This window comes from Conger conger, chromosome 1 (assembly GCF_963514075.1).
Source record: "Conger conger chromosome 1, fConCon1.1, whole genome shotgun sequence".
NCBI classification, from domain to species: Eukaryota; Metazoa; Chordata; class Actinopteri; order Anguilliformes; family Congridae; genus Conger; species Conger conger.
Window position 1 is genome coordinate 43,634,872 of NC_083760.1, and position 576,716 is coordinate 44,211,587.

The following is a 576,716-nucleotide window of genomic DNA, read 5'->3' on the forward strand; positions in this document are numbered from 1 at the left end:
TGTTGACTTTCAAAAAATGCGCACTCTGAAAAACTTTGTTTCTGAATGCGGGAAAAGGTAAAGGTTTCATAAAGCCTATATCTAAAGCTCCTAAAGGAGCACATGGCTACCTTTGGGATATATGATATGGAACCACTCACCATCATACATATTTCATTTTGGAGCAGCTAGTGTATTCTCTCTTGAAGATATGCTCATATTCAACTCCTAAGAAACTTAGAGTTCCAAAGCTTGAAATCGTCATATATCTATTTCACAAGCTCTGAATGCGGTTTCTGGCATATGGGCATACACCTGATAGAGTATCGGCCCACCATCAAACCTTTTCCTTTTGGATGAAATTTGAGTGTTGACTTTCAAAAAATGCGCACTCTGAAAAACTTTGTTTCTGAATGCGGGAAAAGGTAAAGGTTTCATAAAGCCTATATCTAAAGCTCCTAAAGGAGCACATGGCTACCTTTGGGATATATGATATGGAACCACTCACCATCATACATATTTCATTTTGGAGCAGCTAGTGTATTCTCTCTTGAAGATATGCTCATATTCAACTCCTAAGAAACTTAGAGTTCCAAAGCTTGAAATCGTCATATATCTATTTCACAAGCTCTGAATGCGGTTTCTGGCATATGGGCATACACCTGATAGAGTATCGGCCCACCATCAAACCTTTTCCTTTTGGATGAAATTTGAGTGTTGACTTTCAAGAAACGCACAGTTTGAAAAACGTTGTTTCTGAATGCGGGAAAAGGTAAAGGTTTCATAAAGCCTATATCTAAAGCTCCTAAAGGAGCAGATGGCTACCTTTGGGATATATGATATGAAACCACTCACCATCATACATATTTCATTTGGAAGCAGATAGTGTATTCTCTCTTGAAGATATGCTCATATTCAACTCCTAAGAAACTTAGAGTTCCAAAGCTTGAAATCGTCATATATCTATTTCACAAGCTCTGAATGCGGTTTCTGGCAAATGGGCATACCCCTGATAGATTATAAGCACACCATCAAACCTTTTCTTTTTGGATGAAATTTGAGTGTTGACTTTCAAGAAATGCTCAGTTTGAAAAACTTTGTTTCTGAATGCGGGAAAAGTTAAAGGTTTTATAAAACCTATATCTAAAGCTCCTAAAGGAGCAGATGGCTACCTTTTGAATATATGATATGGAACCACTCACCATCATACATATTTCATTTGGAAGCAGCTAGTGTATTCTCTCTTCAAGTTATGCTCATTTTCAACTACTAAGAAACTTAGAGTGCCAAAGCTTGAAATCGTCATGTATGTATTTCACAAGCTCTGAATGCGGTTTCTGGCAAATGGGCATACCCCTGATAGATTATCGGCACACCATCAAACCTCTTCCGTTTGGATGAAATTTCAGTGTTGACTTTCAAGAAATGCGCAGTTTGAAAAACTTTGTTTCTGAATGCAGGAAAAGTTAAAGGTTTTATAAAGCCTATATCTAAAGCTCCTAAAGGAGCACATGGCTACCTTTTGAATATATGATATGGAACCACTCACCATCATACATATTTCATTTGGAAGCAGCTAGTGTATTCTCTCTTCAAGTTATGCTCATTTTCAACTACTAAGAAACTTAGAGTGCCAAAGCTTGAAATCGTCATGTATGTATTTCACAAGCTCTTAATGCGGTTTCTGGCAAATGGGCATACCCCTGATAGATTATCGGCACACCATCAAACCTCTTCCGTTTGGATGAAATTTGAGTGTTGACTTTCAAGAAATGCACAGTTTGAAAAACTTTGTTTCTTAATGCGGGAAAAGTTAAAGGTTTATAAAGCCTATATCTAAAGCTCCTAAAGGAGCACATGGCTACCTTTTGAATATATGATATGGAACCACTCACCATCATACATATTTCATTTGGAAGCAGCTAGTGTATTCTCTCTTCAAGTTATGCTCATTTTCAACTACTAAGAAACTTAGAGTGCCAAAGCTTGAAATCGTCATGTATGTATTTCACAAGCTCTGAATGCGGTTTCTGGCAAATGGGCATACCCCTGATAGATTATCGGCACACCATCAAACCTCTTCCGTTTGGATGAAATTTGAGTGTTGACTTTCAAGAAATGCACAGTTTGAAAAACTTTGTTTCTGAATGCGGGAAAAGTTAAAGGTTTTATAAAGCCTATATCTAAAGCTCCTAAAGGAGCACATGGCTACCTTTTGAATATATGATATGGAACCACTCACCATCATACATATTTCATTTGGAAGCAGCTAGTGTATTCTCTCTTCAAGTTATGCTCATTTTCAACTACTAAGAAACTTAGAGTGCCAAAGTTTGAAATCGTCATGTATGTATTTCACAAACTCTGAATGCGGTTTCTGGCAAATGGGCATACCCCTGATAGATTATCGGCACACCATCAAACCTCTTCCGTTTGGATGAAATTTGAGTGTTGACTTTCAAGAAATGCGCAGTTTGAAAAACTTTGTTTCTGAATGCAGGAAAAGTTAAAGGTTTTATAAAGCCTATATCTAAAGCTCCTAAAGGAGCACATGGCTACCTTTTGAATATATGATATGGAACCACTCACCATCATACATATTTCATTTGGAAGCAGCTAGTGTATTCTCTCTTCAAGTTATGCTCATTTTCAACTACTAAGAAACTTAGAGTGCCAAAGCTTGAAATCGTCATGTATGTATTTCACAAGCTCTGAATGCGGTTTCTGGCAAATGGGCAAACCCCTGATAGATTATCGGCACACCATCAAACCTCTTCCGTTTGGATGAAATATGAGTGTTGACTTTCAAGAAATGCGCAGTTTGAAAAACTTTGTTTCTTAATGCGGGAAAAGTTAAAGGTTTATAAAGCCTATATCTAAAGCTCCTAAAGGAGCACATGGCTACCTTTTGAATATATGATATGGAACCACTCACCATCATACATATTTCATTTGGAAGCAGCTAGTGTATTCTCTCTTCAAGTTATGCTCATTTTCAACTACTAAGAAACTTAGAGTGCCAAAGCTTGAAATCGTCATGTATGTATTTCACAAGCTCTGAATGCGGTTTCTGGCAAATGGGCATACCCCTGATAGATTATCAGCACACCATCAAACCTTTTCTTTTTGGATGAAATTTGAGTGTTGACTTTCAAGAAATGCGCAGTTTGAAAAACTTTGTTTCTGAATGCGGGAAAAGTTAAAGGTTTTATAAAGCCTATATCTAAAGCTCCTAAAGGAGCACATGGCTACCTTTTGAATATATGATATGGAACCACTCACCATCATACATATTTCATTTGGAAGCAGCTAGTGTATTCTCTCTTCAAGTTATGCTCATTTTCAACTACTAAGAAACTTAGAGTGCCAAAGCTTGAAATCGTCATGTATGTATTTCACAAGCTCTGAATGCGGTTTCTGGCAAATGGGCATACCCCTGATAGATTATCGGCACACCATCAAACCTTTTCCGTTTGGATGAAATTTGAGTGTTGACTTTCAAGAAATGCACAGTTTCAAAAACTTTGTTTCTGAATGCGGGAAAAGTTAAAGGTTTTATAAAGCCTATATCTAAAGCTCCTAAAGGAGCACATGGCTACCTTTTGAATATATGATATGGAACCACTCACCATCATACATATTTCATTTGGAAGAAGCTAGTGTATTCTCTCTTCAAGTTATGCTCATTTTCAACTACTAAGAAACTTAGAGTGCCAAAGCTTGAAATCGTCATGTATGTATTTCACAAGCTCTGAATGCGGTTTCTGGCAAATGGGCATAGCCCTGATAGATTATCGGCACACCATCAAACCTTTTCTTTTTGGATGAAATTTGAGTGTTGACTTTCAAGAAATGCGCAGTTTGAAAAACTTTGTTTCTGAATGCGGGAAAAGTTAAAGGTTTTATAAAGCCTATATCTAAAGCTCCTAAAGGAGCACATGGCTACCTTTGGGATATATGATATGAAACCACTCACCATCATACATATTTCATTTGGAAGCAGATAGTGTATTCTCTCTTGAAGATATGCTCATATTCAACTCCTAAGAAACTTAGAGTTCCAAAGCTTGAAATCGTCATATATCTATTTCACAAGCTCTGAATGCGGTTTCTGGCATATGGGCATACCCCTGATAGAGTATCGGCCCACCATCAAACCTTTTCCTTTTGGATGAAATTTGAGTGTTGACTTTCAAAAAATGCGCACTCTGAAAAACTTTGTTTCTGAATGCGGGAAAAGTTAAAGTTTTTATAAGGCCAATATCTAAAGCTCCTAAAGGAGCACATGGCTACCTTTGGGATATATGATATGGAACCACTCACCATCATACATATTTCATTTTGGAGCAGCTAGTGTATTCTCTCTTGAAGATATGCTCATATTCAACTCCTAAGAAACTTAGAGTTCCAAAGCTTGAAATCGTCATATATCTATTTCACAAGCTCTGAATGCGGTTTCTGGCATATGGGCATACCCCTGATAGAGTATCGGCCCACCATGAAACCTTTTCCTTTTGGATGAAATTTGAGTGTTGACTTTCAAAAAATGCGCACTATGAAAAACTTTGTTTCTGAATGCGGGAAAAGGTAAAGGTTTCATAAAGCCTATATCTAAAGCTCCTAAAGGAGCAGATGGCTACCTTTGGGATATATGATATGAAACCACTCACCATCATACATATTTCATTTGGAAGCAGCTAGTGTATTCTCTCTTGAAGATATGCTCATATTCAACTCCTAAGAAACTTAGAGTTCCAAAGCTTGAAATCGTCATATATCTATTTCACAAGCTCTGAATGCGGTTTCTGGCATATGGGCATACCCCTGATAGAGTATCGGCCCACCATGAAACCTTTTCCTTTTGGATGAAATTTGAGTGTTGACTTTCAAAAAATGCGCACTCTGAAAAACTTTGTTTCTGAATGCGGGAAAAGGTAAAGGTTTCATAAAGCCTATATCTAAAGCTCCTAAAGGAGCAGATGGCTACCTTTGGGATATATGATATGGAACCACTCACCATCATACATATTTCATTTGGAAGCAGCTAGTGTATTCTCTCTTGAAGATATGCTCATATTCAACTCCTAAGAAACTTAGAGTTCCAAAGCGTGAAATCGTCATATATCTATTTCACAAGCTCTGAATGCGGTTTCTGGCATATGGGCATACACCTGATAGAGTATCGGCCCACCATCAAACCTTTTCCTTTTGGATGAAATTTGAGTGTTGACTTTCAAGAAACGCACAGTTTGAAAAACGTTGTTTCTGAATGCGGGAAAAGGTAAAGGTTTCATAAAGCCTATATCTAAAGCTCCTAAAGGAGCAGATGGCTACCTTTGGGATATATGATATGAAACCACTCACCATCATACATATTTCATTTGGAAGCAGATAGTGTATTCTCTCTTGAAGATATGCTCATATTCAACTCCTAAGAAACTTAGAGTTCCAAAGCTTGAAATCGTCATATATCTATTTCACAAGCTCTGAATGCGGTTTCTGGCATATGGGCATACCCCTGATAGAGTATCGGCCCACCATCAAACCTTTTCCTTTTGGATGAAATTTGAGTGTTGACTTTCAAGAAACGCACAGTTTGAAAAACGTTGTTTCTGAATGCGGGAAAAGGTAAAGATTTCATAAAGCCTATATCTAAAGCTCCTAAAGGAGCAGATGGCTACCTTTGGGATATATGATATGGAACCACTCACCATCATACATATTTCATTTGGAAGTAGCTAGTGTATTCTCTCTTGAAGATATGCTCATATTCAACTCCTAAGAAACTTAGAGTTCCAAAGCGTGAAATCGTCATATATCTATTTCACAAGCTCTGAATGCGGTTTCTGGCATATGGGCATACACCTGATAGAGTATCGGCCCACCATCAAACCTTTTCCTTTTGGATGAAATTTGAGTGTTGACTTTCAAGAAACGCACAGTTTGAAAAACGTTGTTTCTGAATGCGGGAAAAGGTAAAGGTTTCATAAAGCCTATATCTAAAGCTCCTAAAGGAGCAGATGGCTACCTTTGGGATATATGATATGAAACCACTCACCATCATACCTATTTCATTTGGAAGCAGATAGTGTATTCTCTCTTGAAGATATGCTCATATTCAACTCCTAAGAAACTTAGAGTTCCAAAGCTTGAAATCGTCATATATCTATTTCACAAGCTCTGAATGCGGTTTCTGGCATATGGGCATACCCCTGATAGAGTATCGGCCCACCATCAAACCTTTTCCTTTTGGATGAAATTTGAGTGTTGACTTTCAAAAAATGCGCACTCTGAAAAAATTTGTTTCTGAATGCGGGAAAAAGAAAAGGTTTCAAAAAGCCTATATCTAAAGCTCCTAAAGGAGCAGATGGCTACCTTTTGAATATGTGATATGGAACCACTCACCATCATACATATTTCATTTGGAAGCAGCTAGTGTATTCTCTCTTGAAGATATGCTCATATTCAACTCCTAAGAAACTTAGAGTTCCAAAGCGTGAAATCGTCATATATCTATTTCACAAGCTCTGAATGCGGTTTCTGGCATATGGGCATACACCTGATAGAGTATCGGCCCACCATCAAACCTTTTCCTTTTGGATGAAATTTGAGTGTTGACTTTCAAGAAATGCACAGTTTGAAAAACTTTGTTTCTGAATGCGGGAAAAGTTAAAGGTTTTATAAAGCCTATATCCAAAGCTCCTAAAGGAGCACATGGCTACCTTTTGAATATATGATATGGAACCACTCACAACTTAGAGTGCCAAAGCTTGAAATCGTCATGTATGTATTTCACAAGCTCTGAATGCGGTTTCTGGCAAATGGGCATACCCCTGATAGATTATGGGCACACCATCAAACCTTTTCTTTTTGGATGAAATTTGAGTGTTGACTTTCAAGAAATGCACAGTTTGAAAAACTTTGTTTCTGAATGCGGGAAAAGTTAAAGGTTTTATAAAGCCTATATCTAAAGCTCCTAAAGGAGCACATGGCTACCTTTTGAATATATGATATGGAACCACTCACCATCATACAAATTTCATTTGGAAGCAGCTAGTGTATTCTCTCTTCAAGTTATGCTCATTTTCAACTACTAAGAAACTTAGAGTGCCAAAGCTTGAAATCGTCATGTATGTATTTCACAAGCTCTGAATGCGGTTTCTGGCAAATGGGCATACCCCTGATAGATTATCGGCACACCATCAAACCTTTTCCGTTTGGATGAAATTTGAGTGTTGACTTTCAAGAAATGCACAGTTTGAAAAACTTTGTTTCTGAATGCGGGAAAAGTTAAAGGTTTTATAAAGCCTATATCTAAAGCTCCTAAAGGAGCACATAGCTACCTTTTGAATATATGATATCGAACCACTCACCATCATACATATTTCATTTGGAAGCAGCTAGTGTATTCTCTCTTCAAGTTATGCTCATTTTCAACTACGAAGAAACTTAGATTGCCAAAGCTTGAAATCGTCATGTATGTATTTCAATAGCTCTGAATGCGGTTTCTGGCAAATGGGCATACCCCTGATAGATTATCAGCACACCATCAAACCTTTTCTTTTTGGATGAAATTTGAGTGTTGACTTTCAAGAAATGCACAGTTTGAAAAACTTTGTTTCTGAATGCGGGAAAAGTTAAAGGTTTTATAAAGCCTATATCCAAAGCTCCTAAAGGAGCACATGGCTACCTTTTGAATATATGATATGGAACCACTCACAATCATACATATTTCATTTGGAAGCAGCTAGTGTATTCTCTCTTCAAGTTATGCTCATTTTCAACTACTAAGAAACTTAGAGTGCCAAAGCTTGAAATCGTCATGTATGTATTTCACAAGCTCTGAATGCGGTTTCTAGCAAATGGGCATACCCCTGATAGATGATCGGCACACCATCAAACCTTTTCCGTTTGGATGAAATTTGAGTGTTGACTTTCAAGAAATGCACAGTTTGAAAAACTTTGTTTCTGAATGCGGGAAAAGTTAAAGGTTTTATAAAGCCTATATCTAAAGCTCCTAAAGGAGCAGATGGCTACCTTTTGAATATATGATATGGAACCACTCACCATCATACATATTTAATTTGGAAGCAGCTACAGTATTCTCTCTTCAAGTTATGCTCATTTTCAACTACTAAGAAACTTAGAGTGCCAAAGCTTGAAATCGTCATGTATGTATTTCACAAGCTCTGAATGCGGTTTCTGGCAAATGGGCATACCCCTGATAGATTATCGGCACACCATCAAACCTTTTCCGTTTGGATGAAATTTGAGTGTTGACTTTCAAGAAATGCACAGTTTGAAAAACTTTGTTTCTGAATGCGGGAAAAGTTAAAGGTTTTATAATGCCTATATCTAAAGCTCCTAAAGGAGCACATGGCTACCTTTTGAATATATGATATGGAACCACTCACAATCATACATATTTCATTTGGAAGCAGCTAGTGTATTCTCTCTTCAAGTTATGCTCATTTTCAACTACTAAGAAACTTAGAGTGCCAAAGCTTGAAATCGTCATGTATGTATTTCACAAGCTCTGAATGCGGTTTCTAGCAAATGGGCATACCCCTGATAGATGATCGGCACACCATCAAACCTTTTCCGTTTGGATGAAATTTGAGTGTTGACTTTCAAGAAATGCACAGTTTGAAAAACTTTGTTTCTGAATGCGGGAAAAGTTAAAGGTTTTATAAAGCCTATATCTAAAGCTCCTAAAGGAGCAGATGGCTACCTTTTGAATATATGATATGGAACCACTCACCATCATACATATTTAATTTGGAAGCAGCTACAGTATTCTCTCTTCAAGTTATGCTCATTTTCAAATACTAAGAAACTTAGAGTGCCAAAGCTTGAAATCGTCATGTATGTATTTCACAAGCTCTGAATGCGGTTTCTGGCAAATGGGCAAACCCCTGATAGATTATCGGCACACCATCAAACCTTTTCCGTTTGGATGAAATTTGAGTGTTGACTTTCAAGAAATGCACAGTTTGAAAAACTTTGTTTCTGAATGCGGGAAAAGTTAAAGGTTTTATAAAGCCTATATCTAAAGCTCCTAAAGGAGCACATGGCTACCTTTTGAATATATGATATGGAACCACTCACCATCATACATATTTAATTTGGAAGCAGCTACAGTATTCTCTCTTCAAGTTATGCTCATTTTCAACTACTAAGAAACTTAGAGTGCCAAAGCTTGAAATCGTCATGTATGTATTTCACAAGCTCTGAATGCGGTTTCTGGCAAATGGGCATACCCCTGATAGATTATCGGCACACCATCAAACCTTTTCCGTTTGGATGAAATTTGAATGTTGACTTTCAAGAAATGCACAGTTTGAAAAACTTTGTTTCTGAATGCGGGAAAAGTTAAAGGTTTTATAAAGCCTATATCCAAAGCTCCTAAAGGAGCACATGGCTACCTTTTGAATATATGATATGGAACCACTCACAATCATACATATTTCATTTGGAAGCAGCTAGTGTATTCTCTCTTCAAGTTATGCTCATTTTCAACTACTAAGAAACTTAGAGTGCCAAAGCTTGAAATCGTCATGTATGTATTTCACAAGCTCTGAATGCGGTTTCTAGCAAATGGGCATACCCCTGATAGATTATCGGCACACCATCAAACCTTTTCCGTTTGGATGAAATTTGAGTGTTGACTTTCAAGAAATGCACAGTTTGAAAAACTTTGTTTCTGAATGCGGGAAAAGTTAAAGGTTTTATAAAGCCTATATCTAAAGCTCCTAAAGGAGCACATAGCTACCTTTTGAATATATGATATCGAACCACTCACCATCATACATATTTCATTTGGAAGCAGCTAGTGTATTCTCTCTTCAAGTTATGCTCATTTTCAACTACTAAGAAACTTAGATTGCCAAAGCTTGAAATCGTCATGTATGTATTTCAATAGCTCTGAATGCGGTTTCTGGCAAATGGGCATACCCCTGATAGATTATCAGCACACCATCAAACCTTTTCTTTTTGGATGAAATTTGAGTGTTGACTTTCAAGAAATGCACAGTTTGAAAAACTTTGTTTCTGAATGCGGGAAAAGTTAAAGGTTTTATAAAGCCTATATCCAAAGCTCCTAAAGGAGCACATGGCTACCTTTTGAATATATGATATGGAACCACTCACAATCATACATATTTCATTTGGAAGCAGCTAGTGTATTCTCTCTTCAAGTTATGCTCATTTTCAACTACTAAGAAACTTAGAGTGCCAAAGCTTGAAATCGTCATGTATGTATTTCACAAGCTCTGAATGCGGTTTCTGGCAAATGGGCATACCCCTGATAGATTATGGGCACACCATCAAACCTTTTCTTTTTGGATGAAATTTGAGTGTTGACTTTCAAGAAATGCACAGTTTGAAAAACTTTGTTTCTGAATGCGGGAAAAGTTAAAGGTTTTATAAAGCCTATATCTAAAGCTCCTAAAGGAGCACATGGCTACCTTTTGAATATATGATATGGAACCACTCACCATCATACAAATTTCATTTGGAAGCAGCTACAGTATTCTCTCTTCAAGTTATGCTCATTTTCAACTACTAAGAAACTTAGAGTGCCAAAGCTTGAAATCGTCATGTATGTATTTCACAAGCTCTGAATGCGGTTTCTGGCAAATGGGCATACCCCTGATAGATTATCGGCACACCATCAAACCTTTTCCGTTTGGATGAAATTTGAGTGTTGACTTTCAAGAAATGCACAGTTTGAAAAACTTTGTTTCTGAATGTGGGAAAAGTTAAAGGTTTTATAAAGCCTATATCTAAAGCTCCTAAAGGAGCACATAGCTACCTTTTGAATATATGATATCGAACCACTCACCATCATACATATTTCATTTGGAAGCAGCTAGTGTATTCTCTCTTCAAGTTATGCTCATTTTCAACTACTAAGAAACTTAGAGTGCCAAAGCTTGAAATCGTCATGTATGTATTTCACAAGCTCTGAATGCGGTTTCTAGCAAATGGGCATACCCCTGATAGATGATCGGCACACCATCAAACCTTTTCCGTTTGGATGAAATTTGAGTGTTGACTTTCAAGAAATGCACAGTTTGAAAAACTTTGTTTCTGAATGCGGGAAAAGTTAAAGGTTTTATAAAGCCTATATCTAAAGCTCCTAAAGGAGCAGATGGCTACCTTTTGAATATATGATATGGAACCACTCACCATCATACATATTTAATTTGGAAGCAGCTACAGTATTCTCTCTTCAAGTTATGCTCATTTTCAACTACTAAGAAACTTAGAGTGCCAAAGCTTGAAATCGTCATGTATGTATTTCACAAGCTCTGAATGCGGTTTCTGGCAAATGGGCATACCCCTGATAGATTATCGGCACACCATCAAACCTTTTCCGTTTGGATGAAATTTGAGTGTTGACTTTCAAGAAATGCACAGTTTGAAAAACTTTGTTTCTGAATGCGGGAAAAGTTAAAGGTTTTATAAAGCCTATATCTAAAGCTCCTAAAGGAGCACATGGCTACCTTTTGAATATATGATATGGAACCACTCACCATCATACATATTTAATTTGGAAGCAGCTACAGTATTCTCTCTTCAAGTTATGCTCATTTTCAACTACTAAGAAACTTAGAGTGCCAAAGCTTGAAATCGTCATGTATGTATTTCACAAGCTCTGAATGCGGTTTCTGGCAAATGGGCATACCCCTGATAGATTATCAGCACACCATCAAACCTTTTCCGTTTGGATGAAATTTGAGTGTTGACTTTCAAGAAATGCACAGTTTGAAAAACTTTGTTTCTGAATGCGGGAAAAGTTAAAGGTTTTATAAAGCCTATATCTAAAGCTCCTAAAGGAGCACATGGCTACCTTTTGAATATATGATATGGAACCACTCACCATCATACATATTTAATTTGGAAGCAGCTACAGTATTCTCTCTTCAAGTTATGCTCATTTTCAACTACTAAGAAACTTAGAGTGCCAAAGCTTGAAATCGTCATGTATGTATTTCACAAGCTCTGAATGCGGTTTCTGGCAAATGGGCATACCCCTGATAGATTATCGGCACACCATCAAACTTTTTCCGTTTGGATGAAATTTGAGTGTTGACTTTCAAGAAATGCACAGTTTGAAAAACTTTGTTTCTGAATGCGGGAAAAGTTAAAGGTTTTATAAAGCCTATATCTAAAGCTCCTAAAGGAGCACATGGCTACCTTTTGAATATATGATATGGAACCACTCACCATCATACATATTTCATTTGGAAGCAGCTAGTGTATTCTCTCTTCAAGTTATGCTCATTTTCAACTACTAAGAAACTTAGAGTGCCAAAGCTTGAAATCGTCATGTATGTATTTCACAAGCTCTGAATGCGGTTTCTGGCAAATGGGCATACCCCTGATAGATTATCGGCACACCATCAAACCTTTTCCGTTTGGATGAAATTTGAGTGTTGACTTTCAAGAAATGCACAGTTTGAAAAACTTTGTTTCTGAATGCGGGAAAAGTTAAAGGTTTTATAAAGCCTATATCTAAAGCTCCTAAAGGAGCACATGGCTACCTTTTGAATATATGATATGGAACCACTCACCATCATACATATTTAATTTGGAAGCAGCTACAGTATTCTCTCTTCAAGTTATGCTCATTTTCAACTACTAAGAAACTTAGAGTGCCAAAGCTTGAAATCGTCATGTATGTATTTCACAAGCTCTGAATGCGGTTTCTGGCAAATGGGCATACCCCTGATAGATTATCAGCACACCATCAAACCTTTTCCGTTTGGATGAAATTTGAGTGTTGACTTTCAAGAAATGCACAGTTTGAAAAACTTTGTTTCTGAATGCGGGAAAAGTTAAAGGTTTTATAAAGCCTATATCTAAAGCTCCTAATGGAGCAGATGGCTACCTTTTGAATATATGATATGGAACCACTCACCATCATACATATTTCATTTGGAAGCAGCTAGTGTATTCTCTCTTCAAGTTATGCTCATTTTCAACTACTAAGAAACTTAGAGTGCCAAAGCTTGAAATCGTCATGTATGTATTTCACAAGCTCTGAATGCGGTTTCTGGCAAATGGGCATACCCCTGATAGATTATGGGCACACCATCAAACCTTTTCCGTTTGGATGAAATTTGAGTGTTGACTTTCAAGAAATGCACAGTTTGAAAAACTTTGTTTCTGAATGCGGGAAAAGTTAAAGGTTTTATAAAGCCTATATCTAAAGCTCCTAAAGGAGCACATAGCTACCTTTTGAATATATGATATCGAACCACTCACCATCATACATATTTCATTTGGAAGCAGCTAGTGTATTCTCTCTTCAAGTTATGCTCATTTTCAACTACTAAGAAACTTAGATTGCCAAAGCTTGAAATCGTCATGTATGTATTTCACAAGCTCTGAATGCGGTTTCTGGCAAATGGGCATACCCCTGATAGATTATCAGCACACCATCAAACCTTTTCTTTTTGGATGAAATTTGAGTGTTGACTTTCAAGAAATGCACAGTTTGAAAAACTTTGTTTCTGAATGCGGGAAAAGTTAAAGGTTTTATAAAGCCTATATCTAAAGCTCCTAAAGGAGCACATGGCTACCTTTTGAATATATGATATGGAACCACTCACCATCATACATATTTCATTTGGAAGCAGCTAGTGTATTCTCTCTTCAAGTTATGCTCATTTTCAACTACTAAGAAACTTAGAGTGCCAAAGCTTGAAATCGTCATGTATGTATTTCACAAGCTCTGAATGCGGTTTCTGGCAAATGGGCATACCCCTGATAGATTATCGGCACACCATCAAACCTTTTCCGTTTGGATGAAATTTGAGTGTTGACTTTCAAGAAATGCACAGTTTGAAAAACTTTGTTTCTGAATGCGGGAAAAGTTAAAGGTTTTATAAAGCCTATATCTAAAGCTCCTAAAGGAGCACATGGCTACCTTTTGAATATATGATATGGAACCACTCACCATCATACATATTTAATTTGGAAGCAGCTACAGTATTCTCTCTTCAAGTTATGCTCATTTTCAACTACTAAGAAACTTAGAGTGCCAAAGCTTGAAATCGTCATGTATGTATTTCACAAGCTCTGAATGCGGTTTCTGGCAAATGGGCATACCCCTGATAGATTATCAGCACACCATCAAACCTTTTCCGTTTGGATGAAATTTGAGTGTTGACTTTCAAGAAATGCACAGTTTGAAAAACTTTGTTTCTGAATGCGGGAAAAGTTAAAGGTTTTATAAAGCCTATATCTAAAGCTCCTAAAGGAGCACATGGCTACCTTTTGAATATATGATATGGAACCACTCACCATCATACATATTTCATTTGGAAGCAGCTAGTGTATTCTCTCTTCAAGTTATGCTCATTTTCAACTACTAAGAAACTTAGAGTGCCAAAGCTTGAAATCGTCATGTATGTATTTCACAAGCTCTGAATGCGGTTTCTGGCAAATGGGCAAACCCCTGATAGATTATCGGCACACCATCAAACCTTTTCCGTTTGGATGAAATTTGAATGTTGACTTTCAAGAAATGCACAGTTTGAAAAACTTTGTTTCTGAATGCGGGAAAAGTTAAAGGTTTTATAAAGCCTATATCTAAAGCTCCTAAAGGAGCACATGGCTACCTTTTGAATATATGATATGGAACCACTCACCATCATACATATTTAATTTGGAAGCAGCTACAGTATTCTCTCTTCAAGTTATGCTCATTTTCAACTACTAAGAAACTTAGAGTGCCAAAGCTTGAAATCGTCATGTATGTATTTCACAAGCTCTGAATGCGGTTTCTGGCAAATGGGCATACCCCTGATAGATTATCGGCACACCATCAAACTTTTTCCGTTTGGATGAAATTTGAGTGTTGACTTTCAAGAAATGCACAGTTTGAAAAACTTTGTTTCTGAATGCGGGAAAAGTTAAAGGTTTTATAAAGCCTATATCTAAAGCTCCTAAAGGAGCACATGGCTACCTTTTGAATATATGATATGGAACCACTCACCATCATACATATTTCATTTGGAAGCAGCTAGTGTATTCTCTCTTCAAGTTATGCTCATTTTCAACTACTAAGAAACTTAGAGTGCCAAAGCTTGAAATCGTCATGTATGTATTTCACAAGCTCTGAATGCGGTTTCTGGCAAATGGGCATACCCCTGATAGATTATCGGCACACCATCAAACCTTTTCCGTTTGGATGAAATTTGAGTGTTGACTTTCAAGAAATGCACAGTTTGAAAAACTTTGTTTCTGAATGCGGGAAAAGTTAAAGGTTTTATAAAGCCTATATCTAAAGCTCCTAAAGGAGCACATGGCTACCTTTTGAATATATGATATGGAACCACTCACCATCATACATATTTCATTTGGAAGCAGCTACAGTATTCTCTCTTCAAGTTATGCTCATTTTCAACTACTAAGAAACTTAGAGTGCCAAAGCTTGAAATCGTCATGTATGTATTTCACAAGCTCTGAATGCGGTTTCTGGCAAATGGGCATACCCCTGATAGATTATCGGCACACCATCAAACTTTTTCCGTTTGGATGAAATTTGAGTGTTGACTTTCAAGAAATGCACAGTTTGAAAAACTTTGTTTCTGAATGCGGGAAAAGTTAAAGGTTTTATAAAGCCTATATCTAAAGCTCCTAAAGGAGCACATGGCTACCTTTTGAATATATGATATGGAACCACTCACCATCATACATATTTCATTTGGAAGCAGCTAGTGTATTCTCTCTTCAAGTTATGCTCATTTTCAACTACTAAGAAACTTGGAGTGCCAAAGCTTGAAATCGTCATGAATGTATTTCACAAGCTCTGAATGCGGTTTCTGGCAAATGGGCATACCCCTGATAGATTATGGGCACACCATCAAACCTCTTCCGTTTGGATGAAATTTGAGTGTTGACTTTCAAGAAATGCACAGTTTGAAAAACTTTGTTTCTGAATGCGGGAAAAGTTAAAGGTTTTATAAAGCCTATATCTAAAGCTCCTAAAGGAGCACATGGCTACCTTTTGAATATATGATATGGAACCACTCACCATCATACATATTTCATTTGGAAGCAGCTAGTTTATTCTCTCTTCAAGTTATGCTCATTTTCAACTACTAAGAAACTTAGAGTGCCAAAGCTTGAAATCGTCATGTATGTATTTCACAAGCTCTGAATGCGGTTTCTGGCAAATGGGCATACCCCTGATAGATTATCAGCACACCATCAAACCTTTTTTTTTTGGATGAAATTTGAGTGTTTACTTTCAAGAAATGCACAGTTTGAAAAACTTTGTTTCTGAATGCGGGAAAAGTTAAAGGTTTTATAAAGCCTATATCTAAAGCTCCTAAAGGAGCAGATGGCTACCTTTTGAATATATGATATGGAACCACTCACCATCATACATATTTCATTTGGAAGCAGCTAGTGTATTCTCTCTTCAAGTTATGCTCATTTTCAACTACTAAGAAACTTAGAGTGCCAAAGCTTGAAATCGTCATGTATGTATTTCACAAGCTCTGAATGCGGTTTCTAGCAAATGGGCATACCCCTGATAGATTATCAGCACACCATCAAACCTTTTTTTTTTGGATGAAATTTGAGTGTTTACTTTCAAGAAATGCACAGTTTGAAAAACTTTGTTTCTGAATGCGGGAAAAGTTAAAGGTTTTATAAAGCCTATATCTAAAGCTCCTAAAGGAGCAGATGGCTACCTTTTGAATATATGATATGGAACCACTCACCATCATACATATTTCATTTGGAAGCAGCTAGTGTATTCTCTCTTCAAGTTATGCTCATTTTCAACTACTAAGAAACTTAGAGTGCCAAAGCTTGAAATCGTCATGTATGTATTTCACAAGCTCTGAATGCGGTTTCTGGCAAATGGGCATACCCCTGATAGATTATCGGCACACCATCAAACCTTTTCCGTTTGGATGAAATTTGAGTGTTGACTTTCAAGAAATGCACAGTTTGAAAAACTTTGTTTCTGAATGCGGGAAAAGTTAAAGGTTTTATAAAGCCTATATCTAAAGCTCCTAAAGGAGCACATGGCTACCTTTTGAATATATGATATGGAACCACTCACCATCATACATATTTAATTTGGAAGCAGCTACAGTATTCTCTCTTCAAGTTATGCTCATTTTCAACTACTAAGAAACTTAGAGTGCCAAAGCTTGAAATCGTCATGTATGTATTTCACAAGCTCTGAATGCGGTTTCTAGCAAATGGGCATACCCCTGATAGATTATCGGCACACCATCAAACCTTTTCCGTTTGGATGAAATTTGAGTGTTGACTTTCAAGAAATGCACAGTTTGAAAAACTTTGTTTCTGAATGCGGGAAAAGTTAAAGGTTTTATAAAGCCTATATCTAAAGCTCCTAAAGGAGCACATGGCTACCTTTTGAATATATGATATGGAACCACTCACCATCATACATATTTCATTTGGAAGCAGCTAGTGTATTCTCTCTTCAAGTTATGCTCATTTTCAACTACTAAGAAACTTAGAGTGCCAAAGCTTGAAATCGTCATGAATGTATTTCACAAGCTCTGAATGCGGTTTCTGGCAAATGGGCATACCCCTGATAGATTATGGGCACACCATCAAACCTCTTCCGTTTGGATGAAATTTGAGTGTTGACTTTCAAGAAATGCACAGTTTGAAAAACTTTGTTTCTGAATGCGGGAAAAGTTAAAGGTTTTATAAAGCCTATATCTAAAGCTCCTAAAGGAGCACATGGCTACCTTTTGAATATATGATATGGAACCACTCACCATCATACATATTTCATTTGGAAGCAGCTAGTTTATTCTCTCTTCAAGTTATGCTCATTTTCAACTACTAAGAAACTTAGAGTGCCAAAGCTTGAAATCGTCATGTATGTATTTCACAAGCTCTGAATGCGGTTTCTGGCAAATGGGCATACCCCTGATAGATTATCAGCACACCATCAAACCTTTTCTTTTTGGATGAAATTTGAGTGTTGACTTTCAAGAAATGCACAGTTTGAAAAACTTTGTTTCTGAATGCGGGAAAAGTTAAAGGTTTTATAAAGCCTATATCTAAAGCTCCTAAAGGAGCACATGGCTACCTTTTGAATATATGATATGGAACCACTCACCATCATACATATTTCATTTGGAAGCAGCTAGTGTATTCTCTCTTCAAGTTATGCTCATTTTCAACTACTAAGAAACTTAGAGTGCCAAAGCTTGAAATCGTCATGAATGTATTTCACAAGCTCTGAATGCGGTTTCTGGCAAATGGGCATACCCCTGATAGATTATGGGCACACCATCAAACCTCTTCCGTTTGGATGAAATTTGAGTGTTGACTTTCAAGAAATGCACAGTTTGAAAAACTTTGTTTCTGAATGCGGGAAAAGTTAAAGGTTTTATAAAGCCTATATCTAAAGCTCCTAAAGGAGCACATGGCTACCTTTTGAATATATGATATGGAACCACTCACCATCATACATATTTCATTTGGAAGCAGCTAGTTTATTCTCTCTTCAAGTTATGCTCATTTTCAACTACTAAGAAACTTAGAGTGCCAAAGCTTGAAATCGTCATGTATGTATTTCACAAGCTCTGAATGCGGTTTCTGGCAAATGGGCATACCCCTGATAGATTATCAGCACACCATCAAACCTTTTCTTTTTGGATGAAATTTGAGTGTTGACTTTCAAGAAATGCACAGTTTGAAAAACTTTGTTTCTGAATGCGGGAAAAGTTAAAGGTTTTATAAAGCCTATATCTAAAGCTCCTAAAGGTGCACATGGCTACCTTTTGAATATATGATATGGAACCACTCACCATCATACATATTTCATTTGGAAGCAGCTAGTTTATTCTCTCTTCAAGTTATGCTCATTTTCAACTACTAAGAAACTTGGAGTGCCAAAGCTTGAAATCGTCATGAATGTATTTCACAAGCTCTGAATGCGGTTTCTGGCAAATGGGCATACCCCTGATAGATTATGGGCGCACCATCAAACCTCTTCCGTTTGGATGAAATTTTAGTGTTGACTTTCAAGAAATGCACAGTTTGAAAAACTTTGTTTCTGAATGCGGGAAAAGTTAAAGGTTTTATAAAGCCTATATCTAAAGCTCCTAAAGGAGCACATGGCTACCTTTTGAATATATGATATGGAACCACTCACCATCATACATATTTCATTTGGAAGCAGCTAGTGTATTCTCTCTTCAAGTTATGCTCATTTTCAACTACTAAGAAACTTAGAGTGCCAAAGCTTGAAATCGTCATGTATGTATTTCACAAGCTCTGAATGCGGTTTCTAGCAAATGGGCATACCCCTGATAGATTATCGGCACACCATCAAACCTTTTCCGTTTGGATGAAATTTGAGTGTTGACTTTCAAGAAATGCACAGTTTGAAAAACTTTGTTTCTGAATGCGGGAAAAGTTAAAGGTTTTATAAAGCCTATATCTAAAGCTCCTAAAGGAGCACATGGCTACCTTTTGAATATATGATATGGAACCACTCACCATCATACATATTTCATTTGGAAGCAGCTAGTGTATTCTCTCTTCAAGTTATGCTCATTTTCAACTACTAAGAAACTTAGAGTGCCAAAGCTTGAAATCGTCATGAATGTATTTCACAAGCTCTGAATGCGGTTTCTGGCAAATGGGCATACCCCTGATAGATTATGGGCACACCATCAAACCTCTTCCGTTTGGATGAAATTTGAGTGTTGACTTTCAAGAAATGCACAGTTTGAAAAACTTTGTTTCTGAATGCGGGAAAAGTTAAAGGTTTTATAAAGCCTATATCTAAAGCTCCTAAAGGAGCACATGGCTACCTTTTGAATATATGATATGGAACCACTCACCATCATACATATTTAATTTGGAAGCAGCTAGTTTATTCTCTCTTCAAGTTATGCTCATTTTCAACTACTAAGAAACTTAGAGTGCCAAAGCTTGAAATCGTCATGTATGTATTTCACAAGCTCTGAATGCGGTTTCTGGCAAATGGGCATACCCCTGATAGATTATCAGCACACCATCAAACCTTTTCTTTTTGGATGAAATTTGAGTGTTGACTTTCAAGAAATGCACAGTTTGAAAAACTTTGTTTCTGAATGCGGGAAAAGTTAAAGGTTTTATAAAGCCTATATCTAAAGCTCCTAAAGGTGCACATGGCTACCTTTTGAATATATGATATGGAACCACTCACCATCATACATATTTCATTTGGAAGCAGCTAGTGTATTCTCTCTTCAAGTTATGCTCATTTTCAACTACTAAGAAACTTAGAGTGCCAAAGCTTGAAATCGTCATGTATGTATTTCACAAGCTCTGAATGCGGTTTCTAGCAAATGGGCATACCCCTGATAGATTATCGGCACACCATCAAACCTTTTCCGTTTGGATGAAATTTGAGTGTTGACTTTCAAGAAATGCACAGTTTGAAAAACTTTGTTTCTGAATGCGGGAAAAGTTAAAGGTTTTATAAAGCCTATATCTAAAGCTCCTAAAGGAGCACATGGCTACCTTTTGAATATATGATATGGAACCACTCACCATCATACATATTTCATTTGGAAGCAGCTAGTGTATTCTCTCTTCAAGTTATGCTCATTTTCAACTACTAAGAAACTTAGAGTGCCAAAGCTTGAAATCGTCATGTATGTATTTCACAAGCTCTGAATGCGCTTTCTGGCAAATGGGCATACCCTTGATAGATTATCAGCACACCATCAAACCGTTTCTTTTTGGATGAAATTTGAGTGTTGACTTTCAAGAAATGCACAGTTTGAAAAACTTTGTTTCTGAATGCGGGAAAAGTTAAAGGTTTTATAAAGCCTATATCTAAAGCTCCTAAAGGAGCACATGGCTACCGTTTGAATATATGATATGGAACCACTCACCATCATACATATTTCATTTGGAAGCAGCTAGTGTATTCTCTCTTCAAGTTATGCTCATTTTCAACTACTTAAGAAACTTAGATTGCCAAAGCTTGAAATCGTCATGTATGTATTTCACAAGCTCTGAATGCGGTTTCTGGCAAATGGGCATACCCCTGATAGATTATCAGCACACCATCAAACCTTTTCTTTTTGGATGAAATTTGAGTGTTGACTTTCAAGAAATGCACAGTTTGAAAAACTTTGTTTCTGAATGCGGGAAAAGTTAAAGGTTTTATAAAGCCTATATCTAAAGCTCCTAAAGGAGCAGATGGCTACCTTTTGAATACATGATATGGAACCACTCACTATCATACATATTTCATTTGGAAGCAGCTAGTGTATTCTCTCTTCAAGTTATGCTCATTTTCAACTACTAAGAAACTTAGAGTGCCAAAGCTTGAAATCGTCATGTATGTATTTCACAAGCTCTGAATGCGGTTTCTGGCAAATGGGCATACCCCTGATAGATTATCGGCACACCATCAAACCTTTTCCGTTTGGATGAAATTTGAGTGTTGACTTTCAAGAAATGCACAGTTTCAAAAACTTTGTTTCTGAATGCGGGAAAAGTTAAAGGTTTTATAAAGCCTATATCTAAAGCTCCTAAAAGAGCACATGGCTACCTTTTGAATATATGATATGGAACCACTCACCATCATACATATTTCATTTGGAAGCAGCTAGTGTATTCTCTCTTCAAGTTATGCTCATTTTCAACTACTAAGAAACTTAGAGTGCCAAAGCTTGAAATCGTCATGTATGTATTTCACAAGCTCTGAATGCGGTTTCTGGCAAATGGGCATAACCCTGATAGATTATCGGCACACCATCAAACCTTTTCTTTTTGGATGAAATTTGAATGTTGACTTTCAAGAAATGCACAGTTTGAAAAACTTTGTTTCTGAATGCGGGAAAAGTTAAAGGTTTTATAAAGCCTATATCTAAAGCTCCTAAAGGAGCACATGGCTACCTTTTGAATATATGATATCGAACCACTCACCATCATACATATTTCATTTGGAAGCAGCTAGTGAATTCTCTCTTCAAGTTATGCTCATTTTCAACTACTAAGAAACTTAGAGTGCCAAAGCTTGAAATCGTCATGTATGTATTTCACAAGCTCTGAATGCGGTTTCTGGCAAATGGGCATACCCCTGATAGATTATGGGCACACCATCAAACCTCTTCCGTTTGGATGAAATTTGAGTGTTGACTTTCAAGAAATGCACAGTTTGAAAAACTTTGTTTCTGAATGCGGGAAAAGTTAAAGGTTTTATAAAGCCTATATCTAAAGCTCCTAAAGGAGAACATGGCTACCTTTTGAATATATGATATGGAACCACTCACCATCATACATATTTCATTTTGAAGCAGCTAGTCTATTCTCTCTTCAAGTTATGCTCATTTTCAACTACTAAGAAACTTAGAGTGCCAAAGCTTGAAATCGTCATGTATGTATTTCACAAGCTCTGAATGCGGTTTCTGGCAAATGGGCATACCCCTGATAGATTATCAGCACACCATCAAACCTTTTCTTTTTGGATGAAATTTGAGTGTTGACTTTCAAGAAATGCACTGTTTGAAAAACTTTGTTTCTGAATGCAGGAAAAGTTAAAGGTTTTATAAAGCCTATATCTAAAGCTCCTAAAGGAGCACATGGCTACCTTTTGAATATATGATATAGAACCACTCACCATCATACATATTTCATTTGAAAGCAGCTAGTGTATTCTCTCTTCAAGTTATGCTCATTTTCAACTACTAAGAAACTTAGAGTGCCAAAGCTTGAAATCGTCATGAATGTATTTCACAAGCTCTGAATGCGGTTTCTGGCAAATGGGCATACCCCTGATAGATTATGGGCACACCATCAAACCTCTTCCGTTTGGATGAAATTTGAGTGTTGACTTTCAAGAAATGCACAGTTTGAAAAACTTTGTTTCTGAATGCGGGAAAAGTTAAAGGTTTTATAAAGCCTATATCTAAAGCTCCTAAAGGAGCACATGGCTACCTTTTGAATATATGATATGGAACCACTCACCATCATACATATTTCATTTGGAAGCAGCTAGTGTATTCTCTCTTCAAGTTATGCTCATTTTCATCTCCTAAGAAACAGAGTGCCAAAGCTTGAAATCGTCATGTATGTATTTCACAAGCTCTGAATGCGGTTTCTGGCAAATGGGCACACCCCTGATAGATTATCGGCCCACCATCAAACCTTTTCCTTTTGGATGAAATTTGAATGTTGACTTTCAAGAAATGCACAGTTTGAAAAACTTTGTTTCTGAATGTGGGAAAAGTTAAAGGTTTTTTAAAGCCTATATCTAAAGCTCCTGAAGGAACACATGGCTACCTTTTGAGTATATGATATGGAACCACTCACCATCAAACATATTTCATTTGGAAGCAGCTAGTGTATTCTGTCTTCAAGATATGCTCATTTTCAACAACTAAGAAATTTAGAGTGCCAAAGCTTGAAATCGTCATGTATGTATTTCATTAGCTCTGAATGCGGTTTCTGACAAATGGGCATACCCCTGATAGATTATCGGCACACCATCAAACCTTTTCCTTTTGGATAAAATTTGAGTGTTGACTTTCAAGAAATGCACACTTTGAATTACTTTGTTTCTGAATGCGGGAAATGTTAAATGTTTTATAAAGCCTATATCTAAAGCTCCTAATGGAGCACATGGCTACCTTTTGAATATATGATATGGAACCACTCACCATCATACATATTTCATTTGGAAGCAGCTAGTGTATTCTCTCTTCAAGTTATGCTCATTTTCATCTCCTAAGAAACAGAATGCCAAAGCTTGAAATCGTCATGTATGTATTTCACAAGCTCTGAATGCGGTTTCTGGCAAATGGGCACACCCCTGATAGATTATCGGCACACCATCAAACCTTTTCCTTTTGGATAAAATTTGAGTGTTGACTTTCAAGAAATGCACAGTTTGAAAAACTTTGTTTCTGAATGCGGGAAAAGTTAAAGGTTTTATAAAGCCTATATCTAAAGCTCCTAAAGGAGCACATGGCTACCTTTTGAATATATGATATGGAACCACTCACCATCATACATATTTAATTTAGAAGCAGCTAGTGTATTCTCTCTTCAAGTTATTCTCATTTTCATCTACTAAGAAATTTAGATTGCCAAAGCTTGAAATCGTCATGTATGTATTTCACAAGCTCTGAATGCGGTTTCTGGCAAATGGGCACACCCCTGATAGATTATCGGCACACCATCAAACCTTTTCCTTTTGGATGAAATTTGAATGTTGACTTTCAAGAAATGCACAGTTTGAATTACTTTGTTTCTGAATGCGGGAAAAGTTAAAAGTTTTTTAAAGCCTATATCTAAAGCTCCTAATGGAGCACATGGCTACCTTTTGAATACATGATATGGAACCACTCACCATCATACATATTTCATTTGGAAGCAGCTAGTGTCTTCTCTCTTCAAGTTATGCTCATTTTCATCTCCTAAGAAACAGAGTGCCAAAGCTTGAAATCGTCATGTATGTATTTCACAAGCTCTGAATGCGGTTTCTGGCAAATGGGCACACCCCTGATAGATTATCGGCCCACCATCAAACCTTTTCCTTTTGGATGAAATTTGAATGTTGACTTTCAAGAAATGCACAGTTTGAAAAACTTTGTTTCTGAATGTGGGAAAAGTTAAAGGTTTTATAAAGCCTATATCTAAAGCTCCTGAAGGAACACATGGCTACCTTTTAAGTATATGATATGGAACCACTCACCATCAAACATATTTCATTTGGAAGCAGCTAGTGTATTCTGTCTTCAAGATATGCTCATTTTCAACAACTAAGAAATTTAGAGTGCCAAAGCTTGAAATCGTCATGTATGTATTTCATTAGCTCTGAATGCGGTTTCTGACAAATGGGCATACCCCTGATAGATTATCGGCACACCATCAAACCTTTTCCTTTTGGATAAAATTTGAGTGTTGACTTTCAAGAAATGCACAGTTTGAAAAACTTTGTTTCTGAATGCGGGAAAAGTTAAAGGTTTTATAAAGCCTATATCTAAAGCTCCTAAAGGAGCACATGGCTACCTTTTGAATATATGATATGGAACCACTCACCATCATACATATTTAATTTAGAAGCAGCTAGTGTATTCTCTCTTCAAGTTATTCTCATTTTCATCTACTAAGAAATTTAGATTGCCAAAGCTTGAAATCGTCATGTATGTATTTCACAAGCTCTGAATGCGGTTTCTGGCAAATGGGCACACCCCTGATAGATTATCGGCCCACCATCAAACCTTTTCCTTTTGGATGAAATTTGAATGTTGACTTTCAAGAAATGCACAGTTTGAATTACTTTGTTTCTGAATGCGGGAAAAGTTAAAAGTTTTTTAAAGCCTATATCTAAAGCTCCTAAAGGAGCACATGGCTACCTTTTGAATACATGATATGGAACCACTCACCATCATACATATTTCATTTGGAAGCAGCTAGTGTATTCTCTCTTCAAGTTATGCTCATTTTCATCTACTAAGAAACTTAGAGTGCCAAAGCTTGAAATCGTCATGTATGTATTTCATAAGCTCTGAATGCGGTTTCTGACAAATGGGCATACCCCTGATAGATTATCGGCACACCATCAACCTTTTCCTTTTGGATGAAATTTGAATGTTGACTTTCAAGAAATGCACAGTTTGAAAAACTTTGTTTCTGAATGTGGGAAAAGTTAAAGGTTTTATAAAGCCTATATCTAAAGCTCCTGAAGGAACACACGGCTACCTTTTGAGTATATGATATGGAACCACTCACCATCAAACATATTTCATTTGGAAGCAGCTAGTGTATTCTGTCTTCAAGATATGCTGATTTTCAACAACTAAGAAATTTAGAGTGCCAAAGCTTGAAATCGTCATGTATGTATTTCATTAGCTCTGAATGCGGTTTCTGACAAATGGGCATACCCCTGATAGATTATCGGCACACCATCAAACCTTTTCCTTTTGGATAAAATTTGAGTGTTGACTTTCAAGAAATGCACAGTTTGAAAAACTTTGTTTCTGAATGCGGGAAAAGTTAAAGGTTTTATAAAGCCTATATCTAAAGCTCCTAAAGGAGCACATGACTACTTTTTGAATATATGATATGGAACCACTCACCATCATACATATTTAATTTAGAAGCAGCTAGTCTATTCTCTCTTCAAGTTATTCTCATTTTCATCTACTAAGAAATTTAGAGTGCCAAAGCTTGAAATCGTCATGTATGTATTTCACAAGCTCTGAATGCGGTTTCTGGCAAATGGGCACACCCCTGATAGATTATCGGCCCACCATCAAACCTTTTCCTTTGGATGAAATTTGAATGTTGACTTTCAAGAAATGCACAGTTTGAATTACTTTGTTTCTGAATGCAGGAAAAGTTAAAAGTTTTTTAAAGCCTATATCTAAAGTTCCTAAAGGAGCACATGGCTACCTTTTGAATACATGATATGGAACCACTCACCATCATACATATTTCATTTGGAAGCAGCTAGTGTATTCTCTCTTCAAGTTATGCTCATTTTCATCTACTAAGAAATTTAGAGTGCCAAAGCTTGAAATCATCATGTATGTATTTCATTAGCTCTGAATGCGGTTTCTGACAAATGGGCATACCCCTGATAGATTATCGGCACACCATCAAACCTTTTCCTTTTGGATAAAATTTGAGTGTTGACTTTCAAGAAATGCACAGTTTGAAAAACTTTGTTTCTGAATGCGGGAAAAGTTAAAGGTTTTATAAAGCCTATATCTAAAGCTCCTAAAGGAGCACATGGCTACCTTTTGAATATATGATATGGAACCACTCACCATCATACATATTTAATTTAGAAGCAGCTAGTGTATTCTCTCTTCAAGTTATTCTCATTTTCATCTACTAAGAAATTTAGAGTGCCAAAGCTTGAAATCGTCATGTATGTATTTCACAAGCTCTGAATGCGGTTTCTGGCAAATAGGCACACCCCTGATAGATTATCGGCCCACCATCAAACCTTTTCCTTTTGGATGAAATTTGAATGTTGACTTTCAAGAAATGCACAGTTTAAATTACTTTGTTTCTGAATGCGGGAAAAGTTAAAGGTTTTATAAAGCCTATATCTAAAGCTCCTAAAGGAGCACATGGCTACCTTTTGAATATATGATATGGAACCACTCACCATCATACATATTTCATTTGGAAGCAGCTAGTGTATTCTCTCTTCAAGTTATTCTAATTTTCATCTACTAAGAAACTTAGAGTGCCAAAGCTTGAAATCGTCATGTATGTATTTCACAAGCTCTGAATGCGGTTTCTGGCAAATGGGCACACCCCTGATAGATTATCGGCCCAACATCAAACCTTTTCCGTTTGGATGAAATTTGAATGTTGACTTTCAAGAAATGCACAGTTTGAAAAACTTTGTTTCAGAATGCGGGAAAAGTTAAAGGTTTTATAAAGCCTATATCTAAAGCTCCTGAAGGAACACATGGCTACCTTTTGAGTATATGATATGGAACCACTCACCATCAAACATATTTCATTTGGAAGCAGCTAGTGTATTCTCTCTTCAAGTTATGCTCATTTTCAACAACTAAGAAATTTAGAGTGCCAAAGCTTGAAATCGTCATGTATGTATTTCATTAGCTCTGAATGCGGTTTCTGACAAATGGGCATACCCCTGATAGATTATTGGCCCACCATCAAACCATTTCCTTTTGGATGAAATTTGAGTGTTGACTTTCAAGAAATGCACAGTTTGAAAAACTTTGTTTCTGAATGCGGGAAAAGTTAAAGGTTTTATAAAGCCTATATCTAAAGCTCCTGAAGGAACACATGGCTACCTTTTGAGTATATGATATGGAACCACTCACCATCATACATATTTCATTTGGAAGCAGCTAGTGTATTCTGTCTTCAAGATATGCTCATTTTCAACAACTAAGAAATTTAGAGTGCCAAAGCTTGAAATCGTCATGTATGTATTTCATTAGCTCTGAATGCGGTTTCTGACAAATGGGCATACCCCTGATAGATTATCGGCACACCATCAAACCTTTTCCTTTTGGATAAAATTTGAGTGTTGACTTTCAAGAAATGCACAGTTTGAAAAACTTTGTTTCTGAATGTGGGAAAAGTTAAAGGTTTTATAAAGCCTATATCTAAAGCTCCTAAAGGAGCACATGGCTACCTTTTGAATATATGATATGGAACCACTCACCATCATACATATTTCATTTAGAAGCAGCTAGTGTATTCTCTCTTCAAGTTATTCTCATTTTCATCTACTAAGAAATTTAGAATGCCAAAACTTGAAATCGTCATGTATGTATTTCACAAGCTCTGAATGCGGTTTCTGGCAAATGGGCACACCCCTGATAGATTATCGGCCCACCATCAAACCTTTTCCTTTTGGATGAAATTTGAATGTTGACTTTCAAGAAATGCACAGTTTGAATTACTTTGTTTCTGAATGCGGGAAAAGTTAAAAGTTTTTTAAAGCCTATATCTAAAGCTCCTAAAGGAGCACATGGCTACCTTATGAATATATGATATGGAACCACTCACCATCATACATATTTCATTTGAAAGCAGCTAGTGTATTCTCTCTTCAAGTTATGCTCATTTTCATCTACTAAGAAACTTAGAGTGCCAAAGCTTGAAATCGTCATGTATGTATTTCACAAGCCCTGAATGCGGTTTCTGGCAAATGGGCACACCCCTGATAGATTATCGGCCCACCATCAAACCTTTTCCTTTTGGATGAAATTTGAATGTTGACTTTCAAGAAATGCACAGTTTAAATTACTTTGTTTCTGAATGCGGGAAAAGTTAAAGGTTTTATAAAGCCTATATCTAAAGCTCCTAAAGGAGCACATGGCTACCTTTTGAATATATGATATGGAACCACTCACCATCATACATATTTCATTTGGAAGCAGCTAGTGTATTCTCTCTTCAAGTTATTCTAATTTTCATCTACTAAGAAACTTAGAGTGCCAAAGCTTGAAATCGTCATGTATGTATTTCACAAGCTCTGAATGCGGTTTCTGGCAAATGGGCACACCCCTGATAGATTATCGGCCCAACATCAAACCTTTTCCGTTTGGATGAAATTTGAATGTTGACTTTCAAGAAATGCACAGTTTGAAAAACTTTGTTTCTGAATGCGGGAAAAGTTAAAGCTTTTATAAAGCCTATATCTAAAGCTCCTGAAGGAACATATGGCTACCTTTTGAGTATATGATATGGAACCACTCACCATCAAACATATTTCATTTGGAAGCAGCTAGTGTATTCTCTCTTCAAGTTATGCTCATTTTCAACAACTAAGAAATTTAGAGTGCCAAAGCTTGAAATCGTCATGTATGTATTTCATTAGCTCTGAATGCGGTTTCTGACAAATGGGCATACCCCTGATAGATTATTGGCCCACCATCAAACCATTTCCTTTTGGATGAAATTTGAGTGTTGACTTTCAAGAAATGCACAGTCTGAAAAACTTTGTTTCTGAATGCGGGAAAAGTTAAAGGTTTTATAAAGCCTATATCTAAAGCTCCTGAAGGAACACATGGCTACCTTTTGAGTATATGATATGGAACCACTCACCATCATACATATTTCATTTGGAAGCAGCTAGTGTATTCTGTCTTCAAGATATGCTCATTTTCAACAACTAAGAAATTTAGAGTGCCAAAGCTTGAAATCGTCATGTATGTATTTCATTAGCTCTGAATGCGGTTTCTGACAAATGGGCATACCCCTGATAGATTATCGGCACACCATCAAACCTTTTCCTTTTGGATAAAATTTGAGTGTTGACTTTCAAGAAATGCACAGTTTGAAAAACTTTGTTTCTGAATGTGGGAAAAGTTAAAGGTTTTATAAAGCCTATATCTAAAGCTCCTAAAGGAGCACATGGCTACCTTTTGAATATATGATATGGAACCACTCACCATCATACATATTTCATTTAGAAGCAGCTAGTGTATTCTCTCTTCAAGTTATTCTCATTTTCATCTACTAAGAAATTTAGAATGCCAAAACTTGAAATCGTCATGTTTGTATTTCACAAGCTCTGAATGCGGTTTCTGGCAAATGGGCACACCCCTGATAGATTATCGGCCCACCATCAAACCTTTTCCTTTTGGATGAAATTTGAATGTTGACTTTCAAGAAATGCACAGTTTGAATTACTTTGTTTCTGAATGCGGGAAAAGTTAAAAGTTTTTTAAAGCCTATATCTAAAGCTCCTAAAGGAGCACATGGCTACCTTATGAATATATGATATGGAACCACTCACCATCATACATATTTCATTTGAAAGCAGCTAGTGTATTCTCTCTTCAAGTTATGCTCATTTTCATCTACTAAGAAACTTAGAGTGCCAAAGCTTGAAATCGTCATGTATGTATTTCACAAGCCCTGAATGCGGTTTCTGGCAAATGGGCACACCCCTGATAGATTATCGGCCCACCATCAAACCTTTTCCTTTTGGATGAAATTTGAATGTTGACTTTCAAGAAATGCACAGTTTAAATTACTTTGTTTCTGAATGCGGGAAAAGTTAAAGGTTTTATAAAGCCTATATCTAAAGCTCCTAAAGGAGCACATGGCTACCTTTTGAATATATGATATGGAACCACTCACCATCATACATATTTCATTTGGAAGCAGCTAGTGTATTCTCTCTTCAAGTTATTCTAATTTTCATCTACTAAGAAACTTAGAGTGCCAAAGCTTGAAATCGTCATGTATGTATTTCACAAGCTCTGAATGCGGTTTCTGGCAAATGGGCACACCCCTGATAGATTATCGGCCCAACATCAAACCTTTTCCGTTTGGATGAAATTTGAATGTTGACTTTCAAGAAATGCACAGTTTGAAAAACTTTGTTTCTGAATGCGGGAAAAGTTAAAGCTTTTATAAAGCCTATATCTAAAGCTCCTGAAGGAACATATGGCTACCTTTTGAGTATATGATATGGAACCACTCACCATCAAACATATTTCATTTGGAAGCAGCTAGTGTATTCTCTCTTCAAGTTATGCTCATTTTCAACAACTAAGAAATTTAGAGTGCCAAAGCTTGAAATCGTCATGTATGTATTTCATTAGCTCTGAATGCGGTTTCTGACAAATGGGCATACCCCTGATAGATTATTGGCCCACCATCAAACCATTTCCTTTTGGATGAAATTTGAGTGTTGACTTTCAAGAAATGCACAGTCTGAAAAACTTTGTTTCTGAATGCGGGAAAAGTTAAAGGTTTTATAAAGCCTATATCTAAAGCTCCTGAAGGAACACATGGCTACCTTTTGAGTATATGATATGGAACCACTCACCATCATACATATTTCATTTGGAAGCAGCTAGTGTATTCTGTCTTCAAGATATGCTCATTTTCAACAACTAAGAAATTTAGAGTGCCAAAGCTTGAAATCGTCATGTATGTATTTCATTAGCTCTGAATGCGGTTTCTGACAAATGGGCATACCCCTGATAGATTATCGGCACACCATCAAACCTTTTCCTTTTGGATAAAATTTGAGTGTTGACTTTCAAGAAATGCACAGTTTGAAAAACTTTGTTTCTGAATGCGGGAAAAGTTAAAGGTTCTATAAAGCCTATATCTAAAGCTCCTAAAGGAGCACATGGCTACCTTTTGAATATATGATATGGAACCACTCACCATCATACATATTTCATTTGGAAGCAGCTAGTGTATTCTCTCTTCCAGTTATGCTCATTTTCATCTACTAAGAAATTTAGAGTGCCAAAGCTTGAAATCGTCATGTATGTATTTCACAAGCTCTGAATGCGGTTTCTGGCAAATGGGCACACCCCTGATAGATTATCGGCCCACCATCAAACCTTTTCCTTTTGGATGAAATTTGAGTGTTGACTTTCAAGAAATGCACAGTTTGAAAAACTTTGTTTCTGAATGCGGGAAAAGTTAAAGGTTTTATAAAGCCTATATCTAAAGCTCCTAAAGGAGCACATGGCTACCTTTTGAATATATGATATGGAACCACTCACCATCATACATATTTAATTTAGAAGCAGCTAGTGTATTCTCTCTTCAAGTTATTCTCATTTTCATCTACTAAGAAATTTAGAGTGCCAAAGCTTGAAATCGTCATGTATGTATTTCACAAGCTCTGAATGCGGTTTCTGGCAAATGGGCACACCCCTGATAGATTATCGGCCCACCATCAAACTTTTTCCTTTTGGATGAAATTTGAATGTTGACTTTCAAGAAATGCACAGTTTGAAAAACTTTGTTTCTGAATGCGGGAAAAGTTAAAGGTTTTATAAAGCTTATATCTAAAGCTCCTGAAGGAACATATGGCTACCTTTTGAGTATATGATATGGAACCACTCACCATCAAACATATTTCATTTGGAAGCAGCTAGTGTATTCTCTCTTCAAGTTATGCTCATTTTCAACAACTAAGAAATTTAGAGTGCCAAAGCTTGAAATCGTCATGTATGTATTTCATTAGCTCTGAATGCGGTTTCTGACAAATGGGCATACCCCTGATAGATTATTGGCCCACCATCAAACCATTTCCTTTTGGATGAAATTTGAGTGTTGACTTTCAAGAAATGCACAGTCTGAAAAACTTTGTTTCTGAATGCGGGAAAAGTTAAAGGTTTTATAAAGCCTATATCTAAAGCTCCTGAAGGAACACATGTCTACCTTTTGAGTATATGATATGGAACCACTCACCATCATACATATTTCATTTGGAAGCAGCTAGTGTATTCTGTCTTCAAGATATGCTCATTTTCAACAACTAAGAAATTTAGAGTGCCAAAGCTTGAAATCGTCATGTATGTATTTCACAAGCTCTGAATGCGGTTTCTGACAAATGGGGATACCCCTGATAGATTATCGGCACACCATCAAACCTTTTCCTTTTGGATAAAATTTGAGTGTTGACTTTCAAGAAATGCACAGTTTGAAAAACTTTGTTTCTGAATGCGGGAAAAGTTAAAGGTTCTATAAAGCCTATATCTAAAGCTCCTAAAGGAGCACATGGCTACCTTTTGAATATATGATATGGAACCACTCACCATCATACATATTTCATTTGGAAGCAGCTAGTGTATTCTCTCTTCCAGTTATGCTCATTTTCATCTACTAAGAAATTTAGAGTGCCAAAGCTTGAAATCGTCATGTATGTATTTCACAAGCTCTGAATGCGGTTTCTGGCAAATGGGCACACCCCTGATAGATTATCGGCCCACCATCAAACCTTTTCCTTTTGGATGAAATTTGAATGTTGACTTTCAAGAAATGCACAGTTTGAAAAACTTTGTTTCTGAATGCGGGAAAAGTTAAAGGTTTTATAAAGCCTATATCTAAAGCTCCTAAAGGAGCACATGGATACCTTTTGAATATATGATATGGAACCACTCACCATCATACATATTTAATTTAGAAGCAGCTAGTGTATTCTCTCTTCAAGTTATTCTCATTTTCATCTACTAAGAAATTTAGAGTGCCAAAGCTTGAAATCGTCATGTATGTATTTCACAAGCTCTGAATGCGGTTTCTGGCAAATGGGCACACCCCTGATAGATTATCGGCCCACCATCAAACCTTTTCCTTTTGGATGAAATTTGAATGTTGACTTTCAAGAAATGCACAGTTTGAAAAACTTTGTTTCTCTATGCGGGAAAAGTTAAAGGTTTTATAAAGCCTATATCTAAAGCTCCTGAAGGAACATATGGCTACCTTTTGAGTATATGATATGGAACCACTCACCATCAAACATATTTCATTTGGAAGCAGCTAGTGTATTCTCTCTTCAAGTTATGCTCATTTTCAACAACTAAGAAATTTAGAGTGCCAAAGCTTGAAATCGTCATGTATGTATTTCATTAGCTCTGAATGCGGTTTCTGACAAATGGGCATACCCCTGATAGATTATCGGCACACCATCAAACCTTTTTCTTTTGGATAAAATTTGAGTGTTGACTTTCAAGAAATGCACAGTTTGAAAAACTTTGTTTCTGAATGCGGGAAAAGTTAAAGGTTCTATAAAGCCTATATCTAAAGCTCCTAAAGGAGCACATGGCTACCTTTTGAATATATGATATGGAACCACTCACCATCATACATATTTAATATAGAAACAGCTAGTGTATTCTCTCTTCAAGTTATTCTCATTTTCATCTACTAAGAAATTTAGAGTGCCAAAGCTTGAAATCGTCATGTATGTATTTCACAAGCTCTGAATGCGGTTTCTGGCAAATGGGCACACCCCTGATAGATTATCGGCCCACCATCAAACCTTTTCCTTTTGGATGAAATTTGAATGTTGACTTTCAAGAAATGCACAGTTTGAAAAACTTTGTTTCTGAATGCGGGAAAAGTTAAAGGTTTTATAAAGCCTATATCTAAAGCTCCTGAAGGAACATATGGCTACCTTTTGAGTATATGATATGGAACCACTCACCATCAAACATTTTTCATTTGGAAGCAGCTAGTGTATTCTCTCTTCAAGTTAAGCTCATTTTCAACAACTAAGAAATTTAGAGTGCCAAAGCTTGAAATCGTCATGTATGTATTTCATTAGCTCTGAATGCGGTTTCTGACAAATGGGCATACCCCTGATAGATTATTGGCCCACCATCAAACCATTTCCTTTTGGATGAAATTTGAGTGTTGACTTTCAAGAAATGCACAGTTTGAAAAACTTTGTTTCTGAATGCGGGAAAAGTTAAAGGTTCTATAAAGCCTATATCTAAAGCTCCTAAAGGAGCACATGGCTACCTTTTGAATATATGATATGGAACCACTCACCATCATACATATTTCATTTGGAAGCAGTTAGTGTATTCTCTCTTCAAGTTATGCTCATTTTCAACTACTAAGAAACTTAGAGTGCCAAAGCTTGAAATCGTCATGTATGTATTTCACAAGCTCTGAATGCGGTTTCTGGCAAATGGGCATACCCCTGATAGATTATCGGCACACCATCAAACCTTTTCCGTTTGGATGAAATTTGAGTGTTGACTTTCAAGAAATGCACAGTTTGAAAAACTTTGTTTCTGAATGCGGGAAAAGTTAAAGGTTTTATAAAGCCTACATCTAAAGCTCCTAAAGGAGCACATGGCTACCTTTTGAATATATGATATGGAACCACTCACCATCATACATATTTCATTTGGAAGCAGCTAGTGTATTCTCTCTTCAAGTTATGCTCATTTTCAACTACTAAGAAACTTAGATTGCCAAAGCTTGAAATCGTCATGTATGTATTTCACAAGCTCTGAATGCGGTTTCTGTCAAATGGGCATAACCCTGATAGATTATCAGCTAACCATCAAACCTTTTCTTTTTGGATGAAATTTGAGTGTTGACTTTCAAGAAATGCACAGTTTGAAAAACTTTGTTTCTGAATGCGGGAAAAATTAAAGGTTTTATAAAGCCTATATCTAAAGCTCCTAAAGGAGCAGATGGCTACCTTTTGAATATATGATATGGAACCACTCACCATCATACATATTTCATTTGGAAGCAGCTAGTGTATTCTCTCTTCAAGTTATGCTCATTTTCTACTACTAAGAAACTTAGAGTGCCAAAGCTTGAAATCGTCATGTATGTATTTCACAAGCTCTGAATGCGGTTTCTGGCAAATGGGCATACCCCTGATAGATTATCGGCACACCATCAAACCTTTTCCGTTTGGATGAAATTTGAGTGTTGACTTAAGAAATGCACAGTTTGAAAAACTTTGTTTCTGAATGCGGGAAAAGTTAAAGGTTTTATAAAGCCTATATCTAAAGCTCCTAAAGGAGCACATGGCTACCTTTTGAATATATGGTATGGAAGCACTCACCATCATACATATTTCATTTGGAAGCAGCTAGTGTATTCTCTCTTCAAGTAATACTGAATTTCAACTACTAAGAAACTTAGAGTGCCAAAGCTTGAAATCGTCATGTATGTATTTCACAAGCTCTGAATGCGGTTTCTGGCAAAAGGGCATACCCCTGATAGATTATCGGCACACCATCAAACCTTTTCCGTTTGGATGAAATTTGAGTGTTGACTTAAGAAATGCACAGTTTGAAAAACTTTGTTTCTGAATGCGGGAAAAGTTAAAGGTTTTATAAAGCCTATATCTAAAGCTCCTAAAGGAGCACATGGCTACCTTTTGAATATATGATATGGAACCACTCACCATCATACATATTTCATTTGGAAGAAGCTAGTGTATTCTCTCTTCAAGATATGCTCATTTTCAACGACTAAAAAACTTAGAGTGCCAAAGCTTGAAATCGACTTGTATTTATTTCATTAGCTCTGAATGCGGTTTCTGGCAAATGGGCATACCCCTGATAGATTATCGGCACACCATCAAACCTTTTCCATTTGGATGAAATTTGAGTGTTGAATTTCAAGAAATGAACAGTTTGAAAAACTTTGTTTCTGAATGCGGGAAAAGTTAAAGGTTTTATAAAGCCAATATCTAAAGCTCCTAAAGGAGCAGATGGCTCCCTTTTGAATATATGATATGGAACCACTCACCATCATACATATTTCATTTGGAAGCAGCTAGTGTATTCTCTCTTCAAGTTATGCTCATTTTCAACTACTAAGAAACTTAGAGTGCCAAAGCTTGAAATCGTCATGTATGTATTTCACAAGCTCTGAATGCGGTTTCTGGCAAATGGGCATACCCCTGATAGATCATCGGCACACCATCAAACCTTTTCCGTTTGGATGAAATTTGAGTGTTGACTTTCAAGAAATGCACAGTTTGAAAAACTTTGTTTCTGAATGCGGGAAAAGTTAAAGGTTTTATAAAGCCTATATCTAAAGCTCCTAAAGGAGCACATGGCTACCTTTTGAATATATGATATGGAAGCACTCACCATCATACATATTTCATTCGGAAGCAGCTAGTGTATTCTCTCTTCAAGTTATGCTCATTTTCAACTACTAAGAAACTTAGAGTGCCAAAGCTTGAAATCGTCATGTATGTATTTCACAAGCTCTGAATGCGGTTTCTGGCAAATGGGCATACCCCTGATAGATTATCGGCACACCATCAAACCTTTTCCGTTTGGATGAAATTTGAGTGTTGACTTTCAAGAAAAGCACAGTTTGAAAAACTTTGTTTCTGAATGCGGGAAAAGTTAAAGGTTTTATAAAGCCTATATCTAAAGCTCCTAAAGGAAAAGATGGCTACCTTTTGAATATATGATATGGAACCACTCACCATCATACATATTTCATATGGAAGAAGCTAGTGTATTCTCTCTTCAAGTTATGCTCATTTTCAACTACTAAGAAACTTAGAGTGCCAAAGCTTGAAATCGTCATGTATGTATTTCACAAGCTCTGAATGCGGTTTCTGGCAAATGGGCATACCCCTGATAGATCATCGGCACACCATCAAACCTTTTCCGTTTGGATGAAATTTGAGTGTTGACTTTCAAGAAATGCACAGTTTGAAAAACTTTGTTTCTGAATGCGGGAAAAGTTAAAGGTTTTATAAAGCCTACATCTAAAGCTCCTAAAGGAGCACATGGCTACCTTTTGAATATATGATATGGAACCACTCACCATCATACATATTTCATTTGGAAGCAGCTAGTGTATTCTCTCTTCAAGTTATGCTCATTTTCATCTCCTAAGAAACAGAGTGCCAAAGCTTGAAATCGTCATGTATGTATTTCACAAGCTCTGAATGCGGTTTCTGGCAAATGGGCACACCCCTGATAGATTATCGGCCCACCATCAAACCTTTTCCTTTTGGATGAAATTTGAATGTTGACTTTCAAGAAATGCACAGTTTGAAAAACTTTGTTTCTGAATGTGGGAAAAGTTAAAGGTTTTATAAAGCCTATATCTAAAGCTCCTGAAGGAACACATGGCTACCTTTTGAGTATATGATATGGAACCACTCACCATCAAACATATTTCATTTGGAAGCAGCTAGTGTATTCTGTCTTCAAGATATGCTCATTTTCAACAACTAAGAAATTTAGAGTGCCAAAGCTTGAAATCGTCATGTATGTATTTCATTAGCTCTGAATGCGGTTTCTGACAAATGGGCATACCCCTGATAGATTATCGGCACACCATCAAACCTTTTCCTTTTGGATAAAATTTGAGTGTTGACTTTCAAGAAATGCACACTTTGAATTACTTTGTTTCTGAATGCGGGAAATGTTAAATGTTTTATAAAGCCTATATCTAAAGCTCCTAATGGAGCACATGGCTACCTTTTGAATATATGATATGGAACCACTCACCATCGTACATATTTCATTTGGAAGCAGCTAGTGTATTCTCTCTTCAAGTTATGCTCATTTTCATCTCCTAAGAAACAGAGTGCCAAAGCTTGAAATCGTCATGTATGTATTTCACAAGCTCTGAATGCGGTTTCTGGCAAATGGGCACACCCCTGATAGATTATCGGCACACCATCAAACCTTTTCCTTTTGGATAAAATTTGAGTGTTGACTTTCAAGAAATGCACAGTTTGAAAAACTTTGTTTCTGAATGCGGGAAAAGTTAAAGGTTTTATAAAGCCTATATCTAAAGCTCCTAAAGGAGCACATGGCTACCTTTTGAATATATGATATGGAACCACTCACCATCATACATATTTAATTTAGAAGCAGCTAGTGTATTCTCTCTTCAAGTTATTCTCATTTTCATCTACTAAGAAATTTAGATTGCCAAAGCTTGAAATCGTCATGTATGTATTTCACAAGCTCTGAATGCGGTTTCTGGCAAATGGGCACACCCCTGATAGATTATCGGCCCACCATCAAACCTTTTCCTTTTGGATGAAATTTGAATGTTGACTTTCAAGAAATGCACAGTTTGAATTACTTTGTTTCTGAATGCGGGAAAAGTTAAAAGTTTTTTAAAGCCTATATCTAAAGCTCCTAATGGAGCACATGGCTACCTTTTGAATACATGATATGGAACCACTCACCATCATACATATTTCATTTGGAAGCAGCTAGTGTATTCTCTCTTCAAGTTATGCTCATTTTCATCTCCTAAGAAACAGAGTGCCAAAGCTTGAAATCGTCATGTATGTATTTCACAAGCTCTGAATGCGGTTTCTGGCAAATGGGCACACCCCTGATAGATTATCGGCCCACCATCAAACCTTTTCCTTTTGGATGAAATTTGAATGTTGACTTTCAAGAAATGCACAGTTTGAAAAACTTTGTTTCTGAATGTGGGAAAAGTTAAAGGTTTTATAAAGCCTATATCTAAAGCTCCTGAAGGAACACATGGCTACCTTTTGAGTATATGATATGGAACCACTCACCATCAAACATATTTCATTTGGAAGCAGCTAGTGTATTCTGTCTTCAAGATATGCTCATTTTCAACAACTAAGAAATTTAGAGTGCCAAAGCTTGAAATCGTCATGTATGTATTTCATTAGCTCTGAATGCGGTTTCTGACAAATGGGCATACCCCTGATAGATTATCGGCACACCATCAAACCTTTTCCTTTTGGATAAAATTTGAGTGTTGACTTTCAAGAAATGCACAGTTTGAAAAACTTTGTTTCTGAATGCGGGAAAAGTTAAAGGTTTTATAAAGCCTATATCTAAAGCTCCTAAAGGAGCACATGGCTACCTTTTGAATATATGATATGGAACCACTCACCATCATACATATTTAATTTAGAAGCAGCTAGTGTATTCTCTCTTCAAGTTATTCTCATTTTCATCTACTAAGAAATTTAGATTGCCAAAGCTTGAAATCGTCATGTATGTATTTCACAAGCTCTGAATGCGGTTTCTGGCAAATGGGCACACCCCTGATAGATTATCGGCCCACCATCAAACCTTTTCCTTTTGGATGAAATTTGAATGTTGACTTTCAAGAAATGCACAGTTTGAATTACTTTGTTTCTGAATGCGGGAAAAGTTAAAAGTTTTTTAAAGCCTATATCTAAAGCTCCTAAAGGAGCACATGGCTACCTTTTGAATACATGATATGGAACCACTCACCATCATACATATTTCATTTGGAAGCAGCTAGTGTATTCTCTCTTCAAGTTATGCTCATTTTCATCTACTAAGAAACTTAGAGTGCCAAAGCTTGAAATCGTCATGTATGTATTTCATAAGCTCTGAATGCGGTTTCTGACAAATGGGCATACCCCTGATAGATTATCGGCACACCATCAACCTTTTCCTTTTGGATGAAATTTGAATGTTGACTTTCAAGAAATGCACAGTTTGAAAAACTTTGTTTCTGAATGTGGGAAAAGTTAAAGGTTTTATAAAGCCTATATCTAAAGCTCCTGAAGGAAAACACGGCTACCTTTTGAGTATATGATATGGAACCACTCACCATCAAACATATTTCATTTGGAAGCAGCTAGTGTATTCTGTCTTCAAGATATGCTGATTTTCAACAACTAAGAAATTTAGAGTGCCAAAGCTTGAAATCGTCAGGTATGTATTTCATTAGCTCTGAATGCGGTTTCTGACAAATGGGCATACCCCTGATAGATTATCGGCACACCATCAAACCTTTTCCTTTTGGATAAAATTTGAGTGTTGACTTTCAAGAAATGCACAGTTTGAAAAACTTTGTTTCTGAATGCGGGAAAAGTTAAAGGTTTTATAAAGCCTATATCTAAAGCTCCTAAAGGAGCACATGACTACTTTTTGAATAGATGATATGGAACCACTCACCATCATACATATTTAATTTAGAAGCAGCTAGTCTATTCTCTCTTCAAGTTATTCTCATTTTCATCTACTAAGAAATTTAGAGTGCCAAAGCTTGAAATCGTCATGTATGTATTTCACAAGCTCTGAATGCGGTTTCTGGCAAATGGGCACACCCCTGATAGATTATCGGCCCACCATCAAACCTTTTCCTTTGGATGAAATTTGAATGTTGACTTTCAAGAAATGCACAGTTTGAATTACTTTGTTTCTGAATGCGGGAAAAGTTAAAAGTTTTTTAAAGCCTATATCTAAAGTTCCTAAAGGAGCACATGGCTACCTTTTGAATACATGATATGGAACCACTCACCATCATACATATTTCATTTGGAAGCAGCTAGTGTATTCTCTCTTCAAGTTATGCTCATTTTCATCTACTAAGAAATTTAGAGTGCCAAAGCTTGAAATCGTCATGTATGTATTTCATTAGCTCTGAATGCGGTTTCTGACAAATGGGCATACCCCTGATAGATTATCGGCACACCATCAAACCTTTTCCTTTTGGATAAAATTTGAGTGTTGACTTTCAAGAAATGCACAGTTTGAAAAACTTTGTTTCTGAATGCGGGAAAAGTTAAAGGTTTTATAAAGCCTATATCTAAAGCTCCTAAAGGAGCACATGGCTACCTTTTGAATATATGATATGGAACCACTCACCATCATACATATTTAATTTAGAAGCAGCTAGTGTATTCTCTCTTCAAGTTATTCTCATTTTCATCTACTAAGAAATTTAGAGTGCCAAAGCTTGAAATCGTCATGTATGTATTTCACAAGCTCTGAATGCGGTTTCTGGCAAATAGGCACACCCCTGATAGATTATCGGCCCACCATCAAACCTTTTCCTTTTGGATGAAATTTGAATGTTGACTTTCAAGAAATGCACAGTTTGAATTACTTTGTTTCTGAATGCGGGAAAAGTTAAAAGTTTTTTAAAGCCTATATCTAAAGCTCCTAAAGGAGCACATGGCTACCTTTTGAATACATGATATGGAACCACTCACCATCATACATATTTCATTTGGAAGCAGCTAGTGTATTCTCTCTTCAAGTTATGCTCATTTTCATCTACTAAGAAACTTAGAGTGCCAAAGCTTGAAATCGTCATGTATGTATTTCACAAGCCCTGAATGCGGTTTCTGGCAAATGGGCACACCCCTGATAGATTATCGGCCCACCATCAAACCTTTTCCTTTTGGATGAAATTTGAATGTTGACTTTCAAGAAATGCACAGTTTAAATTACTTTGTTTCTGAATGCGGGAAAAGTTAAAGGTTTTATAAAGCCTATATCTAAAGCTCCTAAAGGAGCACATGGCTACCTTTTGAATATATGATATGGAACCACTCACCATCATACATATTTCATTTGGAAGCAGCTAGTGTATTCTCTCTTCAAGTTATTCTAATTTTCATCTACTAAGAAACTTAGAGTGCCAAAGCTTGAAATCGTCATGTATGTATTTCACAAGCTCTGAATGCGGTTTCTGGCAAATGGGCACACCCCTGATAGATTATCGGCCCAACATCAAACCTTTTCCGTTTGGATGAAATTTGAATGTTGACTTTCAAGAAATGCACAGTTTGAAAAACTTTGTTTCTGAATGCGGGAAAAGTTAAAGGTTTTATAAAGCCTATATCTAAAGCTCCTGAAGGAACACATGGCTACCTTTTGAGTATATGATATGGAACCACTCACCATCAAACATATTTCATTTGGAAGCAGCTAGTGTATTCTGTCTTCAAGATATGCTCATTTTCAACAACTAAGAAATTTAGAGTGCCAAAGCTTGAAATCGTCATGTATGTATTTCATTAGCTCTGAATGCGGTTTCTGACAAATGGGCATACCCCTGATAGATTATCGGCACACCATCAAACCTTTTCCTTTTGGATAAAATTTGAGTGTTGACTTTCAAGAAATGCACAGTTTGAAAAACTTTGTTTCTGAATGTGGGAAAAGTTAAAGGTTTTATAAAGCCTATATCTAAAGCTCCTAAAGGAGCACATGGCTACCTTTTGAATATATGATATGGAACCACTCACCATCATACATATTTCATTTAGAAGCAGCTAGTGTATTCTCTCTTCAAGTTATTCTCATTTTCATCTACTAAGAAATTTAGAATGCCAAAGCTTGAAATCGTCATGTATGTATTTCACAAGCTCTGAATGCGGTTTCTGGCAAATGGGCACACCCCTGATAGATTATCGGCCCACCATCAAACCTTTTCCTTTTGGATGAAATTTGAATGTTGACTTTCAAGAAATGCACAGTTTGAATTACTTTGTTTCTGAATGCGGGAAAAGTTAAAAGTTTTTTAAAGCCTATATCTAAAGCTCCTAAAGGAGCACATGGCTACCTTATGAATATATGATATGGAACCACTCACCATCATACATATTTCATTTGAAAGCAGCTAGTGTATTCTCTCTTCAAGTTATGCTCATTTTCATCTACTAAGAAACTTAGAGTGCCAAAGCTTGAAATCGTCATGTATGTATTTCACAAGCTCTGAATGCGGTTTCTGGCAAATGGGCACACCCCTGATAGATTATCGGCCCAACATCAAACCTTTTCCGTTTGGATGAAATTTGAATGTTGACTTTCAAGAAATGCACAGTTTGAAAAACTTTGTTTCTGAATGCGGGAAAAGTTAAAGGTTTTATAAAGCCTATATCTAAAGCTCCTGAAGGAACACATGGCTACCTTTTGAGTATATGATATGGAACCACTCACCATCAAACATATTTCATTTGGAAGCAGCTAGTGTATTCTCTCTTCAAGTTATGCTCATTTTCAACAACTAAGAAATTTAGAGTGCCAAAGCTTGAAATCGTCATGTATGTATTTCACAAGCTCTGAATGCGGTTTCTGGCAAATGGGCACACCCCTGATAGATTATCGGCCCACCATCAAACCTTTTCCTTTTGGATGAAATTTGAATGTTGACTTTCAAGAAATGCACAGTTTGAATTACTTTGTTTCTGAATGCGGGAAAAGTTAAAAGTTTTTTAAAGCCTATATTTAAAGCTCCTAAAGGAGCACATGGCTACCTTTTGAATACATGATATGGAACCACTCACCATCAAACATATTTCATTTGGAAGCAGCTAGTGTATTCTGTCTTCAAGATATGCTCATTTTCAACAACTAAGAAATTTAGAGTGCCAAAGCTCTAAATCGTCATGTATGTATTTCATTAGCTCTGAATGCGGTTTCTGACAAATGGGCATACCCCTGATAGATTATCGGCACACCATCAAACCTTTTCCTTTTGGATAAAATTTGAGTGTTGACTTTCAAGAAATGCACAGTTTGAAAAACTTTGTTTCTGAATGCGGGAAAAGTTAAAGGTTTTATAAAGCCTATATCTAAAGCTCCTAAAGGAGCACATGGCTACCTTTTGAATATATGATATGGAACCACTCACCATCATACATATTTAATTTAGAAGCAGCTAGTGTATTCTCTCTTCAAGTTATTCTCATTTTCATCTACTAAGAAATTTAGAGTGCCAAAGCTTGAAATCGTCATGTATGTATTTCACAAGCCCTGAATGCGGTTTCTGGCAAATGGGCACACCCCTGATAGATTATCGGCCCACCATCAAACCTTTTCCTTTTGGATGAAATTTGAATGTTGACTTTCAAGAAATGCACAGTTTGAATTACTTTGTTTCTGAATGCGGGAAAAGTTAAAAGTTTTTTAAAGCCTATATCTAAAGCTCCTAAAGGAGCACATGGCTACCTTTTGAATACATGATATGGAACCACTCACCATCATACATATTTCATTTGGAAGCAGCTAGTGTATTCTCTCTTCAAGTTATGCTCATTTTCATCTACTAAGAAACTTAGAGTGCCAAAGCTTGAAATCGTCATGTATGTATTTCACAAGCCCTGAATGCGGTTTCTGGCAAATGGGCACACCCCCGATAGATTATCGGCCCACCATCAAACCTTTTCCTTTTGGATGAAATTTGAATGTTGACTTTCAAGAAATGCACAGTTTGAAAAACTTTGTTTCTGAATGCGGGAAAAGTTAAAGCTTTTATAAAGCCTATATCTAAAGCTCCTGAAGGAACATATGGCTACCTTTTGAGTATATGATATGGAACCACTCACCATCAAACATATTTCATTTGGAAGCAGCTAGTGTATTCTCTCTTCAAGTTATGCTCATTTTCAACAACTAAGAAATTTAGAGTGCCAAAGCTTGAAATCGTCATGTATGTATTTCATTAGCTCTGAATGCGGTTTCTGACAAATGGGCATACCCCTGATAGATTATCGGCACACCATCAAACCTTTTCCTTTTGGATAAAATTTGAGTGTTGACTTTCAAGAAATGCACAGTTTGAAAAACTTTGTTTCTGAATGCGGGAAAAGTTAAAGGTTCTATAAAGCCTATATCTAAAGCTCCTAAAGGAGCACATGGCTACCTTTTGAATATATGATATGGAACCACTCACCATCATACATATTTCATTTGGAAGCAGCTAGTGTATTCTCTCTTCCAGTTATGCTCATTTTCATCTACTAAGAAATTTAGAGTGCCAAAGCTTGAAATCGTCATGTATGTATTTCACAAGCTCTGAATGCGGTTTCTGGCAAATGGGCACACCCCTGATAGATTATCGGCCCACCATCAAACCTTTTCCTTTTGGATGAAATTTGAGTGTTGACTTTCAAGAAATGCACAGTTTGAAAAACTTTGTTTCTGAATGCGGGAAAAGTTAAAGGTTTTATAAAGCCTATATCTAAAGCTCCTAAAGGAGCACATGGCTACCTTTTGAATATATGATATGGAACCACTCACCATCATACATATTTAATTTAGAAGCAGCTAGTGTATTCTCTCTTCAAGTTATTCTCATTTTCATCTACTAAGAAACTTAGAGTGCCAAAGCTTGAAATCGTCATGTATGTATTTCACAAGCTCTGAATGCGGTTTCTGGCAAATGGGCACACCCCTGATAGATTATCGGCCCAACATCAAACCTTTTCCGTTTGGATGAAATTTGAATGTTGACTTTCAAGAAATGCACAGTTTGAAAAACTTTGTTTCTGAATGCGGGAAAAGTTAAAGGTTTTATAAAGCCTATATCTAAAGCTCCTGAAGGAACACATGGCTACCTTTTGAGTATATGATATGGAACCACTCACCATCAAACATATTTCATTTGGAAGCAGCTAGTGTATTCTGTCTTCAAGATATGCTCATTTTCAACAACTAAGAAATTTAGAGTGCCAAAGCTTGAAATCGTCATGTATGTATTTCATTAGCTCTGAATGCGGTTTCTGACAAATGGGCATACCCCTGATAGATTATCGGCACACCATCAAACCTTTTCCTTTTGGATAAAATTTGAGTGTTGACTTTCAAGAAATGCACAGTTTGAAAAACTTTGTTTCTGAATGTGGGAAAAGTTAAAGGTTTTATAAAGCCTATATCTAAAGCTCCTAAAGGAGCACATGGCTACCTTTTGAATATATGATATGGAACCACTCACCATCATACATATTTCATTTAGAAGCAGCTAGTGTATTCTCTCTTCAAGTTATTCTCATTTTCATCTACTAAGAAATTTAGAATGCCAAAGCTTGAAATCGTCATGTATGTATTTCACAAGCTCTGAATGCGGTTTCTGGCAAATGGGCACACCCCTGATAGATTATCGGCCCACCATCAAACCTTTTCCTTTTGGATGAAATTTGAATGTTGACTTTCAAGAAATGCACAGTTTGAATTACTTTGTTTCTGAATGCGGGAAAAGTTAAAAGTTTTTTAAAGCCTATATCTAAAGCTCCTAAAGGAGCACATGGCTACCTTATGAATATATGATATGGAACCACTCACCATCATACATATTTCATTTGAAAGCAGCTAGTGTATTCTCTCTTCAAGTTATGCTCATTTTCATCTACTAAGAAACTTAGAGTGCCAAAGCTTGAAATCGTCATGTATGTATTTCACAAGCTCTGAATGCGGTTTCTGGCAAATGGGCACACCCCTGATAGATTATCGGCCCAACATCAAACCTTTTCCGTTTGGATGAAATTTGAATGTTGACTTTCAAGAAATGCACAGTTTGAAAAACTTTGTTTCTGAATGCGGGAAAAGTTAAAGGTTTTATAAAGCCTATATCTAAAGCTCCTGAAGGAACACATGGCTACCTTTTGAGTATATGATATGGAACCACTCACCATCAAACATATTTCATTTGGAAGCAGCTAGTGTATTCTCTCTTCAAGTTATGCTCATTTTCAACAACTAAGAAATTTAGAGTGCCAAAGCTTGAAATCGTCATGTATGTATTTCACAAGCTCTGAATGCGGTTTCTGGCAAATGGGCACACCCCTGATAGATTATCGGCCCACCATCAAACCTTTTCCTTTTGGATGAAATTTGAATGTTGACTTTCAAGAAATGCACAGTTTGAATTACTTTGTTTCTGAATGCGGGAAAAGTTAAAAGTTTTTTAAAGCCTATATTTAAAGCTCCTAAAGGAGCACATGGCTACCTTTTGAATACATGATATGGAACCACTCACCATCTTACATATTTCATTTTGAAGCAGCTAGTGTATTCTCTCTTCAAGTTATGCTCATTTTCATCTACTAAGAAACTTAGAGTGCCAAAGCTTGAAATCGTCATGTATGTATTTCATAAGCTCTGAATGCGGTTTCTGACAAATGGGCATACCCCTGATAGATTATCGGCACACCATCAAACCTTTTCCTTTTGGATGAAATTTGAATGTTGACTTTCAAGAAATACACAGTTTGAAAAACTTTGTTTCTGAATGTGGGAAAAGTTAAAGGTTTTATAAAGCCTATATCTAAAGCTCCTGAAGGAACACACGGCTACCTTTTGAGTATATGATTTGGAACCACTCACCATCAAACATATTTCATTTGGAAGCAGCTAGTGTATTCTGTCTTCAAGATATGCTCATTTTCAACAACTAAGAAATTTAGAGTGCCAAAGCTCTAAATCGTCATGTATGTATTTCATTAGCTCTGAATGCGGTTTCTGACAAATGGGCATACCCCTGATAGATTATCGGCACACCATCAAACCTTTTCCTTTTGGATAAAATTTGAGTGTTGACTTTCAAGAAATGCACAGTTTGAAAAACTTTGTTTCTGAATGCGGGAAAAGTTAAAGGTTTTATAAAGCCTATATCTAAAGCTCCTAAAGGAGCACATGGCTACCTTTTGAATATATGATATGGAACCACTCACCATCATACATATTTAATTTAGAAGCAGCTAGTGTATTCTCTCTTCAAGTTATTCTCATTTTCATCTACTAAGAAATTTAGAGTGCCAAAGCTTGAAATCGTCATGTATGTATTTCACAAGCCCTGAATGCGGTTTCTGGCAAATGGGCACACCCCTGATAGATTATCGGCCCACCATCAAACCTTTTCCTTTTGGATGAAATTTGAATGTTGACTTTCAAGAAATGCACAGTTTGAATTACTTTGTTTCTGAATGCGGGAAAAGTTAAAAGTTTTTTAAAGCCTATATCTAAAGCTCCTAAAGGAGCACATGGCTACCTTTTGAATACATGATATGGAACCACTCACCATCATACATATTTCATTTGGAAGCAGCTAGTGTATTCTCTCTTCAAGTTATGCTCATTTTCATCTACTAAGAAACTTAGAGTGCCAAAGCTTGAAATCGTCATGTATGTATTTCACAAGCCCTGAATGCGGTTTCTGGCAAATGGGCACACCCCCGATAGATTATCGGCCCACCATCAAACCTTTTCCTTTTGGATGAAATTTGAATGTTGACTTTCAAGAAATGCACAGTTTGAAAAACTTTGTTTCTGAATGCGGGAAAAGTTAAAGCTTTTATAAAGCCTATATCTAAAGCTCCTGAAGGAACATATGGCTACCTTTTGAGTATATGATATGGAACCACTCACCATCAAACATATTTCATTTGGAAGCAGCTAGTGTATTCTCTCTTCAAGTTATGCTCATTTTCAACAACTAAGAAATTTAGAGTGCCAAAGCTTGAAATCGTCATGTATGTATTTCATTAGCTCTGAATGCGGTTTCTGACAAATGGGCATACCCCTGATAGATTATTGGCCCACCATCAAACCATTTCCTTTTGGATGAAATTTGAGTGTTGACTTTCAAGAAATGCACAGTCTGAAAAACTTTGTTTCTGAATGCGGGAAAAGTTAAAGGTTTTATAAAGCCTATATCTAAAGCTCCTGAAGGAACACATGGCTACCTTTTGAGTATATGATATGGAACCACTCACCATCATACATATTTCATTTGGAAGCAGCTAGTGTATTCTGTCTTCAAGATATGCTCATTTTCAACAACTAAGAAATTTAGAGTGCCAAAGCTTGAAATCGTCATGTATGTATTTCATTAGCTCTGAATGCGGTTTCTGACAAATGGGCATACCCCTGATAGATTATCGGCACACCATCAAACCTTTTCCTTTTGGATAAAATTTGAGTGTTGACTTTCAAGAAATGCACAGTTTGAAAAACTTTGTTTCTGAATGCGGGAAAAGTTAAAGGTTCTATAAAGCCTATATCTAAAGCTCCTAAAGGAGCACATGGCTACCTTTTGAATATATGATATGGAACCACTCACCATCATACATATTTCATTTGGAAGCAGCTAGTGTATTCTCTCTTCCAGTTATGCTCATTTTCATCTACTAAGAAATTTAGAGTGCCAAAGCTTGAAATCGTCATGTATGTATTTCACAAGCTCTGAATGCGGTTTCTGGCAAATGGGCACACCCCTGATAGATTATCGGCCCACCATCAAACCTTTTCCTTTTGGATGAAATTTGAGTGTTGACTTTCAAGAAATGCACAGTTTGAAAAACTTTGTTTCTGAATGCGGGAAAAGTTAAAGGTTTTATAAAGCCTATATCTAAAGCTCCTAAAGGAGCACATGGCTACCTTTTGAATATATGATATGGAACCACTCACCATCATACATATTTAATTTAGAAGCAGCTAGTGTATTCTCTCTTCAAGTTATTCTCATTTTCATCTACTAAGAAATTTAGAGTGCCAAAGCTTGAAATCGTCATTTATGTATTTCACAAGCTCTGAATGCGGTTTCTGGCAAATGGGCACACCCCTGATAGATTATCGGCCCACCATCAAACCTTTTCCTTTTGGATGAAATTTGAATGTTGACTTTCAAGAAATGCACAGTTTGAAAAACTTTGTTTCTGAATGCGGGAAAAGTTAAAGGTTTTATAAAGCCTATATCTAAAGCTCCTGAAGGAACATATGGCTACCTTTTGAGTATATGATATGGAACCACTCACCATCAAACATATTTCATTTGGAAGCAGCTAGTGTATTCTCTCTTCAAGTTATGCTCATTTTCAACAACTAAGAAATTTAGAGTGCCAAAGCTTGAAATCGTCATGTATGTATTTCATTAGCTCTGAATGCGGTTTCTGACAAATGGGCATACCCCTGATAGATTATTGGCCCACCATCAAACCATTTCCTTTTGGATGAAATTTGAGTGTTGACTTTCAAGAAATGCACAGTCTGAAAAACTTTGTTTCTGAATGCGGGAAAAGTTAAAGGTTTTATAAAGCCTATATCTAAAGCTCCTGAAGGAACACATGGCTACCTTTTGAGTATATGATATGGAACCACTCACCATCATACATATTTCATTTGGAAGCAGCTAGTGTATTCTGTCTTCAAGATATGCTCATTTTCAACAACTAAGAAATTTAGAGTGCCAAAGCTTGAAATCGTCATGTATGTATTTCATTAGCTCTGAATGCGGTTTCTGACAAATGGGCATACCCCTGATAGATTATCGGCACACCATCAAACCTTTTCCTTTTGGATAAAATTTGAGTGTTGACTTTCAAGAAATGCACAGTTTGAAAAACTTTGTTTCTGAATGCGGGAAAAGTTAAAGGTTCTATAAAGCCTATATCTAAAGCTCCTAAAGGAGCACATGGCTACCTTTTGAATATATGATATGGAACCACTCACCATCATACATATTTCATTTGGAAGCAGCTAGTGTATTCTCTCTTCCAGTTATGCTCATTTTCATCTACTAAGAAATTTAGAGTGCCAAAGCTTGAAATCGTCATGTATGTATTTCACAAGCTCTGAATGCGGTTTCTGGCAAATGGGCACACCCCTGATAGATTATCGGCCCACCATCAAACCTTTTCCTTTTGGATGAAATTTGAATGTTGACTTTCAAGAAATGCACAGTTTGAAAAACTTTGTTTCTGAATGCGGGAAAAGTTAAAGGTTTTATAAAGCCTATATCTAAAGCTCCTAAAGGAGCACATGGCTACCTTTTGAATATATGATATGGAACCACTCACCATCATACATATTTAATTTAGAAGCAGCTAGTGTATTCTCTCTTCAAGTTATTCTCATTTTCATCTACTAAGAAATTTAGAGTGCCAAAGCTTGAAATCGTCATGTATGTATTTCACAAGCTCTGAATGCGGTTTCTGGCAAATGGGCACACCCCTGATAGATTATCGGCCCACCATCAAACCTTTTCCTTTTGGATGAAATTTGAATGTTGACTTTCAAGAAATGCACAGTTTGAAAAACTTTGTTTCTGAATGCGGGAAAAGTTAAAGGTTTTATAAAGCCTATATCTAAAGCTCCTGAAGGAACATATGGCTACCTTTTGAGTATATGATATGGAACCACTCACCATCAAACATATTTCATTTGGAAGCAGCTAGTGTATTCTCTCTTCAAGTTATGCTCATTTTCAACAACTAAGAAATTTAGAGTGCCAAAGCTTGAAATCGTCATGTATGTATTTCATTAGCTCTGAATGCGGTTTCTGACAAATGGGCATACCCCTGATAGATTATTGGCCCACCATCAAACCATTTCCTTTTGGATGAAATTTGAGTGTTGACTTTCAAGAAATGCACAATCTGAAAAACTTTGTTTCTGAATGCGGGAAAAGTTAAAGGTTTTATAAAGCCTATATCTAAAGCTCCTGAAGGAACACATGGCTACCTTTTGAGTATATGATATGGAACCACTCACCATCATACATATTTCATTTGGAAGCAGCTAGTGTATTCTGTCTTCAAGATATGCTCATTTTCAACAACTAAGAAATTTAGAGTGCCAAAGCTTGAAATCGTCATGTATGTATTTCATTAGCTCTGAATGCGGTTTCTGACAAATGGGCATACCCCTGATAGATTATCGGCACACCATCAAACCTTTTTCTTTTGGATAAAATTTGAGTGTTGACTTTCAAGAAATGCACAGTTTGAAAAACTTTGTTTCTGAATGCGGGAAAAGTTAAAGGTTCTATAAAGCCTATATCTAAAGCTCCTAAAGGAGCACATGGCTACCTTTTGAATATATGATATGGAACCACTCACCATCATACATATTTCACTTGGAAGCAGCTAGTGTATTCTCTCTTCAAGTTATGCTCATTTTCATCTACTAAGAAATTTAGAGTGCCAAAGCTTGAAATCGTCATGTATGTATTTCACAAGCTCTGAATGCGGTTTCTGGCAAATGGGCACACCCCTGATAGATTATCGGCCCACCATCAAACCTTTTCCTTTTGGATGAAATTTGAGTGTTGACTTTCAAGAAATGCACAGTTTGAAAAACTTTGTTTCTGAATGCGGGAAAAGTTAAAGGTTTTATAAAGCCTATATCTAAAGCTCCTAAAGGAGCACATGGCTACCTTTTGAATATATGATATGGAACCACTCACCATCATACATATTTAATATAGAAACAGCTAGTGTATTCTCTCTTCAAGTTATTCTCATTTTCATCTACTAAGAAATTTAGAGTGCCAAAGCTTGAAATCGTCATGTATGTATTTCACAAGCTCTGAATGCGGTTTCTGGCAAATGGGCACACCCCTGATAGATTATCGGCCCACCATCAAACCTTTTCCTTTTGGATGAAATTTGAATGTTGACTTTCAAGAAATGCACAGTTTGAAAAACTTTGTTTCTGAATGCGGGAAAAGTTAAAGGTTTTATAAAGCCTATATCTAAAGCTCCTGAAGGAACATATGGCTACCTTTTGAGTATATGATATGGAACCACTCACCATCAAACATATTTCATTTGGAAGCAGCTAGTGTATTCTCTCTTCAAGTTAAGCTCATTTTCAACAACTAAGAAATTTAGAGTGCCAAAGCTTAAAATCGTCATGTATGTATTTCATTAGCTCTGAATGCGGTTTCTGACAAATGGGCATACCCCTGATAGATTATTGGCCCACCATCAAACCATTTCCTTTTGGATGAAATTTGAGTGTTGACTTTCAAGAAATGCACAGTCTGAAAAACTTTGTTTCTGAATGCGGGAAAAGTTAAAGGTTTTATAAAGCCTATATCTAAAGCTCCTGAAGGAACACATGGCTACCTTTTGAGTATATGATATGGAACCACTCACCATCATACATATTTCATTTGGAAGCAGCTAGTGTATTCTGTCTTCAAGATATGCTCATTTTCAACAACTAAGAAATTTAGAGTGCCAAAGCTTGAAATCGTCATGTATGTATTTCATTAGCTCTGAATGCGGTTTCTGACAAATGGGCATACCCCTGATAGATTATCGGCACACCATCAAACCTTTTCCTTTTGGATAAAATTTGAGTGTTGACTTTCAAGAAATGCACAGTTTGAAAAACTTTGTTTCTGAATGCGGGAAAAGTTAAAGGTTCTATAAAGCCTATATCTAAAGCTCCTAAAGGAGCACATGGCTACCTTTTGAATATATGATATGGAACCACTCACCATCATACATATTTCATTTGGAAGCAGCTAGTGTATTCTCTCCTCAAGTTATGCTCATTTTCATCTACTAAGACATTTAGAGTGCCAAAGCTTGAAATCGTCATGTATGTATTTCACAAGCTCTGAATGCGGTTTCTGGCAAATGGGCACACCCCTGATAGATTATCGGCCCACCATCAAACCTTTTCCTTTTGGATGAAATTTGAGTGTTGACTTTCAAGAAATGCACAGTTTGAAAAACTTTGTTTCTGAATGCGGGAAAAGTTAAAGGTTTTATAAAGCCTATATCTAAAGCTCCTAAAGGAGCACATGGCTACCTTTTGAATATATGATATGGAACCACTCACCATCATACATATTTAATTTAGAAGCAGCTAGTGTATTCTCTCTTCAAGTTATTCTCATTTTCATCTACTAAGAAATTTAGAGTGCCAAAGCTTGAAATCGTCATGTATGTATTTCACAAGCTCTGAATGCGGTTTCTGGCAAATGGGCACACCCCTGATAGATTATCGGCCCACCATCAAACCTTTTCCTTTTGGATGAAATTTGAATGTTGACTTTCAAGAAATGCACAGTTTGAATTACTTTGTTTCTGAATGCGGGAAAAGTTAAAAGTTTTTTAAAGCCTATATCTAAAGCTCCTAAAGGAGCACATGGCTACCTTTTGAATATATGATATGGAACCACTCACCATCATACATATTTCATTTGGAAGCAGCTAGTGTATTCTCTCTTCAAGTTATGCTCATTTTCATCTACTAAGAAACTTAGAGTGCCAAAGCTTGAAATCGTCATGTATGTATTTCATAAGCTCTGAATGCGGTTTCTGACAAATGGGCATACCCCTGATAGATTATCGGCACACCATCAAACCTTTTCCTTTTGGATAAAATTTGAGTGTTGACTTTCAAGAAATGCACAGTTTGAAAAACTTTGTTTCTGAATGCGGGAAAAGTTAAAGGTTTTATAAAGCCTATATCTAAAGCTCCTAAAGGAGCACATGGCTACCTTTTGAATATATGATATGGAACCACTCACCATCATACATATTTCATTTGAAAGCAGCTAGTGTATTCTCTCTTCAAGTTATGCTCATTTTCATCTACTAAGAAACTTAGAGTGCCAAAGCTTGAAATCGTCATGTATGTATTTCACAAGCCCTGAATGCGGTTTCTGGCAAATGGGCACACCCCTGATAGATTATCGGCCCACCATCAAACCTTTTCCTTTTGGATGAAATTTGAATGTTGACTTTCAAGAAATGCACAGTTTAAATTACTTTGTTTCTGAATGCGGGAAAAGTTAAAGGTTTTATAAAGCCTATATCTAAAGCTCCTAAAGGAGCACATGGCTACCTTTTGAATATATGATATGGAACCACTCACCATCATACATATTTCATTTGGAAGCAGCTAGTGTATTCTCTCTTCAAGTTATTCTAATTTTCAACAACTAAGAAATTTAGAGTGCCAAAGCTTGAAATCGTCATGTATGTATTTCATTAGCTCTGAATGCGGTTTCTGACAAATGGGCATACCCCTGATAGATTATTGGCCCACCATCAAACCATTTCCTTTTGGATGAAATTTGAGTGTTGACTTTCAAGAAATGCACAGTTTGAAAAACTTTGTTTCTGAATGCGGGAAAAGTTAAAGGTTTTATAAAGCCTATATCTAAAGCTCCTGAAGGAACACATGGCTACCTTTTGAGTATATGATATGGAACCACTCACCATCATACATATTTCATTTGGAAGCAGCTAGTGTATTCTGTCTTCAAGATATGCTCATTTTCAACAACTAAGAAATTTAGAGTGCCAAAGCTTGAAATCGTCATGTATGTATTTCACAAGCTCTGAATGCGGTTTCTGGCAAATGGGCACACCCCTGATAGATTATCGGCCCACCATCAAACCTTTTCCTTTTGGATGAAATTTGAGTGTTGACTTTCAAGAAATGCACAGTTTGAAAAACTTTGTTTCTGAATGCGGGAAAAGTTAAAGGTTTTATAAAGCCTATATCTAAAGCTCCTAAAGGAGCACATGGCTACCTTTTGAATATATGATATGGAACCACTCACCATCATACATATTTAATTTAGAAGCAGCTAGTGTATTCTCTCTTCAAGTTATTCTCATTTTCATCTACTAAGAAATTTAGAGTGCCAAAGCTTGAAATCGTCATGTATGTATTTCACAAGCTCTGAATGCGGTTTCTGGCAAATGGGCACACCCCTGATAGATTATCGGCCCACCATCAAACCTTTTCCTTTTGGATGAAATTTGAATGTTGACTTTCAAGAAATGCACAGTTTGAATTACTTTGTTTCTGAATGCGGGAAAAGTTAAAAGTTTTTTAAAGCCTATATCTAAAGCTCCTAAAGGAGCACATGGCTACCTTTTGAATATATGATATGGAACCACTCACCATCATACATATTTCATTTGGAAGCAGCTAGTGTATTCTCTCTTCAAGTTATGCTCATTTTCATCTACTAAGAAACTTAGAGTGCCAAAGCTTGAAATCGTCATGTATGTATTTCATAAGCTCTGAATGCGGTTTCTGACAAATGGGCATACCCCTGATAGATTATCGGCACACCATCAAACCTTTTCCTTTTGGATAAAATTTGAGTGTTGACTTTCAAGAAATGCACAGTTTGAAAAACTTTGTTTCTGAATGCGGGAAAAGTTAAAGGTTTTATAAAGCCTATATCTAAAGCTCCTAAAGGAGCACATGGCTACCTTTTGAATATATGATATGGAACCACTCACCATCATACATATTTCATTTGGAAGCAGCTAGTGTATTCTCTCTTCAAGTTATTCTAATTTTCAACAACTAAGAAATTTAGAGTGCCAAAGCTTGAAATCGTCATGTATGTATTTCATTAGCTCTGAATGCGGTTTCTGACAAATGGGCATACCCCTGATAGATTATTGGCCCACCATCAAACCATTTCCTTTTGGATGAAATTTGAGTGTTGACTTTCAAGAAATGCACAGTTTGAAAAACTTTGTTTCTGAATGCGGGAAAAGTTAAAGGTTTTATAAAGCCTATATCTAAAGCTCCTGAAGGAACACATGGCTACCTTTTGAGTATATGATATGGAACCACTCACCATCATACATATTTCATTTGGAAGCAGCTAGTGTATTCTGTCTTCAAGATATGCTCATTTTCAACAACTAAGAAATTTAGAGTGCCAAAGCTTGAAATCGTCATGTATGTATTTCATCAGCTCTGAATGCGGTTTCTGACAAATGGGCACACCCCTGATAGATTATCGGCACACCATCAAACCTTTTCCTTTTGGATAAAATTTGAGTGTTGACTTTCAAGAAATGCACAGTTTGAAAAACTTTGTTTCTGAATGCGGGAAAAGTTAAAGGTTCTATAAAGCCTATATCTAAAGCTCCTAAAGGAGCACATGGCTACCTTTTGAATATATGATATGGAACCACTCACCATCATACATATTTCATTTGGAAGCAGCTAGTGTATTCTCTCTTCAAGTTATGCTCATTTTCATCTACTAAGAAATTTAGAGTGCCAAAGCTTGAAATCGTCATGTATGTATTTCACAAGCTCTGAATGCGGTTTCTGGCAAATGGGCACACCCCTGATAGATAATCGGCCCACCATCAAACCTTTTCCTTTTGGATGAAATTTGAATGTTGACTTTCAAGAAATGCACAGTTTGAAAAACTTTGTTTCTGAATGCGGGAAAAGTTAAAGGTTTTATAAAGCCTATATCTAAAGCTCCTGAAGGAACATATGGCTACCTTTTGAGTATATGATATGGAACCACTCACCATCAAACATATTTCATTTGGAAGCAGCTAGTGTATTCTCTCTTCAAGTTATGCTCATTTTCAACAACTAAGAAATTTAGAGTGCCAAAGCTTGAAATCGTCATGTATGTATTTCATTAGCTCTGAATGCGGTTTCTGACAAATGGGCATACCCCTGATAGATTATTGGCCCACCATCAAACCATTTCCTTTTGGATGAAATTTGAGTGTTGACTTTCAAGAAATGCACAATCTGAAAAACTTTGTTTCTGAATGCGGGAAAAGTTAAAGGTTTTATAAAGCCTATATCTAAAGCTCCTGAAGGAACACATGGCTACCTTTTGAGTATATGATATGGAACCACTCACCATCATACATATTTCATTTGGAAGCAGCTAGTGTATTCTGTCTTCAAGATATGCTCATTTTCAACAACTAAGAAATTTAGAGTGCCAAAGCTTGAAATCGTCATGTATGTATTTCATTAGCTCTGAATGCGGTTTCTGACAAATGGGCATACCCCTGATAGATTATCGGCACACCATCAAACCTTTTTCTTTTGGATAAAATTTGAGTGTTGACTTTCAAGAAATGCACAGTTTGAAAAACTTTGTTTCTGAATGCGGGAAAAGTTAAAGGTTCTATAAAGCCTATATCTAAAGCTCCTAAAGGAGCACATGGCTACCTTTTGAATATATGATATGGAACCACTCACCATCATACATATTTCACTTGGAAGCAGCTAGTGTATTCTCTCTTCAAGTTATGCTCATTTTCATCTACTAAGAAATTTAGAGTGCCAAAGCTTGAAATCGTCATGTATGTATTTCACAAGCTCTGAATGCGGTTTCTGGCAAATGGGCACACCCCTGATAGATTATCGGCCCACCATCAAACCTTTTCCTTTTGGATGAAATTTGAGTGTTGACTTTCAAGAAATGCACAGTTTGAAAAACTTTGTTTCTGAATGCGGGAAAAGTTAAAGGTTTTATAAAGCCTATATCTAAAGCTCCTAAAGGAGCACATGGCTACCTTTTGAATATATGATATGGAACCACTCACCATCATACATATTTAATATAGAAACAGCTAGTGTATTCTCTCTTCAAGTTATTCTCATTTTCATCTACTAAGAAATTTAGAGTGCCAAAGCTTGAAATCGTCATGTATGTATTTCACAAGCTCTGAATGCGGTTTCTGGCAAATGGGCACACCCCTGATAGATTATCGGCCCACCATCAAACCTTTTCCTTTTGGATGAAATTTGAATGTTGACTTTCAAGAAATGCACAGTTTGAAAAACTTTGTTTCTGAATGCGGGAAAAGTTAAAGGTTTTATAAAGCCTATATCTAAAGCTCCTGAAGGAACATATGGCTACCTTTTGAGTATATGATATGGAACCACTCACCATCAAACATATTTCATTTGGAAGCAGCTAGTGTATTCTCTCTTCAAGTTAAGCTCATTTTCAACAACTAAGAAATTTAGAGTGCCAAAGCTTAAAATCGTCATGTATGTATTTCATTAGCTCTGAATGCGGTTTCTGACAAATGGGCATACCCCTGATAGATTATTGGCCCACCATCAAACCATTTCCTTTTGGATGAAATTTGAGTGTTGACTTTCAAGAAATGCACAGTCTGAAAAACTTTGTTTCTGAATGCGGGAAAAGTTAAAGGTTTTATAAAGCCTATATCTAAAGCTCCTGAAGGAACACATGGCTACCTTTTGAGTATATGATATGGAACCACTCACCATCATACATATTTCATTTGGAAGCAGCTAGTGTATTCTGTCTTCAAGATATGCTCATTTTCAACAACTAAGAAATTTAGAGTGCCAAAGCTTGAAATCGTCATGTATGTATTTCATTAGCTCTGAATGCGGTTTCTGACAAATGGGCATACCCCTGATAGATTATCGGCACACCATCAAACCTTTTCCTTTTGGATAAAATTTGAGTGTTGACTTTCAAGAAATGCACAGTTTGAAAAACTTTGTTTCTGAATGCGGGAAAAGTTAAAGGTTCTATAAAGCCTATATCTAAAGCTCCTAAAGGAGCACATGGCTACCTTTTGAATATATGATATGGAACCACTCACCATCATACATATTTCATTTGGAAGCAGCTAGTGTATTCTCTCCTCAAGTTATGCTCATTTTCATCTACTAAGACATTTAGAGTGCCAAAGCTTGAAATCGTCATGTATGTATTTCACAAGCTCTGAATGCGGTTTCTGGCAAATGGGCACACCCCTGATAGATTATCGGCCCACCATCAAACCTTTTCCTTTTGGATGAAATTTGAGTGTTGACTTTCAAGAAATGCACAGTTTGAAAAACTTTGTTTCTGAATGCGGGAAAAGTTAAAGGTTTTATAAAGCCTATATCTAAAGCTCCTAAAGGAGCACATGGCTACCTTTTGAATATATGATATGGAACCACTCACCATCATACATATTTAATTTAGAAGCAGCTAGTGTATTCTCTCTTCAAGTTATTCTCATTTTCATCTACTAAGAAATTTAGAGTGCCAAAGCTTGAAATCGTCATGTATGTATTTCACAAGCTCTGAATGCGGTTTCTGGCAAATGGGCACACCCCTGATAGATTATCGGCCCACCATCAAACCTTTTCCTTTTGGATGAAATTTGAATGTTGACTTTCAAGAAATGCACAGTTTGAATTACTTTGTTTCTGAATGCGGGAAAAGTTAAAAGTTTTTTAAAGCCTATATCTAAAGCTCCTAAAGGAGCACATGGCTACCTTTTGAATATATGATATGGAACCACTCACCATCATACATATTTCATTTGGAAGCAGCTAGTGTATTCTCTCTTCAAGTTATGCTCATTTTCATCTACTAAGAAACTTAGAGTGCCAAAGCTTGAAATCGTCATGTATGTATTTCATAAGCTCTGAATGCGGTTTCTGACAAATGGGCATACCCCTGATAGATTATCGGCACACCATCAAACCTTTTCCTTTTGGATAAAATTTGAGTGTTGACTTTCAAGAAATGCACAGTTTGAAAAACTTTGTTTCTGAATGCGGGAAAAGTTAAAGGTTTTATAAAGCCTATATCTAAAGCTCCTAAAGGAGCACATGGCTACCTTTTGAATATATGATATGGAACCACTCACCATCATACATATTTCATTTGAAAGCAGCTAGTGTATTCTCTCTTCAAGTTATGCTCATTTTCATCTACTAAGAAACTTAGAGTGCCAAAGCTTGAAATCGTCATGTATGTATTTCACAAGCCCTGAATGCGGTTTCTGGCAAATGGGCACACCCCTGATAGATTATCGGCCCACCATCAAACCTTTTCCTTTTGGATGAAATTTGAATGTTGACTTTCAAGAAATGCACAGTTTAAATTACTTTGTTTCTGAATGCGGGAAAAGTTAAAGGTTTTATAAAGCCTATATCTAAAGCTCCTAAAGGAGCACATGGCTACCTTTTGAATATATGATATGGAACCACTCACCATCATACATATTTCATTTGGAAGCAGCTAGTGTATTCTCTCTTCAAGTTATTCTAATTTTCAACAACTAAGAAATTTAGAGTGCCAAAGCTTGAAATCGTCATGTATGTATTTCATTAGCTCTGAATGCGGTTTCTGACAAATGGGCATACCCCTGATAGATTATTGGCCCACCATCAAACCATTTCCTTTTGGATGAAATTTGAGTGTTGACTTTCAAGAAATGCACAGTTTGAAAAACTTTGTTTCTGAATGCGGGAAAAGTTAAAGGTTTTATAAAGCCTATATCTAAAGCTCCTGAAGGAACACATGGCTACCTTTTGAGTATATGATATGGAACCACTCACCATCATACATATTTCATTTGGAAGCAGCTAGTGTATTCTGTCTTCAAGATATGCTCATTTTCAACAACTAAGAAATTTAGAGTGCCAAAGCTTGAAATCGTCATGTATGTATTTCACAAGCTCTGAATGCGGTTTCTGGCAAATGGGCACACCCCTGATAGATTATCGGCCCACCATCAAACCTTTTCCTTTTGGATGAAATTTGAGTGTTGACTTTCAAGAAATGCACAGTTTGAAAAACTTTGTTTCTGAATGCGGGAAAAGTTAAAGGTTTTATAAAGCCTATATCTAAAGCTCCTAAAGGAGCACATGGCTACCTTTTGAATATATGATATGGAACCACTCACCATCATACATATTTAATTTAGAAGCAGCTAGTGTATTCTCTCTTCAAGTTATTCTCATTTTCATCTACTAAGAAATTTAGAGTGCCAAAGCTTGAAATCGTCATGTATGTATTTCACAAGCTCTGAATGCGGTTTCTGGCAAATGGGCACACCCCTGATAGATTATCGGCCCACCATCAAACCTTTTCCTTTTGGATGAAATTTGAATGTTGACTTTCAAGAAATGCACAGTTTGAATTACTTTGTTTCTGAATGCGGGAAAAGTTAAAAGTTTTTTAAAGCCTATATCTAAAGCTCCTAAAGGAGCACATGGCTACCTTTTGAATATATGATATGGAACCACTCACCATCATACATATTTCATTTGGAAGCAGCTAGTGTATTCTCTCTTCAAGTTATGCTCATTTTCATCTACTAAGAAACTTAGAGTGCCAAAGCTTGAAATCGTCATGTATGTATTTCATTAGCTCTGAATGCGGTTTCTGACAAATGGGCATACCCCTGATAGATTATTGGCCCACCATCAAACCATTTCCTTTTGGATGAAATTTGAGTGTTGACTTTCAAGAAATGCACAGTTTGAAAAACTTTGTTTCTGAATGCGGGAAAAGTTAAAGGTTTTATAAAGCCTATATCTAAAGCTCCTGAAGGAACACATGGCTACCTTTTGAGTATATGATATGGAACCACTCACCATCATACATATTTCATTTGGAAGCAGCTAGTGTATTCTGTCTTCAAGATATGCTCATTTTCAACAACTAAGAAATTTAGAGTGCCAAAGCTTGAAATCGTCATGTATGTATTTCATCAGCTCTGAATGCGGTTTCTGACAAATGGGCACACCCCTGATAGATTATCGGCACACCATCAAACCTTTTCCTTTTGGATAAAATTTGAGTGTTGACTTTCAAGAAATGCACAGTTTGAAAAACTTTGTTTCTGAATGCGGGAAAAGTTAAAGGTTCTATAAAGCCTATATCTAAAGCTCCTAAAGGAGCACATGGCTACCTTTTGAATATATGATATGGAACCACTCACCATCATACATATTTCATTTGGAAGCAGCTAGTGTATTCTCTCTTCAAGTTATGCTCATTTTCATCTACTAAGAAATTTAGAGTGCCAAAGCTTGAAATCGTCATGTATGTATTTCACAAGCTCTGAATGCGGTTTCTGGCAAATGGGCACACCCCTGATAGATTATCGGCCCACCATCAAACCTTTTCCTTTTGGATGAAATTTGAATGTTGACTTTCAAGAAATGCACAGTTTGAAAAACTTTGTTTCTGAATGCGGGAAAAGTTAAAGGTTTTATAAAGCCTATATCTAAAGCTCCTAAAGGAGCACATGGCTACCTTTTGAATATATGATATGGAACCACTCACCATCATACATATTTCATTTGGAAGCAGCTAGTGTATTCTCTCTTCAAGTTATGCTCATTTTCATCTACTAAGAAACTTAGAGTGCCAAAGCTTGAAATCGTCATGTATGTATTTCACAAGCTCTGAATGCGGTTTCTGGCAAATGGGCACACCCCTGATAGATTATTGGCCCACCATCAAACCATTTCCTGATGGATGAAAGTTGAATGTTGACTTTCAAGAAATGCACAGATTGAATTACTTTGTTTCTGAATGCGGGAAAAGTTAAAGGTTTTATAAAGCCTATATCTAAAGCCTCTAAAGGAGCACATGGCTACCTTTTGAATATATGATATGAAACCACTCACCATCATACATATTTAATTTGGAAGCAGCTAGTGTATTCTCTCTTCAAGTTATTCTCATTTTCATCTCCTAAGAAACAGAGTGCCAAAGCTTGAAATCGTCATGTATGTATTTCACAAGCTCTGAATGCGGTTTCTGGCAAATGGGCACACCCCTGATAGATTATCGGCCCACCATCAAACCTTTTCCTTTTGGATGAAATTTGAATGTTGACTTTCAAGAAATGCACAGTTTGAAAAACTTTGTTTCTGAATGCGGGAAAAGTTAAAGGTTTTATAAAGCCTATATCTAAAGCTCCTGAAGGAACACATGGCTACCTTTTGAATATATGATATGGAACCACTCACCATCATACATATTTCATTTGGAAGCAGCTAGTGTATTCTCTCTTCAAGTTATGCTCATTTTCATCTACTAAGAAACTTAGAGTGCCAAAGCTTGAAATCGTCATGTATGTATTTCACAAGCTCTGAATGCGGTTTCTGGCAAATGGGCACACCCCTGATAGATTATTGGCCCACCATCAAACCATTTCCTTTTGGATGAAAGTTGAATGTTGACTTTCAAGAAATGCACAGATTGAATTACTTTGTTTCTGAATGCGGGAAAAGTTAAAGGTTTTATAAAGCCTATATCTAAAGCCTCTAAAGGAGCACATGGCTACCTTTTGAATATATGATATGAAACCACTCACCATCATACATATTTAATTTGGAAGCAGCTAGTGTATTCTCTCTTCAAGTTATTCTCATTTTCATCTCCTAAGAAACAGAGTGCCAAAGCTTGAAATCGTCATGTATGTATTTCACAAGCTCTGAATGCGGTTTCTGGCAAATGGGCACACCCCTGATAGATTATCGGCCCACCATCAAACCTTTTCCTTTTGGATGAAATTTGAATGTTGACTTTCAAGAAATGCACAGTTTGAAAAACTTTGTTTCTGAATGCGGGAAAAGTTAAAGGTTTTATAAAGCCTATATCTAAAGCTCCTGAAGGAACACATGGCTACCTTTTGAGTATATGATATGGAACCACTCACCATCATACATATTTCATTTGGAAGCAGCTAGTGTATTCTGTCTTCAAGATATGCTCATTTTCAACAACTAAGAAATTTAGAGTGCCAAAGCTTGAAATCGTCATGTATGTATTTCATTAGCTCTGAATGCGGTTTCTGACAAATGGGCATACCCCTGATAGATTATCGGCACACCATCAAACCTTTTCCTTTTGGATAAAATTTGAGTCTTGACTTTCAAGAAATGCACAGTTTGAAAAACTTTGTTTCTGAATGCGGGAAAAGTTAAAGGTTCTATAAAGCCTATATCTAAAGCTCCTAAAGGAGCACATGGCTACCTTTTGAATATATGATATGGAACCACTCACCATCATACATATTTCATTTGGAAGCAGCTAGTGTATTCTCTCTTCAAGTTATGCTCATTTTCATCCACTAAGAAACTTAGAGTGCCAAAGCTTGAAATCGTCATGTATGTATTTCACAAGCTCTGAATGCGGTTTCTGGCAAATGGGCACACCCCTGATAGATTATCGGCCCAACATCAAACCTTTTCCGTTTGGATGAAATTTGAATGTTGACTTTCAAGAAATGCACAGTTTGAAAAACTTTGTTTCTGAATGCGGGAAAAGTTAAAGGTTTTATAAAGCCTATATCTAAAGCCTCTAAAGGAGCACATGGCTACCTTTTGAATATATGATATGGAACCACTCACCATCATACATATTTCATTTGGAAGCAGCTAGTGTATTCTCTCTTCAAGTTATGCTCATTTTCATCCACTAAGAAACTTAGAGTGCCAAAGCTTGAAATCGTCATGTATGTATTTCACAAGCTCTGAATGCGGTTTCTGGCAAATGGGCACACCCCTGATAGATTATCGGCCCACCATCAAACCTTTTCCTTTTGGATGAAATTTGAATGTTGACTTTCAAGAAATGCACAGTTTGAAAAATTTTGTTTCTGAATGCGGGAAAAGTTAAAGGTTTTATAAAGCCTATATCTTAAGCTCCTAAAGGAGCACATGGCTACCTTTTGAATATATGATATGGAACCACTCACCATCATACATATTTCATTTGGAAGCAGCTAGTGTATTCTCTCTTCAAGTTATGCTCATTTTCAACAACTAAGAAATTTAGAGTGCCAAAGCTTGAAATCGTCATGTATGTATTTCATTAGCTCTGAATGCGGTTTCTGACAAATGGGCATACCCCTGATAGATTATCGGCACACCATCAAACCTTTTCCTTTTGGATAAAATTTGAGTGTTGACTTTCAAGAAATGCACAGTTTGAAAAACTTTGTTTCTGAATGCGGGAAAAGTTAAAGGTTTTATAAAGCCTATATCTTAAGCTCCTAAAGGAGCACATGGCTACCTTTTGAATATATGATATGGAACCACTCACCATCATACATATTTCATTTGGAAGCAGCTAGTGTATTCTCTCTTCAAGTTATGCTCATTTTCATCTACTAAGAAACTTAGAGTGCCAAAGCTTGAAATCGTCATGTATGTATTTCATAAGCTCTGAATGCGGTTTCTGACAAATGGGCATACCCCTGATAGATTATCGGCACACCATCAAACCTTTTCCTTTTGGATAAAATTTGAGTGTTGACTTTCAAGAAATGCACAGTTTGAAAAACTTTGTTTCTGAATGCGGGAAAAGTTAAAGGTTTTATAAAGCCTATATCTAAAGCTCCTAAAGGAGCACATGGCTACCTTTTGAATATATGATATGGAACCACTCACCATCATACATATTTCATTTGGAAGCAGCTAGTGTATTCTCTCTTCAAGTTATTCTAATTTTCAACAACTAAGAAATTTAGAGTGCCAAAGCTTGAAATCGTCATGTATGTATTTCATTAGCTCTGAATGCGGTTTCTGACAAATGGGCACACCCCTGATAGATTATCGGCCCACCATCAAACCTTTTCCTTTTGGATGAAATTTGAGTGTTGACTTTCAAGAAATGCACAGTTTGAAAAATTTTGTTTCTGAATGCGGGAAAAGTTAAAGGTTTTATAAAGCCTATATCTTAAGCTCCTAAAGGAGCACATGGCTACCTTTTGAATATATGATATGGAACCACTCACCATCATACATATTTCATTTGGAAGCAGCTAGTGTATTCTCTCTTCAAGTTATGCTCATTTTCAACAACTAAGAAATTTAGAGTGCCAAAGCTTGAAATCGTCATGTATGTATTTCATTAGCTCTGAATGCGGTTTCTGACAAATGGGCATACCCCTGATAGATTATCGGCACACCATCAAACCTTTTCCTTTTGGATAAAATTTGAGTGTTGACTTTCAAGAAATGCACAGTTTGAAAAACTTTGTTTCTGAATGCGGGAAAAGTTAAAGGTTTTATAAAGCCTATATCTTAAGCTCCTAAAGGAGCACATGGCTACCTTTTGAATATATGATATGGAACCACTCACCATCATACATATTTCATTTGGAAGCAGCTAGTGTATTCTCTCTTCAAGTTATGCTCATTTTCATCTACTAAGAAACTTAGAGTGCCAAAGCTTGAAATCGTCATGTATGTATTTCATAAGCTCTGAATGCGGTTTCTGACAAATGGGCATACCCCTGATAGATTATCGGCACACCATCAAACCTTTTCCTTTTGGATAAAATTTGAGTGTTGACTTTCAAGAAATGCACAGTTTGAAAAACTTTGTTTCTGAATGCGGGAAAAGTTAAAGGTTTTATAAAGCCTATATCTAAAGCTCCTAAAGGAGCACATGGCTACCTTTTGAATATATGATATGGAACCACTCACCATCATACATATTTCATTTGGAAGCAGCTAGTGTATTCTCTCTTCAAGTTATTCTAATTTTCAACAACTAAGAAATTTAGAGTGCCAAAGCTTGAAATCGTCATGTATGTATTTCATTAGCTCTGAATGCGGTTTCTGACAAATGGGCATACCCCTGATAGATTATTGGCCCACCATCAAACCTTTTCCTTTTGGATGAAATTTGAGTGTTGACTTTCAAGAAATGCACAGTTTGAAAAACTTTGTTTCTGAATGCGGGAAAAGTTAAAGGTTTTATAAAGCCTATATCTAAAGCTCCTGAAGGAACACATGGCTACCTTTTGAGTATATGATATGGAACCACTCACCATCATACATATTTCATTTGGAAGCAGCTAGTGTATTCTGTCTTCAAGATATGCTCATTTTCAACAACTAAGAAATTTAGAGTGCCAAAGCTTGAAATCGTCATGTATGTATTTCATCAGCTCTGAATGCGGTTTCTGACAAATGGGCACACCCCTGATAGATTATCGGCACACCATCAAACCTTTTCCTTTTGGATAAAATTTGAGTGTTGACTTTCAAGAAATGCACAGTTTGAAAAACTTTGTTTCTGAATGCGGGAAAAGTTAAAGGTTCTATAAAGCCTATATCTAAAGCTCCTAAAGGAGCACATGGCTACCTTTTGAATATATGATATGGAACCACTCACCATCATACATATTTCATTTGGAAGCAGCTAGTGTATTCTCTCTTCAAGTTATGCTCATTTTCATCTACTAAGAAATTTAGAGTGCCAAAGCTTGAAATCGTCATGTATGTATTTCACAAGCTCTGAATGCGGTTTCTGGCAAATGGGCACACCCCTGATAGATAATCGGCCCACCATCAAACCTTTTCCTTTTGGATGAAATTTGAATGTTGACTTTCAAGAAATGCACAGTTTGAAAAACTTTGTTTCTGAATGCGGGAAAAGTTAAAGGTTTTATAAAGCCTATATCTAAAGCCGCTAAAGGAGCACATGGCTACCTTTTGAATATATGATATGGAACCACTCACCATCATACATATTTCATTTGGAAGCAGCTAGTGTATTCTCTCTTCAAGTTATGCTCATTTTCATCTACTAAGAAATTTAGAGTGCCAAAGCTTGAAATCGTCATGTATGTATTTCACAAGCTCTGAATGCGGTTTCTGGCAAATGGGCACACCCCTGATAGATTATCGGCCCACCATCAAACCTTTTCCTTTTGGATGAAATTTGAATGTTGACTTTCAAGAAATGCACAGTTTGAAAAACTTTGTTTCTGAATGCGGGAAAAGTTTAAGTTTTTATAAAGCCTATATCTAAAGCTCCTAAAGGAGCACATGGCTACCTTTTGAATATATGATATGGAACCACTCACCATCATAAATATTTCATTTGGAAGCAGCTAGTGTATTCTCTCTTCAAGTTATGCTCATTTTCATCTACTAAGAAACTTAGAGTGCCAAAGCTTGAAATCGTCATGTATGTATTTCACAAGCTCTGAATGCGGTTTCTGGCAAATGGGCACACCCCTGATAGATTATCGGCCCGCCATCAAACCTTTTCCTTTTGGATGAAATTTGAATGTTGACTTTCAAGAAATGCACAGTTTGAAAAATGTGTTTCTGAATGGGGGAAAAGTTAAAGGTTTTATAAAGCCTATATCTAAAGCTCCTAAAGGAGCACATGGCTACCTTTTGAATATATGATATGGAACCACTCACCATCATACATATTTCATTTGGAAGCAGCTAGTGTATTCTCTCTTCAAGTTATGCTCATTTTCATCTACTAAGAAACTTAGAGTGCCAAAGCTTGAAATCGTCATGTATGTATTTCACAAGCTCTGAATGCGGTTTCTGGCAAATGGGCACACCCCTGATAGATTATTGGCCCACCATCAAACCATTTCCTTTTGGATGAAAGTTGAATGTTGACTTTCAAGAAATGCACAGATTGAATTACTTTGTTTCTGAATGCGGGAAAAGTTAAAGGTTTTATAAAGCCTATATCTAAAGCCTCTAAAGGAGCACATGGCTACCTTTTGAATATATGATATGAAACCACTCACCATCATACATATTTAATTTGGAAGCAGCTAGTGTATTCTCTCTTCAAGTTATTCTCATTTTCATCTCCTAAGAAACAGAGTGCCAAAGCTTGAAATCGTCATGTATGTATTTCACAAGCTCTGAATGCGGTTTCTGGCAAATGGGCACACCCCTGATAGATTATCGGCCCACCATCAAACCTTTTCCTTTTGGATGAAATTTGAATGTTGACTTTCAAGAAATGCACAGTTTGAAAAACTTTGTTTCTGAATGCGGGAAAAGTTAAAGGTTTTATAAAGCCTATATCTAAAGCTCCTGAAGGAACACATGGCTACCTTTTGAGTATATGATATGGAACCACTCACCATCATACATATTTCATTTGGAAGCAGCTAGTGTATTCTGTCTTCAAGATATGCTCATTTTCAACAACTAAGAAATTTAGAGTGCCAAAGCTTGAAATCGTCATGTATGTATTTCATTAGCTCTGAATGCGGTTTCTGACAAATGGGCATACCCCTGATAGATTATCGGCACACCATCAAACCTTTTCCTTTTGGATAAAATTTGAGTGTTGACTTTCAAGAAATGCACAGTTTGAAAAACTTTGTTTCTGAATGCGGGAAAAGTTAAAGGTTCTATAAAGCCTATATCTAAAGCTCCTAAAGGAGCACATGGCTACCTTTTGAATATATGATATGGAACCACTCACCATCATACATATTTCATTTGGAAGCAGCTAGTGTATTCTCTCTTCAAGTTATGCTCATTTTCATCCACTAAGAAACTTAGAGTGCCAAAGCTTGAAATCGTCATGTATGTATTTCACAAGCTCTGAATGCGGTTTCTGGCAAATGGGCACACCCCTGATAGATTATCGGCCCAACATCAAACCTTTTCCGTTTGGATGAAATTTGAATGTTGACTTTCAAGAAATGCACAGTTTGAAAAACTTTGTTTCTGAATGCGGGAAAAGTTAAAGGTTTTATAAAGCCTATATCTAAAGCCTCTAAAGGAGCACATGGCTACCTTTTGAATATATGATATGGAACCACTCACCATCATACATATTTCATTTGGAAGCAGCTAGTGTATTCTCTCTTCAAGTTATGCTCATTTTCATCCACTAAGAAACTTGGAGTGCCAAAGCTTGAAATCGTCATGTATGTATTTCACAAGCTCTGAATGCGGTTTCTGGCAAATGGGCACACCCCTGATAGATTATCGGCCCACCATCAAACCTTTTCCTTTTGGATGAAATTTGAATGTTGACTTTCAAGAAATGCACAGTTTGAAAAATTTTGTTTCTGAATGCGGGAAAAGTTAAAGGTTTTATAAAGCCTATATCTAAAGCTCCTGAAGGAACACATGGCTACCTTTTGAGTATATGATATGGAACCACTCACCATCATACATATTTCATTTGGAAGCAGCTAGTGTATTCTGTCTTCAAGATATGCTCATTTTCAACAACTAAGAAATTTAGAGTGCCAAAGCTTGAAATCGTCATGTATGTATTTCATTAGCTCTGAATGCGGTTTCTGACAAATGGGCATACCCCTGATAGATTATCGGCACACCATCAAACCTTTTCCTTTTGGATAAAATTTGAGTCTTGACTTTCAAGAAATGCACAGTTTGAAAAACTTTGTTTCTGAATGCGGGAAAAGTTAAAGGTTCTATAAAGCCTATATCTAAAGCTCCTAAAGGAGCACATGGCTACCTTTTGAATATATGATATGGAACCACTCACCATCATACATATTTCATTTGGAAGCAGCTAGTGTATTCTCTCTTCAAGTTATGCTCATTTTCATCCACTAAGAAACTTAGAGTGCCAAAGCTTGAAATCGTCATGTATGTATTTCACAAGCTCTGAATGCGGTTTCTGGCAAATGGGCACACCCCTGATAGATTATCGGCCCAACATCAAACCTTTTCCGTTTGGATGAAATTTGAATGTTGACTTTCAAGAAATGCACAGTTTGAAAAACTTTGTTTCTGAATGCGGGAAAAGTTAAAGGTTTTATAAAGCCTATATCTAAAGCCTCTAAAGGAGCACATGGCTACCTTTTGAATATATGATATGGAACCACTCACCATCATACATATTTCATTTGGAAGCAGCTAGTGTATTCTCTCTTCAAGTTATGCTCATTTTCATCCACTAAGAAACTTAGAGTGCCAAAGCTTGAAATCGTCATGTATGTATTTCACAAGCTCTGAATGCGGTTTCTGGCAAATGGGCACACCCCTGATAGATTATCGGCCCACCATCAAACCTTTTCCTTTTGGATGAAATTTGAATGTTGACTTTCAAGAAATGCACAGTTTGAAAAATTTTGTTTCTGAATGCGGGAAAAGTTAAAGGTTTTATAAAGCCTATATCTTAAGCTCCTAAAGGAGCACATGGCTACCTTTTGAATATATGATATGGAACCACTCACCATCATACATATTTCATTTGGAAGCAGCTAGTGTATTCTCTCTTCAAGTTATGCTCATTTTCAACAACTAAGAAATTTAGAGTGCCAAAGCTTGAAATCGTCATGTATGTATTTCATTAGCTCTGAATGCGGTTTCTGACAAATGGGCATACCCCTGATAGATTATCGGCACACCATCAAACCTTTTCCTTTTGGATAAAATTTGAGTGTTGACTTTCAAGAAATGCACAGTTTGAAAAACTTTGTTTCTGAATGCGGGAAAAGTTAAAGGTTTTATAAAGCCTATATCTTAAGCTCCTAAAGGAGCACATGGCTACCTTTTGAATATATGATATGGAACCACTCACCATCATACATATTTCATTTGGAAGCAGCTAGTGTATTCTCTCTTCAAGTTATGCTCATTTTCATCTACTAAGAAACTTAGAGTGCCAAAGCTTGAAATCGTCATGTATGTATTTCATAAGCTCTGAATGCGGTTTCTGACAAATGGGCATACCCCTGATAGATTATCGGCACACCATCAAACCTTTTCCTTTTGGATAAAATTTGAGTGTTGACTTTCAAGAAATGCACAGTTTGAAAAACTTTGTTTCTGAATGCGGGAAAAGTTAAAGGTTTTATAAAGCCTATATCTAAAGCTCCTAAAGGAGCACATGGCTACCTTTTGAATATATGATATGGAACCACTCACCATCATACATATTTCATTTGGAAGCAGCTAGTGTATTCTCTCTTCAAGTTATTCTAATTTTCAACAACTAAGAAATTTAGAGTGCCAAAGCTTGAAATCGTCATGTATGTATTTCATTAGCTCTGAATGCGGTTTCTGACAAATGGGCACACCCCTGATAGATTATCGGCCCACCATCAAACCTTTTCCTTTTGGATGAAATTTGAGTGTTGACTTTCAAGAAATGCACAGTTTGAAAAATTTTGTTTCTGAATGCGGGAAAAGTTAAAGGTTTTATAAAGCCTATATCTTAAGCTCCTAAAGGAGCACATGGCTACCTTTTGAATATATGATATGGAACCACTCACCATCATACATATTTCATTTGGAAGCAGCTAGTGTATTCTCTCTTCAAGTTATGCTCATTTTCAACAACTAAGAAATTTAGAGTGCCAAAGCTTGAAATCGTCATGTATGTATTTCATTAGCTCTGAATGCGGTTTCTGACAAATGGGCATACCCCTGATAGATTATCGGCACACCATCAAACCTTTTCCTTTTGGATAAAATTTGAGTGTTGACTTTCAAGAAATGCACAGTTTGAAAAACTTTGTTTCTGAATGCGGGAAAAGTTAAAGGTTTTATAAAGCCTATATCTTAAGCTCCTAAAGGAGCACATGGCTACCTTTTGAATATATGATATGGAACCACTCACCATCATACATATTTCATTTGGAAGCAGCTAGTGTATTCTCTCTTCAAGTTATGCTCATTTTCATCTACTAAGAAACTTAGAGTGCCAAAGCTTGAAATCGTCATGTATGTATTTCATAAGCTCTGAATGCGGTTTCTGACAAATGGGCATACCCCTGATAGATTATCGGCACACCATCAAACCTTTTCCTTTTGGATAAAATTTGAGTGTTGACTTTCAAGAAATGCACAGTTTGAAAAACTTTGTTTCTGAATGCGGGAAAAGTTAAAGGTTTTATAAAGCCTATATCTAAAGCTCCTAAAGGAGCACATGGCTACCTTTTGAATATATGATATGGAACCACTCACCATCATACATATTTCATTTGGAAGCAGCTAGTGTATTCTCTCTTCAAGTTATTCTAATTTTCAACAACTAAGAAATTTAGAGTGCCAAAGCTTGAAATCGTCATGTATGTATTTCATTAGCTCTGAATGCGGTTTCTGACAAATGGGCATACCCCTGATAGATTATTGGCCCACCATCAAACCTTTTCCTTTTGGATGAAATTTGAGTGTTGACTTTCAAGAAATGCACAGTTTGAAAAACTTTGTTTCTGAATGCGGGAAAAGTTAAAGGTTTTATAAAGCCTATATCTAAAGCTCCTGAAGGAACACATGGCTACCTTTTGAGTATATGATATGGAACCACTCACCATCATACATATTTCATTTGGAAGCAGCTAGTGTATTCTGTCTTCAAGATATGCTCATTTTCAACAACTAAGAAATTTAGAGTGCCAAAGCTTGAAATCGTCATGTATGTATTTCATCAGCTCTGAATGCGGTTTCTGACAAATGGGCACACCCCTGATAGATTATCGGCACACCATCAAACCTTTTCCTTTTGGATAAAATTTGAGTGTTGACTTTCAAGAAATGCACAGTTTGAAAAACTTTGTTTCTGAATGCGGGAAAAGTTAAAGGTTCTATAAAGCCTATATCTAAAGCTCCTAAAGGAGCACATGGCTACCTTTTGAATATATGATATGGAACCACTCACCATCATACATATTTCATTTGGAAGCAGCTAGTGTATTCTCTCTTCAAGTTATGCTCATTTTCATCTACTAAGAAATTTAGAGTGCCAAAGCTTGAAATCGTCATGTATGTATTTCACAAGCTCTGAATGCGGTTTCTGGCAAATGGGCACACCCCTGATAGATAATCGGCCCACCATCAAACCTTTTCCTTTTGGATGAAATTTGAATGTTGACTTTCAAGAAATGCACAGTTTGAAAAACTTTGTTTCTGAATGCGGGAAAAGTTAAAGGTTTTATAAAGCCTATATCTAAAGCCGCTAAAGGAGCACATGGCTACCTTTTGAATATATGATATGGAACCACTCACCATCATACATATTTCATTTGGAAGCAGCTAGTGTATTCTCTCTTCAAGTTATGCTCATTTTCATCTACTAAGAAATTTAGAGTGCCAAAGCTTGAAATCGTCATGTATGTATTTCACAAGCTCTGAATGCGGTTTCTGGCAAATGGGCACACCCCTGATAGATTATCGGCCCACCATCAAACCTTTTCCTTTTGGATGAAATTTGAATGTTGACTTTCAAGAAATGCACAGTTTGAAAAACTTTGTTTCTGAATGCGGGAAAAGTTTAAGTTTTTATAAAGCCTATATCTAAAGCTCCTAAAGGAGCACATGGCTACCTTTTGAATATATGATATGGAACCACTCACCATCATAAATATTTCATTTGGAAGCAGCTAGTGTATTCTCTCTTCAAGTTATGCTCATTTTCATCTACTAAGAAACTTAGAGTGCCAAAGCTTGAAATCGTCATGTATGTATTTCACAAGCTCTGAATGCGGTTTCTGGCAAATGGGCACACCCCTGATAGATTATCGGCCCGCCATCAAACCTTTTCCTTTTGGATGAAATTTGAATGTTGACTTTCAAGAAATGCACAGTTTGAAAAATGTGTTTCTGAATGGGGGAAAAGTTAAAGGTTTTATAAAGCCTATATCTAAAGCTCCTAAAGGAGCACATGGCTACCTTTTGAATATATGATATGGAACCACTCACCATCATACATATTTCATTTGGAAGCAGCTAGTGTATTCTCTCTTCAAGTTATGCTCATTTTCATCTACTAAGAAACTTAGAGTGCCAAAGCTTGAAATCGTCATGTATGTATTTCACAAGCTCTGAATGCGGTTTCTGGCAAATGGGCACACCCCTGATAGATTATTGGCCCACCATCAAACCATTTCCTTTTGGATGAAAGTTGAATGTTGACTTTCAAGAAATGCACAGATTGAATTACTTTGTTTCTGAATGCGGGAAAAGTTAAAGGTTTTATAAAGCCTATATCTAAAGCCTCTAAAGGAGCACATGGCTACCTTTTGAATATATGATATGAAACCACTCACCATCATACATATTTAATTTGGAAGCAGCTAGTGTATTCTCTCTTCAAGTTATTCTCATTTTCATCTCCTAAGAAACAGAGTGCCAAAGCTTGAAATCGTCATGTATGTATTTCACAAGCTCTGAATGCGGTTTCTGGCAAATGGGCACACCCCTGATAGATTATCGGCCCACCATCAAACCTTTTCCTTTTGGATGAAATTTGAATGTTGACTTTCAAGAAATGCACAGTTTGAAAAACTTTGTTTCTGAATGCGGGAAAAGTTAAAGGTTTTATAAAGCCTATATCTAAAGCTCCTGAAGGAACACATGGCTACCTTTTGAGTATATGATATGGAACCACTCACCATCATACATATTTCATTTGGAAGCAGCTAGTGTATTCTGTCTTCAAGATATGCTCATTTTCAACAACTAAGAAATTTAGAGTGCCAAAGCTTGAAATCGTCATGTATGTATTTCATTAGCTCTGAATGCGGTTTCTGACAAATGGGCATACCCCTGATAGATTATCGGCACACCATCAAACCTTTTCCTTTTGGATAAAATTTGAGTGTTGACTTTCAAGAAATGCACAGTTTGAAAAACTTTGTTTCTGAATGCGGGAAAAGTTAAAGGTTCTATAAAGCCTATATCTAAAGCTCCTAAAGGAGCACATGGCTACCTTTTGAATATATGATATGGAACCACTCACCATCATACATATTTCATTTGGAAGCAGCTAGTGTATTCTCTCTTCAAGTTATGCTCATTTTCATCCACTAAGAAACTTAGAGTGCCAAAGCTTGAAATCGTCATGTATGTATTTCACAAGCTCTGAATGCGGTTTCTGGCAAATGGGCACACCCCTGATAGATTATCGGCCCAACATCAAACCTTTTCCGTTTGGATGAAATTTGAATGTTGACTTTCAAGAAATGCACAGTTTGAAAAACTTTGTTTCTGAATGCGGGAAAAGTTAAAGGTTTTATAAAGCCTATATCTAAAGCCTCTAAAGGAGCACATGGCTACCTTTTGAATATATGATATGGAACCACTCACCATCATACATATTTCATTTGGAAGCAGCTAGTGTATTCTCTCTTCAAGTTATGCTCATTTTCATCCACTAAGAAACTTGGAGTGCCAAAGCTTGAAATCGTCATGTATGTATTTCACAAGCTCTGAATGCGGTTTCTGGCAAATGGGCACACCCCTGATAGATTATCGGCCCACCATCAAACCTTTTCCTTTTGGATGAAATTTGAATGTTGACTTTCAAGAAATGCACAGTTTGAAAAATTTTGTTTCTGAATGCGGGAAAAGTTAAAGGTTTTATAAAGCCTATATCTAAAGCTCCTGAAGGAACACATGGCTACCTTTTGAGTATATGATATGGAACCACTCACCATCATACATATTTCATTTGGAAGCAGCTAGTGTATTCTGTCTTCAAGATATGCTCATTTTCATCTACTAAGAAACTTAGAGTGCCAAAGCTTGAAATCGTCATGTATGTATTTCACAAGCCCTGAATGCGGTTTCTGGCAAATGGGCACACCCCTGATAGATTATCGGCCCACCATCAAACCTTTTCCTTTTGGATGAAATTTGAATGTTGACTTTCAAGAAATGCACAGTTTAAATTACTTTGTTTCTGAATGCGGGAAAAGTTAAAGGTTTTATAAAGCCTATATCTAAAGCTCCTAAAGGAGCACATGGCTACCTTTTGAATATATGATATGGAACCACTCACCATCATACATATTTCATTTGGAAGCAGCTAGTGTATTCTCTCTTCAAGTTATTCTAATTTTCAACAACTAAGAAATTTAGAGTGCCAAAGCTTGAAATCGTCATGTATGTATTTCATTAGCTCTGAATGCGGTTTCTGACAAATGGGCATACCCCTGATAGATTATTGGCCCACCATCAAACCATTTCCTTTTGGATGAAATTTGAGTGTTGACTTTCAAGAAATGCACAGTTTGAAAAACTTTGTTTCTGAATGCGGGAAAAGTTAAAGGTTTTATAAAGCCTATATCTAAAGCTCCTGAAGGAACACATGGCTACCTTTTGAGTATATGATATGGAACCACTCACCATCATACATATTTCATTTGGAAGCAGCTAGTGTATTCTGTCTTCAAGATATGCTCATTTTCAACAACTAAGAAATTTAGAGTGCCAAAGCTTGAAATCGTCATGTATGTATTTCACAAGCTCTGAATGCGGTTTCTGGCAAATGGGCACACCCCTGATAGATTATCGGCCCACCATCAAACCTTTTCCTTTTGGATGAAATTTGAGTGTTGACTTTCAAGAAATGCACAGTTTGAAAAACTTTGTTTCTGAATGCGGGAAAAGTTAAAGGTTTTATAAAGCCTATATCTAAAGCTCCTAAAGGAGCACATGGCTACCTTTTGAATATATGATATGGAACCACTCACCATCATACATATTTAATTTAGAAGCAGCTAGTGTATTCTCTCTTCAAGTTATTCTCATTTTCATCTACTAAGAAATTTAGAGTGCCAAAGCTTGAAATCGTCATGTATGTATTTCACAAGCTCTGAATGCGGTTTCTGGCAAATGGGCACACCCCTGATAGATTATCGGCCCACCATCAAACCTTTTCCTTTTGGATGAAATTTGAATGTTGACTTTCAAGAAATGCACAGTTTGAATTACTTTGTTTCTGAATGCGGGAAAAGTTAAAAGTTTTTTAAAGCCTATATCTAAAGCTCCTAAAGGAGCACATGGCTACCTTTTGAATATATGATATGGAACCACTCACCATCATACATATTTCATTTGGAAGCAGCTAGTGTATTCTCTCTTCAAGTTATGCTCATTTTCATCTACTAAGAAACTTAGAGTGCCAAAGCTTGAAATCGTCATGTATGTATTTCATAAGCTCTGAATGCGGTTTCTGACAAATGGGCATACCCCTGATAGATTATCGGCACACCATCAAACCTTTTCCTTTTGGATAAAATTTGAGTGTTGACTTTCAAGAAATGCACAGTTTGAAAAACTTTGTTTCTGAATGCGGGAAAAGTTAAAGGTTTTATAAAGCCTATATCTAAAGCTCCTAAAGGAGCACATGGCTACCTTTTGAATATATGATATGGAACCACTCACCATCATACATATTTCATTTGGAAGCAGCTAGTGTATTCTCTCTTCAAGTTATTCTAATTTTCAACAACTAAGAAATTTAGAGTGCCAAAGCTTGAAATCGTCATGTATGTATTTCATTAGCTCTGAATGCGGTTTCTGACAAATGGGCATACCCCTGATAGATTATTGGCCCACCATCAAACCATTTCCTTTTGGATGAAATTTGAGTGTTGACTTTCAAGAAATGCACAGTTTGAAAAACTTTGTTTCTGAATGCGGGAAAAGTTAAAGGTTTTATAAAGCCTATATCTAAAGCTCCTGAAGGAACACATGGCTACCTTTTGAGTATATGATATGGAACCACTCACCATCATACATATTTCATTTGGAAGCAGCTAGTGTATTCTGTCTTCAAGATATGCTCATTTTCAACAACTAAGAAATTTAGAGTGCCAAAGCTTGAAATCGTCATGTATGTATTTCATTAGCTCTGAATGCGGTTTCTGACAAATGGGCATACCCCTGATAGATTATCGGCACACCATCAAACCTTTTCCTTTTGGATAAAATTTGAGTGTTGACTTTCAAGAAATGCACAGTTTGAAAAACTTTGTTTCTGAATGCGGGAAAAGTTAAAGGTTTTATAAAGCCTATATCTTAAGCTCCTAAAGGAGCACATGGCTACCTTTTGAATATATGATATGGAACCACTCACCATCATACATATTTCATTTGGAAGCAGCTAGTGTATTCTCTCTTCAAGTTATGCTCATTTTCATCTACTCAGAAACTTAGAGTGCCAAAGCTTGAAATCGTCATGTATGTATTTCATAAGCTCTGAATGCGGTTTCTGACAAATGGGCATACCCCTGATAGATTATCGGCACACCATCAAACCTTTTCCTTTTGGATAAGATTTGAGTGTTGACTTTCAAGAAATGCACAGTTTGAAAAACTTTGTTTCTGAATGCGGGAAAAGTTAAAGGTTTTATAAAGCCTATATCTAAAGCTCCTAAAGGAGCACATGGCTACCTTTTGAATATATGATATGGAACCACTCACCATCATACATATTTCATTTGGAAGCAGCTAGTGTATTCTCTCTTCAAGTTATTCTAATTTTCAACAACTAAGAAATTTAGAGTGCCAAAGCTTGAAATCGTCATGTATGTATTTCATTAGCTCTGAATGCGGTTTCTGACAAATGGGCATACCCCTGATAGATTATTGGCCCACCATCAAACCTTTTCCTTTTGGATGAAATTTGAGTGTTGACTTTCAAGAAATGCACAGTTTGAAAAACTTTGTTTCTGAATGCGGGAAAAGTTAAAGGTTTTATAAAGCCTATATCTAAAGCTCCTGAAGGAACACATGGCTACCTTTTGAGTATATGATATGGAACCACTCACCATCATACATATTTCATTTGGAAGCAGCTAGTGTATTCTGTCTTCAAGATATGCTCATTTTCAACAACTAAGAAATTTAGAGTGCCAAAGCTTGAAATCGTCATGTATGTATTTCATCAGCTCTGAATGCGGTTTCTGACAAATGGGCACACCCCTGATAGATTATCGGCACACCATCAAACCTTTTCCTTTTGGATAAAATTTGAGTGTTGACTTTCAAGAAATGCACAGTTTGAAAAACTTTGTTTCTGAATGCGGGAAAAGTTAAAGGTTTTATAAAGCCTATATCTTAAGCTCCTAAAGGAGCACATGGCTACCTTTTGAATATATGATATGGAACCACTCACCATCATACATATTTCATTTGGAAGCAGCTAGTGTATTCTCTCTTCAAGTTATGCTCATTTTCATCTACTAAGAAACTTAGAGTGCCAAAGCTTGAAATCGTCATGTATGTATTTCATAAGCTCTGAATGCGGTTTCTGACAAATGGGCATACCCCTGATAGATTATCGGCACACCATCAAACCTTTTCCTTTTGGATAAGATTTGAGTGTTGACTTTCAAGAAATGCACAGTTTGAAAAACTTTGTTTCTGAATGCGGGAAAAGTTAAAGGTTTTATAAAGCCTATATCTAAAGCTCCTAAAGGAGCACATGGCTACCTTTTGAATATATGATATGGAACCACTCACCATCATACATATTTCATTTGGAAGCAGCTAGTGTATTCTCTCTTCAAGTTATTCTAATTTTCAACAACTAAGAAATTTAGAGTGCCAAAGCTTGAAATCGTCATGTATGTATTTCATTAGCTCTGAATGCGGTTTCTGACAAATGGGCATACCCCTGATAGATTATTGGCCCACCATCAAACCTTTTCCTTTTGGATGAAATTTGAGTGTTGACTTTCAAGAAATGCACAGTTTGAAAAACTTTGTTTCTGAATGCGGGAAAAGTTAAAGGTTTTATAAAGCCTATATCTAAAGCTCCTGAAGGAACACATGGCTACCTTTTGAGTATATGATATGGAACCACTCACCATCATACATATTTCATTTGGAAGCAGCTAGTGTATTCTGTCTTCAAGATATGCTCATTTTCAACAACTAAGAAATTTAGAGTGCCAAAGCTTGAAATCGTCATGTATGTATTTCATCAGCTCTGAATGCGGTTTCTGACAAATGGGCACACCCCTGATAGATTATCGGCACACCATCAAACCTTTTCCTTTTGGATAAAATTTGAGTGTTGACTTTCAAGAAATGCACAGTTTGAAAAACTTTGTTTCTGAATGCGGGAAAAGTTAAAGGTTCTATAAAGCCTATATCTAAAGCTCCTAAAGGAGCACATGGCTACCTTTTGAATATATGATATGGAACCACTCACCATCATACATATTTCATTTGGAAGCAGCTAGTGTATTCTCTCTTCAAGTTATGCTCATTTTCATCTACTAAGAAATTTAGAGTGCCAAAGCTTGAAATCGTCATGTATGTATTTCACAAGCTCTGAATGCGGTTTCTGGCAAATGGGCACACCCCTGATAGATAATCGGCCCACCATCAAACCTTTTCCTTTTGGATGAAATTTGAATGTTGACTTTCAAGAAATGCACAGTTTGAAAAACTTTGTTTCTGAATGCGGGAAAAGTTAAAGGTTTTATAAAGCCTATATCTAAAGCCGCTAAAGGAGCACATGGCTACCTTTTGAATATATGATATGGAACCACTCACCATCATACATATTTCATTTGGAAGCAGCTAGTGTATTCTCTCTTCAAGTTATGCTCATTTTCATCTACTAAGAAATTTAGAGTGCCAAAGCTTGAAATCGTCATGTATGTATTTCACAAGCTCTGAATGCGGTTTCTGGCAAATGGGCACACCCCTGATAGATTATCGGCCCACCATCAAACCTTTTCCTTTTGGATGAAATTTGAATGTTGACTTTCAAGAAATGCACAGTTTGAAAAACTTTGTTTCTGAATGCGGGAAAAGTTAAAGGTTTTATAAAGCCTATATCTAAAGCTCCTAAAGGAGCACATGGCTACCTTTTGAATATATGATATGGAACCACTCACCATCATACATATTTCATTTGGAAGCAGCTAGTGTATTCTCTCTTCAAGTTATGCTCATTTTCATCTACTAAGAAACTTAGAGTGCCAAAGCTTGAAATCGTCATGTATGTATTTCACAAGCTCTGAATGCGGTTTCTGGCAAATGGGCACACCCCTGATAGATTATCGGCCCGCCATCAAACCTTTTCCTTTTGGATGAAATTTGAATGTTGACTTTCAAGAAATGCACAGTTTGAAAAATTTGTTTCTGAATGGGGGAAAAGTTAAAGGTTTTATAAAGCCTATATCTAAAGCTCCTAAAGGAGCACATGGCTACCTTTTGAATATATGATATGGAACCACTCACCATCATACATATTTCATTTGGAAGCAGCTAGTGTATTCTCTCTTCAAGTTATGCTCATTTTCATCTACTAAGAAACTTAGAGTGCCAAAGCTTGAAATCGTCATGTATGTATTTCACAAGCTCTGAATGCGGTTTCTGGCAAATGGGCACACCCCTGATAGATTATTGGCCCACCATCAAACCATTTCCTGATGGATGAAAGTTGAATGTTGACTTTCAAGAAATGCACAGATTGAATTACTTTGTTTCTGAATGCGGGAAAAGTTAAAGGTTTTATAAAGCCTATATCTAAAGCCTCTAAAGGAGCACATGGCTACCTTTTGAATATATGATATGAAACCACTCACCATCATACATATTTAATTTGGAAGCAGCTAGTGTATTCTCTCTTCAAGTTATTCTCATTTTCATCTCCTAAGAAACAGAGTGCCAAAGCTTGAAATCGTCATGTATGTATTTCACAAGCTCTGAATGCGGTTTCTGGCAAATGGGCACACCCCTGATAGATTATCGGCCCACCATCAAACCTTTTCCTTTTGGATGAAATTTGAATGTTGACTTTCCAGAAATGCACAGTTTGAAAAACTTTGTTTCTGAATGCGGGAAAAGTTAAAGGTTTTATAAAGCCTATATCTAAAGCTCCTGAAGGAACACATGGCTACCTTTTGAATATATGATATGGAACCACTCACCATCATACATATTTCATTTGGAAGCAGCTAGTGTATTCTCTCTTCAAGTTATGCTCATTTTCATCTACTAAGAAACTTAGAGTGCCAAAGCTTGAAATCGTCATGTATGTATTTCACAAGCTCTGAATGCGGTTTCTGGCAAATGGGCACACCCCTGATAGATTATTGGCCCACCATCAAACCATTTCCTTTTGGATGAAAGTTGAATGTTGACTTTCAAGAAATGCACAGATTGAATTACTTTGTTTCTGAATGCGGGAAAAGTTAAAGGTTTTATAAAGCCTATATCTAAAGCCTCTAAAGGAGCACATGGCTACCTTTTGAATATATGATATGAAACCACTCACCATCATACATATTTAATTTGGAAGCAGCTAGTGTATTCTCTCTTCAAGTTATTCTCATTTTCATCTCCTAAGAAACAGAGTGCCAAAGCTTGAAATCGTCATGTATGTATTTCACAAGCTCTGAATGCGGTTTCTGGCAAATGGGCACACCCCTGATAGATTATCGGCCCACCATCAAACCTTTTCCTTTTGGATGAAATTTGAATGTTGACTTTCAAGAAATGCACAGTTTGAAAAACTTTGTTTCTGAATGCGGGAAAAGTTAAAGGTTTTATAAAGCCTATATCTAAAGCTCCTGAAGGAACACATGGCTACCTTTTGAGTATATGATATGGAACCACTCACCATCATACATATTTCATTTGGAAGCAGCTAGTGTATTCTGTCTTCAAGATATGCTCATTTTCAACAACTAAGAAATTTAGAGTGCCAAAGCTTGAAATCGTCATGTATGTATTTCATTAGCTCTGAATGCGGTTTCTGACAAATGGGCATACCCCTGATAGATTATTGGCACACCATCAAACCTTTTCCTTTTGGATAAAATTTGAGTGTTGACTTTCAAGAAATGCACAGTTTGAAAAACTTTGTTTCTGAATGCGGGAAAAGTTAAAGGTTCTATAAAGCCTATATCTAAAGCTCCTAAAGGAGCACATGGCTACCTTTTGAATATATGATATGGAACCACTCACCATCATACATATTTCATTTGGAAGCAGCTAGTGTATTCTCTCTTCAAGTTATGCTCATTTTCATCCACTAAGAAACTTAGAGTGCCAAAGCTTGAAATCGTCATGTATGTATTTCACAAGCTCTGAATGCGGTTTCTGGCAAATGGGCACACCCCTGATAGATTATCGGCCCAACATCAAACCTTTTCCGTTTGGATGAAATTTGAATGTTGACTTTCAAGAAATGCACAGTTTGAAAAACTTTGTTTCTGAATGCGGGAAAAGTTAAAGGTTTTATAAAGCCTATATCTAAAGCCTCTAAAGGAGCACATGGCTACCTTTTGAATATATGATATGGAACCACTCACCATCATACATATTTCATTTGGAAGCAGCTAGTGTATTCTCTCTTCAAGTTATGCTCATTTTCATCCACTAAGAAACTTAGAGTGCCAAAGCTTGAAATCGTCATGTATGTATTTCACAAGCTCTGAATGCGGTTTCTGGCAAATGGGCACACCCCTGATAGATTATCGGCCCACCATCAAACCTTTTCCTTTTGGATGAAATTTGAATGTTGACTTTCAAGAAATGCACAGTTTGAAAAATTTTGTTTCTGAATGCGGGAAAAGTTAAAGGTTTTATAAAGCCTATATCTTAAGCTCCTAAAGGAGCACATGGCTACCTTTTGAATATATGATATGGAACCACTCACCATCATACATATTTCATTTGGAAGCAGCTAGTGTATTCTCTCTTCAAGTTATGCTCATTTTCAACAACTAAGAAATTTAGAGTGCCAAAGCTTGAAATCGTCATGTATGTATTTCATTAGCTCTGAATGCGGTTTCTGACAAATGGGCATACCCCTGATAGATTATCGGCACACCATCAAACCTTTTCCTTTTGGATAAAATTTGAGTGTTGACTTTCAAGAAATGCACAGTTTGAAAAACTTTGTTTCTGAATGCGGGAAAAGTTAAAGGTTTTATAAAGCCTATATCTTAAGCTCCTAAAGGAGCACATGGCTACCTTTTGAATATATGATATGGAACCACTCACCATCATACATATTTCATTTGGAAGCAGCTAGTGTATTCTCTCTTCAAGTTATGCTCATTTTCATCTACTAAGAAACTTAGAGTGCCAAAGCTTGAAATCGTCATGTATGTATTTCATAAGCTCTGAATGCGGTTTCTGACAAATGGGCATACCCCTGATAGATTATCGGCACACCATCAAACCTTTTCCTTTTGGATAAAATTTGAGTGTTGACTTTCAAGAAATGCACAGTTTGAAAAACTTTGTTTCTGAATGCGGGAAAAGTTAAAGGTTTTATAAAGCCTATATCTAAAGCTCCTAAAGGAGCACATGGCTACCTTTTGAATATATGATATGGAACCACTCACCATCATACATATTTCATTTGGAAGCAGCTAGTGTATTCTCTCTTCAAGTTATTCTAATTTTCAACAACTAAGAAATTTAGAGTGCCAAAGCTTGAAATCGTCATGTATGTATTTCATTAGCTCTGAATGCGGTTTCTGACAAATGGGCACACCCCTGATAGATTATCGGCCCACCATCAACCTTTTCCTTTTGGATGAAATTTGAGTGTTGACTTTCAAGAAATGCACAGTTGAAAAATTTTGTTTCTGAATGCGGGAAAAGTTAAAGGTTTTATAAAGCCTATATCTTAAGCTCCTAAAGGAGCACATGGCTACCTTTTGAATATATGATATGGAACCACTCACCATCATACATATTTCATTTGGAAGCAGCTAGTGTATTCTCTCTTCAAGTTATGCTCATTTTCAACAACTAAGAAATTTAGAGTGCCAAAGCTTGAAATCGTCATGTATGTATTTCATTAGCTCTGAATGCGGTTTCTGACAAATGGGCATACCCCTGATAGATTATCGGCACACCATCAAACCTTTTCCTTTTGGATAAAATTTGAGTGTTGACTTTCAAGAAATGCACAGTTTGAAAAACTTTGTTTCTGAATGCGGGAAAAGTTAAAGGTTTTATAAAGCCTATATCTAAAGCTCCTAAAGGAGCACATGGCTACCTTTTGAATATATGATATGGAACCACTCACCATCATACATATTTCATTTGGAAGCAGCTAATGTATTCTCTCTTCAAGTTATTCTAATTTTCAACAACTAAGAAATTTAGAGTGCCAAAGCTTGAAATCGTCATGTATGTATTTCATTAGCTCTGAATGCGGTTTCTGACAAATGGGCACACCCCTGATAGATTATCGGCCCACCATCAAACCTTTTCCTTTTGGATGAAATTTGAGTGTTGACTTTCAAGAAATGCACAGTTTGAAAAATTTTGTTTCTGAATGCGGGAAAAGTTAAAGGTTTTATAAAGCCTATATCTTAAGCTCCTAAAGGAGCACATGGCTACCTTTTGAATATATGATATGGAACCACTCACCATCATACATATTTCATTTGGAAGCAGCTAGTGTATTCTCTCTTCAAGTTATGCTCATTTTCAACAACTAAGAAATTTAGAGTGCCAAAGCTTGAAATCGTCATGTATGTATTTCATTAGCTCTGAATGCGGTTTCTGACAAATGGGCATACCCCTGATAGATTATCGGCACACCATCAAACCTTTTCCTTTTGGATAAAATTTGAGTGTTGACTTTCAAGAAATGCACAGTTTGAAAAACTTTGTTTCTGAATGCGGGAAAAGTTAAAGGTTTTATAAAGCCTATATCTTAAGCTCCTAAAGGAGCACATGGCTACCTTTTGAATATATGATATGGAACCACTCACCATCATACATATTTCATTTGGAAGCAGCTAGTGTATTCTCTCTTCAAGTTATGCTCATTTTCATCTACTAAGAAACTTAGAGTGCCAAAGCTTGAAATCGTCATGTATGTATTTCATAAGCTCTGAATGCGGTTTCTGACAAATGGGCATACCCCTGATAGATTATCGGCACACCATCAAACCTTTTCCTTTTGGATAAAATTTGAGTGTTGACTTTCAAGAAATGCACAGTTTGAAAAACTTTGTTTCTGAATGCGGGAAAAGTTAAAGGTTCTATAAAGCCTATATCTAAAGCTCCTAAAGGAGCACATGGCTACCTTTTGAATATATGATATGGAACCACTCACCATCATACATATTTCATTTGGAAGCAGCTAGTGTATTCTGTCTTCAAGATATGCTCATTTTCAACAACTAAGAAATTTAGAGTGCCAAAGCTTGAAATCGTCATGTATGTATTTCATCAGCTCTGAATGCGGTTTCTGACAAATGGGCACACCCCTGATAGATTATCGGCACACCATCAAACCTTTTCCTTTTGGATAAAATTTGAGTGTTGACTTTCAAGAAATGCACAGTTTGAAAAACTTTGTTTCTGAATGCGGGAAAAGTTAAAGGTTCTATAAAGCCTATATCTAAAGCTCCTAAAGGAGCACATGGCTACCTTTTGAATATATGATATGGAACCACTCACCATCATACATATTTCATTTGGAAGCAGCTAGTGTATTCTCTCTTCAAGTTATGCTCATTTTCATCTACTAAGAAATTTAGAGTGCCAAAGCTTGAAATCGTCATGTATGTATTTCACAAGCTCTGAATGCGGTTTCTGGCAAATGGGCACACCCCTGATAGATAATCGGCCCACCATCAAACCTTTTCCTTTTGGATGAAATTTGAATGTTGACTTTCAAGAAATGCACAGTTTGAAAAACTTTGTTTCTGAATGCGGGAAAAGTTAAAGGTTTTATAAAGCCTATATCTAAAGCTCCTAAAGGAGCACATGGCTACCTTTTGAATATATGATATGGAACCACTCACCATCATAAATATTTCATTTGGAAGCAGCTAGTGTATTCTCTCTTCAAGTTATGCTCATTTTCATCTACTAAGAAACTTAGAGTGCCAAAGCTTGAAATCGTCATGTATGTATTTCACAAGCTCTGAATGCGGTTTCTGGCAAATGGGCACACCCCTGATAGATTATCGGCCCGCCATCAAACCTTTTCCTTTTGGATGAAATTTGAATGTTGACTTTCAAGAAATGCACAGTTTGAAAAATGTGTTTCTGAATGGGGGAAAAGTTAAAGGTTTTATAAAGCCTATATCTAAAGCTCCTAAAGGAGCACATGGCTACCTTTTGAATATATGATATGGAACCACTCACCATCATACATATTTCATTTGGAAGCAGCTAGTGTATTCTCTCTTCAAGTTATGCTCATTTTCATCTACTAAGAAACTTAGAGTGCCAAAGCTTGAAATCGTCATGTATGTATTTCACAAGCTCTGAATGCGGTTTCTGGCAAATGGGCACACCCCTGATAGATTATTGGCCCACCATCAAACCATTTCCTTTTGGATGAAAGTTGAATGTTGACTTTCAAGAAATGCACAGATTGAATTACTTTGTTTCTGAATGCGGGAAAAGTTAAAGGTTTTATAAAGCCTATATCTAAAGCCTCTAAAGGAGCACATGGCTACCTTTTGAATATATGATATGAAACCACTCACCATCATACATATTTAATTTGGAAGCAGCTAGTGTATTCTCTCTTCAAGTTATTCTCATTTTCATCTCCTAAGAAACAGAGTGCCAAAGCTTGAAATCGTCATGTATGTATTTCACAAGCTCTGAATGCGGTTTCTGGCAAATGGGCACACCCCTGATAGATTATCGGCCCACCATCAAACCTTTTCCTTTTGGATGAAATTTGAATGTTGACTTTCAAGAAATGCACAGTTTGAAAAACTTTGTTTCTGAATGCGGGAAAAGTTAAAGGTTTTATAAAGCCTATATCTAAAGCTCCTGAAGGAACACATGGCTACCTTTTGAGTATATGATATGGAACCACTCACCATCATACATATTTCATTTGGAAGCAGCTAGTGTATTCTGTCTTCAAGATATGCTCATTTTCAACAACTAAGAAATTTAGAGTGCCAAAGCTTGAAATCGTCATGTATGTATTTCATTAGCTCTGAATGCGGTTTCTGACAAATGGGCATACCCCTGATAGATTATCGGCACACCATCAAACCTTTTCCTTTTGGATAAAATTTGAGTGTTGACTTTCAAGAAATGCACAGTTTGAAAAACTTTGTTTCTGAATGCGGGAAAAGTTAAAGGTTCTATAAAGCCTATATCTAAAGCTCCTAAAGGAGCACATGGCTACCTTTTGAATATATGATATGGAACCACTCACCATCATACATATTTCATTTGGAAGCAGCTAGTGTATTCTCTCTTCAAGTTATGCTCATTTTCATCCACTAAGAAACTTAGAGTGCCAAAGCTTGAAATCGTCATGTATGTATTTCACAAGCTCTGAATGCGGTTTCTGGCAAATGGGCACACCCCTGATAGATTATCGGCCCAACATCAAACCTTTTCCGTTTGGATGAAATTTGAATGTTGACTTTCAAGAAATGCACAGTTTGAAAAACTTTGTTTCTGAATGCGGGAAAAGTTAAAGGTTTTATAAAGCCTATATCTAAAGCCTCTAAAGGAGCACATGGCTACCTTTTGAATATATGATATGGAACCACTCACCATCATACATATTTCATTTGGAAGCAGCTAGTGTATTCTCTCTTCAAGTTATGCTCATTTTCATCCACTAAGAAACTTAGAGTGCCAAAGCTTGAAATCGTCATGTATGTATTTCACAAGCTCTGAATGCGGTTTCTGGCAAATGGGCACACCCCTGATAGATTATCGGCCCACCATCAAACCTTTTCCTTTTGGATGAAATTTGAATGTTGACTTTCAAGAAATGCACAGTTTGAAAAATTTTGTTTCTGAATGCGGGAAAAGTTAAAGGTTTTATAAAGCCTATATCTAAAGCTCCTGAAGGAACACATGGCTACCTTTTGAGTATATGATATGGAACCACTCACCATCATACATATTTCATTTGGAAGCAGCTAGTGTATTCTGTCTTCAAGATATGCTCATTTTCAACAACTAGGAAATTTAGAGTGCCAAAGCTTGAAATCGTCATGTATGTATTTCATTAGCTCTGAATGCGGTTTCTGACAAATGGGCATACCCCTGATAGATTATCGGCACACCATCAAACCTTTTCCTTTTGGATAAAATTTGAGTGTTGACTTTCAAGAAATGCACAGTTTGAAAAACTTTGTTTCTGAATGCGGGAAAAGTTAAAGGTTTCATAAAGCCTATATCTAAAGCCGCTAAAGGAGCACATGGCTACCTTTTGAATATATGATATGGAACCACTCACCATCATACATATTTCATTTGGAAGCAGCTAGTGTATTCTCTCTTCAAGTTATGCTCATTTTCATCTACTAAGAAATTTAGAGTGCCAAAGCTTGAAATCGTCATGTATGTATTTCACAAGCTCTGAATGCGGTTTCTGGCAAATGGGCACACCCCTGATAGATTATCGGCCCACCATCAAACCTTTTCCTTTTGGATGAAATTTGAATGTTGACTTTCAAGAAATGCACAGTTTGAAAAACTTTGTTTCTGAATGCGGGAAAAGTTAAAGGTTTTATAAAGCCTATATCTAAAGCTCCTAAAGGAGCACATGGCTACCTTTTGAATATATGATATGGAACCACTCACCATCATAAATATTTCATTTGGAAGCAGCTAGTGTATTCTCTCTTCAAGTTATGCTCATTTTCATCTACTAAGAAACTTAGAGTGCCAAAGCTTGAAATCGTCATGTATGTATTTCACAAGCTCTGAATGCGGTTTCTGGCAAATGGGCACACCCCTGATAGATTATCGGCCCGCCATCAAACCTTTTCCTTTTGGATGAAATTTGAATGTTGACTTTCAAGAAATGCACAGTTTGAAAAATTTGTTTCTGAATGGGGGAAAAGTTAAAGGTTTTATAAAGCCTATATCTAAAGCTCCTAAAGGAGCACATGGCTACCTTTTGAATATATGATATGGAACCACTCACCATCATACATATTTCATTTGGAAGCAGCTAGTGTATTCTCTCTTCAAGTTATGCTCATTTTCATCTACTAAGAAACTTAGAGTGCCAAAGCTTGAAATCGTCATGTATGTATTTCACAAGCTCTGAATGCGGTTTCTGGCAAATGGGCACACCCCTGATAGATTATTGGCCCACCATCAAACCATTTCCTTTTGGATGAAAGTTGAATGTTGACTTTCAAGAAATGCACAGATTGAATTACTTTGTTTCTGAATGCGGGAAAAGTTAAAGGTTTTATAAAGCCTATATCTAAAGCTCCTAAAGGAGCACATGGCTACCTTTTGAATATATGATATGGAACCACTCACCATCATACATATTTCATTTGGAAGCAGCTAGTGTATTCTCTCTTCAAGTTATGCTCATTTTCATCTACTAAGAAACAGAGTGCCAAAGCTTGAAATCGTCATGTATGTATTTCACAAGCTCTGAATGCGGTTTCTGGCAAATGGGCACACCCCTGATAGATTATCGGCCCACCATCAAACCTTTTCCTTTTGGATGAAATTTGAATGTTGACTTTCAAGAAATGCACAGTTTGAAAAACTTTGTTTCTGAATGCGGGAAAAGTTAAAGGTTTTATAAAGCCTATATCTAAAGCTCCTGAAGGAACACATGGCTACCTTTTGAATATATGATATGGAACCACTCACCATCATACATATTTCATTTGGAAGCAGCTAGTGTATTCTCTCTTCAAGTTATGCTCATTTTCATCTACTAAGAAACTTAGAGTGCCAAAGCTTGAAATCGTCATGTATGTATTTCACAAGCTCTGAATGCGGTTTCTGGCAAATGGGCACACCCCTGATAGATTATTGGCCCACCATCAAACCATTTCCTTTTGGATGAAAGTTGAATGTTGACTTTCAAGAAATGCACAGATTGAATTACTTTGTTTCTGAATGCGGGAAAAGTTAAAGGTTTTATAAAGCCTATATCTAAAGCCTCTAAAGGAGCACATGGCTACCTTTTGAATATATGATATGAAACCACTCACCATCATACATATTTAATTTGGAAGCAGCTAGTGTATTCTCTCTTCAAGTTATTCTCATTTTCATCTCCTAAGAAACAGAGTGCCAAAGCTTGAAATCGTCATGTATGTATTTCACAAGCTCTGAATGCGGTTTCTGGCAAATGGGCACACCCCTGATAGATTATCGGCCCACCATCAAACCTTTTCCTTTTGGATGAAATTTGAATGTTGACTTTCAAGAAATGCACAGTTTGAAAAACTTTGTTTCTGAATGCGGGAAAAGTTAAAGGTTTTATAAAGCCTATATCTAAAGCTCCTGAAGGAACACATGGCTACCTTTTGAGTATATGATATGGAACCACTCACCATCATACATATTTCATTTGGAAGCAGCTAGTGTATTCTGTCTTCAAGATATGCTCATTTTCAACAACTAAGAAATTTAGAGTGCCAAAGCTTGAAATCGTCATGTATGTATTTCATTAGCTCTGAATGCGGTTTCTGACAAATGGGCATACCCCTGATAGATTATCGGCACACCATCAAACCTTTTCCTTTTGGATAAAATTTGAGTGTTGACTTTCAAGAAATGCACAGTTTGAAAAACTTTGTTTCTGAATGCGGGAAAAGTTAAAGGTTCTATAAAGCCTATATCTAAAGCTCCTAAAGGAGCACATGGCTACCTTTTGAATATATGATATGGAACCACTCACCATCATACATATTTCATTTGGAAGCAGCTAGTGTATTCTCTCTTCAAGTTATGCTCATTTTCATCCACTAAGAAACTTAGAGTGCCAAAGCTTGAAATCGTCATGTATGTATTTCACAAGCTCTGAATGCGGTTTCTGGCAAATGGGCACACCCCTGATAGATTATCGGCCCAACATCAAACCTTTTCCGTTTGGATGAAATTTGAATGTTGACTTTCAAGAAATGCACAGTTTGAAAAACTTTGTTTCTGAATGCGGGAAAAGTTAAAGGTTTTATAAAGCCTATATCTAAAGCCTCTAAAGGAGCACATGGCTACCTTTTGAATATATGATATGGAACCACTCACCATCATACATATTTCATTTGGAAGCAGCTAGTGTATTCTCTCTTCAAGTTATTCTCATTTTCATCTCCTAAGAAACAGAGTGCCAAAGCTTGAAATCGTCATGTATGTATTTCACAAGCTCTGAATGCGGTTTCTGGCAAATGGGCACACCCCTGATAGATTATCGGCCCACCATCAAACCTTTTCCTTTTGGATGAAATTTGAATGTTGACTTTCAAGAAATGCACAGTTTGAAAAACTTTGTTTCTGAATGCGGGAAGAGTTAAAGGTTTTATAAAGCCTATATCTAAAGCTCCTGAAGGAACACATGGCTACCTTTTGAGTATATGATATGGAACCACTCACCATCATACATATTTCATTTGGAAGCAGCTAGTGTATTCTGTCTTCAAGATATGCTCATTTTCAACAACTAAGAAATTTAGAGTGCCAAAGCTTGAAATCGTCATGTATGTATTTCATTAGCTCTGAATGCGGTTTCTGACAAATGGGCATACCCCTGATAGATTATCGGCACACCATCAAACCTTTTCCTTTTGGATGAAATTTGAATGTTGACTTTCAAGAAATGCACAGTTTGAAAAACTTTGTTTCTGAATGCGGGAAAAGTTAAAGGTTTTATAAAGCCTATATCTAAAGCTCCTGAAGGAACACATGGCTACCTTTTGAGTATATGATATGGAACCACTCACCATCATACATATTTCATTTGGAAGCAGCTAGTGTATTCTGTCTTCAAGATATGCTCATTTTCAACAACTAAGAAATTTAGAGTGCCAAAGCTTGAAATCGTCATTGTATGTATTTCATTAGCTCTGAATGCGGTTTCTGACAAATGGGCATACCCCTGATAGATTATCGGCACACCATCAAACCTTTTCCTTTTGGATAAAATTTGAGTGTTGACTTTCAAGAAATGCACAGTTTGAAAAACTTTGTTTCTGAATGCGGGAAAAGATAAAGGTTCTATAAAGCCTATATCTAAAGCTCCTAAAGGAGCACATGGCTACCTTTTGAATATATGATATGGAACCACTCACCATCATACATATTTCATTTGGAAGCAGCTAGTGTATTCTCTCTTCAAGTTATGCTCATTTTCATCCACTAAGAAACTTAGAGTGCCAAAGCTTGAAATCGTCATGTATGTATTTCACAAGCTCTGAATGCGGTTTCTGGCAAATGGGCACACCCCTGATAGATTATTGGCCCACCATCAAACCATTTCCTTTTGGATGAAAGTTGAATGTTGACTTTCAAGAAATGCACAGATTGAATTACTTTGTTTCTGAATGCGGGAAAAGTTAAAGGTTTTATAAAGCCTATATCTAAAGCCTCTAAAGGAGCACATGGCTACCTTTTGAATATATGATATGAAACCACTCACCATCATACATATTTAATTTGGAAGCAGCTAGTGTATTCTCTCTTCAAGTTATTCTCATTTTCATCTCCTAAGAAACAGAGTGCCAAAGCTTGAAATCGTCATGTATGTATTTCACAAGCTCTGAATGCGGTTTCTGGCAAATGGGCACACCCCTGATAGATTATCGGCCCACCATCAAACCTTTTCCTTTTGGATGAAATTTGAATGTTGACTTTCAAGAAATGCACAGTTTGAAAAACTTTGTTTCTGAATGCGGGAAAAGTTAAAGGTTTTATAAAGCCTATATCTAAAGCTCCTGAAGGAACACATGGCTACCTTTTGAGTATATGATATGGAACCACTCACCATCATACATATTTCATTTGGAAGCAGCTAGTGTATTCTGTCTTCAAGATATGCTCATTTTCAACAACTAAGAAATTTAGAGTGCCAAAGCTTGAAATCGTCATGTATGTATTTCATTAGCTCTGAATGCGGTTTCTGACAAATGGGCATACCCCTGATAGATTATCGGCACACCATCAAACCTTTTCCTTTTGGATAAAATTTGAGTGTTGACTTTCAAGAAATGCACAGTTTGAAAAACTTTGTTTCTGAATGCGGGAAAAGTTAAAGGTTCTATAAAGCCTATATCTAAAGCTCCTAAAGGAGCACATGGCTACCTTTTGAATATATGATATGGAACCACTCACCATCATACATATTTCATTTGGAAGCAGCTAGTGTATTCTCTCTTCAAGTTATGCTCATTTTCATCCACTAAGAAACTTAGAGTGCCAAAGCTTGAAATCGTCATGTATGTATTTCACAAGCTCTGAATGCGGTTTCTGGCAAATGGGCACACCCCTGATAGATTATCGGCCCAACATCAAACCTTTTCCGTTTGGATGAAATTTGAATGTTGACTTTCAAGAAATGCACAGTTTGAAAAACTTTGTTTCTGAATGCGGGAAAAGTTAAAGGTTTTATAAAGCCTATATCTAAAGCCTCTAAAGGAGCACATGGCTACCTTTTGAATATATGATATGGAACCACTCACCATCATACATATTTCATTTGGAAGCAGCTAGTGTATTCTCTCTTCAAGTTATTCTCATTTTCATCTCCTAAGAAACAGAGTGCCAAAGCTTGAAATCGTCATGTATGTATTTCACAAGCTCTGAATGCGGTTTCTGACAAATGGGCATACCCCTGATAGATTATCGGCCCACCATCAAACCTTTTCCTTTTGGATGAAATTTGAATGTTGACTTTCAAGAAATGCACAGTTTGAAAAACTTTGTTTCTGAATGCGGGAAAAGTTAAAGGTTTTATAAAGCCTATATCTAAAGCTCCTGAAGGAACACATGGCTACCTTTTGAGTATATGATATGGAACCACTCACCATCATACATATTTCATTTGGAAGCAGCTAGTGTATTCTGTCTTCAAGATATGCTCATTTTCAACAACTAAGAAATTTAGAGTGCCAAAGCTTGAAATCGTCATGTATGTATTTCATTAGCTCTGAATGCGGTTTCTGACAAATGGGCATACCCCTGATAGATTATCGGCACACCATCAAACCTTTTCCTTTTGGATGAAATTTGAATGTTGACTTTCAAGAAATGCACAGTTTGAAAAACTTTGTTTCTGAATGCGGGAAAAGTTAAAGGTTTTATAAAGCCTATATCTAAAGCTCCTGAAGGAACACATGGCTACCTTTTGAGTATATGATATGGAACCACTCACCATCATACATATTTCATTTGGAAGCAGCTAGTGTATTCTGTCTTCAAGATATGCTCATTTTCAACAACTAAGAAATTTAGAGTGCCAAAGCTTGAAATCGTCATTGTATGTATTTCATTAGCTCTGAATGCGGTTTCTGACAAATGGGCATACCCCTGATAGATTATCGGCACACCATCAAACCTTTTCCTTTTGGATAAAATTTGAGTGTTGACTTTCAAGAAATGCACAGTTTGAAAAACTTTGTTTCTGAATGCGGGAAAAGATAAAGGTTCTATAAAGCCTATATCTAAAGCTCCTAAAGGAGCACATGGCTACCTTTTGAATATATGATATGGAACCACTCACCATCATACATATTTCATTTGGAAGCAGTTAGTGTATTCTCTCTTCAAGTTATGCTCATTTTCATCTACTAAGAAATTTAGAGTGCCAAAGCTTGAAATCGTCATGTATGTATTTCACAAGCTCTGAATGCGGTTTCTGGCAAATGGGCACACCCCTGATAGATTATCGGCCCACCATCAAACCTTTTCCTTTTGGATGAAATTTGAATGTTGACTTTCAAGAAATGCACAGTTTGAAAAACTTTGTTTCTGAATGCGGGAAAAGTTAAAGGTTTTATAAAGCCTATATCTAAAGCCTCTAAAGGAGCACATGGCTACCTTTTGAATATATGATATGAAACCACTCACCATCATACATATTTCATTTGGAAGCAGCTAGTGTATTCTCTCTTCAAGTTATGCTCATTTTCATCTCCTAAGAAACAGAGTGCCAAAGCTTGAAATCGTCATGTATGTATTTCACAAGCTCTGAATGCGGTTTCTGGCAAATGGGCACACCCCTGATAGATTATCGGCCCGCCATCAAACCTTTTCCTTTTGGATGAAATTTGAATGTTGACTTTCAAGAAATGCACAGTTTGAAAAATTTGTTTCTGAATGCGGGAAAAGTTAAAGGTTTTATAAAGCCTATATCTAAAGCTCCTAAAGGAGCACATGGCTACCTTTTGAATATATGATATGGAACCACTCACCATCATACATATTTCATTTGGAAGCAGCTAGTGTATTCTCTCTTCAAGTTATGCTCATTTTCATCTACTAAGAAATTTAGAGTGCCAAAGCTTGAAATCGTCATGTATGTATTTCACAAGCTCTGAATGCGGTTTCTGGCAAATGGGCAACCCCCTGATAGATTATCGGCCCGCCATCAAACCTTTTCCTTTTGGATGAAATTTGAATGTTGACTTTCAAGAAATGCACAGTTTGAATTACGTTGTTTCTGAATGCGGGAAAAGTTAAAGGTTTTATAAAGCCTATATCTAAAGCTCCTAAAGGAGCACATGGCTACCTTTTGAATAAGGTTCCTCCCTGTGAACCTTAATTGTTGTCTCTGTGACTTGCTTTGTGTATCGGTATTTTTTAGTTGGCTAGGTAAGCAGTGTTTTGATAGTTAACTTTGGTCACTTTTGCTCTGTTTGTTTGTATCTTGTTTAAAAAAATAATAAATAAATAAAATTAAAAAAAAAATTTTTTTTAATTGGCCCTCGTCCTTATCTTTGTTGTACAGGTAGCAGTTCAAATTGTACTTCCCTCTAGGGTCTTTCAGCGAACTTATCCCTGGTTATGAATATGCACTTTGTTGTACGTCGCTCTGGATAAGAGCGTCTGCTAAATGCCAATAATGTAATGTAATGTAATGGATGAAATTTGAGTCTTGACTTTCAAGAAATGCACAGCTTGAAAAACTTTGTTCCTGAATGCGGAAAAAGTTAAAGTTTTTATAAAGCCTATATCTAAAGCTCCTAAAGGAGCACATGGCTACCTTTTGAATATATGATATGGAACCATTCACCATCATACATATTTCATTTGGAGGCAGCTAGTGTATTCTCTCTTCAAGATATGCTCATTTTCACCAACTATGAAACTTAGAGTGCCAAAGCTTGAAATTGTCATATTGGGGATTTCACAAGCTCTGAATCCGGTTTCTGGCAAATGGGCATACACCTGATAGATTATCGCCTCACCATCAAACCTTTTTGTTTTCGATGAAATTTGAGTCTTGACTTTCAAGAAATGCAGTTTGAAGAACGTTGTTCTTGAATGAGGGAAAAGTTAAAGTTTTTATAAAGCCTATATCTAAAGCTCCTAAAGGAGCACATGGCTACCTTTTGAATATATGATATGGAACCATTCACCATCATACATATTTAATTTGGAGGCAGCTAGTGTATTCTCTCTTCAAGATATGCTCATTTTCACCAACTATGAAACTTCGAGTGCCAAAGCTTGAAATGGTCATTTTGGGGATCTCACAAGCTCTGAATGCGGTTTCTATCAAATGGCTATACACCTGATAGATTATCGCCCCACCATCAAACCTTTATCCAGAATGCAGCTGCTCGTCTGGTCTTCAACCTTCCCAAATACTCGCACGTCACCCCCCTGCTTACTACCCTCCACTGGCTGCCTGTCATGGCTCGCATCAAATTCAAAACATTGGTGCTGGCCTTCCAAGCAGTTAAGGGGTCTTCCCCAGCTTATCTACAAAAAATCATCAGACCCTACACCCCTGCCAGACCTCTTCGTTCAGCCTCCACAAGCCGCTTGGCACCTCCCCCTCTCCGAACCTCCACCTCACGCTCACGACTGTTGTCTGTTCTGGCTCCACGGTGGTGGAACAAACTCTCCGTTGAGGTCAGAACTGTAGAATCTCTCCCCACCTTCAAACGCAAGCTGAAGACACACCTCTTCAAGCAGCACCTCTCCCCATCCCTCCCTACCTCCCTGTGAACCTTAATTGTTGTCTCTGTGACTTGCTTTGTGTATCGGTATTTTTTAGTTGGCTAGGTAAGCAGTGTTTTGATAGTTAACTTTGGTCACTTTTGCTCTGTTTGTTTGTATCTTGTTTAAAAAATAAATAAATCAAAAAAATTTAAAAAAACATTTAAAAAATTGGCCCTCGTCCTTATCTTTGTTGTACAGGTAGCAGTTCAAATTGTACTTCCCTCTAGGGTCTTTCAGCGAACTTATCCCTGGTTATGAATTTGCACTTTGTTGTACGTCGCTCTGCATAAGAGCGTCTGCCAAATGCCAATAATGTAATGTAATGTAATGGATGAAATTTGAGTCTTGACTTTCAAGAAATGCACAGCTTGAAAAACTTTGTTCCTGAATGCGGGAAAAGTTAAAGTTTTTATAAAGCCTTTATCTAAAGCTCCTAAAGGAGCACATGGCTACCTTTTGAATATATGATATGGAACCATTCACCATCATACATATTTCATTTGGAAGCAGCTAGAAGGCGCTTGGGAAGGCCGAAAGTGGAAAAGAACTTCACGAGTGCTTTGACAATGGCACAGGCTTTTTAACGTGCCAATAAACTGCAAAAGAGCTACAAAAAGGAGTAGCAGACACAGGTCTAGCTGTTCACAGGACAACAATACAACATACTTTAAAGAAGAAATACCTATATGGCAGAGTTGCCAGAAAGAAGCCTTTCCTACAACCTCAACACAAAATTAAGTGTCTAAAGTATGCAAAAGAAAACATTGAGAAGCCTTTTGGAACAATGTGCTTTGGACTGACAAAACCAAAATTGAATTTTTTTTGGCCACCACCAAAGAGAAACAAGGGTGAAGCCTTTGTAGAGAAGAACACCTTGAACTGTTAAGTATGGAGGTGGATGCATTATGCTTTGGGGTTGTGTGGCAGCTGGGGGCATGTTTACACAAATAATGTAATGTGGGATTTATCAAAGTTTTTGGATGTCTGTTTTTTGTGGGAGCCAAACAAACTTCATGAGTGGTCTCAGCTGTACGTATTGTGCGTGGAAATGAAAGCGCATGGTTGGAAATCGTGTTTTGTGCTTTTATTAGCCTATTCAATTCATTTATATTACATTTTCAAATGAAAGTGGAAATCCTGTAACCTCATTGGGGGTGGGGGTGCATTGTTTTGCTATTGAAATATCGTTGTATGTACTGGGGTTAATGATCACGTCTATCTTAACAGGTGCTCCACGACCAAACGAAAAACGAAAGAGCACCCAACACATTTCAAAATGCATGGGGCCTGTCATATATACAGTACTGTGCAGAAGTCTATATAATAATATATATAAGTTTATTATTTTGTGTGTGTTACTATAAAAGAACACATTTGAGATTTCCAAATATCCATCCTTCCATCTATTATCTTAACCCGCCAATCCTGAACAGAGTCACAGGGGGGCTGGAGCCTATCCCAGCATACATTGGGCGAAAGGCAGGAATACACTCTGGACAGGTCGCCAGTCCATCGCAGGGTACACACACCATTCGCTCACACACTCTTACCCATGGGCAATTTAGACTCTCCAATCATCCTCAGTCTTTGGACTGTGGGAGGAAACCCACACAACACGGGGAGAACATGCAAACTCCACACAGAGAGGCCCTGGCCGACTGGAATTCAAACCTAGGACCTCCTTGCTGTGAGGTGGCAGTGCTACCCACTGCACCATCCATGCCGCCTGTGATTTCCAAATAGATTTAATTTGTTTTCCAAAAGATTTAATTTTACAGAGACAATTTTGTATTTCATTTTAACCCTCTAAAGAGGTTCGGGTCTGTGGGACCCGTTTTCAATGTTTACTAAAATAAAAATGATACAACAAATATTTTTTTCAACCTTTGACTCATAACCTTTGGCTCATTTTCTGTGAAGAACATGTAAATGAACTCATTTTCATTGAGTACACACTGTGCACCCCCTGTACACATTTACATTACATACAGGCTATTCGGGTCCACTGGACCCGAAGGTTATAAGTATGAGGTTTATATGTTTTATAAGTAAAAGGTTTGCTGTGTTCCTTTACCTGGTCTTCCTCCTATCTTGGACTATTGTGTGTGTGTGTGTGTGTGTGTGTGTGTGTTTGTGTGTGTGCGTGCGTGCATGCATGCATGCATGCTTGCCTGCGTGCGTGTGTACTTTCTCCTTTAGATTATTAGATTTAGATTTAGATCCACACTGTCAGACTGTGCCCCTCGTGTGGTGTGTAGATATTGTGTTCAATCAGGGCCGTTTGAGTAATGACTGGGTCTCTGAACTAAAGTCCAGTGAAAGGGCCCTCCAGTTTTTTATGACTGGACTGCATTTGCCCCCTCCTTGTGGCTGGGCCCCAGAAAGCTTTGCTGTTTTCCGCCTTATTGTGGGCATGTGTTCATTGTTAAATTTGTGTTCTGTATCCTAATTTCAATTTTATTTAAATCAATAAACACCAATATTGAAGACAGCCTTCTCTCCTTTATATTTGTTGAAGAAAAACATGATTTATTCCTCCCAGTTTTGATTATTATTGATTTGTTTGACCAAAATCACATTTCATCACAAAAAACGAATACTAATGAATGTGATTTAGCAGGGGTAAATGGCACATATTAACCATATATGCTATATGTTATGATCTATATTGCTTGTAATTAAGATAAGGTCAACATCTGTGAAGTATTTTTACATAAATTGTTATGACTGTATTGTTTTAAGACCCCAATAATGGTATGGGTCCACCAGACCCGTGAAAAGGTCCTGAGTAACAGAATTATGTCCGCCGCACAAGGGTTAAAAACAAGGGTTAAAACATATTACAGTAAGCAATTGACTACTTTTTACATAAATACTTGATCAAGGCTGTCTGAAATCAGAAGCAAGGAGCCAACCTGCAGAAGTCTGCAGAAGAGCTGTGGCAAGTTGTCCAACATGCTTGGAAAAACCTCCCTGCTTAAAGAACTTCAGGACAGCATTGGCTATCTCAGAAAATTATGCAATTTTCACACCAAAGGGTGGTCACAAAAAATATTGATTTGATTCAGTTTTTGACTATTCTGTCAAATTACTAAAATGTAAAGTTAAATGTATAGTACGTTTATTTAGGACCTTTCATTGAATTATTTTTGAAAGAATCTTATCTGTACAGAATGTTGTACTGGTGCCTAAGACTTTTGCACAGTACGGTACATAATTCAGGCATGAACAGCTTTTGGCACAAGACATATTAACAGAATGAACACTTCAACTTTTCCATCCACACTTTTTGGAGTTTGACATATAACCATAATAGTATGAAATAATTTGCATATCTGGAAGAGGGAACCAAAGTGGACTTTTAGCACTTTTAGCATTGGTTGGGTTGTTCGCCCTGTTTTTTAAGGGTCGCTTTATTTTCTGATAGCCGTTTTTTGGGCTGGATCTTTTGTTTTGTCAGAGTTTGTCTCCGGGTTATTTGATGACGGTGTTGAAGTCGCCTCCAATTATTATTGTTGAATTTGAAATATGTATGAAAGAAAGTAGGATCATCAACATTGGGGCCATATATGTTTGCAATGGTGATAATGGCCTCCCAGCATCCGCCATCAGACCCCTCCAACTTATCCAGAATGCAGCAGCTCGTCTGGTCTTCAACCTTCCCAAAATACTCACATGTCACCCCCCTGCTTACTTTCCTCCACTGGCTGCCTGTCATGGCTCGCATCAAATTCAAAATATTGGTGCTAGCCTTCCAAGCAGTTAAGGCGTCTTCCCCAGCTTACCTCCAAAAAATCATCAGACCCTACACCCCTGCCAGACCTCTTCATTCACCTCACGCTCACGATTACTGTCTGTTCTGACTCCACGGTGGTGGAACGAACTCCCCATTGAGGTCAGAACTATAGAATCTCTTCCCATCCCAAGACGCACCTCTTCAAGCAGCACCTCTCCCTGTCCCTCCCTACCTCTCTGTGATCCTTACTTTGTTGTATGTCGCTCTGGATAAGAGCGTCTGCCAAATGCCATTAATGATTATACAAAGTCAGTCTCACCAAAAAACTTAAAGTGACTGTAAAGGTAAATCTGTGAATGGCTTCACAGTTATGTATTATGCAGCAAAATTTCTGTGTGGACAATTTTTCTCTTAATCACTCTACCAATCTTCAGGAGGGAGGTGGGGTGGTGAGACAGTCCAGAAAACACCCATGGATCTTATTCACGCGGCGAATCAAAATTGAAGCTCAGGTGGGAAATCCCTGACGTGATTCTCAACAACATTTATTTATTTATTGCTTAGACTAATGCTATGCTTGCCGAAATTCACGGTCAGTATTGAAACATGGGCCAACGAAGGGTCTCTGGGTGGCAAGAGCTGTGTTGTTTAATGGCTAACGTTATAGCATTTGGATCATGGGATAGGACGTAGAAGCAAACTGAGCAGTGCACTACAGTCAACCAAAGAATTGGTTACAGATTTGCAACACAAAGCAGGATTCTATGTTCACAGTGGGGTATACTGTGCAGCGAGTTTTTAGCTATTCTTCATTGATTTTGCCCCACTCGTTTTGCTTCTGTGTCAGGATCTACCCTGAAGGAAGTAAATCACAGAACAATTCTGAGGTAAGAACAAACATTTATTACTGTGAACAATCCATTTTGCCTGCTGTAGTGATGAGCTAGTTAACACTTTAGCACATGTCATGAGCTGCATGTTGACTAGCATTAAAATAAAGTAATGTTGTCACATTTAATAGTATGCTTGTAAATGACTGATATAGAATATAATCACAAATTAAGTTACCAGGCTAGATTGTGTTCGTTTTGTGCCTGCTTATTGCGTACTTGTATGTAACCTTTTAGCTTTAAGTGAAGCACAAGACGGGGCAAACCATCTAGCTGGCTTGAGTTGTATTTGTATTGCTTGCTATTATTTGTGCTAAGGTTAGACCAGTGGCACCAGGTAGTTAGGATGGGCCCCAGTACAAGATTTTTTTGTGGGCCCTTCCTCATTTTAAGACGTAGGCACGCGCACGCAAACACACGCACACAGCACCATTAGACAGATATTTTAAAGACAATACTTTGGATTTAATTTGGCTCATGAGTTACTTTTCTTATTTTGGCAGGCTACATTGTTTGTGATACTTTAGAATATTTGTATAGATTAAGTCAGAACCATGGACCAACGTAGATGGTCATAGAATCCAATCAACAAGTCAACAAATCAACTAACCATAGTTGTGATGTTTACATAACTAAAGCTTAGGGCTATAGGCTACTCATGTGTCAGTATCAGTGGAAAAGCACAACACACTGAATGTATTGTTCACTGTGTTTTTATGCCTAATTAATTAAATACGTTTTTTACTATAAAAGATTCATTAATGTATGAAAGTCAGTTAAATTCTTAGCCTTTTTTTAATCTTTCGACTTGTCTTTTTCATTTTAATAAAAACATTTTTTACAGTATATTTCTATTCATTGCAGGTACTTATTAGTCATATTCTTATTATGGAAGTAAATGCAGTTGATAAAACTAAATGGATCAAACTTGCCAATCAACCGTCCACACACCTATTTGATCGCTTCCGCTTTTTAAGCGATACACTTTATACTTTCTAAAAACAGCCCCCTGACTTAACATTGTTGGAAAGTTTACAGCAGAAAACCAGTCCAGCAATTGAACAAACTCACAGTAATTCACGGTAACTTCTGGGAGAATTAGCAGGTTCCGTGACTCATTTGAATGCAATGAAGTACATTTACGGACTTGACTAATGTTAATCATTGCAAGATTAAGCAATGTAACAATACTTAGCTAACATGAATGTTGCTGCAGTTTTCTGAGTTTTCTGAAACAACCCAATGAGTCTCTGACCACTTTCAAGCGCAGACTGAAGACTGCACCTCTATGGCTGCACCTTTCCCTCCCTAACTCACCACCATGATTAGCCTTGTACATGCCATAGATTATCCTGGCACTTATTGTCATGATAACAGAGACTCTTCTTTGTTATTGATGATATTTATTCAAATCAAACATAGGTTGACAGATCAACTGAGTTATCTTACTACCTTAGTATAATGACCTAGCCCGCAGTCTCGAAGTCGTGACGTCACCTCTACGGATGACGTTCAAGACCAATCAGTCCCCGATAGACTATACTACAACTAGACATCACTACATCTCCCCTCTTCCAAAGAGAACGTAAAGAAATACTTTTCAGCCTAGCTAACATTTTCTCAGAACTGTTAAACACAACAACTTCGTATTTTCAAACACAATCTATTGCAAACTAGGACATCGGGGTAGACTGCCCTCCATCCGCAGCAACAAGGGGATTATTCTGCCCTCAAACAGTTGCTGTTCCTAGAACTCAACAGTTTCTTATATTTTTTTTCATAACAAGTCTTTTTTTTTTTTAGTTATTCTTCCTCTTCTAAGTGTCCCTGAACCTGAGAGGAGCTTTAATCTCTCTACCTCTCAAGGTCAGTCTCACAGGCCTAGAGGTTGTAGGCTGCTCAGTAGACGTTGGTAGAGTGCTGGTAGTCGGCTGGATCACAGGCTGGGCCTGTGGGCTGGTCTCTCCTGTTGATCCAGTAAGTCCTCTGTCATGCTGGTCCACTGTCTCTGGAGAAGGTGACCCTGGGACAGCCTGATGATGTCTCCTGTTCCGACGAGTGATCGTTCCAGTGTCTGTTCTGATCACATATGATCTTGGCTCAGGCGATTTACTTATGACTTTGGCTGGTGTTTTCCAACCCTTCTCTCCATCCAGCTTGACCTTCACTCTCTGGCCAGGGTGTAGATCAGGAAGAGCATGTGCCGAATGTCGCCGGTTATAGAAGAACTGGTAGGCTTCTTTAGCTTTGCTGTCCCTCTGAAGCACTTGTCCATGGCTGATGTGCTTAGGCTGCAGCTTTGCGTCCAACATAGGGAGTGTCGTTCGGATCTGGCGTCCAGTCATGAGCTGCGCTGGACTTGCTCCGGTTGCACTGATGGGAGTTGCACGGTAACACATTAGGGCGAGATGAGGATCTGGTTGCTTGAGGATGCGCTTGGCTGTTTGCACAGCTCTCTCTGCGGCCCCATTCGCTTGAGGATAATGAGGACTTGAGGTGATATAGGTGAAACCATACTGCTGTCTGAAGTCCTGGAACTCAGCTGATGTGAACTGCATAGCATTGTCACTCACCAGCTCCAGGGGGATGCCCCATCTCACAAACATAGACTTAAGTCGAGTGATGACTTGTTGGCTAGTGGTAGTAAATAGGTGGGCTATTTCGATATCTCTCGAATAATAGTCCACTACAATGAGGTATTTCCTGCCCTCAAGCTCACACAGGTCGGCTGCAACCTTTTGCCATGGACCCTCAGGTAAGGGGGTTGTTTTGAGTGGCTCTCTTTTCTGTGTTGGTCTGTGCCCCACACAAAATGTGCACGTCATTACTATCTTTGCAATGTCTGTACTTATGGCTGGCCACCATACTGACATCCTGGCTCTTTCTCTGCACTTTGTCAGCCCTTGGTGACCCTCATGTATCCGTTGCAGTATTTCTGCTCTTTGTGTGGCTGGGATGACAATCCTGTCTTGGTACATTATGAGGCCCTCTGACTCTGATAGATGTGCTCTCGCTGCGTAGAACCCCTGCAGTGACGGTATCTGTGCCATTCTATGTGGCCAGCCTGACCTGATGAAACTAATGACCATCTGGAGATCTGCGTCATCGCGTGTAGCCTCTCTGATGTCATCCAGTCTTTGTGCTGACATTGGTCTGCTTTTCACCACTGCCTCCACAAATGTCTTAACGTCCTCCTCTGTGTCAGACATTGTCTCTTCTCTCAGTGGGTTTCTACTGAGTGTGTCGGCCACTATCAGTTGCTTACCCGGCACATACACAGCCTTCACGTTGAAATGCATGAGGCGCATAAGCAAGCGTTGGCACCTGAGTGGTGCTTTGTCCAGGTCATACGTGTTGATCAATGGAACCAACGGCTTGTGATCTGTTTGTAAACGGAAACTGTCCATGCCTTGTAAGTAGCGAGAAAAACGCTCACACGCCCATACTCCTGCTAGGCACTCCTTTTCAATCTGGGCGTATCTTTTCTCAGTGTCTGTTAATGTGCGTGAACAAAAGGCAACAGGCCTAAGCTCACCATCATGTGCCTGTAACAGTGTGGCTCCCAGACCATAACTGCTCGCATCATAGAATGCTAGCACTGGCGCCGATACTAACATAGCTTTGAACCTGACGAACGTCTGCTCTTGAGGCTCACCCCAGATCCAAACAGTCTCCTTCTTTAACAGCTCTGTGATTGGGTGCAGCGTGGTTGACAGGCCAGGCAAGAATTTGCCCAGGTAGTTGACAAGTCCAAGCACTTGGCGCAGCTCGTTGGTGTTTGTAGGACTTGGCATCTCGGAGATGGCTTTCACTTTGCTGGTATCGGGCTTTATCCCATCCGGTCCGATGATATGTCCAAAGTACTGTATCTCTGATTTTCCAAAGTGACACTTGTCCTTGTTTAGCTTTAAGCCTGAGTCTTTGATAGTCTGTAGCACTGCGCTCAGATGGCGGTTGTGTTCCTCTTCACTTTGTCCATAGACTAGCACGTCATCCATCACAACAACAATGCCCTCGTGGTTCTTCAAGAGTGTGCTCATCTCCCACTGGAAGATCTCGGGAGCTGACGTAATCCCGAACGGGAGATGGCGGAAACAGAACCTTCCCACTGGTGTGATGAATGTGGTTAACTTCCTACAGCTAGCTTCCAGTGGAATTTGCCAGAATCCACTGGAGGCGTCCAATGTGGAGAAGACCTTTGCTCCAACCAGCTTGGGGGCTATGTCCTCCAAGGTCGGCAAGATGAATCTCTCCCGCTTCACTGACTCATTGAGTCTTTTTAAATCCGCACATATTCTCACTTTACCAGTCTTTTTGATCACTGGCACCATAGGCGCACACCAGTCAGTGGGCTCAGTGACCTCTTCGATGATCCCCAGTGACTGCATGCCTTTCAACTCCTCCTCCACTTTAGGTAGGATGGGAAAGGGCACTCTGCGTGGAGTGGCTATGGTGTAGGGTTCTGCATCTGGTCTCAGCGCTATTTTAACAGGTTCAGAGTTCAGTAGCCCCATGTCACCAAACACATCTGTGTCACATCTCGTCGACTCTCAGGACTAAACCCATCTTGCATGCTACCGTTCTGCTAAGAAGGTTATTCACATAAGGTCCTTTAATAACAAATATCCAGAATGTGTACTGTTGTCCCTTGCACTCACAATACAATCAATTCTGCCACCAGGACTACTAACAACAGTTCCTGCAGTCACCAGCTGGGGACGCTGTGGCAAGCTCTGGTAAGTATTCTGAGACATCACCGTAACATCCGCACCAGTGTCAATTTGAAGCTTTATATTACAGCCATTCACTGGGAGCTCAACATGCCATATATCATCTGAGTCTGTCTGAGTCTTAGTTAATGACCCCAGGAAATATGCTCCTTGATCTTCCATTTCCATGTCAGGCTCTGTCGTAACTTCTTTCACCATCTTTGTCTTGCACACAATCTCAAAATGTCCCATTTTGTTACACTTCCTGCACCGCTTGTTGCGTGCAGGGCATATTTCCGTATCGTGATGCATTCGATTACAACGTGAGCAATTTCCTTGCTGAAACTCACGGTTTCTCTGTTTGTTGAACTCCCGCAGTCCTCCGGTGCTCCTCTTTGAGTATCCATGGTGCTGCTTTTGTCTCACCTCGTCCACTTCACTGTTGTTGTCAGCCCTCATCTCCGCACTCTGCATCTTTATTTGTTCACACTGACGCGCGATTTGGATCGCTTTGGGCAGCGTCAAATCAGTTTCCAGTTGTAGCTTTTGTGAAACATCACTATCCATGATTCCTATCACAATTCGGTCTCTGATCTGCTCGTCCTTGGTAATCCCAAACTCACAATATTCGGCTAACTCATAGAGATTCCTCACAAAAGATTCCACGGATTCACCCGCCTTCTGAGCCCGCTTGTGGAAACATGCTCGTTCATGAATCACATTGCGCCTGGGCACAAAATGGTCGTTAAACCTTCTGATTACTTCATCATATTTAAACTCATCATCCAGCCGAAAGGCATTATATATGGGTTCACTGTCTCTTCCCATTGCATAAAGCAATGAATTCACCTGCACTTCGCCGGTCTCCTTATCCAGTTTCGAAGCTACTCGAAAACGGGAAAAACGCTGTCTCCACACCGGCCATGCAGCTGGCTGGGAGAAATCGAACGGCTCCGGTGGGTTGAAATTCGGCATCTCCCTTACTTGGTTGGCGTAACGTCCGTTACTTCTGACACCATGTCATGATAACAGAGACTCTTCTTTGTTATTGATGATATTTATTCAAATCAAACATAGGTTGACAGATCAACTGAGTTATCTTACTACCTTAGTATAATGACCTAGCCCGCAGTCTCGAAGTCGTGACGTCACCTCTACGGATGCCGTTCAAGACCAATCAGTCCCCGATAGACTATACTACAACTAGACATCACTACACTTATAGTTATATATATAGTTTCATATACCATATAGATACAATTTGAACCCTTGAAGGATACATCAACTTACGAACTGTTGGTAAGTTGATGTATTCTTCAAGGGTTCAAATTGTATCTATATGGTCACGCTAGGACTCGGAACCGTACTTTCCCTAGGGTCATCATCGCTCTTGTCCCTGCGTTCCATTTGCACTTTGTTGTACGTCGCTCTGGATAAGAGTGTCTGCTAAATGCCTGTCATGTAATGTAATGCTAAGTTTCAATGCAACATCTAAGCTTGCTAAACTTTGAGTCCTTTGTGAAAATTTTAAAGCAGATTTTGATTTAATTCTCATAGGTCATTTTAATCAAATTCACAAAGAACATAGCTGTGTAAGTTGAACTCCTAGTTTGTTGACCAATTAGAGCTAGCTAACTTAGTTAATGTTAGCTAACCTGGCTGTATACCCGGAGCTTTGTTTGAGCTTTTGTCCTTTTAATTTTCCCTGTGGAAAGTTTGCATGACCTGGGGACTCCACGGCGCCCCCTATTGCGATTGTCTTATATTTTGGGCATACATTTGACCTACATGACCATGGCAAAGTGTAACTTCTTATGAAAGGACACCCCTGGCTCACTTTCTCTCATCTAGGAGTGACATTCTGTGCTACCACTGCCTGTATTATGGGTTAACACTTTCCATATTTTACCACCTCAGCCTCGTTTTCGTTTCGGATTGTTACAAAATGTCATCTTGCATGAATTAATTCCACACAATCCTAACATGCAGAATTTATGTCTGACTTGAAATGTGTGTTATATATTTGGTGGATGTGTAGTGGATACATCCCTCTGTGATGATGTACGGCTATTGTTGCAGCCACTTTACATTCACTTAAATCAATTGTGGTGAATGGCATAATGGGGCAAATTTGTCATTAGAATTTGGCGCCCCCACCACAGACAGGCGCAGTGCAGTCTGCTCGTGATATGAATATAGTTGCTACAAGTTGTGTGGTGCTGCTGAGCCTCGTGATGCGTACGTCGGGGAGCTAGATACTGAATTCCCCTCGACGGCTCAGCGGTTCGTCCTGAACAATTAATTGTCCTTAAATTCACGTTGACCGTTCCGTCTTGAAGGGGGATTAAATATTATTTGTTTTACCTTATTGTTTTTTCGTGTTTTATTGGTTGTGTAGCCATTTTCTTCATTTCATCAGCTGAAAGACGGTGAGTGTTTATTCGCTCTGTTGGGGAGAGGATCCGCCACACAGCGTAAGTTTCCTGCGTCGTGCAGCTGACCGAACTGTCGAGGCCTTAGGCTCTCGTGTAACTTTAGCCTCGCGGTTTGGATGAAAATATCAGGCCATTTTCCGGTGGATTGTGGTCAGGGTGAATTAACGGGTTTAATCAAACAAGAACAAATAATGTTCTCATACAATTAACTTGGGAATTATCATTTTCAAATTGTGTTACGTTGTAACGTTAGATGATCACCGGCTAGCCAGTTACGTTTACGTTAACTGGCTAGCAATCTTTTTTGGTCACCAGATGCAGCTTGCTACAAATCCAAATGGCTGGTTAGCTAGCTAGTTACCTAACGTGAGAAACGTTTGGATGTCTACCAGCTTTGCTAAATAGATTTTTCTAGCTAATACTGAGTATAATTGCCGAGATTGCTGACTGGCTAGTCGATATAAAAATGTAACTATCCATCTTGGGCCCATAATGCGCTAATGTTAGCTAAGCAGGTACGTGTAAGGGGAAAGGACATTAGCTAGCCTAGTTAACGTTATAGTCTAGCGAATGTTAGCTTTAAATTTAGCTAGCTAGGTAAATTGCCGAGAAATAAGTAACGTTGCCTAGTCTTACTCTCGCTTACTAGATAAGGACATTTACATGTTTACAGAGCTACGTCATACTAGTATTCTCATGAAGTATTAATTTCATAAAATGGTGAAACGGTAACATGTTTTCGAGCTAGGCTAACTTCACGATAGGATAACGTTAGGCTACGTATCCAGCTAGGCTACTTGGCTTAAGTTTCCTAGGCTAGCAACCTTGCGTGTTAGCCACGTAGCTGGCTTGAAGTATGTTAATGTTAAGGTCCCCTCTATGCAATAGTTTGCTTGCCAACATACGCAAACTTTCTGCTCACTCTGAACCAAATGCGTAACGTTAGCTCGAGCTCGCTAATTGCAATGTTGACCACAACCTAAATAACGTTGACCAATGAAAGTGAGATTCTTATAATGACTGGTTAAAACTTTTTCTCTTGCACCCACATGCATCTCGTCTAAGTTCAATATATCGTCACACTGGCTGGCTACATTTTCGTGGGTATCGCAACTGCTTACTGTTCACCTCGCTTGCTATAGCCAACCTTGTATTCCTATATTCCTCTGCTCCTTTAGCCACATTTACCCTGTCAGTACGCGTAAAACACTAATCTGCGCTGATTCTTGAAATATTGTTTGTGAGCAAGGACACCCCTAGCCCCTGAACTTGACAAGGTCAGTTTGCTCAAGGCCTGAGGTTTAATTATATTGTGTTGGTTTTGGTTGTATTCCACCAGAAGGGTGCGAACAAGGGTCTTTCATCTCTCCATAGAAGGCTTTTGAGAACTTGTTTGCTGTCCTATACTTGAGCAATACCTTTGAAGAATATGGTTGCATAACCCGCTGGATGGTACAGTTGTGCCCTGCTTATTTAACTGCAGTGTTAATCTGCCTTACTCTTCCCCACCAGTTTAACCAGTCTTTGGAAGTATTCACAGAAGTGTACTGTAGACCTGCCTGGAGGATAAGTTGCATTATTATCTGGGACTTGTTGTATTAGGCCAGCGTTACCCAACCACTGTGGCGTCAGGTTATTTGTTACTTTCAGGTTACATCTACAGTGTAACATTATTTTCACCATCAGGTTAGTAAAACAGTCTGTATCTTGAATGTGTATCTGTATCTGTTATGTTGATTGCATGAGGGAGTGATACTGTGGATGTTGGCAGCTGGCCAGGTTTGATACAATAGCCCATTTCCTGACGTACAGTGGTTTTGTCTTTCAGTTGGCACTTGGGAGATCTGCCGGTGTTATTATTTTTTATTTTTTTTACTTGTTCACACAGTCACCACCAGGTGGCGTGTGAGCACTAATTCCACCGCGGTCTCAAATACTTGCAGGTTCTGACAATGGGGGGGCAGCAGTGCCCTTCTTCATTATGAGGAACTAAGCATTATCATTATAGAACTGAAAAGTCTGTTTAGGGAAGTGGGCAATTCCACAGTAATATCAAGCTGAGCATGGAAAAATAAACTTCATTCCCAATTAAACTTCTTTCACATTTACCCTTTTTTTTCGAGTGTATTTTGGATTACAGACTTAATTTGGCCATTGTATTAATAAAACGGCATGTTATTACCATTACAGTGGAGAATGCTTTGTCACAAAAATAGGTCTTTTCAGTCAACTTCATTTAATAGCTTTTTGAAAGCTCACTGAACTTGTTTTTCACTCGCAAATGTTAGGATTAAGTTTTAATGGTTAATTGTAGAATTCTAGAAGAGGCTAACTGCAACCGCTAATGTAACGTCTGTCATTTTTCAGAAAATGTTTTTGTAAAACCGGAGTATTAAAAATGTATATGCAAAGCTAACTTTCATGGAGGTGATCTGTAATTGGTTCCTTTTTTTGAATCATCTATCTTTTTGAATGCTACGGACGAGACCATTAAGGACGCTTCATAAAATGCCTCAGGCGCGTCCCATTGTTTGAGTCCTTCTGGGTAAAATAACGCAATACTTTAGACTTTAATTTAGGCATTTTGACAGATTTAATGTATTTTGCTAAAGTACCTGCTATCACACCTAGCGTACTGTAATAGTGAAGGTGACATTTGGAATGTAATAATGCGTTGTTCTTTAGGCTATTTCTATTTGGGAAACTGTGCGGAGTTTCCCTTTTACACCGAAGTGAACGACAAATCACTTAATTCTAACATCCAACACTCTGCAAAGTTTATGTACCCTTTTTAATATTCAGGGTTTTATGAGAGTGGAATTCAGTTAAAGAAAAGTGCATTGTCATTTCAAATATGAGAATACAGTAGGCTACACCAGAAGTTGATCTCATGGAATTGTTTGATTGCAAATGTAAAATTAGTAGTACAGAAATAAAATGCATTTCTCACAAATGATGAAATTCACTGTATGTGTAAAAAGTAGGGAGGTGACATCATCAGTTTTTGTAAATGGTTGCCATCCCATTTTGTGAACTGTTAACGGTGTAACCAATACTGCTTATGACCGCTCGGGGTCGTATCTTCTTTTTTAAAATGTTATTTTAAAACTGGAGTACTGACATATTTAACAGCATTTTCACACTTTATTTTGGGCCATCTTAATAGTTAAATGTGAACATTGTAAGTAAAAAAATAGTCTAATTACCAAATTAAAGATTTATATTTACATTGACATTGTGCAGGGTAACCTCACAGTTGCAGAAGTCTGTAGTTAAATCCCTGTAGTTAACGTCCAGCCATGCTGGTCAATTGTTAAAAATGCATCGGTTTTCATCCCACTTCCCTATGGCTTCTGCCAGATAGACTTGATTGGCATGAAATCTGTAAATATGCTGCTGTTAAGAACTTGTTACTGATGGGATTGTGCACTCAAAATTCTGCGGCCACACGATATTTGCCTGATATAATATGCTAACACTGGGTCTATTTTACCATAGGCGACTGGTCTAATGATTTCACTTTGCAAGACACCTAACCCCCAAATGCTCCTGACGAGCTGGTCAGCGCCTTGCATGGCAGCCAATCGCCGTTGGTGTGTGAGTGTGTGTATGAATGGGTGAATGAGAAGCATTAATTGTACATTGCTTTGGATAAAGGCGCTATATAAATGCCAAGCATTTATAAATGCCAACCAATGGATAAATAGCCTAATGATAATGTATTGCTTTATTTATATCGAGATACCGTATAGTGGAAAGCTACGTTCAGTTTTCTGGAAGTTTGAATTTACATGTCAACGAATTAACACAGATCTTCTGTGAACCTTAAACGACAAAGTTACAATAAGCCATATGTCAACCAACGGCTAGAGAAATTATTTGATAACTATAATACTGTAGCATTCAGTTCCCTGTGGTGTTTGCAGTTTAAACCCCCTGAAATTACCAGATTGCTTGCTATAACTACTGTAGCTTGACGATTGCCACAATAATACACCTAGTGGTGAACACGCATTTTTTTTAAGCTGAGTTTACCATTTCATCTTCAGAAGAAATTATTGGTAATTGGTTAGCAATTTTTTGTAAACCTTTGCAACTCTGTTTCGGTTAACCATTTAAACATTTAACCATTCACACCCCTAATAGAAAACTGCTGTCATTTCTCTAAGGTGAAACCAAAGTGGTACATGTACCCTTTCTGAGAATCTGCACGTCCAGCACATGTGCACTGTTTGATTACACTATAATTGTGGAGTACAGAGCCAATAAAAAATGACTTTGTCCCTATCTTCCTGTTTGTCACTTTGTATTTATATGTTTCTCAGGTCCTTCATTGTCACAGTGAACCATTAAAAAAATAAAAATAAAAGATAACCTTGATGGATTTGATATAAATAGTGGACTTTTTTTTCCATGCGCACATTAATTCCATAGTTGTGTCAAGCAGAGCATACAAAATAAATTTACTTATTTCTTAATTTAACTACATTAACACTTGCCCATGATGATGTTCCAAACAATTTATTGTGGTTAGCATGTTGTATGGCATACAGTTGTGTTCAAATAAATAGCAGTGTGTTTAAAAAAAAAGTGAATAAAGTGCAAATATTTTTTAACTGCTTTTAGTTCAATATTTCAAATGTAGTGGAAACATTAAACATTCAATTCCAAATCAAAGCATCAGCAAATTGTATCAAGTCTGCATTATTCTTTTTTTCATTATTCAAAGAAAAGGAATATTAATTTGTTCAAAAAAATGTCAGTCGACATTTTTCTCTTCAAACTTCCTTCAAAGAAACTTTTCAAGATTTAACTTCTAATATTTAGTTGCATAACCGTTGTTTTGGCACCTAGAAACAGGTATTTCAGCCGAAGATGAACAAACTACATTCCACAATTTCTGTGAATTTTTTGGTTTTGCTTCAGAAACTGCTTTTTTAATGTCACCCCACAAGTTTTCAATGGGGTTGAGGTTGGGTGATTGAGCTGGCCACTCCATTACCTCAATCCTTTTTGTCTGGAACCAAAATGTTACTTGTGTATTTGGGGTCGTTGTCTTGTTGGAACACCAATTTCAGGGGCATTTCCTCTTCAGCATACAGCAAAATAATCTCAAGTATTTTGATGTATTCAAACTGATCTATGATCCCTGGTATACGAACCCAACACCGTAGTATGGAAAACATCTCCATCCCATGATTTTTGCGCCACCATACTTCACTGTACTGTGGCTTGAATTCAGTACCTGGGGGTCGTCTGACGTACTGTCGACGACCACTAGACCCGAAAAGAACAATTATACTCTCATCAGTCCACAGAATGTAACGCCATTTCTCTTTGGGCCAATCGATGTGTTGCTTGGAAAATTCTGCACATGCCCTTTTTTCAACAATGGTGCTTTATGGGGGCTTCTTGCTGATGGCTTAGCTGCGATCAAACATCTTCTGACTGTAACAGCACTTTAATTGTAGATCATCTTTGATCTTTCTGAAGCTGATTAATGGCTGAATCTTTGCCATTCTGGCTATTCTTTGATCCATTTTAACAGTAGTTGCTCGTTTTCCTCAGCTTGTTAAGGGCTTTTTTTTTTCTTCCATTTTAAAACGTTTGAGATTATTTTAGCTGAGAATCCTGTAATTTGCGGTATGTTTTCCCCTCCCCAATCAACTTTAATGAAGTGACGTTCTTCCGAACAATGTTTGGAACGGCCCATTTTACTTAGCAATTCAGAAGGAGATATATTTTATAACAGCGGCACGGATGGTGCAGTGGGTAGCACTGCCGCCTCACAGCAAGGAGGTCCTGGGTTCGAATCCCCGTAGGCCGGGGCCTCTCTGTGCGGAGTTTGCATGTTCTCCCCGTGTCTGCGTGGGTTTCCTCCGGGTACTCCGGTTTCCTCCCACAGTCCAAAGACATGCAGGTTAGGCTGATTGGAGAGTCTAAATTGCCCGTAGGTATGAGTGTGTGAGTGAATGGTGTGTGTGCCCTGCGACGGACTGGCGACCTCTCTAGGGTGTATTCCTGCCTTTCGCCCAATGTATGCTGGGATAGGCTCCAGCCCCTGCGACCCTGATTAGGATAAGTGGGTTCAGATAATGGATGGATGGATGGATATATTTTATAACAGTGTGTGAAACATTTTCTTCAATAAAGATGACAGTCTGCACTTTATATTCATTCAAATTTCAAATCCAATGTGCTGGAGTACAGAGCCAAAAGAACAGAAAGTGTACCACGGACGTCCAAATACGTCCAGACTGCACCGTAGCCCCCCATTTCAGGACACCATAATTTTTGGGACATATTAAGATGATTTAAAATAAAGTAGTCATGTTAACTATCATTTCTGGTGATGCTTTTCCAGGTACAGCATCTTCAGCTTCTACCTTTTTCGGTGGTTAATTCCTGTTCACCATATTAAATGCATGTACAGTACCAGTCAAAAGTTTGGACACACCTTGCCATTTTCTGTCTTTTTGATGAATGATTTATTTGCACATTTTTGAGGCGCTTGCATGTATAAAAAGTCTTGAAATTTGGCACACACATCAGAAGTGATGGTCATCAGAATCTATCAGATGCTCAGACCTGGGCGTGGCCGAGGGACTCCACAGTGCCCTCTATCGCATTGTCAGCACCCCCCTATCGCATTGTAGTCTATTGTGGGCAGGCACTTTGAGCTACATGCACCTAATTCGGTAGCCATGTGGGGCTCCTCAAGACAAACACATTCCTCGTTCGCATCGATGCAAATATGCGAACAGGAAGTCAGCCATTTTGGATTTTGTGCATTTTCACATGTACTAAACTTTTCAGTACTCCTCCTAGGGGGTTTGTCGCATTCACACCAAATGTGGTCTGAATGGTCTCAGGATAGTCATGATTGTGGCCTTAATTTCACTCGACATCTTCCAATGTGGCAGAAAATGTAGAAATATGTTTATTTTTGGAGTGTATTCAAATCCATATACCAAAAACGGCTCAACATAATAGTGCCACCATCTGGCAACAGAAAGTGAAAATTCAAATAGCGGCACCAACATCTTGTCATGTCATTGGCACAACTATGCCACCAAGGCGGCTACGCCCATGGTGCTTGGGCCCGCTCATTGCTGCTTGCAGCTATATTTCTCAGGTTGTCCTACAAGTGATACTCTTTGCATTTGAATGGATCTGTATGGAAATTGGGTTGTGGGACTAGCTTCAGCTGTAAATTCTGCTGATACAGTATGGAACACATTTGTTGGCTAAATGGCTTTAAGTCATCAAGGGTCTGAGGTATCAAACCAGCAAACAACTGTGCTGCTACTAGATATACAGTAGTTACTTCAAGGGTTGTTTCTCCCACTGAGTTCAACAGGAAAATGAGTCAGGAGAAATGTCCCTTGTGGTATCCACAGCATATCTGGCTGCAGCATAGGCTCATATGATACCTTGGACCCTTGATGACATAAAGCCAGTTAGCCAACAAATGTATTCTGCACTCTTTTGGTGTAATTTACAGCTGAATCTAGTCCATAGTGATTTATTGAAATGCCAAGAGATTTTTTTATCACTTGTACGAAAACTTGAAAATATGATATCCAGACCCTGATGTTGATAGGTCACAGTCTTCAGGTCATGGTCAAGTAATGGCATGCAAACAATATAAACCAAATACAAAACACGACTATTTTATTTGACATTATGTTAATTTGTCTCAAACATTGAAATGTGGGGCTATGTATAAGAAGTGCTATAATTACTACATGGTGAAACCAATATGTACAAAAATACCCTTTAATAAAAGCTGAGAATCTGCACTTTGACAGCAGAAATGGGCAATGTGTATCCAAACTTTTGACTGGTACTGAACAATTGGAAAAATCAGGTGAACGACTTCACCAGTAAGAATTTTCCAGTTTTGGTTTTGAAAAATTAATTTGTTGCTTTAGCAGTCTAGGACCATTGCCTTGCTATAGGATGATACATTGTCCAGTGAGCTTGCTGCTGCTATCAGCAAATGCACCATCAATGAAGAAAAGTGAGCCAGGACTTGTGCCAGCAGTACGTGCCTAAGCCACGAGAGCCCCACCACCTTGTTTCTGAGATGGGTGCTTTGGTTCTTGGGCAGTTCCTTTTAGTCTCCACAGTTGCACCGTCACTCTGATACAAGTCAATCTTGATCTTTTTCTAGAACCCTGCAAGCTCCTTTATATACTTGGCAAACTAACCTGGCCATCGTGTTTTTTGCAGCTAACTGGTGGTTCTGGTTAGTGGTAACTTGCAGTGTAGCCTCTGTAGTTTGTCTTCTGTGCACCATAGTCACTGACCCAATCATACCTCCCTCCTGAAGAGTGTTTCAGATCTGTCAGACAGGTGTTTGAGGACTTTATTATGATGAGAATCTAAAAGCATGTGAAGTCTGCAGGGGGAAGCTATGGTTCAAAATGCTCTCCTGGGTTTTAGGACTATGAACTCTAGCACTCTATTATGGTGTGTACTAATATATAAACCAATTAACATTAAAACCAAGATTAGGAAATAATGGTCTTATTACATTCTTGCATATTACATGCCTAAAAGAGGAATTGTTGCAAAACATTAATAGCCAGAATCTGTTTATAAATGCAATTATGTATTTCCATAATGTGTGCCTGTACGGTATATGAAATATAATTCAGACATTGGGGATCTGACTATCTTTACTAAAATGTCCATGTCCTGATTCCCCCTCCAGGTGAAGACTTCATGAGACTTAAGGAGGGCCTGTGATTTCCCTGTTGGTTTTTTGATTTAAAAAAACAAACGAACAAAAAAACATTTTTTACACCTTCCTGGCGGATGCATCGCCTGCTCAAGCTGTGATTCGGCGCAGGCCAGATCAGGAGCACAGCGGGGTCAGCATGGCAGACGTGGACCCAGACACCCTGCTGGAGTGGCTCCAGATGGGCCAGGGGGATGAGAGAGATATGCAGCTCATCGCTCTGGAGCAGCTCTGCATGCTGCTGCTCATGTCAGACAACGTTGACCGCTGCTTCGAAACGTGAGTGCCTCCCCTTGTCAGTCACCTCCATCAGCCTTTGCCCTGAGCCAGAGCTCATCTGTACCCAAAATCTCTATGCCAAAAAACGTTCATGTCTTACAACAAAAAATGTATTTTGCGATGCCTATATCTAATTGGAGGACTCTGCCTTTGTGGGACTTCAAAGGAATCACTTATCTGGGTGAATATTTCTGAGGACGATGAAAAGGCCGTTAGCTCAACAAGACGGCATTTTCAGTAACGTTGACCCCATTTTATATAGGTGAGCGTGCAAATTTAATTGGCTAAATATTTTATTATTCAGTATGTTTCTAAATAAGGAGCAAGCCTGCTTTAGAATAATAAGTGGGATGTGAAATTGTGGAATGTTTGACTTGTTGATGGGGGGTTGGGTATTTCACAAAAACTTCAGTCAATGGACCTCAATCAATCCTTTTTTGGAAACCTGCTAAAAACTATGCAGAATGCAAATTTTTGGTAATATTGTCATCAATTAATCAAATTTGAAAGGGATTTGTCCTGTGGCTCTGTGGTGTGCACCAGGCACAATCATCTATATCCATATTCTGCAACTTACTTTTAATAATATTTAAAGTAATTCTGACTCTTGCAAAACAAAACCAAGTGGGTTACCTTCAGGAAGAGACAAAAGATGGTAGCAACTGATTTTGTGGCGATTTGCAGTTCAATGGGGACTGCCATCTTGTTTTTCCTCCTTCAACTAAAGATAATACATTATCAAGATGCTTCATCTGCTCCCCACACAACCTCACTCATTTCCCCATAAAGTCTTCCGGGAAGTTGGGGTGTGAACGGTTAACCGGTTAACCAAAACTGATTTGTAAGCGGTTACAAAAAATTTCTAACCGTTTTTTTTTTTCTGAAGGTGAAATGGTAAGCTCAGTTTAAAATAAATGCATGTTCATCACCAAGCATATTATTGCAGTTCTAAACTATTCTAAACTGCCAGTCGACAACCTTCAGTAGTTTGAGCAAGCAATCTGGCCATTTCGGGGGGTTTAAAATGCAAACATCACAGGGAATTGAATGCTACAGTATTGGAGTATTCGTTGACACACAAATTCAAACTACCCGCAAACTGAACGTAGCTTTCCACTATGCTGTATCTACAAATAAACAAAACAATACGTTATTGGACAAATGTTGCACTAAATATTACAATACGCTGTCCACAAGGATTTAGAGGGTTCAGAATGCAAACACCGCATGGAATTGAATGCTACAGTACTACTATAGTTATCAAATATTTTTTGTGTGTTTTAAATCTGTAGATGTTGGTACACTTAATGTTTATTCTATGGTGTTTCTTCATCCATGTTTATTCGTTGACACGCAAATTCAAACTAACGACAAACTGAACTTCGCTTTCCACTATGCGGTATCTGTATAAAAGTAAAGCAATACATTATCATTAGGCTATTTATCTATTGGATATTGGAAGCGAAAATTCCCTGTTCAACGAAAAATGGACACGTTAATTGTCCCACGCCATATAAAATGCATTGGAAATGCAAGTTTACCGTAAGAATGTATCAAATTTTAGAGACCTGTATTGGCAGGAATGTTAAATCATTAGACCAGTCACCTATGCTAAAATGGACCCGGCTGATAATCTATCAACCAAATAATGCGTGACCACGGAATTTTGAGTGCACAACCCGGTCTGTCACAAAGTTGTTCTCAGCTGCATATTTACAGATAACATGCCAATCAAGTCTATCAGGCAGAAGCCATAGCGACGGGGGATAGAGAATTTGAACCCATGCATTTTTTAAAATGACACACGATCGACCAGTGGATGTAAACTACAGGGATTTCTGCAACTGTGAGGTTAGAATGTCAATGTAAATGTAAATATTTAATTTGGCAATTAGGCTGATTTACCATTATCGGACTTACAATGTTGACATTTAACTATTGAGATGGCCCAAAATAAAGTTAGAAAATTTTGAAAAAGTTTGAAATATTTAGCTATATTGAACTGAATGCAAGTCAGATATCTAATGCTGGGAAAATTTAATTTAAATCTAGGCTTTTAAAAAAGCCCCGCTAGTGCAGCTCCTGTGGTTACATGGTGTGGAATGTAGGTGGCTGGCTATGCACCACTGAACTCTATGATATGGAACGAACGTCACCGATTGCTTCTACTGTCAAAGTTTGAGAAACCAATATGGCTGTAACTGCTTACACAGATACTTTGTATTTTGAGTGTGCCATTGTATTTTTGTTTTGCTGGAGGGAATATTAGTTAGGCCAGAGAAACTGCGCAAGCGTTTTCCTGTTCCCTATCTCCCTATCTCCTCCTTCCTTTCCTGCATGCTCTAACCATCAGTACATAATTTATACATAATCTGTATCTGCGATGGCTCGCAGATCCAAGGTTAGCCACCGAAGTGTATCTTAGCTGCTCAAAACCAACTTCGATACTCCCTTAGGTCGCACCATTTTTCAGCATACCATTCCTGTGTCCTATATGTTTGAACCTCCCGGCATCCGTGGCCGCGCACAGACTCCATCATACACGCACATTATACACCATATATTATAGACTCCATTATACACCAGGCACGACCCCTGACTCGCGATCCAAACACACCCTACTCTTATCCAAACACTCTCCTACAACCCCATAGTTAGCCGCACCCTATTATAGCATTATACTCGTTTTAGTTATTAATTGTTAGTTGTTTTGATTTGTATGTTGCCACAGGCACATGCCAAATAAATGGTTTGGATTGTTGCCTGTGTCAATTTATTCAAAATATTCTATGTAGCTTACTTTGATCCGTCCAAAGAACTCTACGTGATTCAGGAGTTTGATCGTCGGTAGTAATTTGATAGTTAAAACTAATTAATAGCTGCCGTCAATTTCAAACTGTTTTAGACCTACACTTAATTTTGAAATTTTAACAAATAATTAAAATGATGTAAATGTAAGCTATATGTACATAATGAGACTGATTTTCAAGCAATGGCAGGTAAATCCCCTACACCTGTTATACCCTAAGTACATATAAGAATAAGAAGCAGCGCCATTGCACAAGCATTAGGGATAGCTTGTACAACAACTTGGAATGTCCTGAAAAAGAAACCGCTAGCATACTGAGCAACAGCAAACCAAAGCAAACAACAACAGTTGATGATCTAAACATTGTCAGAGCTGTGAAGATAAACTCCAAAACATCAGTCCGTGACATCGTAAACACCTGTGGAGATTATCTCAATCAAGTGTTCAAAGAAGGCTTAGAGAGCAGCAATATAGAGGCTATGCCGCAAGATGCAAACCACTCATCAGTAGTAAGAATTGGAAGGCAAGGTTACAATTTGCAAAGAGGTACAGGAATGAGCCACAAAAGTTCTGGAACAAAGTTTTATGGACTGATGAGACCAAGATTAACCTCTACCAAAGTGATCGAAAGGCCAAAGTGTGGGGAAAGAAGGGATCTGCTTATGATCCAAAGCTCATCTGTGAAGCATGGTGGAGGAAGTGTCATGGCTTGGGCTTGCATAGCTGCTTCTGGAGTGGGCTCACTAATCTTTATTGACGTAACTCATGATGGTTGCAGCAGGATGAATTCAGAAGTCTACAGAAGCATTCTGTCTGCCAACTTACAGAGAAATGCATCCAGACTAATTGGGTGGAACTTCATCGTGCAGCAAGACAATGGCCCAAAACACAACAAAGGACTTCATTAGGGAGCATAAAACCTTTGACTGGAAATAAATACAGAATTTCCGAACTCTTGTCTCGTGTTCATCTTTATCTCAATCCCAGGAATTGGCCTTGCTGTTCCGAATCTTTTGAAGGGGATGGTATATATACATAGGCAGCCAGGTCCATACATATTTGGTCATTGACAAAGTTAAGTCATCAAGGGACCAAGGTATCAAACCGCCATGCTGCCGCATCTGCTGCATGACTCATTTGATACCTTCTATTCTAGGTATTCTAGTCCTGGAGCACCTATTAAGATGTCATCATGAACACCAGTACATACCAAGATATAGTGATCCCTAAATACATTGCTAATGGCTGTTCGCAAAATCCCTTTTAGTTAATAAGGGTCTAGCTATATTCTGTGGATGTGTGATACTCTTTTCTCAAAATAGTAAAATAGGAATTTAAATCACAAAACAATGACCCCCCTTCCAATGAGTTTACAAGATTTCCCTTTTTCGTTTAAAAATGTGACTTTTGAATGCAATTCACTTATGATTACCTGCTTGTTAGTACACATGCTAAGTGAAAAGTTTTTTTCCTGCCAAATGAATCTTGAGATATGTTTGTCCCAATCAGGAAATTTACTGGCAGGCTCTGGAATAAATAAAGCAGGCTTGGGGATATACAGTGCATCCGGAAAGTATTCACAGCGCTTCACTTTTCCCACATTTTGTTATGTTACAGCCTTATTCCAAAATGGAATAAATTCAAAATTCTACACACAACACCCCATAATGACAACTTGAAATATATATATATATATTTTTTTTTTTGCTAAGTTTTGCTAATTTATTAAAAATAAAAAACTAAGAAATCACATGTACATAAGTATTCACAGCTAACACATTCTTTGCTTAATACTTTGTTGATGCACCTTTGGCAGCAATTACAGCCTCAAGTCTTTTTGAATATGATGCCACAAGCTTGGCACACCTATCTTTGGGCAGTTTCGCCCATTCCTCTTTGCAGCACCTCTCAAGCTCCATCAGGTTGGATGGGGAGCGTCGGTGCACAGCCATTTTCAGATCTCTCCAGAGATGTTCAATCAGATTCAAGTCTGGGCTCTGACTGAGCCACTCAAGGATATTCAGAGAGTTGTCTTGAAGCCACTCCTTTGATATCTTGGCTGTGTGCTTAGGGTCGTTGTCCTGCTGAAAGATGAACCGTCGCCCCAGTCTGAGGTCAAGAGCGCTCTGGAGCAGGTTTTCATCCAGGATGTCTGTACATTGCTGCATTCATCTTTCCCTCAATCCTGACTAGTCTCCCAGTTCCTGCCGCTGAAAAACATCCCCACAGCATGATACTGCCACCACCAGGCTTCACTGTAGGGATGGTATTGGCCAGGTGATGAGCGGTGCCTGGTTTCCTCCAAACATGACGCCCTGGCATTCACGCCAAAGAGTTCAATCTTTGTCTCATCAGACCAGAGAATTTTGTTTCTCATGGTCTGAGAGTCCTTCAGGTGCCTTTTGGCTTCCGTCTGGCCACTCTACCATACAGGCCTGATTGGTGGATTGCTGCAGAGATGGTTGTCCTCCTGGAAGGTTCTCCTCTCTCCACAGAGGAACGCTGGAGCTCTGACAGAGTGACCATCGGGTTCTTGGTCACCTCCCTGACTAAGGCCCTTCTCCCCCGATTGCTCAGTTTAGACGGACGTCCAGCTCTAGGAAGAGTCCTGGTGGTTCCAAACTTCTTCCATTTACGGATGATGGAGGCCACTGTGCTCATTGGGACCTTCAAAGCAGCAGAAATTTTTGCCTCAAGACAATCCTGCCTTGGAGGTCTACAGACAATTCCTTTGACTTCATGCTTGGTTTGTGCTCCGACATGCGCCGTCAACTGTGGGACCTTATATAGACAGGTGTGTGCCTTTCCAAATCATGTCCAATCAACTGAATTTACCACAGGTGGACTCCAATTAAGCTGTAGAAACATCTCAAGGTTGATCAGTGGAAACAGGATGCACCTGAGCTCAATTTTGAGCTTCATGGTAAAGGCTGTGAATACTTATGTACATGTGATTTCTTAGTTTTTTAGTTTAAATAAATTTGCAAAAATCTCAAAAAAAAAAACCTCTTTCCCATTGTCATTATGGGGTATTGTGTGTAGAATTTGGAGGAAAAAAATGAATTTAATCCATTTTGGAATAAGGCATGTGGAAATGTGGAAATGTGGAAAAAGTGAAGCGCTGTGAATACTTTCCGGATGCGCTGTATACATTTTGACTGATTGTATGTCTTTTAATTTATGGAGAATGTGGTTTGATATTAGGTCTCATCTTGTGGATCTTGTGGATCAAGCTTTCTGGCTGTTGCTTTTTAATCTATAGGCCAGTAGTTTGGTTGTTTTGCCCCCCACCTCACTTCTGTTTGAGACGTAACGGATATATTTTTCTGTATATCTTTTGTGTAGATCTCATTGATTTAATTCCTTTTCTTGGCTTATTGTTCTTTAATTTAGTGATCCATTGTGTCCTTGTGTTTTTCCTCCAATTCTTTTAGTTCTAATTGCAAAAAAAAATATTTTTTGTCTACTTTTCTGAAGTATGAATTATTTCCCCTCGTAGTACCACCTTACATGCATCCCATAGTATGGGCAAGGAAACATTGCCATTATCATTCTGCTCTAGATAGTTTTCAAAATGTTCTTTAATTTGGTTTTCGGTATGGTTCAAGATGTGAGTATTTAATGTCCATTAAGTATTCCTCTGCTCCTAAGATTCAGTTTTATGTAGAATGAATCCAACATGCAATATTGTTGTTCGCTCCCAATATTTTGTTTCATCCACATACAGGAGTTTATTTCCAGAGTTTTTTAATGTTCAGGGCTTTATGGGAATAGAAATCCATTAAAGAACAACGTATTTCAGTCCAAATGTGGAAATACAGTAGGTTACACCAGAAATAGATCTCACAGAATTGTTTGATAACAAATATGAAATTAATGTCTTTCCCAAATATTATGGAGCTCACTACATGTGTATTACATTACATTAATGGCATTTGGCAGACGCTCTTATCCAGAGCAAAGTGCATACCCATAACCAGGGATAAGTGCGCTGAAAGGCCCTAGAGGGAAGTACAATTTCAACTGCTACCTGCACAACGAAGATAAGGAAAATGTTTTAAAAACATTTTATCGTAGTACCGCAACACGCAAATGCATGAACAATGTATGAACCCCTTACCTAGCCAAGCAATGCTTACCTAGCAAAATAGAATGCTCATTTGGTGAAACCAAAATGGTGAAAATACCCTTGCTGAGAATCTGCCCGTTAAGCACATGGACACTATTTGATAACAATTCTGATAGCCTGAACATAACCTTCCCCGAAGCAGGTTGGCAGTGCACCATGTGTTACCAGGGCGATATGCTCTAATTCATCAGCTTTGTGATATGGAAAACCCAGGGTCTTTTGCTAATGTCAATGTGCATTTTCTCAGGTGTCCCCCCAGAACGTTCCTTCCTGCACTCTGCAAGATCTTTCTGGACGAGAGCGCTCCGGATAACGTGCTGGAAGTGACGGCCCGCGCCATCACATACTACCTGGACGTGTCGGCCGAGTGCACGCGCAGGATCGTGGGTGTCGACGGGGCCATCAAAGCCCTGTGCAACCGCCTGGTGGTGGTGGAGCTCAATAACCGCACCAGCAGGGACCTGGCAGAGCAGTGCGTCAAGGTACCGGGCTCGACCTCTTTTGAATCACCGGAATTTACAGAGGAAGAATTGCGTGAGCGAGAGAGACCATGGAGGAACATGGACAAACGAACACAGTTTGCATCACTGGACACGTTTGCCCATAGAAGTTTTGCCCAATATTTAGGAAACTGCTACACTGACGGTGATTTAGAAAAATGCCTACACATAATTAAAGAGTGAAAGCATATAATCAGACAGTGCTCTTTTAAGGAATCTGTTTTTAGCGGGGGGCCAATGCACACACTCTGAACCACTGTAATCTACACATTTATGTACACACTGTCATGTTAATTTGACATCTGAGTTATAAAAAAAAAAAAAAAAGAGCGGCCTGTAGCGTAGTGGTTAAAGTACATGACTGGTACACGCAAGGTCGGCAGTTTGATCCCCTCTGTAACTACAATAACATCCACACAGCCGTTGGGCCCTTGAGCAAGGCCCTTAACCCTGCATTGCTCCAGGGGAGGATTGTCTCCTGCTTAGTCTAATCAACTGTTCGTTGCTCTGGATAAGAGCGTCTGCCAAATGCCATTAATATGTGATTTAATGTCAGTCATATTGATGCATCAGCGCATTTCTAGTGAGCAGGCACATTTTAAGGCTGACTTATGGGGTATGTGGCTCATTGCTCTAACGTGCCTCTTAGGTGCTGGAGCTGATCTGCACACGGGAGTCTGGTGCTGTGTTTGAGGCAGGGGGACTGAACTGTGTGCTGAGTTTCATCCGGGACAGCGGCCACCTGGTGCACAAAGACACGCTGCACTCTGCCATGGCCGTGGTCTCGCGCCTCTGTGGCAAGATGGAGCCCCAGGACCCTTCTCTGGAGACCTGTGTGGAATCTCTGTCCAGCCTGCTTAAACACGAGGACCACCAGGTATTAAACCATGTCCATGCCAGCCAATTTAAGCAAAGGTATTTTCTTACTCTGTTGTTATTGCTAAATATTGCTTTGCTAGAGAGCATTCCCTGAACCCTCCGCTCCCTGTGTTTGGATAGAGATTTCCTGAACCCGCCATCCCCTGTGTTTGGATGGAGAGCTTTTCCTGAACCTGCCCCCATCCCCCGTGTTTGGATGGAGAGCGTTTCCTGAACCCCCCCACCCACTGTGCTATTTTGGCTGTGGTGGTCTCATCTCCCCCTCCTCACCCCTCTCCCCAGGTGTCTGACGGTGCTCTGCGCTGCTTCGCGTCCCTGGCGGACCGCTTCACCCGGCGTGGGGTGGACCCTGCACCCCTGGCCAAGCATGGCCTGACGGAGGAGCTGCTCTCCCGCATGGCGGCCGCCGGGGGTGCTGTCTCCGGCCCCTCTTCCACCTGCAAACCTGGGCGCACCTCCACCGGAGCCACACCATCGGCTGCTGACTCCAAGCTCAGCAACCAGGTCTCCACCATCGTCAGCCTGCTGTCCACCCTCTGCCGGGGATCCCCACTTGTCACTCATGTAAGACTGCTGCCTTCCTTTGGCCTTTAGCTGCGCTTTGAATGCTGGTTTTCCTCTGTCCTCAAGCCCCCCTGTGTATGTCTGTTTGTGTCACAGTTGCACTCCCTGAATTATAACAATCATTTAAAAACCCTGTGCTGTCAAAATCATGATTTTATGATTTGCTTATAATATGTCCAATGATGATAAGGTTACTTACACACTGATGTTAAAATTATTTCATACATGCGTTTGATGAATTAGATTTATTTTCCTAATAAGTATATACAGTGCTCGACATTGCTACCTGGTGCAGTATTTGGTATTGGTGGTTTTGAGATTGCAATCGTGATGTCCCAAATATTTCTAATTTGCATTGACAATGTGCCAAAACACTCATACCAGTATGAATATTAATGTAGTGTGCACTCCCAAGTTCAAAGCCATGACTGAATTCTCAAATGCATATTGCGCGGGTCTGCTGCATTACATTAGCCAAGTATCCACTTAAACAATGCCATAGTATTGTGTGATTAAAGATTGCAGAGATGGTAATGCATCCTGTCCCACCTTGCCCAAGGATCCAAGTCTCTGAAAGGTCTGGATCAATTGTCTAGAAAAGAAATTGATGCGAAGTTACTAATATTGAAGATTACAAAGTTGTGCAGTACAGTTTTTACCTCCCAATTGTACTATCCCGAACAGAAGAGGATGGGTTTTGCAAAGACAACGGTTCTAAAGCCAGATGCTGTGCCAACTGTCAATCAAGATCAATATATGATTTGTTTCTCTTTTTATTTAAAGGAGCACTGTCACATTTTTGTCACTTGGGCTGAAGTGCCGACTGGAGATCTTCGCCCACCCCACCCCGGCCGGCCTAGCCAGGATTTTGAATGCATGTTGTCTTTTACTCGCAAATCAAACATAGCCTGAGCCTGGAAGAAACTGGCATGACAGTATTAATACAATTTGTAGTAGTAATAATAATAATAATAATAACAATAAAATATATGCACATATTAGAGCAAATATCTTTAATCCAGATAGAATATGCATGACTATAGACCATCGGTACAGTTCTAGGACATTCCTTGCAATCACAGTTCAGTCAAAAGCAGCGGGAGTGAAACTGGTACAAAGTTGAAACGGTGTCCAAAATGTTGGAAAACGGACGGGAAAAATGCCTTGTCAAAAGCTGAATCCAACATTTCTTACCGTTTTATATAATGGCTAATATTTTTTCTTGATTTAATTTCTCTTGTATCCTATGTGTTGGTTATATTCACGGTTGCTCTTTATTGAGGTTAAAGAGCTCTACCTGCTGACTGTTTAGTGTAATTTCACAAATTCCATGGGTTGAAAGGTTGGGAGAGAGAATGCAGTTATCGGAATTTGCTAGCAAGGTAGTAATAATAATTCTCTACTCCTAGCTTCTTTCTCGCAAACAGTTCTAATTTTGAAGAATTGTATGATGACATGGGGACAACAGGTTTGAAATGATTGCACTTTTTTTTTAAAATAATTATTTATTTGTTCATTTGAAGAGCTTATTGTGAGTTCTTCTCTGGCAGTAGGATACAAAGCAGTCCCAAAACGTGAACGTAAATGACCTCACTCCGGATATGGGGGCGTGGTCACACATCCATGCAGTGAGCACCTGTTTTTCCTCAGTGATTGTGACAGCTGTTTCCATCCCGTCTCATGCTGATATGGATATAGCACTATCAGACCTTCATAATGTGCTTAACCTTGCTAAACATCGAGATGCAGCCCTCAACAAAGCAAATTTAAACCGCGTAATGCTGAATCTCCATCAACACATCCTATGTCCCACCAGAGGAGAAAATACTCTGGGTCATTGTTGCACTCTGTTTACAAAGCTACGTTCTCTCCTGCATTGGAAAGTCTGACCAGGCCGCTATTTTCTTGATACTGGAATACAAACAAAGAAGGGTACAGAAGGCTCCGGTGACCAGAGATGCACTTGACTGCCAGATCAGAGGACACACTACAAGACGCGCTGGCGGATGTGGACTGGGACATGTTCCACTCCACCTCTGACAACGTCAACGTGTATGCGGCAGTAGTGATGTGGTTCATCACCAAGCTTGTGGATGATGTATCGTATGTTTCCCTACGTCGTCAAATTTTAGGACCTTTCCTAAGCAGTAACTATAGGTGGACAAATCCATACGCAAAGCACTGAATGCACCCACTGCGGCCTGCCTGCTAACAACTTCTGAATGGGAATATGGACGTCATACAACGTGAGGCAAATATGATTGAGTGGCTGGATGACTCCTCTCAAGTCAAAAGGTTCAGGGTCCTATCTCAAAATACCCACACAAACAATAAGTTCTACAGCAGAAACGAGCATAAACCCAGCACGCACGAATGGCCACTCTGGGCCAATTTGGAGCGTGTTGGGGTGGAAGATGATGTTTTGGCTAGTAATGAAAGGCTTCATATCTAAATAAACACTTAACAAAACAAATTCAGCACGCACACAGCGCCAAGGAACAAGACTGCCTATGAGCGATTTCGGTGGAAAATTAGGTAACTCTTGAAAATAGTAAAATTCAATATATAAAGAATATAAATGGCACATTTGGTTCTTTCAACGGCACCAATGAACTACTTTGGACAGATTTGGAGTTACTTGGGGTGGAAAGTGTCACAGCTCCTAAAATATAATGTGAAATGTTTCAAAAACCGTACTTGGAACAAATTATGATTTTTACGGCACAAATGCAGCACAAATGCAGCACAAACATGCATGACAATATTTTTTATTCATGTTCTGATGGCAACTCCCCGGAGGTTAACGGATGCTCCAGGACCTGTAGAATTTGAATTTAACTAAAATAAGGGGGTGGCGTGGGGGCCCGAGGACTGAACTTGAGAACCACTGTGCTAATGCATTTATTATCAGGACCATAATAGCCTTTTCAGTCTCCTGTTCATTTTAACTGCACAGGTGTTCACTTGCTTTGTATAGCTGCATCTGCTGAGGAGAGAATGTGACTCAAAGCTAGCTAATAATTCAATCATTGTTGCAATGTCCAATGCAGGTCAGGAAGTTGAGTAGTTGGGTGTGGCTCATATGATGACTGTTTAGGTTTACTGGGGGTGTAGCTTGGTAGACTGTGGTAAGGGCCCAGTTGGCTGTGGGCCTGTTTTGGTGACTAGCTGTTGCCTGGGCCACTGGATCTTGTTGCCTTCCCCCTCAGGATCTGCTGCGCTCAGAGCTGCCGGACTCCATGGAGAGCGCCCTACAGGGGGACGAGCGCTGCGTGCTGGACACCATGAGGCTGGTGGACCTGTTGCTGGTGCTGCTGTTTGAGGGCCGCAAGGCCTTGCCCAAATCCACAGCGGGCTCCACGGGCCGCATCCCCGGCCTGCGCAGGCTGGACAGCTCCGGCGAGCGCTCCCACAGGCAGCTCATCGACTGCATCCGCAGCAAGGACACTGACGCGCTCATTGATGCCATCGACACTGGAGGTAAGATCGATGATGTACATGCATGCCCAGGTGATGTTTGTGCTCACAAATGAATGTGGGCATCAATGCAGCATGATGGTTTTGAACTTGCAACTCCAAAGTCAGTGTCTCCGCTGTACTCAAAAAGCGGTGGCAGCCCAAGATTATCACCACCGCTGCAAACAAGTGTACAGAATTATCAAATTTCTTATCAATAATCTGGATGTCATTGTTACTGTGTGCATCACTGCTCTGGCAAGCATGTGGTGGCAAAATCCCTAATGCACAGTCCATCCGAAGTTACATAACATAATGTGATGGCGAGAACAGGCCAGCAGTGCTCACCTTTCCCTACCCCTAAGTGTACCTACTGCTTAGTTTGCCTAAAAGTTCAATAGTATCAAACACCGTATCAAGCCTGGTCTTAAACTCCTCCACTACATGTCCTGGCAAGCTATTCCACACACTGACAACTTGCTGTTATGACACTTCCAGGACTTCCCAGAGATCACCTTGCCAACCATCATAGCACCATCGATGGAGAACAAACACAAGGCCGTGTCCTGCTCACAACTATGCCTTTATGAAACCGGCGCACCTTGAAGCGCCATAAGACGATGTCTTCTGTTCAAGAGTGAGAACAGGAGTTGAGGGGATTATTATTTGATATAATATGAAGCTAAAAATTATGTTTTTTTTATTTAAAGCTAGTTTATTTACTTAATGATTCATGTGTGGTGGTATGTGGAGTGTACAACAAGCAACAACATACATAAAAAACAGTGACCTGCTCTCTGGTGCACTTTGGTGAAGTGATGATAAATCTCGGTCATTGCTGAACTGTGTACATGCCCCACTAAAGCACCTCCAAGGCTAAGGCCGCCTCCATGGACTGGATTTTTGCCTCTTTCAAAGCTTTGATTTTATTATTTAATACTGCTGCAACAGCAATCATATCACTATTACTTGCTCTATTAAATGAGTATTCGAAGGCGTATCCGAGAATGACATGGGGAAACTCATCAACTAACTGAATAAAAAAAACAAAAAAAAAAACATCATATTCAGCATGCAGATGTCCCAACAAAATGTTTAAGTTACTGAGCATCTCTGTATTTTTTAGACGTGGTTGCAGAATACAATCAGGTGTGATTTGATCCTCCTCCACGGAGGAGGGGGTACTCAGGATGTATGGCCAGGGTAACAGCTGATGGGATCTCTTGACTCCTCTGGACATGCAAAATATGATTTTAACAAATTGATATGACATAATTGTTGTTTGTTTATGTTCAAATAATTGTGTTTAGAGACCTGCTGCAGCACAAAATATATAACCGTGTGGACGGTGTATCTAACACTAACTCAAATTGAATTAGAGGGGTTTATAATTGGCTACTAAATTGGGAGAAAAATGGAAAAATCAGAAAATTCTTTTTTTTTTTTTTTTAAGAAGAAAATTTGTAATTTTCGCCATCTTGAATGAAGTATGCAAATGAGCTCATTTAGATATTTTGTCAGAAATTGTGTTCAAGTCCATACCTCATGATAATTGAAGTATGATCTGGAAGACCAAAGATGTGTTTTCGGTAGAACATAACCTTAACCCTCTGGGGTATTGCGGTGTTTCATATCTTTGTTTTCAGCACAAACTTAGCTACAATAATATGGCAACAGTAAGTTGGTCAGAATTGGTTGTAAATTGTTCTAGAATTACACAGATTGTAAACCGTAGTTTTGAGCACGTACAGGAATGCTGTAAAAACACGCACTAACCAATTGTAACAATTTTTGGATCACTGAAATTTGTTAATCTACGTACCACTTGACAATTGGAGGGCTAATGGCCTTTCTGCCATGAATATTTATGTGGGATGCAGTCCTTCCAGGTAAGTAGGCTTTTCACATCTGGCCTGACCCCTCTACTTCCACAAATAAATACTTAATGAGCCATTGAGAAGACGCAAACAAATACATTTTGATTCAGGAATTTATTGAAATCACCACACAAACTACATACAATGAAAATGCCTTTCACAAAGATTCCCTGGGTACCTTCTGTGAGCTGATCCTCAGCTGATGGTGTACTTGGTGTTTCTTCTGCATCTTCATCTCTGAAAGTAAAATAAAAACAAAAATTGTTTGGACATGTTACATAGTTATCATATAGCCTGCAAACAAAGATTCCTCTACGGACTAGCTTACATCTAAGATGTATTATTTTGAGATGTAATGGTTATAATCGTTCATAAATTCAGAACAGTGGGAACTCATATTTACTAAAATGATCGTAAGAAATACACTTGCTCTTGGAGTGGATCTGTTTAGCAAAGTAATTTTTTCGGCTATTTCCCCGAACGTAGATGCAGTATGCTAATATTGATTGTGCGAGGCCACCCAGTTTGAAAATCTTGGCTATTCCACTACACATCACGTATGTATTATTTTGAGATGCAATGTTAGTGTGTGGGGATTTACAAATGTGCATATTAATGAATAGTCAAACGAAGCTGGTGAAGTTGCAGTACACACGCAAGAAATGGCATCACTCTGTCCTTGTCGGCTTCAGTTCATGTCTTCCTCTCCACTCTCCCACAAGGCATGCAAAACTTGAACATTTGTGCCATTTTCCATAATGAAACGTGGTCCATGATGAAAAATGTTTACCTCAAAAGAATTGAATAGCTGATGCTTCTGTATGTCATTTTATCATGCTATACAGTAGGTGTTCTCGCACATGGCATCGCCCCTCCCCTGTCAGAATAATTATCACCTTGTTTCAATGTGAATGAGATGGGCTGGAATTTGCTCTGAGCGAAACTTGCATATTAATGAGTAAAGATGAAGAAATTGCAGTGGTTTTATTAATATAATTTAAAACATTGAAATATAAAAATATAATCTGTCAATAGGTCCATTGGGAAGACAAGATTCTAAGGTTTCTGTCAATATGCAGCGGCCTGTAGAGTAGTGGTTAATGACTGGGACACGTAAGGTCGGTGGTTCTAATCCCGGTGTAGCCATAATAAGATCCCCACAGCCGTTGGTCCCTTGAGCAAGGCCCTTAACCCTGCATTGCTCCAGGGGAGGATTGTCTCCTGCTTAGTCTAATCAACTGTACGTCGCTCTGGATAAGAGCGTCTGCCAAATGCCAATAATGTAATTATGTAATGTAATACATGTTCGTTGTATCTGTATGCTAAAATCTCACGAAGTTACGCATCCAAATAGAAAGGAAAGATCTTGTAGCTGTTGTTGGCGAAGCTCCCGACCCCAGAGGGTTGAACATTATGGAGGGCACTGTATTCTCCCCATTTTGGAGGGACCAAAAGTAATTGGACAGTTGGATTTGGATTTCTAGGGTGTATTCAATTGCTTCCATAGTGCAGGTATAAGAATGCTTTCAGTATCTAGTCTCGATTCTAGGCTTTCGATTGCATTTGCAGTCTGTTATTGGTCTGTTATTGGAGTCTGTTTGTCAACCTGAGGACTAATTGTGCCAATGACTGTCAAGCCATTATGAGGCTGAGAAATAAGAAAAAAAGGCCAAACAAGGCTTACTGGTTAGTGCAGTAATTGCAAAGGCATCAGTAGGCCAAGAATTAATGCCATAATGAAGATAAATCCTGAAACGCCTGTCTGACAGGTCAGTGACTTTCTTCAGAACTCACTCACTCTCTCCTACTCACTGCTGTGGACTTCACAAGCAGATCTACAGAGGCAATACTGCATGCTGCAAAACATTAGTTGGCTGCAAAAGCAGGATGGGGAGGTTACAGTTTGCTTAGTAGTCCCTAAATGAGCCTGCAGAGTTTTGGAAACTGGTCTTGTGGACAGAAGTGACCAATATTAACTTGTATCAGAGTGATGTGAGCGAAGTGTAAAGGCTAAAATGAATTTTCTTATTTCTCAATGATGATTCCTTGACTGCCTTTGGCAGAACTTGTTCCTCATGTTGACAAACCGTAATGACAGACTCCAAAGGGGACAGAGGTAAGGGTGGTTGTCTGGCAGTCGGAGGGTTACTGGTTTGATTCCCCGCCCTGGCTGTGTCAAAGTGTCCCTGGCAAGACACTTAACCCCCGAAAAGTTGGTTTGTGCTTTGCATGGCAGCCAATCGCCAATTTTGTGTACGTGCGTGTGTGAATAAGTTGATTTAAAGCGCTTTGGATAAAATAGCAATATAAATGCAGTCCATTTACCAAAAGCCTAGAATCAAGATTAGACACTGAAGATTTCCTTTAACAGTGCTGAATCCGTGCTGTGATTAGGCGACCTTAGGCTCGGGTTTTAAAGTCAGCTATTTGTGCTGATCTTTTGTAGATTTTGAATTGAGTGAAGTTGCCAAAGGGACATGGGAAATATGTTCCTCTGAAAGTAAGTAATAGGGGTGAGCGACTACTGCATTATCTGTATCTGTTCAACCAACTATATTATCTGTATCCATATCCGTACTCGTAAGTGGGCTTGACTTACCCGAGAAGTGGGCGCGGCTTCACCTGGCAGCTGCATGATCAGCTGCTTGTAGGGTTTCTTCTTTAGAAAGAATTCTGTCATTTCTGTCGTCCTTTAAATTGTAGAAAAATAAAAGGAAGTGGAAGCCACAATGTGAAAGGCATATAGGCTAGAACTGGCACAGCTGAGTAACAAGAGCGCAAACCAACTATTTACAGAACAGCCTCAGAATTGACTGTATTTGAGCACAAGAGTAGAATTTATAAAAAAAAAACTAAAAAAAAAAATTCTTGCCCATTTTGTCAATTGGGTTTGTCTTCGGTTGAACTTCAGAGGCCTTAATTCTCTCATTGATTATTATTACAGCTAGTGAAATGCCAAGATGAGCCAGAGTTGCTTGAAATCTATTATGACCTAACATACAGTAGGCTGCTATGACTTTCGCTATTGCAGAATGCCGCGACATTGCCTACCTGGCTAATGCCCACCAAAGAAAGAAAAAGCAACAGGTAGACTTCCAGGATTAAACAAATACTTGCCCGTTGTCTGTTATCCATGTGTTCCATGTCCTCAGGCTCGTTTTACCTCCTCTTTTTCAAACAGAATTATTTAAAATAACCTTGTGATTAATTTCAAGAAATGTCTGGGCAGCTGTGTTGACAGTGATTTCTATTGGGTGCATTTGCAACCATTTGTTTCTGTTATTTAAATTTACAGCGTTCGGCTTCTGCTGGATATACAGTGGTGTGAAAAAGTGTTTTCTGATTTCTTCTTTTTTTGCATGTTTGTCACACTTAAATTTTTCAGATCAAAAATTTAAATATTAGTCAAAGACAACACAAGTAAACACAAAATGCATTTTTTAAATTAAGATTTTTATTATAAAGGGAGAAAAAAAATCCAAACCTACAAGGCCCTGTGTGAAAAAGTGATTGCCCCCTAAACCTAATAACTGGTTGGGCCACCCTTAGCAGCAACAACTGCAATCAAGCGTTTGCGATAACTTGCAATGAGTCTCTTACAGCGCTGTGGAGGAATTTTGGCCCACTAATCTTTGCAGAATTGTTGTAATTTAGCCACGTTGGAGGGTTTTTGAGCATGAACCGCCTTTTTAAGGTCATGTCACAGCATCTCAATAGGATTCAGGTCAGGACTTTGACTAGCCCACTCCAAAGTCTTCATTTTGTTTTTCTTCAGCCATTCAGAGGTGGACTTGCTGGTGTGTTTTGGATCATTGTCCTGCTGCAGAACCCAAGTTCGTTTCAGCTTGAGGTCACGAACAGATGGCCGGACATTCTCCTTCAGGATTTTTTGGTAGACAGCAGAATTCATGGTTCCATTTAGTCTCACTTTGAGCGGTTTTCAGAAAATGAAGCCAAATGTTAACTTTGCCACACCCCGCTAACGTGCTCCAACATCACTGAAATAATGCAAAATCATTAAAAAAAATAAAATAAAAAAAAACACTTGACAATGATCTGTAACTGCTGTGCTATGATATCCCCTCAAGGAATTTGGAATTGTCCGCTCTTACTTCCCATCATATGGTGCTTTTCTGCGATTGTCTTATAATCACAGTATTTGCTGGAAAAACTGTCCTTTCATGATGGTAAAAGATTTGTATTGTGAACCTTTGGTAATTCAATTCAAATCATTTCACCCTGACATGTAATCTATTATTAAAGAGCAGTTTACAGCCCCGTCCAAAAGCATTGGAAGAGCTAGGCCGATTCCTTTGTTTTTGCAATACACTGATACATTGGGGTTGAGAAACAGAGGAACACGAGATAAGAGTTCAGAATTTAAGCTTTTATTTCCTGGTATTTTCCCTTAAATGTGTTAAACTACTTAGAACATATTTTGGTATCAGTCTTCTTTATATTTGGTAGCTAATCCCTTGCTTGCAATAACTGCATCAAGCCTGCGACCCATTGACATTACCAAACTGTTTCATTCTTGTTTTGTAATGCTTTTCCAGGCTTTTACTGCAGCCACATTCTGTTTGTTTCAAGGATGTCCCTTTAATCCTCTCTTCAGGAGGTGAAATGCATGCTCAGTTGGGTTATAGTCTAGTGATTGACTCTGCCTGTATATGTTGACAGCATCTAATGTTGTGTCGGTTATACTAAAGAAATACTGTGAATACAATGGAAATTAAATAATACTCAAATAGCCCTAATCTCGAGTATGCTTCAGTTTGGGAGCTGTGTGGCTCATGGGGGTGGGACTCCATGTTTTCATCCATTAATCTGCTGTCATCATTCTTTCAGCTGGCCAAAAAAAATGGTTTGAGATGTGCTATGTTTCTGCTTTCTGATATTTTTGTCATTCCTATTTCAGCCTTTGAAGTGAATTTCATGGATGATGTGGGGCAGACTCTTTTGAACTGGGCCTCTGCCTTTGGTACACAGGAAATGGTGAGTGCAGTTTCCTTTGCTAAATGTGGAACTGTATAGATGTGGGTGAAAACATGGATACAGCATAGTCTTGCGATACTTTAAAAAATGTGGTACAGTAACGATACAGTGGTGCCAAGGATCTATATTTTATCTGAATATATATTGTATAGCGTACATTTATTTTTGTCATGATTTTAAGGCAAAATGCGGAGGCAAAGAACCTGAATCGTTAAACATCTGAAGCTAGATGTTTGCATTCAAAATGAAAGGTGCCATCTCCTTGACAACATGTGAGGGTCAGACTAAATGTGGAAAGCAACCACTGCCATCCCATAATAAACATTATTTTACAGTTTTCTGCACAACTTCAGCACATACCCAAAACTGTAGATTCCTAGCTACCAGGCACTCATTCTAGTCCCTCTTGCTTCAGTCAAGTAGCCAGGTTAGCTGTCACTCTCGTATAGAAAATTGTTCTAGGGTCAAAAAGGTCTCATTTTGTTTTCTATCTTGGGTTACTATCTACACAATTTGCTTAAAAACTGCTGCGAATGTCTTCAATCAATGTGATGACTAAATTGAATAAATATGGCACACACAGTGTTTGCACCAACCATCCTGGCTAGCTCAGTATCAATGTTAATGACATATTTGATGTAAAACAAGTGCTATTATGTGATATGCATATTAAACTTCAGATGGCCTGTGGTTAGCAATATTTTTGCCCTCAATAGCTCCCTGGGGGCGGATGGTCATGTAAAAAGGTCGAACAAAGGTCTCCCATTGTGATCTCATGCCTGCATGTTCCTAATCAAACGGGGGAAATTTTTGTATAGTATACCACAAAGGCAGCTCTGGCTCCCAATAATTTTTTGTGGTTAGTGCAATAGTCTCATGCAGAAGACCAGGCTTCAAGGCTCACGTGTCCTTTTTTTCCCCTCTTTGTTTCACTCACTTTTCAAAAAATAATGCAATAAGCAATTATGTCTTCCGGTGGCGCCATGTGGTAGGAGGCAGCGTGAAAATGAACTCTTACTAGAACAATTGAAACTAGCTCTTTAAGACAATATGAACGGAAAGTGAGTCAGACTTACAAAAATTTGATAAAGAAAGTTATCAAAATGAGATGGAGAAAAACGGTAGACGCAACAAAAAGGAAAATGAAAATGCTGAATGCACCGACACGGCAAAGCGAATGACACGGGGATCACGCCTGATGGTGAGGAACAGAACTCATTGATATTGATGGAGATTTGTAAACTGAGACAGGAGCACACAGACGCAATCGATTGCAATAAAACCGCTATGGCAAGACTAGATGCTAATGTGAAGGAACAAAGAACAGCCTCGTTAGAGCAACGGACTGTAAACATGGAGGATAGGATGGGGGACACGGAAGACAGAACAACACGATTGGAAAGATCGGTCACATTTCTACTCGGTGGCAAGGTTGGTGGGAAAGTGTGACGATTTAGAATCTCGGTCGAGACAATAATATACGGATTCATGGTATCCCGGAGGGCTCTGAAAAAGACGACACCATAGGTTTTGTGACTATTTTTATTCTAGCAACATTGCAAATTCCAGACGACATGGACGTTTGCATTGAAAGAGCCCACTGTTGGCTGGTAGCTAAACCAAAAGAAAAGAACGCGCCCCTGAGAGCGATCATTGTCCATTTCTTAGACTACCGTGTCAAAGACCATGTAATACAGCTAGCTTGGAAATGCAAGGCTGCATACGAGGGGCGAACAATTTATTGCAATCAGGACTACACCGCTGACGCACAAAAAAAGCTAAAATTGGTGTGTGATGTGATAAGAACTAAAGGAGACTTTAGTTAGTCAGGGACTTTCACGACACTAATGGAAGCGGCGCCAATGCTGAAGGAGATGGGGATTCACGTGGACGAAGAGGAGACAGAGAAATTGCAGAGGGAAATAATGCAACTTGGCAGCTGGACTTAAGTGACTGCACGGAAGGAAAATAAGAATCCCAGAAGCAGACACACAAGCCTTCATTAAGTGAGCTTGTGTCGTGAGCTGGTAATATGATGACTATGGTAAGGACCTGAGAAAGGACTAATAAATACATGTAAATAACAGGTCTGATTTAATAAATATTTGATCAAATATAATATCTGCCAAACAAAATGTATATATTTAACATGAATGGAACTAGTTACAAACTCTACCACATATGTAACTTAATAGAAATATTGATTTTGGAGAGCAAAATCGCGGCTTAGTACGAGCAAGTAGCAACTTTACGTAGCAGTCAGGAAGTGCTATTTCCCCAGAGAGAATTTGCCACATCTCTAGTTACTTATGGAAGTCTTTTCTTCAAAGTTCTTTTGTTCAAATCTTTGTTTTGTTATTGTATTATAGTTCTGAAGGAGATGTTTATTTTCTTTTCTTACTCTGTGACGTGCTGCAATGTTTTGGTTTCTACAAGGTGTAAAATTGTTTTGGTTTATATGAGGTGCAGAGGAGGGGGGGGGGGGGTTCAACCTAAACTAATAGGAATAGTTTAAATCTTATTCCTTATGATGTCCATGGTCTAAATCACCCCATCAAAATAAAAAAAAATACTGCGTCAACTGAAGAAATTACAATGTTCAATTGCTTTATTACAAGAAACTCATTTGGTTGAGGATGAATATAAAAAACTGAAAAGGGAATGGGTAAACCCAGTATTCCATGCCTCATATGGCAAGAAAAGGGGGTAGCCATATTAATGAATAAATCTCTACCATTCTCTGCAGAGAAAGTGATAAAAGGTAACAAGGGAAGATATGTAATGGTTGTCGGCTCCATAGGAGAGGTGACTATCTCTATACTAAATATATATGCACCAAATGAAGAGAATGAGACATTTTTTAAAAACATAGTTGATGTGATAACCAGTCATGGGAAGGGGATGATATTAATGGCTGAGGATTTCAATACAGTACAGAATGGTAAATTAGACAGATTTCTACCGGAACAGGGACCAATTACAAAAAAAATCTGAGTATTAAATAATATTATTAAGGAATATTGCTGATCCATGGAGAAATAATAATCCTAGAGGGAAAGGTTTTACTTTTTATTCCAATCCACAGTTACGCAAAATAAATCTATCCTTGAATATCACAACAACATATACATAAAATCCTGAACTGTAACATTGACAGTATAAGTGATCATGCCCCTATTACACTAACTATAGATATAGGTAATCAACCTTCCTTTAAGTACTGGAGACTCAATGTGTCAATCCTATCAGATGAGAGGGTAGTAAAAGAAATAAAACAAATTTTAAAGGAATACTTTCAAATAAATGACAATGCAAGGTATCACCATCGATTTAATGGGAGGGGGGAAAAGCAGTTATAAGAGGGAAAATAATAGAAATAACATCCAGGTTAAGAAAAGCATGCCTAGAACACCAAAGAGTGTTAGAGAATAACATCAAAGAACTAGAGCTGGAACATAAAAGAACGGCAGACAGCTTCACACTCCGTGAACTGGAAAAAATCAGGCATAGATTAAATGAACTTTTAACATACAGAAGGAGCACTGCGTTTCAAAGGTCAAAGATACTATGAGATTGGTAATAGGGCAAGCCGTTTATTAGCCTTCCAACTTTGTAAGGCCCAAACAAATAGGATAGTTTCAAAAATCAGACACCCTATCTCCAAACAAATTTTGGTAAAGCAAATGGAGATAGCAGAGGTATTCGCAGATTATTATAAAAAATGTATACAATTATTCAGAGTCTGAATTAATAGAAAACAAAACACAAACATTCCTAAAAAGACTAAACCTACCATCGCTATTGGCAGAAGATGCATGATACAGCCAATTTCATTAAAATAAATCTGATACTATAAAAACTCTCAAAAATAATAAATCCCCTCTGATGGACGGGTTCACGGGGGAGTATTACAAATGTTTTGCAGAAGAGATCACGCCAGTACTATGTAAAATCTTTAACTATGCTCTAACATCAGGAAGCCCACCAAAAACTTGGTCAGAAGCTATTATTTCACTCTTGCATAAGGAAGGAAAAGATCCAACTTCATGTGAAGGATTTAGACCCATCAGCTTACTCTGCTGAGATCTAAAAATATTAACAAATATAATGGCAAAAGAGTGCAAAGATGTATAACTAAATTAATTAAACCGGACCAAGCAGGTTTTATTCCTTGTAGACAAGGTGCTAACAATATTAGGAGAACACTAAATGTTATATCATGCACTAAAGACTATTCTCAACCAACCGTGCTACTTAGCCTGGATGTACAAAAGCTTCTTATACCATACATTGGTTTTTGGATTTCATTCGACTTTCATAGACTGGCTGAAAATGGTGCATAAAGAACCAAAATCACGTATCAGCTGTTGCTCAGATTATTTCCATCTCAAAAGAGGAGTCAGACAAGGAGACTGTCTGAGTCCACTATTATTCGCTGCAAATATTGAACATATTGAATACATAAAGGGAATAAAGGATGACGGAGGGGTAGAACACAAGATACCATTATTCACTGACGATATCCTGACGTATATAAGTCAACCATCCACATCTATACCAACCCTGTAATTTGAAAGAATATGGAGGGTTGAATTTGCCCAATCTAAAAAATTACTATTGGGTGGCACAACTTAATTAGAGCTATAATTATGTGGCTAACTAAAGAGACAGGTACAATATGGGTGGGAAAGGAAGAAAACTCATGTAAAAAATCTTCCTTTAGAATCACTTCTATTCCTGACTGAAATGGCACAGAAGGAAATCTAAGATAGAAAATATGGTCAGTAGTGCAAAATAAATTAAAAATATCAACTTCCATTAGTAGGGCAACTAAAATAGCAATAAATCCTGATTTTTATACCATCCATTATGGACAGGGTATATAGCAAATGGGCCAATAAGGGGCTGATATATATATATATATATATATATATATATATATATATATATATATATATATATATATATATATATATATATATATATATATATATATTTAAGGGACAAACTATGAAGACATTCAAACAACTTTCACAGGAGTTCAATCTACCAACTTATGAATTTTATAAATACCTACAACTCACACATTACCTCCAGAAACATAAGGAATGGGAGCATATTTGTAAAACACCAACAAAACTAGAGGAACTGTTAATATAATTTGCAGGGGAAAAGACAAAAAAGGGGATTTTATCAAAAATGTATAAAGCACTACAACAGGAATCTAATGATAACAATATGGGTCTCAAAGGAAAATGGGTGTTTTAAACAAATATTATAATAACAGACAAAAAATGTGAGGAAACATTTAAAGCAGGACATAAATTAACCAGTAGCCCAACATGGAGGGAATTAGTTTGAAAGGTGCAAATCCGATACTTTAACACTCCTTTGGTTATCTCAAAATTAGCAATACATCTGAACTGTGTTGGAGGGGTTGTGGTTTGGTGGGGAACTGCACACATATTTCTGGATTGCCTAGATTCTAGATTCTGGATTCTAGATTACAGGGTAAGAAGTGTTTTTATAATGGAGAAAATCACAGCTAAAAACAAATTTGAAAACAAATTTGTTTGCTAAAAGAAGGTTACCGATAATGCAGATGATATCAGGTCTCTCATTGAAAATAAGTTAACATCATTTAAATTACACCTGTTGTTGTTTTTTTATTTTATTATTATGGCTCTTTATATATAAGTCATAAATGTTTAGCCATCTCCATATTGTATGATGTGTATTTCTATATGCCAAATATATATATATTTTGTAAGTTAAAAAAAACAAAAAAAAAACAAAAAAAAGGCTATTGCCTTTCCCCAAAGTCCAGGGAAATAGGTCCATTGCTCCATTGTTTACTGGGCTGAAAGTAGTTTGGTTTGTTAGTAAAATCAAGCAGAATATAAAAAGAAAAGAAAAGCTGCCTGCCTCCAGGGCAAAAAGCCGCATTGAGCACATTCTATATGGATTTTGTATATTCTGTTTGTGCTTGTGTCCCAGGTGGAGTTCCTGTGCGAAAGAGGTGCTGATGTCAACCGGGGTCAGAGGTCATCTTCTCTACATTATGCTGCCTGCTTTGGCCGCCCTCAGGTAGCAAAGGTAATGTTTTTTGTGGTTTTGGTTTTTCCCACCATCCTTTAATAATCTTTTCAACTGTGGTCAACCACCCTCAGCTGGCCTCTTAAAACCCAGCTCTGTTACTCTGCCCCACCCAATTATAGACTTTGTTACGACATGGAGCCAATCCTGACCTGAGAGACGAGGATGGGAAGACTCCTTTGGATAAAGCAAGAGAGAGGGGTCACAGTGAGGTCGTGGCCATCCTTCAGTCACCTGGTGAGAATCTGACCCAACATTTTACTGCCGATTACATCTTTGTACCAATTAGGGCTATCTGCTGGGTCAAAAATGTAATGTTGTACAGTACTGTGCAAAAGTTGTAGTCAGGTGTGGAAAAATGCTGTAAAGTAAGAATGCTTTCAAATATAGAAATGTTAATAGTTTATTTTTGATCAATTAACAATCAAATCAATATTTGGTGGCCACCATTTGCTTTCAAACCAGCATCAATTCTTCTTTGCACAGCGATTGAAAAATTAATAGTGTCATTCCATTCTTTCCAGAAGTAGAACAAATAAATAGAATGAATAGAATTTGAATGAATGTAGCCATAAGATGCAGTTCACCAAAAGGAACAAAAGTTCCCATCGCTAATTTAAAGCTTTCAGCAATTATGGTATCTAGTGTGAGCATGAGCACGCTCTTCTGTCATTGGCTAGTTCAAGTGGCTATGCACCAGTGGAAAAAATGTAGTTCAGAAGCATTAGGTAATGTTTTGAAACACGGAACAAGTTGGATTTCTATTGAGCATGTGATTACGTATTCAACCCTTAATTTTAACAATTTAAATGTTTATTTCATTTTCTATTTGACACATTCCAATATCGAGTTTAAATTTGACAGCCCTAAAACTGATAAATTGTGGATTTATTTGTGGACGCATGATGCAGCTTAATTGTGCCATTTTCCATTCTGTGCTTTACTGAATACTAATTCCATTAGCATTCCATGCCATTGAATATGAACATTTGGCATTTACTTTTTCCATTCTTTGACTCATGTGGGTGAGATTCATGAGTGACATTGTCTGCTGCCTAGGAGACTGGATGTGCCCTGTCAACAAAGGGGATGACAAGAAAAAGAAAGATGTCAACAAGGAGGAGGAGGAAAGCAATGAACCGAAAGGGGATCCTGAAATGGCCCCCACCTATTTGAAGAGGCTGCTCCCTGTGTTTGCTCAGACTTTTCAGCAAACCATGCTACCCTCAATCAGGTGAACGTTTTTCACGTTGTGTGTGCTTTACTGATCAGTGTTATAACACACTTGATGAGCAGTTTGTTACCATAAAATGTAAAGCATATGGGTGAGTCAATGGTATTGTACTTTCCATGAACGTTTTTGGAATCTATGTAAAAGTGCCACCGCAGTAATGTATTTCTTTGCCTCCACAGGAAAGCTAGCCTGGCCTTGATCCGAAAGATGATCCACTACAGCTCAGAAGCGTTGCTGAAGGAGGTGTGTGACTCAGACTTGGGTCACAACCTGCCCACTGTGTTGGTAGAGATTTCTGCCACCGTCCTGGACCAGGAGGTCAGTTCAGAGCCATGCGACCTGTTTGGCAGGGAGACATCGGGGTCAGTGTGGCTGTTAAATGGGAGTCTTCAACAGGCTGATGTGGGCTGACTGTGATGCACTCTGTTCCTAGGATGATGACGACGGCCATCTACTGGCCCTACAGATCATTAGGGATCTGGTGGACAAAGGCGGGGATGTGTTCCTGGACCAGCTGGCTAGGCTGGGAGTCATTAATAAAGTGTCAACACTGGCCGGGCCCACGTCTGATGACGAGAACGAGGAGGAGTCCAAAACCGAGAAGGTTAATATACTTGAGAGAACTTTCCTTTTCTGCACAGCTTGTCTTCCTCTAGATTATTTAGTCTTTAAATGGTATCTTAAAGGGTAAGCACCACATGATGACACACCCTATAGTTTTTCATAGAAGTTTTTCATTAAATTATGCAGAAATAACAAAATATCTGACAAAAACATCTCTGCTGATAGAAACACCTGAAGTCACGCTGGAAAATTACTTCTCTGGAGTATGACATCAGGATATCGGGAACACAAGCAGCTCTGGTATTATAGTTTAGGTCGAAAATATGACAGGAATGGAGAGCATCAACATATTTGATTCTGGATCAATGAACTGTATCAATTTGGAGGATTCAGTGCAAGGCAAACACTCTGAGCCCGCAGTCAGTATTGGCAATACAGACTGAAAAGTTCATTGCAAATTACATTGCATTAATTGGAACATACATTTGGGTTTGAGATAAAAAGATGAACACGAGACACGAGTTCAGCTTTTATTTAGTGGTATTTTCACCTAAATGTGTTAAACTACTTAGAATATAGCACCATTGGACACTTCTGAATTCATACTGCTGCTACCATCATGAGTTGCATCATCAATAACGATCAGTGAGCCCACTCCAGAACAGCCATGCAAGTCCGAGCCATGGCACTTCCTCCACCATGCCTCACAGATGAGCTTGTATGTTTTGGATAATGAGCAGGGCTGCGTTTGCTGATAACAATGTCTCTTAGCAGTTTACAAAGACTCGAAAGGTATGCCTTACTAAAGTTGTTTACTTTTCCAGGCATGTTTCCCAAACTATCCCTTAGGAGACTGCGTAAAGGATAGCTTCTTGGTGCGACGTTCCTAGGCCCATCGACGGTCCTGAATTGATTATTCACACTTCATGCTGCGACTGCTTGACTGCGTTATGAGAGAAAGTAGTGTTTCTTATGAATAAAACACTGCAGGAATACTTTAAAATATTGCATTCATCACGATTGGTTGGAACTTATTAATGGAATGAAAAACTTGAATTCACAAACTGAATTATCCAACCGTATATATAATTTTCGCCAAATGGGTGCAAGAACCCAGCACCTCAGATTGTGGTATCACACCTCGTCCCGCTACGCCACCTGGCAATTCGCCTTCTTTCGCATGTCATATTTTATTTACATTATTTTTATATCTTTGTCATTGTGCCATAAATGACTTTGCAATCAGGGTTGATTTGCCATGAGCATCATCATATTACTGGTGTAATTAACTATTTTCTCAGATTTCTTGGTTTTCAATAAAAGTGCATCAACAAGCAAAACGCTTGACATAAGCTATGGCGAAAAAAACAAAACAAAGAAAGAAGCGGTCCCACAGCTTCACAGCAAACAACATAGAGATATTATTTGAATAAATGTTGGTGCTGAATAAAGAAACATTATTTTCCAGTTTTAGAACTACGGTGTCCAACACGGCAAACTATGGTTAAACAATGTTGCTTCAGCCCACAGAGATTAAGCTACATGTTCAATAAAGTGCAACATACATCCATCTGAAAGTACTATTTTATTCTTTGCATGAAAACATTCCCATTAATGTGGTATTTTAGTAACATTATTAGCCAACAACAACTAGAATTATTAGCGTTAATATTTCTTAACAGATCGAGATGTAACTAGGAGTGACTGCCGATTTCCGAGGCTTGTCGTAACAGTGGTGGCCACTAGCGGAGTGAGCTGACAACATTTAGCATCACTTACAGAAGGTATACTTAGCTAAGAACGTTTTGGGAAACACTGAAACGTTAAGGTACAGCTTGAGGTATAACTTACGAATTACGTAGTGTTAAGAAGGCTTCAGGAACCGCAGCCCAGATCCCTTTCGCCATACTTTGGCCTTTCCATCACTGGTAGAGGTTAATCTTGATATTGTCAGTCCATAAAGCTTTGTTCCAGAACTTGTGGCTCATCTTTGTACTGCTTCTCAAATTAATCTTGCCTTACTACTGATGAGTGGTTTGCATCTTGTGTTATAGCCTCTATGTTGCTGCTCTCCAAGTCTTCTTTGAACAGTTGATTCACCTGGACCTTGGCCCTGTGGAGATTGTTTGTAATATCATTGACTGATGTTTTAGGGTTTTTCCTTCACAGCTTCTGCTGTTGTTTTCCTTGGGCGACCTGTTCTGATGTCTTTTGCTCAGTACGCCTGCAGTTTATTTATTTTTCTGGACATTCCAAGTTATCGTACAAGCTATCCCCAATGCTTGCGCAATAGATCAATTTCCCCTCTTTTCTAAGCTTCAAAATGGCTTCCTTTTCTCCCAAGACAGCTCTCTGGTCTTCATGTTGGTTTATTGTTTCTAACTCAAATAGTCTTCACAGGCAAAACCCAAGGCTAAAACCAAGAGTAAAACCAACATTAATAAATTCGATCAATAATTATACAAAAAATAATTATGCAGATGACAAATATAGATTATCCGGGTAGGTCCGGTTCTTGGCACAAGGAGGGCAGAAGTAGCAGGTTAGCTGTAGCCATGATTAATTTATTGATCAAAACATATTTTAAACTGAAAATTAGTTGGGAGAAACAACCCTTGATGCATCTACTGCATATCTGTAGTGGCAGCGTGGCGTTTTAGTTTGGTTTGATACCTTGGACCCTTAATGACTTAAAGACATTTAACTGACGCATATGTTCCGTACCCATTCCCATTGATATCCTTTGCAAAGAGGTATCGCTTGTAAAGCAATCTCAATCGTCTGGTTGATGGTTCAGAGACATCATGACATGCAAAGATATGCAACCATGCACAAAACATCACTATGTAATGTAGCCTACAAAAATACCGTTTAATAAAAAAAATTTTTTATTGATGAATCTGTACTTTTACCACATGCAAATTCTTTGGTTACAAAGGAGGTAATTTTATTAATTATATGGCGACTTTGTGCTCATGTCATGGCACAGCAAGGTTGTAACCATGGACCGAATCATTACAGAGTCGGAGCAGACAGTATGTTTTTGTCGAGTTCATTTAAAAGTACAAACAATCTTGCAATTAACTAAAAATAAACAACATTCCTAAATGGTTGCTGGTTTAAAACACCAGAATATGTTCATTTGAACAAAGTGTCTTTGTCCTGGAAAATAATGCAGATATTAAGGATTTATGCAGTTTTTTTGTTACAATTGTACCACTCCTCTTACAAATGTCCCGCACATACTGTATGCCTGCTCTACAATTGTAACATCGGACAACATTTACATTTGCTTCAATTGTACACAAACCGTTTATGATCACCACAAACATAATCGGACTTATTGCAGCAGACTGACTTGTGTACACTCTCTGAAGTCACACTTCACAGCTTTTAATTGCATTACCTTTGAGTAATTGAGTAAGAAGTTAAAAATATTACAGTTCGGTTCCTATCTTATATAATTGAGGGAGTGAAGTGTCTGCATTATTCCAAGTGGCATCTACGGGGCTACAGTAATAAGGTGTATCAAAAATGTAAATGTTTTAAAGGTATAATAGGTAACAAACACCTTCAAACCACAACACTGTTTATCCCTCCTTCCTCGCTGTCAATGTGCTGACGTTGAAACGGCATTCAGTAGGTACAGTGTCGGGCTGTCAACTGTACATTTTGAAGCCCGAATTGGCAGAGGGTGAGTCAACATATCAGTGAGCCTTTTTCAATGATAGGAAGCGATGGTCAATGGTAACAATGTTTTAACACAAAAATCTAACCTATTGTACCTTTAAGTTTGTTCAGTGTAGTGCAACAACCTGTTTGTGAAACAATTATTATAATTTCTTAACCAATTATCTTGCAGGTTAAGAAAAATATTGCTTTGCTTTTATGACAAATTAGCTTGCTAATATGCAACTGACAGCACTTAAACATGTTACCTGACACAAAAAAAAGAAGTATGTTAAATTTGATAATTGCTAAATCTGCTAAAAAATATTCCTTGCTGCCAGGATACAAAAACTACTTGTCTGACACACAACGTTGCATGTTTAAGCCAATTGTGCACTGGTGTGCCACTGTAACACACCTTTTTGCATCCGAATCTTCTGCTCATTTTAACCTGCTGTGGCGATCACAGCAGCGCAGCGAACAAAACTAATTACGCAATGCAACAAAGCTACCAGTATCCTACTTCCTCACAAGATTTTGTCACAAAATTTGACGTGCTCTGAGAATGGGATGCTGGGCAAAAACAGTAAGCAATATTTGTCAATACCATTATACTTTGAAACCTTGTTCATCATAACACTTCTGTTTGGTGGGTGTAGTTCATTTTTGAAAATGGCTGATTCCCTTTACATTTGTCATCCTTGTGATGCATTGTTCAATGGGGTGACAGCTGAGAAGGTTAATCAACTAATTAATTTATATAGTTCTTCAGTATTCCAGGGTCAAAGAATCTGTGAGAACACCCCTTTGTTTCCGTTGTTTCAGGAGGATGATCCTCAGGAGGATGCCAAAGAAATCCAGCAGGGAAAGCCATACCACTGGAGAGACTGGTCCATCATCCGCGGCCGCGACTGCCTGTACATCTGGAGCGATGCTGCTGCACTGGAGCTTTCCAACGGCAGCAACGGCTGGTTCCGCTTCATCCTAGATGGCAAACTGGCCACCATGTATTCCAGTGGCAGCCCTGAGGGGGGATCAGACAGCTCAGGTAAACCCCAAGCACAGTGCAAAATTGCCCTTCCCGCAGCCTAATAACCGTGGGAAGCCATTCAGTCAAGTTCCTCAGCAGTTGGCTTTAGTCATTTGCACATTGCAACGAAAAGCTATGGTAAGTAGATTTCATCATTAAACAATTGGTGAAACAAGAAATAGTTCTGAATGTCTACTCTTGGTTTTAGCCTTGGGTTTGCCTATGAAGACTGCATTTGTGTTAGAAACGATAAACCAACATGATGGCCAGAGAGCTGTCTTTGTGAGAAAAGCAAGCAATTTTGATGCTTAGAAAAGAGGGTGAAATAGCAAGCATTGGGGATAGCTTGTACAACAACCTGGAATGTCCTGAAAAAGAAATAAACTGCTGCTGTACTGAGCAACAGGCCTAGAACAGGTCGACCAAGGAAAACAAGGGCAGAAGCTGTGAAGAAAAACCTCCAAACATCAGTCATTGACATCACAATCAATCTCCACAGGGCATGGGTGAAGGCATCTTAATCAACCGTTCAAAGAAGACTTGGAGAGCAGCAATATAGAGGCTTTCCACACGATGCAAAACACTCATTAGTAGTAAGAATCGGAAGGCAAGTGTAGGGACTACAACTTCCACATTCCCACAGGAAAATTCTGCGACGTCCACCACGAATGACGTCTAACTTGGTTCAGCCAATCCCGTAATGGCGGGAGCAATAAACGGTCCCGTATAAGAGCAAGACACGTTCTTGGGATCTCTCTTCTGCTTCCTCTTCTGCTTTTTCTGCTTCTTCTGCTTCTTCTCTTCGACGCACCCTTTTTGGCCATTCGCTTCAGCTCATCTGCTTCCAGACTCGGACAGAGGCTGAATGCTGCACAGCGCACTACCAGGCCTACGGACACACCCAGTTACCTCGCGGTAACTTTGTGGCGAGTGGAAACTGGTGTACGCGGAACGCTACATCAGTTTACCCCTGTAAAGCTCACCAAAGAACAACAGCAACAGCAACAGCAACTTTTCCACCCAGAAAAGGGACCAACGAACATCCTTCCAGCAACCGAGCGAACCAGACGACAACGCGCGACTAAGACGCCCCAGCCTGCGCATCTCTCCAGGACACACATTCACAGCACCATCGCGGCTCCTACAAGGACAGCACGTCTTTTGGATCCAATGCATATGGACTCAGTAAGAGAACAAACATTCAGGCATAGCCAGTGTTTAGTTTAGTCTTAACTGTTTTTGTGAATCTGTGTTCCCATATTTGCCGTCTTATCATTGGAATGTATTTTGTTAGCTATATATGTGCATGAATTGATTCGCCGTCTTTTGCGCATATATAGGGTAAACTACGCAAGTAGTCCTCTCACAGCTAACAATAACTAACACACCCAGAACTCTAGCTTACCCAAGCTAGCTACTCCCACTTTTACCTTTCCTTTGTGCTTGCGCGCGCCACACACACACACGCACACACACATACCCAACTAAATTTCCTTACTAACTTCCCGTTAGTTATCTGTTCTGTGTTTTACGTTTGTTTAATAAATATATTTTATTAAACCCCGGTGTCCGTTTTGGAATCACATAGACATGAGAGCCGAGTTAAAGCAGTCTTTCGAAGAACTTCCAACCTTCAGGTTATCGGTATGTTTAATCATTAATATTGGTTATTTTAATTATTAATGAAAATACTAAATTTGTGGTTAGATATTTCTGATAATAGTAATTCTATGAGACTGATTACTTTTTGCAGTTATACTGCTACACAACGTTTAACTGGCGCCCCGGTTTCGTAGAGAGTAAAATCCCTGCGTTATTTGGCGGCCCGTGCGAGGACCCTACATAATTTGGAGTCCCGTGCGAGGACCCCTACATATTTTGGTGCCTCGTGTGAGGAAGACTAGCTTTGGCTCATATTTCATGTCATGTGACTCCAGAAGGAATTCTCGGCATTCTTTGGCTTTCTCAGCTAAATAGCCACAAGTGCAATTTTCTGTAAAGACCACTAGATGTCACCCTTGTACCATTTTTGAAAGCCTGCATGAGCCGCTTTCTCAATACAATGCCCCCTCGTGTAACATTGTGGCATTACATTCGTAATTTTACACGGTAGTCTGTTGATTTGCATTTATTTTCCGGTATAATACGTATTATCAATAATAGTATTATTAGCCGTACTTTATTCATTATAATTACTCTATCAAAGTAATTTTAATAATTAATTGAATGTTACTTTTAAATTCTAATTTCATTGTAATTTCCGCCTTATGTTCGGTCATATTGCTGTTGTTGCATTACAGTACCGCTAGTGCAACTCGAGTCCCTGTGTGATGCTATAGCTACCTTGTACTATAGTTAGAGAATATTCAAAGAGCGTTTTCAATTCTTTATCCTTCATCACAACTTGTATGTTGGATTGTGATATTGGGAAACAATTAATTGCCAACTGTTAGGAGCTCAAGGCCCTTGTCAAATTGTTAACTTCACGAGTACCCTCTTAAGTTACTGATTTAGCTTTTAGCTTTATTTGGCTTGAGATATGGAACCTATATCTATTGATGAGTACCTTTCCTTTTTAGCCCATGGTTTAGCACCTGGCTACATAACTTTCCTGAATCAGATGAACCTCGCTGATTGTAGGAAAGAAATGTTCTCATTAATCAACGAGAAAGGCCACTCCCCCAACCATTCAAAAGACCCAATTCTTAGTTGACTGGTCTTGAATTTTGCCAGACAGATTAGTCTTGCTCTTCAGAGCAACAAAAACTTAGAATCAGAGATGGCGTACCTCAAAGGACAACACACCAGTGTTTTACTTGAGCTTCAAACTGTTGGCAAGAAAGCAGTACAATACTTGTGTGATCTGCATTCAGCCAAATCTGATCTTTGTTCCTACAGAGAGGAATTTCAGTTGAAGAGTGGATGCCACAAGCTACCACATCCACTGCTTTCTCAGGCTTGCCCAACTCCAGCTTCTCCTGCTTCCTTCTTACACCACAAGGCAGGGGAAGGGGGGTCACAAATTGATTCGGGTTTGTCAGATCCCGGTTCCACAGCTTGCTCTGATGGAGACTCGTCAGTCTCCTCAGATTGCAGTGCTGTTGACCACCCATGCAATGGTTTGCCCACCTCTTCCCTGGAGAGGGAAAGGGGGGACTCCATCCCATCTCCAGTCCATCTCTGCAAGGGAGAAACAGTCAGCCAAGTACCGGACTGCACCATCCATGCCCACCCCTCTCGTGAGGAGGTCAGGGAACCCTCCCGTGGACACGGTAGAGGAGATCTAGCGTTATTAATTGGGCACACAAAAGGCAACGCTAATCCTGCTAGCTTTCCCTTTATTACTGAGAGGATGGGTGACAGCTCTGTACAGTACACTGACAGCGACAATTCATCTTCTGCCAACCATTGTGAGAATTACTGTTTTGTAGCTCCGCCCCCTAAACCAAACCGAGGACGTCGAGCTCTGCATGAAACGCATTCACATTCAAATGTGATTTCAGTCTCTCCTTCTCCAAACAGGTAGACTAGTGCAACTTCACATGGTCTTCGCTTTGAGGAGCTAGAGGCCATGGCGAAGTATGTCCACACATTTGACCCCAAGGACTCCGAATTTAACATTCTGAGTTACTTGAGAGAAGTTGACTACTGTCTCTCGGATCTGCCCAGGGCAACCGATCGAGAAAAGGTACGACTTGTATGGAAAACCTCAACCAGAGAGATCCATACATTTATGGAACAACTTCCACCACAGGTTCGTTCCAGCTATCCCAAGGTTTGTGAAGCGTTGGTAGCTGAGTACCTGCCACGGTTTGATCAGGCCACAGCCATGATCAAATCTGTGGAGGTTAAACATAGCCGTACAGAACGACCAAAAGACTTTTACCAACGACTTAAACATGCTTTTTTCCAGGGCAGAAACGGACCAGGCTTAGATGAAGATCAAGCCTTCAAATCCCTTTTTGTGCACAACCTGCACCCCTGTGTCCAAACTCATGTTTCACTGTTTTCAAGGGGCCAACACTCAGCCCTTGAATTAAGAAATTAAGCCCAAATGGTCTGGGACACTTTAAGGATTGTGCCCAGGAACGAGGTATTGGAAACAGCTAAGCACGTTGTTCCAACCAACACTTCCCAAGTTGCCCCATTAAAGTCTAATGGCTCAAAACAACGGCATGTGAGTAAGTTCCCGGTTAAGAGCCACCGTGGTCGCTTCTCACACTCTTGGCGCATTTCCGCCGGTGGAACTTTACCCCGGAACTAAGGTATTTCGCCGGAAGTCGACGTGTTTTCATACCACGTGTCTGGCAAATCTCATCGTTCCGGGGCCGTTATTCAGCCCTAAAAAAGCCCCTGCTCAGGAGGTAGAGCTTTCTGATGGCCAGGAACTAGCGTGGGTGTGGCTGGCAGCGCAGGTCATTTCTGATTGGGCGAGTTTACGTGCATTGTATTCCAGGCGGCATTTTTAAATGCCTGCTACAGAGCTTGTTTTGTTTGTTGTATCACAACACCTTAGTTCCTCTATTTACTGTACAAGCACATAATGCTTACGCCGGTCTGCCTGCTAGCAAGCGATTATGTAGCGATAGCTATTTAACGATAGCTAAAAGACCGGCGTTTTGCAACGATGTAGACGCACGTACAGGTCTAATGGTGTTTCTCAACACATTGTAGTGTGACTGTTGTTTTCGATTTGGACTGTGGCTTTACTTATGTGCAATGTGAAACCATAACAAGTGAATAAATGCAACATTTTTTCAATTCTGAGTCTGTCTCCTTTCGAAATCAGTATTTGCAACTCCTGCTTAACTGCGGTGGATTTTCATTAGTTTCACACCCACACCCAGTGTAGCATAAGAACAACAGCTTGCTATTAGTTTAGCTCGCTAGCAGACAGACCGGCGTAAGCGTTGCAAAACGTGGAACGTTTTCACTTTTTTTCTTCAGACTAATTTGCGTAAACTCCCCGGGGTCTTTAGCCCCCGGTGGAAATGCAGGCTGAAGGAACCTTTTGTTCATTGTACTTGTTCCTGGGAGTTAAATTCCCAGGAACTCCCGGTCGAAAAGAGGCATCTGATTCCAGCCAGAATTGGAGAGAAGACCGACCCGGTAGGCCCAAGCCTCAGAGTCACCAGCATGACTCTGATAGGGAAGATACCTTGTCTGAAGAGAGCTTCTTCAGTTCCTCTGAGGACAACTAAAGCCTCTAACCTTTGTTCAGTAGTGTGTATGCCTTGAGTAACCACTCCGAAGAGCTATCTGGTCTTGTTCAACCTCCATCAAAAGACGTTGAATAAGACTGATCTATAGCCGTGGTCTCCTCACAGGCAGACTCCCAGCTGAAGCTTTGACCACTTTCTTTTACACACCTTTCCTACCAAAGGGGGGTGGCAAAATAAACTGGTAGTTTATAGCAGCCACTTAGATTTGCATGTAGCAGCAGCAAACGCAGATCGTAAGTAGGTACTGTAGAGTTAAGTCCGACACCTGTTATAACTCGTAAACGTTCATTGCTTCTTTCTACACCTACTGAACCATCGTAAAGTATTGCATGTAGAAACTACAGTGTAATCTTTACAAGTATATTGCCACACCCCAGTGTGCCTTACTCCACCTCTTCCCCAAGCAAGACAAGACCACTTGTGAGCTTACCACATCATTTAGAAATGAGACCACCTCTCCATTTCCTTCCTGATGACACAGCCATAAGGTTAAGCTTGGATACAGAAAGCTGCCCTAATTTGAAAATGCCCCCACATATATGACAACCCTCGTCAGCAACCTGACTGTAGGGACTAGAACAATTGGTCAGTCTGAACAAGACTTCCAAAAAGGCTACAGCCTCTCCATCCTAGACCCCTACATCATCTGAACATTTTCATGGCTGGGTCATTCCTGTTGGTGCTCCACCTTCTGGACACCATCCAATAACTAACAAAACACCTGAACTAACAAAACGACTAACCCTTTCACCAAGGTTTCTTATGTTTTGTGACAATGTATTCACTGTTCGACCTTAGTGTTTCACATTGTTTGTATCATGTGTTTTAGACCAGTTTAGTTAATTGTTGATAAATGCCTGGATGTTTGTCAGTCAATTGTGAACTGTGTTACCAACCCAATGTACTTGATCTGTGGACTGTGAACTGACTTTTGTGCTCTCAAGGAACACTGGCTTCAGCCGCATCCTGAGACCACAGGGGGGATGTAGGGACTACAACTTCCACATTCCCACAGGAAAATTCCGCGACGTCCACCACGAATGACGTCTAACTTGGTTCAGCCACTCCCGTAATGGCGGGAGCAATAAACGGTCCCGTATAAGAGCAAGACACGTTCTTGGGATCTCTCTTCTGCTTCCTCTTCTGCTTTTTCTGCTTCTTCTGCTTCTTCTCTTCGACGCACCCTTTTTGGCCATTCATTAATATTGGTTATTTTAATTATTAATTAAAATACTAAATTTGTTGTTAGATATTTCTGATAATAGTAATTTTATGAGACTGATTACTTTTTGCAGTTATACTGCTACACAACGTTTAACTGGCGCCCTGGTTTCGTAGAGAGTAAAATCCCTGCGTTATTTGGCGGCCCGTGCGAGGACCCTACATAATTTGGAGTCCCGTGCGAGGACCCCTACACAAGATTACAATTTGAGATGAGATGAGCCACAAGTTCTGGAACAAAGGTTTATGGATTGATGAGAACAAGATGCCAATGGGTCGCAGGGTTGAATCAGTTATTGCAAGCAAGGGATATGTTACCAAATATTAAGTGTCATTTACTTAAATACTCTCTGTTCCAATACTTCAAAAGAATTGGGTGGTCTCATACCAAACATACAAGTTGTTTAACAATCTCTGTGTAAATACCAGGAAATAAAAGCTGAAATTATGAACTCTTGTCTCAAGTAATTGGCCTTGCTGTTCCATACTTTGAGGGGTCAAATGAATATTTGTCCAAAAGTAATTGACCAAATAAACAGTAAAACAAGTCATGGCTAACTACTGTGCATTCAGTCACTCCTGCTTATCACACCCGCATTATCAGTCAATATGGGAGTGGCATCTAGTCTCAAACTTACAGGGAGGCCCCTCAGAATTGTGCTACATATGCATAATAATGCATTGATGCACGAGGCTTTGTTTTCCATTTCATCAAGAATTCTGTTCTCATGTCATGTGTAATGAGAAATATCCCTTATCAGCCAGTCAGCTAGCTAGCGAGGTAAATTGCAAATTTCCTTTTAAAGCCATTTTTCTGTGTAGCTAAGCTAGCTGGCTACCTTGAGAACTTTCTTTGTTGGTGTTCATGTCTAGCTTAATAAACTAACAGTTTTCTGTTCATGTATGCCGACTGAGCTGGTCTCTTTTTGGCTGCTATTGCTTAATTGCTCCAACACTTTTTCACAAAATGAGTGCTTGCTTGCCACTTTGGATAGTGAGTGAGATTGGCAGCTGCTACTGTCAGCTATGGAATGTCATCTGCCTACGAACGTTACCTGCATGCGATAAAGTTGCTCAAAATAACGGTCCGTTTAGAATGTTTAATTACTCTCATTCAAGTTACCATTGTGTCTCGCCATGTTAAGTCTATAGGCAATTAATTGTTGAAATTTAGAATTTTTCGGTTCTAATTCAAATGTAATTAAATGTACAGTCATAAAATGTGAGACGGTGCATATATTTCGGAATTACAGAAAGAGTGGTCTTGTCGGGATAAGTTGGATTTAAATGTAATTTTTTGTGGAAAAAAGGCAATTTTTTAAGAGTATCCATAATACAGAAATGTAGCAATACCAAAATCAGTAGTTGGTTAGCCTGTTTGTTAGCATTGTAGAAGACCTGCAAAATGGCATTGAGATGGGTTTTGAAATGGGTGAGATATTGAGGTTCAAAATTAAATGGCTGTGCCAACCAACACATTCCAACCAACTTTCCATGCTCATTATAATGCTGGCGGTTGGCGCAACGATTTTGCGTTTTTTTTTCTGTGAATAGAAAAAATACACTGCATCCTATAAACTCAGATATTCCAAGGTGTTTTTTGTTTTTAAGATTGCAACAGGCAGTGACCCGGACTTGAACCATTCATTGTAGTGAATTCATCATGGTCATTTGGATATGTTTTATTGGGTTTGGCTTGCAATTTTAGCATGTTCGTAATTGCAAAATCTCCACACAGCCAGAAAATAAGTGCATTACTGCAGTGTTGCCAGAGTTTAAAACGTTAAACCCACCCAATTAAAGTCAGAACGCAAGTGAATTGGGGTAAAAAATGCAGATTTTGAAATGTCCTGCATTCCAAAGAAACATCATTCGATGAGCTAGTGAGCACTGAGACTGTATGCTGTCCCCCGACTACAGGGAACAGCCAGGTTGCATTACAGGATCAGAGCATGTTCCCCTGTTCCATCCTGTTCCATGTCCCTCCTCCCATTATCCCTGAGTCTCTGTGTCTGTCCTATGCTGAAACAGAGAGCAGGAGCGAGTTCCTGGAGAAGCTGCAGAGAGCACGCAGTCAGGTGAAGCCAGCGACAGCCAGCCAGCCCATCCTGTCTATGCTTGGGCCTACCAAGCTTTCTGTGGGAAATTGGTCCCTCACCTGCCTAAAGGACGGAGAGATCGCCATCCACAACTCGGACGGCCAGCAAGCCACCATCCTCAAGGAGGATCTGCCAGGCTTTGTCTTTGAGTCCAACCGGGGGACCAAGCACTCCTTCACCGCAGAAACCTCCCTGGGTAAGTTTGTCGGTAAGTGTGCAGGCAGAAGTTGCAAAAAGTGTGAGTGGCACACTGCCTGCTGCGGGCCTCACAACCCCTCTGAGACTGGAATTACACCGGCTGCGTTATGTTTACAGTGAGGAGCTCCCATAGGCATCCATCCTTGTGTTTTATAGCTGTTCCACTGGCTGCATTGTTTTAAAGCATTTAAACATAAGGTAACCGGGTAGCCCCGGAGTTCCGTTTGGCTACCCAGATCGATGCATCCCAGTTTCGGCAGTCTCCCAGTCTCCCTGTGACTAAACCTTGAAGCCGTTTTTCTAAAAAGCATGGCACTCAAAATGCAAGAGACACAACTCTCATATCTAGAGGAGAGACTGATTTTGATAGAGCACATCACATAGGCTAGTAAGCTAGTCGACCAGTTGACCATCAGCTTAGAGACCAGTTTTGACCAGCCACTGGTCGACCAGCCATTAGTGTTGAAAACACAGGTGAAGCCATCTTAGTTCCAAGTTGTAATTGAGCCTCAATCCATCTAACTCCTATCACTGTAAGCTAACGATAGTCATTAGACTATATTTTTCATAGCTCCTATTACCCCAGATTTTCTTTCTCCGAAGATAAAACGTCAGCATTGCCAGAAGTTAGCGGCGATCTGGATAAGTTGCCATCCAAGGTTTTTCTTGGTAATCGAACATTAGTCGGGTTAAACATTGTTATTGAATCGGGTTAAACAAAATAGTGCATGCATTCTTATCTGTGGGTATAAGTGTGTACCCCTTACTTAGGTAGAAAAAAAGGCTCCGGAACTACACAGTATGTCCTTTAAAGAGCTGGTGTGCACGCCAAAGCTGGGAAGCGGGGGAGACTTCAGACCAGGAAGCCTGAGAGTGTTGGGTTACAGTCGGGCGCAAGTGCAGAAAATGGCATGCACACTACATGGGGGTGGAATCTTCAGAACTTTGTGGTTTCCAACCAAGTCGAGCTCTTGCAGGAATTGGACCTGTCCCTGAGAGGGAGGACTGATGAGCCTCAGGGCACCCCGATGGCCACATCCTCCAGGAAAAGAGAGTTAGTGATAGTGGGGGACTCATTTATTAGAGGTGTAGATATATAGTCTGTTCGTGGGACAAGGAATCTCAGTGTGTTGCCAGCCTGGTGCCTAGGCAGGTGATCTCCTGGAGTGTGCGGACAAGCTACTGACCAGAGCCGGGAGGTATCCAGTTCTCATGGTCCAGTAACATAGGTTAGGTTTGAGGTTCTGCTGGACAAATCTGTGGAACTAGCAGAAAGCATTAGGAGCAGAACCTCCACAGCAGTCTTCTCTGGGATTCTACCTGTACCACGAGTAGAGTAAGGCAGAAGTTTATCTGGAGGTTTAACATGTGGCAGTAGGAAGGAGGATTTAAAATTTTAGCCATGCCAACTTTAAAATGATACGATAAAATTTAAGTAATGTAGACTGGGTGCAAGTTCTGGATTGCAGGACAGTGAATGAAGAGTGGTGCAAGTTCAGAAAGGTTACAGTATACTTGATGTACAGTAAAGTAATAACCTGTATAAGAAAATGACAGTATTGAGAGTAATAACGCTGGATAGTTGTAATATGCGCACTAAGGTAATATGATATATATAATTATAATATAATGTCATATAATATAATATTATGTAATTGTAATATAGGAACTAAAATTAGGCAAAAGACTCTGTGGAAGGCCAGTTGCGGAAGATGCTAAATGTAATCTCAAATGTATTTCAACACTGTAGTAGGAAAAGGAAAATTAAGAGTTGGAGTGCATTGAGAATAATAAAGGAGCACTGCTTTATAAGAATAAGGATATTGCTGATTTCTTAAATGGCTACTGTAAGGCTAATTTTCTTAATTGATTCTTAATTGACAATGTGTGTTAACATAAACACAATCACATGATTACAAGTAACCTTTTAGTTTTAGGGGCAGGGCAATTGATGCAATTTGCAGTTGAACATTTCAAAATGTATTCACATGTTTTTGAAGTATGATGTCTTCCTGCTTTTAATGTATTGACTCATTATAGCTACTTTATTCCCTTGAAATTATGACACCCACCAGTAAACGTATTTATGTAGCGATTTATATTTCGAATGTGACTCATTAATTGCGCACTAGCTAGATTACACATGTTGCACATGTTATGACCTCGAACGTCTGCCATTTCCACTGCAAAGACGGCACACAGCCTAAGTAAAATCAGAAACGTTATTAAACTAACAACTGGTTAATTTAGACTAGATTTTTTTAAAGACTACTTTTGTAAATTCCATATTTACATTGAGAATTATTACAGCTGCTGATGTTGCCTTTTGTTTGTCTTCCAAACGCTTGATCGCTGGTGCCATTAATGGAACGTAAAACCATGGTCAAAGTTACACATTAGGCTAATATTGCTAACGGTATTCATGACGTTAAGTGGCTGGAGCCGTCAGAACTCGGCAGTGGAAATAGGGCTAACGTTAGTTAGTGTAACTGTGGCGTTATGATAATTCCAACAGTCCAGTCCAATTCCAACAATTATCATGGCTGTATTTACATTAATACAAGAGCTCTAGCTGGATTTCAGACATGCGTGGGTTTTTGGTTAAATAATGCAATCAACACTATGATTGAATACAGCTCATTCAATGACATGTCTGAGTATAGCAATGTTGACAACGTTACAGAGCTACATATACATAACAATAGCAAGCTAGATAACCGAGCATCACAGCTCCTGGATCCATTGCAGCATTGATTAAAACATTCACAATTAAATGTAATCAGGGTTTTATCATGTTTCTAAAATGACCAGTAGGTAACGAAGGATTGAGTTAGAGGGACTGTTACTGTGCTCCATACCCTGGAAATGCATCTAAAGGCAGTTTCAACTGTATGAGCTACAGGCATGTGGAGAAACAAGTCCTGTGAACGAGTTTAATAAAGCTCAACTGTCCAATTAATAAGGCTGTGAAGATATGATGGGAGTCTGTGGCTAATGGCCTTATAGATGAACATGAGTCAGTGCTGACAAGGACAAGGGCAGCTCATTTTTTTAATCAGCTGTTACATCTCTGTGCCAAATGACAGTACTTAAAACTGTCTTAAGGTAGACATAGATACATGTCTGTAAATGACATCTCCATAATCTAATACAGAAAGAAGGTTCCCTCTATAACTCTGCCTACACAACATGGGGGGGAAAGGCTTCTTTTCAATAAAAGAAGCTTAACGTCATCTTTTTGACAAGTGCCTCAATATGAGCCTTAAACGATGAAACGATGTCAGTAATGGTAAACAAAACTGGCTTGTGGTTCTCCTTTATTTTTATAAAGAAACTCTTGATTGTGAACCATCCAAGACAACACATTGAAATCTATCTGTAAGGTCATTTTGAAACAACTGATGGGAAATCAAAACCAATACATGAGTTTAATAACAGGGAATGATCAACTCTGTCATAAGTCTATAAAAAGAGTGGCACAATCTTGGGAGAAAATCTGGTTGTTTCTGCTAGGAAGTTTGTCATCAGTAGATTGTCTAACAGGACAATGACTCCTATGGTGTGAAAACGTGTTTGCCCCCTTCCTGATTTCTTATTTTCTTTGCATGTTTGTCACACTTAAATGTTTCAGATCATCAAACAAATTTAAATATTAGTCAAAGACAACACAAGTAAACACAAAATGCAGTTTTTAAATGAAGGTTTTTATTATTAAGGGAGAAAAAATAATAAAAAAATCCAAACCTACATGACCCTGTGTGAAAAAGTGATTACCCCCTAAACCTAATAACTGGTTGGGCCACCCGTAGCAGCAACAACTGCAATCAAGCGTTTGCGATAACTTGCAATGAGTCTCTTACAGCGCTGTGGAGGAATTTTGGTCCACTCGTCTTTGCAGAATTGTTGTAATTCAGCCACATTCAAACACTTTTTCACACCACTGTACATCAAAATCTAAAACAAAAAAAAGGAAAACGCCAACATGTTCGGACCTCTTTTCCTCTTTTACCCAGAGTTAGACAAGATGTTTGATTTCACTGGCTCAATTGAAATGGGTTATCTTTGTATAAAGACTTGAAAATGTCTCATTTAAATTTATTTCTTGCATTCTTTGTGTATTTCAAATACACATGATACTTTGTCTAGATAAGACGTAGTTGCAAATCTTGTTTAAATCTGGGTAAGTCAGAATAAAGGTATTTCCCTAAATATGGTGGTCTTTTCCTTTAAGTAAAGGCAACAACCATGTTCTGCAATGGCCATCTCAGTCCCATAAAAAACCCATAAAGTTCTGCATGGCAAAATAGTCAGAAATCTCTCCAAATGTGTTCTCTAACCTTATCACAAATTATAGGAAAAGACTCATGGCTGCCATCCTTGCCAGCGATGTTTACACCGTACTTTGTATCAGACCCAAACATCCAGTATTGGACAGGCTCCATTTTAAAATGTGCCTAATTGTGATATTAACGAACGTTTCATTAACGGTGATGTGCAAGGGATTGCTTACCGTGTTTGAAGACCGTTTCAGAGAGTAAGATAGTGGACTGCGCATAGAACACTTCTGGTGTAAATGAGAAGTTTGCGTCACGTCCAACAGAATTCTAGCCTATTCTAGCAATCTGTCCTCTTTCACAGGGTCCGAGTTTGTAACCGGCTGGACTGGAAAAAGGGGAAGGAAGCTCAAATCCAAATTGGAAAAGACAAAACAGAAGGTAAAGGCTTGTTTGCCAAACTCTTGTTTTGGTTTTTGTGTAGTGACTGTAGGAATCATCGTGCCTATTTGATGCATTGGATGGCAATAATCACACATTAAATGCTCAGAACCTTTTGGAGTTTTTGCTTTACAGTATTACACTTGAGGTGACAATGTTCTCCCCCACTATCAGGTGAAGACCATGGCCAGAGATCTTTATGACGATCACTTCAAGGCTGTGGAGAGCATGCCCAGAGGAGTCGTGGTCACTTTGAGGAACATCGCCACCCAGCTGGAGTCTGCCTGGGAGCTGCATACCAACAGACAGGTATGATAACAGCCCCTTCTGGCAGACCATAAAACTCTGTTCCCATAACCTCTCCCAAGTGTGGTACCAATTAATTGCTCATTCATTCACTCTTCATGTTCTCTTGCTTTTACTGTCAAGATCACTTTGCCTTGAGATCCTGCCACTGCCTTCATGATCATCATTCTGGGTTTGTGTTAACCCTTTCAGTCCCAAGCCTTGGTTGAGAAAATCTAGTAGGGTTTTAATAGGGACTCAAAACAATAGGATAGCAGTCATTTTAATTGGTTGTGAAATGGTATAAGACTGAGAGTGCCATAGGGCACCATTGGGACGGAAAGGGTTAATGTGAACTCATTTTTCATGTCACTGATGCTCTTTTCTCTGAAGTTACTCATCTGACTGGTGGTCTCCCTATACTCTCTCTGCAGTTCAAATATAAGTTATTGATATCAGCCCTGAATTTCTGGATCATGCATTCCTGAATTTTTTTTTTTTTTAATCTGAGATTTTTTGAACAACTGACAAATTCTCTTAGCTTGATTTCCAATGAGCTTATACCTTGTTACACTGCCACCAGTTTTGGTAATCTTGTACTGGGTAGGCAGGTGATTAATTGCAATGCTGCTTTTTGCAGTGTATCGAGGGGGAGAACACATGGCGAGACTTGATGAAAACCGCTCTGGAGAATTTGATTGTGGTCCTGAAGGATGAAAACACGATATCTCCCTATGAAATGTGTAGCAGTGGTCTTGTGCAAGCACTTTTTACAGTCCTCAACAATGTAAGTATCCCATATTGCTTGCTTACTGTTCTAAGGCATTCGGCTGTGCTGTGACTAACTGCTTCCATTTTCCATCTCTTTCTGACAGAGTGTGGACCTCGATGTCAAACATGATTGTAAGCCATTAATGGAAAGAATAAATGTATTTAAAACCGCTTTCAGTGAAAATGAAGATGACGAAAGGTAATTGATTTGTTTTTTCTCAGTTGTCTCATAAAGACTTGATGGCTTGTTTGAGATCATTCTTTACGTCTTATTCTTCCCCTCCAGCCGACCCGCAGTTGCCTTAATCCGAAAGCTAATAGCAGTTCTGGAGTCCATCGAAAGGCTACCTCTTCATCTGTATGATACGCCAGGCTCAACGTACAACCTGCAGGTCATTTGATTTGTCAGTTTGTTGTCATGGAAATGGAAAAATGTTGGAAAAATGAATTGAGACCGAGCAACTAACCTTTTCTGATTACCTGGCCTTTCCATTTTTCAGTTGCATATGCTGCTTATTTAAACAGTTTTCAGAATGAGATTTTGCATCTTCTTTCCTGTGTTCATAATCAAAAGATCCGATACCACGTAATTTATCATGTGATGATAGCTCATTTACGCTTCTCAGGCAAACAGCAACACGTGCGGTGCTAATGGAGAGTGTAATGTTAGTCAAGAGTTAGCAAAATGTTGGCAATTTCATAATTTATTACACTGGAAAATCCCACCAGTAAACCGCCGATGTGCATAGTGTGAAAGGCTTTAGTTTCGAGGGATGGCAGTGTTCCCAGAAATCTTATAAAGCATTTGAAGGCACATCACACAAAAGAGCATGATGGGTTCATCACAAAGGGGAACTGAGTTGTAAGTGTTTACAAAAAATTGCTAACCAATAAACAATACTTTTTTTATGAAGCTGAAACGGTAAGCTCGGTTGAAAATAAATGCGCGGCACTACCAGGCTAGCTACCGTCGATCGCTATCTAAAATAGCGATCGACAAGCTACAGTAGTTCTCGCAAGCAATTTGAGGGGGTTTAAAATGCAAGCAGCAGAGGGAATTGAATGCTACAGTATTGTCGTTATGACGTTTCTCAAGGTTCACAGAAGATCCGTTTATTTCGTTGACACGCAAATTCAAACTACCAGCAAACTGAACGTAGCTTTCCACTATGCTGTATCTACATTAACCTAAGCAAAGTAATATATCATCGGACAAATGCTGCACTGAATATTTCAATACGCTGTTTCCCATTCTAAACTGGCAATCTGCGGCCATTTCAGAGGGTTAAGAATGCAAACACCGCAGGGAATTGAATCGCTGAGTACCATAATTATCAAATAATTTTTGTGTGGTTTAAATCTGTAACTGTTGGTTCACTTATGGATTAATGTATGGCGTTTCTTCATCAGTGTTTATTCGTTGAAACACAAATTCCAACTACCAGCAAACTGAACATGGCTTTTCACTATGCGGTATCTACACTAAAATAAATAAAGCATTATTATTATTATCATTAGGCTATTTAAGTTAATCTCACAGCCACGATTGTCCCACACCATATAGAATGCATTGGTGAAGTTTACCGTTACATAAAAATATATCAATTTGTACAGAGACCTGTATTGGCATAAAAGTAAAATCATTAGACCAGTCGCCTATGGTAAAATAGACCCGCTGTTATCATATTATATCAGGCAAATATTGTCTGACCACAAAATTGAGTGCACAACACCGTCTGTAGCAAAGATCTTAACATCAGCATGTTTCATGCCAATCAAGTCTGTCAGGCAGAAGCCATAGGGAAGAAGGATGAAAACATTAATTGTCAACATTTGACAATTAGGCTATTTTCTGACAATGTTGACATTTAACTATTAATATGACCCAAAATAAAGTTGAATTCAATTAAATTTGTCAGTAAAAAAAAAAAAAAAAAAAGTAGCATAAGCAGTATCGGTTACATGGTTAAACATAAAAAAATAATTGGATGGTAACCGTTTACAAAAACTGATGATTTGTCATATCCCTAATATATGGCTTGCTGTGACTGTAGCTTTGAACATGTATTACAGACTGCTGGAATTGCGCCCGCTCTAGCCTGCCTGGAAGCACAGCAACATTCTGTAACCCAAGTATAAACTCAGAAACGCATCAGTTCATGACTTCAATGGCTTTTCCCTAAATACTTATGCTTAATAGAAAAATTGAATTTAAAAAAACTTGATTTACTAAAAGAAATGTGAATGGATAGGCTACGCTATTCAGCAACTGAACAGCCAACGCAGCACACACCAGTCTAACCCCCCCCCAATTGCAATGCCCTGCATTCCACATGCTGAAAAAAACAGACCTTTTGATTTGAAGTGAGGACATTGAATAAATTATATTCTATTGCATAATAAATTAAATTGAATAAATGTACTTTACATGTTGCTTTTGGGTTTTAACAGTTGATGCACTCGTGTTTGGTGTTCAAACTTACAAACTTACTCCGCTGTGTGTCGGGCCGAAATTACAATATACCGCTGCCTGTTGTGAGTTTTTGCTAAAGTAGCCTACGATTATTGGGGTCGATGCAACTGATTTTTGGCAGAACAAAATACATACATTCGCCATACTCAAACCTTGTGTTATGACATTGATAATTATAGAATGGCAATATCTATTTATCAGCTGATTTTGCCTAGCTATGTTTATGTTTTCAATCTATGGGCAATTACTAGCAAGCCATTTAAACTTTTCAACCGTCTTCCAAGTATAATTTTTAAGGCGCTTGTGCCTATACTCTGTTTGATTGTACCATCATCACACGCTGTTCCTCCATTTTTCTGCTGTTGACAGGCGATATCAAAGAAAAAGTTAATCCATGGGCAATTTCTTTAGTTCAGTAGCCCTGCTGCTCATGTTGCTGGCCGTTGCTGATTTTCATAGAAAATGGATAGAATTCCGGCAACTGGTCGACCAAAATTGCTCAGTGAGAACACAGGGTTAGCCAGCTCAAATCACGAACATCAGCGGGATAGGTAACTTTTTATTTGGGGGGAAAAAAAACGAATAGGCGACTGCTCAGTCTCATAATAATAAAATGTATCAGTTGCATTAGGCTACCTTTTTATCGTACAGTAACATCTGTTTATCAGTTGATGAATGTTCTTCAAGAAACTGTGGCTCCATCATGGAAAGAAAGGGCACGTTGTTTGCCGTTAATTCAACAGAATGATGCTCAAGTTCCATTAATAAAAAGCCCTGTTACCATGTGTCCCTTTTTTGTTTAGTTTGTTTTCGTATACTAGCCTACATTTAAATATATTTTTTTAAATTATTATTATTATTATTATTTTTTTCCGGGATGAATCTTACTTTAATTTTAAACATTGTCCTTCCTTTTAACTGTAGGCTTCATTAATTGAAATGCACATTTAATGATTTAACGATGTTCGCACAGTGACCTGTACAAGAAATAGGCCTATCATTGCCGTAAAATGACATAATGAAAAGTGTGTTTATTTCCATTCAACCACTTTTAACAATAACAACAACAATAACAATTTTTAAAAAAAGGCACCCACAACAACCAAAAATGCCCCTCACTCTCCCAGCGGCCTCACATCCCACACCCACAGACCAATCGGAACACTCAGAGCAGAAACAATCCCCATGATTCCCACTCTTAAAGCTGCATACCCTCATTTACCAATGGCAATGTTCCAGAGAACCAAATCCATAATAATTTTAATTCCAAAAACATTTAAAAGGCAGATAATCGTCAATAAGAAAATCAACAAAAGATTTTTTGGGGGAAATTGTTTAAAACCAACAATGATGAGCCATGTACATTGCTAGATTTGGTCTTTGGTGGAGGCCTACTAATGAATTTTACCAACATTGTTGACAGGGGCCGTCATATATGCGATTGCAACTAAGGAAGGAAATCTGGTCTTAAAGCATGTTTGTTAACAATATTTTCAAGATGACATGGTGTACATACTATGCCTTAAGAATTGATTGTGGTCTTCTCTTATGATGCCAAGGTCTTAGGTTTGATGAGGCAGTGCTCCAGTTGTCCTCCAGTTACCTTAAATGAGTGTTGCATTTTAATCAGATTTTGACCCGGAGACTGCGGTTCCGTCTCGAGAGGGCCCCTGGTGAGACCGCTCTGATCGACCGCACTGGTAGGATGCTAAAGATGGAACCTCTGGCTACCGTGGAGTCATTGGAGCAGTACTTGCTGAAAATGGTGACCGTCTTTTTTCTCTCCCCATAATTCTCACCTGCCCACCTCTTAGCTTTCACAATTTCTCCTTCTTCCACAATTATCTTTTTCCCCCTGCTTCCCGGCATACCTCTCCATTTTCCTTTTCTCTCAATTCACTCCTCTCTACACAAACTTTTAGGAATATTCAATTTTTTTTGTAGATTCCCTAATCCAGCGGCGACTTTATATATCTTACATTTAATTACACATTATACAAATTATATACAGTTTAACTCCAAATATGCTGTATCCACAGGTGGCTAAGCAATGGTACGACTTTGATAGATCGTCCTTCATATTCGTCAGAAAGCTGCGTGAAGGCCAGACGTTTACATTCAGGCACCAGCATGACTTCGATGAGAACGGAATCATTTATTGGATCGGCACTAATGCAAAGTAAGGCTCTGTACTTGCTTTCGTTGTACCTAAAGCATAACCACAATCAAACCTGTACGGGCTGATATGTAAGCTATAATCACATGCATATACCAGTCTGTTTTGTAGGGCTATAATCGCATACTGCCATAAATGAGTACCACTTTCATATCCACCCATATTAAATGGTCACAAGTTCACACCTGCTGTCTGTTGAGACACCATAGAACAGGTTTTTTTAAATTTTATTATTATTATTCTTTTTTTGGAGGCTGTGAGAAGTAGCTTTCTGGTCACTCTTAACACCGATGTGACACCAGTAACTACTGTTTACTGTCAAATAACTGCCCACATTAATTAGTACATTCAGTTTTGAGTAATTCAGTAATGAGTCATTTAGTACCAAGTGGCTGTAGAACCTGTAAAAAGGCTTTCTGTATAGCCAATGAATATGTTTGACCAACTAATAAGTGTCTTGGTTTGACTTATTGGGCAAGTATATTTTTAATTTTTTCACATTGCCATTATGAAGCTTCTGGTGTCGTGCTGACTTACATGTCATACCAAAAGATTGCCCTAGGTTTTCATCGTTTAAATGTGTGTTCTGTTTGTGAACCTTCTTGGCATATTCTGTTGTCATTCATTCATAATATCCCCAATTTCAGAACTGCGTATGAATGGGTGAACCCTGCTGCCTATGGGCTAGTGGTGGTGACCTCATCAGAGGGGCGGAACCTCCCCTATGGACGTTTAGAGGACATCCTGAGCCGGGACAGCTCTGCCCTCAACTGTCACACCAACGACGATAAGAACGCTTGGTTCGCCATCGACCTGGGCCTGTGGGTTATCCCCTCTGCATACACCCTGCGGCACGCCCGCGGATACGGTCGCTCTGCCCTCCGCAACTGGGTCTTCCAGGTGTCCAAGGACGGGCAGAACTGGATGACTCTGTATACTCATGTGGACGACTGCAGCCTGAATGAGCCAGGGTAGGCTGCTGAACTCCCTACAAGGGTTTGGCATCACACAGGACCTAATACAATTGACGGATCATAATCTCATCACCTTTGTCCTTCAAACTTAATAATCTTGTTACTAAGTTTGGTGCCCACCATACTCTAATTGTAATTATAGAATTTTTTTCAGCAAATAGATTTTTATGGTCTGGGAGGCCTCATCACCAACTGAACTAATATATATCACCCTTTCAGTCCCACGTGCCATATGGCACTCTTGGGACTGAAAGGGTTAAATAACATACCACTTCAGACTGTGACAAATGCTTGAATTTGAATGGAGTATTCCATACAATTGAATGGTCATTGTTCATCGTGGGAAAAAAAAGCTTTTTAATAGAACTTTGTAAGGAACAGTATGCTCAAATTGCATTAATAAAATAAGACAGGGTTACCGTGTCCATTTTGTTTGTTTTGGTATACCCAAAAAGTTTGTTTGAAATACCTTTGCCAAATAACACTCGCATTCTGTGCAGTTGTGAGGATTTACAGCTGTAAACTGGAGCCGACTTGCCTGTGTCCCCCCAGCTCTACAGCCACGTGGCCTCTGGACCCTTCCAAAGACGAGAAGCAGGGCTGGAGGCACATTCGTATTAGGCAGATGGGGAAGAATGCCAGCGGACAGACTCACTACCTTTCTCTGTCTGGGCTGGAGCTGTACGGCACTGTCAGTGGCGTCTGTGAGGACCAGCTGGGTGAGAGCATACAGCAACGCTTAACAGCATGATGAATGTATTTTTATTGTGATAGAAAATGACTGTATTTAAAACATCACTGCCAACCAAGATGTCTTGGGAGTGCAATTTAGATACTGATGAATTGTCGCCATTATAGGTAGTTATAATTTGCTTGTAATTGTAGTTGTAATTTTGCATGCTCACATACTCTAGTGAAACAGGAAGTAATGGAATGACACAATATAGTTCATTACCCATGTTTATTATCTGCAGGCTTTTTTCCTCCAATTTTATTGGTTGCCAATAATTCTCCTGCCCACTTTATATGTTTATATATACACTCAGTGATCACCTTATTAGGTAGACCTGTACACACCAGCTTGTTAATGCAAATGTTAAATCAGCCAATCATGTGGCAGCAACTAAATGCATAAAAGCATGTTAGAATAAAACACAACAGTGTTTTTTCATATCCCATATGTCTCCCATTAATGAAATGGATTGTTGTAGACTTTTATTTTGGGCAGAATTCGTTTTTTTGGGCTATTCTTTAGACCTACCCCAATCTCTGAAAAAGATCCAAATTAGGCCAGTCCGAATAGGGGAATGGTGACAAAAAAGCCCGTAATTTAAGAATGCTCGCTCGCTCAGATTTGCTGAGGCATGACCCAGGTGTCTGCCCTACATCACCAAACAGTCAGAATGTAATTTATCTAAAAGAATACTGAAATATAGTCCTTTAAACATAGCTTTAGTTTAGGCGGAAATTGTACTTTTGTGGTGATAGGAAAAGAGGACTCCTTTGCTTTTCTCTCATTTGTCAGAAAAACATAGATTCCTCTCAAATATACTGTTACTGAATGGCCTAGGATGCTATTGAACAAAACCCAGTGATTGTATGGAGATTGTACAGATTTACTGCAAATTAGATTTCTTTAGACATACCGCTTCTCTGAAACAGCCAAATTAGGTCATTCCGAATGTGGGGCAGGTGGCATAATAGCCTATAAGTTGAGTGCTCACTCTGATGGTCATCATATTTGGGGAGGGAAAGACCAGGTGGCTGTACTTCATCCCCAAAGTGTCATTGGAGAATGTAATGTCTCATGAGTTGGCTGTCCCACCCTCTCTTTTCTATGATGATGGAGGGATGAGGAAAACCACAAAAGCTGACCTTGCAAAGAAACTGGAGTCTGTAGTAGAGGTGATGCAGGAGCTGCCTGACATCAGAGAAATCTGCATATATCATTGATGGCATGGCCGTGCTTCAAAGTCTCCATGATTCAGCCTTTCAGACTTTCAGAGACCTAGCAGAATGTGTTCTGAAGAAGATCTTGTCTCTTCTAAATAGAAAACAAGAAATGGCATGTGTGGTCATGGTGTTTGACAGGTATGACAACCCACAGTCAATCAAAGTCCAGGAGAGGCAAAGAAGAGGTGCAACTGATGGGAGACCTACACATGTTATCACTGGCAACACAAATGTTCTAAGCTACAGGAAGTACCTGAGGAGTAGTGGAAACAAGACTGCACTGTCCGTATTTGTGAGCAACTACATCATCAATGCAGGCCCACAGAGGATACACTCAGATGACTCCATCATCTTGGCAGGTAGATTTGACAAAGGTGAGGAGGTGAAGAGCATATGAAAACAGGAGGCAGCACTTTGACATCACTGTACAGTGATCAAGAGGAGGCTGACACAAGAATGGTCTTGCATGCTATACACCTTGCGGAGTCCTATTCTCGCATTGTTGTGAGGTGTGATGATACAGATGTGGAAGTACTGCTGGTTTATTATGCGAGCAAAGGGTTTGGCTCATCTCTAGTGTACATGAATGCAGGCCATGGAACGAGAGAGAGATATGGCCCCATCAACACCATATCAGAGAAACTTGGAAAAGACATGTCCAACTGTCTACCAGTGTGTCATCCACTCGCTGGCTGTGACACAACAAGCAGTTTGTACAGAATAGGAAAGACTACAGCATTCACCAAACTCAAGACCCATCTCGGTGAGCTCAAAGATCTGGCCCATTTTGGACTCTCTGCATGCTTGGAAGAGTCTTTGCCGGTAGCAAGAGAATGTGCTCTTCTGCTTTACAGAAAAAAGGAAATGTTCACAAATGTGCCCTAACTTGGATGAACTGAGGTTCATAATTGCATCAACAACAGATTCAGCCTCTGCAAGTCTGCCACCAACAGAGGATGCATTTGAACAACACGTACAAAGAGCAATGTATCAGACAGCGATATGGTGCCACAGTCACATCCCTAAACCCCTGTTATGGAGTCCTATCGGCAAGGGATGGATTGTCAGAGATGGAGCCATTGAACCGGTCCTATTTAAGAAACCCCAAGCACCTACAGAGGTGAGAGACATTGCTCATTTGTATTGCAAAGATGCAAACTGTGGAGAGAGTGGAAAGTGCCAGTACCTTCCCTGTGCAGAGTTCTGTACCTGCTGTGCAGAAAGTCAAAATGTGTCCCCAAACGTGTCTGAAGAACCTGATATTTCACATTCTAGTATCTATATACTTAATCCATTAATCGCTTACACACATCTCATTTGTAGTAAAACTGTACTAGATATCTCCATAGAATCACTGGGTTTTTTTCAATACCATCCTAGGCCATTTAGTAACAGTATATTTGACAGGAATCTATGTTTTTCTGATAAATGAGAGAAAAGTAAAGGAGTCCTCTTTTCCTATCACCACAAAAGTACAATTTCCGCCTAAACTAAAGCTATGTTTAAAGGACTATATTTCAGTATTCTTTTAGATAAATTACATTCTGACTGTTTGGTGATGTAGGGCAGACACCTGGGTCATGCCTCAGCAAATCTGAGCGAGCGAGCATTCTTAAATTACGGGCTTTTTTGTCACCATTCCCCTATTCGGACTGGCCTAATTTGGATCTTTTTCAGAGATTGGGGTAGGTCTACAGAATAGCCCAAAAAACCTAATTCTGCCCAAAATAAAAGTCTACAACAATCCATTTCATTAATGGGAGACATATGGGATATGAAAAAACACTGTTTTGTTGTAACTCGAGTAGGGGTATCTCGAAAACTAAATCCTTTTTTTGAGGACTTGCTGCTAGACTACATGACAATGGGTTCAATGTTCTTCTGACAAATCTGCAGAAATTGTGACAGTCATGTGAACATGGAACAGAATCTCAAAGGATTGTTTTCAACATCTTATGGAATCCATGCCACAAAGAATTCAGGCTGTTTTGAGAGCAAAGGGAGGCCATACCCAGTATTAGTATAGTATTCCAAATAAAGTGCTCAGTGAGTGTATATATTAGAAATGCTAATGAATAATTGATGATCAATTATTTAACGTTAAGGATTTGATCGATGAGGGCCGCGGTGGAGCAACAGGCTAAGATGCAACAACCTGTACACCAGCATGTTAATGCAAATCTAATCAGCCAATCATGTGTCAGCAACTCAACGCAAATACAGCAAGTATACATAAGAGTAAGAACTACAATAAACAGCTTACATAGCCAATTAGAAATTACAGGAAGCTGAGGAGTGTTGGCTAGAGCTAGTGCAATGTCAGATGAAACGGTATAAAACCAAACCCGAATTGACCTTACAGAATGAAAGATTCTATCTACTTTTTGACCATCCTAATTTCCCATTTCTAATTGTGTTCGGATTTTGATATTTTATCCCCCCACACACACAGGGAAAGCTGTGAAGGAGGCAGAGGCCAATCTGCGCAGGCAGAGGCGCCTCTTCCGCTCCCAGGTGATGAAGTACATCGTACCCGGAGCACGCGTGGTGCGTGGCATCGACTGGAAGTGGAGGGACCAGGACGGCAACCCAGTAGGGGAGGGCACAGTCACAGGGGAGGCCCACAACGGTGAGCCCCCAGACCGTTCTATCTAATTCATTGATCAGAGTGTAGTCTTCTGCTGGGTATCAGTTTGGCCTACCCCAACCCCACTTTGCTTTTGGCAGCACTGTCCCCAGGGCTTCACTGGAGACTTGACCAGTGTAGACTGGTCCATTCCCCCCTCACCCTCCTAATCTAAGAGCAAATGATAAATAAAGGGTCAGATCGCTCCTGCATTTGTTTATAGAGTAAATAGTGCATTACATCTCCTTGAGTCAATGGGGTGGGGCTCAATAAGTCTTCTCAGAATCAATGGAGTCAGCAGCAAGCAGGCAGTGAGTTAAAGCACAAATTGTGACCATCAAGTGCATTTGCATGTTTTGAGGAGTCCTGAGGGGGCTGTTGAAGGGATATTTTACTTTGGTATAACACAAGTAATGTTGTGGAACTTGCCCCGTTTTATTTGCATAGAACAAACACTAACGAGCTGTCCCTGCCGACCATTAGCGACTTCACATGTTCCCCTTCAACTGGCTCCCAATTCACTCCCCCCTTTTGAGACCTCGGGTTTCAAAGAAAACACTAACTACAGAGGATAGTAGATTTATAGAAGTGAGAACAAATGTGAAATTGTCTGTTCTTTTGAACTGATGAGCCATTTTCAGGTTTAGGTTAGCTGTAAATAGAAGAACAAATTTCAGGTTGGCTACTGCGTAGGAATGCAGCACTGTAGCTTGATCATTATATCACATTACCTTACATGTATCGGATGCTTTTATCCGAAGCGACATACAAAACAGAGCATATCAAGGTCATAGAACAAACAACCGAACGCATCAGATAAGGTACAATTCATATATGGTAGAAACTGTAGGGCAAGTCTGTAACTATCATACCAAGACATCTATAATTAAGGAACTACAGTTCCAAGACATACAAATTCAGGTTAGGTTTCAGACTGCGGGGGAAAATGGGCAGCGTGTGAGCATTTCTAATGGGGATGGGGAAGTAGAGAAGGATGATCATTTTAATAAATAGGCCCATGCCAATAAAAATATGTTCTTGTGTGTGAAAGTCACTTGGTTATAATAACTTTTTCTGGTACTGTTTTTTCTTCCATCGGATATTAAAAAATATATAAATACTGACCATTTGATGTTAGCACCCATGGCAATCTATTTTCCTCTGTACCTCCCTACATCTCTTAATGTTTTTCTATTTTCTAGTATTCACTATCTAAATAAAATGTGGAAATCTCCACAAAATTAGTTGTACCAAAGTGAAATATAACTATCCTCTGTTCAGCCTAATATAATAGACACAATAAGAGAAAAGTATGAGATGACTCTGGTGACTCGGGGCAAGATGCAGGTTTCTATTCTCGCTACATGGTCAAGCATTTCTGATCATGTTCATACTGTCCTGAGTGATGCTTACCTAAGACTTTATTCTGTCTTGTCTTGTTGAATTATGACACCTTTTTACGTGAAGCAGAAAGGAGTTTTTACATAATCATGATTTAAGAGTGAAATCTGAAGGACAGTCACTGATTAACCAGTCTCAGTGTTTGTCTGACTGCACTATGTTACTGTCATTTTTCCTCTTGCTCTTCTGGCATGATATGACAAAGGGCAATCAGTAGTGACTGTATTAAACCTCAGATATTTCATAAATTTATTTAATTCTTCAAATAATTATTTACACTGAACTTGGAACTGTGTACTTCTTCCTTTTATTGGTTTGATATTTGAGGTGCTCTCACCCTCCCCCTGCCCCCCCCCCCCACTACCTTCACCCCCAACATAACAGGTAACATTTTTGAATACTTATATATAAGCATTTTCTACATTGCAGCTGTATCTTTGGGCAGTCACATTGCAATAAGTAAAACACTTTTAACCAAATGTCTCCATCAATCAGCTAAGTGCATGTTGATGTCACAATTTGCAAGCACTTTTATGGACTCCATTGCTATTGTATATTTACATTGACAGATTTATCCTTCAGTTCTTTTCTAAGTCGCTTTTTAGCTTGGCGTTTGCAAAAAAAAATCTACTTGCCTCTTTTTTTTTTTTTTTTTTTTTTTTTTGTCATTTTCTGTAACTCATGTCTCTCTCATTGATTCACCTGGACCAGAAGATTTAGTTCAAATTCGCAAACATAAAAATGCGTGCTTAGCCTGATTCTGGCACCGAAGCCAAAACCTGAGTTTTGTTTGCAAAAGATGTGTCTGGTCCAGTGTGGAACAGTACTGCTGTCTTGACTTGCTGCTCTCTGCTGGGTCTCACAAACTCATGTCCCTTTCCAGGGTGGATTGATGTCACCTGGGATGCTGGTGGCTCAAACTCTTACCGTATGGGTGCAGAAGGAAAATTTGACCTCAAGCTTGCGCCAGGGTACGACCCTGAGTCTGCGCCGTCACCCAAACCTGTCTCATCCACTGTTTCAGGCACAGCGCAGTCCTGGAGCAGCCTGGGGAAAAATAACTGTCCAGACAAGGGGGGCTCCTCCTCGGGGGCGGGGGCCAGCTCCTCCAGCCGGAAGGGCAGTAGCAGCTCCGTGTGTAGCGTGGCCAGCAGCAGCGATATCAGTCTGAGCTCCGCAAAGCTGGAGCGGCGGGCCGAGGGCCTGCTGGAGCAGGGGGGGGCACCCGGGGGGTCGGCTCCAGGGGCTGAGAGCCAGGAGCCCATAGTGGTGCTGTCCTCTGCGGAGGCAGGCTCTGTCTCCAGCACCAGTACGCTAACGGCTGACACGGGCGCTGATGGTGCTGAGCGTAAGCCGGATGGCACCCTGCGGCCGGCTGCCGACCCAGCTGCCATCTCTATGGGACTAGTCAGCGTGAGTTCACCTGACGTCAGCTCAGTCTCCGAGTCCTCCAGTAAGGACACGCCTTCTCAGAGGCCTCTGTGCTCGGCAGCCAGTGCCCGGCTGTCGGTCAGCTCCCTGCTGGCCGCAGGCGCGCCCATGAGCTCCAGTGCCAGTGTGCCAAACCTCTCTTCCCGCGAGGCCAGCCTCATGGAGTCGTTTGTGCGCCGAGCGCCCAACATGTCCCGCACCAATGCCACCAACAACATGAACCTGAGCCGCTCCAGCAGTGACAACAACACTAACACCCTGGGCCGCAACGTCATGAGCACTGCCAGTGAGTACCCCACCTTGCTCTCGCACACACACCCAAGTGGACACGCACATTTGCCTGCTTTCTGAGCTCTGTGGCTTTTGGATGTCAATGAGATTACCTCTTGGCTGGTTTGAAACAATCATCGTCAACTCAGCACTTCTCACTGCACACGTGACCATTAGCTGCGTGGCGTTTAAGGGAAAAATGTACCCATAAAATGTTGTTTTTACCATTTGCAATAATAAAAGCTTTGCGCAAGATACTTGTCATGCACTACTTTATAAGATACTTCCCTTTAAGCTGGAAAAATGTATCCAGATGACAGCTGGAAGCACACCGTGTACCAGCATGATGCTCCCTCTTAACTAACTACCAATGTTCTAGAGGTCCACGGTCTTATTTAACATCTTTTTAGCCAATAAAATATGTTAGAACAAGCAACTATGTGTAGTTACTGGGCAAATATTAGTGAACAGTAATAGTCAATGCATTTTTTTTTGTAATGACTGTGTGCCATTGGTGGTTTTTCATGAAGGTATACATGCTAGCTAGCAAGTTTTTTTTAATTTATTGCAGCGAGGCTCCAATAGTGGCTTTGGCCAAACACGTGCATGTGGAGGATCTTTTTCTTTGCCAGAGAGATACAGTGGGGTCCAAAACCTGAGACCACATTGAAAATCTGTGTTGTTTTTTTTCATGTAATCCTGGAAATAAACAAAGTTTTAGGATTTTGAAAAATGTAACAAATTAAAGTCGCTTAAAAGCTTTTCAAGAATTACTTGAAGACCAAAGAAGACCAAGGAGTGCTGCACAATTCACAACCACCTGACCTCAACCCCATTGAACACTTGAAGACTGACAAAAGCCAAGCATTCAGTAACATTATAAAATGCTCTTGGGAACATTGTCAAATAATGCTGCGATAACATGAATCATCAGGTTTTGCACAGTCCATGCCTGAGTACACATAGCCATTAAATCAAAAGGTGGACATACCAAATACTAAGAAATTCTGAAATTCTGATGTCATTTTTTTTCCAAAGATTCAGCTTTTCACAATTATATTATCTGCAAATTCTTAGTCATGAAAATTTTTATCAAATTAGAAAATAATCCATTTTCTCTAGTGGTCTCAGACCTGTGGGCCCCACTGTATATTGTGGCTAATCTCATGGGAAATGCGGGATTTTGTTAGTAGGGAATGGCTATGTTGGATAATTGTGGCCACATGGATCATTTCTACATTTCTTCAAGTCGTTGAACCAGAACACGGTTACAGTGAACCAGCGAGGAATCTAGTTCTATGACAGTAGTGGCGGCTTTTATAATGAAGTTTGGAGCATGGAGGACCTTTTTATTATGAAATGGGATAATATATTACCCACCCAAAGTAATGGAGGGGAATTAATTTCAGCTTTTATTTCCTGGTATTTTTTTATCTAGATTTGTTAAACAGCTTAAAATAGATCACCTTTTGTATCAGACCACCAAATGTTTAGGTAAGCAAAAATATTGGAACATGACTGACAGGTGTTTCTTGTTGCCCAGGTGTGTCCTGCTAGATTGGTTGGTTAAACAATAAATAGTTGTCTACTCTTGGTTTTAGCCTTGGGTTTTGCCGTCTTTGGAAGAAAAGTGAGCCATTTTGAAGCTTAGAAAAGAGGGGAAATCGATCAGAGCTATTGCACAAGCATTGAGGATAGCAAAAATCTTACCTATAGTACCTATTGTTTTCCTTTATAAATATGCTCGAGTAGGCGCAAAAGGTATCCTCCTTTCAAACAACTGTTAGAAGTTCAATTTATTTAAAAATGTACTTAAGTAAATGTAACCAAGTAAATGTAGCGCATTACTACCCACCTATCCTATGTGATACCACTTACTACCACAGTCAACATCAGTAACAACCTATGAATTTTAACAGAGCCTGAAGTATTTTATCCACATTAAGCATGTACTAGTGTTGAATATGCAGTGACTTTGCCAAAACCCCCGCTGTGTAAGTAGCTTGGACATTTATGAAAGTGTTGATGAGTGTTGATGCTCTCTGTATGCCTCCTGGCTGGCCAGCCTTTTATCTTCCAGAGTGTGCTCCTCCTGCCACGGCTCGCATCACTGCTGTGACACACCCCTTATAGCAGCGTGTGCAGATAAAATGCCAACTAACAATGTTTGATGCAGTATGATGTTTAAAGCATATCCCTGTGTTCCTAAGGTGCTTGTTGAAGGCTTGATCAAGTGTGTTGTGGCAGAGCATGCAGGTTTCGTTAATTCAGTTTTAATACTAGCTTTTTTCTGTTTTGAAACTAATGGCATTTTCGGTTTTGTTTGCAGCTTCTCCTCTCATGGGTGCTCAGAGCTTTCCTAACCTCACAACCACTGGTACCACCTCCACCGTTACAATGTCCACTTCCATAGTAACCAGCAGCAATAATGTAGCCACGGCAACCACAGGTTTGTCGGTTGGCCAGTTGCTCAGTAACACGCTGACGACCAGCCTGACCTCCACTTCTAGTGAGAGCGACACAGGTCAGGAGGCTGAGTTTTCCCTCTATGGTAGGCTATATTGGAATTAAACCAACTTTTTCAATCCCCCCCACCCCTCCCCCCCACAGATACTCTAAACATTCCTCTTGCTTAACACCTCCTTCAGATTTGTTTCCCCCATTAACTCCCATCCCCACAACTTCCCCTCTCACATACGTTTTAATATTATGATGCCGTTGTATCCATGCAGCATCCTCACAATTCCTACCCCTCTCTACTAGATTTCCTGGACAGTTGCCGTGCCAACACACTGCTGGCTGAACTGGACGATGAGGAAGACCTACCTGAGCCAGATGAAGATGAGGATGAGAACGAGGATGACAATCAGGAGGACCCAGAGTATGAGGAGGTTCTGGTGAGGTTTTCTTCCAGACGCTGTTCTAGGATGCCTGTATTGTCCCGTACCCCCAAGGGTGTAACTATCTACTAAGTGATATTCTCTAATCATTTTAATTAGGCAAGTAAATGATTGGTGGTGGCCAGTGACTTGGTGTGCAATGATAGAGCTTATTTAATGTACCTAATATACAATGCCCTGAAAAATTTGCCCCTTCCTGATTTCCTCTATTCAATATTTGTTTGACTGAATGATTTCAGATAATAAAACAATAATTATAATAATAATAATTAAAAAATCAGCTATAGTGTCTGACTGTCTGTTGATGCCAGCATCGGGCTTCTCGGGCTTCAGCCTGGAAACCTTTTTTACTAGCCTCAAATCTTTTCAAGTGTTTTTGCTGTGTTTGCTAACTTCCCAATTGACTGCTAAAAACATAAGCACCAATTTCATCCACACTCCTGTGATTGACATTGTGGACAGCCAATGAGAGTGTAACTGTGGGCTGGAAACTACTCCAGGTTTCCACAATTTAAGCAGACTCAACTCTGGAAGTTATGCTGCGTTCCATTTACCATCGGAGGTCGGAATTTACCAGTAAAAACTTCTGACCTCAAGTCATGGCTGACTGTGAAACTGATTGTGTTCATGTGGCAAGTTCACAGTCATTAATTGTGCTCCGGCCTAGCTACATTGGTATCTAATCTGCAAAAGTCTGGTATATTTCCAAATGGCTTCACCTAAACTTCACTCCATTAATAAAAACAATAGAAGACAATTTAAACCATTGGACCGCTCATTAATTGGCAGAATAGCAACCGCTAAAGTTATCATATTACCCCAAATGAATTTCCTCTTCACAATGACTCTGACCCAACCCACCACTAAATGTTTTAATTCACTAAACTCCATAACAAACTAATTCTACTGGAAAAATAAAACACCCCGGTCACATTACAGAAACACAAAACTCAAGGAGGATTAGAAGCCCCAAATTATTATCTGACAAATCAAGTACAGTATATCAGCAATTGGATTCATCCAAACCAACAGAACAACTCATGGTTAGAAATGGAACAATCAGAATGTAAAGAATTTTCTATCTCCAATCTACCATTTCTCAACACCACAATAAAAAAACATAACTGCTTTAATAACACCGTAATTTCAACTCTGACAACCTGGTGGAAAATTAACAAAATCAAAAATCAAAAATCAAACCCTTTAAATGCACTCCAATATGACAAAACCCTGACTTTCTACTAAAAAAAAAACACTCAATCTTCAACAAAGCCTTCACACACCTCCACCACCTCTTCTAGAATAACAAATTCATTACTTTTCTGCATTTGGTCCTGAAGTCGGGAAAGAACAATACTTCCAGTACCTCCAGTTAAATACTAATAAATACTAATATCCAACGTTGACTTAACAATTTCCATCGCAATCAAAGCATGGGAAAAATACTTCTACTTTTATCATTTACCGGTGAAACCGAATTTTGGACCCAAATCTGCAGGAACACCGTCACAATGACTAACAATACTAATCCACATATCACTCAGGAAAGCATGTATAAGATGGGACTCACAGACTCCGATGCATGCTCACACTGCACACTAAACACCCCAGATAATCATCTCCACTCCACCTGGCACTACTCAACGTTTCTGGCAAGAACTCATCATGCGCTGCAGCATTCCACTATCTCCATCCCTCTGCCTATTATTGAGATCTCCCAATAATAAACCCACCATTCCAAAATTCAAAACCTATATGCATCGCCTTAAAGGAGCACTATCACTCTTTTCAGTTGAGCTTATTTGGATTAAATGTTTAAATTATGTGTGTATGCATTTTTAAAATCACCGGCAGAGTAGCCGTGAGATAAAGGGATAAAGAAGTGCTGGATACATTACATAAAGTAAAGACAAATAAGGGAGCAGGTTCCAATGGCATATTCCCAAGGGTACTCAAAGAGTTAAGTGAGAGAATTTTTTTAAACCATTGGCAAGTATTTTTAGATAGTCTTTAGAAACTGGAGAAAATACCAGATGCCAGGAAACAAGGTGATGCCAATATGTAAGAAATGTATATAAAAATACCGAAACTTGCATCACATGTAAAATACTGGAATCTTTCATCAGTTACCCTCAGAAATCAACATGGTTTTTGTGAGGCTAGGTCATGACAAACCTTTTGGCTTTCTTGGAGGAAGCTGCGAAGTGTTTTGATGTTAGCAGGGCTCATGATATTGTATAATTTAGATTTCTAAAACGCATTTGATAAGGTACCGTGTGACAAACTCATTATTAAAATGAGGAAGATAGGAATTACAGGAACCATTTCAGAATGTGTTACATGATAGAACAAAGATAAGTAGTAGGAGCAACCTTATCTGAGCAGGATATTGTGGTAAGTGGAGTCCCACTGGGTTTGATGCTGGGGCCACTGCTCTTCCTCATTTACATAAGTACTTTCAATATCAAGGTCATTTTAGTTGAATTTGCAGGTGATACAAGACTAGGAGGTTAAGCGAACAGTTTGGAATCTACTAAAGTTATGCAGGATGATTTAAACAGAATCCAGCAGGCGGTAACCTGGCAAATGAAATTCAATACAACTAAATGTAAAGTTCTACAATATGGGAAATAAAAACTTAAACTAGGATTATTCATACAAAATTGTAAGGTGCTCAAGTTGAAAAAGACTTGGGGGTAGTTGATCAAAGCCTTTCAGGTTCTAGTCAATGTGCTGTAGCAGTAAAAAAAAAGAAAAGGCCAACAGGATGATGAAGTTATACTCACTTTATACAATACCCTTGTTTGACCACACTTGGGAGTTCTTCTGGCTCTGGAAAAGGTTCAGAGAAGGGCAACCAGGTTGATTCCATGTATAAAAGATAGTTCTGAGAAAGTTCTCTTTAAGCTTCGTAAAAGGGATTTGGAAGCAGGAAAACATTTTTTGTTATATATTTTTACATGAGTATTCATACCCTTAATTCAGTACTTTGTAGAAGCCCCTTTGGCAGCAAACCCCTTTGGGGTTTATGTCTGGGCTTTGGCTGAGCCACTCAAGGACAGTCAGAGCCTTGTCCCTAAGCCACCCCAGCATTGTCTTGGCTGTATGCTTCAGGTCATTGTCATGCTGAACGGTGAACCGTCGCCCCAGTCTGAGGTTGCATGTCATCTGGAGCAGGTTTTCTTCAAGGACTTTCTGTATTTGGCTGCTTTCATCCTTCCCTCTGACCAATCTCCCTGTCCCTGCTGCTGAAAAGCACCCCCATAGCGTGAACACCACCGTGTTTCACCATGGGGATGGTATTAGCCGGATGAGCAGAGCCTGGTGTTCACCAGACATAGTGCTTGCAGTTCTGCCCAAATCATTTCTGTCTCATCAGACCAGGTAATCTTTTTCCTCTTGTTCTCAGAGTCCTTTAAATGCTGTTTGGCAAACTCCAAGTGGGCTGGCCTGGCATATGCCTTTTACTCAAGAGCGGCTTCCCTCTAGCCACTCTAACCTAAAGGCTTAATTGATAAAGTGCTGCTTAGATGGTTGTCCTTCCGGCAGCTTCTTCCATCACTGCTGAGTACTTCTGAAGCTCCAAGGCCCTTCTTGCCTGGGTAATTCTTGCCTGGGTACTTCTTTTGGCCAGACGGCCAACTCGAGGAAGAGTCCCGGTGATTCGAAACTACTTCCATTTTGTGCTTCTAGGTACATTCCTGGGAACACTCAAAGCCTTATAAATGGTTTAATACCCTTGCCCTGATCTATGCCATGAGGTCTACAGGCCATGGAGGTCCAATAAATTCAATTTGCCACAGGTTTGCCACATCTCAAGGATAATTAAAGCAAACCGGATGCACCTGACCACAATTTGGAGTGCCACAGCAAAGGGTGCTTTATGCTTATGATGAAATGGCAATTTTATCCATTTAAAATTAAATGTGCAAAAAGTGAAGGGGTCTGACTACTTTCTGAAGCCACTGTATACCACCACTGAACACTCAGGAAAAATAATCAGGACTCTTAGCCGTGATTTACAATAGGGATGTGACAAAACATCAGTTTTTGTAAATGGTTACCATCCCAGTTAACAGTTAACCATGTAACCAATGCAGCTTATGACTGGGAGGTTCGATCTTATTTATAGTGTAGGAATTTGGTCCTTTGTGAAGTAAAACTTGTAGTACAAAATTCAGGTTAATAACATTTTATTAATACAGCAAAAATTTGTCTTAATTACAGTATGAAGCATAGCGGATAAAAGCAAGACAAAATCATGTAATATGAGAAAGAGCTTTTATACCCCAAACCTCCTGAAGTGAAATGTAGGTACCTGTCCCTGATTCATTCGAGAGGGGTCTGGCGGTGGATTGAGGACACCTCCCGCCTCCCAAACCTTCATTCAGGTGTGCGTTAATGGTCAGTTTATCACATAAAATACACATTATTTTGAATGCATGTGATGTGAGGAAGGAAACCAAATGGCCATTGTCACCAAAGCAAAGCAAACTCCCTTTCACACCCAGCTACCTCCCTGGTGGTGCTGGGCTTTGTTCCTAACCCCCCTTGATAATTCAGTATGGTTGAGGTGTTGGGTGACCATCCAAGAACACTGAACCAGGAAATGTATTCTTCCCTACATTAGCCTATTGACGAAAATTGAATTGTATTTTCCAACTTTAATAGTTGTATTTAAATGTCAACATTGTCCGATAATTGCCGAATGAAAGTTTTACATTTACATTGAAATTGTGCTCACAGATGTCCAGCAATCTGTAATTAAAGCCATGTAGGCTATGGCCAGGCATGCTAGTCGCATCTCATTTTTTAAATGATAATTATTATTCTTCATGTTTCCATCCCTCTTCCCTATGGCTTCTGCCTGACAGACATGAATGGCATGAAATGTGAACATGATGACACCGTGTTGGGGTGGCGACATTCTAAATCTGGTCTATGTTAGACAGGGTATCTGAAGGAAAATGGTATAAATCTAAAAATGGGATTTTGTACAGTTAGGCGACTGGTCTAATGATTTTACTTTTAAGCCAATACAGCTAAATTTTGCCAATGCATTTGATTCAAGCCCATATGGTGACACAAAGTGGTCAATTTAAGGCAGGGAATTTTTGTGCTCAATATCCGATGGATAATGATGGTACTGGTCTAAGGATTTTTCTTTTAGCCTATGCCAACTCTTCAACTTGATTTTAGAAATGGATGAAGTACACAGTCCTGTGTTGTTAATAGTGGTTGCACACAAACAGAATTATAGCCTTTATTTTTCAACTTGCCTTCTTAGTAATGTTGGGTGCAATTTTTCTTTTCAGATTTTTTTTGTTTTGTTTTTTTTAAAGATATTTTTTAGGCCTTTTTCAGCTTTATTGGACAGTATAGTATAGAGAGACAGGAAGAATGGGAGCGAGAGAGAGGGGAAGACATGCGACAAATGCCAGACGGTCGGATTCGAACCGCCGACGTCGCAGCTCGCAATGAGCACGCGGTCAGTGCTCTACAGGCTGCGCCACCGAGACACTCCAGATTTTTTTTTTTTTCGTACGATAACAATACTAACTTTTTATAGAATTAACAGAAAAAACCCACCGATGCATGCATGCACCTGAGCATACTTCGCTTGTCCAAAGAAACAAGAGAAGCTCAGTTTCACCATTTTTTAGGCCACTACGATGGGTGGTCTTGCTGCCTGTCCACAAACGGGCAGTGCTGAGTGTATCTGGCTGTCTGCTTGTTGGAGTGTCTTATCCTTCACTGTCACTGCAGGAGGAAGAGGAGTATGAAACCAAAGGGGGCCGGCGCAGGACGTGGGACGACGACTTCGTACTCAAACGTCAGTTCTCTGCTCTCGTCCCCGCGTTTGACCCGCGACCAGGCCGCACCAACGTCCAACAAACCACTGACTTGGAGATACCTCCGCCAGGTACCACTATAGCAGACCATGTTGCATCAAATGAGGGTTTGAATGGTTACTGCTTTTAAGTATCCATATATTTCAACCATTAATATGAGGTTAAAGTGCAGATTTTCACCTTTAATTTGAGGGTATTTACATCTATTTCCGCTGATCCAGACAAATCAGCTGTTTCTGATTAGTGAGGTTCATTCAATATTCAATTGCTTCCTTAGTGCATGTATAAGAAATCTTTGAGGTTAGATACTCAAAGCTTAGATACTCAAATGCCATCCCTCATATGCACGACTAATTAGTTAGCGATTTCTTCTCCAAACTCTTGGAGAATGTAGGTGCAGTTAGTTTCACAACAGACATCTGCAGCTCAGACATGAGTCCAATGTCCTTCCTGAGTCTGACCGCGCATTGGATAGACTTGGAAAAAGCAACTGGGGAGTCGTGTACCTCGTGCTATTAGGTGGCCTAAAGGTTGAGTTAGAACGTCCTCGTAGAGCTATGTAAAATGGAGTTCAGATGGGCGGCGCATTAGTAGCTCCAGGATGCATCAGCGGATGGGGATGAACCAGAGGAGGAGCAGGACAGCAGACGTCCAGGACCTCAAGAGCAGGGGACCATTTTTTTCATGATTAAAAATACTTTAAACTGTATGAACTTGTCTGGAAACACTTCATATTTAATTATGATATGCACTTTGCACTTTCTTGTATGTTGCTCTGGATACGAATGTCTGCTAAATGCCATTAATGTAATGTAATATAATGTAACGTAATGTAATGACGTATAAGCAGATAATCATAAGTGAATTGCATTCAAGAGTTTTTTTTAAATGATGATGGAAATCTTGTAAGCTTATTGGGAGGGGGGAGGTTTTGTTTTAAATATCTTAGTCAGGAACACCAATACGTACCATCTTAACAGGTGCTCCAGGACCTGTAGAATTTTTATAGTAATATATAAAAATATATGTAAAGAATTTTTTTTTTTTTTTTTTTTATATGGCGGATGGCCTTATTAAAAAAATGCATATAAAATATTTTAAATGTATGTATAAAACTTGTAAGTTTATACAGGTTAAAGCATTTTTCATCATGAAAAAAGCAGGTGGTTTTAAGGTTGGCTAATTGGTTTATATTTAGTCTTTGATGTGATCTTTTAATTATTTTATAGATATCGCTCAATTACTGAGAGCTATGTTGCGAATGGTGCGTTAACCGGCCAACTAACGTCAAGTAACTAGCCGGCTTATGTTACCCTGCTTTACAAACGTGATGCTAGTTAATGTTAGTTGTCAAGACTGGAATGAATACATTTGATCTGGCTAGATTCTGCCTTGAATTAGGTGATCAGAACACACTCTCTTTACGGTTTATTCGAGAGGGGTCTGGCGGTGGATTGAGGACACCTCCCCGCCTCCCAAACCTTCATTCAGGTGTGCGTTAACGGTCAGTTTATCACATAAAAGCAAAGCCATACAGTTAGTTTATGCATCTAAATAAAGATATGCTTTATTTGCGCTGTAAATATTAACATCAATTACATTTAAGCAGTTGATTCCTATTCTACAAACGATCGTAGATTAATGCTCTGATTCATAACGTTACGTGCATCAGTAACATTAGCTAATGTTGCTATCAGCATAGCTAACGGTATTTCCGACACTGGCTGCCCCCGATAGAATATCAACTTGGCTAATTGCAATAACTGAAATGTATGATGAAGACTTTTGTTTTGTTTTAAATTTGTTTTATATCACCTAGTTACATAAACACTTGCTAGCTAAGATGTTTGGTGTTCATTCCTGTTCTACAGAAGATGTTAAAAGACTCCCGATCTCCGATCAAGGCAGTAGGCAAATGTTGCTAGGCTATCAGTATGATCACCGGTCTAAATTCATATACTGGCTACCGCCAATACAATATCAACCTAGAATCGCAAGAGCTGCACTGTATGATAAAGACCATTGGCACGATTGAAGGTGGGAGGATTTTGAGGTGTCTTTAGGCCGCCGTCAGCCGTTTATTCTGGCTATTTGATGCAATTTGAGCGGAGCAGAGTGGGACGGGGTAGAGCATGGAGGTACAAAAGCACAGCAGGGTGGTTCTTGAAAAGTTGTCTCCTCGACAGGTACCCCTCGCTCTGAGGTGCAGGAGGAGGTGGAGTGTGCCCCCTCGCCACACCTGGCTCTTGTCCTGAAAGTCTCTGGCCTTGGCACCACCCGAGAGGTGGAACTGCCACTCTCCAATTACAAGTCCACCATCTTCTACTATGTACAGAAGCTGCTGCAGCTCTCCTGCAACGGGAGCGTCAAATCGGACAAACTCCGTCGCGTCTGGGAGCCCACGTACACGTATGTACACATAAACATGCATGTCCGTTACAGTCACTTCGTACCCACAACTAAAAAATTTTGAAATTACTCATGTGGGTCATTAAACTATCATAAGCCTAACAGTAGAAATTGGTTTATTTAGGAAAATTAAGTATTTATTTATATATATATATTATATTGCCTGTTGGTATATGTCAAAGGCATTTATGACTGAACTTTGTGTTTTGTAGGATAATGTACAGAGAAATGAAGGATTCTGACAAAGAGAAAGAAAGTGGGAAAATGGTAATTATACATTTCCTTTGCCGCTCCCCTCTAACCCATTTACTCTTGGCTGTGAATTTCTGTGGCTGTTTTAAATGTGTTAATGCTCCTTTCTGATAGACCAAGACATCACTAACCTTTAGCAGGAGACCGTAAAATATGTTACAGTGATATTTATGGTAATTGCATGGGCCTCTTAGTGGCAATCCTATTCTAATGCATGTCTGTTGCGTGAGACTTTACAATCAGGAAAGACCAACACTTGGCTCTTCCTATTGTAGGGTTGCTGGTCTGTAGAGCATGTGGAACAGTACCTTGGCACTGATGAATTACCAAAGAATGACTTGATAACCTACATGCAGAAGAATGCAGACTCGTCTTTCCTGCGCCACTGGAAATTAACCGGCACTAATAAAAGTATTAGGAAAAACAGAAATTGTTCTCAGCTCATAGCTGCATACAAGGTATAGAACGGCATCAGATATGCATACATACATATAAATATATATATATAAATATATATATATATATATATATATATATATATATATATATATATACATACATACATACATACATACACACACGTGTATATAAATATTTATTTCCCCTTGTCTTTTGAATTATTTTTTTCTTCTTGCTTGACTGTCGCTTGTGTAGCCTCCTGTTAAATGACTGTTCCTCCCCCACTTTTAACTTGAGTGACTTTTTGCTGTAAAATGCTTTTCCATGAATTGAGGAGACTGATTGTTTTACTTTGTTTTGTTTTTTTGCCATGCATATAATTCCATAAGATAGATGTAGCATTTGGTCGTGAAATGCTCCTTGTATATGTAAAGCACTTTGATAAAGTTGATTTGCGAGTGCTGAGTAAGTGAGGGCAGCGTTGTGGTTTTTAGCGCCGTTCTGACCCTGGCCCCTGTGCCTGCAGGATTTCTGCGAGCACGGCTGCAGGTCTGCAGGCTCCAGCCCCGGCTCCCTGTCGGCGACACAGAGCTGCGACATCCTGAGTGCACAGCGTGAGCCGGCCCAGGCCAAGGCTGGCACAGGCCAGAATGCCTGCGGCATGGAGGACGTGCTGCAGCTGCTGCGCATTCTCTTTATCATAGGCGGGGATGCCCACGCCAGCCGCTCACTGCAGGAAGGTGAGTACTGCCACACTCATTGCAGGCGGGTGGCGCTTGGAGTCTGTGATTGTGAGCAAGTCACCGTCAGTGACCAAATATTCTGCTGTCATTGAATAATCAGGGAGAATTGGCCAAAATATACTTGATGTCATTTATGGTGCTAACTAATTGAATTGACTACTTAAAAGTAATCTGCCTGAAATGTGTATCTACCTCTTGTGGATGTTGCTCAAAAAAAAGTTGGAAGTGGGACATTAATCTTAAAGTGGAATTGTAATGTAATGAATTGAACAGCTGTGGGAAATTTACATGTGATTTATATGGGAACTCAGACCTGTGTTGTCTTACCCTAGTCAGGTATGGCAGGGTGTGCTGGTTTAGACACAAGAAACCAGCAGGGCTACACTATAGCCTACAGCTAAAATACATCAATTAATTTCACTGTAATGAGGGGAGCCGCGGTGGCGCAACAGGCTAAGACGCAGCAGACTTGCGGTTGCAGTTTGCTGCAGTTGCACACCGGGGATCGGGGTTCGATTCTCGGTCCTGCCAAAAGCCAAGTTTGGCCGGCTCACGTGGGGCAGCAATAATTGGCTCGCTGCTCCAGAGGGAGGGACTTGGCAGGGTTATTAGATCGCCGCACAATAAGCACCTCGGGCGCCTCGGAATCACGGCAACGGGCACGAGACGAGACGGCTTGAAGAAGGCGTGTCGCTCTCATTCGGGCCGCCGAGGGACGGGGTACGGGCGGTACATCTAATACGACTACCTCCAGTTGAATCAGACGAGGTACAATTGGCTACCAAATTGGGAGAAAAAGGGAAAAATCTGGAAAAAAAATAATAATAATAATAACTTCACTGTAATGATACCTACTACTCTGGCTATTTAGTTACGTTTGTCAGTTTAGTCATTGCTTGAATATACAAATCCCTTTTTCACTGAAATATTACACTATAGCCTTCTGTGTGGCTGTTTTTGTGTCAAACGAAAATGATCCCATCTGCACATGAGTTGTCTGTATTCATACATTGTATTATTCATTAAATCTCCAGAATTTGTCCCCTGTCTGCAAGGCTTTTCCTGCATTGTAACTCTCCCAGCTCTTAGCATGTGCAGTCGTCGTGACCTAACAGAATGCGTAGTTTGTCCGAAGTCTGGTCCTGCTCTGGCATGTCAGGACCATGTAATTCTATTCCGGGATACATTTCATATATTCAAGAGTTGATGAACAGTTAGAGTTGAGTTGTGTGTTCTGAGCTTTCACTCAAGCTATTCTCATGTCTCTTAGAAGTGGATGATCTTCAATTCAATGCATCTCCAGAGGAGTTCACCAGCAAAAAGGTCACCACCAAAATCCTACAACAGATTGAGGTAATTACTGGCGTTTGCAGAGTATAAACTGACTGTGATTTTGGTGGCCAAAGCTCCCCCTTTGAAAGCTGGATGTAAATTTCCTCTGGAATCAGTTATTGTTACTGTGGTGGTCCCTGGGAGTTGCTTGACAGGCATAGATTTTTATTTTTTATAATTCATCAATAAAACAAAAAATATTTCGGGGGAAAAACCCTCTTTTTCAATCAAAATGACTGATTTTGTGGCGGTATTTTCCAGAAATATGTGCCAAATTGTGCGTCTTATCACAATTTTTTCTTAGTTATGTTCACAAAATTCAAATGGCAATCCAAACAGACAATATGCATAATGCATAGTAGTGGATTAGTAGCCTAATCTGTTCATTTTTGTGTCTCAGTAGGCATTAAATATTTGTATACATTCAAAAAATGAACAATAATCTTAAATAATCTTAATCTTAATCTTAAATAATGCCCCTGTGCCACTGGCGGCAAAACATCTCAAAAACATCAGTGACCCCTGTATTCGACAGTAGGTATGAAGTGCTTCTCCTTGTATACATCCCATTTTCCCGCCAAGCATTTATGGGCAAAATGTTAGATTTGGGTCACATCTCACCATAGCACTCTCTTTCAGTCGACTAGGTTTGGTTTTGTTTATTGTGCTCCCTAAGGGCTGTCTTTGTGTCACCCTTCCAAAAAGTTATAGAGGTGCCTTTAGGTTTTTTAAAAATTATTATAATTTTTTTTTTATATAAAGACTTGGTGACCTCAAGACACAACCAATCTCTGGAATTCTTAAACTGCATCCTTTGGTTACTTATGGCCTGTGGGGATAATATTCAATTCAATTTTATTTGTATAGCGCTTTTCACAGTAGACTGTTCGAAAAACGCTTTACATAGTAATGGAAGCAAAGAAAAATGGGGAATATCAATCAGCCTTAAGCTCCCAAATAGCATGAGGTAAACAATTCCCTAGTAGGAGAAAAACCCTCAAACAGGCATGGAAAAAAAAAAAAAACGGATGGGAAGAACTATAGGTTAAGATGGTTAGAGTTCAGGTATCAAACTAGCAGGTCATTTTACATTGGATGTAGAATATGTAGTTCGGAGGGCGATGAATCTGCAGCTCCAGGATGTGCTGGAGCGTGGGCATGAACCAGGAGAGGATCAGGGCTGCAGCAGTCCATGAGCTCCGGGCGAGGGTCTGGTTGGAGTGGTCCAATGTTCTCATGTGCAATACAGCACAGTAGGCTGCCCTGCCAACCATGCCCAAAATGCGAGTACCACACAAACCTCCCCAGTGACCTTAGGTTGTGACTAACCCCACTGGCACTGTTGATGCATACACAGTGCCAACGGTCACATAAGTATTTTTAAATATGCACTATTGCACCTACCAACCATCTCCAGAGCTATACACCGTTTAGCTAAAGGATTGACTAAAGAGATGAGTATTGAGCGTACAGTCAAGAATTTGATACAATATTAATATTTGCACCCCTTCAATATTTTTGTCAGTAATTTTTCTCCAGGAGTAGTAATACAGAAGGCACCTAAGAACATTTCACTAGACCTATGAATGCCATTTGCTGTGTTTTCTTATTAAAATGTTATAATTTTTATATTTTCTTTAGCTATGATCTTGGCGTGGCGCTGCACCACAACAGAATGTTAGCAGCGGAAACCCTGAATTGGATTGGAAAATTGCAGTCTTAGTAACCATTTTGCTTGCTTCATAAATTACAGTGTTTATTGTTATCTTGTGTGGCCCTCAGGAGCCCCTGGCCCTGGCCAGCGGGGCCCTCCCTGACTGGTGTGAGCAGCTGACCAGCAAGTGTCCTTTCCTCATTCCCTTTGAGACCAGGCAGCTCTACTTTACCTGCACAGCATTTGGAGCATCCAGGTAAGCACCTTCTGCATTGTCTGGGAGGACATCATGGAGAGAGGCTCAAGCATTTCAACCAGTAATATTAACTCATTGTGCAAATCTGGATTAGTGACAACCAAAATATTATGAGCCTAAATATTTTATTTTCATGATTAATTAGCATTATTGTTTTTGTACTATTTAAGGTTAAGGACAGTGGAATGGCTGCTAATGAGAGGGCCGCAGAGGGCAGCACCAATCAGTTACTCAGTAAATCATTTTTGAAAAGCAGTAACAGACACTTCATTTTTGCCAACGGTCAAATTGGACAGCTGTAAACTGTCTGTAATGCTGTGCTGTTTAAATGTATATAGGATGACTAAATGAAGATTGAAGACCTCCAAGTAACTGGAGTTCCAAATCAGCAAGTTAATTTAATCTGCAGTTGAAATGTGAACATAACTGGACATAAAAATTTTTCTCTTGGAGATGCGGTGGCATGATCGTTGTCGTCATGTTTACGTGACTTCACCATGTTTATCTCTTTGGACATTGGAGGTATACAAAGTTGTAGTTGACTTGAATTATTATGCATTTTTGATCAGTTGTGTATGCTCCCGGCCTGTAAGTCTGCACTGCTAACTGTTTGGATTGAGTTTCCCTGCAGGGTGGGTTGATGCTTTGGCGATACGGTTGTCTCTGTAGGGCCATTGTGTGGCTTCAGAACCGACGGGAGGCCACTATGGAGCGGTCCCGCCCCGGGACTACGGTGCGGCGGGACGACCCGGGGGAGTTCCGCGTGGGCCGGCTTAAGCACGAGCGGGTGAAGGTTCCGCGTGGTGAGAGCATGATGGAGTGGGCAGAGAGCGTCATGCAGATCCATGCAGACAGAAAGTCTGTGCTGGAGGTAGGGCTTTACTGCCTGCTGATAACTAACCCTAATTCTGCATTTAACCACTTCCAATAAAGGCACATTAAGCCAACTTGCTATTCTTTATGGTTATAACAAAAAGGAATGGTGCACTAGTGTTTAGTTGCATAGCTGGGAAATGTGTAAGGTAAAAACATAATTAAAGGAATCTCACAAAGGGTAATGTACAATGGTAGACTTGGATGGGACATGCGCCAGTGCCCCTTTTGAAAACAAGATTGATAATCTTAAAACCTGTGTCTAAGATGCTCTCCCGCCCCCCCTCCTTCCAAAGGTGGAGTTCCTGGGTGAGGAGGGCACTGGCTTAGGCCCCACACTGGAGTTCTATGCCCTGGTGGCAGCAGAGTTCCAAAGGACATCCCTTGGCATCTGGCTCTGCGATGATGATTTCCCAGATGATGAGTCACGCCAGGCAAGTTCCTCTTCATTCAATGAGTCTCACACGATCACCTTTTTATAGTTTGGCGGGCACACTGCTTTCTTTCTTTGCTTGGTAATAATGTTTGGTTCTAATATGAACATTGATACTAGCAGGCTATTAAGTTGTTGTCCTTAAAGTATTGCTTCACAGCCGGATGTATATCTGTCCTGCTTGTCTGTCCCATGGGTATAATTCCCAGAATTTCCTCTTCCATGTAACCCTTGTAGGGGCACCTCACTCAAAGGGCAAGTTGGGCAGTATCAGAAATATCTGTGCTCTGGTCCAATTCCAAACTAAAACACTGGCATTGTTTAACAGAATGACAATGTTCCCCTAGCATATCTGTGCGACATGCAACGTAATGCTTTGATGCGTTTTATAATTTTGGTTTTGTTTGATAAACCCTCAAGCATAACTTATTCCCAGGGGTACTCAAAGAGTTAAGTGAGAATTTGTATTGGCAAGTATTTTTAGGTAGTCTTTAGAAACTGGAAAAATGCTGGATGACTGGAAACAAGGTAATATAATACCAATGTATTCACTCAGTGAGCATTTTATTCGGTATTTATAACTTTTTTTTTTTTTTACTTCTGCTGTAGCCTATCCACTTAGTTATGATGCATTGTGTGTTCAGAGGTGCTCTGCTGCATACCGCTGTTGTAATGTGTGGTTATTTGCGTTACTGTCACCTTCCTGTCAGCTTTGCTGACATCATTAACTAGCGTTTCTGTCTGCTGAACTGCTGCTCACTGGATTTTATTTATTTATTTTTATGAGCAAGCAAGTTATTTGGCTATGTAACTAGCTGGCTATATACAGGTGCATCTAAAAAAATTGGAATATCATGGAAAAGTTAACTTTTTCTGTAATTTCATTAAAAAAGTGAAACTTTCATATATTCTAGATTCATTACACAAAGTGAAATATTTCAAGCCTTTTTTTGTTTTAATCTTGAGGATTACGGTTTACAACTCATGAAAATCTAAAATATTAAAATATTATAATATTACATAAGTCCAATCTAAAAAAGGGTTTATAATACAGAAATGTCGACCTTCTCATTTATGCACTCAATACTTGGTCGGGGAACCTTTTGCATAGACTGATTGTTGGTGCCAGACAGGGTGGTTTGAGTATCTCCTGGAATTTTCACGCACAACTGTCTCTAGAGTTTGCAGGGAATGGTGCTAAAAACAAGAAACATCCAGTGAGCAGCAGTTCTGCAAAAAAGCGTTGTTAATGTGAGGGTCAGAGGAGAAAGGCCAGACTGGTGAAAGCTTACTGGAAGGTGACAGTAACACAAATAACCACGCATTACAACAGTGGTATGCAGAACAGCATCTATGAACACACAACGCGTCAAACATTGAAGTGGATAGGCTACAGCAGCAGAATACCTAAGTCCAAAAAATAAGTTTAATAAATTCCTTAAAGTGTTCACAGGATATAGCAATTAATCACACTGGTTCAAAAATGGTATGCTATACCGACACAGGTTGTGGGTAAGCTAGATATAAGATAGGTCGTCCCAAATAGAAAATGCTTTTAAAAAAAGTGAAAAATATTGCTTTAATATGCAAAATTGCCAATAAATTCCACAGTGCACTACTCTAATTCATTGAGAGGTTTGAATTTGCCCAGTGGTGAGAACATGTTAGACGTACACATTATACATGGCTTTAACAGTTGTCAGAGATCGGTGCTGATACCTTGATGGAGAGCAGGTTGATGTTGGCTCATCCTGTTGTCTGGCAGTCAGAGGGTTGCCAGTTTGTGTCTGTGAGCAAGACACCTAAACCCCAACTGCTCCTTATGAGCTAGTTGGTGCCTTGCATGGCAGCCAATCACCATTGGTGTATGAGTGTGTATGTGATTGGGTGAATGAGAAGATCAATTGTACAGTGCTTTGGATAATTCCTTTTCCATTTGCAATACACTGAATACATTTGGGGTTGAGAAACAGATGAACACAAGAGTTCAGAATTTCAGCTTTTATTTCCTGGTATTTACATTTAGATGTGTTAAACTACTTTGAACCTTCGCAATCAGACCACCCAATTTTTAGGTGAGCAAAAGTATTGTAACAGCATTTGAGTAAATGAAAGTAAATAACACTTATATTTAGTAGCTTATCCCTTGCTTGCATCAAGCCTGCAACCCATTGACATCACCAAATTGTTGCATTCTTCTTTTGTGATGCTTTTACTGCAGCCTCTTCAGGAGGTGAAATGCATGCTCATGCTTGCGTCAAGGACTGGTGTTTGACTTGGCCAGTCTAAAGCCTACCTTTTCTCCCAAATTAAGTCCTTTGTTGTGTTGGCAGTGTGTTTTGGGTCATTGCTGCATGATGAGGTTCCTCCCAATTAGTTTGGATGCATTTCCCCATAAGTTGGCAGAGAGAACATTTATGTAGACATCATCATCAATAAAGATTAGTGAGCTCACTCCAGAGGCAGCCATGCAAGCCCGAGCCATGACACTCCACCATGCTTCACAGATGAGCTTGTCGTTTTGGATCATGAGCAGAGCCCTTCTTTCTCCACAATTTGGCCTTTCCATCACTTTGGAAGAAGTTAATCTTGGTCTCATCAGTCTGCAAACAACTTTGTTCCAGAACGTTTGTGGCTCATCTCTGTACTTTTGTTATCTTGCCTTCCAATTTTTACTACTGATGAGTGATTTGCATCTTGTGGTACAGCCTCTATATTGCTACTCTCTTACCGTTGTGCTCATAAGTTTGCATACTGGTTACATACCCAGATTTTGTGATATTTTTGGCCATTTTTCAGAGAATATGAATGATAATACAAAAACTTTTCTTTCACTCGTGGTTAGTGGTTGGGTGAAGCCATTTATTATCAAACAATTGTGTTTGCTCTTTTTAAATCGTAATGACAACAGAAACTATCCAAATGACCCTGATCAAAAGTTTACATACCCTGGAGGTTTTGGCCTGATAGCATACACACAAGTTGACACACACAGGTTTAAATGGCTAACCAACTTCACCTGTGATCTGTTTGCTTGTAATCAATGTGTGTGTATGTAAAAAGTCAGTGAGTTTCTGGGCTCCTGACAGACACCTGCAAGTTTCATCCAGTGCTGCACTGACATTGCTGGATTCCGAGCCATGGGGAAAGCAAAATAATTATCAAAGGATCTGCGGGAGAAGGTAGTTGAACTGTATAAAACAGGAAAAGGATATAAAAAGATATCCAAGGAATTGAGAGTGCCAATCAGCAGTGTTCAAACTCTATGGAAAATGAGGGATTCTGTTGAAACCAAGCCACGGTCAGGTAGACCAACAAAAATTTCAGCCACAACTGGCAGGAAAATTGTTCGGGATGCAAAGAAAAACCCACAAATAACTTCAGCTGACATACAGGACTCTCTGAAAAAAAGTGGAGTGGCTGTTTCAAGATGCACAATAAGGAGGCACTTGAAGAAAAATGGGCTGCATGGTCGAGTCGCCAGAAGAAAGCCATTACTACGCCAATGCCACAAAGCAGCCCACTTACAATACGCCAAACAGCACAGAGACAAGCCTCAAAACTTCTGGAACAAAGTTATTTGGAGTGATGAGACCAAAATTGAACTTTTTGGCCACAACCATAAACGCTACATGGCCTATGATGAAAGGTACACCATTCCTTGGACGTTCCAACATGACAATGATCCAAAACACAAGGCCAAGTCGACCTGTCATTGGCTACAGCAGAAAAAAGGTTCTGGAGTGGCCATCTCAGTCTCCTGACCTCAATATCATTGAGCCACTTTGGGGAGATCTCAAACGTGCAGTTCATGCAAGATAGCCCAAGAATTTACAGGAACTGGAGGCTTTCTGCCAAGAACAATGGGCAGCTTTACCATCTGAGAAAATAAAGTGCCTCATCCACAACTACCACAAAAGACTTGAAGCTGTCATTGATGTTAAAGGGGGAAATACACAGTATTAAGAACTAGGGTATGTAAACTTTTGATCAGGGTCATTTGGATAGTTTCTGTTGTCATTATGGTTTAAAAAGAGCAAACACAATTGTTTGATAATAAATGGCTTCACCCAACCATTAACCATGAGTGAAAGAAAAGTTTTTGTATTATTGCTCATTCTCTGAAAAATGGCCAAGAAATCACTAAATCTGCCAGGGTCTGTAAACTTATGAGCAGAACTGTAAGTTTCTTCGTAGTGGTTGATATTTTCCTTGGTTGACCTGTTTGATGTCTGTTGCTCAGTACGCCAGTGGTTTCTTTCTTTTTCAAGACATCCCATGTTGTTGTACAAGCTATCCCCAATGCTTGTGCAAAAAATCTCCCTTCTTTTCTAAGCTTCAAAATGCTTTGCTTTTCTCCAAAAGACAGCTGTCTGGTTTTCATGTTGGTTGATCTTTACACAAATGCGGCCTTCACAGGAAAAAGCCATGGCTTAGGGGCCGTGTCCACAGAAAGCGTTTTTTTCATGGCAGAGCGCTTTGGACATCAAAATCAAAAAATTCCCAGAGCGCTTCCAAAAAGCGCTCAGAGCGCTTTTTGTTGCTAGGTTACAGTCGTCGTGTCCGTCATTAATACAAATAACCTAACCGAAATAATGACATAACGGTAAACATGAATACCAGAAACAAAATCCTTGCAATTGCTCTAGCGGCGGATCTCAATGAAGATCCCGCTGTCAGGAGAAGGGCTAGAAGTGTGTGGGTGCTAAGATAATGCTAACTAACAGTTAGTTAGTTACCTGACTTAGCTAGCTAGTTATCATAAAGGGCTATCACGACCAAAACATAAAGAACAAAGCCTGGAGAGATGTCTCTGCTTTTTATATATTTTTTATATAACTACAAGGTAAACAGCAAGCTAACAAGGTCATACGAACTGACAGTTGGCTAATCTCTGGCGGTTAGCTAACGTTAGCTAGCTAGCATAACTACAAAAAGAGATCTCTCCAGGCTTTGTTCTTTATGTTTTGGTCATGATAGCCCTTTATGGTAAGATCATATATGACCGGGTTGTCGGACGCCGCAAGAACCAGCCTCTCCTCCGCCATGTCTGTTGATCTTTGTTGGTCCCACCTCTTCCTCGATTATGATTGGTCGGTCGAAAAAGTGACATTGATGAGCGGCACTCCTCTCCAAAAGTTGAACTATTTTGAACTCAAGGCGCCCAGAGCACTCCGCCAAAAAACGCTAACCGCCGAGTGCGCTAAAACGCTAGGCGCGGCGCTGGGAAGAGGAGCACGCCTTGCGCGTCTTTAGCATAGAAATGAATGGCAGAAGGGCACTGGCAGCTCAAAAAACACTTTCTGTGGACACGGCCCCTTAAAGAGTAGATATTCACTATTTATTGTTGAACCAATCAATCTAACAACACACATCTGGGCAACAAGAAACACCTGTAAATACTTCTGCTCGCCTAAAATTGGGTGGTCTGATACAAAAGGTGATATATTATAAGTTGTTTAACAAATCTAGATAAAAATACCTGGAAATACAAGCTGTCATCTCATGTGCATCTTTTGACCTCAAACTCAGTTGTCTTCAGTGTATAGCAAAAACAATGGAATTGACTTTGATGTTCCAATACTTTTTGAGGGGACTGTAAAAACTATATGTTTGTTTCAGGTGGATCTGGGAGGGGGTCTGAAGCCCCCAGGGTATTATGTGCAGCGGTCCTGTGGGCTCTTCCCAGCCCCGTTCCCCCAGGAAAGTGATGAACTGGAGCGCCTCATCAAGCTCTTCCTCTTCCTGGGCATCTTCCTGGCCAAGTGCATCCAGGACAACCGGCTGGTGGACCTGCCCATCTCTCGGCCTTTCTTTAAGCTGTTGTGCATGGGTGACATCAAGAGCAACATGAGCAAGCTGCTCTATCAGTCACGTGGCGAGGCTGACTTGAACTTCTCTGAGATCCAGTCGGAGGCCTCCACGGAGGAGGGCCACGACACTCACTCAGTTGGGAGCTTTGATGAGGATTCCAAGTCTGAGTTCATCCTGGACCCTCCCAAGCCAAGGCCCCCAGCTTGGTACCATGGTATTTTGACCTGGGAGGACTTTGAGCTGGTCAACCCCCACCGGGCCAAGTTCTTGAAGGAGGTGAAGGAGCTGGCAGTGAAGCGCAGGCAGATCCTGAGCAGCAAGAGCCTGTCGGAGGACGAGAAGAACACGCGTCTGCAGAGCCTCATGTTGAAGAACCCCACGGGCTCCGGGCCCCCACTCAGCATGGAGGACTTGGGGTGAGCACCACCGTGCTAATAGGTCTTTACTGCTGCTCTTCCACTTGTTACCCTGATAAATCATGTAGAAACATCACTTGGTATTACACAGCTTTTTGATGTTTAGCTTTAAAATGGAAAACCATGAAAATTAGGAGTGGTCAGTCTTTCCAACAATCATCCTCAGCAGCAGGCTTTTTTCCCCCCTGTTGATGGATAATGTTGCACAATTATAATTCTGTATGCACAATTTCCCATGTTCATGGTTGCATTGTTTCATTTGCCATTTTAATTAGTGTTTATGTTTTCATTCTTACATGTTTTCATGTAAGAATGAAATGTTTTACTGCGCTGAATAATGGTGTAACAAAAGATTAGCATGCACAGTATGCTTAGTTTTCTTAATGCCTTATGTTCCTTTGTGTGTTGTCCAGATGTAGATCCACATGGATTCAAAACTAGCGAAGATGAGAAGATGTTGAAACACTTTGGTGTTTTGTCTCTGAACTGACTTTTCAGTTTCTTCTCCCCAGATTGAATTTCCAATTCTGCCCCTCTTCCAAAGTGCATGGGTTCTCTGCTGTGGACCTGAAGCCCAATGGAGAAGATGAGGTAGGGTGATTTTTAAAATTTAACCAGGAAATCAAATGGGGAATGTGATTTCATACTGTATATTTATACTATAGTATACCGTAGTAGGCTCAAAGGCATACACTGCCTATTTTCCAATTGATCCACATTTATTGCAGCTTTCTACATACAGTGCTGAGAAATATGTGCCCCTTTCCTATTATGGCATATTTGTCTCACAGTATGTTTTCAGGTCTTTAGACGAAGACTAATATTAAACAAAGGGAACCCGGGTAAACTTCACATTGAAAAATGATAATTTCATTTATTTCATGAAAAAAAGTAATTGCCCCGTTAACTTAACTGGTTGCACCTCCTTTAGCAGCAATAGCTGCAACCAAATGCTTCCTATAGTTTGATATTGGTCTTTCACATCACTGTGGAGAAAATGTATCCCACTCCAGAACTGCTTTAATTCAGACAGATTGGTAGGTTTTAGAGCATTAACTGCTCCTTTCAGATCCTGCCAGAGTATCTATATTTGGTTCAAGTCAGGACTTTAGACTAGGCCACTCCATTTTCCTTTCAGCCATTCAGACATGGAATTGCTTTTGTGTTTTGAATCATTGTCTTACTGCGTAACCATAATATGCTTTAGCTGATGGACAGATGACAGGACATTCTCCTTAAGAATGTTGTGGTACAGAACAGAATTCATGGTTCCTTTTATAATGTCAAGTCATCCAGGTCCTGAGGCAGCATCCCCACACCATCACGCTTCCAACCACAATGTTTGACTGTTAGGGATCATCCAGGTGCTTTTTTGCAAATGTGAGGCGAGCATTGATGTTTCTGTTGGTAAGCGGTGGCTTCCGACTGTTCACACACAACCCTCTCTAGTGGGTAAACAGCATGTTAATGAGGAAGGTCCAAGGATAATGTCCACTGGCCAGACTAGTTCAAGCAGTAACTTAATTGCCATTACAACAGTGGAATGCAGAAGAGCATTTCTGAACACACAGCACATCCTTTACAACCACCGCCCCCCTCACTGTGCCCTTCCCCCCCTCTAGGCCCATCCCTTCCTTTTCCACTTTCTCCCCTCTTACAGACTCTGATGTTTCTCAACTCCTGCTCTGCCACCGCCCTACAACCTGTGCCCTTGACCCTATCCCCTCTTCTCTTCTCCAAACTATCACACCTGACATTCTCCCATTTGTCACCTCCCTTGTCAACTCCTCCCTGTCTTCCGGCTGTTTTCCGGCATCCTCCAAGAGGGCCCACATCACTCCGCTGCTAAAAAAGCCTACCCTGGATCCCTCCATCATCCAGAACTACCGCCCGGTATCTCTTCTTCCTTTCCTTTCTAAAACTATAGAACGAGCCGCTTCTACTCAACTTTCTTCCTTCTTTTCTAACAACAACCTGCTAGACCCCCATCAGTCTGGCTTCAGATCGGGCCACTCGACAGAGACTGCGCTCCTCTCCGTCAGTGAGTCACTCCATGCCGCACGAGCAGCCTCCCTCTCCTCTATCCTCATTCTTCTAGATCTCTCTGCTGCCTTCGACACTGTGGATCACTCCATCCTCCTGTCTGCCCTGTCAGCAACGGGCATCTGTGGCACAGGCCTGGACTGGATTGAGTCCTACCTCTCTGGTCGCTCCTTCCAGGTTGCCTGGGCTGGTTCGGTATCGACACCTCGGCCCCTCGCCACAGGAGTTCCCCAGGGCTCAGTCCTTGGCCCGCTTCTTTCTTCTCTTTACACTCGCTCCCTTGGCCCTGTGATCACTGCACATGGGCTATCCTACCACTGCTACGCGGACGATACCCAACTCTTCGTCTCGTTCCCGCCGTCTGATACGCAGGTTTCAGCCCGTATCTCTGCTTGCCTGAGGGACATCCAGAGCTGGATGGACAACCACCATCTAAAGCTCAACCCAGGTAAAACTGAAATGATATTCATCCCTGCTAATACCTCTCCCCATCTGGATCTCTCCATTTCCCTCGGGGATACCACACTCACACCGTCACCCAGTGCAAGGAACCTCGGCGTGGTGATGGACAGCAGACTGTCCCTTTCCGAGAACATTGCGGTGGTGACCCGGTTTTTGCAGGTTCTTCCTATACAACATACGGAGGATCCGCCCCTTTCTCACCCCCTACTCGACCCAGCTCCTGGTCCAAGCGATGGTTCTGTCCCGCCTGGACTACTGCAATTCCCTCTTGGCTGGCCTCCCAGCGTCCGCCATCAGACCCCTCCAACTCATCCAGAATGCAGCAGCTCGTCTGGTCTTCAACCTTCCCAAATACTCACACGTCACCCCCCTGCTTACTTCCCTCCACTGGCTGCCTGTCATGGCTCGCATCAAATTCAAAACATTGGTGCTAGCCTTCCAAGCAGTTAAAGGGTCTTCCCTAGCTTATCTGCAAAAAATCATCAGACCCTACACCCCTGCCAGACCTCTTCGTTCAGCCTCCACAGGCCGCTTGGCACCTCCCCCTCTCAGAACCTCCACCTCACGCTCACGACTACTGTCTGTTCTGGCTCCACGGTGGTGGAACGAACTCCCCGTTGAGGTCAGAACTATAGAATCTCTCCCCACCTTCAAGCGCAAGCTGAAGACACACCTCTTCAAGCAGCACCTCTCCCCATCCCTCCCTACCTCCCTGTGAACCTTAATTGTTGTCTCTGTGACTTGCTTTGTGTATCGGTATTTTTAGTTGGCTAGGTAAGCAGTGTTTGGATAGTTAACTTTGGTCACTTTTGCTTTGTTTGTTTGTTCAAAAACAAAAAATTTTTAAAAAAATTTAAAAAATAATGGCCCTTGTCCTTATCTTTGTTGTACAGGTAGCAGTTGAAATTGTACTTCCCTCTAGGGTCTTTCAGCGAACTTATCCCTGGTTATGGGTATGCACTTTGTTGTACGTCGCTCTGGATAAGAGCGTCTGCCAAATGCCAATAATGTAACATCGATCCATGGAGTGGATGGGCTACACCGGGTTCCACTCCTAAGAACAGGAAACTGAGGCTAATGTGTAATTTGTGTTGTGCTTTTGTATTGTATTGAATTATATGTTGGAATCTCTGCTTGCTCCTCCCTTGGCCAGGGCTCCCTTGTAAAAGAGAGAACCATCTCAATGGGAGAAGGAGAATAATGAAAATAAAAGGTGGCCACAGTCTCACTCAAACAGATAGTTAAATATTGGAAGAACATTTTATGTGTCTCTGTGCTGGTCACAAACGTGATGTGCCCTTCGGACATGGTGAATCTGACTCTCTGCACCTTTCTCTCTCTCTCTCTCACACACACACACACACACACACAGTGAGCATTTAAGATGTGTGTGTGTGTGTTCTTAATAGTGAAAATTATATGAATGAATTTTACATAAGTATGCGTTTCGTAGTAATGCATGCCTGGTAAAGTATGAATTTGTTCCTGGGCGGCACCTCAGAGTTGTCAAGTCCATTTCTGTCATTAGGGCTGGAGAATCATTTCAGCTTCTATTGCTCTCACATGTCAGTCACAGTGAAATTGCATTGTTTTACCTCACTAAAACAGCATTATTCAAAGTGTAATGGAATAAGGTATGTGAGCCTAATTATGAGTATCTGTCTCCTTCCAGATGGTGACCATGGACAATGCTGAGGACTATGTGGAGCTCATGTTTGACTTCTGCATGCACACAGGGATCCAGAAGCAAATGGAGGCCTTCAGGGGTAAGACCAGTTCACAGCATGGAGCCTCTCTGTCTGGGCCTAGCCTATTAGAGCCAGTGCAACGGCATTGCTTTTGTTTTATATTGCCTTTCTTTAATCAGCTCAGTCTGAGAACTGTTCTTCTGCAGTGACAGCCTGGAAGTCAACTTGGGTAGGAATGCAAGGAATTGTGAAGCCAGTCAGATGTAGGACAGGGATTTGATGGCTAGATCAAGAATATGAACAGGAAGGTGTATGCTTCCAAAAAATGCCCTGGGATGTTTAATGAGCACAGTGAATTCCAGCCTTGGTTTAATGACTCAATTAAAGGATGAGGCCTTCTACAGCACAGTGACATAAATTTAGCAGGAAATCCCCTCATGTGATTCCTTCAGAGAGAGGAGATATTTATCGCAGAGGGTAGTATAATCATGCGTTTCATCAGGCAGAAGAAAATGAAAAGTAGCTTAATATTCCAGTGTGCATGATATTTTCAGCCCCCCCCCCCCCCATGAGATGGGACATTAGCAAATATGTGTGTGAGGTGACTGTGACACGGCTGTGTGACGCTTGTATCTTCTCTGTCAAGATGGTTTCAACCGTGTGTTCCCCATGGAGAAGCTGAGCTCCTTCAGTCACAAGGAAGTGCAAATGATCCTATGTGGGAACCAGTGTCCGTCCTGGACCTCAGAGGATATTGTCAACTATACTGAGCCCAAACTTGGCTACACCAGAGACAGGTATGGGCTCTACTCCAAATTGTTTTTATACATTTTCCAACACATCCCTGTCCTCATTAATAAGTCTTTTTTTTAGATCACTTGATAAATGAAATCCACCCATTAGGATATCAGTGTTACAGCTCTCCATGGATCTCAGTGGACTTTTCTATACTATTACTGGTCTTGTAGCATTCATAAACTTTAATACTGGGTTGACAACACAGCTGATCATTTGCGCCCCTCATGGGTTGATATGGAACTTTCATCCTCTAAACAGTCTCTTCACTCCATGGTTTGTTCTCCCGTTAACCACTTCTAATTTTTACCTCAAATACAATAGTAACTAACTCTGTTACAATCTGGACTATTAAAATTAGGAGAAGCCTAGGCCTTGATATAGCCTCTCACCCTCTAAATAATCACCTATTTCTGCCCTCTTGCACCAATTTAACATTTCGGCTGTAAGGATTCTTGGGAGCAGGAGTTGATCAATGGCAGCGTATTTCATGATTAGTCCACTCCTCATCCATCTGTGCTTTGCATTGCCTCCTACAGTGTAAGATTGTGCACATGTGAGTTATACTAATACCATATATACTTATACCATTATACTAATTTGAGGTTATCCCAGATATATCCTAATGTAGCCACCTAATGTAATGGGTGCAAGCGATCTCCAGCTGACCACACCCACATGTTCTGGTCCTGCCCTAGGCCTGGCACATTTTGGTCTGAAATCTCAACACATCATATAACACTACCATTATCCCTGACCCTCTCTTGGCCCTGTTTGGTGTCCCCCAGCAGCCTAACAGCACGGCTGCACTGCAGCCATTAATGTCAGCCATCGCCATCAACCATTGGAAGCTTATGGAATGAATCCATCGTAATTAATGACTGCAGCTCCACTGTAGCCATTGTGTCATGTTCAGAGGCAGTATCAAAGCTAGAGAATCGCCTAGGTTCATTTCTAGATAGTTGACGTGTGTGTTCATTCCCATATAGTGAATGGATTTTTATGAGAAATGTAGTTCTGCTTATTTTTTCTTATTTAACTTGATACAAGGTGGCACGCATGGTGCAGTAGTTAGCACTGCCGCCTCACAGCAAGGAGGTCCTGGGTTTGAATCCCCGTCGGCCGGGGCCTCTCTGTGCGGAGTTTGCATGTTCTCCCCGTGTTTGCGTGGGTTTCCTCCGGGTACTCCGGTTTCTCCCACAGTCCAAAGACATGCAGGTTAGGTTGATTGGAGAGCCTAAATTGCCCGTAGGTATGAGTGTGTGAGTGAATGGTGTGTGTGCCCTGCGATGGACTGGCAACCTGTTCAGGGTGTATTCCTGCCTTTCGCCCAATGTATGCTGCGATAGGCTCCAGCCCACCTGCGACCCTGTTCAGGATAAGTGGGTTAGGATATTTTGAGTTCTTTGTGCTTCTTCAAAAGAGCTTGGACAGCCCATCTGGAAACATTACAAGGCATTTTTAGCAGTCGCTCTTATCCAGAGCAATGTATAATGAAGTGCAGATTGAACACAGGAACAAGTATGAAGAGGACCCGAGAGTCCTAGCGTGACCATACAGATACAATCGGAACCCTTGAACAATACATCAACTTACAAGCTAGCATACCACGGTTGGCAGCTAGAATACCCCGAGTACAACAATACAATAGCTAATACAAAACACAATATCTATACAAGTGCCATTATAGTCTATGGCATATACAAGGCTAATCTTGGTGGTGAAGTAGGGAGGGAAATGTGAGGTCAGAGACTCTGCCGTTCTGACATCCACAGGGAGGTCAGTCCACCACTGTGGGGCCAGGACAGACAGCAGTCGTGAGCGATAAGTGCAGGTGTGGCGGGGGGAGGTGGCATGAAATGGAGGGGTCTTGCTGGTGTATATGTCTTGATAAGCGATTGAATATATACAGGGGCTGATCCCTGGGAGAGGTTAGAGCAGGGATGAAGATTAGATGGTGGTTGCCCATCCAGCTCTGGGGGGCGACATGGCTCAGGCAGTAAGAGCAGTCATCTGGCAGTCGGAGGGTTGCCAGTTCGATCCCCCGCCCGGGCTGTGTCGAAGTGTCCCTGAGCAAGACACCCAACCCCCAAATGCTCCTGACAAGCTGCTCGGTGCCTTGCATGGCAGCCAATCGCCGTTGGTCTGTGAGTGTGTGTATGAATGGGTGAATAAGAGGCATCAATTGTATAGCGCTTTGGATAAAGGCGCTATATAAATGCCAGCCATTTACCATTTATGTCTCTCAGGCAGGCAGAGATACGGGTAGAGACCTGTGTGTCTGATGGGGGAAAGGAGAGAAAGAATTGGGTGCCATCGGCATAACAATGATATGAGATGCAATGAGCAGAGATAACAGGGCCAAGGGATCTGGTGTAAATGGAGAAGAGGAGGGGGCCGAGGAAACCCCTGTCTGCCTTGAAATTTATGCCTGAGAGAGACCTTGCTGATGCAGTACAACTACCTTGTGTCTTGTTGCTGTGCTCAGTCTTGCCATGGTGTATGACTTCTGACATTAAACTGTCTTCAGCAACCTCACCTTGGCAGCAGAGTTTGGCTGTTCCTCACCTAGTTTTAACCCTCCTACACAGCTGTTTCTGTTTCAGTTAATGATTGTGTTTCAACCTACATATTAAATTGATGATCATTAGCTCATGTTTGGTATAATTGGTTAATCACACACCTGACTGTATGCCTACAAAATCCCTGACTTTGTGCAAGTGTACCTAGAAGAATTGATGCTGGTTTGAAGGCAAAGGGTGGTCACACCAAATATTGATTTGATTTAGATTTGTCTTCTGTTCTCACTCACTTTGCATTTTGTTAATTGATAAAATTATCATTATTAACATTTCTATTTTTTAAAGCATTCTTTACAGCATTTTTTTCACACCTGCCTAAAACATTTGCACAGTACTGTATGTTTACTTGTTTCACGATTACTAGTGTTGGTTTCACTTAGATGGTTTTAGGCTGCTTTCAATTGGCTATGCAAGCTGTTTAATGTTCCTGAATTAGTGGATACTTGATAATTATTAGTGTTTATGTACATTTGTGTTTGTTAAATATATACAGTCTTGCTGTTCTTGCATGTAGGATGTCCCTTTTAAGATTCAGTGATCATTTATTGTATTGAATAATTTGTTAGAGAAAAAAAAAAAAAGTGGGCGTAGGCATTTATATCAGCTACGCTAATAACTTGTTTAAAAGCCATTACCGGTCATTTGAATAAATCTTTTATTCAGTAGAGGACAGTATAAGCTTTCCAACAGTGTATAGTATGTGTGATTATAAGTCAGTTACATTTGCTGAGATAATGTAATGGAGGGATTGTTTTCTTCAATGCAGATTTGCACACCATATGTTACGCAGTAATATATGCTAGCAGTAATATACTGGTTGAGGTGTAATCGTCGTTTTTGGTTTTTGCCGACTGATGGTTAAAGCAATATCTCGCCTTCTTAATGTGGACTTGGGTAGTAATACACAATGTTTAGCCTTTGCTATAACACGTTATTGAGGGCTACTAGCTAGCTGTTTGTATGGGAGTATTGTTAGCATACCCTGTCCTGATACATCAGGGTTCAACTTCTCCCTGTCTTCCGGCTGTTTTCCGGCATCCTCCAAGAGGGCCCACATCACTCCGCTGCTAAAAAAGCCTACCCTGGATCCCTCCATCATCCAGAACTACCGCCCGGTATCTCTTCTTCCTTTCCTTTCTAAAACTATAGAACGAGCCGCTTCTACTCAACTTTCTTCCTTCTTTTCTAACAACAACCTGCTAGACCCCCATCAGTCTGGCTTCAGATCGGGCCACTCGACAGAGACTGCGCTCCTCTCCGTCAGTGAGTCACTTCATGCCGCACGAGCAGCCTCCCTCTCCTCTATCCTCATTCTTCTAGATCTCTCTGCTGCCTTCGACACTGTGGATCACTCCATCCTCCTGTCTGCCCTGTCAGCAACGGGCATCTGTGGCACAGGCCTGGACTGGATTGAGTCCTACCTCTCTGGTCGCTCCTTCCAGGTTGCCTGGGCTGGTTCGGTATCGACACCTCGGCCCCTCGCCACAGGGGTTCCCCAGGGCTCAGTCCTTGGCCCACTTCTTTTTTCTCTCTACACTCGCTCCCTTGGCCCTGTGATCACTGCACATGGGCTATCCTACCACTGCTATGCGGACGATACCCAACTCTTCGTCTCGTTCCCGCCGTCTGATACGCAGGTTTCAGCCCGTATCTCTGCTTGCCTGAGGGACATCCAGAGCTGGATGGACAACCACCATCTAAAGCTCAACCCAGGTAAAACTGAAATGATATTCATCCCTGCTAATACCTCTCCCCATCTGGATCGCTCCATTTCTCTCGGGGATACCACACTCACGCCGTCACCCAGTGCAAGGAACCTCGGCGTGGTGATGGACAGCAGACTGTCCCTTTCCGAGAACATTGCGGTGGTGACCCGGTCTTGCAGGTTCTTCCTCTACAACATACGGAGAATCCGCCCCTTTCTCACCCCCTACTCGACCCAGCTCCTGGTCCAAGCGATGGTTCTGTCCCGCCTGGACTACTGCAATTCCCTCTTGGCTGGCCTCCCAGCGTCCGCCATCAGACCCCTCCAACTCATCCAGAATGCAGCAGCTCGTCTGGTCTTCAACCTTCCCAAATACTCACACGTCACCCCCCTGCTTACTTCCCTCCACTGGCTGCCTGTCATGGCTCGCATCAAATTCAAAACATTGGTGCTAGCCTTCCAAGCAGTTAAAGGGTCTTCCCCAGCTTATCTGCAAAAAATCATCAGACCCTACACCCCTGCCAGACCTCTTCGTTCAGCCTCCACAGGCCGCTTGGCACCTCCCCCTCTCAGAACCTCCACCTCACGCTCACGACTACTGTCTGTTCTGGCTCCACGGTGGTGGAACGAACTCCCCGTTGAGGTCAGAACTATAGAATCTCTCCCCACCTTCAAGCGCAAGCTGAAGACACACCTCTTCAAGCAGCACCTCTCCCCATCCCTCCCTACCTCCCTGTGAACCTTAATTGTTGTCTCTGTGACTTGCTTTGTGTATCGGTATTTTTAGTTGGCTAGGTAAGCAGTGTTTGGATAGTTAACTTTGGTGACTTTTGCTCTGTTTGTTTGTTTGTTCAAAAAAAAAAAAAAAATGGCCCTTGTCCTTATCTTTGTTGTACAGGTAGCAGTTGAAATTGTACTTACCTCTAGGGTCTTTCAGCGAACTTATCCCTGGTTATGGGTATGCACTTTGTTGTACGTCGCTCTGGATAAGAGCGTCTGCCAAATGCCAATAATGTAATGTAATGTAATGGTTCCAGACTAACTTTTCCACTGGTAGCACTGGTGCTACCAACTTTCTCAGTTGGTCGCACCAGCATATGATTTGGTCGCACCTTTTTTCTTTGTACAGCATGGTATTAATCAATGACCTTGATGAATAGTTGCATACCCTAGTTTTGCATTGATGTAAAGATTGACAGTGACTCCAGACTTGTTATTTGCAAAATATTTTAATCTGAACATAACTGAACATAACAAAACATAACAAACATAAAAGCAAAGCATAACAGCTTTGCTTAGCATAACAGTAGGGAGGGCAAAGTGGAGCTGGGTCAATGACATGACGTGAAAATTTCTGCGTCCGAGTGCATTATTTCCTTGTAAAATAATTAGATAAATTCATGACATATATCACGTCCTTCTATAAAACATATTTAGTCTGAATACATATTGAGTACATTCAAATAATTTTATTATTTTTATTATTTATTATAAAATAACTTTATTTATTATTATTTTTTTCATGTTTTGCCATCTCAAACAATCTCAAAGTTTTACTTAAAATAAATAGTGGGAAAATATATTGACAAATATTTGGTTGCGCCACCTTACATTTTTTGGACGGTGAAGTTAAAAATACAGTTAAAAAAATTATTTAAACATTTTGAAATGTTACACAACAAGTGAGACTTGTTTAGACACATTGTTCCAGATTCAAAAATATGCATTACATCCATTTTGAACAAACTTTAAAAAAAAAAAAAAAACTTTTTAGAAGCTTTATTCGTCATTGACCCAGCTTTAGAATGTAGACCGCTGTGTGTGCACGTGAGCTCGCCAATAGATTTCTCACACAAAACGTAATTTGTCCACTTTTTTACTTCACAGTAGAGGTGATCAAACTTACAATAACTAAGTGCTAGTGTGTTCTAAGCCTTTACTGGTCCCTGTACGATGTTAGCATGATGTAGCTAGCATACGCGAATAGCACAAAGCCACAATTAGCTTTTTAACGGCACTTGGTCATTCGAACGATATAAATAAAAGCATTCGATTAAGTTCGACGGCACCGGAATTTTCTGTCGTACCGTCCATAAATGGCAAAAGTCCCACCATAGGATTTATTTAAATCTTTAAAAGTTATACATTTTCTGAATCGTCATTAATTCATCTTGTTTCTATCAGTGATTCGGCGTGATCGGACAGTTCTGTAGCTATGTAAATGACGTAAGAAGGATACAGCACTGTTATTTGCTACCTAAACTTTGACGTACGCTCGAGAGCGTTAACATGATTGAAGTCTGACATGTCTATTGTCAAAATCCATTGAAACTATGAAAAAGTAACCAGGGACTTTGGACTTATAAGGCCGGACATACCGAGTACCCAGCTAAAATATTGACCTGGCTACAGTCACACTTTTGACAGTTCAAACTGCCACCAACTGCCATGTATGAGCGCGTGAAGTAAACCAGCAAAAGCTATTGTTGCATCACGATTTTCGAGCTCCATATACGTAAAGAATGGAATGGTTTTTCGGTGCCGTCGGGGTCCAGCATTTAACATTGATGGAATGCTGGTAAAATGAGCGCTTAAAAGCCACAAAAACAGTCATTTTGTCACATTAAAATTCAACCTAAGCAGAATTATTGTCCAGCACACGTTAATTTAAGGTTAAACTGAGATAATAATCATAATATTCATGTTGATTTCCGGAAATAATTTTTTCGGTTGTCCTCCCTATAAACGGCATAACTTATTAGCTGCAGCATTCATACGTGAACTGCCAAACATTGAATGTTTTGGACCCACAAGATTAATGAACAGTTTTTATCCCAAGGCCATCACCACACTGAACTCTGAATTTTGTGGTATTCCAATGTCAATAAAGGAAATCTGAATCTAAATTCACCAAAACACCGGTGATCATCATGCACTCGCACTAATGCGACCACGTGAAATTGTAGCTCGCACACTCTCAAAAAATGGTCGCATATGCGACCATTTTGGTCGCAGTCTAGAACCCTGTACATGCTAGATGAACGTAATATTTCCATTGGATTGATTGGAAATGGTAACATTTGTAAAACGTTGTCCCATCCCCAGGGAACAAAAGATTATACACTCTAAATTACTGCAAAACATAGAACAGTCAATTATTACATATGTAGGTATCTGCACAATGTGTTTGCATTATTTTTCAATGTGGTATCAATGTGGTATCAGTGTTTCTTCTTAAAGCATCATAAGGGCCCATTCTCTCTGCTTATAATGGACAAAAGCAGGTTTTGGATAGGTTTTGGGATCACTAGAAATTAGACCCTATACTGATGAAAGGACAAATTCCCACTTTTAAAAGCACATTAGTCAAAACAGTTGATTTGTAGTTAAAGTTTACATTTATTTTAATTATTTACAATGATGTACGATTTAGTCATTTTGTAAGACTCAAAGTAAAACACAAAAAATGGGTGAGGGTTGCCAGATTGGTAATCTGCACAAAGGGGTTAAACGTAATCACTGTACCACAATTAGCGGCAATAATTGCAGCTAACACTTCCTTTAGTTTGATATAAGATCGCTGTGAATTTTAGCCCAGAACAGATTTAATTAAGACGAAATGAGTATTTCATGCTAGAAAAACAATTTGTCCTGCCACATATAAAATACAGTGGTGTGAAAAAGTGTTTGCCCCCTTCCTGATTTCTTTTTTTTTTTTTTTTGCATGTTTGTCACACTTAAATGTTTCAGATCATCAAACAAATTTAAATATTAGTCAGACAACACAAGTAAACACAAAATGCAGTTTTTAAATGAAGGTTTTTATTAAGGGAGAAAAAAAATCCAAACCTACATGGCCCTGTGTGAAAAAGTGATTGCCCCCCCCCTGTTAAAACATAACTTAACTGTGGTTTATCAAACCTGAGTTCAATTTCTCTAGCCACACCCAGGCCTGATTACTGCCATACATGTTCTCAATCAAGAAATCACTTAAATAGGACCTGCCTGACAAAGTGAAGTTGACCAAATGATCCTCAAAAGTTAGACATCATGCCGAGATCTAAAGAAATTTAGGAACAAATGAGAAAGTAATTGAGATCTATCAGTCTGGAAAAGGTTATAAAGCCATTTCTAAAGCTTTGGGACTCCAGCAAGCCACAGTGAGAGCCATTATCCACAAATGGCGAAAACATGGAACAGTGGTGAACCTTCCCAGGAGTGGCCGGCCGACCAAAATTACCCCAAGAGCGCAGCGACAACTCATCCAAGAGGTCACAAAAGACCCCACAACAACATCCAAAGAACTGCAGGCCTCACTTGCCTCAGTTAAGGTCAGTGTTCATGACTCCACCATAAGAAAGAGACTGGGCAAAAATGGCCTGCATGGCAGAGTTCCAAGACGAAAACCACTGCTGAGCAAAAAGAATATTAAGGCTCGTCTCAATTTTGCCAGAAAACATCTTGATGATCCCCAAGACTTTCAGGAAAATACTCTGGTCTGATGAGACAAAAGTTGAACTTTTTGGAAGGTGTGTGTCCCATTACATCTGGCGTAAAAGTAACACCGCATTTCAGAAAAAGAACATCATACCAACAGTAAAATATGGTGGTGGTAGTGTGATGGTCTGGGGCTGTTTTGCTGCTTCAGGACCTGGAAGATAAATGGAACCATGAATTCTGCTGTCTACCAAAAAATCCTGAAGGAGAATGTCCGGCCATCTGTTCGTGACCTCAAGCTGAAACGAATTTGGGTTCTGCAGCAGGACAATGATCCAAAACACACCAGCAAGTCCACCTCTGAATGGCTGAAGAAAAACAAAATGAAGACTTTGGAGTGGGCTAGTCAAAGTCCTGACCTGAATCCTATTGAGATGCTGTGGCATGACCTTAAAAAGGCGGTTCATGCTCAAACCCTCCAATGTGGCTGAATTACAACAATTCTGCAAAGATGAGTGGGCCAAAATTCCTCCACAGCGCTGTAAGAGACTCATTGCAAGTTATCGCAAACGCTTGATTGCAGTTGTTGCTGCTACGGGTGGCCCAACCAGTTATTGGGGTTAGGGGGGCAATCACTTTTTCACACAGGGCCATGTAGGTTTGGATTTTTTTTTTTTTTTTTCCTCCCCCTCCTCTCTTCCTCCCTTAATAATAAAAACCTTCATTTAAAAACTGCCTTTTGTGTTTACACAAGCAAAAAAAAATTAAGAAATCAGGAAGGGGGCAAACACTTTTTCACCCCACTGTATATACAAATGGTTACATTAAGGGAATAATGGTTATTCAAAAAAAATTTGAGGACTATTGACATGGCAATTTAAGTTAGTTTTTTTTCCACTGGCTTGAATGTAGAACTGCAGGGTCCGGCTTTGGTCCGGCTTTGGTGATTGGTAAAGTTCTCATCTTTTCTTTCACAGCCCAGGATTCCTGCGCTTCGTGCGGGTCCTCTGCAGCATGTCTTCAGACGAGAGAAAAGCATTCCTCCAGTTCACCACAGGCTGCTCCACCCTGCCCCCTGGTGGCCTTGCCAACCTCCACCCTCGTCTCACTATTGTGCGCAAGGTAAGGCCCTGGCCTCTGAGATATTTGAGATACGATTTTGCCAAAAATAAGAATCATGATTGTTTTCATGTGGACAATTAATTTTTCAAAACTGTTAGCAAGCCTGCTGTTACAATATTATCAGGGATGTGGGGAGCCACTGCCAACTCGAGCCTGGTCAGCTGAACGACAGTAGAGCAACTAATCTATCTTGATTTAGTGTTGCCAACCATCCAGTGCAATATGGAATCATCCCATCATTGGAAATTTAGACACATTCTGTAGCCTATTTAACTCATATAGTTGGTCGATTCCATAGTCTATGTTTGAGAATGATTGGCTAGGTTTAATTTCATAGTTTAATCTCAATGTTAGCCGGTCTAGGTAACGTGTGACTCCGAACCAGAATACACATTTCAAAGGATCAGCATACTCATCATGCTCAGCAAGACCACCCCAGTTAAGACCAAGTGAGCACCTCTGAGTCATCTGTGCACTCATAGCATTTTTGTGATTGGCTACAACGCTAATTTGCTGAATAGGCTACCGCAGTTCTGTAACTCGCAAAGCTTGATTTTGCATCACAGGAATAATGAAATTAAATGCTATTCTCACAAGATTTGGGACCTTTTGCGGTCCCAAATCGCAATTCTGATTAATATACAATTGTGCAGCCATATTATCAGGCTATATATTTACAATCTCCTATTTTCAATAGATCATGCTTGAAAAGGAATACAAGACTCAGGGCTAACCATTCGGTTGAGTTAACAATCAGGTTATTATTAATTAACCGTTATTAAATCTACTATGGATCGGTCAGTTCATTCATTTGCTCGTCCCACTGTAATATTCTGTGTCAGGCACAAGGGGGCATGAAGCCATTATAACTTGCCTCGATTTGACCTGCCACTTGTTTGGTTTGATGCCAGCACCCAGGAAATGTTTTCAGTTGTGTTTACGTAAGTTAGCAAAATATTTTTTATTGTGACCCTTTGGTTTAACCTAACCAAATTAAACATCCTGATACACAAGTAAATATCACAGAAAGACAACAATTAAGGTTTACAGGGAGGTAGGGAGGGACAGGGAGTGGTGCAACTTGAAGAGGTGCGTCTTCAGTTTGCGCTTGAAGATGGAAAGAGATTCTACTGTTCTGACCTACACGGGGAGTTTGATCCACCACCGTGGAGCCCGAACAGACAGTAGTCGTGAGCGGGAGGTGGAAGTTCGGAGAGGGGGAGGCGCCAAGCGGCCTGTGGAGGCCCAACGGAGAGGTCTGGCAGGGGTGTAGGGTCTGATGATTTTTTGGAGGTAAGCTGGGGAAGACCCCTTAACTGCTTGGAAGGCTAGCACCAATGTTTTGAATTTGATGCGAGCCATGACAGGCAGCCAGCATGCAAGTGTATGGGAAGGTTGAAGACCAGACGAGCTGCTGCATTCTGGATAAGTTGGAGGGGTCTGATGGCAGATGCTAGGAGGCCAGCCAGGAAAGAGTTGCAGTAGTCCAGGCAGGACAAAACCATCGCTTGGACCAGGAGCTGGGTCGAGTAGGGGGTGAGAGGGCGGATTCTCCGTACGTTGTATAGGAAGAACCTGGTCACCACCGCAATGTTCTCATAGAGGGACAGTCTGCTGTCCATCACCACGCCAAGGTTCCTTGCACTGGGTGATGGCGTCAGTATGGTGTATCCCCTAGGGAAATGGAGAGATCCAGATGGGGAGAGGTATTAGCAGGGATGAATATCATTTCAGTCTTACCTGGGTTGAGCTTTAGATGGTGGTTGTCCATCCAGCTCTGGATGTCACTCAGGCAAGCAGAGATACGGGCGGAAACCTGTGTATCAGATGGTGGGAATGAGATGAAGAGTTTGGTATCGTCCGCATAGCAGTGGTAGGATAGACTATGTGCAGTGATAACAGGGCCAAGGGAACGAGTGTAAAGAGAGAAAAGAAGCGGGCCTAGGACTGAGCCCTGGAACCTGGAAGGAGCGACCAGAGAGGTATGACTCAATCCTGTTCAGGGCTGTGCCACAGATCCCTGTTGCTGACAGGAGGATAGAGTGATCCACAGTGTCGAACGCAGCAGAGAGATCTAGAAGAATGAGGACAGAGGAGAGGGAGGCTGCTTGGGCAGCATGGAGTGATTAACTGACGGAGAGGAGTCGAGTGGCCAGATCTGAAGCCAGACTGATGGGGGTCTAGCAGGTTGTCCGCATTCAATTTTGCCGGCAAGCATGTTTATGTTGTGTATGGCCAAAACTTTCCATTTTGGTCTCATTTGACCATAGCACTCTCTTCCAGTCATAATTCCAAAGAGGTTTGGCAAACTCAAGATGCTTGGTTTTGTTTATTGTGTTCAGTAAGGGCTGTCTTCGTGCCACCATTCCAAAGAGGTTTAGTGACCCATTACATTACATTACATTATTGGCATTTGGCAGACACTCTTATCCAGAGCGACATACCCATAACCAGGGCTAAGTGCACTGAAAGACCCTAGAGGGAAGTACAACTTCAATTGCTACCCGTACAACGAAGATAAGGCCTATTTTTTTTTTTAATTATTATTATTATTTTTTTAAACAACAAATAAACAAACAACAAAGCAAAAGTGACCAAACTTAACTATCCAAATACTGCTTACCTAGCCAACTAAAAATACCGAACCACTACGTAAATCACAAAGACAACAATTAAGGATCACAGGGAGGTAGGGAGGGATGGGGAGAGGTGCTCCTTGAAGAGGTGCGCCTTCAGTTTGCGCTTGAAGGTGGGGAGAGACTGTACAGTTCTGACCTCAACGGGGAGTTCGTTCCACCACCGTGGAGCCAGAACAGACCGTAGTTGTGAGCGTGAGGTGGAGGTTCGGAGAGGGGGAGGTGCCAAGCGGCCTGTGGAGGCTGAACGAAGAGGTCTGGCAGGGGTGTAGGGTCTGATGATTTTTTGTAGGTAAGCTGGGGAAGACCCCTTAACTGCTTGGAAGGCTAGCACCAATGTTTTGAATTTGATGCCAGCCATGACAGGCAGCCAGTGGAGGGAAGTAAGCAGGGGGGTGACGTGAGTATTTCGGAAGGTTGAAGACCAGACGAGCTGCTGCATTCTGGATAAGTTGGAGGGGTCTGATGGCGGACGCTGGGAGGCCAGCCAAGAGGGAATTGCAGTAGTCCAGGCGGGACAGAACCATCGCTTGGACCAGGAGCTGGGTCGAGTAGGGGGTGAGAAAGGGGCGGATTCTCCGTATGTTGTATAGGAAGAACCTGCATGACCGGGTCACCGCCGCAATGTTCTCGGAAAGGGACAGTCTGCTGTCCATCACCACGCCGAGGTTCCTTGCACTGGGTGATGGTGTGAGTGTGGTATCCCAGAGGGAAATGGAGAGATCCAGGTGGGGAGAGGTATTAGCAGGGATGGTATTAGACCCCAACTACAATTATCTTAAATTCCTAAACTGCAATCCTTGGGCTTACTTATGGCCTCCCTCATCTCCCTTACTATCCAAGGGGATAATAGGCAATTGTGTGTTCTTCCTGGGAAGTTTGCAACCAACCTTTTACCCTTACAGTGCTAATTGGTAAGTTTAACCATTTATGCTATTTTTGTACCCTTTGCGATGACCGTCTGTCTTCTGAAATGACCGTTCTTTGGCTGATGGTTGAAAATTGGATTTTGCATGCTTGTTACCATTTTTATACTTTAATGAAACAGGAACTGATGGAATAGTTCCTTTAGACCAAGTAACTAAATTAAGTAAAATTGTATTGCCAATTTCACTTCGTTTCATTTTATTTTGTGGAAAAAATGAGATTATTGAATAAAAAAAATTTAAACGAGTAAATGTATTGAAATAAAATAGTTTTTCCATATGAACATAAACAGGGATAATGATCTATATTTTTATATATTATGAAGGGTGCCAATAATTATGGAGCCCACTATTTGGTAAAATATTTTATTATATAGTTTATATAGGCCTAGACTTGAGTATTGGCATTGTTGCCATGGGAAACGCATCGAGTTGTTGCTGATTTATTTCCGTGACAGTGCGCTGTGATCATTATGCACTTGTGTCTGGGCTAGCTGGGTGAATTTTATGGTAGGCGAGTGCTTTCACTTTTGTTTGTGTCTTTCCAAGAATGGAAAGCAATTTTGTTTTGTTCTTTGTCTATATTTAGTATGTGTTGTTGGCATGCTGCTGTTTTCCTTAATTTAACGTGGTTGTGGTTAATAGGCTATGATATACTGAAATACAAATTCTGTTCATGTGCATTGCAGTAATGTGAATGCCTGTAGAAAGACAGTTGGGATACAACTATCAATTATAATTGGGCCTAATTTAGCCCATCAAACACAAGCTGAACGGATCCGTGAACGCATTTACACAAACCATGCTTGATTTATCAAGGTTTAGTATGTTCGTAGGATCCAAACTGATTTCATCAGCAGTCTAACCTGTTTGTATAGTGTGCATAAATGAAGAAAACATGGTTGTAAAGATTGTGTTTGTGCTTTTATTCATTCTTTGATTTTAATTAGCAGTATTATTTGAATAAGACTTTTGAAAGTCCTTTTTTTTTTTTTTTTTTTTTTTTCTAATCTTGCTGTGATACCAGGATGGTGAAAACAACTCTTTCTCTTCAACCCTGATAAGACTTACTTAGGGTCCTGGCCTGATTACGCAAGTGACAAATCAATGAACTGGCCTGAACTTATCTCATAGTAGCACCGGGCACTCTAACCAAAGATTTCTGACCAAAAGTTTGATGCTGTAATGTAATCATCAAAATTAACCGGTATAGATAATATAGCCAAATTTATACCGTGGCACATATATCCCATATATTGCCCATCCCTCGTCCTGGATGGTATTTCAGTGTGATGTGCCTTTTTTCTGAAGTTATGTCCAGCTGTGTTAAAGTTGCTGTTATGTCATTGTTAGTTTGAGTAACAAGTACAGGTGTGCCTGTTGTGTATAAAAAATTACCCTCTATGATTTAGAGAACAGCACACCTTTAAACAACCTGGTTCCTGTGTGAGCCTCAGGCTGTCTCATCCCCATGTGCCCCAGGTGGACGCCACAGATGCCAGCTACCCCTCAGTGAACACCTGCGTGCACTACCTGAAGCTGCCCGAATACTCATCTGAGGAGATTATGAGAGAACGCCTACTGGCTGCCACTATGGAAAAGGGTTTCCATCTGAACTGAGTGCTCCTTGGCAACCCACCCTGCCCAAACGCCTCCTACCCCCACCTACAACTGACCGGTGAAGGCTACTGGTGAAGCCTGTTGTGTTTTTGTTGCAAATAAAATAAAACTAAAAAAACAAGCTGTGCTCTCTGAGACCCCCCTCCCTTTTTCCCCAAAGCTTTAGAAAATAGGTCCCATGGTAACTCTACTAGCTACTGAAGAAGATGCAGGGCATCCTGTCCCCTCCCCCATGGCACAACAAAAGAGACTGGAACCCTGGGCAGTCCCCCAGAGTCAACTCCCTTATCTCCCTTAACTCTGAGCGTCCCCACTTTCTGTTTGACAACCCCCGTCCACTCCGGCACACCTCAGTCCTGGGAGAAGAGGGGTTTGGGCAGGGGCACCTGCATCTGTAGGGCTTTGACTAGAGTATTTGGGCATTTGCTCAACAGGTTTTAAGTTTTATCAGTGCCTGCACCGTTTGAGTATTAGAAGATTTTTTTTCCTCTTTCGTTTTCCTTTTTATCTTACCAGCATACAATCATGCATATGGCTTTTTTTTCTTTTCTTTTTTCATTTATTCCATTTGGCTTTCGTTACTGTGTGAGTATGCCCTGCTACAAGGATCAAAGTCCCTGAGTGCATTTGTGTAATTTTACAATAAAGCTATAGATACAAAAACACTGGGTTAGGTGCAAGGCACATTTAAAGAAATAAAAGCAAGCTAAGCTTTCCCTTGTATTTTCTTTGTATATTATATACATTTATTTAACTTGTTGCGGTTTGAAGTAAACAAAATATTTTCAAATGTGTATGCTCCAAAAAATAATCATTAAAATGTTTGCAAAGTATGAATGCAGGTGTCCTTTTGTATTTTGTCCTACAACTTCTGAAATTGTGGAAAATACCTAGTTTCATCCTCTGTTGTAACAAAATTAAGAACTTGATATGCAGCAATTTATTTTATTGATAAATGCAAAGTTTTTTAATACAGTACGGTGGGAATGTAGAATTTCAATCGATAAAAAAAGGATTGATTGATAGAATTTGAATTGTTCCTGTCATCTCTGGCTGTTCCCATCGATCAGCTCTCTGCCATCTTATCCAGGACCAGCAGGGGGGCCAGAATTCTGCATTTGTTGGTCTCCACTAGGTGCCCGTTCAGGATCATCTCATCCAAGATAATGTGCACTTTATCCAGATTGAACATGATCTGATCTCTGGGTTAAAGACCAAAACCAGCAGAAAAAATATCCTTGCAGGAGTCATACAGCCATGCTTGGTAGATGCATAATTTCACACAAAAGAAATGTCACAGAGCAGGTATGACGAGAAAGTTTGCTAAATAAGAGAAGCTGCTGGCTCATCCTGTTAAGGCACTGTTTTTGTGCCACACGGTCTAGTCGAGTCTCTAACAGCCCTGCAGGGTGACAACTGGCTGAAGTTTTGCTCAGGGATGGGAGGGATTCCATGACTTGTGAGGCCAGCATCTCAATGCATACCTGGGACTATATCCCAATACTTATTTTTCACCTTCCTTTCCTTGCTCCTTGTTCCTAGCTTCTCCTAGCATTGGGGGAGTCAAGGTAAGGAAGTGAGAAAATGACATGAAGACTGAGGGATCAAAAATGAATTAGGCAAATGGAGTATCCTTGCCGTGCCAGATGTGGAAAATGGGGAGAGTTGGATTCAGCGGTCAATAATTTATACATCACACATTCCAAAAAAATACTTCCAAGCCTCCTAGCTCCTTGGACCATTTAAAGGATTGGAATGTTTTTAAAGATGGTGGACCTCAATCAATTGCTGGATCAGACAAGGAGACAAGGAAGGATAAAATAAGTGACTGGAATGAGCCCCCTGTTCTTTTGAGCTGTACAGCTTGACTTCCTCAGCTTGACTTGAAAACTGGCATGATGAGAAGCAGCAGATAAAATCAGGTGCTTCTCAGGAAAGTACATGTTTGTCAGCACTGTTCCTATCGTCAACAGGTTAAGAAGAATGCTACAGTATGACTATAATGGTCCAATCCAAATTGGGGAGAAAATTGAGTAATATCTTTGAAGAAATATGTCTGTGATATACATAACTTGCTTGTACTTACTAAATACATGTAGTTATGGCTGTTGTTTATACAAAGATATACTTCAAAGCACATTCATGTGCCAAAAATATGATCGCTGTGATTTCTCAAGGTTAATGGTAAAACTATTTCAAATGACCACCACATTCAATAATGTTACCCTGAAGACCTGACCTGACCTATCTTGATACCTTGCAAACTCTGGTGTCAGGATAGATGTGAACCACCTCGCTAATCTCAGAGGTAAATATTACAGAATATAATAATCAAAGGATACGTCCAACTCACTCTGTAGAAAAAGGGGGGAAATGTATAACTTTATATACACACACACACACACACACACACACACACACACACACACACAACAAACTACGATCCACAAATGCAACTCCTCGTTTTGGTAGTTTTTAACAACCTTACATACCAAAGACAACCCCTGACAAAGACTACCGTAGCAAATAAGTAAACAATTAATTTTGACTTCTCTGGATTTCTATTTTTATAAAGCTAAATTTAGACTGAACTTCTGTTTAGGTAAGCCATGAGATTAGTAATGTCCCTTTTATTTGTTTGTGTTTAACAGAAAACAGCAACCAGTTACAGTTTAACAAAAGTGCAAAATGACCTGAACACCGAAATAGCAAACCTATGAGGTAAAAGATAAATAAAATGAAAACATTTAAAAACATTTAAAACTCTCAAACAGTGGTGAAGAAAAATTCCCCAATGGAAAGAAATATCGGGATGAAGCCCATTCTCCACTGGCCAGCATAGTGTAAAGGTAGAACGGATGTAAGCGGAAATAAGCTTCACCAACATAGCAATGCCCTGCTTGACCTTAACTGACACACCCCAAGCAGTGGCTCTCCTCCCACTTGAGAGCATAATGACTCATGAAATTACCAAACAGCACAGGCACGTAAAAATCAATACCACTTAGCCAGTGTAACAGCACCCAACACACCATGCACCTGTCAGAAAATAGAGCCCTGGGAGTCCACAGCAGTCAAACAAAACTGGTCTCTCCTTTCTGAGGTACAGTCTATTATGCCAAATTGGAGGTCATTTCACATGTAAAGTCCTTATTGCTGTGTCAGAAGGCTGGTATTTTAGACTCACCACACGGCTGAAGTACTTGTCCAGCACCTCCACAAAGTTATGCACCAGCTCAAAGATGGCAAGTTCATTCTGTGGGAGACAAAAGAGGTGGTTGGACTGGCACCACAAGTGAACTGGTTCTGAAGTTTTCTGATTTCAATTAAAATATTAAAAACAGTTTTATTAGTCTATAAATGGTAAATGGTTGGCATTTATATAGCGCCTTTATCCAAAGCGCTGTACAGTTGATGCTTCTCATTCACCCATTCATACACACACTCACACACCGACAGCGATTGGCTGCCATGCAAGGCGCTGACCAGCTCGTCAGGAGCAGGGGTTGGGTGTCTTGCTCAGGGACACTTCGACACAGCCCGGGCGGGGGATCGAACCGGCAACCCTCCAACTGCCAGACGACTGCTCCCCTACATACAATGCTAAGTAATGGCTCTATTTCTTGTCTGATTAATTCCAGACTTTGACCTTGAAACATGTTTTGGATCCAAGGACACGTCTTTGTGAATAAGGCCAGTTTTTAATAGAATAAATAGCTTGATAGCTTGAAACATGGATCATTGATCATTGTTGGCCATTGTTCCAGTTAATTCTTTAAAATCTCTTTAAAAGTTCTCATGAAGCATAAGTCTGATCAATATGCAATTTTGAACATGAACACTGTTCAACTGCCATTGAGAAGGAAAGGTTTCTTTGTTCAAAGATGGAAAATTTATATATATCATATTTCAGTTTATGAAAGTTAGCATTCAATGCTAAGTCCGTACTTTAAGTCTTGCCGTTTTCATTCTAGACTTGGACTTTTGCCTTCTGCAGCTGCATTGCCTGCTTAGACCCTGGGAATCACTGCATTGAAGCTATATTTATTATATTATTAAATAGCTCTAGAATATTGAGGGCAATATTTCATGAATTCTGTAACCACTTTCTGAAGATTCGTTTTTTAGGGAGTATTTAGTATGTGTTACTTGAACTCTGAACTCAGAATATCTCTTCCCATCAGGGAGTTTTTTTCTTGCCAGTTTGAGAGTTTCTCTAGGGAGTCATTTACCTCCCATGCTATTTGGGAGCTTAGGGCTGGTATTTCCCATTTTTCTTCCCTTCTGTTTACTATGTAAAGTGTCTTTGTGACAGTCTACTGTGAAAAGTACCATACAAATTGAACTGAACTCCAGTGTTGAGTATTAATAAGGAAAGGATAGCAGATTGTGTGATATGTGAATATGCCAGGCCAACTCACCTCTGTCTCATTGACTCCGACTATGACGTATATCCCTGCATACTGCCGGTAGACCAGCTTGTAGTCCTTGTATTCTACAAAAGAGCACTGAAGGAAAAGCAGATCCTCAGATAAACCATTCCTGTACCTGCATACATTGAAAAAGACCCAATAGAAAGACTCACAGAAAAACATTTACTTGATAACCCTAATCCCATGCATCTGTTTTTTTGTTTTGTTGCAAAATGCATAAGAATTTTTGGGATCTGTAGTCATGAAGACCTTACAGTTTTCAATAGTGAACAGATAATGCAGCCAGGCTTTGATTTGGTTTTCGCCGACAGAACTATGATAGCACTGGTAGGCAGAATCTTATCCAGTCTGGAGAGGATACATTTGTTTAGGTCCTGTAGCTATTTTTGAATGACTGCCATTATGAACTTGTAAGCTTTGAAAGAAACAAGCATTAAGGAACAGACACTGTAAAATACTGGGTCAAAGCCTAGCCAGACATTATACTGTGACTTGGGAGAAGGTAGAGCACATTTCTTTACACATGACCAGTCAGATTCAAGAACTCATATTTTCTGTGATCCTGTTTGAGAGGTAGAGCCAAGCTCCATTGAAGTAGTTCCTCCTTCATTACCCCCTTGGCTACCCAGAGGCCTGCATGCACCCTGCAACCATTCCCAACCTCCACCTGTGTCTTTGCCCACCTCTTCTTTCCTGCGAGACAGGCAACTTTTCACAATGTCAGCTTCCAGCGATGCCCTCTTGGCAATGTCCACATGCTCGTAATACTTGGCCAGACGGATCTGGCCCTGCTTGTTGGCCATCAGCAGGAACTTGATCATGGTTTTCGGACACAGGGCTCCTTTCCTTAAGAAGGAGGAAGTCAAAATGGGTGCAGGGGTTCCCATCAATCAAATTTGATTAGCTATTGTTCTGTTAACAACACAGTTGCAATAGAGGGTTTATTTCAGGTCATAGTGGATATGACAATGATGTGTTAGTGGAAGACAATGAATTACAACAAATGATATTGTAGTAAATATTTGTTAATAACAGAAACCACAAGAAACCTCAAGATAACCACAAGACTCTGGCCTCCAAACTGCAAACTTCAAATCTTCAAGCCAAAACTTTGTCACCAGAATGCTGAGCCACACAAAGTCCTGGCAACACATCACACCAACTTTATTTCAGCAAGAATGGTTCCTGTAAATGATTGATTGGCTAGACAGTCCACACACCTTGTTCTCAATGCCTTAATTGGCTGCTGATTGAAAATAAACTGCAAATACCTGCAGACACTGCAGCCCTCCGGGCCTTAAGTTGTTGTAGACACCCTGTTGTAAATAGTTCAGCTTAGATTTATTATTTCTATTCATTGTTGTTGTAGGGAAAAATTCACAGAACGAAAGATCTCCCTCCTAAAAGCATGATAAACAATCACAAGTCAAAATCAGACTCCACCTTAGTGAGCAGGCTGGTTCCTCCAAAACTCTCGACGATGTGTGCTAAAAGTTTATCAATACATCTGTATTAAAGTATGATATGTACCCTGTATAGTTTCAAACTGATTAACTGCTAAATTGTGCTAGAATTAGTCCTCCCTCCCTCCTGACTTACCCCCCCCCCCCCTTCTGATACCCCTATCCCTGTCTAACCCCCCCCCCCCCCCCCAAAAAAAAAAAAAAAAAAAATTGCACTTATGATGACGACTATATGTTTAGAACAGCAATCCAGGTGTATTTTCCTAGTTCTGGTTGTGATGCTTTGACTTGTGGTAGAACCTATGCACTTGTAAGTCGCTTTGGATTAAAAGCGTCTGCCAAATGACTAAAATGTAAATGTAAAGAATTACACAGCAGCCAGCTGGCAGAGGGGGGGGGGGGGCGTCTTGAACTGTGTAGACCAAACTGTCAAGGACACGGGCAGAGCAAGATATGACTGTACAGCTGATTTCTCCGGGACTCTCGATGTTTTATGCCAGAAGTGTATCTATTTCACCTAGAACATTAATTATAGCTGAGCTTATGAAAACGCAAGAAACCACAGTGAAAACTGTTGAAATGAGAGCAAAGAATGCTACGTACATTTACTCCCTTAGAAGAGAATAATTAATCAAATGTTTAGTATGTCTGTATATTAGAAAAGTATATTAGAAGTGAATATTAATGAAATGTTTAGTTTGTCTGTATATTTTCAATGATTACTGCTGCTTAGTTCGTCTTATAAAAGCGAAAGATACAGAGTGACGTGTATGGATGACGTGTTAGAGGGAGGGCATCCAGAACTTTATGAGGTCTGGTAGTTTGCCAAGAGCAGGTGCGGGGTGAAGTGAGGACACGTAGTTGGCAGAATGCCCTGAACTTTGTACAGAGTTGGCAGAGCATAAGGACCGTTGGCAATTTGCCACAATGACATTGTGGGAGGAGCGTTGGGAGGAGTTACGATAAGAAAAGTGTGGGTGATTTGCCAGAATAAGGTTTGAGGAGGAGTTGTAGGTGGAGTAACTGTGTATAAAATGGGTGTACAAATGACAGTCGGGGTTCAGTTCTGGAGAGCTGATCCGGCTTTATGCGCTGCTGCTAATAAAGTCTGATTTTCCTGAAGATCTTGCTGCCTGGTGTCATCTTTTCCCTCGCGAAGATGTTTTTCAACAAATTGAAGATTTGGATTCTGTCATTTCCTAGACACCACATTGTTACTAACATTTTGAAATTTGAGGAGCATTTGAAGTCTAGAGGAAGACTTGAGCTAGCTAGCTAGCGAGTTCCGAACAGAACATGGGGAAGAGGCAGCTTCCACCAGAAGTTAACGTCCATTCAATGATAGTTTTTCTCCTGAGGAATGAGGTTTAGGATTATGGTTGCTTATAGACTATCTGAGACACTTGACACTTTGATTGATGTGAATTGTATCAATAATTATAAAGTAAACAACAAATAACTGTCCTGGGATTTGGAAGACTGTGTTAGCTCACCGTATAAGCCTGCCCGGTTCATAGTCTCTCTTCAGCAACAGCTTCCCCAGCACAATGTCACAGTGGAGCACTATTACCATGTCATGGTATGCTGAAATGGATCGCATATGTGGCTTGTACCAAGTTTTTATGAAAACGGAAGGAATTGTACTTTACACACACAAACACACAAACCAAAGCGGATCTGGAAGTATTTTTTATTCGTCATGAAAGTTGCACTGTTCAGAACATGGTGAGCTAAATTGGTGTTTGGAACACGGTGAGTTTACGTTAGTAGATTGAACCAAAACAATCGTTTAACTGCCAGCTTGGAATTCTGAAGTATGCTCAGTATAGTGAGATAAAAACCTAACCCTCTCGTCTTTGATGGGAACATCGCAGAGAACTGGCAGGCGTTCGAACAGGAATATGACATTTTCATTGCGGCTGCACACTGACAAGCCAGCCTGCACACAGGCATATATTCTACTCAACCTGGCAGAATCGGAAGCTATCAAAGGTGAGAGATCATTTGTATACGCGGTGGAGGTAAGAGCACCCGGTGCTGACGATGCCGTTATCACTCCTGCCCAGTCAAAGGAGAATCCGGAATGTTTAAAGAAAACATTTCGGGACATTTGCAATCCTGAAGCCAACATCACGATGGAAAGGCACAAGTTCAACACAAGGAGTCAAAATCAAGGTGAAACAATTGAATCATATGTCGCCGATTTCAGGATCAAAGCTAAGAGCTACAATTTTCGAACATTGCAAGACGACCTCATCAGCGATAGACTCCTATGCGGCATAAATTATGACAATTTAAGAAAGATTTTGTTGCATGATAGTGAACTGACTCTAAGGCTATATCCGTGTGTCGAATACATGTCACATGAAGACATTATCGTTATCACAAACATCCACTAATGTTGACAGTGTGCAACAGAGTTACAAGGAAACAGAAATTTGAGACAAAACAGAAACAGTCAGAAAGAAATACACAGTTTGTCACAAATTGCAACAATTGTGGAGGCAGCCACACAGCGAAGAGAGATAGTTGCCCTGCATATGGTCAACAATGTCACACTTGCAAGAAATGGAACCATTACAAAAAATGTTACAGATCAACACAGCAGTGCCCTAGTACACAGATATATAGGAAATCTGTCAACCAACTAGAACCAGAACAAGCCACAGAATTCATGGAGTTGGAGAACGTTTACACAATAGACTCCCATGCAAAAGAGAAAAGTGAAGCATTTACCACTGTTCATGTTAACAGTAAGCCTATCGAAATGAAAGTCCATACAGGGGCATGAATGTCTTGGTATGTCCCGTAAGACTGGTGTTGGGTTTGATCCTTTTAGTTAGAGTGAAACAGTTAATGTGATATGATAAATCTAAGTGGTTCGTTTTGTATACACATCCACACACACATGCACGTACGCACACGCACACCCACACAGACACACACCCACACCTCACACAGACACGCACTCACTCTGCAATAGCCCTCCCCGGTAGGGACAGTTGGTCACACACGAAAGGTTCAAATGGTGTTAATATTGATGCTTGAGTAGGATGTTACAGGAACCACAGATCAAAGGGGGTTCACACCAGCAGTGAGGATCCCCGGGGCGTGTGGGGGCACTGCGATTCCTTCATGGGAATGTTTATTCCTGCCATTTGTCATGGCAAACCCCCCCTCTAACCGGGCTACTTAAACCCTCACTTTAGGTTAACACGTTGAGATTCAGATGGAAGGCTTGTCTGAGTAGCTCTTGTGAATCTCCCTTTGCGCACTGTAATAAAGCTTTTCAATTGAGAAGTGGTCATCAATGTGTTTCTTCACCGGTTCCTATTTGAATTCCACCATGGCAAATATTCCCAACACTGGCCATCCCAGAATAGATAAAGTAATCTCTGTTCTTGTATTTGGTACACAAATCTGACCATACACTTTTAAACATTTTTAAAAAGCAACAAAAAGCTGCAGAGCAATAATTTGTGGATAATCTGGAGCATTTTGTCTTTGTAGAACGATTTAATGCTACATTTGCTACTATGAAGTTGTTGTTGCGGTCTAAGATGAATTCCGGTAGCATAGCACTTATCAGTATACTGGAAATGCCATTCAGTGGGACCTCCACTTTACCTCCCTATTACACCCTCGGAAAATCATGTTCTATTCGTCTTTAACCAGCAACTCATGTGCTCATTACACAGCTCAGAAGAACCAGTGTTGATTCTATAAGTATCTGATAGCAATAACATAGGCCAGACTATGTCCTCTTCATCATTTCTATTTTTAAGGTAACTTGCTGTTTTGTTCACCTTACTCCCCTAGCTTTCTTTCTTTCCATGATAGTTTGGTAAACATTTAAATCACAGACTGTAGGCTAAGTTAGCATCAATTTATTTATTAATTTCTATCTAAATCTATAGTCTATAGGCTATTTAAAAATTCTATGATTTCCACTTGTTATTTCCTCAATCCACCCTTCCGTACCCATCGTTTTGTTTGTTCCGTGACTTACACTGCATATGTAAGTAATTAGGGTAGCACAGGATTACTATTATACACACTACCCAGTTTTGGCAAAACAGAACAATATGACGGACCACTTATAAACCTTTTCTTATTCCTCCTAAACCAGGGCTGCCCAATCCAGTTCCTGGAGATCTACCATCCTCTATGTTTTCAGTTCAACCCTAATGTGACACACCTGATACTACTAACTAGGAGCTCAACAAACTGGTGAATATGATGTGCTTTATTAGGGTTGGAATGAAAACCTACAGAACGGTAGATCTGTAGAAATGGGGTTGGGCAGCCCTGTCCTAAACAGTCTACTAAAATATTGTCCCGTCCGGGGGCTGTTCTGGCTGAAGTGGTCAGAAGCTAAGCTTCCTTTGTGCACAGGACTCTACTGTGTACGTGAAAGACTACAACTAATGAAACAAATAGTTAAACAAGTAATTGCTAGTTAAACAGCGTAACCGTGGCCTGTACAAACGTAACAGAGCTACAAGAATCGTGTTTTGTTGTATTAAAAATGTTTGTGTTATGTGCCGCCGTGGGTGAACTTGGGGGCCGGTTGAGTGGCTTCCGATCTGTTTGCCATTCAAATGTGGGACTTCGGAGCATGGAACCTTGCCACTTTGCAATATGTTTCTCAAAATGTTTTAGGTGAGAAATAAGCAATACAGTTGCCTCATTTTTATTAATATTTTATCTGCAACACCTAGTTGCCAGACTGCAAACATCATGCACCTCAAGGCTCTCCATACTAAATTAATGGAATATGTTGCATGCTGAATTTGGTAAAAAAAAAAACCTTGCACTTACAATGATTGTTTTTTTATATTGTTCTACGTTCTACATGCCTGCTTTGCTACTTTTTTATGCTTTCCACTTGTTGAAGAATTTATGCACTTATGCACAAGTCACTTTGGATTAAAAACGTCTTCTAAAATCTCAAATGTACAAATGTAATGGAAATGTTTGTTATATCTGTCAAGATAAATTAATTCAGAAATCTACAATTTCAGAAACTTCATCATGCAGCAAGGCAATGACACATGATGTCAGGAAATACTAAATTATTGGTTCTAGCCCCAACAAAATGAATGGAGAAAATGTGTGTACCTTTACACTAAATTTTGATGCTTGTTTTGTTTAATATTAAAATATTTTAGTAAAATACCTTGGTGTTACTATTTGACAGGCACATTAAAATAAAACATATCCAGTGGCTTTCTTTCAGTTACAGAACATTGCTAAAATTAGCAAGGGATGCAGAGAAACTGATCCATACTTTTGTATATCTAGGTTAGATTACTGTAATGTCCTGCTATCTGGCTGCCCTAATGCTTCACTAAAGAATCCAATGCAGCCGAATGCATCTTGACTAGGACTAAGAAGTATGACCATATTGTTCCAGTGCTTTTACCCTATAAGCCCACGAGGTTACTGTTCTGAAGGTGCAGGCTACCTGGTAGTCCCAAAAATATCTGAAAGACTGACAGGTGGTAGAGCTTTCTCATACAGAAGCCCACTACTGTGGAACACCCTTCCAAGATTCATAAGTGAGTCAGTATTTAAATCTAGATTAAAAATGCACCTTTACAATCAGGCTTATTATCAGTTATTGCTTAGTGAGGTGGCATCCTAAGTAGTGTTTCATTCTGGAGATGGTTGCCAGATAAGGCTATTGGTTATTTAGAAATCCACATTGAACCAGTGGCATTGAGCATGCATCAATGCTGCCAGTGGAGTTAGCTACAACCTTGGGTAGGTTTTCTTGCCATTCCCCCAACCCCTCTGAGCTCATGACCCACTCCAACTAGACCTACGGACCTTTCTCTGAGGTTTTGCCCTGGTTCAGCCCATGCCTCGACACATCCTGGAGCTACAAATCCACCCCCCTACCCTCTGAACTTCAGACTGCATACCTCCATATGGACTTTCTAGTCTACCTACTAGTTTAATACAACAAACTTATAGGCCAGCGGAGGATGGGCATGCCCCAAAAGCTGGGTTCCTCCAGAGATTTCTTCCCATCTATGAGTTTTTTCTCACCACTGTTTGAGAGTTTTTCTCATAACAGCTTAGGGCTGTTATGTTTTATTCCCCACATTGTTACGCTGTGAAGCATCTTTATGATGGTCTTCTGGGAAAAGCTCTATACAAATACAGTTGAATTGAATTGAATTTCATTATTATGGTTAAACTCAAGAAAAAACGTTATATTCATAGCCAACATTGCTCATCTCCAGTCATTGACTAGCTAGCATATGTAGTTTTATGCCCTCATTAGCTGCTGCATTGTATTTTTAGCCAACTTAGCTTACATTGCTTTATATTTGATTATTTAAATACATATTTGAATATTTAATATATTTAAAATTCCAGTTCTTCTTTGTGGTCAGCTCTGAAAACGCAATGAGTACTGGGAACAGAAAGTGGGTCCCAAGTAGCCTACAACAAGATAACTTCTGATGAATTTGAATTGCACTTGCCAGTTTTGTACTTGACTTTGGGACACACTTGATCACATGGCCATTAACTTCTGTGCTTGATTAATGAACTAACAGGTCCACAAGTCTGTAATTTGAAATACAGTTATGGTTGCCTGCTACTGTGCTCATGTTGAGTGATGTTATTGTAACCAGTAGGGTTTTGGAATTTTACTCAACGTCTAAACCAGTAGTGGTTTATATTCAAAGTAATTTAATTACTTTGGCCGTGTATACATAAATGAAATGGACAAATATCAGTTCTTTGTGTAATTCAATACATTGTATTTTCTTTGTGGTAAATAATATTTTGTTTACAAATTATTTCCAAACTGCAGCATGTATCCCTGTTGAGCACAACACTCAAGAAATAAAACAAAAGGCCAGGAAAGCAGAACTCCAGATTAGCACCTTTCCGAACCTATCGTACAAAATAGATTAACCAGGCGAAAGTTGCAGGATTAACATGTAGTATGGTAACCACAACAAAAGAAAGATTCTCAGCTCGGAATGTAATGACGAGCTACTCAGCATATAAAGACATCCAAATAAAAGGGCACATTAAACCACCCTTGTAGCTAATATTAGCTAGCATGCCACACTTAACAGATAACACAATTTTAGCATACCTGTATGCTTCTTAACAGGAACACATTTTATATACATGTACTTTTAATGAAACAATTTATGTACCAGATGCATGTATGTCTACATATGCTTATCGTAGAAAATAGATGAACCAGGCGAAAGTTGGGGGATTAACATGCAGTATGGCAACCACGACACAAGTAAGATTCTCAGCTCGGAATGTAATGATGCGTATACCTGCGCCTGAACCCCGCTAGGCAGACTTCTACTCAAAAGAAATAGAGCAACTAATGTTTTCTATCAGTTAGAAGGGTTAAGCTGCTGTTCTGTTAAAACTCATCAACTTGTGTCATGGAATACCTGCGCCTTCAGAATAGTGAGTGTAAGCAAACTATCTCCAGCTTCCATTCCAATGACTTAATAAAATGAACAAAACTTTATCTATCCATTCATCCATCCATCCATCCATTATCTGAACCCGCTTATCCTGAACAGGGTCGCAGGGGGGCTGGAGCCTATCCCAGCATACATTGGGCGAAAGGCAGGAATACACAGGTCGCCAGTCCATCGCAGAACAAAACTTTATGCAAAATGTATTCGCGTGCCCTCTCTCATTTGCATAGACCTACTAACTGCATCTAAAAGCAATGCTTTTGGCATTTTTTGCAAACTGTAGTTTTAGCTAGTTGCAGATGATTTGAGAAATGTCGTCTAACATCAGGAAACATGAAAGAGGCGCAAAGGAAGGAAAGTCAGAAAAATTGCCAAAAGCTGAAGAAATACACAAGAAAAATCCTAAATGAACATCTTACTTTAACCCCATCTTATTCAAGCCCCCTTGCAGCCACAACGCATGACTGCTTGACTTAGACATTTAGCGCTCCTGCAACCACACAATGAAAGGAAACCGTTTTTGTTTCAAATTCATTACTAAGCAACAGGGGAAAGGGTTCAAAATAAGGGTTTCCTAAGCACTACTGCGGTCTCCTAGTTCGCCAGTCAAACAGCCCCCCCAGTCTCATATGCAACTACACTGGAGAATAAAGTACACCAGAAATTTGTAGTCCGTCATAGCAACAAGATAAAGCCAAAAATTGCCCTAATTGTTTCAAATCGCAGTGGTGAAAAATGCTGCTTTACATTACTTTATTGGCATTTGGCAGACACTCTTATCCAGAGTGACGTACAGTTGATTAGACTAAGCAGGAGACAATCCTCCATTGGAGCAATGCAGGGTTAAGGGCCTTGCTCAAGGACCTAATGGCTGTGTGGATCTTATTGTGGCTACATCGGGATTAGAACCACCGACCTTGCGTATCCCAGTCATTTACCTTAACCACTACGCTACAGGTCGCTCCAAATAGCTTAATTATACCACAACCCTCTAGCATCTATATTTGCAACTAAATATGGAATAAATATAATATCTTACCGTTGCCTTTATGCATAAAGATATCCTTTTCAAGATTTGATGGTCACGATCTAATTTGTAAAATCCATTTGCAAAGCCATTGTCTGAACTAGCTGTGCTTTTGTTGACCTGACCTGTGCGACTGTATGTTAGCTTAAATGATTAGCTAGCATTTAGAGCTTCTGATTGCTGACTTTATGTTATAGTGACATCGATTTTATGACTTTATTTACATCGCATTACTTGGCCTGGTCTGAACTGGTGAACCAGCTAAACCATGTAAACGTTAATGGCATTTGACAGACACTGTTGAAATACTGTACAGTAGAATTAACTTTTTATTATTATTATACATATTTTATCTTAGGGCGGCCTGTAGCATAGTGGTTAAGGTGCATGACTGGGATATGCAAGGTTGGTGGTTTGAACAAGTTATTTACTATCGGATTAGCTGACTTTACAACTAATTACTAGATACATTAGTTATATTGTATCTATACTATCTCTCCACTGCTGCTGGGTTGTCAGTGAACATAGCAATAAACAAGCATTTGGTTACGTTACTCCAAGCTGTTTTTATTGCAGGACTCCAAGTAAGTTACACAGTTGGAATAATGGATGTATGTATTGTAAGATTAGCGAGTTAGCTAACCTTAATCTTGTTTATCATTACATAATGGGGCTCTGACTGCAACTTTGCAAGACTGTTGTATGGGAGTTATGCATCCTCTTCCAAATATAACATTATATCGAGAGCATAGCTATATAATATAATGCTACTATGGCTAGAACCATTTAGTTAGATGTTTATTACTGTTAGTAAATGGCTAGATAGCTAGCTATCATATTCAAACTCTCTCAGAGGTTCCGATGTTAGACCGATGTTAGATTTTTATGTTAATAAACTTAATGCAGCGCTAGAAATCATATTAATGTTCATTATAAGTGTCTTTGTACAGTAGGCTAGCTTTGCATTGCTAGTGAGCTACATTCAAACCTTCTGGCTAGTGGATTTCTTGTTTTTGTACTAGTGATGTGCGAGTTTGAACGAATTGTTCAACTCTTTTTACTGACTCAGGAATGACAAGTCCTTTCCTCCACTAACTTGTTCACTGACTCACCCCTCCTACCTGCTGGGAACTGTGAAGATGAGGCAAGATAACGTGTCACTCACACTATTGTACAACGCTTATATTAACTGTATTTGTGAAAATGTATCAAGTAAATCACTATTAACCTAGCCCTGGAAGAAAAGCAACCAGTTTGGCGCTTGTTTCAACCTAGTACTCACGCTCATTGTCTTGATCTGAAGGTCTGGCTGCATGAGTCACTCACTCACTTGCTCTCCCAGCCTGCCTGGAGCTGTCTGACTCGGGGTGAACGAATCACTCACTCACTCGCTCACCCAGTGCTCACTCTCCCAGCCCAGGAACCTGCCCCATGCCCTGAGCTGAAGGTCTGGCTGCACGTATGAAATCCACTCACCCTCAAGATCCATGCCACAGTTAGTAACGGTCCATTAATTTTAATTTGTCCCTTTTTAGTAGTTTATTACTCAATTCTGATTAATCAATCATGAAATTCAACCATGCCATCTCCTTTCTTCAGCGAATAATCCACCAGTGCTTCCAGCACACAATGCACTTCTTCCAAATGATACCGTAACACTTTTACGCTGTCTATACTAGATTCCCAGCGATTGTCTGAGAGGGGTTTGATGGTCAGCCTGGAGACTTTATGTTTTAGTATGGACTAGCGATTAGTTGAAGCTCTCTGTAGGATTCCAAAAAAGGTTACAGGCTGCATAGAGGACTTGGCAGCATCGGAAACAACCAAGTTTAAAGTGTGGCTGCCACATGGCATAAAGAGCGCTTTTTTTATTTAGATCAAGGATTCATTTTTGCACTCCCTGTTTCTAGCCTTTCATGTTACTCCTGTCATAACTTTGACCTCTGCATTCATTAATGGTGAGGCCCAAATTTTCTAGATGGCCCAAGAAATCGCATAGTGCTTTGCCTGTTGTGGACTCAACTGGGAGAAATCCAGTAAAGTCACTGTAATATAATTGGAAAGGAAACGGGCACAGAAAAATGGCAGTTTTGCCATGCCAGTTTTTTCTCTGATTGGCCAACATGACATGTCACGTGAACAAGGTCATTCCATCCCTTTTTGCAGATTGTAATGACTGTAATGGATGCATGTTGCAGCTAGGTTAGCAATGACAGCTAATTTATGCTGAAGTAGCTAGCTAGCAACGACTGCTAATTTATGTTAAATTAGGTAGTGTTCAAGCACAATCAGACAGGTTATTTTGAGAACAACTAAAGTATGTTCAGTCATATATATAAAAATAGGCAACTTTTCTGTACCAAATTAAGTAGAAATTTATTTGATTATTATCCTCTGGTTGTTCTTTTCCTCTCCAAGGAATCGCCACCTTAATGTGGTGGAGGGGTTTGTGTGTCCCAGTGATCCAGGGAGCTATGTTGTCAGGGGCATTAGCCCAAGGGTCTCCCAAGGCAAATTGGTCCCGGGGGAGGGGCCAGACTAAGAGCAATTCCAAGACTCCATGACATGGCCACACAAACTGAAGAAAGAGGCCTTTCGGGCTTGGCTGGCCCGGGGGTCCCCTGAAGCAGCAGAAGGGCTGCGGCTTCGGCAGTCGCTGAAGCAAAAACCCGGGTATAGGAGGAGTTCGGGGAGGCTATTGAGAAGGAAGTTCTGGCAAACCATCCGACGACTCAGAAAGTGAAAGCAGAGATTGTCTCAGGCTGTTTTCAGCAGGGGAGGAGAACTGTTGACCCAGACTGGGGATGTTGTCGGGCGGTGGAAAGAGCACTTCAAGGAGCTCCTGAACCCGAACAACACATCCTCTGTGGAAGAGGCAGAGCCCGAAGACTCGGGGAATCTATATCCCTGGCGGGAGTTGCTGAGGTAGTCAAAAAGCTCCTCAGCGGCAAGTCGCCAAAGATCTGCTAAAGCCAAATCCCCCTCCTCTGTCCTCATCTTCCTCAACCTGTCGGCTGCCTTCGATACAGTCAACCATGAGATTCTGCTCTCATCGCTGACTGGGATGGGTGTCACAGAATCTGCACTGACATGGTTTTCCTCCTACCTCTCTGGTCGTTCCTACCAAGTGACTTGGAGGGGCTCAGTCTCTGACCCCTACCCCCTACAAACTGGAGTCCCACAGGGCTCAGTTCTTGGTCCTCTCCTCTTCTCTCTATACACCATGTCTCTTGGTTCTGTTATCTCTTCCCATGGCTTTTCTTACCATTCTTATGCTGATGACACCCAACTCTTTCTTCCCCCCCCCCCAATACCCAGGTCACCACACAGATCTCTGCCTGCTTGGCTGATATCTCTGCGTGGATGACTTCCCACCACCTGAAGCTTTACATCCCTGCTAAGTCCTCTCCGACAATCAACCTCTCACTGATTGTTCAGGACTTTGTAGTATCCTCCTACCATACGGCCAAGAATCTTGGGGTAACTCTTGATAACCGCCTCAGCCTGGCTCCACATGTATCCTCCACTGCCAGAACCTGCAGGTTCTTCCTCTACAATATACGCCGTATCCGTCATCTCCTGACGGAGAAAGCCACCCAGCTCCTAGTCCAGGCGCTCGTCATTTCCCGCCTGGATTACTGCAACTCCCTCCTAGCTGGTCTCCCAGCTTGTGCCATCAAGCCCCAGCCAGCTGGTCCAGAATGCTGCAGCCCACCTGATCACCAGTCAGCCCAGGTTGGCACTCCAATACTTGCTTTTACTGCTAGGTAAGCATCTTATATTTTAAAAATCACAGGTAGTCTATATCTTGTATTAATGCTAACTGTCTTTTGTTAATAAAACATATTGTAGCCCTTTAAGGACTAGAAACAAAACTGTCAATAGGAAAGTTAGGTTTGAAATCAAGAAGCCTCATAATCTCTGTGTACTAATTAATCGTCAGGATTAAGAAATTCCAAGCGTGTTATAAGCGTAAATGTCAATATTGTAAACAAGATTTTATTAATATTTCAAAAAATATATATGTTTATAATATATATGCCCGATAGTACGTCCCCCCACCTCAGGTGTCCAATAATAGGTGGAACGCTAGCTCTAGTGATCCATTTAATGCGGATAGCTAATGTAGACTCACGGTGTTCTGATCGATAAGTTATCTCCTGGTGATCTTGGTAAAAACTTGGTGTGAGACGCAACGCATATGATCCATCTCTGCAATGACAAGGTAATGGAACCCCGCCTGTGACAGTGGCTTTTGCGGGGAGACTGGTGGCAGGCATTTTGTCTGGCTTCAGATCGGGCCACTCGACAGAGACCGCGCTACTCTCCGTCAGTGAATCGCTCCATGCCGCACAAGCAGCCTCCCTCTCCTCTGTCCTCATTCTTCTAGATCTCTCTGCTGCCTTTGACACTGTGGATCACTCCATCCTCCTGTCCGCCCCGTCAACAACGGGCATCTGTGGCACAGCCCTGGACTGGATTGATTCCTACCTCTCTGGTCGCTCCTTCCAGGTTGCCTGGGCTGGTACGGTATCGACACCTCGGCCCCTTGCCATAGGAGTTCCCCAGGGCTCAGTCCTAGGCCCGCTTCTTTTTTCTCTTTACACTTGTTCCCTTGGCCCTGTGATCACTGCACATGGGCTATCCTACCACTGCTATGCGGACGATACCCAACTCTTCATCTCGTTCCCACCGTCTGATACACAGCTTTCCGCCCGTATCTCTGCTTGCCTGAGTGACATCCAGAGCTGGATGGACAACCACCATCTAAAGCTCAACCCAGGTAAGACTGAAATGATATTCATCCCTGCTAATACCTCTCCCCATCTGGATCTCTCCATTTCCCTCAGGGATACCACACTTACGCCATCACTGCAAGGAACCTCGGTGTGGTGATGGACAGAAGACTGTCCCTCTCCGAGAACATTGCGGCGGTGACATGCAGGTTCTTCCTATACAACATACGGAGAATCCGCCCCTTTCTCACCCCCTACTCGACCCAGCTCCTGGTCCAAGTGATGGTTCTGTCCCGCCTGGACTACTGCAATTCCCTCTTGGCTGGCCTCCCAGCGTCTGCCATCAGACCCCTCCAACTTATCCAGAATGCAGCAGCTCGTCTGGTCTTCAACCTTCCCATACACTTGCATGCCGGCTGCCTGTCATGGCTCGCATCAAATTCAAAACATTGGTGCTAGCCTTCCAAGCAGTTAAGGGGTCTTCCCCAGCTTACCTACAAAAAATCATCAGACCCTACACCCCTGCCAGACCTCTTCGTTCAGCCTCCACAGGCCGCTTGGCACCTCCCCCTCTCCGAACTTCCACCTCACGCTCACGACTACTGTCTGTTCTGGCTCCACGGTGGTGGAATGAACCCGATGAGGTCAGAACTGTAGAATCTCTCCCCACCTTCAAGCGCAAACTGAAGACGCACCTCTTCAAACAGCACCTCTCCCCGTCCCTCCCTACCTCCCTGTGAACCTTAATTGTTGTCTTTCTGTGATTTACTTTTTTGTGTATCAGTATTTTTAGTTGGCTAGGTAACCAGTGTTTGGCTAGTTAAGGTCACTTTTGCTTTGTTGTTTGTTTATTTGTTTGTTTAAAAAAAAAAAATAAAAAAAAAAAATAATAATAATAATAATAATTCAAATAGGCCCTGGTCCTTATCTTTGTTGTACAGGTAGCAGTTGAAATTGTACTTCCCTCTAGGGTCTTTCAGCGCACTTATCCCTGGTTATGGGTATGCACTTTGTTTTACGTAAGAGCGATAAGAGCGTCTGCCAAATGCCATTAATGTAATGTAATGTAATGACTGCCCTGCCCCCACTAGGAAGATCTGATCACAACCTAGTCTATCTCGTGGCCACCTACAAGCCTGCTGCGTTACGTATGCCAGTCACCACCAGGACTGTTCAAGTATAGTCAGAGGAAGCCATGGTAAAGCTACAGGGCTGCTTTGACCTCACAGACTGGGGGCGTTTCAGACGCTCCTTTATTCCCTCAGCAATTCGTCTGTATAATTCCACCTGCCCTGGTGATTCCTCCAGTCAGCATGGTGGTTCCTGAGCCCACACTGGTCACCTCTAAATGGACTATTTATTTATTATTATGGACATCTTGCACTTTTATACTTTTATACTCTCATATGTTGACATACATGTCAACACATATTCTCAACATACTGTATTAGTATTTTTTGTATTTCTATCTATTGTGTGCACCCTTATTTCCTTATTCCTTTTATTCTATTAATCTCTGCTGCTGTGAGACTGAAATTTCCCCACGCGGATAAATAAAGAGCTATCTATCTATCTATAATGTAATGTGTTCATTCTTTTATCTCAACTCTAAATGTATTCACTGTATTGCAAAAACAAAGGAATTAGCCTTGCTGTTCCAATACTTTTGGAGGGGACTATTTCCTCTCCTCTCCCTTCCAATAAACATAAGGATAAATGCAGAAATACAAAATTTGGAGAGCTTAATGCCTACATAAGCGTAAACAACTACATCATATTCCATAAGCTACCATTTGTTCACTGATAATCTGACAACACAAATTTCAGCAATAAACAAACACATTGCTATTTTTTAACAAAGTCAGTTATTGTCTGCCGCCCAGCACTTGCTTGGGCTTCTTTTGACTTTGGCCATGATAGAGCTGTCAAAAGGCAAAGTGAAGGTTGCACTAGAACAGGGATTTATTTTATGTATTTAGTTGCTGCCACATGACTGGCTGATTAAATATATGCATCAACAAGCTGGTGTATAGGTCTACCTAATTGCTAAGTGCTCACTGAATGTATATACTCATTTCTTTCAGGCATAGCGATTGATTTAACTATTTTTGCTGGTTTGAAACCACAGCACAAAGGGCCTGTATGGTCAGCTTTACCGGGATGAATTACAGCAGATTTAGAAAACCCAACATTTTAGCAAAACTATCTGGATTGACAGATACTGTGGGTAAGTGTAAACATATCTTAATTTAATTTTGGGTGAACTGTCCCTTTTACTTATTGCAGTTTTTAAAAAATTTATAACATGGGCAACTTGCTTTACTTAGATGTCAATATGTCAATTTTTCGTCCTTTATTTTTCCTGTCAAATATGAGTGGGTCACACTACAGCTCAGTGTCTTGTAAATGTATTTTAGAATATTAATATACACCAATATGACTTTTCCTCGGCCACATTTCTATACTGGGTATGATTATGGCCAAATTCAGTAGCCCTAGTGTTACAGTGCGCATGGCCTTTGTATGCCAGTTTATCTGTAGTTAGGAAAGGCGTTCAGGGAAAAGCGGACTGTATGCGTCCCATCATGCAGCGCGGGCCAATTCTCCCTAACCCCCGCAGAGGAGACTCACATCCAGGGAACGGGCTAATGGCGGCCGGCAACTCCGTGCTGCTCTGACACTAAATTCAAAACGGCACATTACATCAGTTTCTGATATTCTTAAGGGGAAGGGTGTTTTTGATAATTATACGCGGCACTCATTTCAATCGGGAAAGAACGTGTACGAAAATAAGCTACTATACCCGCGGGGATTTTCCTCTTTTTGAAAAATGGATGAACACCCCGGAGGAGGAGTAGGAGCAGGAATGGCCGCTCAGAGACAACAGCCATCTCCACAGCAGGGGAATAATAATACCGTTAATCCCCTAACCGAGGGAGGAGGCGGTGCCGTAATGGGACCGCAACAGCAGGACGAGATGCCCCGGCCTCAGCAATATACTATCCCGGGTATTCTACACTACATCCAGCACGAATGGGCCCGCTTCGAGATGGAGAGGGCGCACTGGGAAGTCGAGAGGGCCGAACTCCAGGTAACGTAGCTAGCTATCGAATAAAGCAACAACACTCGGGAAGCCACCCGACTAGCCAATTTGCTATAACGTTTGATATTACTAACGTTATCTAGCTAGTCGGCTCTGTACGTAGTCTATACACTAGACTGGGTAACAAGCTATGTAACGTTACGCCCGTTAGATGAAAGCTAACTAGCTTGGTTGCTAAACATACATGAACAGAATAGCATGCAGGCTAACGTTAGCGAGGTTACTTTGTTCATGTTTGTAATTGGGACTAAAGTGCCACAGTCCATACCTGTGTGTTCCGGCAGCGTGGTCGATCTTAGGTAGCCAGTCTTCCCAGTAATTTGGTTCTCTCATCGACCGATAGAAGTATTCTAGAAAAACTGATAAATATGAGCCTGGTTAGCTAGCTTTGTGTTGGTTATTCTACTGGGCTGCCATTTTGGTTGGGTCAAATATGGCGACGGCCTGGATACCCTTTGAGTTCGCTAACAGTAGTCTACTACCGAGAGGTAGCGTAGCATTGGCCGGCCAACGTTACCATTTGGTGTTTCACGTAACTTGGCTAACGGAGAAATGCCGTTTCACCTTAAACGTGTGAGATTCTTGTTGAGTTACTACGCTTTACTTTGAACAGTAGTGCCCCTAGCATCTACGTAAATGTTATTTGAAATGTTGAATAAAGTGACCTAGGCTAGTTGGCTAACTAGCTAAAGCAGCTAAAGCTATCATTCATTTCCACAAAGATCGCTAACGTGATGGCTAGCAGTAGTATGTGTTACATTTGTAGCGACAGTTTACATGACCGACCGCACCCGATCTCCCCATTCGATGTTGGTCTTATTCGGAAAGCTGTGACATTTATTAGCTAATGTGGCTATTCTGTTTGGCTGAATTTGGTTTGCGCAATTTTGTCCGAACGCACGCGCTTTCACCAGTTTTGCTAGTAAATTGGTTTACTTATTTGCGTAACGTTAGCTATCTTAGTTGGCTGTTGATCGTATCTTGCATGCGTTTAGCATTTCTTTGCGAGAACGTCACTTGTGGAAGCAGAAAGCATGCCTTAAATAAAGTGTATATCCGTGTCGAAAAGGGTCGTAAACAAAGGAACAACCATCACCGTCTTCAATTGCCTACAATTCGTAATTCCCAAATCGAGCTAGCTAGCTAACGTTAACTGCTTTGTATGTTTTAGTACTTTGTATTTTGCAACGAGAGAATTGTTGACTGCCATAACGTAGACATTAAACGTACAATGGGTAATTTCGGACTCCTAACGGTCAAGAGAGGAATTACAGCAACAAACGCCTTCTTATCCTTCCCACAGTCTATGAATATAACGCGTAATGTAAGGCGTCATTATACTGTTCAGTGTTCTCATGCACTGTTTTAGAAAGCTGACGGTGACAAATGCGACAGAGCCTGCCGTCTTTTCGTAGTGTTCTAGTAAGAAAATGTTCGAACAGGTGACTTTATGAAATGTTGAGTAGTGTGCTTCACAACACTATTTATATATTTTTTGTCCTTTTGAAGTTTTCACTTTAGCTAACAAACTATATTGTGAGCCAGCAAGTTATTTGGCTATGTAACTGCCTATATAACTAAGATATGATAGTCTACCACAAACGTTGCAACTGTAACTTAGTTTGAGAGAAATAAAGGTTTAGCAAAACACAGATGATTGAACATGCAAAGAGACAAAAGGAACATGTAGCTGCCCAACTTGCACTCCAGACAAGTGATCACTGAAACTCTGTATACTATTGCTTATCTAGTTAGAAAAGAATCAGTAACGCTATCAGTAACAAGAAGCAAATGAGCTATTACGAGTTAGCTTCCCAAATTTACAAATAGGCACAACGCATATGCAATCGCTACTATGTTCTTATTGCCTCAGGTGGATATTTGTAGATTCTTCAAACTAATTATAGCTAATTTTCTTGTTGCTTCTGATAGCGAACTGGTATTGTTTTATAAGTAGATATGTAGCCTTCGCCTGGATAATTAATAGTGTACAGAGTTTCAGTGATCGCTTGTCTGGAGTGCAATTTGGACAGCTACATGCAACCAATCTGAATAACCCCCCACACCATTAGCTGTGGCAGTTAGAACCAATTTTCAACCAGTGAGCTTGAATTATTGTACAGCTGCACAATGTTATTTTGTATATGTATGTATATGTATATTTTGAAATCTGAATTTAAGGACTATAAACACAGGCAGAGGATGAGTCAGCATGTCAGTGAGCCTTTTTCAATGTTAGGAAGGGATCTACAATGGTCTTGTAACAATTTTTTAACACAACACTGCGGACAGTAGTCACTGACACACCCACGCCTGCCTCCTGAAGAGTGTTTCTGACATGTTGGACAGGTGTTTGTTTTTTTTCTTTTTCTTCATTACGGGAAGAAGGCTAGAATAAAGATAAAAAACAACACACAAATGTCTTTGTCCCAAGACGTATGGAGCTCACTGTAGTGTTTTGATCCTCGTCTAATGCTGGTTATTTTTTAGGGTAACATAAACCGCAAATAGAATCCAATGTGATTACATTAGCCATCTGTACCCCTGTAGACCACATGCAAGTGGATCTAAAACTTTTTAAAATCCATAGCTTTTTATCAGCTTGTGTTTCACAAGTATGAACAGGTGAATGTTTTTTGGTGGAAGATTTCCAACAGTAAAATAAAGTCTTGGATCCTAAGGGATTAACAACTTCGTACTCATCGTTGTACAAATTAATTCTAAAAGGTTCACTAGTTAAAAAGATTTTTTTTGATCAGTCTGTTAAGCAATCAATGACAGGAGCATCAGGGCAAAAAATATGCTTCAGGGTACTTTGGTCCTTACTGACTAAACTCAACGCTTTTAGCAACGGAACCCTGGAGGAGTCGATACCAGATTCATATTCAACAGTTTCAATTATGTTCAATTTCTAGTATCTATCTAGTTCATAAGTGCTGCTCATAGGGTTTCCACCTGTCTTGGTTTTTCCGGGATTGTCCTTTTTAATAGTCAGTCCCGGGAAATGTTTTCCCTCTCCCGGGACACTTAATGTCCCAGTTTTCAATAGGCTAGATACATTTTTACCGTTTGTGTTTAATTGACTATTTTGATTTTGTCTATGTCCATCCTCTTGTAATATGCATAATTTTCCTGCTGGTGTGCACTATAATTGGCTTTGGTGGGATGTGATTCACCCAAGGAGACCTGTTCTCTGCCACCCATATTTTGTGTCCAGCCAAAATCTCAGTTAAATATGAAGGAAAAACCGCAAACTCTGTAAAATCATGCAAAAACGAAGAAGTACCAGAGTTTTGTATTGAAGCAAACGCAAACATCTAGCCATTGCAACTGTTATGACAAAAGAAGGGTCACCAGAGGAAGACAGGATAGCAGTAGCACAGCTTAGCAGTGTATACCAGAGAGTGATTGATGGCCACAGCTACTTATCTACAGATTATGGCAATAAAGTACAAAACTCTTTAATGATTTCAGTATTGCCACAAAAATCTAATGTGGAAGAACAAAAAGTGAAGCTTTAGTTCAAAATGTTCTAATGCCTTACAGCCCAGAGTGTTAAGATTGTGTAAAATACCATACTTCAGGTTACCTAGTCAGTCAATTGATATCAATTTCATCCCTGTGCCTCCAGTATAAAGATATGAAAGGGATCAAATTGGTAGTCAGAGCATTCCTTTAATTTACAAGCTACTTACACTTTTTACATTTATTTCACTGAAAAGTAGGCTATCCTTAGCTAATTTTAGCACTGTGAAAGATGCCTAACTAGTTAGCTAGCTAACGTACAATAATAATGAATAGCTAGCAAGTCAACCCCCAGACTGACAGTGCATTAGCCAGTAAATGCGGCACAAGCAATATCAATGAACTTACTCCGATTTCAACAACCTGATTTACAATTTATATAGCCTTGCTATGTATTTTTCATCATTAACTTGATGAATCTCAGCTGCCAGCAAATAATTACAGAAAATGTCACTCCCGTCTCCAGGCTTTATGTCTGATTTAACAGGTGCCAATAGCAGTTTGTTATTTTTAGCTCATTAGCTAGCTAATATTAGATGAGCACTTATTCAGCCACTAACTCACTAACTAAAACACCTTGCTTTGCAGTAGCAACAGTAACAGTAACAGCAAAAGCAACATGTGCCTTGAAATTAGACAAACCGGCTAGTGCATGGAGGAATACGTTGGTTAGAGCACGGAGGAGAGATCGAGACCTTGGAAGTCTGATGTAACACAGAGCATTCCGTTTTTCATAAACAAACAAATGTCCAAATGTGATAAAACATTTTTTACATTGAATGAAGGCAAAGCCATTCAGTTCTCACTTGGGATGTGTATCGTTAGGATTTTATTGATACCAATACCGATACTCCTTATCTGGTATTTGGTGCTGGTATTTATCGATACTCTTATCGAAACTACGGCGTGTAATTTAAGCCCTTAGCAAGTCAACATGTGCAGTGCGAGTTATGTCAAAGAAACAGCCTTAATGGTAACTGTCAATGTGATAATGCTTCAACAGAACAGAAGCTTAACTTAAAATGACAAATGCTTCTCAGAATAGATTAAATAAAATAAAAAACCTAGGGAGATGACCAAAGCCCTTGCCTACATGTTCAACCCAACAGACACATACATGTAAACAGAACAGTGTAGGGGAGGCGCTTCTCCTGACGCATTTAGCCCTAACAGTTTTTGTTTAGGAAATGCAACATATTTATGTATTTAAATATAGGATGTACAGTGGTGTGAAAAAGTGTTTGCTTCCTGATTTCTTATTTTTTTGTATGTTTGTCACACTTAAATGTTTCAGATCATCAAACAAATTTAAATATTAGTCAAAGACAACACAAGTAAACACAAAATGCAGTTTTTAAATGAAGGTTTTTATTATTAAGGGAGAAAAAAAATCCAAACCTACATGGCCCTGTGTGAAAAAGTGATTGCCCCCCTGTTAAAACATAACTTAACTGTGGTTTTTTAAACCTGAGTTCAATTTCTCTAGCCACACCCAGGCCTGATTACTGCCATACATGTTCTCAATCAAGAAATCACTTAAATAGGACCTGCCTGACAAAGTGAAGTAGGCCAAATGATCCTCAAAAGCTAGACATCATGCCAAGATCTAATGAAATTCAGGAACAAATGAGAAAGAAAGTAATTGAGATATATCAGTCTGGAAAAGGTTATGAAGCCATTTCTAAAGCTTTGGGGCTTTGGGGCTTTGGGACTCCAGCGAACCACCGTGAGAGCCATTATCCACAAATGGCGAAAACATGGAACAGTGGTGAACCTTCCCAGGAGTGGCCGGCCGACCAAAATTACCCCAAGAGCACAGCGACGACTCATTCAAGAGGTCACAAAAGACCCCACAACAACATCCAAAGAACTGCAGGCCTCACTTGCCTCAGTTACGGTCAGTGTTCATGACACCATAAGAAAGAGACTGGGCAAATATGGCCTGCATAGCAGAGTTCCAAGACGAAAACCACTGCTGAGCAAAAAGAACATTAAGGCTCGTCTCAATTTTGCCAGAAAACATCTTGATGATCCCCAAGACTTTTGGGAAAATACTCTGTGGTCTGATGAGACAAAAGTTGAACTTTTTGGAAGGTGTGTGTCCCATTACATCTGGCGTAAAAGTAACACCACATTTCAGAAAAAGAACATCATACCAACAGTAAAATATGGTGGTGGTAGTGTGATGGTCTGGGGCTGTTTTGCTGCTTCAGGACCTGGAAGATAAATGGAACCATGAATTCTGCTGTCTACCAAAAAATCCTGAAGGAGAATGTCCGGCCATCTGTTCGTGACCTCAAGCTGAAACGAATTTGGGTTCTGCAGCAGGACAATGATCCAAAACACACCAGCAAGTCCACCTCTGAATGGCTGAAGAAAAACAAAATGAAGACTTTGGAGTGGGCTAGTCAAAGTCCTGACCTGAATCCTATTGAGATGCTGTGGCATGACCTTAAAAAGGCGGTTCATGCTCGAAAACCCTCCAATGTGGCTGAATTACAACAATTCTGCAAAGATGAGTGGGCCAAAATTCCTCCACAGCGCTGTAAGAGACTCATTGCAAGTTATCGCAAACGCTTGATTGCAGTTGTTGCTGCTAAGGGCGGCCCAACCAGTTATTAGGTTTAGGGGGCAATCACTTTTTCACACAGGGCCATGTAGGTTTGGATTTTCTTTCTCCCTTAATAATAAAAACCTTCATTTAAAAACTGCAATTTGTGTTTACCTGTGTTGTCTTTGACTAATATTTAAATTTGTTTGATCTGAAACATTTAAGTGTGACAAACATGCAAAAAAAAAAAAATCAGGAAGGGGAGGCAAACACTTTTTCACACCACTGTATATATTGGGAATCAATCTTGTAAATTATGCCAACTTAATCTAGTATTTCACTTCCCCTTTAATGATTCATACACTCACCGTGACTTGATGAAGAAGCACTGTCGGAGTCTGCCTGCACGGAGGAGAGTAGCGTCTGTTGTTAGCGTCTGCCCGGTTGCTAACTTTCGACGCGTTGTTTAGGCAGTCAAACACGCCGCACTCCTTCAGCTTTATGCTATAGGTAGACTGCATGTGTTTCATGATGTTACGGGTGTTACTCCCCTTTGACGCAACTACTTTCTTGCATATATTGCATTGAGCCCATACCTTGTGAGCCCATACCTTGGAGCGCTTAGCTCTAACGGCCGACATATTGACTACTAGAGAAAACAACGGGGCGCTGCGTCATAACCTATCGACAGCGACAGTGTCATAATTACGCGACGGTTAGGTAGACTCTTAAAAACAGTATCATTTGTCCAGAATCTTTAGCGGTACTCTGGTACCGACCAATTAGGAAACGGTACCAAAAAATACCGGCTCTCGATACACATCCCTAGTTCTCACGTAGGCCATCTATTATTGATCCAAGTCTTGAAAATGGAACCTGGAGGGAATGACGAATGTGGGCAGGTGCCAAGTCCTGCTGGAAAAGGAAATCAGCATCTCCATAAAGATTGTCAGCAGACGGAAGCATGAAGCGCTCTAAAATCTCCTGGTAGAAGGCTGCGTTGACTCTGGACTTGATAAAACACAGTGGACCTACACCAGCAGATGACATGACACCCAAAATCAGACTCTGGGACCTTGATTTCCAAATGAAATGCAAAATTTACTTTCATCTAAAAAAAGGACTTTGGACCACTGCGCAATAGTCTAGTTCTTTTTCTATTTAGCCCAGGTAAGACGCTTCTGACATTGTCTCTGGTTCAGGAGTGGCTTGACACTAGGAATGCAACACTTGTAGCCCATTTCCTGGTCATGTCTGTGCATGGTGGCTCTTGATGCTCTGACTCCAGCCGCAGTCCGCTCCTTGTGGAGCTCCCCCAAGTTCTTGAATCGGCTTTGCTTGACAATCCTCTCAAGGCTGCGGTCATCCCTGTTGCTTGCTTTCCTACCAGACTTTTCCCTTCCAGTCAATTTTCCATGAATACGCTTTGATACAGCACTGCGAACTGCCAACCCTTTCAGCAATGACCTTCTGTGGCTTACCCTCCTTGCGGCGGGTAATTTAAATAATGGAAAAAAAGGAACTTTTCCACGATATTCAAATTTTTTGAGATACACCTGTATATTGGCATCGAACATTCAAGGAAATCTCATTCAATTTAGCCAACAGTAGAACCTGCCAACTTTCTAGCTGTGATTGTGCGCTAGGCTATGTATGTATTCCTTCCCCTGTGTGTTGCTAATATTCGTTGGCTGAGAAAGTATATCATGTCAATATAATTTGATTTAGAATGCATTCTGAAATTATCATTAGGGCCCAAGCACCATTGGGTTCGAAGGACCCTATTGTTATTGGAAGGATTATTATTCTTCTCCGTCTTCTATCAAATGGGCATTTTTGAGGTGCTTGCCATGCGTAAAAAGTAAATTTTGCACAAACATCAGAAGTGGTGGCCATCAGGATCTATCAGATGCTCAGACTTTCATTCTAGATCTCTGGCTGATATTTTAGACATATGTTCTAAATATACCAAATATACCATATACCAAGAACAGCCACCATCTGGCAACAGGAAGTGGCCTTAATTTCACTCGACATCTTCCAATGTGGCTGAAAATGTAGAAATATGTCCGATGTTGGAGTGGAATCACATCCATAAACCAAAAACAGCTCAATGTTATAGCGCTACCATCTGGCAACAGGAAGAGAGGCGTGACATGCTCGAAAACTCACAAAATTTTGCAAACACATCAGAAGTGATAGTCATGACAATCTAACAGATGCTCGGACCTGGGCGTGGCTGAGGGACTCCACAGCGTGTTTTCTTGTATTGTGGGCATGCACTTCAACCTAAATGCACCTAATTTGGTAGGCATGTGGGTCTTCTCAAGACAAAGACATTTCTCTTTAGCATTGATGAACATATGCATACAGGAAGTCAGCCATTTTGGAATTTGTGTGTTTTTACACGAACCAAACTTTAAAATACTCCTCCTAGGGGGTTCTTCATATTCACACCAAATGTGGTGAGAATGGTCTCAGGATAGTCCTGATACTACATTTCCAGGATATTCCTGACATCTCAAATGGTATAGCCATGGCGAGGCGGACAATTTTATGTCTGGAAGTGGCCGTAATTTCATTCTAGATCGTGTGATCTGGCTGATATTTTACACATATGTTTGTTGTTGGAGTGTAATCACATCCATATACCAAAAACTGCTCAATGTTATAGCGCCACCATCTGGAAACAGGAAGTGAGGCTTATATCATAATTTTATGCATTCCAATAGCGGCACCAACGTCTTCATTGATCAAATGGGAATTCCTGTGCACACTGTACGTTGTCCTAGGAAGTTGATTTTTTCCAACTATGCCACCAAGGCGGCTGCGCCCTTGGTGCTTGGGCCCGCTCACTGCTTGCAGCTATATTTGTATTTTGATTACGTATGACTCACCGGGTATCCTACTTCCACCAATAAATAGGAATGATCTTCAGATTGCCAATAGGCTATGTAGGCTTCAAAAGGCTTATTTCTTTAAATAGCAAGGCTATTTAACTTTGCGATTTAACTGAGCAGCGGCTATATTCAACTTAATTTGGCCTATATGGGATAGTTGGTCCTTCATTTGCATACATAACTCATATAGCCCTCTAAAGATTCTTTTTTCTGTGTGCAGCTTATGAATCTAGAGCAGTGATAAAGCTTGACCTGGACTACCTGCCAAATGTTAGATTATACAAATTGAATCACCACCTAGCATCCAATCAGAATCGAGTATTCGCATTCACCCAGACCATTTTATAAATGTTTGTAGAATTAGATTTTTTTTTTTTTTCACTGCCGCTTTACCCAGTCATTCGTAACACTACTGAGTAATACACAAGCATGCAAGTCGTAATGATCTTTCCCCATGGTAATTGGATGCGTTGATAAATTATTGGCATGAACATGCTGATGATAAAAAAAACCACTATGTAACTTCTATTTATAAAGTTTTTGGACACTGGTCAAAATGTCATGGAACCGGCACAAGATTCAATAGAGGTGGCCACCTCAGAATTCTCTTGGCAGGAGAAACCCTGTATAATAAATATATGTATTAAAGCGAGCAAGGCAACCAGTTTCCTCTTTGTCTGGTGTAGGGATGCTGATTAAGGAATTTCCTTGATCAATTTTTGCTGTCATTAAAGAAAAATGATTGATTAATCCTTAACTTGGCAAAAATTACCAGGAGTCCCATCCTTAGCGACTGTTGATATGCATGACAAAAGAGTCCCAGTCAGTCAGCGGGCAGCAACTGCTTAAATTAATTGCTGCAAGATTGTTTAGCCTAAGTAGCTTGTAGTCTTTTGAAGTTGTTTGGCTTGATGAAATCCTATATAATGAAGCCGATAAGTAAAGCAGTAAATGCATTAAACTGTGCCAATACTGAAAATTGAAGGCATTGTTTGGCTTTCCATTGATAAAGTGCTGAAAATGATTGCCATTCCCGACAACTAACAGTTAGACTACTGAATATTTGGTTGAAATAACAGTGACTTACTATGACAAGTAGTTACTATGGAGCAGTGGGCAGCCACTGTGCGGCACCTGGGGTGCAATGTGGGGTTATGAGCCCTAGAAGAGCATCACAAAAGAAGAATGAATGCAACAGTTTGGTGATGTCAATGGGGATATGCTACCAAATATTAAGTGTTATTTACTTTACATTACTTAAATACTCTCTGTTCCAATACTTTTGCTCAGCTAAAAATTGGGTGGTGTGACCCCAAAGGTGCTATGCAAGTAGTTTAACATATCCAGGTGTGAATACCATGAAATAAAAGCTGAAATTCTCTTGTCTTGTGTTTGTCTTTTTATCTCAAACCCAAATGTTTTTGTATTTCAAATACAAAGCAATTGGCCTTCCAATACTTCTTGCGGGGACTGTATAAGGGCATATAAATCCTATCACAGACCCAGTGATGTAATTCAATTGAATTAAATGTAGCCTAACATTGAATTCATGCTCAAATACCAAATTTAATTACACACAAAGAACATAAGCATTATTGTGCATGTGCACACTTTCCATTAGTGAAATTACCCAACCTTCAGGTTGAGACAGAGATGCAATTTTTCCTTCAGCATGAAATATTCAAAACAAACGGAGAATATTATTTTGACGAATATGAGACTATATATCCAAATCCAGTGGTTCCCAATCACAATCCTTGGTATGATGGTTTTTTATTTTTAGTCTAATTTATTTTCTCATGTCCCTTTTCAAAATATTTTTCTTAAACCCTCTAGGCATGAAAAGCATGAAATGATTTACCCTCTTAAGCTACATCATGAGAGAAATATCTAAGCACTGATAACGGTGTTATATCCATGTTGTGCTCATTATGCTACATTGCAAACAATTACTCAGAGGCAACAACATTATTGAACTGATCAATTAAAGACTAGGGTGAATCAATAGGCTATTAACAGGTGAAAGTGTGGATACATGGCCAAAGAGCCAAACCTGCAATATTTTAATAGGTTTAAGGAAAAAATCAGACTGAAACATGTGTTGAACAACTTAATTAGGAGCCTGTTAATTATCCTAATTTGATCAGTTTAAAATAGTTACCCTTCTTATGTAATTGTTTGTACCATGGCACAATAAGCACAGCATAGGATTCATATTCTTCATGCCATGCATAGCTGTTTCAGACATGATATGTCTTAAGAGGGTAAGAGGGTTAAGTAACGCTAACAGCCTTTTAAAATTCAGGGATTGCAACTTTGATTGGAACAAAAACCTGCCATAGTCTACCCCAAACCCACACTATAAGGTTAGATTTTTTTCTCGTTTTGATCATTTTGTTTTATTAATCTTCTTTTCTGAATTTCTTTGACATGTCTTATTGTTTTTCTTAATGTAGTAAACAGAATTGTAGTAAACAAGCCAAATCTTAATTGATCATATGTATAGGCCTTCACTAAACCCTTTCCACAAGGCTACACTTCCTGGGATATGACATGTCTTTATCACAAGTTCAAACCAAGTCAATGGTCATAATTAGCCTACTCTTAAAACATAAAAATGTATTAAAATTCAACAACAACAAAAAAAATCTACAGATAACAGCGCCTCGCTACCATAGAAACATTGCTGGTTTAGATAGGCTAGAAATAGACCATCTATAATTAACTAAGCATAGAGACCTATCTTCTTGAGTATAATCATCTCTGCTTTTTTTGAGGGCAACCTATTCCTCTTCTCAGCTTGAATGTACGCTGATGTACTGAAAATACATTCACTGTCTACACTTGTGCAGGGAGTGCAAAGGTAGTTCCGAGCTGCTTCAGCCAATACAGGGAAACGGCCTGGATCAAGAATCGTAGCCATGGGGTCTCTCGAATCCGACTGTCTGACATTTGTCGCATGTCTTTCCCTCTCTCTCGCTCCCATTCTTCCTGTCTCTCTATACTATACTGTCCAATAAAGCCTAAAAAAAAAAAAAGAATCGTAGCCATCAGGTTCAGAGGTTCACTTGTGATGTTGCCGAATCTTGTCCCATTCGTTGCTCTAGCGGTATGTTTCGTGTCATTGTCTTGTTGCATGATAAAGTGCTGTTTGGAGGCATTTTATCTGTTCTGATAAAATGTCTGTAGATTTCAGAATTCATTGTTCTATTTCTGTCTGCAGTCACATCATTTATGAAGACAAGTGGACCTGTTCCAGAACTCTTGGGGCTCTTTTAGGTCATTTTTAGCAAACATTGGGAACTGATGTTGTGTCAATTTGAACTGATTTGTTTATTAGGGCATGGGCTTCTTCCTCCTCCATCTCTGCACTGTGCATGTACAACCCCTGGCAAAAATTATGGAATTAACACACTTAGAGGATGTTTATAATCCTTTCCATCGTTTCAATTGACAGCTCTGTTCTTGGAGCCATATTTCCCTTCAATAAGTCCAACAGCTCGTTAAGGTCTGCAAACACTCCCTTTTAACTGCTGACTAATTTGCATATTCAGACTGGTGCTGGTTTCCTCTACTTGATCTGGAAAAGAGTATGTCATTAATGAAAATATTTTAATCTAATTTGTTTGAGGTATGTATCATGAAGCCAAAATGTTCAGCTGTTAAACTAAATTAGCATCAGTTCTGTGATTTATTTGCTATGAAGTAAAAAAGCTGGATGAACATCCTCAAAGTGTGCTGATTCCATAATTTTTGCCAGCGGTTGTAGGCTCTCTGTGAGGCTGGCATTGGGGCTCTCTGTGGGCCTGTCTGGGGCCTGACTGGCTCTGGTGTGGAGGCTGACTGATCCCCCTCTACAAAACCAAAAACCATTCCAATATCATATTTCATCATTCAAATACTTCACATTAATTTAGGATACAATTGGAATCACTTAGGCCTTTCTTAATAATAAAGTACCCGATTGGTAAAATCACAATTAAGCGCCAATCAAATTTAGAGCATGTTTGCCACAATTCATAGTCACTGATGAATTAATTTAACTTTTTATTAATGTTTCTGTTAAGTAGCCTAAATGATATACACACTTCACATTACATAATGCAAATCATATTCTATTGGCTACGTAAATTGTCTTTGTGTATTTCTGCTGTAACACCAAATAACGCATGGGTTGGCTAAATTTCCAAAAATCGATATGGATGCAATAACATTACATTGTTCAATGCTGAATTCTACAGAGATAATCAGTGGATACAGTGGTTTCTCCTGTTCGCTTATAGCCTAAAAAGCGAAGTGGCTTTACAACGTCTATCGCCTTTGATTTTACTTTCGGCAAGCCATTTATTTTGTGACAGCTAATGAATTGAACAATATTTCAATTTCATAAATTGGTAACGTTAGATAAGGTTTATATTAATGTTAATTCCTCCATTTAAGTGACTGCGTTACATTGCATTCACAGAGTTGACGAGCTGTCAGTGCAGAGAGCGGGAGTAGGTGCTTTCCTCTCTCCCATGAGAGCACACCATTGAAGTCACATTGATACATGAAGCTAGAGCCTGCAAATGCAGTTGGTTGTGGACAATATTATTAGGTTACTCATTTTATAATTACAGATACCATTGAATATATCTTTTTAAATATGTAATGATATTCTATAGAGTAGGCGGCCAGCTACATCTGAGTAGTCTGCTATTTAGCCTGAAGCCGGCACTTGGGGAACACTGACCATAGATGGTTTTGTCTGGTCATCCACTACAGTGGTTTTCCTTGATCTACCATGTCTTTTCACATAATTGAGTTCACCAGTTGTTGACTTGGGCATGCCCAGGGTTCCTGATTTCTGAGACTTAGGGAGGCCTGCTTAATTTGCATCGACAGTGCTGTCTTCCTCTTATTGTCACAACCCCACAACAATTTCCAAAAGTGTAAGGAATTTGATTTAGTTGCAGGGAGAAAAGACATTTTTCTGATTCCATTAATTTCTACTCCTGTAATATGACGATTTGTGTGAATACGAGTTTGCATATACGTACATTGGCTGGGGTATGCTGAAATAATGGGTGGCAAGACGGTACCCCAGATAGTGAAATCTACTAGGGGTTCTTTTGACGCATGTCCATCCTAGGAGCGACTTTAAACTGGAAATTATGCTTGTCCGGGTTCCGAATACAACTGCTGAATCAGTGAGCCCTAAGGTTACTCCTGTAACTAAGTAGCCATGCAAGCCCAAGCCATAACACTTCCTCCACTGTGCTTCACAGATGAGCTTGTATGTTTTGGATCATGAGCTGATCCCTTCTTTCTCCACCACTCCAACCTTACAGAAATACCACTTACAGAAGGTATACTTATCTAAGAACGTTTCAGGAAACACGCTGAAACGTTATGGTGGAGCTTAAAGGTACAGTAAGTAATTTTGGACTCTTAAAGAGAGGAATTACAACAACAAACAACCTCAGACCACAACACTGTTTAAGCTTCCCACATTCTATGAATATAACGTGTAATATAAAGCGTTATCATACAGTTCAGTATTCTCATGCACTGTTTTGGTAAGCTGACCGTGACAAACGCAGCAGAGCGTTGTGCCGAACTTCATAAAATTTTGATGTGCTGCACAACACTATATTTTTTGTCTTTTTGAAGTTTTCACTTTAGCTAACCAAGTATATTGTGCGCAAGCAGGTTATTTGGCTACGTAATTAGCTGGCTATATAACTAAGATATGATGGTCCACCACAAACGATGCAACTGCAACTGTAACTTACAGTTTGAGAGAAATTAAGGTTTAGCTAAACATGGATGATTGAACACGTAAAGAGATAAAAGGCATTTGTAGCAAATTGCACTCCAGACAAGCGATCACTGAAACTATACTATTGCTCATCTAGTTAGAAGCATTGAAGCATTACGCAATAGGTACTATGTTCGTTTTGCCTATATTTTATCGTAAGTGGATATTTGTAAATTCGTCAAGCTAACTACAGCTAATTCGCGTATTTGTCACTTGCATTTGGGGGTCAGGTGTCTTGCTTCGACACAGCCCAGGCAGGGGATCAAACCGGCAACCCTCCGACTGCCAGACAACTGCTCTTACCGCTCTTACAAACAGATAAATAGCCTAATAATAATGTATTGCTTCATTTATTTTTATGTAGACAGTGCATAGTGCAAAGCTATCTTCAGTTTGTCGGTAGTTTGAATTTGCGTGTCAACAAATATACACAGATGAAGAAACGCCATACAATAAGCCATAAGTGAACCAACAGCTACAGATTTTGAAATACACAGAAATTCATTCAAATTCATTCATGCATTCTTAACCCCCAGAAGTGACCACAGATTGATTGCTAGTTTAGAATGTAAACAGCATATTGGAATGCATGCAACATTTGTACAGTGATGTATTGCTTTATTTGTTTTTATGTATACATCAGTGAAAAGCTATGTTCAGTTTGTCGGTAGAAAGCTTGAATTTCCGTGTCAACGATTAAACATGGATCCTCTGTGAACCTTAAGAAACAATGCCAATGTCACAGACTAATGATAGGGATATACAGAGATAGGCACAGAATTAGAGGAGTAAAAAAGAATATCACAATTTACCACTAAATGAATGCTTTAACAATGTTTTAACATGCTCCCCCCCCCCCCCCCCCATATTTCCTATATATTTATGAATTATTGTTTATTGCAGCACTGCACATTCAAAATCATCTTAGTATTGGAGTAAAGCACTGTTCAAATCCTTCCATTTAAAGCACCAATTCCTCTTCTTAAAGTAGTTTGTGCTGAGAATGTGTAAAAATGGGAAAAAAAGCTCAGGACTGCTTTTTGATTAAAGTAGTGTTCTACGTGACATTATGACCAAAGTATTTGGTCAATCTTGGTAAGTGACACCTCATTTTGTTGCTCTGAATCTGTACTTTAGTTAGTTGTGATAAAAGAAAAAAGAAATTTTGTAAATGTGCCCCTCAAACGTGTTTTCTGACAAGGAAATTAAATGACAGAATTCAGTATTAATTTCTCTAGTTGGCTAGGAATCCTGCATGGCAGCTCTAAGGTTGCGAGTTCACTTCCTAGATAGGGCCCAGCCATTGTACCTTTGAGCAGGGTACTTAACCTGAACAGCTTTGGTAAATATGACTTGTATGTAAAGGGATTGCTCTGGGTAAAAGCATCAGCGCAAACCAACAAACCTCTCCCAGCTTGAACAGTTCTGCAAAGAGGAGTGGGGGAAGGTGCGCCAACCTTGTGCAGAGCTACCCAAAAAGACTGGTAGCTGTAATTGCTGCCAAAGGCGCTTCCACCAAGTATTGACTCAAGGGGGTGTATACTTAGAAAATTAGGAAATTTCAGTTTTGTCCATTAAATGCACTCTTTTTTTCAAATTAAAATAATTTCGCTGCATTCATATGGTATGTTGTGTTCTTTGGGTCAGGGAGAAACAAGTCCCATTTTAATCCATTAAATTAACATTCCGTGACAAAGGAAGACATAAATATATTGAAGGGGGTGTATTCATTTTCTATCCACTGTATGTTGCTGCTGAGGCTGACCAACTGACACGAGCTAACCAGGCGTGGCAGCTGGGAAGGTGTTCATTTCAGGCCCTGTGTATGAAGAGTCATGCCGTGAGTGTGCTCTCATTCACATAACAGCACATACGCACTTCTCTGACGCACAGACGAAAGCTCAGCCCTTTCCCTTCCCTGTCATCATGTTCTCTTCAATTGTTAACGCTTGTGTTGTCTTAAGGGTCAAACATGACTTGCCACTATGTTTAACAGCAGAGAAAACCCCCTAAATGATCTTTTTTCAACTTGAAATTTGATGTCAAAGTTTTTGATGAGTGACAGGTTGTTTCTTCATGCAAAATAGATTTCAGTGAATGAAAATTCAGTTAGGCTGCTTTATTTTAGGGGTTTAGTGAAGGCGGGTCATTTCTGACCCTTAGAACAAGGGGAGTATACAGAATATTAAGACCACACGAGGGTTAAGGTGGAAATAATCAGGGAACAAAGTTTGTTACTCTCTGTGCGTTCAAATGAGTTCAAATAAGCTTGGTTGTGTAAAAGGTCAAAGGCATTTTTAGACAGGCCTTGAATGTTTTGTTGTGTTTTCTTACATTTTCTCACATTTTTGGCAGGATAACGGTATGACATTTTGGGTACTTTGTGGTAGCTTGCTCATGATGCTAAGCCCCCCCACCCCCACCCCCACCCCCACCCTCCATGATGATGGTGTGGCAATATGCCCTTCGTTTACAAGCTAAACAGGGTGGTTGTCGAAGTGACCCTGGCACCACTTGCGGGGGGGGGGGTAAAAATAGTCCCTCAGCCACCCTGTAATGGAGATAGAATTACACAGCTGCTTTCCTTCTCCCTAGGCACCCCTGGGGGAGACCTGGAGCTGCAGAAATTGACAGCTGATGAACCAGACTAAATTTATACTGTGTGTGTGTGGCAAGGGGGTGACTGGCGCTGTGCTAAAAATGTGAATGTTAGTGGGATTTCTCTCTGCCACTAAAGCGATAATTAACCCAAAGTAAGCCACCTCATTTCCTATAGGCCAATGTGTTTCAATTTGCATAGAGCAACTGCTGTTACTTGGGGTGGGGTTCTGCTTTTTATAAATATTTTTTTTCCATCTTTTGGTTACTTTTGGTTGGGTTTTAGATTGGGATGCATTTTTCGCTGAAAGCAGAGAATGGACAAACGGATAAATAGCCTAATGATAATGTATTGCTTCATTTATTTTTATGTAGACAGTGCATAGTGCAAAGCTATCTTCAGTTTGTCGGTAGTTTGAATTTGCGTGTCAACAAATATACACAGATGAAGAAACGCCATACAATAAGCCATAAGTGAACCAACAGCTACAGATTTAAAACACACAGAAATTCATTCAAATTCATTCATGCATTCTTAACCCCCAGAAGTGACCACAGATTGATTGCTAGTTTAGAATGTAAACAGCATATTGTAATGCATGCAACATTTGTACAATGATGTATTGCTTTATTTAACTCAGTTTCGGTTAAACAGTTAACCATTGAAACTTTCACACCCCTAATTTCTTTCATAAATAAGATACGATCCCTTGCGGTCATAAGCAGTATCAGTCACGTTTAGCCATTTAGAAAAACTGATGTTAATTGATTGTCCCGTGCCATTTAAAATGATTTACCGTTACATAAAAATATAGAAAATTTTATCGAGACATGTATTGGCATAAAAGTGAAATCACCACTAGTTGCTTATGGTAAAAAAAGACCCGGTGTTATGTTATCTCAGGCAAATATTGCGTGAACAACCTGTCTGTAACAAAGTTCTTAACAGCAGCATATTTAGAGATTTCATGCCAATCAAGACTGTCTGGCAGAAGCAATAGGGAAGAGAGATGAAAACATGAATTGATCAGTGATCGACCAGCATGCCTGGACATAAACTACAGGGATGTAGTGTACCGCCAGACTTGGAGATAGAGTCAAACAAAAAAAACGGCCAATAAAAACAACAATACCTATACAAGTAACGATATCTATACATAAGTGCCATTACGGTCTAAGGCTAATCACAGTGATTGTGAGTTGGGGAGGGAAAGGTGTAGCCTGAAGAGATGGGTCTTCATCCTATTCTCACTGTGTTGTACTTACCCCTGAGAAGGGGCATGTACTTCAAAGTACCCAAATTCGCTGGTCTGGTTTATTGTACACCAGATGATTTGTGTATTGTATTGGGAGTGCTAGAAGTGGCACAGACTGGTATTTATTTTAACCACTGTTTTTTTTTTTGGTCTCCCATCAGGCCCGAATAGCATTCCTACAAGGAGAAAGGAAAGGTCAGGAAAATCTGAAAAATGACCTAGTCAGAAGAATAAAAATGTTAGAATATGCATTAAAGCAAGAAAGGTGAGTTGTCTTTTATCTCATGTGATTTATTGCCTTTTATCAACCAGTCTTTTTAATGGGTGTTGACAAGAAGGTGGGTCTGAGTAGCATAACATGGTTTGCGTTTAAACACCTGTTTTACAGTGTATTTTAGTGGCTAAATCTCATATCGGTACAGCAGTGTTCCAGGTTAGCCTTATTGGCTAAATCACATTTGCATGCCACATAAACACTTCAAAAATGTGTCCATCAGTAAAGTAGCCAACCTGGGAGTGTTACACCCTTCTTAATCTCATTGTTTTAAGTGTAATTACCTTTTTTCTTTTGGTTTCAGAGCAAAGTATCACAAATTAAAATATGGCACAGAACTCAATCAAGGTGAAGTAAAGATGCCTAGTTTTGAAACAGGTGAGAAGCCCGCCACAGCCTTTTATATGTTCAGGTAATCCAACATCTGTTTAACACATTTACCTGACTGCTCCATGTCCTCTTCTGCAGAAGAAACCAAAGAATCTGAGATCCCTGCTGTACCTCAAAACAGTCAACTGACTTGGAAACAAGGCAGACAGCTGCTCAGACAGTAAGTCCCTGATGCACACCTGCACAGACGGTGCTTAATAAATTCTCAATTCATACAAATTTTGTTTCCTTAATTAACAGGCATCCCCTAAGACATTTGCTGTGGTTTCCATTTTCAGACGATTGCATGTGGCATGCATCTGCAGAAACGGTGGTCCTTCTAGAATTTTATCAAATAAGAACATTTCTTGCTTTGTGTGTTTCATTAAAGAGCCTGAACAAAAGCTACATTAATTTAGCATGAATTTAAAATGAGTGGAAAATGACTGGGAGTTGATTGCTAAGTGAATGCCAAATCAAATATATATCAGTATCTCACAAACAAGAAGTGTGCATCAACCCTGAACAAGTATCCATTTTTATCTTAGTCAAACTTAATTATTGGCACCATTGATGAAACTGAAGAACAAATGCTTCATATAATAAGCAACAGGGATAACAATCTAGACTCACTGAGCTCTTTATTAGGTACACCAGCTTGTTAATGCAAATATTTAATCAGCCAATCATGTACCAGCAACTAAGTGCATACAAGAATGCCGACATGGTCAAGACGTTCAGCTGTTTTCTGACCAAATGTCAGAAATGGAATGATTGTTGGTGCCAGATAGGGTGGTTTGAATATCTCACTGGTGGTTTGATGATCTTCTTGGATTTTCACACACAACTGTCTCTAGAGTTTGCAGAGAATAGTGTGAAAAACAAAAAAACAGAGAAGGGCAGACTGGTCAAAGCTGACAGGAAGGTGACAGTAATGCAAATAACCACACATTGCAACGGAGGTATGCAGAAGAGCATCTCTGAATTCACATTGTGTCAAATCTCTTAAGTGGATGGGCTACAGCAGCAGAAGACCAATAAGTCTAAAAAATAAATTCAGAAGAGATTGATGGTCACTAGTCTGGCAATGGTAATGTAGTGAAACATACGACCAAGCGTTGTAAGGGCAATAACAAAAAAAGAGAAAACATGGATGGTTGCAAATTTGCCAAGGAGAGGACGCAAGTGCAAGTCTGAAAAAGAACCATAAAACACAGTCACCATCCCAACAAACTCTTTGGAAGGGAGGCACAAAGCCTACTGAGCACAATAAACAAAATCAAGCATCTGAAGTTTGCCAAACGTCACAGATGAGACCAAGATTTTACATTTGGCCATACAAACCATTGACGTGTTTGGCAAATAAAATAAATGCATACATATAACAAAAAGCACATCATACCTACTGTCAAATATGGAGGTGGGTCATTGATGTTTTGGAGATGTTTTGGAGATGTTTTGCTGCCACCATTTAAGATCATTGATGCAATAAATTCAACAATGTATCAGGAAATTCTGGCAGAAATTGCTTTTATGTAGATACCGCATAGTGGGAAGCGATTTTCTGTATGTCGGTAGTTTGAATTTGGTGTTAACAAATAAACACGGATCTTCTGTGAACCTTAAGAAACAACATAATGTTACAATAAACCATAACTCAACCAACAGCTACAGAAATTATTTGGTAGCTATAAAACTGTAGCATTCTGTTCCCTGTGCTAGAATGTAAATCGCAATAATACACCTGGTGGTGAATGCGCATTTACTTTAAACTGAGCTTACAATGACAGTTTCAGGAAAAAAAAAGATTGCTTATTGGTTTGCATTTTTTAAAATAAATGTTTACAACCCTTTGCCTTGATGAACCCATCGTTTCGCATGATGCATCTTCAAATGCTTTATAAGATTGCTGTTGTCGAAATTGGCAAACTAGTGCCACCCCTCGAAACTAAAGCCTTGCTTAGCTACTGTGCACATCACCATTTTACTGGTGGGGATTTCCAGTGTATAATATTGCCAAATTGCTGACATTTGCTAGCTCTGTCTAACATTACACTCCCCGCTAGCACCTCACCTCAGTAGTGTAAACACTTTTATTCATTTAGAATTAAAACTGCACTAAGTGTGCAAAAATGCATTTCTTCTGAATACTTTCTGAAGCCACTGTATTGTATAAATATTCCCAATATGAATCATCCAATATGCACGCAAATACCCTCAAATTAAAGTTCAGAGCTAAAATGACAAAAAAAAAAATATCTCCCTGTCCAAATATACAATACACTAGTGAATCATGTAGAGCCTGAATGATACACTGTGGTCTCTGTGTCCTAAATGGTAACCCACTGCACCCTGTGTCCTGTCAGATATCTTCAAGAGGTAGGTTACACGGACACAATTCTAGATGTGCGATCTCAGCGAGTCCGGTCGTTACTGGGTCTGTCTGGTTCCGAGCAGAATGGCTCAGTGGAAACCAAGAACCTGGAGCAGATTCTGAATGGAGGAGATGCACCTTCCAAACAAAAGGGACAAGATATGAAAAGGTCTGTATCATGCACTACCTTAGCAGGAAAACTCTTAAGTAAGATGCCAAAAAATTAATATATGTATATGCCTCCTTTAGTAGATATAGTTTATTCCATTTCAAGAAAGCCAGGTTGACAGTTTGAAACCTTAGTGTGTAATACATAATTTTTTGTATTATACAACATTTGATACTGAAGAATTTCTGGCAGTGCATTCCTCTGTATATTTAGAGTATTTATATAATGATATATATATATATATATATATAGTTTTTACACTGAGCTGTTTTTCTAGGCTCTGCTGAATGTGTCTGTGCATGCTTTTTGACAGGAATACAGATGTTCTGGAAACATTTAACTTCTTAGAAAATGCTGATGACAGTGACGAAGAGGAGGATGAGGAAGAAGATCTGGTGGATGATATCTCGGACAGGACGGAGAAGCACAGAATAAACAAACACAAAATAAAGGTCAGGGCCTTGTCCTACTTCACCTGTCATAATCATCAATTCAGTTCTATTTAATATTTTCATTATCCCAGAAGAGAAATTTGCATTGCATTGGTTGTAAAAGTACACACATTACACTCAGCATGACCCCAAAACGTAGAAACAGTGAACAGCCCCGAGATTATAAAGCAGGCTATTGTGATTACGTGATGCGTAATTACAAGCAATTTAGCTGGCTAGCTCACGGAGGCTTAAAACGTTACGTACGTTATTTCAGTGTTAAGCAATTAAAATGTTGTTTATACTAAAACAAAATGTTGAGCTTGTTGTGTACTTGCACTTGTAGACAAGCTCTTTTACAGTTCTTTGAACTCTGCCGCTGTTTTCACCCGCCATTCATTTAACGGAAGTAAGATCCATACAGTTAATCGCGAATGATTATGGGATATAATGACGATGAAAACAAGTGTTTTGGCAGTGTAATTGCAGGGGGACGCAGACGCCCCAACGCACAAGTATAAATGCTCTCAACGGCGTTGAGGCTAAGCGGAGGCATTATTGTACAGCTATACGATGTTTTGGTACGGAGTGCCGGCCCGTCAGCTGCATAATTTGAAACCCAAATACTAAATACTAAATACCAATGGACAATGGTCTTCTAATCATGTTTTAACACAAAATCTTACCTTTTAATGACAAGGCTTACAGTAGCCTACCAAAATACTTACACATTTTCTTAACTTTTAACATTTAATTGGCTAAAGATGAGGAAACTGATTTACTTTAAATCAATATTTTATTAATGTCAAATTTTTTTAATTGGATCTAGGAGTAGATCCCTCACTGATCTATCAAAATATTCAATATGATGGGGTTGTGCCGATTTATTGTGGATCGGCACAACCCGAGTTGCCGTTCTGCCTATGCAAAATCAGGGGAGAGACCAGGTTTCTGTGAAATTGCAGGGAAGCTATTATAACCCATGTGACATTTCTCACAAAAATTATTTGATAGCTATAAAACTGTAGCATTCTGTTCCCTGTGCTAGAATGTAAATCGCAATAATACACCTGGTGGTGAACGCGCATTTACTTCTCACAAGCACCCGTTATGTACGTATGGTGCCAGGTTTTGGTTAGGAAACTTACTATTAGGTAATTTGAAATTGCTGCAGCAGCAACCAAGAGAACTGTCACATGGGTGAAATGGCCTGTGAAAAATAGTTAAATTGCTTTTGGGTGATTATATAAAGTGCACTCTATGTATTTGGACTGGGAAACATTTTTTGTTTTTGCTCTCTACTCCAGCCAAGAAACACTGGCTGACCAAATGTAATTGGTCAAATTAACAGAAACTGAAATAGTCGTCATATTGAATATTTTGTTGCCAATCCTATGCAACCAATGACTGTGCGAAGTCATAGACCTGACCAGATGCTGTGTATCGCCTATGTTAGGCCTGTACTGCAGCCCTCTTTTGCTCCTGTGTTTCAGGGGCTATTTGCCTTCAGTTTGGTCTTCAGCAGACTGCAAGCTTAGTCAAAGGGGACTTGGGAGTAATTTGATTGAGGCTTTTAAATTAATTAAAGGGATTAGCAAGGTGAACTAGAGGCGATTCTTCTGCATGAGCTTGGTTGTCAGAATGTCCATAGATGGAAATTGGCAAAGGATAAATTCCATACAGACATTAGGAAGTATTTTTTCACTCAGAGTGGTCTATGTGGTGAATAGCTTGCCAGGCAGAAGCCCTGGCTTGATGTGGTAATAGATAGTATTTAGCCTTTTGGCAAACTAAGCAGTAGGTACACTTTAGTGGAAGGAATGGCCTGTTCTCATCATTATGTTGTTATATTATGCTAAGTGACATGCATGCTCAATTGGATTGAGATCAGGTGATTGACTTGGCCAGTCAAGAACATTCCACTTTTTGGCCTGAAAAAACATAATGGTTGCTTTGGCTCATTGGGCCTCATGCAAGAATATCTTTGTATTCTTATATTAAATTTCTTACTTTTTTCATTGTATGAGTGTGCTGTGCCAGATTCAACAAAGTAGTAACTTTCAGAAAAAATGATGTATCCCACCTTCTCATAAATGAGCCATTTAAGTGCCATATAAGGCGTCATGTAGGCATCATAGAATTTGTCTGGAAGTCATTCAGAAAAATCTAAGAATAATAAGAACTTTACGATTTTTGAGATCCTGAAGTCCTGCTTTCTCGGATCGATAAATGAAGGCATATCATTTTTAACAGTGTTATCATTGCAATTAAGATACCTGCAAAAGCCAAGGAACGGGAAACTAATACTAATGCTGTTAATGTGGTGTCACCGGATGCTTGTACTGTTACTGTAATGAAGAATGGTTCAATGAAAAAAGAAGTGATGAAACGGTGAGGTCCTTGAAGGAAACCTGTTCCAGAGTCCATGTGACCTCAGACTTGGGTATTGATTCACCGTTCTGCTCGACAATGACCCGAAGCCAATGCTGGAGTGGCTTTGGGACAATTCTCTGACTGTCTTTGAGTGGCCCAGCCAAAGCCCAGACTTAAACCCCATAGAACATCTGTGGAAAGACTTGTAGATGGCAGTTCACAGATGCTTCCCATACAATCTGTCGGAGCTTGACAGGAAGAATGGGATAAACTGCTCAAATCCATGTGTGCAAAGCTTGTAGAGGCTTACCCAAGAAGACTCAAAGCTTTAATTGCTGGCAAAAGGGCTTCTGCAAAGTACTGAATTAAGGGTCTGAATGCTTGTGGAAAAAATCTCTAAAATCATGTTCTTTCTTTGTCATTATGGGTTATTGAGGGTAGAGTGAATGGTGAAAATGGCAATTTTAACCATTTAAAATGAAATGTAAAACACAATAGTGTGCAACAAGTGAAGCCACTGTACCATCCATTACTCAAAAACCTAGGTTTGTAAAAAAGCAGGCTAAGTGTACACGATTCGTATGACCGTTAGAGGTAACTTGTAAATAATTTTGTCCCTAAGAAAAAATTCTAAAGGTAAAATTGGTGAATGCGGCAAGTTCTAAATTCACTCGTATGTGAGATTTAAGAACAAATATTTTCACACAAGTTGTTTTTCTATGTGGCCGATTGTCCTGCTGCATTTCAGAAAATTTGTGTAGTAATCACAGTGTTAAAATCTATTAAATTCACACATTAAATGCACAGAACTGGGAAATTATTAAAATAATGTGCAATTGTCGCAGCAGTAACATGTACGGCTGCCTTGGAACCATTGCTGGATTTTAAGCAGTTGAAACATGTAACAACAATAACCCTTGAATACCTGCAGAAATAAAACAAATGTTATGCTGTGGTCTGAGTGAATACTCTGTTCTGCCTTGATGGTGTGCCTTAAAGGCTGCAAATAGTTTAGAAGGCAACCACCGCAGCATAGGCTTCAAGTTAGTTCCAGAATTTCTTTTTTTAAAGTCATGCACTAATTTATATGCACCACAAACGCAAATCTTAAGCCCACAAACCCTGTGTTCTTTCACTGAGCGATTTTGTCGACCAGTTACCAGAACTCATTCATTGGACATTCATTTTCTATGAAGCTGGGCGACGGCTGGAAATCACATGGATGTTGCTTCCTATTTTTCCAACTGATTTGATCCTATTTTGTGAATAATTATTTTGCCCAGCTTCACTCATTGCAATGGAGAAGCAGCTAAAAATGTAAGGTAGACGGCAGACTATGGCAAAAAGCTTACTCTTCCAAAATCAGAGACATTAACACCAAAACTCGTTGAGTTTCTTTTACGCTGGAGAGTTGGCTATTGCTAATGTTCTAGTCAATAATGCTTTGTTTGCATTGCATTTGCATTACGAGATGCAAATGCAATTGATGGAGAGACTGGTAGCTAGTTGGCTACTGAGAGATAGCTATATAATTAATGAGAGATTCTATAGTTAATTATAGTTAGCTACGCTATTGATAGCGATAGAGATTCAGGTAGCTAGTAACCAGGAGACATAGAATAAAAAATAACATTCATCAGTATCATGATGAAACTAGAGGATATGCTATCTGGCAAATATACACCTTTGATATACATTGCCACTTGAAAACAAATAAACAAAGCAAGCGGCATGCTGTGAGTATGCCTATAACTTGGGTTGCCAAAATAATTCAGTAGGCCTCAGAAACATAATCGGTCAAAATCTGCCTGGCATACTCTCGGTTGTAGCCTAATCTGTACACTTGGTTCTGCAAACCAAACTGTATAAAAATACCCTTTAATAGACATAAAAGCTTTAACCCCTTGAGGATTGTTTGATTGCAATTATAAAACTGTGGTGTAGTTTTCTGGTTCAATACTTTGCATTTCAGTTGCCAAACTGACGTTTTGCACAAGGCAATTTCTACTCTGTGACTTAGCCACCTCCATTGCTTGAGGAAGACTTCTTCATTTTAGCAGAAAGGCCACAACACTGTGCTGTGGGCCTGAATCGATTTGCGCATGTTATCTGTTCAGAGAAATATGCAGGAAATTAGGTGTAAAAGCTCCATTGTCTTTCTCAGCTTGACAGACACGAGCGCCTGAGCACCACTTGGTTTAAAAATTCTGGGGAGAACCCTGGATGCTGTTAAAATAAATTTTATTTAATAAAAAATGTGTCACAGCTCCTCTTTAGTATGTCACAATACCAAATCCCTCATGCCTTTTTCAAGGCCTAGGGACACTACACCTGCAGGATTCAAATAGCAACCCACCCAAGTGCTGGAAATTGGCCTTTGATATTCCCACTGTGGACATTACATTACATTAATGGCATTTGGCAGACGCTCTTATCCAGAGCGACGTACAGTTGATTTTAGACTGAGCACGAGACAATCCTCCCCTGGAGCAATGCAGGGTTAAGGGCCTTGCCCAGGGGCCCAACGGCTGTGCGGATCTTATTGCGGCTACACCGGGGATCGAACCACCAACCTTGTGGGTCCCAGTCATGTGCCTTAACCACTACACTACTGGCAGTCCCCACAATTTGATTGCTTTTAGCTATCTGCTTCAGCAGTACTGTAGTATTACCCCTTGTTGCGACTGTAATTCCTTAATTTTGTTTTATCTTTACTGTAGGTAATTTTCAGTCCCCAAATTCCAAGTACATTGGATTGTGTCTGTATCATGTATGTTTCTATGGTCCTTCTTATTTACCTGCTCAGTTTTGTGTGTGGTGTTTAAAGTTTAGCTTGCTTACTACTTTTAAAAGTTAGTTTGTTTTCTGTTAACTGACAAATTGTACATTTCTTTCAACTGCACAGAATAAATGTCCAAAATTACATTTCTATCTCTTATAAAATAATTCATTTATTTTTATTACAATATACTTCATTGCCAAGAGACTTTCTAGTATTTTTCAGCATTGGCTATAAAATGGCCAATGCAGCAATATGGCAGTACGGCAGGAAGAGGACATATTTGTGTACCAAATGTTGATACGGCATAATACGTACTAATTACGTACTAATCTCCCTGATTCATAGCAGTGCACTTTACATGCAGAAAAAGTATTTACTGAAAGTGTCCAAAATGGAGCGAAGGTAGTGCCTTTTCAGCCTGAGCCAGGATTCCTCTATGACCACAAAGCTGTTGAAGGATACTGACATGTCTGTACTCGTGGCAGATTGGAAATGAAGGCCTGGCGTCGGACCTGCCTGACGACCCCGACACGGAAGAAGCCCTGAAGGAATTTGACTTCCTGGTGACTGCAGAGGACGGGGAGGGGGCTGGGGAGGCACGGAGCTCAGGGGACGGGACAGAGTGGGGTAAGAGTAACACTTGACAGGGTCCCCAAGCACATTACTGAGGAACTGGTCTTCCCTTTGGGTCATCAGGAGGATGAGTAGTAGTAGCAGCTGTATTTATTAGGTGCTTTGTATACAAGAGATATACTGAAATATACTACTTTCTATAAATGCAGATATTCCAACTTCTGCTTTTTTATGTTATTATTTTTCAAAGATTACAATGAGCAATGACCCAAACATAAACCATGGCAAAATAACTCCTGTTTCTTGGAACTAGTCGTCTTTGGTGTCTGACATTTGTATTGTCTATAGATCAGAATATTTGCAAATCCATTAACAGCATTGCAAGTGAAAGCGCTTCATTTGAATGAGAGGTCCAAAAAGAAGATTTGTTTTCTGTGTGTGTCATCTTTGTATTGTAGCCAATACAACATCAACGTGTATTGTGATTGTCTCTCATGCAGGAGATCAGGGTTCTCGGCTCCTTTTTCCCTCTTCGTTTTGCTCACTTAAAAAAAATATTTTTTTATTTTTATTTTTCAGCTTCATATTATGTCATATTAGGTCCCATCATGGTTACAAGATGATAAATTGGATAATTTTATGTACTTGCTTACAGCATCAGTGAGAATCTTGAGAATCACTGAATGAATGCAGCAGAAACACTGCACTTTAACTTCATTTACCACTCTAACGAGCACATTTTTGTTGTTAGGAATGGATGGCATAAACTTTTAGCACTCTTCCACTGTACTAAACCTTCATAATATAATTCAGGCTTGACAAACATTCTTCATACCCACTAATTGGACAGTCTGATCTGTTCCCCACTTACCCCCCAATATATCTATATATTCAGAACAGCAGCATTCTCTATAGGGTTGGTGGCCAAGCCAGCCCAAAGGTGCACTTGTCTATAGGTTTTCAGCAGCACCCAAGAAAACTCCTTAAATGGGCAGGGAAAAGTGTCATACTGGTCAATAAAGTGCAGATTACTTTCAATCTATGGGATGTCTACAGTTGCTGTATCTTACCTCTATCTTAAAAGAACCAATTATCTGATATGCGTATGCTTATACTTGGGAGGCTTATATCACAGGCTGGGCTGTGGGCTGTCGGATGTGGGGTGTTTGGGGTTTAGTCAAAGCCTTTATATCTGGCAGGGCTAGGGGTGTTTGGGGTCAGGACAGGCGGGCGAGGTTCAGGGTGTATTCTGGGCTGCGCTGAGATGTCTGTGTGGTATCTGAACAGCTGCCTCCTCAGTGTCAGCATTCCGCCTCACTTTCACCCAAGATATTCTGGACCCCCAGCTCCTTACCAGCTTCTTCCCATTGCCAAACAATTTAAAGCCATAAGAATATACGTATACCCTGGCATGCCAGCTTCTTCCCATTGCCGAACAATTTACAGCCATAACAATATATACCCTGGATAAAGAGGCCTTTTGCATGATTTTATTTAGTTTGTTTGTACATTAATGTCTTTTTGTGAGGGCCGTAAAGCTGAGAGCCTGTTTGTTGTTTGATGCGTATGGTGTTCAGTCTCGCTTTTATTTTTTGTCATAGCTGAGCCACTGCCTTTCCCCACCAGCGGCGGTAAGTCCTTCATCATGGGCTCTGACGATGTTCTGGAGAGCGTCCTGGGCCTGGGGGACTTGGCTGACCTAACAGTCTCCAACGACGAGGCTGAATACAGCTATGATGTAAGCACCCTGGCGTGCCCCCTCTGGTGCCATGACAACAGGGGTCTGTCCATGCTCACTGCTCCCATTTCCCTGTCACCCCAACAGCTGTCTGACCAAGCTCTCTATTTTTAGCTGCCAGCCAATAAGGACTCGTTCAGGAAGACATGGAATCCCAAGTATACACTGCGCAGCCACTTTGATGGTGTGCGAGCCCTGGCCTTCCACCCTGTGGAGCCTGTCCTGGTGACTGTCTCTGAGGACCACACCCTCAAACTGTGGAACCTGCAGAAGACCGTTCCAGCTAAAAAGCAAGTGCTTCAGAAATCATGTTCACGGTTTCATTAATGCTTTACTTACAAGTTTCATAACTTACAAAGCCACTCCCTTTAATCTTAAACATTGTTGTGTTTGACTTATCAATAAACAAACCCTTTAATTTTGTCTGTTTGCAGAAGTGCCTCTTTTGATGTGGAGCCTGTTTACACGTTCAGAGCTCATGTGTAAGTATTCCAGAACATTCCGTTGAATCTGTTCCACAGCCATGTCCAATACTCGGGAGTGTGAAGGAGTGAAATGTTTGCGTGCTTTAGCAATGAACAGTGATAACTGTGTTTTGGCTTCAGTTGTGGTACTGGAAGCTGTGTCTCATGAACGTATGCTTGTTGTAATAACCCTGCCCATGTTCCTGCCCCTGCAGAGGGCCTGTTCTCTCCTTGGCTGTAAGCTCCAGTGGGGAGCAGTGCTTCAGCGGGGGCATCGACTCCACCATACAGTGGTGGAACATCCCCAGCTCCAATGTAGACCCTTACGATACCTACGGTAAGCACACTGGACCAAGGAGAATGCAATGACTTCAGAAAAATGTAACTATGTTACTTGTAATATTATATTATAAATATTATCTTATGGGAGGCAGGCATTGCATTTTCAGGATTCCAAAGTTCAGATCAATGGACGCGTGTCCTTTAACCCAGCTGTTTCTGTAACCCTACAAATCCTACAGTGATTCGTAAAAACTTTTAAGCAATGCATTATTTGTTTTTTAATATTCTCTTATTACATATTTACCAGCGAAAAACTGGCAATCCTCCTACTTTTGTGAATGTACTTGTCAATCTAGTTAGTGAAAATGCTTGGAGCGAATCTGATGAAGCCAGCGCAAAACATGTTGTTCACATCCACCTTGAAATTCAAGTCTTTAATGTCATAGTCTTGTTTTCTCCTTTCTTTTTTTGAGTCTGCGATTCAGAATACCAGTGACTGCTGGTCTTTATGTTAAATAATACATGTGATTGGAGTAACCAAGCTCTCCTTGACAGGAAGTTAATCTGTCTTCTCTCATGCCACAAGTGCAACCAAGCCCTCTTGTAAAGTTAGATATTGTCTGTTGTAGTTGTTGTAAAGTTAGATATTACTGTGTACTGTCTATTGTAATTGTTACTGTTAATTGTTACTGTGTGTTATGGCCCAACCTCTCTCCCACACATGGGTAAACAAAAGGACAGCTAAATTACTCCTACGCTACACACACGCACAAAAAGGAATGAGTCTTCTGCAAGTAAGCTTCCCTACTCTGACCTTAACTATCTGAAAAGGTGCTCAAACTAAAAGAAAGCCTCCCTGACCATGAGCAGAGAAACGCTAATCACAAATGTTAAACAAAACACACAACAAAACACTTACAGTAACTTTAAAGGATGAAATGCATAGAGCTGTAAGTAAAAGGAGCCTCAAGACTTCCAGCTTTATTGTCTTGACTAGGTAAATACAGCTGCGCATTGTCAATTCGGGCAATGTAAAGCGGATGTTTCAGGAACAATACTTCCAGTATACCAGCGAAAGCTAAATATAAGCAAACTACTTGGCATTGAAGTCTGGGTTCAAAGTCATTTTTGGCGTTTTTAGATTGCGGAGAAACTCCGCTTCCCATACTGCTTTCCCTTTCATAGTGATGACGTTTCCACCGTTGGACCATGCTAATGCCACAGACAGTGTTTGTATTAATTTGTTATCCCGACTTTAAAAAATAAATAAATAATTAAATTAGAAAGGGGATACATTCCTGTAGTCAGTGGCCTATCAATTATAACTTGCAACTGATGTCAAGCACTATTCGGGGGGGAAAAAACCCATGGGTGCGAATGTTTTGGTACATCCCATGAAACTGGCCAGCTAAGTTTTGCCATCTCTGTCTGGATTTGATATAAAAATCTGACTGTTATCGTAGTAACTACGAAATTTAAAAAAGTTATGATGATGCATGTCGATCACTTGCTGGTGATATGGAACCTTGTAATTTTGTGGTTGCAGAATTGAATGCTTCATGTGCTTATATGAAGTTGTTGCTCCTGCCGTCTATGATGAAATGCGTTCGCATAGCATTTAACAGTATACCGGAAATGCAATTCAGTGGGACATCTGCTTTACCTCCCCATTGTTACTATACTATGGAAGAAAATGAGGGTCAAAAATATTTCAGTGTAAAAACACATCTGCAGATTATAACAGATTATAATTTTTTTTTTAAATGTGAAATGAATATATTTTAACGTTTCTTAAACCATTTTATAGTTGTGTATTCAGATCTAAAAAATGTACCTTCCCATAATTCAAATCTTGAAAAACCAAGCTCTCTCTTGAGCAGAACATGGACCTGTAGCCAATCATCATCCATCTCTGAAAAGGGCAAATGATAATCTCAGATTTTAGGCATATCCAGCATAACTTTAACATTGTATTATTTATCCATGTGTCCTGCACTTTTTTAGTTAAGTGAATTTTATTTTATCAGTCAATTGCAAGAATGATATATGTGTAAATTATATAATGAGTAAGACAGAAGATTATTTGTTTGTAATGGGTGCGTTTTGTGGACCTAATTCAAGTCAGTTACTTGCAGGAGATTGTGACTGGCTCTTGATGCCATTGCATTCATTTGCGCTATCATGCATTCATTTGCGCTATCAAGGGAAAGCAGCAGTCTATGATAGATAGATGCAAACTATGAATTCTGCTAACAAATATTGGACACCGTTGGTCTGAGCAGTAGGGAGTAGGCCTATTGTTCACTTCTTTCATCTGTTGTGTTTGCTTAGCAATCTGCTGATATGGGTCTTGTATATTATGCTCGCTGTATATCTATCTCTCTGTATATATATATCTCTGTGTCTGTGCATATACACTCACCAAGCACTTTATTATGTATTTATTAGACTTATTTTTTAGACTTCTACTGCTGTAGCCTATCCACTTAGAGTTATGATACGTTGTGTGTTCAGAGATGCTCTTCTACATACCACTGTTGTACTGTGTGGTTATTTGCGTTACGGTCACCTTCCTTTCAGCTTTGACTAGTCTGGCCATTCTCCTCTGACGTCACCTTAACTAGGCGTTTCTATTTGCGGAACTGCTGCTCACTGGATTTTTTTTGTTTTGTTTTTTGCACCATTCTTTGCAAACTCTAGTGTGCATGAAAATCCCAGGAGATCAGCCGTTTCTGAGATACTCAAGCCACCCTGTCTGCCCCTAACAATCATTCCACAGTCAAAGTCACTTAGATAAAATAACTTCCCCCATTCTCATGGTTGATGTGAGCATTAACTGAAGCTCCTGACCCGTATCTACATTGCATTACATTACATTATTGGCATTTGGCAGACGCTCTGGATAAGACGTACAGTTCATTAGACTAAGCAGGAGACAATCCTCCCCTGGAGCAACGTAGGGTTAAGGGCCTTGCTCATGGGCCCAACAGCTGTGCGGATATTATTGTGGCTACACCGGGATTAGAACCACCAACCTTGCGTGTCCCAGTCATTTACCTTAACCACTACGCTACAGGCCGCCCTACATGATTGTATGCCTTGCACTGCTGCCACACAATTGGCTGATTAGATAATCGGTGAGTGTATATATATTCGTGTGTGTGTGTATGTATATAAACATACAGGCAGTGGAAAAATTGGTTTAAAGGTTTATTTAAATGAATCTGTACAGTATGTGATCAAAAGCAAACCTGTACTCTGAGCTAAACATAAGACGCTTCTGCAAATTTTAAAGCAAGATTAATTTTTATTTTCATTTTTTACTGTTTATACAGTGGGGCAAAAAAGTATTTAGTCAGCCACCAATTGTGCAAGTTCTCCCACTTAAAAAGATGAGAGGCCTGTAATTTTCATCATAGGTATACCTCAACTATGAGAGACAAAATGAGAAAAAAAAAATCCTGAAAATCACATTGTCTGATTTTTAAAGAATTTATTTGCAAATTATGGTGGAAAATAAGTATTTGGTCAATAACAAAAGTTCATCTCAATACTTTGTTATATACCCTTTGTTGGCAATGACAGAGGTCAAACGTTTTCTGTAAGTCTTCACAAGGTTTTCACACACTGTTGCTGGTATTTTGGCCCATTCCTCCATGCAGATCTCCTCCATGCAGTGATGTTTTGGGGCTGTCGCTGGGCAACACGGACTTTCAACTCCCTCCAAAGATTTTCTATGGGGTTGAGATCTGGAGACTGGCTGGCCACTCCAGGACCTTGAAATGCTTCTTACGAAGCCACTCCTTCGTTGCCCGGGCGGTGTGTTTGGGATCATTGTCATGCTGAAAGACCCAGCCACGTTTCATCTTCAATGAAAGGAAGGAGGTTTTCACTCAAAATCTCACGATACATGGCCCCATTCATTCTTTCCTTTACACGGATCAGTCGTCCTGGTCCCTTTGCAGAAAAACAGCCCCAAAGCATGATGTTTCCACCCCCATGCTTCACAGTAGGTATGGTGTTCTTTGGATGCAACTCAGCATTCTTTCTCCTCCAAACACGACAAGTTCAGTTTTTACCAAAAAGTTCTATTTTGGTTTCATCTGACCATATGACATTCTCCCAATCCTCTTCTGGATCATCCAAATGCTCTGGATCATCTCTAGCAAACTTCAGACGGGCCTGGACATGTACTGGCTTAAGCAGAGGGACACGTCTGGCACTGCAGGATTTGAGTCTCTGGCGGCGTAGTGTGTTACTGATGGTAGCCTTTGTTACTTTGGTCCCAGCTCTGTGCAGGTCATTCACTAGGTCCCCCCGTGTGGTTCTGGGATTTTTGCTCACCGTTCTTGTGATCATTTTGACCCCACCGGGTGAGATCTTGCGTGGAGCCCCAGATCGAGGGAGATTATCAGTGGTCTTGTATGTCTTCCATTTTCTAATAATTGCTCCCACAGTTGATTTCTTCACACCAAGCTGCTTACCTATTGCAGATTCAGGCTTCCCAGCCTGGTGCAGGTCTACAACTTTGTTTCTGGTGTCCTTTGACAGCTCTTTGGTCTTGGCCATAGTGGAGTTTGGAGTGTGACTGAGGTTGTGGACAGGTGTCTTTTATACTGATAACGAGTTCAAACAGGTGCCATTAATACAGGTAACGAGTGGAGGACAGAGGAGCCTCTTCAAGAAGAAGTTACAGGTCTGTGAGAGCCAGAAATCTTGCTTGTTTGTAGGTGACCAAATACTTATTTTACAGAGGAATTTACCAATTAATTCATTAAAAATCCTACAATGTGATTTCCTGGATTCTTTTCCCCCATTCTGTCTCTCATAGTTGAAGTGTACCTATGATGAAAATTACAGGCCTCTCTCATCTTTTTAAGTGGGAGAACTTGCACAATTGGTGGCTGGCTAAATACTTTTTTGCCCCACTGTATATTATAACAAAAAGGAAAAGGGCCCTGTGGAAAAGCTTGGGAACCCTTCTTGATTATTCTTTGTTACTTTTTAAAAACATGATTACTAAGACCCAGAGCCAGGTAATTTAGTTTTTAGGGTTTCAGTCAGGTGACTATAATTCCAGGGCTCAACTTTTTATTCTGGAATAACTCCATGCCTTCTAATGTATGCAAGTGCAGTGGCTGTTCTGTTTGGTGTTAACAATCATGCTCCTCTAAACGGTTCCAAATTTCGGAATTAAGATGGTTAATTTCCACCAAGAATGAGAAGGCTACAAAAACTGTCAATGTTTCAAGCTACCTATTTCCACTGTCAGAAACGTTATTAGAAAATGGAAAATAAATGGAACCGTTGAAGTCAAGGCAAGTTCTAGAAGACCAAGAAAGATTGGCCCAAGACCTGGTGAGAAATGCTCCCAAGAACCCACACATGACTGCAAAAGAGCTGCAGAGAACTGAAGCAAACACAGGTCTAGCTGTTCGCAGGACAACAATACAACATACTTTAAACAACAAAGACCTACATGGCAGAGTTGCATGAAAGACCTCAACACAAAATTATATGTCTGAAGTATGCAAAAGAAAACATTTAGAAGCCTGAAGCCTTTTGGTGCAATGTGCTTTGGACTGACGAAACCAATAATTTAACTTTTTAGCCAGGAATGTTTGCAGAAAAGAGTGAAGCCTTTGTAGAGAAGAACACCTTGCCAACTGTGAAGCATGGATGTGGATCTTTTATGCTTTGGGGTTGTGTGGCAGAAGCGAGAATGTATTCCTCCAAATATTAGAAGATTCTAGATGCTAGATGTCAATCCGGACATTGAAGTTGAAGAGGTTCGGTATTCGGTATTCCAGCAAGACAATGATCCAAAGCATACCTCAAAATCAACCATGAAGTACCTCCAGGAAAGACAGATGAAGGTTTTGGAATGGCCACCATAGTCCCCAGACTTGAATATTATTGATCTATGGATAGATTTGAAACATGCCGTACATGCAATGTGGCCAAAGAATATTTATGACCTAGAGGTGTTTTGCCAGGAGAATTGAAAGACTCCTGCTGGCTGCAGGAAGCGTTTACAAGCTGTTATAGTTTTCTGATTAGGAATTACAAAGTACTAACTGACAGGGTTCTCAAACACAGGGTTTTGCACAGGGCCTTTTTCTTTTTTTTTTTTTTTTTGGAATGTAAAAAATGTAAATAAAAAGTAATCTTGCTTTAAAATTTGAAAAAATATGTCATGTTTAACATTGTACCATTTAGAGTTCAGGTTTGCTTCTGTTCACCAAGATATTAAAGGCTTTTTGACCCGGGGTGCCCACAGGTCTGCTTGTTTGTTGAATTTGCCTACTCTAATTAACCGCTAGTCTACTGCTAAATGTCGAGAAACAGATGTGATGATTTAGCATGAGAAAATGATCATCTTAATTACCTAAATATTACACAGGTTATGCTGGTATTTTGTGGTGTTCCGATTATTAATTCACTCTCACCTTGATGTTGGTCGAATTTGATAATGATTGAAAGACAAAGTGCACAATGTTATTTTAAACCGGCAAATGCTGCTGTTCGAAGTCACCTTGCGACGCAGTCAGATTTCTTATTTCTTATTAATCGATTTTCATTTTTTCATCCAAACTATAAACCACTGCGGGACTCTGAAAAGATTTGAATAATGGGAAGCAACATTTTTGAGATGTGAATACAAAACTAGAAAATGCTTCATGAATAATTTCACATTTGAAAATTGAAACCTGTTAAATTCAATGTGTTTTTCATTGATCGTTCTTATCCTACTTTTCTTCCATACTGTGCTATACTGTGCCTTTCCCACTGTAAAAGTAAAGGTTAATAAATTTTAATTTCACAAATTTAACTGTAATTGGCTTTGTTAAGCAGACTGGGCACTTTTTATTGCAAGTTTTACTGAGAACCTTTGTAAACACTATTGGCTTTGGTTTTGGCTATTAATGTTGTGTGCTTTTCTGTAATGTGCTGTTACTGTAAATGTGAGTGCTTACAGAGTGTACTCTCACTCCTGCCTCAGATCCAGGGGTTCTGGCAGGAACGTTGCAGGGACACACGGATGCCGTGTGGGGGCTGGCCTACAGTGGGATCAAGAATCGCCTGCTTTCATGCTCGGCTGACGGAACAGTCCGGCTCTGGAACCCCCCAGAAAAATCTCCCTGCGTCAGCACTTTCAACTCAGACAAGGGTGAGACTGTTTCCTTTACCCTGTAGATGAAAGATCATTTTGGCCGTTCCCACTGTGGTTTCAGAGGCACACAGTAAAATTCCTGTTAACAGCATTCACTGTTATCCATATCTTAAAAAAAAGAAATAGAAAAAGAAGACTTCAAAATAATATAGCTCCCAGGCATGGGCAATTTTGCCAAAATGGCTAAAAGCAGGGTTTTCCCTGCGATGATGAGAGGTTCTGCACTCCGGGGCGTGTCTACGGGTGGGCTGTGGCGGTCGTTGCACGGCCAGAGATAAGCCTTGCCCACCAAGACGGTCATCTGCCCATCCAATGGAAACTGAAAATATATAGCTATTTTATATACCGTTATAGTTTTTTGTAATTTTGTCATTGGTCATCAAAAAAATTCACTGCTTTTCTATTGGCCATTTTGACGGTGTGGTTTTGCTCAGTGCTCCTCCTTTACATTATCGCCAAACCACAACACTTCTTCACATATGTGGTACAGACATGGTTAAGTGAACTGCGAAACCTGTTTGTAGTGTAGGTTCCGAAGGGTAATATTCTATTTTAAATCAGTCATTTACTTATTGCAATTTAGTTACGTTATTAATAACAAACTCAATAGTAATGATTGGATAAATTAAAACAATCATATAGTTGAATTCATTATTTTAATTCAATAACAACTTATATGGGGCGGTACGGATGGTGCAGTGGGTAGCACTGCCGCCTCACAGCACGGAGGTCCTGGGTTTGAATCCCCGTCGGCTGGGGCCTCTCTGTGTGGAGTTTGCATGTTCTCCCCGTGTTTGCGTGGGTTTCCTCCGGGTACTCCGGTTTCCTCCCACAGTCCAAAGACATGCTGGTTAGGCTGATTGGAGAGTCTAAATTCCCTGTGAGTATGAGTGTGTGAGTGAATGGTGTGTATGCCCTGCGATGGACTGGCGACCTGTCCAGGGTCTATTCCTGCCTTTCACCCAATGTATGCTGGGATAGGCTCTAGCCCCCCTGTGACCCTGTTCAGGATACGCGGGTTAGGATAATGAACGAATGAATGAATGAACGAGCAACTTGTATGAATTTGCTTAGATAATAAGTAGGCTAAATTATAGTTGGATAGCTAGTTGGCTTAGTTCAGTGTTGGAACAACATTGAGACGGACAACCGGTTACAATATAAGGGTATTTATTGAACACAGATTTAATTATGAACACAGCTGAATAAAAAAGGGGCATGACGGAAAAGTTATGTGTAGAAGCGTCCCTAACACTTTAGTGGCAAAGATAGCTTAAAAAACATGGCTTCCATCAGCCAATCAGCAAATCCCATGTGCTTCTTCACCTCCGCCTAAGCTAGTGAGCAACAAAAGCTCTGCTGAAGCCTTGTCCCACCCCACAGGCTCTGTAGCCACACCCACCCATACATTTTTAAGAAGAAATACAGGCAGAGAAGCACAGCTTCTGTGAATGTACGGATAGACGGAGGTTGCCAGAGCATCATAGATGAGTTAACAACTGTTTTGATTTATCCATGAAGGGCTGTGTATCACTGAAAACTGCTTACAAGCGCACTGGGTACCTAAACATATAGGATCACGGTATACACCAGTAAATGCAGAGCAATGACATGAGCTAGGGGGACGCGCACTGAGAATTGTGAAAGTGGAAACTGTCTGACAAATTGTTGCATATGGAGGCTAGATGCAGGATTTTATGTGAGAAAACAAGCGACTAGCTGTGACGAGGACATTTTTCATGTGGCCTCAATGTTTTCATGGGCACTTTTATGGTACCGTTCGGCGACATTTAAGTGTCACATTAGCTACATTAATATACTTAGGGAAAGGCTAACCATAGCTTTTCAATGATACATTGTCACAGTGTAGCTATCCACTAGCTAAGATAATAGCTTTAATAATAATAATAATAATAATAATAGCTTTACTTGTATAGCACCTTTCATGCAGACTGCAGCTCAAAGTGCTTGACTGGAAAAAATAAAAATAAAAGGCAAAAACTGAGGTCAAACACAGCAATCATAATCAGTTATAAAGGTTTAAAACATAGAAACAAAGAGAATAAAAATAAAAAGATTAAAATGAAAATAAAATAGAAGAAAACAATGTATATTGAAATGAAAACACAAATAAAATAGTATAAAAGAGCCAATAAGTAATAAGTAAAATTACTAAATATAACAAATAATAATAATAAAATATGAAATGCCAAATTTAAAAGGAAAGTTTTGAGCTGCTTTTTAAATTGGCCAACTGAGTCTGCTATTCTAATGTTTTGTGGGAGAGTGTTCCAGAGTTTTGGTGCATAATAGCAGAAAACACTCTCACCACTTTTTTTATGTTTAACCACAGGTACATTAAGTAAGTGTTCAAGTTGGTACATAAGGAGATAGGCTATCTTTAATATAAAAAGGTACTAGGCCATTTAAAGCTTTATATACAAGTAATAACACTTTAAAATCCATTCTAAAAGAAACTGGAAGTCAATGCAGAGCAGCAAGGATGGGTCTCTTTTTGGTTTTTGTTAAGATTCTGGAAGCAGCGTTTTGGATAAGTTGCAGTTTATCAATCAAATTCTTGGGCAGTAACCTGCCTTTGCTTGTAACATATTCATGTAAAAGCCTTCTCTGGAAATCAGCATTTCTCACATTACTTGCACATTTGAGTCAGTTCTGCATATTACTCTTTTCCAGGCTTGCAACCATTGGATTTACTTGATCTGTTGTAAATGGGGCATTTATATGCTCCTATAATGATGCAGTTGTTTACCTCTTGATTTGGCTCTGCTTGCAATAAGTATCATTTCTGCAAATCGAAGGCTGTTTCATAGTTGCCTTTTGTGGCCGTCTGTGATCAGCCTGACTGAAGCTAACAGCTGTTTTTTCTTAAGCTGGACAGTCATCTGCATTTTTCTCACCAGCAGGCCAATAGTGTCAGTATGTCTTATATTATAATCTTCATATTCTGTTATGTGTGAATACTAGTTATCTGTTTCACTCTGTTCAAAGAAGGCTCCAGCACCCTAAACCTAATTGTTATTTAACATCTTTAGTGGTGAAATGCCTCACTTTGGAGTAAATATGAGCCAGCATTAGCAGGTGGGAGATGAGGGTTTGAGTGGCCATGATGCAGCAGAGCACAGGTACAGCCATGAGGCTAGCCCCTCTGTCCCCTGCAGGGCATGGCATTCCCACCGCTGTGGATTTCAACGTCTGTGACCCTGCCCACATGGTGGCATCCTTCAACACAGGAAACACCGTCATCTATGACCTGGAGACATCTCAGCCTGCAGTGGTGTTCTCCACTGAGAATGGTAAGCTCCAACCGTCACTTCCATCCATACTGCACTCCTTTCAACCATACCATACTTGTCACCACCTAGCCCTTATCGCACTCCTGCAACATCTTCTTCAATAACACACCCATCACAATCTGAACCCATACCATACCTGTTGTCACCCCCATCTTTATCACACTCCTGCCACACTACTATGGCCATCATTGTAAGGTGGACAATCTGACCGGATGAAAATGCCCAGATGTTTTGAAGTCCAGTGATTAGTTAAAGGTGTCCAGGGCGACATTTAACCAACGATTGTGTAATCAAATTTATTGATAACACATGCATGTAACAGTAACTTTAAAAAATTGCTCCCTGGTGCTGGTGTGTTGGCTAATGTGGAGAATCTCTCCAGCAGACATGAACACTTTAATGGCAGTATTATAGATACAAAATAATTTTATGCAAGTTTGATGATTCAGTCGTGAAATCAGCATACTAACAACAAATACTACAGATGTCCAGTTGTCCACAGCCGAATACCATGTTTATCTGAAGGTGGCCGGTTTTATCTGCTGTCTGATGCGAGGTAAATATGCATTCTCTAGCACTCCCTGCTGCCAACTACATAAACCGGGTGGTGAGTCACCCGACCCTGCCTGTCACCATCACAGCCCATGAAGACAGACACATCAAGTTCTTTGACAACAAAACAGGTAAAAAGATACTATGATAGACTGTAACTCAAATGTGCCCTTCAACCACTATAACAACAACCTGGTCATAGTCCAGTGCTGTTATACTGGAGCCAAGGTTTGAACCTGGAATGTTGCAGCTTTTCAGCCGCTGTAGGGTTCTTCTAATGCTCTAGTGCTGATCCTGCTGATTGGCTGACCTTGTTAAAGCGCTATTCTATTCTATAGTGTGTGGACGGGTTGTACTAATTTATAACAGGTAGGTCGGCTAGCTCTGTGCAAAAGGCAACACATTTAATGCACTACAGGGGCCTCATTACAGGATTTCAGTTATGTGTCTGTCTGTTATACGGCCCCGGGTGCTTCACAAAACACAAAGAATTCTGATAGTCATCCTAAGTCAAGCTGAGGCAGAACTAGGCTAGCAACTAACCATTTTTCCTACTTTAGCCTGTGCAAAAAAACCCAGTGTAAATTTTCATTTCTTTGAAAGGTAGCAAATATAACTTCTAAAATGTAGGTTATTTTCTAAACAAATTCCCACATATTTCTAATGGTCTACAGACTGAATGGAGACATGAAAAGAACTGAGGGAGGAGGTTGGAGTCTTAGCTCGCCCCAAAAGGAAGATCATAGATTTAGTTTTTGTTGAGTTTAAAAGCAGTTTCAGATGGTAAATCAACTAAGGCGTGCTGCAAGGTGTTGAAAGGATTGAAATCTCGGCAGTGGGGGCACAGGAATACGTAGTTATATCATCAGGACTTAAACCGATCGCTTACGTTGTTAATATAAATGTTAAAAAGCGACAGCCCTAGAACCGATCCTTCTGGAACACCCTTCGTTAAAAAGACTGGGTCGGACATGACGTTGCCATCTTTAACAATCTGAGAACAATTACAGTGATAGCTGTGGAACCACTTTGGTGCTTGAGGTATTGCACTCAACAGGTTGTTGATGAGTAATGTATAACAGATGTACTGGTGTCGGTATTTACTAGTATGGCAAATATGAGCCATATTATGCCCCCCTAAATATGATTTTCATAGGGCAACACACTGCACTTAAATTACTTGCATGAAATGCACCGTCTGTTGGACGGTGAGAAGTCAGAAGGGTTCTGGTTTTCCTTGAAATGTGTTACCCTGCTTGATCTCTTCCCCTGCAGGTAAACTCATCCATGCCATGGTGGCTCACCTGGATGCAGTCACCTGCCTGGCTGTGGATCCCAATGGGATTTATCTCATGTCAGGAAGTAAGTCCCAGCCCCTCTCCCCATTATACCAGCAGTTAAAGGTGGTGTGTGAGCTTATTCCTCTCTTACATTTTTTTCTGCTCTTCCCCTCTCCTCCCCAGGCCATGACTGTTCCATCCGCCTGTGGAACCTGGACAGCAAAACCTGCGTGCAGGAGATCACTGCCCATCGGAAGAAGTCTGACGAGTCCATCTATGACGTGGCCTTTCACCCGTCCAAGGCCTTCATCGCCAGTGCAGGGGCTGACGCCCTGGCCAAAGTGTTTGTGTAAGAGCCCACGCTGGGAGGACGTAGATGGACAGACTGCTTCACTGCCTTGTGTGATGATTGTACCATTTAGACACTACACAAGACCACCCCTGCCCGATGTGTGCAAGCCGCACTCTGGAGAGGAGCCAGGCCCAAGAAATGGGGCAGGGGGTGAGGGGGGATAGGTGTGACTGCTTCAGTTTTACCTGAGTTTTCAAACTAATTAATTTAACTGTAATTACTGTATGTTAAAGCAGGAGAAACCAGTATTTGTAGCCTTTGACTGGGTTTGGACTGAGCCTAATATCTGTTCTGTAGGTGTGTTTCAGTGAACATGGTGTCTTCCGTTCACAACAGCAGGTATGGCGGGCCAGGTGACAAGGGGTGCGTTTGTCTGAGACTATGACCCCGTCCTTGCTCTGCCCATCAAGACCCACGTCAACGTTGCATGAGCACACATCGCCCTCTCCACCCCCATGTAGCGCAAAAACAATACACGTAAACTAAATTGTCTGCTTCTTACATTTGCATTAGATTCAGGTTGTTTTCTTGCATATAAATATAGTTTTTATAAGCTTTTTTTATATAAATAAAGCCTGTCTTGACAGTGCAGAAAATGTAAAAAAAAAAATTATATATATATATATATATGTATGTGTGTGTGTATATATATATATATATATATATATATATATATATATATATATATATATATATATATATATAAAAATAAAAAAAATAAAAAAAATCCTGTCTCCTACCCCACTGGTTTGCACCAGTCTTGACCACCCATTTCACTGCTCCCATACACTCACCCCTTCCCTGTCATTCAAATGTGGGTGCGTCCTGACCCTATGGATGCTATCTCTCGATCTGACATTGCTTTAGAAGCATCTTATCACATGAGCAAAGACTAGGAAAGAAACGCAGTTCATGGTTTTTTATGAACTCTTAAACAATAAACCGCAGCATCCTATCACTATGTGATATATTTGTACATCTTACTGTATTTACAAGTTTATTTATCAAGGGTTAGACATCTTAATGCTATAGGCTCATTATTTATTTCACTTTCTGTTAGTCTTATCCTTTTCTTTTTTAACTACGGTATGTCACCAATAGTAACTAAGTTCTTTCATGCAAGCAGAACAGAAAAGGAGGGCCTTTAATTTAATGTAAACATCTTTATTTAAACACAATAGAATTTTATTTGAAGACTAATGATGGGGTGAGCCACCCCCCACCCCCCACCCCCCCCCACCCCCCATCTACCTACAGACTGAAGTTAAAGAAGGGGGGACTTTTTATTTTTATTTTATTTTTAGATGTGGGAAATGGAATGGACAAGCGTTGAGAATTAATCACGGTTCATAATCTGCTGTTTGTTTAACGCTATCCCTTCTTTTATTTTATAAGATTATTTTATTTTTGAAAATACTTCAATTCATGGTGTAACTAAAGATTTTTTTGTTTGTGTAATGCATGACTAATAGCCTACAATAAAGTATTTTTTCTAGTCTTCCACAAAAAAGATTTCTGATCAGTTTGCGAGTTTTGATGAGTTTTGTACGTTTTCTGTTTTACAAACTATGAATCAGCGGATTTTTAAGATTGTACCACATAGCAAAATACAGCTGTTGAAAATGTATATAAAATGTCTATAATAAATATTAAATGGTGTACCTGTATGTTGTTGTGTAGTGACTTGACTGTGGTATTGGTTTGGTTTGGGCATGTCTTTTAACAGTGAGCGTCTATTGGCCGTGTGTTCCACGTGATACCGTAGGGTAGAGCTCTGCTACGCGATTATGATCACGCGGGACCCAATAGAATTGTTGCGGTCGCGGAAAGATGTAATGTAACGCCGTTGTAATCATTTTATACTTCAGCGTTGGAATGTCTCGTAGAGTGTATAAGAACTGGAGAGGCGGGCGGAGACAGAAGTTGCAGAAATCAATATGGCGTTCAGACCACCGTAACTCAATTTCCCATAGGCCATAATGCTCTGCCCTTTTCTACCAAACTAAGAGGGCTACAGTCACATTTTAACCCAATAAGGTATAACCAATAACAATCAAGACGTGATTTTTTGACGCGATTCGGGAACTAACGTATAAGGCCGTTGTTTTATTCGTTATGAGTCAACACTTGACTCTTTGGTTGGTCAAAATGTGACTCGACATATGACTGAGTAATGGAACGCGTAACATTGATGAATAGCCTACAAAGGAATGACCGTAAGGAAGTTTGAACTCCCATGGTTACTGAACTAGCGTTTGTCAGTGCGGCGGAACTATGCCAGTGCCAGGGTACTTTTCTCCCTCAGCGATGACTGGAATTCAGCGGCTTTCAGAATTAGTTGGCTAATAGCGACAGATTAGCAAACTAGCCGTCTTATTAACGTAGCCATAGATTTGATATAAAAAATAAAATAGCTAGCTAACATGAACTAGATATTTGAACTGTTAGCTAATTAGATCATTATATAGTTGGAATGGGTTAAATGTTATCTAGCTACTTTTTTGCAAATCTTAGTATATATATTTTGCGCGATCCCAAAAGGTACTGTAGCTGTGCATGATTGGCATTGTATTGGCAATATTCCTGAAATTATGTACTCTAACTGAGAGATGCTCTCACCTTTTAATTTGTGGTTCCTGATAAAGAAATTACCTATGTGATTACACTGTAGAAAATTGTCTAATTTCATATTCTTTTATTATTATTGTTGGCCTTTATTTAAAATTGGGAACAATCCCAATTGGATTTATAATCTCTCAAAGGAGTTATGGCCAAACCTGCTAAATATTACTGCTAATAGGCTGAGAATATAATGTACAGTGGGAGCAATAATTATTTCATCCCTTGCTGATTTTGTAGGTTTGCCCACTTACATAGGTACATTTTAACATTGAGAGACAGAATATCACAAAATAATCCACAATAACATCATATAAATTTTATGAATTTAATATATTTTCACATGAAATAAGTATTTGATCCATAGAACAATAGGACTTAATACTTGGTGGAGAAACCTTTGTTGGCACGCACAGAGGTCAGACGTTTGTTGTAGTTTTTCACCAGGTTTGCACAGATCTTGGGAGGGATTTTGGTCCACTCCTCTTTGCAGATCCTCTCCAAATCCTAAGGTTCCGAGGCTGTCACTTGGCAACTCGAAGCTTCAGCTCCCTCCACAGATTTTCGATGGGATTTAGGTCTGTCTGGCTAGGCCACTCCAGGACCTTAAATATGCTTCTTTCTGAGCCACTCCTTTGTTGCCTTGGCCGTATGTTTTGGGTCATTGTCATGTTGGAAGACCCATCCACGACCCATTTTCAGTGCTCTCACTGAGGGAAGGAGGTTGTCGCTCAAAATTTCCTGGTACATGGCCCCATTCATCCTCCTCTCGATATGGTGAATCGTCCTGTCCCCTTAGCTGAGAAACACCCCCAAAGCATAAGGTTTCCACCTCCATGCCTCACAGTGGGGATGGTGTTCTTGGGGTTGTACTCAGCATTTCTCTTCCTCCAAACACGGCGAGTCGAGTTGATGCCAAATAGCTCTATTTCATCTGACCACATCACCTTCTCCCAAGCCTCCTCTGGATCATCCACGTGTTCTTTGGCAAACTTCAGACGGGCCTGTACATGTGCTTTCTTCAGCAGGATTTTAATCCTTCACGGTGTAGTGTGTTACTAATGGTTCTCTTCGTGACTGTGGTTCCCAACTGCCTTCAGGTCATTAACAAGCTCCTCCTGTGTAGTACTGGGCTGATCCCTGACCTTTCTCATGATCATTGATATCCCACGAGGTGAGATCTTGCGTGGACCCCCAGACCGAGGGAGATTGGCGGTGACTTTGTGTTTCTTCCATTTTCTAATAATTGCTCCAACAGTTGTTAACTTCTCACCAAGCTGCTTGCTTATTTTCTTGTAGCCCATCCCAGCCTTGTGCAGGTCTACAATTTTGTCCCTGATGTCCTTAGACCTCTCCTTTGTCTTGGCCATGGTGGAAACATTGGAATCTGATTGATTGTGTGGACAGTTGTCTTTTATACAGCTACATAATGATGTAACGAGTTGACACAGGTGTTTTGGGTAATGAGTTGAGATTAGGAGTGCTTCTTAATGGAAAACTAACTGGTCTGTGGGAGCCAGAATTATTGCTGATTGGTAGAGGATCAAATACTTATTTCATGCAAAAATACTAGAATAAATTTATAAAATGTATATGATGTTGTTATTGTGGATTCTTTTGTGATATTCTGTCTCTCAATGTTAAAATGTACCTATGATTAAAATTCTACACAGTTCAATTCTTTGTAAGTGGGGAAACCTACAACATCAGCAAGGGATCAAATAATTATTGCTCCTACTGTATGTTGCCCTCAGACAATCTGAACTACAATCAAGCATGCTTAAACTTAATTTATTAAAAAGTCATACTTACACATAGCATACGTATACATTTATTTACAGAGGTCATTAATTCGTTTTCCAGACCAAATGTCAGAATGGGGAAGAAATATGATCTTAGTGACTTCGACTGTGGAATGTTTGTTGGTGCCAGATTTGAGTATCTCAGAAACTGCTGATCTCCAGGGATTTTCACAGACAACTGTCTCTAGAGTTTGCAGAGAATAGTGCAAAAGAGCAGACAGGTCGAAGGTGACAGTAGCCACAGTTCTTCTGTGGATTTAGGCAGTCTCAAATGCTTCTGTCTCTTCATGTAATCCCAGACTGACTCGATGATCAGGGCTCTGTGGGGGCCATACCATCACTTCCAGGACTCCTTGTTCTTCTTTACGCTGAAGATTGTTCTTGATGACATTGGCTGTATGTTTGGGGTTGTCCTGCTGCAGAATACATTTGGAGCCAATCAGATGCCTCCCTGATGGTATTGCATGATGGATCTGCCTGTACTTCTCAGCATTGAGGAGACCATTTATTCTGACCAAATCCCCAACTCCATTTGCAGAAATGCAGCCCCAAACTTGCAAGGAAACTCCACCATGCTTCACTGTTGCCTGTAGACACTCATTCTTGTGGCGACCAAACTGCCTTCTGCTACAGCCAAATATTTAACATTTTGACTCATCAGTCCTGCTGCCATTTTTCTGCACCCCAGTTCCTGTGTTTTTGTGTATAGTGCAAGGCTTGGCCTTGTTTCCACGTTGGAGGAGCTTTTTGCCCGCAATTCTTCCATGAAGACCACCAATTGTTCCCAAATGAAAGGGGGTATAGATGTAGGTATAGACCCATATCTTTAATAATGTACAGTATTTTCTGTGAAATCATGTTCCCAGCAATTGTTGCTGTGGAATGTCAGTTGCCAACGAGCTCATTTGCATAGAGGTGGCATTCTGGCCTTACTTGTACTATGCTGCTCAACCTCTTGATTCATCAAGGGTGATTTTCAGTTTTGTTGGCTGTGGCCTAGAGTACAGCTTACCAACCAATTCGGAAAGGATAACGTTGGATACATATCTGCAACACAATAACAGCTCTGCACAAGTGAGAGTTTCAACAGCTTTATACATTATGCATATCAGGTCCAGCGCTTCCAAAGCGGAGAACAATGCCTTCGTTACAGCTTATGTACACATTCTGTTGCTGGGGAGAGTGGGGCAGTCCCTGTTGCCCTCCAGTCAGCAGCCAACACATGCACCAAGAGAAACAATTCTAAGCTCTGGGGTCAATCCAGTGTGGCACCTCCTTCTTGAGCTCCTGTTTTTCTGCAAGCTCGTGATGATATTTGAAACAAATGTTTCTGCCCTATGACACATATTTGCTTGCGTTGCTACAGTTCAGTGGAAATTTACACTGGTAGACAGCTTCTCTCTGCACATTAATAGAAGTGGGCACATATTTAATGCTTTGCACAATTTACAGTTAATGCCATATTTCTAATGCTATATGGTGCTATCACACAATAGCTGGTCTGGTACTATTCCCTCTATGTGAATGTCTTTTTTTGTCTATACAACAAAATCTGAAAATTATTTCACACACCATCAGCTTAATAGTAATAGGAATGAGAGTGTTTGAACTTCCCATCTCTCAGTTCAAGGCAAGACTGGCAGCTCAGAGATTCCTTCAGGTTGGCACTATGTGTGCAAAAAGGGAACTTAACTGCCACGAGGCCAGTGCCACAGCAATCACATGAAGTAACTCCATCAGGTGATGCTCCCATGTATGCTAATTCTGGATTAATTACAAACCCACTCCTCTCACGAATACAATTTACATGAGATCCTCTCTGTATCTCACAGTACTGAATCAGGGCTTCTACTTCATGTTCACATCCCCACATTGCTGCTTTGGAGTAGTTATTGGATAACATATAACTTTGACAAGACTATTTGATGGGTCTTTTATTGATGCAGTCACCATACCAGGCCTATATTGGTACCACTCTTTGCATTTGAATTGATGCCTAGTTTGCGGTTAAACATATTCAGCTTGACTTTCAGTGACCTCAATTGTTTCAATATGTGATACACAATGTTGTATTAACTCCTGTCTGTCCATCTCAAGGCATTTTTCATCAGACAGTTCTGTCAGATCTTTTGGACCTGCTACATGAGCAGTTACGGGAGCATACATTTCTGAATAACCCAGCAGAACAGACAACAGGACTGCCCTATCATTAGTATGAATGAGTGTTTTAGTCCCAGCCTCTGTCAGTGGTGGTATGTGAGATAATCTCACTAAAGTATTATGTTGAGTAGGCATTCCAGATGATATACAAGTGTCAAGCTTCCTCTTCATTGTCTTGCTGGAGTGGAAATTGATATTAATATGATTTATAATAATTGATTATGAATCATATTAATTAGGACTTGGCAGTGAGTTTTGGGAGCAATTTAATCTACAACCATGGTGAGTCGATAACGTTACACAAATTATTACTGAGTGTAGTAGTTTCATTTGCTAGCTAGTTAACGTTAGCTAATTACTTACCTTCGCTTTAACCAGAATGCGGTCATCTGGATAGCTGGATTCCATCGATAGATGCTGAATATCACTCACCTAACCACAGACAAAGCAAGTGTATGATTCCAGGGACTGGTATGCTCCAAATTCTTGACAGGTGTAAGCACTGATCGTGTTCAGTAAGTAATTCATAATGTCACGGTTTGTGATGCTAGGTAGTGGCAATTGTCAAGTTTTGTTATGTCTATGTCGTATGGATCTAATCCATTCCTAGGACATTTTTTTCTTCATATCTCTTTGATACTTTATCTAAAGTGTCTTTATATTTCATGTTAGTATTTGTTGGTTGTCATTTTGTCTGTATGCCTAGATGGAGGTGAGTATTTTAGCCCACTGGTGCACTGTGCATCCATACAAGATGCACAGTGCACAGTGGTTCGTTTTGAATGACGTCACCGAATACCATGAATACGCATTACAGTTCAGACTATTGAAAGTGGGAGGAGGTCGAGGTGGGAGGAGTTGGAGACCTCAATCCACCAACAGTGTCTGAATTACCGTTAGCATATGCTGATAGCAACATTAGCTAACGTTACTGATGCACTAACGGTGGTGGGAGAAGTTGGAGGAGACGGGGAGGAGTTGTCCTCAGTCCGCCTCACATTCAGTGAATGGCCACAGTCAAGAAAATGTTTTCCAAAAACAGCGAACTAATAAATATGGCAAATGTGCATTTTTGTATGGATTAGTCGTGAAATGATCAATTTACAGTAAAATAATGTTATCCTCTGTCCGGTGCTTCCTTTTTAAGTGCTTTACTACGAATACATAACATAATAGGCGACGAGGATGGCTGTGGCTACTACTACTTTGCCTCCCACTTTCCTACAATGTCTGAGAGAACCTGTAATGCCGTTAGAAGCATGACTTGTCCGGGAGAACCTGTAATGCCGTTAGAAGCATGACTGAAAATGTTGGAAAACAACCTACTTGTTATTGACGTGGAAGGAGCCACGTGGCCCAATACCCAAAGGGAGCTGTACTGCTGCACAGCGCCAGAACCAAAGCACAAAGGATTTTCTATACCTTGACTGAAACAGGTAGAACATATGATCATGCTGTGACTGCCCTGCAAGCACATTTTGTGCAGAAGACAACGAGCGCAGAGACATGACGAAACTATTGCACAATACGTCTCTGCACTACGTGAGATGCTAGCATTGTGTGAATTTGGAAATGCAGAGCAAGATATGTTATGAGATCAAATCGTGGAGAAAGCCTCCAGTGGACGCATACATGAACATTTGCTACTAGAAGATAAACAGACACTGGATAAGGCCATTCAGATTGCCAAACATGTGGAACCAGCCGTACCAAAATGCCAGTGTGGGAGATGACTATGCTGCCAAAGAGGGAACAAACATGCTCCAATAGTGCAGGTAACCAAAGAAAAGGTGAAACAAAATTAAACATACAAGCAAATATTACAGATGTGACTCAGATAAGCACATGGCAAATTCCACAAAATGTCCCATTATATTAAAATCATGTGGAAAGTGTGGCACTGAAAGATGCTGCCCCAGTAAAGAGGAAAATAGTGTGCACTGCAGAATTAGGCACATCCCCTAATATGCAGCCAATCTGTATGATAGTGGATACTGGTTCTTCAGTTTCATTGCTGCCTTCTCATGTTTATGAGAACTCAGAGACATACCCCTGAAACAAACAGAGATTCCTCTGGTGACATACTCAAAACAGATCATTCCAGTACGCTTTTTACATTGGTCAATTACACTGCTGGGGGTTGGGCTTAATTCAGGCACTGGAAATGGTAAATGGTAAATGTTTGGCATTTATATAGCGCCTATCCAAAGTGCTGTACAATAGATGCTTCTCATTCGCCCATTCATACACACACTCACACACCAACAGCGTTGGCTGCCCTGCAAGGGACCGACCAGCTCATCAGGAGCATTTGGGGGTTAGAGATGATGTGAAACATGTGCAACAGAAATTGAGGATGCTGCCCTTCTCTGTCAGAGTTGAAATGTCTACTAGACACCGACATCATAGAGAAGATTGACACATCTCCCTGGGTGTCACCAATCATTGTGACTCAACGGAAGAACTTGGTGAGAATACGGATGTGCACAGACCCCAGGGAGCCCCAACAAGGGCATAGTGACCGATTGTTACCCCATTCCACACATGGAGGAGCTCTTTTCAGAACTCATAGGAGCAACCATGTTCTCAACCATCAACCTTGCAAATGCTTACTATCAGGTTCCTCAGCATGAAGACAGCAGAGACTTGACTGCCTTCATAACTCATGAGGGTGCTATGGGCTAGCATTTCAGAAGTGATGTCCATGATGTGCACCTGGAGTTCAGGCGTATCTCGTTGACATCATTGTCTCCTCACCTTGCCATGCTGATCATGAAACATGCCTGAAAGCTGTACTCTGCAGGAAACTGGACTGAATACAGAGAAATAATAGTAAGCTGACTTACCTGGGCCACACCATAAGTAAAGAGGGCCTGCTGCCGAATGATGACCATATTGTAGCTTTTTGTGATGCGCCAGCACCCAGTGATGCTGCATCTCTCAGGTCCTTCCTTGGCCTGACAGCATGGTACTCTTAAGTTCATACGGAACTACGCAACCTTTGTGGAGCCAATGAGAGATGTGCTACGTGACACTACATTCACATGGACTAATGATGCACAGAATAGCTTCCAGCAGGTCAAACTACTTATCACTGACAGCCAGCACTTGTCCTGTTTGACAATGCCTTGGACTATGGTATAGGTGTCCTTATGCAACTCAGAAAGAACAGGGCTTTCGCTTCTCACTCTCTGAGTGCTGCTGAGAGGAAATACTCAGTGGTGGAAAAAGAAGCGTTGGCCTGTGTCGACACTACAGAGTGTTGAAGAACTTACTGATGAGGAACCAAGTTCATCCTATGAACTGATCACCAAGCTTTAACCACACTCCTGGCTACAAAAGGCAAAACCTACAGGACCAAATGGTGGCCCACATCATCCAAAGGCCTGCCTGCAGACTGCCAGGTTAGAAAATAACTGTCCATGCACAAGTCACTTATTCTGAGAGGGAGTCACAGAATAGTGGTGCCAGTAAGGCTACGTTCCAACATGCACATGAGAGCCACCAAGGCATTGTCTGTACGAAACAGACTCAGATATTTGTATTGGTGGTCAAAGATGGATGTGCTGGTAGAGTCTGTAATTGTCACGTGTGTCCTGCCAGCTGAATGATAAGAGAACAAGACCCCTGCACCGATGACACCAGTCCCTTTGCCTGATGGACCCTGGCAAAAGCTTGCACTAGACATTGCTGGCACATTCGAGACTGCTCCTGCTGACTGCAAGTTCGCTATTGTGGTCTACTGTGGCCAGAGCTGTTTGCTCCTCAGTGCACTACTACTACAGTAATTAGTTTCATGAGAATGGTGTTTAGCCAAAAAGGAAACCCCATGGATGTGGTGACAGATAATGGCCCAGAGCTGACCTCCTCAGAAATCTTACTGCACAGAGAGAGAAAGCTCTGTTGAAAGCTATGTCACTGAGTTCCTTCAAGTCTATAGAACTACATTGCATGCAACCTCAGGGACATCACCCTTCCAGTTCATGTATGGAAGAAAGATGCAAACCAAACTTTCTATCCAGCCAAAGCTCAGAGCTGCTGACAGAGTTACAAAGAAGTAGTTACACAATAAAACCTACACTTATGCCAAGAGACATGCCAAGACTCCAAAACTGCACCCAGGAAGCTCTGTGTCCAAGTTCAGTGAGCCTCTTAAAGTGACACAGCAGAAAGCTGCACACTGACTGATGGGAAGGATGCTTCACACCTGTCTGTGCTGCCAGAAACCTTCACTCTTCCAGCAGAAGAACAGAGGACTACGGAGCCTGCTGCAAGTGAGAGTGTATGACATAGGAGCCAGTAAAATAGAAAACAGCCAGTATGTCACGTTCTGCTTATTGTTGTTATTGATAACATTACAGAAGATATTTGTTTTTGGAAACATTTTGCTGTTACTCCACTTCGTTTAAAGGTACAATACATAATTTTGGACTTCTAACGGAGGAATTGCAGCAACAAACATGCTCAAACCACAACACTGTTTATCAGTGAATGTGCTGGCATTGAAACGCCATTGGCTGTGGCAATTAGAGCCAATTTTCAACCAATGAACTTAAATTATTGTACAGCTTTTGTTTTGGTACAGAGTACCAACTGCATATTTTGAAACCAGAATTTAAGGACTATAAACACAGTCAGAGGGTGAGTCAGCATGACAATGAGCCTTTTTTCAATCATAGGAAGCGATTGTTACAATGGCCTTGTAACAATGTTTAACACAAAAATCTTATCTATTGTACATTTATATAGAAGTTTTAGAAGTTAAAACATCCAAAATTAAGAAAGGGGGAAAATGTAAGGCTGAAAGCTAATTCTATTTCATGCCAATAGGTGGCACTGTAACCGCTGTGACACAATGGGAGAGGAATGAGGAAGTGTGGAGTATGTGAAATACACGATTTCCAGTAAAGAATAGGAAACGTTATCCTCTGTCTGGCGCTTCCTTTTTAAGTGCTTTATTACGAATACATAACACCGACCACTTCCCATTGCATGTTGTAATGTAAAACATTTATGGGGGCGGCTTGTAGCGCATGGGGGCGGCTTGTAGCGTAGTGGTTAAGGTACATGACTGGGAGCCACAACGTCGGTGGTTCGACTCCCAGTCTAGCCACAATAAAAATGATCCGCACAGCCGTTGGGCCCTTGAGCAAGGCCCTTAACCCCACATTGCTCCCCGGGCGCTGCACTGTGGCTGCCCACTGCTCCTAATAACCAGGATGGGTCAAAAGCAGAGGCCAAATTATCCCACGGGGTTCAATAAAAGGTATATTATTATTATTATTAAACACACAGCCATGTGCTTCAAACAAGCTAACGTTAGATGATATAGAATTATAAGCAATTTGTAGGGATGGATGATGCGCTCATGATTCCGTGGACATGGACATTATTTTAGCTAAAGAGGTAAGGTAGTACATTTGGTCAATTTCTGATGATTAGTTATTCTGAGTAGTTATTCACTTTAAAACAAGCTTGCTAGTGAGCTAGCTACTTAATGTGCTGAATGTACCTGTGACTGGTTTAAGAGAGTATTCAACAAAATGCATGTTCCAAAAAACTCTGTAAGGCATTATTTTACTGCTTAATTTTTCTTGACCATAAGAAAGTAGAGAAAACGAGGCAACACACTTAGAGTACCATGACAAGGTGGGTTGGTTTTCCTCCTACCTCCTACCTCCTACCAATGTTTTCAGCTGCCAGTGGTACAGGCAGCTGATGAATGGTGCCAGTGGGCGCGGTCACTGTCTAAGCGGGAGCAGACGGGAATGGAACAGAACCTTCATGGGAAGCGTAGGGCAAACAAATGTTAAGTGTAGGGTACAAATGGTAAGCGTAGGGTCGGAAATGTTGCGGGTGCGGGCGGGAATGGGATTTAAAAAGCAGTCCCACGCAGAGCTCCACCCTGGGGTGCTTCTGTATAATTTACAAATCCATAAATCTCTTGACTTTCAATTTTGGCAAAGTCCCGGCTTTGAAACTGTTGACCTGAAGCAGGTTGTGATTGGCTTCATTACAGTAGGATAGGCTGGATTTTGGAATATTTCTTGCATATTCTGATTTATTTGGTAATTCATCTTTGAGATGGCTGTAACATTGCTGTCAGAAGCACAATGGTCAATGTTGGCTAAATTCTGTCATCATCAGTTCAGTATGTGTCCAGTGTTGTAATATATAAAGGATGTTGAACCTTGTGTGAATCACATTTTTCTTTCACATATGTTGGAATGGGATATTTGTCCCCATTCAGCATAAAGAGTGCCCTCTTTGGATTGCTACATTCACTGTAATCTGTAATCATTCAGTTGCCTCTCAGCATTTAATGTCATTGCCTACATAGAACTCCATGAAAAAATGATATCATTAATTACATGTCATCCTTTTCTGCAAAACACCATTAATTAAACACCTCTGCTGCTGTGATTGGATCGCTGCATGCATTTGTTTGAGATTACAGATTAAAAACCTGTCCTCTGGCGCCCAACAGTTAAAACAAGTTAAAATGACAGACACAAAGCTACTCTGGTAGTAAAAATACAATGTTCTTTATTGCAGAGAAAAGTAATAAGTTACAAAGTAAAGAAACGTAGAATCCCACCAACGTCCCTGTTATATCTCAGTTTCCGCAGAAGCAGTATGCATGCTAAAGTGGCAACTATTTGGGTACAAATGTCTCCTGTGGAAAATATGCTATTCTTCATATATGTATATATAAGCCTTGCATCAGCTGTTCCAGCTTTCTATGTCTAAAGATGTGCACAAAGTCTCCAGTTAAATCAGGATGGAGCCAGAGTTTTATGCGGTTTACTACCTGCTTTAAAACTCCTTTAGGTCCCTGTGGTCCTAAAGCATTAATTAAATATATACTGTATACCCCATTCACATATCTGTATTTAAGAACAGGAAGAGATATGCTGTGCTGTTTATAATGTTGACTCCGCTCTGGCTTGGGTTCGGATGAAAGGCTGTGCTTCGCAAGAAAGATGTGCTGAAGCCAAACCCTCTATTGCCAACCTCATTGCCCACCTCTGGTGATCTGGAATACCTTGGCAGATCTTTTAGCATGAGATTGGTGCCTTTGTTCATCCTGGTTGCATATATTTTATGGATTTAAAGATGAATTATCCATCACTGACAAAAATAGAAACTACTGCTGGAAACATTAGAAAATGACATTATTGATTTTGTGTTCCGAGGAATATTTACCCTGTAACTATAGTGTATGCAGCCAAACATGGTTCCTATATTTCAGCTACCCTGAAATAAATGCCGAGATCCAATATGTCAGATGATATTGGCAAGGTATATTATATGTTTGTTACAACAACAAAAAAAGGCTTCTTTAGGTTTTGTTAGAGTTCCCAAAGGGTTCACTTAGTGGGAATTCTGGATTAGCAACCCTTTGGTTCCTCCATTGGTGGTTTCCCCCGGGCCTGCACTGCCCCAAACAGCACAGCACGCCCTATTGGGCTTCATTGAAGTCTCGGCAGATGCCCTTGACAATGGTCTGCTGGAACTGCTCTAGGCCGGTGAAATCTCTGGTGAAGAAGGTGTGGCTCTCTTTTGGCTGTGATGCCATGGCCCGCAGGTCATCCTGTGGGGCCCAGGCCACTCCCACTGAGTACACAGTGATCCCTGTAGGAGGGGAGTGAGAGGAGGGAGGGGCTCAGTTAAGACGACATGAGGCTGTGCTTAAATCAAGGAAGTTTCAACTTTAATGTGAACCTGCAAGGCATTAGTTCTAGTGCTGTGTACATTTGTCTCATTATCTGTTCGGCCTGAGCATTCTCCATTAACCAATAACGCTCTTGATTAAAAACCTGTGCATTAAGCTAATTGACCCTTTTCAGGCCATTTTCAGGATGTCCCCATGTATGTAACAGCTTTTTATGTTGCTTTTGCTGCATTTATTTTTACATTTGTCCACCCCTCCCTGGATCAGAACAGCACATACAATCCCAACTAACACACGCTGAATTCAGAAATTTTAATCATTAACATTTGTAATGGACCTCGCTGCTTGTGTTTTTTTTATTTGTGCGTACCTTCTGACTTGGCAGCTTGGGCCGGGCCCCCGACATCATCATAAGACTGCCCATCTGTGATGATGATGAGGAAGTTCCTGCCCGAGTTGGCCTTGTGCGGCTGGAAGAGGTTGGCAATGGTGTAGGAAATGGCATCACCAGTCGCAGTGCCTCCACTCATGTAGCGGATGCTCCGCAGGGCATCCAGGGCTGCCTCTTTGTCTGTGTGGTCATTAAAGTCCATTTCCAGCTTTTGGTCGTAGGTGAACTGTACTGCACCGACACGGGCCCCCAAGTCCGAGATCTCAAAATCGTCGGTGATGCCAGCCATGAACTCCAGCACCAGCCGGAAGTTTGCGTCGCCCACACTACTGGAGCCATCAATAAGGAAGCCCAGGTTGACTGAGTTGTAGCAGGTCTTGCTGCACAGCATTTGATCCACTGAGCAAATCTTCTGTGTCAAAGGCTTCACATACTTATTGGTGCTGAACCAGCTGGGCATGTTGAAGGAGAAGAAGCCATTGTCCTGGCACACCGCCTGGGTTTCCCACACACAGTGATGTAATAATTGCACCTCACACACTTTGAATATGGAAATCTCAGACACTCAGAGACGCTAACTGCTATCTGGCTTCATCCCTGCCACCCAGAAAGCAATACATAATGAAGTCTGATGCATGTTCTCAGTGGTCATGTAAACATTGTGTACTTGGTGTACTTATTTTCTTTTCTTTTTTTATCTTAAAATGAATTTGTCATTTGTAGCAAAGCGAGTACAAATGAAATTTTTATTTTAAAAATAATATGTGATGCATGTGAACAGATTGTAAATCTGCGTTTTCTATCTTACCTGTCACACAGAACTTTCTGGGCATTTCAGGCCTTGACCAAATACATATCTGAAATACAAACTTTACAACCAAAGCAGGGATACCAAACCCTATTCCCTATTCCCCCATCAACCCTATTCCTGGAGGTCTAACATTCTGTAGATTTTCATTTCATTGACCTACCTGATTCTACCAATTAGAAGTCTCTAGCTGTTGAATGAGGTGTGGGTCAAAGACAAGATGCCTCAATTTCTGTCCCCGAGCAGTTACTCTCATGTTTAAAAAACAAAATGTGTTTACTGTTTTAAGTCATTCACCTCTGACCCCTTTGTAGGCGTCAATACATAATTATATTTAACAATAATAAATTCAGTGATTTTTTAATACTAAAGTGCAAAAATGTCATTCAGCTACATGCTCTCCACCTAAAATCAGTAGAGAATACTTTGTAAAACACAAAAAAACAAGAAATAAATCATAAACTATATGTGTCCCCAAACACAAATATTTGTCAATGTCCTTTAGCAACATAATCATAAGAAGCCATTGTGAACTTAAATCACATGGCGCTAGTTCTGGGACATGCCATGTGATCACTCAGAGGACCACAAAATGTGGAGGTAAGTTGTACTCCTCAGTTTTAGATAGCTTCACCTTTTTCCTCTGTGGTACCACTTCTCAAAACTTTGCATGTCATTCAGATACATGTCAAGAAAGTGTACATAAAGTTATATATTTATATTATATAACACTTAGCTCCATGTCGAAAAAAAGTTTAACAGTGAAGGTCAAGGTTGTAAATAAGTTGCCAAGCAACTGCCTGTTAGGAATGGAAATGTATGAAAACCTGCAGGACTGTAGATCTCCAGGAACAGGGTTGGGCAGCCCTACTATTCAATGTATCAATCAATTTTATCAATATTAATGAAAATTGATGTTTTCAAAATTGTACATTTTACTGGTATCTGAAGGGTTAAAAGTATTTAAAAAGTATTTAAGTATGTATTATTTGACCAAGATCTGCACCATTTTAAGGATTTCATACCCCCTCTTATAAAACCGTTCACCTTCTGGGCAAAGTTGCGGTCCTGCACCATGCCAAGCTCCTCGAGTGTTGCTTTGGCCACAGTCACTAGGAAGACGTTGATGCCGGACTCTCGCGCCCTCATTGCTGCTTTCTCCAGGTCGTCGGAGGGCCACCCATCCACAAAAATGACCACCACACGTGGCAGACCTCGCCTCATACCATTCTCTGGGCTGAAGAAGCTTTCTACTGTGTGAAGCAGGGCTTTACCTGAGGGAATCATTCATCCACAAGCTGTGATATCAATCCACTGACAAATCCAAAAAGTCTGTCAAAAAGCTCCAGTGAACAGCCAGTTGCCCTGTGCACTGTCTCAATGTAGTGTAATAATTTACAAACCAACCACTCAACATCGGTGCATTCCATAGTGTAAATTTGGTGTGTTTTCTTCTGTCAGCATAGTTTACACAAATTGCATGTTGGCAGAATCTGGAACCATTCTAGATTCTTTACACTATTCTCAGTAAATAGGATGCTTATAATCATAGTCTAACACCTTAGTTTAAACCTTAAAGGGCCCTGATATCAATTGTAGGACCATCAGATTTAAGTGATTTCCAGCAAAACATTTTCATGTGTACTCAGCCTTGTGTTAAGGCAGTTGGTTCACAGATGAGTGACCTGTGTTGGAGTTGCCCCCTCTGAAACCCATCTCCTTGATAGCGGAAATCACGTCTTTGGGTTGAGTGAAGTTTTTCAGGTAAAACTCTGTCTTGGGTATTTCACTAGAAAAATGAGAAAGTGGGAGTAGTGGGATCAGTTTGCTAGCAGAGCTGCACTCTCTCAAAGTAAACTGATGTTATGCTCAATGATGAACTGTATTATACCCACTGCAGTCTCTGAAACTGGGCATTCTCAGTGCAGTTTACAGGAATCTAATCTTGTAAGTATAACTTCATTAATTCCGCTACAATCTCAGCTATATGGGAGCTCCTTCATGAATTGTGATTTCATTGTTTCATTTTTAATGAGTGAAGGCCGTGGAATCTTCCAGAGATGTTGCATGATTTTGGATTATTCCATCTGCATGCAGGCTGATTAACTCTGAGTGGTACTCTCTTCAAACTAACACAGGATTTTGAGCTTCCAAAAAGAAAAACCAAGGATAACTGTCCTTGTTTTTGTGCTATACGTCTAAGATATATTTCATTGCCAGATAGTGTTGCCTTCCAGTCAACCACAAAATATACACTGAGTAAGCACTTTATTAGGTATTTATTTACATTTTTTAGACTTCTACTGCTGCAGCCTATCTACATAACATAACATAACATAAGGTAATGGTGAGAACAGGCCATTCAGCACAGCAATGCTCGCCTTTTCCTACCCCTAAGTGTACCTACTGCCTAATTTGTATCAAGCCTGGTCCTGAAAACCCCTCGTGTTTCTGCCTCCACTACATGTACTGGGAAGCTATTCCACACATTGACCACTCACTGTGTGAAAAAATACTTCCAAATATCTGTACGGAATTTCTCCTTTGCCAATTTTCATTTGTGCCCTCTCATTCTGCTATCCCCTATAATTCCCTGCATTGCACTGCTGCCACACAATTGGCTGATTAGATAATCGCATGAATAAGAAGGTGTAATAAAGTAAACATTTTTTAATAAAGTGCTCAGTGAGTATATAATCGGCAGTATGTTTAAACTTCTGTCAGTACCTGTCAGCTGTTAACAAGGAAGGAAGATGAGCCCACAGCTCTGACCTACCTGACATGCACTACCCCAAAATGCGGTCCCGCCGGTCCAATTCGAAGCATCAGTGCCAACTTGCTAACAAAGCTCTTCTGCAGGTTGAAGCGCCGCTGTCCAATATTGTAGCTGCTGTCCAGCAGCATGGCGATGTCCACCTGGCAATCTGCTCACAGAGCCACAGCATATGTTCGGCAAGCACACAACCACAAATTCACAAAAAATAACATCAATCTTGCATTATTGGGACATTATATGACATGTCATTATTAAATTTCTGTTGTAGATGCACACTTGCATGGCTCATTTCACATAACCAGATTTGACACAGGAGAACAAAATGAATGCATTAAGTACACACGTGCTCACACACATTATTATACTTCGATAAATAATGAAAACATGACTTGGTAGTGTCCTCAGGATTTGGTGCCCATTGTATGTGTGTCTGCACACAGTGGGCTCCAGAATTATTGGCACCCCTGACTGACAATGCACAAAAACTACTTAAGATTAACTCAAAATTGGCAACAAAAATGCTCTACTTTATTAATGTTTCAATGGAACTGTAGGGTCCTCATACAGGCCACCAAAATAACGTTGGGATTTTACTCTCTATGAAACCGGGGCGCCAATTAATGTTATGTAGCAGTATAACTGCAAAAAGTAATCAGTCTCATAAAATTACTGTTATCAGAAATATCTAACCACAAATTTAGTATTTTAATGAATAATTAATAAAAATGTAATTAATAATTAAAATAACCGATATTAATGATTAAACATACCGATAAACTGAAGGTTGGAAGTTCTTTGAAAGATTACTTTAACTCGGCTCTCATGTCGGTTTACATTACATTACATTATTGGCATTTGGCAGACGCTCTTATCCAGAGCGACGTACAACAAAGTTATAAACCCATAACCAGGGATAAGTTCGCTGAAAGACCCTAGAGGGAAGTACAATTTCAACTGCTACCTGTACAACAAAGATAAGGACGAGGGCCAATTATTTTTATTTTATTTTATTTATTTTTTTTGAACAAAGAAAGAAACAAACAACAGAGCAAAAGTGACCAAAGTTAACTATCCAAACACTGCTTACCTAGCCAACTAAAAATACCGATACACAAAGCCCACATGTCCGCATGGTCCACATGTCCGCATGGCGGCATGGTGTTGTCACAGAGACAACAATTAAGGTTCGCAGGGAGGTAGGGAGGGATGGGGAGAGGTGCTGCTTGAAGAGGTGTGTAAGATAAGCTGGGGAAGCTGGGGAAGACCCTTTAACTGCTTGGAAGGCTAGCACCAATGTTTTGAATTTGATGCGAGCCATGACAGGCAGCCAGTGGAGGGAAGTAGCAGGGGGGTGACGTGAGTATTTGGGAAGGTTGAAGACCAGACGAGCTGCTGCATTCTGGATAAGTTGGAGGGGTCTGATGGCGGACGCTGGGAGGCCAGCCAAGAGGGAATTGCAGTAGTCCAGGCGGGACAGAACCATCGCTTGGACCAGGAGCTGGGTCGAGTACGGGGTGAGAAAGGGGCAGATTCTCCGTATGTTGTATAGATAGAACCTGCAAGACCGGGTCACCGCCGCAATGTTCTCGGAAAGGGACAGTCTGCTGTCCATCACCGCGCCGAGGTTCCTTGCACTGGGTGACGGTGTGAGTGTGGTATCCCCGAGGGAAATGGAGAGATCCAGATGAGGAGAGGTATTAGCAGGGATGAATATCATTTCAGTCTTGCTTGGGCTGAGCTTTAGATGGTGGTTGTCCATCCAGCTCTGGATGTCCCTCAGGCAAGCAGAGATACGGGCTGAAACCTGCGTATCAGACGACGGGAACGAGACGAAGAGTTGGGTACCGTCCGCGTAGCAGTGGTAGGATAGCCCATGTGCAGTGATCACAGGGCCAAGGGAGCGAGTGTAAAGAGAAAAAAGAAGCGGGCCTAGGACTGAGCCCTGGGGAACTCCTGTGGCGAGGGGCCGAGGTGTCGACACCGAACCAGCCCAGGCAACCTGGAAGGAGCGACCAGAGAGGTAGCACTCAATCCAGTCCAGGGCTGTGCCCATTGCTGACAGGGCAGACAGGAGGATGGAGTGATCCACAGCAGAGAGATCTAGAAGAATGAGGACAGAGAAGAGGGAGGCTGCTCGTGCGGCATGGAGTGACTCACTGACGGAGAGGAGCGCAGTCTCTGTCGAGTGGCCCGATCTGAAGCCAGACTGATGGGGGTAATGTGAATGATGTCCTTGTAGAAGCGGCAATGGTAATGTAACGTACTGTCCTGTAGAAGCGGCGATGGTAATGTGAATGATGTCCTTGTAGAAGCGGCGATGGTAATGTGAATGATGTACTGTAGAAGCGGCGATGGTGCTGTAAATGATGTCCTGGAGAGGTGCGCAGAGCTGGGATGTTCCCGTGGGCTGCGCGTTGTCGTCTGGTCCGCTCGGTTCTGGAAAAAATGTTCGCTGGTCCTTTTTCCGGGTGGAAAAGTTTGTTGCTGTGCTTTCCACTCGCTATAGGCCACTAAGTTACCGCGAGGTAACTAGGTGTGTCTGTAGGCCTGGTAGTGCGCTGTATAGCATTCAGCCTCTGTCCGAGTCTCGAAGCAGATGAGCTGAAGCAAATGGCCAAAAAGGGTGCGTCTAAAAAAAGAAGGAAAAGGAAAGTTTATTGCTCCCGCCATTATGGGATTGGCTGAAATGAGCTAGATGTCATGCGGGGTGGACGTCGCAGAATTGTCCTGTGGGATTGTGGGATTTTGGGAAATGCGGATCCTACAGAACCAACCAACATCAACCATTAATTTAATAAATTTCACATTTTAGTTTAATTTTAGTTTATCTCATTAATTATACTGCCTATTTTTTTGTGTATTGCCAGTCAGGGGTGCCAATAATTCTGGAGCCCATTCTGCACATGTTGGATGCTGAGCTGAAAATTGAGGAGCCAGAAAACATCACGTGAAATTGACTATTGGTCTTCACCTGGTATCAATTATTTTCCTTGAAAACTAAGTTTTCCAATTACCTAAATATTCCATTGGCAGGTTAACACACATCTTATTTCTTCACGCCATATTATGGAGATTAAGCAATAAATTACATTTTATTCACTGCCCACCAACAGTCTACACAACGTAATCAAATTATAATTGGGACAATGTTGTATTTACAGCTTACACAGAAAAATAAACTACTTAACCCTATCCACTGTGCCCGCTTGTGGTCGAGTCGTCAACGTCCCAAATTATTGTTGTGTTCATATTTGAAAAAACTGTGACGTAATAAAACTCCAGCATACCCCTTGCCAGGCTCACAGTATATAATCCTCACTGCACCACACCACAGATTCAGATAATAAAACACATATTCGAACAATCCTTGATAGCATTCCTCTATGTCAAAAAATAATATTCTAAAATAAGGACAAAAATATACAATTCAGAAGTTGCATGAATAAACACATTGTTTTTTTTAAAGCTCACTTTTATTGCACGCCCGGCCAACATATTTCCGGTTTGGTAGAAATATGTTTGTTTTGCAAATTATTCGACGGTTATATTTATGGTGCTAAATATCCCACCTGGTTAGTGAACCGATGACTGTATTTTGACTTCAAACATCAAAGTTTGTTTCATAATCCACTCAGCCATTTTCGAGAAAACTAACTATTTGCTGGGACTATACCTAGGCGAATGTCATCTTGAACTACTTCTTATTGTTGCATTGCTAGGTCATTTCAGTACATAGATAAACCTGTAATTTTACTGGCTAATGGAGGTTAACCTAATTTGTGTGATTGGCAAAGCAATTTTCTTTACATTCTGTATCTAAAAATATGTTTTAATAGAAAAAGAAGCTTTTCTGGTCATTCATTGTAGGAGAAAATTCACAGAACAAGGTGTTCTTCCTCTGTTTTATGACAAATCAATCACAAGTCAAAATCAGACTGAACCGCCAAACCATTAGAATTGAGCATGCTGGTTCCTCCAAAACTCTTAAAGCTTCAGGCCAAAAGTGCACCAATATGTATCACAGGCATGCTGCCTATTACTCATATAATCAATATGTAATCTGAATGAACCTATATCATTAATTACAGAGGAGCTTATGGAAATGCAAGAAGCCACAGTGTCAACTGTAGAATATGTAATCCAATGAACCTATATCATTCATTACAGATGAGCTTATGGAAACGCAAGAAACCACCATTAATCAAATGTTAAAGTACGATTAAGTATGCCAATATATTTTCTAACTGCGCATTTGTGCTAGAAGTACAGTGACCCATATGTAACCTGAGTTGAATACAATAATGTGTATGCTAAAAAGGAAAATTGGAAAGTACAGAATAGCACCATATTTTGCATGAATTCATCTTTTATGATTCCTATATGTTGCTTTGAGAACTGTCATTTTCAAGGATAGTTTACGGAACACGATGTGATAAGGACTCTTTGTTCTTATCGTCTTTGCCAAAATAGTTTGTGGGACGGGGGCGTCTTGAACAGTTTGCAGTCCAAGGAATCTTGCCTTGAAGGCTGTCTTTGCCAAAATAGTTTGCGGAGCAGGGTGACCTGACCGGCTTGCGTGGCGGGATGTCTTGCTTTGAAGACTGTCATGTTCAAGGACAGTTTACGGAACAAGATGTGATAAGAACATTTATTTTTAAAAACAGCGTACACAGCAAAATGTGGGCCTACGCATTGAGGCGCCACAGAGACCACCTGGTGTTTTTAGGAATGTTGAAAGAAGTGTATAAAATGTGTGTGAAACCAACAATCGAGGTTCAGTTCTGCAGAACTGATCCGGCTTTGTGCACTTCTGCTAATAAAGTCAGATTTTCCTGAAGAGCTTGCTGCCGTGGAGTCTTTTCCCTTGTGAAGTTGTTTTTCGACAAATTAGAATTCTGTCGTTTCCTAGACGCGACATCATGTGTCTGGACAAAAAGACATGCAGATTTTTGTTAAGATTTGGGGACACTGGGACATCTGGGAGCAGTTTTGGGAAAATTCATGTGGAATTTGAAGGCCAGTTGATATCTTTACCAATTTTTTTACACAAATTGACATCAAGTAATATAAAGTAGGGGTGTGAACGGTTAAACGGTAAACCGAAACTGATTTGTAACTGGTTACAAACAATTGATAACCAATAACCGTAAGCTCAGTTTAAAATAAATGCATGTTCATCACTCGGCATATTATTGTGGTTCTAAACTATTCTAAACTGCCAATTGACAACCTTCAGTAGTTGAGCAAGCAATCTGGCCATTTCAGGGGGTTTAAAATGCAAACACCACAGGGAATTGAATGCTACAGTATTAGAGTTATCAAATAATTTCTGTAGCTGTTGGTTGATTTATGGCTTATTGTAATACTATGTCGTTTCTTAAGGTTCAGAGAAGATCCGTATTTATTCATTGACAACTACCTGCAAACTGAGCGTAGATATGCTGTATCTACAAATAAACAAAGCAATACATTATTTGACAAGTGTTGCACTAAATATTACAATATGCTGTACACAAGCAATCGGCGGCCATTTCAGTGGGTTAAGAATGAAAACACTGCATGGAATTGAATGCTACAGTACTATTGTTGTCAAATATTTTTTGTGTGTTTTAAATCTGTCGATGTTAGTTCACGTATGGCTTAATTATATGGCGTTTCTTCATCCATGTTTATTCGTTGACACATGCAAATGAAAACTAACGGCAAACTGAACTTCGCTTTCCACTATGCGGTATATACAGAAAAAATAAATAAAGCAATACATTATCATTGGGCTATTTATCCATTGGATATTGAAAGCGAAAATTCCCCGCTTTCAACGAAAACACATTAATCTCACCACCATGATTGTCCCACACTATATAAAATGCATTGGGATATAAAATGCAAGTTTACTGTTAGATAAAAATATATTGTACAGAGACCTGTATTGGCAGGAAAGTAAAATCATTAGACCAGTCGCCTATGGTAAAATGGACCCGGTGTTATAATTCCATCAGCCAAATAATGCGTGACCACAGAATTTTGAGTGCACAACCCAGTCTGTAACAAAGTTGTTCACAGCAGCATATTTACAGATTACATGCCAATCAAGTCTATCAGGCAGAAGCCATAGGGATGAGGGATGAAAACATGAAGAATGATAATTTTAACTGCATTTGTATTTAAAAAAAATGACACGCCTAAACTACAGGGATTTCTGCAACTGTGAGGTTACACTGCACAATGTAAATGTAAATATTTAATTTGGCAATTAGGCTGACTTACCATTATCAGACAATGCTGACATTTAACTATTGAGATGACCCATAAAGTTTGAAAATGCAATTCAATTTCTCAGTAATTCAGTAAAAAAAAAAAGATACGACCCGCAGCGTATGCAGTATCGGTTAACAGGTTAACCATTTAAAAAATGGGATGGCAACTGGTTACAAAAACTGATGATTTGTCACATGCCTAGTATAAAGTAGTTATGGGTTGGTCCATCACTTAGAAATTGAGATATTCAGTGCTAAACTATAAAAACATTTAGTAATTATTTTGTATTTGAATGTGTCTTATGTGTACACTGTATGTACATTCTCTTACATAACTTCAGGCTCAAATTTCCTCTTCTTAAATTTAAGTCTTCATTACTACTGTATATGCAGTAAAGTCAATATAATGCACAGACGATGTCTGCTTCAACAGTGGTGTGTGTTTATATATCCTTAAATAAGCAAACTTGCCTCGGTCATGGTTATTACACTGTCTTTGTAGAATAGTCTATCATGCTAAATTTAGACATTGTGTCTGTTCTATAGAAAATGTTTTATATTGTATAAACTATTCGATGAAATAACTTGTAGTAGGCTAATTCATTTGGTGTTGGTATTATTTTCTGATATGCAAAGAGTGCTGCCGAGAAATATGTTTGCTGTTTTCCAATGTGAAGTGTCTTGATCATAAGATCGCCAGTCTAATGCATAAAATATTGAGCACCATTTCGCTGCCTGGTGTGAAAATGCCTTGGAAAACTGGTCGCATAAAAGAAAGGATAAAGAGGACCAGGAGGAACAGGTAGCAAAGCTACCTAAACTGGATGACTTAAAAAAAAAAAATCGCTCACTATTCTCAGTAGCAGCTGCCCATCGCAATCACTGCACCCGGCAGGCTACTATAGCCTACTTTTTCATGTGAAAATCCAGCTACATTTGGCTGAAAAGTTAAAGTTTTATAGCAACTAGGACATAGCCATGCTATATCCCTGACCTATATTGGGGTTATCCTAGTCCATCAAAACATGACATGTAGATTTCACTTTTGCTGATTGGGTTGTTTCAGCAAACTCAAATGCAAAACTGCAGCAACATTAATGTTGGCTAAGTAACTTCATTCTTACATTGCACAATCTTGCAATGATTAACATTAGTCAAGTCCATAATTTAACATTTAAGTCCATAAATGTACTTCACTGGCATTGGATTCAAATTAGCCAAGAAGCTGCTAATTTTAGCAGTTACTGTGAATTACATTTCAATTCGTGTCCCAATAACCAAAGTAACTCATGAGCCAAATAAATTCAAAGTATTGTCTGAAAATATCTGTCTAATGGTGCTGTGTTGTGTGTTTGTGTGCGTGCATATTTACATTTACATTTTAGTCATTTGGCATATGTCGGTTATATGTGTTTGCATGTGTGTGCCTGCATCTTAGTGTGAGGAAGGGCCCCAGGGCCCATCCGAACTAAAGACTGACAAGTGCGTTGAGGACCCTAGAGGGAAGTACAGTGAACTACGTGACTACCAACAGCTGTGCAGATCTTATCGTGGCTACAACGGGGATTGAAGTGCCAACCTTGTGGGTCCCATAACCACTAGGCTGCAGGCTTGCCATATATGACAAGAACGGTCTTGCAAGATAGAGTTACATGCAATTGATATGCAATGCGTGCTTGCGAAGTACGCATGTGCTAGCGTTACAAAACAAGCAGTAGCAGCCTTTCCTGGCAGTCTCTACTCTCCACCTTTTGTATGTCATTTCTTTTTCAAACGGCTTCACTATGGTTTTGTGCATACATTTGTTTCAATTGTAGACAAACTGTAACCTACTTAAAACATTAAAGTGAACAAAGCATCCCTTTCACCCACTGTTCTTTGACTAGCTAATTCATTTATTCCTGTTACTAATGCATTCAGTCTTGTTACCCAAAAACACATAACTAACTAGCGCTCACGAGTTAGCCGACTCGGCTCGGTCAACATGATAGCTGAGCCAAGTCGTAAAATGTTTTTAGCTAAAGGCTACGTTGTATGCTTTAAATTGGTGACTATAATACATATTTATCACCTCATTTTTATTCTTCGGAGGTTTATAGCAACATTTATTGCGGTAAAAACTTGAATTGGGAGCTTGGCAAGCTGCAATCTGTTCTTGTTGGGCAAGAATGCATCCTCGATAAAAGTGGCGGATCAAGAACATATGCTGGTATTTTATCCGTTCTTCTTTTCTTGCGTTCTTGAAATTTGAACCGTATTTGGGCTGTGAATGATGACATTAAACAAGTTCATGAGAACACAATAACAGACAAGAATAGATATTGGGCTCATTCCAATAATTTATTTTTCTCCATATTTTCCTTTCCTTCCTTCCTGACCAGCTCTTCAGGAGCATTTGGGGGTTAGGTGTCTTGCTCAGGGACACTTCGACACAGCCCGAGCGGGGGATTGAACCGGCAACCCTCCGACTGCCAGATGACTGCTCTTACAGCCTGAGCCATGTCGCCCCCAGACTTCTGGCAACTGGGGTGTGTCTTTATACCTTTTTCTTTCATATTTTCCTATCCTCTCCCTAAGGGTGGGGCAAGGGGCAAGAAAGGGAGAAAAGAAAGGGAAAAAGACAATAAAAATAAGGGATTAGAATTAGCCCGTAGAAAAACACCCCAGTTGCCAGAAGTCTATGAGGGTGTGCGACTATAGAATAAGTGGAAGGGAACGGCCACAGAAAAACACCAAAAAAATCTTTTGCCACAGCTTTCTTTGATTGGCCTGTCACGTGAACAAGGTCATGTTGTCCCTTTTGCAGATTGTAATGGCTGCCTTCCTATGTTGCACCTAGCAACAACTGCTATTCTATGTGAAATTAGCTACAGTTGTGTTCAAATAAATAGCAGTATGTTAAAAAAAGTGAATAAAGTGTGAATATTTTTTAATAGCTTTCAGTTCCATATTTCAAATGTAGTGGAAACATTACACATTCAATTCCAAATCAAAGCATTAGCAAATTTTATCAAGTCTGCGTTATTCTTTCACAGGAAGCAAAGAAAAGGAATATTAATCTGTTCCAAAAAATGGCAGTGTCGACATTTTTCTCCTCAAACTGTATAAAATGAAGACATTTTTCAACATTTTACTTAAATTAGTGAACTAGTTACATAAGCATTGTTTTTGATAACTGCAGCGCATCTGCGTTGCATTGAGTCAACCAACTGCTGGCACCTAAAAACAGATATTTCAGCCCAGGATGAACAAACTACATTCCACAGTTCCTGTGAATTTTTGGGTTTTGCTCCAGAAACTGAATTTTTAATGTCACCCCACAAGTTTTCAATGGGGTTTGAGGTCGAGGGATTGAGCTGGCCACTCCATTACCTCAATTCTTTTTGTCTGGAACCAAGACGTTGCTCGCTTACTCGTGTGTTTTGGGTCACTGTCTTGTTGAAACATCTATTTCAGGGGCATTTCCTCTTTGGCATATGGCAACAAAATCTCTTCAAGTATTTTGATGTATTCAAACTGATCCATGATCCCTGGTATACGAATCCAACACCGTAGAATGAAAAACATATCCATACCATGATTTTTGCGCCACCATGCTTCACTGTCTTTACAGTGTACTGTGGCTTGAATTCAGTACCTGGGGGTTGTCTGACGTACTGTCGACGACCACTAGACCTGAAAAGAACAATTTTACTCTCATCAGTCCACAGAATGTAACGCCATTTCTCATTGGGCCAATCGATGTGTTCCTTCGAAAAATTTAACTGATTCTGCACATGGCCTTTTTTCAACAATGGTGCTTTACGGGGGCTTCTTGCTGATAGCTTAGCTTCGATCAAACATCTTCTGACTGTAACAGCACTTACAGGTAATTGTAGATCATCTTTGATCTTTCTGGAGCTGATGAATGGCTGAAACTTTGCCATTCTGACTATTCTTTGATCCGTTTTAACAGTAGTTGCTTGTTTTCTTCCGCTTGTTGCCATTTTAAAGCATTTGGGATCATTTTAGCTGAGCAACCAATAATTTGCTTCTTTATATGTTTTCCCCTCTCCAATCAACTTTTTAATCAAATGATGTTGTTCCTCCGAACAATGTTTGGAACAGCCCATTTTACTTAGCAATTCAGAAGGAAATATATTTTATAACAATGTGTAAACATTTGCTTCCCTTCTTCCTTAATAAAGGACAATTAATGACACGTGTTTTTTCACAGAATGAATTAATTCTCGAATTAAACTTGCAAGAACTTACTCAGAACTTGCATGTCATGACATTTGGGTCTGCTGTTTTTATATTACACTACTACATCTACAAGTATTTGCCATGCAGAAATATCACTACTACTAATAATAGTGGTTCATCAGGTTACTGATGTTGTACTGCTATTTTCTTGAACACAACTGTAGCTAGCTTGTTTGCTCCCTAAGAAAATTAACCAACATTAACACGCAGAGGTGGTACAGGTTATGAAAATACAGCATCTTTAAAAAAAATAAAAAAGATAGCTAGGCTGATGTTATTCACTGACTGCAATCCAGTTTTATTACAAATGTTGAGTGTTATATCTTTGGTGAAATGCACTATTTAATCCACTTTTGTGGGTAGCCCTATGGATCCATTGAATGTCGGTACCTAATGTAGACCCTTTGGCTATTGAGAGACTGGTGAGCAGGCATTTTGTGAAATTCGATCCTTGCTCCTTGTGTACTGTTCAGAAACGGTGTTTATAACATCAGGCGATATATTCTGAACACAGGAAAGTCGTGTTTATACATAATTATCTGTTAATTCTCATTAAACTTCTGCATGAAGCGGCCGCTGATCAATAAAGCCCTTGATTTCACCCAGATGCTAATGCATGAAGATTCAGCAAAGAATGTTCAATGTAACAGAAAATGTTATGTCCGTTGATTTGTTTTTCAAAAAGACTGCATTAACGGATCTTCAGGCTACCCATTGTTTGTAGTAAACAAACAAGACCGATATCTCTCAATGCAGGTGAAATACATATTTCATGTACAAGGAGTCATACTTGCTTAACTGTTCTTTTTAACATTTTCAGGTTGCGGATCACATTCACTTGTCCCTTTTAGCTGAACTGAACTAATGAAATGGACTAACCATAAGGATTCTAACCATGAAGGTGGATTCAAAGTGATCAAGAATAGATTCCACCAAATATCAAGATATTTTAGAGGCTAATGTTCAAAAATCAGTCCAGACATTGACATTGAAGAGAGGTTGGGTATTCCAGCAAGGCAATGATCCAAAGCATATCCCGAAATCAACCTTGAATACCTCCAGGAAAGACAGATGAAAGTTTTGGAATAGCCACCACAGTCCTCCAGACTTGATTATTATTGAAAATCTGTGGAGAGATCTAAAAAATGCTGTACATGCAATGAGCCTGATGAATATATATTTCTGAGCTAGAGGTGTTTTTCCAGGAAGAATGGGGAAAAATTCCAAAAGCGAGAATTGAAAGACTCTTCCCTGGCTACAGGAACAATCTGGTTACAATCTATGTTATAGTTGCCCGAGGAAGAGTTACAAAGTACTAACTGACAGGGTTCCCAAACTTTTACAGGGTCTTTTTTATTCATTTTGTCACTGTAACAAATTCTAATAAAAAGTAATCTTGCTTTAAAATTTGAAGAAATGTGTCATGTTTAATGAATGTCAGGTTGACTTCTATTCACTATTAATTGTAAAAGGCTTTTTGACCAGGGGTGCTCAAATCTTTGCACACCACTGCAAAACTCTTTTAAAAGTACAATGCACAAAAGTACAAAGGAACAATATTGGAATATACACAGACCAAGAGCAATCTGATGTCGGTTGTACCACCAAACTTCAACCCACATATCCTACTGTCATGTATTCATAACAGCCGGATAAATACCCCCAGGATAGCTAAAAACATAGTTTTACAGTGATATAGCCCATCCCTGTGGTGAAAGCTTAGCGTATTCTGCACAGATTTATGTTGGATAATAATGTGCCTGAAAGGCTCACTGACTGTTTTACACAAATCTGAATATTCATTCTGCTATGTGAAGGCAGCGATATTCCTAAACTGTCCATCACCTGATTATGACACATTATACTTTGTTGGAAAGGGTAGGAAACCTTGTTTGCTTAGGTATAGTTCTGGCAAATAGATAGCTGGAAAAAAAGTGTTCATTCATGCAAATTCTGAATTGTATATTTTTGTTCTTATATTGGAACATGATTTTTTGATGTAGAGACATAACATAATGGACCGGCCATTTATCCCAGCAATGCTTGCCTTTTCCTACCACTAAGTTTACCTACTGGTTGTTTGCCTAAAAGCTAAATAGTATTGAGCACTGTATGAAGCCTGGTCTTGAAAACCCCAGTGTTTCTGCTTCCACTACATGTCCTGGCAAGCTATTCCACACAGTGATAACACTCTCTGTGTGGAATTTATCCTTTTTCAATTTCCATTTGTGCCCTCCCATTCTGCTACCGAAACCCACCCTGACGGATCGCTTGTAGTTGACTTTGTTAAAAGCATCAATCTAATCCTAAAGTCTCCTTTTACCAAGCTTAAAGAGATTAAACATCTTAAGTCTATCCTAATAATTCTTATATTTTATACATGGAATCTATCTGGTTGCCTTTCTCTGAACCAGCATCTTTCTCATTCTTTAGATTTATACTCAATACTCTTTGCTATGCAACCGAGCATCCTGTTGGCCTTTTTTTATTTTACTGCTACCGCACATTGACTAGAACATGAAAGGCTTTAATCATCTATTGCCCCAAGTCTTTTTCAATTTATCAATTTTGTCCCACCCATAAAGTAATCCTGCCTCATGTTTTCATTTCCACTATGTACGTTAATTTAATGAAGTTAATTTCATTTTCCAAGTTTCCCATTTCATTCTTAGTGGTTTACTTTAGTAGATTCCAAACTGTTAGCTAAACCTCCTAGTTTTGTTTCATCTGCAAATTTAACTAAAGTACTTTCAATGCCTGTTATTTATGTAAATGAGGAAGAGCAGTGGCCCCAGAATCGAGCCCTGTGGGACTTCCCTCTATACCCTGCTCAGATAAAGTCCCTCCTACTCCCACTCTTTGAGTGACTATCCCATAACCTGCTCCAAACCCACTCGGAGATGGCTCCTGAAATTCCTACGATCTTCATTTTGAAAATAAGTTTGTCATGCGGTACCTAATCAAATGTATTTTGGAAATCTAAATATACAATATCATAAGCCCTGCTAGCATCAAAACACTTGGTAGCTGCCTCAAAGAATGCCAAAAGGTTTGTCAGGCATGACCTACCCATACGAACACCATGTCGGCTATCCCTTAGAATCCCTTAAAATTCCCTTGGAATTTTCAAGAAATAATTCCAGTTTGTAATAATTCCATTCCTCTAATGACAGATTCCAGTATTTTACATGTGATGCAAGTTAGACCGACAGGCCTGTAGTTTTCTAGATCAATATGGTCCCCTTTGTTATATATTGGTATTATATTACCTTGTCTCCAGTAATGAAGTATTTTTCCAGTTTCTAAAGACTGTAATAATGCTTGCCAGTCATATACAAATGATCTCACTTAACTCTGAGTACCGTAGGGAATATTCCATCGGGGCCTGCTGCCTTATTTATTTTCAGGTTATGTAATTTATCCAATTTCTTTAACCCCTATCTCAATATCGGCTAATATATTCTGAGTATTGAATATGCCTTCCATTCTATTAGTAACCTCCTCCTTGGTAAAACTGTCAACAAAGTAGCCATTTATGGCATGAGAAATATCTTCATTCTCATACAGCAGTTCTCTTGTGTTATTCTTAATGTACTCAACCCTCCTCTTAACCTTTCCTTTTCCTACTACAGTATTGAAAGAAATGTTTGAGATTACATTTTTCAATGTGCGCAGTTAGCCTTTGAAATAGCCTTTTGGCTAACCTTAGTTATTTTTTTACCTTAGCATGCATATTACAATATTCAGCCTTATTACTCTCAGTACTGTCCTTTATACATCTTATACAGCTGATTCGCAAACGCTTACTTATAGCTTTATTCATCCACTGTGGAGAGTTTTTTCAACTTACCTTTCCGCACCTTTGGAATGAATTTACATTGAGTATGAAGTATAACCCTTTTGAACCTGCTCCACTTTTCATTGACAGTTCTGCAATCAAGCTCCCAATCTATGTTACTTAAATTTGATCGCATCTTTTTAACCCTCAGAGGTCTGGAGTGTTGCCGGTGACACCGACAAGATCAGAACAACTTTCCTTTCCATTTGGATGATTAACTTTGCGAGATTTTACCAAACATATGCAATGCACATAATATGAATTGTTTTAAAATGTTTTAAATTGGATTAATAAGACCAATGCAATTTCTTCATCTTTACTGATTATATGTGAGACAAATTCTGGCCCGTCTCATTCACATTGAAATGAGGTGATAATTATTCTCTGGCAGAGGAGGGGCGATGCCACGTGCGAGAACGCTAGCTGTAAAGCACGATAAAATAACATGCAGAAGCATAGGGTGTTAACTTCTTTTGACGTAAAAATTTTACATCACTGAACACATTTAATTTTGGAAAATGGCACAAATGACTGCATTCCTTGTGGGAGAGTGGAGATGAAGCTGATACGGACGAAGAGCGATGTCATTTTGAACAACGAAAGGTGAACTTCATGAGTAAGTACATTTCTTGTGTGTGTACTGCAACTTCTCCAGCTTCGTTTGTATATTCAGTAATATGAGCGTCTGTAAATTCCCACACTCTAACCATTGGATCTCAAAATAATACATACGTGATGTGTAGTGGCATAGCCAGGATTTTAAAACTGGGCGTCCTCGCCCAATTAATATTAGCATACTGTATCTACGTTCGGGGAAATAGGCTAAACGGACCAACTATAAAATCAAGTGTATTTCTTACGATCATATAGGTAAAAACGTGTGCTGTATTGCTCTCTGTGTTTGTCTGAATATTCAGTAATACGTGTTTGTAAGTTCCCACTCTGTTCTGAATTTATGAACGATTCTAACCATTACATCTCAAAATAATAACTCTGTGTTTTTGTCTTTGACGTAGGCTAGTCGGTAGAGGCATCTTTGTTTGTAGGCTATATGATGTAACTATGTCACATGTCCAAACTATTTTTGTCTTTGTCCATAGTCTCTACAATGGAAGACAAGGATACTTTACCTCTGCGTCAGGTGTGAAGACAGTCTGGCCAATCAGTAGAACTAATTATTCAGCTAATTACCAGGTCCAGATTTGATGATCGTTGATATAGATTTTGGTTAGCGCAAGGTAAGCTATGTCTGAGGCCTACTCGCTGTGGAGAACTTGGCCTCTGTCCGAGTCAGGAGCAGAAGGGTGAAGAGAGAGTCCAAAGAGAACGGCAAAGAGCGGCAAAGAGGCAAGAGAGTGGCCAATGCGATTTCCGTAGCTCTTATACTGTAAGGTTTATTGCTTCAGTGTTAAAGTATTGGACTGTACTGTACCCAGATGTCATACCGGGCCAGTGTTTTAATTTTAGTCAATACATTTTAGTTTAACCCATTATGGACTAAGGCGCCCTATAGAAAACCCATATAAAGGCCATGTGACTTGAAAAACGGTCATATGATCCAATCCGTCTGTTAAGGGAGATGTAACGCGCACGTCACATTCACCCATGAGGGGAGAAAAATGATCACAAAGAAATAGCTTTCTCTAGAAACTCTTCAGATTGTTGAGACCAATGATCAGTTTAAATATTCTGCTCACCGACTGCTGCTAATCTGAAGGTAAAAACATATTCATGATTCATCATACACCCTGTCTGAATGCATATGCAGAACAATGGTTTAAAATTGTTTGAATTTGGAACCACATTTATTTATACTAACTACCCTTGTGTCCTTACAAAGGTAATTTCATATTAGGCCTGTATCTGTACATAAATAAGAACTGATTAGTGGAAATATATGAAGTTTAAATCCTGTACCTTTCCAGAGCGATGGCTTTGCAATCATATGTCAAGAATTTTAAAAAATGTCCTCCGTAATTTGGAAACTCCAATTCAGTATTTACAGCAGCTTTCCTGCAGACAATTTAGAAGAGTGTAGACATACCAGGTTCTCCTCCAAAATATGTGGTGTTAACAACCTACTTCATGTCACACTGCAGCCTACAGCCAAGCTCAGACAGATCTGGTGGAAGAAGACACTTCACTTGCAAGCAGACCCTGGGTACCAGATTGACCAGTGATGGTCATCGGAGAGCAAAGAGTCTGTCCCCAAACCAATTTTTGAGCCCCTGTCCCCGGGTGATGCAATCAGAAATTGTACATCTCCCCACAGTCAATAATGTAATTACTCCAATTCTGAAGAACAATGGAACCAAGGGTAACTCTATGCCTTATGAGGACTAAAAAATCTGGGCCCTGCCCCCTGCCCCACCCGTTCTCCAAAAATTACCTGACCTTTGTTTCCATTTTGAGCTGGCTTCTTCAGGTTCTTCTTAAGTGCTTTCTTTGCTGTGAGAAACCAAAAAGGTTGTGATTCAGTAAAGTCATACAGTCAGACAATACATATTGCCTTCACAAAGTAGCAGATTCATAAAAAGACTGTGGTTCAGCTCTCATCTAGCCTGTGTTGTAGCATACAGAGAAAATGTGGTTCAGCTCTCATCTAGCCTGTGTTGTAGCATACAGAGAGACTGTGGTTCAGCTCTCATCTAACCTGTGTTGAACAGTACAGACAGACTGGTTCAGCTCTTTTCTAGCCTGTGTTGTAGAGTACATAGATACTATGGTTCAGCTATTTCCTAATATTATAAGAACAGAGAATTCCAAGGCTGTACTGCACCTGGACCAGGTCTTGGAAGTGCAGTGGTGCTGGATTCACCCAACACCTCCATGGGCTGGCTGATCAGTTCTGGCAGACAAAAATCACAGGTACAGAGATTACATAGAATAATGGTTTCTGACCTCAAACCCCACTTACTAAGTGCATATATATTCAGCAATCTAGCCTTTAATAAAATGTAACCTGACATGCATTCAAATATGGAATTATTTTCTGTAACTGGTAGTGATTATATTAAGTTTTTCATATGTAATCCTATGACCTGCCTGATAAAAAAAATAAAAAATTACAACATTTCAAAACCGCTGACATAAGAAATGTATATTTAAAGCATTGATTTAATCATTTGCACTTACTATTACATTTCAGCACTTAGTAGACACATCCAATCCAGATTCACAGATTACATTTTTACACAAAATCCATTTATATGGTTGGTTATTTTTTCGAAAGCAATTCAGGTTAAGTACAATGGGTACAGGGTACAAAGGGTAACCCAGCTAAGAATCAAACAACCTTATAATTACAACCATTACTTTATTTATTACACTATGAAATTACAACAATTTTGTTTTATAATGTTTAAAACATTCAAATGTTAGCTGTAACTTTTCCACGATAATGCTTGTAATATGCTTTCCAGGGGCCTTTTCCACAAAAATAAACCAAAAAAGGATTACTGAGGTAGCTGAATATCTGCACCGAGTGAAACCCAGAACACTCCAAAATCTGGAAGATGGATTGAAGGAAAAAGAGCTTCCAGGTTTTACTTTGTGCAGTTATTCAGTTCAGTCATTCTACTTTGTGGAACAGGGTCCAGGAGATTGGCACTGTTTTACTACCCTCTTGTGGTGACAAGGAAGATAAAACAGTCACAGAATTTCTGTCATTCAGAAAAGAAAGGTCAGAAAAAGTGTGACTGCTTCTACTTCATTTACTCATAAAAGAAACATAGTGGCTCACTCAACTGATGAAAATACTTTGAACATGGCACGACCACAGTTTCCTTAACTAATAACCCGAAATAAATAAAGTGACAGTAAATAGCTCTGCCTACTGGACATGGTGAATGATGCCGTCCACCTGGGCAGAGTCTGAGATTTGACCCTGTGAGAGAGTGAGCTGAGGTAGTTTTCCCGACCAGGCAGTCTGTGGACTTTCAGTGGCCCTCCTGATTGAGGGATTACACCTCTGAAAGAGAGAGAGGGAGGGAGAAAGCCAAGACATTTATGATGAGCTCCAAAAGCTGTGGCAGAAGACCAAAAATTATTTTATCAATCTTTAGCATGTTCATAATTTAAAAACAATTTGGGTTGGGGGGATTTTTCTCTACAAATGTAAGGGTTTAAATTATAGAGCCTCTTCTACCCAGCATTCTACTTACTAGACTGTTGTAGTTCCTTGAATTTGGGCTGAGCTTTTTTTGGTATGTGCATTTCACCCGTCTATGTAATCAGCCCACCATAAACCTCTCCCACAGACTCACAGGTACACAGGTAGGGGTGAGGGAATAGGGTTGGTTGGTACAAGGATTGGTTGGCATCCCTGCCACAGCCATTTTCTGGTCTTTGACACAAAAATGTTACAGAAGTCAAAATGTTTATTTTCTTGAACTGCATTCATTGCTCACTTTTTTGTGAAGTAAACATTTGAGTTTTATTGAATAAAAAAGGGTGAAGCACCTTTGCAACCACCTAACAACAACCTAGCAACCACCAAGCAACACCCTAGCAACCACCTAGCAACACCTTAGCAACCATCAAGCAACAGCTTAGCAACCACCTAGCAACACCCAAGCAACCACCAAGCAACTCCTTAATAATCACCTAGCAGTAACCTTAGCAACCACCTAGCAACAACCTAGCAACCACCTAGCAACACTTTAGCAACCACCTAGCAACACTCTAGCAACCACTTAGTGAAACCCTAGCAACCATCTAGCAACACTCTAGCAACCACTCAGTAAAACCCTAGCAACCCCCTAGCAACACCCAAGTAACCACCTAGCAACTCCTTAACAATCACCTGGCAACCACCTAGCAATGCCTTAGCAACCACCTAGCAACAACCTAGCATCCATCAAGCATCCAACTAGCAACACCCTGGCAACAACTTACCAAAGGTACACCGTAGCATTAGCAGGAGTAGCAATAGTCTGATTTGCCACACAGGTCTCTACCCGTATCTCCGCCTGCCTGAGAGACATCCAGAGCTGGATGGGCAACCACCACCTAAAGCTCAACCCAGGTAAGACAGAGGTAATCTTCATCCCTGCTTTAACCTCTCCCTTCTCTGATTTCTCCATCTCACTAGGGGATACCACAGTGACCTCATCCCCTAGTGCAAGAAACCTTGGAGTGGTGATGGACAACAGGCTATCCTTCTCTGGGAACATCGCTATGGTGACCCGGGCGCGCAGGTTCTTCCTGTAAAACATCCGGAGAATCCGACCATTTCTCACCACCTACTCCACTCAGCTCCTTGTTCAAGCAATGGTCCTGTCCCGCCTGGACTATTGCTATTCTCTGCTGGCTGGCTTTCCAGCATCTGCCATCAGACCCCTACAACTGATCCAGAATGCTGCAGCCCGTCTGGTATTCAATGTTCCCAGACATTCACATGTCACCCCCCTGCTCAGCAACCTCCACTGGCTGCCTGTTATGGCTCGCGTCAAATTTAAAACTTTGGTGCTCGCATACTAGGCAGTTAAAGGATCAGCCCCTGTATATATTCAATCCCTTATCAAGACCTATACACCAACAAGACCCCTCCGTTCTGCCACTTCGTGCCGTCTGGCGCCTCCCCCTCGCCACACCTGCACTTCACGCTCATGACTACTGTCTGTCCTGGTCCCACGGTGGTGGAATGACCTCCCGGTGGATGTCAGAATGGCAGAGTCTCTGACCTCCTTCAAGCGCAGACTGAAGACGCATCTCTTCAGGCCACACCTTTCCCTCCCCAACTCACCACCATGATTAGCCTTAGACTGTAATGGCACTTATGTATAGATTGTATAGACATTGTTACTTGTATAGGTATTGTTGTTTTTTATTGGCTGTTGTATTGTTGTATTCTAGCTGCCAACTGTGGTATGCTAGTTTGATGCGTTGTGTGTTCAGCGATGCTCTTCTGCATACCGCTGTTGTAATGTATGGTTATTTGCATTTCTGTGACATTCGTGTCAACTTGTCCATTCTCGTCTGATGTCTCTCGTTAACAAGGCATTTCTGTCAGCTGCTTACTGGATTATTATTTTTTGCACCGTTCTTTGCAAACTCTAGAGACTAGTGTGAAAATCCCAGGAGATCAGCAGTTTCGAAGATACTCAAACCACCCTGTCTGCCAACAACAATCATTCCACAGTCAAAGTCACTTAGATCAAATTTTTTCCTCATTCTGATGGTTGATGTGAACATTAACTGAAGCTCCTGACCAATATCTACGTGATTTCATGCATTGCACTGCTGCCACACAATTGGCTGATTAGATAATCGCATTAATAAAGTAAAAATGTTCCCAATAAAGTGTATTATACATCAAAATGTTCAGTGTTTCGTGCTCATACTTTTAGAATTTAGAATTATGAGTATGAGTTCAGCCAATCCACAATTGATATGCAAATGGTTCTCCTGGAAACCTGTTGATGTCACAATAGCATCTGCTCTATGAAAAAGTTCATATATACTCAGTTACCACTTAATTAGGTACACCAGCTTGTAAATGCTAATATTTAATAGTTCATATAACCTCAGTGAGCACGTTATTAGGTACACCTGTACTGAAATAGCATATTTAATGTTTTTAAGTCTCTGTGAGCTAGCCAGCTAAATTGTTTGTAATGGAGTACCGAAGTCCCAACGTCAAAACCACACCCCCTGGGTCACAAAGAAAATTTCTCATTCCCATTTCACTATAAGAACTATGTTTCAAAAATAAAAAAGGAGTCCAGGCATTTTACTCATATGGTTACCAAGCATAAACTGATGCCGGAAAAGTACAAATTTTTCCGAAGAGAATACAAGCCCGTCGAGAAATCGTCTACAATTTCCACACTTTGAAATGACCTAATGACTACATATCCCACTACAATTACGGAATTATAACGTAATTACGTTACTTTCACTCTGACGTCTTTCTGCCTTCAAAGTACGTCTCATTTGCATGCTGCGAAGGCACCTCCGAAGTCATCTTTGAAGGACAGATGACTAATCAGGCAGCGAGGCAATGAGGCATCAAATCAACTGGCTTCAGTTTCGGACATAAGCTCTGTGAGCTAATATGGTGTTCGGAACACGGTGAGTCTATGTTACCCGAAGTATAGATTTTTTTTTTTGCATGTAATATTCATTTTAGGTTTGTAATTAATATTACATGCAAGCCTGTGATTGATGAAAAAATTATTGAAGACCTCAAACCTAACATGTCTTATTCAAGCAGACAAGTGTATGCTCTTTATGGTTACATTTCACCACTTTTGTGTTACCTTGGAGTAATTAAGAGCTGAAATATTATGTTAGAAATAAATAAAAGATATGTTACAATTGTGCCTGTTCTTCCCTACTCTGATGTGTCCTCTTCCTACTCTTAGACATTTGGTTCAACTGCAGGATTTTCTGAAGTGCAGTCATGATATTACAGAAACAGAAATATGTCCGTTCATTAGTTTTAAATGTATCGTTTTATTTTCAACTGGTTGAGAATGTTCTCCTGTGCATGTGCGTTACACATGGATAGCCACTCCCCTTATCCTTTGCCTATAACTCGTGACCCATAGCTTGCGCTGTTGGCCTACAGGAAAGACAATGCAAATATTTTACTCATGTTAGGTTCACTTAAATTTGACTGCCTTTTAAGGAGTATTAGACTATTTCTGGTTATATTCATTTTGGTTGCTTTCATAAGGTGACATAATCACCTTATGTTACCGAGCTAGTTTACTTTCATAAGGATGCTAGAGTTGTGCTTTTATCTTAACTTGGCTAGCAAGCTAGCAGAAAATTATTATTTAATAAGTCAGCGTCCTTATCTTAGCTATTGATAGTTGAAATATTAAGTTAGCTAGCTTGTGAAAATTAAGTCTCCCAAGATGAGTGCGCATCATGGAGGTAGCTATGATAACAAACAGCAATGGCAGACCCTGTCCCCACTTTGCACACAATCAGAGTTCTCATTACCATGCCCAGACAGTTTTATAGCAACTTTTTTAGGTGAACTTTTATAGTGGGAAATTTAGACTTAGAAAACATTTAAATGACTGAGTAATAAAACAAAATGCATGTTTTATTGTATCCTGAAGACAACTGGCAAGTGTCACATTCAACCACCATGTTACTCCTTTAAGAGGTTTTTGGGAAACCAGCCCCAGAGCTGTATTCTGTATGCAACAAAGAGTGCACAGATAAGCACAGTTCTGTAGTATAAATTTGAGTGGAACCAGTCAAATCATGCATTTTCTTAGGCATTAAAATACAAAATAATAGGTGATATAGGCTACTTATGTTTCTTAAGTATTTTACTTAAGTTCAAATTTCATGGGAGATATAAGCATCGGTGCCACTGGCATGGACAGGATGAATGGGTGTAAGAAAGTGTATGAATATGTTTGGGCATATGGATTATAGATGGGTGGTTCTGAAACAAATAAAATAAATGATGTCAGTACCAACACAATTCAGGAAATGTTAAATGTAAATCCTGAATACACATGCATTAACATAATACAAAGCAATTATATAATATAAGATCCCTTCTACTTCTAGGAGTACGGTTCAAAGCACTTCCTCTGGGACTAGCTAGGAACCCACTGTGGTATATGGGGCAGTTTTGCTGGAGCAAATTTCCCAAGCTCCTCCAAAGTGGGGTGCAGCAGACGGGTTGAATGCAGTGGCTATCTTCTGCTTGGCAAGCTGCTGGTGCAGGTCAGGAGATAATGTGTCAAAGAGACTCTCACCTCCCCCAATATTTGCTCTCTCTGAACAGCTCTGCTGGTGTCCCTTGCTGGGCTATGAATCACCTCGGGGCCATTAAGAAAGAATCAGCATCAATACTGGTCAGAAGGTGTGCGAGCTGCTGGGTGCAACAGGCTAAGATGCAGCTGTTGCAGTTCAGTTCGTTGCAGTTGCACACCGAGGCTGCCAAAGGCTGAGTTTGGCCAGCTCACGAGGAGCGGCATAATTGGCTCGCTGCTCCAAGGGAAGGGGGAGAACTTAGCAGGGGGAGGATCGCTGCGTACAACAACAGTGTGTTGCTCTCCAGATTGTTAGATCCATTTGACTGGTGGGGGAGATCATCATATGTATGCGGTGTATCCGAGATAACATGGGTAACTGGTATAGATACAGTACAATTGGGAGAGAAAGTGAAAAATCTGAAATAAATAAAAAAAACCTCTCATTGTGAGACACTTGAAGATTATCTCCCAGGGTGAATCTGTTGTGACTGACGTTACAAATTGGAGAGTTTTGTGACAAGTATTATTGTACAGCTGCCATTGTATTTATTATTAAGTATCAAGGTTTTGGGCTACTATACTATAGTATACTAGGCCCTTGTTTGACACAGAAATATTGTGAATTCATCTTTAGCTATGTGCTTCTTTGTGCTGTGGTGGAAATTTGTTGTGTGACTGACATTACAGAAAATGGACATCAATCAAAAAATCTATTCAACTTTGATTCAAAATTGTCTTCAAACTACTGGAAGTAGAAAATGTAATCTAGCACAATGTAAAGACTATATCTCAGTAATAAAAACAGAATAGTAATAAAAGAAAATGGTTATTTAGTTTTCCATTAATTACATAAATATAGCATGATTGACATTATCGTGACTGACGTTAGCACTTGTCTACTTACTTTTAAATGGCATGGAACCACGAATATTGCCTAAATTGTTAACAATTATATTATTCCCAACACTAATTTTACTCTTAATGTTAAAACATTGTTACAAGACCATTGTAAATCCCTTCCTATCATTGAAAAATGCTCACAGACATATTGACTCACCCTCTGCCTGTGCTTATAGTCCTTAAATTCAGGTTTCAATTCAATTATACAGTTGACACACCAATACTCTGTACCATATATAGGCAGCCTGTAGCATAGTGGTTAAGGTACATGCTGGTTCGTTTCCCGGTGTAAAGTATGGTAAAGTAATCCATTTACTGTAATCTCAAAGAAAACTTTCATACTGAAGGCCAGTTTGTGTGTTGTTAAGGACTTTTCAAATATATCGGCAATTCCATTGTTTGTGATGACGTCTTTTGACCAAATCTATAATTTCCAGTAACTTTTAGGTCTTATAATGTTAGTACACCAGTGAAATATGTTCTAAAAAAAACAAAAATGCTCCTGTCCACCTTTTGATGGATTTGCCCCTCATCTTTTTTCTGTATGCTGTACTACATTGATTGGAAATAGGCCAAAGCAATCCAATAGAAGGCAGAAGGCAAGCTTAAAAAGACACAAACATGCTGGAGGCAGGTTAGCCATCTTGGGGACAGTAGGTCTGGCCTTCCATCGGCAGCACAGGTATCCTGATACCGACGGATAGCTTCATGCCCCCGCAGGAGCCAGAACGTGTGCCAAATCTCAGCAATCACCCTTTCCGGACAAGGATGGCATTGACGACTTTCAAAATTCTAACGATTGGATGATGAGGATCTACAACTATAGGGTGCATGGTCGTCTGTTCTAGATCTTCTGAGTTGCAGAGCCTGCCACCAACATGGATCACCCCCGTCTATATCATCCAACTCAGGAGACAAGGTAAGTAAGGCGGGGAGGGGATTGGTTTACCAGCTTTGAGGAGATTAAGCTAATCAAGCTATCTTGCTGGGATTTCCTGAAAATTAGCCTCTCTGCTTCACTATAGTCTTCAACAGTGCCACTCTGATCAGCCACCCTTCGTAGTGTCTGGGCTATTCCAGGAGTTCCTTCCAGGTATCACAATAACTCCCATCTGGTGCTGATGCATTAGCTGTGGTTGAGGTGACACCACAGAAAGTGGACTTACAAAGTTCAGAGATATCCTCTTCATCTGCAGTTTTGAGCAGAATCTACTTAACGCCATGCCTGGAATTTCAGCAAACCTGGAGCTGACAAAGATCTTGAAATGACAGGACTCTGACAACAGCCACATGAGTTCCGATGTGGAGTCTGTCCACAGGATGAGCTGCAGCAGCCACATGAGTTCCGATGTGGAGTCTGTCCACAGGATGAGCTGGTCCAGCTCCTTTTCTATGAGTTTAGCGAGCTGAGCTCCAGTAATCGATGGGCATGGAATGTAATCGCTTGGGTGCTACTCTTCACTGGGCCATAAGGAAAGATACATGAGCATCGCCTTGACTGTCCACTGTTCTGATGTATACCACTGAGCCATAATCTTACTCTGACGCATCACAGAACACATGCACCTCCCTCCTGGCTGCTAACAAACTTATCCACCTCTGCAGGCATATGATTGAGCTACCACTGTAGCTCTGCCTCAGAATTTAACGGGAGTTAAATTCCAGGCTTGTAGGATGTCTCCAGAGAGGAGTGGGTCATCCCAGTCGCTTTGTTCATCACAGAGGCACTTTAGCTGGAGTGCTCTAAGGCAGACTACTGACTGGCTAAGAACTGGCTAGCGAGAACAGCCTCTTATTTGCAAAGCAGGGAATACAACAGCAGGCTCCCCCGCGCCACACTCACTGTTTACAACCCACACCCAGCCACAGACTCAGACAATAAAAGGCATATTCTAACAATCCTTGATACTGTTTCGCTATGTCAAAAATCATGTTCCAATATCAGAACAAAAATATACAATTTTCGTAATATGTGTAATTACAGGATTTTGACTTGTTATAAATAAACGTTTCATTGTACTGGCTAACGGGGCTAATGGGGCAGTGGTTAACCTAATTTGGAAATAAAGTTCCATTGTAAATGTGATGTAGTTTAGTTAGAAAGCATTAGGATTGGTAAACACACTTAAAGGTTAATTGTCTTTACATGTTGTATCAAAAAATCTGTTTTAATAGAAAAATACGTTTTCTGGTCATTCTTGAGTCTGGACAAATAGATATGCAGATGTTCTGTATTTGGAGAGATTTGGGGACACTTGAGGATATCTGCGGTTTTGGGAAAACTCGATATCTTGACCATAATTTGTTAACATCAAGTTTGTGGACAAATATTAGGTAGTTATGGTCCTTCACTTCAAATGTAAATAATCAGTGCTAAACTATAAAAGCATAATGGATTTTTGTTTAGTGTATCTTTCGTGTACACAGTATGTAAATGCTCTGAAACATTTTTTCTGTCTCAAAATTCTGAATGGTACAAGCCTCTTCTTTAATTTTAATTGGATATGGCATGTTTCAAAATGTGATTTCTTCAGTTTGATGGATGATTGATTGCCCCTTTATGATTTTTTAATTTAGAAATTAATTTTCATATAAAAATTAAAATATATATTTTAATTGGGAAAACTTTATTTTTCAGAGTAATGTTGTCTGTGAGGGGGGTAGTGAAGATCTTTGTGTTTTTTTTTAAATGTGTTTGAAAAAGGTGATCTTTGTGTAAAAGTGCTAGCGCTTTTAGAGTTTAGAATCTTTTATTTATTATTAGTAGCTTCATCAACTAGACCCCTAACACATAAATTGACATGAAATAAGAATATATATAAATGTTTTTGTTAGTTTTTGAAAGTAAAAGCATATTAAGACGTTTGAACTTAGCAGAAACATCTAGACATGGGTATATTATAAATATAACGCTTGAAAAGTGTAAGTTTATTCAATTCTATGAGGGAAAAAAAAAATATTTTTTAAACAGAGTTAGGTTAGTTGGAAATGAACAGACACATCTGCTTGCCTGAGTGACATCCAGAGCTGGATGGACAACCACCATCTAAAGCTCAACCCAGGTAAGACTGAAATGATATTCATCCCTGCTAATACCTCTCCCCATCTAGATCTCTCCATTTTCCTCGGGGATACCACACTTACGCCATCACCCATTGCAAGGAACCTCGGCATGGTGATGGACAGCGGACTGTCCCTCTCCAAGAACATTGCGGCGGTGACCCGGTCATGCAGGTTCTTCCTATACAACATACTTGCTCACCCCCTACTCGACCCAGCTCCTGGTCCAAGCGATGGTTCTGTCCCACCTGGACTACTGCAATTCCCTCTTGGCTGGCCTCCCAGCGTCCGCCATCAGACCCCTCCAACTTATCCAGAATGCAGCAGCTCGTCTGGTCTTCAACCTTCCCAAAAACTAACATGTCACCCCCCTGCTTACTTCCCTCCACTGGCTGCCTGTCATGGCTCGCATCAAATTCAAAACATTGGTGCTAGCCTTCCAAACAGTTAAGGGGTGTTCCCCAGCTTCCCCAGCTTACTTGTTCAGCCTCCACAGACTGCTTGGCACCTCCCCCTCTCTGAACTTCCACCGCACGCTCACGACTACTGTCTGTTCTGGCTCCACGGTGGTGGAACAAATTCCCCATTGAGGTCAGAACTGTAGAATCTCTTCCCACCTTCAAGCGCAAACTGAAGACGCACCTCTTCAACCAACACCTCTCCCTGTCCCTCCCTACCTCCCTGTGAACCTTAATTGTTGTCTTTCTTTGATTTACTTTTTGTGTATCGGTATTTTTAGTTTGGCTAGGTAAGCAGTGTTTGGCTAGTTAAGTTTGGTCACTTTTGCTTTGTTGTTTGTTTATTTGTTTGTTGAAAAAAAAAAAAAAAGAAAGAATTCAAATTCAAATTATACTTCCCTCTAGGGTCTTTCAGCGCACTTATCCCTGGTTATGGGTATGCACTTCGTTGTACGTCGCTCTGGATAAGCGCATCTGCCAAATGCCATTAATGTAATGTAATGTAATGGATCAAGGAGGTGACGTAAATTTTTTACCAGGGACAGTGATGATGCACGTCAGCGTTAGATCACCGTAACAATGTCAACACTATGTGGTAAAAGGAAATTAGTTCTTGGGGATATTGTGTTTGTGGCAGCATCCTATCTCCACAGAATACCGCCGCCAGAATGTAACAACATTTACTGTTTGAACAAGTCGATAACGCTATTGAAGATTACCATCTTTTGAAATTCTATGACGCTGTGAAAGTTAACCTGAGAAGTTTATGGAAACGGTTCACAATACAGAGCCAAATGTGTCATCTTAGTTTCATGTTCATTTATGTGTTACGGGTCTGGTTGACGGCACTACTAATAATAAATAAAAGATTCTAAACTCTAAAAGCACTAGCACTTTTACACACCTTTTCTCACCTAAATCACCTTTTTCAAACATGTTTAAAAAAACAAATTTCTCTCTCATGAGTGCAGTAAATAGTTTTTGAAATATTAACACTTTTATCAGACTAAAAAAAATTGGTGGAAAGGGTTAACCATTGTAGCCTACAATAAAACCTGAAACTGATCTTGAAATTTGCAGAATTTTTAGTTTTTTCCACAGTAATTACTTGTTGTTTGCACAACCACCACCAGGTGGCATGTTCTACAGCGGCCTGACATACTTTTAGGGGGTCAGCAGTGCCCTTTTTCATCACAAGAAGCATGCATTATCATGAAAGAGCTGAAAAGTCTGTTTCTGGAAATAGCCAACAGTACCAAAATACTAACCAGAGGGAAACAGACATTTGAATCATGGTTATGTTTTGTTTCCATTTATACACATCTCAGATAAAAAGTTTTAAACATGGATTTCTTTGTATGAATAACATGTATGTAGTCTATGTAAACCACCTGGTGAAATGGTAAATGGTTAAATGGTAATGGTAAATTCTCAATTGTTGGCATTTATATAGCGCCTTTATCCAAAGTGCTGTACAATTGATGCTTCTTATTTACCCATTCATATACACACTTACACACCAACAATGATTGACTGCCAAGCAAAGCACCAACCAGCTCAGGTGACTTGCTCAGGGACACTTCGACACACCCAGGGCTGGATCGACCCGGCAACCCTCCAACTGCCAGACGACTGCTCTTAACGCCTGAACAATGTAGCTGCCAGATGACCGGTATTAAAAAATTCAATAATTTTATTCCATTTTACTGGCATTATTAGAAGGGCGGCACGGATGGTGCAGCGGGTAGCACTGCCACCTCACAGCAAGGAGAATCCCGGTCGGCCGGGGCCACTCTGTGTGGAATTTGCATGTCCTCCCCATGTTTGAGTGGGTTTCCTCCGGGTACTCCGGTTTCCTCCCACAGTACAAAGACATGCAGGTTAAGGCTGATTGGAGAGTCTAAATTGCTCATGGGTATGAGTGTGTGTGCCCTGCGATGGACTGGTGACCTGTCCAGGGTGTATTCCTGCCTTTCGCCCAATGTATGCTGGGATAGGCTCCAGCCCCCCTGCGACCCTGTTCAGGATAAGCAGGTTAAGATAATGGATGGACGGATGGATGGCATTATTAGAAAGCAAGTAAATCCAAAAATCCAAAAAGTATTATTAAGAATTTTATTTATTTGCAAATACAGTCCTGCCAGTTTTTCTCTCATTTTGGCCACTCAGGCTATGTTTGATTTGCGAGTAAAAGACAACATAGGTTACACTATGAGAGTTTGAAATACATTGCTTTGTATTGAGCCCCCAAAGTTGGCCATCTGGCCAAAGTGTTGCACCGAGTTGTGGATTTGAGCTGCAGACCAACTGGAATGTAGATGTTCATTACAGTGCATATCATTCATCCCACTCTGATAGGATGAATAGGCTTACAGTTTATTAGTAGGCTATCTGTGCTCATTTGTTACTGTTGTTATAATAGTGCCATTGCCATTGCTGTTAATACAATTTGAACAATGCACATCTTTGCATGTTCCTTCATCATTCTGTGACTTAAATACATTAACAGTTCTCCCTGTTGTTTAATATCAAATATTGTATGAACGATGCGCTACTATTCAGCTCTCACTGCTGATGGCTGTGATTGAAATCCTATTGTAATTTGGAGTGAATTTGGATTTGGGGGGGGGGGGGGGGGTGTAGCTGAATAGTGGCTATACAATTAGCACTCAGGCAGGAGTGTGCTGGATGAAGACAAACAATGAAGCAAACTGGGAATGGGGGGTTCGCATCAGCGCAATTGCCCTGCCAATATTTTTAACGTTAACTTAATGTTAGTACTGATAAGCTAATGCTAACAACATACACGTCTCTATAACATGTCCCTTAGGCTGCACATGATACCATTAGCTAGCTATTTTAAATTTGGGGTATTTGAATCAGTGAAGTAATATTTAGGCATGTTCTTTCTGTGTCCGTTCGCTAGCATCATGTCGTTATATAAAAAATAATTAAAAATGAAAAACCTAAATTGATTCCCCCCTAAACCTAATTTTAATAATCTTAAAGATATGAATCTAGGATAATTAGTCTAATCTTAAAACTCTTATCTTTTATGCAAGGAATCAATCTGGTTGCCCTTATCTGACCCTTTCCCAGTGCCTTTATATCTTTTTGATAGTGCAGTCCCCAGAACTATCTATGAAAATGGCTCCTATAATTCCTACTGTCCTCATTTTGATAATGAGTTTGTCATGTGGTACCTTACCAAATGCTTTTTGGGAATCTAGATATACAATATCATAAACCCTGCTATCATCAAAATATTTGGTAGCTTGCTCAAAGAATGCCAAGAGGTTTGTCAGGCATGACTTACCCTTTAGAAAACCATTCTGGCTATCCCTTAGAATGTTATTATTTTCAAGAAATAATTCCAGTTTGTCCCTAATAATATACTCCAGTATTTTAGATGTGATGCAAGTTAGACTGACAGACCTAGACTGTTTCCTAGATTGGTATGATCCCCTTTCTTACGTATTGATATTATATTACCTTTTTCCTAGTCATCCAGTATTTCTCCTGTTTCAAAAAAACTGTATAAAAATACTTGTCAGTGCTTTACAAATGATCCCACTTAACTCTTTGAGTACCCTTATTTGTCTTAATTTTACGTAATGTATCTAGTATTTCTTTATCCCCTACATCAATATTGGTGAAGACATTCTATTGTATTGAGAGTATTGAGTATGCCTTTCGGCCTACTAGTAACCTCCTCCCTGGTAAAACTCTTAACAAAGTAACCATGTAAGGCATCAATATCTTTATTCTTAAACAGCAGTTCAACTTATTCTTAATGCACTTAACCTCCTCTTTAATTTTCCTTTTCATATGACAGTATTGATAGAAGTGTTTGAGACTGCATTTTGCATCATCTGAAATTTGCCTTTCAAATAGCCTTTTGGCTAATCTTATTTTCTAACCTTAGCAAGCATATTACAATATTCAACTATATTACTCTCAGTGCTGTCCTTTTTATATTTCTTAGACAGTTTTTTTTTTCGCAAACTCACATATAGCTGTATTCATCCACTGTTTTCTCAACTTACTTTTCTGCACCATAAGAATTACATTAAGTTTGACTCTTTTGAACCTGCTCCACTTTTCATTCACAGTCCTGCAATCAGGAACTTGCTCCCAGTCTATATTACTTCTATTTGATTGGATTTTTCAAAGTTGCCATGCCTAAAATGAAAAATCCTGGACTCATTTGCCAAACTAATTTGCCAAAATACATCAAAACTTATTGTGGAATGGTCATGACATACTGTGTCAAAAAAAGTTCATTTATAACATCTAAAAATTCCTCTTTGCTTTTTCCTTCAAGTTCCAATAAATTATTTTTTATTCTTCTAGCATTTAAACAGACATTTCAGCCTGTTGCTTCTAACACATGCTCTCCTGTTCCCTCACTCCCTGTTCTCCCAAGCCACCATTACTCAAATTTTGCCCTGAAAAGACTTTATTGCTCTCACCATTATATGTAGCCTTTGCCGTTTCTGCCTGAGCAGTCTATACCTCCCTGCCCATTACACTCTCTATCTTCCCTGCCCTCCAAGGCCCTGGTTTAAATAATTATGTGCTACCCTAAGCATATGCTGAACCAATGCAAAGGTTCCCCTCTGGTTCAGGTGTAGCACATCACACTTGTACTGCTCACCACTGTCCCAAAAGGAGTCCCATAAACCCATAAAAAGGAGTTTATGGAGTCCCATAAACCTGTACCCCTCTCTCATACAAATGTTGTTAGCCACGTGTTAAACCCCCAGATAAAGTTCTCTGCTTGCACGTGGTACAGGTAGAATTCCAGTGAAGACTACCATGGAGGTTCTGCTGCTAACTATTCTGCAGAACCTCAAACCTGCCCTTCCCTATGTCATTGGTCCCAATGTGGATCATGACAACTGGATCCCTCCCAGCTCTGGCCAGGGGCTTGTCAGTGCACTCTCGGATATCTCCTATCTGGGCACCAGGCAGGCAACACACCGTGTGAGATTCCTTTTCAGGGGCACACACTATGCTGTCTACACCTCTAAGAATTGAGTCCCCCACTATCACCAACTCACTTTTCCTGGAGGATGTGGCCATCGGGAGGCTCATCAATTCTCCCACTCTCAAGTACAGGGGCCAGGTCCAATTCTGCAAAGGCTGGAATCTGTATATTTTTTCTGGATCAAAAATATTTGCTCTAATGTGTATATATTTATTAGTAACTCAGTAGCAAACAATGACAGAGAATTTTATTTGGAATTTAGCCGGGTTTCTGTTGTTCTGTTCTTGACCTTGTGAATCCTTGCCGTTGATCATTTAAGCATGACAATGTCTTGAAAATAAGCCATCCATTTCTGTAAAGGCAGTGAATGTGATGGCATCCATCTTTGAACAACCATCTTTTTTGCTGCTGTTAAGCCTGCTAACCAAATCTTCTTTTGTTGTTCGCTGATTTTAATTATGGAATCATCATTTAGTATAAGAATGACTGGATCAAGAGGAATCTCTTTTCCAATAATATCTGAGAGGTACGTCTGTGATACCCAGAAGTCCAGATCCTGGACTTCTAGGTATCACAGACAGATCCTGGATTTCTGGACACTCCCACATCATATGCATAAAAGAACCAACTGTGTTCACACTGAAAAATGTCGGATCGTATACACTAATATAAAAGCAATTTTCTTTCTTCTTGTAGTTTGATGCATAAGTAACTGAGTCATCCTGATTTGTCCTGACTGATACGATCAATCTTTATATTAAGTGCTGTTTTTATAAGTACCACATTCTCTTAGTTTTCTTCCATCACTTGAGGATGCTACAACAAAACTTAACCATTATCCAACAAGAGACGATATAACTAACAACTTGCGAAATAAAACATTATTTTGTAATGTGTTGTCTCTTTCCTCGTCTTTGTTTTACATCAAAACATAATGCAATTTAAGTTTAATGGACCTAAGCCCTCCCCTCTCCCACCCTGACTGCCATGACCCTCCCTTTCTTTCAAGTTCGGTGCGTAATGCGTAATGCGTAATGCGTAATGCGTAATGCGTAATGCGTAATGCGGTTTGCAGATACCAAAGCCAAACCATCCCTCCTAATAACATAACAGATATCCATACATTCTTGGTTACCCCCAACAGTAGAATAAATGTCTTACAAATTTTAAACAATATAAGAGTTGTGAGCTTAAATGAATACACCCTCTTGGATAAAATTGTAATTAGCTGGTGAAAACAATAAACAATTACATTTAGCTCAACCAGCGAATTAACGTTAGCCATCAGACTACATTTCTTTTAAGTCTTTGCGCATAGAAAAGCTGTTAGAGCTGTAGGAACCACATTTCCCACAATGCCACAGGACAATTCCGCGACGTCCACCCTACATGACGTCTAGCTCGGTTCAGCCAATCCCGTAATGGCGGGAGCAATAAAACACATTCACATTCCAATGTGATTTCAGATAACATTCAGAGTTACTTGAGAGAAGTTGACTACTGTCTCTCGGATCTGCCCAGGGCAACCGATCAAGAAAAGATAAGAATTGTATGGAAAACCTCTACCAGAGAGATCCATACATTTATGGAACAATTGGTTAAACAATAAATAGTTCTGAATGTTTACTTGGGTTTTGCCTGGGAAGACGGCATTTGTATTAAAAAATATAAACCAACATTCTGTTGGTTAAGCCATTTTGAAGCTTAGAAAAGAGGGGAAATCCATTGTACAAGCATTGAGGATAGCTTGTACAACTACTTGGAATTTCCTGAAAAATAAAAAAAACACTGGTGTACTGAGCAACAGACATTGAACAAGTCGACTAAAGAATACAACTGCAATTGATGACAAAAAAAAGAAGTCATCATTGAGAGCTGTGAAGGAAAAACCCCAAAACATTAGTCTGTTACACAAAAAATCTCTAGCAATATAGAGGTTCAGAAGTCTACACAAACATCCTGTCTGCCAACTTATGGAGAAATGTGTCCTAATTGGGAGGAACTTCATCATGCAGCAAGACAATGAGCCAAAACACACTCCCAAAACAGCAAAGGACTTCATTAAGGAAAATAGTGATCAAGTGACTAAGTCAATGACCAGACCTTAACCCGATTGAGCAAGCATATCCCCCCCCCCCCCCCCCCCCCCCGAAACAACGGAAAAATGGCTGCAGTAAAAGCCTTGAAAAGTATTACAAAATAAGAATGCAACAGTTTGGTAATGTCAATAGGTTGCAGACTTGCAGACTCCCTTTAAGCAAGGGATATTCTACCAACTATTAAGTGTTTATTTATTGAATTTACTTAAATACTCTCTGTTCCAATACTTTTGCTCACCTAAAAATTGGATGGTCTGATACCAATAGTAAACACATCTAGGAACCAGGAAATAACAACTGAAATTCTGAACTCTTGTCTCATGTTCATCTTTTTATCTCAACTCCAAATGTATTCAGTGTATTACAAAAACAAAGGAATTGGCCTTGCTGTTCCAATACTTTTGGAGGGCACTGTATAAAACACATTTCTGACACATTTCTATTTTGTGGATCATGTTACTCACATTTTTGAATGTGTGCAACATTATTACCTAGACAATGTGCTTTTTAACAGTACTGGGTCAGTAGAACGATAAAAACAAAAGCATTTAATAATGGTTACCGTCACCAAAAATTTCTGTTACACCGTCCATAAGCAGCAAAAGTCCCACGATTGGATCGATTTAAATATTTTAAAGTTATATACGAGATGCCAGTGCTAATGAGGTTAAGCGCTGCAGTGCTAGACCACTATGGATTATGGGCAATATTGCTGTTACAGGCTGAAATGCAATGCAACTGCCCCTACTGTTGGAACCTCACAATTTTTTGCTGCAGAAGCAAACCAAGTCAAATGGAAAACGAAAGCAATTTTAAACTAGCAATTCAAGCTACAGTCCCATGTAAATATAATCTGCCCCCTTCATGATTTCCTCTACTACTGCATATTTGACACACTGAATGGACTTTAGACAAAATGTAATATTACGAAGGGGACTTGAGTAAACAGAAAACATATTTCAAAAACTATTTCATTTATTTAATGAGAAAATTATCAACCACCCATATCACCCATGTGAAAGTAATTGCCACCTCAAATTTAATAACTGATTGCACCACCTGATTTAGCAGCAATAACTGAAACCAAAACTCTTCCATTTGATATCAGTCTTTTACATCGACACATTGTTAGGTTTACTTTACAAGCATGAATTGCTCCTTTTTGGGCCTGCCATAGCAGCTCTGTTGGGTTCAACTCATGCCACTCCAAAACTTGGTTTTCAGCCATTCAAATGTGGATTGCTTTTGTGTTTTGGATCCTTGACTTGCTGAATTTGTCATGACAATTTTGTGAATAGGTTCACTAAGTAACTACGGGGGCAATACTTTTTCACATGAGTGATATAACTTTATTTAAATAAATGTGTTTTGTGTTTACTCAGTTTCCCTTTGTCAAAAATTTCATTTTATTGAAAGATCTGAAACCATTCACTGAGACATACAAAAATAGAGGAAATCAGAAAGGGGGCAAATACATTTTCATGGCACTGCAGATTGTGATTTGATATTATTTAAGCACACTCTTTGCATTACAGAACTGTAATACATAAGATGTTTATATCTGGGCATTATAATATATGGTAAGTAATATATTTGTAATGTGTTTTGTAATGTGTCTTCCTTACAGAGACACAAATATGCTTATACTACGAAATTTAATTATATAGGTATTCCAAGTAGGCTGTGTTTTCCAATTGTCTTGGCTTGAAGTTGAATGTCACACCCACCTATATAGCATCATGTTGGTTATATAGCACCCAAAATGGTTACTTTCAATAATATATTTTATTTTATAACTGTTTTCAAATCAAAATTAAAATAATGCCAATACATCAGGCAAAACTACAATGTGTTCCTTGTAACATGCCAATAAAATTGAACACTTTCATTAAAATGTTACAATTTATGTTACATGCCCAATGACAGGAATAGAAAGCAACATAAACTTAGATTTTTCTTCACCTTTTCCAAAATATATTAACTTAGTGTTTCCAGGTACCAAGATTATTGTATTGAATTTTCAATGCCATGCCTCCTCGATTTCTTCATCCACCATGCTGGCTGGTCCTCAAAAAATAAATTTAAGCTCCAAAACACTATAATAAGGCTAGAAGGAATCCTTATTATTTATTACCACAGAGACCTCCATGGAATGGAAGGAATGCAATTGAATCACTAGCGACCTATCACCTTCGAGGAAATACTGGATGATGTTGCTTATTATTGCGTTCGAGATATTCCGCCGTTTAGCCGAAATTGCTTGCGAGATGAGAGCGGTAACCAGACATAAAATCGGCAGCTAAATCCGCGGCGAAGATTAAGTAAGCTTTAAATCAAGCTTTAAATCGATTGTAAAACTGTTAACTTCCTGCTAACTAACACAGCATGCCTGAGATAAGCTTTGCCTATGTGAAAGTTCTGCTGACTTGAATTTCTGTTAGCTAATAATGCATCGCGACAATCTTATCCTACACTGATATATAGATACAATATGCTACCTGATTTTCCCTGATGCGGACCGATGAGTAAAGAACTCTGCCGTCTCCCTGCCATTTAAGTAAACCAGATATAGGACCACAACTAAACAAAGAACCTGAGAAACAACCATCCGTGTTCTGGTCTGACTGAGCATGAAACAGGAAAACAAGCGATTACGGAATTTGATCCCAGATTTTTAAAAAAGTAAAAAAATAAAAAATAAAAATAAAAATAAAAATAAAGTGAGAAGCATATTCAAGGTGATTGTTTATAGATAGTTCTGAAAAGAGAAAAGGGACATCAAATACTGTGATCGTGAATTTGCTTTATTCAGATTCATTTGTTATCGTGAAATCAATGGTCGTATAACTATTTACAGGAAGATTTGGCATGGAGACTACTGTACGATGCTAATGGAGACTTGCAACTTGACCAATACATCGTTTAGAAATGGTTTAGCGGACTACCAAATAGAAGTGAAATGAAACTTGAAATGAATAGCTCCCACCCCTGAAGAGAAATAAGGAAAGTCACTCATATCTATGAAGAATATATTGGGCAATAGAATATACATGAAGTTAAGACAAAATCAATAAATAAGGCCAAATAAAAAAAAAAAATTTTTTTACCTCACGCAGGCTATATTTCCAAACAAATATCGTCCACCGTTTCCTTAGTTATTCATGTACCTTGCCAAGCAGTTATTCATTTTATTATATGAACTGTCTAGGATGCTTCCCGCTTTAGATATCACATTAAATATAAAAGAGGAGTTGAACGCATGTGCAATTATGACAAACTGTACATCTGCGCAGTTTCCCCCACTGTAGCTCTAGATTTCCGTTTGTTCACCACTTTCACCAGAGGACTACCAGAGCTGTGTCATTATAATAGTAGTATTCTTTTTAGTCCTTTTGTTAGTTATACAGTACAAACAAAAATATAAGTAAATGCAGTAAAACAAAATACATGTAAAATAATGCGTTCACATTTACACGTAAAAACTAAATACAATGGCATCACTTATTACCTGACACATTTGTAACATAAAGCATATTTCAGTTGTGTTGTCTCTGTCAGTCAAACAAATACATATTTACTAATATTAACATTGTTGGCTGGGTTTTATTCAATGTATTATTATTTTTGTTTTTCTTCACAAACAGAGTTTGGCAAGTTCAAAGATCACTTACTAAACTGCTAAACATAGCCTTGAAAAAACAACCACAATTGAGAGGCAAAGTTAAGAAGAAATGTTGACTGAGTCTACACTGTTATTTATTTATTTACTATTACTAGTAATGACTAAAATGGCATTTTTTATTATACCCTGTTTTGCAGTCAAGCAATTCAATTTCAATATTTATCAGTCATGTGAAATAAATATATATTTTGATTTAATAAATTTCATGTACATAATATTAATTAGATTGGATGAAAGAAAATAAATAAATGAATAAATAAAAATAAAAATAAAACAATGTAACATCAAAATGGTGTCCTACATTTGTGTTTAGAAGGCATTAAATATTTTGTCACACTTAAGATTCATGAACTGGCATTAACTAATGTAGTTGACATGAATTAATGATGTAAAAATACATTAATTAAGCATGAAATTAACTTTTCATTTGGTAAGGCATTTGTTACCAATTTGTTACTTATTTGTACATTAATATTTATACATTAGCAAACCATAGGATGAACTTAATGAGTTAACCTTTAACAAATACATGAACTGACTTTTTTATTTTATTTCAATATAAATTGGTAATAACTAATGCAGCCTAGTTGTAATGATGTGCAAATACAATAACAGAGCTGTACAGTAATAGTTCGTTAACAACCTTATTTTAAAGTGTTACCAAATATTGAATCTATACTTTAAACCTGTGTTTGCTATAAATGTGTTGTTATACCATTCACATATGAATTGCTGAAATCACAAATCAATAGAACAAACTTCAGAACATGGAATATTTAAACCTATTTTAGCATTTCTTATTATATTTTCCATAGTTATTTTACCAGTAGGCCTAATGATTCCTAGATAAAGCATGTACGTTACCGATGTATGGCTGCTCCGCAGATGCTCGACACTGAGGCGTACACTCCGGAGCCGAACACCGAGAGCTGCTGGAGTGCACAGTTTGATGGGCACACAATCACTGTGAGTGCTTCCGCAAGGTCGGCACCACGGGTGGTACAGGTGATGGGGGTCGGAACTGGAAAAAAAAACATGAAACCCTAAACCGTAAGTATTAATTGTGATATTCGTTTTGTCCCAATTTTGTATGCAATGATAGCAGTAGAAAAACAAAGGTGGTAATTGCAGCACTTTTGAGAAAATATTCAACCAAATAAGCATCATCTGTTGATTATTAAAATAAATATTGCTCCACAATTCCACCTGTATCAGAATAAAACTCACAAAAAGCTTTTAATTTTGTGAATGCATCTTCTTGCTTATTTTATGTGTGAATTATGCTTTGTAACAGAGATTTACAACATATTTACATTTTTACAATTAAAAACAACAACAATAAATACAGTATAGATAAAATAAAAGAATAGTAACCATTTGGTTCAGCGCTGAATGTTCTGCACATCAGAAAGATAAGTCCTGTGGGGGTAAAACATCATTTCAGTAAAATCACAGCTACTTTAATTCATATTGTAAATAAAGTTCAAAATGAAGTTCATTTTTACTTTTCCAATACCAAGAGAACAAGTACTTACCAAGCAAATGTAGAAAATGAAATATAACTGACATCTTGAAAGTGCACAAGTCTATGCAATGAAGGTAGAGTGATTAATCTGGAAAGAAAACAAAGAAAATTATTTTCAGAACCAAATTAAATATACAATTTCGATGTTATCCTTACAGCAGATGTAAAATAATTAAATGACACATTAATATGGCTTTTATTATAAATATATATATATATATATATATATATATATATAAAACTGAAACCTCCCCAGCTTACATATGACGTATATCATACAGTTTCCTTCTGGGTTTTAATCCACTAAATTCTTCAAATAATTGATGAGTAAATCCTTGTTTTTTTTGGAGTCTTCTCAGTGCATTTCAGGGGTCTTCACTGAATCTCCAAAGTACGGCAAGTCCCTTAAATGAAGTCCACCCACATCCCTATTGAACTGGTCTCTGTGACGTCATTAGAGGCAGGTCTTCTCTTGCCCCCCTTATTGACATCAGAGGCAGGCTTTACCCTCCTTTGTTTGAAAAGGATGACATTAAGCCAGTTTGACACACTGTGTAAGAAAACAGTATCTAAAAATCTCATTGCCTGTACCTGATAAATGCCCTTTTAATCAGATTCGACAACTCACACAGTAGTTCTGGATGTGAACAGTTAAAAGAGGTTATTACAGAAAGGCACTTTTTACAGTGTGTCAGACACACAGTGAGAAAAAGTAGAAGGAATCTTGGATGGGCTGTGTAGTTTCAGGTTTCTGCAGAAAAGAAAGAGAAAGCCTTGTGTGAGAAATTTCCAGAACAATTTTTAGGATGACCTATAATTATTATTTGTTATTAGTATTAAGCCCAGGGCTCGATGTGGGGGGGGGGGGGGGGGGGGGGAGTGTTGGCTGCACAGGTTAGCATCTTTTGGTAGCGCTGTTTGTCCTACAGCTTGTCTTCTTTGAAAGCTAATACTTCTATATTTTTCTTGGCCTGTTTGAAGCTGCACAAAGACACATTTTAAATATGGAAACTTTTAGACATAACTCAGCTCTTGTTCGATTTCTAGTTATGTCTGCACTAAAATGCAAACAACTGCAACCATGTGATGTCATGCTCCCTAGATGCTTTGCAAACTTGCAAATATAGTGGCGTCCTTTTGAGTGTCAGCTAGTTAGGATGGCAACAACAAAGGAGTGGGCTAGACAACAGCAAAGCAAATTTTAAACACAAAAGTGGATCTCTGGAGAAAATGGACCTGCAGTAGCGATGTTGGATCATATGATTTGTATGCAGAACACAATTCAACCCAGAGAAAACCAACTGTGACCACTACTAACTAAAATTACAGCAGGCTACAGCTGTAACCTTAGCTTTAGAGATACTTACAATCCCCTCTAAAAGTATTGGAACAGCAAGGTCAATTCCTTTGTTTTTGCAATACAGTAAAGGCAATTGAGTTTGAGGTCAAAAGAGGTAGATGTGATGGAATTTCAGTTTTTATTTCCAGGTATTTTTATCTAGACTTGTTAAACAACTTAAAACATATTGCCATTGTATCAGACCATTTTTAGGTGAGCAAAAGTATTGGAACGTACTGACTGGTGTTTCTTGTTGCCCAGATGTGTCCTGTTAGATTGATTGGTTAAACAATAAATAGTTCTGAATGTCTACTCTTGGTTTTAGCCTTGGGTTTTGCCTGTGAAGACTGCATTTGTGTTAGAAACAATAAACCAACATGAAGATCATAAAGCTGTCTTTGGGAGAAAAGCAAGCCATTTTGAAGCTTATAAAACAGGGGAAATTGATCAGGGCTGTGTTTCCAGAAGCCTTCTTAATGCTACGTAATTCGTAAGTTATACCTTAAGCTATTCCTTAACGTTTCAGCATGTTTCCCAAAACGTTCTTAGCTAAGTATACCTTCTGCAAGTGGTACTTTCTTAGGTTGGTCTGGACCACTCTTAGCTATACCTAATCGATGTTGTCAGCTCACTCCGCTAGTGGCCACCACAGTGATGAACGCAAGCCTCTGAAATTAGCTGTTGCTCTTAGTTACATCTCAATCTGTTAAGCAATATGTACACTAATAATTCTACAGTTGTAGTTGGCTAATCATATTACTAAAATATGACATTAATGGGACTGTTTTCATGCAAAGAATAAAAGTGTACATTACGAAGGATGCATGGTTGAACTTTATTGTTGTTGCCTAATTGCCTTTTAAATTATATTTATAAACCGATTTCCCACTCTCTCTGTGGGCTAGAGCGATGTTTAACCATTGTTCTTTCTTTGTTTTGTTGGACACCATAGTCGTAAAACTGGAAAACAATTTCCACACCATGTCCTCCAACAATATCTCAATTTCATTTGCTGTGAAGCTGTGGGACTGCTTCTTTCGTAGTTTTTTTGTTGTTTTCATGTTGGTGTATTTTGCTTGTTGGTGCGCTTTTACTGAAAACATCAGCTAATCAGAGAAAATAGTGAATTACACCGGTAATGTGATGGTGCTTCTGGCAAATCAACCATGATTGCAAAGTAATTTAAGGCACCATGACAAAGATATTAAAATAATGTCAAAAAAAAAAAAATGACATGCCAAAGAAGGCGTATTGCTCGGTGTAGTAGGACGGGGTGTGATACTACAATCTGATATCACAAACCACATATATAATTTGTCAAAAATTATAAATACAGTTGGATAATTTAGTTTATAAGTTTTTAATTATATTAATAAGTTCCCACCAGTCGTGATAAATGCAATATTGTAAAGTATTCCTGCAGTGTTTTATTCATAAAGAACACTACTTTCTCTCATAACACAGTCAAGCAGTCACTGCATGGAGTGAATAATCAATCTTAGAAAGGTTGATGGGGCCTAGAAATGTCACATGTTGAAGCTATTCTATGCAACCTCCTAAGGGATAGTTAGGGGAACACGCCTAGAAAAGTAAACAACTTTTAGCTTGTACTAGGAATGTCCTGAAAAAGAAATAAACTGCTGGCGTACTGAGCAAAAGACATTGAACAGGTTGACCAAGGAAAACAACAGCAGAAGCTGTGAAGACAAACCCCAAAAATATCAGTCAGTGACATCACAAACAGTCTCCACAGGGCAGGGGTGAAGGTATCTCAATCAACTGTTCAAAGAAGACTTAGAGACTAGCGATATAGAGCATATACCACAAGCAAACCACTCATCAGTAGTAAGAATTGGAAGGAGGGATGACAGTTTGCAAAGAAGTACACAGATGAGCCACAAAAATTGGGTGGTCTTATACGAAAGGTGCTATGTTCCAAGTAGTTTAACACTAGTTAGTAAATACCAGGAAATATAGGCTGAAATTCTGAACTATTGTCTTGTGTTCATCTTTTTATCTCAACCCCAAATGTATTCAGTGTATTGCAAAAAATGGGAATTGGCCTTGCTCTTCCAATACTTTTGGAGGGGACTGTCAATAACATTCCCTGCTGAACAGCCACGCAGTAACATTAGCTAGCTAGTGTCTAACATTATCTCATTGGCCTTTGCCACTACTTCACTGCTACAACTGGCTGTCACAATCGTACATAGAGAGCACCAAATGAGTGAATAAATGATTACGAGTTCATGTTAATAGCGAGCCAAGTCATATAAATATTTTTAGCTATCTTTCAAAGGAAAATCAGCACATCCTTTGCAGAAGTATTTTTTTGGAAAGCCTGACACATGATCAACCTGTGGATCCACCTTTCCCCATCTGCCATGTCTGTAACTGACGTGGTTTGCAACTGATGAAGGAGCAATTTCCCTGTCTTTATAACTTTTTCTTTCATATTTTCCTAGCCTCTCCCGATGAGTGGGGCAAGGGGCAAGAAATGGAGAAAAGAAAAGGAAAAAGAGAATAAAAATATGGGATTGGAATGAGCCCATAGAGAAACACCCCAGTTGCCAGATGTCCATTCAGGTTCTATGAAGGTGAGCGACTATAGAACTGAAATATAAGTGGAAGCGAACAGCCACAGAAAAGCACCAAAAATGTATTGGCCAATGTGGCATGTCACATGTTGTCCTTTTGCAGATTGTAATGGCTGCCTTTGTATGTTGCACCTAGGAACAACTGCTATTCTATGTGAAATTAGCTAGCTAGCTAACCAGCATTAACAGGCAGAGGTGGTACAGCTTATCATCATGTCTATTGATAATACAATGGCTTTAAAAATAAATGATAGCTAGGCTGACATTATTCACTAACTGCAAGCCAGTTTTATTACAAATGTTGAGTGTTATCTTTGGTGGAATGCAGTATTTAATCCACTTTTGTAGGCAGCTCTATGGATCCATTGACTATGGGTACCTTGGCAACATTGCGACATTGGGGCGACATTGGCTCAGGAGGTAAGAGCAGTTGTCTGGCAGTTGTGGTAGTGTGAGGGTTCAATTCCTGCCCTGGGTGTGTCAAAGTGTCCTTGACCTAACCCCTAAATGCTCCTGACAAGCTGGTTGGTGCCTTACATGGCAGCCGATCGCCACTGTGTATGAATGTGTGAAGGAAAAGCATCAATCGAACAGTGCTTTGGATAAAGGTGCTATATGAATTCCAACCATTTACCTAATGTAGACCCTTAAGCTATTGAGAGACTGGTGGGCAGGCAATTTGTGAAAAATGCCCAGTTCTGAACACAGGAAAGTCTTGTGTAATTATCTGTTAATTCGCATTAAACTTCTGCATGAAGCAGTTGCTGATCAATAAAGCCTGTGATTTCACCCAGATACTAATGCATGAAGATGAGGAGATCAACAGGGCTGCTAGTGGGCTAGTTACAAAAATAGCACTACTGTCCCAGACGTTTTGTGTCCCTGACTATGCTATAAATTGGACAAAATCAACTATTTTACCCATAAATAGTGCCGACTGGAATGCTACATCTCATAACACACCCATCACCGCCACTAGCAATATTAAATATCTGGGTATAAATATTTCCACCAAGCTGTCAGAGTTGTTCCTCCTTAATTTCATTCCATTATTAAATACAATTGAAGATGATTTAAATCGTTGGACAAACAGAATAGCAACTGTAAAAATGACCATACTAACAAAAATTAACTACTTCTACAGAATGATTACGACCCCGCCCAACACAAATAGTTTATTCCGGTAAACTCCACCACAAAAATAAAATGCCCCAATACTTCACAGAAACTCAAAACTCAAGGAGGACTGGAAGCCCAAAACTTTAATCACTACTATTTGGCAAACCAGCTACAATACATCACAAACTGGATTCATCCCAACCAATAGGACAACCCATGGATAGAAATAGAACAATCAGAATGTAAAGAAATTTCCATCCCATTACATTACATTACATTATTGGCATTTGGCAGACGCTCTTATCCAGAGCGACGTACAACAAAGTGCATACCCATAACCAGGGATAAGTTCGCTGAAAGACCCTAGAGGTAAGTACAATTTCAACTGCTACCTGTACAACAAAGATAAGGACAAGGGCCTTTTTTTTTTTCAGAGCAAAAGTCACCAAAGTTAACTATCCAAACACTGCTTACCTAGCCAACTAAAAATACCGATACACAAAGCAAGTCAGAGACAACAATTAAGGTTCACAGGGAGGTAGGGAGGGATGGGGAGAGGTGCTGCTTGAAGAGGTGTGTCTTCAGCTTGCGCTTGAAGGTGGGGAGAGATTCTATAGTTCTGACCTCAACGGGGAGTTCGTTCCACCACCGTGGAGCCAGAACAGACAGTAGTCGTGAGCGTGAGGTGGAGGTTCTGAGAGGGGGAGGTGCCAAGCGGCCTGTGGAGGCTGAACGAAGAGGTCTGGCAGGGGTGTAGGGTCTGATGATTTTTTGCAGATAAGCTGGGGAAGACCCTTTAACTGCTTGGAAGGCTAGCACCAATGTTTTGAATTTGATGCGAGCCATGACAGGCAGCCAGTGGAGGGAAGTAAGCAGGGGGGTGACATGTGAGTATTTGGGAAGGTTGAAGACCAGACGAGCTGCTGCATTCTGGATGAGTTGGAGGGGTCTGATGGCGGACGCTGGGAGGCCAGCCAAGAGGGAAATTGCAGTAGTCCAGGCGGGACAGAACCATCGCTTGGACCAGGAGCTGGGTCGAGTAGGGGGTGAGAAAGGGGCGGATTCTCCGTATGTTGTATAGGAAGAACCTGCAAGACCGGGTCACCGCCGCAATGTTCTCGGAAAGGGACAGTCTGCTGTCCATCACCACGCCGAGGTTCCTTGCACTGGGTGACGGCGTGAGTGTGGTATCCCCGAGGGAAATGGAGAGATCCAGATGGGGAGAGGTATTACCAGGGATGAATATCATTTCAGTTTTACCTGGGTTGAGCTTTAGATGGTGGTTGTCCATCCAGCTCTGGATGTCCCTCAGGCAAGCAGAGATACGGGCTGAAACCTGCGTATCAGACGGCGGGAACGAGACGAAGAGTTGGGTATCGTCCGCATAGCAGTGGTAGGATAGCCCATGTGCAGTGATCACAGGGCCAAGGGAGCGAGTGTAGAGAGAAAAAAGAAGTGGGCCAAGGACTGAGCCCTGGGGAACTCCTGTGGCGAGGGGCCGAGGTGTCTATACCGAACCAGCCCAGGCAACCTGGAAGGAGCGACCAGAGAGGTAGGACTCAATCCAGTCCAGGGCTGTGCCACAGATGCCCGTTGCTGACAGGGCAGACAGGAGGATGGAGTGATCCACAGTGTCGAAGGCAGCAGAGAGATCTAGAAGAATGAGGACAGAGGAGAGGGGCTGCTCGTGCGGCATGAAGTGACTCACTGACGGAGAGGAGCGCAGTCTCTGTCGAGTGGCCCGATCTGAAGCCAGACTGATGGGGGTCTAGCAGGTTGTTGTTAGAAAAGAAGGAAGAAAGTTGAGTAGAAGCGGCTCGTTCTATAGTTTTAGAAAGGAAAGGAAGAAGAGATACCGGGCGGTAGTTCTGGATGATGGAGGGATCCAGGGTAGGCTTTTTTAGCAGCGGAGTGATGTGGGCCCTCTTGGAGGATGCCGGAAAACAGCCGGAAGACAGGGAGGAGTTGACAAGGGAGGTGACAAATGGGAGAATGTCAGGTGTGATAGTTTGGAGAAGAGAAGAGGGGATAGGGTCAAGGGCACAGGTTGTAGGGCGGTGGCAGAGCAGGAGTTGAGAAACATCAGAGTCTGTAAGGGGGGAGAAAGTGGAAAAGGAAGGGATGGGCCTAGAGGGGGGGAAGGGCACAGTGAGGGGGGCGGTGGTTGTAAAGGATCTGCGGATGACTGTGACCTTCTCATCGAAGAAATCAGCAAAGTCATCAGCAGCGAAGGAGGACTGAGGAGGAGGCGGTGCGTTGAGGAGAGAGGAGAAAATGGAGAAAAGTTTCCGGGGGTTAGAAGCAGAGTTCTGAATTTGTGTTTGATAGTATTTTGCTTTGGCGGCAGTGACATCGGAAGAGAATGCCGCCAGGAGAGACTGGTAAGTCATGAGGTCAGAAGCGTCTCTGGATTTCCCCCACTTCCTTTCCGCTGCGCGGAGGCTGGCCCTGGAGGTACGGAGGGTGTCAGATATCCAAGGACTGGGAGGGGATGTGTGAGGTGGCTTTGAGACAGGGGGACAGAGAGAGTCAAAGGCGGAGGAGAGAGATGAAAGGAGGGTGGCAGATGCAGAGTCAGCGGGGAGTTTGGAGAAGGATTCGAGAGGGGGGAGTGAGGCGGTGACGGTGTTGGCAAAGGAAGAGGGTGAGAGGGAGCGGAGGTTACGGCGGGCTGAGGAAGTGTGGGTGGGAGGAGGGGGAGGAGGATGGGGAGGAAGAGGGAGGGAGAATGAGATGAAGTGGTGATCAGATGTATGCAGAGGGGTAACCGTGAAATCGGAGCATGAGCAGTTCCTTACAAAGACAAGGTCTAGGACATTGTCCGCCTTGTGGGTTGGAGGAGAGTGTTGCAGGGAGAGGCCGAAAGAGTGGATTAGCGGTAGGAAGGCAGCAGACTGGGAGGCTTCTAGGTGGATGTTGAAGTCTCCAAGGAGAATCAGTGGGGTGCCATCCTCAGGGAAGGAGCTGAGAAGGGTGTCTAGCTCATCAAGGAAGTTTCCCAGGGGCCCTGGAGGACGGTAGATAACTGCAATGAAAAGGTTAGTAGGGCAGGATACTGCAACAGAATGGAATTCAAAAGTGGATATGGACAGGTCAGAGAGGGGGAGAACAGAGAATTTCCACGAGGGGGAAATTAAAAGACCAGTACCACCGCCACGGCCGGAAGGCCGGGGAGTGTGCGAGAAGGAGAAGGAGGATGAGAGGGCAGCGGGAGTGGCGGTGTTGTCAGGTGTGATCCAGGTCTCAGTTAGGGCAAGGAATTGTAGGGACTGGAGGGAGGCATACGCAGGGATGAAGTCAGCCTTCCGAGTGGCAGACTGGCAGTTCCATAGTCCCCCTGTGACAGCAAAGTCCTCACGCATGGTGGAAAATATACAAAATCTTTAAATTCGCAATGACCCCATGCAAATACGCTCCAATGGTACAATCCTAACTTCTTACTTAACAAAACACCTTTACCACCGGGAAGGTATCACACATCTTCAACATATCTTTCAGGATAGCACCTTCATCACCGTCCGGGATTTGGTCCATAAGAACTTGAGAAAGAGCAATACAACCACCTCCACTAATGGATGAAATTAATGAAATAATCAACAAAACAATTAACCAAAAAAAAACCTAAAACATTATCTCCAAACTATACAAACTAATATCAACCACAGACCTAATAATATCCCTCCCATTCCAAGCCTGGGAAAAAGACTTATCACTCTGCTATGATTCAGACTTCTGGACTAAAATCTGTAGGAACACCTTCACGATGACCATCAATACTAACATACAACTAATACGATATAAGGTAATTCACAGAACTCATATCACCCACCAAAAGATAAAATGGGATTTGTGGACACTGCACTTGCACTCACTGCTCTTTGAACACCCGAGATAATTACTTCCACTCGACCTGGCTCTGCCCACCAACTCACCATTTCTGGAAACAAGTCAGACCAAATATCTCTCATTATGAGATGCAGCATTCCACTATGTCCATCCCTCCGTCTACTAGGAGACCACTGAACAATGAACCAACCAAATGAAAATACCAAACCTATATTCATTGCCGAGCTATCGCCAAGAAAACCATCCTCTTAAACAAGACACAATAAACATAAAACAATGGTTAAATCTTCTCAAAGAACACATATCCATGGAAATAATCTCACACCAGCACCAAAGCTCCCACTTTACAAACATTTGGGTTCCTTTCTTAAAATCATTTAATTTGCCTGTTGACTAATCCCCCCCAACCCCACCCTCACCAACATATACTCACATAATCTGAATCCAGAAACACTCTTCATGCAATACCATATCCAATTTTCTTTTCCTCTCTTTATTTTTATTTTTTCTCCTCTCCCTTTTCCATACTATCCAGTTAAGGCAACAATCCTGCCTATCTACTCACTTGTTCATCTGCCTGTCTATCTGTCTGTTGGTCGTGTCCAAATGTCACTCTTTCCACACTCTGCTTTTTATTATCTTTAGTTTTATCCCCCTCTCAAAGGCGTCATACTGTTATTCTTCCTCTATGTATATATTTTGTATTATTAAAAATAAAGTTGACCACCCAAGAGGGGGGAGTCAAATAAAAATCAAATACGGTGTTTTGAGTGTGGAATGTAGATATAAAAACAATTATTTGTATCCCTTCTTCTAAAAAAACTAAACAAAAATACGATAGTCTAATAAGTAAAAACAAACAACAACAAGCGATATCTTCGGATGGACAGTATATGTTAGAATGTTTAGGTGAGATGTTGTCATAGATACATAAGCCAAGTGCACTGCTTTTTTTTCTCAGTGTATAGAAGCATATTTAGCCATTTCCCAGCGCTCTGCCAGCGTTTTTTTCTTTCGAAAAGCTTGTCCTCTAAGAGCTGTCTTACATATCGCTCAGACTAGCCAAGTTAGGCTGTGATATTTTTATGCTAACGTCACCATATTTTCGTGGGAGTGTCATGTGATCGCCTAGATGGGTGACCACACCAAAACCAATGTAAAGCCATTACATCACAGTTGGTTTGTTTTCACAGTACCTTAGCATCTAGCCCAAGGGTAGAAAGCCCTGGCTGGTCCTGGGGTACCAGTGATATTTTTACTTTTTGTTCCATCTGTTTGATCACAGGAGTTTGATGGAATGCCTCTAACACATGGTCACTTGCATTCATTAAACCTGACCAGTTATGTAGTTATAAGTTTGGATTGGACAAAAACCAGGACCATTTGTGGCACACTTTGGTTGCTACCTGTGATCTAGCTATATTTCCCAGGATTAGTACAACCAGAAGATTTGGCAGAAAATGATAAAAAAATTAATTCTCAATTCTAATGTGAATGCCATTAATACGGTATTTCTCAAATACTGTGGAGTCTACACATACCAAGTGCAAAATAACTCCCTGTCTGATTAAAGTGAATCAAATGCTTTGAGCACTGTGTTTTGCCTCTCTGCTGTTGCAGTTTAGTCCTGCTTCAGTCACCTCGTGAGAGCTCATGCGTTCTGAATACTTTTCTGAAGAACCACCAGGGCAGGGGGGCTTGGATTAGCAACTCTGGGTCAAAGTGAAGCTTTCATCTTTGTGCTTTCCACCACTCATTATTATACTTAAAAAAAAAAAAAGTATTTATTTTTATCACAGAGGGCCCCCAGGCGACATCTGCGCAGTATAATTAATGTAAGCTTGGTGGCTGTGTCTGTCTACCTCATGACACATTCATATCTGCAAATGTTTCCATTCGCCAACATCACTTTGTTGAGGTGATCTTTGACCCTGTTATTGCTTATATTTATATTTGTCATATTTAGTCAGAGTTATATTTGTTACTAAAGTGCAAGGAAGTGTGTTTTTAATTTGATCAGTTAAAAAAATAATTGACCACTATTTATGTACATTTTCTGCAAAATATATGCATTGTGTGCAATATAGCATAATAAGCACAATATCAACATTGGAATTGTATTCTTTCTGTATGCATAGCTCTCTACCAAAATGTGGTCTAAGAGGGTAGGCTTTTTGAAATCTTTGGATTGCAACTGTGGTTGCGAGGAAAACCAGCATACACAGGGGTACTCCAGGACCGAGTTTGGGAACCACTGATTTAGAGCGCTGCAAATATCAGCTTTTAGTGTGGATGGTTTGGAGGCTCTTAGGGGAAAGCAATTTCAATTATGACAACAATTCAGGAATTGTGTATTTCTCAAATGCTAACAATGTATTCTGCTGGAATTAGGTATTATGTTTCAAGGAGGGGGGGGGGGGGGGTGGTATTGTAATGAATTATGTGATTAAGGTCTGTATTGATTGCTTGTCTCACCTTAGCTCGATTCTTGGTTCAAAATTAATTGTTGATCTTGAGGTGAAACCAAAAACAGCATACGGCTCTCCAACTATCAGATTATCTTCTTTGTAACTCAGTGACTCAGACCAGAAAAATCAGCTTGTACAGACTAATTGGCCATATTATCCAACGGCTGCGTAGATTTGTTCATGCCAGCGCATGGCAAAGTGCTAGAGTGCCTGCTCAATGCAAATATTTTGTACAGGCTACAACCTGGACCTGGGCGGGGGGGGGGGGGGGGGGGGTCCAGGTCACTGCCCTTGTTTGACCGCTTGATTACTCTCTGCACCTGGATTGAGCAGACCGCCACACAGACTGTTCCAGTGCCAGCTTGGCAAAGGCAGGGCATACCATAATGAGGCGAGCATCCTTTGATGTTGCTGAAGACACTGATGGCTGTCAGCATATTGATTTTGATCAGAATTAGGAATCCTTCTGCCTGGCAAAGACAAAAACCCTGTTCAGACTAGGATGAAGCAGTCTCTGGCAAACCTGGTACCTCCATTTTAAAAAAGACTCTTGGATGTAAACTTAGATAATTTTCAATCTACGTGCTAAAAAGTAAATTAATCTAAATAACCACCATAATATGAATTATATTGCTGTTAACAGTGCAATATACAATAATACTTTGTAATACATGTGGACAAAGCTAAGGTGGGCTACCATATTTTGGAGACAAATTAAAGGTACAATAGGTAAGAATTTTGTGTTAAAACATTGTTACAAGACCATTGTAAATCCCTTCATATAATTGAAAAGGGCACTGACATGTTGACTCACCCTCTGCCTGTGTTTATAGTCCTTAAATCCAGGTTTCAAAATATACAGTTGACGGCCCGTCACTATGCACCTATATAACTGACACTCTGCACCTGTATAACTGTACAATAATTCAACCTCATTGGATGGAAATTGGTTCTAAGAGACAAGCTGAAAATAGTTTGAGCATTTACATCGCAAGTTGACATTTTTACGATGAGTAGTTTTTGAAAAGCAGAGCTTTATTCGACACTTGCGCCAGTCTCCATCTGCACCTGCATCAAGTCCGGTGATTTTGTAGGGGAAAATTCACAGAACAAAAGATCTCCCTCCTAAAAGCATGATAAACAATCACAAGTCAAAATCAGACTCCACCTTGATGAGCAGGCCGGTTCCTCCAAAGCGCGCGATGATGTATGCTAAAAGTGTATCAATATATCCGCATTAAAGTATGATATGTACCCTGTATAGTTTCAAACTGATTAACTGCTAAATTGTGCTTGAATTACACAGCAGCCAGCTGGGGACACAGGCAAAGCAAGATATGCCTTTACAGCAGATTTCTCCGGGACTCTCGATGTTTTATGCCAGAAGTGTATCTATATGCAAGTGACTTATAATCAATATATCACATGTACCCTGCTTGTTATCAAATGAACCTAGAACATTAATTATAGCTGAGCTTATGAAAACGCAAGAAACCACAGTGAAAACTGTTTAAATGAGAGCAAAGAATGCAAAGAATGCAACGTACATTTACTCACTTAGAAGAGAATAATTAATCAAATGTTTGTAGTATGTCTGTATATTAGAAAAGAATATTAGAAGATAATATTAAATCAAATGTTTAGTATGTCTGTATAATTTCAAAGATTACTGCTGCTTAGTTTGTCTTATAAAAGCGAAAGATACAGAGTGACGTGTATGGATGACGTGTGTGTTAGGTTAACAATAGGTTAAATCACTTTTATATTCAACCCAACAACTATGTTTTAAAAAAGAGATAATGATTGGCAAAAGCCGAAAAAGACAGGAAATTCACAGAAGCACCGAGAACATTATCTTGACCTATGCGCACTGACAGGGCTTCCAATTTTCCAACAATACATTAATACCTGCTATGGGTACTGTAACTATGGTGGTGTACTTCAAACAACCACTGGGCAGCTGAGGATTGTTACTTTCTAGTAATTAATGCTCTGTAAAAGAAATTTAAAGAGGAAATCACTGCCAAATTACATAAGTACATAGTGCATATCTGAACTAATGGTAGCAGCCATGCAAATCGATGTTCAGAAAACTGTACAATAAGCAAAGAAGATTTGTATGTGTTTTGTACAATTTATGATCTGATTTACTTTTAAATTGTATTAGTTTCTATTGTAAAATGCATAGATCTATTTTAAATGTATTTTCGGTCATATTGTACTGCTTCTACTGATTTTTGTTAACAGGGAACTCTTGAAAATAAGACATGTGTCAATGAGTCCTCCCTGTGTAATAAAGAATACATTTATTTCAAAAGATGCAGCGGACTTCCCGGTCCTGCCAAAAGCCAAGTTTGGCGGCTCTCATGGAGCGGCATAATTGGCTTGCTGCTCCAGAGGGAGAGACTTGCCAGGGTTAGCGGATCGCCGCCATAACAGCACCCCGGGCGCCTCGGAACCATGGTCACGAGCATGAGACAAGATGGCTTGAAGAAGACGTGTTGTTCTCGGATTACCAGATCCCTTAGGGTTGCCGAGGGACGGGGTGTGGGCAGTGTATCCCCCTGCTAACACTAATTGGATTAGATAGGGTACAATTGCCTACCAAATTGGGAGAAAAGGGGAAAAATTTGAAGTAAATTTATATATTAAAAAAATGATTTTTAAATTAAAATGGAAATCTTGTAAGCTCATTGGGCCGGGGGGTGCATTGTTTTGTTATTTAAATGTGTTGGTACGATTTTCGTGTTTTGCATGCGTTTTGCAAGTGTGGTTTGGACATTATCTAACCGAGGCACTGTTAATACAAGACACGGAGCTAGCTAGCTCATGTCAATTGACACTGGTGCTGAATATCTATCTATCTATTTATCCGTTTATCCAGTGTGTCAAACAAAGCTCTCGTTCTCAAAAACTACTCATAAAAATGTCAACGTGGTATGGAAATGCTCAAAATACTTTCAGCTTGTTGGACAAAAGATATTACTAATTTAGGTAAAATATCATATTCCCACTATGTTATACTTACCCTCGAGAAGGGGTGTGTACTTCAAAGTTCTTCAAAGTACCCAGGTCTGGTCTATTGTCACAGCCAATGGCGTTTCAACATCAGTGCGTTTACAAAGAAGGGGTGGGATAAACCGTGTTGTGGTTTGAAGGTGTTTGTTGCTGCCATTCCTCTCTAGACCATTAGAAGTCCGAAATTACCTATTATACCTTTAATAAAAGCTGAGAATCTGCACTTTGACCACATATGAATTGTTTGATTACAAACAGAGAAAATAAAACATTAATAGGAAAAAACAGAAAAGGACAAGGGTGTCCAAAAGTTTGACTGCTACTATACGTCACATAGTTGACAAAACAGTCGACGGCGAGGGCAAAACACACCAACACATGTACAGTAACCTAAAAGCAATAGGCATTGACAATAGACAGACAAGAGACAAAGACAACAGGTGGCCTAGTGGTTAAGGCACAGGACTGGGACCCGCAAGGTTGGTGGTTCGATTCCCGGTCCGCACAGCCCTTGGGCCCTTGAGCAAGGCTCTTAACCCTGCATTGCCCCAGGGGAGGATTGTCCCCTGCTTAGTCTAATCAACTGTATGTCGCTCTGGATAAGAGCGTCTGCCAAATGCCATTAATGTAACAACAGTGTAGTGAAAAGCAGTGGACTTATTTTTGGCAAAATGGAACCCTATAGCTAGGAAATGATCGTAAGCAGTAAATCTGTGAGCTACATTGTGTTGGGCAAACACCACTCCATTATGCAACAATAGGGGTCTTTTAATGGGGGTCAGAAATCCCAGAGTCGTCCAACCCTACTTTCATTGTGTTGTTAAAAGACTGCATTAACGCATCTTCAGGATACCCATTGTTAGTAGTACACAAAGAGGCCTGAGGAGAGTAGTCTAAATCATACCAAATGTTGCACAAAAAATCTCAAATGCAAGGTTTTAACTGATTAATTGTGATCATGGTCAAGTTAACAGTCTTGGGAGCTTGTCAAGAGACTAATTTTGTGACAGAGTTGGAACTAGGCTAGGCTATACAGTTGTAGGACCTGACTGCTCTCTCGACAGACACATTCGAGTCAAATGCCCAGTTGAAAAAAGACCATATTTTTCAACCCAGGAATGTGAAGTCACGGCAGTGTCTGACAATACACTGATGCATTCCGCCATACAAACTGTATTCCTAAATACCATCTCAAAACTTGAGAAACGAGCTGCGAGTAGTTAGCTAAGTAAAGAGTTATTTTAGTTCTCAAATAACTGGATAACTAGTTAATTGAATGCAATGTGAGCTTTGGGGCTGTAATTCATTGCTGCTGCTGGAGAAAATATGAGGAATTTAGACAACACTCATAGAAAATGAATGCCAGTCTCATCAGTAATACTATTTCCGGGGCATTCCAATCCAACGGAAATTTTAATCTGACTAGCACCAGTCAGATGTGAGTCACACAGAACATAATGTTTTGTGACTTTACCAGCTACAGGTAAAGTAGGTTACGTTAGTGTAGCGTAATGGCTAAGCTACATGTCTGGGAGCCGCAACGTTGGTGGTTCAATCCCTAATGTAGCCAGGGGAGATTGTCCTCTGCTTAGTCTAATCAATTAAGTTGCTTTCGATAAAAGCATCAGCTAAATAACATGTAATGTTTGCCAATTCCACTTTGTGTTTAATTATTTTAGCATTTGGGGTATTCTATCTGCCAACCATGGTATTCTGACTCGGAATGTTATGATTATTCTTCAAGGGTTCAAGTTTTATCTAAGTGATCACTCTAGGACTTGGAATCGTATTTCCCTCTTGGGTCTTCAGCGCACTTGTCCCTGGTTCTGATTTGCACTTTATTATACAGGTGTGGCAGTAATCAGGCCCAAGGGGGGTGGCTAGAGAAATTGAACTCAGGTTTGATAAACCACAGTTAAGTTGTTTTAACAGGGGGGGGGGCAATCACTTTTTCACACAGGGCCATGTAGGTTTTGGATTTTTTCTCCCTTAATTATAAAAACCTTCATTTAAAAACTGCATTTTGTGTTTACTTGTGTTGTCTTTGACTAATATTTTAATTTGTTTGATGATCTGAAACATTTAAGTGTGACAAATATGCAAAAAAAAAAAAAAAAAAAAAAAAAAAAAAAAAAAAAATCAGGAAGGGGGCAAACACTTTCATACCACTGTATATAAATGAGGAAGAGCAGTGGCCCCAGCACTGAACACTGCTCAGATAAAGAGTAGTAGTAGGAGGCACCTTGTGTTCTCTCTCGCCACCAGTTCCGAACCCACTCTGAAATGGTTCCTGTAATTCCTACCATCCTCATTTTCATAATGAGTTTGTCTGGCGTGTGTTTAAAGAAAATCTTATGTAATGGAATATAACTTGATGATAATTCATGAATTCACTGTTTCACTGCAGGTGGTTCTGAGGATTTCCAATGACAATTTTTTTGCTGCTATCAAAGCCATATTAATAAAATTATATAATATTTTTTGGACACCGTTGCCTACATGCACAGTCCCTTCAAAAAGTATTGGAACAGCAAGGCCAATTCATATATTGCTGCTCAAATGGTTGATTGAGATACCTTCACCCCTGCCCTGTGGAGATTGTTTGTAATGATGTGTTGGGGTTTTTCCTCACAGCTCTCACAATGTTTCTGTCATCAACTGCTGTTGTTTTCCCTGGTCGACCCGTTGATGTCTGTTGCTCAGTACGCAATTGGTTTCTGTTGTTGAACAAGCTATCCCCAATGCTTGTGCAATGGCTCTGATTGATTTTCCCTAAGCTTCAAAATGGCTTGCTTTTCTCACAAAGACAGCTCTCTGGTCTGTTGGTTTATCGCTTCCAACACAAATGTAGTCTTCACAGGCAAAACCCAAGGGTGAAACCAAGAGGAGACAACTCCTGTTAGACTAATCAAATCAATCTAACAGGACACACCTGTCAGTCACATGTTCCAATACTTTTGCTCACCTAAAAATTGTGTGGTCTGTTACAAAAGGTGATATGTTCTAAATTATTTAACAAATCTTCATAAAAATACAGGCGGCACGGATGGTGCAGTGGATAGCACTGCCGCCTCACAGCAAGGAGGCCCTGGGTTCGAATCCTGGTCGGCCGGGGCCTCTCTGTGTGGAGTTTGCATGTTCTCCCTGAGTTTGTGTGGGTTTCCCTCCCACAGTCCAAAGACATGCAGGTTAGGCTGATTGGAGAGTCTAAATTGCCTGTGGGTATGAGTGTGTGAGTGAATGGTGTGTGTGCCCTGTGATGGACTGGCGACCTGTCCAGGGTGTATTCCTGCCTTTCGTCCAATGTATGCTGGGATAGGCTCCAGCCCCCCTGCGACCCTGTTCAGGATAAGCGGGTTAAGATAATGGATGGATGATAAAAATACATGGAAATAGAAGCTGAAAATCATATCTGTCATCTCATGTACATCTTTTGACCTCAAACACAATTGTCTTCAGAATATAAACAAAACAGGAATTGACCTTGTTATTCCAATACATTTGGAGGGAACTTTTTCCTAAAACGTATAAACAAGGAAAAAATTCACTCCAATGCATTTGGATGTTGGCACTGCATACCAATCATTTTCCTCCATGGGGCAGGATCAGAGCATATGGAATAAATGTCCTTTTTGCAACATAAAAAAAAAAGACAACTCTGTATGCATTCGATGTGGTTTTTCAGGTGTATAATATACTCAATGAAGCTTCTTAAATAACAGTCTTAAGTTATAAGAACATTGATAAGACACTTTTACAAATATTTGCACAGTATTCTTCAGTAATGAATCCATCAAGGTTCTTTTAGTACAATGACAATGGCTTCCTTCATTTGGGCAATGAACAAACCTACTGTAGCTACTTGCACTCTGAACTTGGGCTGCCAGCTGTGGATTCTTATAATTTAGCAAAATTGGAAAAAGTAGCCTTAGTAGTAAAATAATAACCTTGAACTGAATATAAAAACAGGCCAGGATTATATTGGTTCATTGAAGACAACTTCATTGTGTGTAAGATCGTTAAACTTTATTTATGACCTGTGTACAGTGATGGAAATAAATCTGTTCACTAAATTAGTAAACACTATCAAATATATGGAGATATATTAGAGAAGTAGGAGCTGGAAGGAAAGCTGGACACTTAACTCTGGGTTTGATTTATAGTTCACTATTATAAAAAAGAAAGAAAGAAAAGAAATGCTCCGGCATTTACTTTTGGCCAAGCTGGGAAAGCTGTGGAAACAAAAACAGAAATATTAATAATCAGATCTTACAAGGCAATAATACCACATTAATACCTTTACACTCAAGCAAAATTAAGAAATAAAAATATAGTGAAAGGAATGTCAAGTAGATCAATTACTTTAATGTTTGCATTTCTATTTCCCAACTTCTGTTCTTGAATGAACATTTGAATGTGTATTTTACCATTTTAACTAGAATTTATATTATATTTATTTAGTAGACAGTTTCATCCAAAGTGACTTAAAGTGCATACCAAAGGTCATAGTAATAACTACAAAGCATGTGTCAGACACTATGAAAATAAGACCCAGGCTGTGTTTGAATCGGCATAATAGCATACTCCATCACCCAGTGGTCGACTCGTTGAAGCAGAGAACCTGAAGATTCTTTCAGTTGAATCATTACAAGCAAAGACAATCTCTTGTGCATTATCATAAGTGTCTGGTCATATGGTGTGCCACTATAGCAAATAATTCCTTAACATTGAAAGGCCAGAGCCGATGCCTTCTTTGAACTTATTAAAATTACTCCCTCAGGTGTCTCGGTGGCGCAGCCTGTAGAGCACTGACCGCATGCTCATTGCGAGCCGCGACGTCGGCGGTTCGAATCCGACCGTCCGACATTTGTTGCATGTCTTCCCCTCTCTCTCGCTCCCATTCTTCCTGTCTCTCTATACTATATACTGTCCAATAAAGCTGAAAAAGGCCTAAAAAATATCTAAAAATAAAATTAAAATAAAAAATTACTCCCAACACTGTAAAGGTAATACGCTCCTAAATATTTTTAACTGAATAATAGCGTTTTTTGAAATGTAAAAACATCTACGTAACAAAGAAATAGTCAGTTTCTGCCATTTGTTTCTCAAAGATCCCTTATCAGCCAATAGGACACGCTATTCACCAACTGAATGATGCGTAAATGCACCAAAAATTACAAAGTTGAACATGACACATTCCTTCAAATATTAAGGCAAGATTACTTGATAACAGCTTGCAAATGCTTCCAGGACACTTTTCAAGAAGAAGATACTATGCTGTGACAATACTAGAGGTGGGAGAAAACACTGATACAGCCTAGTATTGTTATACTTTTTTCTGCAATATAGTGTCGATACAATGCCAGCAAGTATCAATATTTTATCTACAGTAAATATACAGTGCATTCTTTAAGTATTTGGACAGTGACACAATTTTGGTTATTTTTGTTGTACTCCAGCAAACAAACAGTGGAAATACAACAGTCATGATGTGGTTTAAGTGCAGACTTTCAGTTTTTATTTTAGGGTTTTTAGATCCATATTGGGTGAACCATGTAGGAATCAGCATACCAAGTGAGACAGTTCCTGTGGCATCCATACATGTGCAAGCCATAACACTACCTCCACCATGCTTGACAGATGACGTGGTATGCTTTGGATCATCAGACCTTACTTTTTTTTTTTTTTCATACTTTCCTCTTTTCATCACTTTGGCACAGGTTGATCTTTGTTTCATATTTTTTAATGTATGTTTTTGCAAACTTTAACCTGGTTATTATATTCTTGAGGCTTACTAAGTGGTTGCATCTTATGGTAAACCCACTGAGGTTATGCTGCTGTAGTCTTCTCTAGATGGTCATCTGACACATTTACACCTAGTTCATTCTACAGAAACGTCCACTTCTGGAATAGCAAGAGGTCTTAAAATGTATTTATTTTTCTAACATTAAACTTAGAACACGTTATTACATAACATGCAACGTTATTATAACTCATTGGCTTTATGAATACACAGAAATGACAGCTTAACGATGCATTTATTAAAACACCGCGTATACCGTCTTTTTGTATGGTGTTACCTTACTCCTTTGGCTTTTATGAAATATTATTTCTCTTCAGCACAATAATAATGATAATGCAACAAATCCGGAGATTATTAATTTAATTTATTTTAATCAGGTTTGTGTGATTGAATGATTTATTTTCCATTCACGTAATTTATTTGCTATAACAGTGAAAATATTTGAAAATAAGTATTAACTTTTTTTTAGTATTAACTAAAAGTAGAAGCAAAATTCTAAACAGAAAAAAAAACACACAGTAATACCAGTGACATACATAAGGCCAAAGATCATAATTCCTCTCTCAAGTAGATGGGATAAAATTAGTTACATTTAGGATAAAATTAAAGACTATCATTGACACTTTGTAAAAGATCATAAACAACAGTTTTAACTCCTTTAAAAAGCAAAAATTTGGCCTCCCCTGGTGTAAATGTCTGTTACAATGAATCCGTATGTGATTGAAAGCAAACCTGAACTGTAAATCGTACAGTTAAACATGACCTGCTTTTTATTTTCATTACTTACCGTCTATAAATTACAAAAAAGGAAAAGGGCCCTGTGCAAAAGTTTGTTAAACCTTTTGGATTATTCTTTGTTACTTTTTTTTTTTTTTTTTAAAGGCCCAGACCCATGTGATTTACATGTTAGAGCTTCAATGAATCAGTTGTGTATAATTCCAAGGCTGAACTTTTTATTCAGAGTAACCTTTTACTCTGCCATGCCTTTTAAAGTATCCAACTGCTGTTCTGTTCAACCATGGGTTCCACTAAACAGTTGTCCAAGGATTTCAGAATGAAGATGGTTCATTTCCACCAAGAAGGAGAAGCCAGAAACATGATTTCAAAATGGAACCATTGAAAGTCAAGGCAAGGTCTGGGAGACCAAGAAAGATTTTGGATAGAATGGCCCAAGACCTGGTGAGACCCATGCTCAGACGAACACACAAAAAAGAGGGGCAAACACAGGTCTAGCTGTTCACAGGACAACAATAGAACATACTTTAAACAACAAAGACCTACATGGGCAGAGTTGCCAGAAAGAATGACCTCAACACAAAATTAAACATCTGAAATATGCAAAAGAAGCCTGAAGTGTTTTGGAACAATGTGCTTTGGACCAACGAAACCAAAATGGAACTTTTGGGCCACCACCAAAGGTATGTTTGGAGAGAAAAGGGTGAAGCTTTGGAAGAGAAGAACACCTTGCCAACTGTGAAGCTTGGAGTTGGATCCATTATCCATTGGGGTTGTGTGGTACAGAAAATATTGTGCGAGTGGAAGGAAGAATGGATTCCACCAAATATCAAGAAATTCTAGAGGCTAATGTTCAAAGGTCAGTCCAAAAATTGAAGTTGAAGACTTCTCCTCCCTCCGCTTTATTTGTATCTATATTCATACACTTGCATGAATGTAGAAAATATTTGGTTTAACATTGCATACAATGTTTTTAAAAATGTTTATTGTGTATGTACAATTTATAACAATTTTGATCTGTCTGGGGTCAAAGTTTAGTTTGACGTTACGTCGCTCCAGCTTCCCACGATGATATCAGTCGGCTAAGCTAACTACGATGCAACTTCAATACTAACTACCCGCCCGGTAGCTCATGTGGAGAGAAAAAGCCTGTGAGTTAAAGTCAGCTTTCGACAAACGGCAATCTTTTTTCACTAGGCCAGTGAAAAAGTCCCAGGCAGCAACTGAAGCCTCGTTTAAAGCTGCCTTTTTTTTGACAGAGCACAAGAAACGGATGGCGATGTACTAAAGGGAGCAATGACACTGATTGCAGACACCTTGTTTAAAGACGAGAAGCATGGGCCAGAAGTCATCTCCGCTTTCTCTGATGTCCAACTGGGGGCAAGTACGATCGGCAGAAGAGTGTTAGCTATGTCCGACAACTTGACAGAGCAGCTGGACCGAGACCTGAATACTTGTCGTTGGTTCAGTATCCAGTGAGATGAGTCGGTGGACACCAGCAGTATGGTGCAGCTGATGATGTTTGTAAGCATGGTGTTCAATGATTTCTCCACCAAATAGGAACTCCTGACGCTACTGCTCCTGAAGACGACAACAAGGGGGTTGATATCTACGAGGCGGTGAAGGGGTATTTTGTGGAGAATAATGTACCGCTAGACAGGCCGTCACACAGGCTTTGTGGCTGGTGACCCAGGTGACCCAGATTTCCAAACGTTTCAGTTACCACTGTATCATTCACCAGCAGGCGATATGTGCAAAGGTGATGGGCTTTGATCATGTGATGACTCCGGTCATGAAGATCATAAACAGCATCTGCGCCAAAGCTAAACACAGGTCCTGGTTCTGTTGGAGGAGCTGTCAGCTGAAAATTGTGACCCGTTACTGCACACTAAAATCCGATGGCTCAGCAGGGGAAAAGTTTTGAAGCGGTTTTTATCACTGTTGGGTGAAATCAAGGAGTTCATGGAATCCAGGGTGGAGGACGCCTCACTGCTGCAGGACACTGAGTGGATACTGGACCTTGCGTTTCTGACTGACATCACTTCACAGCTGAACAGTTTGAACTGTGAACTGCAAGGCAAAGGTAAGTCAGTTCTGTAAATGCTTTTAAAGCCAAGAATTTCTCTGTGCATTTACAACAAAAGAAATTTCTGCACTTTCCATCTGTGCAGGCAGTGCTGAATGACAATGCTTCTGCATCAGGGCTCTTGGGAAGGGCTGCAGAAAAGTACTGCCAACTGATAAATAGACTTGGGCAAGAGTTTGAAGACAGGTTCTGTGACTTTGATAAGCTGGAGCCATGTGTGTCATTCATTTCAAATCCTTTCATGCAAGTGGACATGACACACACTACTGAGCAACTAATTGAGGCATTCAACTTGGATGCTAGAGATGGAAATTCTCACTTCGCAAAATTACATCACCCTCAAAGCTGACCAGGGCACAACAAACTTTTGGTGCCTTGTGGACCCAGAAAAGTATAAAGGTGTGAACTTCATAAAGAACAAACACAGAACACGCCTTACTGATGCAAGTCTAGAACACTCAATCAGAGTTGCAGTGTCAAGATATACCCCTGATTAGTGCACTTGTGAACAATATACAATGCCAAGTTTCCTACTAAAAGTGAATAAACTGAGTAATTATACTGGAAAATAATACCAGAATAAACAGAGTGATGTTACCAGAATAAAAATAAGATAATAAAAAAAGTTACTAAAACATGTTACCAGAATAAACTGTATCTGTTGATCTTTTAACCAAGGTCTGTTGAAACCAAAGATGTTTACTCCTTGTCAAGTTTACAATGTACTGCACTGTGACTTCATTATAAGAGCAGGGTGGTGGAAGGTTATGTTTCAGGTACCTGTCACATTTAGAGACAGATGTTACAAATGTGAAATTGTTGCACTTTAAAATGTTGAAATGATGCAATTTAAAATGTTCAACATTTATCATGCATCATGGATGTTCAGATTGACAGAAATCATTAAAATTGCACTTTAAAAAATATATATCTGTGTTTACCTATGATCACTTGGTAAAACATTATTAATAATGTTTGTCAGGAATCATTAACAGTAATTAGTGAACATAGCTGCTTCTCCTGTAGGCAGTTAAATGCATAATACTCGTTACCAAGCAAATTTCAACAGGTCTCTACCCTTCAGGTAGCCCTCGGCCTCAAAAAGGGTTGGGGACCCGATTTGGATATTAATTATAAAAGGCTTTTTGACCAGGGGTGCCCAAATGTTTGCACATTGTAAAATGTCCAATGTCCAACAACTGAACCGCAATTGTCCGCTACTATTTTATGTCATGCTATGTTACTTGGCTAAGGGGTAAACTAAAATGGTCCCCATTTTACATATCATGGTGTAACTGCCCAAAAATGAGCTCTGTGGGGAAGACTACATTTCCTGCTTCAGTGTTCTTGAATTGCCACCTAACACATCAACCATACTCAATGATCAAGGCAGGTTAGGATCAAAGGGAGGAAGACAGGGTGGTAAATGCAAGTTTACCATATGCTTTGGTGACAATGACCATTTGGTTTCATTCCAGATCACATGCATAGGTAACAATGTCTGTTTGTCTGCCTGTCACCCAATCAGGGACAGGAACCTGCACTGTGGGGTATAAAGCTTGTACCTTCACAACACTTCTTTGTAATTGTCCTGCCTTGCTTTTACCTGGTGTGCTTCATACTACACTGCTCAAAAAAATAAAGGGAACACATAATCATTACAATGTAACTCCAAGTCAATTACACTTCTGGGATCAGCAACACTGATTGTGAATCAATTTCAACTGCTGTTGTGCAAATGGAACAGACAACAGGTGGAAATGAGAGGCAATTAGCAAGACAACCCCTATAAAGGAATGGTTCTGCAGGTGGTGGCCACAGACCATTTCCCTGTCCTCATCCTTTCTGGCTGATTTTTGGTCACTTTTGCATTTTGCCAGTGCCCTCACCACTAGAGGTTGCATGAGGCGGTGTCTGCAACCCACAGAAGTTTCTCAGGTAGTGCAGCTCATCCAGGATGGCACATCAATGCCCGCTGTGGCAAGAAGGTTTGCTGTGTCTCCCAGCACAGTGTCAAGAGCATGGAGGAGATACCAGGAGACAGGCCAGTACTGCCTGAGCCCTACAAAATGACCTCCAGCAGGCCACTAATGTGCATGTTTCTGCTGAAACTGTGAGAAACAGACTCCATGAGGGTGGTATGAGGGCCCGACGTCCACAAGTGGGGTCTGTGCTCACAGCCCAACACCGTGTAGCCCGATTGACATTTGCCAGAGAACACCAGGATTGGCAGATTCGCCATCGGCACCCTGTGCTCTTCACGGATGAGAGCAGGTTCACACTGAGCACATGTGACAGACCTAACAGAGACTGGAGACGCGGTGGAGAACGTTCTGCTGCCTGCAACATCCTCCAGCATGACCGGTTTGGTGGTGGGTCAGTGATGGTCTGGGGAGGCATATCCTTGGAGGGTCGCACAGACCTCCATGTGCTCGATAGAGGTACCCTGACTGCCATTAGGATGAGATACTCAGACCCATTGTCAGACCATATGCTGGTGCAGTGGGCCCTGGGTTCCTTCTGATGCATGACAATGCTCGGCCTCATGTGGCTGGAGTGTGTCAGCAGTTCCTGCATGATGAAGGCATTGATGCTATGGACTGGCCTGCCTGTTCCCCAGACCTGAATCCAATCAAGCACCTCTGGGACATCATGTCTCGTTCCATCCACCGACGCCACGTCGCACCACAGACTGTCCAGGAGTTGACTGATGCCCTGATCCAGGTCTGGGAGGAGATCCCTCAGGAGAACATCTGTCGTCTCATCAGGAGCATGCCCAGACTTTGTAGGGAGTGCATACAGGCACATGGAGGCCACACACACTACTGAGCCTCATTTTGAATTGTCTTGAGGAATTTCCACAGAAGTTGGATCAGTCTGTGATCTGATTTTTCCACTTTTATTTTGAGTATGATTCTCCATGGGTTAATGATTTTGATTTCCATTGATCATTCTTATGTTATTTTGTTCTCAACGCATTCCACTATGTAATGAATAAAGATTTTTAACTGGAATATTTCATTCATCGAGATCTAGGATGTGTTGTTTAAGTGTTCCCTTTATTTTTTTGAGCAGTGTATAATTAAGACTATTTTTGCTGTATTAATAAATTGCTACTAACCTGAATTTTGGACTACAAGTTTTACTTCACAAAGGACCAAACTCCCAGAACCGCTGATCAGTCTGACCTGAATGCTTATTCATTGCCAGGGGCTCTGGAATCAGGCACATGAACTGGTAATCACCGTACCAGTTAACATAATCTCTGGTGCTTGGCCAGAAGAACTTATTCACTCCATTGCAAGTGCATGCATTTGAATTGAATTGATCAAATGCATCCATAGCTAAAGAGTAACCTCCTCTAGGCTGTGGTGTGGACAATCAAACAGCTGCTGTCCCTGTATAGGGCCTGTAGCATAGTGGTTAAGGTGAATGACTGGGACACGCAAGGTCGGTGGTTCTAATCCCGGTGTAGGCACAATACGATCTGCACAGCCGTTGGGCCCTTGAGCAAGGCCCTTAACCCTGACTTGCCCCAGGGGAGGATTGTCTCCTGCTTAGTCTAATCAACTGTATGTCGCTCTGGATAAGAGCGTCTGCCAAATGCCTGTAAAGTAATGTAATGTATTTGAGAATGCCAGGGGAAATGCAGTGCATGCATGCATTCTCATGGTGCCTTTAAACAGGGGTACTTGACTTAAACCTTCATCCTTCTTTTCAACTTCCTCCTCACTCACATAATAGTTTCACCTTGCTTGGCTCCTTCATCAGCTGGAAAAAGCTTTGTACATCAGGGATATCTTTCCCTTGTATAATGTATCAATATGTCTTCATTGAAGTCCCCACTCCATCTGGTACACCCTTTCCATTGCTTGCCTCAAATAAGTTCCATGTCACTGTTGAGAAACCTCTCTGGTGTGGTTCAGTGGATATGATGTAAATCAGGGGTCACCAACACGGTGCCCGCGGGCACCAGGTCGCCCCCAAGGACCACGAGTCGCTCGCAGGCCTGTTCTAAAAATAGCTGACTAGTGAGCTGCATCTAAAATTTAATTTTATTCTGTTGCTATTTTTTTTTTATCACACTTGCATTTATATAGATTAAAAAATGACAATATCTTAAAAATATGTTTATTATACATGAAGTTTAGATAAGTTTAGGTGAACTCTGACCTACTCTAGTTCAAAGGTCACAAAACAAACTGGTAGCCCTTAGTATGACTCAGTAGCCAGGAAGTAGCTCTCAGTTTCAAAAAGGTTGGTGACCCCTGATGTAAATGTTTTCAGCAGTTTTTGTGTTGGGTGGCAGGTACATCACTAAAAAAGTGAAAGTTTTGGACATTAATGTGGTCCTTTCCCAGGAATTGAAGAATAAGGTCCAAATGAGCCCATATAGCTGGTGGATCATGCTTTCTGCTGGGGAAGATGGTGCAGAAGGGCATGGGGGCCTGGCAGATAAAGCACTTTGCTGCTGATGTGACCCCCCCCCCCCCCAAAGTGGACTGACTGGATTTCATTGGAATATTTACATGCATAGTTCTCGATTAAATCAATGTGGTTTAGAGAGTCTTTGGCAGGCTCTCTGAGATTCTTGTATGCCTTGTATTGCCAGTGAATATTAAAATTAATTTTGAAGGTGAAACAAAACAAAAAGTGTGCAACTGTCCAAATACTTACGGATTGCACTGTATGTGGGTAAAAGTGAGTACCAGCCCACTTAAAGCACTGGTGAAATGGTGGAATGATATTCCAGACAGGGAATTAGTTGTATTCAAAGATTTTGCTTTCAGTTCATAAATGTCGTATTGAAATAACTGAAAACCAGTCATTACCTCTCATTACAGATACCTTTCATTTCAAGATTAAGTAAAGGGCTTGTAACATACATTTTATTACCAGTGGATGTATTATTTCATAAATATTTTTAAAAATATCCCCCAAAAGAAGTGTTTTGAAACTGACAGCACTTAAAAATGCAGTGAATGAACAGTATATAACTGATTCCTGCTTTTTGAAAAAGTTTTTTTACTTCAGTGTCACTAATATCTTGTATATCGTATTGTTACGCTGTGATTCCCACCCATACAAACATACTACATACTCATTACTTCACTTATAATGCTAAGAATGGGCAGTACACAATTTATAACATACCCATACTGGCAATTTTTGCATTCTCAAAATTAACATAGTATGTAGTAGAAACACACTAAATACTAATTATGGGCTGCAAGTTGGACAGAAGGATAGGTGCATTAGGTGCAGTGCCATTACCTGTTTGATGAACTGGGAAGCATTGAAGAGCTCACTGCAGCCATAGAGGACTCGTTTTCCCTGCTTGGCCTGTGGAACACACAACAGGATGTAGTCACTGCATAAACCCACCATCCCACTCTTGTTGGGGGTCCCATTATAATGGTGGAGAGGATTGGGGAGTGTAAGGGTGAGATTTACAGCCACCGAGTATGGACCTTTGCTGCCCGGCCTCCCATTCCATGCAATAAGCATTCAGGGGGGCCTTCAACAAATTAGTCTGACATCATATGTTCAGGTAAAAAAGTAACATCAACGCTATGTTACTTGCTGCTCCAGAGACATATTCATATTTTTCATGGATTGATATAATATTTCTAAGTGCAAAAACCTACCTTGGTATAATCAACAAGGTTTTGATACTCAATGTAGTTTCCTCCTCCGACCACAAACACAATGGCCTGAAAAGAGAAACATGTAACAATGGACTCCAGAGCAAACAAACACTCAACAGCAGACTATTGAATCAACAAAATCTGAGAAAGTGAACTGAAACCTTTGTAAAAACCACGGAGGCCAACACAGTAACGCTGTGTCCCTGCACAACACATTAGGGACACACAGTGACAGTGCAGGGACACACAGTCACAGTAGGGAAGCAGTGTGACAGAGCAGGGACACAGTCACAGTATAGGGACACAGTGTGACAGTGTAGGGACACACAGTCACAGTGCAGAGACACTCAGAGACCGTACAGTAAGCTCTCTCCATTGTGGCACTCACCTCCTGAAAGGGGTTCTTGTTCCTGGGGATGGAGCTGAAGGCAGAAGAGGACAGCATTAGCACTATTCCTCCTTCCTTCTGCAAAACATGTCTCTTCCAGGGTTAAGGATAGATTTTCTCATGGGCAATTGAGTCACCAAAGCAAAACCTGCAGCACTGGTTGTAAAGGTGAAAGTGGACTGTCAGTCTTTCGTCCATCGCCAAGCCTCGGCACCCGTAGTTTCTGCATTGCGTCCTGCACCATTAGTCAAATCTTATTAGTAGCTTTTCAGCCGATTCAGCATGTCGAACTAGCGGTAGAGGCACAGTTCTGTGGGCAGAGGCCGTTGGTGAAAGAGAGCTCTCCAATTCGCTGTTCAGCTTAGCGAATCAGTGCACAAGAACAGAAACGGAATTGAGCAAAGCAAGCAAATCGACAATTTAGATGGCATGCTACATGTGTAGAGGGAATAAAGGGACCAAATGTATCTGGTGTAGCCTAAGTGTATTCTGAGTCTGGCCTTATAGCTAACACTGGGGATAATAACTTCACACAGTAACTGGAAGACACTTAAAGTATTATTTTTCATTAACCACACAATGCAGTGATGCAGCCACTGGTGCTCAGGGAGGCTTAGGGCCTGGCCACTTCATTAAATAATATATCATATGCCCACATAAAATGGCACAATCTTTCACTGTGTTTGCCAAAGTATAATATTGCAATATTATTTTCCTTACATTTTGGGAGTGAAAAAAAGTCTGTTGTAGTTTAAATTTATGTTAGCTCATTAGATTAATGAGTGTGTGTGTGTGTGTGTGTGTGTGTGTGTGTGTGTGCAGACCATAGACGGTACAAAAATAACTAATTGAACCCCACCTCTTTCTTCCCATTAGCTTAAGTTTTAAAAACATAGCCATGTGCTTCAAGCAAGCTTTGGTTCAGAGCTAACATTAGACATAAAAATATGACATCCAGGATAAAAAAATGCATAGTTACGTAGACATACTTAACATCTACCCACTCCCCACCAAATGCATTTTCTAGCTAGCCAACCATGACCCATTTGTGAAGCAGCCATGGGGAGATATTCAAGAGAGGGAGAGTGAGACATTATTTGGCAACTGTAGCCAAATAATGCATCTCTCGTAACAGTAGCTCTGCCAGAGCCTCCCATATTGACTTTAAAAAGTTGATAAATTATCATTTCTGGTTCATTTTAAGGGGAAAATATGACAGATTACTGATCATTATGCAGTCACGCAAAGAAATCAATTTTTAAATGGTAAATATAATTAAATGATGAGATCTCATACCCGTAATTAACAATAAAAAACATGCACAACTGCAGCAACAGTAGTAGGCTAACAAGCTAAATAATGAAAACCAAGGGGAAGTTGTATTCGGAGAGTCAGCCTATGAGTGAATTACATTGACGCATTCTTATCACTTAATTTGGTGAATCACAGAAAGAAAGAACATGCTTGTTTGCTTTTAATTTAACAGAAAATTGCTAGAAATAGAGCTCAAATTGCATTGCGAAAAAATAAAACAGTTACCATGTGTCCGTTTTTATTTTAAAGTTTGTTTTGTTAGGTGTACAGTATGTTGTAGCTTATGTAGTCTTTTACAAGCAACTGACATTGATGTTACCGTAACAGGGTGCACTGAGTGTCAGTATACTGTTGATTCTGCAATCCGCATAGGTTAAACATATGTAGCTGCTAATTAGCAATAATGAAACTGTTTTATCACATAATTTAAATCTAGATTGTGCAGATGTTGCCTCTCATTACTACGGTCACAAGCAAACAATTGTAGTGCTGCAGCAACGTCAGGCACACTAGGCAAGACAGAATGGTGATTGACGAACAACATTATTTGGACTGGAAACTCAGCTGATATAAGTTGTTTTCAGACTGAACTGGCAATGGTATGGAGTGGAGGTGAGATGTGACCGTTGCTAAACTGCTAGCTATATGCGTTACTTTTTGTCATTCTCATTGACTGACTGAAAGCTACAGGATGAGACATAGACATATAAAGTACATATTTTGTAACAGGTGAGGGAGGAGCCACTGTAGAACATTGAACTCATTGCCATGTTCATGAACCCAGTTTTGGCAAAGCTACCTAAATGGGGCTAAAGGAGGTGCATGTCCATAATTTTAGGTAGCTAGTTAGTCAGCGAGCCTATACGTATGTAATTAGCTACTAATATTATAATTTATATGTAAAGTCAAGAGTACTCCCCAAAAAATCTAAACAGTTCAGTATTAAAAGGTAGATATTTTGCCAAAAGCAAAGCCATTTATATTTATGAGTTGATAATAAGTATAAATTATATCTGTCCTTAAATGAATGCAGCAGCTCATGCAGACAGTTGAAGCACAGGCAACAGAATACAACAGAAGACACACAACCATAGACTGAATACTGTAGATAGTCTGTTATCATTATGTGTGGGATGTTAAAAACATAGAAGACCTAAGTGTTGTTTGTTGGGAAACAGGAGGGGACAAACAGCAACAACTCAAAAGGAAGCATGGAACACAAATCGATAATGTTAATGGTAAAGTAAAGACTCTTTACCATACCTCTCACTGCCACGGAGCATCTTTGGGTCAAAATATCTGTAGTCATCAGTCTCCTGCAGGACATAATAGTTTAACATTATACAGAATGCTAAGCACATTCACTACACACTTACACAGCAATTCACCAGGCTAACTGTGACTCAAGCAATGGGATATGAAATAGGCAACAGCCATTTTTCATGCAACATCGATTTGGAGCCAAAGGTTTAGCATGACAGTATCAAAAATAATAATCCCACCTAGATTACCGTGGATTAAGTTATAAGAAAACATTTTTTCATGACATTTCACACAGGTGGAAATTCAAATGAAGGTAATTAGTACTGTGGGTTCTTCCCTCTTACTGGGGTCAGAACCAGTTTACCAGTACCAGTTTTTCACACACACAATGAGAGGAAAAGACAGGATCAATTCCTGACTGCAGTGCACTGAGCTCAAAACTGAGCACTAAACCCAACCATGAAACCCAAGAAGATGAGTTAACTGTGTAATCAATATCAGAATCTGGGTCCACCACCTACCACAGACTCAAACTGCATTTTGGCTCTACAAACTCTACAAAAGGTATCATGTGTATTTGAAATGTCAATTATTCATTTTAATAGCAGAAGTTTATATGCAAACTTTCACAACATCAAAGAATATTTAACTCATCTAAACAAAACATTCAGTGTGATAGCCATATCTGAGACCTGGATCAGTGCTGAAAAAGGTGTGGATTTTGACTTGAATGGATATGAACTGAACTACATAAATAGGGAGAACAAAAAAGGAGGAGGGGTGGCCCTGTATGTTGATGGAAGATTAAATTATAAAGTAGTGGAAAACTTGACAACTACCATTGATGAAGTGATGGAGTGTATTACTGTAGAAATCTACTTGGAAAAAAAGAAAAATGGAATTGTAAGCTGTGTATACAGATCACCTGGTTCTAACATTGAAATATTTAAGAATAGTATGGAAAGATTGTTTGATCTGAAAAATCAGAAGATTATGTTTATTTGTGGAGATTTTAATTTAGATCTCTTAAATCCCAACAAACACAAACTGACTGATGAATTTATCGATGTAATGTTCAGTATGAGTTTAGTTCCAGTAATCACCAAACCAAGCAGAATAACATCTCACTGCGCCACTCTAATAGACAACATATTCACAAACATTATGGACAATAGCATAATGAGCGGGTTACTATTGAATGACATCAGTGATCATTTGCCAGTCTTTGTAATGTATGATTGTGATGGTGTGAAATATAGTGATGATAACATGACTAGATATAGGAGAGCAAGAACAGAAGAATCTATAAATAATTTTAGAAATGAATTACTAACACAAAACTGGAAAAATGTGTATGAAGAAAATGATACTGATAAAGCTTATGAAACATTCCTGATAATGTTTCAATCATTATATGATAAACACTGTCCTTTAAAAGAATATAAGAAGAAGCAAAAATATATAGACAGGCCATGGCTGACAAAGGGACTACAAAATGCATGCAAAAAAAGAATACCTTATATAGAGAATTCATAAAATCTAGAACTATAGAAGCAGAAAATAAATACAAATTATATAAAAATAAGTTAACTAATATTATGAGGATATCTAAGAAGGATTATTATAATACAATATTAGATAGTAATAAAAATAATATTAAGGGCATGTGGAATGTATTAACCAATATTATTAGGAATAAATCAGCAAATATAAGTTACCCTCAATATTTTATGGATAATGATAAGACTGTAAGCAATCGGAATGATGTGGCTACTGGGTTCAACAACTTCTTTGTAAGTGTGGGACCGAAACTGGCAGAAGAAATCAAAAATCCACAGCCAGAATAGGGAGGAGGAAAGGTTGAGGATTTCTTAGATAGCAATCCAAGCTCAATGTTTTTGAAAGCTGTTAATGAAAAGGAGATTATTGACACCATTAGCAAATGTAAGAATAAAAGGTCTACAGACTGGAATAACATTGATATGGCTGTAATCAAGAAAGTAATTGAAGCCATTGCAAAACCCTTCACTTATATTTGTAATTTGTCTTTCAAAACAGGTGTGTTTCCAGGTAAAATGAAAACTGCTAAAGTTATTCCACTATACAAAGATGGAGACAGAAATCAATTCACTAATTACAGGCCGGTGTCTTTACTCTCTCAGTTCTCTAAAATATTGGAAAAACTCTTTGCTAGCAGGTTGGATAATTTCATTGAGAAGCATAAATTGTTAGCTGATTGTCAGTATGGATTCAGATCGAACAGAACCACATTGATGGCATTAATTGAGTTAACTGAAGAAATGACCAGGTCTATAGATAACGAAGTATGCAGTAGGAGTATTTATAGATTTAAAAAAAGCATTTGATACAATAGATCATCACTTATTAATCAATAAACTGGAAAAGTATGGTATCAGAGGGGTTGTACTCAACTGGATGAAAAGCTACATAGGTAACAGACATCAATTTGTACAGATCGGCGACAAGAAATCAACATGTTTAGAAATTATTTGTGGAGTGCCACAGGGGTCAGTATTGGGTCCAAAATTATTTATATTATACATAAATGACATATGTAAGGTGTCAAGAATCTTAAAATTTGTATTATTTGCAAATGACACCAATAGCAGCTTTTGGAGGTGGTCACAGTAGAAATGAGTAAACTAAAAACTTGGTTTGACTTCAATAAATTATCATTAAATCTGAACAAAACCAAACTTATGTTGTTTGGACACCGTAAAATAAACACACAAGTAAAAGTGATGATCAATAATATAAATATAGAACGAGTGTATGAAAATAAATTTCTGGGTGTGATTCTAGACCACAAAATCTGCTGGAAACCCCATATCAAATATGTGAAAGCAAAAGTGGCACGGAGCATTGGAGTGTTGGGGAAAGCAAGACACATTTTGAATGAGAGAGCATTGTATACTTTGTATTGTTCACTTGTTTTGCCATATCTGAATTACTGTGTAGAAGTATGGGGCAACACCTACAAAACCAATACACAATCAATATGCATACTACAAAAAAGAGCCATACGGATAGTTAACAATGTAGGATATCGTGATCACACCAATATACTGTTTTTAAAAGTGCATGCCTTAAAGTTCAGAGATCTGGTAGAATTCAAGACCGCACAAATAATGTATAAAGCAAAAAATAAACAGCTTCCTGGTAACATACAAAGACTGTTCACAGAGAGAGGGGGGATACAACTTAAGAGGTGAATTAAATATGAAACGGCATTATGCTCGGACTAATATTAAAAGTATGTGTATTTCGATTTATGGTGTGGTGTTGTGGAATGGTCTCGAGGAAAAAATTAAACAGAGTATAAATGTAATGGAATTTAAAAAGATGTACAAAAAATATATTTTTACAAGGTACAGACGTGAAGAAGGAGAATGTGCCACTTGCTAGTGGTAAACGTTTTTGTTTGATTATACTGAACAGGACTGAAATTGATGAATTTACAAACCTAAAAAACTTTGGTTTGTTTTTTTGTTTTTTCTAAAATTGTAATTATTAAATGTTAAGATTGGGATAGGACTGGATAAGCTTTGCTTCTTCCTATTCCATTTCGGACTTATTATTGTAGGGGGAAAATTCACAGAATGAAAGATCTCCCTCCTAAAAGCATGATAACCAATCACAAGTCAAAATCAGACTCCGCCTTAGTGAGCAGGCTGGTTCCTCCAAAACTCTCGACGATGTGTGCTAAAAGTTTATCAATATATCTGTATTAAAGTATGATATGTACCCTGTATAGTTTCAAACTGATTAACTGCTAAATTGTGCTAGGATTACACAGTGAGCCCAGCCAGCTGGCAGGGGGGGGGGCCCGTCTTGAACTGTGTAGACCAAACTGTCAAGGACACGGGCAGAGCAAGATATGACTATACAGCTGATTTCTCCGGGACTCTCGATGTTTTATGCCAGGAGTGTATCTATTTGACCTAGAACATTAATTATAGCTGAGCTTATGAAAACGCAAGAAACCACAGTGAAAACTGTTGAAATGAGAGCAAATAATGCTACGTACATTTACTCCCTTAGAAGAGAATAATTAATCAAATGTTTAGTATGTCTGTAGATTAGAAAAGTATATTAGAAGTGAATATTAATGAAATGTTTAGTTTGTCTGTATATTTTCAATGATTACTGCTGCTTAGTTCGTCTTATAAAAGCGAAAGATACAGAGTGACGTGTATGGATGACGTGTTAGAGGGAGGGCATCCAGAACTTTCTGAGGTCTGGTAGTTTGCCAAGAGCAGGTGCGGGGTGAAGTGAGGACACGTAGTTGGCAGAATGCCCTGAACTTTGTACAGAGTTGGCAGAGCATAAGGACCGTTGGCAATTTGCCACAATGACGTTGTGGGAGGAGCGTTGGGAGGAGTTACGATAAGAAAAGTGTGGGTGATTTGCCAGAATGAGGTTTGAGGAGGAGTTGTAGGTGGAGTAACTGTGTATAAAATGGGTGTACAAATGCCAGTCGGGGTTCAGTTCTGGAGAGCTGATCCGGCTTTATGCACGTGTGCTAATAAAGTCTGATTTTCCTGAAGATCTTGCTGCCTGGTGTCGTCTTTTCCCTCGCGAAGATGTTTTTCGACAAATTGAAGATTTGGACTCTGTCGTTTCCTAGACACGACATTTGGGGGCTCGTCCGGGATACGAAAGAGAAAGAGAAGCTCCCGGCGACTGGAGACCAGGGCGGAGAGTACTTTTTGATAAGCTGCAGCTGCAGCCTATCAGGGAATGAAAGTATTCAAGGACTCTGATCTCCCCTCCCGGACGCCGGAGGCAACATTCTCTCGTATAACTAACCCGGCAACTAAATTAAGGGGAAAAACGTAGCAAACTTTTCAGGAAAAGTGCGCGAGGTGAACTGTGAGTAAACGGTGTGGGAATTTATTAATTGTGTTGGAAAATGTTTTTTTAGCAGAACTTGTATTAAGTCTAAAAAGTATATTGATACTGCGGACTGAAGTTATATTGTTGCTGCTAACGATTTTAAGTTATGTGATAAGAGGTGCCAGAGACTTGGAAGGAAAGAAACCCAAAAAGGGGATCCTGCAAGCTATATCTAGGTAGTTACCTCAAGGTGTGATGTAAGAGAAAAATTGCTGTGATGTAAGAGAAAATACTGTTACGCTGTGCTGATGCTTCGAAGGCTTGTGCGGATATAACGTTGTATTGAGACAACGGAGGTAAAAATCGTTATTTATGTATGTGTAAGATAAGAAACGCAAAGAGTGAATAAAAGTATTAACGGGAGAAAATACAGGCTCTGGCGGAAAAATAAAGATAAAATATATAATAATATAGATAATAATAGGGAAAATAAAGGTTAAAGACATAATAATATAGATAATAATAGGCGGAAAAAAATATAAATAAATAGATAATAATATAAAAGTATTATGGGCAGTATATGAAAATGAAAAAGGGAAAGAAAACGGCAATTGAGATAATAGCGGGGGTGTATCTTAAATGTATACAGGAGATAGAAACTATCTCCGATAAGTGGAAACAAAAAAAGAACTAAGAAAATGGTGGCAAAATGGCCGTTTGATAAGAAAAATATGCGGAGGAGAAGGAGAGCGTAATGGCGGCGGGTAGAAACTGAAGCGAAGAGGCGACTCCGCCTCCGTATGACGTGTGGCCTTGGGAAGGAGGAGTGTGGAGAAGGGGGGTCAAAACAGGTGCAGAGGGACTTAGCTGGGTGATACAGAACTATAATTTTTTAAAAATAAAACAAGAACAGCACAGAAACCCATACGGTTTCGCGATAAGGAGGAGCTCCCCAAAATAGTAGGGCCATTATTAATTAGGGTTGCTGTACCTCGATACATTCCCTGGTCCACTCAGGGCATGCAACATGTAATAACAAATCTCCCTGAGTTACAGAATGGAGTGAGCCACTGGTTCAGGGTGCTGGAGAAGGAGATGAGCGGCCGAATCTTGGCTGTCGGGGGCCTGAAGGCTCTCCTGGGGAAGGTTGTGGGGATGGAAACAATGCTGGATATATTCGAGCAGGCTGGCGTTGTCAGAGCCCAGATGCAAACCTACAGCAGTGGACAGTGGGCCATTTGACAATGTACGTGCTGCGCAGGTGGAGGCTGATAACCGAAAGGGACGCACAAACAGATCCCATAATGCCGTAAAGCCATACGGGAGGGGATGTCACCAGGAGTGGGGTGCCGCCTCGATGAGGTGGTGGGACTGAACACCATGACACACAGGGAGTTTGTGGATCATGTGGCGCATGCTGAAGAGAGACAGCGAAAAGATGGAAAAAAGCTGGAAGATCAAGCAAAAGACATTCAAAGAAAACTACTGTGCAGCTGAAGGAGCTGGAAGCCAAAGAACCAAAGCACCCCCCACACCCGAACCATGGAGCAGCCCGATGGCGCCCCGCCAGCGGTGGTCTACAACTTCTCCGGCATCCCTCACCCAGTGGCCATGCAAGGTAATATACAAGGGGGGGAACTACAAATGGGTGGGAACCAAATGAAGGGAGGGCCAGGGAATGGTGGGCAAACCAATCAGTGGACAGGGCAGCAGAATCAGCGCACTTTTGATGATGCTGGTAGTGGTAGTATTTATGATAGCTGGTATTTATCTGATTCTAATTGGAGTAGATAATCAAAGTAAAAATAAAAGTAAACTTGGTGAACTTAGAGTAGTAACACATAGAACCAGACGCCTTCCTAAAGGTTCTTTGTCTCTTTTTATTTTCTTGCTCATGTGAGCTTGTGGGTGAGGGACGTTGTCCCCGGTATTTGTATTTTGGTTTGTGTTTTTTCCTGAGCTGCGTCTCATGGTTCTTTATTTCCGTGCCTAGTGTTTTTTCTGGGTTGTATGTTGTTATTTTGGTTTTGGTTTTTTAGGGTCACTTTATTCCAGCTTACAGCTGGGAGTGCCAGAAGCACCAACAGTGCCCCAGCGGACCCAGTACGAGAATTGCAAGCCGGCTCACCAGTGGAGGGACGTGCAGACCACATCCACTGGTTGGAAGATCAAGCCAGCTCACCAGTGGAGGGACGTGCAGACCACATCCACTGGTTGGATCCAGGAGCCCACCTGTTACATGGACTATGGCAATTCCTTGTGCTACGAATCAACATGTTAACAAAATTAAAAGAAGTGTGTGATAATTTTAATAGTTGAGTCACTTAGGATAATACATACAGCTGTGATACGGCTATGGCCAATCAAATTACGCGGGATGCACTTGTGCAGAGAGTGTTGGAGGAACCATGGAAACGCCGTTATATTGAGGAGTCTGAGGCAATTGGATGCTGCTATAGCAGCAGGGGATGTGCAGGAACCCAACTTAGTATGGTGCATTGGCCAAGGGAGATATTCGGGGCCATAGGTTTTGACCCCGAAAGGGGGGAATGTAGGGGGAAAATTCACAGAATGAAAGATCTCCCTCCTAAAAGCATGATAACCAATCACAAGTCAAAATCAGACTCCGCCTTAGTGAGCAGGCTGGTTCCTCCAAAACTCTCGACGATGTGTGCTAAAAGTTTATCAATATATCTGTATTAAAGTATGATATGTACCCTGTATAGTTTCAAACTGATTAACTGCTAAATTGTGCTAGGATTACACAGTGAGCCCAGCCAGCTGGCAGGGGGGGGGGCCCGTCTTGAACTGTGTAGACCAAACTGTCAAGGACACGGGCAGAGCAAGATATGACTATACAGCTGATTTCTCCGGGACTCTCGATGTTTTATGCCAGGAGTGTATCTATTTGACCTAGAACATTAATTATAGCTGAGCTTATGAAAACGCAAGAAACCACAGTGAAAACTGTTGAAATGAGAGCAAATAATGCTACGTACATTTACTCCCTTAGAAGAGAATAATTAATCAAATGTTTAGTATGTCTGTAGATTAGAAAAGTATATTAGAAGTGAATATTAATGAAATGTTTAGTTTGTCTGTATATTTTCAATGATTACTGCTGCTTAGTTCGTCTTATAAAAGCGAAAGATACAGAGTGACGTGTATGGATGACGTGTTAGAGGGAGGGCATCCAGAACTTTCTGAGGTCTGGTAGTTTGCCAAGAGCAGGTGCGGGGTGAAGTGAGGACACGTAGTTGGCAGAATGCCCTGAACTTTGTACAGAGTTGGCAGAGCATAAGGACCGTTGGCAATTTGCCACAATGACGTTGTGGGAGGAGCGTTGGGAGGAGTTACGATAAGAAAAGTGTGGGTGATTTGCCAGAATGAGGTTTGAGGAGGAGTTGTAGGTGGAGTAACTGTGTATAAAATGGGTGTACAAATGCCAGTCGGGGTTCAGTTCTGGAGAGCTGATCCGGCTTTATGCACGTGTGCTAATAAAGTCTGATTTTCCTGAAGATCTTGCTGCCTGGTGTCGTCTTTTCCCTCGCGAAGATGTTTTTCGACAAATTGAAGATTTGGACTCTGTCGTTTCCTAGACACGACATTATCATTGTTATTTTTTCTTTATTTTTTGTTTTGTTTTTTATTTTAATTGTACGAAAAAAAAAAAAAAAAAAGAAATACAAGTTTTTTTTAAAGGAGAGACGTTGTTTTCGGAGTTAGACGGGTGGAATTATAACCACTGAACACACTTGTATCCTCTTCTGTCTTCCGCTGGTTGAGTGCAGTGATCCGCACACCTTCTGAAGGTAGTTTTAAAAGGTAGAACTTCTCAGAAATGTCTCATTTTTATATTTTTTTGCCACAAGTCTATTTCAACTACTTCTTCACTTTGAAGGAGGTAGGCTACTGATTCTGATAGATTTCAAGTCTTTATACAAAGGTCCGGTTAACACGTCTCTGCTCTTTCTTAACTTCGGCTGCCTCGTCCTCCACTGTCTGTCTCTCTCGCTCGCTCATGCAACACTTCCTCTGTAAATTTTGGTTCAGAACATTAAGGCAAAGTCAAAGCTGTCATATCGCTCAGGTTAGCCAAGTTAGATTACGTGATACTTGTATGCTCAAGTAACCGTATTTTCATGGGAGTATCATGTGATCGCCTTAATGGATGCCCGCCTATAAACCACTCTCTGCCCGTTTCAGTGCCCGTTACCAAGACAAATAAATATGCCCTTAAAAGTTGCCAGATATTTAGGAAAAAGCTATACTGATAGTGATTTTCAAAAGGCTAACATACAGAATTTAATCCAAGTAATCTCAATTGAAACAAGTGTGACAGTGCTCCTTTAAGATTATCATGTAGAAGTCGGTTTCAAAAAGCACCATCAGACACCACCTCCATAACCACAGCCTCATTGGAAGGGTTGCCAGAAGAAAGCCTTTTCTGACCACAAGACACAGAAGAAAGCGCTTGGAGTTTGCCAAACGTCATTTACATTATGACTGGAACAAGGTTCTCTGGTCAGCTGAGACCAAAATTGAACGTTTTGGTCAGATACAGCATCGGTATGTTTGGCGTAGGAACAGAGATGCATACAAGGAGAAGCACCTCATACCCACAGTGAAATATGGTGGTGGGTCAGTCATGTTTTGGGGCTATTTTAATTCCAGAGGTCCAGGGGCACTGGTTAGGATTGATGGCATAATGAATTCCAGCAAGTATCAGGCAATTTTGGCTGAAAATCTGGTTCCCTCTGCCAGAAGTCTGGGACTTGGTCGTAGGTGGACTTTCCAACAAGACAATGACCCAAAACACACCTCAAGATCAAAACAAAATCAACGTTCTGCAATGGCCATCTCAGTCACCAGACCTCAATCCAATCGAAAACCTGTGGGCTGAGTTGAAGAGGTCAGTTGATAAGCACAAACCCAAGAACGTGAAGGATCTTGAAAGGATATGCAAAGAGGAATGGTCCAAAATCCCTCCAAATGTGTTCCTTAATCTTGTCAAAAATTACAGGAAGTGACTCCATGCTGTTATCCTTGCGAGAGGTGGTTGCACGAAGTACTAGGTGAAGGGTGCCAATAATTCTGAAACCTTGATTTTGTTGAAATTTATTTTTTATTAAATCATTGTTATGATTTTGGTTGTTTCCATTGAAATATTAATAAAGTACAGTATTTGGCACATGTTGGTGTATTAGCTTTCTCTATAATGATATTATTCTTTTTTTTTTTAAAGCCTTGTTTGTGCATTGCTGGTGAGGGGTGCCAATAATTCTTGAGCCCACTGTATATCATTTTAATTATGATATAATGTAATAATTAAAACAAACCCTGCTTTATTGGAATTCCATTATTTGCATGAGGCAGGTAGCCTAATGACATTAGCTAGCTTCAAAGACCTAGATAGAGATCTCAGACTTGGAGTAATTGGACACAAGTGGAGACACTGCTGTTTCTGAGTTAATTTATCAGTGAAAAGAACATAGCTATAGCCTACCTTCATCCACAGCACAATTAATACACTGTTAGTGGTTTAGCTAGAAATTGTTAGTTTAACTAGATATACCCTAAATACCGTTTCCTGAAATGCGAGGTCACAAGCTCACCTCTCCACCCCACACAGACACCCCAGAGTAACTGTCCCCCAAAATTTACGAGTGGGATCAGTAAACAATGAGTATACCAATGATATTTTTTGTGTTATCACTTACACTGCACATAGCAAAGGCTCAGTTACAGACCCCGAACATGACCCGTTACACCTGGTATTCTCTATATTACCCCTGGAGGTGAAGGCACTGCGCTGTGGAGGGGGGCTCAGTTCGGTCAACCCACCCACCTCCAGCAGAACAAGCACCGCATTGTGCAACAGGCAGTAATTCCAGAAGCTGAGAAAATGATAACATCAGTTATGTCCAAGTCAACATTTTTTGTTGGGGAGTGCATTTTCAGTCAGTAACTGGATCTCTGGGCCTGCTCATTGTCCTCTAATCCTACCCCTTGTGGCACAAACAGAATGGGGCATCATCAGGGAGCCAATTACTACTCGCACTGCAGGAGGTCTCCTGCAAACTGCTACTACATTCCTTCCATCTGTCGGGCTCCCTTCTCCATGTTCCAGTTGGAACCAAGCAAAGCTGTGGAGTTTGTGTTCAATGCATTCCCACTTCATTTCCTAGCAGGCCAAAGCAGAACCATGCGACCTGCAAGCATGATATTTCAGCCCAGTATCAAAGCTGAGGCTTGCAAAGAGAGGAAAGCAGAGCAGAAGATGGAGCTCTCACCCCAATGCGCAGCAAATCAAAGTATCAAGGAATTTTCCCCTGATTTTTCAGGCAAGGATACAAATGAAATGTGTATCGTGGCTCTGTTCTGTAATTTAAAGACACTGAGAGGATTCATATTCATTGGTTTATGTTTGTCCTATCAGCAGCTGGTTCTAGACTAAAACAACAACTCACACAACACAAAATATACACTCAGTGAGCACTTCATTAGGTATCGTTCAGACCAGGGGTGTTAAACCCCGGGGTCCAAGCAGCATGACACTCGGCAATAGCAGTCTGAGATGTTCCAACAGACCTGCTGGGCCATGCCATGAACCTGGGGACCAGTCTGACTGGTTTCTGTGCAAGTGTTCAATGTGATTGTGTCTGAAATGTGAAAGTACAGTACATGTGTTAGCACATTATTCAGAAGATGAGCTGATGTTTAGTGTAAAACTTGCAAGTTGTGAAAATGTAGTGTTGACATGGTGTAGTAAATGGTATGTGTTTTTATGGATTTTTCCTCTATTCATTTGGTTGTGACGTGTTTGTATGCATGTATGTTTGATGCAGTGTTGTCATATGTTCCTGCTGTAGTTGTTAGTACTAGTACTGAGTACCGAGTACTAGTATGTGTTGGAATATGAAATCTGAGAAAAGTAAAGTGACAAAATATGTATGTCAGAACTTCATAGCTGTGTTCTCTCTTGTAAAAACAAAAAAAAAGGTTGAATGAATGAGGTGCATGACCTTATGGGCATTTCAATATTGAGTATTTGACTACATACTATAGCGCCACAAACGGTGTTATTTTGAACCGACAAAATAATATTTATGTTTTAAGGCCTTGTTACATGTTACGAAAGAAGGGATGTAATCATATTGATATATTAAGAATGAAATTCCTCCTGTATAGACTGTAATTTTAGGGGGGGGGAAGTATCAAAGTTATGTGTTATCTTAACTTGTTTGGGGAATGGTTGTTGTGTTTTTTTTTTTTTTTGTGAGAATATTATTTTGTGGAAAACACGGCCAAATACCGTTAGCACCGTGCCTGAGAACTTTAAGCCCTTTATAGATGTTGAACTAAAACTGGCCAAGTCAACATGCATTTATTGATGCCTGGCTCCCATTTTGTAATGAATCAAAATATTTTTATTTTATATTATTGCGTATCAGACGACACACTCAGTGAGCACTTCATTAGGTATTTTAGACTTATTTTTTAGACTTCTACTGCTGTAGCCTATCCATTTAGAGTTATGATGCGTTGAGATGCTCTTCTGCATACCAATATAAATAAACATCTCCCTTTGTCCCGTTCCCCAATATAAGAATTATAAGGAAGAATTTCGGGCTGCTATACTGGCTTGAAAACGTGACAATGACGTTCCCACTGTGGTCACATCAGCAGAGACCCTGCCCACCTTCTGATGCAGACCGAAGACCCATCTTCTTCAGACCCTGTAAAGCATCCCTTCCAGACACCTTTCAGCCATCATCTTTCTTTTTCAACCCCTGGCAAAAATTATGGAATTAGCACACTTAGAGGATGTTCATCCAGCTTTTTTACTTCATAGCAAATAAACAACAGCTTGAAAATAGAAAATGCACAACAAAACAAATTAAAAACAAATGGCGGAAAGTCAATAATTGTGACAGAAAGAAATCGGCTGAATGAAATGGGATATACATACAGAAAAGCCGAATGAAAACCAGCACTAACACCTAAACAGAAGAAAACAAGGTTGTAGTGGGACTAAAGAGAAGAAATCATGGAGTGTGGATGATTGGATGAAAGTGATATTCAGTGAGGAATCACAAATCTGCATTGGCCAAGGCGATGATGCTGGAACTTTTGTGTGGTGCTGTTCCAATGAAACACACAAAGAAAAAAAGAAAAAAAAAAAGAAAAAAGGTCCGTGACAAGGCTCCATCCTGCAAAGCTGATCTGTCAACCGCTATTTGAGAAAGTTGGAACCAGCTTGAATATTGTTTTTCATTAGTGCCGTCCATGCCTCAAATAATTCAGGCCATCATAAAAGCCAGGAGAACAAAGTACTAATTGTGATGATTTTTTTGTTGATGATTCCATATTTATTTCCTCAACTTGATCTAGAAAAATATATCCTATTAGTTAAAATAAATGCATTTAATTAATTTGAGCACTGTTTCACCAAGCCACCAAGAATGTTCAGCTGTTGTGGCTGTAAAGTCTTATTTGATTTTGTTTTTTATTTTTATATTTTAAGGTCCTATTGGGTGGTTTTGCTTACCCTGTGTTTGTGCAGGTACATGTAGCTGGGTGACAAGGTGGCCTGTAGCGTAGTGGTTAAGGTACATGACTGGGAACCGAACCAACGCAAGGTCAGTGGTTCTAATCCCAGTGTAGCCAGAATAAGATCTGCAAAGCCGTTGGGCCCTTGAACAAGGCCCTTAACCCTGCATTGCTCCAGGGGAGGATTGTTCTCCTGCTTAGTCTAATCAACTGTACGTCGCTCTGGATAAGAGTGTCTGCCAAATGCCTGTAATGTAATGTTAAACAAAAATTGTTGTGTCAGATCTGTGATTTATATGCTATAAAGTAATAAATCTGGATGAACATCCTCTAAATGTGCCGATTCCATAAAGTTTGCCAGGGGTTGTATTTTTGGGAAAATGTGAAAATTGTAATTGAGTCGGCGAGGCCAGGTGGCATGATGTTGCCATTGAGGTTTTCATTCTTGCTAAATCTACATGGACAGTGTGGATGTTGCTGTTTTCGCTGTTTTGATTGCATCATCTGCTATCAGATGATACAAACTTGCATTGTCAACATGACTGAAGTAGCCTGCTCTGTTAATAATCTGGAATGCTGTCGATCCCCCCACCCTGCTGCCCAACAATCGACTTGCTGAAAGGAACAAAGACCTTTTGATTTTAAGAAGACATCTAACTGAAATCATTGGTTAAAAATCTCAAAGTACACAGATAACGGTTGTTGAATCCTGACGGTTGAAATCTCCATTTTTAGAAGCAATTCCTACTTTGAGCGGAAACCAACATGGTGCAATTTGGCTTTGTCACATGGAACACATATGTTTCTTGAAGGTGCAGGTTGCAAGTGACTGTATTTAACAATTATTTGTCTACAAGTATGAACTCTATTGTTAGAAACAGAAGGTAGAGGTATACAATAACTAAGCTTGTGTACCTCTTAGAATATTCATGTTTGGTCTCCTTAGAAAGAGACTGAAAATCATGAAGCTATTTTAACAACATATGCAGACTAATACATAGATTGCCAGTTTCAGCAGTTCTGCCCCTCCCACACCTTCCAGTTTCCAGCTGTGCCCCTCTGAGGTCAAGGTCCCCCCCACCCCCTTTTTTTTCAGGCATATAAAATGCAGGCCTTATTTGACTTGGTGGCTTTTACACCGAAACACCTACAGCTGCTGAGTCTTGGATTATGCTTTACAGCTGCTCTGTCAATTAAAAAAAGGATTCATCTGCCTTCTGGTCTGGAGTGTTTTGGGAGACACACGCTGGGGTTTGGCACTGTGTTTCCTTCTTTTCTTTTGTGACCGTCCATGTCTCTTACTTTTTTGTTCAAGGTAGTTGACCCTTGTCTTTAGATTTAAATGTAGAGTATTGTGTAACTTCAGAGCCCTGATCTAAACATCATCAAGTCTGTCTGGGATTACATGAACAGAGACAGAAGCATTTGAGGCTGCCTAAATCCACAGAAGATCTGTGGCTAGAGGTTTGGAATAACCTACCTGCTGAGTTCCTTCAAAAACTGTGTGCAAGTACACTTAGAAGAATTGATGCTGTTTCGAAGGCAAAGGGTGGTCACACCATATATTGATTGGATTTAGATTTTTTTCTTCTGTTCATTCACTTCTTCTGTTCATGCTTTTTGTTAATTGATAAAATAAACTATTAACATTTCTATTTTTGAAAGCATTCTTGTGACATTCTTTTTGAAAGCATTCTTATGACAGCATTTTTTCACACCTGCCTAAAATTTTTGCACAGTACTGTATATGAGAAAATATGCCCACCATCAGCCAATTTGCTTTTACTGAGCATGTGACAGGCCCAGCAATGGCTGATCATGATGACACTCGTATGTATGTGACCTCTAAGCTAGGGAAAACCATCTAAAATTTTGGGAGAGAGACTGAAAATGCTTACCATTCATCAGATATGTGTCTTTATAGCTAAAAGAGTAATTGCACTCACTGTTTCAGCCTGGCACTGCCTTGTACACAATTTTGTGTTCTGGGGTGGGAAGAATAGTCCATCTAGTTTGCATGAAGTATTCTCTAACCAATCACGTTCTGGGAGGGATGGTTCAGGAATGAAAAATGGCTGTGGTCTTTTCGGTCAGACTGGCCCACCATAACCCACCCAGTGATAGCCATCACCACCACCTATACTGCAAATGCCACACTTTACACCAAGACAAAATAATGCAATAATTAATGACTAGGCTTTTGAAAACATCTGCAGCTATTGGTGCTCGAGTAAAATAAGTGTAAAACAGCCTGAAGCAGGGTGAACATGCTTTCAGTGGGAAGCTGGCTTTAAATTATAACTGGCAGCGGGGGGGGGGGGGGGCTATCTTCAACCTGCATGAGAATTTTTTTTATTTTTTATAATTCTTTTTTTATTTTAGCTTTATTTTACCAGGAAATAGTCCCATTGAGATTCACATCTCTTTTACACGGGAGTCCTGGCCAAAATTGCTTAAAATATAACAAATAATACAGATTGTGCATTACACACAGCAAGACACAAAATAACATTATACAATATACAAACAGGCTAAAACAAGTAAAAACATTTAGGTAAAACAAGTGATTACAGTGTCCACTGTAATTTTTCTTGCGGAGGGATCAGCATGGCTGAAATCTTTTTCACCAAAGACCGTACGTACTTTTGGAAAGTTAAACAAAATGAAGTCATGTGATCTCAATGCATTAATTTGTATTTGTCCACTTGAGTCCACTTAAAATACAGTGGGAGCTGACCAAGGACAGCGACAGGGCAGTCCAGCTTTCTGATATAACGTACAGTGATGTGTCCAATTTGATTTTCAGTTTTTCTACATGACTTGTGAAAGAAAGTTGACAGTCCAAATTAAATCTTAAGTACTTGTATGTATTTACCTGTTCTATTTACTTATTTTGTCGGGTTACAATGTGTCGTTTCTGAATCGCCTGAATCCTAGTTTTATAAAAGATCATTAACTCTGCATTCAAAACCAGTTTCAAATTGCACAAGTCATCCTGAATTCCATTAAAAGCAGTTTGAAGGTCTTCCAAAGCCTTATCAACTGAAGCTGCACAGGTACATAATACTGTGTCATCAGCATAAAAATTAAGATGGGTATAAAAATATATTTTTCAAGCCAGCTGACTAATTGCATAGATAGACCTATATTGATCAATCTATCTCTCAATACAAGATAATCAGGGCCAGCTGACTAATGAATTTATTTGTTTAAGAGCATCTACTACCTCTTGTCCTGTAAAAGGAGTGAGCTGAACGTTTTTTTCAGAATGGGCGGAGGATCAGAAGGTGCAGCAATATTTAAAACATTTTGGAATAAAAAGTAAGATGAAATAAAATGCTTATTAAAATAATGTGACATATTTAACATATTTATCCACAGTAATACATTCAGGGAGAGAGGAAGTAACTTGTGAGTGAAAAAGGTTATAAAGCCATTTCTAAAGCTTTGGGACTCCAGCGAACCACAGTGAGAGCCATTATCCACAAATGGCGAAAACATGGAACAGTGGTGAACCTTCCCAGGAGTGGCCGGCCGACCAAAATTACCCCAAGAGCGCAGCGACAACTCATCCAAGAGGTCACAAAAGACCCCACAACAACATCCAAAGAACTGCAGGCCTCACTTGCCTCAGTTAAGGTCAGTGTTCATGACTCCACCATAAGAAAGAGACTGGGCAAAAATGGCCTGCATGGCAGAGTTCCAAGACGAAAACCACTGCTGAGCAAAAAGAACATTAAGGCTCGTCTCAATTTTGCCAGAAAACATCTTGATGTTCCCCAAGACTTTTGGGAAAATACTCTGTGGTCTGACGAGACAAAAGTTGAACTTTTTGGAAGGTGTGTGTCCCATTACATCTGGTGTAAAAAAATACCGCATTTCAGAAAAATAACATCATACCAACAGTAAAATATGGTGGTGGTAGTGTGATGGTCTGGGGCTGTTTTGCTGCTTCAGGACCTGGAAGACTTGCTGTGATAAATGGAACCATGAATTCTGCTGTCTACCAAAAAATCCTGAAGGAGAATGTCTGGCCATCTGTTCGTGACCTCAAGCTGAAACGAACTTGGGTTCTGCAGCAGGACAATGATCCAAAACACACCAGCAAGTACACCTCTGAATGGCTGAAGAAAAACAAAATGAAGACTTTGGAGTGGCCTAGTCAAAGTCCTGACCTGAATCCTATTGAGATGCTGTGGCATGACCTTAAAAAGCCGGTTCATGCTCGAAAACCCTCCAATGTGGCTGAATTACAACAATTCTGCAAAGATGAGTGGGCCAAAATTCCTCCACAGCGCTGTAAGAGACTCATTGCAAGTTATCGCAAACGCTTGATTGCAGTTGTTGCTGCTAAGGGTGGCCCAACCAGTTATTAGGTTCAGGGGGCAATCACTTTTTCACACAGGGCCATGTAGGTTTGGATTTTGTTTTCTCCCTTAATAATAAAAACCTTCATTTCTGCATTCAAAACTGCATTTTGTGTTTACTTGTGTTGTCTTTGACTAATATTTAAATTTGTTTGATGATCTGAAACATTTAAGTGTGACAAACATGCAAAAAAAGAAGAAATCAGGAAGGGGGCAAACACTTTTTCACACCACTGTATATCAGGTGTACCTAATGTTTAGCCTAATCTGAACTGAACTTGTGAATCTGTGTGTTTCAGTTTTTTGTCTTTGTTTTTATCAATAAAAACCGTTTTTCCGCATATGTATAGAGTTAAACTACACACAGTCTCTCCTTCCTAGCAGCTAACTCTCACAACCGCAGGCCTACCCTAGCTAAAGTACGTTACCTTTCCTTTGTTCAAGGGACATATGTGGTTGCGTGCACACACGCACAAGCTCATACCTTTCCTTCGCTTCCTCCCCGCTAGCTCAACGCATTAAGTTCTGTGTTTGTATGTCTGTTACATTATTTTATTAAACCTGGTGTCGGTTTTGATCTCACGTACACGAGAGCCGAGTCAAATAAGTCTTTGGAAGAACTGGCAACCTTCAGGCTGTTTATTATATTTGACTCTTAATATTGGTAATTTTAATTATTAATAAAGATTTCCACAGTCAAAGATTTTTAGTCAGATATTTTAAATGATAGCAATTTTATGAGACTGATTACTTTTTGCAGTTATACTGCGATACCACATAATTGGTGACATATGTGAGGATTATGAGGGCAAACACGTCTTAACTATGTCTTAAAATATGATCTAGATGAGTGTAATTACCCTTTAACAGTTCTGTACTTCCCACATGCAGCTTGGATCCGGTTAATTACCGCTCGGGGTTAGATTTATGATTATTATTTTGGGATGTACTTTAAATTAGCAAAAACATGAGTAAATAGATTTCCTGGATCAATCTTCCCTCCTTTGGCCAGTTGTTCCCTGCTATGGCAAACTGTACAAGAGCAGCAGACAGGACGCATTCCTGCATCATTAACATGGCCACTCAATACAGCCAAAGCAGGGCTGAAAAAATAGAAAATGACACAATGCAGGTCTTAGGCTCATCTTCTAGAAAATAAGTACTCACCGGATTGGATTTAATTTCCATCAGGTTATCCAGGATGCGAGTCACAGGCAGATTCTGTAAGACACACAGGCAGCATTTACAAAAGTAAGGGCTAAAGTTACAAATGCACGCTGGTTTGCAAATGTTAGACAGGTGATACTTAATTACTAACATTACTAAGTCACTGGATTAGAAATGCGTAAAGTGCTCACATGCTGTTTCAACACCAGGTTCTTCACCCCTTCCATCACAAACTGGGAGCCTGTGTTCATCACTCTGGAGAAGAGACTACAGGGGGGAAGGGGGGGACATGTCATTTACACCAGGAGCCTGTTGCACCAGTATAAAAAGTTCAAACGTAGGCGAGTTTGAATGTAAATTCAATTACGCTATAACTTTTTAAACCGGTTACAACAACTGATTTAGTTCAGTTGGTGTAACTCAAAATATTGAGGTCTTTCTATGCTTCAGTTCAAAATGGGATGGGCTCCATTCAGATGCATGGCACCAAAGTCTGGAATACAGCCTGAAATTTCTATGAATTGCTTCCCCTTATTTTGCAAGCAAACATTAGATAGCTTAACGTTATATTTCCTTTCGCCGATGGTGAGCTAGTGAACTTTTCTTCAACGATGATGCAGTTGGCTTTTAGTTGCATCAGGCAATTATAGGCTGAATGAAGAATTTCTCAGCAACAGGGACAATTTCTTCTCCTGTTCCCACTGCCTTTCAATTAATAGATTTGTTTCTAAACTAAAAATAAATTGTCCATAGCTACATTACTTGCAAGTTAGCTGTGGTATAAGTGGGATAATACTCTATGAACAAGTAAATTATGAGGAAATAACTGCCCTTCAGGGTGGTAAACGGCCTGAAGCAAAACAGCACCCAGTCGGGCAGTTATTTTTTCATAACTGACTCATTCATAGGGTATTATACCTTACTTACTTGACACTTGATGTTAGAAGGGCATGAGATGCGAAAACAAACTCTATATTGCATGACAAGATTAAATGAATAAAGAAGCTGACAGAATAATGAATGCATTCTTTTGAATGTAGGCTCACTACTTTACAAAGCAGGAGACATTCGACAAGACATTAAATCGCAAATACCAGAAAAGAGAGAGAGTAGCCAGACATTGCCAGGAACAAGGTAAATTAGCTGGAGAACTCAAAGCCAAGGAACCACCAACAAAACAACCTTTCAAACTTGTTCCTGCAGCCATCTGAAATACCTTAGCCAGGCTACCAATGGATGCTTGCCCTGACCGGATGGTGCTGAGTTAAGCCTGATTTATACTTCTGCGTTCTACGCAGGCATAGCCTATGAGTAGCCTATGCGTAGCCACATTCCCTACGACGTAGCCTGACATGCACCTCTCCAGAAATGTAACTACATGTTGTAGCAATGCAGAGCACAACAACTGTGATTGGTCCACTAGGTAGCGTAGCATTATGCATCTCCGTCTGCTCTGCCATTGATCAGTTTCTGTCACCTGTTGCTGTGTCCGAAGCCGAAATCAGTTGACTTGATGCCTCAGTGCTTCATTAGCAACTTCGGAGGTGCGTTCACAGCACGCGATTGAGACACACTTTGAAGGCAGAAAGATGTCAGAGTGATAGTAAAGTGATTACGTGATCTGTAATTACAAGCAATTTAGCTGCCTAGCACACATTATTTCAGTGTGTTAAGCAATTAAAATTAAATTAAATTTGATTTAAATGTATAACTAAAACAAAATGTCGAGCTTGTGTACTTGTAGACAAGCTCTTTTACAGTTCTTTACGAACGCCACTGTTTTCAGTCGGCATTAATTTAACAGAAGTAAGAATCATACAGTTCATCGCAAAGGATTATGGGATATAATACCCGGTGAAAACTAGCGTTTTGGCAGTGTAATTGCCCAAGTATGACGCAGACACCCAAGCGCACAAATATAAATGCTCACAACACCAAAGTCCAATTGCATAGGCTATGCCGTAGGCTCTGTGTAAATTCAACACAGAAGTATACATCAGGCTTAAGGAGCGAGCCTTTCTCTGGAACACACCCTCTCATGGAGCCTGAGGCTTGTGGCTACCCAGCCATGGTCCTCTGTGGTGGCTGAAACAGCATTATCTGTCGGGGCTGATGCAAGCAAGCCCACAGGGGGTGGGGTCACATCATCTGTGAGCGCTGGGGTGATGAATCCCACAGAGCTGTCCCAAGTGGGGAGTGGTGTAGACTTTGTGATGAGGGCTGGTACAGAATTTTCCGTGGGGGCTGGTGCAGGCAAGTCCACAGAACATGTCACTTCTGTGTCAAGATATTCCCCAGATCCAAAAAGTGGAGAAAGAGTTCACAGGGGGTGAGGCTGCATCTTCAGTGAGGACTGGGGTGATCAGGCTCACAGAGCTGTCCCTGTGGATGGCTGGTTCCTGGTCTGTGGGGTTTTCCAGCTCTATCTGTATTGCCACTGAGCTGACTTCTTCAGTCGTAGCTGGTGACTTAGTGATGCTTTTCCCAAGCAAGTCTCCACATCTGGTTTACCTCAAGCCTGCTTCAAACGATACAAATAAAGGAAATCTTGCCTTGTATCCCTTGTATGGCCAAACGCTCAGTTCTATCATCATTTGGGGATATTACACAATCCAAATACTCAGTCCTCAAGCTGTAGATTGCCTTCTGATTCAGACTGTCCATGGCGTTAAGCCTGCCAACAAGTTCTGGCCACTGTGTCGTCAGGCGATGATGCTCCGAACACATGCCCCAAAACTGTTGATCCAGCTTTGACTGGCCCGGGAATGCTGGCAGGTCGAAAGGGGGGAGGGACAGAGGCAAGGAGACAAACCGAGACAGCTATCTCTCGCAATTGGTTCTCCCAATTTATCTAATTAATCTAATCAATATAATACTTCCATAGCGTAAGTTCTGACCTTGCTTAAGGCTTATGCAGTTTACTCAGTAACACAAATGATTGTGCTAAAAGACAATCTTGGTGTATAATAAAGTATAATGAATGAATCCAGCAGTTACAGCAGTTTCAAAGATCTTGAGAAAGTCACCCTTCATATCCTCCCGCTTAGACTATTGTAATTCCCTGTATACTGGGATTAGTCAGTCGTCCCTGTCCCATCTGCAACTGGTTCAGAACGCCGCTACCAGGCTCCTGACAGGTACCCGGAAGAAAGACCATATTAGCCCTATTCTGGCCTTTCTCCACTGGCTTCCAGTGTGGTTCAGAATTGATTTTAAAGGTTCTCCTGTTTGTTTTCAAAGCCCAGTATGGGCAGGCCCCCTCCAAAATCTCAGACCTTTTAACCCCTTATTCCACCTCCAGGACCCTCAGGTCGTCAAACTTGGGGCCCCTGGCTGTCCTGAGATCTAAGCTTAAGCTCAGGGGTGACTGTAGAAAAGCATCCCCCTCTTGATTAGATCTGCCCCCTCCATTAATTCCTTGAAGTCCAGGCTTAAAACTTTCTTTTATTCTTATTCTTATTGGACCCTGATGGGGTTTTATATGTGCCTATGTCCATGTTTTGTCATTCTGTACCTGTGTGCTGTTTGTATTGCTGCTTATGTCGGTGTTTTTGCTTTTAGTCCTTTTATTTTTAATTGTGATTTTAAACTATGATTTTACTGCCTGCTCTGATTGTACAGCACTTTGGTCAACGTGGGTTGTTTTTGAATGTGCTTTACAAATAAATTAGATCTTGAAAAAGCAATATACAGTACAAACAATATAGTCTTAGGCACCTCTATAACATTCTGTACAGATAAGATTCATTCAAAAACAATTCAATGAAAGGTCCCTAAATAAACATACTATACATTTAACATTACATTTGAGTAATTTGGCAGAATAGTTAAAAACTGAATCAAATCAATATTTTTTGTGACCACCCTTTGGCATTAAATCTGCATTACTTCTCAGATATAGAACTGCAGGACAGCGTTGGCTAAGGCAATCAGCAGGGATGTTGTTCCAAGCATCTTGGAGAACTTGCCATAGCTCTTTGGGCGGCTCCTTGCTTCCGATCTCAGACAGCCTTGATCAAGCTTTTATGTAAAACGTAGTAAATTACATACAGTAATATGTTACTTTTTAAAATTAAATACAAAAATGTCTCTGTACAATTTAATCTTTTGGAAAATGAATATTTGGAAATCTCAAATGTGTTCTTTTATACTAACACACACACAAAAAAAAAAAAACATATATATAATAAAGTCTAGGGTGCCGAAGACTTTTGCACAGTACTGTACTTGTTAAGACACGTTCAGTATTCAGAGTGCTGAACAAGTGGTAATGCGTGCTAGAACCCCTCACTTAACCGACACTCACTGAGCACTTCATTCGGAACAGTTTTACTTTATTACACCTACATATTCATGCGATTATCAGCCAATTGTGTGGCAGCAGTGCAATGCATACAATCATGTAGATACGAGTCCGGAGCTTCAGTTAATGTTCACATCAACCATCAGAATGGGGAAAAGTGTGATCTAAGTGACCATGGCAGACAGGGTGGCAGACAGGGATTTTTACACATACACACTAGTCTCTAGAGTTTAGCGCAAAAAAACAGAATGGTTTGCAAAGAATGGGGCGAAATAAAATCCAGTCAGCAGCCATTCTGCAGACAGAAATGCCTTGTTAATGAGACATCAGAGGAGAATGGCCAGAGTGGTCAAAGGTGACAGTAATGCAAATAACCACACATTAAAACAGTGGTATGCAGAAGAGCATCACTGAACAAACACACCATAACTCTAAGTGGATAGGCTACAGCAGTAGAAGTCTAAAAAATAAATCGAATAAATACCTAATTAAGTGCTCGATGAGTGTACATATAAAATATATTTGTTGTGATTTCAGATGATATACTCCTGTATGGCAAGAACTATCCCATCTGAGAGGGATATTTGCACCTTATTTGACTTTATATTGTTGAAAGCAGGGCTAAGCACCATCATATTATTATGAAATGATTCATGGTTTTAGTCTCTTTATAATGAGGCCAAACATGAATGTGTTAGGAGGTAATCCTGCTTAGTTATTGAATACGTCTAAAAAAATATTTTTTACTTCTGCTTCCAACAATAAAGGTCATATTTGTAGACAAATAATTGTAACAATCTCCATCTACATATTCCAAATAATACAACCAAATCGCACTGCACAGCAATGTAGATTGAAACTGTCCAGCTTCAACAACCATTATCTACAGTCGTGTTAAAAAAAAATAGCAGTACAACATCAGTAACCTGATGAACCACTGTTATTAGAAGTAGTGATATTTCTGCATGGCAAATCATTTACTTGTAGATGTAGTAGTGTAATAGAAAAACAACAGACCCAACTGTCATCACATGCACGCTGCTTGTTCTGAGTAATTGACTCATTCATTGAAAGGGGAGTGTTCAAAATAATAGCAGTGTGGAGTTTAATTAGAGAATTCATTCATTCTGTGAAAAAAATAGGTGTCATTAATTGTCCTTTATTAAGGAAGAAGGGAAGCAAATGTTTCACACATTGTTATAAAATATATTTCCTTCTGAATTGCTAAGTAAAATGGGCCATTCCAAACATTGTTCAGAGGAACAACGTCATTTGATTAAAAACTTGATTGGAGAGGGGAAAACGTATAAAGAAGTGCAGCAAATTATAGGATGCTCAGCTAAAATGATCTCAAATGCTTTAAAATGGCAACAAAAACCCAAAACACGTGGAAGAAAACAAGCAACCACTGATAAAAAGGATCAAAGAATAGTCAGAATGGCAAAGAATCAGCTCCAGAAAGATCAAAGATGATCTACAATTACATGCAAGTGCCGTTACAGTCAGAAGACGTTTGATCGAAGCTAAGCTATCAGCAAGAAGCCCCCCAAAAGCACCATTGTTGAAAGAAGGGCATGAGCAGAATCAGTAAAAACTTTCCAAGGAACACATCGATTGGCCCAAGAAAAATGGCGTAACATTCTGTGGACTGATGAGAGTTAAATAGTTATTTTCGGGCCTAGTTGTCATCAACAGTACGTCAGACGACCCCCGGGTACTGAATTCAAGCCAAAGCATGGTGGCGCAAAGATCATGGTATGGTGATGTGTTTCATACTACGGGGTTGGGTTAGTATACCAGGGATCATGGATCATCTAGAAGAGATTATGTTGCCATATGCCGGAGAAGAAATGGCCCTGAAATTGGTGTTTCAACAAGACAACGACCCCAAACACATGAGTAAGCAAGGAACATCTTGGTTCCAGACAAAAAAGTTTGAGGTAATGGAGTGGCCAGCTCAATCCCCTGACCTCAACCCCATTGAAAACTTGTGGGGTGACATTAAAAATGCAGTTTCTAAAGCAAAACCCCAAAATTTACAGGAACAGTGGAATGTAGTTAATTCATCCTGGGCTGAAATACCCGTTTCTACGTGTCAAAAGTTGGTTGACCCGATGCAACACAGATGCGCAGAAGTTGAACAATGGTTATGCAACTAAATATTAGTTCAGTAATTTAAAGTTAAATTAAATCTTAAAGTTTATTAGACCAAGCAGGAGACAATCCCTCCTGGAGCAATGCAGGGTTAAGGGCCTTGCTCAAGGGCCCAACAGCTGTGCGGATCTTATTGAGGCTACACCGGGAATCGAACCGCCAACCTTGCAGGTCCCAGTCATGTACCTTAACCACTACGCTACAGGCCGCCTGTAATAATATTGCCCCATCCAATTACCCTGTTGCTCTCACTAAGGCCATAATTTAAACACAACATATCTTACAGAAGGCATGAATTGTGCAACCGAACAAAGACACAAAAAGTACCCAAGTTAACATAACATAACATTTAGTGTGGACTTTACACCCTAACTTGCGATCAAAATTACAGTATACTGGTGCAAAAGGCTGCAGGGGATGCAGTTTAGTACACATATTCTTCATTACATGCCGGTACTGCCGAATAATTGAACATCGGAACGTGTGAAGATTTTTACCCCATTGGTTTGACCCCACTGTTGCCGTAGTTAGCTGGAGCTGCCGCCATCTTGGTGAAAGCTCTGACAGAGAGGGTGCAAAAGAACAGCACACATAAATCCTTGTCCTTGAAATCTTTTTAAAATGCATGCACCTGCATGCATGACTCATCAGAAGACTAATATTTGCACATAATCAAAAACAGAACCCTAGCCAGTTAATGTTTTGTAGAATTCAACTGTGAGTTTACCTTTTCTCTGGAGATGTACTTTAGTGACTGGAGGTGTGCTTTAGACACGGAAAGTGTACTTTAGTGACTGGAGGTGTGCTTTAGTGACTGGAGGTGTGGTGTACTTTAGTCACTGGAGGTGTCTTAAACACCACAAGAGTGCCTTATGCTGTGTTCACATGGATCACGGTAGATGGTAGACAGCAGATGGCAAAACAGCAACTTTTGGGACAGTGCAGGAAAAAGGGCTGGACGGGCATTACATTATTGGCATTTGGCAGCAGATTTGGCAATGCAGGGTTAAGGGCCTTGCTCAAGAGCCGAACGGCTGTGCGGATCTTATTGTGGCTACACCGGGATTAGAACCACCGACCTTGCGTATCCCAGTCCTTCACCTTAACCACTACGCTACAAGCCGCCGCCACAACACAACAACAAATAAAATATACAGTGCCATCCATCTATATTTATACAGTGGTACAATTTCTGTTCTTTTGGTTTTATATTCCAGCACATTGGATGTGAAATGAAACAATGAATATGAGGTTGAGGGAGAAAAGAGAAGAGAACATCACATTCAGAAGAGAGTGCTTGCTTGTCTGTACTATAAATATATTAAAGCTACTCACTTCCACTGCTTAATGTAATTCAGGGGTGAGAGGTCACAGCCAGCATCCAAAAGAGCTTTCATATACTGCTCTAGATCAGCCTGAAACACAAGGAATGAAACTGTTACTTTCAGATGGCCACCATCAACACAACCTCCGTCATACCTTCAAAGAATTTAGAACCCCTGCTGTACTATATGGCTTTACCAGGCTGTAAACTCCAAATCCAGAAACAGGGTTTTAAAATGCAACAACCCATTGTGAGCTTGCTCTCAGTTACTAAACTTCAAACTCGTTTGAAAAAACTGTGCTTCCTGGAGGTTGAGAAGGGGATTATCATGGCACAGGAAGCAGATCACATTCTCCTGCTGACTTGGCTGCCGCACCACCTCCCCTGAATCCCCAATGAATAGGGAATTTAGAGGTAGCAATCTCACACTCAAACGGGATGATCTTCGTCCCCAGGATCCCCCATTCCCACTGGCATTCTGGGAAACTTTGTACAGGGATGTCACAAAGACAGGGGTGACTGAAGGTGAGGGATGCATTCAATGACCTGACCTCAACCTCCACAATGTCAGGAGCTCAAACCCAAGTCCCCAGCCAGTATGATATAATGGAAAGAACTCAAAGTGCAAGTATTGTGGCAGGTTGAGCAAAGCGTTCATGAAAAAAAAGGCACATTTATTTCTGAAAATAGAGGAATGACATTTGGCAAAAGCATCAAACAGTATCAATGTTCCTGAAATATGGACAACATATGTTTTGAATAACTTTTTCAGCACAAATAAGGTTTAGAGTTCTTTGAGGTTTTTTGTTTCCTAATGAAACAATAGAAAAACAGAATATAATACAATAAAATTGCCGGTGAAGCTTGAGGTCATTTCTGTTTGTGTAATTTTTCCTCTTTTCTAAAGGACATCCATGCTGAGACATTCATCCACATGAAACACTGCTGCTTGCTGTAGGATAGTCCGTGGAAAGCAAGTCTAAATTTCTAAATTTAGCTACAATGTAAAATTATATTAAAAACACTGAAGAAAAGCAACATATGCTTCTTCTGTTTAAATCAATCACTCAACATTTCTGAAATGCTGTTTCAGGAATCTTGACTTGGGAAACCCACCTGGGGATTGAATATAACTCCTCATTTTGTTCTTTGCACTGTTCTAGATGTTCACAGAAAAGACAGATCAAGACAGACTATAGACCAGCCATCAGACTGCAGTCCTGGAGGACCATAGTGCCTGCTGGTGATCGCTGTGTTTCAACCTCAAATGCTGTATTTAAGTAATAATTACATAAATAGCCCACCTCATCTCCAAGGCCTACATGCTTGCCAATTGAAAGGAAATCACAAAATGCTGCAGGCACCATAGCCCTCTACTGTAGGCCAAGGGGTTCAGATCCCTGCAGAGACAGTCAAGCTGGATGCTGACTAGGTGCAAAAACAAACTTGTTTGCAAGTTTGTACGGAATGAAAGTAAAATATGCATCCACCTACGTCAATTAGAGTTTTCACAATACCGATACCAGTATTGGAAATGCCTCCGATACAGCCCAAAATGCTGGATTGGGTATTGGCCAGTACGCAAGTCTATGCACCGATCCAATACCACGTAATTTATCATATGATGATAGCTCATTTACGCTACTCAGGTGAACAACAACGCATGCGGTACTAGCGGAGAGTGTAACGTGAGTGTACACAGAGAATGCAATCTTTTAAAGCATTTGATCATACGAAAGAGCACCAAGGCAAAGGGGAGTTGAGTTGCAAACGTTTACCGAAAATTGCGAACCGATAACTGATCATTATTTACCAAGCAATCAGGCCATTTCACAAGGTTGCATGCAAGCACCACAGAGAATTGAATGCTACAGTATTATAGTTATCAAATAATTTCTGTAGCTGTTGGTTGAATTATAGCTTATTGCAACGTTACGTCATTTAAGGTTCACAGAAGATCCGTGTTAATTCGTTTACATGTGAATTCAAACTACCGGGAAACTGAACATAGCTTTCCACTATGCTGTATCTACATAAAAATAAATAAAGCAATACATCATTGGACAAATGCTGCACGCAATACTACAATACACTATATAAAAATCTACAAGCTACAGTAGTAGCCTACTAGCAAGCAATCTGCGGCCATTTCAGAGGGTTAAGGATGCAAACACTGCAGGGAATATTATGCTACAGTACTAGTTATCAAATAATTTGTGTTTTAAATCTGTAGCTCTTGGTTCACTTATGGCTTATTGTATAGCATTTCTTCATCCATGTTTATTTGTTGACACGCAAATTCAAACTACCGGCAAACTGAACATCACTTTCCACTATGTGGTAACTACATAAAAATAAATAAAGCAATACATTATCATTAGACTATTTATCTATCAGACATTGAAAGCAAAAATTCCGTACTTTCAGCAAAAAATGGACCATGTTAATCTCACCAATACCTGTATTGGTATAAAAGTAAAATTATTAGACCAGTCGCCTAGACCCGGTGTTATCATATTATATCAGGCAAATATTGCGTGACCACAACGAGTGCACGACCCAGTCTGTAACAAAGTTCTTAACCACAGCATATTTACAGATTTCATGCCAGCCAAGTCTATCAGGCAGAAGCTATTGGGAAGAGGGATTAAAACATGAACAATTATAAACTACCACTATAAACTGTAAACTACAGGGATTTAACTACAGACTTCTACAACTGTTACACTGCACAATGTAAATGTAAATGTTTAAATTACAATGTTGACATTTAACTATTAAGACAGCCCAAAATAAAGCTTGAAAATGCAATAAAATTTGTCAGTACAAAAAAAATAAATAAATAAATAAAAGAAAACATACAACCCCCAGCAGTCATTAAAAATTGTATTGGAACATCTCTAACTTCATTGCGGAGATCGGCAGCAATTGGACAAAAAATATATGTCACCGGCTCTATCGAAATCAGTCATATTGACCCCAAAATGTTTTTTGAGTTTTAGAAACAAATTTAAAGAGAAGAGAGAATGTAAGCTTTCTAACAAAACCATACTTTCTAAGAAAACCATTATCCCTGTACTCCAGATATCAAGGAGGGTGTGTCCCATTTTGTGTGCCACAGAGCAATGTTTTTGAGAAAAACTGCTACAAAGTTTGAATTTGGTAGTTTGAATTTGCATGTCAACGCATAAACATGGATGAAGAAATGCTATACAGTAAGCCTTATAAATGAACCAACAGTTACAGATTTAAAACACAATTTATATATAATATTTGAAAACTATAGTACTTTAGCTTTCAATTCCCTGTGGTGTTTGCATTCGTAACCCTCTGAAATAGCCGCAGATTGCTAGTTTAGAATGGAAAGAACGTATTGTAATATCCTATGCAGCATTTTATCCAATGATGTATTAGCTACTTTATTTATTTTTATGTTGATACAGCATAGTGGAAAGCTATGATCAGTTTGCCGGTAGTTTGAATTTGCGTGTCAACGAATAAACACAGATCTTCTGTGAACCTAACGTTTAAAACTCAGTTCCCGTGTGCATTGATTAACCAATCGTGCTCTTTCGTGTGATGTGCCTTCAAATGCTTTATAAGATTATATAAAATTGCTGACATTTTGCTAGCTCTTACTACACTCTCCACTAGCACATGTGTTGTTGTTTGCCTGAGTAGCGTGAATGAGCTATCATCACATAATAAACTATGTGGCATCGGATTGGCGCATGGACACGCGTACTCCCCGATACCCGGATCCAGCTTTTTGGGCTGTATCGGAGGCATTTCCAATACTGGTATCGGAACAACTCTATCCAGAATTACAAACAGTAGGCATATATGAATTAGATCATAGCAATATACACTCTAAAATCTACAATATACACTTTAATGCAGGATCTATCAATTAATCACACTAGTAAAAAAATTGCATGCTATGTAACAACACAGTTTGTGGCAAGCTATGTTGAAAGAGTGATACAAGATATGTGGTCTTAAATAAGACACATGGACATGTTGGAAATAAAGCATGCTTTGGATAAGTGCCAAATAAATATATTGCCTCTAACTTTAATATGTAATATTGCCAATAGACAGTGCACAACCCTAAGATTGTTTAACATTCAAACCTCTGAAAGAATCCACATTCTGCCCAGTGGTCAGCACATGTTGTTTGACGAACTATAGTAGGGATTATACATGGCTGTAGCAGTTGTCAGAGATCTGTGCAGATAAACTTTGATAGAGAGCAGGCCGATCAATTTAATTTCCTGCCTTCTGAGGCTTTCAGAAAATGCAACCATTTCACTTAAAACATAGTTTTGTGATTGATATCTTACGACTACACACAAATATGGCAATATTGCCTGTGTTCAGCTGCGTTCCGTCTCTTTGTCTGTTTATATCTTCTTTGTTCTTTTCTATTTTTGCTTGAACTACATGAACTAAACAGGCAACATTGGCTCAGGCGGTAAGACCAGTCATCTGGTAGTCGGAGATTTGCCAGTTCTATCCTGCCCTGGGAGTGCCAAAGTTTCCCAAGACACCTAACCCCAAAATGCTCATGATGAGCTGGTTGGTGCGTGCATGAATGGGCAAATGTGAAGCATCAATTGTACAGCACTTTGGATAAAGGCGCTATATAAATTCCAACCATTTACCATTTAAAGCGATTTTTAAATAAGCACCATCCATCTGTTGAAGTTTATCGCTTTATTGCTGTCACCGTTTTCTGTGCTTGGTATGGGCAAACGTTTTTTATCATAGCCTATGAAATACAAATATACAAAGATTATGGCATTCAAAGCTATCCATTTTATTCAATAAAATGTACTCACATTTCTGTCTGTATGCTAGTTAACTGGGTAAGCTCATATAGTACACCTATGTGCCTAGACGTAGAGATGTTTCTTCCCTGTGATTGTTAATTGAATGAATACTTGTAATGATGGCAATGTGAATCGATACATTATTTTATGTCCATATGACTGTTAGAATGGTAGCTCCATTTATTTGTTCATTTATTATTTATCGTTGATAATCAGATAATCCAAACCAGTGGAGGCCCTGTACCCCATTTACACAACTAATATTACCAATATTAGGACAATGCTGAAAGAAACTGGTTAGTGGGGGGTTGGGTGGGAGGGTATAACCACTGGATGGAGGAGAGGAAATTAGGTCGGAAGAAAAGTGGATACCACTGTGTATATAAAACACCTGTCTCATCAAAAACCTTTACATTTTTTTATCACAGACAGGCAGACAGGCATGGCAGGCAGGCAGGCAGGCAGGCAGGCAGGCAAACAAAATACTGTTCTTAATCACCTCTGGGGGGGGCTGCTGGGATGTGATGTAATATATTAGGAAAAGCCTCATCTTGTCCTCTGGTGTCCCAGCTGAGAGAGAAAATTTGACAGAAAGAGAAACAAAACAATTAAGCACATTAAACAAAGTGACACATTTGCATATTAAACTGATTTTAAAAATTGGATTTGATTCAATTTGGAATGTAGAACCATTCCTATGAACATTCCATTCATAGGGAGTAAAGTCTATAACAGGGATACAGTAGTTGCTCAATTATCCATAAAACCAGTCAGACCTGCTCCTGCTCAGACCTATTACAGCTATACAATTAAGCTCTTTTGTATCATCGTAGTATCTTTGTGTCATTGCTGTATTCTAGATGATTAAAACAAAAAAAAAACTTTCCGTGAGGAAAGCGCCTGGAATTCAGCGCCTGCTCCCTGATACCCGCAAAGAGGCAGAATTCTCCCACAAATCAGCAATGTGCACTAAAGGCAAAGGAAGTATAGAAATGCGCATTATCCTGTTGCGCATTATCCTGTTGCGAATTGACAAACAATCGCAAAATAAAGAGAGGAAAAGGATTAAGGAATCCATGGTTGCGTATTGTACAGCACCGACACTGTGACTCTACAACATACACTTTAATGCAGGATCTATCAATTAATCACACTAGTTTAAAAATGGTATGCTACGTACCGACAGTTTGTGGGCAAGCTATGTTGAAAAAGTGATACAAGATATGTTGTCCCAAAGAGGACACATGGGCATGTTGGAAATAAAGCATGCTTTGAAAAGTGCTAAATAAGTATGTTAATATGCAAAATTACCGATACATTTTAGTGTACTACTCTACGATGATGAATTCTTTGAGAGGTCTGAATCTTAAACAATCTGCCCAAGGGGTGAGCACATGTTGTTTGACGTACAGTAGGGATTACACATGGCTGTAACAGTTGTCAGAGATCTGTGCTGATACCTTGATGGAGAGCAGGCAGTTAGCCTTAAGGCTGGTTGATCAATTTAATTTATTTTGAGGCTTTCACAGCCTGTGATTAATAGTATCTTCATATATGATCGTACCCCTTTGTCTGTTGTTCTTCCTCTCATACTTAACACTATTAAGGTGAAACAATGGAGATTCAACAATGCTTTATTAAGAGATGCGAGTCTGCTGAACATGAACATGTATTCTTCCATCTTCAGCTGGTTGAGTGCAGTGATCCGTGTACCTTCGGAATACAGCACGAAGTACCCTCACTCACTTGTAAACAAAACCAGTGGAAGACGGAAGGTACATGTGTGTTCAAGCAGTTATTGTCCGAAAACAATGTCTCTCATTTTTACAATTGTTTTCCTGCACGTATATATTTCGTTTTTCTATCCTAGGAGACTGCTTTGTCTGATGAAGTATATTTTCTTAGCTGCCATCATTCTGGGTGGTTAATTTTCTGGAAAAAACTACACATTTTCAGTCAAATTGATCTTTTTCTTTTTACTGATGCAAATCACCCCTCAACTATTCAACTTTCTAGACAATAACATCTTTTGAATAATTATGTTTAAATTAGTATATTACAGGACATTTTTCTCATGCAATTTCTTGTATAGCCAACCTATCATCATGGAACTTTGCAAACCTTTACTCCATATCCAGGAGAGTGTCTTGCTGATTACATTTTTGTTATAAGCAATAGGGGCAGGTACAGCATCACAAATCTTATTATTAGATCCTCAATTTTCATCATTTTTCTTTATGAAAACTGTGACATTTCTAGACAAATGGCTATTGTGTACTGATGATTAAAAAAATATATGTTTTTGTTGTAATTTCCGCCACCTTGAATAAAGTATTACATTACATTAATGGAATTTGGCAGACCCTCTTATCCAGAGCAACATACAGTTGATTAGACTAAGCAGGAGACAATCCTCCCCTGGAGCAATGCAGGGTTAAGGCCCTTGCTCAAGGGCCCAACGGCTGTGCGGCGTTGTGGCTATACCAGGGATCGAACCACCGACCTTGTGGGTCCCAGTCATGTACCTTAACCACTACGCTACCGGCCGCCCATATATGCAAGTGGATACATTATTCTCTTCGCATAATTCAAATAATTTTTAATAGCATATGCGATCAAAACTGTCTCACTGTACAGCCCTGCAGAAGAAACTATTCTCATCATATCTACTGCATAACTGGCAGCAGCTTGGTAGTTTGAGGCTCATTTGATACCTTGGACACTTGACGATTCAAAGCCATTTTTGCCATTCTGAATACTTTTTGAAGCCACTGTATTTATTAACTGGGCGGCCTGTAGCGTAGTGGTTAAGGTACATGACTGGGACAGGCAAGGTCGGTGGTTCTAATCCTGGTGTAGCCACAATAAGATCCGCACAGCCATTGGGCCCTTGAGCAAGGCCCTTAACCCTGCATTGCTCCAGGGGAGGATTGTCTCGTGCATAGTCTAATCAACTGTATGTCGCTCTGGATAAGAGCGCCTGCCAAATGCCAGTAATGTAACCAATATGTAAAAGAGAAGTATAACGTAACGTCAGCCAGTAGCTGTCCATATAGCGACATTGCCAAATCATAGCTACTTTGAAGTGGGTTTGTGCACCATTATTAGTGTTGGGCAGTATGTGAACAAAGAAATCTTTTTGGTCAAATCTTTAAAGGGTGCACTCTAGATCACATTTTTCTAGCCGTAAACACTTTTGTATGCCTCCTTTGTGGTGAAAATGCCATAATTTCAACAATTATGAAATAGCCTAATACCATTTTGGCATAAATAACTGGTAGAAAAGAGTGTTCTGATGCTCTATAAAGTATGAAAAACGCTTTCAGCAGTCCAATCTGGCCCCACCATGCAATCAATATCGAGTCGGAAATTTACTTTCTAAGGCAAGCAAACTTTTATGGAGCCACCCAGCAGTGGCTCTCCTCCAACTTCAGCGCACTGTGAGTGATGAAAATTTGACGAGTCAGACACAGCTAAACCTGTAACAAAAATACCACCAGTTGCTACAGCTGCCAGGTGCCAGCTGAAAAATAGAGCCTTAAATCTGGACAAGACCAAAATTACAGTTTTCCATTTAAAAAAAAAGCCAATTTCAGGAACACAGATATAACTTTACCTTGGGAGCACCCTGGAGCATGCTACCACCTGAACCTTTACTGGGTCTAGTGATTAGTGCTCTAACAATAGCTGGACTGTTTAACAACATATGATTGCATTACAGTATCCTGCATATCCTTCTTTGTGGAAGTGAAATACCCCCCTGCAAAACATGGCTTTCAAACAGCAATGTGCACGTGCCTACAAAAATAGATTACGCCTACAGTATTTAAAAAATGACATAATTTACAAAGCATGTACAATGATTACTGGCATGATGAAACAAAACGATAAACTGAAAATATAAAGGACTCAAAACAAACAACTTCCAGGCAGAATATCTAGTCAGAGTGAAATAAACATATTAATAAACAACAGATTCTGTGACCACAACATTGCTATTCAAACAGGGAACCATGAAAATATGAAATGAAAAACTAAACAAAGCAGGCTGTGCAATCACTGTAGCCCTATAAAGGCCCACTTTCTCATTACCTGCTCCAAGCACTTGAAAAATACTTCTCCATATTCTCCAAAAAGCCAAATTTGACCTGAACTGAAATGATGCATTGCTCATTTCTAAGAGCTGCTGCTTTAATGCCATCAACAATCACCTCAGGGAGGCTCATTTTTCATATAACAGGAAGTGTGTCTGTTTGTTCGGTTTTAACACTGGAGACTGTTCCCTCTGGCCATCAAATATCTTCCTATCCTGCAGCTGTCATACATATTTTGCAACACAAGTAGGTAAAATAACATTTTATATTTTTCTACCAAATAGTACGAACTGTGGAAAAAATACTTCTGGAACAAACACTTCTTTGGTGGATAACCACACTGTACCTCCCAACAGGGGAGTCATTTCAGAAGAGCAGGGGCCAAATATTCTGAAACCAAGGACTTTGGTGCATCATAAAAGAAAAATCATGGCTCTAAGATAATTTCAGTTCCTCTTCATCTTGGTCAATGTGTGTTTTGCGACATGGCACTTCTAGCTAGCCTAGTTCTTGAATAGTTTTGAAAACGATCTCTCTGCAGATGCCACAGTGCCAGGAATTGTAAAAGAGAGCTTAAATTACTTGGCAACCACAGGTAAACTGGGGAGAAGTGGTGGCTGGAGTACCCCAGTGTATGCTGGTTTTCCTACCCTTTACAACAAGGTATAATGTGCCATATTCAGATGAGGGACAGTTTAGGAATATTGCTGCATTCGCATAGCAGAATGAATATTCAGACGTGCGTAAAACATCAAATGAGTGTTTGCGTTGGACTTGGGCTATAGATAAACCCGTAATTTTACTGGCTAACGGGGCTCTAGTTAACCTAATTTCCATTTTAAATGTGATGCAGGTTCGTTATGGTGAGCAATCCTTTTTAGAGAGCTTTTTTCAACACCTTGAACACCTTTTATTTACATTTTGAATAAAACAAATCGGGTTTAATAGAAAAGTAATCTTTTCTGATTATTCATGTGTCTGGACAAAAAGATGAATTTGTATTTGGAGACATCTGGGTGCCGTTTTGGGAAAACTCATGTGGGGCAAGTTGTCACAAGTGCAAACCCTCTAACTATCTATACCCACTCCCCCACCCTACCTCCGCATATCCCACTGTAACACTGTACACTTAATACTGCACCATTTATCTAATTGAAATAAGATATGGAGATGTAATGAATCCCCCCCAAAAAAAGACTGCATAGCAGTGAAGACCACTGCCTCAAGGACAGCTTCTACCCCCCAGGACATCCACATGCGCTGAGACCCCCAACAACTCCTCAGCTCCACCAATACTAATATCTGAATTGTCCCCTCCAACCCCCCACTCCGCCACCCCCCCACCCCACCTCTGCATACCCCACTGTAACACTGTACCCTTAATACTGCACCATTTATCACCTAGCAGTTTTAATGGCATAATCAAAGTGCAATATTGTTCTACTATTTATTATTGTGATTTTATTATTATTATATTACATTATTATTATTGTTGTTGTTGTTGTTGTTGTTGTTGTTCTATTTATATTCTTTTGTATATATTTATTCTATGTTATTGTGTTTGAGTGTATTGAGAGCGATATGTATGGGAATAACAAATCTCACTGTCATGTACATTGTGTATGTGATCAATAAAACTTGATTGACAATAGACTGTATGCCGTTTAGGGACAATGACGCAGTGGCTGCATGGTACACGTTCATACCTACCATCCGGGTCGCTGATCATATCCAGTAATGACTTGTCCAGGGTTGACTTGCTCATGAGCTTCTCTTCATACTCAAAGTAAACATCAAGCTTTCGGGTCTGTAGAGAAGTGAAGAATTACAATAAAATAAATGCAGTAAAGAGGTGTGGTACAGTACAATTCTGAATTGTGGCAGGTAACAGGGTGTCAGTCTTACTGTCCAAGTCCCCTTTCCTCAAGTCCTGGACTTGAGTACTACAAGACTTCAAAATTGTAATGCACCTTTGAACTAATTATCTGCTTATTAGACACCGAAGCATGTATCCCTTTATACATCTGCATATTTAATTTTGTGCCTTACGTCAAATATGTTTGCCCAGAGTATCACAATATAACAACGCAGTCAAAGAAGACCAGAAGGCAACAGGACTGCATCCCAGACACTGTTATTACACTGGTGGGAAGATGCTGTGTGTTAAATCAGCATAAATTAAACCCATGAGAGTTATCAGACCAGCCACTGCCAGGATTACAGTGACAGCAAAGCAAAGAGTAAGAATTGATGTTCTGTTGCATTCTGGTAACTAAGCAAAATCTTACAGAAAACAAACAACTAGACAAGACTATAATGTTTACGTTTTAAATTTTTGTTGCTAGACATAATAATTCAGGACTGCACTGTGATGCCTGTACTTGGCAGAAGATATCGCAGTGTGCTTGGAACGAGACAAGACTTTGGGGAAAGTGGGAGAAAAACATCTGGCTATGACTACATGGCAGCAAACCATGTCACTTTGTCATAAGTCCACCCAAGAACTGGTGGTAGTTAGAGAGAAGTTGGGGATCAAGGCAGGCCTGCCTCCAGCTGTCTGAGTCAGGGTGGGCTGAGTGGCATTTTGGGGGGGGGGGGGATAGCAATAAGAATTAAACCTACAAGAAGGGTTGAAGGAGGGCAAGCAGTCCAGTAGGGCAATGTCGCCATGACACCAATTTTTTCCCACATCCTCAGGAAGGAGTCCTCAGTCCATAAACCATGTTTGGTAACAAGATTTACAATTTAGATTGGTAACAAGATTGGTAATCAAAGAGTTGCTGAGTTATAACCTCACTTCCTGTTTGGCGATTAATTTTTTTCCCCTTCCTTGGTCCAGTCACTTTTTTGCGGTGGGTGGAACTTATAACACCATAGGTTTCACATAGTAGCAATTCTTCTCCATTTGTTGAGGACCTAATAAATACAGTTTCACCCTTCTCCTACCTTCTGAATGAATTATTGGAAATATGGATCACCTTACAGAAAACAAATATTTCTTGTAAACATAGTTAGCTAACACATAACTGATTGAGTATAAGTATTACCTTTAAATTCATTCACTTTAGTAGCATGGTTGTATTGCCGGGCAAATCTTCCAATCTAGGCACTTAAGTATGAGTGCACCCAGCTAGCCCCCCAACCCCTGTTAGAAACAGCCTGCTGATTCCAGTCACTGAATGTTGGCTAGTTCATCACGTGCATAATTTATTATACTATCATAACTTGTAGTTTTGTAGACTTGTATTACTGAATTATATGGGCAATTTTATATATTCCAGAGACACATTAGTTAATATGCAAATCTCCAGGGTTTAGTGGCATATATATATATAGCAAGCAGCATATTTCCATTGTCTAGAATTTGGTAATGTAGGCCATTACACCCAAAACCCATATTACCCTGATCATGGAACACCCTACACTTTATTAAAATCTGAGCAGTGAATTCCGCTAATCAAATCATGGCTATCTTATGAGAAAACATACAGTATCTTATGAGTGTTATGAATTATATTAGTTCAGGAGGTAAGAGCGGTCGTCTGGCAGTCAGAAGGTTGCTGGTTCAATCCATACGTGTGTCAAAGTGTCCCTGAGCAAGACACCTAACCCGCAAATGCTCCCAGTCATGGTAACTTGCATGGTAGCCTACGCCGTTGGTGTGTGAGTGTGTGTGTGACACGGTGAATGAGAGGCATCACTTGTAAGCGCTTTGGATAAAATGCAGTCCATTTAGTATTTCAATAAGGGGTTGTTAATCTGAAGGTAAAGAAAAAAAATTGGACAATGACATGCAATTATCTAAAATAAAGGCCCATTGTAAATGTAATTTATAATGAGGCTCATTTACACAGTATCTGGCATGGCTCTGATAGGTCCCGGCTTTTACTATTGCTAGCTTCATCAGTATTACCAATACACAGTGAGTGCCATAATTCATTGGACAGTGTCACGTTTTCATATTTTTGTTATTTCTGCACTCGAGCGCTTTGAGTTTGAAAGCATACAATGACAACGAGGTTCAAGTGCAGACTTTTGGCTTGAATTGGATGGTATTTTCATCCATTATTGGCATCCCTAACAATTACTCTAAAATCAAAGAAAGTGCAATTGGAGATGTAATTTCACTTAAATTTAGTTAATCTCAATCTAAAGAAACGATATTGTGTCATTCCATCACATTCTGTTTCACTAGAGTTATTGATGGTTTGGAGATGTTTTGCTGCCAGCGGGCACCATTTAAGATCAATGGCAAAATTAACTGAACAAAGTACCAGGAAATGTTGGCAGAAAATCTGGTTGCGTCTGCTAGGAAGCATTGGTCATAGGTAGGGAAATGACTCCTGGCAGTCATCTTTACGAGTGGTGTTTGCACAAAGTGTTAAACCAGGGGTACCAATAACCGTGGAATCTGTTTTTTTGGAAAACTATAATTTTTCAGTTTACAGCACTTTCTGTGCATATTTCTCAAGGGTGCCAATAATTCTGGAGCCTACTATATGTGTGTATTCTTCTGATACAGCTATATTCCGTGAATTGTCTGTTTCTGTACACCACTCCAATAGTAAGTGTAGCAGGGGATGGCACACATACTTGCTAAATGGCTCAGCCAGAGTCTGCCATGGAGAATGGCAACATATCCTCACAGCTCACACTATAACATTTTACTGCTACACCTCCTCACTCTGATTAGCAGTAGCTTCTCAGTGAGACACCAAGCTCAGAGCCATAGACACCAAGGAGTGTCCCATGACCATCACTAAAACTATGGATGAGCCAACCCACAAACTCTGTATCAAGGTGGCAAGAATCAAGAGTAGAGAAAGAATGAAAAGAAACCATGGTAACAGCACAAGCAAAACATAATTCTTTCCCTTATAACAAAGACCTAGCACTCAACACTTATTTCACTGGATGGAATTAAATTATGAATAATTGATTTTATACTCTATGCTGTAGATCACTGTAAATAACCTGGGCTGTTATGTTTCTCGAGCGGGGGGAGGGTACTTTTACTGCAGTGAGCAGAAAGACTGGTTTCTCTTCTTCTAGAATCTGAGGTGCCTGTCACATTCATACTTTTCAACTTTTATTTTGGATGAGACATTTGAGACTCATTACAAAGAACATCTGAAAAATAATTCCACTATTTCCTATTTGACATTTTTCTATGTGCTGTCTTAGTAGAAATGATGACCTGCTATCTTCTATTGAGAATGATTCACACTCCAGTAAAGGCTACAGTGCTATGTACTCAGCGGCAGCAAACATGTCTACTCACTGATCCCCAAAAATTGACGTTTGTATAACCCGTTTGTGGCCCAGGAGGGCTTTTGCCCTGCCAGCACCACTTGCTCACTGCCATTTGTGAAATCACTCAAAAAATTGAGATTACATAGAAACATATTGTTAACTGCCAAAATAAAGGAACATCTTAATAAAGGAGGGATACAAATACTATTGAAAGCAGGGGCCTCAAAAAATGAGTTTATTTAGCCATGCATTTACACCCCAGCATGCTCAGTTTTGGTTTCCAGAGCTAGAGGAATAGATCTCAAACGTGGTTAAAAGCATATACTCCTTGACCACGATATACATAAAGTGGTTCTAAATACAATGCAAGTCCATCAAGAACTTCAGAGAGTTGGTGTTTGGTGGTTGGTGTTTCTTTCATTTAGGTAGTTCACTGTAAACATCATAATGGTTGGGACAAAGACGTATTTTGTCTTGATTTGGCTCTGGACTCCACAATCCTAGATTTGGCTAAAGTGCCAAGTGAGTTTCAGCTTGTATTACATGCTTTCAATACATTTTGGTTCATTTTTTCTTCCAGTTTAGAGGCAGTCCAAACTACTGGATATATTCTCACACCATGCACAGGTCAAGGAACGTATACCAACAAACTTATGTGTGCCGTGGGGTGACCTGGGCTGTGTAACATGCCCCACAATCGCCACGCCTTGTGCTCCTTTTTCAGGTCAACAACAAGGACTGCCACTAGAATTGCGTCTAATTAATCTTGCCTAAAGCTTCACGACTGCTGTTGGAGCTGTGATTGATTTTGCCCTCTAGAGGTCGTGTAACACCTGCCCCTGTCCATTCTCCCACTGCAAGCTTGTTCTAGTCAGAACAACTAGGGCAGGTGTTATGCGACCGCTGGAGAGCTAGCAGGAGCAGGAAAGTATAGCATTTAGCTAGTCGCTCTTATGAAACCATATTGCGGATGGTTGAGAGATTGATTTGGTTCTAATTCTGACTGAATTACTAACACCCTTGTACAGCGCAGTTAGCTACTGGCTAACTAATTGGTCCCTGCTGCTTCAGTCTTGCTCTTACTGGGCCTGCATTGCGGCTGTTTGAGAGAGTAATTTGGCTTGAATTAAGAGTGTTTTTACTCCATATGCTTGAATTACATACAACCTTGCCTGGTAGAGGAGTGCTTTTGCTGTTTTTTCTTTTTTTATATATACTGTCGTAACTGTGGATTACCAATAGCGAAACCGGTCCTGGTTTTACCTTCTAGGCAAGTGTCCCTTGCGGTTAAGGAGTGCGTTCATTATGCCAGTCCGTGTTTGTATTGAACCACTTGCTAACTAGCTTTGTAGTGTAATACCTGCTCATTACCATTGCCATAAGCTGTGAGACTGATTCCCCCTTCAGTCCTAGAGAATGTTTCTGGACTCCCCAGTATGAATACGACAGTGACCTCGCCAGCTCTGATGCCAGTGTTGCGGTCAGAGTTCGCTCCTCCTCCAGCCTCTTAAGGTGCTAAGAGTACATGCTTGCAGTTGGCATATGACAATGATTATGACTGACGATGGCCTGACCAATGCCCCTCTCACCTTGGCCTTGGGGACCTTGCAATAAGTGGGGCATAACCCCTTTCTTCCCATGTGCCACTACGACAGGAGTTCACTCCTGCCTAGTCAAAGCAATATTACTGGAATTAATCAGAATACCAGCAGGATGAAGGCCACCCCTACTTCTTAGCAGCTAAGAGAAGGGCACACTGGCACATATGTCACCAGAAACCCTGTATGTATTCCTACCAAACTGATTGACAGTAGCAGCACTAACAGTATTTGCCGAAGCCACAGACTCCTCCAGACTTCGAGCTGGCTGGAGAGGCCGAGGTCTCAACTGCTTCACAGGCTTCCCGAGAACTATGATACCCACACCCCAGCGGCGTACACCTGTGGTTATTGCCCTTGAAGAGCCAATGTCTGCGACAGGTCTGTTGCCTAAACTATATGAACACTAAAGCTCCCACAACTAGGTTGCTCTAGGATTGTTGATAGAGACTGTTCTCTGAATGGTGCCTGTGTCAGAATGAGGACCAATTCCATTGCTCAAGTCCCGGCGGGACTGCACTTCCTCTAGGCATTGCTGGACGGTGCCCAGTAAGTGAACACACTTTAATATTTGAAGAAGAAATCCATGATTAATTCACGCCAGAACTTGTTCGCCTGTGTTTAACTACTCCATTTCTGGTCCGTGTACAATAAAAGCGTATCTTATTACTGTTGTTGCTACATGAATGTTCTGTATAGCACAGCATATCATTTTAGCTACACTATCTGCTGTAGCGAGATAGCCATCTGATCTGGTGGTATTTCACAAATTACTACACTGAAAAAATCCGTAATAGCTCTTTTTACTCCCATGTTCCTGAATTGAGTTCAGCTTTTATTCAGTCCAGTTATCTAACTAATTCTGTAATCCCGCTTCAAGCAATGCCCCCTGAATGCTAGTCAACTGATTTTTATCAAACCTACACAGTTATAGATTGTTGTTTCTATGTCAATCAAATGGGAGCGGCATGTCAATTACGTCAATCGAAAACTATTTATTGTAGAACAAGTATCTCCAAAGAAGTATTTGGAGAACAGTGGTCTAATCAGGCAGCAAGGCAACAAGGCAACTGCCTTTGGTTTGAGACAGAGCCACGACGTGTGAGACTTCCATCAAAGGGATGCAGCTACTGACAGAGCCAATGAAAACAATAGTGGGCTGTGTTACACGTTACAGCCAATGGAAACGATTGTGAGCTGGGGTTACATGTTACTCCACCCAGGTGTAACCATGCTCCAGGCCAGACAATAGGGTACCTGCTTCGAGAGGCAAAATTGCCCGCAATGCATTGCAATGTACCTTGGAGTACTGCTGAGTTCTGTTTTAATTGATGCCATCTTTCTCTCTTGGTAGAATGTTGGAAAAATGAAGATGTACATGAGATGACCGATCCCAATGTCATATTTTATTTCCTGGTATATTTATCTAGATTTGTTAAATAACTTAGAACATACCACCTTTTATATCATATCACTCAGACCACCCAGATATGTCCTGTTAGATTGATTGGTTAAACAATAAATAGTTCTGAATGTCTAATGTCTTTGGGAGAAAAGCAAGTAATTTTGAACCAAAGAAAAAAGTGGAAATCCATTGCACAAGCATTGGGGATAGCTTGTGCAACAACTTGGAATGTCCTGAAAAAGAAAGATGTACTGAGCAACAGACATCAGAGGTTGGCCAAGGAAAACCACAGCAGTTTATGACAAACATTGTGAGTGCTGTGAAGAAAACCCCAAAAACATAATTAATAATCATAAACAATCTCCAAAGGGCAGGGGTGAAGGTATCCCAATCAACCACACAAAGAAGACTTAGAGAGCAGCAATATTGAGGCTATACCACAAGATGCATACCACTGATCAGTAGTAAGAATCAGAAGGCAAGATTACAATTTGCAAAGAAGTACAGAGATGAGCCACAAAAGTTCTGGAACAAAGTTTTAGACTGATGAGAGCAGGATTAACCTCTACCAAAGTGATGGAAAGGTGAAAGTGTGGAGAAAGAAGGGATCTGCTCATGATCCTAAGCATACAAGCTCATCTGTGAAGCACAGTGGAGGAAGTGTCATGGCTTGGGCTGGCATGGCTGCTTCTGGAGTGGGCTCACTAATCTTTACTGGTGAAGTAACTTGTGATAGTAGCAGGTTTTAGACTGGCCAAGTCCATCACCAGACCTTAACCTAATTGAGCATGCATTTCACCTCCTTGAAGGGAAAACAACAACTGAAAGAGGCTGCACTAAAAGCCTGGAAAAGCATCACAAAAAAAATAATGAGAGAGAAACAACCAAATATATTCGGACACATAATTGGTACATTTAAAGCACATATAGCAACAAAATACTTATTTCTAGAAACTCCTGCGTTCCTCTGAAAATAATCTATTTGGTTGTTGATTCAAAGAGAATATTTGATTGAATCCTCAGCAGCCTGCCCAGTGGTACATGTTGAAAGTAGACCACCATAGTTACAGTACCCATAGCAGGTATAAATGCATTGTGTGTTGGAAGCCTTGTCAGGCCAACCATTACTTACCTATCAAATACATAATGGCTCTTACATGTAAAACGTCACAGCAGCAAGAGATTCAATGAAGTAGCCAATAAGCCATGAACCCCTTGAATCACATTCTTTCGGGTTTCAAAATATACAGTTGATGCCCAACACTCTGTACCAAAACATTGTATAACTGTACAATAATTCAATTAATTCATTAATTGGTTGAAAATCGGTTTTAATTTCCACCACCAATGGTGTTTTAACATCAGCACATTTACAGAGAAGGGAGGGGGAAGTCCAAAATTGGGCAGGGGTGGTCATTGTCATCTTGGTACGTACTGGTGGTCATGATCGCGTCTTAACAGGTGCTCCAGGACATGTCAATTTTTTTTTTTTTTTTAAAGACCACCTGGCCAAAAATGCATTCATCTAATCCTACATCAGTTTCAGTTGCATTGCAAACTTCTGTAGGGTTGCGTGAGCCTAAAGTATTTTCTTTCCAGCTTGCCGTAGCATTGCCCGAAGTGAAAAAAACAAGCATAAAAACAAGAAAGTCAGACTTATTTTCATTGTGATCAAAGGTCTGTTGTTTTAATTTACTATTTATTTAATATTAATTTACTTATGGTTAAGGTTAGGATTTGGGGAGGCAAATCTGATCCTAGATCCTTTGGGGCACTAAAACAGGAAAAAAACAAAAAACATGACAGCTTCATCACAAGATCATTTGAATAGCTGCTGACTACACAGGTTAGCTAAATGTATGTTTGCTAGCTAGCTACATGACCAACCAACCATACAGACAAAGTATGGGTAAATGTACTGTTCAAACTAGCTAACATTACAGTACGATCAAAGCCAGTTACTAGCTAGCTCAGCCTATCTTGCCAGCTATGATAGCTATCCATGTAATTAATGTAGCGGTGGCCAGTGAAAGAGAATGAACAGAGAAGATGTCATGCCTCATGCCAGGACGCGCTAGCTGTTGATATCTGTAGGAAACGTTCCATTAAAGCAATGCTTTGTAAGCTTGGTGGTGACAACTAGTCTACTGTTGTAGTTGGTTTAATGTATATGCTTTACAAGGACTCAATAACATAGCTAGGTAGAAGCTGACATCACAGCTAAATTGTCCTATTTTACATAGCTAGCTAGCTAATGCAATTAGCTAGTAATGGAAATGGTATTTCACCACCAAGCCGATATAGACTAGCTAGCTAAGCATAGAGCTAGCTAGCTATCCCAACAAGACACACCGATAGACATCCAATGGCTACAATAACTATAGACTAACCAGAGATGCTGTTTTTTGTGGTGTAAAGTATGAATATGTAAAGACATAATGTTACTTAAGTTATTTTGGGAAATCATATCCTTGAGCAGCAGGGCAACTTAAGCCTGAAGTGTAGATAAATATCTAGCTAGGTAAGTAACACATTATATATTTATTTATACATTTAATTATAGCTTTGTACTGTTAGTAACTAGCTACAAATAACTAACAAGCTTGCTAGCTATCAATAGCTAATGTTAGCTGAGCTAACTGCCATCTTGAAAGCAGACAGAAATTGTCATGACAACGGGTGCATCCCAACGGGTGCATACTCCTTAAATTCACTACCACCCAGTCTTTTGACATACCTGGGATTGGGTTTATGTATTTGGTTGTAGCCTACATAAAACCAGCATGACTTAACAAGCACGGCAGCTACAATTATTTCAGTAGCCTACGTAAACATGCATGGATGAATTTATTCAAACCAACCGTTTCCAAATGGCATATTTATCAATACATTTGTTACAGATGTTACAGTGGGAAATAATTTTTCAATGTGAACACTGTGTGATAACTGACATATGAAGCGTCATATAGGATAGGCTATGTTTCACTAATCTACAGAAATGTTTCTGAATTGGCAAATGTCAGATGCAACCAACAATAGCCAAGAACATAAAACTGTTACAGTACACAGTGTTCAGTTCGGACACATTGGGATTCTGGGATTAGCCTATGGAGCTGTTCTCACTGGTGAACCAAAACCTAGCTCAAGGTGTTCTTTTCAACAGGGGTTGACATTTGCTTGCGAAGCTTGACAGGGATGTAATGTTACAAGCAATGAGAAAACAATGACATGAACCAGGTCTCCTTTGGTTGTAGCCTATCTTATGGCAAAGTATGCCTTTGAATTAAGCGCAAGCTAAATGACATGAAAAACACTGCCTACTATTCACATTCCTGGATGACAGGAGGCAGCAGAGCCGTTAAGTTCTTTAGCCGAGTGACGTCACTTCCATTCCGCCACTTTGGGTCCATATGGCTCTGGCAATGTAAATGGCAAATGGCAGGCATTTATATAGCGCCTTTATCCAAAGCGCTGTACAATCGATGCTTCTCCATTCACCCATTCATACACACACTCACACACCGACGCCAATTGGCTGCCATGCAAGGCCCCGACCAGCTCGTCAGGAACATTTGGGGGTTAGGTGTCTTGCTCAGGGACACTTTGACACAGCCCGGGCGGGGGATCGAACCGGCAACCCTCCAACTGCCAGACAACTGCTCTTACTGCCTGAGCCATGTCGCACACGATGTATAATCCGTATGTTGCGTGAGGCGCGTGGCTTGCAGTTGCACCATGCCTGCCATTATAGAGTCACTGGCTAACAGACAAGCTCATTTTTCCACCATTCATTTTCAATGGAGCCTTGTTCTAGAAAATATCAATTTTAATAACAACTGTAGCAAATGAAAACCCAATTTTAGGAAAAGGCACTAGTAGGACATGTTGTAATTGGGTGAGAAACTGTACAACGCTTTAAAAACTTTGTAGAAGAGTGCAAAAAAAACTCTTACAAAAATGCTAATATTTTCACTCGTCTTTTTAATAAGAACTACCAAACAGATTTTAATGAAATTTTCAGGATTATTTTGAATAGGGTGTTTGGCCTTACAAAAAGATTTTTCATATATATTGGTCCCAGAACGGCGAAACAACGATTTTGTGATTTGAATGCAAGTGTGGTTCGGACATTATCTAACATGGCGTTATATCGGCCATCAGCCATCAGCCACCTAGCTCTCTGAATCAGCATCGGCCATTAAAAAACCATATCAGTCGACCACTACAATACATAACTTTTGCCATCAAAGGTCAGTCCCATGTTGTTCCTGTATGCGTTTTTTAGAGTCAGCTGAAGACCAGGTTCAAGCCTTTTTTCTGGATACTAAACATGACTACTTTCATTTACATAATATTAATATGTCCCAAACAATATGGTGGCCTGACATGGGGTGGGGGGCTATGTGTAAAAAGTGCTCTAATTTCTACATAGTGATACCCAAGTATATAAACATACTGTTTAATAAAGGCTAATGTGCACTTTAACCATACATGAATGGCTTGATTACAAATCTAAAAAGAGTAAAAAGAATAAGGGCGGCCTGTAGTGTAGTGGTTAAGGTACATGACTGGGACCCGCAAGGTCAGCGGTTCGATTCCCAGTGTAGCCACAATAAGATCCGCACAGCTGTTGGGCCCTTGAGCAAGGCCCTTAACCCTGCATTGCTCCAGGGGAGGATAGTCTCCTGCTTAGTCTAATCAACTGCCAAATGACAATAATGTAATGTAATGTAATGTAAAGTACACATCAAGAAATGTAGTGACCATACCAATCCAGAAAACTACAGGCCTGTTAGCCTAACTCACAGCTTGTGTATAAACCAGGAATCTACCATTAGGAATGACATGAGCTGGAACTATTCCTGGAAAAAAAGTATCATCAAGGGACAGCCAACATGGTTTCTGGAGGTGGAACCCATGCTTAACAAATATTCTGGACTTCTTTGAGGAAACTCCAGATTGTTTTCAAACTAGGTTTATTAAATTATATACTTGGAATTTCAAAAGCATGGGACAAAGTACCACATGACTGTCAAAATTAAATCAGTAAGAATTACCAGGGTGGCTTTGAAAATAGCAGCAGAATAGAGGACAAAGAGTAACAATTGGGAAAATATAAGAAATGAGAAGAGTGCTGAGGAAAATGGTACCTCAGCTCCTCCGTTTATTTACATATGGCCTTAATAAGGATATTTGTTGCATTTGAAGGTGACATAACTTGGGCTCTAGTAAACTGTTTAAAGACACAAAAATGATGAGAAATCAAACTAAATGAATTGGAAAGACACCTAGCAGATGAAAATAAAGGTTTTATATGAGGGATATGGGAAAACCTTAAGTGGCAAAATTAGAAAGTACTGAATATGACAAAGGACTAAATATCAATGAAAAGATGATATTTACATCATACGCCTTTGTCAAATAGCTTTTATCGGATTGTGTCCATTTCTGGGCACTGCTCGAAAGGCTCTGGAAAAGATACTACATGCTATTGGCACATAGCTTTTCAGCCTACCAATGCAGTCACAAATACGGACAAAACCGTGGCATTATTCAGTAGATCTCTAATCCTCTGTTGTGGAAAACCATTCGGACATGCAGACTAGAGGATATTTTTAATTCAAAAAGGATAAAAAGGATATGAAAGGATACAATGACAACGAGGTTGAGGTGCAGACTGTCAGCTGTAATTTGAGAGTATTTTCATCCATACTGGATGAACCGTTTAGAAATGACATCACCTTTTGTCTCCCTATTAGAGAATGCAGAAAAGAGCTGTTGAGGTCTAGTCTCAGAAATGAAAATGGTTAAATGAGACAAGAAATGAAACGAGACAAAAAACAATTGGTGAACTCAAAAATGTAAAAAGACCCAGTAGACCGAGGAAGACTACTGTAGTGGTGAAGAATCCCCCCATATGTCTGCCATATGTAGCACAGAATAGCTTCCATATTATTGGCAGCCCTAACAAAAATCAAAGTGACAATACAATAGGCAATACAATTTGACTTAATTTAATTCATTTAATTCTAAAGGAACTACCGCTGCCTCCATGATGTTTGGGACAAAGATCCATTATGTCTTGATTTGCCTCCCATTTGCCACAATTTTAGATTTGGAATCACACAATTAACATGTGGTTAAATTGCACATTTTCAGATTTTATTAAAGGATATTTTTATACATTTTGCTTTCACCATTTAGAAACGACAGTGGTGTTACATAGTCCCCCCCATTACAGAGCACCCTGATGTTTGGGACATGGCTTCACAGGTGTTTGTAAGGTGTGACTGGCTTGCTCAGGTGTGTTTAATTGGCTCCTTGATGCATTTATTATAAGATAGCACCTAGCCTTTCCTCTAGTTTATCAACATAAGGACCAAAGTTGTGCCAATGAAAGATGAAAGTCAAAGAAGCCATAATGAGACTGACAAACAAGAATAAGATGGTTAGAGACATCGGCCAAAACTTACCAAAATCAACTGTTCGTAACATAATTAAGAAGAAAAAGAGCGTTGGTGATCTTACTAATTGCTAAGGGACTGGCAGGCCAAGGAAGACCTCCACAGCTGATGACTGGGGATTTTTCCTTAATACTCTCCATAATAAAGAAACAAACAAACACCTGTCCGACAGAACAGAAACACTCTTCAGGAGCCAGTTGTGGATTTTTTAATGACCACTGTTTCACAGAAGACTTTATGAACAGAAATACAGGGGCTACACTGCAAGATGCAAACCACTGGTTAGCCATAAAAACAGAATGGCAAGCTACAAAAGTATGTAAAAGAGCAACCACAGTTCAGGAAAAACAGATGACATGAAGATTAACTTAAACCAGAGTGATGGCAAGAACAAGTATTGAGGAACATAGGAGTGGCCAAGTCACTGAACCCAATTGAGAATGCCTTTGATATTCTGAAGAAAATACTTAAGGGGACTAGCCCCTGAAACAAGCATGAGCTAAAGATGGGTGCAATATAGGCCAGGCAGAGAAGACACCCAGCAACTGGCGATGTCCATGAATCGCAGACTTCAAACAGTTATTGCATGCAAAGGATATGCAACAAAATACAAAAGAAAATTAGTTTCATTTATATAACATTGTTGTGTCCCAAACATTATGGTTCCCTGAAATTGGGAGACTATGTATAAATACTGCTGTAATTTCTACATGGTGAAATCAAAATGTATAAAAATGATAAAAATGAATTAAAATCTGACAAAGTGCACTAACCACGTGATATTTTTTATTACAAATCTCAAATTGTGGAGTACAGAGGGAAATAAATAAATGATCAGTTTTTGTCCTAATTATAGAGGACACTGTATAGTATATGGGGTGGAATAAAAATTGTTGATAAATTATGAAAAGAGAGTTGATAAGTGTAATTGAATTCATACATTTTAACTAATTTTAATAAACAGGAATGATTTGATAAAAGCAGAGCAAACATTTGATAAAACTTACTTGATTTGATAAGTATCACGCCCACGACCCCTCAGTGATGTGCTCAACTATTGACCACTTTCCACTGCTGACAAGGTGTTGCTATTCTTTGCTGTAACCCCGAACTTAATGTTTAAGAAGTTTCACTTTCACCCCTAACATAGCCAAAATCGTTTAATTGTAGAAACCGGCATAATCTTTAAAAGGTTTTTTTTTTTTTTTTAATCGCATAACTGAAATGTTAGGAAATAACATTGATTTAGTGGCTGGATAAAATCGCTTTAAAACTGATATCCAATGAAGTTTCAGGTTAGATGCCATTGTAGAATGACTCAGAATAGCTCATGTTAAAGGCTACATAATCAGCCCGTTGCAGTGAAGCGAGTATTGCATTACCAGCAAATGAGCCAGTTAAAGTTTATGAGCGGGAAAGGGCAATATTTGAAAAAAACACTTTGCTTGGATTTCATATTTAATATCAGTTGCCTGACTTTGTTTAATACTTCTGTGCCACCTGCAAAGCAGTCTAATGTAGGGGATATGCCTCTGCACTAGAATTGCTAAGGATTAAAAGTAAATCACACTCATAAAATCACTATTCTATACTATCTAGCCTAAAATGTGTAAATGTAATTAATAATTAAAGTTATCAACAAATGGTCAAATGTATTCAGATAACCTGAAGGTTGGAAGTTCTTCGAAAGACTGATTTGCCTCAGCTCTCATGTCTCAGCCAACAGGGAGGAAGTGAAGGCTTTATTTGTCATAACAATAAAGACAAACAGAAACACACACATTCACAGTGATCATAGCTAAGACTAAGCTATGCCTGGGAGTTATTCCCCACGGGTGGACACAATGTCTTTGGTCTTTGGAAGAGGTCCATTTCGCTGGTTGCCTGGTTGTGTACAAACAGGCAAAAATGTGAAAAAAAGAACTAGCTATGCAGATTATAATTTGCCAGCTAGTTCAAAGAGCAATATTACATCAGTTTCTTGTAAAATATTCATCCTATGAAAATGGTTTCTGGTCAGAATGCGATATGGATTTGAATTCATTGCATGACGAATGGAAGACAGGCAAACCGGCAAGAGCAAGATAAATTTGTGAGTGCACCCCAGTGCAAGTGCAGTTAATGGTTTGAGTGTCTACTCAAGTGGCTCAGGCGGTAAGAGCAGTCGTCTTGCAGTCGGAGGGTTGCCGGTTCAATTCCCACTTTGGGTGTGTCGAAGTGTCTCTGAGCAAGACACCTAACCCCTAAATGCTCCTGACGAGCTGGTTGGTACCTTGCATGATAGCCAATCGCCGTTGGCACTGTGTGAGTGTTTGTATGAATGGGTAAATGAGAAGCACCGACTGCATAGCACTTTGGATAAAGGCACTATATAAATGCCAACCATTTACTCGTGTTCTTTTAGTACTGGTTTGGTCCATCATATCCTCCCAAAGAAAGCTTGCAAGTGAAGGTTGGGAGGGCAGAACATTTAATAAATGGATTGGACCACAGCCACAGTGATAGTGATGGTGATAGTGAAGCGCATCATAACTAGTGGACTGGCTAACAACTAAGCTTCTGCAAAAGCTAAGATTTTCTAGAATAAATTCAATCACTTCTCTCATTGGGGAAAGCATTAACCAAATTAACCGACATGAGCAAGATTAAGTCGGTGAGAGGTTCTAAATGTCAGTTTTCAATACATTTTCGGTTTCGGTTGCCTAAAAGGGCTAAATGGCTTTTTCTGCTCCTATATTATGTAACACAGACAGAGCTACTTTGCGGCGCACACACGGCATCACAGCACAAATTACACTCACCTTGATATGGTCCAGTACAGCCGTTGCTACATTGGTGTGGAGGTCGATCAATCTCTTCTTTTCCAGGAGCTCAGGCAGCGAGCTGCAGGACAGAATACATGAGAAATGTTGCTACTCAAACACTCAACAGTAGACCAAGTGAAGGACTGCCTGGCAACTTGCACAGTGGAGCTGATTAAGGCATTCACAACTGGCTAGCCCAAATAAAAGGCTAAACCAGACACAGATTCATTGCTTCATCAACACATATACTATAATATCTATGCTGATGATTATTGTTCTAGTAAGTTTACTATACCATTGTTAAAAAGGCCAAGCGTATTAGTCAGTGTTCAAAGTTTAAATTGTTTTCCTACACATAGACTGAGCCGTCAATCAGTCTGTGCAGAGATATCTGGGACGCACAGCAGGAAGACCTGCCTTTCATCTTCATCAGCTGGTTAGACAGCGGTCATATCGTGGACAAACAAAACAAAGCTTTCTCCTATGGAATGTTTCTGCTGCAGACATCCAAAAGCCTTGTGCGTACGTAAAACCTATTCACACAAAATTCCACTTTGGGGAAATCACGGTTTGCGTGTTTGAGAACAGAACAGTGGTGATGAAGATGTCTCATTCAAGTCAACATTTAACAGTCTTTGACCAGACAATCTGCAGTGTGCCTTTATTCTAAAAATCAGCCAAAATCAGGCATAAGTCAATGGGTGAGGGCTACAACAGCCGACCGTCCATTTCAACGAAACTAATTTAATCAAAGTTGATTTATTATTTTATCAATCAAGGATATCTTTTTCTGTCCACAGAAAACAAATAGATACTCAAAATTCTGAAGTATTGAGATTTGCAGATAGTCAAACCTCACCTGACAGCAGAGGTCAATTTTGCAGTATTATCAGACAACATGCTAATGGCTCCTTCATCTTCCCCTTCCAGCCCCTAGGGAAAAAAATACATAAATGAAAACACATGATTTCATAACATGAATCCATGGATCAATCCTGCTTTATGTCAACGATTGAGGCTGGTGGTGGTGTGATGGCGTTGGGAATGTTTTCTTGAGCATCATTTGAATGCCACAATTGTAGCTGACCATGTACATCCCTTTAGTCTAGCATTTCTCAACTATTTAATATTTCCAGCAGGATAACGCCCCATGTCACAAAGCACACGTCATCACCTTAAGCTGGTTTCATGAGCATAATGTGGCTTCAAGTTCACTCCAATGACTAGAACAGTCCCCAGATCTCAATTAATCCAGCAAGTGCAAGGAGTGTTTCCAGCACCTTGTTCTGGAGGCAAAAGTGGGTCCTAAACAGGCACTAATAGAATGCACCTAATAAAATGGGCACAGTATAATCTTAAATAAAATAAAATCTAGTACTCTGATGCAAATCCTTTGCATTCTATGACAACCTGAGGTTTCTGACCCATAGGCATAGCCAGATGCTGGGCATCTTCCCTCGGGATGCTCTGCCAGGCCTGTACTGCAGAAATCTTCAGTTCCAGATTGTTGATGGGGCATTTTGCCTTCAGTCCTGTCTTCAGCCAAATAAAATAAACTCATGTTCAACTGGATGCAAATTGACCTAGCTAGTCAAGGGCATTCTATTTTTTGGCACTGGGAAACAGTTTTAGCAGTATGTTTGGGGTCATTGTCCCGCCACAAGGAGAAGTACAATCCAAGGTGTTTTCTGGCATTTGGCTGGATCTAACCAGATGTTTCTGCACGACCATGAACTAGCAGTTCATCGCTCTCTCAACACTTTTCTCTTTCCATCACTTTATTACGTTAACACTCATTTCATCTGTCCCCAAATCTTTGCTCCAGAACAGTTTTGAGCAATGCCAAAAATGGGCCATTCAGCTCTTGAGGGTTACACCAGGGGATTGGATCTTGTTCTTGGTCTTGGTCTTTGAAGGTTAAAAGTGTTTTCTTCACAACTGAAAGTATTCCCTGGCCATCACTACAGTGGTCTTCTGTAGTCTATCAGGTAGTTCACTATTCCTATTCTTGTGCATGTGCTAATGATGCAAGGACACTCAGCTGGAAAAGAAACAGCTGAGTAGCCAACTGCCCAATATTCAATTCAATTTTATTTGCATAGCACTTTTTACAACACAAATTGTCACAAAGCAGCTTTACAAAGAACCCAAGCCTGAGACCCTCAGAGCAAGCCTAGGGCGACAGTGGCAAGGGATAACCCCCTGACTAACAGGAAGAAACCTTGCGCAGAACTGGGCTTAGAATGGGAGCCCATCTGCTTCTGGCCAGCACTGGGCAAACAGCGAGTTTGATTTATATGTATTATGTATTATGTATAATATATAAATAAATAAAATTAACAAATTAAATCAATAATTATAGAAATAGTAATTATGCAGATAACAAATATTGATTATTATCCAGGAAGGTCCAGTTTTTGGCACAAGAAGGGCAGAAGTAGCAGGTTAGCTAAAACCAGGGTCAAGCTAGATAATCGCATGAATAAGTAGGCACCTTCGGTATCAGACCACCCAAATTTTAGGTGAGCAAAAGTATTAGAACAGAGAGCATTTAAGCAAATAACACTTAATATTTGGTAGCATATCCCTTGCTAGCATCAAGCCTGCGGCACACTGACATCACCAAACTGTTGCGTTATTCTTTTGTGATGCTTTTCCAGGCTTTTACTGCAGCCTCTTTCAGGTTTTCCCTTCCATCTTGTGAAATGCATGCTCAATTGGGTTACGGTCTGGTGATTGACTTGAAATCATGTCACACCTCCTGTTTCAGCAGCATTTGACCTAAAATGCATGGCATGGCAACAGTGTGTAAGATATCAATATTTATTGAGCAATATAGTAGCATAAACACTTAAACGTCATGCTGAATGAATTTGGTGTGCTTTTGATGAATCCACTAGGAGGAGGATCAAAAATATTATACAAGCCTCACTTCCTGTTGCCAATTGGTGGTGCTATGACAGTAAGCCTCTATTGCTGTGTGCATGTGATTGCACTCCAACAATAAAAATATGAGTAAAGCTTCCACCACATCAAACAATGTACAGTGGAATGCTGCCTGCTTCCTGTTTGTGCAACTCTGAAAGTGATCACTTCATCATTATAGTTATGGTGTGGATTCCGGAATCCACTTCATTTAGAACAATTTTTTAAATTACATATTTATAGCCATCATTATTGTTATCGTTCTTGGTGTGAATGGGCCTTAATGAAAACCCCATTTGGATCAACAGATGAGAGAAATCCATCATTCACTTAAGCCTGACACCTCACCTGCCACACCTTCAAAAAATGCATTTTCACATGCTTCTGGCCTCCTACTGCCTTGTAATGTTGTCACACTTTCCTTTCGGTTTGCGGGAGACTGAGAGCCGGCTGTTGGTCAGTCTGTGTGGTCGCAGCAATCTGCCTCTCCTCTGAGAAGCTTTGCTTTGATTTAATGGGACCAGACAAACGTCCTTTCCCAATATCATCAACATTTTCCTGGAACACTCTGTCGTAGAAATACAAGTAGCTTAGAGCCAAAAAAAATTCTGAACCGTCCCAGTAGACAGAGGCTCATTCTATCTTTACCCTCCGTTTTCATGGACACACTATACAGCCATTGTTACCCAAGGAACTGGTTGTTACCCAGCCTAACTGCATTCACAGATTTCTCTGGTGAAGAAAACATCATTTATCACATCTGACTGTGCAAACGTTGATCATTGGCGTGGGGCTGGTACCCCAGTGCACTGAATCAAAGCGAGGGAAGCTTAAAAATCTCAGTGGTATAAGGGGAGCCTTCAGTCAAATTATTGTGACAGCAAGCACAGAGAAAATGGAACATTTCGCTCAGTTTGGGTTGTTTTTTTCCCCTTGGATATCTTGGTATAAACCCTGCTGTGCTTTCATCATGCCGTTGTTACATAAGTGTTCTGAGCGTGGGACAGCGAGAGACACAGGGCAGATGGATGAGGGTCCTAAATGATCCATGTTTCCCTCTCAGACCAGACAGATCACCTCTCCTCCTCTGGGACCCAGACCAGCCCTGGCAGACACAGCTTGTGCACTCTCCAGATACGACTGGAAAGGGATGCTCATGACAAGAAAGCAGGGGTGCCTTCTCTATTCTGTCTGCACGTGCCTGACTGTGCTGTGAGTCGGCCCATCCTGGCTTAACGCAGAACAGAGGCAACGAGGTCCAGACTCCCAGGTGGACTGAAGTCATCCTGATGCAGCGACTGCCAATTTAGCAGCACAATGTTGGAATTGTGAATGTAAAAGGGCAGAGGCTACAGTTTGGTCGCAGGTGTTAAAGGGGCAGTTCACCAAAAAATTATGCACTTTACAGTTACTTAATTGTCCCTCAATTTGCAACATTTAAAAATTTCTGCCTGTTGTACAGATAACAGATTTTAGGGGGACTTCTGCAGGTCTCTCCAGGGTGGGCACCCTCCACCATCCAGCAGCCATGCCCCTGCAGAAATTACACCTGCTAATATTCCAAGCATTCATTTTTATTTATAAAAAAAAAAAACAGGGAGATAAAAGCAAAAATCTTAAATTAATGATTAAAAGATTTTTCAATTTTTCTCCAAATTTGGTTGCAAATTACACCCTCTCTCTACCAATTACCCATGTTATCTAGGACACATGTCTCCAAGCCGCATCGTCTCCAATCGCGACTGTGATTCCGAGGTGATCGGGTGCTGTTGCCGTATGCTGCGAGCGCCCCCACTGAGTCCTCCCCCCTCCCTTGGATAGGTCAGCCAATTATGCCGCTCCACGTGAGCCGGCTTCAGCGTTTGGCAGGACCAGGAATCAAAATCTGGTCCTCGGTGTGCAACTGCAACGAACTGAACTGCAACAGCAAGGTTCACTGCATCTTAGGCTGTTGCACCACCCCGGCTCAAAGATACATTTTCGAAGCAGCTCAAAGTATTTTAATAAAGTAAGTTACCAAAAAAGGTTAATCACCACCACTCAAGTTTCATACTAAACCACCTGCCTGCTACACACACAGTGTACTTCGTTAGAACCATTTTGATGAGGGTGTCTCGGTGGTGCAGCCTGTAGAGCACTGACCGCATGCTCTTTGCGAGCCGCGACGTCGGCGGTTCGAATCCGACCGTCTGAAATTTGTTGCATGTCTTTCCCTCTCTCTCGCTCCCATTCTTCCTGTCTCTTTGTACTATATACTGTCCAATAAAGCTGAAAAAGGCCGAAAAAATATCTTTAAAAATAAAAAAAATATTTTGATGGAACCTTGTGGAAATTTTTCCCACCCCCCATGTCCAATCTATCACCCCGCCTCACCCAATCTCCCCATCTCCTCACCCAATGTCATCCAGGCCCCTCGCCCAATCTCACGCAACTCTCTCACCAAATCACCCTCACCCCCATCGGCAAATCTCCCCACCCTCACCCCCATCGCCCAATCTCCCATTTCTCACCATGATGCTCTTGAGCCGTTTGACCTCGTCCTCCTGCGCCCTGTATGTGTCCAGCTCCTGCTGGACAGACTCTGCCACCTCAGGAAAGGGACTGCAATGGGAACAAACCCACAGGGTAAGACTTTGCAACACACACGCATGCACACACACAAACACAACTATAAACTCTGACTTTGTATCTACAGTGCAATCCGATTGAACATCTCTGGAGAGATCTGAAAATGGCTGTGCACCGGCGCTCCCCATCCAACCTGATGGAGCTTGAGAGGTGCTGCAAAGAGGAATGGGCGAAACTGCCCAAAGATAGGTGTGCCAAGCTTGTGGCATCATATTCAAAAAGACTTGAGGCTGTAATTGCTGCCAAAGGTGCATCAACAAAGTATTGAGCAAAGGCTGTGAATACTTATGTACATGTGATTTCTTAGTTTTTTATTTTTAATAAATTAGCAAAAACTTCAAAAAAAACTTATTTCATGTTGTCATTAAGGGGTGTTGTGTGGAGAATTTTGGGGAAAAAATGAATTTATTCCATTTTGGAATAAGGCTGTAACATAACAAAATGTGGGAAAAGTGAAGCGCTGTGAATACTTTCCGGATGCACTGTATGCAAGCCAAGAAAAACAATTTAAGAGCCAGTAACATTAAACAATACTATGTAGGGTTATTGATTCTTAAAATACAGTATGTAATGGGATTTCCAAGCATCCAGACAACAACTCCTCAACTTTACACCAGGATGCCATATGGCACTCCCATCAATGGACAATGGACAGATAGAGGCTTTTAGACCCAGAGCCCTTTTGACACCTCGCAGCTCCATTCCTAGCCAAAATAAAATGCTCCCTTCACTTCTTCCCTCCAATGGAGCGAGTCCTCCAGTGACATACTGGTGATGTATCATGTGAAGGAGCCCTTCCGTACTTATTCTTCCACACTTCAACAATCTTCAGCAGAAAATCTAGTTCCGACGATTGGCCTTTGAGGACAATATTTTATGCATTTCATATTATTTATACTTTTCACAATTTAGCTATATAAAGGCATATACCCAACAACCTATCTTTATAAAAACAGGTGTTATAATTATGCATAAAAGCTACTTACAGAGCAATGATTCATGTGATTTATATTGTTAAACTTCTTAATACTGTCAATAAAATTATCATAGTGTTAAACAGTTATCAAATGAAGGAGTTTTATTCTTAGCAGGACAATTTTATTTCTATCGCCATGTTTTTTTGCATTCATCCTTACATTTCATCTCAGCCATATATCTCATCTTACGATTTTTTATGGCACAATCTCCTTTTAATTTTGGCCAACTCTGTGGAGATACAGTGAGGGTCCAAAAGTCTGAGACACAAAATGTAATGATTGGAAATGTCATGTAATTCTTAAAATAAACAATTTTCTGATTTTGAAAAAATCTTTAAAAATGAACGTTACTTCAAAGCTTAGCAAGAACTACTTGAAGACCAAAGAAGAGAAAGGATAGCTGCACAATCCACAATCACCTGACGTCAACCCCATTGAATATTTACAGGGGCATTTGAAGACTGACAAAAGCCAAGCATTCAGTAACATCACAAGATGCTCTTTGGAACATTGTCAAATAATGCTGGGATAACATCAGCAGTGTCCATGCCAGTTCATGTGCACACTGCCATTGAAGTGAAAGGGGGGACATACCAATCATAAGAAATTCTGAATGCAAGCTTTTCAAAGACTTTTCATTAAAATTGTTATGCTGATGATATAATTTGTAATTAAAAGGTTCGTATGAAATTAGAAAAGAATATAAAATGAATATAAAATGAATTAAAACCGCCTGCTTAAACCAGTATTTTCATGATTAAAAATGCTTTTAAAGGGATAAACCTGTCTAGAAAAACACTTATTATTTGAATTCAAAAGTTAAGATACGGTACAGAGCTAACATTAGACATAAAAATATGAGATTTGCTGACATCCAGGATTTAAAAATGCATAGTTGTACATAGAGGGCGGAAGTACTTTTTGTAGGGGGTGCTGACAAATTATAACACCCCCCCCTCCCCCCTCCCCCCTCCCCCCCCCCAATGAGCTATTTGTGAAGCAGCCATGGGGAGATATTCAAGAGAAGGAGAATGACCCATTATTTGGCAACTGTAGCAACAGTAGGCTTAAAGTTTTCAACTGTTTTCATATCCCCTTGCAAAACATATCGCATGATAACCATGGTGCATTCATGGTTAGGCTTTCACCGTTTTCTTATGATAGGCTCTGTATTATTACAGCACATGCAGTGGCGTAGCGCAATTCTGCCCTTGTGGGGTACAGTAGTACACACACCTGCCCTTGTGGGGTACAGTAGTACACACACATGCCCTTATGGGGTACAGTAGTACACACATGCCCCTGTGGGGTACAGTAGTACACACACCTGCCCTTGTGGGGTACAGTAGTACACACACCTGCCCTTGTGGGGTACAGTAGTGCACTCACCTGCCCTTGTGTTTTTGCCAGAATTTGTCAGCAGCAGTGAGATCATAACTCTTCTTGTTCTTCTTCTTTGGCCGTGCTCCAGCGGGTGAAGCCTCATGCCCAGCAGACTCCTCCATGCTCACCCTGTTTAGGTGGAAGTCCTGAGACAGAGGACAGCTTGTTATAGACACAGTCCATGCTGGGTCAGTTTTAAACTGCGCTTGGCCATCTCTATGTGTGGAATCCCCCAGTGCAAGACACCTCGGAGTAGTGATGGACAACAGGCTGTCCTTCTCCAAGAACATCGCTACGGGCATGCAGATTCTCCCGACACAACATCCGGAGAATCTGTCCCTTCCTCACCACCTACTCCACTCAGCTCCTCGTACAAGCAATTCTCGTCCTAGTCCCGCCTGGACAACTGCAATTCTCTGATGACTGGCCTTCCAGCATCTGCCATCAGACCCCTACAACTGATCCAGAACATTGCAGCCCGTCTGGTATTCAATGTCTCCAGACATTCACGTGTCACCCCCCTGCTCAGCGACCTCCACTGGCTGCCTGTTATGGTTCGCATCAAATTGAAAACATTGGCGCTTGCGTAGCAGGCAGTTAAGGGATCAGCCCCTGCATCTATTAAATCACTTGTCCCTGTATTCGATGGGCACTTCGCTGTACATCGCTCTGGATAAGAGCGTCTGCTAAATGCCTGTAATGTAACGAATTGCAATGTAATTATAAAAAAATTCTACAGTAACTCAGATTCAAACTTTTTTAAATCCTGCCGTTTTAACAACAGAAAGGAGCTACTGTGAAGTGTTGGTAGGTCATGATATATCTGATACAATTAATCAACCTAACGTGAACATAGCGGTTTGGTTTTGCTAATTAGGAGTGACTAATCATAAGATAATGTCAGTCCTTTGAATGTCTCTCAGCCAATCACAATGCAAGCTTGGAACCAACTGTACACACCATTCACTCACACACTCATACCCACGGGCAATTTAGACTTTCCAATCAGCCTAACATGCATGTCTTTGGACTGTGGGAGGAAACCGGAGTATCCGGAGCAAACCCACGCAAACACGGGGAGAACATGCAAACTCACAGAGAGGCCCCGGCCGACGGGGACTCGAACCCAGGACCTCCTTGCTGTGAGGCGGCAGTGCTACCCACTGCACCATCTGTGCCGCCCTGTAACAACAAGCAAATTAGCTATTACTAGTTGGCTTCCCGAATTTACAAATATCACAACGCTTCTGCACTATGCATCACTACTATGTTAAACTATAGCTAATTTGCTTGTTGCTTGTAGCGAACTTATATTGTTTTATAACTAGATATGTAGTCTTCACTTGGATAATAAGTAACAAAAGTGCCAATTGGCTGTGGCAGTTAGAACCAATTATTGTTAACTCATACTTCCTCCATACTCCAACTTTTTAACACAATGCAGACTATCATGTTATCATTTGCTTTAGCCTATCTTGCCAAATGGTTTGTTAATCAATTAACAACTTGTTCACCATAGTCTTTCATTTTATCAGTTCAATAATTGTGTTACCTCTTTTTATGTATTTGTCTGCAATGTAGCATAGCAAGCATGACATCCAGCATAACGAGGATGGAAACCACAGGTCTGTATATCGTTCAGCATGATCTGAAACCTCACTTTGTGCCTCCCATAAGTTCCCAATACAGTAAACCCACAGCCAGAAATGAACACTATCATTGTTGTCTGGTTACCCACTGTAACAGGAAAAATTTAAAAACGCCTGGTTTGGCAAGATGCAAAACAGAAAAATTAAAGAAAATGGCCAGTTTTTTTTACCAGCAGAAATGAATTAACAAATGAACTAATTATACAGAGACCTATCATACAGTAATAGATATAGCCGATCACAGTTACTGACCTTTGGAGATTAGCTACCGATTTGGCTCGACCTATATTCTTAAAGGAATACCCGAACATTTTGGGAAATATCCCTCTTTTCTGACTTACCAGAGATGTTCGATTTCATTTTCTTTTTTGTGCTGGCTCAGTTTCCATGTTAACAAAACTTGTTAGCTTAGCATAAAGACTTGAAGCATATAGGAGTCAGTAGCCTACCTCCTTCAAAGTGAAGAAATACACAGCAACTCCAAAGCGGTCTTATTTACACAAGGTATCGTGTATATTTGAAATACATGTGTGAGGGGTAGGATTTATTAAAAAAACAAAAGACATTGTTTTAGGAGAAGTTGGATGGTATCCTTCCGGTAGAGCAAGATCTGTTCTCTCCATGATCTCTCGTATTTCTATGTACCAATACATTTTAGTGCATTAGGGGCAACAGTGGCTCAGGCGGTAAGAGCAGTCGTCTGGGCAGTTGGAGGGTTGCTGGTTGCCTGGGTGTGTCAGTGTCCCTAAGCAAGACACCTAATCCCTAAATGCTCCAGATAAATTGGTTGGTGCCTAGCATGGCAGCCAATCACTGTGCGTATGTGTATGCAGGTGAATGAGAAGCATCAATTGTACAGTGCTTTGGATAAAGGGGCTATATAAATACCAACCATTTACCATTTAGTGCCTAACATCCTACTTTGTTTCTCTTTCCTGCCACTCCCTCAACCCCCTGGAGCTCATGGACCACTCAAATCATTCGTTGAAAGATTATTTATTTCACACATAGAGAGCAGCAAGACCAGATCAGTTGTTTTTTTTTGCCATGTCACACTGTGCTGCTACATTAAAGCTCTGTCCATTTGGAGAAACACTGATATGAATATGCTGATGCCTGCTTATGCCATGGTTTCAGAATACAAACCCAGGACTGTGAATTCAGCCTCCCAAGGGAAGGTGGGCCCTCCCCTACTCAGTGGATGTACTTTCTGGGATCATAGAGAGAATGGCTCTTTGCCGGCCAAAGTAAGACATTAGACAAAGTCTGGAATTTTATGACCTCATACCTGAAAAAGCAGGCAGGGATTCATTTTCTCTGGCTCCCTGCAGCTTCCAGCACAAAACACTCTTTATTTTACTGGCCCCAAGTATTATTAAGCACAAATTTGGATTAAAATTTTTCTACTCTTCAGTTGGGATGGATGGATGGATGGATGGATGGATGGATGGTTCGTAATTGGTCGGTACCAGAGTACCGCTACAGATTCTGGACAAACTGTTTTCGGTATTTTTTTAAGAGTCTACCTAACCGTCGCGTAATTATGACACTGCCACCCCTTTGTTTTCTCTAGTAGTCAATATGCCGGCCGTAAGAGCGAAGCGCTCCAAGGTATGGGCTCACTTCATCAAACTCAATGAATCCTCGGCTCAGTCCAATATATGCAAGAAAGTAGTTGCGTCAAAGGGGGGTAACACCATCATGAAACACTTGCAGTCTACCCATAGCATAAAGTTGAAGGAGTGCGGCGTGTTTGACTGCCTAAACAACGCATCTAAAGTTAGCAACCCGGCAGACGCTAACAACACCGTGCCCTCCTCCGTGCAGGCAGACTCCGACAGTGCTTCTTCATCAAGTCACGGTGAGCTTATGAATCATTAAAGGGGAAGTGAAATACTAGATTAAGTTGGCATAATGTACAAGATTTATTCCCAATATATACATCCTTAAAGGTTTAAGACTGCCAGTAAAGCTGGATTACATTACATTATTGGCATTTGGCAGACGCTCTTATCCAGGGATTAAAAATAATAATTAATTAAATTACCCTTTTTTAAAACATGCGCAGCGCCATTTTATCCGAGTGTATAGCGTGACGTCACTCTGTCCAGAGCGATCTCGGCTGCTGCCAGAGAAAGTAAATATGTTGCTTTTCCTTAACAAAAACTGCTAGGGCTAAATGCGTCAGGAGAAGCGCCTCCCCTACACTGGTCTGTTTACATGTATGTGTCTGTTGAGTTGAACATGTAGGCAAGGGCTTTGGTCATCTCCCTAGGTTTTTTTTAAAATTTAATTTATTCTGAGAAGCATTTGTAATTTTAAGTTAAGCTTCTGTTCTGTTGAAACATTATCACATTGAAAGTTACCTTTAAGGCTGTATGGAGCTGCCTGCTCGTTTTTTTGACATGCCTCGCACTGCACATGTTGACTTGCTAAGGGCTTAAAAGGCAGGTGCTGTAAGTTGTTTAATGATGTTGCTGGTGTTACCCCCCTTGTGGTAATAAAAAACGATTGAATCTTTTACCATCTTGTAACGTCTTTATTTTATACACTAAATTACACGCCGTGGTATCGATAAGAGTATCGATAAATACCGGCACCGAAAAGGAGTATCGGTATTGGTATCAATAAAATCCTAACGATACACATCCCTACTCTTCAGTATTTTCCAGCCACTCGATGGTAAACAGGAGGACTAACTGCAGCCTCCTCCAGGCAACTACTTCCCAGGCAAGCAAAATGGCCGATCAGAGAACATATTGCGCATTAAATTATTTCACAAAATAAGGAACTGTTGTCTCTAAAGCAATGGCATATCAAAATAGGCTTGACTCTTTCAAAAAAAACAAGAAACACAAACACACACAGACAGGGGTAAAAAAAAAATATATCATCAAATATGTATTCATAATTAACATAAAATTCTTGGTCAAAGTGACAGCCCTAGTTGGCAATAGTAGCCTTTACGCAGTTTATTCAAAATAAGCAGAAGTTAATTTATTATCGGTTACCCCGTTCTTGGAATTTCGGATCCAGTTATAATTTGGAAGCAGCTCTCAGTTCCCAACCCTACGCACAACCCCCCACAACACCTTGACCCTGGTCATTTGGTACACAGTTTAGCAAGTTTCTCTGGTTTAGAGAGAGAACAACAAGGCAAGCAGATAAAACTTAGTTTTTTGTGATTAATACATTAAGTGAAATGTTTGCACTTACTGAATCATTGATCAGCCTTAACGCTAACATCAGCCTGCTCTCCATGACGGTATCACCACAAATCTCTGACAACAGTTACAGCCATGTACAATGTCAACCATACATCAAACAACATGTGCTGGCACTGGGCAGACTGTTTAAGATTTAATTCAATTCCTTTGTCTTTGCAATACACTGAATACATTTGGGGTAGAGATAAAAAGATGAACACAAGACAAGAGATCTGTCTTTTATTTCTTGATAGCACCTTTGGAATCAGACCACCCAATGATTAGGCGAGCAAATGTATTGGAGCAGACAGTATTTAAGTAAATTAAAGTAACACTTAATATTTGGGAGCATATCCCTTTCTTTCAATAACTGCATCAAATCAGTGCTCAGTGCTCTGTGCTCAGTCTTGCCATGGTGTATGACTTCTGACATTAAACTGTCTTCAGCAACCTCACCTCGGAAGCACAGTTTGGCTGTACTTCACCGAGTTTTAACCCTCCTACACAGTTTCTGTTTCAGTTAATGATTGTTTCAACCAACATATTAAATTGATGATCATTGGCTACTGTTTGGTATAATTGGTTAATCACACACCCGAATATATGCCGACAAAATCCCTGATTTTGTGCAAGTATACCTAGAAGAAATTATGCTGGTTTGAAGGCAAGGTGTAGTCACACCAAATATTGATTTGATTTAGATTTTTCTTCTGTTCACTCACTTTGCATTTTGTTAATTGATCAAAATAAACTATTAACATTTCTATTTTTGAAAGCATTCTTAGTTGACAGCATTTTTTCACACCAGGCTAAAACTTTGGCACAGTACTGTCGCTTGCCCACAAACTGTGTCAGTACGTAGCATACAATTCTGGTGTGAATAATTGATAGATCCTACATTAAAATGAATTTTGTAGAGTATAGTGTGTATATTGCCATGATCTCATTCATATAGGGCTACTGCATAGCCGATAGTATGAACATAATCAGGTCCATAAATATTGGGACATCGACACAATTCTCATCTTTTTGGCTCTATACACCACCACAATGGATTTGAAATGAAACGAACAAGATGTGCTTTAACTGCAGACTTTAATTTGAGGGTATTTACATCCAAATCAGGTGAACGGTGTAGGAATTACAACAGTTTGTATATGTGCCTCCCACTTTTTAAGGGACCAAAAGTAATGGGACAAACTAACAATCATAAATCAAACTTTCACTTTTTAATATTTGGTTGCAAATCCTTTGCAGTCAATTACAGCCTGAAGTCTGGAACGCATCACCAGGCAATCACCAGACGCTGGGTTTCATCCCTGGTGATGCTCTGCCAGGCCTCTACTGCAACTGTCTTCAGTTCCTGCTTGTTCTTGGGGCATTTTCCCTTCAGTTTTGTCTTCAGCAAGTGAAATGCATGTTCAATCGGATTTAGGTCAGGTGATTGACTTGGCCATTGCATAACATGCCACTTCTTTGCCTTAAAAAACTTTTTGGTTGCTTTCGCAGTATGCTTCGGTCATTGTCATTGTACATGCCCACGCCATGACACTACCACCACCATGCTTCACTGATGAGGTGGTATGTTTTGGATCATTAGCAGTTCCTTTCCTTCTCCATACTCTTCTCTTCCCATCATTCTGGTACAAGTTGATCTCACCAATGGTTTACATCTTGTGGTGAACCCTCTGTATTCACTCTGGTGAAGTCTTCTCTTGATTGTTGACTTTGACACACATACACCTACCTCCTGGAGAGTGTTCTTGATCTGGCCAACTGTTGTGAAGGGGTTTTTCTTCACCAGGGAAAGAATTCTTCTGTTATCCACCACAGTTGTTTTCCGTGGTCTTCTGGGTCTTTTGGTGTTGCTGAGCTCACCGGTGCATTCTTTCTTTTTAAGAATGTTCCAAACAGTTGATTTGGCCACACCTAACGTTTTTTCTATCTCTCTGATGGGTTTGTTTTGATTTTTCAGCCTAATGATGGCTTGCTTCACTGATAGTGACAGCTCTTTGGATCTCATATTGAGAGTTGACAGCAACAGATTCCAAATGCAAATAGCACACTTGAAATGAACACTAGACCTTTTATCTGCTCCTTGTAAATGAGATAATGAGGGAATAACACACACCTGGCCATGGAACAGCTGAGCAGCCAATTGTCCCATTACTTTTGGTCCCTTAAAAAGTGTGAGGCACATATAGAAATTGTTGTAATTCCTACACCGTTCACCTGATTTGTAAGTACCCTCAAATTAAAGCTGGAAGTCTGCAGTTAAAGCATATCTTGTTCGTTTCATTTCAAATCCATTGTGGTGGTGTATAGAGCCAAAAAGATGAGAATTGTGTCGATGTCCCAATATTTATGGACCTGACTATGTCCACCAATAAATAATTATTCATATTTGTCCAAAAGTAATTGAACAATTTAAAAAAGTCATGGCTAACTATTGTTAGTGATTCACAGTCATTCACAAACCACTTTGATTCTCACTGTAGGAATAAGCTATAATTTTGTATGTAATATATACAATTAATTTTGCATCTGTTGAATTCATCAAAATAATAATATGCTGCCATGTTAATTGTATGCATATAATTGGGTATAAATGACAAAGTCTTGTTCTGCACAAACTGAATATAAACTACAGGGCTATAGCATGTTGTGAAAGATCTGTGCTGATACCTTGACATAGAGCAGGCTGAATCAATTTATTAATTCCTGTCTCTATTGAGGCTTTCAGCAAATGGAAACATTTCAGAAATACCTTTCGCTACCTAACCACCCTTCGTCACACTACAATACAGTGGAAAAGAGATCTTAAGATGACACTTCAAATTATGAATTGGACTTGCACAATGACTGTTGATTAGTAAGAGAGGTATACTTCCGTTGGCATGTCATTTTATGCATTTTAGCTGAGTTAGTAGGGTGAAAATAAAAATAAAAATAAAGGCATGATGACATTGACTTGAGAAGGCCCGCCCATTTTGAGGTAGTTCGGCTTTTTACCTCCCTGGCCCTCAGCACCACTTCAAACTGCCCGTCCAGTCATTGCTTACATATTTAGCAATATTACAAAAGCAAATTGTAAAGAAAACGTAAAAATTACCTTCATAGTTTGATCTCCCTTTGCTCTCAAAAAAGAGAGGAGGTACAACCTCCCCAACTGCTAATAATCAGCCTCCTTCTGAGGCAGACACACACCAAAAATCTTTCTGCTTACAGGAAAATATATTTAGTTCCTGAAAGTTAGACCGAAGACGTTATTCACAGCTGGAATTGCACTCGTTTTGCACGTGTAAATCATGTGGGAACATTCCTGTCGCTGACGTAGGAGAAAGAGATTTAGATTGATCTGGGTTCCACTCACCAGCACATCGTGGATCAGAGCCTGGTAGGTCCATGTGTGGTGGAGAGGGGTTGCCAGGTCCAGGTTGCGATCAGAGAGTACAAACAGAGGCCTCTGAAAGCTGAAAGAGTGACACAGACATGACAAAACATCCTTATGATTAATTTCTCCCAAATTCCATATTCCTCCAGACAACCTCTCAGAGAAATGAATCATAAAAATATCTTTAAGTGGCCCTCAATGGGGCTGTCAGGCAGCCATCCAGATGATAAATGACTGCTTTCCCTGAAGGGTGTGTGTTAAGACAGGGAATGAGTGAGGAACTCATAGAATAACAGATCTCGTATGCATTTCCTAAATCAAAGGCAAGGTAAGGCAAGTTTATTTAGATAGCATAATGATACTTCAAAGTGCTTATAGGCATAAAAATACTAAAGTAAGTAAAGTAAGAGATTTTTTAAAAGTTAGCAGAGCTGGTGGAGGGAGGGGCTTCAGCTTAACGGCCTGTCACTCAGAAGGAGGGTGGACACTTGCAGGGTGAGTGAAAACACACATGGCACCATTTCGCTGCAAAAAAGCTAAATGCCAGCCTTACTAAATTACAGTGCAGGATTCATTGTGACAAAAAATTTTGATCAACTACACTCAAGGTTATGTTCCACCAAAAACACATCTTTGGTCTTCCAGATAATTTTAGAGGTATATACTTGAACCATCATGAAGACAAAATATGTAAATTAGCTAATTTGCATACTTTTTTCAAGATACAGTAGCAGACATTACAAATGTGAATATTTTGTAACAGTCTATAATCTGCTAAAAGATATTGTTATAATTGTTTCATATGGAGTATATGTTTGCAAATGTTCATGACTATGCACTGGGGAAAAAAGGTTTTCTCCAAAATCAGGTTTTGAGAAAATCGACTCCAAAGATGGAAATGGTAAATAATAATTATACTAATTTCACGATACACATGGCATAATCATTTCAAAGATGGTATTATCCTGACAGTGGAATAGTTGAGGGATGATTTGCATCAGTAAACAGAAAAAGGTAAATTTCACTGAAATGTTTTATTGTTTTCAGTGGAACAGAACCTTAATGGCATTTTGAAAGAGCTCACTGCTGCCCTCCAGGGTTTTTATTTTTATTTTTTATGAAACAGAGGTAAATAAGGCAAAATGCATTGAATCATGACATTTTAATTGATAACTCTCAACTCTTGTAAAAGTGAGAGGATGACCACAACCGCTACTGTAACATCCGCCACCTTTTTGAGAAAATGTTTCTGTAAAACAGGCATTTGAAATAGGATCATATTAAAAACTTTCACCAAGGTGATCTGTGATCTATAATTGGTTCCTTTTTTCTAATCGTCAGTATGTTTTTGAATGTTAATAAGAAAATAAGAAGAACGTCTGTGTATTGCAAAGGCGCTTCCCATAAGTTCAGATTTGTTTGCTCAAAATCGACGACAAAATCCGATCATAATTTAAATGAAAATGAAAACCCACATTTAACAGTTTCCTATTGTGACTGCATTATCCGTGACAAAACTCGCTATAACTGAAAACTCAAATGGCCCTTTACAATTTATTTTTCATGGCACAAGGGTGACATAAATAAAATGAAATGCCATTGTTAATTTTCATGTGGTCACACAAAAATCCTGCCAAAATTCTTATTGATAATGCATTCCCTCCTTTGCATTTTCATTTTCAAAGTCAAGAGACCTGCCAATCAAACTGTGTCGGTGGGGGCTCGAAGTAATAGGTGTTACTTTCACCTCATCCTCTCTGGTGTTACTTAGCTACATTCCAGTCCAGGGTAGTGACTGGCTCAGTAAATACTGACCATGGTGAATTAAAAAATTATGTTAAATTCACAAACTTTGTTAGTGAGTTAGCTAGCGTTAACACCTATATTTAGTTGGGTTTATTATGTATTTAGCAGTACTGTTATGCACTGTTACTTTGGTGCCATGTCTAGCCTGTGTCTAGCCTGTGCCTAGCTGCCTTTTAGTGATCTAATGAATGTGGGTAGAGGCCAGTAGCCTAGCTATTGTAGCACATAAAGCCTGTTGATAGTACCTCTGCCAGTGGTCGCTCGATGTCTAAAAGAAAATAAATCAATCAAAGTTAAGAAAAGAAAATTTGATTACGCCTAACCTTAAGTGAACCGTAATGAAGTTGTGTTAGGTACATTTGTTAAAGTTCCCGTTGACCCCTGACTTCATTCGCAATGTTGAGTGGATCAAGCAACATGAAGATTAAAACAAAATCTACATATTTTAAAATGATGTTTTTGTTTAATTTTCCATCATTCAAAAATACAAAGCAATTCAATCCAATTTTGGCTTAGCTGTTGGTCCCATGATTGTCCCCAACTGCTCTTAGCCTTTCAGTAGACCAGCTTTTCTCCACAAAAAAAACAATCTGAGAAAGACTTGAATCGTTTGTGATAGAAATGCCCATGGTCTCTCCTGGTCAGTTTGCATTTCAGCCATGCCAATATCCACTATATAGGTACAGCTAAATGGAATGTTCACACATCTTTTAAAATTACTCTGCATTTGTAGATCACCATTATCTACTTTGTACTCGAAATGAACGTAGCATAATGTTATCATCTCGCCGCTAGTAGCCTACCAAAGCAAAATAAAATGATTAGGTTTCATTTGGAAATGAGTAGAAACTAAAAAAATACAACTTAGACAACATCCTCGGATCGAAATACCAGCAAGACCACCAAACCCCGGGGAAGAAAATGATGACTCATAACGACACTGAGTTATTTCAATAACTGCACATTATCTGGTAGTGTCCCGGATAAACATCTACAACAAAAACAAATTGGACCCAGCTCCTACGCCATCTGGGCTCTCAGTCGAAGCCCCTACGAACCCCTGTGAACTCCAATCCCTTCTTCCCTCCCTCTATAATGGATGGGGCGTTTGTGACCTGGGCGGAACATGGGATTGTCTCCGTGCAGCATCTCTATATTAATGGAACATTTGTGTCCTGTGACCAGTTGAACTTACCAAGGCCCCATTTCCACAGGTACTTGCAGATCCGAGACTTTGTCCATACACATTTCCCCAGCTTCCTGCACTGCCCCTCCCCTCACCATGATTGACACCATTCTGAATATAAATCCCTGTGCTAAAGGTGCTCTCTCGAAACTGTACAACACTCTCCACGTAACCCCGCCCTTTGCTTCAGAAGCGACACAGGCTGCTTGGGCCCAGGATCTCGGTGTGGAGATCACATCAGAGGTATGGCAATCAGTTTTGAAACGTGTTCACACGTCATCTATCTGGGCTCATCATGATGTGTCAGTGTAGAGTGGTTCACAGACTTCACTGGTCTAGGAGCAAACTCACTTGTATTTAACCTGGTACCAACCCAAATTGTGAAAGATGTCATCAGGGACCAGCTACCCTTGCCCACCTGTTTTGGACCTGCCCCTCACTTTCTCAATTCTGGAAATCGGTTTTCAACTCAATCTCAACCATTACGTCGGTCAACATCTCTTCCCACTTTGTTGGCTTTGTGGCCTTCCTTACACTGCTAGCTATCCTGCCATCCTGATGCGATGGAAGGGCCCCAGTCCCCCATCCCATTCTCAATGATATTTTAGGAAACTGGAAAAAATGAAACATTTCTAAGCGGAACCGGCCCCAAATTTGATAAGATCTGGCAGCCTCTCCAGGATGCTGCTAATTGATTCTGCCTCTAATGGCTGAGTAGCCCCCCTCTAAACATATGCCATTGTTTTTTAGTTTTTTTATTCATTTATTTATTTATTTATTTCATTTTATTCTATTCTTTTTAAAAAAAATTAAATTTCTGAATTAATTTTTAAATTAGTTGATTGATGTGGGTTTGGGAGGGGAGGGAGGGATTTACATTATTACATGACATTATTGGCATTTGGCAAACACTCTTATCCAGAGCGATGTACAGTTGATTAGACTAAGTGGGTTGGGTGGGTTGAGGCATTTGCTGTTGTATCGTTTTGAATGTGTTCAATAAGATTTTATAAAAACCATGATTAAAAAAGTCAGTGTTGTCTGGTGTAATGTAAACCAGCAAGCTAGCTAACGTTAATGCAGTGGGGATACATTATTGCAATAGCATTGCTCATCTAAGGTTAGTGGAGTGGGCATACATTATTGTTAGCTAACATTCACAATACCGTTGCTTAGCAACCAATAAACTACTGTTCAGCGGAAGAACACTTTTCCCACAAACTACTACATTAATTTAAAGTTTGTCTTAATTTCTTTTGTGCAATTTTGAAAGATAAGTGTGGTAACCATTGTATAAAAGCGTTATGGAACTCGAACCCATGGTATATCGTAGATTTTGGCACATCTAGGGGGTGTAACATCCCACTTGCTGTGCCAATATCCATGATATACCACAGGTTCTCATTCCATAACACTTAATTATACCATCTCTTGTAGTCAGGTTGATTTATTGAATAGCTAGTCCTATATCAAAGCTACCATTTTATTGATTTGATAACCGCCAAGAGGGCCCACATCACCTCGCTGCAGAAGAAAAGCCTACCCTGGACCCCTCTAGCATCCAGCACTACCGCTCGGCATCTTGCCTTCCTTTTCTATCTAAAACAATCGAACGAGCCGCTTCTAGTCAACCTCTCTGGTCGCCCCTTCCAGGTTACCTGGGCTGATACAGTATTGGCCCCTTGCCACAGGAGTTCCCCAGGGCTCAGTCCTGGGCCCGCTTCTTTTCTCTCTTTACACTAGATCCCTTGGCCCTGTTATCACTGCTCATGGTCTATCCTACCTTCTTCTCATTCCCACCACCTGAGACACAGGTTTCAGCCCGCATCTCTGCGTGCCTGAGTGACATCCAGAGCTGGATGGACAACCACCACCTAAAGATCAGCCCAGGTACGAGTGAAAGTCTTCCTTCCTGCTCTTACCTCTCCCCATCTAGATCGCTCCATTTCCCTAGGGGATACCTCACTGATGCCATCACCCTGTGCAAGGAACCTCGGCCTGGTGATGGACAACAGTCTGTCCCTCTCCGAGAACAGGCGGTGACCCGGCCATTCAGGTTCCTCCTATACAACATCCGGAGAATATGCCCCTTTCTCACCCCTTACTCGACCCAGCTCCTGGTCCAAGCCATGGTTTTGTCCTGCCTGGACTACTGCAACTCTTTCCTGGCTGGCCTCCCAACATCCGCCACCAGACCCCTCCAACTTATCAAGAATGCAGCAGCTCGTCTGGTCTTCAACACTCTCGTCACCCTCATGGCTCTCATCAAATTCAAAACATTGGTGCTAGCCTTCCAAGCAGTTAAGGGGTCAGCCCCAGCTTACCTCCAAAAGATCATCAGACCCTACACACCTGCCAGACCTCTCCGTTTGGCCAGCACAGGAGGCCTGGCGCCTCCCCCTCTCCACACTTCCACTTCCCACTCACGATTACTGTCTGGTTCTGGCTCCACGGTGGTGGAACAAACTCCCCATGGAGGTCAGGAGGTCTCTTGCCACCTTCAAGTGTAGACTGAAGAGGCACCTCTTCAAGCTGCATCTCTCCCCGTCCCTCCCTACCTCCCTGTAAACCTTAACTGTTGTCTTTACCCGTGTTATTTACTTGTATCATCAGGATGATACCTTTGCTAGTTTTGTTTGGCTAGGTAAGCAGTTTTCACACATTTGCGTGTTGCAGTATTATTATTTAAAAAAATACAATAAAACCCTGGTTATGGGTATACACTTTGCACTTTGCTGTAAGTCGCTCTGGATAAGTACTTCTGCCAAATGCAATGCATGTAATGTGATGAATGCTTGGAGGTCGGAAATTGGAATTTTCAACTGGGGACTTGAGCTTATCTGGATTAAATGCTTAAATTATGTGTAGACCTTTTTAAAATCACCGTCAGTGTAGCCGTTTCCTAGATATGGGGCAAAGCTTCTCAAAACAAACACGTCAAGTGACGCAATTTCATCCAAATAAGCTCAAGTGAAAAAAGAGTGGCAGTGGACCTCTAACACCCTAGTCATATTGTAGGTTAGCTACTGTACTACAGAGTATAAACTGTCGATGCACGGTACCTTCACTGAAATCAAGATATTTCAAGAAAGGGCTATTCATTGGCGGGAAAAAATGAACAACAAAAACAAGAGCAAGCAGGACCTTGTTCAGCTGTGGAGTAGAGTGCTCATATTTGCCACCTGGTGGTGGTTGTGTGAAACAAACCCTAAATCACTACAGACTATGGGTAATTATGAAATTATGGGTATGGGTGATCACTACGGTCAGAACCTCGCAAGTATTATTTCCTGGCCAGTGGCATTCTTGCCGCAGAAGAAACCACCAAATACACGAAAAAAAAAAGGAAAACCGGAAAGCAGCAGTTGTGCGAGTCCACAGTGAACATGATCATTTGTTGTAGTTCTATCTAAAAAATTATTTCACAATAATTTAATTGAATACACTGGAACAATGTATGCACTGTCTTAAAGCCTCTGTGACCTTCCAATGAACTAGACCAAAAATTATATTAAATGCATGAGTTCCTTTGATTATAAGGCAAACTCATTGCCTTTTGAGGTTCCTTTTCTGTGGGGACGCCACCTTTGGAGGGAGCTCACTTCTAAGGATGCAGGCAGCAGGCCATTTCCTTCTGAGTGTCTGATAATGCCATGCAAATAAAATACTGTTCATGTGCTTTGCAGGATTAGTATTATCTTGTGTACCAGGCACTGAATTCTTCAAAGGACTTGATGTATGATCAATCAAGTATCATAGAAAATACATTTTACAAACAATCCTAATGGCATGTGGAGTCATAATACTTGTGCTGATGCTCTTGATCAGAGAGAACGCAGTGACACACCTGAATTGGCTGGCTCCCATGGTATCACCGGTGAACAGGCTGTTACGGGCATCCCTCAAGTTCTCCCGCAACTTCTTGTCCAGTTTCTGTGGTGATCAGAGAGGTTGGGCTCAGCTTCATCCCCCACAAGACAGGCCACAGAGCCAAAATGGTCACCCCATGTGGGAGATGCAGCTCAGAGTCAGGAACAAAGAGCCGTCTGTCTTGACTGGGACAGCATGTGCGTCAGCACCACAAGCATCCATTAAGGCTCTGGATCAGCTTTCTCACAGCATTCCACTGAACATAAACAGCACAAAGCACAGTCTTCCCCTGAATATCACACACATCTTAAACCCTCTCCATTTCTCAATCAAAAGTCACCCAAGAATTCAAAAAGGCAAGAGTTACTGCTCCGTATAAAAAGGCAGTAAGCTAGAAAGAGGCAACTACACACCCGTGTCTATATTATACCAAAAATCATAGAAAGAGTCATTCATGACAAAATTTTTCTGGTTTAGGAAGTATTTTTCAACAGAGGCTTGTTAACTTTGACTGATTTTATTATAAAGGAAATATACGAGGGCAAGTACTGTGGAATGGCGATGCTTGATGAGCAAAAAACATTACAGTGGATCACCAGATACTACCGTATAAATTAAAAGCAATTGGTTTTACTCATGAGTCTTTGCAATGGATACATGACAGGTGAATCTATCATAGTCATATCATAAATATGATGGCTAGTATGTACAAACTGAAACTGCCCAATCTAAGAAGCAGGTTAGGGAGACAAACAGTTCTTTGGAGAAGAATGGAATAAAATCTAAAATCGGTTCATACGGTCAGGGAACTAATTCCCAATTCACCATTGGGCCATAGGGAATTTCAAAAGACCAGGCCAAATTGGATTAAAAAAAAAAAACGGAGAGACAGAACTGGAGGGGTCAGCCATTTGGTGTGCACGCATACCTCTCAATGGGGGTAGCATAACAGACCTCATGCTGATATCCTACTTTAAGATCCCAAACTTTGCAATAGACCTGACTTTTACTTTTTGTTTTTGAGTTGGAAGTTGGCATCTCAGACCTGCACCTTGGTCTGGCCTTTCACATTTCATCTGTGGCCTTTTGGAATATTTGCCTGTCTTTTGGTTCTTGAGCTTTTACTTTGGCTTTCGTTGGATTACTTTGGGTGGAAACAAGCTGTGGGTTGGTATAGTGTTCCATTGATTTGCATTGTTTTAAGGAAGATGAACCACGTTTGTAGATAAGACGTGCATATTTTTGTAACTTAATAAATCTCTTAATTTTCACCTGGTTGCAAGTTGTACATTTTGATAAAGGTTGATCAACAGGTTGCTCTGCCCATCACTGAATTTGCAGATATAATTGATAATTAACTGTTTATCTTCTATATATTTTACATGCTGGCTCAGTGGGGTGTTTTAACAGTTGATACACTTGTTTTCGGTATTTAAAGTGCCAGATTAAACGAGTGTAATGGCGGTTAAATCTGCTGGATTCATAGAATAAACATATTTAACTTAATAGTTTTAAGAAACACTTGAAAAATTGGCTCCTAGGTAAAATCAGAGAATGTACTACTTTAAGTTTAAATAATGTGTAATCTGCTGAATGTGTGTTGACTTTATAATGAGTAATGAGTAGCTTACATGCTACATCATATTCCTGCCTTCCAGCCAAGTCTACAGGACCACAATGGAAATAACCCATGTGATTTTACAGCAAAATCTTGATAGATTAACCCCTCAGAATCCATGTCGTCTACAACTTATAATCAGTCACTCTTCATTTAATTTAATAACTTTGATTCTGTTTTTCCTAGAACCACAGTTTTTCTGGCTGCAACATAGTAGTTGACAAATCAGACTTTTAAATCTAATAGCCAATCTGTTCGAGGCAAGTTCTCTCTGTGCGATGCAACCCACTTCCAACACAGGGGAGAGGCTACAATCCATTATTTTTGCCTAGAACAGTCTATATGGTTAGGATATCTCTCAAGCCTGTTGAACAGGCCATTGCTCAGCAACCCACAGAAGCACAGCAAAAAGCTTCTTGATTAGTGAAATGGAAACAAAAATCTACTTTGACTATGACTTTAAATTCAGACTGAAATATTCAGTTCATCTAAAATGGGACATACTTAGATACATTCTTTACTGTATTTACAGTGAGACCGCTTGAGACTTCCATGTCACAGCAGGGCCCAGCAGCCAGAGGTGCTGACAGCGCAGTTCTGTGGGGTGACTGAAAATTCCCGCTCTCCAGGCAGAAGCTCAGCCCGTACCAATCCCCATTCGCTTACAGGAGGAGCCAGGGGGAAAAGGCACATACGAGAGGACTTGCAGAGAACTGCAGAGACACCAAAGAAGTCAACCAGTCAACTCCCTGGCAATGCAAACAGTGCCAAGTGCCTCTCTGCCAAATCTTTGACGGAAACTGTTTCGAGCTGTGGCACAGCTAAATGCTGACAAAAACACCTTTGCATGTACTTGTTTATTTTGTATAGTTACTGTACTGTACTGACAAAATACATACGCAACACATGTTACTGCTTTATAGGCCTTCATATAAATATCAGAAATCCTGAGGCACTGAAAAATGGCAGTACATGTTTAGTAATAGAGTATTTAGTAGTATCTAGTAAGTATTTGGAACCTGCTCTGGCAGAGTACAGTTGAGGACAGTGGGACTGGTGGGGGGAGCAACTGTGAGTCTGGAAGGTATGGTTGCCAGTCAGTGCTTGCCTAGGGTTGTTGGGAGATGGGTGGGTCAGTTCTGGGTGTGGCCCGGGACCCCTGGCAGAGTGCTCCAGAGAGGACGATATATTAAACAGATTTTTGGAACAGGGAGTCAGAGAAGGAGCTAAATCCATCCGCTCCAAGCATCGACCCGGTGTTGCAGTGCTTGGGATGGTGCAACAGGAACGGTATACTTATTTTTCCAAATAAATATAAAAGCTGTGCCGCCCCCTCCCTCATTCACAGGGAGTGGGAAAAGTATCTCTTATGCAAGGGAATCCGTATTCTTACCACAGCCACCATCTCTGCCGCATTACCTCTTGGACAACGGATTATGGGCACGGCACCTGAAGAGAACAGACAAAGAAAAAAAGAAGAAGCAAAAGTGTGTTACATAGAGACTTTCACAGTAAAGGCTGGGTGTCCCCTAGTGGTCTGTGGTGAAGGAGCCTCTGTGACTGACTCAAAACAGGCAAAGGACAGTCAAGACACTGAGGGGACAAATGCATAGCTTTACACAAATTAAGGCAAGTTCCATCAGATTACATTTCGGCATGCTTTTATCCAGAGGGACATTTTACAAACAACCTATTTGCACAGCCGTATATTTCCTGAAGTAATATCGATTAAGCACATTGTTCAAGGATATAACTGGGACTGCCTAGCCTGGGATTAAAAATTCAACAAGTCCAGTTCCCTGCTACACAACGTCGTACAACTGCAAAAGCAAAAAATAAAAAGCTGCAAAAATGTGGGAGACGTCAACATCCAATCAACATCATCTCACAAAGCCAAGGCACTGCCATGCTGAATAGCACACAACCTTTCCGTAATTCAGGCCAGCAGTTTTCGGCCCTCCTGGACTGAGATTTAAAATCGTTGTCCAGAGCTTAGTCAACATGCAGTTATCTTTTGCCAATATTCTGCAATGCTCAGTCAGCTCAAAACATCTCAACAAAAACTCCAATGCTCTCTGAAAATGACATCATTGTATTCACTTAAAGCATATATCATGTGAAAGCAGCAGGAACATTAGGTAAAATGTTTTAAACATATTGAGAAAAATATGATTTACACAATACATTTGGGAAAGAAATGAGTCCTGTTAGAAAATAAAGCAACTCAATGCAGCACAACAGTGGCTTTATTGAAAGGTTAGTGAAAGGAATATAAATCCTACACTTGAGAATTTACTCAGTTTCAGCTGTCTTTCATTATTTATTCAAGTTCAGAACTTCCTTTTACCATGAAAAATATGAGTTTCCTGAATAGGCAGATGGATTCCTTTCCAATACAGTGCCATCCCATTGTATCTGCTGCACCCTAGTGTCCAGAAGTGTATTGCAATATTTGTCCAATGACCACTTGACAGCTGGTAACACATCACATTTTTGGTTGTCTGTGTATCAACCTCCAAACTAAGTTTAGCCTTGCTCCATTTAGGAATTAGTATCAATTTGCCCCATTTTGAGTGTGTTGTCCATTTTTTCTTATGAGCTCACAGGCTAGTTATTACAGGCCATACAAATTCAGTCTCCTGCTGCACAGAAAAAAATGCTTCATTGAATAAGCCTAAGCTTCAATTCGCTGTACCTACCGTGCCCTCCATAATGCTTGGGACAAAACAAGTCATTTATTTGCCTCTGTACTCCACAATTTGAGATTAAAAAAAGAATAAATCACATGGAAAGTGCAGTCAGATTTTAATAAAGGGCATTTTTATACATTTTGGTTCCAGCATGTACAAATTACAGCAGTACTTATACACATTAGGCAGGTGTAAAAAAATGCAGTAAAATAAGAATGCTTTCAAAAATAGAAATGTTAATCGTTTTTTTATCAATTAACAAAATGCATGAAGAGAAGAAGTGAATGTGAATGAACAGAAGAAAAATCTAAATCAAATCAATATTTGGTGTGACCACCCTTTGCCTTCAAACAGCATCCATTCTTGGTATACTTGCACACAGTTTTTGATGGAACTCAGCAGGTAGGTTGTTCCAAACATCTTGGAGAACTAGCCACAGCCTCAAATGCTTCTGTCTCTTCATGTAATCACAGAGACTCCATTATGTTGAGATCAGGGCTCTGTGGGGGCCAGACCGTCACTTCCAGGACTCCTTGTTCTTCTTTACGCTGAAGACAGTGCTTAATGGCATTGGCTGTATGTTTTGGGTCGTTGTCCTGCTGCAGAATAAATTTGGGGCCAATCAGATGCCTCCCTGATGGTATTGCATGATGGATAAATATCTGCCTGTACTTCTCAGCATTGAGGAGACCATTCATTCTGACCAAATCCCTAAACTTGCAAGGAACCTCCACCATGCTTCACTGTTGCCTGCAGACACTCATTCTTGTATCACTCTCCAGCCGATCGGCGAACAAACTGCCTTCTGCTACAGCCAAATATTTCACAAGTGCTGCACCCCAGTTCCTGTGTTTGTGTGCATTGTTGAGTCACTTGGCCTTGTTTGCAAGTCGGAGGTATGGCTTTTTGGCCGCAATTCTTCCATGAAGACTGACCAGAATTCTCTTTCATCTGCTTTCCTTGGCCAAGCACTGCGTCTACGGTCCTCAACGTTGCCCGTTTCTTTGTGCTTCTTCAACAGAGCTTGGACAGCACATCTGGAAACCCCTGCCTTGACATTTCTGCCTGGGAGAGACCTTGCTGATGCAGTAGAACTACCTTGTGTCTTGTTGCTGTGCTCAGTCTTGCCATGGTGTATGACTTCTGACATTAAACGGTCTTCAGCAACCTCACCTTGGAAGCAGTTGGCTGTTCCTCACCCAGTTTTAACCCACCTACACAGCTGTTTCTGTTTCAGTTAATGATTGTGTTTCAACCTACATATTCAATTGATGATCATTAGCAACTGTTCGGTATAACTGGGTAATCACACACCTGACAATATGTGTACAAAATCCCTGATTTTGTGCAAGTGTACCTAGAAGAATTGATGCTGGTTTGAAGGCAAAGGGTAGTCACACCAAATATTGTTCTTCTGTTCACTCACTTAGTTTATTTTTATCAATTAACAAAATGCTATTAACATTTCCATTTTTGAAAGCATTGTTACTATTACGGTCTTTTGCACAAGCAGTTCAATTTCCTTTCGCTGAAAGAACTGTACAGGTTTTTTAACTTGATCGGGATGTCTGGTTTCAAGATGCCTCTTAATTCTGACTGGTTTTAAGCTCTCATTTGCCAGAACATCACCGCAAAAGCACACATTGTGGGTGGTCCATTTCATTTTTGACTTGGCAGGTGAAGCCGTATCTTATATATTCCTTCTGATAGTGCCGACACTTAGTGGAAGAACGCACAGACTGAGGATCCAATCCATTTCTTTCTCTTGGAGGAACAGTATGGAAACTCCCAATTGTGCCTCTACTGAATAATAAATAAAAAAAAACGATAGATTTCCATTTAAACTAGCACTGCTGCCTCACAGCAAGGAGGTCCTGGGTTCGAATGCCGGTCGGCCGGGGCCTCTCTGTGTGGAGTTTGCATATTCTCCCCGTGTCTGCGTGGGTTTCCTCCGGGTACTTAGGTTCCCACCCACAGTCCAAAGACATGCAGGTTAGGCTGATCGGAGAGTCTAAATTGCCCATGGGTATGAGTGTTTGAGTGAATGGTGTGTGTGCCCTGCGATGGACTGGTGACCTGTCCAGGGTGTATTCCTGCCTTTCGCCCAATGTATGCTGGGATAGGCTCCAGCCCCCTTGCTACCCTGTTTGGGATAAGCGGGTTAGAATATTGAATGAATGAATGAATGAATACATTCAGACAGAAAATCATCTCGCGACACCTCCCATTTTTTTGCCGACCCCCATGGGATCGCGCCGCCCAGTTTAAGAACCGATGCACTAGACCAGTGGTTGATCTTTTAAGTATTTCTTGGCAAACTGTAACCTGGCCATCCTGTTTTTGCGGCTAACCAGTGGTTTGCATCTTGCCGTGCAGCTTTTGTATTTCTGTTCATGAAGTCGCCTGCGGAAAGTGGTCATTGACAAATCCACAACTGGCTCCTGAAGAGTGTTTCTGATCTGTCAGACAGGAGTTTGGGGATTCTTTATTATGGAGAGAATTCTTCTGTCATCAGCTGTGGAGGTCTTCCTTGCCCTGCCAGTCTCTTTGTAATTAGTTAGCTCACCAGCGTTCTCTTTCTTCTTAATTATGTTCCAAACTGTTTTTGGTAAGCCTAAGGTTTGGCCAATGTCTCTAAAGGTTCCACTTGTGTTTCTCAGTCTCATGATGGTTTCTTTGACTTTCACTGGCAAAACTCCTCATGTTGATAAACAGCAATAATCATTTCCTCAGGTGATTAAAGGACAAGAGGAAAGACTAGGTGCCAAGAGCGTTCTTATACCTGCATTAAGGAGGCAATTAAACACACCTGAGCAATTACAAACACCTGTTAAGTCATGTGTCCCAAACATTAAGGTGCCCTGAAAAGGGGGCAGACTATGTATAGACACCGCTGTCATTTCTAGATGGCGAAACCAAAATGTATAAAAATACCCCTTAATAAAATATGAGAATGTGCATTTTAACCATGTTAATTGTCCAAATCAGAAATTGTGGCAAATCGACACATAATGGGTCTTTGTCCTAAACATTATGGAGGACACTGTATATTTTGTAGGTTCTCATTCAAATGAACCTAAAAACATTCAATTGAGAAAATATAGAATTTGGCACCAAGACTCTGAATATGCCCGACAGCGGACTGCACTCATGATTGCACCGAACTCACCCAAAGTGACAAAGAAGCAGAAGAGACTATCCACTATTGTGTCCATGATGACCTCCATGTCTGTGTCCATGATGTCAGGCTTATTAATTGCTGCCATATGAAATGTAAATTAGGTTAAAGAATACAGAATACAATCACTCTGGAAAACAAATCAAACAATTAATCATTCAATTTTCCTAGCCTGCTGTCAAATCGATGAGATGGAAAAATATGTTGTAATTAAACATTGATATTCACCAATTACAGTACATTACAGTTTAGGTGCCACATATGAAATGGTTATAAAATCTACATTGTTTAACCACTCATCTAAAGGGCTGAAAGTGATCAACATAATAAGCTGCTCAAAGCATGAAAAAAAAAAAAGAAAAGAAAATGAAAATAAATAAATAAATAATAATAAACCTACCGTGGTAGGAAATAAGTTCTTTGTTTTGGTTGCACAAGACAAACATATCATCCTCCAGTGTGATGAAGTTCAAATACTGATCAAACACCTACAAAAGCAAAATTACAGGTTTGTTACAAGCTGCCTTTTTCAGGCTGGATGGTGGATGGAAGGTTCACTAAGCACATGGCAAACAGTAACCAATCAGAATGGACATTTCATGGCTGCCGGGTGACTGGTACGGCACTGTTCCAGTGAAGTGCTGACCAGGGCCAACATTGGCTGACAACCTCACAAGGCAGTACAACATTGCACAGAGAGGAATGCTTTTAGCCAGTAGAGCTACGACATCCCATCATGCACCACTCAGCCTATTCTTCACAAACGGGCACCTGCAGTCCACAGGTACCAGCTGAGTATGAACTATACCGGAGGCAAGCTGGATGGCTCTAAATGAAATTGACCAAAAGTGAGATTGCCCCTCCCAGTTACAAAATAATATAATTTATACTTTGTTATTTATCTGACACTTTTGTCCAAAACAACTTAGAGTTGGTTAGACTAAGCAGGGGATAATCCTGCCGGGAGCAATGTGGGTTTTAGCTGTGCAGATGTTATCATGGCTACACCGGGGCTTGAACCACCAACCTTCCAGGTCCCAGTCTTGTACCTTAGCCACGAACCAACAGGTTGCTCCAATAGCTGCTTTTCTGTTCCCAGGCAACTATGATAACTGGTAATAGGCAACATAAAATAAACAACGCTATTTTACTTCCCAAGCAGTAGAGAGGACCACTAGTGGCAGTGATATAGGCAGTGCAGCAGGCACAGCTGCACTTGGGCCCGTGGTTTAGGAGGGCCCATGTATCCCTGTGTCTTATACCAGAATGTCCATTTTTTTACAGGTATTGTATTTTAACCACTAACTGGAAAATTACACACAGACAACATTTGCTTCAACAGTAGTGTTTATAGATCCTTAAATAAGCAAACTCATCTCAGACATGGTTATTACATTTTATTTTTTATAATAGGCTGATCATGCTAAATTTAGACTGTGTGTCTGTTCTACAAAAAGTAGTTATATTGTATGAACTATTCAATGAAATAACTTGGCAGGGTAATTCATTTGGTGTTAGTGCTGCTGGGAAATATGTTTTCCAATGTGAAGTGTCTTGATCATGTGTACATAGCTTGTCTAATGCATAAAATATTGAGCGCCATTTAAGTGCCTTGTGTGAAAATGCTCTTGAAGCACAAGAGTGTTTCGCCGAAAGTAATTTCATTCTCACATTGTTCAACCTTGATTAACATTAGTCAAGACCGTAATTTAACATTTAAGTCCGTAAATGTACTTCACTGTACATTGCATTCAAATTCACCAAGGAAGCTGCCAATTCTCTCCCAGCAGTTTATTATGTTGGTTTGTTCAATTGCCGGACCGGTTTTCTGCTGTAAAAGCTTTCCACCAATGTTAAGTCAGAGCTGTTTTTTTATAAAACTTATGATATAGAAAGTATAAATTGGTTTGGTAGTTTAGTTTTATCAACTGCATGAGGAGTTGTGTCCATAATAAGAACAAGACTAATAAGTACCTGCATAAATGGTAAATGGTTGGCATTTACAGTCAGGTCCATAAATATTGGGACATCGACACAATTCTCATCTTTTTGGCTCTATACACCGCCACAATGGATTTGAAATGAAACGAAGAAGATGTGCTTTAACAGCAGACTTTCAGCTTTAATTTAAGGGTATTTACATCCAAATCAGGTGAACGGTGTAGGAATTACAACAGTTTGTACATGTGCCTCCCACTTTTTAAGGGACCAAAAGTAATGGGACAAACTAACAATCATAAATCAAAACTTTCACTTTTCAATACTTGGTTGCAAATCCTTTGCAGTCAATTACAGGCTGAAGTCTGGAACGCATAGACATCACCAGACGCTGGGTTTCATCCCTGGTGATGCTCTGCCAGGCCTCTACTGCAAGGTGATTGACTTGGCCATTGCATAACATGCCACTTCTTTGCATCAAAAAACATTTTGGTTGCTTTCGCAGTATGCTTCGGGTCATTGTCCATCTGCACTGTGAAGCGCCGTCCAATGAGTTCTGAAGCATTTGGCTGAATATGAGCAGATAATATTGCCCGAAACACTTCAGATTTCATCCTGCTGCTTTTGTCAGCAGTCACATCATCAATATTTACAAGGGAACCAGTTCCATTGGCAGCCATACATGCCCACGCCATGACACGACCACCACCATGCTTCACTGATGAGGTGGTATGTTTTGGATCATGAGCAGTTCCTTTCCTTCTCCATACTCTTCTCTTCCCATCATTCTGGTACAAGTTGATCTTTGTCTCATCTGTCCATAGGATGTTGTTCCAGAACTGTAAAGGCTGTAAACTCTAATCTGGTCTTCCTGTTTTTGAGGCTCACCAATGGTTTACATCTTGTGGTGAACCCTCTGTATTCACTCTGGTGAAGTCTTCTCTTGATTGTTGACTTTGACACATATACACCTACCTCCTGGAGAGTGTTCTGTTGTGAAGGGGTTTTTCTTCACCAGGGAAAGAATTCTTCTGTCATCCAGCACAGTTGTTTTCCATGGTCTTCTGGGTCTTTTGGTGTTGCTGAGCTCACCGGTGCATTCTTTCTTTTTAAGAATGTTCCAAACAGTTGATTTGGCCACACCTAATGTTTTTGCGATCTCTCTGATGGGTTTGTTTTGATTTTTCAGCCTAATGATGGCTTGCTTCACTGATAGTGACAGCTCTTTGGATCTCATATTGAGAGTTGACAGCAACAGATTCCAAATGCAAATAGCACACTTGAAATGAACTCTAGACCTTTTATCTGCTCCTTGTAAATGAGATAGTGAGGGAATAACACACACCTGGCCATGGAACAGCTGAGCAGCCAATTGTCCCATTACTTTTGGTCCCTTAAAGTGTGAGGCACATATAGAAACTGTTGTAATTCCTACACCGTTCACCTGATTTGGATGTAAATACCCTCAAATTAAAGCTGAAAGTCTGCAGTTAAAGCATATCTTGTTTGTTTCATTTCAAATCCATTGTGGTGGTGTATAGAGCCAAAAAGAGGAGAATTGTGTCGATGTTATGGACCTGACTGTATATAGCGCCTTTATCCAAAGCACTGTACAATTGATGCTTCTCATTCACCCATTCACACACACACTCACACACCAACGGCGATTGTCTGCCATGCAAGGCGCCAACCAGCTCGTCAGGAGCATTTGGGGGGGTTAGGTGTCTTGCTCAGGGACACTTCGACACAGCTCGGGTGGGGGATCGAACCGGCAACCCTCCGACTGCCAGACGACTTACTGCCTGAGCCATGTCGCCCATAAAATATAAATATACTGTAATTTTTTCCAATAATAATAGAGAAGACAAGTTGAAAGATAAAACAAAAGCTAAGAAATTAACTTATTTTCATACACTATTTCATATTTTATTGTAAAAACGCATTCAATGAATTAGGCATACAAGCACAGTGAACAATACATTCAGTGAATTTATTGTGTTGTGCTTTTCCTCTGATACTGACACGAGTACCCTACAGGCCTAAGCGTTAGTTATGTAAACATCCCACCTATGGTTACTTGATTATACAAATATTATAAAGTATCGCAAACGATGTATCGTGTCCCAATAATCAAAGTAACTCATAAGCCAAATAAAATCCAAAGTAAGTAAGTGTCTGTAAAATGTCTGTCTAATGGTGCTTTCTGTGTGTGTGTGCGTGTAGGTTATATGTGTTTGCTTGCCTGCATTCACATGCCTGCATCTTAGGGTGAGGAAGGGCCCATGAAAAAAATCTTGCCCATCCAAACTAGCTGCCGCCACTGAGGACCACTATATAATCAGCATGAGCATTCCAATAATAGAATGTAGAAAAAGTGCTGAGTGACTTCATTCATCCATTTACAACCAAATGGGAAATAGAAAAATAAAAATTATAATAATCTAAAAAAAAAACATCACACTTTATTAGGTCATTATTAGAGCAGAGGATAAGACTAGATTGGGTGAAATAAAAACCAAAACACAGGATCAGACGGAAAAAGCACACTGAATAACACTCAGTTTAAATCTGACTTGTTATACTGATCATCTGAATTTTAGACTGCAAAATACTTGTGCATGGATGCTATATCACATAAGATTTTTTTACCCCCATCAAGCCATTGGGGAATTGACTTTAAGGACATACCCTCTGACACCAGTACATAAGTGGAGGTGCATAACTGGTATTTAGGGAGAATAAGACAGACCTTAGTGACTTGGTTCACAGCACTGGCCCCAAGTGCTGCACTGGCAATGTCTTCCAGTTTGCTTCTGGAAATTGCAGAGATGAAATTTAGGTAGTAAGACTCGTACAACTGGTTCCGAAGGTCCTACAGGGAAGGAGGGAAAAACAATGAGATCTCCCTCTGGTCGGTTTTCCATAAATCCGCATGCATTGTGTGAACTTGCAGTCGGGTGCTTGTATACCTGGCATATCCTCTGGATATTCTCCTCTGTGGGCAGCACAAAGTAGATGGCAGGAACATCTGGGATAGGGTCTCGATCTGAATGGAGTAGTCTACAACACACAATTGTATACATCAAACAGCGATACATACAGACATCATAAGTAGGAAACCTTGCCATTGGTGCTTAATCACTCACAGGTGTAAAGTTATGCCCATGTCTCGCAACTCTTTGACAGCCAGCAAAGGAGAGATTATGTCTTGGCCAAACCGGTCGTAGATTAGTACCTGCAAGGGTAATAGTAAATAAGTTATATATAGCTTTTTATAAATATGAATATTCCAAATCAAGTTTCACACAAACAAATCCACATTTTGAACAAAAATTTGATTCTCCAATAGCCTCCTAAAATATGTGAATGTTGAGCAGTGTTTCCTGTACAGATGTTGTATGTTTATGAAATAAAACCAGTCTTTACAGGGCATGAAACATGTATTGTAGTCTGTAAGAACTTGGACAGTAATACAATTTCTGTTCGTTTGGCTCAGTTCTAGAGCTCATTGGATTTTAATTGAAGCAATGAATAATATTAAAAATGCAGACATTCACCTCTAATTTGAGGGTACTTACATCCATATCAGGTAATCTGTATAGGTAATCAGGTAATCCTTTTATAGTCCCACCATTTTGGGGGACCAAATGTAGTTGGACATTTGGCTTCTCAGTCATTTCTGATTAGTTAGGTTTATTTAATCGCTTCCTTGATGCAGGTACAGGAAAGCTTTCAGCTGCTATTTTTGATTCAAGGCTTGGGATTGCCTATGGAGTCTGCTATTGGCATCTGTCCACATGAGCACTAGAGTTGTGCCAATGAAAGTCAAGGAAGCCATTTTGAGGCTGAGAAATAATATCCGTGGACCTCGGATTTCCCTGCTTCCTTCCCATGAACCAACACTTGCCACACACCTCCACCATCAGAATGCAGCCAAGGTCCAACACATAATGAATTTCATTTTTATTTTGGCTTTGACTCTCCACCCAAGTTTCCTCTCTTACAGACCCGACATCCAACAATTTGCATAGCTCTTTTTACATAAGAGGTGAGTTGATCTGTGAGAATTTTTGTAGGATTCCCACAGGGGGGAAAAAATGACAGTGCATCCGCAATATTTTTAGCATATACATTGTGGAAGGGGACTGCCTCCGGCTATGGGGTGGCATATATTCCTAAACATTATAGTGCATTGCTTGTCGGGGACTGTGTCACGACTGCCAATTTCATTATTACAGCTCTATGATCAGACACACAAACTTCCACCACATCCAGATCAGATAATGTTAGATTGCCAGTAATCAGGAGCAGTGGTGGCGCACGGCTGAAGCATTGGCCCTGATCACCTCGATGGATGGAGGGGATGTGGCTTAGAGAAAGCGTGTCATTCTCCGGATCATTAGATCTCCTCAGACAGGATCGTAGATGGTGTAGCCGAGGCAGTTAACATGGGTAATTGGAATTGATAGGGTACACTTGGCAACTAAATCGGGAGAAAATGGGAAAAATCCCCCAAAATTTTAGTTGTATGAATATGACCCCGAGTATATAACACATGGAATTAAGTACATTGACAATAAAAAGGGACTGAAACCCCAGTGTGTGGTATGTAGTGAAGGGCTCGCACAAGAGAGCATGAAACCATGAAAATCTGGAACCACTGCTTTTTGCATCAAGAGGCATTAGCAGCCAAGGATATGGTGCCAATGCTTGATGAAACATTGAAAGATGTCATCCACATTAGTGGTGAACCATATCAAACGGAGTGCCAAGAACAGCCAGGGTTTTACAAATCTGTGCAAAGACCTGGGCTCTGAGCACATATACAGGTGTTGTATCACTCGGAAGTGTGCTGGCTATCAAAGAGAAAGGTGTCATGCTTTTACAAACTTAAAACAGAAATCGCATCCTTCCTTTCAGAGGAATAACTTGCCTTATACTGAGCTGTTAGACAACGAAATCTGGCTTGCACGACTTGCCTATCTTGTTGAACACATAAGCAAGATACCCAACTCGTGTGAGCCAGAGGGGATACAATATTTTTGAGTCTGACAAAATCGCTGTGTTCAAAAAGAAGATTGGTTACATAATTTACCCACAATGCAAAGACAGACATGACATATTTCCCAACACTTGTCATGAAGCACAACGGCTGGACACAATGGCCAAAAATGGCCTGAAAAGTACTCTCACGGCACATCTCACTAAACTGCCAGCTCGGTTTCACAACTACTTCCCAGAGAAACACGGAGATGATCAATGGATATGTGACCCCTTCGGAATCGACATGGAAACCGTCACGTTGCCAAGCAATGAAGAGAATCATATATATGTATATATCATCTCAATTTATTAATTAAGAAACAGATGAAAAGCTAAGTGTCCAATTACTTTTGGTCCCCTAAAATGGATGGCCAACACGGATCATGCGATACGGATGTAAATAACGTCAAATTAAAGGTGACAGACTGCACTTTAACGTCATATTCACGGTTTCATTTCAAATTCACAGTCCCGGAGCACGGAGACAAAACAAAAATTGTACCATTGTCAAATATTTACGGACTGCACTGTATGTTTTACTACCGGTAAGGTGTATAAATAGCTAGAATAATTTGGTACCTTCCATACTGGTTCAGCTGCAGCGTTTTTCATTGGAGGAGCATTGAAATTCAACATCCGCTTCAGGGCAGCTAAAGGAAAGAAAAATGTTATAAGTACGAAGATTCAACAGAGCATTCGCTTTCTTTCTATCTAACGTTGGCTAGTAACGTTAACTACGGAATAGCTATTGTTACCCGTTTAATCAAATTAGCCTACAAATCCTGTAACAGTTCAGACCGCTAGATAGCGACACAACAAATGTTAATATTTCCAAAGCAGCAGCTTGTTGACATTTTATTTCAATCCAACCTTAGCTAAAACGTAAGACAGGTAGAACCGGCTAGTCAATAACGCACAGCTAGTTAGGTAACGTTACAGACGTAGCTAGCCTAGTCTAAGGGGATCAGATATAAAAAGTCATGTTTGTGAACCCATTGAAAGTTTGACAAAGAGCTTGTCGTCCACAATGTGATACAATGTTGTAATGAATATTCGTGACTAACGTTATTTATCTTGTTATCTAGTATTATTGCTTCCCGTAAAATCCAAAGGGATGAGTTAGGGGACTCCAAACGCTACCAAGTTTCCCTGGTGTACACATGAGGCAATTAAATTCCTGCTTCCCGATTACTCTTCGCCTGCAACATTAGCAATACAGAATCCATGACTTGTGAAGTATGTGAAAAGTCAAAGATAAGATTTAAAAAAAAAAAAAAAACATTAACAAACCAGTCTGTTTTTCCCTGATGGAAGCTGCCATCTTTCTTTTCGTGCGTCGGTGACGAAGCGGCGGATGACGTGGCTCTTGCTCTTGCTCTTCTTCTTCTTCTTCTTCTTCTTCTCCTTGTATTGCGTCCCTCTTTAAATCAGTTATACCCAAAATCAGGGGGGTCCAAGGATTGAATGCGGGTGGCCACTGTTCGATACCTACTGTATATCGTGCGAATCTAATCAATCAGACTGAGAGCGAACTTCAATAACACGCCTTTATTCTCGTGCTCCTCCACACATGTATCTCCTGCACTATACGTCTCATGTCAATGACGTCATCAGTATACAACATCCCCCCCTTACTTGGAAATAAAATCCAAACTGTATTATCCAGAACTTACAATACCTCCATAACTGGACATTGCTCTTAAACATTTTTTTTTCACAGAACATCAATTATTGTTATTATTCATTCTCTCACTTGAATAAACAAAAACAGTTTTCAGAACAGTCCTCATTTTATTTTAGAACAAACCCTTGTAGAGGACTGTTTTCTTCTAGTGTTAGTTCACTTAATGACAAAGTCATTCAGCCTCTGTGGCCGCTTGGTCTGCCTATGGGGTCTTTCGTATCTGGGTGTGAGAGGCTCAGGTATGATCCTCTCCGTGTGAGTCTCTGTGCTGGACTCGGCAGTGTCACTGTTTCGGTTCTCCTCATTCTCAGTCCATGTCAGTTGTGTCTTGTTGGTTGATTGTGGAGCGGGGTCCTCGGCCTAGTACTTTTTGACGAACGTAGTGTTCCTGGAGTATGTACCTTACTGATTACCTTGTGTGGTGTCTTGTTGAATGTAGTGGAGAACTTGTCTGTCTTGTCTTGCTTCAGTAGAACCTGATCTCCGACCGTCACATCTGAGTACTTTGCTCTGCTCCTGTTGTCTGTGTAGATCTTTGACTTGCCTTTTCGTTCAGCGTCAGTGTCTCTTGTCTCCAGATCTCTTTGTGGTGTTGTTATGTCAGGGAGCTTCCCTCTGATCTTTCTTTTGAAGAGCAGCTCCGCGGGACTCTTTCCCGTGGTGGAGTGGTCGATAGACCGGTAGACTGTGACGTACTTGCGGAGTTCCTTCTTCCAGTCCAGTCCTTCCGACTGGGCGATCTGTATCCTTTTCATCAGTGAAGCGTTTTGTCTCTCTACTTCCCCGTTGGCTTGTGCCCATTTCGGTGTTGTTTTCACATGTTGCATTGCGTTGTCCTGACAGAACGTCTGGAACTGGGAGGACATAAACTGTGGGCCACAGTCCGATCTGATGGTGATAGGAAGACCATGTCGACTGAAAATGTTCTCCAGACTATTGATCACATTGTCTGTGGTAGTTGACTGCAGTATATCATATTCATAATATCGGCTGTAATAGTCTATAACTACCAATATCAAATGTCCTGTTGGCAGTGGGCCCAGTAGGTCAGTGGCGAGATCTTGCCACGGCCCATCTGGTAACGCCATAGGTCGTAGTGGTTCGGGTACATCGGGTCTTGCAACTATCTGGCAACCATGACATGACTTTACATGTTTCTCTGCAGCCCTGTCCATCCCCGGCCACCATACCTTACTCCTGAGGTGTTGTTTTGTGCCCACTATGCCTAAATGTCCCTCATGGGCCAATGTTAAGGCCCTGGCTCTCAGTGTGTGTGGTAAAACAATACGTGTCCCCCTCAACACTAACTGTCCAATCACACACAGTTCATATGCTATGGGCGCATATGCCTGGCACTTGTCAAAGCAGCCTCCTTGTATAGCATTTCTCAGTTCTCGCAGCTCCTCATCTGCTGCTGAAGCCTCCTCGACTTCTCTCGTGGTCAGTGCTTTTGGTGTTGCATTTGTGGCAACAAACCTCACATATTCCTCTGTTCCATGTTCATGAGTCTCATCTGTCGCACTTTTTCCAAGCAGACGTGATAGGGGGTCTGCAATATTATCTTTGCCTGGGATGTGAACCACTCTGAAATCATATGGTTGGAGCCTTAGCACCCATCGCTCAACACGGGCACTTGGTTTTGACGTGGGACTGTAGATAGCCTCTAGAGCCTTGTGGTCTGTCACTAAGTCAAATCTTTTACCATATACATATGGGTGTAGTCTCTCACCAGCCCAGACTAGAGCAAGTGCTTCTCGCTCTGTTTGTGAATATCTCCGTTCACATTCTGTTAGGCTTCTGCTTACATAGCATATCGGCACCATTTCACGTTGTTGTTCTTGTACTAGAACTGCTCCTATGCCAACCGGCCCTGCATCCGCTATAACTTTGGTGGGAGCGTTTTTGTCGAAATATGCCAGAGTGCCAGCCTCTGCCAGTTTCTCTTTAAGCACTACAAACGCTTGTTTCTGCTCCGGCCCAAAGTGGAAGGGCGTGTCTTTCCTAGTCAATCTCCTCAGAGGCTCTGAGACACTTGCAAACTGAGGTATGAACCAGCTACTGTAGCCAGCTAAGCCCAGAAAGCTGCGCACTTCTGATGTGTTCTCAGGCTCCCGCGCCTCAGCTACAGCTCTCACTCTTTCGACGGTAGGGCCAATGCCCTTTTCTGAGAGTAGCATGCCCATAAAGATTAGCTTGTCCATGTTGAATTGACATTTCTCTCCATTCAGGGTCAGCTCACAGCTCTCTAGTCTTTTCAGTACTGCATGGAGCCGTTGATCATGGGTCTCCTGGTCTGGGGCATGAATGATGATGTCATCGGAGATATTTTCCACTCCCTCGATGCCAGCCAGTGCCGTTGCGATCTCATATTGATATTGTTCACTCGCCGACGAAACTCCAAATATGAGTCTCTTGTACCTGTAGGTACCGGTGTGCACAGCAAACGTGGTGATACCTCTCGATTCTGGTGTGAGCTCCAGTTGGTGGTAGCCCCACTTTAAGTCCAGTTTGCTGAATATGATTGATCCGTTCATCCCTTGTAGCAGCTCGTCCACTGTGGGAATTGGATATCTCCCTCTGATGATGGCTGCATTTGCCATTCTCATGTCGAGGCACATTCTTATGTCGTCCTCTGCTGCTTTCGGAGCGACTACGACAGGGTTCACCCACGGTGTAGGTCCATCCACTTTTTCTATAATGTCCATTTCTAGCAGCTGGTTTATTTTCTTCTCCACTGCTTCTCTTAGATGGAACGGCACACGTCTCAGGGGTTGTGCCACGGGTGCTACACTCTCATCTATGTGTAAACTCACTTGCTTGGTGTTTAGCTTACCCACCCCCTGGAACAGTTTAGGGTATAGTCTCTGTATCTCGCATTTAACATCCGTTACTGTGTATATATTTGTACCTACTCTTAGCACACCTAGCTTGATAGCAGTCTCTCTACCCAGCAGTGACTCTCCACGTCCCTGTATTACAGTGAACTGGGCCTCAGTGCCACGTTTTCCTGCACTTATCTGGCACTTGAACACACCTTTTAGTGGGAGGGCCACTTTGGAAGAGTAGGGGTACAGTGGCTTGCTAGCTGCCTTGGAGGAAACATGTTCTGCCTGCTTGTCCTCTTGCTGGGCAGGCTGGGTCTTTGGCGAAGTGATCTCCATGCCCACACCTGAAGCATACTTTATCAGACTTCTCCTTCCCTTCCCCATGAAAGTTGGGTTTATTTTTCTGGAATTTTCCATCTTTCCTGTAAACATGGTTTACTGTCTCTTTCCCCTCAGCAATGCTGTTGTCACTCACTCTCATCGCCGCCATCTGCGTCTCCACTCTCCCGCACTGTGATGCAATCTCCAGCGCACGAGCCAATGTTAGCCTCGCTTCCTCCAACAACTTTCTCTGTACATAATCCGACGTGCATCTGTTCAACACTGCATCCCGTATCTGATTGTCAGTGTCAGCAGCAAAAGCACAGTCTCTGGCAGCCTGGCGTAATCTGGTTACAAATTGCTGCACAGTCGATACCTACTGTATATCGTGCGAATCTAATCAATCAGACTGAGAGCGAACTTCAATAACACACCTTTATTCTCGTGCTCCTCCACACATGTATCTCCCGCACTATACATCTCATGTCAATGACGTCATCAGTATACAACAGCCACCATATCTCCTGACACAAAACATTTTTGGGGTTATTTATGTCTTTTTTTTATTGTTTCACGTGCGGAAAAAAATATAAGAAATATGCATAACTAGTGTACTAAGACAAAACATAAACGAATAGGCTATAGGCTACTCATAAGCTAACATACAGGATGACATTCACCTATTTTGTCATCAAGACCCTTCTCACTTACAGAAGTTAAGGCTATTCAGTAGACAAATGCTCGAAGCAAACCACCAAACAATGGATTATGCAAACCCTGGGTTTACTGTGCACTAAAACAGGCAGTGTGGCAAAAATGTGGCATGGAATAAGGGCTAAGCATATGGAAAATGGAATGGAATGCTCTGAGTCTACACATACAGTAGACTCTATTCCACTGGCATTCTATTCTATTCCATTTTCCATGCCACACTGTCTGTTTTAGCACACAGTGGACTGAAGAGCCTTAAAAATGCACCAATTATGACTAATATGAATTACATAGTATATCATACATGACAGGCGGCACGGATGGTGCAGTGGGTAGCACTGCCGCCTCACAGCAAGGAGGTCCTGGGTCCAAATCCCCATCGACCGGGGCCTCTCTGTGTGGAGTTTGCATGTTCTCTCCGTGTATTGTGTGGGTTTCCTCCGGGTACTCTGGTTTCCTCCCAAAGTCCAAAGACATGCAGGTTAGGCTGATTGGAGAGTCTAAATTGCCCATAGGTATGAGTGTGTGAGTGAATGGTGTGTGTGCCCTGCGATGGACTGGCGACCTGTCCAGGGTGTATTCCTGCCTTTCGCCCAATGTATGCTGGGATAGGCTCCAGCCCCCCTGCGACCCTGTTCAGGATAAGCAGGTTAGGATAATGAATGAATGAATGAATGAATCATATATTGTTATCATAAGACAATTAGATGTTTATGGACCAAGAATAAAAACAAATTGTTTGACCATATTTAATACAATTAAAGTCATGGACTGTGTTCTGCAGAAGAAACTACAAGGTGTAGAGAAATTCCTGCCATGGTACACCAACATTATACCATTTTACAGGCTTGTTTCAAGAAGAAGAATAACTTGAAGTGAGTGGATAAATAACACATGCATCAGAACGTGAGACTGTGGTTTTGGACACAGCAACAATGTGTATTATCATCATAATGTACCGGAGATGTATAACAATAAATAATGCTCTGACCTGTAACTAAGCCTGTTCAAGGATTTGTGGTTATGGATCTATAACAAATTCACTTCATTACTATAATTAAAATGATTAATGAAATTAATTAAAATGATGGTCATACACATCAAATTCTCACCAGCTCTGATGCATGTCTCTTCATGTTATTCATGTTATTCAGGTTCTAATCCACAATACGATCCGCACAGCCGGTGGGCCCTCAAGCAAGGCCCTTATCCCTGCATTGCTCCAGGGGAGGATTGTCTCCTGCTTAGTCTAATCAACTGTATGTCGCTCTGGATAAGAGCGTCTGCTAAATGCCAATAATGTAATGTAATTCTTCTTCTGAATTAATACAGAGAACACAAACTTTAATTTTTCAACGACATAAGAAATTATTTAAATTAAATCTTTTAAAACAATAGAGGGGTCAGACAGTGATGTCACAATGAGACATGAGAAGAAGGTTTACATTCTTACACTCAAGAGCTTTTGGAAACTATATTAATTAATTATTGTACTTCAATCAACATGTCACACAAAATGTCTAAATACTATAAGAATTACATGCCAGCACCTACACAGTGTCACAATGTTATTATGTAAATTCACATTCTTTCAAACCTTCTGCTACAAGGTTACATTAGCAAACTAACTAGATAAGTTAGCGATTTGAATACATAGATTTAGCGGATTTAGCTTGTAGTACACAAGGGGGCCATATTATAGTAAAGAAACACAGCATTCAAGTAATTTATTTCCTGTTGAGACTAACATTCGTTAGTCTCCAATTTAGTCAGCTATCCTGACCTGACCTGGCATAACACCACCTGACTACCTCAACTAAATGAACAAGCAGAGACATGGATTCAATAAAAGCATCCAGTTTATTTTTTACAATAATAAAAACACAATAGAAAAACCCACAGGATCCCAAAAAATACAAAATTAGCCGGTAGGTCTTCCCCGCCACTAGGGGGCGCTACTGGTTGCATGCGGGTACGAGTCCGTGGAGGGTGGAGGTCTTACCAGAAGTGGAACCGAAAGGTCACTCACTAGACACACACTGTAAAAAGGTTTGATACAGACACAGTGAATATAGCAAAATATTCTACTTCTACACACACACACACTCTAGCATGCAGTGAAAAGAACGGGACCACTTGCGACGGCATCGCAACGACCTTGACGCCCACACAGATCTCAAACCACGCACTGCAACGTAAACAATAAGCAGCCCCGAAGCCCCAACTCAATAAACAGTATGTCAGTAGTAGGGATACTAAAAATACAAATAAATACGGAACCGCAGGGAAAAGGCGGGTACAAAACAGTTTAAAACACAAACCGAGCCCAGCAGCCGGAGCTCCACGTAGACTGAGAGATAAACGCAAATTACTAATATCGGCAGAACAGCAGCTAGCAATGTCCTATAATGGCAGAAAATATTTGTTAGTGCACATGCAGTCGGGCGTTCTTGTAACCGCAATGTTTTAGCGCATTTGAACCATGACATTACCTCACAAGCGAAATGCTTTCCAACTCGTACCATTAACAAAATATACAAAATTAAAATAAATACCTCAATAAGCTATGCACGTGCAGAGTCTCAAGCTCCACCACTCCGTCTATGGTGACCTACAAAAACAATTTTCATCAGGCATACATGGAACATGACGTGGGCTGCAAGTAACACAGCGCAAACTGCAACGTACTTTGAAGTCAGACAGGAACTTGCATACAGGAACAAGAACCCCAAACAGGCATTTCCTTGTAGCCTACCTAGTTCCTGCAGCCTGTTTCTAGGCCTATTATAGGCAATAAGAAATTATTAATTATTGATATGTGTATCAGCAAACCAGATACCTGATTGCATGTTAAACTAGCCTATTCGCTAGCTAGGGCGTTTTTAGTAACCTGTTGTAACCTGTTACATCAACGTCAGCTCAAGGCCGGATTTACCCAATGGGCAGGCTGGGCCCGGGACCAGGGCCTTGGCCACTAGGGGGCCTCCGAGAGCACGATTGTCAATTACGATTTTTACAGCAGCGAATAAGAACTTTTGTCCTTTTAAGCTTTCCCACAGTTTTTGAGATATTTGCGTTTAATAAGAGCTTTTGTCCTTTCAGATGTCCTGTAGTTTTTATACTATTAGTACAGTCCAGGCCAAAACTCTTAATTAGCTAATACAGTTAGGAAACAACACAAATTAATCATAAGTGTATAAAGTTTATTTAGATACTAGCAAAACAAAAATTGAATAGACGCTTATAAGGTTTATTGCTTGATAATGATGAACAAGCCAGTTTCTACGTGGACAAAAGTCTTGTCGCAAATCAAATTATAATCAATAAATTTGATCTTTCTCAAAAAGTAAATAAAATACCAAATGAAAAATCAGTCTAGTATTTCATCATGGACTATAAGTTAAGAAATTAGTATCTTGTATGGGTTCCTTGGGTTCCTTTGGCTTCAGTTGCCACTCGGTTTGGCAGAGAGTCGTCGGGGATGGCATGGAAGGCCACCTTGCAGGCATCCCAAAGCTCCTCCAAGTTCTTCGGCTTGGTCCTCCAAGCTTCCTCCTTCATTCTTCCCCAGATATGCTCAATAATATTCATATCTGGAGACTGTGCTGGCCATCCCTGAAGGACCTTGATCTTCTTCCCCCTGAGAAACTTCATAGTGGAACCTGAGGTATGGCAAGGAGCCCCATCCTGTTGAAAAATCTGACCCCTCTTGTAGTTGGGAATGTACTGGGAGGCAAGAATCTGTTGATATTTGGCACTGTCAATGTTACCATCCACCTTACAGATCTCCCTGGCACCTCCGTATTGGATGTAACCCCAAACCATAATCTTTCCACCTCCAAATTTGACTGTCTTCTGGGTGAACCGTGGGTCCAGATGGGCCCCAGAGGGTCGTCGACAATATTGGCGGCGCTTGGGATGGAGCTCAACTGACGATTCATCTGAAAAAAATTTTTTTTTGCCACTTTTCTGCTGTTCAACCTTCCGTCAGGCTGTGGGCCTTGGCGTACGCAACACGGTTTCTTAGCTGTCTCTTGTTTAGCGCTGGTTTCTGGGCAGCAATACGACCGTGGAGACCATTGCGAGCAAGAATCTGACATACAGTTCTTGACGAAACAGGTGTTACTGTCGTCCACTCCTCCTGGAGCTGTGAGGCGGTTGACATGGGGCTGGCTTTTGACAGTCGGACCAGCAAGCTGTCGTCTCGAGCAGTTGTCTTGCCTGGGTCTTTCATGGACATCCCCAGTCTCTTGGTAGCGCTTGCAAATCCTCTCCACCTGCCATTTAGACACATTGAAGATGTCTGCAACTTCAGCAGGAGACTTGGACTTGAGATTCTTGATGATCAGCACTTGGTTTCTGGTTTGATCTTGGGCATGTTGACAGAAGCAATATTGAGCATGAACTTGATGGCTTAAAGTGTCAAATTTCTGCTTTTATAGCTCAAAGTTACCTACAGCTGACTAATCAAGCCCCTTATTTGTTTCTTCCTTATTCACTGTGGCCTAGAAATTGGAGTTGGCCATTGCGACAAGACTTTTGTCCGGCCAAAACTGGCCTGTTGATCATCATCAAGCTGTAACATTTAGTAACAATTTTGAAATGTCATTTTGTTAGCTTCTAATAAACTTTAGACACTTAAGATTAATTTGTGTTGTTTCCTAACTTTCTTAGCTAATTAAGAGTTGGGTAATTAGCAATTGCCACTTTTGTCCACTCATGCGACAAAACTTTTGGCCGGGACTGTATAAAGTGTTTCCCTCACTTCCCATTTCTCAACATTTTTCACGAGGTGCAGTGCAGATCATTGATTTTAAAAAAGTCAAATCAAAAGCAAGAAAGTGGGGTACAGATAGCTAAAAATGTTGTTTTTGAGTTGTTAAAAGACATTAACAACATTTAACAACATTACATTTTTTTTAAATGTTAACAACATTTTTTTAATGTCAGCCAGTAAGCAACCAAGGAGAAGAACGTAATGTCAGGCTTAGATGTCAACAATAATGATGGGAGGAAAGAGTGAGATCACCGGTGGCCACAGCGACACCGACACCACCTGAGCAGCAGAGGCTGGTCAGGTCCGACCAGGCACTCAAGATGGAGGAGAAGACGGCAGGAGCGCCGAGCCCGAAGGCGAGAGCACAGGCAACGATGATGGCCCCGTGGGAAAAGATGCAGCGTGTTGGGAGCCTGTTACGGACCAATTGCGCAAACACTGGGTGAGCAAAGGCGTAAAGGCATTATGTCAAAATAAAGACGCATCATTTTCTGCATCCGAAAGGATAAGGATAAGCGCAGGTTTCTAAGTATAAGTCTATTCTCACGCTCTCTCAGAAATGGGGAAAGTGTGGAAATGACTGCAGGGGCCAGTGTTTCGATAATGCCAGTAAAATAGCCGGAACGTATAAGGGCTTGCGAGCACGCATACAGGAACTGAATCCTCTCGCTGATTGGATACCTTGCGCTGCTTATTCACTAAATCTCGTCGGTGTGTGTAGCATGGACTGCTGTGCAGAGGCCAATATATTTTTTTGATTTGTCCAGTCGCTATTAAACTTTTGCTCTACTTCACCTCACCACGTGATGAATGCCACGCGCTCCCTGGTCAATAAAATGAATAAACTGGAATCAGCATTACTATGTATATTTTGGAACACATTACCTAAACATTTTCAGTCAACCATTTTCTTTCCCTCCAGAAAGTTTGTTTGGACTTGGTGACAGCAGTGGGATTTATTCGCTCACTTGTTGGGGGTTTACGCAGTCAATTTGATAAATTTGAACATAAAGCTAAAGAAATGTCAGTGACACAGGAGTACAGGTCTTCCACAACCCGTCAGGGTAAACGAAAACCAAGATCCAACTACTCAAATGTACCAGACCACATTCTTACCGGAAGAGGGAAGTTTCGTGTGGAGGTATTTTTGGTAATGGTCAATAAATTGACCAACGCTTTGCAGCAGCCACACAAAGCCTACAAGGAGACCTGTGGATATTTTGGTTTTCTAACCCTGCTCCGATCGTTGTCAAATGATCAAATACAAGAGGAATGCCGATAATTGGAATGCCAATTTGTCAAATGAGCCCCAAACCACCACCTCTGTTTTCATGTTCTGAAAACAGAGGTGGTGGTGGTTTGGGGCTCATTTGACAAATTGGAAGGAAATTTTGAATACCTCCATTTCTGGTTCTTCATGTTAGTTAATCGAACAGTTGGTCTACTATAATGTTAAACACTCCATTGCCTCTGTGTGTTTGTGATTTACGGTGTGTTGAGTGATTTTAATCTGCATTATTTTATTTATGTAACAAACTGTGACGGATGTGTTGCTTAAGACTATAAATAAAATGTAAAATTGTTCACGCACTTACACACATCATTTTATACAGTTTTTAATTTATGTTAAGATTAACCAGATAAATATTTAACAGAGATTTACCTGCATAACAGAGTACAAAACTGTAGCTGTTGTGCTTCAGGGAAAGTCTTAGTTTCAATGAGCTCCATGAAGTTGGCAAATGTTGCTGGCCATGTTCGGTGAATAAAATTATTTATGTAATTTTGTAAATTTTCATTGTTAAATTAATATTGTTGGATATGATTGTGATGTATTTGTATAGAATATAAAATTGTGCACTAATTTCTAAAGCACCAGTTGTTGCTGTCTGTCAGGTGTGGTATGGGCATGCATTGCCATAGACTGTCAATTGTCAACCAGCTCATTTGCATAGCTCATAACTCAAAAACTATACATTGTTACCAAATGAAAGGGGGTATACATTTAGTCCAGAGACCCATATCTTTAATATTTTATAGTATTTTTGGTGAAATCATGTTCCCAGCAATTGTTGCTGTGTTTCCAGTGTGGGGTGGCCATACGTTGCTATGGACTGTCAGTTGCCACCCAACTCATTTGCATAGCTCATAACTCAAAAACTATTAATTGTTACCAAATGAAAGGGGGTATACATTTGTTAGCTGGGCCCATATATTTAATATTCTACAGTCCTTTCTGTGAAATCATGTTCCCAGCAATTGTTGCTGTGTTTCCAATGTGGGGTGGCTGTATGATGCAACTTGTACGAGGTACACTGCTATGGCTTCATTTTCAAAATTACTTCAATCAATCCACTTATTTGTTAGAACATCAATGTGGTCATGTTTCCTTGCAGAGGATCTGCTGTACACAAAATTAATATTCACTACAATCTGCAAATGTGGACAAGTGCAAATAAATAAACATAAAGATTTTCTAATAATAAATTTGACCGATTTAACATAAGATAATATAAAATTGCGTTAGATTCCAAATCTGGATGTCAAACAAAGTACTTGTGTAACTGCGGAAATTCAAAAAACAATGATTTTGACCTACACAGAGCAATTGTCTTCCAAAAACGCTTATTGTGGCATGTAATCCAGTACCACTTGAGGTACATCAAAATGTTAGCCTTAGATCTGTATTTAAAGAGCAAAAATATACATTGGTAGCTGTACTAATTGGATTACATTATTACCCACACGTGATTATATTTAAAAATTACAACACCTGGGGCCTCATTTATAAACGTTGCGTAGGCACAAAAGAATGCGTACGCCACTTTCTAAGCAAACTTTGGCATTTATAAAAAACGAACTTGACCGGAAAATGTGCGGTCCTCCACGGAAACTCTGACCCATGCGTACGCACATTAACTGGAGAAATGAGAAACTGTGCCTTTTATGCTCATGACGTAAGACCAGGAAAACGGGAAGTGAAACAGGATTTAAAAAGGTATAAAGATTTGCCGGGAGTTGTGGCTGGGTATGGCTGCTGTAAGGACGTGCTTCGTCCCTGTTATACTTATTAAAGTGTTGTGTTGTTGAATCTCGCTATACGGGTTCTCTCCCTTCCTAAGTGCAACACAACATTTGGCGACGAGAGAAGTCGAAAATGATATACAACAGATACCACTGTGTAAAATAAATCGAAATTGATTGTTGTTGATTGTACTCTTAAAGGGTTCTGATTTTCTGCATGTTTACACTAGGACTCGGAACTATACTGTCCTCTCAGGTCCTATTTGCACTTGTTCTTGTGTTTAATTTGCACTTTGTTGTACATCGCTCTGGATAAGAGCGTCTGCTAAATGCCATGTAATGTAATGTAATGTAATGAAATATTACCTCTCACGTATCATATACGAAGAGTTGATTTGCAAAAACGGATAAAAGCCTCTCTTACAACGAATAAACAAACAGCTGTTTGATTGATGGTCATATTTCTTATATCATCTTATGTTTAATCATCATTCTATGTTGTCTGTTTCTTCTTTCTTATATCATCTTATATTTAATTATCATCCTATGTTGTCTGTTTCTTCTTTCTCGTATCAACTGATGTTTAATCCTTAAACATTCTATTTTCTTTTCTTTCTCGTATCATCCTATGTTGGATTTGGATTGGCTACATTTTATTTCGCCCGCTAAATGTAAGTGTTGGCTAGGTGTGGAGCTCTGTACAAGCCTGTAAGGGCTTCGCTCCCACCTTGCACAGATTTGTACTAAAATTTGTGCTAAATAAATAAACCTAAAAAACCATTGATGCTCCCTGGAGTGCCCAAAAAATATGATTTAGGATGATAAATATAAACGGAGATGTTGTTGTAAAATAATCCCTCAAATATGTAGACGAATTGTTAAACAATACTTCATGTTATTAAATGTATTCTCATAAATAATATGGTGAACAGTCGGACAAATTGCGCTGCACTGATGCCGTTTACAATGCGTCAGTCGGGCAGATACGAGCATAGTTTCATATATTGTTATCATATTCATATATTATGTTTTATAATGTGTTTATTGTTATAAATTTTTGTTCGTTTTATCTCTTAATTTTGTAACTGTGTTTTCAATGGTGCTAGACAAATAATGTGTATTATTATTATTATTATTATCATCGTCATCATCACATTCGTTGTGCAGAACTGTTCGTCATTTACAATCAATCAGGATAATTCCCACACCTGTAGCTTTTCAGAGGCAATCAAATGGCTGAAATCCCTTTTCTTGGCCTTCTTTTCAGCGTTTGCCATTGTCGTCTTCGTGAAATGCATATTCATTAGGGGTGTTTCACTGCCTATTTATAGGCAACTGTGGGCGGGATATGAAGCTGGCAAAGTTGCGCCACATTTAGAGTTGATTGTGATTTATAAAGGAAAACTGGCGTGGGACGTGCTTATGCACTGTTTTATAAATCAGAATATTTTTTTGCGTACGCACGTCCTAGGTTTCATGCTTACGCAACCTTTTGACGTGAATCCTAAGCACAGTTTTATAAATGAGGCCCCTGGAAACGACACTGTGGGTTTTTTGAAAAAACGGAGTACACTTTTTATTTAATACAAAAAATCATTCAAAAGTCTAAATTCATAATATGCGTATTTCACTGCATATCTTCAAAAGAGCAAGTAAAGTAGAAGTTGCTCACTCGTGTTCTGCTCGATGCATGTCCAAATCTCCAAACCAAAATACATGTATTAGCTCAAAAATAAATTTACCCATTAACTTAGAATCACATGCGATTCTTAAAGGAAACAATTGGCTAAATGATTCCATTATAGACCACATACCTGTCATTTTTTCAAGACAATTGAGGTCTTGCCAAATTTACCAAATCTAAAAAAAAATTGGTGGAGATTAAAATTTGTCCTTGTTCCAGTGAATTTAGATTCGTTACATTGGACCATGATTCATATTAGAATGGAACATTGCAGGATATTAGAGGAAAATATATTTTTAAAAGCAATATTAATGGATTCACTGAAGCACCACAACTCATCTTTATTAGCAGTTCTTGACCGTCTCTCACTCTATTTATCTTTACAGTATTTTGGCATTACAGGAAAACTACATCCAGTAAATTTCGTTTTTGAATATGCTCACCAATGTCCTTCCTTTCCAGGTCAGTTAGATGGGAGCAGCTGTGGACTTTATGTTTGTCTGTTTTCGAAAAGTATAATACCTGATAGTAATCAGCTAAATTGCAGTCCAAGTAAAATGCGAAAGGTTGTCCTAGATGACTTACAAAATTAAATACTCACTAGAATTAACCCAACAGTAAATCCTCCTTACAATTAAGGCCTCGGTTTGTTTCCTACAAATCCCATCTGTGTCCCTACTTACTTCCCACTGCCGTATTGTTGTTTTTTTCCCTTGTCTTCATCACAACCATGCTCCAGCGCTGAGACACCCCCCATATACTACCCCAGGACCGCCACCTCCTTCATTTGCACCCTGCCAATCTCCCACACATTCAAAACCCATCACACAACCAAATTATTCAGAATTAATTGTTAATTGTCTGATCTAACCATCATTGTCACCCCTAAGCCGGCCAGAGGAGGATGGGCCCCCCCACTTAAGTCTGGTTCCTCCCAAGGTTTCTTCCTTCTCCACCTTGGAAGTTTTTCCTTGCCACTGTTGCCCTAGGCATGCTTTTGTGGGGGAAAAGGCTGGGGCTTGCTCTAAAGCTGTGTTTCTCAACTCTAGTCTTGCCAGAAGGTTTTTGTTGTAACCAGAAACTGAAACTACTAACTAACTGATCCAATCATACCACCAAAAATGCCCTTAATTAAATAAATCAGTTCCTAGTTGAGAAGCACTGCTCTAAAGCATGTACTGACAAATATAGCGTGAAATGTGCAACACAAATAAAGCTTATTTGACTTTAATTTCATTGTAAAGTTGCATGGTTTGGGTTTATCCCTGGGTATATAGGTCTATAATGAGCAGCTTGTGAATTGACAGTCTATAGCAATGAATGCCCACCCTGCACCTGACACACAGAAACAATTGCTGGGAACATGATTTCACAGAAAATACTGTAGAATATTAAAGATATGGGTCTATAGAGTAAATCTATACCCCCTTTCATTTGGTAACAATTTATAGTTTTTGAGTTATCAGCTATGCAAATGAGCTAGGTGGCAACTGCCAGTCAATAGCAATGCTTGGCCACCCCACACTGGAAACACAGCAACAATTGCTGGTGTAAAACCCCACAGCTAACCCAATGACGGAATTTAGCGGGGGCCGAAGGGGGTTTTGCGTGCTTATCCTTCTGGCGTTGCTGGGAGAACATTAGTTGGGTTAATTATTATCCTCCGTACAAGAACAGAGCACAATTATGTTTAAGAATATACTGGGTCCGTTGCCATGGGTCGGATATGGATTGACCTGCCCCATATCCCGCTTATAGCTGGCCAGAAACGGATCAGTACAATTCTTAATATTCTCCGTTCTCAAACGGGGCCGTATTGTACGCTTAGTGGTTACTATAGTTTTACTCGTTTATCTGACTCCATTTAAAATATAATTTAGAAATTTGGGGTTTGCAACTTACGCGGACCTCGGGAGTGATTACATTCGACTTGTACCTGCGCCACCATTACTCAATAGATGCTCCCGGGATTAGCATTACTGCTGAAATCTCAGTTCGGTGGAGAACTCAGAGGCTGCGGGTCCAGTCAACACAATACAGGCAAACCTGCCATGATAGTTGCGAGCCCAGGTTGGCGTAGCATTAACTGGGCTCCTTAGAGCTAATTTGGCAGGAACCAGCGCCGTAACGCCCAAGGGTTCCCTTCGCACCAAATCACAAGAGCCGTGCGTCCCCCGACCCTTTAAGGGACAGAAATTGCTGGCCGCACAGCTTAGAACTACCACAGGTGTACCGCCCCGCCGATCGGTCGGTCTTCGGCCACCATTTCCCCCTGAGTATTCAGTTGTAACTTAGGCTGAAAAGGTACAAGATGAATTAGAGTCATGGAGATCACGCAAGTTCCAAACAAAATAGTTTATTCGCAGACAGGTAGGTTATTAGCTTTAGAATATCACAATCAAGTATAAAATAGACAAATTAAGAATAGAGATAGAGTAAATAATCATACCTAGCCTGCTTGGACTACACACAAACACAGAGTATAGAATATGCCGTATGGAAAGTCGAATATGATCTTCCTGATACTTACATACACGTACAATATGCTGTGTGGGAAGTCGAATACGATCTTCCACTGCTACACATACATACATACATACATACATACATACATACACAAGACATGTTGTGTGGGAAGTCGAATATGATCTTCCCAGATTGGTCTGTCTCCCTTGCTTTTATGCCAAATCATACGTTTGAAACCAGGCGGCAGTGCCATAAATCAACCTGGAGGGGTGGTCAAATCTGGAATTTAGACCCCCACCCTTGGGGGTTGTTGAGTAGGGAAAATGAGATGATTACCAGGAGAGGACGTGTAGGTTTTCCCTTGGGATACTGAAACTATAGTTTATTAAATTCCATTTGGTATGAAATGTATCTCATCCAATTCCTTGATTTTATCAGATCACATCCATACCAAACAGATTACCCTTATGTTTTATTATGTTGCAGTTATCATGAAACTTCCCTCCTGATTATCCATTTTACATGCAATTCGTGTTACCATTACATAAGACTTAATGCAATAATACAAGGATCACATGGGCAATGTTTTCAAGGTGTTAGGTCTATTTACTATCTTAATAGCAGTTTTGAATATTTAATCTAAGAGAGCAGTCACCGGTGTAATGACAGCAGTGCCCAAATGAGGGCACTGTGGCATTGTCCGGAGTCTTCCCCCTTGGAAGTGACCAGGTATGGGGTCACAGGGAGGTCACCAATGTTCGGGAGGATTCTTTTCCCATGACCCAACTGGCCTTGGACCACTCATACATCTTAACTCCCCAACAGGTAGTCTAAACAACATTGAAACCCCAGCTCTCAGGCCCCTCACAAATGGCAGCCCTTCCTGACCTTAACCACTATGCTACAGGCCGCCCCATCATATCTATGAATGCTGCAGTTGGGAGTTTTCATGATAACTGCATTATGCTGTAAATATGTCTTTGTGCCTCTCATCGTAATATACCTTTGGGATTAACCTGATTTGGGTGAATGAAAGGAAAGGAGACATCCCAGACTGTTTGGTTTCTTCTCCTTATCTCCGAAATCCAGGCCTTAGTTCTTGACCCTAAAAGTGAGTCACCCATCTATAATTTACAGCCAGGCCCACCAGGCAGGGGGCTAAAACACATGGCTTCTACAGAGACAGCTTTTGCCCGGTTTCCCTGAATGGTTATGATATCAATGGTAGACTGTTACAAAAACTAGACCATTACACCAGTCGCACTGAACCAATCAGAATAACACCAAACATCAACATATTCTGACCTGGGATTATCATGAAACATCTTTATACCATCTCCAATATTCCTGTTCTGGAATGTGAGAAAAGAGGGCCCAAGAAGGCGCCTCTAAGAATCCTTCTCTAGCTCTCCCCCACAGGCATGTGTGCCAATGGTGGGGGCTAACAATGTATGCTCCAGGAGGGGGAAGTCAGCAAGCTGACCAGCACATGAGACCAAATGTTACTTATGACTGGCTTACACTGGGAACATGATTTCACAGAAAGGACTATAGAATTTTAAAGATATGGGTCCAGCTAAAAAATGTATACCCCCTTTCATTTGGCAACAATTTATAGTTTTTGAGTTATCAGCTATGCAAATGAGCTGGGTGGTAACTGACAGTCAATAGCAATGATTGGCCGCCCCACACTGGAAACACAGCAACAATTGCTGGGAACATGCTTTCACAGAAAGGACTGTAGAATATTTAAGATATGGGTCCAGCTAACAAATGTATACCCACTTTCATTTGGTAACAATTTATAGTTTTTGAATTACGAGCTATGCAAATGAGCTGGGTGCCAACTGACAGTCCATAGCAACGTATGACCACCCCACACTGGAAACACAGCAACAATTGCTGGGAACATGATTTCACCAAAAATACATCCGAATATTAAGGATATGGGTCCAGCTAACAAATTTATACCCCCTTACATTTGGTAACAATTTATAGTTTTTGAGTTATCAGCTATGCAAATGAGCTGGGTGGCAACTGCCAGTCAATAGCAATGCTTTGCTACCCCACACTGGAAACACAGCAACAATTGCTGGGAACATGATTTCAGAGAAACTACTGTACAATATTAAAGATATGGGTGTATAGACTAAACGTATACCCCCTTTCATTTGGTAACAATTCATGGTTTTTGAGTTATGGGCTATGCAAATGAGCTGCTCGTGAATTGACAGTCAATGGCATTGCATGCCCTTACCACACTGTAAATACAGCAACAATTGCTGGGGACATGATTTTAGATAATAAATGTATAATTATATAGATATTATACATAGATTTAATGTATGCCCCTTCATATTTGGCAACATTTGTTTCAAACAGTAAGCAGGTATGCAAATGAGCTGTTATTGAACCGACAGTGTCAAGCAATTTATGCTTGGCCTACACTATAGTAACTAGTCAAATAGCAAGCTTGTCACCCTCCAGTGGGATTCCAGATAGCAACATCCATCCATCCATCCATTATCCTAACCCGCTTATCCTGAACAGGGTCGCAGGGGGGCTGGAGCCTATTCCAGCATACATTGGGTGAAAGGCAGGAATACACCCTGGACAGGTTGCCAGTCCATCGCAGGGCACACACACCATTCACTCACACACTCATACCTATGGGCAATTTAGACTCTCCAATCAGCCTAACCTGCATGTCTTTGGACTGTGGGAGGAAACCGGAGTACCCGGAGGAAACCCACGCAAACACGGGGAGAACATGCAAACTCCACACAGAGAGGCCCTGGCCGACGGGGATTTGAACCCAGGACTTCCTTGCTGTGAGGCGAGATAGCAACGTCTCTTCTCTAATTTGCCAATGTGCGCCTCCTGCCCTGTACTTTCTATCCATCAGTGAAGCCTGGAAGGCAGAAGCTTGTAGAACTAGTAAACTAATCTCGACAGGTTTATCAAACTAGCTAGCTCAGGAACATGCATTCTCCACCAAAGGCCAATTCCTTTGTTTTTGCAATACACTGAATACATTTTGGGTTGAGATAAAAAGATGAACACGAGACAAGAGTTCAGAATTTCAACTTTTATTTCCTGGTATTTACACCTAGATGTGTCAAACTACTTAGGACATAGTACCTTTGCTACCAGACCACCCAATTTAATATTAACATTTAATATTTGGTGACATATCCCTTGCTTGCAATAACTGCATCAAGTCTTTTGTGATACTTTTCCAGGCGTTTACTGCAGCCTCTTTCAGTTTTTTGTTTCGGGGGGATTTTCCCTTCAATCTCCTCTTCAGAAGGTGAGATGCATGCCCAATTGGGTTTAGGTCTGATGAAAACTAAATACTCTAAATAGTCTAAAACTAACAAAGTCCTTTGTTGTGTTGGCAGTGTGTTTTGGGTCATTGTCTGGGTGCATAATGAAGTCCCTCCCAATTAGTTTGGATGCATTTCTCTGTAAGTTGGCAGGAGTACGCCAGTGTTTCTTTTCTTTTTCAGGACATTCCAAGTTGTTGTATAAGCTATTCTCAGTGCTTGTGCAATGGATTTCCCCTCTTTTCTAAACTTCAAAATGGCTTTTTTCCAAAGACAGCTCTCTGGTCCTCATGTTGGTTTATCTTTTCTAACACATATGCAGACTTCTCCAGAACTTTGGATTTTAAATGACACAATAATGATGAACTTAAAGTGCAGACTGTCACCTTTAATGTGAGGGTATTCCCATTCATATCGTAACTTATGATGGCTGTAGTACAGGCCACCAAAGAAGATGCCCAGCATCTGGTGATTTCTATGGGTCGCAGACTTCAGACAGTCATTGCATGCAAAGGATAAGTGACCAAGTACTGAAAATGACAATGATATATGACATGAATGATATATCATGTTCATTTGTCCAAATACTTTTAGTACGCCAAAATGGGGGGACTATGTACAAAATGTGTAAACATATGGATGAAAATACCCTCACATTAAAGCTGACCATCTGCACCTTAAGCACATAGTCCTTGCGTCATTTGAACAGTGCTGAAGTACACAGCCAAAACAACAACAAAAAATGTTTCACTATCCAAATACTTTTGGACCTTATTGTGTATGTCTGTGTGTATATACACTCACCAAGCACTTTATTAGGAACATTTTTAATTTATTACACCTACTTATTCATACGATTATCTAATCAGTTAATGTTCACATCAACCATCCGAATGGGGAAAAAAATTTATCTAAGTGACTTTGACTGTGGAATGATTGTTGGTGGCAGACAGGGTGGTTTGAGAATTTCATAAACTGCAGATCTCCTGGGATTTTCATGCATACTAATCTCTAGAGTTTGCAAAGAATGGTCCAAAAAACTAAAGAAAATCCAGTGAGCAGCAGTTCTGCGGACAGAAATGCCCGAATAAGAGACATCAGAGGAGAATGGCCAGACTGCTGTAAGCTGACAGTGACAGGAAGGTGACCGTAACACAAATAACCACACATTACAACAGTGGTATGCAGAAGAGCATCTCTGAACACACAACACATCCTAACTCTAAGGCTACAGCAGTAGAAGTCTAAAACACAAGTCTAATAAATACCTAATAAAGTGCTCAGTGAGTGTATATACCGTACATACATACATAGCTACAGTATATATAAACATATAGTCTCGCTTAACTTAGTACAATAACAAATGTCCACAACATCTTTTATTAGTATTGCTGTGTATAACACTGCTCTGTCCTACCATTGCTTCGCTGATGATACCCAACTCTTCTTCTCATTCCCACCATCTGACACACAGGTTTCAGCCCGCATCTCTGTTTGCCTGAGTGACATCCAGAGCTGGATGGACAACCACCATCTAAAGCTCAACCTCAACCATCACTATGGGCAAGGAACCAGACCTCTTTGTTCAACCACCACAGGACGCCTGGCGCCTCCCCCTCTCCGAACTTTCACCTCCTGCTGACGACTGTCTGGATCACTGCAACTCCCTCCTAGCCGGTCTCCCAGCGTGTGCCATCAAGCCCCTCCAGCTGGTCCAGAATGCTGCAGCCCGCCTGATCACCAGTCAGCCCAGGTTGGCTCATGTCACCCCGCTTCTCATTGGCCTCCACTGGCCCGATCCGATTCAAGGCCCTAGTGTTGGCATTTCAGGCTGCTAAGGGGACTGCCCCACCTTACATACAATCCTTGATTACTCCCTACTCCCCAGCTAGACCACTCCGGTCTGCCAGCTCTGGTCGCCTAATGGTTCCCTCTACGTGCACCTGGCAGTCGAGCTGCACGTTCACGCCTGTTTTCCGTTCTGGTTTCTCAGTGGTGGAATGACTTGCCTACCACTGTCAGGACAGCAGAATCCCTCCCCCTATTTCAACGCAGACTCAAAACACACCTTTTCAAACTCTACCTTAGACCTCCCTCCTTATTTCCCCCGCCCCCCCTTCTGATATCCCTATCCTCCTTGTCTAACCCAAAAAGAATAAAAATAAATAAATAAATTGCACTTATGATGACGACTATATGTTTACAACACCATTCCATGTGTATTTTCCTAGTTATGGATGTGATGCTTTGACTTGTGAAGAACCTATGCACTTGTAAGTCCCTTTGGATTAAAAGCATCTGTGGCCAAAAAACATTTTTAGCAAAGGGCATCTTTACCCTGTCAAGGTACTCTTGTTAACCCTGCATTGCTCCAGGGGAGGATTGTCTCCTGCTTAGTCTAATCAACTGTACGTCACTCTGGATAAGAGCATCTGCCAAATGCCATTAATGTAATGTAATGTAATCTTGGATATGTTTCCTTGTCACGGGCAGAAAATTGGACACCAAGCATAGGTTGATTTATTCAGTGTCGTACAGTCCAGGTTCAAACTCCAGCAAGCAGTAGCGATACAATGGTCAGAAGCTGGGCGGACAGGGCAATGCAGAGCAGGCAATACATGGCCCAGAGCAAGCAAGTTTGTCGGTCAGGAGCAGTCAGTTACTTCCTCAATCTTTTCTTAGTCAGGTACGACTCCATCTGCGGACATAATATGTCCAAGATGCTTCGCCTTTGAAAAGCAGATTTGACATTTGCCCATAGAACGTTTCAGCTTGAACTCTCCCAAGCCGATGAAGGACCTTGAACAGTCTTTCTTCTTGCTTCTTGATAGACCTCCCGAAGACAGTCAGGCCATCAAGATTTACTAGCACCTGAAGCAAGTTCATATTGCCAACCACCCTCTCCCTTAACCTCTGAAAGGTTGCTGGAGCTCCCGTTACGCCCTGGAGCCACATCCTCCTGGAACATGGCTCACATCTCATAATAGCCACTTTACTGGTCAAGAACTGAGAACCATTGGCTTCCAGACAAGGTATTCAGAGTATTGTCAATGCAGGGTCTGGTGTACTGGTAGCTAATGTGGACAGCTGATCACAAGTCATCCTGGAAGACCCCCCCAAGAGTCAATTGTAGCTAAGTACACTCTGCCAAATGACCCTTCAGCCCCACCCCCTTGTCAGAGTCCCCACTTACCCCACCCAAAGACTGGTGCTGTCTCCTTCCCAAACAACCTCTGAGGCTAGCACTAAATCGAGCTCCCTCCCCTGAATTCCTGGCCACATTTCCTGGTCCAGCCCTGGGGCCTAATTTATAACCGTTATGTATGCCCAAAAAAAAAAAAAGTGCATACACCACTTTCTCAGCATAAATTGGGATTTATAAAAAAATAAATACATTTACAGAAACTTTGACCTATGCGTATGCACATTATGGAGGCAGAGGGAAATAGCGACTCTGCAGGTAAAGTAGTGAAATAGAGAAAATACACTCACCGAGAACTTTATTAGGAACATTTTTACTTTATTACACCTAGTTATTCATGCAATTTTCTAATCAGCCAATTGTGTGGCAGCAATGCATTGCATAAAATCATGTAGATATGGGTCAGGAGCTTCAGTTAATGTTCACATCAACCATCAGAATGTGGAAAAACGCAACAAGAAACGGCTTCAGACATCAGAGGAGAATGGCCAGACTGATCAAAGCTGACAGAAAGGTGACATTAACGCAAATAACCACATATTACAACAGTGGTATGCAGAAGAACATCTCTGAACAATTTAATTGCATTTTCAAACTTTATTTTGTTGTCTTCCCCAGCTTACCTACAAAAAATCATCAGACCCTACACCCCTGCCAGACCTCTTTGTTCAGCCTCCACAGGCCGCTTGGCACCTCCCCCTCTCCGAACTTCCACCTCACGCTCACACCTACTGTCTGTTCTGGCTCCATGGTGGTGGAACAAACTCCCCATTGAGGTCAAAACTGTAGAATCTCTTCCCATCTTCAAGTGCAAACTGAAGACGCACCTCTTCAAGCAGCACCTCTCCCCCTCCCCCCCTACCTCCCTGTGAACCTTAATTTATTTATTTATAATTTATTAACCTTGATTTACTTTCTGTGTATCAGTATTTTTAGTTTGGCTAGGTAAGCAGTGTTTGGTTGGTTAAGGGGTTTGTTCATACATTTGCGTGTTGTGGTTTGAAGAAAAATAATAATAAATAAATAAATAATAATAATAATAATAATAATAATAATCTAATCAAATGGGCCCTGGTCCTTATCTTTGTTGTGCAGGTAGCAGTTGAAATTGTACTTCCCTCTAGGGTCTTTCAGCACACTTATCCCTGGTTATGGGTATGCACTTTGTTGTACGTCGCTCTGGATAAGAGCGTCTGCCAAATGCCATTAATGTAATGTAATAATGTGCGCTGAAGCTTTGACCAGGTTGAGGCGGGTAGCTTTCCACATGCGTTTGCACCTCCGAATGAAGTCTCTGGCAGATGGAACTGCCACCTTCTCTTCCTGACTGGGGAATAATGGTGGTTGGTACCCCAGACAACACTCTAGTGGTGACATCTTGGAAGAAGAGGAGGTGTGGCTGTTGATGGCATATTCTGCGCAAGGTAGCTATGCACTCCAGGAAGATGGGTTATGGGAACAGAGACATCTCAAAACAGTTTCAATGCACTGATTGGCCCCATTAGTCTGAGGGTGGAAACCGGATGACAAGCTAACAGATGTGCCTAACAGAGTGCAGAATGCTTTCCAGAACCTAGCGGTGAATTGTGGACCTCTATCAGAAAAACTAAAACTCAGTCCACACAAGAAACGGCACAGGTGTCCCCTCCTCCATAGTTGTTTACCATAGTAAAGTTCCAACTGAGAAGATGATTAAACATGATTTCTTACCTCTGGAGGCATCAAGTAATTTTGTATCATGCACAGACTGTCTAGGCTAATTTAAAATATATAAAATTCCAGAAAATCCCTTTACATATATCCAAAATTAATGGACAACAAGACGGATGGATAATATGGATGATGTTTTGTCCATATATATCAGACTCCTGTCTGTCATGGGGCCCCTGGCAGAAAGGCCATAGCAGGAATGAGAGACCCTTAGCTTCCTTGGGCCTCTTTCAGTTGCAGTGCCATCTTGTAGTCTGTAATTGCCAGCTCTGTCAAGCCCAGGTGACCACGGACATCTGCACGGAGCTTGTACAGTAGGGCATCATTTGGCTGAAAAAGGAGAGCTAGAAAAGTAACATGACAGATGTAGAATTACTAGATTTGTTGCCATCTTCTGTTTGATTCAGATTACTCTGTTGTACATACTAGCTGTAGCTTTATGTTTATGCATATACAGTGGCCCCTTCACTTTTAGCAGACTTTATTGTGTCACAGATTTCCATCAATCTACAGGCAATAACCCATAATGATGAAGTGAAAACTTATTAAAAATCATATACTGAAATCTCTCATATGACTGCCTGCTTGCATTCTGAGAGCATGAGGAAAAAGTTATCTGGTCTAATGAGACAACATTTTGACCCTTTCGGCAGAACTCCAAGCACTATGTCTGGTCAACTCCCTATGCCAGGCAATACAGAGAGATCCCTGAAGAAAACCTGCTCCAGAGTGTACGTGACCCCAGACTGGGGTGACAGTTCAGGACGACAATGACCCGAAGCATACAGCAAACACAATTCTGGAGTGGCTTCAGGTCTCTGATTGCCCTTGAGTGGCCCAGCCAGACCAGACTTAAATTCGATCGAACATCTATGGAGAGACAGTTGGCAGTTCACAGACGCTTCCCATCCAATCTGATGGAGCTTGAGGGGATCTGCCAGGAAGAATGGGATAAACTTCCAAATGGTTACATTCCTATAGCTTTGTAATTCATGTCTTGCAATAGAGTGAATAGAATGTGTATTGAGAGATGAATGAAATTATAATATATAATCCAGATGTGCAAAGCTTGTAGAAACTTACCCAAGAACATGCTGTAATTGCTGCCAAAGGGGCTTTTACAAAGTACTAAATTAAAGGTCTGAATACTTACATGAATGAGAGATTTCAGTTTACTATTTTTAATACATTTGTAAAAATGTCTAAAAACATGTTTTCACTTTGTCATTATGGGTTATTGAACATAGATTGATCTGCAAAAATGGTAATTTTATCCATTTAAAATTAAATATACAACACAATAAAGTGTGCATAAAAGGCTCTGAATACTTTCTGAAGCCACTAAAGCTGCACATTAAAGTAAGATTGCCGAGAGAATGACTAATGCCAGTACAGATTCTGACAGTCTTACCACAATCTGGAACAAGTGTAAATTCAACAGATGTTTTGATGTTTTGAGGAAACGGAAGCAATGTATTGTTATATTTACAATAGGATTTGCAGGGCTTTCATAGCTGCTAATGAGACAAAAGTAGTTTTCCATATTTCCATATTTACTAAGATGCCGCATCAGAGGTTTGCACTGGTCTTTCTGGCACAAGAATGGCATGTTGCCATCCTTAGAATGGGAAATAATTTTACATACAACCCTTCAAAAAGTATTGGAACAGCAAGGTCAATTCCTTTGTTTTTGCTATACACTGAAGATAATTGAGTTTGAGGTCAAAAGATGTACATGATATGACAGATCTGAAATTTCAGCTTTTATTTTCTGGTATTTTTATCAAGATTTGTTAAACAACTTAGAACATATCACCTTTTGTATCAGACCACCTAATTTGTAGGTGTGCAAAAGTATTGGAACATGCGACTGAAAGGTGTTTCTTGTTGTCCAGATGTGTCCTGTTAGATTGACTGGTTAAATAATACACAGTTCTGAATGTCTACTCTTGGTTTTAGCCTTGGGTTTTGCCTGTGAAGACTGCATTTGTGTCTTAAAATAAACCAACATGAAGACCAGAGAGCTGTCTTTGGGAGAAAAGCAAGCCATTTTGAAGCTGAGACATTAATCAGAGCCTTTGCGCAAGCATTTTGGAATAGCTTGTACAACAACTTGGAATGTCCTGAAAAAGAAAGAAACCACTGGTGTACTGAGCAACAGACATCAAACAGGTTGACCAAGGAAAACAGCAGTTGATGACAGAAACATTGTGAGTGCGGTTGAGAAAAACCCCAAAACATCAGGCAGTGACATCACAAACAATCTCCAAAAGGGCAGGGGTGAAGGTATCTCAATGAACCATTTGAAGAAGACAATAGAGCAGCAATATAGAGGCTATACCACAAGATGTAAACCACTCATCAATAGTAAGAATCAGAAGGCAAAATTACAATTTGCAAAGAAGTACAGAGATGAGCTACAAAGGTTCACCAAAATTGCATAATTCAATAATAAGTGTCTATGGACAGTAGTTTCCACAATGCATCTAATAATGGATTCCAGAGTTCAATTACACTAGCAGCAGCATAGCTAGAGAACCATAAGGGCTCATTTGTGGAAGCTACTACCCATACCCATAATTCAGCCATCTGTGCCGCAAAATTTGAGCTGTGCACTTCTCGCAAAAACACCAACATTCAGTAGCCACGCCCAGTGCACCCACACCCTATGTAATTGACTGCACCTACGCGCCATTTTTCTTTTACTTTTTTTCATATGAAGGGCTCATGCGAGTGTGCCATGTTCGATCCAACAAACGCTCCTATCTTCAGAAATCTATCTTAAATGAAGTGCCCATTATAATAAAATATATACAGTACTGGAGGTGGGTTCCCTTGGACAGGATTAACAAGATCTAGGCCATACCACTCAGTACCTGATTCGGTAGACTGCGGTTCATTGGTTTTGGCAAAACATAACAATATGGCAGACATTTCTAAAAACATGTGAGGCGAGAAATAAGTAATGAAGTTGCTGAATCTCTATTCATAATTAATCTGCAGCACTGTTTGAAAGTTTGATCTGATTTCTGTGAGCCAAGTGAGCTGCGCTGACATGCACTTCAAGCCTCTTGTGGTGGCCCGATCGGGAATCGGTACACCACTGGAGTGGAACGGCCCGTGCGCCGGCGCCAAGTGCTAGGAAACATTATTAACCACGTGTATTTCCCCAGGTCGTATCTAACAGAGCCGCACCGGAGAGAGAGCCGGCGAGGAGAGTCAGAACCATGGCCAGCGACACGGGGAAAGACGCGTGGGGAATGTGAGGAAGAAACGATTAACCCTTCTCATTGGACAGGCGCAGCCGTACCGACTCCGAGAGAGAGAGGAGCCTTACAAAAGACGGGGCGCAACCACAGAGCGGGGCTGAGTACGGAGGGAGACGGAGGCGAAGCCCAGTGAGTGGGAAACAGCCATTGGAAGCAAGCGACGACACCACGGTGGAACCGCGGGTCTTCGGAGGCCCTACAGAAAGGCGCGGGCGGTACAGACCACCCAGAACCACCGACGGACCGGGAGACCTAATTTTTTTGTTATTTTTTTTTCAAGTGTTATTTTTGGGACGTTGTAAAAGTGCCCTGAAGGCACACCAGAACCTCATTAAATATCAGTTTGATGAACTACTCTTGCTCTCTCTGCCTCTCTCTCCCCACGGGGCGCCACACTCTCCATAGAAAATGAATGGAATGCGTTGTTTACATGATTCATACCGCAGGTTGGGAACACTCATAAATGTTGTTCATACCTAAGAAATAATTCTAAATATGAGAACATTTGTGATGTTCTCTTAAATCACTTTAACTAGCGATTTAAGAACAAATCTGTTTGTACAAGTGGTTCTTGGTTCTTGCATGAGGCATCAGTGCCTGATCAATCAGTGGGGGTCACTAGAGAGCAGTGAAATGCGAATCCCAGCGATACTGCGATAACCCTGCAGGGCTACAGGCCACAGTTGGCACTGGCATAGTCAGGGTTTAATCCTTTCATTGAATGTTAATGATAAAGAATTTATATTATTGCCTACCATTTGATTGACAAAATCATTTTTCATATATTTCTCCTCTGTCCTATATTTTAAATCTGTTACTGCATAGTCAGTCGCAGTGCGCAACTGGGTCGGTAATAATAATAATGGAAGATGGATGAGTAACTGTCAAAATTACTTGGGTGTGATTACCTAAACGGGATGGATGCCAAGCATGCATTGTCAGCTACATAGAAAAATCTTATTTATACAGAAAAACATAGGTAAACATAACAGTCTGCAAACACCAAAGTAAAGCACCTTCTGTGAGCTCTCTCTCTGCAGAGTGATGTTTCTTTAGGGAGCAGTACAGGTTGGCTCTGTTGAAGTAAATGTGTGAGGAGAGGGGGTTCAGCCTCAGTACATCTGAGAAGTCCCGAAGAGCCTCTGGAACCTGACGCAGCAGCGCATGGGTAATGGCCCGGTTCAGCAGCACAGACTCGTCACCAGGGTCCAGCTCAGAAGCTTGGTTGTAGAACTTGCAGGCCTTAATTACATAAACAAAGCCCATAAACTGTAATGTTCCTGATTTCTGTCTGTTAGTTTATTTGTTATTCGTTTAGATTTATTATTTTTCATTATTAATGTTCTGGTCCTCTGTTTAATTATTCATAGTTCATTGCATTTCGTTTTCCACTGTGATGTCTGTGTCTTAATGTACTCTGAGCCCGAGTAACTTCCCTGTCTTCGTGATTCACTATTCGGGTGGTTTCGGAATTTTCCGGTTGCAACTCAATTTGGCGGATTACCTGGCCTTGACTCTTGACACTTAGACTGAATAAACTACAATTCCTGATTATCCCTTGGTCTGCGCTTGGGTCTTTGAATGGACATAACATAAACAGAGCAACAGTTACCAAGTTAGGTACTCCTGGTGCTTCTCTCAGCTGCCTACCGTCAAACAACCGTGAGAGCTGGTAGTGTTGAGGTCACTGAATGTGTTTGATCTGTTTTGTGATATGGGCCAAGTGCTTGAATCCACCACTGAGTTTAAAACCCCCATCCTCAAAGCAATACTAGGTATTATTCTATGTGACCAACAGTATAAGCTGGGCCTTTATGAATTTAATCTCTCAATACACATTCTATTCACTCTATTGCAAGACATGAATTACAAAACTATAGGAATCCATGTAACCATTTAAAGTATTGCCCAATATGTACATTTCACAGTCCCCATACATACAGGAAGGCATACCCCACACAGCGAGACTGATTTTGTGTGTTAGTCATTAGATACTAAATAATTAGATATGACTAATGTTCTTTGTGAATGAGCAGTTCCTTTGTGAATGATCAAATCCATCAAATGTTTCTGTTGTGTATTGCTGTGTTAAAATAGTCTGACCATCAGACCAGGGTCAAATACGTTATTGTTTTGGATCCAAATACTTTTCTATGCTTTACTGAACTTGTCTGATGTATAGGATCCTATGAAATTCTCTCAAAAAGTGATCCTCTTGGTTGGCTCAATTGCTCCAGGCAAGGTCAATCGAGCACAGAAAAGTATTTGAATCCAAAACAATTACATATTTCACCCAGGTCTGCTGCCCACCCAAAAATGTATACTGGTTCCAGCAACATATTGTATTTATGCAGTATAAATAGTATAAAGCTATGGTACAGCTTTTCACATCAGAAACCTGTTTTGTAACCTGAGACTTCCCTTCAGAGTGGAATAAAACAACATAACATAATATAAGCATAAGCCATACAGAAAGACATATTGAAGAACTGTACTGACAACCAGCATAAATTCATTAAGGCCATGAAGACCTTGCTTACCTTTGAGAACTGCCTGTTGTGAAAATAAAGGTTTGCAGCATTAAAATAAGCCAGGGAAAATTTGGGGTTCAGGGAGATGGCCTTCTGGTAATCTTTCATTGCGTTGACGTTGTCTCCCATTATTTCATTCACGACTCCACGGTTGGTATAGAGTTGATGTGAAGTAGGATTTTGCTGCAAAACAGACAACAATAATAAAGACTTCACAATCGGAGTGATTTATTGTAATCTCTGCCTTTTCTCTTGTCATTGTGGCCATGAAGCAATGTCTAAAACAGGGTCCTGGAACAGGGTATGTTGGTTTAACTGATTCCTCAGCACTTACTTGACCAATTAAACAGTTCAACAAACAGTTATCTCCTGTCATCTGTTTTATTGGATCTACATTTTTTGCAGTGAACACAAAAACTAGCAGACCCTGTGGCTCTCCGTGACCAGGGTTGGGTACCAATGCTCAACACATTTAAATCATTATACAGTCACAAATTTGACCACCTCATGCCTCATTTACCAATTGTGTCTCAAGGTCTGCTAACATGTCTGATGCCAAACAAGCTTGATTCGAGCTGCTTGTGAGCAAACATAGAGCCAAGGTGTATCAGGCCCCTCCCCGTTGAGGTCAGAACTATAGAATCTCTCCCCACCTTCAAGCGCAAGCTGAAGACACACCTCTTCAAGCAGCACCTCTCCCCATCCCTCCCTACCTCCCTGTGAACCTTAATTGTTGTCTCTGTGACTTGCTCTGTGTATCGGTATTTTTAGTTGGCTAGGTAAGCAGTGTTTGGATAATTAACTTTGGTCACTTTTGCTCTGTTTGTTTGTTCAAAAAAAAAAAAAAAAAAAAAATACAATAAAATGGCCCTTGTCCTTTTCTTTGTTGTACAGGTAGCAGTTGAAATTGTACTTCCCTCTAGGGTCTTTCAGCGAACTTATCCCTGGTTATGGGTATGCATGTTGTACGTCGCTCTGGATAAGAGCGTCTGCCAAATGCCAATAATGTAATGTAATGTAATGTGCAGCAGTGTGACCACAACCCTCCTGGGTCCACTGCCCCAGTACATGATGGAATGTTTGGCGAGTACCCTCAGTGCGTTGCTCATATCCTGGAAAGCTGCGTACGTGTGCCCCATTTGCAGGCTGATGACGGCTCGTCCATCCAATGCTACCCAGGACTCTGGCTGGATGTCCACTGCCACAGTGAACTGATTCCACGCTTTCTGGAAGGACCCCAAAACCTTGGATAAAGATTGACAGACTGAGTTTAAACCAGAACAGTCATATCAAGGAAGGAAAAAAGTCCAGCTTTTTATGGACTCCAAATAAGTCATATATAAGAGAAGGAACAACAGAGTACTGGACATTGGATGAGTAGGGCGGCTTGTAGCATAGTGGTTAAGGTACAGGACTGCGACCCGCAAGGTCGGTGGTTCGATCCCCTGTGTAGCCACAATAAGATCTGCACAGCCGTTGGGCGCTTAACCCTGCATTGCTCCAGGAGTGGATTGTCTCCTGCTTAGTCTAATCAACTGTACGTCGCTCTGGATAAGAGGGCCTGCCAAGTGCCAATAATGTAATGTAATGTATGGGGTCAGTCAGGTAATCTGAATTAAGGATTTATTAAAATGAGTTTAAAACAGCAATTCCTGAATCTGGCAGTTTTAACTGTCAACACCCTTGTTTAAATCTCCAGCACTCTGAATACTGAACACAACTGTAATATCAATTCAATCGGCAAATTCTTTGATAGGAGAAACCTGTTGGATCAACCTTTATCAAAATGTACAACTTACAATCAGGTTACAATTAACAAATGTATTATGTTAAAAAGAAGCACATCTAATCAAAAGACATGGTACATCTACCTTAAAACAATGAAGGTTACAAACATAGACACATAACAGTCACAAAGGAAATCAATGGAAGAACAAACCAAACCTGAGCTTGTTTCCACCCAAAATGCTGCAGAAGCCTGAAGACAACCAAACATTGCAAAAGGAATGAAAAGTAGAACGCCAGACCAAGGTGCAGGACTTGGATAACTTCCAATTCTGACCAAAAAGTAAAAAGCCAGATCTGTTATATAGTTTGGGATCTTATAGCAGAATGAGGTCTGTTAAGCCTCCCCCATTGAGACAGACACACACATGCATGCAGGCACATACACACACAGACACCCCCCCCCCCCCCCAGTTCTGTCTCTCCGTTTCTTATTTCGAGACCAGGCCTGCTCTTTTGAAGTTCCCTATGGCCCAATGGTGAATTAGTTCCATGACAACTACTAAATCGGGGAGGTTAGCGCCGTGACTTCGCAATGATTGTGGTTTATCCTAGATTAGATTAACACAAGGCTTGGGTGCTGATATTCGAGGGAAACAGTGCTACTTGACAAATGTACACACTGAATGTTTGTATAGTTTCTGCTCTGTATACCTAACAAGCAACAATAAGCAAGCCAAACATCAGTATTTTTTACATCAGAATGTATACGTTTCATTTGAGTTTTTTTAAAGTTTTTCATTTAATGAAACAAAAAACGAATTTGATATCAGACCCAGTGGCAAGAATTGCTATATCCTATATACCACAATTTTAATTTATTTGTTATTTATTTATTTAAATTTATATTACAGTTGCCCTGTCAGGTCACATACATGCAGTTGTCCTAGATGCATGCTGTTTCAAATTATACGCAAGACAATTGATCCATTGCTTTTCCTACAACTCAACTTTTCAAAGATGCAATGTTTGGTCTGCATTGTCATGGGTGAGCCAAAAAAAAATTAGGGTTTTAAAATTAGTAGTTTTAAAACTCTGAAAAGGGAGTTGGAGATAAAAAAAAGCTTTACACACACTTCACATTAAGGTACAGGAATTGGCATTAACAAATGTAGTAATTGACATAGGCCTACATATTGATTGCGAAGCAAGTCACATTACTGTTATCCGAAAGTTCATTATTATTATTCCGCTGGATTTTTGTCTGCCTACTCCTCCCACAGGTTTCAAGACACCAAATCAACTGGAAAACGTCAGCGTAGGACCCTGAATACATCATTCCAATCTGATAACCACCAGGGTGAACAAAGCAACAAACAAAATATCTGTGGATCTGTGCTACACCAGTTTCACAGACCTAATTGAACACCTCCCATTCTGCATTTCTCAAGCACCATCTCCCTGGGCACACCCGCTCCTCCTTAGATGCTTCTACCCCCATTTGACATAATACTGGAAAATGATCACTCCCTACAGTTGAACCCTCCCATACACACCCACCAGCAGTTACTAAGGTAAGGTTCAACACTGATGATGTCCTCTTCTCCCATCGTTTCACTTTCTCCCTTGTGATGTGAATGCAGCAGAAGGCTATATGTCACAAGGAACTATGGGAATTGAAGTGTGGAATAGACCTCTTAGTATATGACCACCAGTCACCATGGGTGGCCACCAAAACCAAGGAAATTGTAGATTGTCCCCCATGGCTCCTCTAAAAGGTTTTGCACATTCTGTATCGTTGCCTCAAAATTAACTGCAGGTTAACCCTCTAAAGGTATCAGAGTCATTATACACTCGGTGAGCACTTTATTAGGTATTTCTTTTTTATTTTTTTTAGTTTTATGCACCATTCTTTGCAAACTCTAGACTAGTGTGCATGAAAATTCCAGGAGATCAGTCTGCCACCAACAATCATTCCACGGTCAAAGTCACTTTTCAAAGATCACATTTTCTCCCCATTCTGATGGTTGATGTGAACATTAACTGAAGCTCCTGACCTGTATCTGCATGATTGTATGCAATGCACTGCTACCACATGATTGGCTGATTAGATAATCGCATTAATGAGTAAAAGTAAAAATATTCCTAATAAAGTCCTCAATGAGTGTATATCCCTGTCATTGTCTTTTTAGGGAGGTACCTGGAAGTTATAGCCTAAGTTGATGCGAGCTGACGAGCAGAGGGGGTTGAGGTGGAGGGCAGACAGGAAGTCCCTCTGGGCTTGCTTGTAGGCCTGGGCGTGACCGTAGTTCATGAAAGCACAACCTCTCCCCAGGTAGGCATCCAGGAAGAAGGGCTTCAGTCGCAGAGCCTGAGTGTAGGCCTCAGTCGACTCCTGCAGCTGGCCCAGCCTAGAGAACAAAAGACATTTACATCACACGCATGGTGCTCACTGTTTTTTTTTTACAGAATGATATGAGCAGTGTTAGGTAGGGCTTCAGTGTTAGAATGATAGCTCAGAGAAACAACTGGGAATTTTGAATACAAAATACTCATGCCTGCATAAACTGTGATATATATCACATAAGCTGTGATAAACTGTATGTAGTGAAGATAAACGAGTCTCAAGAAGGCAATTAATCCCTATGTGGTCCAGGGTTTGGCTGCAGTTTAGCACAAAATTCAAGCATACGTACATTGATTTTTTTTTTGTTGTATTTGTTTATATATTTAATGCCATATAATGCTTTAAAGGAATCGACAAATAATCTCAGTACTGAAGTAATGCAATTATAACCTTCGAGCTGATGTACCACTAGAGGGCATGGTAACCCAACAGATATGATTCTTCCTCTAACTTCCAATTGTCTATACCATGGGCAAAGATGGACTGAGATAATGCTGTTTTTTGCCAAATCAGCACAGACATCATTCTAAGATAAAATAAAGTAACAGCTATTCAGCTAACACTACTTTGCACAGGAAGTGCAGGAGATTAGACTTCCAATTATCAATGGAATGATCAGAGGTCATGCCATTTGATCTGCTATTTACTTCTAACACTGGCACGTTAGATTGGAGTGGAATTCTGTTTAAATCTGTAATCATATCACAACCACAAGTGCTCAACCAATGATATTTGGGTTACCTATTTGGATGATTGTTGGTCTGAAATCTCACTCGTATGCTGTGGGTGAAGCGCACCCGTATGTGCACCTATGTGGGTGTATGTGACCTTCCAGGAATTAAATGACTGACAGTGCCATGAAAAAGTATTTGTCCCCTTCCTAATTTTTGCTCATTCACTGAAAAGTAATTTTACACAAAATAAACCTGAGGATTTTAACCCAGTACATTACTGTTGTGAAGTGACAGTGTTATCCATTGCACCACCGTACTGTCACTTTGTTCATGCTACAAATCTCTCTATACAAAATCTCTATATCCAAATCTCATGAGACCATAGGAGGAGACTAAAATAATTATTGGCCATTAAGTCAGGGAATCCTCGACCCTGAACCAGCTCAGTCTGGTAATATTGAGTTGTAGGTTTCTGAGTATGAACTGCTCGTTTCAGATGCTGTCACAGCATCTCTATTAGGTTAAAGTCATTTTTGACTATGACTATGTCCATTTCGCTCTCTAGGTATGACCAAATCATTTTAAATGGGGACATGAATATTCATATTAATAATAGTGCCGACTCCAAGGCTATGGAAGCCACCTCTGAGCATGGTAACATACTTGAGGAACTAGGTAGTTTCACAAGAATATGCGTCAACAATTTTCAGTGTCCAACATTACTGTTTCTGATAATTACTGTGTGTACTTTGATGTTCTGCTAAATTTCTCAAGTAACAAAAAAGAAATAACAATTCAAAAGCGACATTTACATGCTGCAGTAGAACAGAAGTTTTCAAATCCTTTGATCAATGTCCTGAGAACTGCTCGATGAATGAAATGATTGATGCCTTTAATAGCAATTTAAGTAACATGTTGAACAAAGTCGTCCCAGTCAAGACTAAAAAGAAGCTCAGTGATGAAGTGACACCATGGATAAATAACATGATCAGTGAGCTGAAACGATTATGTAGACGAGCCGAAAGAAAATGGAGAACAACCGGACTAGAGGTTGATCGCAGCATCCTCAAGGGATGCATTACTAACTTTAATAATAGTGTATGCACTGAGAGAAGAGCCAAAAGATCATTGCAGAGAATGGCAGCAACTCTAGGGTACTGTTTTCAACTATAGATCGATTATTAAATCCCAGGCCAGTCTCTGACATTCTTAGCCACGCTAAGATAGTCAACACATCTCTGGAGACTGGAATTTTTTCCCAAGGCTTTTAAAACCGCAGTGTCTAAGCAACTACAAACGTATATCCAACATACCGTTCATGGGAAAGACACTTGAAAAGGTAGTTTTTTAATCAACTTACCATCTTCCTGTATGAAAACAGTACTTTAGAGAAGTTCGAGTCAGATTTTAGATCTAATTACAGTACAGAGACCGCTCTAATTAAGATAGTTAATGATCTTAGACTCAGTGCTGATGCTGACAAGGTTTCAGTCCTAATTCTTTAAAATTTGAGTGCAGCTTTCAAACACAATTGACCACAATATTCTAATCAATCGCTTTGAAAACTGCGTTGTTCTCTCCGGATGCACTCTTAACTCGTTCCAAACATATATTACAGAGAGCCAATTTAATATTAATCTAGGAAATCACATGACATATCTTGTGGTGTTGCACAGGGGAGCTGCCTTGGACCCCTTCTTTTTTCATTATATACAGTGGGGCAAAAAAGTATTTAGTCAGCCACCAATTGTGCAAGTTCTCCCACTTAAAGAGATGAGAGAGGCCTGTAATTGTCATCATAGGTACACTTCAGCTATGAGAGACATAATGGGGGGAAAGAATCCAGGAAATCACATTGTAGGATTTTTAATGAATTAATTGGTAAATTCCTCGGTAAAATAAGTATTTGGTCACCTACAAACAAGCAAGATTTCTGGCTCTCACCGACCTGTAACTTCTTCTTGAAGAGGCTCCTCTGTCCTCCACTCGTTACCTGTATTAATGGCACCTGTTTGAACTCGTTATCAGTATAAAAGACACCTGTCCACAACCTCAAACAGTCACACTCCAAACTCCACTATGGCCAAGACCAAAGAGCTGTCAAAGGACACCAGAAACAAAATTGTAGACCTGCACCAGGCTGGGAAGCCTGAATCTGCAATAGGTAAGCAGCTTGGTGTGAAGAAATCAACTGTGGGAGCAATTATTAATGTGTGCATTATTGTTCTGCAGTGGGTTGGTTGCATTTTCTCCTGGATTAGTTAAGTATTATTTGTTTGCTTGCTGATTCTAAATTCAGTTTAGTTGTCATTATAGTGTTCTGTTGTGTACTTGTTTGTTTGTTAGCTATTACAAGTGGTGTTTATTTAGATTCAGTGAAACTGGGTTAGGTGTTTGTTTCTCTCAGGTAAGCTAGGCTATTAAGTTAGGCTATTGTTTTACTGGCTGGCAGGCCACAGCTTTTGTTGTAGGAGGAGCCAATACTTTGCACCCTGCTCAGGCTATTAGTACTGGCACACCTGAACTCACTTCAGTGTGCATTATTGTTCTGCAGTGGGTTGGTTGCATTTTCTGTATTCGGCGTCAGTGTTATTTAAGCAGTTGTGTAGCGCACCAGCGGCAGCTGTGTGCGGCAGCCTCGGCTACTTGCCTCGGCGTACGAAGTCGCAGGTGTACAAAGTCGGGGGTGTCTATCTACGGGTGTCCATCCAGGCTGTCTGAGAGCCTGATGTTTGATTTTTGTTTTTGCTGCCTGCCCTCATTCCACTGTGTAGTATTCCCCTTGTCCTCCCTAGTTCCCTCCATGTGTTTCCTTCCCATCCCTGTCCTCTCTCCTCTCCCCAGGTCCCAGTCAGGTAGGAGGTTCGCCTCCCGCCAACATGGGCAGAATATCTCAAACCTCATCTTCCCTCCCAGATCCCCTGGTATTGATCTCTGTGTGGCTGGTGGCCTCTGGAACTGCCAGTCCGCCATCCAGAAAGCAGACTTCATATCAAACTGTTTGTTATTGTTGTTTATCGCCCCCCGGGTCCTCTGGGAAACTTTTTGGATGAGATGGACATCCTCCTCAACTCCTCACCTGTCAATGACACCCCCCTGATCCTCCTGGGTGACTTCAACCTCAACTCAGAGTCCACCCAGTCTACCTTTCTCTCCCTCCTCTCTTCTTTTGACCTTACCCTCACTCTTTCCCCTCCCACCCACAAAGCAGGCAACCTTCTTGACCTCATCTTCACAAGGAGCTGCACAACAACCAACCTCTCTATAACACCATTCCATATATCTGACCACTCCTTCATCTCTTTCTCTCTTCCACTCTCCTCTAACACCCATCCATCTCTCCCACCATCCACTGTCACCTGTCGACGGAACCTACGCCACCTGTCTTCCTCCACCCTCTCATCTACAATCCTCTCCTCCCTACCATCTGCGGAGTCTTTCTCTCGACTGTCTCCCGATGATGCGGCTACAACTCTCATGTCCTCCCTCTCATCTTCCTTTGACTCTCTGTGTCCCCTCACCACCAAACTAGCTCGGGCCTCCCCCCCCAGTCCTTGGCTTTCTGATGCTCTACGAGCTGTCCGAACCGAACTGCGGGCGGCGGAGAGAAAATGTAAAAAGTCCTGTCTCCCCAGTGATATGGCTTCCTTCCATGCCCTCTTATCTTTCCATTCCTCTGTCTCTCTAGCTAAATCTTCCTTTTTTCACTCGAAAATTAATGCGGCCGCCTCTAATCCCCGCAAACTGTTTTCAACTTTCTCCTCTCTTCTGGCCCCCCCTCCCCCCCCACCCCCCTCATCACTCACACCTGATGACTTCGTCTCCTTCTTTGAAAAGAAGGTCGATGCTATTCGCAATTCCTTCTCCCAACCCTCCACCCCTGCTGACCCTCCTACCCTCCCCAACTCCCTAACCTCCTTTTCTCCCCTCTCTGACGCCGACACACTGAAACTCCTTACTTCCCTGTCCTCTTGACCCCATCCCCTCTCCCCTCCTACAATCTATATCTGAGGACATTCTCCCTTTTCTCTCCTCTCTAATCAACACCTCCCTCTCTTCCGGCACCATGCCCTCTTCCCTGAAGAGGGCCAGAGTCACTCCCCTCCTCAAAAAACCTACTCTTGACCCCTCTGCCCTGAACAACTACCGGCCTGTCTCTCTTCTTCCCTTTCTCGCTAAAACCCTGGAACGGGCGGTCTGCTCCCAACTGTCCACTTATCTTCTCCACAACAATCTCCATGACCCCAACCAGTCTGGCTTCAAGAGTGGCCACTCCACTGAAACCGCCCTGCTCGCGGTCACTGAGGCACTCCACTCTGCTAAAGCAAAATCCCTCTCCTCTGTCCTCATCTTCCTCGACCTGTCAGCCGCCTTCGATACAGTCAACCATGAGATTCTGCTCTCATCGCTGTCTGGGATGGGTGTCACAGGTTCTGCACTCGCTTGGTTTTCCTCCTACCTCTCTGGTCGCTCCTACCAGGTGACTTGGAGGGGCGCAGTCTCCGACCCTCAACCCCTACGAACTGGAGTCCCGCAGGGCTCGGTTCTTGGGCCTCTCCTCTTCTCGCTATACACCATGTCTCTTGGTTCTGTTATCTCTTCCCACGGCTTTTCTTATCACTCCTACGCTGATGACACCCAACTCTTCATTTCCTTCCCCCCCGACACCCAAATCACCACACGGATCTCTGCCTGCTTGGCTGATATCTCTGCGTGGATGACTTCCCATCACCTGAAGCTCAACCTTGCCAAAACTGAGCTTCTCTACATCCCTGCTAAGTCCTCTCTATCAATCGACCTCTCATTGACTGTTGAGGACTTTGTAGTTTCCTCCTCCCGTATGGCAAAGAATCTTGGGGTGACTCTTGATAACTGCCTCACCCTGGCTCCACAAGTATCCTCCACTGCCAGAACCTGCAGGTTCTTTCTGTATAATATACGCCGTATCCGTCATCTCCTGACTGAGAAAGCCACCCAGCTCCTAGTCCAGGCGCTCGTCATTTCCCGCCTGGATTACTGCAACTCCCTCCTAGCCAGTCTCCCAGCGTGTGCCATCAAGCCCCTCCAGCTGGTCCAGAATGCTGCAGCCCGCCTGATCACCAATCAGCCCAGGTCGGCTCATGTCACCCCGCTTCTCATTGGCCTCCACTGGCTTCCCATTGCCGCACGCATCCGTTTCAAGGCCCTAGTGTTGGCATTTCAGGCTGCTAAGGGGACTGCCCCACCTTACATACAATCCCTGATCACTCCCTACTCCCCAGCTAGACCACTCCGATCTGCCAGCTCTGGTCGCCTTACGGTTCCCTCTCTACGTGCACCTGGTGGTCGAGCTGCACGTTCACGCCTGTTTTCCCTTCTGGTTCCTCAGTGGTGGAATGACCTGCCTACCTAGAACAGCAGAATCCCTCCCCCTATTTCGACGCAGACTCAAAACCCACCTTTTCAAACTCTACCTTAGTCCTCCCTCCTGATTTCCCCTGCCCCTCCTTTCTGATATCCCTATCCTTGTCTAACCCCCCCCCCCAAAAAAAAAAAAAAAATATATATATATATATATATTCTGATGACAACTATGTTTAGAACAGCATTTCCTGTGTATTTTGCTAGTTTCTGGATGTGATGCTCTGACTTATGGTAGAACCTATGCACTTGTAAGTCGCTTTGGATTAAAAGCGTCCCACAGGGGATGGAAACATCATGCTTTGGGGCTGTTTTTCTGCAAAGGGACCAGGACGACTGATCCGTGAAAGAATGAATGAATGAGGCCATGTATCGTGAGATTTTGAGTGAAAACCTCCTTCCATCAGCAAGAGCATTGAAGATGAAACGTGGCTGGGTCTTTCAGCATGACAATGATCCCAAACACACCGCCCGGGCAACGAAGGAGTGGCTTCGTAAGAAGCATTTCAAGGTCCTGGAGTGGCCTAGCCAGTCTCCAGATCTCAACCCCATAGAAAATCTTTGGAGGGAGTTGAAAGTCCGTGTTGCCCAGCGACAGCCCCAAAACATCACTGCTGGATAAATACAGGAAAGGGCCAAAATACCAACAACAGTGTGTGAAAACCTTGGGAAGACTTACAGAAAACGTTTGACCTCTGTCATTGCCAACAAAGGGTATATAACAAAGTATTGAGATTAACTTTTGTTATTGACCAAATACTTATTTTCCACCATAATTTGCAAATAAATTTGTGATTTTCTGGATTTTTTTTTCTCATTTTGTCTCTCATAGTTGAGGTATACCTATGATGAAAATGACAGGCCTCTCATCTTTTTAAGTGGGAGAACTTGCACAATTGGTGGCTGACTAAATACTTTTTTGCCCCACTGTATGCTTCCCTAAGGTCATGTCATCAGAGAACACAATGTTAATTTCTACAACTATGCTGATGACACATTGCAGTTGAGCCAAATGATGTAAATAAATGCATTATATTCCCTGACTACCTGTCTGTCTGCAATTAATCAATGGATAAATTTTTTTTTTATAGTTAAATGAAGATAAGACAGAAATACTTTTAGTTGGCCCCCAAGCCAAAAGGGATGCACTTTATAACAGGTTAGGAAATTTGCCTCCCCAGGTTAAATCAGAAGTAACAAGCCTGGATGTAAATTTTAAACCACACATTAACAAGGTGACCAAGACTGCTTTCTTCCACCTGAGAAACATTACCAAGGTACGGCCATTTTTATCAAGTCAGGATTCTGAGAAGTTAAGCTCTTTTTTCAAGTAGGCTGGACTATTGCCATGCGCTTTTTACTGGTCTTCCAAAAAAATCAATTGAAAGTCTACAATTAATAAAAACAAGGAAGCGAGCGCATATTACTCCTGTTCTAGCTGCACTGCATTGGCTCCCTGTATCTTTTAGAATTGATTTTAAGTTTCATTTACTTGTCCACAAAGTTCTGAATGGTTTAGCTCCTCCTTACATTTCAGACGTGCTGTGGTTTTATGTCCCTTCACAAGCCCTCAGGTTATCTGCAGCTGGTTTATTAATTATAGTTCCCTGTGGTTCACAAAAGAAAATTGTGGACGCTGCTTTTAATCATTACATTACATTAACGGCATTTGGCAGACGCTCGCATCCAGAGCAACGTACAGTTGATTAGACAATCCTCCGAGCTTATATCTCGCACTGCTTTTATTATTTTCTCCTTATTTTTATTATGTTTTTAGTCTTTTCTGTTTTTATTTATTTATTATTTTTATTTTTTTTATATCACTTTGAGCTATATCTCGCAGCTTATTTTTATTTCTTGCTCTTAACTTTGTGGCACTAACATGTCTAGCAACACTGTTTTTATTCTTTTCTTCTTGTTTTTATTTTGTATAGTTCATACATCTACTGATGCACTCACTTGGACACATCATCAGTGTTGTATCCAGGAGTCACTGGGTGTTTCGTCCAGGTGACCAAACCAAGGTTGATCAGACCTCGGCCTGTGTCCAAGTAGCTTGCTACTGACCCCACTGGTCACCCCATTTCAGCCAGAGCCATCTAGAGGCTCTTTCTGCTGCCTCCACGTTGTTGCTGATGCCTCTCCAGGCCGACTGTCTTGTGCCCAGTCTTGTGCCGTGGAAAGCAAACAAACAAAGCAGTTCTTAGGTCTTCTCTTCGGCCGCTCTCCCTCCTTGACAAACACGATTGTCTTGGCTGCCGCGTGGGCATACCTGTTGTCGCTGATCCCCTTGCTGATTGCCTCAGCAATGGACTTGAGGACCTGATCGTGTCTCCAGCGATAACGCCCATCGCCCAGTGCCTTAGAGCAGCTGCTCAGGATGTGTTTGAGCGTCCCTGTCTTGGAACACAGGGGCCATGCAGGTGTTTCTACTTTGCCCCATGTGAACAGGTTGGATGTATGACTATTAGCTATATGCGGTAATGTTTTTGTAATTCTCATAGGCTGACAAACCTACAGGGTGATAGACATAGACAGGGAGCATATATAAAGTAGGGGAGATTGTGACACTTTTTGTATTTTACCCGATTTCTAAGAGACCGCTTGCATAACAGTGACAATATGTTGCAGGGAATATCTTCAGTCTGTCTATCAGCTATTTATGATGTTTATTAAACTCGATCGGAAACGTGAAAGGTACAGTTTGACTTAAAAGAAAACTTGTAAATTTCAACCATGGACCCCACCCACAGGGTTGTTTGTTACCATCGGTGAGCTCGGTTGTTACAGTTGTTTAAAAATGTAACTAAAAGTTGGGGAAATTAATTAATAAATGTTTTAATTAATTGTATGTATTCAGGTACTACATTGTATTTGAGCTCACAGGAGCACCTCAGTTTGTCATACTCGGCTGACCTGCGCATTTCCGTAAATAAAATCAATAAAACTGGTGCGTACGCCAGTGACTGGACTGCAACCAAATACATAAACCCACTTCCCTGTTTGATTGTCGCATGACCCACAAGAACAAACTGACATTTCACTGGGTAGGATGATATGTGTGATAATAATTATTTTTGCATGGCCTAATTGGGGGAATTGAAGTTCCCTGCCATCTCCCCTTTCTTGATTTTGTGGGTTGGGTTTTCATTAGGGATGTGTACCGAGAGCCGGTATTTTTTGGTACCGGTTCCTAATTGGTTGGTACCAGAGTACCGCTAAAGATTCTGGACAAACGATACTGTTTTCGGAGTCTACCTAACCGTAATTATGACACTGCTGCCGTCGACAGGTTATAACGCAGCGCCCCGTTGTTTTCTCTAGTAGTCAATATGTCGGCCGTAAGAGCTAAGCGCTCCAAGGTATGGGCTCACTTCATCAAACTCAATGAATCCTCGGCTCAATGCAATATATGCAAGAAAGTCAAAGGAGTAGTGCGGCATGTTTGACTGCCTAAACAACGCATCTAAAGTTAGCAACCCGGGAGACGCTAACAACACCGTGCCCTCCTTGGCAACAGCCGAAAAAGACAGAACAGAAGCACCGAGAACAATAAGTATGCGCTGACAAGACTTCCTACACACAATGCATTAATACCTGCTATGGGTACTGTAACTATGGTGGTTTACTTCAAACAACATGTACCACTGGGCAGGCTGCTGAGGATTCAATCAAATATTCTCTTTGAATCAGCAAACAAATAGATTATTTTCAGAGGAACGCAGGAGTTCCTTCGAAACAATTCCACACAATGTGTGTGCCCCGTGCAAGGACTGAGATGTATACGTTTCTAATAATCATCCTCACTATTTTGTAGAGTGTAAAATCCTTACGTTATTTGCCGGCCCGCACGAGGACCCTACAACATGCTGAATATCATTAACACATCCTTAGAAACAAGATACGAACCAGAGTCTCTAAAAATGTCAGTTATTGCAGAAACCAAATCTCAAACCTGGCAAGCTGGAAAACTAGACCTATCTCTAATCTTTCATTTCTATCAAAATTACTGGAGAAAACTGTGGCAAAGCAACTCAGTGCTTACCTTACCTGAAATCACATGCTTGAAATATTCCAATCAGGATTCAGACCAGGCCACAGCACTGAAACAGCACTTGTTAAAGTTAATAATGACCCATTACTGTCAGCTGACTGTGTGAGTTCTTGTACGTCTTGACCTGAGTGCAGTTTTTGAAACAATAGCCCATGAGATTCTATTGGACACACTCCAGGACTTCATGGACAGGCAGTTTCACTGCTATGCAGATGACACACAGTATACACTCACGAGCACTTTATTAGGAACATTTTTACTTTATTACTTATCTAATCAGCCAATTGTGTGGCAGCAGTGCAATACATACAATCATGTAGATACGGGTCAGGATCTTCAGTTAACGTTCACATCAACCATTAGAACGGGGGGAAAATGTGGTCTTTGACTGTGGAATGATTGTTGCTGGCAAACAGGGTGGTTTGAGTATCTCAGAAACTGCTGATCTCCTGGGATTTTCACACATACTAGTCTCTGGAGTTTGCAAAGAATGGGGCAAAAATAAATAAATAAAATCCTGTGAGCAGCAGTTCTGCAGACAGAAACACCTTGTTAATGAGAGACATCAGACGAGAAGGCCAGACTGGTCAAAGCTGACAGGAAGGTGACAGTAATGTGAATAACCACACATGACAGCAGTGGTATGCAGAAGAGCATCTCTGAACACACACATATCTCTACAGGTACATCTAAAAAAATTTGAATATCGTGGAAAAGTTAATTTCATTCATTTATTCATTCATTCGTAATTTAATTCAAAAAGTGAAACTTTCATATATTCTAGATTCATTACACAAAGTTAAATATTTCAAGCCTTTTCTTGTTTTAATCTTGGTGATTATGGCATACAGAAATGTTGACCTTCTGAAAAGTATGTTCATTTATGCACTCAATACTTGGTCGGGGCTCCTTTTTCACAAATTACTGCATCAATGCGGCGTGGTATGGAGACAATCAGCCTGTGGCACTGCTGAGGTGTTATGGAAGCCCAGGTTGCTTTGATAGCGGCCTTCAGCTCATCTGTATTGCTGGGTCTTGTGTCTCTCATCTTCCTCTTGACAATACCCCATAGATTCTCGATGGGGTTCAGGTCAGGGGTTTAAATCCAGGGACCTGATATATCAGGTTGATAAGAACATTTAAACCTCAGAATAGATTTTTCATCTGTTATGTCAATCAGCTATAGATTGGGTTGACAACTAGTGAAAAGGGATTTTCAAGTGATCAATCATTATTTATTAAGGGTCACTAAAAGTCTGTGATCCATAATAACACCACTGAGCAGTGAGACAGGTGCGTGGGGGGTTTGGACCCAAAATGCACGACTCAGAAACAATAGTGTAGTAAAGTCCCGTCAGGGCTTTATTTGGGGAATATCCAGAGAGCGTAGTCAAAAACAAGCAATGTTCGTACACGTAAAATCCAGCCAGAAAACCAAAGCATCATCAATGGCAGAGGGTATTTGTTCTTGACAGTGATGTTGTTAAGCTCCCTGAAGTTGATGCAGGGACGCAATGAACCATCTTTCTTCTGTACAAAGAAGAATCCGGCGCCCACGGGTGAGGAGGATGGGCGAATCAGTCCATTGGCGAGGCAGTCCCAGATGTATTTATCCATGGCCTCCCTTTCAGGTCTGGAGACGTTGTAGAGACGGCTTGAGAGGAGTGTGGATCCGGGTAGCAGCTTGATGGCGCAGTCGTAAGGTCGATGAGGAGGACGCGTCTGTGCTTGTGTCTTGGAGAAGACTGTGCCTAGGTCATGGTAAGGGAGGGCTTGGGGACTTGTGGTGGGTTGGGTGCACCCTCAGCTGGTGCAGGGGCGGATCGCAGGCAGAACTGGTGACACCCACGACTCCAGGCTTGAATCTGGCATGAACTCCAGTCAATGGTGGGGTTGTGTCTCTGGAGCCAGGGTAATCCCAAAATGAGCTGGTCGTTAGGGGACCGGATGACACGGAACTGAATCATCTTATGGTGGTTTCAGAAATGATCAGCTGAACGGGTTTGGTGATGTGGGTCATGCGGCAGAACGTCTTTCCGTCCAATGACCGAGCATTCTCGGGGTGGGGTAGTGGGACAGTGGGAATGTCCAATTCCATGGCAATCACTTTGTCTATGAGGTTCGCGTCAGCTCCGGAATCCACCAACACGTTAACCTGGATTGCTCTGTCGGGAAGCATCAACATGGCAGTACGCGTGGGGCGATGGTCGTTCCTGGCAGACCCTTCATATCTGTTGAGCACTCTCACCTCAACAGATTACATTACATTACATTATTGGCATTTGGCAGACGCTCTTATCCAGAGCGACGTACAACAAAGTGCATACCCATAACCAGGGATAAGTTCCCTGAAAGACCCTAGAGGGAAGTACAATTTCAACTGCTACCTGTACAACAAAGATAAGGACGAGGGCCTTTTTTTTTTTTTTTTTTTTAGAACAAAGAAACAAACAAACAGAGCAAAAGTAACCAAAGTTAACTATCCAAACACTGCTTACCTAGCCAACTAAAAATACCGATACACAAAGCAAGTCACAGAGACAACAATTAAGGTTCACAGGGAGGTAGGGAGGGATGGGGAGCGGTGCTGCTTGAAGAGGTGTGTCTTCAGCTTGCGCTTGAAGGTGGGGAGAGATTCTACAGTTCTGACCTCAACGGGGAGTTCGTTCCACCACCGTGGAGCCAGAACAGACAGTAGTCGTGAGCGTGATGTGGAGGTTTGGAGAGGGGGAGGTGCCAAGCGGCCTGTGGAGGCTGAACGAAGAGGTCTGGCAGGGGTGTAGGGTCTGATAATTTTTTGTAGATAAGCTGGGGAAGACCCTTTAACTGCTTGGAAGGCTAGCACCAATGTTTTGAATTTGATGCGAGCCATGACAGGCAGCCAGTGGAGGGAAGTAGCAGGGGGGTGACGTGTGAGTATTTGGGAAGGTTGAAGACCAGATGAGCTGCTGCATTCTGGATGAGTTGGAGGGGTCTGATGGCAGACGCTGGGAGGCCAGCCAAGAGGGAATTTCAGTAGTCCAGGCGGGACAGAACCATCGCTTGGACCAGGAGCTGGGTCGAGTAGGGGGTGAGAAAGGGGCGGATTCTCCGTATGTTGTATAGGAAGAACCTGCATGACCGGGTCACCGCCACAATGTTCTCGGAGAGGGACAGTCTGCTGTCCATCACCACGCCGAGGTTCCTTGCACTGGGTGACGGCGTGAGTGTGGTATCCCCAAGGGAAATGGAGAGATCCAGATGGGGAGAGGTTTTAGCAGGGATGAATATTATTTCAGTCTTGCCTGGGTTGAGCTTTAGATGGTGGTTGTCCATCCAGCTCTGGATGTCCCTCAGGCAGGCAGAGATACGGGCTGAAACCTGCGTATCAGACGGCGGGAACGAGAGGAAGAGATGACAGATGAGACAGAAGAGGCAGATCTCTTGGACCGGAGGGTGCACCGAACTTGGGTGTGTCCCAGCTTCCCACAATAGAAGCAGGAACCAGTTGCTCTCCGACGTGTCCGTTCCTCAGTTGAGATCTTCATACCGGCACGGGAAAGGTCCATGGGTTCGAGTCCATCGGCTTGCTTCTCCTCTGGTCGGGGACTTGACCCTCGCCTGAGGTATGGCTGGCCGGGTGGGACCTGTCTCTCAGTCCGGCGTTGTCTGGCAAGGTTGTCCAAACGGATGGCGGCATGGACGAGTGGGTTGAACTGAGTGATGGGTTCAAGACGCGCCAACTCGTCCTGAAGTGCCTCAAACCAGGAACAGGTTTGCCAGAGCCGCATCATTCCAGTTGGTGGCTGCCACGAGAGTGCAGATCTCTTCAGCGAAGGTCAGGTACCGGGGAGGGAATGAACCCCCGGACCACACAGCTGTAGCCCAGTCCAAGGCTCTCCCCTTGAGTAGCCCCATAACGTAGCCAATCCGGCGGTCATTGCTGTTGTAGGTCTGTGGTTGCTGGCGGAACACAAAGTCACACTGGAGCAGGAACGCCTTGCATCTCTCCGGTTCTCCGCCGAACCTCTCCGGGGACGGGTTGTTGTGGCTCCCGGAATTGCCAGGTTCCCATGGGGTTGGAAGGTGGAGGTGCAGGCGGGTTGGCAGGTTGTTTCAGTGGGTGTGGCTGAACCGCGATGGCGAGTTTCCTCATCTCAGCACACAGCTCTCGAATCTCCACATGAAGTTCGGAGATTCCTTGAGAGTGATGCTAGACGATGGCGCCTTGTTCCTGGAGGGCGTAGAACATGGCGGTTGAGTCAGCAGGGTCCATCTTGGTGAAATTGTTCTGAGACAGGTGCGTGGGGGGGTTGGACCCAAAATGCACGACTCAGAAACAATAGTGTAGTAAAGTCCCGTCAGGGCTTTATTTGGGGAATATCCAGAGAGCGTAGTCAAAAACAAGCAATGTTCGTACACGTAAAATCCAGCCAGAAAACCAAAGCGCAGTACCGAGGGAGAAGGCAGTCTCGTAATCGGTACACCATGCAAGAAGTCCGGTAGCCAGGAAAGCTGTCAGCGGGGCAGAAGTACAGGCGGATGGTAGGCAGGCTCAGGGTCAATGACGGTGCAAGAGTCAAGACCGAAGTCTGCTCCGCGGGGCAAAAGTACAAAAACACCAGGCAAAGTCGTGGTACAGGCAGGCAATGGTCAACAAAACAGTCAATAATCTTTGGTCAATAAACAGGCTTGGATCGTAATGGGTAGACAACGGCTTGACATAAAAGCTCAAAAGATGCACTGACGAACAGGAGGCAAACAATTTCGCAAAGACAAGACATGAAACTCAGCTTTATATGCAGGTGAAGACAAGTGTAGACAATTAGCTTGAGACCAGCAAGAGAATGGAAGTCAGGTGTGGAGGATTGACAAGTTAACGAGGTAATTAGTATCGTTAGTAATAAACCTATCCTGCCCTAGAATTAGTAAATTAGTAAATGACATGCACAAGAAACATAAGGTAACATGAACACATGATTAGAATGTTAGTATTACCCAATCCTGATCTAGCATTAGTAGATTAGTAAGTGGACAAGGGAAATTGAAACAATTAGGGTGTGAGTGACAGAAAGGGAGAGAAAGCAGGAATGCAAGATTTGCAGAAAGACATGAAAAAGTGTATGCTAATCAATGACCAGTACAATGTAACATGAAACATAAATTGTGACATAACAAGTTTGCGAAATATGACAATAAACTAAATAACATGACATGGCAAGACTAACAATTAAATCGTAACAACAACTAAACATGAAACATAACATGACATGAAACATAAAAACGTGGTGATACTAGACTAACATAATACGTGACATGACAATAACATAACCAAGACAATAACTAAACCTAAAACATGACATGACAAACATGAAACGTGACAGGCAGAATCCCACCGTCAATATGTATTCTGTGAAAAAAGAACAACAAGCAGCAGTGCTGACTTACAGATGAAGTCAGAATAAAATCAATATTGTCAGCAGAAAACCTGAGGGAGAAATAGGGAGTTCAACCCAAACAGTACAGGCAGGTTTGCAAGGTGACTGAGTATTGACAAATCAAATCTGTAGCATGAAGCAGTTAAGAATCTGTGTAATTACTTATATTTTTCAGCTAGACTGGAACAAACTAAACAAGGTTTTACTTTTAAGGAGAATCCTGGACCCACTGAAATAGGTTTAATGTTATAATCATACATATTCAATTGTAGAAAGGTAGGGGACTGTGCACTGAAAAGGGGGAGAGGTAAGTCTGGATGCTGGAACACACTTTAATGATGGCTGTAGCACTGGCCTGACCAAGCATTTCAAACAGATATAAAACCACCATACAGCTTACCACAGCTAGACTGATTATTATCCCAAAGGATTTTGGTTTTCACCTGAAAATCAGCAACCAATTCAGATCCAACCAACAAGATGAGATTAACTGTCTAATCAACTGCTTTCATTGATCAAATAAGTGCTGAGTAACAACGGAAACTCATCCCACCACTGGGGGGCCAGAAGCACATGAGAAGGAAAGGTTTCCAGAGATTGCAGGATGACTTTGCAGGGGACACCTTTATTGACCCATTCCAAGCCTATGCAATGATCTTTGTACGAGACAGGAACTGTATAATCAAATGGAAACCTGTGAAAATATTGTGTGCAAAAGGTCAAACACACCTGTGATGAAGGACACCCAAGGCATGAAAGATGGTTGCGTCTCCTGGGCTTTTTCCAGAGGCAGCTTTGAAATCCTATAAGGAATGGGAGAAAGGTTGAGTATCCAGCTTCTAGCCAGACCACTGTGGATCTGGAGCTTTGCTGAGTCACACCCGCACTCAGTATCTTGCTAATAAACATTGCTTCCAGCTGCCTTCCATTTTTAAGCTGCCTTCTTTCCCGAATAGGCCTCTCTATTTCTGCCTGTCTCCTTTGCAGGTCTCTGCTTTCTTTTCCTTCCCATAATAATAAATAACGTCACCCAATCTAAATAGCTTTCTCTCAGCTATCCCTTTTAAATGAGTCAGAATTCCTTTTAGGTCACTGTTAATAACTTAGTTTCAGTAGCCCTAGGTCAACTAACCTTTGGAACCTGACTTTTCCTTCCTTAGTTGGTTGCCTACTGCTACCACAGGGGTACAGATATCCTGTGAACTTGTGCAACATGCCACTGAACGTCATCCTATTTCACAAATAATGATCAATGTGGGGCACCTGCCCTCTTTCGTCCAAACACTGTTTCCTTCTCTGTTGGATCCTCAGACCTCTCAACAATGTGAATGGTCTGAGAGGTCACACAAATGAGTATTATTGGTGTGTATTGACAAGGAATTTGATTTCTGGTCATTTCAAAATGTTTGTCTATTTGAAATTGCCTTTTTATTCAAAACATACTAAAGATCATGTATATGCTGTGGTTCTTACAGTTCACTAATACCAGCAACCTTAAAAATGGAAAGAGTTCAGAATTTCAGCTTTTATTTCTTTTATATCTAGATGTGTTAAACTACTTAGAACATAGCACCTTTGGTATCAGATCACCCAATGTTTAGGTGAGCAAAAGTATTGGAATAGAGAGTATTTAAGTAAATGAAAGTAAATAACACTTCATATTTGGGAGCATATCCCTTGCTTGATGCAATAACATCAAGCCTGCGACCCATTGACATCACCAAACTGCATTCAATCAGCCATTCAAAGCCCAAGTCATGACACCTCCACCATGCTTCACAGATGAGTGTGTATGTTTGTATGTTCCAATACTTTTGGAGGGGACGGCTCTGTTGTTCTCCTCTGACATCTCTCATAAACAAGGTGTTTCTGTCTGCAGAATTGCTGAGTTGTGTGGAAATGATGAGTGTGTGTGGAAATCCCAGCAGATCAGCAGCTTCTGAGATATTCAAACCACCCTGTCGACCACCAGCAATTCATTCCACAGTCACATTTTATCCCCATTCTGATGGTTGATGTGAACATTACTAGAAGCTCCTGACCTGTATCTGCATGATTGTATGCATTGCACTGCAGCCACACAATTGGCTGATTAAATAATCGCATGAATAAGTAGGTGTAATAAAGTAAAAATGTTCCTAATAAAATGTTCGCTCGGTGAGTGTATATGATTGCAACTATGAAAACAGAAAGGTCCAGTATTTTAAGCCAAATTTTAAAGTTAAACCTAAGTGGAATTTAAGTGGAGAAATATAGACAGATATTATTTCAAAAGTTAAATATTGTTAACTGAGGCGAGTGACAAGGGCTGATTCATTTACCAAGCCAAATTAACTAGCGCATATTACTTTTCATTGGGTTATGTTTTTCATACAATTATTCTGTATGGCTGTCTCTCGCCGTTTTCCTTCTTTTAGTGTCAAAAGAGGAAAGAGAGCTACAATCATCATGGGTGAAAATCCCAGCTTGTTATGTTTTAAAATACATGCTGATAGGACTGATGCCATGTGATGGATTCTCAGAAGAAATGGATCTATTTTTGTCCGTATGACATTTAAAAAAGATGCAGGGTTTTATTGAAAGAAAAGTGCAATTTCAGTCAAGAGGATAAGATGACCTTTAAACCCCAGTGGGTTGTATTCTTTAACCAAAAATCAATATGGGAAATATTCAAAGAAATGATGACATTCAAATGGGAAAAAATGATGACAGACCAATGGAAAAAGCGGTCTAACATGATCTCTTAACTGTGTCTACCACTTAATCTCCCACAACACACCCAAACGCTGTCAACACAGGTGTCACAAACTGTTTTTCAACCAATCAAATAGCTTTAGAAACAGAATTCAGGCCAGCTCTTGTCTAAAAATGATGTGGTCTCTGTTACCTGCAGGGCATTGTCATAGTCATTCAGTTCCAAGTACAGAAGTCCACGATTGAGCAGTACTTTTAGAGCAATCTCCTTTCTGCTAGCAAGAAGGAGGACTGTACTGTAGTCCCTCAGGGCCTAGAAATGTATGGAAAAATTCTGTAAACAAAACATTTTCAATACTGAAAGGCAAACTTGGAAAATGCAATTAATACATAATCAATAAGTATTGCTCTACTATGGAGTAATCCCACTTTGCTGAATATTAATGTATCAATATATAAATACAGATAAACTGCATTGGTATACTTTCATAAAACAATATAATAAGTGGATCTAAAACAGAAGGGGATATTTGATTTGTCTCTGAGCTAGAACTTGGCATTCTTCACACAAAAAAATAAAAACAATCTGCCCCCTGCAGACTATGACTGTGGAGGGAATTTGATTAATGAAAAGGCAATTGGCAGCACAGTCTTTTCTAAGATGCACACCATGGGGCATTTTTATTAAACTATGATTTATAACCTAGATTATTTCTTCCCCTGTTACTTCACAAATTATGCGTAAGTATATTTTTGTATTTATTTTTGTATATATTGTATTTAATTTATTTTAATTATTTGTACAATGCTTTTCACAGAAGACTGTCACATACGCTTTACAGAAGGGAAGAAACATGGGAAATATCAGCGCTAAGCCCCCAAATAGCATATGAGGTGCAGGATTCCCTAGTAGGAGAAAAATCCTCAAACAGTGTTGAACGCGGGCAAGAACCAGAAGATTGCAGGGTTTCAGCAGTCCACAAGTTTCATCCAGAGTGGGATTTATTAAAGAATTGTTTCCATTACACTTTGAAAATGGTTGAATGCACCCAAAAAGAAGTGATGTGGTCAGGTGAGAACAGTGAAATTGCAAAGTGAGATTCCGAAACCACTCAAATTTGCAAGAGCCACTCTTCAGTGACAGATTAGCATTATAAAACATCCTTGTTTTAAAATGTACAGTGAAAAAGTATTTGGTCCCTCCTGATTTGTTTCTATTAGTGCATAGTTGCCCTAATGTTCAGACAAAATGTAATATTAGAAAAAGAACCTAAGTAAACAAAGCACTTTAAAAAATATATATTTATTTAATAAAAAAAGTAATCAAACACCCATATCAGCAAGTTCAATGTTCAATGTTCAATGTTCTTCAGTGGTCTTCCCACCAGATCTGAATCCAATCTTTTGGGATGTGGTAGAATGGGAGATTCACAGTATGAATGTGCAGCTGACAAATCTGCAGAAATTGTGTGATGGAATCAACATGGAACAGAATCTCAAGGGAATGTTTACAACTTCTTTTGGAATCCATGCCACAAAGAATTGAGCCGGATTTGAAAGCAAAGGCAGGCCCAACCCAGTAGTTCCAAATAAAGTGCTCAGTGTATATCAGTCTGGAAAGGGTTACAAAGTCATTCCTAAGGCTCGAGGACTCCAGTGAATCACATCCTTCTGTGTAATTGGGCTTTGCAGCAAGACAATGATCCAAAACACAAAATCAAATCCACATCTGAATGACTGAATTAAGTTTTGGAGTGGCCTAGTGAAAACCTGTTACCTGTGGACAGCTCACCTAGGGCTGCAGAAATGCTAGGAACTGATTGGGCAATGCCAAAAATGTTCTGCAAACTGAATGTGTTGTTTCATAAACATATAGTGCAGTCCCTAAGTCAAAAGTCATCATAATAAACATTGTTTTTATACGTGTATACATACAAACAGCTATTTTTAAATCTTATGCCAAAATATTATATAAATAGATGATCAACTACTCCCATAACTTCCACCAAAACATGTATTATGAATTATTTTTCACCCATATTATATTATTAAACATTGACATGTCAGAGGTCGGGAAGGGGCTGGATAGAATGCTGGCGTGTGGGGGAAGAAAGCAGTTGTAAAGGCAAAGACTACAGTCTCATATAGATTTCTAATATATAACTATATCCAGTATAAGAAATATATATAATTACAGCTATTGTTATCTGTGACAGGCATGGGCTGAATACAGTGAGCAGATAAAAATCCTCACCAGTTCATATTCCTTCAGCTGCTGATAGCACACTCCACGGTTGTAAAATGCAAAGGAGCAAGTGCGGTCAATGTTGATCACCATGGTCAGGTCTTGCACGCCACCTTTGAACCCCTGCAACAAAACAACCTGACTGTAGAAGAGACTTTGTAGAAGTCTTTGCAAAATAATTATATGTGCATTTCAGCCAGTTAAAACTTGCAAAGATGTACACTGGATTTACTGACAAATCCTAATTGGTGAAATGTGTGATTAACAACAAGCATAATTCAGTGACATTGATGCATACAACACGCAGTTCATGCAATGGATATTTTGTAAGGGAGTGGGGATGGAGGATCAGATGTGACCGAAAAGGGAATCTTCAAGTTATAGTTAACAGGACAAAAAGTTTTTCCGGCAAAACGCAAACTAAAATAATACAGAAAACCCGGTTTATTATTAAAGTCTAAAATACTAAAGAACTGATATGGTTACCCAAATATGGGGTAACACATCTGTAAATATCTAATGAAAAACCAGCCTTGCAGGCTTCCTTTACCTGGCACACTGTCTGAAACACAACGGAACACTCAAGCAAGGGACAATGAGTCTTAAATAGAGTAGAACCCACCTACCAATAACAGATAATTGGTTTGGTAATCCCTGCGACCCTGTTCAGGATAAGCGGGTTAAGATAATGGATGGATGGATGGATGGTTTGGTAATTAGCCTACAGCTGGATAACAATTAACCAAGGCAGCAATCTGCACACGTGAGCCAGAAAAACAGTACTGCCTGAGTCGGAAAACCCTGACATATTTAGCTGGGATGAATGAGATATTTTGTAGGATATTTTGCTAATTGAAATTACATTTCAAATGTAATTGTATGAACTTTAATAGATCACTTCAATAGATCTAATCTTATCCAATAGAAGTAATACAATTATAGCCACTAGAGTTGACCCTGGAATAAGTGATCACTGCCCAATTGCATGCGTTAGGGATACACATATGAAGAGAACACAATCAACAATTATTGCCAAAAGAAATCTAAGAATCCTTAGTGTTTATAAATTACTTCAATCACAGTGATAGTAGTGTACCTCTGACATCCTGGATGTTGAAATGACATTTTGCTAGTTTACAAAGAACTTCCTTGCATTTCTTGACAAACATGCACCTTTCAAAGTTAAAAATAAAAGATTCTCTTAAACTATCAACTCTGCTTAACCCCGAAAGTATCACCCCTTTTCTTAACACAAGACTGCAAAAGACATCCCCAAAATAAAATGCCTACTATTCTAGAGCTCTATTCCCCCTACCTCTTCCTCTCCTTGTGCTCTCCTCAGATACCAACAGGTAAAGAAGATTGTAAAAAATAAGTACAATAATCCCAACAATAACATCTTGTATACATTGAGGTTCCTTGATTGGCGTTTTTGTGAAATACCCAACCTCCATCAACAAGTGAAACACATTCTACAATTTCACATGCTATTTATTATTCAAAAGCAGGCTTGCTTCTTATTTATAACCATATTGAATAATAATACTATATTTTGAGAATGTATTCAGATCACTGATATAAAATGGGGTCACGATGATGAAAATGCCCTCTATTGTGGAGCCAAAGGTGTCACTGTCTTCCTCTGAAATATTCAGTCAAGAATACTTGAGAGGCTAGGAAAACAATAGAGTCCTTGGAAGTCCTCTATTTAGACATAGGCATCACAAATTGTTGTAAAATGTTAACCTTTTTGGCCATAAAATCTGAAGAACAGTTTTTTCTGAAGTGTAACAGTCTCAGTGTGCATATAAAAAATTGCCGCAGGCAAAAATTGTTGTGTTGTTTTATGAAAGCCTAACAAACTATACATCGTTGGAAATGTAATGTCAATTAAAAAATGCTTCTCAATCATTACTTCAATACCATAACACTAGCCGGTTCAAGGTTCAACTTAAGTCAGGTATTTTTTGCTCACGGTGCACGCCTTTACTGTGCCAAAGGATTACCGATACTGGTCAGAGAAGTTTGTACATGGGTTCTTCTTGTTCCAGAGATCCTATACAAAAGGATAATTCTTATGCAAACCATTATTATGCATTTGGTTTGCTGGACTGACATTACTTTATTTTGTGTAGTATATGGATTTCCAAAATGCAGAAAAGACGCGGTCCTCCCATGCTTGTTTTGCCACCTGCATGTTACAAAATAAGGAACTGTTATCGCTAAAGCAAAGCTATTATAAAATAAGTTGTATAGATAGCCAGCATGGTTTTGGAAAGGGTCATGCCTGACAAACCTTTTGGCATTCTTTGAGGAAGCTACCAAGTGTTTTGATGATAGCAGGGCTTACGGCTCGTTGCAGATGAGGTAATGCATTACAAACGAATTACAAACTAATTTGGAATGCAGCCTTACCACAGTAGTATTAGCTTTTTTTTCCCAGTTCCAATTGACTACAATACAAATATGACTTATATCTTTAAAAATCTACACAAAAATGTATTCACAATTTCTCCATGGAGATTTAAGGAAGTGCTTTTGAAGCCATTAGGCTTCAAAGGGTTAACAAATATTTGATGTCTCACCTTCATGCGGAATTTGAACACCCCTCTGTACAGGTAGGCTCTCACACTGTATGGCTGGATCTTAATGGCTTCGTTGCAGTTGAGAATGGCCTTAGCGTAGCGCCCTTCAGCTTCGAAGTGGGCTGCCCTGCTAAGATAGGCCTTATAGCAAAGAAAAATACATTACTGGAGAGCAGAACACAATAACGGAATCAGCTTGTCTGTACAAAAACAGCAGGTTTCAGCATGCCAGTGCCTCATTCCATCAACAAACCTGTCAGGTTCTGTGTTTTTTTTGTTGTATGTTTAGTCCAAGCACTTAGCGTTTCCGTTCATTGTTACCCACTGTGCACACCGTAGTCTGTCTTTTAGGTCATTTCACCTGTCTCCTGATTTTTTCCCACACATGATTGCCATTTGCCATTCGTATAAAAACCCCTTTGTTTGTCTAGTGTGTCGCCAGATTGTTATGTGTCCCGACCATACTCTCCAGCGGTATATTCTGATTAATACCTGTTACGATATGTTTTGTTTTTGTACTTCCACCACTCGCTTTATCCTTCTGTCTTGTTTTGAACCATAGTGTACCAACCCGTTTTGGCTTTCCGACTTCTGTCTCTGGATTCTGTTTTTGTTTGTTCTGCTCATGTTAGGTTCTGAGTATTTTCTGTTTGTTTATTTGTTCATTTCTTGTTATTTATTATTTTTCATCATCTTATCTGGTTTTCTGTTTATTATCCATTACTGTTCATTGCATTTCGTCATCCCCTGCTATGTCTGTGTCAGGATGTTTTCTGCGTGCTGCACTATTCGGGTGGTTTCGGAGATTTCCGGGTTTCAACAATTCCTTCCCAGTCTCGCATTCCTTACTTCCTGCTTTCTCACTAGTTAATGTTGTACAGCACTATACTTACTAATAACTACTAATATAGATATTGTACTGTACTAATTATATTAACACACTTACTCTCTGTCTAACTAATTAACTAACAGTCACTTATTTGGGGTATTTTCGATTTAAGCATGTAACTAACTTACTAACGTTATCTCCAGCTTCTTTTCTGTAGCTCCGCCTTCCTATGCTATCATTGATTACTTGCTTAGTTTCAGCGAAGTGTTCACACCTATCACTACGTCCCCTAACTCTACGCAAATGTCCACTCCCTAATCCGGAGCCATCTGTATTACGTGTTGGTCTTATGTCTGAGAAGCAGAGCTCACTGGTGGATGCGGGAGAGCCAAAAACGATTTAGGAATAAGCAGGATAATTCAAGCAAATGAAATATCATGCAATATTAGCAATGGCAGCATATCAAAACAGGTAGTGCAGCTGAAAGAGCTAGGCAGCGCTATGGCTTTGGTGTGCAGAATGAGCCAGGCAGCAGGGCAGATGCAGCAACAGCTAGCAGGCAGCATTACATGGAAGAGTGCACAAAATGAACAGGTAAGGTTGGTGCTTTATGTAGCCCCTCCCATGAGACATAAGCATCATGTGAGCTCAAAATGGGTGGAAAACAAAACTTTCCTTTAAACAAATCATTGATTCACAAAATACTCCATCAGATATAGCCCCCAATAAGTTTAGTAGCTTATGCCTTTTCCATTTATTTTTATTTCCATTCCAAAATTGTGCTAGTTAATCAAGATAAATTAATGAAAACATGTTGAGATCAATTATTAGTTTAACTGTTCACTATTCAGTAGTGACTCCTTTGCATGGCTTGAAGGAAATGAAATAAAGATTTGGTGATTACCAAGGGATAATTCTATAACTTGGTGGGGGTAAAACATCAGATCTAATTACAATGGCATAGCAACTACATGACTACCTGGAAATGGGCGGGCTGAAGAGAGAGGGCATGGTTGAAATCCTGAAGGCTCTTGGGCTGTTGTAGGTGCATGCGACAGATGCCACATTGGTGGTAAGCATCCGCATAATTGTGGTTAAGCTTCAGTGCACTGTTGAAGGCATCCAGAGCCAGGAGAAAAAGATCCTTATCCTGCTGAATCAGCACAAATGAGGTGGGAATGACAAACCAGATGAGGATGAATGTACATGTGGTGACAGTTGCAAAAAGTGAACTGGACATTCCAAAGTATGGTGGTCCATCCACTTCAATACCACTGCATACCACTGTTCCAATGCATGGTTATTTCAGTTACTTTCATTTTCCTGTCAGCTTCATCCAATCTGGTCATTCGCCACTGATCTCGCTCATTAACAAGGCCCATCACACTGCCACTCAGTGGATGTTTTTCTTTGCACCAGTCTCTGTAATCTAAAGACTGTCGTGCATGAAAATCCCAGGAAATCAGGAATATCAGTTTCTGAGATATTCAAACCACCCTATCTAGCACCAACAATCATTCCACAGTCAAATTGACTTAGATCACACTTCGTCCCCATATGGAAGTTTGGTCTGAACACCTGAACCTCTTGACAATGTCTGTATGCTTTTATGAATTGATTTGCCGCCACATGATTGGCTGGTTAGATATTTGCACAAGTCTACCTCATAAAGTGTATGTGCAGGCCAGCTGGGCTGTACATTTCATAGGCTGGTGCTTCTGGAAGGTTCCTACCTGCATCAGCTGAGCCTGGGCGACATAGCACAACCCAGTTAGATAGAGAATCTCTGAAGCCTGAGGATCACTGGATGCCTGTCCAGACACAACTGAACTGGCCTTGTTCAGACACAGGAGGGTCAATGCTTTTCTGAAGCTATTCATTGCATCCTGCATTCACCACATAAGAAAACAGCAGCATCCATGACAGCTCGGAAGCAAAGGGTGACAGTAGCAGTTTTGGACCAACTAGTATTGTCCAAAACCAATCCAGTTTAAAAATCTTAAAGACCAAAAATATTAAAAGATCTTTAAAAGAGTAACATGGTGGTTTGTCACACTTTCTTAGTTTTTATATGCAATTTGCACAAGAGGGCATTGAAGAAATACAATTAAAGTATTAAATATGTCTGTCCTTTAGTTTTGGAGTATTATTAAAAAGTAAGCATTTTTTTACATTACATTTCATTTGGCTGATGCTTTTATCCAAAGTGACTTACAATTGATTAGACTAAGCAGGAGACAATCCTGCCCTGGAGCAATGCAGTGCAGATCTTGTTGTGGCTAGACTGGGGATTGAGCCACCAACCTTCTAGGTCCCAGTCATGTACCTTAACTTTAGCTACAGGCCGGCCGCCATTTTTAATGTATCGTCCTATTTTCATCCAATTGAGAATATTCTCCCCGTAGTGTGTCACAGGAGGATAACCACTCCCCTATCCAGTTTGCGCTGCTGGCCTACAGGCAACATTAGCATAAATTAGACAGCCTTTAAAGGACTATTAGACTATTTCTGGTAATATTCATTTAGCTAACGTTAGCTAGCTAGCTAGTTTGCTTTCATAAGGATGTTATAATTGTGCTTTAATCTTAACTTGGCTAGCTACCGAGCAACAATTATTATTGGATAAGTCAGTATCATGGAGGTAGCTCTGGCAACAAACAACAATGTGTGGACAGTGGGGACACAGTCTGTCAATCATAGCTAATTGACAGTTCTCAATACCACGCCCAAGACAGTTTGGGGAAATTTAGGCTTAGAAAAATAAGTTTTAAAACACATTTAAATGACTGAATAATAAAAAAAAATTATGCACATTTATTTTATTGTTGCCAAAAGACAACTGGCAAGTGTTACATTCAACCAACATGTTACTCCTTTAAAGACAACGTTCAAGTCTTGCACTGGAAAGCAGCGAAAGTTCAACAGCTGATGACAACCCTACCGTGAACTTCTGGGCCTTCATCTGGGTCTTCCCCAAAAGAAGGAGGTACAGTAGAGAGGGGCAGGTGTCATTGGCAGCCACCAGGCAGGTGATGGCCTTCATCTTATTCCCAAGGAAAGACTGAACAGCGGCCTGCTGGATCAGAGATGATCCAAGGGCTGGGAGGGAGAGTGTGGCCACAGGACACACTATCAATCAGATGTGTTTATAGGACAGATCCACTTCCACAAACACAGTCCACTCAGGAATGTTTATTTGCTATATATGGCAAAACTAAATGTTCTAAATGTACATAATTAATGTGAATGTGACACATTCTTTCTGCCATATACAGTGCAGTCCATAAGTATTTGGACTGTGGTACAATGTTGGCTTTTACATTACATTACATTATTGGCATTTGGCCGACGGTCTTATCCAGAGCGACGTACAACAAAGTGCATACCCATAACCAGGGCTAAGTGCGCTGAAAGACCCTAGAGGGAAGTATAATTTCAATTGCTACCCGTACAACAAAGATAAGGACCAGGGCCTATTTCTTTTTTTAAATTTTTTTTTTTAAACAACAAATAAACAAACAAACAACAAAGCAAAAGTGACCAAACTTAACTATCCAAATACTGCTTACCAAGCCAACTAAAAACACCGAAACACAACGTAAATTACAAAGACAACAATTAAGGTTCACAGGGAGGTAGGGAGGGATGGGGAGGGGTGCTGCTTGAAGAGGTGCGTCTTCAGTTTGCACTTGAAGGTGGGGAGAGATTCTACAGTTCTGACCTCAACAGGGAGTTCGTTCCACCACCGTGGAGCCAGAACAGACAGAAGTCGTGAGCGTGAGGCGGAGGTTCGGAGAGGGGGAGGTGCCAAGCGGCCTGTGGAGGCTGAACGAAGAGGTCTGGCAGGGGCGTAGGGTCTGATGATTTTTTGTAGGTAAGCTGGGGAAGACCCCTTAACTGCTTGGAAGGCTAGCACCAATGTTTTGAATTTGATGTGAGCCATGACAGGCAGCCAGTGGAGGGAAGTAAGTAGGGGGGTGACGTGTATCTGGGAAGGTTGAAGACCAGACGAGCTGCTGCATTCTGGATAAGTTGGAGGGGTCTGATGGCGGACGCTGGGAGGCCAGCCAAGAGGGAATTGCAGTAGTCCAGGCGGGACAGAACCATCGCTTGGACCAGGAGTTGGGTCGAGTAGGGGGTGACAAAGGGGCGGATTCTCCGTATGTTGTATAGGAAGAACCTGCATGACCGGGTCACTGCTGCAATGTTCTTGGAAAGGGACAGTCTGCTGTCCATCACCACGCCGAGGTTCCTTGCACTGGGTGATGGCGTGAGTGTGGTATCCCCGAGGGAAATGGAGAGATCCAGGTGGGAAGAGGTATTAGCAGGGATGAATATCATTTCAGTCTTGCCTGGGTTGAGCTTTAGATAGTGGTTGTCCATCCAGCTCTGGATGTCACTCAGGCAAGCAGAGATACGGGCAGAAACCTGTGTATCAGATGGTGGGAACGAGATGAAGAGTTGGGTATCGTCCGCATAGCAGTGGTAGGATAGCCCATGTGCAGTGATCACAGGGCCAAGGGAACGAGTGTAAAGAGAAAAAAGAAGCGGGCCTAGGACTGAGCCCTGGGAAACTCCTGTGGCAAGGGTCCGAGGTGTCGATACTGTACCAGCCCAGGCAACCTGGAAGGAGTGACCAAAGAGGTAAGACTCAATCCAGTCCAGGGCTGTGCCACAGATGCCCATTGCTGACAGGGCGGACAGGAGGATGGAGTGATCCACAGTGTCGAAGGCAGCAGAGAGATCTAGAAGAATGAGGACAGAGGAGAGGGAGGCTGCTCGTGCGGCATGGAGCGACTCACTGACGGAGAGGAGCTCGGTCTCTGTCGAGTGGCCCGATCTGAAGCCAGACTGATGGGGGTCTAGCAGGTTGTTGTTAGAAAAGAAAGAAGAAAGTAGAGTAGAAGCAGCTCGTTCTATGGTTTTAGAAAGAAAAAGAAGACGAGATATGGTAGAGGCGGTAGTTCGGGATGATGGAGGGATCCAGGGTAGGCTTTTTTAGCAACGGAGTGATGTGGGCCCTCAGTGGAGGATGCTGCTTTGCCGCTTTGGCGGGAGTGACAGCAGAAGAGAATGCCGCCAGGAGAGACTGGTAAATTGTGAGGTCTGAAGGGTCTCTGGATATTCCCCACTTCCTCTCCGCTGCGCGGAGGCTGGTCCTGGAGGTACAGAGGGTGTCAGATATCCAAGGACTGGGAGGGGATGTGCGAGGTGGGTGAGACAGGGGGACAGAGAGAGTCAAAGGCGGAGGCGAGAGATGAAAGGAGGGTGGCAGATGCAGAGTCAGTGGGGAGTTTGGAGAAGGATTCGAGAGGGGGGAGTGAGGCGGTGACAGTGGTGGCACAGGAAGGGGGTGAGGGGGAGTGGAGGTTACGGCGGGCTGAGGAAGTGTGGGTGGGAGGATGGGGAGGAAGAGGGAGGGAGAATGAGATGAAGTGGTGATCAGATGTATGCAGAGGGGTAACCGTGAAATCGGAGCATGAGCAGTTCCTCAAAAAGACAAGGTCTAGGACATTGCCCGCCTTGTGGGTTGGAGGAGAGTGTTGCAGGGAGAGGCCGAAGGAGTGGATTAGCGGTAGGAAGGCAGCGGCCTGGGAGGCTTCAAGGTGGATGTAGTCTCCAAGGAGAATCAGTGGGGTGCCATCCTCAGGGAAGGAGCTGAGAAGGGTGTCTAGCTCATCAAGGAAGTTTCCCAGGGGCCCTGGAGGATGGTAGATAACTGCAATGAAAAGGTTAGTAGGGTAGGATACTGCAACAGAATGGAATTCAAAAGTGGATATGGACAGGTCCGAGAGGGGGAGAACAGAGAATTTCCATGAGGGGGAAATTAAAAGACCAGTACCACCGCCACGGCTGGAAGGCCGGGGAGTGTGCGAGAAGGAGAAGGAGGATGAGAGGGCAGCAGGAGTGGCGGTGTTGTCAGGTGTGATCCAGGTCTCTGTGAGGGCAAGGAATTGTAGGGACTGGAGGGAGGCATATGCGGGGATGAAGTCAGCCTTCTGAGTGGCAGATGGGCAGTTCCATAGTCCCCCTGTGACAGCAAAGGGGGTCAGAGGGGGGGTAGCTGAGGTTCGTGGGGTTCTGACGCCGTGGAGGCCCACGTCGCAGGGGGGGTCTTCGAGGGAGAGACTGGGATGGGGTGAAACATAACATCACAAACTGGGACGGAGCATCGCTCTGACGCACCCATTTCGCCTACAATTGCTCACAAGCAATATCAAATCAAAGCTAATCTACTGACAAATTCCACAGCTATTTAAGCTATTTAAGACAAACGTTCAATCACTCTACAGGTATGCAACTAGTAGAAGTGATTAACAGCAATAGAGACAAACAAACTGGCTCAAGCCCTAACCCTTGCTGTTCAAATTAGCAATTTAAAATCTAGAGGAAAGTCTGCAGCGATACTAGAACACCTGGTTAGAATGATGCACTTAATGACTAAGGACAACTTACGCGAGTCTAATATACGCTAGCGTCGCTCTGACACGCCTATTTAAATTACAATGTTGTCTTTTGGCTCAGTACCCGAGCACATTGGATTTGAAATGAAATAATGAATATGAGGATAAGGGCAGAAACCTGTCATTTCAGGGTATTTAAATCCGTATCATGTGATCCGCATAGGAATTACATCCTTTTTATACACCGTACCCCAATTTTATGGGACCAAATGTAATTGGATAATTGGCTTCTCAGCTGTTTCTAATTAGTCGGGTGTATTCAATTGCTTCCTTAGTGCAGATATAAGAAGCTGTCAGTGCCTAGTCTTGGTTCTAGGCTTTTGATTGCCTTTTGGTAATTGTTAACATGAGGACCAGAGTTGTGCCGTGAAAGTCATACAAGCCATTATGAGGCTTTAAAAACAAAACAAAACAGAAACATAGGCCAAACAATCGGCTTACCAAAATAAATTGTTTGGATTATCATTCCAAGAGAGCACTAGTGAGCTCAGTTATATTGAAGAGAAACCCCAAACACTTGTCCAAAAAATCAGAAACTCTTCAGTAGGCTGGTGTGGAAGTGCCAGTGACTACTCTGAGCAGATGACTTCACAAACAAATCTACAGAGGCTATACTACAAGCTGCAAGCCAAAAAAGGATAGTGAGGTTACAGTTTGCTATTAGTGTGATGGCAAGAGCAAAATGTGGAGGCTAAAAGGAATTGCCAAAGATACAAAACACTCCTGATCAGTATTGTTTGGGTATGTATGGCTGCCACAGGTGCTGGCTAACTTGCCTTCAACTGATAGCTGCAGCAGAATGTATTACAAAGTGTACAGAAGCATCATCTCTGCTCAAGTTCAGTCAAATGTCTCATAATTAAATGGATGTTGCTTCATCCCACAGCAAGGCAATGATTCCAAACATACACTAGTGCTCTCTTTCTTCTAAATGATGTTCCAAACCATTTGTCTTTGCCTTTTGTTAGGCCTATATCTCTGACAGTTGTTTCTTCTTATTTCTCAGCCTCATAATGGCTTCCTTGAAAAAGGAAATGTAACTCCAAACTTTTGAGCGGGGCTGTACATCAGTTTATGTTATACATGCTGCGTATCTAACAGCTGAATATGTATTGAAGCAATTCAGGCAAAATTATGAACTGATCATGAGCAATGCTTGGAATTTGAGATTCAAAGCTGTGCCCCTCACTCTGTAATGTTAGGCCCTTAGCTTCCCTAAAAGGCATCAACTACCTCTATCACACCCTTTTTTCAACCACATCGAAATATCATACCTTTGTTCATCTCTGCTGCATGCTGGATACAGAATGTGGCCAGTCCAAAGTGCTTCATATCACACAAGTACTGCCCCCTGCAACACAATGACTATTGCATCTCTGCCTATGGGTATGTGCAGTACAGGTTCCAAGGCTGGCTTACATCAGAGGAAAAACTGAATTTGATTTACAGTAGTAATGGCTGAGGAATTATAGCAGCAAAGGCAGAAGTGGTTCTGTCTTCATAAATATCAAAGCCATAATGAGTACAGGTACTCATGAATTTTCATTAGAAGTGAGTCTGTGACTTCAGTTTTTATTCCAATAAGGATTGAACTGTATTCCCTTCCTCCTCTCCAGAATAAAAATCTGTTCCACTGGAGCATCTGTGTCTCAGATGAAACAGTCTGATCTCGTCTTTTTCTTGATGATAATCAGGCAATGTGATTTCTGCTCATTTGCATTCATTTGAAGTGACACCTCACTCAAAAGTAAAGCCTTCAAAATTCCCCTCTTCCCTCATGTGCAATTCAATGAGCTATATTGTCATGAATATAGTTCATCATGCACATAAATCCTCTCAGTTGCTAACTAACAGCACTGATATTTATAGTTTTAGATATTTCACTGAGAAATATAAGTGAAGCTTCAATGAACTGCATCCTTTTCAGATCAGAGCCCAGTAGTCTGATATTTTGCTTTGAAAATAGAAACCTTGAGGGGCTGGCATTGGCAAGTCAAATAAACACTTGGAGGAAAGATGGGGAGTGTGAGAGGTTCATTTTGGGGTGAACTATAATTTTCTGTTATATCTACCATGACCTGAATAGATTAAATTACTGTATATGATATGCACACAGACTTACTGTGTAGCACTTCCTTTCTTAAAAGAAGCATAAATCATTAATTACCACCAATCAGTCTAGTGATAGAGGTCAGTCTTTTGTTTAAAAGGGTGTGTTCTATGAATTAAAATATTGTTAATGCTGAAAGAGTGTTCATCTCTACCTCATGATGTAAACATACTGCATGTCTGGCTTCATGTGAATTGCACTGGTCAGATCCCTCAGGGCCCTCTGGAGCTCGTTTGCCTAGTTACATTTGGGTGAAAACATTTGTTAAACTAACAGATGACATTCTACGAGAGGCAATACAGTTGTTTTTTAGGGGTCATCCCTATGTTCCCACAGCCCTATGCTTTTTTTCAAAATTAAATGTTTATTATTGATCGTGTAAACTGAACTTTATATATTTAGATGTCAAAATAGTCCTCAAAGGACAGCACTTGCAGATGCCTGTTCCTGGCGCATAAAAGGTTGAAAAGTACTGATGTAGAGCGCTTTCCTGTTTTAAGTGAACTGCATAAATAGTGTATTTTTTTTTTCTTATTTCGCTTGTTTGCTTGTTCATTAAAAACTTAGATAGATAGATAATAGATAATTAGATAATTGAATGTGTACTGTGTCTAAATTGCACAAACATACACTGGATTTCTTCAGGTCCCATGCAAGCAGCCTGCTGAGTGTGAAGTCAACTGAACATAGAGCTGTGGGAACATAGGGCTGTGGGAACATAGAGCTGTGGGAACATAGACACGCTCCCGTTTTTTAACATGGCTTGTAGCACTATATGTTGTGACGCTATTCCTGTTAAATTATTTTACATTTCACACCTTACCATACATTAATATCAAGCCCCCAAAGCATATGCTTATTTCCACCACAATTAAAGGAACATCAGTTCCAATAGAATTAATTCACAGAGGACAACCACCTACCCTGTGATATGCTTGGGCACGACAGATGTAGGCCCTGATGTAGGTAGGGTCACTCCTCAGGGCAATGGTGAACATTTGGATAGCCCTCTGGTTCTGGCCCATCTTCAGCATGTACACCAAGCTTAGATTCACATACGCCACTGCTACAGAACTGTACTCCGAAAAACATGACCAAGGTTTATGAAACTGAATTTTGCAAATCATCATGACACTGCCCTAGTTACATATTTATTTTGTGACACTAACTGCCTTTTAAAACCACCCAACTCTAGTTGAATGAGATGTTCTGATATAAAAGGCTTGTACAACCCAAAAGAAAGAGAGACTACATTTTATATACAATATAATGACAGTATTACAAAGCTTTTGAAGAAATATATCAGAAGATTTATATTCTGAAAACAAACTGTAATAATAATATGACTAATAATAATGCCACTAAGTATTTAATTGTCTGTATTAATCCCTTAAGTCTCACTGGCCCAGGGCTGGACTGTTGTGAGGTTTTTTGGCATTAATTCAATTTTTTACATATTAATTCCATATTCAGATGTCATTGCTTTAGCAGACCTCGTCTTCTCTGCATTTTGTCAGTGTCCTGTTCACGGCAAGGGTCCAGTAAAGGGGGGGAGTGCAAACACTATTTTTCACCGTAAATCATTGTTGTATACTTTAGTAAGCATAATACTGTTTATACATGTTTATACAATACTATTTTACATGTCATAAGACCCGTAATATCATTTAGTTTCCATGTGTACTATTGTCAAATTTGAAAGGGGATTTGTCCAGTGTTTTGGTTGTGGCCCCATTGTGTTTCTAAATGCGCCAGGCACAGTAATCTGAATTACTCAAAAACTAAATATTTTCAGTGAGAATAAAAACTTCCACTTCCAATGTGTTTGAGCTCCAAAGGGTTAACTTTCAGGGCTGCGTTTCCCAAAGCCTTCTTAATGCTACGTCGTTCGGAGATTGTACCTTAAGCTGTACCTTAACGTTTCAGCATGTTTCCGAAACATTCTTAGCCAAGTATACCTTCTGTACCTCATACTTTCGTACGGTTGGTCTGGACCACACTGACTTTATCGATGTTGTCAGCTCACTCCGCTAGTGGCCACCACTGTTCCGACCACAAGCCTCTGAAATCAGCTGTTGAATGTAGTTACATTTCAATCTGTTAAGCAATATGTACAATAAAAATTGTGTGCTGCGCATTGCAATACAAAGCTCTGTAGAGCTTTGTAGTGCAAAAGCACACACCTTAATATTCTCAGCCATACTTCATAATTGTGTGCTGCACATTGCAATACAAAGCAGAGCTTTGTAGTGAAAAAGCACACACCTTAATATTCTCAGCCATACTTCATAATTTTATTTCATTGTGTGCTGCGCATTGTAATACAAAGCAGAGCTTTTCTAGTGCAAAAGCACACACCTTAATATTCTCAGCCATACTTCATAATTGTGTGCTGCGCATTGCAATACAAGTTCGGTATGCTACTCCTCCCACAGCTTTGAGAAATCCCAGGCAAGATATATATCAAAACGACCGGAATAGACGGGAATCGATGGGAAAGACTTTTCTCAAGTCTGCGACATCTCGTTTTCTTCCAAAATCCGAAAAACCGACCGATTTTTGCCCATAGGAATGAATGAGAATTCGTTAAAAAAAATCTCACAAATTGATCAAACCCACCCCTCTTTGGAGCCACACCACTTTGTCATACTTTGTCGCAGAAATGTGATTAAAGGTTTAAACGGGTCACAAGACTTTGAACTGTGTTGGTCTAAAGACACTTTTTGATATCTTCTACGGTTTTTACAAAATCACAGGTTATGTTTTATTGAGATAGGACTCACAGTTTTTTAATAAATCGCCCAAAAGTGCAGAGAGTGCCGGATCCAGCTCTCATTGACTCCAATGTTATCTGAAGCGTCAACTGCCACGTAAAGTAGGCACAATATGGTGATTTATAAACTGTCACCGCTCCTGCATTTCAAATCCTACAGACACATCTCATAGATCGGAATCGCCATTGAAGTCTTGGGTCGCTCAAAATACAAAAATACATTAGATCTGACTTATACTTTTGAAGATACATGGATTTGTTCGGCACCAGCGCCAGTTAGCTTCACCACTAGCATTCAGGCCGTAAGCAGTTAAACATTTACACAAAGTTGTACGCAGTTAAACATTTACACAAAGTTGTACACACAAACTGCCGCTACTCCTTCAATTTTCACAGTTATATATCAAACTGTTCATCTTTTCACCCTGTCACTCACATTCAAATATCTAAGAGATATGACGTATAGTTTTAGAAAGAGAAGCGTTTAAACCCGAGCATGTCAGAAAAAAAAGTTAGTTCCTAGATCTCTAACAGACAGAGACTCTCACACACACAGAACATGCACGAGCCCCTGGTTGCACACACAGCTCACTCAACCGCCCATCCCCCCCCCCTCTCTCTCTCTCTCTCTCTCTCTCTCTCTGGTTACGAATCACCAGAGACACACGCGCGTGCTGGTTGCCTTAGCAACGGCCCTGACACATAGCAGGCTGCCACATGCTTGTATGTTCAGGCGAGGCTAGCTGAGGCTAGCCCTAGCTTCGACCACAACATAAATATGAAGTCTAAAACTGACACAAATAAGCACAATACATGTAGTATCACTCGTTTTAACTGCAGCATTCACAGCCTGTGACCGGAATAGAACCGGAAGTAGCCGAAGCTAGCGCTAGCCTTGGCTAGCTTCCCATGTTATCTGAGTGGTAAACTGCAGAGTAAAATAAATAAAATATGGCGATTTTTAAACTGCCACAACTCCTGCATTCTAAATCCTACCGACACATCTCATAGATCGATCTCGCCACTGAAGTCTCGGTTAACTCAAAATGATTTTTTTTTAAATGTGAGTTATAGTTTTCAAGATACAGCGATTTGTTTGACGTTAGCTTCGGTGCTAGCTTTCGTTAGCTTCGTTGCGTTAGCTTCGGCGCTAGCTTGCGTTAGCTTCGTCGCGCTAGTTAGCGTTAGCTTCGGCGCTAGCTAGCTTAACTAACTAACTGACGGTCTGACTAACTGATTAACTAAGTGACTGTTACTAACTGATTAACAAACTAACAAGTTAGCTGTCTGACTGACTGACTAACTAACTAGCTAGCTAGCTGACTGGCTAACTAGTCAGCTGACTGGCTAACTAAGCTCAGCTGATTAGTGAACTGTCACTGTAATTTATATTTACCAAAACTAATGCAGTGTAATATTCTATAAAGTTGTTATTATTGTAGCATGTCACAAACCAGACAGAAGGGTTCTCGTTACCGCACTTTATTCTCCTTAATCACTCGGCATATCACCAAAAACAAGAACAGTTACCCCAGCTCAAAACACACGAGCTCCTCCCTCGCTTCCCGGGTCTCTCTCCTTCCTGCCCCCTGACCCCAAAACAATCCCTCCCTCATCAACGTCATCAACAGTCTCTTAAAGTAACAGCAACAGCTACTAACCAGAACTCAGTCCGTTACACTACCTCCCCCCCACAAAGTCACTCGCCCCGAGTGACCACTCAAAGTCTCTCAGGTATCTTGGAGGTCTTACTCTCCTCCTGGCCCGCCTGGGCGGGGAGGGGTGGGTGGGCGACAGTCCATCGGGGGGGAATTTGGGTGGGGAGGGGCGGGGGGGTGACGGTCCATCAGGGGAGGAGTTGGGTGGGGTGGGGCGGGGGGTTGGTAGTCCATCGGGGGGGGGGGAATTGGGCGGGGCGGGGTGGGGGGAAGTCGGGTTGTCAACCCGGTTACCGCGCCGTTCACCCCCTTCTCCTGGGGGGGTGCCCGTGCCCCGGTAGGGGGCCAGTCTATCTCGATGCAGGGCGACTCTCCTACCTCTTGCCGGCAGCTGGACCCTGTACACGACTTCGCCCAGTCTCTCGAGGACCCTGCAGGGCCCCATCCACTTGCTGTCCAGTTTGGGGCACCTGCCTTTCTTTCTCTGGGGGTTGTAAACCCAGACCAGCTCCCCGGCCGTGAAATGCTGCCCCTTGGTGTGCACGTCGTAATTTCTCTTCTGTCTCGCCCCTGCGCTCCGTAGCTGATTCCTGGCGAACTCGTGGGCACACTCCAATCGATCCTGCAGCTTCCGGGCATATTCAAGCCCCGGGGGGTCCGCCGGGAGGTCGGGCGGCCTGCCCAACATCATCTCAGCTGGGGTCCTAATCTCCCTGCCAAGCATGAGAAGGGCGGGGGAGCAGGAGGTGGAGTCTTGCGTCGCAGACCGGTACGCCATCAACACCAGGGGGACATGCGCGTCCCAGTCTCGCTGGTGTTTAGCCGTCACTATGGCCAGTTGCTGTCCCAGCGTGCGGTTAAATCTTTCGACTAGTCCGTCGCTTTGCGGGTGGAGGGGTGTGGTGCGAGTCTTGTGGGAGCCAAGCTTTTCGCACATGGCCGCAAACACGCGGGATTCAAAGTTTCTGCCTTGGTCAGTGTGAATGACCTCCGGGACCCCCAGTCTGCTGAACATCCCCTCCACCAGCGCATCTACTATCGTCTCTGCTTCTTGGTCCGGCAGGCAGTATGCCTCCGGCCACTTAGTGAAGTAATCCATGGCAGTGAGGATGTAGCGGTTACCTTTCTCCGAGCGAGGAAACGGCCCGAGCACGTCAATCCCCACTCTCTCCATGGGACAGCCTGTCGGAAACTGCTGGAGTTGGCAGTGAGATGTGCCCGTGGGGCCTTTACGTGCTGTGCAGCTGTCACAGCGGCGGCAGTAGTCCCCCACGTCCCGCCCATGTTGGCCCCAGTAGAACCCCTGACGAAGGCGGCGGAGCGTTTTGCTGACCCCGAAATGACCAGATCCAGGGGCTCCGTGGACTGATTGTAGCACCGTTTCCCGCAGGGCCCTGGGCACGACCACCTGCCACAGCATCTCCCCTGTGGCCGCGTCTTTCCACCCCCTCTGCAGTACCCCGTCACACAGACGCAGGTTAGGAAACATACTCCACAGTCCCTTTGTAGCCCTTGAACACAGGCCGATTTCTTCCAACCGGGGTTGGTGTTGTGCCGCTACCCACGTGAGCACGGTTCTGATGTCAGCGTCCTCTTCCTGTTTGCGTCTCCACTCTCCAGTGTCGATAGCTGTTAGGGCCGCTGTTGCGCATCTCACTCCTTGTCGCAGCTGCTCCTCCTCCCGCACCTCTCTTCTTTCACAGTAGCGACAGCCGTCAGCGGCGCAGGGCCGGCGGGAAAGCGCGTCCGCGTTCCCATGCTGTCTACCCGCACGGTGGATCACGTTGAAGTCGTACGCCTGTAGTTCCTCGATCCAGCGTGCCAACTGACCCTCTGGCTCTCTGAAGGTCATGAGCCACTGCAAGGCGGAGTGGTCACTCCTGACTGTGAAGTGCAGGCCCCCGAGGTAATACTTGAAGTGTTCGACAGCCATGACCACGGCGAGCAGTTCCCGCCTGGTGACGCAGTAGCGGCGTTCGTGCTTATTGAGTGATCCGCTGTAGTACGCCACTACCTTCTCCCCCTCCGAGGTCACCTGCGACAGCACCGCCCCCACGCCGACATTGCTGGCGTCCGTGTCGAGTATGAAGGGCAGGGTGGGGTCGGGGGGGGTGAGGACGGGGGCCTCCAAGAGGGCCTTCTTCAGCGAGGTGAATGCTCTCTGGCACTCGTCTGTCCAGATGAACTTCTCCCTGGGCCGTTGCAGCCGGAACAGGGGTGCGGCTATTGTGGAGAAGTCCCTCACAAATCTCCTGTAGTAGGAGGCTAGTCCTGTGAAACTTTTCACTTCGGAACCGGAGCTGGGGGTGGGCCAGTCTTCCACCGCCTGCACCTTTTCATGCGCGGTGCCGATGCCGCCAGAACCCAGCTTGTGCCCCAGAAATCTGACCTCCCGTCTCATGAAGCGGCATTTCTGGGGGTTTAACTTCAGACCCGCTGCAGTCACCCTCTCCAGTACGCGTCTGAGCGCCCCGAGGGCCGTCTCAAATGAGTCTCCATGGGCCAGGATGTCGTCTAGATATACGACACACTCCTGACGGGGGATCCCCGCGAGCACGTTGTCCATCAGCCTCTCGAACGTGGCGGGTGCATTGCAGAGGCCGAAGGGAAGAACTTTGAACTGCCACAGGCCCCCGTGTGTGACGAAGGCGGTTTTGGGTCTGGCATCGGGGGTGAGGGGGACCTGCCAGTATCCGCTGCGTAGATCCAACGACGTGAACCAGGAGGACCCTGCCACTGCATCGAGGGACTCGTCGACTCGTGGAAAGGGGTAGGCGTCCCTTTTGGTCACGCCATTGAGGCGTCTGAAGTCCACGCAGAAGCGCCAGTCGTCCTTTGTCTTCTTGGGGACCATGACGATTGGAGCGGCCCAGGGGCTGGTGGAGGGTTCAATGAGTCCAGCACGCTGCATGTTCCGTAACGCCTTCTCCGCCGCTGCCTGTCTAGCCATCGGAAGACGGCGGGGTCTCATCCTGATGGGCGGGGCATCCCTTGTGTCGATGCTGTGTTGGGCTAGGTGGGTCTGGCCCACGTCATCCTCTGATAGGGAAAATGTCACCGGGGCGTACCAGCAGTTTCCTGTCCCCGTCCGGCCCAGCATAACGACTTGCACCTGCTGGCCGCCCTCACTCTCCCCTGTTTGCAATGTCCCCACCTGGCCGTGTTGTGTTGTCTCCCCGCCTGTGCAGGGTCGGGACGTCGCCCCGGGGAGTCGCACCGTCCCGGTTATGCGTTCCCCGTCCCGTTTCCCGGTTTCTCAGCCGTGTTGGGGCACTCTCTGGCCAGGTGGCCGGGCTTTCCACATGCCCAGCAGAGTCTCGCGCCCGTCCATGCCCGCTGTTGCCCACTCAGCGAGGCAGCCCGCACCAGTTGTGTTAGTTCCACCGCCCAGGCCGGTGCCACTTCACCACTCACTGACACACCAGCAGCTCTCACCCTGGGTGTGTCCTCCAACGTAGCGGTAGGGGGGCCAGCGCCCAGCATCTCCCTCTCCGAAGCCAACTCCAATGCCTCCAGGAGAGACTTAGGATGAGCTAGCAGTGTCTGGATACGCAGGTCACTCGGCAGCAGTGCCTGCAGGAAGTGGTCTCGAGCTAATTCACTCAGGATGGAAGGGGGCATGTGAGCATAGGCGCGGTGAACGAGCCTTTCCACTTCGTTGGCGAGGTCTCTCAATGGTTCCCCGGGCCGCCTCTTCCGACTGCACAGCTCGGAGCGGAGCAAGCTGGCTGCTGAACACTGTCCAAATCGCCTCTTTAATGCCCCCACTAAAGCATCATAGTCACTCCTATCATCGGGGGTCAGTAACAGCAGGCTCGACAGCGCATCCCCAGAAAGGCACATTGCAAGCTGGAGGGCCTTAGCTTCATTGGACCAATTGTTAGCCCGGGATAACAGTTCAAATTGTGCATGAAAAGCCTCCCAATCAGCCTTGCCATCGTACCTGGGGGTCTTCACTGATAGAGGAGCCACGATGACGTTATCGCTCCCCGCGGCCAGCGGTCCCCTGCGCGCCGCACGTCCGTCCATACTGTGGGCAGCCGGTTTAAACCCGGCCTCAGCAGCCATTTGAGCGGTCATTCTCCTCACCCGCTCTCTGCGCTCTGCCTCCTCGGCGGTTTCGTGTCGACTCCGCTCACTGTGTTCCGCCTGCCAGGCAGCCGTGTATCGACCCCACGCGCTGTTTTCCTCCTCCCGCTTGATTTTGTTCACCTCGCCGGGCAGCATGACTCCGCTTGGGAGGTTTTGAGTGCGTTAGGTTAGGTTAGGTTAGGTTAGGTTAGGTTAGGTTAGCTTAGGTTAGGTTAGCTTGGGTTAGCTTAGGTTAGCGGCGTAGGCGTACTTCCCTCGTAGCTTCGTTTCTTTCTTTCTTATTATTTATTTTTACTTCTGACACCAGTGTAGCATGTCACAAACCAGACAGAAGGGTTCTCGTTACCGCACTTTATTCTCCTTAATCACTCGGCATATCACCAAAAACAAGAACAGTTACCCCAGCTCAAAACACACGAGCTCCTCCCTCGCTTCCCGGGTCTCTCTCCTTCCTGCCCCCTGACCCCAAAACAATCCCTCCCTCATCAACGTCATCAACAGTCTCTTAAAGTAACAGCAACAGCTACTAACCAGAACTCAGTCCGTTACATTATTTTAGAGAGGTGTTGATTTGGTTGTTTGTTATCTGTAGTTTGTGATGCTGTTGAACTGTATGTATGTTCTGCCTCTGCCTAACACGTCTAACTAAGTAATTAATAAGAATAATTAACTAAATAACTAGCTAACTGACTGACTCCATCCTGTCCACACACAGCTGACTGGCTAACTAACTAGCTAGTTAGCTGACTAAGTAACTAGCTAGCTGACTGACTCCATCCTGTCCACATTATATGAAAATACCGAGGTTTTTAACTGTTTTATTTCTATGTCAATGGTTGTGCTAACTGTAACAGGAGGGTGGGTGTGGTTGAGCAACCCATACTTAGCCAGACAACGCCACCTTGGGAATTGTACCCTTATACTGCCCAGACCACCCTAGCAACCACCCAGAACACCCTAGCAACCGCCCAGAACACCTTAGCAACCACCCAGAACACCCTAGCAACTGCCCAGAACATGTGTATAGATGAGGATGTCTATTTTTGTGAGGACCAAATTTTGTTTTAGATCTGTGTGTGTGTGTGTGTGGCCTATGAACTTATCATGAGGGCAAATACATACACACGCACACACACAAGTGTATAGATGAGGTTCTCCATTTTTGTGCGGACCAAATTGTGGGTTACATCTGCGTTTGTGTGAGGGATGGGCACCAGCAGCAGCACACTTAAAATTTCCCTGGAATTTTTTCTAGTTTTATTTAATTTTCTTCCTTCAAAAGTTCGGCATGCTACTCCTCCCACAGCTTTGAGAAATCCCAGGCAAGATATATATCAAAACGACCGGAATAGACGGGAATCGATGGGAAAGACTTTTTTCAAGTCTGCGACATCTCGTTTTCTTCCAAAATCCAAAAAACCGACCGAATTTTGCCCATAGGAATGAATGAGAATTCGTAAAAAAAAATCTCACAAATTGATCAAACCCACCCCTCTTTGGAGCCACACCACTTCGTCATACTTTGTCGCAGAAACGTGATTAAAGGTTTAAACGGGTCACAAGACTTTGATCTGTGTTGGTCTAAAGACACTTTTTGATATCTTCTACGGTTTTTACAAAATCACAGTTTATGTTTTATGAAATTTTTGAGATTTTCAGATTTTATAATGGGTGTGTATTGCGTGTCTTTAGAGTGCGGTGACATCACCCACTCTGTGACATCACCCACTCTAGCATTCAGCCCTTCTAAATTTTATCAAAAATATTCAAGACATTCTCATCTTACTCCCACAGCTTCTACTCTACAACAACAATTTATACATCAAAATGTAGAGAAACTTGTCCTCTCTCATTCAATGTTACTACCATTGAGATAGGACTCACGGTTTTTTAATAAATCGCCCAAAAGTGCAGAGAGTGCCGGAGCCAGCTCTCATTGACTCCAATGTTATCTGAAGCGTCAACTGCCACGTAAAGTAGGCACAATATGGTGATTTATAAACTGTCACCGCTCCTGCATTTCAAATCCTACAGACACATCTCATAGATCGGAATCGCCATTGAAGTCTTGGGTCGCTCAAAATACAAAAATAAATTAGATCTGACTTATACTTTTGAAGATACATGGATTTGTTCGGCACCAGCGCCAGTTAGCTTCACCACTAGCATTCAGGCCGTAAGCAGTTAAACATCTACACAAAGTTTTATGCAGTTAAACATTTACACAAAGTTGTACACACAAACTGCCGCTACTCCTTCATATTATATATCAAACTGTTCATATTTTCGCCCTGTCACTCACATTCAAATATCTAAGAGATATGACGTATAGTTTTGGGAAGAGAAGCGTTTAAACCCAAGCATGTCAGAAAAAAAAGTTAGTTCCTACATCTCTAACCGACAGAGACTCACACACACACAGAACATGCACGAGCCCAGCACACTCAACCGCCCACCCCCCCCTCTCTCTCTCTCTCTCTCTCTCTCTCTCTCTCTCTCTCGTTACGAATCACCAGAGACACACGCGCGCGTGCTGGTTGCCTTAGCAACGGCCCTGACACATAGCAGGCTGCCACATGCTTGTATGTTCAGGCGAGGCTAGCCGAGGCTAGCCGTAGCTTCGACCACAACATAAATATGAAGTCTAAAACTGACACAAATAAGCACAATACATGTAGTATCACTCGTTTTAACTGCAGCATTCACAGCCTGTGACCGGAATAGAACCGGAAGTAGCCGAAGCTAGCGCTAGCCTTGGCTAGCTTCCCATGTTATCTGAGTGGTAAACTGCAGAGTAAAATAAATAAAATATTGCGATTTTTAAACTGCCACAACTCCTGCATTCTAAATCCTACCGACACATCTCATAGATCGATCTCGCCACTGAAGTCTCGGTTCACTCAAAATGATTTTTTTTTAAATGTGAGGTATAGTTTTCAAGATACAGCGATTTGTTTGACGTTAGCTTCGGTGCTAGCTTTCGTTAGCTTCGTTGCGCTAGCTTGCGTTAGCTTCGTTGCGCTAGCTTGCGTTAGCTTCGGCGCTAGCTTGCGTTAGCTTCGTCGCGCTAGTTAGCGTTAGCTTCGGCGCTAGCTAGCTTAACTAACTAACTGACGGTCTGACTAACTGACTGTTAGTAACTGATTAACAAACTAACAAGTTAGCTGACTGACTGACTGACTAACTAGTTAGCTGACTGACTAACTAGCTAGCTAGCTGACTGGCTAACTAGTCAGGTGACTGGCTAACTAAGCTCAGCTCATTAGTGAACTGTCACTGTAATTTATATTTACCAAAACTAATGCGGGGTAATATTCTATAAAGTTTTTATTATTTTAGAGAGGTGTTGATTTGGTTGTTTGTTATCTGTAGTTTGTGATGCTGTTGAACTGTATGTATGTTCTGCCTCTGCCAAATTGTGGGTTACATCTGCGTTTGTGTGAGGGATGGGCACCAGCAGCAGCACACTTAAAATTTCCCTGGAATTTTTTCTAGTTTTATTTAATTTTCTTCCTTCAAAAGTTCGGCATGCTACTCCTCCCACAGCTTTGAGAAATCCCAGGCAAGATATATATCAAAACGACCGGAATAGACGGGAATCGATGGGAAAGACTTTTCTCAAGTCTGCGACATCTCGTTTTCTTCCAAAATCCGAAAAACCGACCGAATTTTGCCCATAGGAATGAATGAGAATTCGTAAAAAAAAATCTCACAAATTGATCAAACCCACCCCTCTTTGGAGCCACACCACTTCATCATACTTTGTCGCAGAAACGTGATTAAAGGTTTAAACGGGTCACAAGACTTTGAACTGTGTTGGTCTAAAGACACTTTTTGATATCTTCTACGGTTTTTACAAAATCACAGTTTATGTTTTATGAAATTTTTGAGATTTTCAGATTTTATAATGGGTGTGTATTGCGTGTCTTTAGAGTGCGGTGACATCACCCACTCCGTGACATCACCCACTCTAGCATTCAGCCCTTCTAAATTTTATCAAAAATATTCAAGACATTCTCATCTTACTCCCACAGCTTCTACTCTACTACAACAATTTATACATCAAAATGTAGAGAAACTTGTCCTCTCTCATTCAATGTTACTTCCATTGAGATAGGACTCACGGTTTTTTAATAAATCGCCCCAAAGTGCAGAGAGTGCCGGATCCAGCTCTCATTGACTCCAATGTTATCTGAAGCGTCAACTGCCGCGTAAAGTAGGCACAATATGGTGATTTATAAACTAATATACACACATTGTGTATATTACACACAACTCACATTTATAAACTAATGTGAGTTATAGTTTTCAAGATACAGCGATTTGTTTGACGTTAGCTTCGGTGCTAGCTTTCGTTAGCTTCGGCGCTAGCTTGCGTTAGCTTCGTCGCACTAGTTAACATTAGCTTCGGCGCTAGCTAGCTTAACTAACTAACTGACGGTCTGACTAACTGATTAACTAAGTGACTGTTACTAGCTGACTAACTAACTAGCTAGCTGACTGGCTAACTAGTTAGCTGACTGACTAACTAACTAGTTAGCTGACTGGCTAACTAACTAACTAACTAGTTAGCTGACTTACTGACATGCTAACTACCTAGCTAGCTGACTGGCTAACTAGTAAGCTGACTGACTAACTAACTAGTTAGCTGACTGGCTAACTAACTAACTAGTTAGCTGACTTACTGACTGACTAACTAGCTAGCTAGCTAACTGGCTAACTAGTTAGCTGACTGACTGACTGGCTGACTAGTTAGCTGACTGGCTAACTAACTAGCTAATTAGCTGACTGACTAACTAACTAGCTAGCTGACTGACTCCATCCTGTCCACATTATATGAAAATACCGAGGTTTTTAACTGTTTTATTTCTATGTCCATGTCTTAATGGTTGTGCTAACTGTAACAGGAGGGTGGGTGTGGTTGAGCAACCCATACTTATCCAGACAACGCCACCTTGGGAATTGTACCCTTATACTGCCCAGACCACCCTAGCAACCACCCAGAACACCCTAGCAACCGCCCAGAACACCTTAGCAACCGCCCAGAACACCCTAGCAACTGCCCAGAACAGGTGTATAGATGAGGATGTCTATTTTTGTGAGGACCAAATTTTGTTTTAGATCTGTGTGTGTGTGTGTGTGTGTGTGTGTGTGTGGCCTATGAACTTATCATAAGGGCAAATACACACACACACACACACACACACACAAGTGTATAGATCAGATTCTCCATTTCTGTGAGGACCAAATTGTGGGTTACATCTGTGTTTGTGTGAGGGATGGGCACCAGCAGCAGCACACTTAAAATTTCCCTGGAATTTTTTCTAGTTACCTTGTTAAACTTGTCATCTATCGCACCTGTTTTTCATTTCCTTGCTGCTCTCTAAACTAATTGTCTACACCTGTCTACACCTGCATTTATATCCCAGTCGCGCTACTGTTTGTTTCGATTTTGCCTGCCTCTTGTTTTCAACGCAACTCTTGAGCATTATTTACTGTTTGATTCACGTTACGATCCAAGCCTGTTTTACCGACCATTGTTTATTGATTCCTGTTTCGTTGACCATCGTTTGATTTTTGACCACATCTTCGCCTACCGTTTTTTGTACCTTTGCCTCGCTGATTGTTTCATGCTTTCATGTTTCACGCCTTTACTTCTGCCCCGCTGACAGCTCTCCCGCTACCGGACCTCCCTGCACGTCTACCGACTATGAGTTTGCCTCTTCCATTGGCACCGTGCTTTTTGTTTGTTTATAGTTTGCCTGGCTGGATCTACGTGTATGGACTTTGCTTGTTTTGACTACGCTCCTGGGATTCGTCCCGAATAAAGCCCTGACGGGACTTTATCTATTGTCGTGCATTTTCGGTCCAACCCCCATGCACCCGTCTCAGAATGTTACTAAAATAGCACATTAATGGGTGTGTTTTCATTTTCATATCAGCTTTTATTGATATTATTGATTAGCTAATCAGAGAAAATAGCCAATTACACCTGTAATGTGATGGTGCTTCTGGCAAATCAACCCTGATTGCAAAGTAATTTAAGGCACCTTGACAACGATATGAAAATAATGTAAATAAAACATGCCAAAGAAGGCGTATTACCAGGTGGTGTAGTGGGACGAGGTGTGATAGGCTACCACAATCTGAGATGCCGTGTTCTTGCACCTATTTGGCGAAAATTATATATACGGTTGGATAATTCAGTTTGTAAGTTTTTAATTCTATTAATAAGTTCCCACCAGTCGTGATAAATGCTATATTTTTAAGTATTCCTGCAGTGTTTTATTTATAAATAACACTACTTTCTCTCATAACGCAATCAAGCAGTCGCTGCATGGAGTGAATAATCGATCATAGAGTCGTCGTTAGGGATAGTTCTGAGAAAAGTAAACAACTTTAGTAAGGTATACCTTTCAAGTCTGTAAAATGCTAAGAGACAAAATTTTTCGGGAAACGTGGCCCAGAAGACACCAGGATTATGCCTGGAGTCAAAACGGTTCAAGAATAGAAGGCATTTTATTTTTGGTATGTCATTTTCAAGCTTGTGTTAAGAAAAGGGTTGATACTAGGGGTTAAAGAATAATGATTGTCTGTTTTCAAAATGTAAAATACTAAGAAAGTTAATTTCTAAGTTAGTTAGAAATTGCCTACTGTCAGCCGTGGTTCCTCCAATTATGGTGTCAGTGACTTAAAAAAAAATGTTTTAAAAACATACTGGAAAACTACAGTATGGCAGAGAAAGCAGATATGACTGAGGCAGTGAAGAGAAATATCTGGGTGTCTAAAAAGCTGCAGGTGGGACTGAGAAAGGCATTTTGCAGGCAAGTAAGTAATTATACTGTCTAGCATCTAATATGGCCATGAGGCCACAATCAAAAACAGTGCAAAATAAGAATTACAACAGGAATACGTCCATACATGCTCTAAGGTTGCAAAATGGTGCTTTCTGAACAGTTTGGAAATGGTAGTCGCAAGTGAAAATACAGCTGTCGGTATTATCACATCACATGTCTCATATCCATAGATGATGGAATACTGTCCAATCATCTGAAGCTTGGAAGGCACCTATTCCGTACATTTGCTAATCACCTGTCAAGCTTGATCACATCCTTGAAGTCAGAAACAGCCTGCTGCCAGCGTTTGAGCTCCGAATACAACAGTCCACGATGGAGGAATGCTCGGAGGTTCTCCGCACTGTGATTGATGAGCACTGGAAGGGAGATGAATGTTATTATTCACTCGATTCACCACAGCTACTGACAACAAAACCCACAGTAGACACCGATCATGAAAGCTTTCACTCACAATCAATGGCATCTTCAGTCAGCAGAGCTTCATATTTGTCAAAGCAATGCAAGTGCACCACAACACATTATTCTCACATTATCTTAACCCTGTTGAAAAGAACTGCTCAAGCTGGTTTTGAAACAGCTGGTAGCTGGTTGACCAGTTCAGATCAGCTCCATACTCAACATGGTTTGACCAGCTCAAGCTATGTTTTGAAACAGATGGTAGCTGGTAATTCCAAGATAATATAGCTGGACTTTGCACCAGTGAACAAATGTGATTACCCAAATTTCCAACAGCAATCAATTACTGAAGGTGGAAAACCTCACCCTCAACAAAGGAGGTTTAGTGGGATGCTGTAGAAAGCTGAATTAATGTTCAGAACAGCTATGTTGACTACCCAAACCTATCTAAACCTTCTTTCAATTCTCACTTGACAAAAGAGCAGCTCACTGCCTACAGTATGTAAAACATCACAATTATTCTCATTGCCAAGATAATCCAGCAAAATGATTTGTGACCCATTCCTTAACCTCATTAGGAATGAAGGCTGTTGGAAAAAAAATCATTAAGATTGACCTTCATCCCCTTCTGTTTGAACAGGCGTGGAAAATGTAAAACACCATGAGTGCCAATTTGTATGCACAGCTCTTATTCACAGACTTTCTGTCAACATTCAATACCATCCAACCACATATCTTAGTATGTTCATGACATTTCAACCTTAAAGGGAATTTTCACTTTTTGGAGTTTTTCATTTTAGTGCATGTTTTCACTTGACCGAGAGATTTTTTTCTGTGTGACAAACAGTATTTTAGGCTCAGCGTTACAATGGCTGGTATAGAAGGTTTTTAAAAATACACTTCATGGAACACAAAACCTGCTTGAACGGTGCCTGAACATTATGCCTCATATACAGTATACATACAGTATATATACTGTATACAAGCAGATACATTTTCTAGAATTTACTCACAATTATATTTACAACTAGAAATTCTGTTCACTGAGCGATCAGGAAAAAATCCTTCCCCCGCCTGCCCTTCCACTGTCTTGGTTTGTTTTTCCCAATGTACTGCAATTCTAATTTCAATATAAGTCCCTTTTATATTGCAGACCATGACTCACCACAAGAGAACTATGCCTTGTAAATATGAAGATGTGTAGGGACACTGAGATGGATAAATTATGCCAGGCTGTTAAGTTGAAATCCATCGTGAAATGTGCTCATGTCCGTGCAGAATGTTGAATAACCAGGCTATATGGATTTCACCTACTTACGCTATGGCTTAGATTAAATATATCGACAATTTTATCCCCAAAAAGTGCCATTTTTTGTCACACCTCATTTTCAATTGTCCATATGACCTTGACCTCTGACCTCTACATATTTGAGAAATATGTGCCCCAAGTCAAGTTTCAAGTTGATACTTTGCTTATCCCGATTGTACATAAAGTTCTCAAGTTATCAGCAAAAATGTGTTTTCCAAAATGGCCACCCTACCTGACAAAAAACTAGGTCAAGGTCACAAAACAAATAGATGTTGCACAACTTCAGTAAACATACGTCTCTGAGGTATAAGGACTAGTTCTAGGGTCTTGCGGTTTCTGCTGCCACAAAATTAATACAGTCTGAAGAGTATTGGGAGTGGTTTTCGACTAGTGGGTGGACATGGAGTCTGATGACACATAATTCCAGCGGGAAATCAATGTAGAAAGAAACCCAGCAACAGGTATAAGCCAACCCCTATGGGGGAGGCTTAATTAACATAACAATCTGTCTTCATATCGTGCTGATACTTCTTTCTGAAAAAGAGTCACAAGCTCTTCACTTCTAAGGTTAAAAATGAAACTGGAAGCCAGTGTAGTGAGGGCAGAATGGGAGCTATACGAGATCTCTTATTTGCCAAGCAGCTGAGTTTAACAGACTGCAGATGGGATAACGCAATTTGGCTCAGGGAATATGTACAGATAATACAAGGAATGTGGAAAGCTTCCTTTTTATTGTATTTCTTTCAAATGGGGAACTACACACCAATTATGAAAGAAAATTAATTTGTGGGAGGATATTATTTTATTACAGTGAGATGGAAAGCATCATGATTGGCCAGTACACAGTCACATCACATTTCACGCTTAAGCCTTACCAAGATGCACATGCATGATTTGATGATGCTTTGCAGTGCTAAAATACAACCATCGGTTCAGACATGCCTGCTATGGGTACCACATCAAAGTTGTTATACTATCACCGCTACAGGTCTGTCCATTTAGTGGGTTTGCAATCAGAAGAAAACTTGAAGTGAATATGCAGACACACCATTTTACATTTTCAGTTCTTGTTTTTAAAACTGACATGCTATAACGTTACATCAAAGGGAAAGTATTTTCCTGTTCATAAATATGTGATATGTAGGCTTGACATAAGCAACTGTTTTTCATGTGCAGAGAAGTCATCAGATTTACAGGTCACAATTCAATCTTAATGAATCCGCCAAAGGTTTCAAATATATACTTCCAAACATAACTTTGAGGCACAGATGCAAGTTAATAGTTGTTAACATTTCTTTTGAAGGAAATTTGTTAACATTTTAGTTAAATTTTTAATTAATTCCAACAGAACTGTGAACTGTGTATGGTGACCTAATGATGTACTGATAACTTAAAGTAATTTCGGACTCCGAACAGTAAAGAGAGGAATTGCAACAACAAACAACTTCAAACCACAACCCATAGTCTATGTATTTAACGCGTAATATAAAGCATTATTATACAGTTCAGTGTTCTTGTGCACTGTTTTGGAAAGCTGACAGTGACAAACGCAACAGAGCCTGTCGTCTTTTCGTAGCATTCTAGTACGAAAATGTTCGCCGAACAGGTAACTTTCTGAAATCTTGACTTAAGTGTGCTACACAAGACTATTTATAATTTTTGTCTTTTTCTTTCAATTTAGCTAACCAACTATATTGTGAGCAAGCAACTTATTTGGCTATGTAACTAGTTGGCTATGTCCATTTAGTGGGTTTCACCATCTGATACACATGTTTCTGCCCGTATCTCTGCTTGCCTGAGTGACATCCAGAGCTGGATGGACAACCACTATCTAAAGCTCAACCCAGGTGAGACTGAAATGATATTCATCCCTGCTAATACCTCTCCCCACCTGGATCTCTCCATTTCCCTCGGGGATACCACACTCACGCCATCACCCAGTGCAAGGAAACTCAGCGTGGTGATGGACACTTTTGCTTTGTTGTTTGTTTATTTGTTGATTTAAAAAAATAAATAAAATAAAAAATAAATAGGCCATGGTCCTTATCTTTGTTGTACGGGTAGCAATTGAAATTGTACTTCCCTCTAGGGTCTTTCAGCGCACTTAGCCCTGGTTATGGGTATGCACTTTGTTGTACGTCGCTCGGGATAAGAGCGTCTGCCAAATGCCAATAATGGAATGTAATGTAACGCTATATAACTAAGATATGTGTCAGAATGCGAGGCAGAAGAACCATGCGCAAACTCGGGCATAACAAAAGTAGCAGGTTTAATTGAAGCAGGCAGATAGAGCATAATCCAAGAAACAGGGTTCAAACACCGTATGGTCAGTCCAAAACAGGGCAGAGGTACAGAAATGTGATACAAAGAGACAGAGACAGAGACAGAGACAGAGACAGAGACAGAGACAGAGACAGAGACAGAGACAGAGACAGAGACAGAGACAAGGCCAGACAGGAGTCATAAAACCAAAATCCAGAACAGAACACAGGCTAAAATGGGACAGAACAGAGAACAAGCGTACACAGAAGAAACAGACTTTGACGAACTAGCAAAACTGAACTGAAAAAGACAGGCTTAAATATACTGGGAATTGACAGACAATGAGACGCAGGTGAGCTGAATGACAAAAGACAGGAAGGAAGTACATATAAGGAGTGGGGAGGTGGAGACATGAAATGAAACACAGGTGGAAACAAACGAATGAGGGAATGGAGCAGGAAACAGACTACGGAAAGCACAGAGGTAACAAAAGGCAAAAACGCAGGGGAAGACAGAAAATCAGGAAACAGAAAACACAGAAACTGACAATATGATATGAAACTAATTTAAAGTTTGAGAGAAATAAAGGTTTAGCTAAATAAAATAATATATCATATATGATAACAGCATATTATACACTCAATGAGCCATTATATTATTATATACTCAATGAAATATTATGTAGACCTGTACACCAGCTTGTTAATGCAAATATTCAATCAGCCAATCATGTGGCAGCAACTAAATGCATAAAAGCATGCAGACATGGTCAAGAAGTTCAGCTGTTTTTCAGAACAGGGAAAAAAGGGATCTAATGGAAATATTGTTGGTGTCAGACAGGGTGGTTTGAATATCTCAGAATCTTCTGGGATTTTCACACACAATAGTCTCTAGAGTTCGCAGAGAATGGTGCAAAAAAATAAAACATCCAGTGAGCAGCAGTTCTGCAGGCAAAAACGCCTTGCGAATGAGAGAGTGGTATGCAGAGGAGCATCTCTATACACACACTGTGTCAAACCTCTTAAGTGGTCTTAAGTACAGCAGCAGAAGACCAATAAGTCTAAAAAATAAGTCTAACAAATACCTAATGAAGTGCTCACTGCGTGTATACTAAAATTTCTAAATGTTCTAAATTGTTAATGGTTTTTTTTTCTCTCTCTGGCTTGGCCCGAAGCAAAATTGTGCCAAAGGGAATGAGTGCAGCAGTACTATACTATTGTGTATGAAACCTGCAGCCTTCAGAGTATAAGCCTTTCCATGACACCAGATTTCATACCAATATACAATAATGTTATAGGACTTCATACCATTATATTTCATGTGATATTGGCTTCACTTCTTGACAAAATATGCTTAATATACCATACCTTATATATAGAATTACAGAATGAATTTATGCGTACATTAGATTACAAGAAATCAACATTTAAAGGGTCATACATTGTAAGTCAACAAGCTGTAAGAATTTGAAATTCCAATAATTTTCCTCTTAATAATAAAATTAAGATGATCTTTTGTTGAGCTCAAGCATTTGTAGATAATCCCTTGTCTTATTTAGATACGGTCTCTGAGTTTCCAATCCTTTGGGTTCAGAAGATGGCTCAACAATTCAGCATAGTCTGTACATACTGATTTTAATTACAAGCACACTTTGCATAGGGCTGTTGAGAGATTACACTCACACTGCCATCTTCAGGCCTGTACATGTCACAGCAATCCAGTTTCAGAAAAAATAAAACATTTAAAAAGAGAGCATCACCTCACCACCCGCCTTCAGAAAGTATTCACTCCCTTTCACATTTTGTCCCCTTACATCTTAAATGGAATGTAATATTTGTTACCCTTCACTATGGAGCAAATGTATTGTCAATATTATGTGTTTTGCACATCATAACGGTCATGGCACAACTCTCAAGGCAAATCAAAAGCCTAGAATTGAGACTACTGTAAATACAAAAAAGCTCTCCAATACCTATACTAAAGAAGTGATTGAACATATGTGAAAAACACACATGAAGCCAATAATATTTGTCGCAAATAGTACAGTAGAGTGGGTACAGTACAGGCACAGTACAGTACAGAGCCAAATGAAGCCAAATCAATAAATAATAGGTCTTTGTCCCAAGACATATGAACCTGACTGTATATTTAATTTTACATTGCAGCACTGCAATATAAGAAATAATCAATGGGGAGTTAACTCTTTCTGAAGGTACTATGTAGTATGTCAGCCGGAAGATTGAGGGAATGAAGTGGCAGGTCATTAAGCATAAATGCATAAAAAGCAACTTCAGACTACAGCCTGCTCAAAATATTCATTCTCCCTTCTTTGAAAATGTGTAGCCAAATAAATTCTCATTACAATCAAGCCAAGTGACACAAGCCTCTTTGACACTGATATGAGCTTTTCTATTCTATTTTTGTATTATTAGTCTGTGGTATATTATTACATTGTTTAAGCATACCTCTCAACATTATATGGCACTGAGGAATAGGTTTTCCATTTCAGTGTCTATATTGCAATATTGGAATTGTGTCAGAGAAAAAAGAACCCCCTCATTATTTAAAGGCCATTGATTTAATAATGCTTTTGTTAATTAATGTGTTGTAAGTACTATAACATTTTGTGCTGTAATTTTCTCGCTGATATATTAATAAATTTATAATGTCACAAACTGGAGTCAAATTAATTTGTTGAGCAAGAATGCTGTTCAGTATATTTACTGAGCTGATAATTCACTCTGCATATCTTCAATGCCGAGGTTCCAGCACTTGCTAATAACAGGTCAGGTGCCATCTGCACTGTGTTACTGCAGCCTGGTCTCACACTAATTTGACGACCGGTGGCCAAATGTTCTGACCACTGAAATCAGCCTCCGTGTTCCGAAATCTGAACATCCACCCCTCACGATTGAAATTAACAGAACGTATGCATACAAAATATTTTTGTGTCTCCATGCTCAATTAATTTAAAAAAAGTTAATGTTACATCTTAACCCTAACCCTAACCTCTGTTGCTACAATATTTTTGCCATTTGCCCACGGATTATGTGCAAATACAGTACTGTGCAAAAGTCTTAGGCACCTGTATAACATTCTGTACAGATAAGATTCTTTCAAAAATAATTCAATGAAAGGTCCTAAATAAACATACTATACATTTTACATTACATTTTAGTAATTTGGCAGAATTGGTTAAAAACTGAATCAAATCAATATTTTTAGTGACCGTTAAAACTGTCACTTCTTTGAGATAGCCAACTCTGTCCTGCAGTTCTATTGCTTACAGTAATGTTACTTTTTAAATTAAATACAAAAATTAATTATTTTGGAAAATTAATATTTGGAAATCTCAAATGTGTTATTTTATACTAAAACACAAAAACATAAACATATATATTATAAAGTCTAGGGTGCCTAAGACTTCTGCACAGTACTGTACATCTATTTAATATCTATTATATTTCTCCTTTCAATTGCAGAATGTCATCGAGGGGTGGCGCTCCAGGATTCACATGAACAATCGGTGCGAGATCATGTTGGTTACTGTTGCTGTGGGCGTTCCACCCACATATTCACCCTAAAAATCAGTCTGAACCTCAGTCTGAACCACAACAGGGACGAGTTTTGGGCACAACAATCTTAAATGGACTGTGTATGGTGTTACAGCCTGGGAGTGTCATACCAGAGGTGCTGAGGTCTCTCAGTGCCAGCTCTGGCATGCTCTTCCTCAGCAGACAGCCTCTGTGGTAGAAGGCCTGCCAGTTATTTGGGTCAAGGTGGAGTGCCAGAGTGAAGTCCTTCATAGCCTCCTGGAGCTTTCCCAGCTTGACATACACCATCCCTCTGTAGGTCCTAGCAAATACAGGATGAGGTCAAACCCCGATAGGGTCAATTCCACTTCAATTTAGTCAACTCAAAAAATGAAAAGGGAGGTTACTTCAACAGGGATCATGGAATATGGATGTAAATACCAGAATTTTTTTTGCCAATTTGCTGGAGTACAGAGTAACAGAAATTGCACTGCACTGTAACTACTTTGGTATCTATATAATGAATGCAAGAAGCAAGATTGTTAGTTAGCTAAATTACTGTACAAACAGTAAGTTTAAGCTAGCAATGAAGCACTACAAGCTGAATGATGTAGCCTAGATAGGTCTCTTCTTGGGGTGTCTCGGTGGCGCAGCCTGTAGAGCACTGACCGCATGCTCATTGCGAGCCGCGACGTCGGCGGTTCGAATCCGACCGTCCGACATTTGTCGCATGTCTTCCCCTCTCTCTCACTCCCATTCTTCCTGTCTCTCTATACTATATACTGTCCAATAAAGCTGAAAAAGGCCTAAAAAAATAATTAAAAAAGATAGGTCTCTTCAGGACCAAGCCATTTATTGATGGTTAAACAAAACAAATAAAATTATTTAAAAATTAAATTAATTACTTACGATTACATTCTAGATTATGGAGACACCTAATAACAGTACCGATACCAAATAACATTAGTTGTAGCCTAGGTCAAACCAAGACTGCTACCTTGTGGTGCACACAGTCTCTGCTCCCGATTTCATTAGGTGTCGTAAAATGAACAGGATAGTGACCTGGCTTTGGCCTGGATGCTGTAAAATAAATTAATGGGACAATGACCTGGCCTTGGCATGGTGAGGCTCTTGCTCCAGCAGCAGGCTGAGTTTCTCAAGGGCCTTTCCCCAGCTGGAAGTCTGAATGTGGCCCAGGCTGCAGGTCAGGAGTGCATCTACCCTCCCTGGGTTTATGGCGAACACCTGAAAGATCACACTTTGCTGTAAATCAATTTGTCTCACACAGAAACAAATCAGGTCAAATCCACTCTTTCTTTAAAACATTTCCAGCAGGAAAATAGCCCTTGTCTCACCCAGACTTGGATCAATTTATTGTTAGTAATTGTAACACAGAATTTTGCACTACAAGAGGTCTGAGTCCTTTATGTAAGAGTGCTGAACTCAGATTATGATGATCCTGTCCATGCCAGGGTCTGCCCAACACCACAGGAATGTGGGGTGACTTTATGATGTAGAAGCTTCCTCAACCATGCTGATAACATCCAACTTGGAGGTGTCAACTAAGGTCCCGGGAGGCAGGATTGTGGCTGCGTCATCGTGAGACTGGGCAGGCTTGACATTCTTTGACCCAAGACAGTAAGTCAGGATGAAATCAAATGATGAAAGGTACAATAAGTAATTTTAGACTCCTAACGGTCAAGAGAGGAATTGCAGCAACAAACACCCTCAAACCACAACATGCACTGTTTTGTAAAGCAGACAGTGACAATCACAAGTAAGAAAATGTTCACCGAACAAGTGACTTAATGAAATGTTGACTTTAGTGTGCTACACACTAAATTGCTAGTTTTTGTCTTTTTGAAGTTTTCACTTTAGATAATAAGCAACATTATACAGAGTTTCAGTGATCGCTTGTGTGGAGTGCAATTTAGGCAGCTACACAAACAATCCCTCACGCCATTGGCTGGGCAGTTAGAACCAATTTTCAACCAATGAACTTAAATTGTAGTACAGCTGTACAGTATTTTGATACAGAGTGATGGCCCGACAAATGTACACTTTGAAACCCGAATTTAAGGACTATAAACACAGGCAGAGGGTGAGATAACATGTCAGTGAGCCTTTTTCAATGATAGGAAGGGATTTACAATGGTCTTGTAACAATGTTTTAACACAAAACCTATTGTACCTATTGTACCTTTAAATAAGAGGGACCAGTGGGCCAGTAGCTCATGGTCGCCGAAGCTGTAATTCTTCTCTGTGGGAGTTAGGCAGCAGGAGAAAAAGGCGCACGGATGTAACTTATGGCTCTTTGCGAAAGTACTGCTCTGACTCTGGTCTTGGCGGCATCCACCAAGAGAGTGAACTGTCTCTCAGGGTCAGGCATAGACAGAACTAGGGCAGAAGTGAAACGTTTCTTGAGCTCTAGAAAGGTGAACAAAACTTTTGATGGAGTAAGAACAGTGAGCAGGGGTGCGATGGAGCTGTAGTTGTGGATAAAGATCTATAAAAGTTGGCAAAGTTGAAAAAGCATTGTAGCTGGTGTAGGAACCACAAGTCCCACAATCCCACAGGACAATTCCGCAATGTTCACCCCGCATGACGTCTAGCTTGGTTCAGCCAATCAGCCAATCCCGTAATGGCGGGAGCAATAAGCTTTCCCGTATAAGAGCAAGACACGTTCTTGGGATCTCTCTCTCTCTTCTTCTGCTTCTTCTCTTCTCTTCACCCACTTCTTCGACGCACCATTTTTGGCCATTCGCTTCAGCTCATCTGCTCCGAGACTCGGACAGAGGCTGAATGCTGCCCAGCTCACTACCAGGCCTACGGACACACCCAGTTACCTTGCGGTAACTTCATGGCCTATAGCGAGTGGAAACTCGAAGCACAGGCTAATTCTAATTCTAAATTAGAATTAAAAACAATTGTAATAAGTTAATAGGAAAATAACAAGTTAAAAAGTCTGCAAAGATTTAAGTATATATAGCACAGAAGATTAATGTTTTTAACTTAGTTTTAAAAGCGGTTAGTTTGGGAATTTATAATATCTGCTGGGAGTTTGTTTCAGCTGTGGATAGCATAGTAACAGAACGCTGCCTCTCCATGTTTTGTTTTTTGTTCACGGAATAGTCATATGACCTTAGGGCACTGGGGGGAGTCTGAAGGGACAGGGAATCAAGGTGAGCACTGACTCTCAGGCTTTTATAGTGAGCACTGACTCTCAGGCTTTTATAGTGAGCACTGACTCTCAGGCTTTTATAGTGAGCACTGAAAACAATTATCTCAGCTTTATTCTTGTTTAATTGCCACAATATTATTTGTTTGTAAGATTTGACCTAGCCGGAGCATGTAAAGATTGAATAATAGAGGCCCAAGGATTGATCCTTGGGGGGCACCACAAGTCATTGTAAGCCGCTCAGAAGTAAAATTGCCAATGGAGACAAAAAACTTGGTCTTAAAATGTTCTAATCTGTCAAGCAGAATTTTATGATCTACAGTGTCAAATGCAGTGCTAAGATCCAGTAACACAAAGACTCTAGTCGGTATTTAAACAAATGTCATTTAGGGCCTTGACAAGGGTACTGTGATGGGAGCAAAATCTGGACTGAAATTTGTCAAGGCAGCCATTAGAAATCAAAATGTTACCAAGTTGCCAATTAATTACTTTTTCAATAACTTTGCCTATAAAAGGTAAATTAGATATAGGCCTGTAATTATTTAAAACAGACACATCTAGGCTGCTCTTTTTTAATAGAGACTTAATTAGTGCAGTTTTCAAAGCCTCAGGGAAAATACCTGATTGGAGAGAGTTATTGACCATTTGAATTTGCTCAATCGCTAGGCAGTTACAACATTTTTAAAAAGGTTTATAGGTCGAATATCAAGGCAACAGGAGGGAGGCTTAAGATTGAATTGTTTCCTGAAGAGTTAGCTCTATTTGGACGTGAAGGCAGCACTACACAATGTTTATAAATGGAAGAGTTAATAGCTTGTCTAATGCCTTGTATTTTATAGCAAAAAAAAAATAAAAAATTCTAAAATTCCGAATCAAACTGCAGGCAGCAGAGAGAAAATGGAAAACGCCCTGTCTCCCCAGTGATATTGCTTCCTTCCATGCCCTCCTATCATCCTTCTATTCCTGTCTCTCTTGCTTAACGCAGCCGCCTCTAACCCTCACAAACTGTTTTCAATCTTCTCCTCTCTTCTCGTGCCACCTCATCCCCCACCTCCCTCATCCCTCACAGCTGATGACTTTGTCCCCTTTTTTGAAAAGAAGGTAGATAATATCCGCAATTCCTTCTCCCCACCCTCTCCCCCTGCTGACCCTCCTACCTTTCCAAACTCTCAAACCTCATTTTCTCCCCTCTTTGAAACTCTTTACATCCCACTGCCCACCAGTCCTCTTGACCCCATCCCTTCTCCCCTTCTTCAATCTATTTCTAATGTCATTCTCCCTTTTCTCTCTTCACCAATCAACACTTCCAGCACTATGCCCTCTTCCCTTAAGAGAGCCAGAGTCACTCCTCTTCTAATAAAAAACTACTCTCTCTTCTTCCCTTCCTATCGAAAACTGTGGAATGTGCGGTCTGCCCCCAACTGTCAACTTATCTCCGCCAGAACAATCTTCACGATCCGAACCAGTCCGGCTTCAAGAGTGGCCCCTCCACTGAGACCGCCCTACTCATGGTCCAGGCACTCCGCTGAACTAGAGCCAAATCCTTCTCCTCTGTCCTCGATACAGTCAACCATGCAGTGTTCGATACAGTCAACCATGAGATTCTGCTCTCATCGCTGACTGGGATGCGTGTCACAGGATCAGCACTCACATGGTTATCTTCCTACTGCTCTGCTCCTACCAGGTGACTTGCAGGGGCTCAGTGTCTGACACACACCCCCTACAAACTGAAGTCCTGCAGGGCTCAGTTCTGGGTGCTCTCCTCTTCTCTCTATACACCATGTCTCTTGGTTCTGTTATCTTTTCCTATCGCTTTTCTTACCACACTTATGCCGATGACACTCAACTCTTTCTTTGCTTCCCTCCCAATACGCAGGTCACCACACAGACTTCCCACCAACCTGAAGCTTAACTTTTGCAAGACTGAGTTTAGCGACATCCCTGCTAGGTCCTCTCCGACAATTGACCTCTCACTGATGGTTGAGGACTTTGTAGTAAGCTCCTCCCATACAGCCAAGAATCTTGGGGTGACCCTTGATAACCATCTCACCCATCTCATCTCACATCTCACATATCTTCCACTGTCAGAACCTGCAGTTTCTTCCTCCATAATATACGCTGTATCTGTCATCATCTGATGGAGAAAGCCACCCATCTCCTAGTCCAGGCGCTCGTCATCTCCTGTCTGGATCACTGCAACTCCCTCCTGGCTGGTCTCCCAGCTTGTGCCATCAAACCCCTCCAGCTGATCCAGAATGCTGCAGCCCGCCTGACCACCAGTCAGCCCAGGTCGGCTCATGTCACCCCACTGTTCATTGGCCTCCACTGGCTCAATCTGCTTCAAGGGTACCCCAACCTAAATTAAGCCTTGCCAAAAAGCCCATCAAGGGTGTTTGTATGGCTAATCTAAAAAAGATCAGACCCTGTCATTCTACTAATAATATGGCTAACCAAACTGAGCTAGAATGGGATTGATTAATATCAGATCACTAGCTCCTAAAGCAACTCTTGTAAATGAATTAAGGCCAGACACAGCAGTTTTTGCACTGGTAAATCTTGAAATTTTGGACTATTTAGCTTCCATAACATGTCTTTTCTCAGACTAGTTGAAAGAAAATGTCCAAAATACACACTTAGATGTTTCTTTTACTACACTTTGTCTATATACATACATACATACATACTTTCTCTGTATATTTTTCCTAAATTCACCAAAAGTTAGCATTCTAACGTAACATACAGTACCGCAACCTTTGTCTGCACCATGTTGTCATTGGTACTGTTGGAAAACTCTCTTTCTCCTTCTCTATCAGATCCAAATATGGTCATTTCTTTTGTATCAGCAACCAATCATGAAAGTACAAAGGGGGTTTTTAGGCCAAGAATGAAATCTCATTGTCATTGTCATTGTCTTTCGCTAAAACGCATCACGTGACATGTTCAGCACTTTCACATTAGCATGCCACGGGTAATTTGAAACCTGGAAATAAACTGGTAAAAACGCCAAAAATCTGTGTAAAAGCTATTCACAAGAGAGCATGTGACCAATTAGCTACTGTCAGAAGAAGAAGATCTAATGGGAAAAAAAGTGTAACAGTGATTCTAAAGTTTACGATCATGCCAGAGAGTCACCAGCTGTCAGTGCCTCAGAGGACAAAATACGGAAGTGGGGAAAGCGCCGGTGGATCAATATGACAGATCAGCCAGACAACAGTGACTTATAATGCATGCATCACGTTTAAATGAGTGTGCGCTCTAACATGTATATAGATACATTCAGCAGTACAATAGGGCGTTGGGGAATGTGATTGAATGGGTTATTGTTGCTATAAACAGTGATTACTATAAGAATTCACAAAATGTATCTATAACGGCCATTTTCTCAAAATGAGTTGTTTTGAATACTCTGAACCAATAATCTCAACTTGTAGAGCACTTACATGAACTAAACTTTACATATTCATTCTTAGCACTATTCTAAAAATTATTACAGAAGGATTTGTTCATATGTTGCTAACTGTCTGATTTTGTGTCTGAGTTCGTTCTTAAAAACATGCCCAAAACGCATTTTTTGTACCTGTACATAGTATTTTTAGATTTATAAAATGAAAAAAGGATGTATCCAAAATATGTTCTGTAAGAACTTTGGTCTCTAATTTGTTGTCAAAGTGAAACAAAGATTTTAAGTCTGGCTTTATCCAATATCTAGATCTTTGGGTTTTTTTTAAATATGCAAATGTATGCATAATTCATTAGATATTGCCTCATTTGCATATATAAACATAACATTTCAGAAAACTTGCAATACAAAAAATAATTGTCTTAATGTAAGTCAACTGGGGAAGTTTCATGGTGATATCTATTCGTAAAATTTTTTTTACCATATTCACCTACCATGTCTCGCCTTAATTACCGATCATCAAATTGAAATCCTATCTGAAATTTGGCTTAAAACTGATGAATATATTGCCCTAAATGAATCCAGCCCTCCCGGTAACAGTTATACTCATTCCCCATCTGACAGGTCGTGGAGGAGGTGTTGCTGCTGTATATAATTCCAATCTCTATGCTACTTTGAAATCTGCTTCGATTTTCACTTTTTTGAAGTGCTTGTTCTCAGCTTGTTCTCAGTTAAGGTGATCCTCTCAGATTCTCAGATCAGCATTCCTGTCTGTCATTGAATCTATTGGCTTTGATCAACATATACATCAGTCCACACATTCCCATAACCATACTCTCGATCTGGTCTTGACTTATGACGCAGAAATAGCAAATATAGCAATCATGCCTAAAAATCCTGTTTTTATTGGCTCCAGCCAAAATGCATACACAACTACCATTAACTCAATTGATCAGCTGACTGACGGCATTAATAACATACTTTGCAGAACCCTGGATACTATTACACCTCTTAAGAAGAGAAAAGTCTGCCATAAGAAATTAGCACCTTCGTACAATGACCATACTCGTGCTCTCAAGCAAGCTTCACGACAACTTGAGCACAAATGGCACTCTACCAAATTGCAAATTGCTCCACAGCACGTTATCTCATCATATTTCTCTACCTTAATTGATGAAAATAGAAACAATCCTTTTGTCAGACTGTCAACCATCATGTTGATCCCTGTGTCTCAATATCGTTTAGTAGCAATAATTTCATGAATTTCTTTGATGACAAAATTATAAAAATCAGGGACAAGATTCAAAGTTCTTCTGCCACCCCTCCTTTAGGGTGTGCCCTTCCATCCACCCAACACATAGATGTAGAATCTTCAGAAAGACCTATCTGAACTCTTTTACTCCAATAGAGCTCATTGAGTTTAATACCATAATTCATTAAAATCTTCTACTTGTCTTCTAGACCCTATACCAACAAAGCTTTTGAAGGAGCTACTACCAGTGATTGGAACATCACTCCGACATATTGTCAATGCTTCTTTAGCATCTGGACACATACCACAGACTCTTAAACTTGCAGTCATCAAATCACTTCTTAAATAGCCAAACTTAGATGTGAATGACTTGTCCAACTACAGGCCCATTCCAAACCTCCCGTTCCTGTCTAAATTACTAGAAAAGGTCATTTCAAAACGACTTTGTTCATTTCTGCACCCGAATCATATATTGGAAGTTTTTCAATCTGGTTTTAGACCCTTCCACAGCAGTGAAACAGCCCTGGTCAAAGTACTCAATGACCTACTCCTCGCTTCTGACAGTGGCTACAGTTCTGTACTTGTGCTTCTAGATTTAAGTGCAGCATTCGACACAGTTGATCACCTCATCCTGTTAGACCTGAAAATCTGGTAGTCTGCGGACAGGCTCTCTCCTCGTTTAGATCATACCTATCAGTGCATTTTAACAATTTGTTAACTCTTATTAATCCAGGGTTAGATACGGAGTACCACAAGGATCTGTGCTTGGGCCCTTCCTTTTCTCTCTATATATGCTTCCCTTGGGACAAATTATTCACATGGCCTGAACTTCCACTGCTATGCTGATGACACACAGTTGTATCTATCAGTCAAACCGCAGGAAGTTGTCCAGCTGTAAAAAATGGAAGCTTATCTTAAAGACATAAAGAAATGGATGAATCATAACTTTCTTTTGCTAAACTCAGATAAGACAGAGATAATGGTAGTGGGGCCCAAGTCCATGAGGTGTAAATTATCTGACGATATGCAAAACATTGATGGAATTGCCAGTACTTATTAATAATTAATTTTATTTTTAGTAATTATTTTCACCTGGCCCTCATTAGTGCCAGGGGAGCCTACCTCCTGAGGTTATTTAAAGCCCTCGCTGGCAGTCTGTCTGCGCTTTGGTGTCAACCGTTCACTCTTGCACCAGGCTGGTAAGCACGCGGTAGACTCAGTGTGTGTGAGTCAGGTACCATGCTGGTTCGGGTTTCTTCCCGTCGTTAGTGCTGTGTGCGCTTCTGATGCCTTCCTAAAGGTTCTTTTTATTTCTAGCTCGTGTGAGCTTTTGGGTGAGGGATGTTGTCCCCGGTATTATATTTTGGTTTGTGGTTTTCCTGAGCTGTGTTCTCAAGGTTCTTTGCTTTTGCGTGCCTAGTGTTTTGTACTAGGTCGTACTTTTATTTTGGTCCCCGGTCTGAGGTTTCAGTGCTTGTCACCTAAGCACTTATTTTGGTTGGGTCGCTTTTATTTTCTTATAGCCGTTTTGGGCTTGACCTCTGATTTGGTCAGAGTTTGTCTCCGGGTTGTTTTCTGTTCCTCTTTCTGTTCCGGGAGAAGTCTCCCTTTGTATTGTTTTCTCCCTGTTCCCTTATCCCTCGGGATTTTGTGGCGAACACGTTAGCGTGTCCGCTTAGAAGGTATCATCCTTAGTCGCTCCTGGTTCTCCGCCAGTCCCCGTCTCAGGAAGTCCATATAAGGCTTGTGGGTGTAGCAAGTTACTTCCACCACCACTCCCCTCACTTCTGCCTACTGTCTAATATGCTGGAAGGCATACTCAATACTCAGGATGTCTTATATTGAGGTAATACTAGATACATTACATAAACCTAAGACAAATAAGGCAGCAGGCCCCCATGGCATCTTCCCAAGAGTACTCAAACAGTTAAGTGAGATCATGTTTAAACCACTAGCAAGTACTTTTAGACAGTTTTCAGAAACTCATGAAATACCGGATGACTGGAAACAAACTAATATAATACCAATATATAAGAAAGGGGACCGTAACGACCTGGGTAGGAAACTACAGGCCTGGCAGTCTAACTTGCATCACATGTAAAATGCTGGAATCTATCAGTAGGGACAAACTGGAAATAATTCTTGAAAATAATAACATTCTAAGGGATAGCCATCAAGGTTTTCGTAAGTGTAGCACATGCCTGACAAACCTTTTGGCATTCTTTGAGGAAGCTACCAAGTGTTCTGATGATAGCAGGGCTTATGATATTGTATATCGGGATTTTCAAATATTTGATAACGTACCACATGACAAAATCGTTATCAAAATTAGGACGGTAGGAATTACAGGAGCCATTTTGAAGTGGGCTCGCAATTGGCTACAGGATAGAACACAAAGAGTAGTAGTAGGAGGGGCCACTATGACCTTTGTTGAAGCCATTTCTATGTCATAATATTTTGAGTTTATTTGCTAAGACCTGAGAACCTGTGTTGCATATGGAGTTCGAAATTGGAATGTAAACAGTTGACCAGTGATATCTAGAATAATGTAATTTGATTGGCTGTTAGAGTTAGTATAAAATAATCAAAACCCCGCGAAACAGCCAGAAGCCGCTGGACCTTGGAGCTACACAGTCTTTTGACCGACGCAAAACTACACAGAACTACACAGAACTACACAGTTGGTGTAAAAGAAAAGTAAAGATCCTAAGTTTTTATACTGTATGATTTGTAATTCATAAGTAAACAGACAAACGAAGAACTTCGGATTCAAGACTTTTATTTTCTGACGTTTTGTGTCGAGTACAAAAGAACTTTGAGGTCCTAGCTAGTGAGTCAGCTTGCTGCACTCACAACCTTGACAAAGGCATTGAAAGTAATTTAGTTAAATGAGAGAAAACGAGGAGGTTTAGCTAACAGTATGGAATCAACAAAAGTAATCCAGGGCGACTTAAACAGAATCCAGAAGTGGGTGGAAACCTGGCAAATTAAATTCAATATAACTAAATGTGAAGTTGTAAGTGGGAAATAAAAATATAAGGCAGGATTACTTTATGGGGGGTACACAATTGGATAGTGCTGAAGTTGAAAAAGACTTGGGGGTTATAGTTGACCAAAGCCTTTCAGGTTCTAGTCCATGTGCGGTAGCAGTAAGAAAGGCCAACAGGATGCTAGGATACATAGCCAGTTAGTTATACTCATATTATACAATACTCACACACATGGAGTACTGTGTGCAGTTCAGGGGACCACACAATAAGATAAAATAGAGAGGCGCTGGAAATAGTTCAGAGAAGGGCAACCAGATTGATTCCACGTATAAAAGATAAGAGTTATGAGGATAGACTTAAGATGCTTAATCTCTTTAAGCTTAGTAAAAGGAGACTTAGGGGGGATTTGATTGAGGCTTTTAAATTCATTAAAGGGATTAACAAAGTAAATTATAGGCAATTCTGGCGGCACAGATGTGGAGTTTGCATGTTCATGTGGGTTGTTGCATGTGGGTTTCCTCCAAGTACTCCGGTTTCCTCCCACAGTCCAAAGACACGCAGTTTAGGCTGATTGGAGAGTCTAAATTGCCTGTGGGTATGAGTGTGTGAGTGAATGGTGTGTGTGCCCTGCGATGGACTGGCAACCTGTCCAGGGTGTATTCCTGCCTTTCGCCCAATGTATGCTGGGATAGGCTCCCTGCGACCCTGTTCAGGATAAGCGGATATGGATGGATGGATTATAGGCAATTCTTCAGGGTGAGTTTGGTTAGCAGAACGAGAGGGCACAAATGTAAATTGGCAAAGGAGAAATTCTGTACTGATATTAGGAAGTATTTTTTCACATAGCGAGTGGTCAATATGGGGAACAGCTTGCCAGTGCATGTAGTGGAAGCAGAAACACTGGGGGTTTTCAAGAGCAGGCTTGATACACTGTTAGTTACTAATTTGCAAACTAGGCAGTAGGTACACTTAGGGGTTGGACAAAATGAGCATTGCAGGGCTGAATGGCCTGTTCTTGCCATTACCTAATGTTATGTTATTACCTTATGTTATAAGGTTCAGAAAGTGCTGATATCCAGGCTAGACGGGATTTGAGGCACATGGTGTCATGGCATCTTGAATATGTCAGATTATTGTGGTTGGTCCAGACAAGAAACGGGTGTAGAGCCCCCTCCACCTAGTGCTGCCACTCCATAGCTCCCTATTGCCAATGTTGTAATTCCGCTGCGCTGGTGAGAACAGGAGAAGGAGGTACATGGGTGGAGCTAGTTATCCTGAGATCTTTGTAACAGGATGGCTCCCACACCTACATTGTAGGCATCCACCTCCACAATGAAGGGGAGTGTGTGTTCCGGAGTGATCAGAACAGGGGCAGTGGTGAAGAGATCCTTGAGCTTTCTGAACGCCCTGTCAGCCTCAGTGGTCCAGATGAACCGAGTTGAGCAGCTCCTGGTGAAGCAAGTGAGTAAGGTTGGAAACTGAGAACCGGCTCCAAATTAGAACCGAATCCAAAATTCCAAGAACCGGGTCACCAATAAGAAATTTGAATATTGGTTCTGCTTATCAGTTCCTGAATGCACATTTTCACACGTTTCGAATAAAAAGCCTTGATTAGGCTATTGAAAACTAGGACTGTCACCTTGACCAAAAATTGCACATTGAATATGTACACGTTAAATATATATTAGCATGAATATCTTCCAACTTTTGTTAATATTTTTTACAATAATTATTATGTAAAAAATGACCACTTATAATAACTATCTGCTGTTGTAGCTAGTTATGTCCATTAGAAAGCCAGAAACACCATGGTGTTCCAATTTAACAAGATAACTGAACATCAAAATGTAAGAATCATAAACATGGACATAATAGTGAATACCTCCTTCAGCTCTGCATATTCGGGATAGGTGAGGGCTAGAGGCCTGCCAGGCCTTGTACCTGGTGATAGGTGCTGTGGCAGATGGGACCCCATCCGGTGAAAAGCACAGTGGTCTAATCCAGATGTGCCAGCCAAGGGTAGCCTAAGATGTGTGGAAAATCAGGAGAGTGGGCGGTGAGGTAAAGGATGCTGCCATGGCCCAGCGGTGTTCCATCCAGGGCTGTGACCTTCAAAGCGTGGTCCAGAGGTGCCAGCAGAATCCTAAGGGCCTTAGTTAGCTCCACGTGCCTGGAGGGTGTGACTGAGACCTTGGGAGAGATGGTCCGCCTCGCCACAGTTCTCCCCTCTTGGAACGAGCCCTGTCTTTTCCTGAGAGGTCTGGACAAGAAGCATGGAAGTGCCATGGATCTCTGCAGTAGAGACACCAGTGGTGTCTCATCTGCCTTTCACGCACCCTCGGCTGTGGCTATCGATGGGCTCGGGAAGGCTCTGAGGTGCTTGGGGGATGGCATCACCAGGTCCTTAGGAAGTGGTGTGTGGTGTTCTTTGCCTCTACCCAAATGGCCATATTGATGAGCAGATACAGTTTTCTGTGGCCCAGGAGAGTGCTTTGCCCGTGAGAAGGGTGATGATGTATGCTACTGAAGAGCTCTCGGTGGGAAACTGGGTGAAGCTCAAAAGCCAGGGAGCACTGCACATGAGAGGCCCTACATCCCCCCGGCCTTCGTAGATTCAGGACAGATGGGATGACGTGATTGAAATTCTGAACATTACTGCTTGCTCATAGTTGCTATCATGCAACGCATGTTACATGTAGATGAGTGCACATGTCAGGTTTCATTTTAAATGGATAAAATTGCCATTTTTTTATTCTATAAATTTTAAAACACCTACATTTTTGACAGTTTCTATTATTAGTTCCAGAAGGAGCAAATTCTGCTCCTCTAGCAATGACCTACCGTCTGAGCTTGAAGCTGCTCTAGCTTTCCAGTGACCAGACACTACAGACTTCTTTCTCCGCAAGAGCACTGGCTGAGTTCTGGCTATCAATTATGCAAGAATAGATAGGCTGCCATGGACATTCTTATACCTTTTGGGTCGACGTACCTTTGTGAGAACACATTTTCTTCACTGGCGTACATAAAAAACAAATACAGATGTCAGCTCAGCAGAGCAGAGGAAAATCTCTGTTGCTGTGTCCAGCATCAGGCCAAGAATTCAACTGTGATGTTTGAGTAAGCAGGCCCACCCATCTCATTAAAATGTGTAAGTTAAAGAAAATAAGCCCATATAAAAGTAATAATAACTTTTGTGAGACAATACTAGCTGAATATATATCAATATATTTAAACCCATTTCAGTGTACTGAGATCAATTTGGTTTTTTGTGGTTGGTTTTCCAATTTCACTCTATTTATTATTATTATTGTGTGTGTGTTCTCTTCCTTCCCTTCCCTACACAGATTTTGAGAGATTGGCTGCTCTGACGTGCCTGTGGCCCATTTAAGATCAGGACGGCTGACACATGCATAGACCGCATATATGTTTTTTGTATTGCACTCCTTGTTGTGAGCAATAAACTTGTTACTTGTTGTTTATCGCCCCCCGGGTCCTCTAGGGAACTTTTTGGATGAGATGGACATCCTCCTCAGCTCCTCACCTGTCAATGACACCCCCCTGATCCTCCTGGGTGACTTCAACCTCAACTCAGAGTCCACCCAGTCTACCTTTCTCTCCCTCCTCTCTTCTTTTGACCTTACCCTCACTCTTTCCCCTCCCACCCACAAAGCAGGCAACCTTCTTGACCTCATCTTCACAAGGAGCTGCACAACAACCAACCTCTCTGTAACACCACTCCATATATCTGACCACTCCTTCATCTCTTTCTCTCTTCCACTCTCCTCTAACACCCATCCATCTCTCCCACCATCCACTGTCACCTGTCGACGGAACCTACGCCACCTGTCTTCCTCCACCCTCTCATCTACAATCCTCTCCTCCCTACCATCTGCGGAGTCTTTCTCTCGACTGTCTCCCGATGATGCGGCTACAACTCTCATGTCCTCCCTCTCATCTTCCTTTGATTCTCTGTGTCCCCTCACCACCAAACTAGCTTGGGCCTCCCCCCCCAGTCCTTGGCTTTCTGATGCTCTACGAGCTGTCCGAACCGAACTGCGGGCGGCGGAGAGAAAATGGAAAAGGTCCTGTCTCCCCAGTGATATGGCTTCCTTCCATGCCCTCTTATCATCTTTCCATTCCTCTGTCTCTCTAGCTAAATCTTCCTTCTTTCACTCGAAAATTAACGCGGCCGCCTCTAATCCCCGCAAACTGTTTTCAACTTTCTCCTCTCTTCTGGCCCCCCCTCCCCCCCCCACCCCCCTCATCACTCACACCTGATGACTTTGTCTCCTTCTTTGAAAAGAAGGTTGATGCTATTCGCAATTCCTTCTCCCAACCCTCCACCCCTGCTGACCCTCCTACCCTCCCCAACTCCCTAACCTCCTTTTCTCCCCTCTCTGACGCCAACACACTGAAACTCCTTACTTCCCACCGCCCAACCACCTGTCCTCTTGACCCCTTCCCCTCTCCCCTCCTACAATCTATATCTGATGACATTCTCCCTTTTCTCTCCTCTCTAATCAACACCTCCCTCTCTTCCGGCACCATGCCCTCTTCCCTGAAGAGGGCCAGAGTCACTCCCCTGCTCAAAAAACCTACTCTTGACCCTGAACAACTACCGGCCTGTCTCTCTTCTTCCCTTTCTCGCTAAAACTCTGGAACGGGCGGTCTGCTCCCAACTGTCCACTTATCTTCTCCAGAACAATCTCCATGACCCCAACCAGTCTGGCTTCAAGAGTGGCCACTCCACTGAAACCGCCCTGCTCGCGGTCACTGAGGCACTCCACTCTGCTAAAGCAAAATCACTCTCCTCTGTCCTCATCTTCCTCGACCTGTCAGCCGCCTTCGATACAGTCAACCATGAGATTCTGCTCTCATCGCTGTCTGGGATGGGTGTCACAGGTTCTGCACTCACTTGGTTTTCCTTCTACCTCTCTGGTCGCTCCTACCAGGTGACTTGGAGGGGCGCAGTCTCCGACCCTCACCTCCTACGAACTAGAGTCCCGCAGGGCTCGGTTCTTGGGCCTCTCCTCTTCTCGCTATACACCATGTCTCTTGGTTCTGTTATCTCTTCCCACGGCTTTTCTTATCATTCCTACACTGATGACACCCAACTCTTCATTTCCTTCCCCCCCCGACACCCAAATCACCACACGGATCTCTGCCTGCTTGGCTGATATCTCTGCGTGGATGACTTCCCATCACCTGAAGCTCAACCTTGCCAAAACTGAGCTTCTCTACATCCCTGCTAAGTCCTCTCCGTCAATCGACCTCTCATTGACTGTTGAGGACTTTGTAGTTTCCTCCTCCCGTACGGCAAAGAATCTTGGGGTGACTCTTGATAACTGCCTCACCCTGGCTCCACAAGTATCCTCCACTGCCAGAACCTGCAGGTTCTTTCTGTATAATATACGCCGTATCCGTCATCTCCTGACTGAGAAAGCCACCCAGCTCCTAGTCCAGGCGCTCGTCATTTCCCGCCTGGATTACTGCAACTCCCTCCTAGCCGGTCTCCCAGCATGTGCCATCAAGCCCCTCCAGCTGGTCCAGAATGCTGCAGCCCACCTGATCACCAGTCAGCCCAGGTCGGCTCATGTCACTCCGCTTCTCATTGGCCTCCACTGGCTTCCTATTGCCGCACGCATCCGTTTCAAGGCCCTAGTGTTGGCATTTCAGGCTGCTAAGGGGACTGCCCCACCTTACATACAATCCCTGATCACTCCCTACTCCCCAGCTAGACCACTCCGGTCTGCCAGCTCTGGTCGCCTTACGGTTCCCTCTCTACGTGCACCTGGCGGTCGAGCTGCACGTTCACGCCTGTTTTCCCTTCTGGTTCCTCAGTGGTGGAATGACCTGCCTACCACTGTCAGAACAGCAGAATCCCTCCCCCTATTTCGACGCAGACTCAAAACCCACCTTTTCAAACTCTACCTTAGTCCTCCCTCCTGATTTCCCCTGCCCCTCCTTTCTGATATCCCTATCCTTGTCTAACCCCCCCAAAAAAAAAAAATAATAATAAAAATTCTGATGACAACTATGTTTAGAACAGCATTTCCTGTGTATTTTGCTAGTTTCTGGATGTGATGCTCTGACTTATGGTAGAACCTATGCACTTTGGATTAAAAGCGTCTGCCAAATGACTAAAATGTAAATGTAAATGTTACATTCTAGCTTCTATTTTCAGTTTTATGCAGTGGTTAACACTTGAGGAAGGTTAACCATGACAATATGCAGTAAAATCAGCGGGCTGGAAAAGAAAGGAGTCGCATGATTTGACCAATGTTTTTTTGGGGACAAAAAAAAAACATAAAAAGTTTTAGAACCACTGCTATAGAACACTGATCACCTGTTTATGACAAGCAGCATTTACACTGGCTGCCATAAAACCAATTGTAAATTAATTAAATACACTGGGACATAGGGTGTGCAAACTCATTTCATAATTTACTTTGGCCCATCCAAAACTGCAATCCTGACACCAGTATTGTGCATTCAGTTTCATTTTCAGCTATGTTTGAAAGG

General features: G+C 40.4%; 6 protein-coding genes, 1 long non-coding RNA gene and 1 pseudogene across 14 annotated transcripts; 2 read left to right on the forward strand and 6 right to left on the reverse strand.

Moving 5' to 3' along the window:
- The first annotated feature begins 110,479 nt into the window (after window positions 1-110,479).
- On the forward strand, window positions 110,480-223,528 carry hectd1 (HECT domain containing 1). 5 transcript variants are annotated; one of them, XM_061232673.1, is made up of 42 exons: window positions 110,480-110,739; window positions 119,420-119,725; window positions 126,911-127,145; window positions 127,813-128,040; window positions 128,325-128,606; window positions 131,816-132,086; window positions 138,858-138,934; window positions 144,932-145,030; window positions 145,153-145,267; window positions 146,090-146,264; window positions 146,444-146,582; window positions 146,698-146,868; window positions 151,323-151,545; window positions 160,002-160,265; window positions 164,906-164,982; window positions 165,157-165,291; window positions 165,908-166,054; window positions 166,143-166,237; window positions 166,325-166,430; window positions 170,142-170,276; window positions 170,551-170,690; window positions 171,335-171,658; window positions 172,214-172,380; window positions 176,067-176,243; window positions 178,525-179,358; window positions 181,672-181,893; window positions 182,106-182,239; window positions 188,009-188,165; window positions 190,281-190,503; window positions 190,716-190,770; window positions 191,031-191,213; window positions 191,681-191,894; window positions 193,168-193,250; window positions 195,012-195,139; window positions 195,809-196,010; window positions 196,309-196,446; window positions 202,068-202,675; window positions 203,188-203,266; window positions 206,853-206,946; window positions 207,515-207,665; window positions 217,365-217,509; window positions 222,554-223,528. In XM_061232673.1, exons 2-42 carry the CDS (start codon window positions 119,586-119,588, stop codon window positions 222,689-222,691), a joined length of 7,710 nt encoding a protein of 2,569 aa, XP_061088657.1. In that variant the 5' UTR covers window positions 110,480-110,739; window positions 119,420-119,585; the 3' UTR covers window positions 222,692-223,528. The 5 variants fall into 5 exon arrangements, with proteins under 5 accessions (XP_061088657.1, XP_061088676.1, XP_061088667.1 ...); XM_061232692.1 differs by having other exon boundaries at window positions 178,666-179,358; XM_061232683.1 differs by having other exon boundaries at window positions 110,480-110,694.
- A 92-nt stretch (window positions 223,529-223,620) lies between these two features.
- On the reverse strand, window positions 223,621-246,134 carry ap4s1 (adaptor related protein complex 4 subunit sigma 1). 2 transcript variants are annotated; one of them, XM_061232734.1, is made up of 6 exons: window positions 245,194-246,134; window positions 227,808-227,965; window positions 227,113-227,199; window positions 225,879-225,947; window positions 225,034-225,045; window positions 223,621-223,886 (listed from the first exon to the last, which is right to left on the reverse strand). In XM_061232734.1, the coding sequence occupies exons 2-6, from the start codon at window positions 227,943-227,945 to the stop codon at window positions 223,758-223,760; spliced, it is 435 nt and encodes a 144-aa protein (XP_061088718.1). In that variant the 5' UTR covers window positions 227,946-227,965; window positions 245,194-246,134; the 3' UTR covers window positions 223,621-223,757. The 2 variants fall into 2 exon arrangements, with proteins under 2 accessions (XP_061088718.1, XP_061088714.1); XM_061232730.1 differs by having other exon boundaries at window positions 227,808-227,970; window positions 245,194-246,125.
- On the forward strand, window positions 244,416-289,723 carry strn3 (striatin, calmodulin binding protein 3). The gene is made up of 16 exons (XM_061232721.1): window positions 244,416-244,913; window positions 263,717-263,820; window positions 264,134-264,207; window positions 264,298-264,379; window positions 266,565-266,741; window positions 267,055-267,193; window positions 272,813-272,954; window positions 274,502-274,638; window positions 274,753-274,928; window positions 275,073-275,120; window positions 275,318-275,439; window positions 282,388-282,555; window positions 285,738-285,872; window positions 286,448-286,555; window positions 287,700-287,786; window positions 287,888-289,723. The coding sequence occupies exons 1-16, from the start codon at window positions 244,653-244,655 to the stop codon at window positions 288,055-288,057; spliced, it is 2,130 nt and encodes a 709-aa protein (XP_061088705.1). The 5' UTR covers window positions 244,416-244,652; the 3' UTR covers window positions 288,058-289,723.
- Window positions 289,724-301,163: 11,440 nt separating this feature from the next.
- coch (coagulation factor C homolog, cochlin (Limulus polyphemus)) lies at window positions 301,164-346,458 on the reverse strand. Its single transcript, XM_061229723.1, has 12 exons — window positions 346,332-346,458; window positions 346,081-346,158; window positions 345,920-345,964; window positions 345,410-345,566; window positions 324,464-324,597; window positions 323,407-323,475; window positions 323,022-323,075; window positions 306,288-306,435; window positions 305,197-305,300; window positions 304,559-304,785; window positions 302,683-303,199; window positions 301,164-302,272 (listed from the first exon to the last, which is right to left on the reverse strand). The coding sequence occupies exons 2-12, from the start codon at window positions 346,112-346,114 to the stop codon at window positions 302,100-302,102; spliced, it is 1,662 nt and encodes a 553-aa protein (XP_061085707.1). The 5' UTR covers window positions 346,115-346,158; window positions 346,332-346,458; the 3' UTR covers window positions 301,164-302,099.
- A 5,228-nt stretch (window positions 346,459-351,686) lies between these two features.
- LOC133126665 (uncharacterized) lies at window positions 351,687-352,773 on the reverse strand (annotated as a pseudogene).
- Window positions 352,774-364,461: 11,688 nt separating this feature from the next.
- On the reverse strand, window positions 364,462-469,945 carry scfd1 (sec1 family domain containing 1). Of its 2 annotated transcripts, none has more exons than XM_061240232.1 (25): window positions 469,651-469,945; window positions 468,940-469,010; window positions 466,464-466,552; window positions 466,287-466,377; window positions 466,067-466,189; window positions 461,780-461,867; window positions 461,371-461,460; window positions 456,905-456,960; window positions 453,871-453,956; window positions 447,011-447,110; window positions 438,789-438,928; window positions 436,305-436,395; window positions 431,729-431,802; window positions 430,867-430,948; window positions 415,056-415,152; window positions 409,751-409,821; window positions 404,431-404,510; window positions 403,593-403,655; window positions 396,830-396,905; window positions 396,639-396,692; window positions 377,695-377,747; window positions 375,118-375,151; window positions 374,730-374,795; window positions 374,356-374,424; window positions 364,462-364,689 (listed from the first exon to the last, which is right to left on the reverse strand). In XM_061240232.1, the coding sequence occupies exons 1-25, from the start codon at window positions 469,679-469,681 to the stop codon at window positions 364,666-364,668; spliced, it is 1,899 nt and encodes a 632-aa protein (XP_061096216.1). In that variant the 5' UTR covers window positions 469,682-469,945; the 3' UTR covers window positions 364,462-364,665. The 2 variants fall into 2 exon arrangements, with proteins under 2 accessions (XP_061096216.1, XP_061096226.1); XM_061240242.1 differs by lacking the exon at window positions 469,651-469,945 and adding an exon at window positions 469,425-469,573.
- Window positions 469,946-475,742: 5,797 nt separating this feature from the next.
- LOC133121628 (uncharacterized) lies at window positions 475,743-476,737 on the reverse strand. The gene is made up of 3 exons (XR_009708026.1): window positions 476,590-476,737; window positions 476,457-476,512; window positions 475,743-475,940 (listed from the first exon to the last, which is right to left on the reverse strand). It is a non-coding gene; the product is annotated as an uncharacterized LOC133121628 (long non-coding RNA).
- Window positions 476,738-492,677: 15,940 nt separating this feature from the next.
- On the reverse strand, window positions 492,678-537,525 carry ttc6 (tetratricopeptide repeat domain 6). 2 transcript variants are annotated; one of them, XM_061216820.1, is made up of 15 exons: window positions 537,418-537,525; window positions 536,649-536,731; window positions 535,659-535,735; window positions 530,862-531,019; window positions 529,654-529,806; window positions 528,900-529,070; window positions 527,092-527,232; window positions 524,516-524,629; window positions 522,455-522,574; window positions 520,297-520,370; window positions 503,816-504,026; window positions 500,982-501,134; window positions 499,900-500,073; window positions 498,376-498,601; window positions 492,678-494,434 (listed from the first exon to the last, which is right to left on the reverse strand). In XM_061216820.1, exons 1-15 carry the CDS (start codon window positions 537,517-537,519, stop codon window positions 494,301-494,303), a joined length of 2,091 nt encoding a protein of 696 aa, XP_061072804.1. In that variant the 5' UTR covers window positions 537,520-537,525; the 3' UTR covers window positions 492,678-494,300. The 2 variants fall into 2 exon arrangements, with proteins under 2 accessions (XP_061072804.1, XP_061072795.1); XM_061216811.1 differs by having other exon boundaries at window positions 528,900-529,073.
- Between the last annotated feature and the right edge of the window lie 39,191 nt (window positions 537,526-576,716).

Excerpts from the sequence above, each read along its gene's own strand:
- hectd1 (XM_061232673.1), top strand. The coding sequence starts at position 119,586 with ATGGCAGACGTGGACCCAGACACCCTGCTGGAGTGGCTCCAGATGGGC. Across the intron at positions 181,894-182,105 it reads GGCTGAGTTTTCCCTCTATG|ATTTCCTGGACAGTTGCCGT; the intron begins GTAGGCTATATT and ends CCTCTCTACTAG. Across the intron at positions 196,011-196,308 it reads ACAGAAAGTCTGTGCTGGAG|GTGGAGTTCCTGGGTGAGGA; the intron begins GTAGGGCTTTAC and ends CTCCTTCCAAAG.
- strn3 (XM_061232721.1), top strand. The coding sequence starts at position 244,653 with ATGGATGAACACCCCGGAGGAGGAGTAGGAGCAGGAATGGCCGCTCAG. Across the intron at positions 275,440-282,387 it reads AGACCCTTACGATACCTACG|ATCCAGGGGTTCTGGCAGGA; the intron begins GTAAGCACACTG and ends CTCCTGCCTCAG. Across the intron at positions 287,787-287,887 it reads GATTTATCTCATGTCAGGAA|GCCATGACTGTTCCATCCGC; the intron begins GTAAGTCCCAGC and ends TCTCCTCCCCAG.
- ap4s1 (XM_061232730.1), bottom strand. The coding sequence starts at position 245,258 with ATGAGAGAACCAAATTACTGGGAAGACTGGCTACCTAAGATCGACCAC. Across the intron at positions 227,971-245,193 it reads CACGCTGCCGGAACACACAG|GAAAGGAGCCCTGTGTCCGA; the intron begins GTATGGACTGTG and ends CTCCTTCTTAAG. Across the intron at positions 225,948-227,112 it reads TCGGAGTCAATGAGACAGAG|AATGAACTTGCCATCTTTGA; the intron begins GTGAGTTGGCCT and ends TGTCTCCCACAG.
- coch (XM_061229723.1), bottom strand. The coding sequence starts at position 346,114 with ATGTCAGTTATATTTCATTTTCTACATTTGCTTG. Across the intron at positions 306,436-323,021 it reads AGCTCAAAATGGAAACAAAG|ATTGCCAGGTGGACATCGCC; the intron begins GTCAGGTAATTT and ends CTCTGTGAGCAG. Across the intron at positions 305,301-306,287 it reads TTTGGGGTAGTGCATGTCAG|TGAAATACCCAAGACAGAGT; the intron begins GTAGGTCAGAGC and ends TCATTTTTCTAG.
- scfd1 (XM_061240232.1), bottom strand. The coding sequence starts at position 469,681 with ATGGCAGCTTCCATCAGGGAAAAACAGACTG. Across the intron at positions 447,111-453,870 it reads ATGGGAGCCAGCCAATTCAG|CTTTCAGAGGCCTCTGTTTG; the intron begins GTGTGTCACTGC and ends TCACTCTTTCAG. Across the intron at positions 436,396-438,788 it reads TGGCAAAAACACAAGGGCAG|TCCCTTTCCTGAGGTGGCAG; the intron begins GTGAGTGCACTA and ends TTCCCATTGCAG.
- ttc6 (XM_061216811.1), bottom strand. The coding sequence starts at position 537,519 with ATGGGCCAGAACCAGAGGGCTATCCAAATGTTCACCATTGCCCTGAGG. Across the intron at positions 531,020-535,658 it reads TGCAGCAGAGATGAACAAAG|CCCTTGGATCATCTCTGATC; the intron begins GTATGATATTTC and ends TCTCCCTCCCAG. Across the intron at positions 529,074-529,653 it reads CCCAGGCTCAGCTGATGCAG|CAGGATAAGGATCTTTTTCT; the intron begins GTAGGAACCTTC and ends GTGCTGATTCAG.